Source organism: Marmota monax, unplaced genomic scaffold (assembly GCF_021218885.2).
Source record: "Marmota monax isolate L192 unplaced genomic scaffold, Marmota_monax_Labrador192_F-V1.1 WCK01_AAM20220418_F8-fsc00073, whole genome shotgun sequence".
NCBI lineage: Eukaryota > Metazoa > Chordata > Mammalia > Rodentia > Sciuridae > Marmota > Marmota monax.
In genome coordinates, this window is record NW_026692846.1 from 1,884,163 (window position 1) to 2,441,736 (window position 557,574).

At 59.9% G+C, this 557,574-nt stretch overlaps 3 protein-coding genes and 1 long non-coding RNA gene across 8 annotated transcripts; 3 read left to right on the forward strand and 1 right to left on the reverse strand.

The window, feature by feature from the left end:
- Positions 1–14,663: 14,663 nt before the first annotated feature.
- LOC124095717 (maestro heat-like repeat family member 5) lies at positions 14,664–39,685 on the forward strand. Its single transcript, XM_058580839.1, has 20 exons — positions 14,664–15,008; positions 15,108–15,184; positions 15,804–15,939; positions 21,269–21,364; positions 23,747–23,851; positions 24,815–24,950; positions 25,115–25,209; positions 26,230–26,379; positions 26,940–27,094; positions 27,952–28,096; positions 29,103–29,287; positions 29,523–29,660; positions 30,041–30,152; positions 30,370–30,513; positions 31,127–31,303; positions 32,212–32,367; positions 33,234–33,356; positions 39,127–39,229; positions 39,327–39,401; positions 39,509–39,685. Exons 1-20 carry the CDS (start codon positions 14,787–14,789, stop codon positions 39,604–39,606), a joined length of 2,628 nt encoding a protein of 875 aa, XP_058436822.1. The 5' UTR covers positions 14,664–14,786; the 3' UTR covers positions 39,607–39,685.
- A 17,064-nt stretch (positions 39,686–56,749) lies between these two features.
- On the reverse strand, positions 56,750–132,711 carry Adgrb1 (adhesion G protein-coupled receptor B1). 2 transcript variants are annotated; one of them, XM_046449078.2, is made up of 31 exons: positions 132,566–132,711; positions 120,832–121,833; positions 111,746–111,907; positions 110,830–110,940; positions 110,447–110,611; positions 110,197–110,361; positions 109,842–110,006; positions 109,351–109,515; positions 109,109–109,210; positions 107,714–107,820; positions 107,365–107,559; positions 107,059–107,127; positions 106,447–106,555; positions 102,511–102,654; positions 101,960–102,035; positions 101,688–101,790; positions 100,608–100,651; positions 82,681–82,822; positions 76,753–76,856; positions 74,444–74,546; positions 73,802–73,952; positions 73,286–73,355; positions 72,077–72,143; positions 70,217–70,302; positions 65,344–65,515; positions 63,257–63,352; positions 61,776–61,815; positions 59,175–59,881; positions 58,164–58,199; positions 57,874–57,981; positions 56,750–57,518 (listed from the first exon to the last, which is right to left on the reverse strand). In XM_046449078.2, the coding sequence occupies exons 2-31, from the start codon at positions 121,601–121,603 to the stop codon at positions 57,321–57,323; spliced, it is 4,734 nt and encodes a 1,577-aa protein (XP_046305034.1). In that variant the 5' UTR covers positions 121,604–121,833; positions 132,566–132,711; the 3' UTR covers positions 56,750–57,320. The 2 variants fall into 2 exon arrangements, with proteins under 2 accessions (XP_046305034.1, XP_046305032.1); XM_046449076.2 differs by having other exon boundaries at positions 61,761–61,815.
- A 23,833-nt stretch (positions 132,712–156,544) lies between these two features.
- LOC131424351 (uncharacterized) lies at positions 156,545–162,808 on the forward strand. The gene is made up of 3 exons (XR_009227208.1): positions 156,545–156,706; positions 157,527–157,603; positions 162,451–162,808. It is a non-coding gene; the product is annotated as an uncharacterized LOC131424351 (long non-coding RNA).
- Positions 162,809–168,029: 5,221 nt separating this feature from the next.
- On the forward strand, positions 168,030–284,813 carry Tsnare1 (t-SNARE domain containing 1). Of its 4 annotated transcripts, none has more exons than XM_046449016.2 (12): positions 168,030–168,091; positions 214,485–214,628; positions 222,663–223,169; positions 236,816–236,893; positions 237,502–237,571; positions 250,089–250,179; positions 253,981–254,055; positions 254,398–254,454; positions 263,223–263,384; positions 274,736–274,808; positions 276,872–277,321; positions 283,711–284,813. In XM_046449016.2, the coding sequence occupies exons 2-12, from the start codon at positions 214,541–214,543 to the stop codon at positions 284,325–284,327; spliced, it is 2,268 nt and encodes a 755-aa protein (XP_046304972.1). In that variant the 5' UTR covers positions 168,030–168,091; positions 214,485–214,540; the 3' UTR covers positions 284,328–284,813. The 4 variants fall into 4 exon arrangements, with proteins under 4 accessions (XP_046304972.1, XP_058436824.1, XP_058436823.1 ...); XM_058580841.1 differs by lacking the exon at positions 168,030–168,091 and adding an exon at positions 210,565–213,260 and having other exon boundaries at positions 253,984–254,055; XM_058580840.1 differs by lacking the exon at positions 168,030–168,091 and adding an exon at positions 212,859–213,260 and having other exon boundaries at positions 263,226–263,384.
- Positions 284,814–557,574: the final 272,761 nt, after the last annotated feature.

Below are 557,574 nucleotides of genomic sequence, written 5' to 3' on the forward strand. Positions count from 1 at the left end.
GAGGAGGAGGAGGTGGGAGGAATGACCTGTCCACCCTGCTTGAAGTCACTGAGCAGCCAAGAGGCTGGTCTTCATGGAGGGACTGACAAGTGACAGAAATGACAGAACTCACCATCCACACAGTGGCCCCTTCTGGTCCTCTCTGCTGAGTGATGGGGACCCCTGTGAACCTACTGGGCAGCCCAGTGCCCTGCCCTTGGCTGCATGCCCTGGGGACAGGGTGGATGGTGCAGCCCTGGGACCCCCCGGTGGACAGCTGTGGCTTTTCCCCGAGATTGCCTGGGACCCACCTTTGGCCCTCTGCTTGGTGAACCTGGGCAGCTGTCGCCGTCTCCGAGCCGCGGTCCTTTGGCAAGCCTCCTCTGTGCAGACAGTGCCCTCCTGCCACCCGTGCTCCAGCCCGGCCTCCCTAGGTGGGCAGCGGCAGTGAGCAAGCCCTTTCTGTGGTGGCCCGTTCATCCACCCAGCGCACCCAGCATCGCAAAGGCCCAAGGAGTGAGACAGACGCTTTTATTGCCAAGGTCTTCACATCCTGTGCCAGAGAGACTGAGGGACGACCTCCCTGGGTGCTGGGAAGGGAATAAAGCCGGGAAGCCTCGGAGAGGGAGGGCTTCCTGTTCTCTGCTCCAGGCCTGGTGGGCACCCTTGGGGCCCCGGAGCCACCTCTGCTGCAGAGGGCGGGGAGCCCAGGGAGGCCGGGGAGGCCAGGGAGGGAGGAGTCCCAGGCTCAGCTGTGTCCAGGCAGCTGTCCCTCTCTCTCCACCGCCTCCCTCCCTGGAGCGCCCGCACCAGCTTCTGCCGCTCAGGGTTGGAAGGCCCAGCAGTCGTGCATCCGGGAGCCGGGAGCCGCTGGCTCTGAGGCCTGTTGGCCCTGTGAGGCACGGCCTTCCCTCGGCTGTGCCCAAGTCCTGCTCGGAAACTCATGGTAGGCAGAGGCAGGCCCCCACGGCAGCTGGGCCGTGGCCTCCCTCCAGTGCTCTGCACGCCCATGGCAAATGCTTACTTGTCAAATGCACAGAGGCAGCAAGAGAGTAGAGACTGTCCTTTGTCCTGCAAAGTGGCCTGCAGGCCTCTAGCTGCCCCCCAGGCCCCCCAGGCCCCGCCTCCCCACTGCCCATGCTGGAAGCCCCTCCCCTTGGGGTACAGCTGTTCTGTCCCCCTTCTGTTACCTGCTCGGGCGTGGTCCCCCAACCCAAGGGCAGCAGCCCTGCGGCCAGCCCATCCCAGGTGAGGCTGGCGCCTGCCCTCTCGGCCCTGCATTTCCTCACAGGGAAAGGCTCAGCGACCTCCTCCTGGCCCCACGAGCAGGGTCTCTGCTGGAGGAGCTGAGAACCAGCACTCGGCACACGGCCCTGACGGCTCCAGGCTGAGCCCCGCCCCTGGTGGCCTGTGTCCCTGCCGGCTGTTTGCTTTCAGGGGCTGTCACCACAGAAGTTGAAACTGAGGGCTCTGATGGCCACCACCCAGCTGTCACCTGAGGGGGGACTCTGGACGCACTCTCCCTGGTCCCGGTGCCATGTTGGGGACCCTGGACTCACAGCCTCATCATAGTGACAACACCACGGCCTGTGAGAGAGCCAGCCCTGGTGCCCGAGTCGCCTACCTGCCCCAGCACAGCTGCAGAGGGTGTGGACATCACACGCCCCTCACCAGGTGAGAGGGCCAGACCCCCGACCTGGGGGAAGGCGCTGCAGACACTGGCGAACCAGCCCAATTCCCTCTTAACATTGGGAGCCATCTAATCACAAAGTCATGAGAAGTTCGTGTCTGTTTCACTATAAGTCACTGCGATTTCTAAACTTGCTTGGAATGCCTGCCCGTGCCTGGAACTCACCCACGCCTGGCTTTCCCCGACAGATAACCCTCTCTGAAACCTCAGGGGTGCGTCATAAATCCTGGGCTGGGATCTGAACCTACACCCTACCTTGAAACGTTGAACCATTTAGACCTTAACCTGCTCCCTGCCTGGGTACTGTGCTCGCCCAAATCCTGTCATCTGTAAGTTCTCAAGACAGCCCCCTTTGCAGCTTAGTGTGCTCTAAAAGCTTGTTGTTGGGGAGCTGGGGGTGCTCTCTGGCCTGGGTTTCGGGTGGACTTCGCTGGCCAGCTGTTGTGTACACAGACACAAGCTGGCTTTGATTTAAAGGTGGAGTCGGGGGTCTTGTATTTGTGTCGGGTTCAACAGCGCAGCCCTCCTTCTCCAGGCAGCGCCCACTGAGAGAAACCCGCGGCGCTCAGGTGTTTGGCTACTTGCCAAGGGTGCTGATTCGGTGAGAAGGTCACTCAGCACTTAGTGGGAGACTGGGGTTTAGGGCTGAGCTCTAAAGCGCTGTGGGTGTGGCCCCCTTGGGCTCAGGGAGAGGGTACTGCACAGACTGGCTGCCGGGAGCCTGGCCAGGGTGCCTCGGGACTCCTCACCCCACCCCAAGCCTCCCCAGAGGCTCTGCCTCCCAGCCTCCCTCCCAGCCCGGTCGGCCTGCTCAGCTCTGGGTCTTGGGGGCAGTGAGGGTACGGGCAGGAGATGGCAGTCGTGGTGGGCATCTGAAGAGGTAGAGGGCCGGCAGGGGGCCCCTGTGGGGCCTTCCTCCTGCTGCTTTCCTGCCACACGTGACTGCTGGCCCAGGGCCACCTGGACGCCTGCTGGGAAGCTGACCTCCGCCTCCCCTCAGCAGGCCTTTCCCCCTGGAAGGGCCCAGGGGACCTCCTCCCCCTCAGAGGCCTTCCTTTTGCCGTAAGATGCCCTGATTTTAAAGGGCGCTGCCCTCTGTGCCGTGTAGCCCACATGGGCCTCCCATGAGGGGCACACCCACCGTCACCCTCAGCCCCACGAGTGCTGGGTCCTCGCCTCAATGGGCCTCCGCGAGCTTGTCCCTCTGCTGTGGGACTTTTCTCTCCCCACCGCTTGGCAGTCTCCTCTCTGTGCTTCAAACCTCACTTCCAATGCCCCTTCCTCCATGAGGCCTGCCCAGGTCACCCAGAGGCTCATGCCACAGAAAACACAGTGTCAGAGAGGAGTGCAGGGGACCGGGGGGGCTGTGTTCAGAGACCCAGTGGCGGGCAGCAGGGACCTCTGCTGCCGATCGGCTTCTGCTCCTGCAGAGAGCCAGCCGGGCGCCGTCTGAGCGGCCCCACCACGGACGGAGCAGCAGTTTTCAGGCTGTGCCTGAACCTGGGCTGCCCTGGTTATAAAGCAGCAGTCGGCCCTGAGCCCTCCATTCTGAGTTTCAGGGCTGAGGGGCAATGCTCCACACCTTCTTTGTACCAGTCAACACCACCATCTGCCAGGCACAACCACCGTGAGGCACAGACGGATAAATCAGTCGGGCTGCTAGGAGCGACCCGGGAACTTGTCTGCTCACCAGAAGCACAGGCGCACGCGCCTCGCAAACTCAGGGGGAAAACCAGGCCCGAGGGCTCCCCATGCAGCACCCCCCTCACTCGAGGTCCATCAGAAGAAGGGCACCCTGTGACTGGACACCATGGCACCCTGGCCCCATCCCCTGGTCACTCGTCACCAGCCTTGCCCAGGAAAATCACAAAGAACCTCCAAATCCCTGCCCTTGGGCTTTAGCAGAGTGCGGTTTCTCCTGCCGGTGATGAGCATGTCCAGGCTGACACCCCAAGGTGACCATCCAGGGTGACGCTCTGACACTGCCGACCCCCAGGACCCTGGCTGGGAGGCACTGACCCACTCTTCTGTCTCATGGGGACTGCCACCTCAACTTTCCTCACCGTCCCTTCCGCCATCATCTGCCTGCGGCCTAGTGCCCTTGAACTTGCTCAATCTGTGGCTGGTCAGTTGGTCAGATCTATAGCTCATTAACTGTCTTTTACTTCATTTTTGCAAAACAAAAAGTAAAATAAGAACACTGTTCCAGGAACAAGAGGTCTCTGGTCTTGGGTGAGGGATCCTGGGAGGGCTGCTGGCCTTGGGCTGTCTTAGTCAGGGCCCTGACTGTCCCTCTGTTCTGACTTGCCACCTCGGCTGTGACATGCATCCTCTCAATCTTTGGGGCTGTGTCCAGATGTAATGGACACTCCCCATCTCTGTCCTGGAGCTGAGTTCCTGCCACAGTTCACCAGTAGCTCCCCCAGCCTGAAGACCTGTAAGACCTGAAGACCACGTAGACACACTCAGGCCCCGGCCACTGGGCCTGAGCCTGCCCCCAGGCAGGACCATCTCCCTTCTCCATGGCCCAAGGGAATCGCAGGCTGCTGGTGCCTGGGAAGAGGAGGCCCACACCCCAAGACCTTGCCAGGGGGGTTAACCCTACCACAGCCCCTGAGCACGCTTGGCATCACTTCTCAGAGGGGGAGGGGAGGGCAGCTGGACTCCAGGCTGCGGCAGCTCCTGCCCTCACAGGCCTCTGCCAGGCCTGGCGGGAGAATGAAACCAAACCAGCCTCTTGCTGCCACCACCACAACCCCGCAGACCAACAGGTGGTGTCCAGCTGCTCCTGGACTCCTTGGCAGCCATGATCGTAGATGACCAAATCGCCCCGTTTCCCTGGCAGACAGTCGGGCTCTTTTTACCTTAATGTGTCAGGTCAGAGGACTAGAGCCACCAACCCTTCATAGGAGGCCCCTTGGATTGTGCCTCAGGGAAAGACCAACTCTGTACACAAATTTGGGTGCAGATAAAAAGGTCTCTCAAACTGCACCTGGTTCCCCCTTTCTTAGGCCTTAGGTAGTCTTGACCTCTGAATTGTGCACCCTAGGTCCTCCCTGAGGAGGAGGAGGACAGTGAAGTACCATGTCCCTGGAGCCCCTCGGCATTCCCACAAACCTGGCCAAGTCCCGGGAACCGTGAGTGGGTCTTGAGTGACACTGTGAGAAGCAAGGCAGCTGGTGCCATCTGTAGAAGCTGCGGTCCTTCACATGGGCCAGAGCACCTGCCCTTGGAATGGTGGCCAGGCAATGGGACTGAGAATCTTGGCGAGGCTGCTGCTTGCATGGCCGGACCTCGAGCCCTCCCTGCAGCAACTGGCAGGGAACAGAGCAGGAGAGGGCAGGCGCTGCGCATCCGGCCTGCCACCGCCGGACTCTCCCCAGCAGCTAGTCAGTGGGTCTCAATTTGCTGTAAGCCTTGTACGTCCCCAGGTACTGTCTCTTAGCAAACTACCAGTGCCCTAGTGCAGCTGGGCTGCGGATGGGACATTCTTAACTGCCTGGTGTCCTGGGTTCGTTGTAGATTGGAGGCCACAAATCTCCAAGCAGTAGTTGTTCAGGGGCAAACAGATCGAGGTTTCCCCAGAGAGTCGGCAAACTCACGTAAGGCTAGCAACAAGGGGCGTCCACTCCCAATCAGGACTCTCGACCAGTGTCCCCACTCAGCAGAAAGCAGTTTCAGAGGAAGGACCTCCATCCCTAAAGCCTCGGGGATGAGGGGTAAAATGTCTCAGGAGGGGGTTTCCTAGCAGAGAGCGTCTGGGAAAGGAGGCTGCGACTCCCTCCCCACTCTACCCCGCGTCCCGGCATAAAGTCCCTGGCAAGTCTCCTCGGGTTGCTTTCCAGACGGAGTGTTCTCAGGAGCCGGCACCAGAGACCCCAAAGTGGACCTTACTTCACGGTGACACCCAGAGCTCCACCAGGGAAGAGCAGCAGCCTTGGTCCCACGACGTGGGAGGCACACAGGACTGTCCCCACCCAGGGGGTGACGACTCCGCCCTCCTGAGGATGCGTCCCTGCCCACATGAGCCGCAGCGTGTCCTGGTTTGGGGCGGTGGTGGTGGAAGCGATGGCCTGTGGTCTCCTTACGTGCTCCAGATCAGCTCCCTTCCCTGTGGTGTTCCCTTCGGGTTCTGTTCCCGCAGGGGGGAGACCCAGTTCCAGCTTCTGGGCAGGGGGGCACTCTTCTCCACAAAGCTCCTCGACATGGCCTAAGCCACTTGAGCCAGTTGCCCAGAGGTCCTCATTGTGAAGCTCTCTGTGGCTCAAGACTGGCCTTCAGGTCCTGGATCCTTGGTTCTCTTCAGAGCCTGGGTCCTCTCTCGGGGGACAGACTGGAGGTAGTGACCCTGCCTGTGGCCCTCTTGTAGGGGCTGCTCTGGGGGTTCCCTCAGGTTCCCCTCACAGCTTCCAGGGTGGCCACGGATTCTGTCCACCAGCCTGCCCTGATCTCCGTGGAGGACGGGTCCGGCCCTTGCTCTCCTGGGGCAGCTCTGGACCAGGGACACCTCCACACCCGAGCAGCTGAAGCCGCAGGGTCTTTTCTGCCTCGGATATGGACAGCCGTGCCGGCCATGGAATTCCTTCAAAAGACCTGAGGCCAGGTACAAGGCTGCCCTGCCTTCCCCGGAGGCTGCTTAAACTGGGTTCTAGGCACATGCCCTGCCCCGGAGGAGCCACGTCTCCAGCTGGGGGTCATTCCCGAGGCTGCCCAGCAGCAGTGGCCAGGGCCCTGAGGGAGGGTTCTCCCGGGGATGGTGACTGTCCTCACCCTGCCCAGCTGGGGCATCTCTCACCAAACGTCTGAGTGGCGGTTCGCGGGAGAGCTCTGGGATCCGAGGGTGGCAGTTGGCCTAGCCACACCCTCTCCAACTGTAGCTTGGACTGTGGGTTCAAGGGGGCCCTTAGATGAGCACAAGGGACAGTGCCTGTGGCCTAAGGGCGTCCGCAGGAATTTACTCTTGGCTCTCAGGACTTGGAGCAGTCTCAGAACTTGATCTGCAGGGTCCCTGGGAGCCGAGCCGTGGGAGGACAGCAGTCAACCCAAACCCGTGGAATGAGCTCAGGCTGCGGACCTGGACGAGATGCTCCAAGGACCGCTAGGGGCAAGCCCCCTCCCACTCCTCCTGCTGGCCCTCAGGAGACCCTCCTCGCACGATGCAGGGCTTGGGAGGCACCAGCGTCATCAGAGCCATCACCAGGGCAGTCACCAGGGCAGTCACCTCGCATGCTGGGAAGTTCCCTAACTGCCCTCCACGTCAGTTGAGGGCGGAATTCTCAGGGGTGAATGAGCCTCTGGACCTGGGGGCCTCCAGGAAGCGACAGTTGGGAACTAGTCCCTGAAGTCTCCCCTGGTCCTCTGCTGGGGCTCTCTCTGGACGTGATCCCCACTGAGCACTGGGGACAGTGACTCGCTGATTCAGACTTGAAGAAGGGCCTCTCTTTGGGGAGGTATCTGCCCCCACTCCCACCTAATGACAGTTGTGAAGCTGACCTGGAGCAGGCCTGGGCATGGTCCAGTTTTACGTCCTGCCAGGACACCTTCAAGCCTGTCCCCTGCCCCCAAGATCCAAACACCATAGTGGGGGCTCAGGAATCCTTTCAAAATGTTCTCCACGGGAAGCTGGTGGAGCAGAGGTCTCAGGGACACATTCCTGCCTCCAGCCCTCGATGGGGGCCCCTTCCCACCTCTGCCTTTCTGCCTCCAGCCCCTGACTCCTGTGGTGTGGACCCTGCCCACCCGCCCGCCCAGTGTCTCTCCCTGCCCTGGGGCCTTTCTGAACATTCAGATGACATTCAGAAAACCCCACCAAGTTGCTCCATGGGGGAGTGTCAGTCCTGTGGCCAGGGCTATTGGGCTCCCTGCAATGGTGGCCCTGGGAACAGGTGCAGAGAGAGCCCAGAGGGCAGCCGCCTCCCACCCTCTCCCCTGGCAGCCCTCTGCCATCTCCACTAAATCCTCCTGGATCTCAGCACGGCCACAGAACACACCCAGACACCCGAGTGCTCAGCAAGTCTGTCTACGGGCTGAGGGGCAGAGAGCCCGCGTCCGACTTGCCTGGCCCCTGCTGGCCAGGCAGCTTGGCCCTGGAAGGTCTGAGCCTCCCATCTTCCCCTCAGGCTGCCAAGGTCACCAGGCCTGGACCTCAGGACTGGGCAGAGCCCTGGGCCAGGTGCTGCTGCCCAGCTCCCCGTGGGGCCAAAGGTAGTGAACGATGGCGTCTCTTTTCTGTCTTTTGAAATCTCGCGTCCTTCTGGTTGTTAAGTAGCATTGTTACCTATTTATTTTTTCTGACGAGAGTAAGTCATGCTCACTGTGGACCCATTGGGAAATTTCAAAAAAGATTCAGGGGAAGAAAACAAACTGGTCTCCTGGAATCCAAGCCCTGGAGAGAAGGTGGATCTGGAAGTAGAATCCCATGACCTTTCCTTGCCTTCTTGAGAATCAGGACTCCCAACCCTGCCGTTCTTCCCATTTTAAGCGGGTGGCTAGTCAACCTGGGGAGAACCTGTGTCGGGGCTTTCTGGGAACTTCTAATTTTTTCTACAGTTTAATTCCTAGCAGTGGGACTCAGGGCCCAGCCAGCTCTGCCCCTGGCTGGGGGTCTCTGCCAGCGCAGGGACCCTGGGGTGCTGCTGGTGGTGCTCCAGGGCCTCATGTCTTTAATAACGTCCACGCCATCTGTGCTCAGGGGGACACAGCGTTCTCTCTCTTATTGGCCTGAAGGTCGTGGAACACCCCCTAAGCCACCTGGGCAGGGTGCCTGTCCCTTTCACAGGCCTTGGGGAGCCCCTAGCCGAAACCCACCAGCAGCCACGACTCCAGAGACAGGAAGGGAGCAGGGGAGAGGGCAGGGCCGAGGCTGACCAGGTTGGCCAGGACAGGGAGCAAGGGGTGGGGGCGGCCTGGAGAGCACTTTCCTGGTAGTGGCACATGGGAGCAGAGGTGCAGGACCGGGCCCCAGGTGCCGCCTACGGAGACCTGAAAAGAAGGCTGTGTCCTCAGCAGGTCGGGCAGAGCTGGCCAGGGGAAGGGCAGGGCTGTGGCTCTGCAGGGGAAGGGCAGCTGGCCGTGGGCCGGGCTGCTGGTGTGGGCTCCTCTTCCTGAGAGCAGGAGGGAGCTGGGAAGGGCCTCGGGTCGTCTCTGGGTCACTCTGGGCAGCTGGACCAGTTCAGGGCCTGGCTGAGGGAAAGGACAGAAGCTCAGTGGGCGAGCTCAGGTCAGGCAGGACCTGTGTAGGAAGGGCAGAGGCAGCAGGTAGCCTGGCCCAGGCGGAGAGGCTCGCTCAGATCCCTGCCCTGGGCCTCCTCTGGCCAGGATTTTTGGGGCTCAATTGCCTCAAGCCACCCTAACCCCAGCCCCTCAGCTAGTTGTCCTGACTTTGGGCTCCCTGGTCTCATCTCACCTCCTCCAGGAAGCCTTCCAGACCCACTCCTGCTGGCATTCCAGGTTTGGAATGCAATGAATCAGGGACGGTTTTGCGCCTCCATGAAAAGCATCCGAGGAACTGGTTTCCAGAGGGATTTTGACCTCCCAGGAAGACCAGCTCCTCCAAATATCCAACAACCCCTGAGGGGAGACCTAATGGAGGCCCTTGAGACAGGTGCCCAGGCCTCACCCGGCAGCTGAAGGGCAGGGGCCATTGGTGCTCAAGAGGGGAAAATGGAGGGATCCGTAGAGGCCAGGCATGAGGGAGCCGAGGCCAGGACTGAGCAGGGAACAAGCCTGTCCCTAGGCTATGGCTCCTGAGGGGTTCAGCCAGTGCACCTTGGAAAGCAGATGGACAGCTCAGACTGGGGTGGACAGGGGCTGAGAAACCTGGGGTGGGTGTGGCGTGGCCCACAGGCCTGGGATGGATAGAGAACGGAGGTTCTGGGGACATGGAATGAGCTTGGCTTATGGAAGAGGGCACCGAGGTCCTCAGCTGGCAGGACGGTTAGTGCCGCTTAGCCAGGCACCCCACGGAGGTGCCCGTGCTGCAGGGAGGTGGACCTGTCCTCTCACTGGTGGCCCTGCTGTCACCTGCTCACCCTCGTCTCCCACACATGGGTCTGCGCCCCGCACTGCTGTGCGTGCTGAGTCCCACCAGACCAGGCCCGGGCCTCTGAGGAGGGCAGCACGGGCGCCTCCCCTCCCCCCCAGGTCCTCCCCTGCCATGGAGGCTGAGGGAGCCTGTGGACGCGTTTGGGTAACTGAGGGAGCACTGGTCAGGAGCAAGGAGGCCGGGGTGGGCCTGACCAGGGGAGTGCCTGGGGAACTCACGTGGCCTGGCTCAGGGTAGGGTGCAATGCGTAGCCTTCCTGTCCCTGCCAGGTCCCGAGGCATTGTGCTCCATGTTGGCCCCCACCAACGATGTCTTCCACCGGCCCCTCTGGTTGTCCAAGCGCCTGTCACCCAGGGAGGAGCAAGAGCTGGCGCTTGGTGAGCAGGTGGGCAGCGGGCAGAGTCTGGGGTAGGGGCACGCTGATGGGCACCAAGGCTCCCAGGCTCGACAAGGGATGCATCTGTTCCCATTGCACTGTGCAAGGCCATCGCTGTCCCTTCAGACCCTGCCTCCTGGTAAGGGGACTGGGCAGACAAGCCTGGGACAGCTTCAGTGACCCCCAAGGGCCTGAGGTGGGGTGTGCTGGAAGGCCCCCTTCTGGCCCCTACCTGCCCAAACTCACTCCCCCTGGCAGCTGGGGGCCGGCCTTCCCGGCATCCAGGGACAAAGAGGGCTCCGAGGTCCTGGAGCAGGCAGGGCCGGCTGGGGGCCACCTCCTAGCCAGCTTCACAGAGAGCTTGCTGCTGATCCTTGGGGTCCTTGAGGCTTTGGGGACAAAGGAGAGGTGGCATGGGTCTTCCAAAGGCCATTACAGACTTAAACATCTATGCTGACTGCAGCCCCAGGGCTGACCAGGGGGTAGTCAGGGATTTTATGGGATGAATGACCACACGGATCTATGAGCAAGAGTTGCAGCCTACCACACAGCCTCCTGGCCACCTGCACAGGTCAGGGCGGGCACCACTCTCAAACGCCCAGAGCAGGCTCCTCCTCAAGATGGCACCAGGCCAGGGCCAGGGCCAGGGGTTGGAAGGTGTGGGGGCTCCATGAGGCTCAGGTGAGTGTCCTGCCTGGCAGTGCTGATGCTCAGTCCCCAGGGGGTGAATGGCAGGGACTGAGTCTGTTCATTTGCAGCACACCAGGTGGGGGCCATGGGCCACTGACCCAAAGACCGAGTTGCGTGGCTGGCTCACAGCCTTCTTCAAATGGAAGCAGGGCTGATTCTCCTGAGAGCCCCAGGGCCACATGGTGTCCACACCGTCACTGCCACGCTCCCAGGAGAGAAAAGAACCCTGCGCCTGCAGTTCTGAGCGCACTGTTATTTGTGCTTTGGGACCTGCGGTTTAATGACTTGTCACCCTTCTGGGTGTGAGAATGGTTTCTTCACACTGCCTTGTGTTTGTAGGGCTCTCTGTCGGGCTCTCGTAGGGTCTCTGTTCTGTAGGGCTCTCTGGCCTTAGTTTGGGGTGCAGAGGGGATCCTCTGCTGCACCTTGGATGAGGCTTCGGGGTACCCCTAGCCCCCTAGGTGTGTGGCAAGCACCTTCTTAGCTCGTCTTTGCCGCGGGGGATGGTTTATGTGGCTCATTGCAGAAGTGGTCTCCCTGTGGCTCTGTCGGTTCCACATTCAGGAAGCCTCCGCCACCCTGGGTCATAGACAACAAGCCCACGGCTTCAGTTCTGCCCTTGGGAAGCTGCTGCTCTTTGCTGTTGGTTTTGGTGTGAGGAACAGGCAGGGAGCCAGCTCAACTTGTTCCAAACGATGGGAAATTACATGGCACCCTGACCCACCGTGTTTCCCTTGCTGATCTGAAGTTTTGAGTTCAGGTTGTGGATCATGTCTCTGTGCCCTGGGCTGTGTCGGAGCCCTGTGCCCAGGTCATTTGGCTGCACACTGGCCCTACTCTGAGCTGGTCACTGTGCCTCTGTGACATGCCCCCAGCACATGCTGCACTTTCAGTTCTCTTTATTTTAAAGCAAGTTTACAGGTCCAGGAAGGGTCCTCGCGGGGACAGGCTTGCCTGGTAGGGGGTCTCCACTGCAGCCCAGTTTCCCTTGGCTTCCGCGAGGGTCGTGGTCCTGGGTCTCTGGGACTTGCGGGCAGACTGCACCGTTTCTCTGCAGATTACTCAGACTCGAGGTTCCCAGGAGACACAGGGAAGCACTGGACCTGCAACCCATCCTGGGAGGCCCACCTGGTCAGCAAAGCCAGGGCCATGCTGGTCACTGAGCAGAGCCTGGTGTTGGACACCATCAGCATCTACCTGTATGCTCAAGGCCAGGTAGGCCAGAGTCGCTCCACCTGACCAGAGTGGGCCTGCTGCACCCACCACCTCCTGCCCCCGAGCCACTGGTCCAGGGAGGAAGCCTGCTTCTGGGCGCATCTCATGGCCATCCCCAGCATTCGGCCGTCCCTTGGCTCCCGTAGGCTTTTGCCATCCCTGAAGGTGCCAGGTGTGAGGGAGTCAGGGCACAGGAGCGTGGAGGCCCAGAGACACCTGAGGCCCAGGGTCCTGCCTGCTCAGGGCTCCTCCCGACCTGCCCGCTAACGCTCACTAAGGCTCCCCGGCTCAGGCCTCCTGCAATTGAGGGATGGGGGGCAGCAGAACCCAGACTTACTCCTCCTCGGGGAGGCCCCTGTCCCAGAGGACCACCAGAGGGCCACCAGAGGTTCCTGAAATGGATGAAGTTGTTCTGGCCCCAGCCAGAACCTTGGTTTCCAGCCTCTGGAGGCTGCTGGCCACACCCTTGGGCCACTCAGGAAGAGACTCTTTGAGGTCTGGGGACAACAGAGGCAGGAACCACATCAGGGCCATGGCTCACAGAGGGAGGCTGGGTATGAGGGCTGCCAACCTAGGCTCAGGGAGCTGGGCGTGGGAAAGCGTCCAGTCCGAGGGAGCAGGTTGTGCAGGGGCCAGTATGGAAGCAGCACGGGGGTGGGGAGCGCTCCCGGAGCAGGCAGGGCTTCCGGCCATGTGACGGGTTCAGCCACTTTCCTGCCCTGGCAGGGTGGGTGGAAGCGGAGTGGGACTGAGCACTGAGCTCTGCCCACAGCTGGTGGAGAAGCATCGGATGTCAGACTCTGGCATGGACATTCAGAGGCTGCTGGAGTTCCTGAAGATGGACCCCCAGAAGGCTGAGGACAAGGTCAGTGCCTGGGCCAGCTTCTCAGGGCCTCCCTCTGCCATTCAGAGGCCCTCAGCAGGGTGACCCCCAGGCCCCACACTGCTGACAGGACGCAGGAAGCACTGACGGGAGTGAGGGCTGACCTGAGGTCTCCACCCAGTGTGTGTTGGGGACCCAGAGGACAGGCCTGGGCTAGGGCCTGAGCTAGGGCACTGCTGATAGAAAGTCTGGACATCACCTGCAGTAGCCATTACGTGTGAGGCTCCCACAGCTGCAGGAGCAAGCTGACCCCTCCCGTTGATGGCCATGTACTGAGCGTCCAGCTGGGTGCTGCCCATGGGCCAGCGCTCCCGTCCCTCTGCCCAGGTCTTCCTCTTCCAACTGTACGGGATCTTCCTTCGCGAGTGTGCCGACATGGAGCTGGTGAAGTGGCACCTGACCTGCCTCCTGGAGTCCTCCCACCTGTCCTGCAGCCAGCGAGAGGTGGGTGGGCACTTACGGGCTTCCCCTCTTCCAGACCCTGCCTCATAGGGCCCCTGTCACTTCCTGGCCCTCAGCCCTTGCTCCTGGAGATCTGTGTGGCTCTCGCAGTGGGGGACCATTGCATCAGGTGCTAACTGGTCCTCCTGGGAGGACTGGGCCTGCAAGGCTGGGAGGACCAGGGCCCTGACCTGGGGCCACTCACAGGATCCTCTGCCCACAGGGCATCGCCCTCTCGGTGGGCTTAGCATCCACCACGCACCTGGAGGAAGTGTGGGCCCTGCTGGAGCACATGGGCCGTACCAGGTTCCTGAGGTGGGCCCTCCCGTCCCCAGACAGCCAGGTAGAGAGTCCCCGGAGGCTGCCGGTGTGGGGGTGTGGGGCTGGGAGAGCCTTGGCCTCCAGCGCTCACGGGTGACATGAGGGTTCTGGAGGGGCTGCTGTGGGGGACGCAGGCCAGCGAAAGCCCTCTTCCCTGCTGGGCAGAGCACCTGGAGTGAAGGGCTCCCCCGACCCCAGGGGCTGTGTGAGGCCTGGCCACCAGAGCTAGGAGAGTGTGCTGAGAGGTCCTTTCTCCAGCACTCCCTGCCCAGAGTCCTCCCTGGGAATGCAGACCCTGAGAGCCCCCAAGGGGGACGTCTGCCTGGGAATGCAGGCCAGCTTGAGGGGCTTCCTGAAGGAGAGGGCTGGTGCCAGGCCTAGGACTGGCCCCGAGAACCTGGCCACTGCCAGGAGCCGGGCAGAGGACTCGACCCTCTCCTGGGGCAGGAGACAGATGCAGGCTGGGAGGGCAGCCAGTGGGCCTCTGCTAGAGCCTCCAGGACCAGCTGTGCCTGCTGCCTGCAGCCAGAGGACCCCGACCTACACTGGAAGTGGGTCAGCAGCACCTACCTGCTGTGCTACGGACAGATGGCCATTCATGCCAAGGAGCGGATCCTGCCCTGGGTGGACAACATCATCTCCAGGATGGTGTACTACTTCTCCTGCAGCTACTATGTGAGCCCTGCCCCAGCCCCTCCAGAGAAGGGCAGGGAGGGCAGTGCACCCCAGTCCACGTCGCCCCAGGCCACACTCACCACGGAGACAGGAGACTCAGGCACAGGGATGTGGCCGGGCAAAGCCCACCCCGGGACTGCTTCCCATGTTCCTGGGCCCAGGGCTGTGACTGCAGGGGATGGCGACCAGCCTGAGGCTGGTGGAGGAGGCGGCCACCTGCCTGCACTGTCCTGAGCCACAGGCGAGTGGGAGCACCTTCAGATCCCTGCAGCTCCTGCTGGGCGCTCACACTCCTGGCCCAGGGTGGATCTCACCCCTGCCCAGAGCCGCTGGCACCTGGGGCTGTGGTGTGAGTGTGTGGGTGGTGCACACGGTCCTGGGCTGTGTGCTGCCTGCAGGCTGGCGAGAGAGTGTGTGTGTGCTCTGTGTCGAGGTGTGTCACACGTGTGCACCTGTGTGGGTGTGTTTGTGCATGCACGCGAGCTGGGCCCCTGGTCAGGGTGGCTGCTGGGCTGCACAGCAAGCTTTGGGGGACTCTGTGCCACTGTCCCCTGACCTGGCCACCTTTCAGGATGCAATCCTAGAATCGAGCTTCCTCTCCGCATCCATCCTGCTCACAAGGGTGCTCAGGAAGGAGTACGGCGCCCAAAACTACAAGTTCACTCAGACGCCAGAGCTCATCCAGTGTCTCCTGGTGAGTGGTGTCACCAGGGCCGCCAGGGTGGGTGGGGCAGGCAGGCCCGGCCGCTGGTTGGGTGCCACTGCCACACTGGTCCCTCCTCTACCTTCCCAGTGCATCCTCCAGAAGGAGCCTGACTTCCTGGCCACCCTCTGCCGGCAGAAGATCATACTCATCATTGTGGGTCTGAGGTGACTCCCCCTGGGGTCCAGGAGCAAAGACAGGCCAGGTCCTCTGAGTGGAGAGGGTCATTGTGCAAAGGACTCGAGCTGGGGCAGACCCCAGGGATGGGCCAGGACACGGTCCATGTGCAGGGCCGGGGTGCTCTGTTCCCAGCCCAGAGGTGGTTGTGCGGGCACATGCTGAGCCCTGACCCTGGTCACACAGTGAGCCCTGACCTGTGGCACGCTAAGTTCTGGTCGTGGGTTCGGGCTGATCCTTTCCCCACACAGAGCCCTGATCCCAGTCACATGCTGAGCCCTGACCCTGGTCAAGCCCTGGCCTTGTCACCCCTTGAGTCCTGACATGGCCACAAATCAAGTTCTGATCTCGGTCCACTCACAACCCTGACTGACCCCAGAGCAATCCCTAAGTTTCTCACAAATACCAAAGAACCCAAGAGAATGAAGCCAATGAGGATGGCCTGCTGCAGTCCCTGTCACCGGGGGCCTTGCCAGTCCAAGTAAGCTCCGTTTCCCCCATGCCTCCCCACCCTGTGCCAGGTGTGTTGCTGTCCAGGTCCACTCCCAGCCAGGCTTTGGCCCCAGCCCACTAGTCCTGCAAAGCCTGTTCTTCTCTGGTTCCTTGCAGCAACCTGCGGCCCAGCCTCAAGCCCCTGGTCAAGTCCAGGATTCTGCAGACCTGCCTGCAAAGTGTGTACCTGCTGCCCCCAATAGAGGAGCTGAAGAGCAAGTCCCCTCTGCCGGAGCCAGCCCTGGATGTCATGGTGACCTTGTGCTTCTGGGCCATTCCCCTTCTTCCTTCATGGTGGGTGCCGGGTACTGGCCCAACTGTCCAGCCTTGCTTGGTGAGGGCAGGAGAAGGAGTTAGGGTCCAGTCTTGGTTCCATCCTGGCTGACTTTGACCTTGGGGAAATCCTGGGTCTTGGCGTCCCGCCCTCCCCGGGGCCAGGGTGCTGTGGTGTCCCACGAGGCGTGGCTGCCCGGTGCCCACTCAGCAGCCTCTGCAATGCTGGCAGCACCCACAGCCTCGCAGCACTCCTTATCCTGGCCCCTGAGGCCCAGGTCTTTCCTCTCCAGGACCCTAAGGCAGGGACAGACTGATGGTCCCGCACAGACCTCGATTGCTCCTGACTGGACCCAGGATGCAGCAGAGCCACGTCACATTCGATGACCCAAAGCATCCCAGGGTGTACCCAAGGCTGGGCCAGGCCCTTCTGTCCACAGGACAGCAGGGAGGTGCAGTTGAGCTTAGAGGTGGCCTCAGGGGCCAGGTTGCCAGGGTCAGTGGCGGACTAAATCCTGGCTGGCTAGGCTTTGTTCAGTGGAAACAGCAAAGCCAGTAACACACCTAGTGACCAGGAAAGCCTGGTTAGCAAGGATAGTTGAGAGCCGCGGCCGCAGGCCAGGTTGGGTAGCCCTGTGAGCTCCAGGAGGGGTTCCCCTAGCAGACCCTCAGGTCATCCGGGAAAGCTGCAGAGAGCAGAGGAAGGCGGCTAGGGCCTGGGGAAGCCCACCTCTGTGTGGACACAGACCATGGTGGGCAGCACCCAGGTCCCACGGCAGGAGACTGGTGTCGGGACCCTTTCCCACCACCCCTGTCTGGCTAGTTGGAGCCAGCTGCGTCTCAGCAGGCAGAGCTGCACGTTGAGGGTATCAGAGACAGGGCCTGGGATGTGGCACGGCAGGGCTGTAGAGGTTGCACGAGGCACCATGGTTGAGCACACACCTGTGCCCACTTCCATGTGCAACTATGAGCCTGTCGTCCAAGACACACCTGCTCAGAAAGCCCCTTCGTGCCTGAGGGGATGCCCCGCTGCCTGTGGGTCCCTCCCTACACCCTGGGCATGTCCCTGTAGGACCCTCTTCCGTCTCTCTCCTCATGCCCTGCCCACCCATGCTGTCCCACACAGGTCTGTATAAATGGGACCCTGGTGACGTTGTCTGGATATGTTACACGCACTGCGAAGGTCTCCAGAGCTCAAGTCCTGGCTCGTCAGGCGTTCACTCCTGGTACAGCTGGGTGGCACCAGGCTGTTCCAGTTTGGGGCTGTCAGCCAAGAGCATGTGGCTGGGTCTTTCTGTTGAGTGTCTGGTGAGGTCACTGGGGAGGTTCAGGGTCACCTGATGAATGAGCCATCAAATTGCTTCCAGAGAGGCAGCACTGATGACGTCCACCCAGGGTGAGGGCAGGCACTCCTGGTCCTGGCCAGAGGCATGGGCGGGCCTCGGTTCTCAGCCCCCTCCCCTCTCGCGCGATCCCAGCCATCTCCAGGTTCTCTTTGGAAGTCACCTGAATCACCTCTGTGGTTCTTATGTTTAGAGGCCCTTTTGTTTCTAGATGTGAGCCTCTGTCCTCTGATATCTGATCTGGACATATTTTCTCCCAATTTGTAGCTTCCTCTTCTCTTAGTTGAGTCTTCTGGGCAGCGGAAGTTGCTGATGTTGAGGAAATCCAGATGGGTCACGCTTTCTGGTGGGATGTGGAATAGTGCAGCTTCTTCAGAAAAGGGTCTGGCTCTCCTGCCCCAGGTACTTGCCCACAGAGGCGGAGCCTGCGTCTGAACCAGAGCTGGGCACAGGCTCCGGTACTTTGGGCCTGGTGCCAACCACGTCCGCTGTGGCCCCCGAGTCTGCCGACACCACGTTTCACAGCTTCTCTGCTTTCTGCTAGAAGTCTTGTTCTTTTGGCGTTGACACCTGGCCCCTGTCCAGGTCTGTCTGGGCAACTGTAACCAAGTACCGTAGCTGGTGTTTCACAAGCCACAGAAATCTGCTTCTTGCAGGTCTTGAGGCTGGGAGTCAAGATGCGGTGGCAGATGGCGGCTCTGGGGAGGCCCTCGTCTAGACCCCGGTAGCTGCTTTCTGGGTCCTCCCTTGATGGAGGGGCTGGAGTGCCTGGAGCCCCTTTCATGAGGGCACTGATCCCATCACAGGCACCTCCCCAGGTCCCCCCCAAGGCTCCCTCCCTCGGATGGTTCAGTCACCTTTGCTGAACACCAACCTGCAGGGACCCAGGATTCCATTGCTAATGGCTTCCTTCTGCCCCGTGATCTGTGCTGTGCCATCGTCACACTTCCTCGATGGCGGGGCCAGTGGACAGCATGCTCAGGACCCGCGAAGTTCACGCTAGTGTCCAGTCCTGCGTGACAGTGTGATGGGGGTTGGAGCCCTCGTGGACACACAGGTGTCTGAGAGCTCGTCTGCTGCTCCTCCTGGGGGGACGCGGTGACGGTGGAGCCTGGCTCCTGGGCTCCCGGAGACACACATTCCGGGGTGGGTAAGCACAGGCCGTCTGCTCCCACAGGGCGCTAAGGGCTTCCTGAGCCCGAGGCCGGGTTCTGCAGACCCGTCTGTCCTTCTTGGCGGTTGCTTCTGCTCTCGGGGGTGCCCGGCGTTTCCAGGGAGGTTTGGAATCGGCTGCCCTCCGCACACTGGGACGGGCCTGGGCCGGCACAGGCTCTGGGGCCTGTGGGGCCAGCGTCTTCCTGGGGCCAGGCCCTCTGCACTCTCCCACCACTCTCCTGCCCATCCCTCCGCCGGGGCTTTCTTTCCTGTCTCCCACTGTGGTGACGTTTTCCATGGTGTCTGGAGGCTTTAGGTCCCCCGGCTCCTTGCTGGTACACAGGAAGTGACCTGTGAGGCTCCACCTCTGTCCGCCGGGGCGCGCGGCTTCCTCGCGTGAAGGTGGCCCACTCCCTCCTTCCTGATTGTGTTCTCCCTCTTTATCCTCAGCCTGCTGTGCTCGCTAGGGTCAGGGTCAGGGTCAGGGTCGGGGCCCAGCGCAGATGGGCAGCGGGGTGCGGGACCGTGCGCGCTGCAGGCCTGTCCTGAGGCGTGGCTCCCAACGCTGGGGGGTGCCCGCCGCTGCCCACGCTCTCCCAGGTCCTCCACGGGGACCGATTTGGATCTGTTGTGTCTTCATCTTCACTCGGTTTGATGCCCAGACTCTCTGATTTCAGCTGTTACTCTTTGGTGCGCTGATGACTTAAAAGTGCGCCGATCGTCTTCACAGGAAGCTCCATTTCTGTCAGGAGAGCACTTTGCCCAGATCCACTGGCCCACAAGGCGGCAGGCGCCGTGCCCAGCTGTGTGCGCCTGTGAGCGACCGTCTTCTGCCGTCCCTCGCGGACTTGGTCCACACACCCTCAGTGAGGGGCAGGGCCACACGTCCTGGCCGCAGGGCACTGTCCCCCCGTCCCTGACCCGCTATGCCGGTTGCCACTGGATTTCAAAGCTGTTCTTAGGCCATAAAGACGGAGGCCTCTGTCTTGCTGGAGTCGTGGGAAAGGCTGTCTTCACCGCTGGCCTGGCGCCCAGTGCCTGCTGCCAGGTCCCTACACCTGTGTGCCTGTCCCGGCTGTCCCTGCCCAGGTCAGTGCTGGGCCTTGCCCCTGGCTGTGCGGTCAGCCTTGGCACCGCTGTGGCTGACGTGGCTTTTTGTAGGAAGCCTGTGAGTAGGTCTGGCTCGATGGCGTTGGCCCCCCAGGTGGCGATGGCCCATCAGGTGTCTGTCCGGCACGACCGTCTGGCTGGCCGTTCCCTGTCCCTCTGTCCTTGTTCCCCCTTGGTGTCTTTCCACCGTTGGAGTCAGATGAACCTGAGGTCCACATCGTCAGTGCGTCTCTCTGTCCTGCTGGTCCTCACACCTGTATCAGTGCCTGTGTCTGTGTCACGTCCTCTCCCCCCGGCCACCTGCCTATGCGCACACTTCTGTCTGGCCTTCCATCTCAGTCCTTCTCTTGATTTTGAAAACGTGTCGTTCCCAGGAGGCCCTGGTTTGCCCTCTGGATTGAGTGTGCATGTGTGTGCGTGCGTGTGTGTGTGTGCGGGGGGTGTGTACGCGTGTGTGTGTGCGTGTGTGTGCGTGCGTGTGTGTGTGGGGGTGTGTGTACGCATGTGTGTGTGCGTGTGTGTGCGTGTGTGTGTGCATGTGTGTGTGGGGGTGTGTGTACGCATGTGTGTGTGCATGTGTGTGTGCGTGTGTGTGTACGCATGTGTGTGTGCATGTGTGTGTGCGTGTGTGTGTGCGTGTGTGTACGCATGTGTGTGGGTGTGTGCAGGTGAGGTTGGCACAGGATGTGGACAGCAGTGAGACTGACAAAAGTTCCAGCAGGTGGCTTGCTCAGCCCAACCTGACCAGCAGCGTGCCAGCACTGGTCCCCTGGCCCCAGGGTGATCCCCACGTGCCCTCTGCAGCCCTGCCCGGCCGCTCTCTGGACACCGTGCCTGCAGCTAACATGGCGCCAATGGGAGGGAGGACGGGGGAGGGGAGGACCTCAGTGCTGTGAGGAGCCCCGGCCCCCCTAGACTCCAGGGAAGTGCTATCCACTGTCTGGCCACTCTCCTCCTCCTGACATGGATGCACCTGTCTCGCACGCACCCGTCAGACCTGTCCTCTGGACTGGAGATTCCCACGGGTGCTCGCGCTTCCGCGTCTGTGCTGGGTGATTCTGTGGGATGTGCCTCCCCCAGGCCAGGGCACACCAGCAAGCACCCGCCTGAGAGGGAATCGTGGCTAGGAGGTTGGCTAGGGAGGCCCGTCGGCAGGCGCCCTTCTCGCCTGCGTCCGCACCGTCTGTCTCCCTGGGTGAGGCCCTGGCAGAGCGGCAGTGGGTCTTCAGCCGGTCACATCCGCACTCACCATGATGGCGGACTCCCTCACTCAACCTTTCCACAGTCGCCGGGCAGCTCTCAGGGCCCAGTGGGCACCAGGGCGACGGGCGGCAGGTCTGGGGTGACTCTGGACCTGCTGAGTCCTGCGTATCTGGGGCCGTCAGCCAAATAGTATTCCCAGGAGAAGGGCGCAGGTCCAGGGGAGGAGGACTCCGCCTGTCCTCCCCTCGGGAGCCCGGCGCTCCAGGGCAAAGGAAGGAAGGCGCCTGAGAGCAGGGGCAGAGGGCAGCAGGGGACCGCAGCACCAGCCAGGCCACACACACGGTCGTCTCCTGGACACAGCGGCAGCCACAGCCTGGCCGTCCTGCCCCGTCCTGCCCTGTCCTGCCCTGTCCTGGGCGGGGGGCTCAGCCCGAGGGGAGGAGCAGGGGCTCAGGGCAGGGAGGCCTGCTGCCACACCCGCTGACCCGTCTCCGCCAGGCGCTGTACGGGAAGACGGTGAGAGCCCTGGACCTGCTCCTCCAGAACTTCTTCCTCGAGAACCCGAGCATGCACGAGCTCTCCTTCCTCCTGCAGGTGCGGCCCGCTCCAGCCAGCCTGCCCCGCTCTCCACACCTGGGGCCCGAGGTCTCTTCCTGGTCAGTGCCCCACGATGCCTGCTTGCCAAAGTCACTGTCTCGGGAACCAGAGGCCTTCTTCCCCACTGCGGTCATGGAGTGAGAAGCGGGGACTTGAGGGAGAGTCCCCAGGTTGCTAGCCTCCGTCTCCTCCTTGCTGGGCAGGTGGGCAGCGGTCAGCTGCACTGCTGAAGTCCCCCGCAGGGTTGGCAGCAGCGTGCTGGCCCTGGGCTCTGTGCTTTGCAATGATTCGTCCCTCCAGCCCAGAGGTATCCCCGGACCCCTTTGACAGATAAGGGGGGCGGGCCGGGGAGGGCCACCTTGCCCCTGACCTCCCAGGTGGCTCTGTGTGGGGCCAGCACTGTCCTAACCCAGAAGGCAGCCCCATGGGCTCAGGTGTGTCCCCAGGAATGCCCTGAGACTCAGAGAGGCTGTGGGGCCAGGTATCTTCCTGGTGGGGCCGGGAAGCAGCAGGGCTGGGGGGTGGGAGGTGATGGGGCGCTGGGCCCCCGTCGGGCCCTTTCCTCTCTGCCCTGAAGGACACTTGTCCAGAGCTGTGCCGTGCTGTTCTGTGATGTCTGGGCCCAGGGCGGGGTGGGGCTGGAGGCTGGAGGTGACCGAGGCCCACAGGGGGTCAGGCAGAAGACGGGAGCTTCAGGCAGGGTGGCCGGAGGGAGGCGAGCCACGTGGGTGCCAGCCCTCCATCTGGTGGAAAGTAAGTTCTGGCCTGAGCTGTGGGACGTTGACGGTGCCAGCCGTGCCCATCAGCCACTGCGGACCCTGGCGGGGCCAGGACTGCTCAGTTCAGGCCAGAAGCACCCCCCTGCCAGGCGCTGTTGCCGGAGCCCTGCGAGGGCCCCTGTGGGGGGGAGGTGTGTGTGTTAGGGGCCAGTGGCCGGCACCCGTCCTTGAGAGTCTGAGGTCAGGTGACAGGGACAACATGCACGCAGCTGGGGTCCCTCCTGGAACCTGGGCCTCCAGGGACAGGAGCGACAGGGAAAAGGGACGGGGCCCCCAGGACAGAGGCAGTCCCTCTCCAATCCCTGGAGTGGCTCAGGAATACAGAGGGAAGAGCGACCACAGGTCCTCCCTGGTGTCCCCCTGCTCCACACCCACATGCTGACCCAGCAGCAGGCCCTGCCAACCAGGCCCCCGGACACCTCCCGAGCTGGCCCCGGCCTTTCTGCACATCCTGGAAGCCTGGTGCGGCCTGTGGTGGTGAGAGGTCTGGTCGTCAGCTCCAGCTCCTAGACCCCCAGGCTGCTGTGCCCATGGCCACTAGAGGCTGTTGCCAGGGGAACCAGCTGTGACTGGAGGTCGCCTGTTGCCCCCTCCCTGGGGTCTCACCGGCCAGCGCTTGCCCCATGACCCCAGGCTGGGCTCGGGGGCTCGCCCTCGAGGAGCATGCGCCGGGCCTGCAGGGCTGTGCGGGGGCGGGGGCTGGTGCCGCTTGCCCTTGTCTCTCTCTGTCTGGTGTCGGCTGCTCCTTTGTCATGCCCTTGATGACAAGCGGTGAGCGGGCTGGTGCCTCCTGAGTGCTGAGAGTGGCTCAGAGGTAGCAGAACCCAAGGAGGCACCGTGGGTGGCTCGGCACTGAGTGGCCCCCACGCTCTACCTGTGGAGGTTTAACTGCCATCTGAGGTGGGCCCGGATCCACAGTGGTGTCGAGAGGCTGCTGGGCGGCTGCGACAAGGACTAGATAATGTCCTTAGGGCAGGGCCCAGGGCTGCATCCTACTAGCTTCAGGAGCAGAGGGACAGAGACCAGAAGAGACACAGATACACACGTGCTCTGTGTGTCTTGCCGTGTGACGCTCTGTGCTGCCGCAGGACTCTGCCAGCAAGCAAGCCATCATCAGGTGTGGCCTCTTGACCTTGGACCTCCAGAACTGTGAACAAAAGTGAACCTTTCTTCTTTATGGAAGTACCTACCTCAGGTATTTCACTGTAGTAATGAGAGATGGCCCAGTGCATTGGATTCATAGCTCATTTGGGTCGAAGCAACAGGCCACACCTGGGGCTGGCAACAGGCATCTGATGTAGGGCCATCTTGGGGCTGAGCCCTAGTATGTAGGGTCCAATGCCACCTCCAGGTAAGTGATGTTGGAATGAATTGAGCTGGAGAACGCCTGCTGGTGCCCACTGCAGGATGGCTTGGTTGGTGTTGGCTGTGAGAGGAGGAAAGGTCCCTTTGAAGTGAACATGCTGAGGGAGCAGGGTGGGGGCGCCACGGAGGCCGATGGCCTGGAGGCCCCTGTCAGCAAGCCGCGGCTGGGCCGGGCTGGGCTGGGTGGGTGGAGGAGGGCCGCGGCAGCGCTACTCACCCTGCCCTCCCGCCCCAGCACACGGAGCGCTGGCTGAAGTCCGACAGGAGCCACGAGCGCCAGCGGGTGGTGCTGTCCATCTTCCTGCTCCTTCAGTACGTGGTGGACTCCCTCAAGTTCACCGTGAGTCCCCGTCCTCCCTCGGGGACACCCAGGTGCGGGGAGGACCACCAGGTGGACGTCCCGCCTCATGCCTCATGGAGCTGCCCAGGATTCCTGTGGGCAGACCGTCCGCATGGGAGGGGAGGGCAGATCACGGTGGGTGGTCTGAGGACAAGGGGCGGGAGACTGGCAGCAGCCAGTAGAGCTGAGGGGGACTGAGCAAGAGCGAGCACCCGAGGCAGGGTGCAGCTCCGTGGTGGAACCAGCACGCCTGTGTTCAGCGTCCAGTACCGGGGCAAAGCTGAAGGCCAACATGCACATGGTAAAGAATGGATAAGGAACATCTAGGGATACATGGCCACAGGCAGACATCAGACCAAGTCCAGGCTCTGAAATAAAAAGGTGCTGGTCCGTGGTACCAGCGGGTCAGATGCTGGAGAAGAAGAGGGAAACACCAGTGGATCCGAAGACAGGACAAGAGACCCCAGAGACACAAGAGGGAAAGAAAGAGAGAGAAGGATGACCAGAACCCCAGGGGTGCGGAGTCCCAGGGCAGGGAGGGGGGCACAGGCAGGAGGACCGGCCGGGTGACATGAAAACTTCCCAACTTGGTGAAAAATATGAACCCATGGGTCCAAGAGCATCAGAACCAAAATTGTTAAAAATCAACGTTAAGTAGGAAAATCTTTAAGAGAACCCGAAAGAAAGCAGTACTGTGTGTGCAGGCACAGGCACAGGGTGTGGTGGCCCCCGTGTAACAGGCACCTGTGTGTGTGCGTGCTCAAGGGGAGGCAGCAGCAGGCCCGCCCTGAGTCCCCGTCACACATAGTGAACAGTCCCCTTTCCAGATGGGGACACTGGGGTCAGGGAGGCCAGGGGACTCCCAGGCTGGCGCAGGCTCCTGTGGGTCCGGGGCAGGCGTCCCCAGGAGCAGTGCAGGATAGACAACAGAGGGCCGGTGTGGCTCACCGGTCCCCTCCACAGGAGGAGGCCACGCCCTCCGTGCTGGGTCACCACATTGGCCTGCTGACTCTGCTCTGTCGGGACAAGGACAAAGTCACCAGGAGCCACTCTCAGCAGTGTGTCTCGCTCCTCCTCCGTCTGGTGGTGGAGCAGAAGGGTGAGCAGCCAGGAGAGGGAGGGGATGGCTCCCGGCCACCACGCTGGCGCCTGGGCCCCTGGGCTTCTCAGACTCAGGCCTGGTCTGTGAGTTGGGAGACAGGGCTGGGGAGGGGGGTGCTGTCCCCCAGGCCAGCGGTTCCCCTGAACCTGAGTCTCACGCAGGGAGGGCGCTGGAATTCATGCCCTGGAACAAGGCAAAGCACTTTGAGGTCAAGGTCTCCAAGGAGTGGGAGATGAAGCTTGGCCACATGGTGAAGGTGAGCCCAGGCTGCGCGGGGCCAGCCCTCGCCACGCCGCTCCCCACCGCGGCCCAGGCTTCCTGAGAGCTGGAGCTGGCCTGGCCACATCTTCCCCAGCCCCCTGTACCGACAGGCCCGGGGGATCCCGGGCGACCTGTGCAGCTCAGGGGAGCGCTGTGGGCAGGGCCAGGATGAGGGCCCCGGACACTGCCCTTTCCAAGGAAAGTCCCCGCCTCAGCCCTCACCTTCTGGTCTGACCGGAAGCAGGCCTCAGGTTGTCACTGGTGTCTGCCTCTCTCCAGAACTTTCCAGGGTGGCAGCCGCGCTTGCCTGGCGGGGACACATGGCCTGGCACTGCCCTTCCAGCCCGTGCAAGCCAGGTGCTCCTGCTCCCTCGCCCGGCCCACCCTCCGCAGGCCCTGCCCGTCAGTTGTCCCTGGCACCGGGCCAAGCTCTGCCCCGGCGGCTGGGCTGCCCTGGGCGTGCTATCCCACCTTTCTGGGCCTCAGTTTCCCCACCTCCCAAGTGAGGGTCCCTCTGCTCCCAGAACAGGATGCTGCAGTGGTGGTGGCAGGGTGGTTCCCTGAGAAGGGCACTGGCCGAGCCCCTCCAGGGGACAGGGGCATGGCAACCTGGGTGCAGGATTCACTGAGGACATTTTCTCAGCACGAACAGAGGAGGGAGTGGGACATGGCAAGGGAGGCCGCTGGCAGCAGGCGGTCCAGGGACTGCACGTGGGCAGGGCAGCCAGTCACCAGCTGCCGAGCGGGCCAGCAAGGCTGCTTGCTCCTGTTGTCCCCAGGGCAATTCTCCAGCCAAGAGGCAGCTGGGAGCTGTGGCCACCATGCTGGCCCACGGCAGGTCTGTGCCCGTGGCAGGTCTGTGCCCGCGGCAGGTCTGTGCCCGCGGCAGGTCTGTGCCCGCGGCAGGTCTGTGTGTGTGACGTTTGTGGGGATGTTCATAGGGTGCTCATTCCTCCCGGAAAGGGCCTGGCTCCTCCCTGTCAGGCTGGGGCTGAGCAGAGCCCCTCCCTCACAGGCCTTTCGCAAGGACCTGATGGTGGCCCAGCACACGCAGCTGGTCCTCACGCTGCTGCACGGCCTCCACAGTCACAGCCACCTGCGCTGCGACCTGGCCTCCAGGCTCCTCCTCATGATCTTCCAGGACGCTGGCATCAAACCTGAGCAGGTAGGAAGGGCAGCAAGGCCCCTCTGGGGGACAGGGCCCATATCCTCCGCTGGGAGGGAGCCTCCCTGCAGAGACCCAGAGGGGGGCAGAAGGCCACCATCCCAGGGCTGTGTGTGCACACGCCCAAGGCCACACCTCTTCTCCACGACAGACCCCCTCCCTGCAGCAGTGCACAGGGCCCTGAGGTGGCCTCTGGCAGCCCTGCTCCTGTCCTGTGCCCCAGAAGGTGGACCCTGCCACTGCCCTGGGGGTCATGGGTCCCCTGGTGTCCGTCTGTAGGTGGCTGCAGCTCTAGCTGCCCTTCAGTCTGGGGAGGCCAGCTTGACTCAGGGCTCACACACACTATTGTCCAAGGGGCTGCCAGGCCCCACCTGCTCGGGCACCCTCCTGCGTCAGCCACACTGGTCCCCCACAGCCTGTCCTCCCACCCCGCCGCCACCAAGGAGTGGAGCACAGGTGTGCAAAGGGGCAGGCGGTGCTATGAGCCGCGGAGCTGGGTCCCACCCAGGGACTCACAGGGGCCCCGCTGCGGACTGGCCGTGGACTGACCCCCCCTGCAGGTGGCCGAGATCCTGCACAGCCTGCTCCAGGAGCTGCCAGGCATCCGCTTCGAGAACGTCTACAAGACCATGATGAAGGCCATCGAAGCTCTGGGAAACCAGCACACCCAGGAGGTGGTGGAGGTGACCCTGTCCCTGAGCCACCCCTTCGAGAGGTGGGTCCGCCCTCTGCCCACAAACCCCAGGTGGACGCCAGCTGCCACCCGCTGCCTGCCCTCCAGCCGCAGTGGCCCCAGGCCCCAGGCCAGCCTCAGGCTGAAGCAGCATGGCCAGCACAGCTCCTGCCAGGTGCCTGCTCCCAGGGCCCAGCCTGGCCGGGGCCTGCAGATGCCCTGGGCTCGCAGTCCCAGGAAGGGCCTTCAGCTTGGAAGGTCCTTCAGGCTCAGAGAGCCCTGGAGGCCAACCCAGTGCTCTGAAGACACAGGGTCTGGTGGTCCCGAGCCCCTGGCTGGCTCCTCCTCGGTCATCACTGGACCACAGGGCACTTGTTAGGAAGTCCGCCTCCAACCTGCCAGCCCTGTGGGGTCAGAAGCTAGTGCAAACCTCATGGGATGTGCAGCACTTTGCAGTCAGTCTGAGGGCGCTGGGGACCTTGGCCTGTCCCAGGGGACCCAGCCTTTGACAGGCAGCCCAGGCAGCTCAGCCTGCTGCGCGTCCTGTGATCCTGTCCACCCCCCTCAGCTTCTCGCTTGCTAAGAGGTGAGGCAGGTTGAGGATGGCGGCTGCCAGCTTGGAGCTGGGGGCGGGGTGCCAGGGGGAGCGAGCCCAGGTGTCAGGCAAAGCTCACTTGTGCTCAGAGCCCAGCCAGCAGCGACCAGGGCCCAGATTCAGAACCCACCTGTCACCACTCCTGAGGGCTGGCTGTGTCCATTTCAGGACACCCGGCAAGCTGTCCCGTTGACAGGCAGATCAGGGCCTTCCGGGAAGGCCCCCCAGGGGCCTCTGGGCCCTTAGGCAGCACAGCCCAGGTGCCCAGTGTGGCCTGCAGTGGCTTGGGTCACTGTCTCCCCAGGAAGATCCTGTTCCTGTGGAGGACCCTGGCTACCAACCAGCAGCTGGCCCGCAAGGTCATGACGATCCTCTACATGAAGCTGAAGCTACGGCCCTCCAGAGAGTTCATCCAACCCACCCGCCAGGCCCAGCTCGTCTGCCTGAAGGTGAGCGCCCCTGCCCTGGCCCTGGTGGCCCTGGTGCCTGCAGCAGTGGGCAGATCACCGTTATCTGTGACGGGGCCGTGTGCCCCACCTTCTCACAGGGAGTCCCTGCCCCTGTGCCCTTGGTGACACCAGGTGCCTGGGGCACCAGCACACTGATCAGCTGCCCCTGCCAGGGCCTGGCTGCTGCCTGGCACTGGTTCTCCGTGGGGATGCCCCACCCTGTCCATTCTGCCAGGAATGTCCTGAGCACTCAGAGCAAGTGTCCCCAGGGAGCGCCTAGGGGACAGCAGGGGAGGGCCTGGCTGCCACAGTGATAGGGGGATCGGGGGAGACCTGGGAGGACAGTGTGGCGAGGGCGGGAGGTCCCAGTGCCCCCCAGCTGTGGGTAAGGGGTGACAGCCAGCCCCGAGCTCTCCTGCAAGAGCCACTGGAAGTCACAAGGGTTTGGCTCAGGAGTGACCAGTTGGTCTGCCCTTGAGAGGACCCGGGATGGGGCAGGAGCAGTGGGCTACACTGCCCTCAAGGATAGGGCAGGGCAGGGGTTCCATGGCCACAGGGCTGACTAGAGAACTTCAGGGGACAGAGGGGCCCATTCGCAGTCCCGCCCTGGGAACATGGGGCGGTGCGGGGATGGCTGCCCAAGCCAGGGCCAGGAAGCCAGCAGGACCAGGGGTGGCCTTCTCCAAGGGGGTGCTCTGGAGAGGACTGCCACGCTAAGGGCACCTGGACAAAGTCGGCAGGTCACTAGAGGGTGGAGGCAAGCTGGGGCAAGGGAGGAGGCCCAGGGTGCAGAGGCCAGGCAGGGCCGCAGGGCCTCACGGCCCAGCGAAGCCCGGCAGTCGAAGGGCGCCTGCTCCGGCCTCAGGCTGCTGCAGGTGTGGGGGTGCAGCCAGAAGCGGCCACGGGCAGCTGCTCCACGCCCTGGGCCGGGGCAGGTGGACGGCTGGGGCTGCAGACAGAGTGGCCTGCCCTCCCCCGCTCACCGGCCCCCTGTCGCCTGCTGCAGGCCCTCAACACCATCTACGAGCTGCTGTACACCCAGGAGTACAGGGGCACGGTCCGCTGGGCCTTCGCAGGGGTGCTCATGGGCCTGCTCACGCAGCTGCACTACCTGCTGGAGCTGGGCATGGTGGAGGGCCTGTCAGACTACCAGGAGGACATCCTGGACGACAAGCCCCTCGGGCCCTGCAGGTGAGCCGCCGGCAGGGCCCAGCCGCCTCTCAGGGCCCCCTGGCCCCTGCCTCACGCCCACAGGAGTCCCTGGTGGGCGCGAGTGGGGCTGGACGCTCGGGACCCAGGAAGGAATGAGCTCGGCTCTGCAGGGAGGGGGCACCCAAGAGCAGTGACGATCCTGAGCCACGGGGAGTCCAGGAGGTGGCAGCCTGCCCAGGCCCCAGGGGACCCTCCCGCCTGGGCCCCACTCCAGGACCTGCCTGGAAGCACTGAAGGGCCTCTTCTGGACCACGAACTACTGGGAGGTGTTTGCCCACGTCAAGCTGCTCCACGGCTGGGAGTGCCTGCAGTGCCTGGAGACCTACCCCCAGGGAGTGACCCTCTTGGCCAGGTAGGTCCCAAGCTGGGTGTCCTCTTCTGCCTGGAAGGAGCTGGAAGTCAGCAGCCCAGGCTCAGGCCACACCCCACACCGGACCCTGCACTCTGGACTTGTGCTGGAAGATGTCTGGGCTGAGTAGCGTGGGCACCATCAATCTACCCACCAACCACAGTTACCAGGTACAGTCAGTAGCACAGCAGGAGACTCTGGAGTTAGACAAAAGGAAGCACTTTCAGGCAGCAGGCAGATGTGAGGCGGCAGGTGAAAGTTAGCTGGCAGCCAGTGGAAAAGTCTGTGTGTGTGGGGGGTTGCCTAACCCTCCCCCCCACCCATCTGGGCCTGGCCCTAGAGTGAAGCACTCAGGGATCATGTCTGCCTCTTCCCTTGGACAGAGCTATGTCCCACTATGACTGCGAGGTCAAGGCCATCCTGGGGCAAGCCATCATCTTTCTGAAGAACAGTGAGGAGCGAGACAACCTTGTGGCTATCCTCATCATCTCAGAGGTCAGCTTCTCCCAGCCACCCTGACCTGCTCCTTACATCAAGGATAAAAAGACACTGTCCTCTGATAAAAGACATCCTAACTTCGGTCTGATACACCAGATCTGCTTCCTGCCTGAAAGTGCTTCCTTATGTTTAACTCCAGTGTCTCCTGCTGTGGCGCTGACTTTACCTGGCAGTTGCAGGTGACAGGTAGATTGATGGCGCCAACCCTGTTCAGTTTCTCAACAGCCCGGATGTCTTCCAGCATGTGAATCAGAGGTCCATGGTCAACTTCATGAACCTGAACCTGAAAAACCCCAACCCGCTGGTGCGGGCCATGAGCCTGCAGGCCCTCAGCAGCACCCTCATGCACCCCAAGAAGGTGAGAGGGGGACATGGGGGAGCTTGGGGACACACCCATTTCCATCCTAGGAAGACTTCAAGGAGAAGGAGGCACCAGAAGAGGGCTGCCGGGGTAGAGTCTGGAGGGAAAAGGTAGACGGGAAAGAGGCTCAGGTCTGGAGCAGGAGAAGGTGGCAGTATTTGCTTAGGACAGGGGACTCTGAGGCAGAAGGCCTCTGAGACCAGCACCTTTGACCTCCTTCCAGGTAGGAGGCCCCCACCTGCCAGCCACCTGCCAGCTCCTTGTGCTCCACCCACCTCCTCCTGCCCTTGGCCTCGGGTCACAGGTCCATTCCCCTAGGACCACTGCAGGGCTGGGTCGGAGGCCCAGATGCACCGCCTGACTCTATCCATTCTCCTGTCCATGTGTAGGCGAAGCAGCCCGTGGCCACTGCCTGTGGCCGGTCTCAGCCAGGCACTCTGTCCTCCTCGGTCCCCGAGAGCCCTGCTAGGTGGGGTGGGTTTGGAGATGCGCAGGTACCCTGGTCAGAGAGCCAGGAGTCCAGCTGCCTGTAAGAGCTGTGATCGCAGCCGGCAGCAGGCGACCCGCGTCATCTGGGGAACCTGGAGACACTGGGTGGGTCTCCTTGCAGATGGCCCTGCTCCAGAGCCGGCTACTGGAGCTGCTGGACAGCTTCCTGCAGCCCGAGCCCAACGATCCCCTGGGGCTGATGCAGATTCTGGGTGACATCCTGCACCGCCTGGGCGACCAGGGCGTCGGCGCCGTCATCCTCAAGATCGCCCAGCACCTGCGGCTCTTCTTCGAGGACGTGAGCAGACTGGAGAGGAAGGAGGAGGGGGCAAAGGGCGGGACGGGCATGCGTGGGACGGGCTTGACAAGGAGCAGGCAGGGCGCCTGCGCAGTCTCTTCCGGCCCACCAATCAGAGAAGCCCCTGCCGCTGTGCGCGGGGCTGGCGGACTGTGCGCCCCGCGGACTGCCCGCCCGGGGAGGGGGGTTTGCGTGAGGACCGCGTTCCGTTCGCCCCAGGTGACCCAGGTGCTGCGCTGCCCTCGGGCTTCCCGCCTCCCAGGGCCGACGAGAAGAACCGTTGGTTTGAAAGGCGGGCGCGGGCAGCGCCTGGAGTGAGCCGGGCGGGCGCGGGGCGCGGGGCGCGGGGACTCTGTCTTGGGGGGCGCGTGCGCCCCTGGCTAAGGGCTGGGGGTGTGGACGACGCGGAAGGACCACGGCCGACCTGGCCCGCTCGGTGCAGGTGCAGGGACAAGGACAGTAGTCACCTGCTGTCAGCAAAGGCGACGCCAGGTCGCACGGGGAAGGAGCCTTGCTAGGGTCACGGAGCTAGGAAGTGACGGACTGGCCCTAGCCTGGGCGGGGGTGTGTGCGGCTGCTGTCAGAAACCCAGACGAGGGACATCTAGGAGAGTAAATGAAAGGCTGCCGGAGGTCCGGGGGTGGCAAGGGGAGCACGGAACCCAGAGAAGACCTAGCAGGGGGCAGAGAAAGGGCAATAGGAGCGACCCTCGGGTGCCCAGGGTCCACCGGTCGGTGGGGTCCCGGATGGCGTGGGTCTGCCCTGAGCAGCGTAGAGCCAAAATGAGGCGTACACGGGCGACTTGAGATCATGGGCAGAGAGCGGGGGCGGGGTGATGGTCAGCGGCTGAGGGGCCGCACCGGGGGTGCAGGGGCTGCCTGAGTGGAAGACTTGCCCATGTCTCCCAGGTAAGTGCCGAGGTGCGAGGGTGCGCCATCTTCCTGTTCGGGGATGTCATCCACAGTGGGGGCAAGAAGTTCCGGCAGGCGCTCAAGACCTTTGCCTTCCAGGCCCTGGTGCCCCTGCTCTTCCACCTGGCAGACTCCTGCCCTGAAGTGGTCATGGTGAGCAGCCCTGGCCTGGCTGGGGTGGCCGCGAGAGCCAGGTGTGGGGAGAACCCATCTGCTGGTGGGGCTGGAGGACTCAGCCCTGTAGGCAGAGCACAACAGGGCACCATCCTGGACCCATTCAGACGGCAGAGGCCACACCTGGCCCTGCAGGTGAACAGGCAGATGGAGAAAAGGAAAGGACTCATCCCAGAGATGGTCCTGGCTTTTGGAGCTCCACTGACCGCAGCCCCCTCCCCCCCACACACCAAAAGTAAGCCCAGCATTTAGGTCCCCCTGCTCCCTTCCCTGGGCCAGGGGTGCAGACCATGTCCTGCACAGGGGTACCTGCTTTCCCAGAGCCCCCTCCCCAGGAGTTCCCCACATCCAGTTTCCACAAGGATCCACAGGGTAGCCCTGCAGTCCCTGGATTTGTCACATGCTGTCTCTGCAGACCACTCCTGTAGCGTTAAGCTGTCGACCGTCACCTCGGGACTCTGAACAGCCTGGCCCAGGCTCCTTCCCCAAACGGTGCAGGCCCTTTCTCTGAGGCAGAGTGCCCCAAGTTGACTTCCTTGGATGCCCCTCTCTGCCTGTTGCTCAGCCTGTGTCCTTCCTAGCTTCAAGAAGGAGGCCTGGCAGCCAGGGTGACCACTGGCCTCTCCTGAAGCTTCATGTGAATTAGAGCAGGGCACCAGAGGGCTCAGGGAGTGGAGGTCCCTGGTGTGGTTGCCCCCTCCTCTGGCAGCAGTCTCCCCACCCCAGCAAGGTGCATTTGTCCTTGGGTGTTATCCTTGCCGAATCCTCCCCTGAGGTCTGCTTGGGGGGAATGTGGTGAGGCAGAGGCAGAGTACCCCGGGGTGACCCACCTGCTCTGCCTACAGAAGACCAAGCTCACCTTCCTGCGCTGCGCCATCTTGCTAAAGTGGGAATTCCGGAAGGAGCTGTTCAGCAAGTTGGCATGGGGCCGAGGACTGGGTGCCGAGAACGATGTTTTTATCTACATGGTAAGGTGTGGGCACTCCCAGAGGTGGGAGGAGGAGATGGTTGTGCTCACCCCAGCCCTCTGAGTGGGGTCCATCAGCAGTGGAGAGTCTGTCCTGTGTCTTTCTGTTTAGTGTCCTTGGTCCCTGTCCACAGTGGAGCCCAGGTCCTCTCCAGTGGCTGGGGGAACACAGCTCTCACACCATGTACCCGAACTGTGTCCAGAGCCACTGTGGAGTGGCCCTAACGGTGTGATGGAGAAAGGGCCAAGGTTCTACCTGCAGGCGCAGCTGGGCCCAGGAGGGGTGCAGGAAACACTGCCCCTCTCATTCTCAGCTGCCAGTTCACTCTCTGACCCAGCCTCTCCTGTCCTCCCAGTGGCCTAGGCTGTCCAGATGACAGTTTCAGGGTTTGGGGCAAGGCCGAGGTCACCAGAAGATGCAGCAGGCCTCCTCAGGCCTCCCTGATCTGGGGACACTGCCTGTCTTGTCCACGAGCCTCCTGATCACTGCTGTCCTTGCCCTGCCATTCCTCAGCCTTGGAGGATCCCTCCACTGTTCAGAGTGACCGCGGTGTCCTCAGGGTTTGGGTCTGTGGGACAGGGAAGGCAGGAGGTATGCAGCTGTGTCGCCCCGCCCTCTCCTCCAGGGGACGCAGGGCAGAGCCCTTTCGTGCGTGCCTGAGGGCAGCTGTGGAAGGAGGGAAGCCAGGGGCAGTTTTCTGAGGCTGCCAGCCAGGCTGGTCTTGGCGCTACCAGCAGGCTGCGCGTGGTGGGCGTGGACAGGTGGCGGTTGGTCTCCAGGCCCAGGATCAGACGCAAGGCCTTCCTGCTGCGGCCGGCCCAGCCCAGGCTGGCTCGGAGCTCGGCTTCCCTGGGGGAGCGACAGCTCGCCCCCCAGCCCTGGGCCCAGGTGTTCAGTCAGAAGGGCCGCTTGTCCTGGGACCCAGTCTTTCACTTAGCGTGGATGGGGCTTCCTGCCCGCAGGTGTGGGCTCTTGGCCGTTTCTTCACACACAGCCAGTGACGTGTCCTTTTCTGCGCTCACCGTTTCTGGCTGTGTGGAAGTTCTGGTCGCCCGAGGTTGAACGTGCTCCCCTGGCTGGCCTGGGCTTTCCCCTGCTCCATGTGACAGGCCGGCACGGGGCAGGCCCTGGAGGGCTGAGCTGAGCCTGTGGAGGGTGGGGGGCATCCTGGGCTGTGCCCGTGGACGGGGGTGGCATGGTGCTGAACTCAGTGCCCACGGAGCAGGGTGCTGCTCACCCAGTGCCTGTAGCGGCACAGTGTCACCATGGCACCTGAGTGCGACAGTGGCATCTGAACACAGTCCTGACCATTTGGTCAGTGCGCCATCAGGCCCTCTGGAGACAGGCAGCAAGTGGCTGTGTGGGCAGGAGTGTTCAGTGTAGCTGGGGAACAGGGGCGGCCACCAAGAAGTGGAGAGGATCCAGGACACAGGAGTGGACACCATCCCCTGAGAGCAGGGAGGCCCGCCCCATGGCCACAGGCCTGGCGGGGGCCGATGGAGTGCACAGGCTGCTGGGTGAGCCTCTGGGTGCTGGGAAGAGCCACTCCGGGGAGACACTGAGCACACCCAGGAGCCCTGGGGAGAAGCTGCCACCGTGCTCCGTGACGCTGCAGACCTGGCTGGCAGCCCCTCCTGCAGGCTCCCTCCATGGCCATCTCCTGACCACACTGCAGGGCCAGCTGGCAGAGGGATGTGCTCAGGGCCCAGAAACTGTCTGTAGAGTCGGCTCAGTGGACACGACTGGAGGAGGAGGCAAGGAAGGAGGTCTGCAGTGGTCGCCGGACCTTGCGCGTGCGCTGTGTGCGACCTCCCCTCCGGGTGCTCCTTTTCTCGCCACGTGGCTGCCGCGCTCTGGGCTGTGTCCCAGGGTCATGGCCCAGTGCTCCAAGGCTGCCTCTGTCCACCTCTGATTCACTTGAAGACCTCCGTTGCCTGTCTGGGGTTGATGGCTGCAGCTCGTGGTGTGGATCTGGAGTGACCTCAAGGGGTCCCCTGTGAGCAGTGCCCAGAGGTGGGCTTTTAGGGAGTGACTGGATCATGAAGGCTCTGGCCCTGTCAGCTGGTTGAACCGTTGGAGGGGTTAGAACTTGACTGGACTGATGGGAGGTGGCCGGAACTGTGGGCCGCGGGACATGGTTGGAGGAAGCAGGTCCCTGGGGGCGTGGCCTCGGGGACTCTCTTGTCCCTGCCCCTTCCCCTTTCTCTCTGCTTCCCAGCTGCCATGAACCAAGCTGCTCTCCTCTGGTGCCCCTCCTGTCCCGTGCCCCTCCCGTCCCGTGTCCTCCTGTCCCGTGCCCCTCCTGTCCCGTGCCCCTCCCGTCCCGTGTCCTCCTGTCCCGTGCCCCTCCTGTCCCGTGCCCCTCCCATCCTGTGTCCTCCTGTCCCATGCCCCTTCTGTCCCGTGCCCCTCCCGTCCCGTGCCCTCCTGTCCCGTGCCCCTCCCATCCTGTGTCCTCCTGTCCCGTGTTGTCCTATCCCGTGTCCTCCCGTCCCGTGTCCTCCTGTCCCGTGCCCCTCCTGTCCCGTGCCCCTCCCGTCCCGTGCCCTCCTGTCCCATGCCCCTCCTGGGCTACCTCACGGCAGGCCCAGAGCAAGCGCGCCCCCCCGCCCCATGGACCGAGATCTTCCAAACGGAGACCTCCTCCTCTGAAGTGTCTTGTCAGGGTTCTGGTCACAGAGACAGAGGCCGGCACAGAGGGCCTTGACCGTGTCCTGTGTGCACCTTTTCTGCAGCTCTAGTCATTTTAGAAAGTGCTCAGCTGCCTCTGCTCGGCGGTCAGCTCGGCAGTGCCTGAGGAGTCCACCACCGTCCTCTTGCTGACGTGGTGCTGTGCATCAGGGGCCCTCTGGGCACCCTGCAGCGGGGGTGTCTTCTGCTTGCTGAGCCCTGGGGTGACTTTCCCTCTTCCTCACCTTGGACTGTCCTAGGCAGGCTGTGAGTCCACACGGTAGCTGCAGCCTGCCATGCCCTGGCTGGGCTGGAGGTGAGCGTCTCTGGCCTCTGCCTGTCCTTGGGGCTGGTCCTCCTTGTGGGCACTGAGCTCAACCTCCGCATGGGCAGACAGCCCGCTGCTTAGGGCAGCCAGCGCGTGGGCTCTGACCTCGGACGATTGCAGTCCTGCCCTCAGGAAGCATTGTTCTTTTCCGCTTGCTTGAAGGGTTTTAAGAGGGATTTGTTGACACTTTCTTTGATCTTGGAGCTGTGTCCTGCATGGAGGGGCATCTGCATGACCATTTCTATTTTACCTCACACCCAGTGTGCTGATCTCATTCATGAAATCCACCTTTTAAGCCTTAAAAGTCAACACTACTAACATGACGTTTGCCCATCAGGAGGTCCACCCATAAATTAAAACTTACCTAACTCAGTGAACTTCCTTGAATAGTCACGTACATGACGGACTCACGGACACGGCTCTAGGTACTTAATCAGAGTCCTACATTTTAGCATAAGGTTCTTGTGTTTGCAGCACTGAAGCGAGGCATGGCGGGTGCCACCAGCCCCGTGTGGCCCTTTGAGTGCTGTGGGTGGCCTCCCTGCTGGCCTTCCAGAGCTCCCCAGGTTCAGACCTTCCTAGGCCTCTGTAGTTCCTCAGTCGCCCCAGTGCTGGTGGCTCCACGAGCTGTTTTCCACCTGGGCCCTGGTCACAGCCACCGTCCCTGCTTGCTGGGCACAGGGTCTGGCTGCAGTGGCCTCTCGCCACCCTAGGGAGCAGACTTTTTTTTTTAGTACCAGGGATTGAACTCAGGGGCAGTTGACCACCGAGCCCCACCCCAGCCCTATTTTGTAGTTTATTTAGAGACAGGGTCTCGCTGAGTTGCTTAGGGCCTCACTGTTGCTAAGGCTGGCTTTGAACTTGTGTCCTCCTGCTTTGGCCTCCCGAGCCGCTGGGATGACCGGCGGTGGTGCGCCTGGTGAGCAGACCATTTCTGAGAGTCAGCCCCTTCCTGTCTGCCCGCTGTGAGCACAGGTGGCTCTTCGCCCAGTGCCTCGTGCGTGGGCCAGGGGTCATCGTGTCATCGTTAGTGTGGTTTGTTGCAAGGGCCCCATGAGGCCTCTCCTGCTGGTTGCTGGGTAGGGACCCAGAGCTGGCCCAGCCCCCTCCAGCCCCGCCCAGATGGCCAGGTGGTCCCCGATTCTGCGGTGGGAGCAGCTCCCATCAGTGCTTGGTGTGTGAGAGTGACGAGCCCCGGCCCTGCCCTTGGGTCGTCGCCTCCTCCCCTGCTTCACGGTCCTCTGCTCTGTGGCCTGCGTCCATCTGCTGGCACCATTGCCGGCTGACAGGCAGGACAGCCAAGAACAGGGTCACCTCTGCGGGAGCAGCGCACTGCCCTTGGGACGTGCCCAGGAGGCCTGCTCCAGGCTCCACAGCTCCTTGGTGCGCAGCAGCACACCTTGGCAGGGTGGTCTCCCCCCCTGCCCGTCTCCCCTCTGCCCGTCTCCCCCTCTGCCCGTCTCCCCCTCTGCCCGTCTCCCCTCTGCCCGTCTCCCCCTGCCCATCTCCCCTCTGCCCGTCTCCCCTCTGCCCGTCTCCCCCTCTGCCCGTCTCCCCCTCCACCTGTTTCTGCACATGCAGCAGGTGATAGAGGGAGTGTTCCAGGAACCCTCGGCATCACCACCCTCACCGCAGATTGTCACATCTTGGCCAGGAGCTGTCCTCTGCCTAGAGAGCCTTTGCTCTGACAGTGGCCCTGGATTGTAAAGCCTTCTTCTCTGGCAACATTAAAACAACCCAGGCCCTTCCTGATTTCTCCCACCCAACATATGGGATCGGTGCCTGCAGGGAGTCCTGGCTCTGGGGAATGGGAGACCAAAGGGCCAGAGCGGGGGTCCTGGCCTGGGCCAGAGTCCCCCGCTGGAGTGGATTCAGCTGGGCAGGCTGCAGGTGGGTGGCCACTCCCAGCGTGTGGGCCTGCTGACAGCAGAAGTGCGCTTCTGTCTGGAGGGTAACTGGGGCGAGCAGGTGGCTTTGGAGGAGGGTCCTCAGGCCCAGGGCCGTGTGTGGAAGCCAGGACCAGGCTTGGGCAGAAAGGGTGGCAGTGCAGGCTGCTCTGTCCACTTAGCCAGTGGAAGAAGCCGTCAGTGCACCCTGGGTTGGGCAGGAATGGCCAGGTGGGTGTTAGTGGCTTGACCACGGCCACTCCTGGGACAGTGGCTGGGTACAGAAATATCCCCAGTGTCCTGTGGGGAACGCAAGGGCTGAGGCCGGAGGCTGGGCACCCACCAGGGTTCTTGTAGCACCAGCAGCACAAAAGCAGGCTCACACAGGCTCCGACAGACAAAGGGGCTTACCAAACGGAAGGCGGTCGTCGCAGCAGCAGCAGGGCCTGGGCAGATGCTCAAGTAGGTCCTGCCCTGCCCCCGAGCTGGCTTTGTCTTGGCTCCATGCAGGCCTGTCCAGGAGAGGTGCACTGTGGCCATTTCCAACCCCCTAGTCCTGCGCTGGGCTGCCTGGGGTGTTGGCCTGGGCTGGGCTGGGCCCCTGGCGTGGGCAGTAGAGGCCTTCTGGAGGATGCCCGGGGTGAGCTTTGGAAGGGGCCCTAGATGAGGCTGGTCCCAATCCTCTGACACCTGAGGTGGGATTGGGCGGAGGAGCTGGGCCTGCGGGGGGTCTCAGCTCTGGTTCCCTCCTGCCACCTGAGGGTCGCAGGTGATCGCCCTTTACTCCCTGGCTGGAACTGCCATGGGGGCCTCAGACAGAACTGGGCCACAGAGGCCAGGTGCCACCTGGGCCCAGCTTGGCCACCAGCCACTCCTCTTCCCCCAGATAGAGAGCAACTTTGGCAACTACCACCAGTTTCTCATGCAGGCCCTGACCTACCTGCACAGCCCCCACAGGAACCTGAAACTGGCCGCCATGAGGTTCATCGGTAGGCGCCCGCCTGCACCCTGGCCGCCCCCTGCCGGAGCCTGCAGGTGGGTGCAGGCTGGTATCCGGTGACACTGCCCACCCCCTGCCTGTCCCAGGGGGAATGCTTCAGGACTACTTCGCTGACCTCTGCTTCTACCTGAAGAAGGGTGACATAAAAACCCTCAAGAAAAGTGAGCCACACCCCATGCCCCAGGGCTGGGCAGCACAGGGCCTCGGGTGGCCGACTGGGACCCCTGGAGACACAGCTTCAGAGTCAGACACAGGGTCTCTGCCACAGGCTTGAAGACCCTCAGGGAGGACCCGGACTCCATGTGCCGCAGGTTCTACCTGAACTTCATGGGAGACGTCATGGAACTGTCCCACTATGTGACCTGACCACAGGCCTCAGCCGCCACCAGGCTCGCCCCGTCCTGGTCCTTGTTGAGTTCTCTCTCTATTAAATGCTGACAGCAGGTTCGGGCCTCAGGCTTTGCAGGCCCCGGGCCCCAGGCATTGCAGGTCCTGGCCTGGGCCAGACTGTCCCTCCGCGGTCGCCACTGGGGACTGTGGAATGCAATGGCCTTGCCATGCCTGTCCTTCGGGGCGTGATGTGGGGGAGCATGAGCCCAGGACTGGGTCATCTGTGCCAGCCCTTTCCTCCCCTTGCCCGTCCTCAGCCCGCCTGCCCCCTCTCGCCACTCCCCAGCTCAAGCAGAGTTGTCTAGGTCCACTCCTGGTCCGTGTCCGTCCTGCCAGCGCCCACTGGAGCCTGCAGCCGTTGCCCTCTCTGGTGGCCCAGCTCTGCGCCCTCACTCTTGCTGAGCCAGCACAGCCTTCAGGGACACCCCGTCCCCGCAGCTTGGCTGCTGTCTTTGCTCTCTGGCTCCCAGCGTGGACGCCCACTCCTCCCTCTGTAAAGCTCTGACCTTCCCCAAGCCTAAACCACCTCTGCCCACACCAGGCACAGGGACCCTGAGCAGTCCTGGCGCTTTGGGCTCCTCGTCACCGCCAGCCAGTGCAGTGACAGTGGTGGGGATGGGGCCCCAGATGGGCTGCTGTCCTGGGGCGGCCTCTGCCCTCCAGAAGGATCTCAGACATTCAGGAATCACCCAGGAGGGGAGTTCTTGGGAAAGGTAGTGCCCAGGCTCAACCTCAGAGGCACCAGAAAGGGAGGCTCAGGCCGGGGGAGGCTGAAGACGTGCCCGGGCCCTGCACCTGTGGGCCTGGACTATGAGAAGCTCTTCTAGCAGCCCAGGGCAGAGGTCTGAGGCCCCTCCCACAGTCGTTGCCCTCTGGTGCCCAGCCAGTCCCTCCGCCCAGCTATGCGCTGGGTGACAGGGACACTGAGGGCAGGGGGGAGTGGGAATGGGAGGACCATGCATCTGGCCCAGGGCAGTCGAGCCGTGGTGACTGTTAGTTCACTGTCTGTGCAGAGGGAGCTGAGGCCGTGATGTGGTGTGGCCACTGGGGGCAGGGCAGGGGGGACAGGCTGAGGGTGGGGTTGGCTGGAGAGTGTCCCTGTGGAGGAGGTTCAGAGGATAAGAGGAAAGGCGGGACAGCATGGAGTTCAGGGGCCAAGAAGGACAGGACACTGCCTGGATGCCCGCGGGGCTGAGGTGAGGAAGGACCCGGTCTCTGCAGGGCACCTGGGTGTGCAGGGTGGGCAGAGCCAGGCGGGTTTCCAGCCTCAGCAGTGTGGGACCAGAGTTCAGCTCAGTCTTGAGGAAACTGCAATCAGTGTGTCCCCCCACCCTGTGACCTGGGGATTGAACCTGGCACTCTACCCCGGAGCCACTCCCCCAGTCCTGCTTATTTTATGCCCAGGCTGGCCCTGAACTGAATGACCCTCCCACTACAGCCTCCCGAGTGACCGGGAACACAGGCTTGTGCCACCGTGCTTGGCAGCAAAGGTACTTGTCAACGTATTGCCACTGGAGAGTCATAAAGGCTCGTGGACATGCCCCATGCAGTGAGCTGACACCAGTGTGTCAAGGAAAAGTGACAGGAAAGTCCAGGGTCACCTGGGACTGCTGCTGAAGTTGGGGCTGTGGTTGGGACACAGGCCTCGCCCCCTGAGGGCCCCATAGCAGCAGCATCCACTGCTGGGAGCAGAAGTGGCAGCACTTCCACATGGGCCCGCGTGAGGCAGCTTGGCTGAGGGAACTGTCCTGGCTCCCGGTGCCCAGGCATGAGGACAGAAGCCCTGTGAGTAGCAAGGGCACCACAAGGGTTTTAGGCCCCAGGAGCCTCAGCTATGAAACGCTCGTTGGGACCAAGCAATGAGTAAAGGTGAGGAGCCTCCCAGTGACCATGCAGACCCGGAGGGGAAGCAATGACGTTTTGAGATGAGGAGAGGACAGTTGCCGAGTCTCCGTGGCTGAATTGGGTAGCATGTCAGGCGCAGCTGGAGAGAAGCAGCGGAAGCCAGGTGTGAAACTGCTAGAAATTCTCAAAAATTGGTGCAAGACTGTGTCCACAGTTGTCGTTAGTACGACTCCTGTCAAGTTGAAGAGAAACCCACGTGTATGCATGTTGTGGAGAACATGAAAGGATCCTGGGAACAGAGGAAGAGGCCCCTGCCCGTCCAGGCATGACCAACAGAGACGAGGTGGCAGGAGAGGGTAGAGCGGTGTGTACCACCCAGGACCGAGCCCAGCAAGGTCACCTGCAAGCAGGAAGGCCAAATACGTTTTCAGATGCATCAAGGTGAGAATGTCCTGCCATGTGGGGTTCTGTGGATGTGCAGACCAATGGAAGAGCAAGAGCATTAGCACCAAGAATCATGGCCTCAAAACGCATCAAGCAACGACTGGTAGGATCATACCAGGTTTTAAGACATGCTGAAACGTCATGGTAGTAAACATAAAAGAAGGAACAAAAGCAAACTACTATTTGGGCTTAAAAACAGACCAACAGAGCATCCGGCAGCTCAGAGGGACCTGGGCTATGGTAAAGATGGCAGAACAAACCACAGGCTCTCCACGTGCAGAAAAACGGAGTGGTGGCCCGTCCAGGGCCACACCAAAGCTGGCACTAGGCCTAATGATACAAAGAACAGCTCCCAAGGCTGCTAGGACAGGGTGGTCCAGGACTTGGTAAGCATGAGTTAGATAAAGGGTGTCTTTGTTTACGTCAGAGTTAAGATGAAAACCACACCGAGCGGAAGAAGGCGTCCCACTCGAGCCCAGAGCCGACAGCACCTCAGCTGGACTCCACTAATGAAGGACGTCGTAGGTAAAGTGGAAGTTAGGTGAGGCGTGAAGGTTCTGCAGAGAGAAGATGATGATCCAGACCATAGGTGATTTCCACAGACAAGCAGCGCCACATGGGTCCAGAACAGAAGTGAGAACACAGAAGAGGGGCCCAAGGCCAACAAGTGAACGGGAAGAAGCATCAACCGTAATAATCAGCCCAATGCACGTGACAGAACGTGTCACCGCACGCCTCTTGGGCCAGCAGGAATTAGCTGGTGGATGCCTGGTGTTGGTGACAGCCAGAGGACGTTGGGTCTCTGGTGCATCCTGTGAGAGATGTGCCGTGGTGGACGTGTGGAGAGCTGTCCGACACCATGGGGCCACATGAGGTCGCACATCTCTGATCAGCCAGAAGTCTCACCCCTGAGTCTGCAAAGAAAGCAGTTCTCATGCTGGTCCCAAAGCGGCCCACGAGAGAACGTACCTATAGCCACATGCGTGAGGACAGCCTGAGTGGGTGGACAGGAGCTGCCCGCCACAGGAGCAGGCCACAGAGTGGAATGGGAGCAGCCCTTCTGACCCGGGAAGGAGGAAGTACAGACTCCACCTGCTCGGCCACTGCAGCTACCTGGCTTCCCAGCACGTGTGCGGGCAGGAGCTGGGGCCCTGGAGTCAGTCCCCAGAGCAGGGCACTGGGGGATGTAAAGCCTGGCCCCGGGCACATCTGGCTTCCCCTGGTGCTTCTGGGCCTAGACTCCAAGACAGTTCTAGATGGTCGTCAGCCACAGGCAGGAAGAGCTTCTGGCCGAGAGCTGGGAAGGGCTCCTGCTTGTCAGGGAGGGGAGGGACCCTGTTGGCTTCTCCATGTTTTCTCTGCTCTGCTCTTCGAGTCCCAGGCTGGGAGCTGAGCACAGGAGGGAGGGGTGCCCGTTGCCTTTGTGTTTCCTCGGCTGTCTTGGCCCCCGGCCTAGGAGACAGAATCAGCTACACGAGGTGCACAGCAGAACCAGGAAACTAAACCCCAGTTTCTAATTGGAATAGGGATTCCCCAAGAGCCAGAAAGCACTGGGGAGACACCCAGAGTGTGTGGGAAGCCACCAGAGGACGTGTATGGACTCCAGGGCCTGCCTACCCTAGATCCCATCAAACGGCCCAGCAGGAGCCCTCAGAGTTGGCACCCCACTCTCAGGCCTGGGGGTGCACGGCCCCATCACACTGGAAACCATAGTTAGGACCCCAGTTCAGAGAAAGGGGCTGGCAGTGCAAACCTGGTCAAGCTGACCATCTGCAAAACCCAAGCATCGATTAACATTCTTCTTAGGATTCAAAGGGAACCCAGAGCCTCACAACAAGATATTCACAGTATCCAAGATGCAATCCAAAAGCATGCAATATAATAAAAACCTGGGAAAATCTCAATAATCACAAGGGGAAAGACCTTCATCAGACACTAAGAGGGGACACAGTGACATTGTCAGAGACTTTACGATCAGAGACCTTAGCCATAATCCAAGAATAATGGGGCAAGCGGGAAACTGGAGCATCTCAACAGAGAACTAGAAGACATAGAGAATCCCAGAGCAAGACCAAGTGAGTACAAAGACTCACTAGAGTAGTCGTGAAAGAGACCCCTCCGATGCAGTCACCCGCTGCTTGGCAAAGGGCAAAGGCAGCACGAAGCAAGATGGCCTTAAGTCATCTGCAAAACCTACCCTAGTAAACCTTGACCCCGAATGGAAGGTGAAAACCCCCAGAACTTCAAGAAGATAAAAGGAAAGAAATGTGGGTGAGTCTGGATTTGTCAGTTTTTACATACCTCATCAAAACAAAGGAAAAAGAGTGAGAGTTGCACTTCTTCTTTAACAGTTGAAAACTGTTCTACAAAAGACATTGCCCAGAGGCGGAAGAGGCCAGCCATGGACTGGAGATGGTGCCTGCTGAGCACCTCTCTGATGACTGTGGTCCAAAACACAAAGGACTCTCAACAATAAGAAAACAACCTGATTAAAATACGGGCAAAAGAAGAGACACCAAAGACACACAGGTGGCAGGCAAGCATGGGAAAAGGTGCCGCACATCGTCATCAGGGAACTGGGATCGGATCAGCTCTGAGATCCCAGAACCCCACGCGCATGGTGAACACACCACCTGGCAGCACTGACGTGCCCGGGAAGGGGGCAGCAGGGAGGCTCGCCCTCTGCTGGCGGGAAAGAGAAGTGGCCAGCCCGGGGAAGAGCCCGCGGAGGCCCTCACAGACCTGCCTGCTCTCAGCCTCACCCAGCCCTCTCAGCCCAAGGCATTTATCCAAAAGAGGAGAAAACCTGTGTCCACCCAGAAACCTGGGTGCGGAGGGTTACAGCCCACACTGTCTTTCTTCCAGTGACGGATAAATACATGGTGGTTTATCCAGACAGTGGACCGGTACATGCCACCAAAGTGGAACGAGGGGAGCCACAGGAAGGCAAGCCCGTGGCTGGGTGGCGGAGTCGGTCTGGAACGCTGCCTTGTGGGGAGGGAGCAGCAGGGAGAGGGGGGACTGAGGGACTGTGGAGGGGGCTGAGTGGGAGACGCACTGGGGTACGCAGGGCTGGGGCGTCACCCTGCCTGGGCCAAAGCCCAGACAAGCAACACCCAGAGTGAGCCTGAAGGTGAGCTGTGGACGCGGGTCGAGAAGGTGTGTGAATTCTGGTTCACTAACGGTGTCCGCCACAGGGGGAAAGGTGGGCACGGGGGAGAAGTGTGTGTGTGAGAGGGAGGGAGAGAGGGGGAGAGAGGGGGAGGAGCACTAAAATTGAAATTAAAAAAAAAAATCCAAAGTAAACATTTTAAAAGAACTAAATAGAAATTTTAAAACTGAACAATGCAGTGGCTGAAATAAGAAGTCGCTGGGCAGTCCAGCAGCACAGGGCCATGGAGTGGGTGTGAGGCTCGACCAGCGGAGGTCACCCCACCTGCACAGAAGGGCAGACGAGATGGACAGGGGAGCAGAGCCGTCGGTGTCGGGGAGGCAGCTGCGCACACCTGGCGTTCCCACTGCAGGTCCCGGGAGAGAGGGAAGCCACACAGGAAAGGGACGTGAGGGGCATGGCTGCAGGACTTCCAGGATGAACTAAGGACAAACTGAAGCAACCGGGGCACAACCGGCACCACCAAGCTGCTGAAGGAACGGCAGGAGAATGCGCCACCAGAGAAGGAGCACGTGAAGAGAACTGTGCTTGGAAAGACGGCGGATTTCTCACCGGAAATCACAGGAGCCAGAAAGAAGGGCACAGAATTTCTTAAATGCTGAAGGAAAAGAACTGTCGAGATTTCTGCATCCAGTGACGATTCTTTCCAGAGTGGGGGTGAGGGGACTCCTCAGATGAAGGAGAACGTGGTCCCTACCCTGTACCAGCCAGCTCCGCACGGGTCTGAATGTAAAGGGGACCACACACTCGGAAAACAGCCCGGAGCTGTGTGAACTGGGATCAGGTCTTTGGAGGGCACCGAAAATTCTCTCCATAAAAGAGAAAATGTGAAAGGATTGTCCCTAAAAGACACTCCTGAGAGAATGAGGTGCCCAGGAGGGCTGGCGAAGGAGTGGGGCCCCGGGTGCTCGCACTTCTCCCCACACGGCTGCAGCACACAGCCCTGGGGACTGCCGGGGGGCTTCTTTCCCCTTCTTTTTGCCGTCCTGGGGACCAAACCCAGAACTCAGCCACTGGGCCACTCCCAGCCCTGGAGGCTTCCCAGGAAGCCGGACGCGCACCTGCCGCATCCTGGGCATCTCCGGAACTCGGAGCTTCGTGCCAGCTCACCCATGATTGCCAGAATCGGGGGCAGTTCAGACATCCTTTGGTGGCAAGTAGTAAATGATGGCCGCTGAGGTGGGTACTGCTGGGCAGCAGAAGGAGGCAGAGTGTGGACGTTGGCAACTCGAGGGAACCGGCCTCAAAGGCTACGCACCAGCTGACCCATTCCAGGGGACTTCCAGAAAAGGCCGAGTGTCGAGGTGAGGAGTCGCAGCTGCCAGATTCAAGTCCAGGTTCCCAAGCCCACCTGGCAGAGTGGGGGCGAGTGATGGCAGGGGTGGCTCACAGAGGTCACTGAGCACCTAAAACGAGTGAGTCTTCTCGTGGAAATGGTGCCTAGTCCAGCTGAATAAAGATGGGAACTTCACGCCCGTGTTAGCCACTGTGCATGAGATTGTGTTAGGCAGTTCCGTGTGACTTGTGGCCTACGTTGGGCCAGGTTTCCTATTAAAGTAGACCATGTCGAGGAAAGAAATGGGAAAGTAACAGATCGAAACACACACAGCAAACAGATGGCTCTTTTTAAAAATGTGCTTAGTGGAAAATTTAAAAGACAGATTGAGATATAGAATAATATAATTTAAATAAGAATATGCCGTGATCATTGTGCCTGGTTATGTAAGGCAGTCACCGTGGGGGGGCTCAAGATAAGATCTCCCCATCTCTCTGCAGCTCTGTTTGCCTGAAATTTATCAAAAACTGAAAAGAACTCAAAAACCCACTGCCACGAAATCAGGCATTTCTTATAGGTTAGGGGAGTGTTGTGGGAATGTGGGGGAACAAAGAACAAGAGCCTGGGGTTCACACCGGCCAGTGGTGACAGGAAGGGGGGCAGGGGAGAGAGCAAGCCACAGCAGCCAACGGCCGACCACTGGTGGGACTTGGGACTTGGAAGGTGCGCACTCCAGGGGGAGGTGTGTGACCTCACAGTGGCAGCTCAGGTGGGCACCTCGGGTGCTGCCGGGGGGCAAGTGGCACACTGAGCTAGATGTAGGCAGTGTCACCACATGAGCCCAAAGAGAAGGTGGGAGCCTGGGTCCCGAGTGCTGCTTGGAAGGGGCCAACGGTGGGCGGGCCTCAGACCCTGTTGGGGTGACTCGTGGTGCAGCGCCAGGAAGAGTGCGGGGCTTTCCCTATCAGAGGACGGCAAAAGTGGATCTTAAATAAATACGGATTTCAGGAAATCCTGAGATTAAGGTACCATGAGGAGAGACGTGAAGCTCCAAGGTGGAAGACAGGACCAGACACATGTGACACGGCAGAGTGACAGAGCTGAAGGCGGAGTGGCACATCTGAGCCCCTGCTGCAGGCTGCTGCAGGGTCACCGCCAGGCCTATGGAGATGCCCTTCAACAGGCATCAGTGCCACACCCAGGATGGCCTACAGACGGCCACTGCTAAAGGACCCCAAATCTCCACTCTCTAGGAAAACAGAACCCGTCAAAGCAGAGGGGCACGTCACCGGACCACAGGGGAAGGCCCCCGGGCGAGGGGCGGTGGGCGGTGGAGAGCAGCGGGAGGCTGTGCCTTCCGGACGCTCCTCACTTGTTCCCGTTTGCTGTCCACATGGTGGATGGACACCAAGGAAGCAGATGGGCACTGGACAAGATGCGGAGGACAAGGTGGGGTGCAGGGTTCCCATGCCCTCCCCGGGTGGACCCCCTCCAGGAACTGCTGTGTCCAGCCATGCAAAGCTTCTGTGGGGCAGTAGGGGCCCCTTATTATGTGGGCACAATATGTCCCAGCGCTGGCTGTTGGTGAACAACCCAACCTTCAGCCCCTCTCCTCCCTGTCCTCCCTGGAGCTGGGGTGGGGCTGCAGGACCCCGTGCCCAAATCCCACCTTGGTCTTCCCAGCAAACAGCTTGTCCTGAGACTGCCCAGCCCCTGCCAGCAGCCCGCAGCCCTCAGCAGCCCACAGGACGCACATGGCTCCCAGGACTCCAAGAGCTCCGGGCTGTGGATGTCTCTCTTCTTCCCCCCCCTTTTTTTTTTTGTGGGGTGGGGGTGTCTAGCCAGGACTCCTAGACAGAAGTGCTATCACTGACCTGGCTACCCACAGCCAGGACCAATGTCCCAATATCACAATAAAGAAGATCTGAGCAACGAAGTGGACTGTCCTGGCTTAGTGAGCACACAAATGACTGGGCCTTGCTGTCACGAGTGAGCTGTGCCACCAAGGAGCGCCACGTGCCCTGTGTCTTTCCACAGTGTCAGAGCTTCTGAAGATAATGAGTCCGCGAGTCGTCCATTCTGTTGCCTTGATTCCCCAGGCACGCCCGGCTCACCTGGGTGGCAGGAACCGAGGATCTTTATTCCCTTCTATCCTAATCGCTAATCTTTATAACACTCAAGTGGCACGTCATACTTGACAGGTTACAGGATGCTGAGGGAGGGTTAAGAATGGCCACGGGATTTGAAGGGGCAGAACTGAGCAAGGCAGGAAGCCTGCACAGGTGCCCACCCAGCCAAGGAGTGGGCTCAGGGCTCAGGGGTGGGGCTAGTTCAAGGCTCGGAGCTGTTGAGGCACTGAGCTGTCCAGGGAGGTGAGGGTCCCTACAGGCAGGTGGCTTCGAAGTGGGCTACACCAAGCAGGGGAATGAGCTGAGCTGAAGCCCTGGGGACAGAGTCAGGAGTGACAGCTCATGGCCCTGACCAGGCAGACAGTGTGGACCACCAGACCACTATCAAGTGCCCTTCCTTGTGTGGGTCTCAGGCGAGGGGTTGCACTACTGGGGGTCTGGCGTGCCTGGTCTCTCTGATGTGGGCTTGATACACCTGTGCATCCACATGCTCTGATTTAGTTGGTCAGTTCGCCTGTGGTCATTTTTTACTAGCACAATTATTTATCGGCTTGTGCCTTGTGATTGTGCTGAGCTTCTGGGATCACTCTTTTCGATGAATTGTGTATCTCCGACATCTGGTGGTGAGCTATGTGCCCAGAGACATTACCAAGTCACTCTGCCTTGGCACTTGCCCTCAAATGGAGAAGCTCAGGCTCCTCTGTACACCTTGGAGTAACTCAGAGCCACTCTCCACCCCTAGGAATCACATGTAAAATATTGATAAAAGCTGCCACACACGATGCAACACAGGGATTCTCATATAGACGACATCCTATGAAAGTACTATAACTAAATTAGAACTCACAAAAGATTTTTTAAACTCCATGGTCTACAACTTTTAAAATATATATAAAGGGAAATTTTAAAACAGTACAAGTGAAGGGAAATTCAAACATTCAGTACAACCGAGTGATAATAAAAATAGTACCTATGGGGACTTGCCGGTCGGGGTAAAATAACATTCTGAGGGAATTTTTATAGCCTCAATACCTGTATTAGACAATAAGAAAGGTTCAAAATCAATGCATTAAGAATCTGGCTTAAGAAGTTACATAGACCTCACAATAAACCCCAAAAAGGAAGAAGGTCATAAAGGGCAAGGGTTGGTGAAGGGGGCCGGTGGAGGGGCCCCAGAAGCGGACGTGAGTCTCTCAACAACTGCTGAGAACAGGCAGGTCATTCAGATGTGGGCTGCCCAAGAGGGCCAGCGACAGAAGTGCCAGAATTCAAAAGGAATGAGAACATCATGAGCCGCGTCACTCCAGGGCATTCGGAGACTTGGAGGAACTAGTCAGACTCTCAGGGATTCAGAGCTCACTGAAAGTGACCGGGGAGAGAAGCCCCACGGCCCTGCCGGGGCAACCAGACGGGCCGCCGGGGGGCAGGACAGGTGGGGCACGTGCTTCCCGGAAGCAGGCAGCAGGGCCTGTGCTGTCGTTCCCAGGAGCTTGGAAGGTGCCCCTGCCTGGCTCCCGTGGGGCCAGCGTGGGCCCAGGCACTGGGGCAGGAGCCTTGGCTGCATCTCTCCTAGTGACCTGACGGTGACCTGGGTGGGACAAAGCCCTCTCTGGTTCCTGGAATCTCCCTGTGGTGAGGCTCGAGAGCTGAGCTCTCCCTCTGCCCAGCAGGCCCTGGGCTCTGCTGAGGCCGGAACCCCAAGGACCAGCACCCTCCTGGGTCCTCCCTCCATCACCACGTCAGGAGCAGCCCCCTCTAGTGCCAACCCCCTCCATCTCCAGGGCTCCGTCTGGTCCCTCCTGCAGGCGGCCTCGGTCCTGCCGTCCTCCCCACCCCACCAGCTCTCCAGGTGGCAGAGCCCCTCCCACTCACCCAGGACCTGTTCACCCACCCTCTGTCCTGGCCCCCAGACCCACCCTTGTCCATTGTGGAGGTTAAGCATGGCCTGTAGGGTGACCGGGGTGCAGTCTTCCAGGGGCTGGGGGGTCCCTGAGTCTTGCAAGGGGCTGGGGGGCATCAGGAAGGACCCAGGGGAGAGGTGAGTTTCAGGCAGCCCCTAAGGGTATCCAGCCTGGTGCCCACAGCAAGCTCAGTGAGGACGGGCTGCTGAGGCCACCAGCTCCTGAGCCGTCCTGCAGCCCCGACTTTCAGCCCCCACCCTGGGGAGGGAACTCCGGGGAGGGAACTCCGGGGAGGAAGCCCAGAGACGGCTAATAGGGGCACTTCCTCCTACCTCCCGCCCCCTCTCTTCCCGGGTGGGGTCCATATGGTGTTCCCAGGGAACCATATTGAACCCAGCAGCACCTCCTCCGCCTTCCAGGGACAGCTGGGCGCTGTCCCACCCCTGTGGGGTCTCCGCGTTGCCTGTGAGGCTCAGCCTGGGGTGCTGGGGAGGGAAGCCCACCCTGCCCCCTGGGGAGGGCCTCCAGTTCTTCATGTGGAGCCGGTGTTCTCTGAACTTTGGGGAAAGGGGTATGATTAGCAGTTCAAATATTCATTCATTTAAATTCAAGTCTCTAGACTAGCAGGTTCTGAGATCCCGTGATTATGAATGCCAGGACCTGGCGATCACGAGCTGCCATTGCCTGGCAGGCTCTGGGCATCTGAACGAGCCAGACTTCTCAGGCCCCCACCTGCACTGGCCTCTGGGGGAGAGACTTGGGTGCCAGGAGGGAAGGTTCTGGAACCCCCAGCTGACGTGAGCAGTGACGGGCTGGGGTGCCAGCTTCCGGCTCTGCCAAGGCCTTATTTGGAGGAGTTTCTGCTGTAGGGAGGGTTGGGGGTGGAGGGGCAAGTGACTGGCACATTCACAAGCTATTCAGAGAGCTCCTCCCTCCCGGTTATTTTTAGGGTCTGACAAAGGGGAGCCGGCAACTTCCTGAGGCTTCCAGAAGTGCCAAGTCACAGACCATGGGCCAAGAAGGGCGTCTGTTTCCGCAGCACGGATAGGGAAACTGAGGCCCGGAGGGGTCTGTCTGAGGCAGGGGGGGAGTCGGCCTGGCCTCCAGCTTGTGGCCAGTTCTGGGTGGCCAGGGAGGGGAGCACAGGCCAGGCCTGGCTGGACCTTCCCACCCCAGGCACCCTGCACTGGGGTCTCACTTCCATTGGTCCTTCTGTGGGCCTGTCTGAGCTGACCGGCTGGGAGCACAGGGTACCCTGGTGGGCAGGGCACTCTGAGGCCTAGGTTTGGTGGCCCTGCAGGCTGGTCCCTGGCACTCTTCCTGGGAGGACAATACCTCTGGGCCGAGACGTTTGTAGGGTTCTTGGGGAAAGAAGCAGCCAGAAATGTGGGACTGCATCTGAGACGAGGGCTGCCTGGCCACCGAACTTTGCCCCCCTCCCCAACCCTGCCCTCCTCCCAACCCTGCCCCCCTCCCCAACCCTGCCCTCCTCCCCTGGGCTTGTTGTGTGAGCCGCCACCAGCCCTGTCAGTCTCATGGGCACCCAGGAAGCGTGGAGAACTCCCCGTCCACAGGGAGCTGGAGTGGGCTAGGCAGCTTAGAAAGTTCTGGAATAAGCCCCAGAAGCAAGCTCACAGTGCTGTGGCTTCTCTCTGGAGGCGAGCCCCGAGGACAGCAGGACCCCTTGGGGGAGGGTGGTAGGCCCAGTTGGGGTTCTGGCCTTCCCTGACATGGGATCAGGAGGGACTTGGAGGGTGGGGAGGCCAGCCTGAGCACACATGGCAGCCCAGACCACAGAAGTGGTCAGGGAGGATGAAAGGATAAGAGGAAGGACTTCCAACAGCAAGTCTGGCTAGAGCAGGGCCAGGAAGTGGGATGAGAGAGGTTGTGAAGGACTTTGCCAGAAAGGTCCCTGGCCTGCTTAGAGGCCAGGGCTCCGGGAATGGGAGCAGGACTCCTCGGGCCCCCACCTTCCAGCACTGTGTTGATGCCAGGAAAGGGGTAACAAGTGGAACCCGGTGAGAAGGAGTTTCTTCTGGATCTTGAGAGTGTGGGTGCTGGCAAGAAGCACAGGACCTGGCAGCTCTGCTCCCGGAGGCTCCGTGCCCCACTGACTCAGAGACTCTAGTCATTGTCCTTATGTGCCTTTCCTTCTACCCACCCTTCCTTTGGCCACCCCCAGTCAGAGGAGCAGGAGACAGAGTGAGCTGTGAGGTTCTTGTTTCTGATCCTATAAGTACCACCACCACCACCACCATCACCACCATTACCACCATCATTACCACCATCACCATCACCACCACCACCACCATCACCATCACCACCACCATCACCACCATTACCACCATCATTACCACCACCATCACCACCATCACCAACACCACCATTACCACCATCACCACCACCATCACCATTACCACCACCACCATCATCACCACCATCACCACCACCATCACCATTACCACCACTACCACCATTACCACCATCACCACCACCATCACCACCACCACCACCACCATCACCACCACCACCACCATCACCACCATCACCAACACCACCATCACCACCATCACCATCACCACCAACACCACCATTACCACCATCACCACCACCATCACCACCACCACCACCACCATCATCACCACCATCACCACCACCACCACCACCATCACCACCACCATTACCATTACTACCACTACCACCATTATCACCATCACCACCATCACCATCATCACCACCACCATCACCATTACCACCACCATTACCACCACTACCACCATTATCACCATCACCACCACCACCATCAACACCACCATCACCATCACCATCACCATTACCACCACCACCATCATCACCACCACTACCACCATTATCACCATCACCACCATTACCACCATCATCACCACCACCACCACCACCACCACCACCACCACCACCACCATCATTACCACCACCATCATCACCATCACCACCACCATCACCATTACCACCATTATCACCATCACCACCACCACCATCATCACCACCACCATCATCCCCACCACTACCACCATTATCACCATCACCACCATTACTATCACCACCATCACCACCATCACCATTACCACCACCACCATCACCATCACCATCACCACCACTACCACCATTATCGCCATCACCACAACCACCATCATCACCACCACTACCACCATTATCACCATCACCACCATTACCACCATCACCACCACCACCATCATTACCACCATCACCACCACCATCACCACCATCACCATTACCACCATCACCACCACCACCATTACCACTACTACCACCACCACCACCACTACCACCATCACCAACACCACCACCACCATCATCACCACCATCACCATCACCACTACCACCACCATCATCACCACCACCATCATTACCACCATCACCACCACCACCATCATCACCACCACCATCATTACCACCACTACCACCATTATCACCATCACCACCACCACCATCATCACCACCATCACCACCACCACCATTACCACCATCACCACCACCACCACCACCACCACCACCACCACCACCACCACCACCACCACCACCATCACCACCACCACCACCATCACCACCACCATCACCACCACCACCACCATCACCACCACCACCACCATCATCACCATCACCACCATTACCACCATCACCACCATCACCACCACCATCACCACCATTATCACCATTACCACCACCACCACCATCATCACCACCACTACCACCACCATCACCATCACCACCACCACCACCATCACCACCACATCACCACCATCATCACCACCACTACCACCACCATCACCATCACCACCACCACCACCATCACCACCACCATCACCACCACCATCACTGTTATAAGTAACGACAGCACCACCATTACCAGTAGCAGCATCACCATCATCACCATTATCACCATCATCATCACCATGACCACCATCATCAGCATGACCATTGCCATCATCATCAACACCACCATCAACACCACCACTCAAATCTTCAGCTCCAGCTCTATCCACACCACCTATGGTCCCTCATGTTCTTGTCCATCCTGGTCACCCTCACCATCCTCAGCCCACTCCTCTCCCTAGGGCAGGTGGTGCTGATGATGGCAGGTGGAGGGTAGCAGAAGAGATGGTCTCAGATTCACTGGTGACAGGTTGCTGAAGAGGATGGCACTTGTTCTGGGAAGCTAAGACAACAGAGGGAATGCATGGAAGGCCCAGGAATGAGGCATGACCACCTCTGGACTCCACAAGGAATGGAGCAGCTTCTGGTGGAGACGCTGCTGCTGCCTTGGGTAAGGAACCCAGCAGTGGGCTGGGTCCACAAACTGGAGCAGGAGACCTGGTTCCAGGAGCAGTGCCTCCCTAACGTGGGATTCTGGCAGCAGGACTTGGACCAGAGTCTGGTGTGCTTGCTGTCGAGAGGATCATGCCTGGCCCACTCTCAGGAGCCCACCGCTCTCAACAGCTGGGTGAAGTCCTGAGGGACCTGGCAGAGGCCCAGGGGGAGGCCCCATCCTGGCCCTGAGCATCTCTGGGCCCTGGTCCAAAGCAGTGCCCAGCACAGGGCTTACCACGAAGGTGACTGGGGCCCACCAGAGCAGGCCCGAGGGCGCATGTCTCCAACAGGGCCTTTCCTGGCTGGCTTTTGCATGGAGATTTGGGAGCAGCCAGCAATTTCTGTGAAGGGTCCTGAAGGAAAGCAAGGAGCGCTGAACAGCTGAGTGTGTGGCTGAGGCAGGACATGGGACATGGCTTCTCCCTGGGAGGGAGGCCCAGCAGGGAGCAACCAGGCTCTGGACGGCTGCATCTTGCCGTGCTGCCACTGAGCCGGACCCTGGTGGCGCCCACTGCTGGAGTCCCCTGCCTGCAGAGTGTGGGCTCGGCTTCCTGCTGTTTTGCATTTGGCAGTGTTGGGTGTGGGTGGAGATGGGGAGTCAGGGAGCTGCCCCACCATGTCTTGGCCACTCTGCCTGACCCTCCAGCCAGGCCCTGTGCTCTATGCTGCCTGCACCAGGAGGGGCTCGGGGGCTCAGGGCCTGGTCCACTTGCCCCTGGGGTGTCTCAGCTTCCCTCAACAGCAGGAGGGAGAAAGGGTGCAGCCAGTCACTCATCAGAACCCCGGCTGCTGGGTCTGGAGCGGCCTCTGGGAGGGGCTGCCAGGGCCCAGGAGCCTCCCTGAAGCAGACACAACCAGTGTGCATGCAGAGGGCCAGTGGACTGGGCATGCCCCTGGTAGGTATAGCATCTGGGCCTCTGGGGGCTCTGGGGGGCTCCTCAGGGCCACTGCAGACACTGCCCTCTCTCCCTGTGGTTGGCTCACCGTCCGCCACGCCCATGTGGCACCCGGGGGCTGTCCACGGTACTGTGCTCACTGTGGTCTCTACCCAGCCCGTCCCCATCTCACCCACAGTGAAGCTCGCAGGGACAAAGCCCCGGTGGGGAGGAGGGGCCCAGGCTGTCCAGGGGACCCGTGCCAGGTCGCCCCTCCTCTGCTTGGCTTGTTGGGATGACATGGTTGGGGCTGAGGACTCTAGAGAGCCTGTCACATGCCCTTTCGAGAGCTCCAAGTCCCCTCAGTCGGGTCTGTGGGGCTTGAGGAGGGGCAGTGGGCTCTGCCTGCTGAGGCCAGGCTCTCTGCAGTCCTGGGGCTTCCTGGCTGGGAGCAGTTGAGGAAGGGGCTGGCTGATGTCCCCCGACCTGCTGGCAGCTCCTCTCACAGCTCCCGGGCCAGGTTCCTGGAGGGACTCAGGCTGCCCCCTGCTGGAGACTGGGAGAGAGGCAGGAAGGAGCTCCTCAGCCTAGAAGGGTGGGCCGACTGCGGGGGGGCTCCCACTGGGTCTGGGGATGGCTCTGCATCTTCACATTTGCTTTCCCAACTCACCCCTGGCCAGACAGGGCCACGTGGTCTGGGGACAGCAAGCGTCCAGTGATGGACATAGGGAGCTGGCCCAGGGAACACGGAGGAGATGGCAGCACAGAACCCCACGTTTCCTCGAATCCCGTCTGTCTGTCTGTTCCTTTAAATTACTGCTGTTGATTGTCCTTCCTGAAGGTGACTCAGGAGACAAGGGGAGTCTGACAGGCCCTGGACCAGGCTGGGGTCAGAGCTGCCTGTCCCCTCCGCCGAGGACTGCCGCAGAGGGGCAGGCACCCACCATGGGAGTGCCCAGAGTTCCCACCACAGCCTGGACAGGGCGCCTGGGAGCCCGGGCCAGACCCCGGCTGCCGACGGGGCAGGAGTGGCAGGGCCACTGGGACACGAGGCCAGGGGCAGGCCTGTCCTAGCCAGGCAAGCTGCCGACACAAACCACACACGGCAGTTGGGTTTTTAATTCTTTTTATTGAAGAAAAGAAAAGGAGAGAAAAAATAGATTCCCCACCCTGTGTCTTCCCAAAGTGGGCTTAGTCCTGCCCCTGGGGGCCTCGGGTCAGGGCTGTGCTCTCTGCCTGGGTCTGAGAGGGGCCCAGGGCCCTGGAAGGGAGTGGGGGTCTGGCTGCTTCCCCAGGGGTGGGGGATGTCTAAAAAATGGAGCCAGGCCAGCGGGCCACACGGGCTGGTCCTCTGCAGCGGAGTCTCAGGTGGGCATCCTGGGGACACTGGCCCATCCAGGCCTGTCCGCTGTCCACAGCCCCCCGCCCGCTGGGGCTCGCCCTAGAAGGGCAGAGTCTGAGGCACCTTTGGGCCTCTGGAGCCCTGTGCCTGCCGGGCTGCGCCACCTCCTGTCCTGCGTCTGGCTCTGGTCCCAGCGCGGGCCCTCTGCCTGGCCGTCTGTGCCCTGAGGCCGGGGTGCAGGCCTGGCCTGCGCGTGAGCGTGCCTGTGCCCGTCCTGTGGCCGGAGCGGGCAGAGCAGATCCCTCCTCCTGGCCCAGTGCGGGCCGCCGCCCGCCCACTCAGACCTCCGTCTGGAGGTCGATGATGTCCTGGCCCACCAGCGGGATGGTGGCTCCGGCTTTCTCCCACTCCACGCTCCGCAGCTCCAGGGGCGACGGCGGCAGTGGCTCCAGCTCCTTCTTCACCCAGGCGGGCGTCCCGTGGGCCTTCCGGAGGCTCTCCCAGGGCCGCTTGTTGGGCGTCTGCTGCTTTTCTGGCTGCGGGGCGAGTGGCAGGGGCGCGGGCGAGAGGCAGGGTGCAGCGGGAGGGAGAAGAGGGGGCAGACCAGGTCAGGAGGGGCTTCAGGGAGGGGCCCCGGCACATCTCACCCTACGACTGGCAGGGCCCGGGGCTGGCAGGGAGGGCGGCTGGGAACCCGCCTGCCCCCACCCTGACCACACCCGAGCGCCGTGCCAGGCTCAGCTGCGTCCTGCCCCTCGGGGTCCAGCCTGGGCCCACCAGGCCGGTCCTCAGGAGAGGCAGAATGAGTGAAGGAGTGAGTGACCAGGTGGGCAGAGTGGGTGTGGACAGCAGGGGAGGCCCCGGGACCCCGTGCCGCCCCCGCCCTCCAACCTTGCTGTCGGGGCCCAGCGCCTCCTTGTCCTTCTCGGCCGCGTGCTGCAGCTTCCGGTTCAGGTCCTGGAACATGTCCTGGTGCCGCTTCCGCGTGTGCATGATCTTCTGCAGAGGGAGGCCACTGTCCTGAGCAGGGCCCGGCCAGCCATGCTGCCCATCACCAGCCCCTGGGGACAAGGCCCGCCACCGCCCCAACTCCACCTCCCTGCCCGCCCCAGTGGCCTGAGCTGCCTGGTCAGGGGCTGGGTGTGCCCTGCCTGTCCAGGGAGGGGGACATCAGCACCCACCTCAAAGTCCAGTTCTGCATACCGCGATTTTCGCCGCTGTGGGGACAAGTTTATGCTCATTTGTTACTGGTTCCCTAAGACTCCCGGACCATGAGTCCAGGTCCTCCCTGTGGTGAGGGAGGGCGACCAACCCCTGTCCTGCCTTCAGGGTCCACGCCAGGCCAGAGGGTGTGCCCCGAGGGCCTGTGTTCTGTGCAGGCTGCCTTTCCCTGGACTCACTAAGGCCAGCGGGGGGCTCGGGAGGTGCAGTGGGGTTGCTGAGGTTGAAGGGAAGCTGTCAGCAACAGGCTGGCAGACAGGACAGGAGCAGCTTCCTCCCGACGGCAGGACCCTGGGCCAGCACAGCCCTCCTCTCCCGGCCCCAAGGGGCCCGTCTGCCAGCTCGTCTGGAGGCTGCTCCTCCCACATGCATGTGCCAGGGGCCAGAGTCAGGGCTGGGCAGGGGTGTCCAGCTCAGCCAGACCAGCACATGCTGCCCAGGGTCAGAAGGACTGACGAGGGCCACAAGGCTGGGCTCACCCGAGGATGCACTCGGATCCCAGGTGCATCCCCAGAGGCCGAGAGCCAGGAGGGGCAGTACATCCCTCAGGCCCTACCCTGACCGGAGTCTCACATCCCACTGGTCAACTCAAGACGCCAGGTTGATATGGGGACACTTGCTGCCACACTGCCCGTTCATGAGGAGGCTAGACTCAGCACCCAGGCTGGGGCCTGAGAGGGGGCAGGGACAAGAGGCATGGCCAGCATGGGCTGCTAAAAGCTCCCTCTCACTTGGCCTGCTGCCCTGGGAGTGGGCCTGAGGGCAGCGGGTCCTGGCCAGCCCTGCCCGGCCAGTGGTGCAGGTAGAAGCCGGCCTGTCAGCACGGCCCATCTGCTGCTGCTGCTGGGGGCCGGGAGCCTCCCCTGCAGGCCGGGCCGGCCGCCCGCGCCCCCTGGGACGCCCTTAGACACCACGCTGAGTGCAGCCCAACCCGCTGGCCCCACCAGCTCAGCTGGCCCTGGTACCCTCACCTCCAAGGAGCTCACAGACAAGGTGGTGACGTTTTCGTTCTTGGTGACAGTCCCCGAGCTTGGTCCTGGGTGGGCGGAGGGCTCCCCCGTGTCCCCCAGGCTGGGAGGCGCTGGCTCCAGGGTGGGCGGTGGAGGCAGGGGCTGCTGGGGCGGTGGGGGTGGTGGGGGTGGGGGTGGCGGGGGCTGGGCAGGGGGTGCCTCTGGAGGCCCGCTGCCAGGGGGCTCGCGGGTGGGTGGGCTGCGGGTGGGGAAGCCGGCCTCGGGCGCCATGCTCAGGTGTATGAGGCGCGTCTGGGGCATCTGGTCGATGTTGATGCTGTACTTGGGCTCCTCCTTCGGCTTGGGCCGCAGCGTGGCCGTGGCCGTGGGCAGGATCACGTAGCTCGTGTCCAGAGCCTTCTCCTGGGCCCGGCTCAGCTCTGAGTCCAGCTTCTTAAAGATGTCCCCATCGCCAACGAAGGAGGACTTGGGTGCTTTGTCCTTCTTGAGGGTCAGTGAGTGGTTGGGGAAGTCGGGCAGGGGCCCACCAGGGTAGCGGGGCGAGCCATGCAGGTGCAGCTTAGACACGTTGGCCGGCAGGCTGTTGAAGGTGGACGGTGGCCCCTTGGCATGGGCCAGCTTCAGCTTCTCCTCCTCAGGCAGTGATGGCCGCTTGAGCGTGCCTGTGATGGTGGCCGTGCGGCAGGCCGCGATGTCCTTGTTCAGCACTGTGGGGTCATGAGCGGCAGATGGGGGTCAGGCAGGCCCCCAGCGGGAGGGCCCAGACAGGCCAGCACCACTGCCCCCGGTCCCACCTGCTGGCTGGCCTGGGGCACTTGCCCCTGACCCAGGCCTGGTGCGGAGCTGGCCAAGGCTCATATCTTTTTAAGCAAGGCTGGCACCTGGGTGCCCCTCTGCCTGCCCCAGCAAGAAGACAAACAACTGTCACCCACAAGTGGCCTGTCCTAGCAGCTCAGAAGGACAAGCAAGGTGGCCCTACCCAGGAGTGCAGGGACACACCAGTGCGGCAGGTGGAGCAGCCTATTCTGGGGAAGGGACCCCGGCTGGTCAAGCGTCCCCGCTGCCCAAAGCCGGCTCATGGCTGAGTCGGTGTAGGGAGGACGTGCCAGGATCTGCCCAGGAGGGCAGCAGGCCCAACCCAGGCTCCCAAGCACTCAAGCCTGCACCCTGAGGGACGCCTCCTGCCTCCCAGCACCTGGAGCCTGGACGCCTATGCCTGGCGGGCACCCTCCACTCTGAAGGTCATCTGGTCCCTGGACAGCTGGCCCAGGCTGCCTGCCCTGTGACCGGGGCTTGGCTGGCCCCACCTCCCATCCCACTCCTGATTATCCCGCCTCCACTAGCCATTGGAGGGCCAGAGCTTTCCACCACCCAGCGTCCACGGCAGCCTCTCCACACCCAGTGGTTCCATTCTCTAAAGAGCCAGACCCAACCCGGTGCCCCACCCATAATGGCCTGAGGATGGGCTCCTGTGCATATCCGGGCCAGCACTGGTGTCCACCAGCTGCTCCCTCCATCCCAGCTCACCAGGACCCACTGGTGTTAGCCACCACCTCCTGGGCGCTCCCCAGGCCCCTTGCAGGGTCTAGCCACCTGCGCCTTCTCTCCTGCAGCTGGCCCTGGCAGGTCGTGCTTCTCCACTGCCCTCTCCACCTGCACCTTCCCCCAGGGTCAAGGCCATCTCAGGAGACGCCCAGCTGGGGCTGGTCACTCAACAACGTCCCACGCCCCACGGGCCCAGACACCCCATCGCCCCCAGGTGCTCGGCTCCCTGTGTGGCAGGGCTAGCGTCCAGCACTGTGGACGGGTGGTGTGCCTCCCCTACCTGTGCCCAGCACTGGCTGTGTGGCCCCACCTGCTGGCTGCAAGCCATTCAGAAGGCACCAAGCACTCTGGGGGCCCAGTGCACACCCACGCGGCTGGGGTCCACCTGGCAGCAGCTGACATTCGTCACCTGGGACTGTCCCAGCCTCATGTCTATCTCTAGAGAAGATGCCCTAAGTACCTGACCAGCCAGAGGGAGCATGATTAGGTGGCCCCTCCACAGCCAAAGACTGCCTGCCACTGCCCCAGATACCTGGTTCCCAGGACACCACTGGAGGAAGCAGACCTCTGTTATCTGACTCTTGGGGGTGGGTTAGGAGCCTCATTAGGCAGATTCTCTTTTTGCTCTTGCTTCCAGGAAGCTCAGCACTAGCCTAGACCCCCAGTGGTGGGTCCTCCTCCCTGCAAGCTCAACCTGGACTAATGATGAAGTGAAGGCAACACAGAACAGGGTGCTTGAGGGAGGGTGGGTGGCAGGAGAGGGTGGCGATGGGTGGCAGGGTTTCATGCACAATTCCCAGCCTCGTTGCCTGGGAGGAGGGTGCAGGGGAGTCAGGCAGGTGCAGGAGAGCTGGACTGGCTGACCATCAGGGACTCAGGGACAGGTTTCTGGAGCGCCCTCAACAGCACCACAGCTCTCCTGCAGCCTCGGGGTGTGAGGGACAGGGGCCTGGTGCCAGCAGAGGGCGAGGACAGATGAGCACACAGACGCTGGGCAAAGAGAAGGAAGCAGTGGGCCGACCCGGCCACCTGCCGTCTCACCTGTCGGTCGCTCACCTGATCTACAGGCCAGATCCACATCCTTCTCAAAGTCAGTCTGCAAGACAGAGGGTGGGCAGGGGTGAGGGCCGGGGGGCAGAGGGGCTACTGCTGCAGGGAGGCCTGGAGGGCCACACACAAGGTGCCCAGGCGCTGACGCGCTGTCACCAGGCACCCAGGCCACGTCTACAGAGTCCCTGCAGGGTGGCCACGCCTCCAAACGGGCCCGCAGGCCTGGGGGTGGGAGCGTCTTCTGGGCAAGGGCGACCGTGCCTCTGAAGCAGGTGTGGACGTGTCTGGGAACAAGTGCTCCTGTCCGCGTGAGTGTCTGTGGGCGTGTTCGCGTGTGGCGTGACAGCGTGAGCGTACGTGTGCGTGTTTCCTTGTCTGTTGTTTGCGTCGGTGTCTGCAGGCACGCCTGTGTTCTTCTAAGCCCCCACGGGGCAGCTGGCCAGCCCTGCTGACCACAGCCTCCAACCCCAGGCCAGGAGCAGCCTCGAGGTCTGGAGCGCCTCCTCTCCTGGGCCCCTGCCATGGTGCTGGGGCTGAGGCAGAGAGGCCAGGGACAGGCAGAGCAAGGGAGGGACGCCAATGTGGTGACGGCCACCACTGGCCATCCTTTGAGCAGTGGCCTGGTCCCCACTGCAGCAAGGAAGGGCAGCAGCTGAGGAGAAGGGAATGACACCCAGACCCACCCTTGGCCTGGGCCCATCCCAGACCCATTCAGAGGCCACAGGGCTCCAGGGGACAATCCAGGGGACAATCCCTTGCTCTCAAACCTGGACGCTCCTTCCCTGCAAACACAGGTCGACGGGAAGACGAATCTTCCCACTAAGGTCAGGGGTTAGCCAGGAGAAGCATCAGGAAGGGCTGTGTCTCCAAGGGACCCAGTATCTGCCGGAAACCCTGACACTGCCCCTTTCTGGATGGAGAAGCTGAGGCCATCGTGGGGATTTGGAGGCCCTGCCTGGGCTGGGGTGGGTGATGCCCGAGGCCGGGAAGCCAGCCGGTGGGGGGCCAGGAGCCTGTGCAAGAGAAGGCCTAGGCATGAGCTGCCAGGTCCAGGCCAGGGGCCAGAGGGGCTGGGGGATCCTGGTTGAGCCTTGGGGCTCTGGGCTGCCCGGAGTCAGGGTCTGAGGGTGGCGGGCAGTTTCAGTATCCATGGGGGCCTGATGTGGGCAGCTGCACAGAGGCCTGGTGCTCAGGAGGCCCTGAGCTGTTGGCCTCGCAGGGGCCTGTGTGCAGTCCTAGAAGGGGCAGGCTAAGAGCTGGGCAGGCGGGCAGGGCCTCACTCAGCTGGACGTGGGATGGACGCCAGCTCCACCCTTCCCGGCCTGAAGCTCTGGATCGGGGTTCACCTTGGAGAGCCTCAGTTTCCTCAAATGCAAACTGAGCTCAGGGCTCCTCTAATGGGTGCCTCGGCCCAGGGCAGCTCTGGGCCCAGGGAGGACCCTGAGGTTCCCAGTGGGGGTGCCTGTGCCCCCAGCTCCCAGTCCTACCATGAGCTGGGCATGGCCGTTCTGGAAGGAGCCCCCCGAGTCCCCGTTGCCCTCCTCCTGGCGATCCACCACGCGGCACTTCACGGCATCCTGGACCTGGGGAGGGAGCGGGGAGCGTCAGTGTGCAGCAGGGCCCGGGGACATGGCAGCTCTGGGGTGCCCGGGAAGGGGCAAGCCTGCAGCGGGCGGGGGGGGGGAGGACTGAGAGGTGTGGTGGAGGAGGGGACAGGACATGTCCACAGCAGGCCATGGCCTCTCTCTTCATCTCTGAGACACTCTCGCGCTCTCTGTGGCATAAGAATGAAGAAACCTGGAGTCCCCTGGCTGAACGCTGCAGGCCCTGCTGGCCGGAGTCGGACAAGGACTTCCAGTGGCCTCAGACCTGTCCTTCATCACCAAAGCCTCTTCTCTCAGGCAGGCAGACGGATGGGGGTCCCTGCAGGTGGACCGGCCTGCTCCTCCTCCAGCAACACTCTCCATGAAGGGACCTCAGCCACGCGGGTGGGGCTGCAGCTTCTGCCTGTCCTGTCCATGTGGCCAGCAACTGCCAAAGGAGGTGGTGATCGGAGGTCCAGGGGTGCTTCGCGAGGTTCCATGCAGCTCTGAGCCAGGGCCAGGCTCCACGGCGGTGCTCTGCCCGCCCCTCGACGAGGTCTCAGAGATGTCTGTCCAGCCCCCGCCCCGGCCTCACCCCTGCCACCTCTGCGGCTGCCGCCCTCAGGTCTGAACTCCCAAGCTGCTCTGTCCTTGGGGTGTCCCTGCTCTTTCCTCCTCACAGGCCGCTCTTCTTTGTTCACAAAGCCAAGCAGCCAGGACAGGGGCCGGAGGCAAGATGGTGACCTCGGAGCAGACTGCAGCCCCAAGTCCATGCCGGGCCAGAATGGCTGTTGGCAGGCGGGCAGCCGAGCACCTGGCCATGGTGCCGCTGAGAATCAAGGGCACGAGCAGATCTCTGGGGCCAGGCAAGGCACTGGTAGTGCTCAGTGGTCAGGGTGAGTGGCCGTTCGGGATGGCAGGGCGGGGCTCTGGGGAGTTCCTTCCTCCGTGGGGGCTCTTCGGTCCCCCATGCCGTTTCTGCCTGGCTCCTCCCTCAGCAGTTCTCAACCTCAGTGGCCGCTTGGCGGGCTGTCAGGGGCAGGGGCTGCAGGCGGGGGCTTCCAGAGGGGCCGCCAGCTGCAGCATGGAACCCGGAACTTTAGGTCCCCTCCTCTTTCCTGCTGGCAAGTTCACGTTTTTCCAGAGGGGTGGGCTCGGGGTCAGTGTGGACTGACCAAGGGGCACTCCACACTGATGCCCATCGTCAGGGCCTTTTGGTGCACTCTTCCTGGGCAGTGCAGCCCAGCTGGGGAGGCCACGTGCCCTGATGTCCAAGAGGGACAGGATGCGCGGCTCCAGAGGGTCCTCCCTTTGGTCTCCTGAGATCCTGGGAGGGGCCCCCCCAGCAGCTCTCTGGGCTTCGGTGGCCTGGAGTTAGCTGCCCGCTGCAGTCTGCTCAGGTCATGACCTCTCCTCTTGCAGCCTGACCTTCCAGGGCTGGGAGTGCCACGGCCTTCCTGTTCAGTGTCCTCCCTCATCTATGAGCTTCTGAAGAGTCCGCTTGCCACTGTCCTAGGAGGTTCTGGGGAGAAGGGGAGGATTGGGCCTTCTTGCCCCAGCAGCCACATCCTGGTTCTGAGCCACATAGGAGTCCAGTCCCTAGGTCACGACGCACGTCCCCCCACACTCCGAGCTCTCAGGGGTCTGGATGTGACCCCTTCTGCTGCCCCCGGCCGACAGGCCACTCAGACTTGGTTGGTCCAGACAATGCCAAAAGCATCTGCTACCAGCAATCTTGTTCAGCAGGCTCCGCAAGGATGGAGCCCCAGCTGCCTCCGTCACCCTGCACCCCGAGGCCGAGGGTGTCCTGGAAGCTGTCCTGGTCCAAGGCGGCCATTCGTGGCAGCCCTGGCTCTGTGGAACTGCGTGTGGACGCTCCTGCCCAGCCAGGTCCCTGCAGCCGACAGGAGTTGGGGCCCCCAGAAGCGGTGTCTCCCGGCTCCCTCCGCAGGGCGGGCAGGGGAAGGACCTTGGTCCAGAGGGCCACCCACCTCTCGGCGCAGGATGCAGTGCACCATCACAATGACAAAGCCCTCCAGCGAGTCGAAGACCGCGAAGAGGATCTGGAAGAGGGCGGAGCGGCGGTCCGTGACGGCCAGCACAGCCGACATCCAGGTCAGCGCCAGCAGCGGCAGCACTACGCAGGAGCTCCACAGGGAGGCCCTGGGGACGGAGGGCGTCAGCTGCCCCTCCTGCCCGCCTCCCTGCCCCGCCCACCGCCCACACTCGGCCCTGCCCCCTCCCCAGTCGCTGGGTTCCTGGCCCCTGGGGCTGCAGCAGAGCCCAGTCAGAGCCTCCCCGAGGCCCAGAGCTCTAAGGGGACCTGGAGACTCAGGAAGAGGTCTCCGGGGCCCTGCGGGGGCCCAGCAAGGTGGAGAAGCTCTCTGGGAGAGTCCCAGGCTCCTCACAGGGCAGGGTGGCCGACTGGAACGGGTCAGGAGGGAGAGGGCGAGGTAGGGAGGCCCCGCGTCCAGCTTCCAGGGCCAGGGAGCGGGGACCCAGGCCTGACTGCAGGGCAGGAGGCCACTGGGGAGGGAGGGAGGGAGGGAGGCAGGAACTCAGAAAGGGAGGGACAGAAACTGAGGGACACACAGGTGAGCAGTCAGACAAGCCCAGAGGGCCAGAGGACAGACAGGGACAGACAGGGACAGAGAGACGGCGGCGTTTCCTCCTCTCCGGCTGCGGCTGCGCGCCCACCCTCCGGAGCCCAGTGCCCTACCTGTGGACCGGCCTGAGCTGCCCCTGCCCCTGCACTCAGCCAGGGATGGGGGCACCTTGGCTGTAGGCACACCACCCTGCAGCCCTCTTGCTCCCACAGCAGGGGTGCCACGCTGCCTCAGGGCTGCGGGACACACAGGAGCAGGCAAATAGCCCCGCCCCTGCACTGGGGTGACTCTCGGGGACCACTGCTGAGCCTGCTGCCTGCCTGGGCCAGGCTCCCGAGCTGCTGGCACTCTGGCACCAGGGCCACTTGCTCCCCTCTCCTTTAGGAGTCACCTTTCTGTCTCCCAGAAAGAGCAGCAGAAGGGCAGCGGGAGGACTGGACAGAGAGTGGGTCTGGGTGTGGGTCAGGGGCAGCAGGCTGCTGGGCAAGAGGCTGGGAGGGCCTGGAGTTCCGCCAGATAAAGGAGCCCCCTAACCAGTGGGGCTTGGCAGAGGCCCTGGACGGTAACACTGCTTGGTGTCTAGCACTGAGGACCCCTGTGGGCTAAGGGGACACTTCCCATCCTCATCCGCCAATCTCAGGGGCCCTGCAGAGCTGGCCACACCTGTCCCTCCCCCTCCTCCTCTGCCCCAGGCCCAACTCTCATGGCAGGCCAGCCTTGTTCCTTTCCCAGGCTGCTGTCCAGGGGGAGCTGCCCACTCTCAGCCAGCACCTAGTGGGGTGTCCAGGACAGGCTCCCTTGCTCCTGCCTCAGCCAGAAGTTCCAGGATCTCAAGGACAGCGCCCTGGTCACCCACCCTCTGGTTCAGGCCAGGAGAGGCCAGGCAGCCTCCACCTCTCCCTCCCCAGACACAGCACAGGCCCCCGGAATTAGGGCTGCGTGACCCTCGCTGACCCACACTACGCAGACTCCCCTCAAGCACTATTCACTGGGCCTTCTGTGCCAGGCACAAACCCCCAACGCCAGGGCCCTAGGCCTGGAGCCTGCCCTGCTGGGTGGGCAGGCAGCCCCTGCCCCTCCCCTCCAGGCTGCACTGCCTGCTCATTCCACATCCCGAGGCGGGCACAGCACGGCACCCACTGGCCTGCACAAGTGCCCACGCATCCCCAACGGCTCTGGGCCTTGGTTTCCTACTAAGGTGGAGTGTCTGGCAACCTGTCTTCTGCCTTCCAAAGCAGATGTTCTTGAGTCAGGGGAGCCTCTCTCAGCCCCCCACGTCACCTTCCCTGACTGTCCACAGGGAGCAGCCTCCAGGCCTGACACTTACAGCCCATCTTCCCCAGGCTGGCAGATGGCTTGGGCTTGGGGACCACATGTTACCCCCAGCCTCTGCAGCTTCACAAACACCTCTACCCATAGGCTGGGAGTCAGAGGCCTTGAGGTGTGGGGCGATCTGGGCAGAGCCTGGGGGTGCCACCCCATCTGCTGCCCCACCGAGGTTCTCTAAGGCTTCCTCAGGCTGCAGCAGAGTTTCCCACGGCCTCCCACCTGGGGTGGGTCCTTCACCCAGCAAGGCTGCTAACCCCAAATACCTGGCCCTCCCTGAGCAGGCTGCCCTGTCTCTCAGCCAGCGTGGGACCCAGGCGTGACGGCAGGTCACACAGCTTGGCTGGCCTTGTGCCTCACCCGCCTGTCAGTGTAGGGTAATCCTGCCACATCTCTGCATCCAGCTCGCCTCCTGCGGGCCCACGGCCCCGGCCCTCTCTCTTAAGGCTCCTAAAATCCTGGGATCCAGGGCCCAGCTCAGGAAACAGAGGGGCCTGGTGGGTAAGGGTCTAGGGGCTTGGCCATCACTGTGACTTGCGGAAGCCGGAGGCCTGGACGCTCAACCCTCAAGCCTGCCCACCTGAACCCACACTGCCCAGCACAGCTCAGAGCCTCTCTGAAAGCCAGTCTGCCATCGGCCGCTGACTCCAAGCCCGGCCACCAGTTCCCTTGGCTGTGGCTACATTACACACATATGCACACACTCACACACACGTGCACACCTCTAACACATCTTCACACGTTCAATCACACACACCCATACACTTAGATGCTTATACAACTACACACACCGCACACATGCACGTTCACATCCACCCACTCTCACCTCATGTGACACTAGCACACAGCACACATGCACCCACTCTTACACATGTGCACACTAGCACACACCGTGTACATGCCATCACCCTTAGACATGTTCTTGCTCACACTCATATCACAGTTTCACACTCATGCACCCCCACACAGCCCAGGCTCCCTGCCCTCCTGTGCCCAGGCTCTGGCCGGCAGCATTTTTGGGGTGTGACCAGGAAGCAGTAGCAGCCAGCCCCACACCTGGCCCTGGCCCTCGGGGGGGGGGGGGTGGCCGTGCTCCCATCCCCACCACCACTGGCCTGGGTCACTCTGCCTCCCGCCCGCCTTGCTCACGGCACAGAGCCCAGTGCCTGGAACATGGAAGAGAGAGCCTGGGGTGGGGGTGAGGCAGGGCAGAGGCCCCCGAGGAAACCTGGGGTCAGCGGCCTGGAGAGAGCAAGAACACAGAACACAGACGTGAGCGGGGGCAGGGCGGCGGGCGCCCCGTGGCGGGCAGCAAGGCACTAACACGGCACTGCTGGAGACGTCGCGGGAGGCATCGGCAGCACGGGGGACTCCGCACTCGGCACACTTGAGGGGGCGCCCGAGGGGGGCCTGGGGCAGCTGACTGCAAGTGAAACCAAAGGCTGAAACAGAAGCAAACACGTCTCATGGAAACCCACGGGGCAGAGGAAGACCAGCCAGCGGTCCCCAGGGCTCGTGCCGCCCAGGGCCCCGGCTGGGGACGAGGAGCTGGGTGTGGGCAGGGCTCCTGCTGCCTGGCTGGCGGCTGGGTCTGGTGCCCAGGATGAGCTGACGGTAGGCGCATCTCTCCTGGAGTTTGCACAAGCCAGCAAACGCCCGAGGGAGGCCCCTGCCACCCTCCTCTCCACCCTGGGTACGGAAGCTGGGCTGCCTGCTTGCTGAGCGGGGGTAGGCATCCGCCTGCTGTCCCACAGGGGCCAGGCGCTGAGGGTGGTGGACGGGGGAGCCCTCCTGTCTGGGAGCTGACCTGGGCAGTGGCCCCTAGTCGTGCAGGTGTGCCACCTCTGCATGAGCACCCAGGGATGTGTGTGCCTTCCACCTCTGTGGCGAGGCCAGGCTACGGCCCAGGAGGCCCAGGCTACAACAATGCCTGCTCCACCAGCTATCTGCCCTCCTAGGCCTCAGCAGGCCCAGCCCCAGGGGAGTCGGCTTCAGTGGCAGGCAGGCACGGGCAGCGCTCTGCACTGCACAGATGCAGCCAGAGTGGCCGTCCTCGGTCCTGGCTGTGCAGCCTAGGGCCGCTCTGGGGTGTGACCGCCCATCCTGGAGCGCGTAAGGTGGGGTGAGCCAGGCCTAGCAGAAGCCTGCTGCGACCTCTGTGCCCAGACTGGGAGCCAGGGCCCAGTCACAGGCACACAGCTCAGTGAGGAAGCTCCCAGCCTGCTTGGTGGCTCCAACCAGGACCAGGGACCAGGACCCAGTGGGCACCCAGGGGAGACTCTGCCGCTTCTGTCCAATGAGGCGAGGAGGAGGAGCCAGGAAGAAAGAGACAGAGACAGAGAGAAAGAGAGACACCAAGCAAGACTGGCACAGAGGGGAGGGGACACGGGTGGGGCCCCACGCAGCTGCCAGTGGCAGGACAGACAGGCAGCAGGCAGAGGGAGGGAGGGGGGCTCACGGGGGCAGGGCGGGCTCCCCCCGACTCTGGCTGTGGCCAGCCTGCCCACCCAGAGCACCACGCACTGTGTGCCCTCTGAAGGAGCATGACTCCTGATGTCCCTTCCTCCCCGTGATGAAGGCCCACAAGAACAGAGTCAGCTGCACAGACAGGTAAGGTCCTGCCTCAGGCCACCCGGCCAGCCTGGTGGGGAAGGGTGCCCCACCACCCAGAGCCCAGCACAGGAGGGTCTCTGTGAGCAGTCTCGCTGTTCCTGGGGATCCTAAGGGCCCCGCCCTGACACCATCAGGTGGGGAACCGAGGCACAGGGCGAGGCAGCAGCTGCTGTGTCTACGCTTCAGTCCCCCCTGCCTGGGCCCCCACCCCTGCAGTGCCAAGCTGAGTGATGGGCACCTCCATCTGTGGGCTCAGGGTGGGTGGGCTCTGGGACTGGCAGCCCAGAGTGTGCAGGGTGCCACGGCGGCCCAGGCCTACCCTGCCCGCTCCTTCAGCTTCTTGTCGGTGATGCCATCTTTGGACACGAGTTTGTTGAACACCAGGATCCCAATCACCATGTTCACCTGCCAGGCAGAGAGCAGAGGTGTGGGCAGCGCCACCCACGCGCTCCAGCCAACAGCGGCCACACCCCTGGGGCCCTCAGCTCAAGGGCCACCTCCAGTGCTTCCACCAGGTGGCCTCCAGTGCCAGCCAGGCGAGGGGCCTCAGTGGGCCCAGTCCAGCTGCTGTCCATGCAGAACCTCGCCTCCTCCAGCCCCACGTGCCAGTGCCTGCCCCTCCCAGTGCTCCACCTCAGACACTCTCCCCAGCCCATCCTGGGGACCCCTCTCTGACCTCTCTGCTCGCCACCTCCCCTGGGCACCCGCATCCTGGGAGGTTCTTGGGGGCTCAGATATGTCTCCCATGCTGCTCCCCAAGCTACTACCAAGACAAAAGTCATTCCCAGAGGGCCCACACGAGCCCGGGCCCAGGGGTCCCTAGGGTCTGCCTCTGCTGGAATGAGACATGTCCCAACTCACACATAACGCCACACCCCACTCACTGCAGGAGAGCTCGTGAGCTCCCCGGGGCCCCACTCTATAGAAGGAACCTGGGCTACCCCACCCAGAGGCCAGCGCTGTGACGCTGTCCCCATTGCTTTGCAGGCTCAGGATCCCACACAGGGACTGCCCACTGGCGCTCCGAGAACAGGAAGTCCCCAGGAGACACAGCGAGGGAGCACCTGGCCTAGGTAAGGCCATCCTTCCTGGGCACCTCACTGGCTGCCAGGACCACGTCAGAGACGTGCAGCAGGCCCTGGACCAGCCACCTGCCTGCAGAACTGCGCTGGGCCCTGTCATGAAGGGTCCTTAGGCCGGGGTCCATAGCACACAGGACCAGCAGGGATGCTCCCTGACTCTTCAGCCCCCTCCCTGGTCCCCAGGTGCCTGCCATTAAACAATGCCTGGTCTTGCTGGCCAAGGCCACTGTGGATGCCCTGCTCCAGCCCCTCCCACTCGGGCACCTTCAAGGAATAAAGAACAGGGATTCTGGTGGCCAGGCCTGTGAGAAGGGCCTGGGACTACCTGTGGAAGCTGCCCACACGTTGGCACTGACGCAGCCCAGGATCCCCCAACCCAAGCCCTGCAGGGTCTGCCATCCAGTGCCCAGCGTCCACCTGTCTGACACATTCAGCGTGTGCTGTGCCCCACCAGAAGGTGGGGAGGGGGATATGGGTCAGAGACAGAGAAGTGCCCACCCCAAGCTGGACCTAGCATCTTGATGCTCTGCTCTTCTAGCAGCACCAGGAGGCAGGCATAGGAGCCGGGCTCAGAGCTGGGTGGGCCCAGCAGAGGCCAGCAACCCCAGGCAGGTCCTCCAGTCCCAGTCCCCCAGTCCATCTGCTTGGGGACAGCAGCCTTGGGCACAAGGTGCTAGTTTTATGTCTCTCACAAAAAAAAAAAATGGACAGGAAACTCGAGGACCATGAAGGGAGGACCCCTGGCCCCTACTAAGGGGAAGCCCTGGCCTCTGTGCCCAGCTCTAAAAGCTGTGTGGTGGGCACACATGCGGAGTCCTGGCCTGCATGTTCCCAGCGGCTCCAGCTGTCTGTCTGTCCATCTGCCCCCACCCACCCCTCACTCACCAAGCCTGCTCGGACCTCCTGACAGGTGTACGGGGCCACGGTCAGGCAAGCTGTGCCACAGGGACCCAGTAACACTCTGGACCCAGTAAGCACCCTGGGGGCAAGGTCGAAGCAGGGCAGTAGGAGCTGCCCACTCCAAGGTCAGGGCTACCCCAGGTGGGCACTCCCAGGTCAGCCAAGGATGAGGAAGAAGCCCAGGCCAGGGTCAGTACCAGCACAACGGCAGCAGCTGGTCCCACGAAGGCGTACAGAAGTCCCCCCTCCAGGGAGAGCCAGCAGCTGCAGGGAGAGAGGCTGTGAGGACCCCCGCCCTCTAGGACGACAGGAGCAGCGCCTAGTGAGCACCTCCTGCATACAGGGCACTTCACACACTTGGCTTTGCGATCCCCAGGAGCCCCAGAGGGCCAATGTCATCCCTGCTTCAGATGGAAGAAGGCCCAGCACAGGGGACACGCCTGCTCAGAACCACACGGCAGGGTCCAGGCCAGCAAGACCAAGGTCCTTCTGCTCTGGACGACGCACCTGGCCTGGCCCTTCCCACTTATCAGCCCCACACCGCCCTCACTGGAAACCACCAGGTGCCCACAGAACCATCCCTGTGGGACACTGGGGTGCTACAGGGCATCCCCTGTGGCCGGGAGTGTCCACGGAGCACACTCATCCTCACCCTTGAAAACCCACTGCGGCTTCTCCCCCTTGCTCCTCCTCTCCTCTCTGGGGCAGGCCACATTTCCCGCCCGGCACTCACCCCGCCGGGCTCCAAGCCATCTGCACCGAAGCCTGACCCCCTGCGCAGCCCGCTCAGGGCTCCCCAGCATGCTGCCGCTGCGCCCCTGGGCCCCACAGAGCCACGCCCACCTGCCCAGGGGACCTCGCTCCCCACCTGCCCCACCCCGCAACCCTGCCGCACTCTGCCCACCCCAACTCCCCTCCTGAGCCCAGGCCCTCTTCCCCACCAGGGGACCCCATATTGCCTTTAAGATAAGCCCCAAGTGTCCCAGCTCAGCATTTAAGGCTCCCAGGACCTGGCCCAGATGACCCTTTAAAAGGTCCTCAGAGACTTCATCTGTGAAGTGGACCCTGCCCCCGCCTTGCCCCAAAGGCTCATGGGAGGGAACCTGCTGAGCTGTCCGTGGGCTCAACACCTGTGGAGGGTGCCGAGGCCAGGGGACTATGCCCCAACAAGAAGGTGCACCTGAGGGTCTGCTGGCCCCGCCCATTTCTCTCAACCCCCTGCCCACACCTGGGCAGGAGCCAGGGCCTGCCTGAAGGCTCAGCTTCCACCCAGGGCCCGCCCTCCCAGTCTCCCTGGGACAGCACCCGGCCAGACAGGGCAGAGGGCATGGCAGCCCTCACCCTCCCAGATGGTCAAAAGTCAGGGATCCGGGTGGTGTCACCATGCCCCCACCCCCCTGACTCACTAGTTCATCGTGCTGTACCCTCTGGCCTTGGTGAATCCCACAGAAATGGCCACCACCAGCGCAGGGAGCCCTGCAGAAGGACAGAAGAGCCGGTTGGCCATGCTGAGCCCTGCCGAGGGCGCAGCAGGGACATGTCTCAAACCCCAGAGGACAGTGTGTGAGGGGTGGACAGGAGGTCGCTGAAGGAGAGGGCTGGGGGACAGGACGGCCAGGCACACCTGGGTCTCACGGAGCCAGGAGGCGTGTTTCATGTAAGCCTGTTCTAAGTACTGCTCAGAACACTCCTGCTGAAGAGCTGCTTGCTCTCTGAAGGTCACCTTGAACTGGGCCATCTGAATGGACCCGGCAAAGAGGGAGGAGCCCCAGGGCTCAGGAAGACTCACAAGGGGAGGGCGGGTGGAGAGGGCCGCAGGACAGGAAGGAGAGCAGGGGCTAGGACGGAGGGTGGAGGAGGCTCAGAGAGGGCAGCCCACCCGCTGGCCAACACCCGCCGAGGCCCGCCCTGTGGACGCTCACCCCAGCCCAGGCAGAGGAAGCGCTTGCGGATGAGCCGGTTCCGCAGGCGGCCGGTGACCGCCATGTAGGACTGCCAGGCCTCGGTGAGCACCCAGCAGAAGGAGGAGAGGAAGAAGAAGTGCAGGAAGGCCGCCACCAGCGTGCACACCACCTGGGGGCGGGCAGGGCGGGCAGGGCTGGGCAGGCGCTCGCCGCCCCTGGTGCCAGCGCCCCCAGCACCCAGCGTCCCCAGCTGTGACCAGGCCAAGTCCCCAGGCAGGAAGCAGCTGAGGGGTGACCCAGTCCCTGCCGAGATGGGCGCTGAAACCTAAGGCTGAGGGTGGGTGACTGCCAGGGACAGACCCCTCCTCCCGGCTTCTACCAGACGCCAGCCCAGGAGCCCACTCATGCAATGCCTCTGTCCCCTACAGGTTGGGGTGGCCCCTTGAGGAAGAAGAGGCTCCCACCTGAGGTCTGAGCCTGCCATGTTTAGTGGGAGGGGGCAGCAGGACGGGGCACTGAGGAAGGGCAAATCAGCATCCCCACTGTGAGCTTCCAGACTCACTGCTGGCTGGAGGAGGCCCCTGCTGCGGGACCAACCCACCCCACCCGAAGACACTGGAAGACACTGGGACATGCACATGACGGCACAAGGCCACCTACCTTGTTGCGGGTCTGTGTCTGCCCAATGAGGATGAGGGCATTGGAAGAGATGATGGACAGACAGAAGTTGATGAGGATGACTGACCGCTCTGAGCGGATATACCTGTGGGAGAATATGGGGCCTGAGGTTAGCCTTCTCTTCACAAGAGCTAGGGTCCTTACCCCAAGACCAGGGCCCTACCTACCTCCTCCACGCAGTCACGGTCACCATCACCACCACTATTCCCCTCACTACTTCAATAACACCACAACTACCGCCATCACACCATTAGTACCACCACCATCACTGTCACCACCACCACAACCATCCCCACCATCATTATCACAATCTCACCACTCCCACCACCACCACCACCATCACTGTCACCACCACAAACCTCACCACCACCATCACCAGCACCAGTATCTCCACCACCATGACCACCACCATCAGGATCAGTACCACCATCATCACCACCACTACCACCACAACCATCACCACCACCATCAGCACCCGTATCACAACTACCACTATCACTATCACCATTAAAATCACCATCACAACAATCATCACTACCACCATGACCGTATCACCATTACACCACCATCACCACACTACCCCTATAACCACCAACACCACCATCACCATCACCATCACTATCACCACAACAACCATCACTGCCACCACAACTACCAACTCTACAACCACCAGCACCATAATCACCATCACCACCATCACATCAACACCATTATCACCACCACCATCAGTGCCATCATCACTACCAACACCATCACATCACCATTATCACTATCACCACCACCATCACCGTCACCACCACAACCACCATATCAACGCCATCATCACCACCACCACCACCATCAGTACCACCATCACTACCAACACCATCCACCATTACCACTATCACCACCACCATCACGTCACCACCAACACCGTAATTACATGGCCATCATCACTACCATCATCACCACTAGCCCTTGGTACCTAGATCCACCCAGGTGCAGAGCAGAAGGTACATGGCTGAGCTTTGGGGGCCCTGACATAGCTCTGAAGTGCTGTGTGACCTTGGGTATTTCCTATCCCTCTCTGGATCCCGATTCCTCATGGACCCATCAGAACTGTCCCTGCCTGCAGCTGACAGGGGCGCTGGGACAGTCAGTAGGGCTCTGAGGAAGGTGCTCTGACAACCTCAGGAGCAAAAGCTCTGTGAGCCAGACCTGGAGCTCGGGGCCCCCCAGCCCTAACCCCAAACTTCTGGGGGCCCCAGTTCCCAGGGGAAGAGCTATGGGGACACGGATGCCGTGGCTCCCTGCAGACCCCAGGAGAGGAGCAGAGGACGCTCTGCTCTGGGGCAGGATAGCGGAGGGTGCCTGCTGCTAATGGCGACCCAGTCACCAGGAGAGCGCCTGTCTCCCTCCCCACCCAGCCCGCACTGACCTCTTACTGCCTGACCCCAGGCGGTGGCCAGGCCATCAGTCCCAATTACTGGCTGACAACTTGCTGCCTGAAGAGCAGAAGGGGCCAGGCGCGGGGGCCGCACACCCTCTGGACATCCTGGGTGGCCGCCTCGCCAGCGACCTTGAGCTCACCCTTCTTGCTGTAAACTACTTGATGGGTGGGGACCAGGGAGGCCTAGATTTAGACGGTAGGGAGACTGGCCACTCAGCCACCTGGTCACAGACCTTCAGTTAAGGACACACCGCTGTGACTACCCAGCCCCATGCTCTGACCCAAGCCTGCATCCGCCATGGCCCCACCCCTGCGTGCACACCCCCTGGTGTGTATGGGGTGGACAGACGGGGCCCATCGCAGGCCTGGGGTTCTTGTGCTGAGCCCCTGTGGCCTCGAGGGAAGGAGCGTGGGGCAGGGCAGCAGGAGAGGTTCTGGGCCCTGAGCCTGGTCCCAGGCTGTGGTCCTAGGAGCTATGGCCTTGCAGGTCCCATGTGAGGACACACAGGGGTATTAGGTGACCAAGAGGACTCGGTGGGCAAGGGGCAGGTGCTTCACGTGCTCCTGCCGTGGGGCTTGGGGTGGGCATCCACCACAGAGTGTGTCAGAAGAAATAGGCACCTCTGTAGTGCGGACCCAGCTGAAGCAAGGTGTGGCCACACGTCCACCCTGCCCGGCTTCAGTGGGACAGGGACACTTGCGTATGTGGACACAGCAATAAGAAACAGAAAACAGGTGTGGGCGGGCTGTGCAGAGGGCCGGCTGGGGCCGCAGGCGGAGGAGAGGCGGGACACAGGTCCTGGGAGGCGATGGAGCTCGGGGCCCACCTCCCCCAGCCAGGCATCCCGGGGTGGGCACCCACCTCCACACGGACACGTAGATGATGACCAGCAGGAGCAGGGTGAGGGACGACACGCCACAGCCCACGATGAGCGTCACGGACGGCACCGGCGCCTTCTCCATGCTCTAGGTGTGGGAGTGCAGGGTGAGCAAGGGTCTCCGTGCTGCTGGGCCCGAGGCGGCTGACCACCCACGCTCGAGGTCCCAGGGTCTGTGCTGCTGCCTGTCCCTGAAGGGGCTCTGGGCCCTTGAGGGGAGCCCCACGGTGTCATGACAGTCTCATGGTAGGCCCCCAGAGACCCTCTGCTGCCATGGCGCCGAGGACCCAAGCCCAGGACCTCCTGTGCAGGTGGGTCTGGAGCAAAGGCCCCGCCCCACAGGAAGCTCTCGGGCCCTGAGCCTGGGGCCTCCACTGTGCGCAGGCGCGGCCGCCCCTCCTCCCACAGCCCCAGCAAAGCTCTGCTTCCTGCTCCCTCCTGCCCTGCTCTGGCTGGCACCTCAGTTTACCCCCACGTCACAGCTGTCCCTGCTTGTCCCCACCTCAGGGCTCTTGCTGCAGGGCGTCCCTCTACCTGGAGTACCATCCCCTGGTCCAGGGGACTGGCACCTTGGCCATCTGATCTCAGTGTGCCCCTTGGGGCCAGGGCCAAGCCGCCCCTCACTCCCCACCACGTGCCCAGCGTACTCATAGAAGGACACGGTGACCCTGTGCAGCCCACCATCCACGCCGTGAGCCTCCTGTACCCCAGCAAGTGAGGAACTGAGAGACCCCCGGCCCCTGCCAGCCTGCCGCCCCAGGCTCTCGGGGAGAGGAGGAAGTGAGGGGGAGCTGGGCGGGAAGGCGGCCCGGGGAGGGGCTTCTTACGGGCCCCTCCATCCCGAAGATGGCTGGCACTGGCCGCTCTCAGACCTTTTCACTTGACACTGGCCACCCCGAGGCTCCTTCTGGTGCCTCAGCGCCGGGGCCTGCTCCGTCCACTGCAACCTGGCTCCCCAGCCCCCAGCCGCCCAGGCTGCCCCTGCTCTCCACACCCCTGGCCTGCTCCTCCCCACGTGCAGCAGGACCACCTCCCGGGCAGCCTGCCTGCCCCGGGTCTTGTGGTTGTCACCCTGACCCGCACAGAGGCTGTCAGACTTCCTGGCCCAGGAATAGGAGGGGAGGGCACAATCTGGGAAAACCGAGGACACTGTCCAGGGCCACCCAGGCAGCCAGGGTTCTGGCAGCACAGCAGGCCAGCTCACAGACCCGGGACTCCCCATGGGGCTGGGGTCCTGGGGCAGACAGGGCATGGCCACGGCCAGAGCTCCTGGCTCTAGGATGAGCTCATCTTGGAACTCACGGGATGACCTCAGCGTCCAGTGTGTCCCCAGCCCCTGGCTCCCCAGGAGCTGTCCTCAATGCTATCACCCTAGACGGGACACCCAGACGACTCTCAGGGTCAGCCGTCCTCACGTCTTCTTGGGCACACCTGGCCCTCAGAGCCCTTCTGCCCTGGGCCCAGAGCACCCCTGGGCTCTGGCCCCCGAGACCCACCTTCCTGCAGACCTTGTCGCAAGGCCTTGGGCTTTGGCTGCCCCAATCTCTACCCAGGCACCAGGTGGAGGTCTGGCCTTCGGAGACCTGCTGTGAGGTCCTTACCACTTGGGCTTGTCCCCCCACCCCAGCAACTCCACGCTCCCTCCCATGTTTCTCCAGACCCCTCCCGCCAGGCCAGAGTGAGCCTGGTGGAGCCTATTTGGGGCTCCACCCTGGGGTGACACAGACCACAGGTCCCACATGCCTACGCACGTGCTGACCCGAGACAGACACAGTGCCTTGCACAGCACAAGGGCACTGGCCTCCCGGGCCTGGCGCCACACCTGGCTCCTCACAGTGCTGGGGACCTTTGCCACATGTCCTGGCTGTCCTCAGGCTCTGCAGGAGACCCAGACCACCAGCCAGGGGGTCTCACCTCCCCAACCCTGCGTTAGCTGTCCCACAGCACGTTGACGCTCTCCTTGGGAGCGCTGCTCGATCCCACCCCTCCTCGAAGCAGTGACCCCCGGGGTTAGTCCATGACCTGTCACGTCCCCAGCGGGGAACCTGCACCGGGCTGGGAGGCCAGGTGGACAGGGATGTGTGGGCAGGTGGCCTCAGCAAACAGTCCAAGGCCCTGAGCAGGCCACAGGCGGCTAAGCAACCGTCTCGCGCCTGTGCCATGCTGGCTCCAGCCCCGACCTCTGGCCATCTGCCCCGTCTGCCCTCCGTAGGCCTGGCCGTCGCCAGCCTGCCAGCTCCCCCACCTGCCCCTCCCCGCCCAGCATCGGTCACTCCTGACAGCCTTGCCCAGCGCTGGGTGCTATGGCACAGGGAGAGGCCACAGCCCCAGGACCAAGGGTGCTGGGGACCTCCAGCCTCATCAGGAGGGCCGGCTGAGACCTCACGGCTGAGGGACTGGCCCCAACTCCCACAGAGCAGGCACACTACCAGGCCCCCCACTGGAGGCCAGCTCCTCCGCCAGGCTCAGCACTGCCCTGGGGCCTTTGCACAGGCTGCTCTGCTGCCTCGTGCTCTTCCCCTGACCTTCACGTGGCTGGCCCTTCTCAGCGAAGTCACCTCCTCACAGAGGCCCTCCCTGAACACTGCGTCTGAACCCACCTCCTGGGTCCACCCCATCACCACCTTTGACCTCTCCAGGGTCCTGGTCACCCCAAATGCCCATGGCTCTTCTTGTGTGCTTGGTTACTGCCGTTTCCACCACATGAGCTCCCTGCCCCTCATCTTCTCCCAAGTCCTCTATACGCCTCGCGTCCCTGAGACTGACTTCCACCCTGCAGTGACATCTTCCCTGTTACTGCTCCCACACCATCTGTGGCTCCCTATTGCTCACAAGGCTGACCCAACTCCAGCTACATACTAAACCCTGAACTCTGTCATATCCTGAGCTTCCCCAGGTCACACCCTGATCCCTGAACTCAAGTCACGTGCTGAGCCTTCATCTCAGTCACATTCCGGGCCTGATCCTGGTTGCACACAGCTGGGACCTGGCCACAACTCGCTAGCACAGCTGGAGGCCCACTGCAGACGCAGGACAAAACCGTCCCTTATGACCATTTACTCCGTGCCAGGCTGTGTCAAGAGCCATAAATACATCACCTAGTTTGATCTCTGCTGCAGCTCCAGGACAGGTGGCGTCGGCCCACGCACAGGTGTGACTCAGAGCCATTACTCAACCTGCCGCGGGCAGCAGCAGCACCCAGCGGCAGCCCAGCCTCTGCACCCACCCTGGCCCTGGGCCTGCTTCGGGGCTCCTGGGTTTCGCCCACCCTAGCTCCCAGGGTCCAACCCCGGCTCGACCACCATCTCAGGCCATGGTTTGGGTGGCAGTCCCTGAGAGCCACCCTATGCCTGGGCACCACAGCCTCTGCCCACTCAGACCCAACTCCCCACATGCAGCATACCCATCTCTCCCTGTGGCCACCAGCTCAGCCCCAGCCACTGCCCCACCTGCCTGATGTTCCACCTGGCTCCCATGGGATCCTGCAGCATCTGGACCCCACTGCCATCTTGCCCCCAGGTCCTCTGCACCGGCTCCCCCTGCTCACCTCTGGAGGGAGCGGAGCCAGCCCCTGGGCCCAGCCTCGGTGGTGCGGTGCTCTCTGCCCCAAGCCTCTTGCCTCCCGCATGTACCAGGCAGCTTTGTGCCTTCCTCTCCCTCCGGGATGGCTGTCACTACCCCCCGACAAAACTCAGGTGAACCCTGTGCACCCGCCAGGACTCTGCTCTGAACCCTCCCTGGGCACTTCCCTAGACCCCACCCAGGAGGGACAGAGGCTGCTGCTGTGGCCCCAGAGCTCACCAGGCCTTCCCTCTGCCAGCCTGGGCTGCCCAGGACTGGCTAAGCATGTCTGCTGTCCACATCAGCCTGGGCCCTCCACACTCTGGAGCACAGCTCACCCTCAAGAAGGCCAGTGCAAGGTGGGACGGGGCAGTAGGGTGGGAGAGAAGGCAGCGAGGGGTCTGGTATTAGTGAGCACTGGGCAGAGGCCGTGCCTGCCCTGGTTCCTTCTGGTCAGTTTCCCTCTGAGCTGAGGCCTGGGCCCAGCACCGGGAGCCCAGATGGAGCAAGACAGCCAAGCAGAGCTGACGACCATCCCATCCTGCAGATGAGGACACTGAGGCTGTGAGAGGCAGACAGCCAGCTGAGTCCCAAGGTCAGTGTGTGGCCCTGTGCCCACAGCCTCAGCTGCCCTGTCTGGGGACAGGTTGCCCCACACTGTGACCGCCGACCTGATGCTAGAAGCCCCCACCCCAGAAGTGCCCCTGATCACTGCCACGGCAACCAGGAATGCAGCACCTTGTCTCCCACTCCCGCCCACCAAGAGCGGCCTCCATTCTCTCCCTTATAGGCACCTGGCTCAGGTCAGCTCTGCATGGAATGCCCGAAACCCCTCCGCTCAGTCCCACAGTGAGAGAGCACTGCCCCCAGTCACCACGAGCCCTGGGCACAGGACAGAGTTCCTCCACGTTATGGGGGAAACCAAGCTCAGAGGGATCAAACAGGCCACAGTGGGCAGAGGCAAGCCCGAGCCTGCAGACCCCGACACTGGCTCGACGGCCGGGGGCTAGAGGGGAAGCAGGACTGCAGCCCATTCCACTTCCCCCTGCCCTGTCCTGCTCACACTGCCCAGGGACAGCAGCCCCTGGGGCCCACGGCTGGCACCGTGCTGCGTGCCTCAGCCATGTGGGAGCCCCGGGAAAGCCATGCAGAGGCAGCTGCTGCCTTCGTGGTGACGGCCTCTATGCAGAAAGTCGCCTCTTCCAGGGAGGCTTCAGGTGGACCTGCTGCTGCCCCCAGGCCCTGCCCACCTGAGGATCCTGCCTACAGGAAGGCCAGGAACACAGACCCTGTCTGGCCCAGGCCCACCCCAAAGCCTTGAGTGAGTTCCTCCCCAGGTCTCAGTTTTCCTGCCTGTCAATGGAGGAGCTTAGTAGCAATGACCTAAGATGTCCCACTTGGGTCTAACCCTGGGGAGGGAGGGGACAGGACTCTAGCTGGCAGTACCAACTGCCAGACTTCTAGAGACAAAGGTGGCGGCCAGAGTGTCCTGAGAGGCCCACAGATCTCCTCCCAAGGAACCTGGGTTCCGTGAGGGTAAGCCATGCCTCTCAAATACCCAGGATCCGGGACCACTCCACACCTGCCACCTTGGACCCTTCCACACCAGGTCTGGGCAGAGCCAAGAATTGGGGGCTTACTCCCTCCTTGGTGGGCCTGCCTGGCCGGCTGGTCTGCAAGGGAGGGCCTGGCCTTCCTGGGGCAGGTGGGTGCAGCTCAGTCAGCCCTTGGGTGAGGAGAGAGCCCACCAGCCCCAGTGAGGCTGGGCCAGTGCCCAGGGCCCCAGCCAGCAGGCTGCCCCAGATGCGGTCTCCATGGGAACCGACAGCCCCCACAAGAATCACAGGAACAAAAAGGAGGCCCAGAGATGACGGGGCCTGCCTGAGGACTTGGGCCAGGCCCAGCAGCCTCTGCCACCCCCAGAGCCCTGCCTGGGGACACAGCCACCTCCGCAGACCAGGCTCCATCTGGGTGGGTGCAGAAGGGCTCCAAGAAGGTAGCAGCACACCCTCCTCCTTGTCCTGGGCAGCCAGCGGCCAAGTGAAGGGGCATGCCAAGCCCCCCAGCCCCAGGCGCCCCACAGCCAGCAGTCCTCACTCCCCTGGGGACTGGCTCTCTCCAAGGTCCCAGGCCTCCAAGGAGAGCCGAGTGGAGACCCACCCGGCAGTCACTTCCCGAGGGTCCTGGGCCGCCCACTCGCTCCCACTCACCCTCTCCAGTCCCGGGACCCGAGAGGGCTGCTGGGCGCAGCGACCCCGGGAAGCCGGCGGAGACGGGCGCCCTCCCTGCTCCCGCCCGCCGCCGACCCCGGCGCCCCGCCCCCGCCCCTCCCGCGCCCGCCGGGGTCTCACCGCGTCGGCGCTGAGCTGGGCTAAGATGGCGAAGGTGGAGAGCCGGTCACAGAGGCAGCGCGTCCGGAGGGCGTCGAGGGGCACCGTGCGGCAGCCGCGCCACGACCAAGGCCCGAGCTGCGGGGGGGCGGAGGAGGAGGGTCTGGGGGCGGCGGGACACGGGGAGACAGGCAGCGTCAGCGGCGGCGGCAGGCGGGCGGCCCGGCCCCGAGCGCCGCCGCCGCCGCCGCCGCGCCCGGCCCGTCCCGCCGCCCGCACCTGCGCCCGCAGCCGCGCGCGCCCCGCCGCCGCCGCCAGGCCCCGCCGCCCGGGCGCCCATGGCCGCCTCTGCGCCCGCCCGCCGCGCGCCCGAGAGCGGAGAGCAGCCCGCGGGAGCGCGGGGCGCGGGCTCGGCGGGGAGGGCGGGCGCTGGCCCCGCGCCCGGGCGGCCCCGCGCCCCCGCCGGCCCGCGGGAGGGGCGCCCCGAGCGAGGACGGGCCGCAGGGGCGCAGGGCACACGTGCTGCGGGGCGCGAACCCAGGGGCGCGGGGGCGCTCTCGGAGTCGGCGAGGGGCCGCTCCAGAGCGCCCCGGCCCCAAGGCCTAGGGCGCCCGCAGGATCTGGTGACCTTGGGACTGCCTCGTCCCCGCAGCCACCTCTCCCAGGCCTAGTCCCCCTGGTGTCCACCGCTCATCTCGGAACTCAGCCTTCCTGCCGAGAGGTGGCCCACAGCTGGAAGCTCCCCCTCTGGATCAGATCGGGCCCCCTGTTTCTCTAGGCCTGCCCTGCCCTGTTTTCATTTAAGCAAAGGGCTTGACAGGTTCTTGTGCACCACCAGGAACGGAACTGTTCACAAATCACACCCCTTATCCCTTCTCATGCTCCCGGAGCCACTTTCCCACAGCCTTCCTGGTAGCCCTCTGTCCATCCCCCCAGCACCCAACCCTCACACCTTTGGCCTGGGCTGAGCCCCTGTCCTGACCCCAAGGCTCTGCCCAGCAGGTGAAGGGGATGGGATGCACCCTGAGAATTTGAGGTTGCCAGAGCTGCAGCAGGGGGTCATCTGAACCCAGCGCAGAGAAAGGCCTCAGCCCTCCCCAAGTCACTCCAATCCAGGACTTGCACCGGGGCTTCAGAAGACAACCCAGGGTCTTCTCCCTGCCAGAAGGTCTTCCAGCCAGCTGCAACTTCAACCCATTGCCACCCAGCAGTGATGGGGCTACAGGTGCTTTCCAATCTCAGGGGGTCTCTAGCCCACCCCTACTATACCAATGAGGACTTCAAAGCCCAGACCCCAAAGGGACCTGACCAGTTACACTGTGGACCAATGCTCTGTCCAGCTACTCTTCCCCAGAGGATTCCAGAGAACTACGCAAGTGGGTGTGCGTACCCAGAGAGTGCTCCTCAGACACCTGGCTCTCAATCAACCCCGCACCTAGGCTGCACCCTTGCTGCATGGCCTTGAGAGGTTGCCTAATGCCCCTGGCCCCGGTTTCCTCATCTCTAAAGTAGGGGTTGGACATGCCTGAGTGTATGCTGGTGGATGGCAGTTCTGGGCATCTGAGAGTCCTGAGCTGTGCCCATCAGCTCTGGGTGGCTGCACCATGCTCCTTTCCTATTGCTAGCAGTGGAGGGAAGCAGCAGCAGGACCTCTGAGATTTAGGCACTGGAGAAGGGACATGCTCTGAGTGGGCAGAGGACCCCCAAGGATGAGGACATCCTTAGCATCCACTTTTCTCTGAGGCTCAGAAGGAAGGATTTGCTCCAGAGAAACAAAACAGTGTCTTCAAGTCAGAGGCAGCTCAAGGTGGGGAGGAGGGCCCGGGAGTTAGCCTTGGGCTCTACAGGGTTAAGTCTGGGCTGTGTGGCCCCTCCCCTCTCTGGCCTGCCTGCTCACCCTGAAAGGCCATGTGGAAGGCCAAGTTCCGGGGCAGGGTTTGGAGGCCAGAGGCTCCTTTGTCTGAGGACCTCTCTGTTCCTAGACGAATGCTGATGTATAAGCTGTGAAAGGCCTGGACCTGGAGGCTCTTTGGCTCCAGGGACAACTCTGTCTGAGCTTTTGGGCCTCTGGCCCCAAAAGGTAGCCTCAGCACTGACCCTAGGCCCCCAGGCTCCGGGATGGAGGCCAAGGAGCTGGCCTGCTCAAAGCAGCCTCACCCCTGGCCTGCTGCCCTGATGCGCAACACAGGATGCCCCTAAGAAGTCCTCTCTCCTTGAGAAAAGCGCACGTCCTGCTGACCACTGAATGGACAGGATCGGAGAGTACGAAGGAGAAAGGAGGGAGCACAGTCCCTGGAAATCCTGGAGCTCTGAGTGGCACCCCAGGTCCTGCACCCCTGCCAGAGGTTTCCCAAGGTCACACTCAGACATGTCAGCCATGGCCCCCTTGCCAGCTCCCTCCCACCCCCCACCACTTCCAAGCAGGAGCCACTGAGCCCCTAGTGTCTGCGATGGTGAGGCAACAGTCCCAGACCTGGGGTGGCGGATCAGACACAGCCAGCCAGCACCAGGAGACAGCCAGGTGCTGTGCTTCAGGTTTTGTGGTGGCCGCTAGGCCTGTCCAGAGCAGTCTGTGGCTGCTCTTAGGGTAGGACTCTGGCCAGCCAATGTCGAGTTCAAGTCCCTGTTCTGCTGTGCACAGCCCAGGTCTGGGCACTAGCCAGCCCTCCTGCTTGGACTCCAGGCCGCCTGGCCTGCCTGAGGACTTTGAGAGGACGGCACCCTGAGGCAGTGGGGAGCTGGACTGCCTGGGTCGCAGCCCACAAGCTCCCAGCTGCACTGGTGGGTCCACAGCCTGGGAACCGTGCTTGGCCCAGGGCCTCCACTGGCATCGAGGAAATGCTGCCCACCCTACAGTGCAGACCATGGAGGGCAGAGGAGGCATTTGTCCCCACCCCCGTCCAGGAGATGGTCAGGGGCTGACCACTCTGTAAGCTGCATGGACCCAGAGCAGGGGCGCTGAGGTCCAAGCAGACCCTGCAGGACAGCCCTGTGCCCCGCCCTCAGCCTCTCACACCCCCAGAGCAGGTCCAGCAACGTGCACCAGGGGAGCAGCCACAGTCTCCCACATGCAGCTCCAGGACAGGCCCATCTCTGGGCCCTCTCTGCCCCCGGAACGATGGCCTCGCTCTGCACAGAGGCTCTCCATGCACCCACTGTGGGCAGCGTTGTAGATAAAGAAACCGCCACTCGGAGAAGGGCCAGTTGTCCAAGGCCACACAGCGAGGCCACAGTGAGGCCTAGATTCCAGCTCCCATGCGTCGCCCACCCAGGGCGCATCCCTGAGCCCTGGTCAACAGATGGGAAAGCCACCCTTAAGAGTGACCTGGAATCTGGACAGAGGGGTGGCCTGACCCAGGCCCATCTAAGCTGGGAAAAGAACTTGGTCCATGAAGGCCTCTCAGGAGTTACCCACATCTTCCCTGCAGTGCTGGACCTCAGCTGAGGACAGAGGTGGGGGTGGACATGAGGGCCTTCACGTGCATCTTAAGACACAGATCCGCCTGAGGAAGGTCAGAAGCCATCAGCCTGCCTCTTTTCAACAGAATCTGTTTCTCAAAAGCTGGAAGCTCTTCCCTAAGTCTGACTGAAATCCTTCCTGCTCTAGGGGCACCAGTTCCCATCCCCGCAACACAGGCAGGTCATCCCTCTCGTGCACACAGCGGCTGCTTCCACATGTGGGAGACCATTGGCCACCTCTTCTCTGAGCTACAGAGACTTGTAGTATCTGGGTCATGGAGCCAAGTCCCCCCTCCTGGGCCCAGGCCTGAGGAATCTGGGTCACACCCGCTTCCCCTCAGCGGGTCTAGGACCAGAAAAGGAGCTGGGGCTGCTGTGGCCCTGGCCCTGGCCCTGGCCCCCACCTGCTCTCCCCCAGGCCTCCCCACACCGTATGTCCTGTGCTTCAAACCTCACGAGTCAAAGGCCACGCTGCTCCCAGGGACCCAAGCCCCCTCATCTGACCTTCTCTCCAGCCACCGTCCGGCTGAGAACCTGGCCCCCCTCAGCCCATCCGCCCAGCAGTCTTCTCCAAACCCAGTGGAGGCCACAGCTCCCAGCATGGCCCTAACCCGTGAGACCCCATCCTCATTTACCCCAGCCCCCAGGGCAGGTCCACAACCTCCCCCCAGTGTTTCAGGTGAGGGTGGCTCAGAGAGGGTGCTGCCCGCTGGCCAGGGGAGAGGGTCGACCCTTTGCCTCTGCTCAAGCATCTGCCCACAAGGCACCTCCCAGAGGGCCCAGGCAGGCAGGGGACAAGGCCGTGGGAGACTGAGAGGATCACCACGGCTGGCCAGTCAGCCCAGGGGCACCCCTGCTTGCCCAGTCCCTGGCGATCCCACTGCAGCCCCAGAAAGCAAGTGGGCAGCAACACCTGACCTCCATCCTTGGGCGAAACCCTCCCCCTCAGCCCTTGGGGCTTGGCTGCCACCTGTGCAGTGGCACGCACCCTGCCTGAACCTGGGGCGTGGGGCAGCACACGGGGCTCATGCGCAAGAGATCTTGGGGCCAGGAACACAGAGGGTGCACTGAGAGCCAGCACCCACCCACCCACCAAGCCAGGGCCTGGGCTACATCATGACGCTCTGGCCGGCCCACGGAGCAGGTGCTATTATGAGACGACACACTGTCAGGGTCCCCTTGGATTTGATGGGCTAATTCACACTCCAGTGTGAATGACTCATGGGGTGCCCTCCCACACGGCAGAGAGAAGCCAGGAGTGGGCACGGGCACCCAGCAGGGGACCGCAGTGTTTGGGCAGGCAGTGGGAAGGGTGCCTCTGCTGGCAGGGCCCTCGGGGAGCCCTGGCCTTCAAGATCCTTCCTGAGCACGCCTCCTCCCGTGCCCCTGGCGTCAGCCCCCTGCTCTGTCTCCACTCTATACCCCCATTCTGCCAACTCGCCCGTCGGAGCGCCCCTCCCAAGCCTGCCCACTGCTGACCCAGATAGAGGCTGCTGTCACCTCCCCCCAGAAGCCTGCCTGGATGACCAGGCCTGCACCCTTGCTCTGAGTCCCCCCTGCTGCGTTTGGCCCCCTCGGTCCTGAACCTTGCTTGGACAGGCCAGCCCACTGGAGGCCCGGTGTGCCCAGGCATGCCCAGAACGAGCTGGGGTGGCTGGCCTGCCTGGGCTCTCTCCCGCCTCCAGGCCTGGTCAGTCTGGGCCTCAGGGCCTCTGTGTGCAGCCGCCCCCTCCCCCCGCCTCCTGCAGGAGCCCTCCCACACCACGCCCAGCCCCCTCCCCTCTGGCTCAAGGCCTGGTCCTAAGGAGACCTTTGCCAGTGACCTCTAACCCTGAGGTCTGGACCCCTGTGGGACCTGGGTGGCTTCCAGTGTGGCTGCCAGGTGAGACTCACGCGTCCTCGGGCCTCATGCCCTTCCATGGACCTGGTGCTCAGGGCCTTTCCCAGTGCTGGCTGTATCTGGACTTCTCCCAGCACCACAGACTGTGACCAGGCCTCCAGGGCTTCTCACGTCCCCACCATGCCAGATGCCGATCTCCCAATTCCTGCCAGGCGCCAGCTGCTGTGAGTCAGACCTGTCCCGGGGCTGGAACCCCTCCACACTGGGTCCAGTGGCTCTGCTCCTGACCCACCCACCCGGGCAGGGCGCAGAGCCCAGGCCAGGGGGCCAGGCAGAGCAGGGCTGTGGAAAAGCCTGGGCACTGGGCTTCCCGGCCCAGAAAGAGCGCAGTCTGCACCAGGGAGCTGGGTCCTGCCACCCCACTCCCCTGCTGGGTCTCCAGCCCGTCTGGCCCCGCCTCACTCCGACTCGCACTTGCTGCCCTGGTCCCATCCGTTCTACCTGCTTGTCACCTGCCCCTGCTGGCAGGGCCAGTGACCAGACAGCCACACCCCATCATGCTTCGGCCCCTAGTCCCCAGCTGGAAGGTCAAGGGGTACGTTGACTCACTCAGCAAGTACGTCCTGGCCTGGCCTGTGCCAGAGCACGGGACGTGGGGCACCCCCACAGGACACCCCTGGCTGCAGCCCGTCTTCACCAGTAGCCCACCTTGCCTCCTCCAGGGTGCCCTCCCAGACCGCAGCGTGCCGGAGCGCTTCCTCTGCTTCCACTGACTCTCCCCCCGGCCCGGCCCACGTGGACATGTCTGCTGCAATTTGACTCATTAGCTGTGCCATGGGTGTGTCCTGCTTTGCACGGGGGTGTGCAGCCGCAAGCTCCCCTGGACTGAGCCTACCTCCGACATCTGTGTTCCAATTTCTACTCTCACAGCCACCACTGAAACCACTACCAGATACATCAACAATGACGTCAACAGTGCAATTACTACCACCACTCTCACCACCACCCCTATGACGTCAACACCTCTGTCATCGCCACCACCACATCACCACCACCATCACATTACCAATACCTCCACCGCCATCACCACCACCATCACATTATCAACACCTCCACCACCATCACACCACCACCACATCACCACCACCATCACATTATCAACACCTCCACCACCATCACCACCACCACCACCATCACCACCACCATCACATTATCAACACCTCCACCACCATCACCACCACCACCACCATCACCACCACCATCACATTATCAACACCTCCACCACCATCAACACCACCACCATCACCACCACCATCACATTATCAACACCTCCACCATCATCACCACCACCACCACTATGTTACCAATACCTCCACCACCATCATCACCACCACCACCATCACTACCACCATCACATTATCAACACCTCCACCACCACTGCCACCATCAACATCATCACCATCATAGTATTAACAATAGTGTCACCATTGTCACCACCATCACACCATTACATTATCAACAACACCACCATTATTACCACCATCACCACTACCAAAGGCATCTTCAAAATTAACACAAATAAATAACACTATCTCCTTCACTATCACCATCAATAACTACACCATCATCAATGGTAACCCATCATAAATAACATCATTACTCCACAGTCACCACCACTAGCAACTCACCAACATCACCAATACCAGTCGTTACCACTGTGTCACCACTACCAACACCACCACCACTGTTGGTGACAACAGCGTCATCACATTGACAGCACCATCATCATCACCACCACCACACATCAGCAGCAGGCCAACGGCAGCAGCGTGCCACCACCACCGTCACACCAACAACCCTCCCTGCCCCCCACCATCGCACCGCCCACACCACGGCAGCATCATCATGTCATCAGAAGCAATGCCGTCCCCACCATCACCACCAACTCATACAAGAGTCACCAGCACTGTGACCGTCACTACCTCCCATAGCATCTGCAGCACAATCATTACCACTGCCACCACCATGACTGTCCCTCCCAAGGACACAATTACCACCTGTTCCCCCGTGGTCAGCACATCACCTCCACCATGAGTAACATCACATGAGCTCATCATCACCACTACTGTCACCTCAGCAGGTCCAGCGTCGTGACTGTCACAAGGATGGATCCTAGTGTGGCAACCATCATCACCAGCATTCGGGTCTGTGGGTCCCCATCATGCCCCTGGCAGTGTGGGTAGGCCCAGCTCTGCAGGAAGTCCCACCATCGTCCTCACCGTGTCCTGCCTGCGGTCTGCCTGTCTGGGCTGGCCGAGAGGAGATGCCGTAGGAGCCTAGCCCTCTCCTTCCACATCCCACCCCAAGGCCAGACAGTTCCCTCACATGCATCTAAAAGAGGATGGGGACATGGGCAGGGGCTGTCCAGGAGTCCAGGCCCACAGGGGCCCTGCCTCCTGGCTCCCACCTCTGGGCCTTTGCATATGCTGAACTTTGTAGCGCTGCACCCTACTCCCAAGTGGGCTCTCCTTACCCCTCCCAGTCATCCCAGCTCCCACCCACCCCTTGTGTCCTCTGAGAAGTCCCCAGCATGCTGTCCAACATGGAGGCAGCCCTGTCTACAGAGGAGAGACCAAGACCCAAGGTGGAGGCCAGCTTGCCCATGGTCCCCTAATAAGGAGCAGGGCCAGCATTTGGGACTTGGCCGTCCTGCCCCCTGGCACCGTCTTGGGGGTGGACAGGAAGTGTCTAGGTGGAAGATCCAGCACGAGGGCAGGAGGAGTGGGCCTGGAGAGCAGGCCCTGGGAGATGGGGAGGGAGGCTCTTCTGCTGCCACCCCGTCCCTCCTCCAGTGTGAAGCACCTCCCAGCCACACCTCATGGGGACTGCCACAGGCCAGATGCGGAGGCTGGGCTTTTTCTAGAAAGAGAAAGGAGTTGGGGAGGGGGCGGTGAGGGAGAGGGCCGCAGGGGAAAAGTGGACAGGGGGAGGAGGGAGGAGGGGACAGAGGAGGAGTGTGCAGTGGGGAGGGCATGGGGGAGGGAAGTGGGCAGCTCCGGCCTGCTGGCAGCCAGCAGTCTGCACTTGTCTCAGAGGCGCCAGGCTGGGGCGAGTGGCACCTCCCTGGACTGGGCAGTGCAGACACTGTCCCTTTTGCTACACTGGCCCTGGAGTGGGTGCTCCGGCCCTAAGGAGACAGGCCTGGGCTTGCAGAGCTGACGTGGACAGTCACAGACCCTGAGCTGGGGGCCCAGCTATCAGACACCCTGTGTCCCTCTTGGCTCGGCACCACCTGGTCTTCCCTGCACAGGGCCCCTACCCACGGAGGTATGGCTCCCCAGGGGTGGGCATCCTGCTATCCTGTCCAGTGGGTGGCACGTAGGGGCACCAGGAGGCAAGCCCCATGTGCTTGGGGAGTGAGTGAAAGAATGAACAGTGAGTGGGCCCCCCATGCCCAGAGGGGCCCTTCAGATGAGCCCACTCCCACTCCTGCACACCAGGAGACCGTGTGGACGCGCCTGAGCCCCGTCCTCTGGGGGACAAACTGGGAGCAGTCCCATGGACTGACTGTGGATTGGGGTTGACACTTGGAGAGAGGGACGCGGTCGGGTGTAGGAAGATGAAGCCTGGGGGAGAAGAGGGCCCAGGACAGGCACAGGAAGGCCAGGCAGGGCAAGGCCAGGCAGCAAGAGTCCTGCCCCAGCTATGGACCTCCGGAGCCTCAGACACTGCCTCAGCCAGGGCTGCCAGCCTGCCAGGCAGCAGGCACTCGTGAGCAGCCTTTAGCCGGGGTGCCTGTCCCTGTCCAGTCCCTCCGGCTCTCCAGCCTGCCCCAGCCCTTCCACAGCAAGGAGAATGCAGAGAGAACCAGCTCCCAGCAGCCTCCACCAGCTCAGAGGCCCAGGACCACTAGAGGGAGACTGCAGAGATGGACAGGGAAGGAGCTTGGCTGGGGCAGAGGCCAGCCAAGGTGGTCTCACTGAGTGGCACTCCATCCCTCCTGGCCCCTAGCCCCACCTGGTGGGGGAAGCCAAGCACATCCTCTCCTCCCCTCTCCCCGGCTCGCCACCGTGTGGAGGCCCTGCCCAGGCTACCAAAGAGGCCTCTGTGCCGGGCCCGTCCCCACCCTTGCCCCCCTCTACTGCCTCCTCTGCCCCATCAGGAACCAGCCGGCGTGGGAGAAATCAGGCTTGGAAACGGCTGTCGACAGCTACCTGGGGACCCTGCCAAGTCTGCCTTCCGCTCGCCCCCGCCTGCCCCCTCACTGCCCTCTCCCAGGGAACCAGGACAGCAGGGGAGGGGCCAGGCTCTTAAAGGGACCAGGATGCTCACGGGCAGGGATCCTGGAAGGGTCCCTCTGGACAGTGGCCCTGGCCTGGACCCTCTGCCAGGCAGGTGAGGACTAGGCAGGAGTGGGAAGGGCACAGATCCACAGGGTGACGGCAGCTCTGGGCTTGCCCCTGGGCTCTGGGGTCTCAGTCTTTGCATCTGTAAAACTGGCTAATGCAGGACCAGCAGGCAGACAGACAAACAGGGAAGACCTAGTGTGTCTGGATCAGGGTCAGGCTCGGGAAGGAGCAGGTGTGGCACAGACCGTACCCTCTGCCAGCCCAGCCCGTCTGCTCTGCCCCCAGGTCCCGGGAGGCCTGTGACAGAACAGGAGGCTCCGAGTTAGGGAGCCTCCCAGCCCAGGGCACAGGAGCCTACTGCAGGGCTTCTCAGAGCCTTCAAGTCCATGTGTGCATGGCCAGGAGCAGACAGGGGGACCTGGCCCCTCCCACAGCCCTCCCAGGGGCTGCATCTGGCAGAACAGCCCAGACATGCTGGTGAATCACCCTGAGGCCCTCAGGCCGCTGCCCTGGCCAGAAAAAGCCCTCACGCGGGGCCTCAGTTGAACCACTTTTCAAGAGGAGAGCAGACGGTCCCGGGGGATCTTGCCTGCTCTGACTTCTATGTTCTGCAAAATTCTGGATTTTTAAAGGGTTTAAAAGACTGCAAGATCCTTGGAACATGTCTGTGTGAAGCTCGCAGGGAGCTGTCCTTTCAGCACCAGGAGCAGGACTCCCAAGGCTGCCGGCCTCCACCAGCTCCACCTGCCTGTCCTGGGGCCACCCACGGCTCCACTTGGTCTGCAATAGGCTGATTAGTGTCCCCTCGTTATACGGCCACACCCTGACCCCAGCCCCTGTGGGTGTGGCCTGGTTTCCATGCAGGGCCTTTGCAGGGGTAGCTGGGTTAAGGGTCTAGAGAGGAATCATACTGAGCTCGAGGAAGGCCACAGATCCAGGGGCTGATGTCCTCACAAGAAGAGGGAGGACACGGACACAGAGGGGAGACTGCCACAAGGCAGCCACAAACAGGGACATCAGGACCCCTAAGAGCCCAGAGCAGAGAGAGGGAGGAAGGAGCTCCCCCCGTAGCCTCGAAGGGAGGTGGCCCTGCCCAGGCTGCGGTCAGAACCCGGCCTCCCGAGCTGGGGGAGGGAGAACAGACTGTTGCTGTCTGAAGCCACCCGTCTGTGGGAATTTGGGTCATCTGTCAGGCAGCCCTAGGAGACTGACAGCTCCTTCCCCAGCTCCCCACTGTCTCCCAGCCGACTCCCACCTGCCCCGTCCGTGCACCCATGCGCCATCCACAGCCCACCTGCCCTCCTTCCTGGTCATCGCCCGTCATTCACTCAGACACCTGACTCTTCCTCCACCAGCTGTCCAGGGATCGCCCTGTGCTCCTGAGCCTCCACCTTCATGCCCACTGCCCAGGGCTGCCACCAGGGACGCGCCCACCCCTCGGTCCTGCTCCTGGTCTTCCAGCCACCACTTGCTAAGAAACCATTATTTGTCCTTAAGAGGCAGCCCCACCTCTGGGGTACTGATAGGCTTTACGTGGCTGCCACTGCCCCTGTCAAACTCACATGACTGGGGGACGGTAAGGGGGTGTACGACAGCGTGAGTGGCCTCCTCTGGCTTAGACCATTGGGCACTCTGCAAGGACCCCCTTGCTCCCTGTCTCCCACCCAGAACTGCCACTGCTAGGCTCTTGGGGCACTGGCCAGGCTGGAGCAGGGGTGTGGGCGAGTGGTAGCCCCTGGGCTGTGCTGCCAGGCCAGGGCTGCAGACCGGGTGATCCAGGATACTGCACCCAGGAAGGTGGGTTGTGAAGGGCAGCAGGGACTCCAGGGTCTCCTAGGCCCAGTTTTTGCAGCCTGCTGTGTTTTTGCAGGGAATTGCTGAGCCCTGTGTGCCGGGAATGTGTGAGGCTCAGTGTGTGTCCAGGGTCAGGCTCAGTGTGTGTCCAGGGTCAGGGCTCATGTGTGATCAGGGTCAGGCTCAGTGTGTGTCCAGGGTCAGGGCTCATGTGTGATCAGGGTCAAGGCTCAGTGTGTGTCTAGGGTCAGGGCTCATGTGTGATCAGGGTCAGGCTCAGTGTGTGTCTAGGGTCAGGGCTCATGTGTGTCCAGGGTCAGGGCTCAGTGTGTGTCTAGGGTCAGGCTCAGTGTGTGTCTAGGGTCAAGGCTCAGTGTGTGATCAGGGTCAAGGCTCAGTGTGTGTCTAGGGTCAGGGCTCATGTGTGATCAGGGTCAGGGCTCAGTGTGTGTCTAGGGTCAGGGCTCATGTGTGATCAGGGTCAAGGCTCAGTGTGTGATCAGGGTCAAGGCTCAGTGTGTGTCTAGGGTCAGGGCTCAGTGTGTGTCTAGGGTCAGGGCTCATGTGTGATCAGGGTCAGGGCTCATGTGTGATCAGGGTCAAGGCTCAGTGTGTGTCTAGGGTCAGGGCTCATGTGTAATCAGGGTCAAGGCTCAGTGTGTGTCTAGGGTCAGGACTCATGTGTGATCAGGGTCAATGCTCAGTGTGTGTCTAGGGTCAGGGCTCATGTGTGATCAGGGTCAAGGCTCAGTGTGTGTCTAGGGTCAGGACTCATGTGTGATCAGGGTCAAGGCTCAGTGTGTGTCTAGGGTCAGGGCTCATGTGTGTCCAGGGTCAGGGCTCAGTGTGTGTCTAGGGTCAGGGCTCATGTGTGATCAGGGTCAGGCTCAGTGTGTGTCCAGGGTCAGGCTCAGTGTGTGTCCAGGGTCAGGGCTCATGTGTGATCAGGGTCAAGGCTCAGTGTGTGTCTAGGGTCAGGACTCATGTGTGATCAGGGTCAGGCTCAGTGTGTGTCTAGGGTCAGGGCTCCACTGGGGGTGGGAGCCTCCGGCACATTCCTTCCAAGATTAGTGTGTCACACTGTCGACTGTTGCATGTGGCTAGAAGAGGAGGTGGTTCTGCAAGCACATGACACATACATGACGCATGTGAACATGTATAAGTAATTCCAGCTGAGACCTGGAGCAGGGCTCAGCCAGTCCTCAGGGTCAGCGCTCAGTAGAATCCAGGGTCAGGGCTCAGTGTATGATTAGAGTGAGGGCTCAAGAAGGGGGGATTATGTGTCCAGGGTCAGGGCTTAGTGTGTGATCAGAGTCAGGGCTCAGTGTGTGTCCAGGGTCAGGGATCAGTGTGTGACCAGAGTCAGGGCTCAGTATGTGTTCTGGGTCAGGGCTCACGTGCGATCAGAATCAGGGTTCAATGTGTACCCAGGATCAGGGCTCAGTGTATAATTAGAGTCAGGGCTCAAGAAGGGGGGATTGTGTGTCCAAGGTCAGGGCTTAGTTTGTGATCAGAGTCAGGGCTCAGTGTGTGTCTGGGATCAGGGCTCAGTGTGTGAGCAGAATCAGGCTCAATATGTGTCCAGGGTCAGAGCTTAGAGTGTGATCAGGGTCAGGGCTCAAGAAGGGGGGATTGTGTGTCCAGGGTCAGGGCTTAGTGTATGATCAGAGTTATGGCTCAGTGTGTGTCCAGGGTCAGGGCTCATGTGTGATCAGAGTCAGGGCTCAGTGTGTGTCCAGGGTCAGGGCTCAGTGTGTGTCCAGGGTCAGGGCTCATGTGTGATCAGGGTCAAGGCTCAGTGTGTGAACAGGTTCAAGGCTCATGTGTTATCAGGGTCAATGCTCAGTGTGTGTCCAGGGTCAGGCTCAGTGTGTGTCTAGGGTCAGGGCTCAGTGTGTGTCCAGGGTCAGGGCTCAGTGTGGGATCAGGGTCAAGGCTCAGTGTGTGAACAGGTTCAAGGCTCATGTGTTATCAGGGTCAATGCTCAGTGTGTGTCCAGGGTCAGGCTCATGTGTGATCAGAGTCAGGGCTCAGTGTGTGAACAGGTTCAAGGCTCATGTGTGATCAGGGTCAAGGCTCAGTGTGTGTCTAGGGTCAGGCTCAGTGTGTGTCTAGGGTCAGGGCTCAGTGTGTGTGCAGGGTCAGGGCTCATGTGTGATCAGGGTCAGGCTCAGTGTGTGTGCAGGGTCAGTCTCAGTGTGTGTCCAGGGTCAGGGCTCATGTGTGATCAGGGTTAATGCTCAGTGTGTGTCTAGGGTCAGGACTCATGTGTGATCAGGGTCAGGCTCAGTGTGTGTCTAGGGTCAGGCTCAGTGTGTGATCAGGGTCAGGTTCAGTGTGTGTCTAGGTTCAGGGCTCATGTGTGATCAGGGTCAATGCTCAGTGTATGTCTAGGGTCAGGCTCAGTGTGTGTCTAGGGTCAGGCTCAGTGTGTGATCAGGGTCAGGTTCAGTGTGTGTCCAGGGTCAGGGCTCATGTGTGATCAGGGTCAATGCTCAGTGTGTGTCTAGGGTCAGGACTCATGTGTGATCAGGGTCAAGGCTCAGTGTGTGTCTAGGGTCAGGGCTCATGTGTGATCAGGGTCAAGGCTCAGTGTGTGTCTAGGGTCAGGACTCATGTGTGATCAGGGTCAATGCTCAGTGTGTGTCTAGGGTCAGGACTCATGTGTGATCAGGGTCAATGCTCAGTGTGTGTCTAGGGTCAGGACTCATGTGTGATCAGGGTCAAGGCTCAGTGCGTGTCTAGGGTCAGGCTCAGTGTGTGATCAGGGTCAGGTTCAGTGTGTGTCTAGGGTCAGGGCTCATGTGTGATCAGGGCCAATGCTCAGTGTGTGTCTAGGGTCAGGGCTCATGTGTGATCAGGGTCAAGGCTCAGTGTGTGTCTAGGGTCAGGGCTCATGTGTGATCAGGGTCAAGGCTCAGTGTGTGTCTAGGGTCAGGCTCAGTGTGTGTCTAGGGTCAGGCTCAGTGTGTGATCAGGGTCAAGGCTCAGTGTGTGTCTAGGGTCAGGGCTCATGTGTGATCAGGGTCAATGCTCAGTGTGTGTCTAGGGTCAGGACTCATGTGTGATCAGGGTCAAGGCTCAGTGTGTGTCTAGGGTCAGGGCTCATGTGTGATCAGGGTCAAGGCTCAGTGTGTGTCTAGGGTCAGGCTCAGTGTGTGATCAGGGTCAGGTTCAGTGTGTGTCTAGGGTCAGGGCTCATGTGTGATCAGGGTCAAGGCTCAGTGTGTGTCTAGGGTCAGGGCTCATGTGTGATCAGGGTCAATGCTCAGTGTGTGTCTAGGGTCAGGACTCATGTGTGATCAGGGTCAATGCTCAGTGTGTGTCTAGGGTCAGGACTCATGTGTGATCAGGGTCAGGCTCAGTGTGTGATCAGGGTCAGGTTCAGTGTGTGTCTAGGGTCAGGGCTCATGTGTGATCAGGGTCAATGTTCAGTGTGTGTCTAGGGTCAGGACTCATGTGTGATCAGGGTCAAGGCTCAGTGTGTGTCTAGGGTCAGGGCTCATGTGTGATCATGGTCAATGCTCAGTGTGTGTCTAGGGTCAGGACTCATGTGTGATCAGGGTCAAGGCTCAGTGTGTGTCTAGGGTCAGGCTCAGTGTGTGATCAGGGTCAGGTTCAGTGTGTGTCTAGGGTCAGGGCTCATGTGTGATCAGGGTCAGGCTCAGTGTGTGTGCAGGGTCAGTCTCAGTGTGTGTCCAGGGTCAGGGCTCATGTGTGATCAGGGTTAATGCTCAGTGTGTGTCTAGGGTCAGGACTCATGTGTTATCAGGGTCAGGCTCAGTGTGTGTCTAGGGTCAGGCTCAGTGTGTGATCAGGGTCAGGTTCAGTGTGTGTCTAGGTTCAGGGCTCGTGTGTGATCAGGGTCAATGCTCAGTGTGTGTCTAGGGTCAGGCTCAGTGTGTGTCCAGGTCCAAGGCTCATGTGTGATCAGGGTCAATGCTCAGTGTGTGTCTAGGGTCAGGCTCAGTGTGTGATCAGGGTCAATGCTCAGTGTGTGTCTAGGGTCAGGCTCAGTGTGTGATCAGGGTCAGGCTCAGTGTGTGATCAGGGTCAGGCTCAGTGTGTGAATAGGGTCAGGGCTCAGTGTGTGGCCAGTTAAAGGTTCTGCCTGATTTGAGATCTGGGCTGTGAGTAAGGTCAGGGTTTGGATAGGATCCTCATCTTTATGGGTCTGAGAGGTCCCTTTGACGCTGGTGGTCACAGATGTGCACCCTGTGCACCCTGTGCAAGCCTTCCCTGGGCACAGCATTCCTCCCAGGCCCTTGGGCTCCTCCTGTGTGTACCACGACACAGGCACACACTGGCACAGACCCCATCTACTCTCTGGTGCCCAGGGACAGGAGTGGCCGACAGGTGAGGTGGGTCAGGGGAAAGTGCATTTGGATCCTGCCCCCTTCTGGCCAGCCTCCAGCCCTCCCTCTTAGACTCTGCTGTCCCATGCTGGGACAGAGGCCTGTCACCCTGAGTCTCTGCTGGACCACAAGCCTCACAGAGCCCCGATGCTCAGTGACGGTGCACAGAGGGCAGGCCCAGCTGGGAGAGGCTACACACAGCCACCTGGGCACCCTCCTCTTGTTGCTGACGCCCAGACCTGTGATGGCCTAGTTCTCTGGTGCCTGGGGGTACAGCCCACCTGGGGTGGTGGGCAAATCATAGCATCCCTCCACAGCTGCAAGAGAAGGAGCAGGCAGAGGCCACGCCAATGCCCAGCGCCCCAGAGGCTTGACCGTGGTTCTCTTGCTGCTCACACTCCTGCCCCGAAGCAAGCAGACTCCAGCCACAGGAAGCGGGGCTGAGGTTCCTGGGGAGGATCTGCCCAAAGCTGCCCAGCAGGTCCTCCTTGGCCACCTCGGGTCAGGGTGTCTTTTACTCAGACCTGAACTGTCAGAAATGTGGGCATGGCTGTCCTGCAGGCCACTGGTTTCCAGTGCACTAGTGGAAAGCAGGAAGGCTCCGTCCCAGGCGGGCCAGCCTGGAGGGCAGGCAGGTGTCCCGGAGCTGCAGCAGGTGGTGGGTGAGCAGCCCTGAGGGAGGGTTCTGGCTCGGGGCAGGGCTTGGGCCAGTGTCAGGGGCAGACAGGAGGGGCCTGCAGCAGCAGCACCATCTCCACCCCCAAAACTTCACCAAGTCCAAAGGTGGCCACCTGGGGACTGAAAGCATAGGGATACCTTTCTTTATCTTTTCCTGACACCTTCTTTTTCACAAAGAGCTTATGCCACTTGGAAAACCCAAAGAAAGCTATCCGACAGCAACCAGGGTTGGTGGCTTCCCAAGCCGTCAGGTGTCACAGCTCAGCTTCCAGATCCTCGCAGGAAAGACCAGAGGAGCCGGGTGCAGGCAGGTGAGGTAGCGTGCCTGGCCCTGCACACACACCCGGCACAGGGCCTTTGCACAGTTGTTCTTCTGTCACAATGCTGTTCCCAAACGCCCCTCTGCCACAGACCCTTCTGCTTCACTTTTTGGCAGATGGTGTGACTCAACATCTTACACTGGCCTGTTTACTCCCCTGGGCCTCCCCCCTGGGGACAGGAGGAAGCTGAGGGCTGGGACCTCGTACAGCAGTGACCCAGCAGTGGTCCTGGAGGTCAGAAGGTGGGCAGGTGGGTAGACAACTTCCCATCCCCCATCAGCTTCCATCAGTCCCCCAACAGCCCCACCACGGCCTCCCCTCTGCCGATGCCCATCCTGTCTGCCCTTCCCGGCTCTCCGTGCCCTGCAAACTGCAGGCTGAGGCTGTGGTTGTGCCTCCCTGATGCCCTTCCTCTCTCCACCAGCCACTCAGGACTTGCGTGTCCAGCCACAGCATGAAGGATGGCTGCATGTACGGCCAGCCCCTGGGGGTGGGCTGAGCGCACTACACGCTGCCCGGCCTGGGGAAGGGGTGCGGGCAGCGCCAGCCACAGCTCCGGATCGCACCGTCCCCGGCGCACACTGAGTCCTGTGGGCCCAGCGCCAAGCCCTCTCTGTCCTGCTCCTGAGACTGCATCTCCAGGCTCTGGGGAGCACTCTGCTGGCCCTGCACACACGTCCTCTGACCCGCCTCGGCCCCTGCCCCCGTGAGTGATGGCCATCTCCGCCCAGCAGCGCCAGGCCTGGCACAACCTCCAACCTCTGCTTCTGCAGGGGCCAAGCTCGGCTGCTGTCTACAGAGTGGTCGACGAGGGTCTGAGCACCAGGCCATGGCCGTACCCACACTGCTGGGGACCCCGGGGCCCGCGCCCCTCCCCGTCACTTGCATTCTCCCTGGGCTGCGTATCAGCAGTCCTGGGTTCCCAGCACCTGGCGCCACCCCACACTAGCACCAGGACTTGGCCCGCTCTGGGCACAGGGAGGCTCAGGTGCCCCTCCTCCCTGGGAAGGGGGCGGGGCCGGCCTGGGCGGGGAGCAGCAGAGGACCATGAAAGAACACAGGTGGACAGGGGGTGGCGACCCCCCAACCTAAAACCTCACTCCAGTGAGTCCCCCAGCCCTCCAGCCCCAAGGCCACCAAGCCCAGAACTTACACATCTGTCTCATCCCACAGGATACAGGTCTGGTTGGTGGTGCCCTGGGAGAGAAGAGGGGAGTCAGGGCCACTGCCCGCTCCAGAGGGCCACTGCCTGATCCACCCGAGGGTGTGCTGGGCACCCTGCCCGTGAGGTCACCCAACAGACTGCGCTTCACAGGGAAGAAGCTGAGACCCAGAGCAGAGATGGGACTGGCCCAAGGTCACCGTGTCTGGCTTGGCCCCACCTACCCACCCAGTGTGGCTTTGGACAGCTGGCTCCCTTGAGCCCAGGTCAGGTGCTCAGTCCTTACCTAGCCCTTTCTGTTGATCATTTGATAAGGGAACAAAGGCACAGAGAGGCTGAGCAGACCCCAGTGTCACACAGCTGGAAAGGACAGGGCTGAGCTCTCCCATGGCTTCCCACAGTCCCAGCCTGGGGCTTGTGGCTGACACTGCCCTACCCTGTGTGGGTGACCTGGGTGACCTGACCCCAGGGTCCTGGCCCTCAGCCCATCCAGAACAGGCCATGGGGCAGCGGGAACTCTGATCCTACCCCCCTGGGGCCTGGGCTCCCTGGAGTCACAGCTGCTCTTCTGGGGCCAGGCACCCCACGGCTCCACCAGGGAGGCAGGGCCTGCCTGTCACACAGCAGCAGCCGCTGGAACCCAGTGCCATCCCAGGTGCCCAGGGAGGAGGTTCTCGGCCCGGGAACTGCAGAGGCCCTCCTGCAGGGCAAGGCCTGCCGTCTGCCCAAGGCTCCCGCGCAGGCACCCCTCACTCTTCCCAGCTCAAGGGCACCCTCAACATGGAGGGCAGTGGGCTTTCCAGGGGAGTCAGGAACCAGGGAAGGGGAGGCTGGGCCCCACCACAGCCCCCAGCCGTGGCTGACACCTCAGAGCAGCTTCTGGGAGAGGCAAGAGTTCGATTTCAGCACCCCCGTCCAGCTGTGGTGCCACCCCGGGCAAGTCGCCACACCTCTGGGCCACAGTGTCCCCAGCTGCACTGGATAATCGCAGCTCACTCTCAGGTGAAGACCCAAGAATCCTGAGCACAGACGTGCAGGGTGTCAGTGGCACGCGGGGGCGGGGGCACTCACGTTGTACATGTGGGCAAACTCGATCTCCAGGGGTGTGAGCAGGGAGCGAGGCGGGGGCTTCACGGTCACCGAGATGACCTTGGAGTTCAGGACTGTGGTGTTCCTGGTGGGAAGCAGCAACGTCAGGGGCTGGTCTGTAGCCCGGCCTCCCCAGGAGCTGGCCCCTCCACCCCTGCTCCGGGCCTCTGCCCTCCTGGCCCCTCGAGGCCAGCCCACCCGCCCAAGGCTCCCTCACGCCTCCTGTGGAGGGCTCGTCCACCCCACCTGCCCACCTCTGCAGGGCCAGGAAGCTGCCCAGGTTCCGGTATAGCACAGTGCCCACCACGAACACGGAGGTGTCGTCGGCCTCTGGAAGGAAGCACACGGTCACCCCACCCATGCTGCCTGCTGCCCTGGGCCCACTGCCCTGCCCATCTGCAGGCCCTTCCACCCAGAACAGTTATGGCTGGGACCTGGGGCAACTGCCTGGGTCCCCTGTGGGAGAGGGAGAGCTGCGCCCTCCTGGAGTGACACCGAGGGCTGCAGGGCAGGCAGGACTCGCTTCTCCCCCGGGAATGGGGACCCTTGCCCCCACAAGTCCAGCCAGCCCCCCCCCCGCAGAGAGCTGGTCCACCGGTCACTTAGCTCAGCCCACCGGGGTTCCAGGTGACCACCAGGCACTGTCCCCCTGTAGGGGGATGAACTCCAGAGCACCAGGAAGTAACAAGGATGCAGCCCTGCCCCTCGGGGCAGGGAGCTGGGCCCCAGAGGGACTGCTCAGGTGACAGGTCCTCCAACTCTGGGGCCTGAGTTCCCTAGCAGCCCCTGCCCTGGAGGCCCTCACCTGCCAGCCCTGTGGAGAAGACGCTCTTGGACACGGTCACCCTGTCCTCCGGCACCTTGGCCCAGTCTCCCGTGGCCCGCCAGCCCTTCATGGGGAAGCTGATGTCCGAGGCACTGCTGGCCGGAAGCTTGTGGATACTGAGGACTGGGGCAGGGCAAGGGGACAGGACAGACAGAAGGTCACATGGCCAGAAGCCTCAGCCTGGGGAGCAGGACAATGGCACAGAGATGCCCAGGGCTCTGGGGGCATGGGTCATCATCCAGCTGCCACCTCCCAGTCCCTGCTGCAGCCCTGGGCACAGGAGCTGCAGATTCCAGCCCCACACACGCTGGCCGCACACGGCTCCGCACTCTCAGGCGGGAAAGCCCCCATGGGGTCACAGACGGGGAGCAGAAGGGGCAGCAGGTATGGCCCAAGCCCCAGAGAGTAAGAACCAAGAGGGGACCCTGCCCAGACTCTGTCCCATGGAGGATCCACAGGGAGCCAGGTGCCACTCGCCCCTGCCTCCCTCCTGGGACGTGGCCCACTAGCCCCAAGTCTGTGACCTACCCTCCTGCTGTGAGTCCACTGTGCAGGTGGACATCCCCTCTCAGGACACTAAGGAAGGCTGCCACAGTCAACCCAGGCCTCAAGAACACAGCCCCGGGGCGCAGCCTCCCACCCGTCACAACTGCGTCCCTTTCATTCCCATATCCCACCCCAGGCAGCCACTGACTGCGCCCTGGTGTCCCTGAGCCTGGGCGGTCACACAGATGTGGAGTTCGGGGAGCACTAGAACCTCTGGGGCCATCCTAGGGCTCTGGGGCCCCCAAGGCTGCCCCTGCCCTGCCCAGCCCAACCCAGGCCCACCGGGTGCCACTGCTTAGTGGCAGGGCAGTGGGCCCTGTCTGCACACCCTGGCTTCACCTCACTGGCTTGGCCTTGCCCTCCTTGGACTTCTGAGGTCACCCTGGGGACAGAGACAGCCCACCCCCTGTTTCAGAAGGATGCTGCAAGCAAATGACGTCACTCATGAGGCCCCTCCAAGAGCACCTGCCCTGTGCTGGGCACTGGTGTGCAGCCTGAGGGGCAGCAGTGGACAGACAGACCCCTCCTGGGTCAACAGCAGTGGATACGACAGGGCCTGCCGGGCAGTGGGGGAGTCCTCCCGTTGGGGCAGCTCTGGATAGACCTGGTGGCTGAGGAGGGGCACATCCTGGAACACGGAGGAGGAAGAAGAGGCCCTTCGGCTGGAGCCCATGGGTAAGGGCAGAGGGCAGGGCAGTGAGGCCAACAGGCAGGGTCCGGTCCTGCTGGGGCAGGGAGAAAAAGGGCAAGGGTGCTCCCGGGACCCTTTCAAAGATGGTGCTGTCCAGCAGTGAGCAGCAGGCGAGGCTGCAGGCCAGGGGAGGGGCAACTTCAAGGTTCTGGCCTGGCCAGGGAGTGGGAGCAGGAGCCCCAGCTTGGTGGACATCCAGGCAGCAGGGCCCTGAGCTGGAGCCAGGGAGGGCCAGGCTGCAGGGGGATGCTGGACCCTTGACCTGGACCTGCGGACCCTGTGTGGTTTTAAGGCCTTGAGAAGGTGAGTCACAGGCACGAGAGAGCGTGGGGCAGGAAGGCCCGGAGCCTGGACCCCACCTGTTCAGGTGGGACAGGGACCAGCCAGGGAGGAGTGGACGGTCCAGAGTGGGAGGTGGAAGGGCTGGTTTGATGTCCAGTGGAGAAGGGGGAGAGGAAATGGGGAGGGGAGGTGGCCAGGAGTCCGAAGCCAGGAGCTGCCCAGAACACAGTAGGCACCAAGCTGACCAAAGGGTCTTTTTGTTTGTTTATTTTGGTACCAGGGGTTGAACCCAGGGTGCTTAACCAGGGAGCCACACCCCAGCCCTTGTTGTTCTCATTTTGAGACGGGGCCTTGCTGAGATGCTCAGGAACTCACTGAGTTGCTGAGGCTGGCTTTGAACTTGCAATCCTCCTGCCTCAGCCCCCCGAGCCAATGGGATTGTATATATGTGCCACCATGCCTTGCTGACCACAGGGTTCTATGGTGGACATCACCAATGACCCTGATGGAGAGCAGAGGACACACACCTGGCCGGGTGGGCACCTGGTAGGTAGGGTGAGTGGAGAAGGTGAAGGAGGCTGGGGTGGGTGGGCCAAGGCAGAACGTCCTCTGTTAGGGCTCCAGTTCTCATGGGCATGCCTGGGTGGGGCCTGGGAGAAGGCGCACCATGGGGGGTACGGGGGCAGCACGTGGAGGACAAAGGTCAGGGTGACCGGCAGGTAGGACCTCATGAGAGAAAGCACTGTGGGCCAGAGGGGCCAGTGGTTCTGTGGGCACGGGACTGACCAAGCTGGGAGCCAGGGCCAGTGACGGGGACAGGCAGCTGCAGTGAGCAGAGAGAAGATGCAGGACTGCCCACAGGAACCGGGGCTGACCGGACCAGGGCATGCCCCGGGTTAGCGTATGGGGGGCACATGGGTGAAACTGGGTCCCCAAAGGTCCACAGGGTACAAGGAGTTCAGCTCCCCCGGGCTCCCCCCTGGGTCCTGGGGTCTGAGCACCTGGATTCCAAGCTGGGAGCAGGTGGAGAGAATGATCTGGAAGGAGCCTTGAGGAGGGAGGAGGGCCTGGCCCACCCCTCCCAGAGTCCCAGGGCTTTGGGAGGAAGCCAGCCCCTGCCCCTGGAGGGACCAGCTGGGTGGTGCTGGGCCATGGGGCGGTGGTTTCTGCTGATGAGTGGGGGGTCCCGAGTGCTCAGGAGATGGGAAGAGGGACAGAAAGGGGTGGGGTGTATGGGGTCTCGGGACGCGTGGGAGGTCCAGGTAATGGTGACTGAGAGGAGGCCAGGGCCTCCCGTGGTGACCAAGGCCTGGCTCTGAATGGCGTAGGCCCGGGGCAGACTGCCAGAGGCAGGTCAGTGCCCCTCCAAGGCATGGGCCATGGGGGGGCGCCCTGGAGCCAGCACCTCTGTGAAGTGCTGGGCCAGGAGGGGTGAGAGCTCCCTTCCACACCTGTCTCTGGGTGGCCACACAAAAGCCCTGGGCCACCTGTAACTCAGGAAAACACCTCGTGGGAAGCGAAACACCTTGGGATGGTGACGCAGGCTGGGGCCACAGACCGCATTTGACAGGTGGCCTCCCAAGCGCCTGGGCTCCCCGAGATGACTGAGCTCTGAGGTCCTGAGCTCCACACAGAGACCGGCATCTGCGCCTCCAGCTTAGGCACCCGCCTGGCCAGGGCAGCTCTGGGGCTGCAGCCAGGACAGCCGCAGGGGCTGGGGGACCCGTGGGCCCTAGCAAAGCTCAGCCTCGTCACGCCACTGAAGGTGGACCCCAGGGAGGGGACACCTCCTCCTGGGTGCTTCGAGATCACAGCTGGGCCCGGTGCTCCCTCCTGGGTCCCCGTGGGAGGCTCCCTAACCAGGGCTGGGCAGGCTTGGGACCATGACCCAAGACAGGAAGTTAGGGACGAACTAGAGTGATCTGTGAGTCTGCAGAGACAGCGGCTGCCCATCTCCAGGGCGCCCCGCTGATCTCCGTGGCTCTCCACCTCCTGTCCAGACAGACCCCAGGATCATGCCACGTTTAAAAAGGAAACCGAGGCTCAGCCTTCACCGTGGAGCCAGGGAAGTTCAGGCCCCTGACAAGGTGCTCTTGGGGCTGCAGGGCAGAGGGGGGCTGGGGCAGGGGGAGCCGGCCCGGGACCCAGGGCTTCAGGCAAGAGGCTGGCTGTGTGCTCCTGGTGGGACTTGGAACCTCCCAGGGTGCCCATCATCAATGCGATGGTCCCAGAGCTCGGAGACAAAAGCCAGCCCAGAACTGGTTCCCGTCCTGGCCAGGAGGGTCGCAGGGGCTGCCTGGCCACTGCTTCTCTATGTAGGTGGGAGACTGAGGCGGAGGGCCAGCAGGGAGCTGCAGGGCAGGACACAGAGGGCTGGCCGAGTAAGGGCGGCTTACCCAGGTTGTCTGTCACCTGGTACGCATCCCTCAAGTCCTTCATGCGGAAGCCAATGACATCCACAAAGTCCTCCACCAACCGGAAGAGCTCCTTGGCGTTGGGGCCCATCTGGGGAAGGCAGCCGGAGCTAGGGGAGCATGTGCTCCCGGGGGTGACGCCCCCTCCCTCGGCCTCCCCCTCCCCTGGCTGTTCCTTCTTCTTCTGGGTCCTGCCGGTCATTTGCCAGTGACCTCTGGCTTCCACCCCCACTTGCAGCCAGGATTGCTGGGACCCAGAGGGACTGCTGGATTTCAAGGGGTCCGAGGCTGGGGGCACGTCTCTGGGCCCATGCTAGGTACTGCCCTGGGGACAGGCGCAGAGGCAGACTCAAGGTCGGCCTGTGAGGACAGAAGGCTAGGTGCTCTTGCCCTGTGAGGAAGACCTGCCACCTCCAGGTCCTCTGGCCACACAGCATGAGGTCACCTGGTTCCCGCCTGCCACCAAGCCCACAGGACAAGCTGCTGTCCTTCCCATGAAGAAACTGGCTTCTTCCCAAAGCCATACACCCACAGGAGGCCCCACCCAGGGCTGGTCTGGGGCCCAGGCGCACAGACTGCCCACACCCTCCATACCAGCTGGGCCTCCTCCCACTTGTCCCGGTTCTCCTCTGCCAGCAGGTTACTGATGATCTGGACAAAATTCTGGAAATACAAAGGGCCAGTGAGAGAGAAGAAGGCACTGGTGTGTGACCAGGACCTGGCCCAGGCTGCTGTCAGGACCAGAGCTCGGCTGGGACCAGGCCTGAGGCTCAATCACAGGTTGGGGGTCACAGTCCCAACCGGGGCCAAGGCTGCGGCTCAGCCTCTAACTGGGGTCCAGGATGGCTCTCCAGGCCCTGTCTCAGGCACCCGCCCCCTGGGTGTCCTCTGACAGCCCACCTGCACATCCCCAGGGGTGGGGCTGTAGTAGGCCCTCCGGAAGATCTCGGTCATGTTCCTTAGGACATCGATGGTGGACAGCAGGTCCCCACTGTAGCTGGTCCCATCCTGGGAGATCTCCACCAGTGTCTGGATGACCTCTGAGACCCCCTCCCCGGGCAGCCCACGTTGAGCCTTAGCCAGGTGCTCCCGGGTCTGGGGAGGATGGAGAGGGCCACTGCTGTCATGTCTAGGCAGGTGCCAGGGGCCTCCCAGGCCTGGAGGGCCCCTGTAACCCCTGCCTCGTGTCCAGAGGGTGGGTGTGTCATGGGGACAGGCAGAGGAAGCCCTGGGCCAGGGCGGCACTCACCATCATCTGGATGTTGCGATAGTCGATGGAGACGCAGCGGATGTAGGTGGGGGGCTCCCAGTAGGCGATGCCCTCCTCGTCCAGCTCACAGCGCCGCAGGATGAGGCCTGGGGAGACCTTCCCCTTCTCAGGTGGACGTGCACTGCCCAGCACAGGGGTCCCACGCACAGCTCCCGCAGGAGTGGCTCTGCGCCTAACTCTCCACCCCGATACCCAAGGCCGGGCCAGCCCTGTTCCCTTCATGCCACAAACTCTGAGCTGCCATTGAGCACCGCCCGGGGTGCCAGGGACCCAGCAGGCACCAAGCCTTCCTGGGCCCACTGCAGGGAGCCAGGGCCTCTCCCAGGCTCCTCCCAGTCCAGAGCCCTGGGGAGCACCGGCACCTGGCCCCCGTCTTTCCTCCACAGGGCGCAGGGCTTCGCTGGCCCAGGACACAGGGCAGCTTCGGGGGCTATCTGGCATTACATCAATGGCCTGGGGCAGAGGTCACTGTCTGATGGCAGGTACCCCAGGAGGTCCTCAGAGGAAGAGGGAGAGCTGACGCACACAAGGAGGTGACAGCCATGTGGGGCCATCACAGCCTGTCATCCAACAGGACCACAGGGTGGCCTGAGGCAGCTCCCTGGCCACTGATGCAGATTGGGACCAAAGCAACAGGCCCTAGGGTGCAGTCACACGCGCGGACAGGCTGGGCAAGGCACCGAGGGGCACTGTGTCCTTCACCTCACTCCTGAGAATTTGCAGTACGCAGCAACAACCAGGGGGGAGGGGAGCAGCAGGCGTGGCCAGCTGCCCCTGGCACCCACTGCCCTCCTTGTCCCCAGGACCCCTGTGGAGGACCTCCTAAGGCCTCCGCCACAGGTGAGGAAGCAGGTTCCGAGAGCCCCAATGCCATTCAGGGAAGAGGGCAGAGGTGAGGCCCGACCTGAGCCCTGGTTTCCCTGCCTGCTGCCCTCAGCACAGAGACTGCAGGAGAGGCGGCCAATACCAGGGTGCAGCCGAGCCCCTTCCCCACGGAGCCCACCCTGCTTTCCGCACCCTCTCTCAGCCACAGCGGCTCCTCGGGGCCCGCGGGGTTACCAATGCTGCACTCCCAGGAGCCTTGCTCCTCCCTGCCCTGCAAGCCCAGGTGGGGACGCTGACTTCACGCGCCCCAGTCTCCCGCCTGTGACCGGGCTGTGGTGACCTCATGGGGGTGTGGAATCAGAAAGGGACTCTCACATTAAGTGCATGGCATGGGTGCTGCCCTGAAAGTGTCCCCACAACGTGGTCCCAAACTCCTGGCCTGTGCTACTGGACATCAGCGTGCACACGGGGCTGCCTAGGCTCTGGGCCTTAGAGTGGAGCCTGGGGGCAACTCTATGGGGGCGTCACAGGAGCCCCCATACCCCTTACCTGTGGCATTGCGCGGACACCGGACTGCAGCCACCTCCCCAGCTGGTGTTTCCTTCCAGACCACAGCTCCAAAGTTGTCCTCGTCACAGATCTCATGTGGCTCTGCCAAGGGGCCAGAGATAGTGAGGGGCTGGGGACCAGGAAGGGGCTGGGAGCTGGCACCCACTGTTCCAACTAGGTCAGCTGCCCAGACCCCCCAAGCCTCTCCCCAAAGCCCAAACACGGTGTGGGAGGGCTCTCACCGGGACATCGCTGGGTGCCACACTGCCGGTACTCATCCTGGGGGCCCTGGCAGGCTGCTCCCCCAAAGAAGGGCCCAGAGCAGACACGTTCCCGCCGCTGGCTGCCACCACCACACGTGACACTGCAGCTGCCCCAAGAGGCCCAGGCCTGCCACCTGCCGTCCACTGCAAGGGTGGCCAGACAGAAGCACAGACAGTGGGGATAGGAGGGTAAGGGTCAGGGAGCAACAGGGCACAGGGGCACACATGGGGCCACAAGGACAGAGATGAGAACCCAAGGAGCAGGAGCCACGAGGAGAAAGAAAACCAAGACCAGGGTCCAAGAGACCGGAGACCAGCACGACGCCGACCACAGAGCTCCCGCACCACGGGGCACGCGCCCGGCCCACTGACTGAGCACCAGCCCCACGGCCACATGCAGGACCACAGCCACCCAGGGGGCCTGGCCTCCCCCGAGGCCTGCCTGCAGGCCTACAGGCCGGGGCCCTGACCTGGACACTGCTGCAGGAAGCAGTCCCGCGTCTCCACCCAGTGGCCCTGGCACTCGGCGCCCCCGTAGGAGGGCCCGTTGCACTCGCGTGTGCGCTGCTGCCGGCCCTGGGAGCAGCTGGCCGAGCAGGTGCTCCAGCTGGACCACTCGTTCCAGTTTCCGTCCACTGCCCGGCCCAGGGGAGGAAGAAGACAGGAAGCCAGCGTGAACACCCAGCACCCCAGGGCTCCACCGGCACCCCGACCCCGCCTGAGCAGTGTGAGGGTCCAGCCTCTGGTCACACTGAGCCAGGTCTGGGCTCCTGGGGTTGGGACGTGCGCCCCTCCTGCCCGCCCCGGGCCCTCCCTCTCACCTACCAGGGCACAGGGCGATGTTGCAGAACTTGGTCTGCTTCTCGGGACCCTCGCAAGGGTTGCCTCCAAACTGGGGGGGCCTGCAGGTGCGCGTGCGGTCCCGGAAGCCGCGGCCGCAGGTGCTGGAGCAGAGGCTCCAGGGTGACCACTCGTCCCAGGCTCCGTGCACTGTCGAGGGACAGAAAGGCGCTGCTGCCCTCTGAGTCGGCGGCACCTGCCCTGCTGCCCACTCGCGCCCCACGGCCGCGCCCACCTGGACACACGGCCGAGTTGTTGCACAGCCGCTGCTCGCGCAGGGGCCCGCTGCACTGCGTGCTGTAGGAGGAGGACACGCAGAAGCGGGTGCGGGTCTGCCAGCCCTCGCCACAGGTGCTGGAGCACACGCTCCACGGGGACCACTCCTCCGCCGCCGGGTCACCTGCGGGCCACACCTGCCACATCACAGGACGGCCCAGCCAGCACTGCTCTGTGCCAGACCTGGAGGGCTGCCCAGGAGGAGCTGGGCCGGCTTTCCCACAAGGCCTGGAGCCTGAGGGCTGGCCTGGGCCACCGCCAGGTCCCCAGAGCAATCATTGGGACCTCCCCCACTAGATGGCGGCATTTTGAGGCACAGCAGCCCTGCCCTCTGCAGCTCACCAGTCTGTGGGTACGGGAACCCAAAATGCTGCAGCTCGTCCCCCAGCTCCTCCCGCCGCCGGGCATCCGTGGACCGCAGGGACTGGCTCCGGGAGCTGGTACGCCCAGCAGCTGCGGGGTAGACTCAGGTCAGCACCCCTGCTGGGGTGCCCTGTGTCCTTGGCCACAGTGGGCTTCTTGCCAGGACCACAGCTGCCTGGCCCCGCTGGGCGGCTGGGAAAGCAGGTTCAGAACACTGGCCTGGCGCCAGCCCTCCTCTGGTCACTACGGACCCCCAGGACGTGGTGCTGAGGGTCCTGTAGGGCCTGTCTCCCCTGCCTCGCAGCCCCTCTCTCTAAGCCTGTGGGGCTTGCAGGCCTGGGGTCACCTGCAGGATGGCTCCTCTGAGCCGCTGCCACTCCCTCCTGCTCAACATGCCATCTGCTGCCCCCACCCCTGCCCAATGCTCAGGGGGCCTCCCCAGGCTCCTGAGATGAGCTTGGGCCCCCAGGAGAGTTCATCAAGGGAAAAACAACCCAGAGAATGACGGTCTCATTAGAACTTGATTTAACTTTATGAGGGCAGCTAAAAAATGCACGAGGTCATTAGAGAGCCCTGTGGGAAATGCATCCGGGAGCTGCTCTGGCTGGGACGGGCTGGCCTGGCCGAGCTCGCTGGGGGAGGGAAGACGGGGCACTGCGGCCCAGCTGCAGCCCCACCCCGGCTCTGGCTCCCACCTGAACTCAGCCTGGCCTGGCCCTCACTCTGGGCTAGGATCCGCCCCATCACTCCACAAAGCCATGGGATCCTCGCAGCGCCGCCCCTCCTCTTCCCATCCTGGCGCCCTCTCTGTTGGGCCACTTGGCCTCTTCCAGGTCCAACCCACCTCGCACCGCCCCTCAGCAGCCGCCGCCCACCCCACCGCCCGCGCACTCACGGCCACAGGCCTTGCGGTTGCACAGACGACCCTCTTCCAGAACCCCCTCGCAGCCGCCGCCCTCGACGCCTGGTGCTGGCAGGCAGGTGCGCGTCCGCGTTTGCAGGCCTCCTCCGCAGTCCCTCGTGCACTCTCCCCACAGGGACCACAGCTTCCAACCGCCTGCGGAACCAGGAGGCGGGGTCAGAGCGCGGAGGACTGGGGACAGGCGGATGGAGTTGGGAGCGGTGGGCAGCACCCAGGGGAAAGCACCTGCTGCGGCTGGCTGGGAGGGGCAGAAGTGCCCCGTGGGGCCTTAGGGGACCTGGTGCCACCCAGCTCCTGGGCACCTGCTGGAGGGCTCAGGTCAGTCCTAGTACCTGGCACCTGGCACCGCCCAGGCGGGTTTGCCGGAGGGCAGTGGTCTCCCACCCAGCCCAAGGCTGTCTTAGACACAAGGACCCTGAGAGGCCCAGGGCAGAGAGCTGGCTAAGGCTTGCGTTCCTGCACACCTGGACACCCTCCCAGGCCCTTCATCAATTTCTGGCTCAGGTCCTGCTCCTCGGAGCTTTTGCCTCCTCTGCACAGAGGAGGGCTAGACTCGGCCATGGCCCAAGCCCCACCCAACCCCACGCCCACCAAGGTCCCACACCAGGGCCCAGCCTGGCAGACCCAAAGACCTATTTAAGACCCAGCAGAACTGACCACCAGCTGAGCTCTGGACACAGGCCTCCAGGCCCCTGGCCCTGCTGACTCCAGCCACCCACCTCAGCCTCTCCTAGGTCTTCCTCCACCCTGGCCCTGGTAGTCCACTGCCGTCACCGGAATGTTTCCCCCAACAACCAGGCCTGCTGCCCCTGGGGGCCTCAGCCCCTTGGTGGCCCAGGGCTTCTGAGAACACTGAGGGCTGCTTGAAGGGCCAGTGCCGGCAAGCACCAGGAGCAAGGCGCACTGGTGGGCCACCGGAGGCCTCCTGCTGGGGGACCTCGCACTACACAGCTGGGCCTCTGCCGTCCCCTGGTCTTCTGCACTCCAGAGCAGTGGGGTTAGATGGACTTCAGAAGAGTAGTTGACCCTTCACAGGCTGGGCTCAGGCCCAGAGGACAGGGTATCTCTGCTGAAGACACCCTGACCTATCCCTGTTGAGGAGGTTGGTGTTGGAGCCCAGAGACGGCCCCACACTGCCCCCTGGGGGCACTGAGCCAGACAGCTTGCTCAAGAGAGCACAAGAGGCCCCTCCAGGGACCGAGAACCAGCTGGCCAAGGGCAGGGGACTCTTGGCGGTAGGGAGGGCCTCTGGTGCCTCAGCCTTACCTGTGGCCTAGAGGAGGGAACCTCACCTTGTGGGGTGAGAATAGGGACACGCAGGATGTCCCAAAAGGTGAGCAGCCCCACCACCCAAATGGTCCCTGGGTCATCTCCTGGCCTCATACCTATCACGGCCCAAGGATGACAGCCGGCTTCCCAGGATTGACCAGCAGGAGGCTCAACATCAAGAAAGCACTTGGAAATGTCCGAGTGTAAGCACGGCCTTCTGGTCAGAGCTGACCCCTGGGCCTGGTCTGGTCTGTGCACCCTGCAGTGCCTATCTTCTCTGCACCCATGCTTGGGTTGGGCCAGCAGGGGGCACCAGCATGGGTGATGGGAACCAGGCAAGGAATCCCGGTCACAGATGGGAGGCTTGCTCTCCTGCTGGGACACAGGGTGGAGAGGGGCATCTTCTACCCCCGGCTTGATGTGGAAGCTGCTCTCCCCTCAGGGGGTCCACAGCCCCGTGGTCTCCAGAGAAGCAGAGCACTAGAGCTGGAGCCCAGGGGGACCAGTCCTCCTGTCCAGTGCACCAGGCCGTGTCTGCCTGGCAGGACACAGCCAGTGCGCAGGGAAGTGGGGCGGTGCTTCTGAGCCTCTTCTCAGTCTGGGTGGAGTGTCCCTTATGGAGGGGGGGTGCCCTGCTCCCATTTCTCAGACAACACAGGGGCCACAAGTGAAGGGGTGCCTGTACCTCTCCCCCCAGCTCTTCCCCAGGAAGAGGCCACTCAGGGACTGTGCCAAACTGCTGGACTCAGGCCCCACATCCCTGGGATGGGTTGCTTCCCCTCCCATGGGTGGCCCTCCTGGGTGCCCAGTCCCTGGCGGGCAAGGCCAGTGCCAGCACAGAGCCTGCACTCTAGCCCGTCCCCACCAGGCATGCTTCACCCTGTCTGTAGCAGAGGACACTGAGGCTGGGAGCGGCAGCCGCACACTGGGTGAGGCCAGTCTGCTCCAGCTGGCACTGACTGGGACAGAGGGGGTGGGCACAGGTCTCGGTCCTGAGCAAGAGCTCTCAGTGTCTGTGCACCGTGCACTGCCTATCTCACTTCATCTTCAGATAAGGTGGAAGGGCCTCAGAAAGCAGGCAGGAGGGCACAGGAGGAGGCAAGCAGAGATGTCCCCGGCCCAGGGCAGAGCCAAGGGCAAGGGGAGGCACAGTGGACAGGACAGGGCGGGATGCCCAGTCTCAGGAACCAGGTCGAATTCAGATCTTCAACCAGATCAGGTTCCAAATCCCACCCCTCCCCACCAAGGCCATCTGCCAGGACTGACCAGCCTCAGGAGTCTCACCTGCCATCCCATCCCATCCGTGATTCTAGACAGAGCAGAGGGCCGATTTCACGGAGGCAGGCCTGGCGACCGGGTCCAGCTGGCACATGCAGCTTGTGCCCCTTTGCGCCCAGCCCAGCCCCCATGAGGAATCCTGAGTGGTGTGGAAACTGGCAGTGGGTGGGAGAGAGGGTGTCCAAGCCAGGCTAATCGGAGGATGCCACTCGGTTCCCATGGCAACTGCTGCGCAGCCTTTCAGGATAGACCCAGGTTAGGCCTCAGCTGCCAGAACACCCACTATTTCAGGGCTGGTTACCTTGGTGACCCAGGTGGTGAGGATGTGGAGGGGGAGGGGAGAGGAGAGGTGGGGATCATAAAGAGAGGCTTGGGGACCCTGACACAGAGCATGGACCTCCCTCTGCCCACACTAAATCCAGTCCCAGCTGGTTATGTTGAGTCTGGATCCAAGTCATAGGCTGTGCCCTGGTCCTGGTCACACACTGAGCCCTGGCCTGAGCTCTGGTCCTGGTCACAGATTGATTCCTGACTCTGGTCACACACGGAGCCTTGATCCTCATCATAGACTGACCTCTGACCTGAGCATAGGATCCCTGGTCCAACACCACACACTGAGCCCCGATCCCAGCCACCACTGATCCTAACCTTGGCTATGTCTCTCCACTAAGGAGCACTCAGGAAGTGTAGCTGCCGTTTTTGCCGTCATCTCCTGTCTAACGTGTGTCCTCACAGAGCTGACGCTCCACAAATGTTTGCCCTGCCAGAGTGGGCGCCAGAAAGGGAGTTACAGGGAAGGGCTCCTGGGGTCCCCTGCCGAGCAGCACACACAGCACAAAGGCTGTCAGGTCCCGCGGGACGCAAGGGGGCAGCAGAGGAGCAGGCAGGGCTGGGGGTGGGCTGCCCCTCCGGTCCCGGAAAGAAGCCGCTATTCTTCCCCCACTCAATGCCCCTCTGTCTGGAAGCCTCATTTCCATCTCATTATGGCGATGAATAGAGCCAATTATCGGCCGCCAGGCAGGCCGGCCACCCAGGGACGAGGGTGCACAGTGAGGGGGCTCGAGTGTCCTTCCCACCGTGGGGACCAGGCCTGAAGGCAGGGGCTCCCCAGATCCTGCGCCCGGAGTGGGCTGGGTCGGGGCTCCGCGGGAGCCCTTCCCCCAGGGCGGCCTCTCCAGTCTCCGGGATCCCCTTTGGAGGGGAGGGACGCTGCACTCCCAGCCTCATCCAGCAGAGGGCGCTCGAGCCCCGCAGGTTGTGCAGCCCCCGGGCTACTGCCCATTCTTGCCCCTGCGGGGCCGGCTGGGGTCTCCTGGCACTCACTGCAAGGTGCAAGAACGGTCCTCTGTCCAGGCTTCCTAGAGGGGCGCCCAGGCGCTGACCCCGGCCATAGGACCCCTCTGAATAAGCACAGGACCACAAGGACAGGAGGCTCCCTGATGCCCCTCCCCCACTTAGCCCCACTCCTGGGCCCTGCATCCAGCCGGCCTGAAACAGCCCACCTTCTGCTGGGCTGGCAGCTCCTCCTCCTGTGGAGCACCTGCTCAGTGAAGGCTCACACAGGTCCCACAAGCAAGTCCTCCCCATTCCCAGCCCACAGAGGGGAACAGGCTCCCTGGCAGGTGCTCCCAGGTGCTCCTGGTCCTGAGAACAGTGCCCTGATCACTAGTCTGAAAACTCAGTCCATCCTGGACAGTCTTGCTGCTCGTCCTGCTCGTCCCCAGGCTCTGGCTGTCCCGCAGCCAACCTGACATCCCTTCTCCTGCCTTTCTGGGAAGTGGCACTAAATTAGGCCATGATCCTCAGCCTGCCTCCAGCCTCACGGTCAGGGCTGGCAGCTCCCTGTGGACTCTCTGCATGGGCCCACCCTGCTCTTTCCACCTGATGGGCACTGAAGGGGTGCCTGTACCTCTCCCTCCTTCTTTTCTAGACTTTTCTAAATCGACAGGCCAAGATGAGGAGCCCACTATCCCTGAGAGTGAAGACCCTGGTGCTTTCCCCAGCCCCACCATCTTCCAGCACCCACCAAACTCCACCTCAACCCCAACTGCACCCCAGTCCTCCTCCCACAGGTCAGGCCAGCTCCCGCCCGCCCTCATGCTGCCCCTCTGGCCTGCAGACCTCAGCGGAGCTTCTGGGAGTGCGACTGTATGGGGGTCACTAGCCAGGCGGGACACTGATGACTGGCCCTGGGCAGGGCCAGAGGGAGGGTCAGCTCCAGCCCTGCAGGCCATCGGGTCCCTCACATGCCTAGCAGAGCACGCATGCGCGTGTGTATCCACGTGTCCACACCCCCGGACACCCAGGTCAGCTGAGCCTCCCACCCCTGCCCTGGCCTCTGTATACACACACACAGGGACACACACACGGGGACGCCCATACGCACGGGGACACACACACTCGCTCCCACCCCCAGGAGGCTGCTTCTTCATTATCTTACATGTCGCTTCTGCAATAAAATTCTTTAATTAAAAACATGAATATTTAAAACAACCCTTGAGAGAAATGCCCATCTCACCAGAGGCAGAGAGCTGCTGAGAGGTGGTGGGGAAGATGGAGTGAACGGGGAGATCGAGCTGGGGGTGGCACCGGGACCCAGGGTGGGTGCAGGGCCTGGCAGCCATGGAGGGGGCCGGGCAGAGAAGGACAGTTGCTCTGGCCTGAGGCATGTTTGTGGAATCTGATGCGTGACGTGGCCATGTGGCATTGGGACGGGCCTGGTGGGGGCAGGGTTGAAAATGGGCCACGGCTCGCCCAGGCTGCCCCCGCCTCGCCTGGCCAGGCACCTCGCTGAGGTGGGGCTGCACGGTGGGCGCAGTGAGGCGAAGGTCCTGGGCACGGGGCTCGCAGAGGAGAGCTGGGTAGCTGCTGCGTGGGCTCAGCCATGTCTTCTGAAGCTACCCGACCTTTCGCCTTCTGCACACAGAGGGCACTCAGTGTAAGCCCAGGTGGCACCCAGGTGTCTCTGCAGCCTACCACTCACTAAGCTGTGTTACTCGGGTCACTGCGCTAACATCTCTGTTGCCCACACGCATTTGCTGAGCACTTGCTGCATGCACCTGGGGGAAGGGCCGTGAGGGGCTCAGGCCTCCTCTTAGCACATAGTCAGGGAGGTGCACGACCTGCCCAAGGTGACCTGTGTCATGGAGGAGGGGCAGAGGGGCAGAGGGCCATGGAGGGACTGCCGCCATGACACAGCAGGTCAGGGGCCTCACGAGAAGGAGCATCTGAGCAAGGCTGCGGGCTCAGAGGGGAAAGCACTCAGCCCTGCGAGGTCCTGAGGCAGGGGGCAGCCTCAAGGGGGAGCCTGTCTGGGGGGGGGGGCACCACGAAGAGAAAGCAGTGGACACATGGGTGCTTCGGCACAAGATGAGCACCAGGCAACGGCTGCGCGGTCACTGCGGCTCATTTTCATTCTCACGGCCCAGGAAGCCACAGGGCCTCTCAGGTGCAGGGCATGGGCAGGGACTATGTGCCACCTGCTTCACGCCACCAGAAAGACGGGCAGGCCCTGCACTCCACTCCACACTGCAGAAAGAGCCGCACAGAGCCCTGCCGTGTGCACACGGGCTCACTCGCATGCATGAACACCGGGCACAGCAAAATGCATCGCACCCACACATGCAATGTGTGCACACACGTGTCACATACACACAATGTGCAGTATGAACAGTCACTGCTCCGTGCACACACATGCTACCACACGTACACACATATGTGGGTGCACATGCCAGACGCATGTGCATGAATACACGCGCAATGCACTGTATGTATGTGAACTCCATGCACTGCACACACGTGCGCTGCATGTATGCACACGCGTAACATGCATGTAGCACACTCACAAGGACATTCATGTGTGAACATGCATGTGTATAACACCCTACACATGCATGGATGCGTGCTGACATTTGTGAATGCACAGAGCCCACAAGCCTGTCCACTACTGACCTGTGCACCCACCACGTGCTGCACGCACACGTGTGCCACCTCACCAAACCAAAGCATGTGCTCCCTGCTCCACCCTACCAGAGCCCATCCACACGCTTCCAAACCGGCTCGTGAACAGGATGTACCACACACATGTGCACACCGTGCACTCACACCTCCCCGCCTGCTCTGGGCACCACTGGCCAGCATCCTTTGTCCAAATCTGTGCACACACCCCAGCTGCCCACACTGCATCTCCAACACCCCTGCCTCCAGCCGGTCTCTGCCCCAGGCCCTCCAGGATCTCCGGCCTGGTAACACACAAGTATGCCCCTGCCTCCTCGTAACGCTGCTTCTGCTCAGAATCACCTCGCCCCACCTCTCATTTCCGTGGAAATCTAGGCAGAGAGGGCAGTGGGAATGGTTCAGACGTACATGGCAAGCCAGGGTCAGGCCAGGATTTGAACCCAGGCCCTGGGTTCAAAAGGTACAGTTCAAAAGCCCTGCCCCCACCTGGCCCTGTCCTGTGCCCCAGCTCTGAGTACAATGCCCCCTCCCAAGATGTCCCACAGGTAATTCGTCCTCTGTCCCACTCTGACCTCCAGATCTTCCTCCTCGCTGCGTCTCCCACCCCTGCTTCCCCACTCCAGTGGATGTCCTCGATCCTGACCAGAACTGTGGAAGCAGTCCAGTCTCTCCTGCCTCTGTGCCCACTTCATCCACAAGTCCCTCAGCTCCACTTGAAGGCCTTCCTCCTGCCCCTGCTACTGGGCCCTGACCAGGGCAGCATCAGCCACCTCCTGGATGCCTGCCCACGCCACCTTCTGCCTTAGGCTCCCACCAGGGAGCCTTTCTGCTTCTCGCAACCCAGGGGTGTCCCCCTTCTGCTACCAGCCCTCCCGGGCCCTTCCCTTCTCAAGATCACATACAAATGCAGGGGGAGGCCTGGCGTCACAGCCACAGCTCCTGCCACGGCGGCTGCCCATGGAAGGGCTCAGGAGTGGAGCCCCAGGCTCCCGGGCACCGAGGTTCCACGGCCACCAGCACCCTCCAGCACCCTCCAGCAGACGCCTGCATCCACCGGGCCAGCCCAGAGAGGTCACGGCTCCTGCCAGCCAGCTCCACTGCTGAGTACCTCTGGAGACTCCCTGTGTGGCCACCCCCCAACCATTCTACTAAAGACGGGCACTGCCCAGGACCCTGATGTCCGTCCACCCCGGTTGGCAGAACACCCTGCAGGGTACTCCACACAGCAGATGAAGGAAGAAGGCTCCTCCACGAGTGGCAGGGCAGGACTCACGGCCAGATCTGCTGATGACCGCCAACCCTGTCCTCCTGTGTCCCCACCCAAGCCAGCCGTCAGCCTCTGCGTCCCCGGAGAGCACTGCTCACTCTGCTCCCTTCTTCCCGGTTCTGCTTGGCCCACTACCACGCCGACTGTGCCAGGGAAGCTAAGCTGCCCTTGCCAAGGTCACAGTGACCTCCAGCCTGCCCAAATGGAAACTGGTCCACTTCGCTTCCTGGGCCCCAGCCCCCAAGGAGCTGCCGCTGTCCTCCATGGCCCTGGAAGGGCCAGTGCAGCGCACCTCTCCCCGGCCGTCCCTGGCCCCCAGCGGGCCCTGGAGAGGCCCTCGATGTCCTTGAGGGCCCTTGACCCACAATGGCCTCTAGACATTGAGCCCCCAGTGGAGCCTCACCCCTGAACAGAGGTCAGCTCCCACGCAGCCTGCCAAGCTCCAACCCCTGCCCCTGCCCAGCTCAGCCCAGCCTGGCCTCCAGCCCAGGTCCTGGGTGCACAGGGCCTCAGGACACAGGGCAGGCGTGTGCAGGACTGCCCTGTCACCTCACCTTGAGCAACCCTGGCTTCCAGCCCACGGTCACTCCAGGAGGGGTCCCACCTCCCCAGAGGAAACCCAGGGGCCAACACCCCTCAGACCGCCTGGGACCCTCTGCAGCAGGACACGCTAAGCCCCTGCTGTCCCCTCTGCCTGGAATGCTGTCCCCTCACATCCCCCAGTCTGTGAACATGGTCCACAGCCTAAGTGACCTCCCTGACCTCAAGAAAGCTAGCAGCCCGGAGAGCCAGGGCTGCGGGTGGCTGTGCGCCCGCCACTGCCGGGGGAGTGGCTGCTCGCTGCTGGCTCCTGGCGCCTCTCTGTCCTGAAGGGGCAGCTCCCAAGGCAGCACTCCTATGCTGTTCTTGCGGCTGGGTCCCCTACAGCAGGCCATGGGCGGGGGGCACGCCCCCCGGCAGCATCTCCACAGAGCCCCCTGCCCACTCCATCCGCTGTTCCCTGCACCTGGCCCGGCCACCGGCCTCAGCAGGCTCAGTCCCTTGAGGTGCCCTTGCTAAGAAAAGGAAAGGACCCTCTGGTGGGGAGTTTGAACTCCCCAGCTGGCAGGAAACTCAACCCTGACCGAGCCCTGGCCACTGGGAGCCCAGAGAGCCTGTGGTGAACAGCTCAAGGAGGCTTCCCACTGGGACCAAGGCGCTGCTGGCCACACTGCCCTGGGGGCCGGGCCCACTTTGCCCTCACCCTTCTGCCGGCAGAGCCGCCTCAGCCTCTCCCTCCGCCACTCACCTGGTGCGCCGTGCCCACCCCTGTCCTGGGTCAGGCTGGTGAGGCAGTTCTCGGGGCCACCCGCCACGCCGTCCCTCAAGCAGACGTCCCCATGGGGGACCAAGGGGCTGGAGGCAGGGTCGCTGGCCTCTCCGCCAAGGCAGGCACAGGGGGTCTGCATGATGCCACAGGGATGGGAGCTACGGCTGCCGGCCAGACAGGCGTCCAGCCAGCGGCACAGCATCTGGCAGGCGGCCCGGCTGGGGCTGCGGTTGCCCACCACCAGGTACTCCACCGAGAAGTCGTCCCTGGGGCCGGGGGGCCCGGGGCTGTGGTCCTGGGCCGGCTGCTGGAGCTGCATCTGCAGGAACTGCTTGCTGGCCTGCAGGAAGGCGAGCGGCGCCGAGGGGTCGCAGAGCCGCAGCACCTCGTCGAAGCTCTCCACACCCAGGTAGGTGCGCGTGGACTCCAGGAAGGAGTCGAACTGGTAGGTGCGGACGCGGCCAGGGCCTCCGCAGGGCGTGGGCGCCTTGGCCACCTTCATGTAGAGAGTGTAGCGCCGGGGGTCCGGGTTGCGCAGGGTCCAGGAGCAGCGAGAGGCGTTGGCTGGAAACACAGCAGCTGCCGAGAAGTAGCCGAAGAACTTGCCCTGCACCAACGTGGTGCACGGCTCGGCCCCGGGCCCTGCGTCCACCCCGGTGGCCCCCCGCGCCCGGCGCCCCAGCAACAGCAGCAGCAGCAGGAGCGGCAGGAGGATCCAGACAGGGCCCGGGGCGGCGGCCTGGCCCCTCATCCTAGCTCGCGGGGCCGCCGGGGTTCCGCGGGCTGGGCAGACAGGCACGGGCCAGGCCTTGACATGCCAGGGTCCGGCTGCAGGCGGGGCCGGGCCGGGGGCAGGGGGCAGGGGGCCGGGAGCCGGGGTGGGGTGAGGACAGGATGGGGCAGAGCCCGGCTTCAGGTGAGAGGGCGGCAATGGCTTCTAAAGTCCAGGGCCCTCGCGCCCGCCCGTGGCCACCATGGCAGCTGGAAGAGAAAGCAGAGGGGAGCGTGGTGAACCCCGAGGTTGCGGCTCCTGGCCTGCTGGGACCCGCAGGGGCAGCACAGCGGCTCCCGCCAGGCACCAAGGCTTTGGAGCACACGCTCTGGCTCTGACGCCTTCCAGAACACCTGCTCAGTCCCCTGCCTGTCCACCCCAACTAGGGTGTCCACCTGCAGAGCAGGGGTCCAGCCAGGGGAATGGCGTCCCTCTTCCTCTACCCGCACTGATTAGGGAGGGTGAGCAGGCAGCCTAGGCCTCTTGGCTGCCCAACTGGCCAGGTCCTGGTGTGGTTCCTATGGCTCTGCTCACGGCCCTCTGGATACCAGCAAGAGGAGAGGATGCTCTCTCAGCCCTCTCAGCCCTCTCCTCTGTCCTCTGCCCCTCCCTCAATGACCTTCCTCCTGCCTGGGAAGAATCTGCCAACCAACAGGCAGAGAACAGAGGACAGAGGTCATTTTGACCATCTCCACTCAGCAGACCTCGGCCTTGTCTGCAGGCCCGAGTGGGAGCACTGCAGACCCCACAGCGGGAGGTACAGGGCGTGGACGTGAGGGGTCTGACTGGTGCCGTCTGCAATTGCCAGCTGTCTGCTCTGCTGGTTCATCCCTGTGCCCATGAATGCTCCTGCAGGAAGACCCTCATGCCCTTCATCTCCAGACACAGGACCTAGGGAGGAACGGAGGGACGATGGCCGCCTTGCCACCCCACCCCCAACCCCGTGAGGCTGCACCATGACAAAGACCCCAGGTTCAGAGACAGGCCTAAGCAGCTTCCTGAAGCTGCAGTGAAGGGGGGAAGAGCCACAGCAGAGCCTGGACAGACTCCCAGCCAGGTGGTCTCCCAGCACAGGAGAGGGCCCGGCTGCACCACTGCCCACGTTACAGTGAACAGCAAGCTAGGCACTGCCCAACCCAGATCCACCCAGGCAAGGTCCTTCACTGGCCAACCTCAGTTTCCCACATCCATTCCACCCATCAGCTGAGCCAGTAGGGGAGGGAGGGGGTCATGGTCAGTCCCCTCCCCTCTGAGCCCACTTGGCTTCGCCTCTACTCTGCTGACCCCTGCAAAGGAGGGATGTGCTGCTTCCTGCTGCTTCCTGCTGCCTGAGCCCAGCTGGCCAGAGACACAAGGTCATCACGGCTCTTCATTCCCTTCTAGTCCTTCTGCAGTGGCCCCCCAAGCACAGTAGGGAGCCCCCAGGTCCGCCCACTGAGATTCTGAGCCCCCAGCGGGGATGCTTGAGGCTGGACAATCCTCTGGGCAAGCCCTCACATGGGGCCTCAGTTTGCTCCTCTGTGAGATAGAGAGGTCCTCACGGCTCTCAGCAAGAGGGTAAGAGCAGCCAAGCACAGGAAGTGACACCAACAGGGAGAGGAAGCCTGAGGCCTCTGGGTCACCTGGGGCAGCTCCGGCCAAGCAGGCCCTGTCAGTGGTCCTTGAGGAGGACAGACCTGCACCGCACTCTTCTCAGCCTGCTTGCCTCTGCACATCTGGCAACTCACCCGGTCCCCACTCCCAAAGCCCATCCGCCAGCCTGACCTACCCACCCTAAGGGGAGGCCCTGGTCAGCCTGCAGAGCCCTCCCACCCTCTCCCCTATCTCGTGAAGCTGGAGAGGCCACAGCCAGGGTCCCACAGCCAGCCTCATGCCCTGTCCCCCATTCCCAACCTTATATAGCTGCCAGCCTTCACCTGAGCCCCACCCAGGGACTGACGCTCCCCTAATGCCCAGTGAGAATCAGGGACCAGCCCCGGCCCCAGCCCCTGGGGGAATGTCAGCAAAGCCGGATGGGAAGACCCAGCCAGGCCCAGCACTGCCCCCTCGTGCCTCTGCGGCTCCACCACAGGTCCATCTCACTCTGCCCCCACTGGCGGGGCAAGGAGGCACAGGCAATCCTATTAGTCCTGACCCCCAGTTAGGGTTACCCCAAACCCACTGCATTCTGCCTGGCAGGGGGTCTGGCACAGCCGGGCATGTGAATGCCGGCCTGGGGCCTCTCCCCACAGCCTCCATGGAAGGCCCTGTCTGGGAGGCACGGTGGGTTGGGAGAGCAGAGCAGACGCAGAGCCAGGATGCACAAATCCCAGACTCCACAGGCCGGTGGCCAGGCACAGGGCCCTCCGGGCCTCCCATACCCTGGGTGAAGAATGGTTGCAGCCTAGAGCAGGTGCTCAGCCTCACAGCCTGGCCACGAGGTGCTGGGCAGGAGGGGCCGGTGACCTTGATCCTTGAGGGGGTAGCTTGGTGGGAAGACACGGAAGGACGCGCCTCAGGTGCTGGCCATCCGTGACAGCACCTCCAGGCAGCAATCCCAGGGTTCCGCTGCAGATCCCGCTTACAGATGGACACACTGGTTCTCTTTCAGCAGAGCCACACCATGTCCTCTCCCTGCCACTGTCCCAGGACCTGCAAGAGTTGGCTGCGCCATCCCTGCTGGCCAGTCCCATGTCATGGGCCACCCTGTCCTCTGAGCAGCATCTCAGTGTGGGAGAGGTGGCCGTGAAGGACAGCAGCAGAACAGCCTTTAAAAGGACCACCTGGCAGCCCCGGGGTTTACCTGTAGGGATGTAAGGGACTGGGGGACAGGAGTGGCCTAGGGAAGGAGGCTGCAGGGATAGGCCCCAGAGGCAGCTGGAGGTAGAGGGCATGGAGGGACATTCCTGGGCGCAGTGGAGTTGGATGATCTGATCTTCACTAGAGGACCCGCTGTCTGTAGGGGACAAAGGCGAGCAGGAGGAAGGGGCCACAGGAAAGGTCCTCCTTGAGGCCGGGAGCTGGAGGAGCAGAAGTGTGCCCATGTGTGCCTGTGGGCACAAGTGCGTGAGCACACGTCTGGGTGTGTCCCTGTGTGTGTGCGTGTGTGAGGGTGCATAAGCACACACGTGTGCCTCTGCGGGTCACAGGGCAGGAGGAAAACGTGGCCTCTGCTGATGCTCACTGGGGGATCCAGGTGCAGCTGGACCAGAGAGGCAGCCTGGGCAGCAGGAACCTGCCCTGGATAGCCTGGGCCCTCCGCAGCCTCAGCGTGCCGGGCTCTCCTCCCCAGGGCCCAGCAGCACCCCATCCTGAGCTAGTCCACACCGACAGACGGACCTGGGCCCGGGCACTGCATCCCCTCCCCACCCACCCTCGACGGCCAATGGCGTCCCCAGACACCAGCCACAAAAGGCACTCTGTAGTCCTGCGGCTTCCGAACAGTGCCCGCCTGTGTCCTGAGAAGGCTGCGCTGGGGGAGGGGCAGGCGCCCTCAGCTCCGAGGGCTGTCCAGGGGGGTAGGAGGCGGGTGGGCGGCCCTCCCTGCTCAGGGTGCCCATGCATTCCTGTGGGCTTCTGGGCCTCCAATGGCCCAGCAGCTGGTCTCTGGAGGCCCTGTGGGTCCTTGTAGGCCCTCTGACATGAGCCCAGGATAACCTGTGTGTGTACGTCAGGGCCCAGAGCCATGAGAAGAGGCCAGAGGTCTAGGACAGGCCTCCCTCAGGGGTAACAGACCAAGGACTGGGTGCTTGGACAGCCTGCCTCCCCAACCCCCAGGCTCCAGACCCATCCGCCCACCTCGGCCTGGGCAGACCTATAGGACAGCCAGCCTGCTTCAGTAGCACCCAGCTGTACTCTACCCCAGAGGGCAGGGTGGGGGCCAGACCAGTGAGGCATCTCCACTGGGAAACGGGGGTGCCAGGAGGCTTCCCAGATGGGCCTGGGAGCCCAGCATGCTCACCGTGCCTACCAGGCCTGGCCTCGTAGCAGGCCACCTTCCTCTGTCCACCGCCTGCCTGGGCACAGGGACCACCCGGGGGACCTGGCTGGAAGCCAGGGTGAGCTTGCCAGGAAGACAGAAAAGCACGGGCAGAACATGGGCCACTCTGGGGGTGCACAGCAGGGGCCTGGGCGAGGCTCTGCTCAAGGCACCACAGTCCTGGTGCAGGCCTTCAACCAACCCCACCCACAGAGGGCCACCAGCTGCCACCTCCACCAGTCACGGAAACAAGCCCAGAGAGGCTGAGCATCTCCCCCAGCTAGTCCTGGAGGGAGAGAGAGGCCCCATCACCCCACAGCCCACTCCACCACCCATGACACCTGGGCCCCAGGTTGGGCAAGGCCAGGCCTCCTGCACCTCATGAGCTTCCTGCAGGCCCGGGGCCTCCAGGGCCTTTGCCCACACCTCGCCCTCACCCTGCTGCTTCAGGTCCCTGCATATCCTCGGGCAGGTCTAAAATGAGAGGAAGGAAAGTCCTGTCACACAAGAGCTGTCCCCAGAAGGCTGTCTGATGGCAGAGCTTCTGGTGGCACCCTGAGACCTGGACCATTAGGCAGGTCTCCTGGCTCCTGATTCCTCCCACCAAGACCTGCCACAACAGGGCCAGGGCTGCAGCCAGACTAACCCTCTGTCCCAAGGAGGTAGGTCAGCCATCCCAAACCAGTGCTCAGATGGAGAACCGAGGCTCCCGGGGCTGCACCTGGGGAGCAGGCCCCACCAGGCCTCTCCCAACACCCAGAGCTCACAGGCTGCGGAAACACAGGAACAGCTGCAGTGGCTGCGGGGACAGAGCTGTGGGTCCTGCAGGTGGGCCCGGGGGTGTGTGACTGTGTATGTGCAGGTGTGAGGGTGTGAGTGCAAGAGGAGTGTGCAGACACATGCTGCAGTGTGTGTGTGGCCTTGTGCAAGTGTGCACACAGCTGTGTGTGCACATGCTCTTGTGCAGGTGTGTGTGTGTGTGTGAGCAAGTGGCTGGTGTGTAGGTGTGCCAGTGAAGCTGCGCATGAGGCTATGGTGTGCCAGGGGCAAGGGCATGGGCTGTGTGTACATGTGCACATGCTGCAGGGGACAGGAAGACCCTGGAGGAGCCACCATCTCGGAACCCTGGGCCAGACACCAGGAAGAGTCCCTGGGGTTGGGGGCTGGGAGCAACACAGAGGCAGGGGAGGGAGCGGGAGTCAGAATCTGCTCCTTGCCATGTTGGTTCTGGCGTCACGCCCACATGCCTTTCCCTGGGCAGGCATTGCCAAGCCTTGCCCTCTAGAGCCCACCAGGTGGGTCTCTGACGGGGGGGTGGTCTGCAATCTCAGATCAGTAGGCAGAAGCATCCTACCCTCCCATCATAGCAAAGAAAGCTGAGTCTCAGCAGCAAGGCGGCAGGTGCAAAGTCACCAGCCAATAAGCAGGGGGTGAGATCCAGGCCAGGAAGGCCGGCCAGTATTCGCAGAGGGGGATGGATGTCACAAGGTGGGGCCAGGAGGTTTTTGCTGCTCCCTCTGCACCCTACAATGTGCAAGTGTGTTGAAATCAGGCCCGAGGGCCCAGGCCACCTCTGCATGGTCCTGATGAGCCCCCAAAGACCCCTGCCCCCCGCCCTTCTGCCTCTGCCTTCTCTCACTTCATGGACACCTCAACTCCAAATCCTAGCTGAGTCAGCACCCCCAAAAGTGGCCCAGAGCAGGAGCAGTTCTTCAAGCATAGGGGGGCTTCTTGCCGCCTCTGGGCTCCCCAGAATCTGCCTGACTGGACTAGACGCCACAGCCACCCAACGTGGACCGGGGACTGTGGGAGACAGGCCTGCTGCACTTCCTCTCCGTGCACATGCTCACAGCTGCACGCTTGATGGAGGCTCAGATTCGTCCACACCCCACCAAACAGCACAGGCCTCGTGGTGTGGAAGAGGAGGCGGATGGGGGTAGGTCCCCAGGGAGGGGGCTGTGGGCATGATGGGTGGGGTGATGGCATCTGTGAAGGTCTGGAGGTGATGGTGGGGAAGTGAGTGTGTGGGTCAGTGGGGGAACAAGTGGGGTGGTGGGGTGTGCTACGGTGAGAGGATACAACAGGATGGGGGGTGAGGGGTGGGGCTGCTGCTGATGGATAAGAAGGTGGAGACAGGGAAGGGTGAGCATGAGGGGGAGGTGTGTGTGTGCACACTTGTGTTGTGCAAACAGCTGTGCAGAGGACGGAGGGAAAGGGCAGAGGTGGGCACAGGGGTCCACCTAGGCAAGCAGCAGGCCAGGGCCAGGACCAACACAGGTCCCCAGCGCCCCACCTAGAGGCAGGTCCCCAGGAGCTTGGATTTGTCTAAACCATTAGGCGCACGTGTGATCCTGCTAGTGGGGGGCTTAGGTATTCTGAAAGGGCAACAGGAATGGCCAGCAGAGGTGACCGAGCCTGGCTCCTGGTGCTGAACACTTCCCATTACTTTCTTACTTAGCACAAATGAAATAACAAGAGGGGGTGGAGCTTTGTGCTTGTCCGAGGGCAATTCCTCACCTTAACCCTGGGAGACAGCTGTCACTGCATGGATAAGAAAGCTGAGGAGCCAAGACCTGAAGACTGGCCTCTGCACCCGTCAGGTCCCAGGGCCGGTCCTGCTTGCAGCAGTGGGCTGGGTGAGGGCTGGCCTGTGCTAGGACATAAATATCCAGTGTGTCCCTTGGCCCTCACAGTCTGTGCCACACTCCCTCCTGCCTGGATGTGGACACGCACACACTAGCATGGGGCAACACGTGCAGGTGTGTGCAGCTCACTGAGAGCTCCTGTGGCAGATGTCCTTCCTGGGAGCTCACAAGGAGAAGAGCAGCAGTGTGCAGGATTTCGCGTTTCTCTTCCTTGTGGGACACTGAGCTTGTGCACTGTGCTTGTGTTTATGTTGCACGCTAGTGTGTGTGTGTGTGTGTGTGTGTGTGTGAGGGGGGGTCCAAGGTCAGGTCAGGGCTGTATGTAATGCTGTTGTGATGAGTGTGCTTGCTGCTCTTGTGCCGTGCAGAGTGGGTGTGCGAGCCATTCAGGAGGGTGTGCATCCTGGTTCCTTGCTGTTCCCCTGTGATCTGGCTGCCCAAAGGAGAGCCTGCCACGCCCTTGACATGTCCATCAGGCCCAGTCACCAACCCTAAGACCTTTCGAGTGCTTCCCTCAGCTCCCAGAGCACAGGACAAGGTCTTCAGGGACCCTAGTATGGCCCCACCGCATGGGGAGCCCCTGGTTCTCCCTGTCTTCCTTCCCAACTCCTGCATTCTCCTGGGCGCCGGGTCTTTGGTGGCTGTTCCCTCTGCTCAGAACCTCGGACCCCTTGACACACGCCTTCTGTGGACACCATTTAGCTGCTGCTTCCTCCTGGGAGCCTCCTGGGGGAGCAGCACCCTGTGATCCTGCAGCAGCTGTCCTCTACTCCACGGGCCCTTCAGGCTCTGGGACCCCTTTCCTCCCATGTCTCAGTACGGTGGGGGGGTCAGGCCTGTCTACCACAGTATTCCCAATGCAAGTGTGCACACATGGGCAACCAATCAGTGTGTGCCACTTCCTCTGGGCTGTGTCCAAGGGAACCCCAGGCTCTGTATGTTTACCAGAAATCACAGAACTGACCACTGGTGCAGCTGGAGCCAGGGAGGCCACGCTTTGGGAGGGCAATGAGACAGTGGCTGGCAGGTAGCCAGAAGGAAACAAAACCCTCCGGTTTCAGAGTTCCTGGTCGGGGTCCACGTGGTGCAAGCACTGCACTGGGACCTGACCAGGGCTGGGGTGAGATGTGGTTTCACTACCTCCTGCTGTGTAGGGCGCACACTCGCACAAGACTAACACCACATGCACACCGGTGTAGAAGTCTGCATGCCTGCACACATATGCTAACAGCCTGCAGACCCACGGACACGCACGTGCATGCGTAGCACACATGTACACGTGCACACAAACACGCACACTTACGCCGGTACAAAGCTGACTCTGGCCAGGTGAGTTTGGGGAGAAACAGTGGTGGGGACTCAGGCTGCGACGCGAGGTGCGTCACTGGCCCTAGCTGCAGGAGCGAGGCATGAGAGAGGTCGGCCGGGGGCTGCCCAAGATGGGGCGGGAGCCGCGGGCCGGCAGCCGAGGAGACGGAAGGGGCGGGCAAGGCTGGCGCGGGCGCGTCGCGCGCGCCCTCTCTCGGCCGTCCGCAGTAGCGCGCCCGGCCCTCCGCCCTCCACCACCGCAGACCCGCGCCGGACGCCTCGGCCTGGAGCCCCGCGGCGTACCTCGGGGACAGGATCTGGCCCCCTCAGGATCGCTCCGGGAGGCGGGGCTAGGCCAGGCGTGCGGGCCCGGACACTAGAGCGCCGCCGGAAGCTGCCCAGGCCCCTGCCGCTCTCCCAGCCTGCCAGGGCCCTCTCCTGCCGGGCCCCGCGGCTGTATCCGCAGGTGCGGATCTGCCCCAGGACCCGGCCGGCCAGGACGCTGCAGACCCTGCACGCTGCGGACGCAGAACGTAGGATCTCGGAGGAGCGTTAGGGATCGGGGATGGAAGGGAACCAACGGGGTAATCCGCGACCCATTTCACGGACGCGGCCACCGAGGCCCTAGAGGGGCCGGAGCCTGCAGGCAAGGGAAGGGACTGGAGGGCTCTGCAACTTGGCTGCGTCCCCTCCCCGGCCCAGGATCCTAAGGAGTGCGGCGTGATGCTGAAGGCGACGAATCGCCTCCTTTCCGCCCCCGCGCGGGATCGCGGCGGGGACTAACGCCCTTTCCGGGATCGAAGGCGACAAATTCCCCGCTTGCGCCGCCCTGGCGCATCCCTTGGCCTTGGGGTTCGCCTCCCCGCCACCCGGGCTCCGGGGCTCCCCGGCCGGCTTCCCGTCCCCAGATCCTGGCGCAACAAGTCAGAAAGCAGCGCCGAGCAGCAGCTGACGAGCCCAAAGGGAGGGCACAGAGCCCGACGCGGGGCGCCTGGCGCTCCGGGATCCCCGAACGCGCGCTGTGTCCGCCTCCGGGGACCGGGCGCGGGTGTCGGGCGCGCGGGACTGACTAGCCCGGCGGCCCACACCCGCTCCCGAGGCCCCGATTCTGCGCGGGCGGGGGCGGGGGCGCGCGCAGAAGCCCCCGCCCCCTCCTTCGCCTGCTTGACCTTGTGGGGGTACTCAAAGCCCGACCGGGCGGCACCCTGGCTTCCGGACGCAGAGTTTCGTGGCCTCCCGCGGTCCGGGAGGAAACGGCTCCCCCCTCGACCTGCCTTGCTGCCTCCTCCGCTACGAGGGTCGCAGAGGAATTTAAGGTCCGAGGGTTAGGAGAGACGTTATATCCGCTTTCCAGACCCCAAGCACCTGATACAGGCTCTTAGACGTGAGAAAGGACCCCAGCCCCCGGTTCTCCCTCCGCCTCCGCCCGCGCGGCTCTCGCTTGGAGGGGGGCGTGTGTTTGTATCTATGAGAGAGGGCACTGAGGGTCTTCTTGGGTCCCCAGGGTAGGGCAGAAACGCAGACCTCTCAGCCCCCTCCGCAACACTTATGCCTTGAGGATCCTCTGGGGCGGGAGTGCGCGCCCCCTGCCCACCCACACGCCTTCATGTTTTCAACTCCTTGGGAGTTGCCGCTAAGGAATCTTCGCCCCAGACCCGGCGGAACGGGACGTGATGGGACCTCGGGGAAGGAAGGCGTGCTAAAGGAGGAGTGGGTTAAGGCTGCTCCCCAGCCCGGGTCTGTGCGCGCCAAGAAACTTGGAAGCCTAAAATCAAAGTGGAAAGGGTAAGGTGCCTAGCAGACCCAAGTCTGAGGTGTCAGGCTGGACGCTCCCTCCGGGTCGCCCGGGAGTGACCAAGCAGGAGCCGCCGCGGCCAGGCGGAGAGACCAGTGCTCAGAGCCGCAGCCTCCGACAAGCCCTCCCGGCCGCCTAGCTTCCCGGCGACTCTCAGCTCCGCCGCCCCCTCCCGAGGCCGGAGGCGTTCTCTGCCTCGTCTAGCCGAACAGGGGAAAGGGTTCCAGGCCAGAGCTCGAGCCCCCAGCCTCCCGGGGAGGGGGCGGGGGCCGTGCTAGTTCCTCGAGGCAGCGGCGCACAGCTCCAAACCGGCGAGGCGACCGCGGAGGGCCGGGCGGCCTCTCCCTGCGGGGGACGCGGACCCGGGAGTGCTCGGCGCCCAGCCCAGCGGCTTCTCGCGGAGAGGGCGAAAGGCCGACCCAAAGTTCAGAGCGGCTTATCCGTGCCGCCCGTCCGACCGAGTGGACAGCAAGACAAGGAGGGAATGAGCGAGGGCGTTTGCGTGTGTGTTTGTGATGGTGGGGGGCACGAGGATAGCCCTCCATTTGAACTGGGGTGGGGGCAACCTCCCGGGACTGTCCACCGCCAATGCCGGGTCTGTGGGTGAGGGCTGTGAGGAGGAGATTGGGGGCTTCTCTGCCTTCCTCTGGCTCAGTGCGGGGCGGGGGGGGGGGAATGTGTCGGCCCATGTAATGTATGCAGGGGGCTCTGAGTGATTAGGAAAGGAGGGCCACCCTTGGGGTGTCTCTTCCGAGAATCCCCCATCCTTGTGTGGCTGCGGGGGCCAGATAGGGCTCCCTTAGACCCCTGCTAGCGTCAGTGTGTGAGGGGCACCACGGGAACGCCTTCCCCAGCCTTCCCAGGGTCTGTGCATGTGATGGGGAGGGGGTGCTTTCCCCAGCTCAGCCTGCCAGTCTGGCCGGGCTGTATGTGTGGATGGGGGGGGGGTGTTAAGCAGCACGGAGGAGCCTCTCCCACGTCCAGGGTCGCCCCCTCCTCAGCCTGCCCAATGCGGGCGCGCAGGGACCTGCCAGATTCTGTCGCCGCCGCTGGAGGAGGCAGGAGAGGGGGGGGGGGGGGGTCCAAACTCCCGAGATCCGAGCGCAAACCAGGGATCTACGAAGCCCCAAACCGCGAAGTTGGGAAGTCCGGGCGCCCCCCTCTCTCGATCCCCTCCCACTAGCGCTGCGCCCCCTCCCGCCGCACCCCCAGCCCCCCGCCAAAGCCTTCCTTACCTTCCCCAGCAGCAGCGGCCCCGCCGGTGAGGACTTGATCCGGCGAGTTGCAAATCCCTGGGAGCGCCCCGCGTCCTCCGCGGCCGAGCCCGGCGCCCGACCGAGCGGGGGCTCCTACCACCGCTGCCGCCCCCGGCCCGCTCCCGGCCTCGCCGAGACGCCCCCTGGAGCGCACCCGCGGGCGCACGCAGGCCCCTCCCCGTCCCCCCGCCTGCCAGAGCCCCCGGGGCGCCGAGAGGGTCCGGATGCCCGCTCTGCGGGCGATGCGGGGCGCGCGGGCCCGGGCCAGGACGCGGCGCGGCAGCCTGTGCCGCCGGCTCGCCCGCTCCGCTCGCTCGGCCGGGGCCGCCGCCAACGCCGCGCCCGCCGCCGCCGCCTGCGCCCGCCGCTCCCTCTCCGGCCGCGCCGCCGCTCGGCTCCTCTCGCCTGCCCCGCTCTTCTCGCCTTTTTTCCCCTTCCTGAGGGGGGGGAGCCGAGCCGAGCCGGGGGCGGGGCGGCGCGGGGAGGAGGAGGAGGAGGCCGAGGACCGGGAGAAGGAGGAGGAGAGAGGCGAGAGCTGCTCCCCCGCCCGGCTGCCGGCGCTCCCCAATCTCTCGCTCTCTGAAACTGGATCCCGAATCGGGAGCCAGAGACTGCATTACGGATTACATCAGGCTTTATAGAGCTTCCAGATCACACATTAGAGGGGGAGCGCGAGCGGGGGGCGGGGTGTGGGGGAGGGGAGCGGGGTAACGGGTGTGGGGGGTGAAACGCACACAGGCGCGCACACCTAGGAAGGCGGGCTCCTGCCCCATGCAGCAGGAATGCCAGGAGTTGGGTCTCAGCCCTCGGCCTCTTCCAGGAGCAGGAGTGGCTGCCGTCTGAACGGATGGATGATGGGTGATGGATGGACAGACGGAAGAATGGAGAGAAGGAAGTTAGGGGTTGTGCACAAACAATATAGGTGCGTGGGTGGAGGGATGGAGAAAGGGTGAATAAGAGGATGGATGGATGGACGGACGGACGGACGGACGTTGGGACCGGCGACTGGGGAATCCTGTGGAATTACGGATGGAAGGGTGGAGGGTGGATAGAAGGGAGGACAGAATGCATGGGGCAGGGAGGGGGTTGGAACAGGGTTGGAAATGGCTGGGCTGCATAGACGGGTAGTGTTGGTGGACCCATGATGTATGAATAGGTGGAGGAGTGATGGGCAGGGGAAAGTCACAGGCACAGGCTCAGGACCTGTGGAGAGGAGCAGGTGGGGGAGGCCCCTTGGACTGCTTAGGCTAGGGGGATCCCATCTCCCTTCAGGGGGACTCCTGCCCCTGAAGGAGTGCTCAGAGCTGTGAGGGGTCTGGGGACAGAGCCAGAAGGAGGTAGAGTTGGAAGTAAGTGGCCCCGTGTGGCTGTCCCCAGGCACTCCCTCCCTTTGTTTGACTTGGTAACAGTGGGGACAGCCCAGTCCCACGTTCAGATTTTGTTTCTCTCAGCTGATGGAGTTAAGTGCCTTTGGCTATTTTTTCTCCCATTTTAAGCCATCCCTGGTCCCTCTCCCGGCTTCTGAGACCTTTGACCCGCCACCCTCAGGGGGCCCCTCTAGAATGAAAACCTGAGTCTTGAAGCAAGAGCTTCAGGGAAGTTGCTTCAAGGTGTTTCTCACCAGAATGCTTCTGCCCCAAGGTCCTTGCTCCCGCCTCACAGATGCAAGGTCCACTCTGGATGCAGACCCAGTGTCCAGTATTTTCCACACTTACCCTCTTAGCAGGCCACCTATGCATTGCTGCCCAAATCCAACATCTGACACCAATACACACAACCACCATCACCACTTTCAACCTGAGTTTCGGCATCCACCCCACACTGTCATCCCATGGCCACCCCGTAACCTCCAACTAACCCTCTCCAGCAGCCTCACAGCCAGCATCGTCCTCCACTCATCTCCAGAGGAGGAGGGCAACACACATCAACTGGGCACCCTGGCAGATTGCACATCTCACCCCACAGCTCTGTCCACACCAGTTTCCCCTGCAAGGCCAACCAGAGTCCTGAGCTCCAAGGGTGTCCTGAGGGACTGGTCAGAGGGCCACAGAGATCCAAACCAGGTGGCAGTCAGGGGAGGGCAGGGAGGGCCCCCGTCCCAGTACAAGCCCTTGGGCAACACCACACTCGCCTCCTCTTCCAGGAAAGGGGCCTTCTTCCCCAGTATCTGACAATGACAGAAAGAGGCAGTGTCCTGGGAAGCTGCTCCTTCCCCAGGTCCTGGCTGAGCTGCCCTTGTCTCCTTCTCCTCGCTGCAGTAGCAGCCAGTGGCCACCAGAGGGCCTCTGACATCAGGCCAAGAGGCAGCAGGAGCGCGGCTCTGAGTCAGGATCTCAGAAAGGCCCTTCCCTGGCTGGTGGGGGAGGGCAGCAGCTGTCCCTGGGCAGGCTTTGGCATCTGGCTTGAGACTGGGACCCCCACACACTGGGTCATCCAGGGCAGCGCAGTCTCCCTCCCACACTGGGGCTTCTGGGGGGCACATCATTCCTTTCCATGTGGGGACTCCTTGCTTGCTCCCCCTGACTTGCCCCCTTAGAAAATTGCCCCCCACCCCAGTCTCTGATCCAGAGTCCAGATGTTCCACTCCCCAGAGGTGGAGCAGACTGCAGCTGGTCTACCCACACTCCTCCCCAAGGAGGGGGCGCCTCAGCTTGGCCCTGAGCACCAGCGGCAGGACCTCCCCGCTAAAGCAGTCAGGGTGACCTGCGGTGCCTCAGTTTCCAACTTGGTACGTGAATGTCTCGACTGCATGGTATTTACAGTTTTCCCCATCCTGGACACTCCAGGATCCCAGAACTCTAAACCCTGAGATTTGTCTGCAATTTACGTAAAGCAGTCCCCCTCCCGACACCTGTTCTAGCCCTGGCCCTATCAGGACCATCCCACATCCAAGTCAGTTTCCTTCCTGCGTCCCGGTTGCCACTGGAGAAGCCCTGGGTGCTTAGGATTGATGGTCTCATCAGCTGGACACCAAGTCCTGGAGCTTCCGCACACAACCCAGAGGGAGCACAACACTTAGCACCTTCTAAGCACTATCTGTGGCCAGAAATGGAGCTGGAGCCATAGCCATAGACTCAGCCGTGACTCCTGACTGGCCACAAGCTGAGCCCTGATCCTGGCTTAACACATTGAGTACTGCACCCTGATCCTGGTTCACGTCTGAACCTTAGTCCTGGTCACACACTGAACCCCAATCCTATGGCAGCTTTATACACAGGCCTCTGGTCCCAAGACTGTGTAGACTCTAAGGTAGCCTCAAAGGATGGGGATCAGAGAAACATGAGGGGAGCATTGGGAGGCAGGCCTCAGAGCCCCATGTATTTCCAGCCATCCTCACTTAGGACTCTCTCATTGTTAGGGAGCAGGGGTTTTTGTAAGGTCCTAGGGGAGCATGGTTAGAGCCAAGCTCGCTGACTCCCAGTCCTGTGGTCCACCCCTTGCATTTAGGAACCCTCGGGTGGGTAGGGGCCCTCTCAGGACTGGGGTCCCACAGTAAATGGGCAGGATGGGGGCAGGCGGGGATTCTGGTCCTGAACATAGCACGGTCCTCCCAGCTGTCCAGTGGGCTTTGCAAACCCAAGGCTGAAGTACCTTTAGGGACCTGAACACAGGGAGTACCTGGCTAAGTCACATGCACTGTGATTAATTGTGATGGCAACAAGCCATAGTCAGGACGTGGGACCTGCCATCATGCCACCATTCTACTCTGCCCTCAAGCCCCCAGCCCCTCCCTGGCCCAGCTGCACCCTGGCCTTCAGGCTGTCAGGGAGGAAGTGACACTGAGCAGAGGCTTCGTAGCTCTCTGTTGACCAGGTCCTCCGGGGTGAGACTCGGTGGGCCTACTCCTCCAGAAGCTTCCCTGGCAGCCTGGCGGGTCCCAGGCACACGGCAGGTACTGCTCTCTCAGCCCAGCCATTAGCAAAGTCAAACATCCTGGGACCCTCCCTGGTCCTTCTGCCCAGCAGCCCCTGCTCTTCCAGAGAAGGGTCCCCAACAAGACAAGTGCCAGGGAGTCCCAGGCTCTCACACCAGCAGCTCCATGTCTGAAGCTCCTCAGAGACCGTCCTTGACTGTCCATGTGGCATTCGGGCCAGTTGTGGTCACTGTTGTGTCCAGTGCAGAGCCAGTCAAGGCAAGAGCAGTTTTGAGAGGTGTGCGGGCCACCCTCCAGCCCAGCTTCGAGGCAGGCAGAGGACACCAGGGCTGGGGGAGCCCCCCTGCCCCCTCCCCTCCCACCCTGGCCTCTCCTTCCTGGCAGAGCAGGTCATGCCCCTGTGGCTCTGTCCATGGCCCTACCTACGGTGGTGGCTCATTGTGGGTCTACTCTGTCCAGTCTGGCGACCACTAGCCCCAGTGGCTGCCAAACACTGGAAACATGTCTGTGGCCTGAGGATCTGGAGTTTTACTTTCACTGACTCTTAGTTTATTTGAATTGAAATAGCCACATGTGGCTGCTGTATCGGAGAGCACCACTCTGTCGGGCCCCTGCTCCCCTTTTCTAGCTGGGTGATCCAGGCGGGTTTCCTGCCTGCTCTATGCCTTACCTGCTCCATCTGCAATGGGAACCTCAGGGGAGCAGACGGATGGGCTGGCCCCGTGATGAGTGCAGGGGACTGCAGGTCTCCTGTTCTCTGGTGCCACACGCCTGGTGCCTCTGTGGCCACTCCCAGCCCCACGGCTGCCTCTGTGCTTGCACTCACTCAGCCCAGCCCACGGGACAGGTCCTTTCTTCCAGACCCCCAGGGCCACAGACAGCTCCTTCCCATGGTGCCTCGGGAGCCTCTGCCCCACCTGCCTTCAGAGCCAGGGAACGTGGTTTCCCATAGATCCACTGTCTCTGCTTCCTGCCCACCCAGCCCTGAGGGCCCAGACCCTGCAGGGACACTGGGCCAGTGGCCAAGGGTGGACCAAGCTTCCAGGTCCCAGGCAGGGCCAGGAGAGGAAAGTGCTTCTAGGGACCCAGCTGGCCCTCAGTAGCCCAGCCCTGTGTCAGCCCCAGGTCCTCTGCCACAGCCTCACGCCAGCTTTGCCTCCCATCTGTCTGCCCCCTCAAGGTTCCCTAGAGAAGTGCACTGCCGGCCCCAAATCCTGGGTGGCCGCCTTTTCTCTCAGGTTGAGGATCACCTGGGGGCACTAGGCCTGGAAAGATCAAGGTCCCTGGGACTCAGGCAGGACATGTGCTTCCATGGGCACCAGGGGTGTGGGCACCCAGAAGCCCTCTGGCCAGAAGAGGGGCTGGCAGAGTGCTGGTTCCTGGGTAGGGAGCCGGTCCAGTCCTACTTGGACTCCGACGGGCCGCGCCTGTGGGTAGGACTATTTCCATGTGCTTTCTGGGAGAGGACCAGAGATGTGAAGCTGCTGGCCTGAGTGACAGGTGGGTACCCAGGGCAGGCTGCCGGGAGGGAAAGGAGGGAAGGAGCCTTCCTCCACACTGGCTGGGGGGACTGAGGACCAGGTGGCCTGAATCATTTCCCCCACCCTGTTCCCGTGGCCACCGGAAGGCCTGCTGGGCTAACTGCCTTTCTCAGACAAGGAGAGCCCAGGCTGCTCAGGTACAGGCCCCCAGGCACTGACCCTGCCCAGGACCCAAAGATGGCCACATTTTCTCCTGGCCATGGTTTCAACTTCTCAGTCCACAGCCGCCTCCCCAGGAGCTGGGGCCAACCCCAGCAGCTCTGCCTACCCTGGGCACCCTCCTCCACCCCACCCTGCTGCCCCTGGCCGCGGGGGCAGGGAGGGGTGATTTCAGGCTATTTCCAGCCTTCGACCTCACAACTCCCCAGTGTGAGAACCTGGCGTGATCTGCGGGTTTTCCTAACACCATTCGGGGGCTGGGCAGGGGAAATGCAGGTCAGGAGAGGCGAGGTTGCGGCCCCTCACACGTGCCACGGGCTCCTGGGTGGGGGTCTCCTTTTCCAGGGGTGGATCCTGAACGTGAATGTGCATTCTGACCTTCCCCAGCCGGGTGACTTTGTCCCCAACCTCCCTTTGCCTCCATGGCAGGGACTGACTAGGGCAGGGCAGGGCTCCATTGCAAAGCCAAAAGAACTGCAGCTCAGAGAGGTGGCATAACCTGCCTAGGGCTGCACAGCCAGGACACAAACTTGGCCCAGAGCCTGCGGAGTCATGGATGTGTCCCTCAAAGTGGGTCTTCAAAATTGACAGGACGGAAAGGGAGAGGAAGCATGGCAGGGAGGGCCTAGGCCAGAGGCTGCACAGAGGCTTCACAGGGCCTTCCAGCCCTCGGACCTTCCTGACAGTTCTCAGAAGGAGCCCTAATCCCAGGTCACCATCTGGGTCCTGCCCTGACTCTGGTCACATACTGACCCTGACCAAAGACTGAGAGCACTGATTCCTGATAACTAACTAGGCTCCAACTCTGAATACCGGCCGATCCCCAATCACAGGCTGAGCCCTGACCCTTGTCACACCCTGGGCACTACCCGAGGATGGATGTCCACTGCAGTAAGTCCACCCGGTATTCATTAAGCCAGTACCCTGGCCACCCCAGTCCATCCTCCCCCCTGCCCCTATCACCTGGTCCCTAAAGCAGAGACCTGGTGGGCTTCAGGGCATGTGCAGACAGCCTCCCCCAGACCCTGCACCTCGCCGGCTTAGTGAGCCCGGGAATGGAGGACGCCAAGCGGCAGAAGGTGGGGGGATTAGGCGGTTAATAAATGGCACAGTGAAAGTCAACAGAGGCAACCAGAGAGCTCTGGGAGCCAGCGGAAGTGGAGGCCGGAGGTGGGCCTGGCCCCTCGGCAAGCTCACCTGCCCACTCAGGGCTCAACAGGTTCCTGTCCCTCTTGGGCACAGGCCATGCTCTCCCCATCCTGGGCTTCCCTGCTTGGTCCCCCATGAACACCACCATATACCCCATGAACACAGCCAGGCCACACCAAGACCCTGGGCATCCCCTGGAGACCCTCAACACCACCCGGGCCTCCATGCATCCTCCCACGTCCCAGGTCTAAGGACGTCTGAGCCCCCCACAGGCCTCACTATCCTTAGCTGTCCCATCTGGGGAGACTGGCCTGGGCACCCCAGGACACAACTCACTCTGGGGGGGTATATGGACAGAGGGCAACAGATCTATAGCCTGTCCGCCAGGGCTCCTCAGAGGAAGCCTCAGAACCACAAGTTGTGGAGTGACATTCTGGGGGTGAGGAGAGGCCAGATGGTCCTTATGACCTTGAAGCCTCGGAGTACCTGGGTGAGGACAGGGAGCAGGTCAGACCCCTTACCCTGAGCCTCCACGGGAGTTCGCCACCCTGCCCGCCAGGTGGTCACCTCTTCTTTCCTACCCTTCCCAGCAGGGACCTCTCAGTGTGCTGAGGATGCTGATGCTGATGTCCCCACTGTGTGTAAATGACACCCCACAGGGCTTCATCTGTGCCTCTTGCAGGGACACTGAGGGTATGTTGGGAAAGTGGCTGGCCCAGGGTACCCAGCTTAGGTACTGGAGCTGGACTTTGAATTTCTGCACCCTATCGCCTGCCCCAGGGGGTTCACCTGCGCCCCGGGCACACGTTCAAAGGAAGGCCACCATCCAGAATTGGCCTATAGAGGTGCGTGTCTATGGGCTGCAGATCCCAGGAGACTGTGTGCAGAGAGGACCCCATCATAGAGGACACTGGAGATCAGAGTGGTAGTGACTTTCCCATAGATGTGAAGCCCTGGGCGAGAAACCTGGACCTGAGCCAGCCTCGGTGGCTCCCATCCCTTCCCACGGTGACATCTCTCTGTCTTGGCATGTCAAGGACAGGGGCTACACTTAGAGATTCTTTCTTAGCAAGAAACGCAGGTAGAGGAGGCCAGGGAAGAGGTGGCCCATCAATGGTGGTGACCCTGATCTTCCTGATCACCCCCTTCCTCCATTTTGCATCTGTCCCCAGCTGGTCACACGGTAGCAGCAAGGGGACTTTCTGTTTGCACACCTCTTGCTTCTCAGGCATGGGGTGTCTGGAGTGGAGGCTGGGAGGACCTGCCGGAGGCAGGTGCACAGAGGTCACGGGGCAAACTGTGGCCCTCCAGTCATTGTTGAGGTGCCAACCCTCTGACCCTAGGTGTGACCTAGTCTGGAAATGCGGAAGGGTTGAGATGCTGAAGGTACCACGGCTGGAGCCTTCACCACAGCAGGTGTGAGGGGCAGAGGCACCTCAGGGGAAGCCTGAGAAGTGTGTGGGCCAGGCTTCCCCGGACCCGTCAGTGTGGAGCAGACCCCTGTCCCTTTGGAAGGACCTTGCCCCACCTGCGCCTTCCCCTTGGATTCCCACCTCCAGAGCTGTGGGGAAACCCCCTGGGGACAGCCTGGAGGTGAACACAGGGCCATGGTGGCAGCTGGTACCAGTCTTCCTGTCACATCTCCCCATCATTGGTCGGAAGTAGGTCACCTTGTCTCTGACCAATGGAAGGACACAGCAACATTGCTTCTCTGGCTTAGACCAATCAGGGCTTGTCCCCAGGTGGACGTCCTGTGGAGCAGTCAGCCAGGTGCGAGGGGCTGTGGCACTAGGGGAGCCCCAGACCACCCACGTGCAGAAGGCCAGGGTGCCTGAAGCCCCTTCCCCAGGGGACACGAGGGTGCTTGACAGGAGCTGTCAGGAGCTTCGACATCTAGAAAAGTGGCAGGTTGGGTTTTCCAAAAGCGACTGTGGTGACCCATCCCATGATGCTGTCAGAACTCCAGGGAGGGCAGCTTTGGGGCCTGCTGGCCACCAGCAAGGGTGGAGGTGACCAGCACACTGACTTTCAGAGCCATTAACTGCCACAAAAATTTAATTTCATTAAGTTTAAAAACTGCTTTGCACAGAACCCTTCCTTAAGAGAATGAAGAGAGACAGCCACAGATTCAGGGGCGACAGCACCAGGACACATCTGATGAAGGACGGGTGTCCAGGACACCCAACAGACCCACGCTGCACCAAGAAAACAGCTCAATCTAAAAACGGACAAAAGACCCGCAGACACCGGGCCAAGGGTGTACCTGGGAAAATGAGCACAACAGAAAAGGTCGAGGTCGCGTCCCTGGGGAAGTGCGACCTGAGGCCAGCTAGCAGAGTGGCCACCCCAGAACCCTGCTGCCCGGAACAGCTGCCCAGGAGGCCAGGTGGGCGGCTTCTCACAAACCAGGCCCACGGCAGTGACCCTCCTGACAGGAGGGGAGGGCGGGGTACCCATGAGTACCAAACCCGAAGGCAGCATGGCCTCCTTCAGCAAGGAACCGTGGTCACCCAGACACCGGACTGTCCTGGAGAGCTCAAAAGGACCTAGCCATTGAGCCCCGGGACGCGGCTCTGAACTATGACCGCTGAGCTGTGGAGTGAGCCTGAGACAGGGCGCCCTGGGCAGAGACCAGGGGAGAGAAGAGCCAGGGCGGAGGGGACCCAGGGGACCGGGTGGCAGCAGCAGCAGCGGAGCAGGGCGGTGGCGGGAGGTGCGGGCTCTGCGTACTTTCAATTCAGTTGCTCTGAGTCTGAATCAGCTTTTTTTTACCAAGGGGTGTTTGAAAGGCTGATGCTCTGAGTGGTCATGTGCTGCGGAAGGGCCCAGCTGGTGGGGAGGCCAGGCCACCATCTCTGGACCCCAGCTGAGGCCCTCCTGTGGCCATGTGGCCGAGGACTGCTCCACCAGTGAAGCCACCCTGGCCCACGACCCCCACCCTGAGTCTGGACCCACAGACTCCGTGGACGCGGCCCCGTGGTTCTCTCAGGCCGTAGGAGCCGGTGGCTTGTTGTGTGGCCCTGGAGGGGGGGGGAGGCAAGGAGCAGGAGGCCCATGGGGCCCGTGGAGGCTTTGTCCTGGGCCTGGGAGACCCTGGGATTGGAACAGGCCACACTGGGCCGGGAGCCACGGGGCCAGCTAAGAGTCAGGTGCTGGTTGGGACAACAGTCCTGGTTGGGCTGCGGGCTGAGGCACCAGGATGGTCGCGGAAGGTGCCCTGAGGAAAGCAGAGAGGGGGTGGTGCCACCTCTGTTCTCTCATCTCTCCTGGACACTGGCCTCCCGAAGCCCCTGCGTGCACCTAGATGTGGCCATAGGGCAGGGCCCTCTGAAACCCCCAGGTCTCCCCCTGGTCCCCTGCTGCCTCGAGGCTGGCAGGGACTCAGATGGAGGAGCCTGGACCTGGGGTGGCTGTGTGATGGGCACAGGCCCTGGGAGCCTTGGGGCTGTGCCTTACCTCGTGCTGTTCGTCTCAGCAGTGGGCTGCCGGGAGCTCAGAGCCTGGGGTGGGGGCGAGGAGGCCTGGGTCACTGACAGAGCTGGCAGCAGGAGCAGCGTCCGAGTGTGTGCAGCCCCGTGTGCGTGTACACGCATGGGCACGAGTGAGAGCAAGCACGCAGGAGCATGCGTGTGGGCACACACGTGTGGGTCTGGCCCTTCTGAGGGTGTGCGTGAGTATCTGCTTCAGCAGGCCACAATCCTGGAGCAGCTGAGGGTAGGGACCTACTCCCAGTCTCCTGGCCCTCCTGCCTGGCACCCCAGCCCAGGGCAGAGACGGGGGCCAGCCTCGGGTTAGAACAGGGCCTCAGGTGAGCCTAGCGAGGGAGATGTGGGGTCCAAGGCAGACTCCATTGCAGGCAACTTTGGGAACTGGTCCCTCCCACTCGGACTGGAGGCTGGGGGTTCCCAAGGCGCTGGGGTCCTTCCCAGCCACCCAGAGAGGGGGCTGCTGCCTAGGGACAGATGCTGGGCTCCCCCAGGTGACCAGGGCTGTCACCATGGCTGCTGGGGGCTTGTGTGGGGCCACGGTGACATGGGCGCCAGCTTTAGTCCTGTGGCCCCTGTTCCAGCCCTAGCATGGAGTACCTGGACAGGGGCATGAGGCCTGAGCCTGGATCCCAACCTGTGTCCCCTCTAAGAAGGATGCACCCCCCAACCCAAGAGGCCACATCCTCCGACTGGAAAGCAGCTGTCCTCTCCTCCCAGCCTGTGCCCACCCGAGCTGAGGTCCTCCTGAGGACATGTGGCCTCATCCCTCCCAGGCTTCAGAGCTTCGGTGGCTCCTGGCCCTCCCCCGGGTCCTGCCGCCCCAGCCAGCTCTTCCTCCTCCTCTTCCTCCCCTCCTTGTTGTGCTCTGTGCTTGCTCTGGCACATCCTGTCCTGCCAGTTACCTGGGCCCAGTCGCCGGGGGGGGGAGGCCCCCATCTCCCTGGGTGAGGGTGACCCCGCCTCAGGGTCTCCACACAACTCTACCTAGTGCCACGCTGTGTGTGTGTGGGGGGGTCCTGGGGCAGGGTAAGGACTGTGAGGCAGGGTGCGATCCCCACTAGGACTGTGGCATGGCACGGCACCCTCTGTGCCCTGAAGCCAGAGTTCCCACTAGCAGAGCCAGCACAGGCCTTCGAGGGAGAGTTGGTGGAGAGAGGGAGGGAGGAGAGGGGAGGAGAGGGGAGACCAGGGAGGGAGGCTCTGGCCTCTGTCAGGACCATGGATTCTTTACAAAGCAGAGGTGCGGCCTGGGCACGGAGCAGTCGAGTTCTCAAGCAAGTGCCCCTGTTCCACAGCCCTTTTCTTCCCTCTCTGGCTTCCTCCACCCCGTCCCTCAGCCAAGCTGAGCCACAGGCAGGGCAGCCCACCCAGAGGACCCAGCGGGGCTCTCCCGGAGGGCCACAGGGAATTTGCATGCTCATCTGCATACTGTACACATTCCAGTCAAAGGCAGAATCAATCTTCCAGCTTCTGGGGTCGGTTCCTGGAACCACAGCCCTCCCAAGACCCGGCAAATATGTGGTTGCGGGAGGGGCCTGCGGAGGGGGCACTACTGGGAAGGGACCTCACGTGGTGATGATAATGCATAACATTTGCTCGGCACTGTAAAATTCACATACCTCTTTCAAATACTTCAAATCACTTCGTTCTCAAAACCACACTGGAAAGCAGAGAGGCCAGAGAGGATAATCGGCTCTTAAAGGTGGGGAAACCGAGACTCAGAGAGAGCAAGACAGGGCACAAGGTCACGTGGCCAGCAAGTAACTGACAAATCCTCTCCTGTCCTTCTAGACCAATGTGTCTGGTGAGCTGTGCCATCCAGCCACCTGCCCTCACCTGATGGGTAAGATGGCGTCACTGTTAGCGGTGATGACTGTGATGGTAGTGATAGTGATATTAGTGATGGTCGTGGTGGGGATGGTGGTTATGTTGATGGTGGTGGTCATGGTGATAGTGATGGTGGTCATGGTGATAGTGATGGTGGTGGTGATAGTGATGGTGGTTATGTTGATGGTGGTGGTCATGGTGATAGTGATGGTGTTCATGGTGATAGTGATGGTGGTGGTGATAGTGATGGTGGTTATGTTGATGGTGGTGGTCATGGTGATAGTGATGGTGGTGGTGATGGTGATGGTGGTTATGTTGATGGTGGTGGTCATGGTGATAGTGATGGTGGTCGTGGTGGTGATAATGAGAGTGGTAGTGGTAGTGATGGTAGTTATGGTTGATGGTGGTTATAGTTGTTGGTGGTGCTGGTAATGGTGATGGTGGTGGTGATAGTGGTGGTGCATTCGTGGATGGTGATGACAGTGGTGACTGTGACAGTGTTGAAGAGAATGGCCCTGCCTGGCTTGGATGACTCAGGAAGCCCAGATGGGAGTTGGTGTGGTGCTTTCCAGATGTTTCCAGAGCCTGGGTCACCCTTCCTGTTGTCAGCCCACCATCTTCTCCAGTCTGGCGCTCGATGAGGGTGGGGTGATTGCTATGCTCTCCGCAATCTTCCGTCTAGAGAGCCCCTTCTGGCTGTGCTGACATCTCTCCTAGAGGAGTGGGGCAGGGACCATGTGGTCCTTCCTTCTGCATCTATCCCGGTGCTAGCTCAGTGCTGGGCTCAGGGTCTGCTGACTTGGCCCCTGTTTGAGGAGCAGCACATGGAGGCGTGCAGGTTTGGAGGTGGGAGGCACCTGGGCAGCAGTCCTTACACCCAGGCTCCCTTGCTCTCTAGCCTCCCCTAGCCTTCTGCAGTGCCGTGCCCAGGGCCCACCACACCCTCCCTGTCCTCTCTGTGCTCACCTAGAGCTGGACTCAGGGCCTCTGTCTGTCCCTCATTTGCTCTGCTGCATTCCCACCAGCTCAGCCCAGGTGTGGGTGCACACGTATGTGCACACATGTGTACAAGCACACACACCTGCAGCCAGCAGACTCACACGTACACACTGGCCCAGCAGGGTGTGAGGGTGGCCCTGAATCACATGGCCAGGCACGGTGGAGGGTTCTGGAAGTCTTTTCTGTTGATCCCAGGTCCTGGTCACTGGGCTGAACCCCACATAGCCTCAAATGCCACTGCATCTCTGAGGGCATCTGTGGGCGTTGCCCAGTCACAACCCTATGCTCCCAGGAGGAAGCCATGGTTGTAGGAGGGTCCTTCTGAGAATCGGCTACCTGAGTTCTCTCTGGGAGCCGGGGGAGGGTCAGTGCCATGTCCGTTAAGGGGGCTTTGATGCTATGGCCTTGCCCCAGCTGCCCAAGCCACTTGCAGTGGTTCCAAGAAAATGTCCACTCAAACTGGACATTTTCTTGGAACCAGGATGCCCCTTCAGGGCACTGTTCCCACCAGGCGCTGTTGCCCGCCAGGCTCCCCACGGCAACATCACCCGCCCCTGTGGTGCAGTCCCTGGGTGCCAGTTTCTGTGTCATGTTAGAATGATGTGGAGGAGGAGGTGGGCCACCCAACAGGCTGCCAGGCCGTTCTGCAGCTTGCAGGGGGCTCAGAGGGGCCGTGCTGGCTCAGATCTCCCTGAGTTCACGGGAAGCCACTCCTGGCCTCAGGACAGCTCCCTCCTGCAGCCCCTTCCCTGCTCCTCCCTCACCCAGCCTCCCTTCAAGTAGCGCACAGAGGGCCCCAGCGTCCCGAGACCAGCCACGGCGCTCAGGCCGCTCCCTTGGCTTTCTGCACGTGATGCGGGTTGGTGGCTGCACCGCACTCCACTGCGGGATCCAACGCGGTGCTTTGGCCCTAAGTGCCATTCCTGTGCCTCTGAATCCCCAGTTGTTCCATAGAGTCCTGTGTCAAACTGAGGACAGGGCCTGCTGCGTGTCTCCCACAGCCGCTGCTCCGTGCCCGCTCCCGTGCCCTGGACGCATTTGGTTGAGACGGTGGACTGGGATGTTGGGCCCTTTAGAGCTGGGTCCAGCCAGGGACACAGCACTGGGGTCCTTGCTTTCCTGTCTCCTTGGGCATCCTGGTCCCCAAGCAGGTCAGGTAACAGGCAGATGGAGCTCCTCACTCTTCGACTCCCTAGCCCACGTGTGGCGCTCAGGCCACGGTCCCAGGCCAGGTCCCAGGATGGCAACACAGTGGGGGGGGTCTGTCTGCCAGCGGGGAAGACGTGGTCTCTGGGGACCCCACTGGTGTGAAGGACACTAGAGGAGCAGACTGGAGTCCACCCTGAGGCAAAGCCAAGGGGGATCAGGGGCATGTTGGAAATGTGCCCCGTGCAGACAGCAGGACAGGGCTGCCATGTCCTGCCGGCCGTGGTCCACTCACCTCTAGGCTATGAGCCCAGGCATCCGAGCCAGGCCCTGGAGACAGGAAGGTGCGCGAGAGAGAACACATGGGTCCCGGGTTGGGAGCCATGTGCAGGTTTCTGTGGCTTCCTGGCTCTGGCACATCATCCTGGCCCTCCCCCTGCTCAAGTCTGCTGGTGGACAGGTGGGAGGCCAGTGAGCCTGGTGGCCTGTGCTCTGGCTCAGACGAGGGGCTTACTGGTAAGTGGCGGAACATTGCCCGCCAGGTTAAATTAGGCGCCTTGAAATTAAAAATACATATTTATTTTAACTGGCCTGTGTGTTCAGAGAGAGATGAAAGGGAGGGGAGATGAAATATTACAAATTAGATCATTAAGGAAGCAGAGAGAGCGCACACAGCGAGCAGGAGGGGAATCGCGAAGTCCCCACACAGCGCCGTGCAGAGGGCGGAACAGGGGTTAGAAGCCAAGAGGAGAAACCCACCGAGGCAGGCAGCGGGAGCCCACCGGCCAGCCTGAGCCCAGGCCGCCCAGCCTGTGCCATGGCCGCAGGCGGACAGCTGGCGCCCTTTCAGAACTGTGGTGGCGTCTCATGACCATGCCATCGGCAGCAGGAGAGCGTCGTGGGAGGGATGGTCAGCACCCACAGTCACAGTTCTGGTGTTCGATGGTGACAAAGTTGTCCCTGCTGGTGATGGGCTGACGCAGGAGGTGCTGGAATTGAGGTCGGGGCTCAGGACAGTGCAGGCGCTGTGCCCAGCGTGGGGACAGTGTAGTGGTGCAGCTGTGCTGCAGGTGTAGCCGTGGGGCTGGGGGACACCATGCATCTGTGAGAAGAGTCCCCAGCTGGTCCTGTAGTCAGGATGCTCCCACTCTGGGGACAAGCCAAGGACCTGTGGGAGGAGGAAGTCATGGCCACGACCTGGGCAGGGCTGACCCCGGAGGACCACACAGTAACAACGCTGGGGGGACCCTGCACTGGGCCAGGGCCACCATGAGCCAGGTGTGGAGGACAGGGTCTGGGACTTGTCACCCAGGGTCTCTGCAAGGACAGTGTGCTAAGGGTCTTGCGTGTGAGGAGGTGGCAATCTCGGCACACACCCACGCACCCCCAGTATCACACCCACGCACCCCCAGTATCACACTCACCCTGTGTGCACCATGCACAGCCTGGAGTGGGGCAGGCAGGCGATGTGGGTCATCAGCAGGGCTGCGGCTTGTGTGACTCGTCCCCCTGGGCTGACCTCCTTAGGGCCCGTGGCTGCCTGTGACCTACAGGCCCCAGATTTAGATGGCGTGAAGAACAGCAGCTCCCCAAACCCTGAGAAGGTGGGGAAGGTTATTGTCCCCAAAGGAAGAGAACAAGACAGAAGGCATGCCCTGCCCCCACCCCATCCCTGGCCACAGAGGAATGGAAGCCCCCGGACAGAGGCCAGGAGCTTGTCTCAGCCCTGCTGATTGGGGGGGTGCCCCCCTCGTCCTCAGCCTGCAGCGTGCCGCTCACTCCTGCTCCGGTGCGTTGGCATGAGCGCCAGGATTGCCAGGACCTCATGTGGCCAAGAGGAACACCTGCTTTCCTCAGAGATGGGTGCACAGCTCGCTGAGACCCACACTCGCACTAAGGTTCTGCTGGGCCAGGAAGGGGCCATCTGCCCGCTCCCAGGCTGGATGGGACACCACATGGAGCACCTCTGCTGCCTTGGCCATGAGAACCGAGGCCACTGAAGGGACCCAGGGCTGTCTGAAGCCCAGCCTGCCCATGGCATGCGAACTCAGGCAAACCACCCTGGCATCTGAGGTCAGAGGTTGAGGGTGGGAGCAGTAACTCCCAGAAATAGGGGGACAAGCGGGGACACTGCTCTGAGCCGGGAGGGACCTGTCCCGATGGGAGGACCATCGGTGCTGTTGCTGGCTTGCCTGTTCACGGGTGACAGAGGCTGTGGCACTGTGGTTATCCCAGGTCCAGGAACGAGTCACGGCACAGGAGCCTGAAGCTGTCGCCCTGAGCTCTGCCCCAGCCGTAGCTCCCTCCCCTGCACTGTGGGCCGGTCTCCCTACGTCCAGTGGGGCCCAGCTCACCCCACGCCCACTCCCAGGGCTTCAGGGTCTGCTGAATCGCAGGGAAAGAAGGGCATTTTGGCATGTGCAGCCCACGGTGTACATGTGTGCACCATGTGACGTGTGGGCTGACTTGCATGTGTACCTGCACATGCACTGCCCATGCAACCTGTTGTGTATGTGCCTGCACCACACATGCGCGTGCTTATGTGTGTAAGTGCACACGAGCACACACGCATGTGCACCATGCACCCCATGGCTGTGTGTGGGTGTGAACGTGTAGGCGTGTGCACACAGGTGCACAGAGCTATGTCACGCACATGTGTGTGTTTGTGTACCCCTTCATGTGTGCCTGGCACATGCATGTAGCCAGGGAAGGAGCAGCGGGAGATCTCGCTGTCCTGGAGGCACGGGGAGGTGCGGTGAGTGACAGCGAGATCACACAAAGGCCAGGCGTGCTTCCCACAGCGGCAGGACAGACGTGAGGAGCTGCCTGTGGATGTTAAGTTGGCCCAAATGGAGACTGTGAACCGGGCCTGCCAGGTGTTCATTTCCATGACAGTCTCTGCAGGGGACACCAGCCCCCGGCCACCCTGGCCCCCTGGCATGGAGTGATCCTCTTCCCCTCGGCAGCCTTCCCAGGCCCCGCCCCTCCCACGCAGGAGCAGGGTGGCTGAGCCAGGCCCACAGCACACAGCTTCCCACCGCCTCCTTTGGCGTCTGGCAGAAAACCCTGCCCAGGCCAGCTTACCCACCAAGGGAGGGCCTGACTCAGGTAGAGGAAATGGGGCTGTTTGGGTTCCAGGCCAGGCATCGCCAGGGCCAGGCCTGCCTCTCTGCAGTCCCCCGTGCCTTGCCTCAGCTTGATGGGTCCGTGATGGCTCACTTCAAGGAGCAGATGACTTTAGTGTCCTTGGCTTCCCCTTGTCTTACACCTTGTGGCCCAAGATGACTGCTGGCGCTCCAGCTGGCACGTTCATCTTCTTCAGACGATCACCAGGAAGAAGAAAGGCCCAGGCTGCTTTTTAAGGGCACTTCTAGAAGTGCACATATAGCGTCCATGAATTCCACTGGTCAGAAATTAACCACCGGCTGCAAGGCAGGCTGGGAAGTGAAGTCCTTATTGGGCAGCTTCTCACCCAGCTCACGTCCCAGGCGCTGCTCCTGAGAAGGAAGGGGTCCTGGGGGTGGCAACTTGTGGTGCAGGCAGCACCTCCCAGATTATCACAGCACAGCCTGCCCCAGTGAGAAGGGCTCAGTGGGCTGGTCTCAGTGCCCTGTGCCAGGCCAGCTGCTGGGGTAGTGGACTCTGGCGTGACCCACTCACTGTCCTACCCTGGTCAACCCACAGTCTGGTGGGGAAGACAAGCTCGGACCCAGGGGAGGCGAGGGACTCAAATGTGAGGAAGCAGGGTTCACTTGGGGTGCTTTAGCAGGCAGGCAAGGTGGAGCAAGATTGGGGTGGCCCCAAGCTTGGCACAGACTCTTTCTGCAGACCCCCAAAGACTGCCCTTCAACAGCAACCCCAGGTGGGTTGTCCAGAGGAGGGAAGGGGCCTGGCAGGCAGGGAGCACAGAATGAAGTGTGCCGGCCACACAGGTCCAGGTGCTGGTGCCTGCCTAGCGCCCACCAGGCCAGCAGGAAAGTGCAGGACCCTGGCCCCCCAGCCTCGGCCCCCGCCTCCCTGGTGAGTCCCAGCCTAGTGGGCCACCTGTGCGACCTGTCTCCTGCTCTCGTGGCCCTGTCCCAGCCCCCACAGAGCTATGGGGCCACTTGCACTCACTGGCCACATGTCAATTAGTTAATTAACACGTTCTCTGCTGCAGCCCAGGGGACGTTCAGGGCAGACCAGCTTCACTGCTACACAGGAGCCATCAGCCCCCAGCTTCCAGATAGCCAGAAGAGCTGGGACCAGAGGAGCTCCTGCCCCTGTTACCCACTCCCATTTGGCATCCCTGGCCACCCCCGCCCTCTGCAGACTCTCTCTAGGGGACAGATGTTGGAGGCTGAACCAAGGGCAGAGGAGAGATGGCTGTGCACTGGTCGGGGTCACCATGGGCTTCAAATGGCCCTGGGGTGGATCCCAGCCCTGCTGCCCAGCCCTGTCCACTGTAGGCCCTAAGTGTTCATCCATGGTAAGACATGACAAACAGCTCCACTTCAGAGGATGTGCAGATAAATGAGGCCCCAGGCAGAGGCTGGTGGACAGTAGGTGCTCACTAAATCCCAGTGGCCACCTCTCACTTCCTTTGGAGAGCTCCCCAAGTTAATGGGGTATGGGGCGCCAGAACACCTTGAGGGAGACAGTGGAGGGGAGGAGACCAGGAGGAACCGGGGGGAGGGGGCTCCCCCAGGAAGGCTCCTGAAGGCCCACCACCCCCAGGTTCCAGGCCTTCCCTGGGTCTGAGGTCCCCAGATCAGTGAAGCACTGATTCCCTTATTGGGTCCCATAAGTCTGCCTGTGGTTTTATGTGTAACTGTCAGCACAGTCAGGGTACAGAAGACTGTCACCACAAAAAGCCACCCCTTGTTATCCAGCCCAGCAGCACCTTCCTGCCCCTCTCCCGAGAACACACCGTGTCCTGCTGTAGCTGGTCTGTCTAAAGTGTCAGCAAAGGGACCGGCAGAGGCCCCCTCCCGAGGCTGGCTGCTTCTATGTAGCAGAGCCCACTGACCACTCTGTGCAGGTGGTCAGCTCTGTGCCTGCCTCTGAGTCCTGCTCCCGTGTGGTTGTGGCACGAAGTGCTCGATCACTGGCCAGGGTGTGGATGGTGGGCAGTCTTCAGAACTACCAGGGCCTGTGTGCAGGGGTGTGTGAGCATGCTTCTGTTCCACGTGGGTCATGGCCTGGAGTGGGACGTCTTGGTCCTACAGTCTAAGAACCCGCCCACCGGTTGCGGTGGCCACGCCTATCATCCCAGCTACTCGGGTGGGGCATCTCTCCCCTTGCCACCCACATGTCCTCCCGGGAAGGGTGTTTGTCTGGTCTTTTTTTTGCAGTGCTGGGGAGAGAACCCAGGGCCTCGCAATGCTAGCAAGCCTCTGCCACGGAGCTGCACCCCAGCCCTTTCCCTGAACTTCTTACTGCTAAATGATGATAGGAAGGCCCAAAGCCACCGAGGGTCTTGATCTAGGTTCCCCTGAGAGTGCCTGGGAGTCCTTCTGCCTGGAGGCTGCTGCCACTGGGTGCATGAGTCTGGCCTGTGGTCCTCACCTGTCAGATTGGGCCATCACCCTGTGTCTGTCTGGCCCTGTGGCTTCTGATGACACACAGTCATTGGGCATTGGGATTTTTACCTTTTAAATAATTCAGAATTTTTCTGTGATTTCAAGGTCCCGTGTCCCCCACCCTGAACTGGGGGTGAAGGCAGGGGCCCTCTAGCACGGAGCTGTACCTCCAGTCTTTTTTTATTTTCGTCTTAAGACAAGTCCTCACTAAGTTGCTGAGGCTGGTCTCAAACTAGCAGTCCTCCTGTCTCAGTCTCCTAAGCAGCTGGGAGGACAGGTGTGTGTCACCTTGACCAACACTGCTGTCTCTAGTTTTTGGCAGCTTGATTTCAATGTGTCTGAGAATGAATTTCTTTGGATTAAATTCCTTGGAATTTGCTGGCATTCTTGAATTTCTGTGTGTATCTATTTTACTAAATTTGAGAAGTTTCAACCACAATTTCAATCACACAGAATATCTTTTTTCTCCATCACACTCTTTTCTTGTCCTTCTGGGACTCTGACTTCTGAAGGTGAGATCTCCGGATGTGGTCCCGCAGGGCCAGCAGCTGTTTTCTTCTCTGACCCTTCTTCCTGTTGCTCATGTTGGGTACTTTCTGTCCACCACTACTCATGTTCAATAGTTTGTTCCTTCTCCTGTCTCCATCCTGCAATTGGTCTTGTACCACAAGTATTTTTATTTTTGTTGTGTATTTCTCAGTTGCCACGTTTCCACCTGGTACTCTTCCCTGACCCTCCCCATCTCCCCTTTCTGAGCCTTCCTGTGCTTCCATTTATTTCAAGAGTGTTTGATGTTACTTGTTAGGGCATTTTTATGACAGCCTCTTCCAAGTCTTTGTTTGGATCCTAACATCTGTGTCGGGTCAGTTGGCTTCCCTTTACTGTTTTGTTCTGGGAAAACCGCAAATTGTCCTTTCCTGTTCTTCACATGCCAGGTCATTTTGGATTAGATCCTAAAAAGTTTGAGTATTAATTTATATGGTTCTGGATCTGGTCTAGACCTAGGGAGTTGGAGACCCTCTTGTTTTTAGCACTAATGGACCCAGTCAGGTCGTGGCTGACCATTCTGACCAGTCTTTGGGGTGGTTCTCTGTCAGGCCAAAGCTGTTAGGTGCCATGCAGATCTTTCCTGTGTGTGAGCACTCTGTGGCCATTCTGGCACTCAAGCAGTGTCTGCCCCCTGGATGATACCCCAAGTGGGTAGTATGTGGTTTAGGGTCCATGCATGCCAGCTTGGGGTTGATCTTGGGCAATCCAAAGCAGCTTTATGGACCACCTCCCAAGCTCCCTCTCTGGTTCTCCCTGACACTTTGTGTTCCCCAGGGCCTGAAGGGGGTCTTCATTAAGACATTCTGCTGAGCCCTTGCCAAGACTGTCCCCTTATCTGGGACCAATTGGAGCAAAGAAACTCCAAATGAAGAGGGGAAGGCTTCAGGGTCAGCCCACTCCCTGAGAGCGCAGGCCTGTCCTTGCAGGAGAAACATCCTCTTCCTCGGTCCTCTGAGGGGCAATGGGCCCTGTTGCCACCACCACAGCAGCAGACTGTCCAAGGGCTGGGGTGTGACACACCAGAGAAAAGAAAACAGGAAATTGTCCCTTCCTCTCAGTGTTGGGAGCCTCTCTCTGGCTCTTTGGGCCAGGGTTACGGCTGGGGTCCCTTCTGGTTCTCTCCCAGGACCAGTGCCCATGTCTAGGCTGCAGGTGGCCTGAGCCCAGGCCTGAGGACCCCAGAGGTGGAGGGCACACACCTCTGGGGCACGCATCACCTTCCAGCCCTTTTCCCAGTCCACACTCTCTGTCTGCTGTCCCAGCCCTCAGCACCTGCTCCCTCCCTTCTCCCCACACTTCAAAGCCTTGCTCAGTGGGCAGGGAGGGGGAGTGTGCTGGCCTCGGCGACCTGGACCTGCAGCCCCAGTATTCAACCAAGAGCGCCCCTCCTCTCTGCCTCAACAATCCAGGGGCACCCACCATCTCCAAATGGAAGAAAGCCAAGGGGCAGAGCCCACCCCCTGCCAGCCCGTCTCCAGCAGCAGGAGTGTCCTGCTGCCCGCCCATGGACACCGTCTGAGGGTGGCCCCCACCCTGGCCACCACTCAGGCGGGGCTGGAGATCAGCTCTGCTCTCTGCCTAGCCTGTTCTTGCCTCCAGCCCACTGCAAGCCCAGCGCTGTAGCCAGATCGGTCTCTGCCAGGCTCCACCCCCAGAAAACCCTTAGCCAGGGTGGCAGTGAGGGTGGAGTCCAGGAGGGTCCCCTCGGGATGCCATGGCTGGTGTGCTGTGAGGTACCCACCCCACAGATGGAGACTCAGAGGACCACCCAGACCTGGGACATCCTGGTGATGTGGTTAGGAAAGCACCCTGTGGGGACACCCACTGGCAGGGCCAGGGGCCTTGGGGACACCAAGCTCATCCCTGCTGCCTGCCTGAGCACCTCAGCTCAGGCCCAGGGCCAGCAAGGTGACTTTGGCCCCCACATGTGACATGTCCCCCATGTCTCAGAGGTCTCCGTCCTTGTGCCCCTGGAGTCCCATGGCCTCTCCTGCCCACACCCTCTGCCCTCTCACCCATTGACTTCCAGGTCTCCTTGACCCAGTTCAGCATGGCCTGTCCCCCTCTCCCGCCTGATGGCCCTGTTCCCACCTCCTAGGTGTGGCCACACCTCAGCATCGCTGTGCATCTGTGCTGTCCACACCAGCCCTTCCTCAGGTCCCCCACTGTATGCCTGCAGTGACACTCCGGCAGGCTGAAAGAGGACTGGCCTAGAGAACCCAGGCCCTGGGCTTCCAGCAGCCCAAGGGGTTTCAGCTGGAGAGGTCTGCAGGTCAGTGGCTGGCCACAGCCCCGTTCCTTGCTGAAGCCCCAGTCTCCCCATCGTAAGAGGAGGTGCCATGCTGTGTCATTAAGGCCTGTTCCGGAACACTCCACGCAGTGTCCCAGCGCCCACTGCAGCTCCACAGCACAGCTGCACAGGGCATGCGAGGCCCAAGGCAGAGAGAGGAGTTGGCCAGCAGCACGGTGTGGGCCAGGGAAGAGGAGGGGCCAGAGGCCTGGCCACAGGCAAGGGAAGAAGGTTGTCACACCCCGAGCTCTCTGTCCCTGGCAGCCAAGGTCCCACGATGAGGCCCCTCTGAGGTGTGGTGACTGCCCGCTGGCCCAACAGCCTTGGGGTGGAGCAGGTCCTGGGGCCAGGTGCACACAGACAGGGCTGCAGGGACAGTGCCGAGGGCAGGGTCAGGCTTGGGTGTCATTAGGGGAGCGCCGGCACCACCAGCACAGGAGCTGGTCCCCGGGAGCTGATGGCTTGGTGCTCCACGGCAGCCCTTCCCCAGGCTCTTTTTGCCCCACCCATGCCCTGGATGCCCCCTGTTCAGCCCCGACGCCCTGCCAGCTCAGGGACCCACTCTGCTGGCAGAAACCAGAGAGCCCAAGCATTGCTTCCTGAAGCTGGGGGGCGAGCTGTGAGCGCTGAGGCCATCCCAGGACACATGGCTCATGCCCCGATTCCTCAGGGTGAATGGGGCCCTGCACAGTGTTGGGCCCCACATGTACCTCGAAACCCTTAGCTTCCCAAGCTGCCCCTCTGCACAGAGCTCATCAGAGCCAAGTGTGGGGAGGTCCATTCAGAGGAGAATAAGACCCAACTCGAGCCTGTTCAAGCAGAAGGAGCAAGGGGCCCCGGTAAACCTCCGAAACAACCAGGGTCAAGTCTGGATCGATCCAGGAGCTCATGTGATGTTGCTTTGTCCCATCTCACCCACCCCTCAGCTCTCAGTGCCCACCTGGCAGCAAACAAGCTAGTGTCCCCTGTCTTCAAAACTTGAGTCCATGGAGGCAGTAGCCCCACCAGATTAGAAGGTATAAAACGTCTAGGACCCTCACCAGACTAGGGAGCGTCAGGAAAGCTCCCCCTAAGTTACACAGAATGGGGTCCCCATGGGAGGGAGCGGTTCTGCTGGGAGAACCTTAGATTCTGAGGTGGACATTTTCCTGATGAATGCTTATTGGGAAAACTGATCGGACAGCTCTCAGGCAAAGGGAGACACAAATGAGGTCCTGTGGCCCCAGAAACCTCCACTGACTGGGTGGAGTCTAGGGAGCTGGGACAACCCTGCAGACCAGAGCCACTGGGGGCTGCGGTTCCAGACACCACCCAGTCCTGGGCGGGGCTGCCCTGGGGTGGGGGAAGCTCCTTTACCAAAGGCCGTGTCCAGAGGGGCTGGCACCTCCCTACACCGAGGCAGCTGGGAGCAGGCCCAAGCTTCGCAGCTCTCTGAGCAGGCCCTGCTTGTCTCTCCACCTGAGGGCCGTGTCCTCTGTGGCATGGACCGGCAGCAGCAGAGCTCAGGGCAAAGTGGAGGACAGGATGTAACCAGGAGGTGAGCAGGCTCCCTGGGGGGCACTGGGCAGAGTCTCACAGGTGGGCCCAGCCCCTCGGCAGAGGCAGAGTCCTCCCAACAGCCCGAGGTATGCAGGAGAGCCACCCCAGGCACACCCGGCTGGGACACTTCACCCAGGCAGATCCCCAGGGCAGGACCTGAGGACGGACCCCATCTGGGGTCTCAGGATCATAGGAGCCCTTCCTACCCCTGGTCACTCTGAGCCCTGACCCTGGTCACACTGAGCCCTGATCCTGGTCACTCTGAGCCCTGACCCTGGTCACACTGAGCCCTGATCCTGGTCACACTGAGCCCTGACCCTGGTCACTCTGAGCCCTGACTCTGGTCACTCTGAGCCCTGACCTCACTGCATACGCCACTGGCACAGGCCTTGGCCTCAAGGGCCTGGCTCTGAGAAGCAGAGGTCCACAGTGTGGCCACTGGGCTCACTCGTGGCAGGGTACGGCCTGGGCCTCCACAGTGGTCCCCACACTGTCCTGGGCCCAGCTCCATCCTGGGTCTGCGCCCTGCCCTGCCCACCTACCCGTGCTCTGCGTCCCGCTGGAGGGCCGGGCAGAGTGACTCAGCAGGCTCCTCCTAGCTTTATTTTTGTCTCCATGGAGCCCTATAAATACAGCAATGGTCGCTGTCAATATCCCCATGTCTCCGCCCCTGCTGCTGGCCCGATGCCAGGGGGTGGTGTGGAGCCAGGTCAGGGTGGACCTGAGGCAGAGGCCAGGTGCTCCTGGGAGGCAGAGAGCCTCAGCCTGGACCCACTGGTGACCCGCGCCCTTGGTGCCCTTGGCACTCTTGGTTACAGAGCAAAGCACAAGTCACGCGTTTCCTCATGCTGGAGACGCAACATCTTCCTGCCTGAGAAGTGAGGGGACCGTCCAGGTGTGTGTGGTCCAGCCCCCACCATGTCCTCTTCGGCTTTGCTGGTGTCCTGGCTGCTCCCAGTGCAGAGCTGCATGGATGACATGGATGACGAGCCCAAGGGCTTGGGGTGAAGGGGCGGCGTGGGGTGGGGGCACTGCAGTTCATCAGAGTACTCCCTGCCCTCCGTGGCCTGGCACCAGGACAAGGCAGAGACAGTCCCCAGCCACCTGTGGACCAGAGGCCTCCCACACCTGTCAGGCACAGGAGGAAAGTGGAGGATGGCAACCCTGGAGAGGCTGGCAGAGGCCCTGCAGTGGGACCCAACCCTCGTGGCACTGATGCCTGTGCCAAGCCCACATGTGCAGTCTCGGGTGCCAGTTCCCTACCAGGAGCTGAGGCCCGAGAGATGGAGCCACTGGCTCAGGTTGCATGGTGAGGAGGCTGGGCCCTGTACCCAGGCCTCCTCCACCCCCTGAGGACAAGGCTCCAGCACCCCTGAAGCCACAGCTGGCTTGGGGCCAGTGCGGTCACTCAGCATAGGCCAGATGCTGCCATGCTGGGCGCTCCTGAGCCTCTGCCCACGAGGCTTGGCAGCCTCCCTCCTGGCCCCTTGTGCCCTCTACCCACCTGGGAATCAGCAGACACAGGTCTCTGTGCTAGAAGATGGCACCTCGCCAACACCTCCAGGTGGGTCACACCCTCGAGTCCTAGGTGAGGGATGGAGGGGAGGTTGGGGTACGCTGGTGCGCTTGTAAAGCCAAAAAGGCGGGAGGTCAGGAGCCAGGGAACAAGAAGGAGGCACCCAAAGGAGGTTTGCTAGGGGTGCTCCTGGGCGAGGTGCACCATCTGCAAGGGGGTGGGGGCGGAGAAGACGGGGTGGGAAAGGCAGGAATAGTGCTAATAAGGGAAACCGGGGGTGGGGGTCTGGGACAGCAGGTTGGCCCAGCCGGGTTTAGGGACATTGTCTGTCGCAGTTGGGTCAGGCCTGATGTAAGGTGACAGGGCGATTGCTTCAGCTGGCGGGAACCCTGATGATTGGGGTCGGTTGTCAGGTCAGCTTCTGATTGGCCAATGTGGGTCTTAGCCAGGTGGAAAGTCCCGCCCACAGCTGCCATGGAAGGAAAGAGGGAAGGGACGGCTTCGAGCCAACACCACTGGGTCTCAGCTCAGAGAAGGCTCTAGGCCCTGCTGTGCAGCCCCACAGGGTGCAGAGGAGCTAAGAGGCCCCGTGGCCCTCGGTGGGTGGACGTGGTGAGCCCCTGCTCTGCCCTGCTGGGCTTCCCTGGGGCTGCTCTGGCTCCAGCTTAGGGCATTGTGGCCAGTGGGCCCTGCACCTGTCCTGCCTGGTGACAGGGGCACCTTGAAAGAACAGGGCTCCTCAGGACCCTCTCGCAGCTGCCCACTTCACACCTGGGGAGCAGGCCAGGTGCATGCTGGCTGCAAGACCCAGCTGCTCCAGGTCAGGGTGCAGACAGATGGTTAAGGGGCGGGGGTGGGACACTGAGTCATACTCTGCTTCTCCAAGTGGCACTCTCACCAGGGGACCAGGGGCTGTCTGTCCTGACCACCAGCCAGTGGACCCAGATCTGCCACCCTGCAGGTGACACTGACCATTAAGAGACAGAACCACTGCCAAAGCCCCCCTTTGCAGATGGGGAAGGACTAGGAAATGCCAATGGTGCTGAGGACCCGGGGCTGCTCGGTGCAGCTGGGTTGGGACCCCCTGGCCTCCCTTCCCAACACTGAATACCATCTGGGGCTCGGTCCCCTAGTCTGGGGCAGGGACTTGTTTCTTCCATGGCCCTGCTGGGCCAGGCACAGAGCAGATGCTCTGCTGGGTGGAGCTGTGCTCGTCTGCCCCAGGGACCCGCTATACTGCCTGCCCCTACTAAACTGGGGCACCTTCTCCTTTGTAATATCTGTGGGCTCTTTTCCTCCCACCCTGGTGAAAATAGAGGGCCGTGCGTGGTCATCTGCATGGCCAATGCCAGGCCAGCTTCCCACAAAATGCCCCATGCCCCTCTCACTCTGACTACTCCCTGCAGACTGGCAAGGGAGCAGCCCCCTGCTGCCCAGTCTAGATGACCTAATCATGGCTCCCATCACATCCTAGGGGCCAGAAGTACTTGTCCATCCAGGCGCCAGGGATATCCTGTTCCCTTGCCGGGGGCCCATCAAGCTCAGAAGGCGAAGGCTTTTAGGATCAGGAAAACTGTCCCTCAGCCTCACCCATTTGTTCCTTGAACCATTTTCTAATCCAGGGGCAAATGTCAGGGGTAGTAAAGGGACAGTTGGGGTCTCTGGTCCAGAGAGAGATAGCACAGCTGGGGGAGCAGATGGGACACCAAGGGTAGGGGAGGTACTGTCTGAAGCAGTAGGGACCTCCGCCCCTGGGGTCTTTCCGCAACCTGGTGAGGAGGGAGCACCTTAGACTGGAGCCAGGAGCACCAGTTCTGCCCCTACTGCTCAGTGACCTTGTGAGCCACTTCCTGCTCCAGACCTTGGTCTCCTCCAGGTGTTCTGGGGATCTCCAAGCTCCTTTCTGGCTCAGCCTCTGGAATCCGTCGTTCATTCACTCCACAGTTACATAATAAAAAATAACAGGTGTCAGTTGCCACCAAGGATACCCAGTTTGGGGTGGGTGACAGTGTGGAGCAGGTGGCAGGCGAGAGAGCTAGCTGCTGTGAGCGAGGTTGGGACCCTGGGCAGGATGGGATCCCAGCATGACAGGTGGCCTGGGGCAGCTGCTGGTGGGCCTTGTGCGTCCGGCCAAGTCAGAGGAGGTGCTGAGGCGAGCTGCGCAGGGTCCCATGTGAGCAGGACGGTGCTCTGCACAGGAAAGGCAGGAGACCAGGGGCAGCCTCTGCTACCGCAATGATCCCTCCTACTTCATCAGCCAGGAGGTGGGAACCTCACGGTCGAGTTGTGCCCACTCAGCACTGTCCTGAGCTTTCGGCTGGGCTGTGTGCTTGCTGGGGAGGAAGCCCCTGGAAGTACAAACTGTTGTGATTTTGCAAAATGCTTCTCTCTCTGATTTTTATCTTCACTCATTAGCATCTCATTACCACTTCCCTGTGTGCAGTGGTAGGGGTGCTTCCAATTCCTGAGGTGGGTACGGGTTGACTTGTGACAGTGAAGTCAGCTCTTGGACCCTGAGTTTGCTGGGGCGGGGGCTGGGACTTAGGGTGGAGCTCAGTGGTAGAGCTCTTCAATCCCTAGCACTGAGGGGAAAAAAAGACTCTGCTTGTGCAGGACTGCATTGTGCTCACCTAGAGGGAGTGGAAAGGGAAAGAAACAGAGAGGGCTGGGGTAGATCCACACTGTTCCTCTTGGCAAACTCCTACTGATCCTTCAGCACCCAGTCCAAATGCCTCTTCTCTGGGAAACTTCTCCAGTTCTTGGAGAGAATATGGCATTTCCTCATACAACCTTCTAACGACAGACTTGTGGCCCAGTAAGTGATTCCTTTGGATCATCTGTCCTCTCTTGCTCCTTGATACCCTGAGGGCATTGTCCCATGTTTTTAGCTCTGGTGACTGGCATTGATGCTTGAAGTCTACTCAAGATATGACACATACGCCCTGGGGTACCCATTGTGGCTCACATGGTTCCAGGGCTCTCAGTGGGCCCGGCCGTGTGCAAAGGGATCTTTAGGTCTCTCTGGCACTCGAACCTCATGTCAGCTCCATAACGATGGCAGCTCCACCGTCTGCCCATACAGGTGAGGAAGTGGCTGTTCAGGGCAGACGTCTGATGTGCAGGTCACTAAGCAGGACACTGTGGGAGCAGGGGTCACGGCACTTCTTGCCCTGCAAGGGTTGGCTGGTGGCTCAGCTGGAGGAAGTGGAAGAGCAGGAAAGGGGGAGATGCAGCCATCTCTCCCAAAGAGAGAGGAATAATACACCCTGATTCCAGGGCACCTTGGAAGAACTGGGGTTGGAGACACTGGCTAAATTAATCCTGGTGAGAAGATGCTAGTCCTCGGCCCTTCATGAACCAGGCGCTCCTGCACCAGGACCGTGAGAAAGAGGGCTTGCCCTACTCAGCCCTCCCCCTGAGCACTCACCAGGTTCCCTGAAGGAGTCCAGAGCTCAAGAACAGCCTTCCCCTCCATTTCTGCTCCCCACCCAGGGATAAGGTGCATCATTGCCTGCAGACCTGGGTTGCCCACAAGAGATGTAGAAGGTAGCTGCTGTCTCTCCTGAGCCCTGTGGCACTGCCTGCCATTTGCATCTTCTCCTCCCCCCTCACCTTCCAGCTCCCACTCATTGGTCCTCTGTGATGGAGAGTCCCCTCCTTCCTGAGCCCGTAAGTGGATGCCTGGAGCTCAGGAAGATGGATTTTATGATTTGGATATAAGGTGTTCTCCAAAAGCTCCTGCATTAATGCAGGAATGTGAAATGATTGGAGTGTGAGAGCTGTAAGCTAATCAGTGCATAGTTTGAATGGGACTGACCTGGAGGTATGTGGGGAGCCACTCTGATTGACCCATGCCTGAGGCCCTGACCGATCACTACATTTCGTAGTGACTTGAGCGTTGTCCCAGATCAGGAAGTTGAGGGCATGTCTTCAGATGTAGGTGTGTCACTCATGGGCTTGAGCTACACTCACCTGTTATTTTGTAATCCTACCCCTTTGCCCTGTTTGGGATAGAATGTTCCATGGAAACTCCCTTTGTGTGTCCCCTTCTCTTGCTCTGCCTTTGGGTGTGGCCTTCCTAGATGTCAGTCAACCTGCTGACAGCAGACATCACAAGGCTAGACTCAACCCCCTGAAACCTGGCCCCTTGCCTCATTTGAATGGCTTCTCCTCAATAAAAGGGCTCAGCTCGCTCGCTCTCTCCCTCTCTCTCTCTCTCTCTGCAGACCCCTAAGGTCAGAGGAGCCGTCACAGGACCCAAAGGAAAAGGAATCTCTGTCTCTTGTGTGATTATTTCGTGCAGCCCAGTTCCCCTGGAGTGACCCTGGGTGTTAGTCTCGAGGAATGTGACGGAGGTGACTGTCGGCAGATGGGGTGTGGCTGGAGGAGTCAAAAACTGAGATGTGCCCTAGAAGAGGGCGTCTTCCTTGCAGCTCCTTACCTCTCCCCATCTCTCCTCCTGACCCTGACAGGAGCTGAGCATCTTTCCTCTGTTGGGCCTTCTCCCATGGTGTGCGTGGGGCCAGAGCAATGGAATCTGCCATCTATGAACTGAGACCTCTGAAACTGTTACCCCAAATAAACTTTCCCTTCTCTAAGTTGTTCTTGTGAAGTATTTTTGTCATAGCAACTCAAGGGTTGACTGAAACAGAAATTGATACTGAGAAGTGGGATCATTGTGTGACTAACATGACCATGTAGTTCAGAAGCCTTTGGAAATGGTTTGCTGGAAAAGCGTGGAAATGTTTGGAGATTCAAGTTGGAAAAGTTTTAGAATTTGTGAGCAGAGCTTAATGGGTGAATCTGGTGGGAACACGTTGCTGATAGGACTGCAGATAGTAAAGACTATGCTCATGAGGTTTCAGAGGGGAATGAGAGTCTAATGGGAATTGGACCAGAGGTCACTCATGTTACATTCTGATAAAGAACTTGGCTACATTTTGCCTATGTCCTGAGACTTGGTATAAGACTGAATTTAAAATTGATGGACCAATTAATTGGTAGAGGAAATTTCAAGGCAGCACAACATTCAGTCAGTGGCATGGATATTGCTAGTGGCTTTAGCCAGGTTTACTGTGAAAAATAGGAGCAGAAAACAGAGCTAAGGGATTTTAAAAACTTGCAGTTTGACTAGAAAAGTGCAAATCAAGTTGGGGTGAGGAAGGGGTGGTTGTTGAAGAGATTACAGTCCCTAAAGAGTCACTAAGTGCTTAGAGCCATAGCCGAGTGGGAATGACACATGGCATTTTTGCCAGAAGGGAGTGGTTGAGAGGTGAGGCCAGCAAGCCATTGAGATGATGATGGTTATGTTAAGCTGTGTATTCAATTGTATATTAGACCCCTGCTGTCTGCCTCAGGCGCCAGCTACTTTGGAGTTCTAGTGGGGATTCCTGGGGAGTTCTCCTTGGTTGGGGAAGTGCCGGAGGAGGGATTTCCAGTTGGTGTGTGGTGTGTCACGGGAGAAGGCTGCGTGCGTGCGTGCGTGCGTGGCGTTCGCGCGTGGCGTTCGCGGGAGTTCAGAAATAAAGTTTGTTCCTGCTTGAGTGGCTTGTGATTTGTGCCCAGCCAGACTGTGGCAACTAAGTGCTTTGCACAGAGACAACAGGAAAGATGACTTGAGGGCATCTCAGGAACTTGCAAGACCACATCCACTGCATGCTCAAAGATGTAGAATGGAAAATTTGCTTGAAGAAGAGGTCATGGGGACACCCTTCTCACATGGGGTGCAGGGCTAGCAAGTTGTTTCACCATGCTGACCCACACAGGCACCCGGAGGCTGCTGTATCTGCGACTCCAGGGAGCCCAAGTGCTGCAGAATCCGAGGCAGACCTTGGCATCATCCCTGTGGTGGTGGTTCTGCAGGAAGGCAGGATGCTGGAGTTAGGGGCAGCCCCTGAGAGGACAATGCATGAAACTGTGAAGGTGTTACCGCTGTTGACCGGTGACGAGTTCTTGCTTCCCCAATGTTGAAGAATAACACCAAAGAAGCACGCCGAGGCAAGGTCAGAGTAGAAATTAGAAGTTTATTAAAGGACAGCAGAAAAGACTTCTCCTGGAGGAAGAAGGGGACCCAAGAGGTGGAATCCATGGAAGGGATGTTGTCTCCCCTTTTTATAGTTCTTTCAGTAATGGAATGTAGGTGGGAAGGACCGAGGGGTGGGACACAGGTGGGCCAAAGAAGTAATCTGGTCAGGAAGGACTGAGTCAGCACCTTTTTGCTGGGGGCTGTTCATTAACATTTCTTTGAGGTGGACTTTGGCCTAGGGCCTTTTCGGACTTCATTAACATTCCTTGAGTTTCCCGGAATCATTGCCAGCATGGCCTCCATTTTAGATTTCACTCGGTATTAGACCCGATTTACCTAACTACACTGACTACCTAACTTTAAATCTGGCTTCAAAGGCAAAGCCAAAGAGGGAATGGAGACCCAGGAATTAAGAGATGCCAATAATGTGGACCATCTGCAGAAAAAAGCTGTTGGTTGCAAAAGCAGACTTTGAAAGGCCCTGGCTGCAACTGGCAAAGCCAAAGGGGCAGGGCTGCCCAGTCCCTTTGGAGAGCACATCCTGCGGCCATGCGTCCTAGACGCTGTATTCGAGGTAATGGGATCTGTTTGCCTGCTGAATTTTGGTCTTTGTTTGGCCCCATCCCTGCCCCTATTCCTCCGCTTTGGAATGGGATTGCTTATTCTGTGCCAGAGTATATTGAGTATATATAACTAGCTTTTTGTCTTTACAGGGGCACACAGCCAAGAGTTTGCCTTGGGTCTCAAAAGAGACTTTGGACTTTGACTTTTGAGCCATGCTGGAACTGACTATGGGACTCTTGGTGATGGACTAAATGGAGATAGACATGAGTTTTGTGGGTAGAATGTTATGGTCTGAATATGAGATGCTCCCCCAAAGCTCTAGTTAATGCAGGAGTATTTAGAGGTGAAATGACTGGGTTGTGAGAGCTGTAATCTAACCTCCATCCTGGTTTGAATGGACTGACTGTGTGGGAACTGTGGGCAGGTGGGAAGTGGCTGGAGGAGGTAGATCACTGGAGTGTGCTATGGGAGTGGACATCGTCCCTGCACACTTTTCACCACCCTGTTTCCTGACCCTGCCATGTCCTGAGTTGCTTTCGTCCTCCACACCCTTCTGTTATGATGTTCTGCCTCAATTTGAGCCCAGAGCAATGACAATGGCTGCCTATGAACTGAGACCTCTGAAATTGTGAGCTCCAAATAAAATTTTCCTCTTCTAAGTTGTTCTTATCAGGTCCATTGGTCATAGCAGTGAAACAGCTGACTAAAATAATGGAGGCCAAGGGCTGGCTCAGGGTAGTGCCTTTACCTCTGTCCCTTTTACCTCAACCTTTGTCTCTTGCAGCTCATTGCCCCGGGATAAGACAGTTGGGCCTGGTTCCTCTCTCCTGTGGTTCAGTGTCAGCAGGAGGTTCCAGGCCACAGGGGCAGGTGGCCAGCCAGGAGAGGAGTTACAGTGCACCTTCCTGCATCAGGGTGGCCCAGTGGTTGGAATGACAGAGGAGCTTTGAGGGGAGGGATGAGTGATAGGTGAGTAGCAGTGTGGTCACTGTGGGTTGTGGCCATCACCACCGTCACATTTGCTCCTACAGTCTGTAGTGCCTTTGCTCTCCATGAACTCACTGGACCCACCACACAATCCCTGAAGGTCCTGGCTGACCAGCAAGGAGCCTCGTGCCAGTATGCATGTCCAGAACACTTATTGCCCCTAAGGGGTCCAGCTCTCCCTTAGATGATGGGGCTAATGCGTGCATGTAAGGAACATGCAGGAGAGCCAAACTGTGTGCCCTCATCTGCTGCATAAATCCCTCCCCAATGTCCCAGACACAGTGGCTGCACGGGTCTGTGGCTTCAAGGCCATCACAATCTGAGCCCATGGAGGGAAGGCAGTGTGCTGTGGGCTGTCTTGGTTGGGTGTGGGATGATGTCACCAGGGGCTCAGTGCTGATCTTGCATGTCTCTTCCCTGGCCTCCAGCCCTCTGGTGTAACCCATCCCCTGGTTCTGTCCTGTGTGGCCTCAGCTAGGTTGCAGTCCATGTGTGACTGTCAACTCTGGCCTGATAGTAGTGAACAGAGCTGTCTGGATGCAGCTAGAGGTTCTAGGCCAACCCCATCCTCCTCTTCTTACTGGGTACCAGAGTCCGAATGTTAACTGGGCTCAGGGGCCCAGGATGCAGTTATCTCCCAGCTTCCCTGCAGCCACAAGTACCCAGGGACCTAGTTCTGGCCAAGGGGTGAAAGCAGATATGGCGTGTGCAAAACACAGGCAGCATCCTTAGAAGGCTGTGGAGAGTATGCCTGCATGCCTCTCCATGGTCTCCTTCTCCCTGTTGACTAGAAAGCAGACATCCTGTCTGGAGCCTCAATAGTCATATCCCACCATGAGAAAGGCCTGTCTGGAGATTGTTGAAGAAAAGTGAAGGCCCCCAGAGTCTTGAAGATTGAGGCTGCCTTCTCTGGATTTGAATTCTAAACAAACACTGATCTTGTTTAAGCCACAGTTACTTGGGGTTTTCTGTCATTAGCAACCAAATCCAATTGTATGGCATCCCCAGGGCCTAACATGTTGTCTGACATTGAATAAAGATTAGTGGAATGAATAAACGATGGAGGATAGGCTTCAAAGATGAGATTTGGCAAGAAATGTACGGGAAACTGTGCCAGGCAGCAAGCCTGAATGGTGCCCCTTGGGTTGTGGAGACCCCGCCTGCTGCCTTTGCCCCAGGGGTGAGGGGCTAGCAGGCTCAATGTTTCCAGGGAGGCCCACTCTTCCTTCCCCAGTAATGTAATCAGTAAAGACAACACTGACACCCTTCCACTGGCTCTTTCCTTTTACTTTACTGCCCCCCACTCAGGTGGCATTAAATTCCCTGGCAGGGAGACTGCTTGCTAGGTGTCATGCTGGAGCTTATTTTCTGAGCCTGGTGCTGTGATTACATTGCATCTTGAAATGTGGGGAGGCGGCTTGCCTGGGTCAGAGGCCTGCTGTTCCCATGTGTGCATGGACACACTTATGCTAGCACACACACTGGTGTGCACTCCTCAAGCTCAGTGTTACATCCTCACGCAGACCAGGGAAGTGGAGGGCACAGCCCGTTCATAGGAACTCAGCGGCCTCGGCAGGTTGGCACCTTACGCTGCCACCAGGTGTGACCTGTGCTTAAGGAGAATAGCCATCATGGAAAGACAGCAGTAGCGAGGACCATGAGTCAGAGAGGGACTGGCACATCGCTTCCCCCCCCCGCCCCCCGCCTCCGGCCGTGGGCGTGGGGAGACAGGATGCCGGGCACCAGGGCCACCGTCACATATCCCCTGGCCCAGCTCCTCCAGGGGCCGCGTGCGTCCCTTCCTCCCGTGGGCCACCCAGCGGGCGGAGGGCGCCTTCAGGGAGCCCGGGGCCAGGGCGGAGGAGGGAGGGCGCCCCCGTGGACGCCCCACTCCGCACGCTGCTTTGAGCGAAGGTCCTCGCAAGGGTCCTTCAATTGTCTTGGGCTTCGGTTTCCTCGTCCGAGTGCCCAAGAGGGGCCCGCGCAGCCTGCTCAGCGTGACAACCCGGCTCCCGGTTCCCGACACCCGCGGGACCCCTCACTTTGAGACACCTTCGAGGTCCACCTCCCTGGCAGGCACAGGGTCCGCGCGTCCGCCCGTCCGGGTCTTTTGGCCGCGCCGCCCGCCGTCCGCGCAGCTTCCGGCCGCGCGGGGCACGCTGGGGCTTGAAGTCTGCGGGCCTGGGCGGGCGCGCGCCATTGGCTGGCGGAGCCGTCACGTGATGTTTGGGTGCGCGGCCCGCCCAGCCGCCCTCCTGCCTTGAGCCGCCCAGCGCCCTGTGCCCGGGCAGGTGAGGCGGCACGGGGAGGTGGCTCCGGCGGGCCCGGTGGGAGCGGGCTGGGGCGAGGGTCCGGGGTCCCCGGGGAGGGAGTTCGGGGTTCCGGGAGAGGGTCCGGGGAGGGTATCTGGGGGTCTGGGGAGAGAGTCCGCGGACGGAGTCCTGCGAGGGGGACCGGGGCCGCCGGAGAGGCGGTCCCGGGGTCCGAGGATCTGGGGAGACTCGGGGAGGCGGATCGTGGTCGAAGGGGAGGAGGTCCGGGAGTCCTGGGAGGGAGTCTGGGGACAGAGTCGAGGGTCTTGGGAGAGAGCCTGGCAGGGAGGCCGGGGAGGGAGTCTGAGGGTCTGGGAAAAACTCAGGGGAGGGGGTCCGGGGGTCTGCGGAGTCTGGGGAGGGAGTTCGGGGAGGGGAATGGGGACGCCGGGGACAGTGGCCAGGGTCTCCAGTGCAGCATACGGGGCTTGTGGGCGGTTCCAGAGCGGCTTCGGGTGGGTCCTGACCTGTGCGTCTTGCTGGTACCCTTGTGGACCGCTCTGGGCCAGGGGCGTCCCCTTGTTCACTTGTTGGCTGCTGTCAGGTGTGGTTCCCGTGGCTCCACGGTGGACCCTGCCTTCCAGCCGCTGCTGGAGACTTTAAGCGCCTGTGCATATCCTCTGCCTTTTCTGGAACTTGTGCAAGGTGCCTTGTGGGTACTGGGGGCTAGGTACATCCCAGGGAGTTCCAGGGGGCTCTGATCTGTGCCGTCTTTGGGGACTTACCCCAGGGGCCACCTGTTATTCTCAGATTGGCATCTCCTTCTCCCTTGGCCCTGGGAACTCGTACCATTTTGTTCAGGATGGCAGCCAGTAGCCACATAAAGCTTTTAAAATTGACCTTAAAGTGAAGCCACATTGACTGGTGGCTGCTGGATTGCAGAGTGCTGATAGGGACACCATGGAAAGTTCTGTAGGTTAGGGTGCTGCTCCTCACCCTGTCAGGCTCCATTCCAGCCATACATGGTACCTTTTCCTTGATTGAACCCCTTACTGTCCTTCCCTTAGGTCCCAGCCTGCAGACAGATCCTATCCTCTGCAGGTATGGGCTCCTGGTCACTGGCTTAACTTCCTGCCCTGCCTCCTGGTATTTCCCATCTTGCTGCATCTTTCCCAGCCCTTCTTATTTGACCATTGCTACCTTTCTGGTTGTTTTCTGTCTTTAGTGTCTGTGAGGCGGAGATTGGGATTGTTCCTTACCATCCCTCAATGTGGGCACAGTAGTAGGTGGAAAGATACAAATGAAGTTTGTTAATAGCCTCAGGTGGTTAGACCACACTGTGATGTGGTTCAGCCTGGTACACTGTAGGTCCTTGGTAGAGATCCTGGGCAGCGCATGGCGGCACACACAGGGCAGTGCAGGGTCAGGAGCCAGGCTGTGATTACAGATGGCTGTGGGAGGCTGGTGGAACCTAGAAGGCTTTCTGCTGGCTGGGTCTGCTCCATCCCTCACCTCAGCTGACATGGTCTGTGCACATCCAGCACCCTTGGCTGCCCTGACTGCCCAGCCTGTCTTTTCTGGGCACACCTCAGGCCTGGTCCTCTGCAGGCACTGGAGTGACAACTTAGACCCGGGCAGGCATCTAGGTGTGGGGCTCATGGGCAGGCAGGCTTCCTCAAGTCCCTTCCAAAGCTTCCCGCTGCTGGTAGGGTAGGTCAGGATGTGGCTTCTGCCCAGGATTCCAGCCACATCACTCAGTTCTTGCTTCATGTGTCACAGCAACTGTAGAGGTCCTTGTTTTCTGCACACTGCATGGCTTTTCTTATGCGTGTGGGCGTGTGTGCTGAGCTGCCACTTGGAATGCCCTTGTACTTGCATGTTTGTCTCAAGCACTTCCACCCTGGTTGCCTTTGTGCCCTGAGCACCCAGCCTAACATCCAGAGCAGGGTGGGCACTGGGCAGGTTTTGATGAATGAGTGAGCTGTGAGAGGAGAAGGTAGGAGGAGAAGTGCAGGTATGGAAGTTCAAGATTTGGGAACCTCCAAGCAGGAGTTCCCAAGGGGAGAAAAGGTGCACAGACCGTGACCACAGGTGAACCTAGCCATTCACAGCAAGACTTCAGTATGTGGTGGTGGCCCTGGAGAGGGTCTTCCCAGGTTGTGGAGTTTAAATCAGGCTGTGTGGCCGAGGTCTGGTTGGCAGACAGGAGGGTCATTTTGCAGGCATTAACATTGATTATACTATTCATACCCACTTAGCAGTCCCCCTGGGGGAGGGCCTGCTGCCATCCCCATTGTATTGATGAAGAGTCTGGGCCATCGGAAGATGAACTGGCTGAATCCCTTAACTGAAGTTCTAAGACACCGTCCACTAGACCTGGATGTTATGTACTGCTTCCGAGGTTGTTGGGCATTTTATCATTCCAATTTTTTTTTTTTTTAAATGAACAAGGTGTTCCTGTGGTTGTGGGATTTGTTTTGGTTGTATGAATGGAATTCGGCCTGTGTGGCTCAGTCCAGCTGTAATGCATTATGTTCCTCAGACTCTGACTTTAGTGCAACATCTGTAACAATGGGCTGGTTAACAGCCGAGCGTGACCAACTTTCTGACTACTCTGTTGGCCATCATGCCCGATGCCGCCTGGCTCCTGAGTATTTGATCGATGTGTGGATGGGGTACCAAGTGACCAAAAGACTAAAGGGGAGAAAGAGTGGACAGATTGGAAGGGTGCAAGGCCAGACTCTTCTTCAGGGGTTATTTTCAGTTGTTGCCTATTAATTCTGATGTTTGGGTTTGCAGCATCTGTATCCTGTCCTACTGGGGTATACTGAGGCCAGCAGGGAAGGTTTATTATCCCCAGATTTTTGGTGAGAAGTTGGACTGCAGTTATTCTCTGACTCCCTGTCACTGTGGCTCAGGACCTGTGAGACCTGGCCCTGGTGGATATTTGAAATGTGTGTGGCTGGGTGGGGGGTGTCATGGCACAGTTGACCCTGAACTTACACCATTCTTACTCCAATATGCTTTGTGAATACTGCTCAGGAGCCATTGAGAACCTTCTATAGGAAGAGTTGTCTTGGCCTGAGTCCTTTGGTATAGAAGGTGTGACTTACCAATAAGTCCAAAGTTCTGTAAGAGTTTCCTGAAGATGGTTGAGGTGGTGCCCTTGCTGGAGGAGCTGACTTGGGCTGGGGCTTCTGAGGAGGCCTTGACTCAGGCTGCTGGGTCTGCCATCCAGGGCTGTCCTCAGAGCCTGTTGCAGCTGTTTCTTAGGCCTTATCCCTACTATAGGATTCTCCGAGTGCAGGGTGGGGTGAGGATGACTCTGCTTGTCTTACCAGATTGCATTGGGTAGACTCCTTCCTGGCATGGGTGGGCTCTATTAGGACTTGAACCTGTTTTGTGGTCACCACAGGCAAGCAAGGATGGTCTGCTAGGGTGGTCTCCCTACCCTACCTGGACAGGGTCATTGGCAGGGCCCCAGTCACAGCCCTTGTGGTCAGGACCTCTATCTGAAAAGATGAGAGTTTTGTGTGAGGATAGTCTCAGATCATTATCTTGCATGGGGTCAGTGGCCAGCAGGAAGGGGCTGCCTTGTAGTCTCTCCTGCTCTCACTGGGGACACTGCTGCTCACCCGACAGAGTAAGGACATAGAGAGTTGTCAGTGAGGGGGCACAGAGAGGGCACCCACCCCGTGTGTGGAGCTGTGGGAAGAAGTGGGGGAGGGCTCTGGGTCAGACTCCTCCCAGGGCCTGTGGCTGTCGCTAACAGTGTCCAGGTCTGTCTGGGCCCAGGGCTTGGCATTGTATGGCAGGGTTGTCGTGGTAGCAGCACCATACCCACTTTGGTGGATCGATGGACTAGCTGGGGGCAGTTGAGTCCTTCTTGGGCTGGCAGCCTGGGCTGCTGGTTATCCTGGTTGTAAGCACCAATGACAAGGCAGGAGGCCCTGCTGGAGTCAATCAGGGATGTGGCAGCAGAAAATGGGGCAGAAAATGGCAGCAGGCTGAAGCAAGAGTCTGGGTTGTATAGGCTTCATTTAGGGTGGGACTGCAAGGTAGCTCCTGGGTATGGGTGGGATAGTAGTGTGAATGGGGAATTTCAGGTTCAAGTTCCTTTTTGTTCCTTTACTCTGGCCGAGGCCTGGGCTTTTAAATGACAAAAGCATCGATTTTACCCCAGATAAGACTGGTGGGGGAACTGGCCAGAGGGGAAATGTCCTTGGACTAGTCTCCATGTCCTTCACTGGGTCCCTGGGTTCTCCGCTATGGGAGAGTGGCCTTCCCTGACTGGAAATGAGTGAGCAGGGGTAGGTGGTTCTGCGGGCCCTGTGAGACCCTGGCCAGGTGTTCTGGCCCAATAAACCTTTATTATTTTTTTCTGCTGGATTGGTAGAAGATTGTCTTGTTTTCTGCCTCTGATTTTGTTAGCACAGAAGGACTGGGCCAGACAGACTTCATGGATGAGCACAGCTTTGTTCAGGGCGGAGTGACGCCTCTGATGGACCCACTTTCTTGGTGGAAAATGAACCACTGGCCAAAGAGGGAATTTAGGCTTATATAGGTTATACTGAGAGGTGACTCAGTTAATGGGCTTGTCAGTTTGGGCCAGATGGAGGGTGTGGGGTCAGTGGTCAATATCTGGGAAAGTTTAGGGATATCTCTTCCTGAGGCCTGTCTTGTCACTGGAAAAAATTGGTGAAGGATCAGTGTATTGAAGGATATGGAGAATAAGTTCAAGGACATTTCCCTAAGCTTTTGTCATTTTAAAACCCAGGCCTTGGCCAGAGTGAATAACCCAAAAGGAACTCACTGGCACCTGACCCCCACCCAAATGGGTCAGCTGACCCCATACCATAAGCCCCAGGAAATTCCCTATTCACACTACTGTCCTATCCTAATTAACCAGCCAACCCCAATACATTGGACCCCCTAAAGTACCCTCCTGTCTCACCCTGAACAAAGCCTGAAACCCAGACCCTTGTTTCAGCCCTCTGCCATTTTCTGCCCAGTAGGCCAGGTGTTTGACCCGTCCTCTGCTGAATCTTGAATAAAGAAAAGCTTGCTGATCCACAGTCCTTCCTGAGCCCTGCTCTTGCTCCCAGTAGCTTCCATGGGGTGGGTGGCAGCATGGCCATCTCAGAGGCATGGATGCTCAGGGCCTTTTGAGATATCACTTGAGGGATTTGAAGCCAGATTTAAAGATAGATAGATAGTGTAGCTAGGTAAATTAGGTCTAATATTGAGTTTAATAAAGAAAATGGAGTCCAGTCTGAGCCTGGGAAGCCAGAACAACACCTGGGAGATTGGAATGTTAATGTTCCCAAGGCCCAGGTCCATCCCAAAGAACTGTTAGTGAAGTAGCTCCCAGCAAAATGGGGAGCCGCTAATCAAATCACTCCCCCAGCTCACTCCCCCCCATTGTTTTCTACCTTCTGTCCTTCCCACCTGCATCCCCCATCACCTGCCAGATAGAGGGAGACAGGCAAAATAAAATCAGGAATGCAGGAAGACAAAAGAAGACCTTAGATACGAAAGGAAGACCTTTCCTTCCCTGGATCCCCTTCTCCCTGGGAGCTGGGGGCCTTTCTGCTGTCCTTTAATAAAGCCTTACTTTCCACTCTACCCTGCCTCGCGTGCTTCTCTGGTGTTGTACTTCAGCCTTTGGGGAAGCAGGAGTCCTTACGGTAACAGGCCTGTCTGATTTGGGAAGAACTCCCAAGGCAAAAAGGGACTGGGGGAGTTTAGGGAGTGCAGCCCCAGGCCCAGAGGGTCTGCCTTTCTTCACCCCCAAGGGGTGCAAGTCACTCTGCACAGTCCTCCAGAGTGCGGTCTGCTTTTCATGGATTGGGGTAGAACTGACCATCGTTGGACTGTCAGTAGTTGGTACTACTGTTTACCATCGGGTATCTGCTGGCACCTGCTGCTGCTTTCTACAACCAGGTCGGCGGACTCCTGGGGTTGAGTAGCTTATCCCAGGTAGGGCCAGGTCATCACTTGAAGCCTCAGCCTACGTCCTGGGCACGTTAACCTGCTCTTGATGGTCTAGCTCCTCTGGCCCTGTCACTCATGGTGGGAGTCCTTGCGTGTACCGACTGCTGTGCCACCTGCCTGCCTTGTATTCCTGTTCCTCTGCTTCTGGGATGGCTAGGTTAGGAGAAGCTTTTCAAACTGGCAGGTGTGCTGGGAGCTGGAGACGTTGTTGGCCATGGTGGCTATTGTGTTGTTGAGGCCTTTGTACTGGCCTGCCTTCCCTGTCCAGGTGATGTTCTTGAGAATGTGGTACAGGTTTGAGGGCTTGGGGCGTCCTGGTGTGCAGGTTGGCATTCTTGATGGAGAGAATGGGGCAGAACTCGGGATTCCTTTTCCCAGGAGATCTTGCTGTGAGGTAGGTAGAAGAAACTCATGGTGGCTGTGGCTGGCCCCTGGCGGTGGAGGTGATAAGTCCTTGAGTTGGGAAGCTCCAGCTCCAGGGCTGTAGGGCAGGTGCCATACTCAGGGAATCTGTCTGTTCATGTCTGTTGCCTGGCCTTTCATTGCCTGAGCCTGACCCTGGGTGTGGTCTGAGGAGTGCAGATAGGCCTGTACCCAAGAAATGCTGGGCTCTTAGAGTGGGATGTGGTCTGGGGAACATGAGGGCCAGGCGTCCCTGGGGGTCCCCAGGCATCGAGTTCTAGTCAGGGAATCATGGCCACAGGGAGCACAAGGAACTTGCCCTGGGCAGAGCTGGTGAGGAGGAAAAGGGGTGCAGCTCCCACCCTGTTCCACCTGACCATCTTGGACTGCCCTCCGCCCAGATCCACAATCCTTTTAGGCCATGTCTTTGGAAAGGAACATAATTTTAAAGCTGAATCCCAGAACCTCTTCTCCCAACATTAAAAAGCACACAACACAACCGCCCCTTCCTGGGCCTGGCTGCCCTTTCGGCAAAGGCTCTCAGTGGCAGTGCTAATGAGTGGCTGGATTCATTTCTTGGAGTCTGGCCTCCTTCCCGTGCTTGTCACCCCCAGTGAGGGTGCTAATGAGCGTGGCACGGGGGCAAGGCTGGGAGGATGCTGGTTCTGTTTCTTCCTGGTACAGGATCCAGTGAGTCTCGGTGGCAGGGGCTCCCAGCTGGTCCTCAGCCTCCAGCCTGAGCTCTTTAATTTGCTCTTAATGTTCTGGCTCCTCTGGCCTGGTGGTTGTCTGGCCCTGTTACTCCTGGCTGAGAGTCCTTAAGGGTGCCCTGTCCTTGCCACATAAAGTCAGACTCTCACTTGGCATTGCACTTTTTCCTTCCAGCCTTAGAAATCTGTTGGACTGACTTCCCAAAGCTGCCTCCAGCCTGTCCTTGGGTGTCTGGTGGGGCTGTCCTCTACCTGGAATGGCCCCGGCTGGTGATCTCCCTGAGGAAGTCACCATACTTGTTAAAGCATGAGGAAGCCTGCCCCTGCCTGAGGGCCTGGCACCTTGACTGGCATCTGTCTCCTCTGGGAAAGGCAAGGCAGAGAGAAGGCGCAAGGTATCAATAAAATGTCTGGCCTGGCTCCTTCCGTGTGGACTCTGGGCGTTTGTTCCTGTGCTGGGTGCTGCCTGTAGGGCTGGGCAGGGTTTTTTTTTGCATCCCCAATATAAGGAAGTGCACGTAGTAGGCACTCGGTAAGCACTCACTCAGGCCTGGGCACACAGCTGGAGGAGCACTGTCTTTTCAGCTTCAGCTTTTGGCCTCAGCCTCTGAGTGCCTGGGCTCTTCACCCCTCAAAATGATAGGGAGTGTTGGGGACCTGATAACAGTAGGTGCTTGACGAGGGCAATACTGCTTGCAGAGTGGTCCCCGAGGCCACACCCTTACCCCCCTTTTGCCGAAGGGAGCCTGGCTTGCAAATCCTGCCCTGGTCTCGCCCTGTGGAGACTTGTCTCCAGGCCCGGCTTCTCTGTGCACCTTGCTGTGTGCACACAGCCCAGATGCTGTGAATGGAGGGGTGTCTGGCAGGGGATGTGGCCAGGCCATGCTGATGGGTAGGAAGCGGTCAGTGCTGCAGTGGCCCTGAGGAATGTCTCATGGCTCAGAGCTTAGTGGGCTGGTGGTCCTGTTGCCACTGCTCAGAAGGAAGTGGAGTCCTTTTCTCTCTGGCCTGAGAGGTGATGTGATTTCCCAAGACCTTATGTTAGGTGCAGAGGTGTGTGGTAGTGTCGGCCTGGAATTCCAGAGACTAATTGAGGTTAGCTTGGGCAACTTAGCAGGACCCTCTTCAAAAATAAAAAGGGCTAGGGATTGTTGCTCAGTGGTAGGGTGTCCCTGGGCTCAATCTCTAGTATTGCAAAAGAACTGAAACCCCCCAAAACATGCAGATAGCACTGGGAGTCAAATCCGGTTGGGCCTTCTGGTCTACCTTGCTTTGCTCTCTGCAGGGGTCCAGGTCCTGGATGGGAGCATGGGGTTAGCTGCTTCTCAGGACCGTCAGGGCTCTAGTCACTTCTCTTCGAGCAGCAGCCTCTCCTGTTTACCAGAGCAACTCTGATTTGGTCTGCTTGTCTGTGTGGTCAGGAGATGGCTCACATTCATGGTCCAGGAGGGCTGCAGAGACTCTTGTAATAGGCCTGGTGTCTTCTGAGTGCTGTTGGTAGGGTGGACTGAGAGCTGGGGACAGTGAGTGGCTGGGGCCAGAGCCGTCTGTCCCAGTGGCCTGCTGTGGGCTGCAGCCGTGTTCTGCTTCCATTATCCCAACAGGATTTCTGGGTCTCTGCCCACCTGAGCCTGCTGCCTTGACACCTCACCTGTGTGTGTGGGCTGTGGAGGCTGGGGAAGGTCAGGGCCAGCAGTGTGGTCCCACTGAAGCCCATCGGGCTGTCTTATTTGGTGCCAGAAGCCTGAGTGTGCAGGTGAGACCAGGCAGCTGGTGGATGTTGCTGTGAGGGGTGGCGTACATGTGGGTGGACGGGCACAGGCCAGGTCATGCTCACTGGCAGATAGCCCCAGCTTTCAGTAGCCTGGAGGCAAAGGTCCATGTCCGTTGGTAATTTGGAATTTGTGGCCAGAGGAGCCAAACGGCTGTACCCTCACTAGGATGGGAAGCCCAGTGCCACCATGCTCCCTTGACAGGAGGACTGGAAATCGTGGGTGACTGAATCAAGCAATGCCCACGTGATCCATCTGGCCATGTGGTGTTGTGGTTTGGACAGGCCACCCTCCTCCCTGGATAATCCCCCTGTGAGTCCTCTGGCACCCCCTCTGCCTCAGGAACATTTAGACTATGTGAGGGCTCATGGATCTTCTGCTGTGACCACCAGGATGCAGGGTGGTGGAGGGGACAGATCAGGCAAGTATGGGTCTGCTCTTGGTTAGCTGGAACCCTGGCAGGGAGTTTGACGTTCAGGGCCATTTTAAAAGAAAGGAAACCTTTTGTGGGCAGTTGTCGCTTCATGCCCAGTTGTAAGGAGGCACTGCCTTCCCGAGCACCCTTGCCCAGCGTCTCCTGTAGTAGCATCTTGGAGAACTAGCACAACAGTGTACCCAGGAGGGGTCCCTGGCTCTGTCACCAGAAGCCTCACTGGGGCGCGTGCCCTCTGGAGCCGTACCTGTTTTGTTTCCACCCACTGCTGCTTGGTGCCCAGGAGCCACTGTCCTTTCCCCACGTCTGCCACGTCGCTTCGAGTGTTGCCGGGTGGAGCCAAGCAATGAGCCACCTCCAGAACTCACTGCTTCATTTTCTGGAGCTGCTGCCTGGGCCGTGGTGGTTTGTATGTTGCTGGGTCCTGTTCTGCAGCGTGGGTGGTCCACAGTTGAAATATGTGGCAGCCTCTTATTTTAGTGTTTTGAATTGTTCAGGTAATTCAACAGTAAGAACATGGGAAGAAGCACGCAGCGGGAAGTTCAGGTCTCCACATCCCCACTGGTTAGGCTTGGTCTCCATTGTGACTGTGTGGTGGCTTTCCCACACTTCCTTCCAGAGCCTCACGATGCAGTCAGGAAAACGCTGCTGTGAATCTTCAAGTTTCCTTCCGCCTTCCACAGGCCGTCCCCCGGTGGACTGCTGCCCCCACCTCCCACACACTCGGTCCTGCTGGGGAGAGAGTTCTTTGCATCTGACCCAAAACTCCCTTTCCTTGTGCCGGCTCCTGTGGTCCATGGTGTGGATGTGCTCACACTATGCGTCTCGCCCTCCATGATGGGCATGTAGGACACGGTAGCCTTCTCTGCTCTGCTGCGCCTGTCTTGGCCCAGCACACATGGGAGGAGCAGGTGCTGGGTCACAGGTGCGTGTCACGTAGCTCTCCAGGTGTTGATGCTGTGCTGCACAGCCTGGCCAGTGGGTTTGCCAGGCTGGGTTCTGCGTCTTGGAGTGCACCTGCCTTTTGTTGTGAGTTGGGCATCATTTCAGGAGTGGAAACCATTCATGTTTCCCCTGTGGCCTTTCCTCCGGGGTGTGTTTGTGAATGCTGGTGGTTGGTCTGTGCTGCAGCTTGGCCCCGGGAGGTCTGAGCTCAGCTGATTTCCCTGCCTTGGGACACCTCCTGACCTGTTGTTTTGCCACTGCAGAAGCTTGTAAGGAGTCAGGTTGTGGGTTTTCAAGCTGAAGCTTTGGCTTTTGAGTTATAGTTATGGAAGGAGCTTCGAGTTTATAAAGGAGTCTTGCATTTTCTTCTAGTTTCTGTTGTTCCACTTTTACAGTGTCGACTGATTTGTCTGTGTCCTGGTGTGCAGAGTGAGCTGTAGCTCTGATTTTGACTCTTTCTGGATGACTTCCCGGTTGTCTCCTCCAGACCACGGGTAACTCACATCTCCTGCTGATTCTCTCCTCCGGCAGAGTCACATGCTGAATTTCCATTTCGGTTTAGGTGGGTTTCTTGCAGGCTGTTCCGTTGGCTGATGTGCATCCTAGCTGGTATTGTGATTATTAAAGCTTTGTGCTACTTTTTTTTAAAGAGAGAGAGAGAGAGAGAGAGAGGTTTTTTAAAAAATATTTTTCAGTTTTCAGTGGACACAACATCTTTATTTTATTTTTATGTGGTGCTGAGGATCGAACCCAGCGCCCCGTGCATGCCAGGCGAGCACATTACCACTTGAGCCACATCCCCAGCCCAGCTTTGTGCTGTTTTAATACATCAAAGAATTCATTGCTTTTTAAATTTTTTTTTTAGTTGTAAGTGGACACAATGCTTTATTTTTACTTATTTATTTTTATGTGATGCTGAGGATGGAACCCAGTGCCTCACCCGCGGTAGGCGTGTGCTCTACCACTGAGCCCCAGCCCCAGCCCCCGAATTCACTGCTTTTTTGTCAGATTTTTTGAGCCTATCTGGTTCATTTATTTTGACATAGGAACTTTAAATTTGCTTGTCTGTTCTTCATGCAGGCCTTCCACTGGAAACACAGATGCTGACACTCATGTACACAACACACAGCACTAACCCCAAACCTGGTGGGTTTTGTCTTGGAATTGGGTTAAACTGATAAACTAGCGCAGGGAGAGGGTGTCCTCATGCCATGGAGTCTCCCTTTTCAAGCATGCTGTATGTCTTCTCAGTATAGTCTCATTTGTTCTTCAGTAGTGCTTAAAATTCTTGTTAAAAATACTAATTATTTATTTAACTGACAAAAAATGGCCTGTGTTCGTGGTGTGCGACCTGGGGTGTGGCGCTGCTGGGGGGTGGTGGGACTGGTGGGATTCAGGCCTCGCCCCTCCTCTCCTCCACAGGAGCAGGCAGCACAGCACCATGCTGCGCGCTGGCTCTCTTGAACCTACTTGTCCCTCAGTCCTTTGTCCCTGTTGCCCTCCTCCCCAGCCGTCACCCACGCTAACAGCCCTGGGCCCTGCTTCGGAGGTGGCTTTGCGATGCCGAGTGGGTGAGCCCCGCAGTCCTGGTTATTCTGGTCCTGCTTGTTTCCCTTAATGAAGGGTCTTTGAGTCTTCCCTGCTGTCACAGACCACACGACTTCCTTTCTCTCAAACCCCCCGGGGGCTTTCCTGCTCCACTCCTCAGCCGATGGACACTCGGGCTGCCCGTTCCTGGCTGCTGTGCACCGGGCTGCATGACACATTCTGACTCCGACTCTGCCACCTGCGGGGCCCCGGCGGTGTCGGGCCCCCTTTCCTGCCCCTTGGTCGGCACTTGCTCTCTTTTCTCTGATCACGTCCTTGCTGCAGGGTGGGGTCCTAGCTCCGGGGGTCTCCCTGGCATTTTCGGATGGAGAGTGCGTCGTCTTTTGAGAGGCGTCTGTTGAGCTTGTTGCCATGTCGCAGTAACCTGACGTGCCTTCATGCCGGGGTTCCTCACGAGCTTGGGCTTTCCCTCCTGTCAGAGGTGCGCTCTGCACGTCTTGTCCGCTTCGCGGGTTCTCACTGCCGTCCCCCCGTGCAGCTTCTTAGCTGGATGTGGTCATCTGTCTGCTTTCTCGTTTCTTGTCTGCTTCTGAGGTCCCAGCCACAGGCGGCTGCCCAGGCTGTGTCCTGAAGCATGGCTCCCCTGTGTTTTCCTCTGGTGGCTTTGCAGCAGGTCTGCCGGTCTCAGGTCTGCCGTCCTTTTCAAGGGCACCTTCGACCTGTGCGCTCCCACCGGGAGTTCTTGGAAACTCTGTTGACATCCCTGTCTGTAACCCGAGGCTCTGTTTCTGGGCTCTCCCTCGGTTCTTTTGGTTTCTGTGTTTCTGCTGGTACCATGCTGTTTTGGTTATTGTGGTTTTTGTGTGCTTTGAATCAAATTTTATTTATTCTCAGGAATTTTGTCCTTTTGTTATTATTGCAAGGAGTTTCCTTTGATTGCGTTTTCGTCTGTGTGTGTGTGCGTGTTTCTAATTTCTGGGTGTCCCTTTGTCTATGGCCACCCTACTGAAGTCTGTTGATCTGGGTTGGTTATTTGGGGTTCTCTAGGCATCTGGTCATGTCAGCTTCATCCCGTGATGGGGAGCCTTCTCCTCCCCAGCTTTACCCCCAGTTTCTTTCTCTTACCTCATTTTGTGACCTGAGGCTTCAGCGGAGTGGTGATTCCCAGGTTGCTCCACTGGAGATGTCCCTGGTGTCACCTCCTAAGCAGAAGGTGACTTTGGATTGAGGTAGGTGGTGTTTCTTATTATGAGAGCCCTTTTTTAAAAAATAAAGAGTTGTTGAATTTTGTCAGTTGCCTTTTAAAGTCATGTTGGGATAATCACGCAGTCTCTCCTTGTATGCGTGAGTATGGTGAGTGAAAGTGATGACCTTGGTCTCCTTAAGGTGCTGCGGGATACTCTGTTGGTGGTCAGTGTTTGTTCTTGTATTGCTGTTGGTAAGTAAGGTTGCTCTGAAGTTTTTATTTTTGTGTGTGACTTTTTGGTTTTGATGTCCATGTTATGCTTATTTCATAAAAATAATGTAAAATTCTTATTTCTTTTGCCATACTCTGGAATGGCTCAATAGCATTACCTGTGAATCTAGTGGGACGTGGGGCCTTTTTATTTTGAGGGGGTAAGTTCTTTTATGATTAAAAAAAGAAATTTCCCTTTGGAAAAGATTCTGTTTAAATCTTTTTTTGGGGGGATTGGTTTTTAAGCTTACATTTTCCTAGAAAATTATCACTTTCTTCCAGTTCATCATGTTTATTCATGAAAGTTTAAGTAAAATGATCCCCTAGGACTCCTGATTTCTTCAGTTTCTGTGGTTATTTCCCTCTCATTTTCTCCCTTTTCTTGGTTGGGTTAGCTAGTAGTTCCATTTTGTTGTGTTAATTTTTCTTTGAAGATTCAGTTTTTGGGGTTTTTAAAGAATTAATGGTCCTATTTCTGCTGATCTTCTTCTTTCTTTCTGGTAATGGGGATTGAACACAGGGATGCTTTACTCTGAATCACGTCCCTTGTCCTTTCTGTTTTTTACTTTGAGTCAGAGTCTTGCAAAGTTGCTGAGGCTGGCCTCACCTTGGGAACCTCTTGCCTCAGCCTCCTGAGTTGCTGGGATCACAGATATATATCACTGTATCCAGCTACTTTTCTACTTTTTAACTGATTACTTTTTGTTAATGATTAGTCCCTCTGCTTCTCCTCATTTTATTCCATCACCCTTTTTCTAAATGCTTGGTTTGTGGTTGGTTCATTTGTTCACTTCCTTCTAGAAAGTCTTGACCTTCAGGGTTGCTGCTGCTGTCCTGGGGGACATCATTTCCCTGGTGTTGTTGCTGCTCTGGGGCTCGGCAGTGAGTCTCTTTTCTTGTGGTCCAGGAGCTGTAGGAGCAAGCGCGAACATTTGGAGTGGAGGCTTCTGACTCCTGTGTTCGTCGGCACTTTGTCGATTCGTTGCTTGCCCTTGGGCACCGGTTCCAGCTCTGCTCTCTGCGCACAATTGGTCCTGGGGTTTGCTCGTGGCCCGCCGTTCCAGTGCGGTGGGGGAGAAGGTGGAGTCTCTGTTCTGGCTTACAGAGTGGATGGACATCAAAGGCTGACCAGGCTCACATCTCACTGTGTGACTCCAGCCTGTGGGTCTGCACTTGGCCTCGGCCCTCCTGCTCTGGTGTGGCAAAGAGCAGGGCATCTTGCCACCTTCTTCAGGGGCTGCTGGCAGGTGGCTGCTTACCAGGCGCACAGCTGTTTGACCGTCTGTGCGCCCACTGCTCCTGCAGACGGCACTCCTGGATCTGCCCCGCGTGGGTTCCCCTCGCCTCTCTTCCCCTTTTCACTCCTGGTTTTACGTGTCATGTAAGCTCTGTATTTCTTTGTGATTCACCCTGAGAATCTTTTTTCTTTTGCTGGTTAAACTAATTTATTTTTATTGATAGTTCGGATGTGTTTGATCTTAGTTCTCTTCTGCTTTGCATGTGTGCCTGTATTTACTTTTATGTCTTTTAACTCGGTTTTCTATTCTTTTTGTATTTTTTTTTTAAAGTTTATCAGATTTTTCTGCTATTTGGGGGAGTCGGTGCCTTTGTCTACATGAGATATTGTAATAATATCTCTGTGTTGTCTTTCAGTGTCCCTCTCCCATGGACTCTAACTCAAGACACCTGAGAGTGTGCCGTGTTCCCCCCAAAGTGTGCCGTGTTAAATGGCAAAATGAAGTTGCAGATGTGCTTTTGTTTATGAACTGTGAGGTAGACAAGTGGGCTGTCCTGGATCACCTGGGAGGGCTCCCCAACCTGGTCCTGAACACAGAGAACTCTGTAGCATCAGTGGGGAGATGGGTGAGGGCCGGCAGAGTTGCAGAAGTGGGAATGATTTGGCCAGCCCCTGCTGGCCTCAAGATTCAGGAGTGCAGAGGGGTCTGGAATTGAGGCCCCGGCCCCCTGGCATGGGCAAGGACACAGACTTCAGTCATGCAGCCACCTGGACCTGCGTCTGCCTGAACCTCGAGGTGCTTTCCCTGCTGCAGGAGGCACAGCCCAGCCTGGAGACCCTGACCTGTAGCAACTGCCACAGAGCAGGCTCTGGATGCTAAGTTTGGGCCATCTGATGTGCCAGCAGTAGGAAGCTCATCCACTTCTCTGGGCAATTGTACAGTTACTGTGCTTGGTGTTCTAGCTCCCATCCCCAGCTTTAGTCACCCATAGTCCTTTGTCTGTGTTGGCCTTTGTGCTGTGGAATCTTCTTGTCTTCTGTTACTGGATTGTCAGCTTTACATGCTGTCCTCGGCTCTGGTGCTTGCTGGCTTCCTCTCTCCCCTCTCGTCCTTGTAGCTGTCACTGCTTGGGTCAGGCTCTACCTCGGCCCGGCCTGCTGTCTCCGGAATCCCGCCTGGCCCTGGTCATCCAGCACTAGGTGAATGTATCCAGCGCCCACTGACAGCCTGTTCAGAGTGTTTTCTTGGGGGGCTGGTGGGAACTGCTGTCCCCCAGCACTGTGGGTTCAGAGGGCAGTGTGGGACAGCATGGCTGTGGGTCAGCACTGCTGGGCTTTGACTCTTTAGCTGATGTCACTCCCCCTTTCCTGACTTGGAAGGTTGCTTTGGAAAAACCTGAGGCCGGCTTGGTTTTTCTTCCCTGTACAAGTGATTTGCTTTCCTTCTTTTTGCCTCACTTTTGCCCACCGTCCTAGTCTCTGTCATTTGTGATGCTTTTAACTGTGTTTTGATTACGTCTTAGGAATTCACCCAGGGGCAGGCTGCAGGAGTCTCTGTCTCCTCCTTGCTGTTGATGGTGGACTTAATGCACAGGAGTCCTGATTTTGGTGAAGTCTCATTTGTCTGCCTTTTTCTTTTGTCATTTGTTATTGAGTGTCATGACTAGAGACCACTGCCACTCTGTCTTGGAGTTCCCTGTTTCCCACGCGTTGCGTTCAGTTCTGGGGTGTCCTTCTTGTTCGCCTTGGTGTGGGGTTTAGGGTTGGGGTCCAGTGGTGTTCTTTTGCATGTGGCTAGTTTACTTGGCACTACTTGTGGAAAGGACGCTCCTTTCCCTGTGAAAAGGTCTCGGCAGCTCGTCACAATCCCTGGGCCGTATATGAGGGGTTGTGTCTGGCTGACTGTCCTAGTCTCTGGATCTGCGAGTGTGTCTTTGTGCCACAGTCAGGCACACCATTTTGATGATTGCAGCTTTGTACAATGTTGAGAGCCACAGCCGAAGGGGCCCCAGCAAACTTCCAGCTGCCAGCAAACTTCCAGCTGCCGGCTGATGATTGGCTCACAGCGGCCCCAGCAACATCTAGCTGATTGGCTCCTCTGCGGTGATGCTCATTGGGCTGTTTCCCTGCCCTTTCAGACCCCGGAGCTGCTCATTGGGGGACTTTTTTGGCTCCGCCCACGTGACCCAGCCAATCGGCCTCAAGAGCAGGAGGATTGTGAGAGGTGGGGAGAAGCTTGTGTGGGAGAGAAAGGCTTGTGGGAAGCCCGTGGTGGCAGTTGAGGCTCTGAGGGTTTTTCCTGAGAGGCTGTTTTGTTTGGCGTGTGTGGTTCTAAAAATAAAGTTCGTTTCTTTTGACAAGTGGCTCCTGATTGTGCCCAGCCAGACTGCGGCATTTGGTGGCTCGCACGGGGAGCGACTGAGGGTAAGTGAAACTGCTCGCCCCTGAGGGCAGGGCGAGAGGATGGGTAGCCATTTTAAGATTCTTCTTTTATTTTGCTTCACTTTTGTTTTAAGTTGCCTGTCCCTGGAGATGAGTGAGACGGAAGAAAAACCACTCACATCTGAGGAAAAACTATTTACGTCTGAGGAACAGATAGGGAGAAAGGACGGATGCACATGTCAGGAGGATAGAAAGGCTATAATGACTTTTTGTTGCTCCCTTTTATTTCATTCTTAGAAAAGAAAAGCCCAGGGACTCTGCCAGATGGCACATTGCCATTGTGGACGTTCCTATCTTGTTTGCTTAGTCCAAAGCCTTCAGTTCAGACAATGGTAGAGGAAGGAGAAGACATAATGATTCAAGTAAAAGAGAAGGTCTCTCAAGTTAGTCAGACAGAGGAAAAGATTCAAGTAAAAGAGAAGGCCTCTCAAGCTAGTCAGACAGAGAAAGAAAGTGTAAAACAGAAAAAGCCATCAGGGGGAAAGTTACAACAGGAGACTGCTACTAACACCTTTCTATCACCAGAGGGTGTAAGTGTCCAGCCAACAGCACCACCTCTACAGGAGACTGCTACTAACACCTTTCTATCACCAGAGGACGTAAGTGTCCAACTAACAAGGCCACCTCCATATGCTGGGAGGTCCCCAACCCCCGCAGTTGATAGTTGGGATCCTGAGACAAGATCTCAAATATTAACATGCCCTGTATTTGAGGCAGGAGGGCAGCGATTTTACCAAGTTTTAAATTTCAAAACAGTGAAGCAGCTAAAAGAGGCTGTAACAACCTATGGTCCTCAAGCACCCTTCACTGTAAGCATGGTCGAATCCATTAACAACTTGAACATGACGCCAGCAGATTGGGCTAATATGTGTAAAGCTGTGCTAAATGGAGGACAATACCTGTTATGGAAGGTTGCCAATGAGGAATTTTGCAAGGAGACGGCTAGGCGAAATGCAGCAGCTGGTTATCCTCAGAGAAATCTAGATATGTTGTTAGGAAAGGGACCTTATGAGGATCAGCAGCAACAAATTGCATATGATCCTGGCGTATACGCACAAACTGCTGCAGATGCAATTAAGGCATGGAAGACTTTACAAGGACATGGAGGTTTACAAGGTCAATTATCTAAGGTAATACAAGGAGCTAATGAACCTTATGCTGAATTTGTAGATAGGCTTATTCAAACAGCTACCAGAGTTTTTGGGAATACAGAACAAGCAATGCCATTACTAAAACACCTGGCTTATGAGCAAGCGAATCGTTGGTGCAGAGATATCATTAGACCATGGAAACATGAAGATTTAAACACATATATTAAATTATGTAGAGACATTAATGAACAAGAGCAAGTCGTGGCAGCTGCAGTAAAACAGGCTTTAGATGCCAGAGACATTAATGAACAAGGGCAAATTGTGGCAGCTGCAGTAAAACAGGCTTTAGATGCCAGGCCAAGAACATGCTACAATTGTGAACAAACAGGACATTTTAAAAGGAATTGCCCCATAGGAGGAGGGTTTAACAAAACTAGGTATCAAAGGAGTAGAATACCAGGTATTTGCCCACGATGCCGTAGAGGGAGACATTGGGCTAATGAATGCCGTTCTCAAACCACCATAGAGGGTACTCCATTATCAAAAAACGAACAAGGACCAGGTGTTTATCCACGATATCATGGAGAAAGGCATCGGGCTCCATTGCCAAAAAATGGACAGGGGGGCCCAATGCTCTGGGGCCCAAAACCACAAATATACGGAGCACTGGAGGAACCCAGCAACCCCATCAGGGTAGTGCCCAGGACACATTGTCCATCAGATCCCTCATCAGACAAACCAGAGGGAGCGCAGGGTTGGACATCTGCGCCTCCGCCAGAGCAGTACTAACTCCAGAGATGGGAGTTCAAATCATTCCCACAGGGGTGAAAGGACCTCTTCCCAAAGGAACAGTAGGCTTATTATTGGGACGCAGCTCTTCTACTCTAAAAGGACTTATGATAAGTCCTGGGGTAATTGATCCCGATTATGAAGGTGAAATAAAAATTATAGCCAGTTCTCCAAAGGGTATATCAGTAATTTCACCAGGAGATAGAATAGCACAGTTACTAATAATACCCAGCCTACATGATAAATTTTCCAGTTGTACTGTAGAAAGAGGTTCCAAGGGATTAGGCTCCACAGGTGTAGATTGGGCTATGCTTTCTTTAAGTTTAGATTCTCGCCCCATGCTAAAACTAAATATTCAAGGACATGAATTTAATGGGCTACTGGATACAGGTGCAGACCTTAGCATCATCTCTCGTCAAGAATGGCCAAAACATTGGCCATTACAACAAGCCACTCAAGTTTTGGAATCATGAAGAGTGTGACCTGTGACTCTATTCTTTCTCAAGATTGTTGTTGGCTGTTCAAGTTTATTGTTCATTTTGGAATGAATTGGTTTTTTCCTGGGTCGGCTCTTTGTGAGAGCCCCCCAGCCCCCGTCTAGGATGGGGTGATGGGGATTGAGCTGGACAGCTCTGCGAGTCCTGTGCTCTCCCTGGGGCTGCACAGAGGCAGGCTGCTTCCTGCAGACCCCTGCCGGGTCCTTCTGATTCTGGGTGTGGCCGGTCCCCTCTCCACTGCTTGGTCTTGGTGACTTCACGGGAGGCCCACTTCCTTGCTGGTTCAGGCTGCCCATCATGCAGGGGGAGTGCCTTTCTGTGGGTGCTCCCTAGACCTGCTTCCCAGGCCTTGCAGCCTCGCCATGCCCATGCCCTTTCCCTGCCTGGCAAGGCTCTGCCTACTTGCTCACTGCCTGGGTGCCAGCCCTCACCTGAGGTAGGGGTCTGTGGATTGTATTTCCTGTTTTGTCTAAATAGGAAGTTTGGCTTCTTAAACTCTTCATTAGTTTGGGGAGCATCCTCCTTGTTGTTTGAGTGTGATTTCTAGAAAGAAATAGGAAAGACATGCCAATATATATTGCCAGGTCTGCTTGCCATCAGGGCCCTCCCTTTGATGACCCCCCAGAGTGTGAGCATGCCTTCTCTGGCACTTGCAAATGGGAGGTCTCACCCACACCCTGTCCTCTCTGCCAGGACAGTAGAGCTGCCAACCTTGACTGACAGCACCACTCGCGGTTCCTAGGGGTTGTGGGCCAGGCCAGCAGGAGGCTCAGGGACTGCTGCTCTCAGCACCATGGACAGTACCTGCATGGACGCCTGCCCTGCATCTGCAGCCTGCATCTGTAACTGTCCTGTCCACCTGGCACCTCCTGCCTGCAGGCCTTTGGACAAGTGGCAGGAGGCACAGGGTTGCCCTGGTATCCCAGCCACTGGTCTGGCCTGCCGCTCAGTGCCACTCAGTACCAGCTGGTGCAAAGGCAGCTGGGGAGGGGCTGAGGGCAGGAAAAGTTTTGGAGGTGAGAGGAGTTATGGAGAGGAGAAGAGAGCCCCTAGGGCCGAGAGGAGCAGTCATCCTTTGCATTGATGAAGCAGACTCATCAGTGTCGCCCTGTGGTGGAGGAGGGGGACCCAACAGGCTTGGTTGTTGTCAGTGTGGAAGGGGACTCCAAGCCTCCAGGGGGCTGAGGCCCTGTGAGGACCTCCCAGGTACAAGGGAGGATGTCTTGATCCTTCCCTGGTGTGTTTAGTTTGGGGAGGTGTGTCTGTCACTGGCTCCGAGCCCCCCAGCCCAGGCAGAGTCTGCTCAAGTGTTTGCCAGTGGGTGAACTGTCATCTGTCATGTCTTTACACTGACCACTTCCCCAGCCTGAGGGAGACATGTGACTCCTCAAGTTATTTGAGAGCTTCTGAAACTCTGTGAACTCCTGGGTATTCCATCACTGCTCCCACCCCATGGAGCCCTTGGGGCTCCTGGCGGAGCACCCAGATTCTCTCCTGCTCTTGCCTCTGGCCATGCTGTGGGCCTCCTGGGGCTGCCAGGCTGGCTGCCTGTGCTGGTGGCTCCCGAGTGTGAAGCTCAGAGCTGAGTTGAAGAGCTGGCTGGCCCAGTCTGCTGAGGAGGTTCTGGCATTGAGCCGGTGCCACTGCAGATGGAGGGATATCTGCCCCACCTCTTCCATCCTGGTCCATCTGTCTGGTACCTGGGGGGGTGGGTCTTCCAAACCTTGTGGTGGTGATGGAGTGCCTCTCTTGGGAGTCCTCCCCTGGACCTCTAGAGCTGCCCTGGGTATGGTGGCTACATGACATCCCTTCCACTGGCTGCAAGCTCACCAGGTTGAGCTTGTGCCCATCCTTAGTGACCTCGTGGGGAGCCAGGCTATGAATGCCCAGACACACTCCCGGATTATGTCTATTTCAGCTTGGAGTGATGGCTGTTCAGAGCAGGTGCCAAAGCCCGGTGGACAGGGCTAGCACAGCTTTTAGGGGAAAGAGACCTGGGTCTGGATTCCATCCAGGCCTTTGACCCACTGGGTAGCCTGGGGCAAGCTCTGACACCTCTGAGCCTCATGTCTCTGGCTGGGAAGTGCTGACAGTAGAAGCTCCCTCACCGTGAGCCTGATAGTCACAAGTGTAGAGAATTATTCCATTCTCTCCTCCAGAGCTGTGCTGTGTGGTGAGGGGAGTGACTTCCCTCCAGAGCAGGATGTGCCCAAGTGAATCGGGGCACGCTCTGGTCTTCCCCTCGCCTTACTGTCCTCCATCCCTGCACCCACAGCCTGCTTGGAGCCTGTGTAGATGGGGGCTCTCCTGTCTCTGCTGCTCGACTTGGGCGTCATCCTCTTGCTCCTTTGCTTCTGCTGTCCTGGGGAGAGGGAACGTGGTGAGATGTAGTAGCTGGGTGGTGGGCACAGCTGGGCCTGGACGCTTCCCTTCCCAGGAAGGGAGGAGGTTGGCGTAGAGGCAATGCGTGCAGGAGGAGGGGAGACATGCACTGTGGACATCCTGACTGCCCTTTTGTGCTGTTAGTGATTGCGCTTCTCCATGGCTGATTCTGGGCGTCAATTTGCAAGGTGCCTGGGGGTGCCTGGCTGGCAGTCTGTCTGACGTGGAATCCAAGTTGCTATAACAACACTGATTCATGCAATCGCAGCTCCCCTGGCTGGGACCTGCCTCTCTCTGGCTCTGAGGCATGTACAGACACACGTGCTTGCGCGAGCACACCTACGTGGAGACCCCGAGGGCTGGCGCCGGGCAGGGCTGAGTGGGTCTGGGCACAGCCAGGCCTCCTCCACCTTGGCGCGATGCCTCCAAGCGTGTGCCTTGGCGTGTGGGGTGTCAGGTACAGTCAGGGGAGTGGGTCGCAGCCTACTCTACGGGGGGGCAGGACTGGGCAGCTTCTGAGGGGGGTGTGGGCACGAACCATGCTCTGTGACTCAGTGTCTCCCACGTGCAGCTTGAGCAAGGGACCCCAGAATGCCTGCTGCTTCTGAGTCTGGGCAGGCAGGTTTTGCCTGCTCACCCACGTGGCAGGGGCCTTTCCTGGGGCCCCAGTGAGAGGGGATGCCAGCCTCGGGCCCACCGTCCCACTGATTGTCCCACAGGAAACTGCAGTCTGCTGTGAGCAGCTCCTGGTGCAACGGTCGCCTCCTCATTCCAGGCTGGCCCTGGTCTCTGCTTCCTGTTTCCTCTGAGACAGGCCAGAGGTTCGTCAGTGGGGCTGGGGCTGCTCCAAGACCCCACCTGCCTCTGTCCCCAGCTCTGACTCCAGCCACCACCTGACCCTCTAAGGCATCAAGGGACTGGCAGGTTTTTAAAGGAGGAAGCCACACTGGGTGCTGGAAGGGGTTCGTCTGGCCATGAGCATCCTCAGGGCTGATGGGAGGCCCTTGAGTCATTCAGTCCTTGCTGGGGATTCAGTCATTCATCCTGGGGACCTGTGTTGAGTGGGCAGGAGCTGGTGAGAGAAGTGGGTTTGATTTGGCCTTGGGCTGCCCGTGGCCTTCGGGGGCTGGACTGGTTCTGTGGACATCCTCTTAGTGCCCTAGTAATTCTGAAGACGACCTGGAGCCCTGTGGGCTGGGCCAGACCGGTGTTCCCGGCCCTGGTTGGATTGGGTTCACAAGTCTGTAGTGCTGGGATATGAGGCGCAGCAGGGTCCTGTGGAAATGCAGCTGAAGGCGAAGGGGTGTGTGCGCGCGTGTGGGTAAGGGTGGGATGAAGAGCACTGGAAAAGCTTTATCTCAGTTTCCAAAAAGTAGACCCTGTTGTCACAGAAAGCTCACAGCAGAGGAAGGAAGCCAGCCTTGCTTGGTGGTGATCATTCAGACCCTCCAGAGCTCTTTCCCGTCTTTTTTCTGCTGTGGTATTTGATGGAATTGTGTCCTCACTAGGTGACTTACTTGCACCCTTGCCGTTTCACCTGAGAGTTAGGGTCATCTGCTGGGAGGGTGGCTGGCGAGGAGAGGATTGAGCCAGGGGTGACCATCTGGTGGGCTGCCAAGAGAAGTGGGATCAGCCTGGGATGGGGGAGGTGGGGAAGAGCTTGGGGCAGTGGGTGTTTGCAGGGGTGCCCTGGGAAAGGGACACAGCCTCCTGGGGTCCTCTCTCCTACTGTTCCCAGTGCAGTTTGGCCAGCAGGAGGCTCCATCCTGTCCAGCTCCCTAGTGCCCCTGAGAGAGTGCCAGCAGTGCCTCTCCCACTGTGTGACCTTGTGAACCTGTGTTCTGGGCTGTCATGTCTCCCCTGTCTGTCGCTGGCCCGAGAGCCAGGCCTGGCTTCACGGGGGATGTTCTGTGACTTTGGGCTCCTCAGTTCTCTCTGTGCCTTAGTTTCTCACCTGTGACCTTGTGGGGGGTGGAAGTGGGTTAATGCATTTGAAGTGCACTGGACAGCACTTGGCACCAGGTGAGTATGCAGCAAAGGTCTCAAAAAGTCCATTGCTCCTCCTGCTCCTCCTCGTCAACGTTGCTGTCCTGTGACCACAGCTTCTTAGGAATAGGTGCTGGAGGGCTCAGTTTCCGCTCTGCTGGGTGCTGTGTAGGCAGCCTGCTCAGTCTTGGGAGGGCAGGCTGGAACCTCGGGACCCTGCCTGGGGTCGAGGTACCTGGGGAGGCTCCCTTCCCAGCAGATGGAGCTGGGAGCCCAGGAGGCCGAGCATAGCCACTAGCCTGCCCCACGAGGGGGCACTTGGAGACTGCAGCGTCAGGAAGCCTTTTGCTTGCTTCACACTGCCCATGGCTGGCCAGGTGCCCTCTTTTGTCTCATAAGGTCCCTGGCCTTTGGTGCCTTCTGGCACCTCCCCATGGGGGTAGGACTTTCAAGGGTTTTAATCTTCAAGGGTCTCGCTCTCATCCCTAGGGCATAGGGACAAGTGGGCTTCCCTGTCACCTTCTGCAGAGTGCTCCTGTTGGGAGCCTTGGTGACTGTTTAGAAGCTGTGGCTCTGGTGAGCTCCCTGGGTGGTGAGCTGCGTGGGGTGAAGTCGGGTGGGGCGCTGGACACTGGGGCTGGGCCACAGGGCTGGGAGGAGGGGCTGGTTGGGGAGGGGACTGGCACCTTTTCGCCACGTTGATGCTTCCCCAGGCTTGCTGTGTGCCACGTTCCGTCCTTGCTGCAGTGGCCCTCAGAGGCATGGTGGCTGAGGAGTCGGAGGTTCTTGGGTGAAGCCCACTGAGCAAGGTGCCATGGTGAGGTGGAAGGCACCTTCCTTCTACAAGGCTCTTCTTTTGCAGAGGATGCTGCCAGCCCAGCCCGGGAGAAGCTGATGTTAGGACCATGGTCAGAGCGCTGCCGGGCTCTGCGATCATGGATCCTGGAGCTCGACAGGCAGCCCCGGCCTTGGCTTTGGGAAGAGAAACTTGACTTACCCAGGGTCAGGAGCAGCTCACATGTGGATGACCAGATGGGGCCTGTGTGGCATCAGCTCCGGTCCTAGCTCATGCGCTCCCCATGGCCACCCCCAGAAGGGGGTACTTTGTTACAGATGCAGGGAGTCAGGGGCCTTCATTTCACCCAAGGCAACGGAGCTTGGGAGTCCAGGATCCAGACTTCCCAGAGTGCAGGCTATCTCTGGTGGCTTGACTTGGCATGACCAGTCCTGGGTGCTCTAGGGCTGGTGGAGCTGACTCAGGACGGATGGGAGCTTTTCTCCAGGTGAGGCCCCCAGTGGTGGATCGGCCTTGTTAGCCCACTTCCTAAATTGTGGAAATGAACACAATGATCTTGAGCCAAACAGGATGAGCTTGTTTGTCTAGGCCCGTAGGAGGGTGGCCGGGAATGGGAACTAGATGTGTTGGTCACTCCTGGCCATTTGCCCTGCGGATGCATGCTGCCCTGGGTGGTCGCCACACTAGGGTTGGGCATCTGGTGGCCTGTGTGCAAGGTCTGATGATCTGGGTCCATCTGGGCCCTGGGACTCAGTAAGGGTCTGCCCTGGCAGAGCCTGCCCGCTCTGGCCCCCTTGTTCTAAGGAGCTGCATCCTGTGTTCAGTTCACCTGGGAGCTCCAGCAGCTTTCTTGGTTAGGTGATGACGCTCATTCGGTTTTTCATCTTTGCAGACAGTGACGGGTGTGCCTGGCAGAGACTCAGAGAGCCTCAGTGGTGGCATCTGAGGTGCCTCTTGGGTGCAGGGTCCTGAGTGTGGGACCACATGCAGAGCACCCACCAGCAGTCTGGTGGAGGCGAGACCAATCCTCCCAGCCTGCCTGCAGCCGCGGCCACTTGGGGCATGTGTCACAGCTTGAGACCTGGTTCACTTACCAAGTGTACACTTCAGTGGCTCTTGGGTGCTGAAACGGTGCTTGGCCACTACTACCTTCTGGTTCCAGAACTCTTCCAGCTCCTAAAGAGCCCATGCCCACCGGCAGGCACTCCTGTTCCCAACTCTGCTCTGCCCAGCAACTCAGCCTCCTTTCTGGCTTTAGGGATTTTGCTGGTTCTGAACTTCTCCCTTTGGAAGGAGTCTGACAATGTGGTCCTCCATGACTGGTGTCTCACACTGAGCTCCACGTGTCAGGGTCTGTGCCTGTCATCGCGCCTCTCCGAACCTCGTGGTGGGTGTGGCAGGCACCTCCTGCCAGGCTTCTTTCTACCCATGGCAGGTTCGCTGTGCACACAGTGAAACCCAGATGCCGAGGGCTCAGCGATTTGAGTTTCCACATCTGTCTCGTGGTGTAACGTCCCCAAGTAGCCACCTAGTGCCCCGAGCCCCAGAGTAGCCCTCATGTCCTACCCCTTCCCCGTTCTGTTTATCTTGCAGGGTTTGGCCTGTCCTAGAATTTCCCGCAGCTCGAGTCATGCAGGAGTGCGTTGATGCACGCCATTCACACCCGTGACTCTACCACGCGTCCCTGGGCTCTTGGCTCTGCTCTCTGTTCTGATGCTGTGCAGCGTCCGACCCTGAGTGTGGTTGTGCGGCGCACGTTGCCTTTGCGCTGGGCTGTTTGCTGCGCAGACGGGCCACCGTCCATACTCCTGCACACATTCTGGGTGGGTGACAGGCTGCTCTGACCATGGGTGCAGGGCTCTTGGGGACGTGTGTTTTCTGCTCTCCTGGGGCAGGGTGGCTGCGCCAGGGCACTTGTCTCTTTATCAGAACTGTCAGATGGCGCTGACTGGCGGCCCCATTGTGTACCCACAGTTAGGACATGAGCACCTTGCAGCCCTTGTAGCCCAGCTGAGTGCGCAGCTGTGGGCTTACTGTCACTCCAGTGATGTCCTGGGCCTGGACGTGAGCTGGGCGTGCTGCCTGGGCACCTGTGGCAGTGCGAAGTCGCCCTTGGTATGTGTGGTGTGCACTGATGCGCCGTTGTCGACTCCAGGTGGTTGTAGCCCATTCTTGTTTTGTGATGCTTCAGGCTTCTGGTGGCTTCTTCTGGATTCCTTGTGTGAAGTCCTAGGATGTGGGAACTGTGGTGGCCCCATGTGCCCAGAGGCTTTCGTGGTGCTGCCTCTTCCTCTCTGTGCCCTGACTGGGTGGGCCACTGTGTGTCCTGAGGGGCGGGTTGCTGCCCCCACGGTCCCTGTGCTGGGGGTTGTCCCCTGCCATCTGTCTTTCTTGCTTTAGTTTGTAACATGTTTGAATTTTTTTTTTTAGACTAAATCTCAGCAGTGCCTTATATATTCAGGATGTAACCTTCATCATTTTGTTGGAAACATGTTTTCACTCTTATCTTTTGCCTTTTAATTTTGCTTATATTGCATTTTGATTGACGAATCTTTGAAAATGTGCTGCCAAGTCTACTTTCCCCGGTGTGCGTGTTTGCGTGCGCACGTGCTTGCTTAGCAGTACTTTGGTATTGGTGGATGTTTTGTGTTTATTTTAAAACTATTTGACCCTTCCGTCCATCTGGAATTTGTCTTGGTGTTGAGTGTCAGATGAGGAGCTGGCTGGCCTTTTCCTAGTTCACTGGTTTGTCTGTGTGTCAGATGAGGGGATAATGGAGGAGGTCTCTGAGGGAGAGACTGCGGGTGCTGGCCCTTCCCCCGTGGTGGACAGGCTCTGAGGTGGTGGGGAAAATCGTCTCCCTGCAGCGCAGGGAGGGGAGGAGGGACGGCAGGGCGCCGGGCACCAGGCACCAGGTGTGTGTGGTTCTGTGCTCTGCCAGGAGCAGCCCTCTGCTTCCTAGATGGCTCTGAGCCCAGGTCCTCATTTTGGCCCTCCCACCATCCAGGACCTGGTGGATCTGCCTGCTGTGTGTCCAGCTGGGAATAGACCTTTCTGTGGGTGTCCAGAGGTGGGTGCAGTGGGCCCGCCTTCGCACCCAGGGCCTGTGCTCCCACCAGGCTTGTTGCCTCATGCCAGGCCCTGGAGTCCTGTGTTTGGGTGAGCCCCTTGGCTACCTGCTGCTGTTGCCCTAACCTTCTCCCGGGCGCAGGACCTGTTGTAGTCCATGTGAGCTTTTGTAACTGGGTGGCTTATACCTGCAGGCGTTTATTTCTTTGGGTTCCGGAGGCTGAGTGCCTGGGGTCGGGGCCTGCAGAATGGGGTCTGGTGAGTGGCTGCCCTGGGCTGCACATGGCGCCTTCTTGCTGTGTCCTTCCATGGCAGAAGCAGAGAAGCAGGCTCTCCTGGGACTCTCCCAGGGGTGCTCCTCCCACCAAAAGGGCACCTCCTGAGGCCCTGCCTCCACATCCTGTCACCCTAGGGGTTAGGTTTTCACACATGAGTTTGGGGACACATATTCAGACCACAGCAGAGCCCAGCAGGCTCCCAGGCTCCCCCTGGGGGGGAGCACAGGGGCCTGAGTCTGCCGTGTGAGGCCTGCTGGGCCTGCCTGCCTTTCTCCTCCAGTGACTGCATTAGCAACCGCCTGCTCCCGTTCTTGAGTGTGTGGACAGGCTGAAAGAGATGGGGCCTTTCTCGAGGTCCTGCACTGGCCAAGACAGAGTAGGGGTCAGACTCGCTGTCTCTGTAGCCCAGTTCTCCCTGGCTGCTGGGCTTGGCACTGCCCACGTGTGTAACAGCTTCTGTGAGCTGTCTGCCTGCGCAGCAGACTGTGCTCCCAGCCCGGAGGGTGGCTGCGCTGGCGGCCATGCCTCTTCTCCTCCCGGCCCTCTCCATCTTGGGCTGTCCCCCATCGTTAGCCTCCTGCCTCAGCAGATCCTCATCAGTCACAGCCTGGCCTGGGCTGGGCGTGAGGGACCCGTGGTGGTGGGAGGAGGCTGGCTGTTGCTCTGAGGAAGCCGTGTCTTCTGGGTCTCTGCTGTCACCACCAGGGGTCTTGGCGTGTAGGCTGGCCAGGTGGCCCAGTGTTGGTAGGGTCAGGTGTGCTTTGAGCTTTTCGTGGAATGGCTTGATCTGCTAATTTAAGGGTTGGGCTTCAAGAGACCATGCTGGTGCACTGTCATGGAGCCGGGCGGTGCCCAGAGGCTGCCCAGTGGCTGAGCCCTTGGGTCAGTTGCTGCAGGCCCACCAGGCAGATGTCTGCAGGGTCAATGCAGCTGATCCTGGCCCAGGGCCTGTCCTGCCAGGGCTCACTCTTCCTCTGCCAGCCTGGCCCTCCTCTTCTAAGGGCCACATTCTCTCTGCCCTTCCCATGTGATTGTGTGTTCTTCCTCTCCTTCCCTGGGCATTGGCCACAAGGATGCCCTGGTGGGAGGGCTACCTTGTATTGGTGGCCATGAGGCGTGGCCCTCTTAAATTTAGGCGTCTTCTTTTTAGCCAGCCTGTGGCCTCCCTGGGGAAAGGGGACAGGAGCTACTGGTGTTTGGGTACGGGCCTGGCCTTGTGTCCCATGGATATTGTCGCATGTGTATTATTCTAGCAGCAGCAGTCTGTGTGTGTGTGTGTGCCCACATGTACTGCGTGAGGGGTGGAGGCCTTTGGGGCACCTCCCCGAGGCACTGGTGCTTGGAGTCTTGCTCCCCTTCCTTCCTTCCCAGGGCCAGCCTGGAGGGGTGCAGCTGTTGTCTTGGATCCTAGAAGTCGTCGAGTTACTGCTCTGTTCCTGACTGTGGCCAGGTCAGCTCCCGCCACAGCCTAGGCCTTCACCTTTGATCTCTGGCCTCACAGGTGGCTGGAGTTCTGGGCAAGGTTTTGGTGCCAGGTCCCCTCCTTGACCTGACATGCTTTCTCCCACCCAGCCTGCAGCCTGATCCTGCACGGTCTGTGGGAGATGCCTGCTGGTGGTCATCCTAGAGAGTAGGGCCAGTGTTGCTCTGCTGATGGGTGGTGGTCACAGGGAGAGAGCTATACCTGGCTCCTGCTCTCAGGCCCCACCAGACCTGCCCTGGCTCTGGCCATGAGCTGGGCATGGGACCAGGCCTCTGTTGAGCCCATAGGCGGGGCCCTCCCTGGAGGACAGCAGCAAGCCCTTCCTAGTTCTACCCAGGGGTTTAGTGCCTGCGTCCTGGTTTCTGGGTCAGGTGGGGGTGGGCCCGGGGAGTACATCTTGTCATGACCATCGTATTGCCTCCCTCCTAGGTGGATGTTTTCCCAGCCACAAGGCTGGGTGAGGTCCTGCTGGGCCAGGCCGTGGCCTCACAGGGCCTGTAGGACCACCCCAGCTGGGCTTTGAAGCTGGCTGGGCCTGAGCCAGCTCCCATGGCCCTGGCCCAGGTCTATATCCTGCGGCCCCTTCAAAGACCAGATGGTCTGCTTCCCAAGGGAGCTGTGCCCAGCTCTAGGCTAGGGTCTCGTGCTTTCTTCCAGACCTGGACCTTCCTGCCCCTTCGCCTTCCTGAGGGAGAAGACCCTGTCCTGGGAGAGAGTGATGGGGGCAGGGTGGGAAGCAGCCTGTGGAGCAGCAGAGAGGAAGGTCTCAGCACCGGAGAGGCCCAGGGGACTTGTGGAGTCCTGCACAGCAGTCTTGGGCTCTGGCAGGAGCCACCTGAGCACCCGATGTCAGGGAGTGCAGCGTGGCTCACTGCTCCCTCCAGCTGCCCTGGGGGACTGCTGAGGAGGCTTGGCCTGGAGGAGGGGGCTGAGGTGCAGGAAGGCGGGAAGTGCCAGAGGCCACACGGCCAGGCCAGGATGTGGCTCTCAGGAGCAGCAGCCCCTGGATCCCCACCTCTCATGGGAAAGAGGGCTAGGAGGTCGGAGAGCACTCCCTTCCCTGGGACCTGCAGCCTTCTGATTGCTGGGTCCCACTCTTCCCCTCTCGCACCGCCCCTGCTGGCTGTTACATCACCTGTCTCCAGGCCTCCTGCAGGGCTGGCGCTGAACACTGTCATCCGCAGGTGTCCATGGTGCCCCAGCCCTCCCCGTCCCCCTCCCGTCACTGTTCTCTTCCTCCTTCAACAAGTCCTCTGGAGGAGCCCCGGGCTCTGGGACTGTTGACTGAACCCTGCAGCGGAGGCCACAGCGAGGGGCTGGCTGTCTCTTGCCGCCTCCTGCCCAGCTCTCCAGCAACTGTGTGGCGGAGGCCTTGGTGTGTCCTCTGTGCTTCAGTCTGGACCTCTCTTCTGAGCCCTAGCCCTGAACCCTGTTGCTCTCGTCGGGTGGCTGGACCATAGCTTGAACTCAGCTCTGCTCTTGAGTTTCCGAGCCCTCCTCCCACAGCCTTCCCCATCTGGGTGAGTCACCCGGACCACGGTCCCATTCTTCTGCTTGCTTAGGCCAGGGGTCGACATGCTTGTCCCTGCAAGGGCCAGACTCTAGCATCTGGGGTTCCCAGGCCTCCCCTGACTCTGGCTGTGGGGTGCTGAGGAGATGGCACTCGGCAGTGCTACGTGAGTGGGCCTGGCCCTGCTCCACTCAGACCTCAGCCCCATGCGCCTGCCCTTGGCTCGGGGCCTCTGGGGACCACATGGGCCTTGCCCGTGCAGCTCCAGACGGCAGCTGTGTCCACCCAGGTGCCCCACAGGGAAGCGGCTTTCCTAGCACCCACCTGGTGCCTTCGTGCCCCTCAGATGGTGCTGCCAGTGAGTGTCTGTCTTCACCAGTAAGTGCTGCCTGATCTTCCTGTGATGCCAGGTCTGTTGACACGGGACAGACACATAGTGCCACTCGCTGCAGTGTCCAGTGAGCTCCAGGAGAGTTCCAGTCACGATTGGAGCATTGTGCCTTTCTCCTGCCTGATGGTCTGTCCCTGATCCTACCCCTCAGGCGGCAGCCTGATGTGACTTGTGCTCTGTAGGCCCTGCGTTGACGCGCTGTGTGGGGTTCGTGTCCTCTCCCCTCGAGGTCTGTAGGAGCGCCCTGTCGCCCTGGGAGGCTTCTTGGGGGAGGTCAGCTGCCTGTTGAGTGTCTGCGAGATGATATTGGTTTGTGTCTTGTGTGGAGTCCTTGACTTCATCAGAGTTGCTGGACTTTTGGGCGGGACTGTGAGTTACAGAATAGTGACTCTTGGTGACATTCCCTCACTCTCCTTTCAATGCCGGGAGGGTCTTCATGGCAGTGATGTCCCTGTGTGGGGTGAGAGGCAGTGGTGCCCACTCAGGATGGAGTTTGTGTGCGGCTCCTCTGGCTTTCCCAGCGCTGCTGTCTGGAGGTGCAGGGTCAGTGCTGGTCTCCCGCCCGACTTCACCCTGCTGGGGTGGGGGTGGGGGCGTGAATTCTGGCCGGTGCCCTCTCACGCCCCCTTGAGGAGGCCATGGTGTGTCAGCTGTAATTCTTCTCTTCATTCTTGGTGTCTGTGTCTTTTCCCTGCCAGGTTCCAGGGTTTTAGTTTTTCCTTTCCAGCAGGTTAATGATATTCTCTTTTTCCTTTCTGTTTGGCTTGGCATTTGTCGATGCGGTGTCCTCCGGGCTCGGGCCTGTGGTGTGCTGCTCTCAGTCTGCCCAGGCTGTCGCCACAGTGCCGCAGACCGTGCTCCTGGCTGGGAGGCCCGGGCCAAGGGGACAGCTGGTTTGGTGTTTGCAGCATCCCGTTTCCTGGCTCATAGACAGTACCCTCCTGCTGTGTCCTCCACTGGGAGGCCGAGGAGACCCTGGGGGCCTCTCTCCCCTTCAGGAGAGCTTTGCCTTGTGACCTGGTCACCTCCCAGAGGCCCCTCCCTCTGCTCAGTACCATTGCCTTGGGGGTGAAGACTTGGCACACAACTTTTGGGGGACACACGTTAAGCCTGCAGCAGAGTCCCTCGAGGAGCAGCTATGGAGAGCTCTTTGCTGTCCTCTTGGATGCCTCCTTGCCCTGTCTCTTCTCCTCACCTTCCGGGGCTCCAGTACGCAACATTGGGCATCCATGGTGTCTAGGAGCTCCTAGGGGCTGGCTTTCCCTTTCCCGTTCACTCCCTTCTTGATGCATCGGTCTGGGGATTTCTGGCCGTGGCTCTTCTGCTCACTGCACCCTGGCTGCAGGGACCCTGCTGACAAGTGCCTTGAACATGCGCTTCACTTCTGTCGCCATGTGTATGACTGCCAGCGTTTCCATTTGGCACTCTGGTGGTTTCCACTTCCTGCATGTGGGCCATCCTTTCCACGGGCTTTGATGTCGCAGTCATGGTCACTGTGAATTCCCTGGGAGTTCTGACGTTGAGGTCTGCTTCTGCTGACTCTTGGGTACTTCTCCTTGTGCTCCTGTGTGTCTCCTGTTTTGGGTTGGTTCAACTGATTTTGACTTCATGTGTGGGGTGTCAGGTGAGGTACCTAACATTATGCTCAGCAATGGTGTGCCCTGTTTTCTGGGCCCCTTCACGGGGTGGTTCCGCTGGCCGGATGTGGCTGGCTTTGGGCTTTGCTGCAGCCTCACCTTCCTCTGGAGTTACCTTAGGTGGGGTGGGATGGGCCTGTGTTCGCTCCCCAACGGCACATGCAGGGGCAGCCTCTCTCCATCCCTGCCCCGTGTGGGGAACTGGGTGGCCTGGTGTGGGTGCTCAGTGGCCTGGCGCAGCCTTGGTCTTGGGCAGGTGTGGTCTTGTGCCTAGGGCTTTCTCAGTGGCCCTGTGCTCTTCCTTTGCCTTGACTCCCTTACTCATCCTGCATGGGAGCATCTCCTGCCCCTTCCTGGTGGGCCTGGAAGGGCCGCCTCCTGCATTTCCAGGGATGGAGGGTGATTTCTTTATTCTCTAGAATTTGTGGGTGCCTTGTTTGCCCTGGAGCTATGGGTCAGCAGCTGCCGTCCTCGACCCCCCAGTGTTTATCAGGGGAGAGGGCATTCCTACAGGGCTGCTGGGCTTCCACTCTTCTTGCCCCTGCACCCTGACATACTGCCTGGCCTGCTCCAGGCTTCCTGGTTAGCACCTGGGTCCAGAGAGGAGGTTTCCGCCCTTGGGAGAGTGCTTACCTGCTTGCGTGCCCCACGGCCCTGCCATTTCTGGGCTGCCTGCCCTTGGGCTCTGTCTTGTCTCCCCTGTCTGTAGGTATCAACTGACTGTTGCCCTGAGACTTCAGCTCTGATGAGTCCAAGAAAATGATGAGTTTGTAGTTTTGTAGTCTTTTCTTCTGTTGTTTCAGGGCAGCTCCCTTGGAGCTTCCTGCAGGGCAGGTGGCGGCAGGGCTGTAACTGTGGGAGCTGCGTTTTCTTGTTTGAAGCAAGTTTGAACTCTTCTCATTGTTTAAGCCCCGGTTTTACACTCTGTGAGTGAGAATTTTGTGTCTTTTGCCCATTTTCCTTGCAGTTTTTTGAGCTCTTTACGTGCAGCCATGTTTTCTTACTGCTTGGCTCACAGCGTTTCGCCAGGAATCTGGGTTCGCTTCTGTTGCTGGGCATGGCCTTCCTTGCCACATCCTGACTTGGAATCCTACCTGGGAGGCTTGCCCATGGGCGGCTGCTCTTTTGCCTTGCTTCCTGGTTTTCTTTTCTGTGTCGAGGGCTGTGGCCACTGGAGTATGTTATTTTGTCCTGTGAGGCCCAGGCTGCGTTCTGTCTTTCCGCATGGCTAACCAGATGTCACAGCACCATGGGTGAGAGCCCTTCACGGTGCCGCACCCACTGCATATGGGATTTCCATGTCCACGGGCTCTGTTCGTAGACCCCTCTTATTCTGCGCTGTTTGTGTTTTCTTGTGCAGCTTTTGAACTATGGAGACGTTCTAGCGTTTGTAATAATAGTTCTAACGTGGCATCGTCCTGTACCCGTAGGTCCCCCCTTCAAAGGTGCTGTTTGGTGGTTTTAGTCGTTAGTAGTGTTGAGTGTTCATCGCCACCGTCGTGGGGGCGCTCTCGAGTCCCCCTAAAAAGAGCACCTTGCTGTTGGCAGTCACTTCCTGCTCCCCAGCTCCCACTCCTCGCCCTGCCGGTCTCCTTCTGTCTCTTGAATGTGCACATTCTGGCCATCTCGTGTAGGGGACTCTTGTAGGTGGCCGTTTGTGCCTGGCCTCTTCCACTGTGCTGCTGTTCCCAGCCCCTGCACTGTGGCCTGTGCCAGCTTCTGCTTCTCTGGGACCTTTGAGCGTCTGCTCACTCAGTCCTCTCTTCCTGTTTGGTGCTTCCCTGTGTTTGTGTATATCTCTGTGTGCCGCAGTCTGGCTGGGCACAAAACAACCGAGCCGCCACACAGCCTTGTAAGTTCAAACAGCAACCTTTACAGCACTCTACACACACTTCCCGGGAACACTCCCGAACCGCCATGCACGCGCGCGGCCTTCTCCCCGGACACACCACACACCAACTGGCATTCCCTCCTCTGGAAATCCCTCCTCTGGCACTTCCCCAACCAACAGGAACTCCCCAGGAATCCCCAGGAGAACTCCAAAGTAGCTGGCGCCTGAGGTGGACAGCAGGGGTCTAATATACAATTGAATACACAGCTTAACATAACCATCATCATCTCAATGGCTTGCTGGCCTCACCTCTCAACCACTCCCTTCTGGCAAAAATGCCATGTGTCATTCCCACTCTCAGCTATGGCTCTCAGCATCTGTGAACTTCCGGTCACTTTCTGGCTCCATGCAGATGCTTGGTACTTGTTGGTATTTAGTGGGAGGGGAGAATCGACAGTTCATGAAATGGTGGTGTTTAGCCAAAACCAAGGGGTGTCTTCCTGCGGGATGCAGTGTTTCAGGGTCCCCTTTCAGGGTTTCCTGTGTCCCTATCCACTCTCCCTGGGCCCAATGTCCTCTCAGGTATTGCCCAACACCGTCCGGTCCTTTGGCTGGTTACTTGTGTGTGCAAAGGCTCCTGGTTTCTGTGTGTTAGTTTTGCACCCTGAGCTCCCAGAGCCTGCTGCTGTTTGGCCCCAGCACTGCTCTAGGGTGTGCATTGCCGTGGGGTCTGCAGGAGGCGCGGCACGTCTTATTCCTGGTTCTCATGCTTCTTGCTGCTGTCTCTTTGGTGGCACTGGCTAGCCCACCAGAAGGGTGCTGAGAGGTACTAGATGTGGTGGCTTCTCCATCTCCTGATCCTTGTGAATGGCTCCGGGTGTTTTCCTACTGAATGAGGCACCCACTCAGGACGAATGGTATTTCCTTCATCAGGCAGGAGTGTTGAGTTTCGTGGATGTGGTTGGTAGCACCCATGGAGACCCTCATGAGGTTTTCCTGCAGGTTCATTGCTAAGGTGTGTTACAGTGATGGGCATCCTCGTGCTGAACCAGCCTTGCGTTCCTGGGAAAACTGGCAGGTGGGACTTTGACTCTTATTTCTTAGTGTTTTATTTAGTATTTTTGAATTGCTCTTTATGACATTGGCTTACAGTCTGCCCGCCCCCCCACTTTCTTTCTTGAACTGTTCTGTACCAGCTTTTGGAATCAATGTGTCAATGTTAGGCACATGTCTTACTGGTATCATAAAAAAGGATAGGGAACTTTCCTTTTGTTGTCAGTGGACAGACTTGGCCAAATTCTTCTGCAAAACCTTCAGGTCCTGTGGCTCTTTAGTTGGGGCAGATTTGATAACTTGTGTTTTTTCTGTTGGAACAGTGGGCCACTTTTGGCCGACTTCTCTGACCTGTGACAGTGCCACTCACAGTCCCCTTGGAGAGAGGCCCTGTGCAGACCAGAGCCTCTGGTCCTCAGCGCTTTCTCTCGGTGGTCACTCCTCCCGTATAGCTTGGTGTGTTGTGTAGTTGTGTTGCTCCTTTTTTTCTTGGTTAAGTTGGCTCTGGGTTGTTTTTTTGTTAGTAGTTTTTTAGAAAATAGCATTTTGATTTATTAATTAGGTTGATTATTTTCCATTTTCTACTTCATTGGTTTTTGCTTTTATTTGTATTATTTCCTTCCTTGTGGCTGTTTTGAATTATTATCATTTTTTTCTAATCTTTTGAGCTCAGAATTTAGTGAATTTGTTTTTCTTTTTTCATAGAAATATTTAGAGTTACAAATTCACTCTGATTCCTGCTTTAAATTTATCTCATTGATTTCCCTATGTTGTATTTTCATTATTATTTTTTGAAAATTCCTTCATTTTAGTTTGTATTTTTCCTTTTCTTCCAGGAGTTATTTAGCGGGTTGTTTTTAAGTGGAAGGGATTTCTTGGTTTTAGAAAGCATTTTAGATGTCACCTGTGCTGATGCCATGCCACAGTCCTAATCAGACTGGCCTTGTGACCTTGAGATCTTGCTGCTGTTCGAAGGATAGACCTCGTGAGTGGTCCTGTGCTGCCAAGGGGTGCCCAGGCGTGTGGCCTCTGGGACCTTGCCTCTTGGCCACCCTTCATGCAGGACAACTCTTGGTCTGGCTAGTTTCTTGACGTGACTCCTCTGAGGGCTGCTTCCTCTTCTTCTCAGAGGTGTGTCCGCTCTTTCCCTGGGTGTGTACTTTAGGCAGGAGCATTGTGTGGGGCTGGCTTGTCCCCTTGGGGGGGCGGGGTGGTAACGTGGGGTCTGCTGGGCTTCTCCTATGTAGTTGCTTTTTCCATTTTTTAATTAATAAGACACTTTGAGGCCACGTGAATATCCTGTCCTGTGTCCTGATGTCCACTCTCCACTGGCTGGCTTCTGTCCGTCCGCAGGACCTTCTCATCGTGATGGTGGGAACCACCTTCCTTGTTGGTCGCAGCCGCCTGCACTACGAGGGAGAGCTCTCCTCTTTCCTCATTGCTGATGTGGGCTCGAGGGTCTTTATTCAGCGAGTTGTACTTCTCCTTGTCACTGCCTTTTTCATGCTCAGACTGTTCCACACATGGCCAGGGAGGCTTTTCCAGGCTGGTGCTGTGAGTTTCTGAGATGGCCCTGCCTTACCTGGGCACCTCCGTGTGCATTTGTGGACCTAGGTGCTCCTGGCCTGTCTATTACTTTTCCCCTGCGGCTCTAGAATCCAATACTTCTTCAAGGGGTCTTAATTCCTTGCCATTCTTTTTTGATGAAGAAGAGTGTTTAGTAGCCAAGATTTTTATGCTGGGTATGCTCTTTGTCATGGGGTGCGCTGGCATCTCTGCCCTGTCATTGGACTAAACTAGGAAGGGGCTAGCTGCCATTATAGAACTACGCAAATGTGTATAAGCAGGTGATACATAAACCCGCGCACATCTGTGTCTGTATTTTTCTGTATACTAAAAATAGCAGACTCAGGGCTGGGGCTGGGGCTCAGAGGTAGAATACTCCCCTACCATGCGAGAGGCACTGGGTTCAATCCTCCGCACCACATAAAAATAAAATAAAGATATTGTATCCACTTTAAATAAAAAATAAAAATTAAAAAAAAAATAGCAGATTCATACGGACACCTCAAGTGCTAATCAAGTGCCCCTGCTTGGGGAACTTGTGAAGGAATGCTTGGCCTCGGGGTATGGCCAGGGTGCTGTGGAGCCTTCCTCCATCCCCTCCCTCAGAGGGGAACCCACGTAAGGACACACCTGAGACCCTGGTGCCTGGTGCAGAGGGTGTGGCATGGAAGCTGAGTGGCAGGAGGCACTGCCGCTGGGGGTTGGCAACCCGCCCAGCTCCTGGCTGCCTCACTCTGCTCAGCACGTTCCCTCTCGTTCCCTTTTCTTGTCTTAAAAACTGCGCTTGCTTTACATCAGGAATTCCCAGTACGGGTGCTGTGTTCCCCAAACAGGTCTATACAACACTGTAGTTTTGGGACCAGGTGCAGCCAGACGCGGGGCTCGGGCTGTGGTGAGTCAGGGCTTGCTGCCGGATGACCCCTGCCTCCTGTGAGGTGGTGGTTTTCACTCCGAGGTCTCTGTGCGCCTTCTGGCTTCGTGTCCTGAGGACACATTTGTGTAGCTGACGCCATCCTGGGGAGGTAGTGTCCAGTGGAGGGAGGTGGGGGTCCAGATGGCATTAGTCAGCTTGAAGGCTCCTGTGTGGGCTGATTCAGGCTGTCTGCCTGGCCCTGGGCAGGGCAGCAGCCGGGCAGCTCACCCTCCTGGAGTCGCTGCCCCCAGTGCCGCCTAACCAGGGGTAGCTGCTGAGCTCTGAGCAGTGCGGCCAGGGCTGGCGCTGGCCACGGGGCTCAGGGTGGAGCAGGTGCAGGCAGCCTCCCTACTCCCTGGCAGACACCACGGCACGGGGAGCCTCACGCCCGCAGCTTGAAGCAGCAGGTGGGAGACAGCAGCATGGTTCCAGGTGGCGGCTGCTGCGTGGCCTCTGTCAGCCCGGTGTGCTGGCTGCTGGGACTCAGAGGCCTTCTCCCTTCCAGGTGTTAGGGGCCGTCAGTGCCTGTGGCTCCTTCTTGGGGCTGGTCTGCATGCTCACCTCCAGAGGTCATTCTTCTGACTCCACGTTACAGGCGAGGAAACTGAGGTTGGAGGCCACAGGGCTGGATGAGATGTGGCTGTCAAGGCTGAGCCGTGTGACCTGGCCCTAGGTTCTGCTCCTGTGCTGGGACTGTGTTCTCTGCCTTAGACTGAGCCCAAGACCCAGAGAGGCTGGCTGTGTGTTAGGCCGTAAGAGTGCCGGCTGCTGTAAACAGGGGCTCATTAGGCTGAGCCAGGCCGTGGGTGAGGCCCCAGTGCTGCCTGCTGCTGCCCTCCTGTGCGCTGCCTGTTCCTGCCTGCAGGAGCTGCCCTTGAGGGACCTTGGCCGGAGGGGCCCCTGCAGAGCACACCCCTCCAGCAGCCTCCTTCATCTTCTCTCTCTCTCTCTTTTTGTTTTAGTTTTTTTAGTAGTTGATGGACCTTTATTTATTTGTATGTGGTGCTGAGAATCGAACCCAGTGCCTCACACGTGCCAGGCAGGTGCTCTACCACTGAGCCCCAGCCTCAGCCCTCAACTTCTCCTCTTCAACTTTGCTCTGGAAAGTGGTTTTCCCCACAGGCAGGCTTCGAGAGCGAGTTTTCGTGGCTCTGGTGCCGCCTGTGCCTGCCGTGTGTGTGCCAGGGCCAGGGGTTCTCAGTGCTCTGCAGTGAGGGCTGCCCTTGACCTGGACCTCACCCGCTCTCAACACCACTGTTTGTTGCTGACTCTCTTTTTCTCCGTGAGCTCTGCGCAGCTGCAGTTGGGATGAACACGAAGGCAGCATCCCTCCCTCTATATACTGGGCAGGCTGGAGCTGAGATTCTTGAGGAGGAGTTAAATGCCATCCTGTGCCACCATTTGTTCTCTGGAGAGATGGGGAGAACACAGGTGTGAGCCCAGCCCACCTGGGGCCAGAATCAGCCTCAGGGATTTCGTGTCCTCATGATCTGCCCACCTCACCTGCACCCTGTCCAGTGCCTTGCTCATGTGAGTGTCTTTAATTCCTCACGGGTCTCTGACCCCACAGGAGGTCAGAGGTTGCATCTGTAAGGGTCTGGCTCCTAGTTGATGTAGGGCCCTGGGCTCGTCTCTTTGCCCTTTGCTCCTGGGAACACAGTAGTGCTCCCTCCTATTACCTCTGCCACTGCATACCCTGGCCATAGCTCAGCCCTGAGACCACCTGAGAGCAATGGCTTGAGTTATCCGGGTGTCTGTCCCTTTCAGCAGTTCATCTTTTCCTCCCCCATGTGACAAGCGTCATCAACTTCTGTGTCTGTCAACTGCAGCATGAGACCCGCTCAGGCAGGCCAGGCCTATCCAGTTCTGCTCTGTGTCTCACGGGGCTTGGGGTCTGGGCAGCAGGGATTGGGTTCTTGTGACATGAGCCGACTGACCCCTTGCCTAGCTCTGGAGGGAGCACTACTGCCCATCTGGCAGGGAAAACAGGATTGTAGCTGCCACGTCTCCTGTGTGACCCCGTAGAAGACCTGCTCCCTAGCTGGGAGACCCCTCAGCCATGGGGAGGCAGGGGGCATTCTGGGGACCCTGTTCCAGGGAACGTGGTTCCTTGTCTGCTGCTAGGAAGGGTAGCCCCAGCCTAGGGGATTCCTTGTCTGAGGGGGCCCAGTCATCCCTCTGCCAGAGGCTGGGGTCCTTCCTGGGACGCTGTCTTGGGAGCCTGGCCAAGGGGCCTGAGCCCTGTGTGCTGGTCCAGGGGTCTGAGTGCTGGGACCCTAGCCTGCGCTGGGCTGGGAGGGCTGACTGGCAGTCTGCTGACTGGCGTCACTCTGCTCCTGGACCTGGGAGCAGGGCTGAGGGGGGCGTTCCCTGGCACCCCCACTTCCTCTGGCACCTTGTAAACAGGATCTGCGCAGTATGAGGACAGACAGCTCCCTTCAGGCTGGCAGAGAGCTGGGGTCCCTGGGAGGAGTCTGGCGCCAGCCCGAGGGCTTGAGGCTGGAGGAACTGGTGGCAGGCTTTGGCCGGTGATCACGGAAGCAGCGTGGTAGGAGGCCTCCTCAGGAGCAAGTGGGCATTGTCTCTGGCCTCTGTTCAACCTTAGTCAGGCAGCCCCGGGTTTGGGGCCATTTTTGGGTACAACAGGCTGCCAGCTTCCGCCCACCCCTCCTGCCTGGCCCTGCTGCCAGCTTCCGCCTGCTTGGGCTGCACACGGCCTCTGTAGCCTTTGTCCAGCCCTCCCTCCCTCCCTCTCTCTTTGTCTAGCTCACCATTGCCCACTCTGGCCGCCACGCTCTGCGGAGGATCTCCCAGATCCCCCAGGCCTTGCCCCACCTCTCTCCTGGCCTCCTAGCCCTTCCTCTTGCTGCCCAGCCCCGCCTTTCTGAGTGCTGGCTCTTGCTGGATCCCTTGCTCTGTCCTGGCCCGCCGCCTCCTGGAAGCCTCTGGTGCATCACAGTGTCCGAAACTCTTAGCACCCTGAGCCACCCGAGGAGTCGGAGCATTGTGGAAAGAGCCATGCCAGCCAGCCTGGAGCCCCGACTGCCTGGCCCACCCAGGGCTCGTCCCCTCTTTCTGTGCCCTGCAGTGCCCCTGCCTCTTGTGCTTAGGCACAGACGCGCTTCCCTGTGCTGGTCCCGTCCTGGAGGCTCTCGAGTCCTGGGTAAAGCCTTGCTCAACCTTGCCAACGGGAGGGCACTGCCTGTCTTCCAGGTGGCTGGTGATGTGGGCAGCGTGGTCTAGCTGGAACTGAAGCTGTGTGTTGCGGTGAGAGAGTCTGATTGCCTTCCTGCTTGTTCAAGAGTCTGCATTGGCAGTTGGGAGTGACCTTGGGCGGGTTGAGCCTGGTTTTCCTCTTTTTAAAATGGGGTTATACTTAGCGCTGCAGGGAGCCATGAGGATTAAAGACACTCATGTGAGCAAGGCACCTGGGCAGGGTGCAGGGGAGGTGGGCAGCCTGGGGCCCGTCATGTCATCTCCTGGTGTCTCTTTGGTTGCTTTGTACATGAGACCCCTGTGAGTGCCAATCTCAGAGTCGTGGGGTTGCTCAGGGATGTGAGCTGTGCCCAGTTCCTAAGGTCACAGTTTGGTCCCTGGTGAGGGCCAGGAATCTTGTTCTTCTGCCTCTCAGTAAAGGGCCAGGGACAGAGCCTGGAGGCCACCTTGCTCTGGGCCCTGGTGTCTTGGCTTACTAGGATTTGGCTGATTGTCACAAGTGGATGGATGAGGACTGCACTGGGGCTGGGCACAGGCAGGTGTGGCTTCTGAGGGTGCCTGGCTCCTTCAGGAAGGGTGGTAGGCAGTATCCTGCCAAGTAGAAATGTGTGTTTTATGGAGAAGAGAGATGCCTGGCATGGTGTGGGGTAAGCATGGGACCCTGAGGTCAGGCATGGGCACGAAGTGGGGTGGGAGCCCCTGGCTGGCCTGTGGGGTTGATGGGTAGAAACTGCAGGGAGGAAGTCAAGGACACAGCCTGGGTGGAGGCACTGAGGTAGGGGGACAGCCTGGGCATGGGCGGGCAGGGTCCCCAGATGGCAGGTCCCCAGAGCTGAGGCATGGCCAGCTTCCTGAAGCCTGTGAGGGCACAGGTGCCTGCCTGGTGGTTTCAAAGTGCGGGGCATTAGGTGCTGGGATGTGCATTGGCTGTGCTTTCTGGGCCACTCAAAACTGCTCCTAGATCACCCTGTTGGCTCTAGGGCCTGGGGGAGGGGGACAGGTGGGATGCTGGAGACAGGGGTGCCAAACTCCAAGTTTGGGTTGGTGGGGCTGAGTACCCCATGTGTTCTTGTCTCTCAGAAATGGGACATGCACCTGCTGGATTGCAGGTGTCCCCTGGGGCCCAGGGTGCTGGCCAGGAGGCATTTGTGTACTCAGGCCAGCCTCCTCTGGCTGCTGTGACTCACTGTGCTTCTCCAGCAGGCTGGGCTGAGCAGACACAGAGGTGTCACACCTTCCATCACTCAGCAGAATGGACTTGCAAGCTGGATGAGGTGGGGCCTACCGTCGAGGCCTGATGGAGAGCAGGCCGCCCAGGGCTTCTCTTGCACCTGGCGGGTCCTGGTGCTGGGGCTGCTCAGCCCCTTTCCAGCTACCCCTCTGCAGTTGTGCCTGGAGACCCGAGTTCTGAATCCCTTCCCACTTCCATCTAAGGAATCTCCCACCTCTCTCAGACCCTCATCAAGTTTTCTTGTGCCCCTTCTCATGAAATCCAGCAGACCCTCTGCCCTTGGCAGCAAATCACGGTAACTGCACCCACCCTCAGAGGCTATCTGGGCCTCTCGTCCCCTGCCCGCCTTGCCTGGCCCTCCTGTGTTGACCCTGCGGCAGCTTCTCTTCCAGGATGTCTCCATAGGAATTCACACAGCAGACCCCGCCTCTGTCCAGCCGACCCAGGGCTTTAGTCATTTGCCGAGCTCCTTGGGGTCCTTCTAGCATAAACAGCTGCCCCTTCTTTTCTGGAGTGGGGAGGGCACAGCACAGCCCACCTGCTTTCTCAGCGGGCAGGAAGCCAGGGCTTGCCCTCCCTCCTCCCTCCCTGGGTTCTGCCAGCCCTTTGCTAGCTCCACTGCTCTGCCCCTCCAGAGCCCAGCCCCAGCAGCAGTCCCATTGGTGTCCCGCCAGCAGTCCATTCTTGGTACTGGAGCAGCAGGAGACCCACTCCCCACCAGATCTCCTCATGTCCGTCACTTCTGGCCACTGCTGTCTGTCATTCTTAGGAGTGTCCAGATGCCCTCACAGGCGAGAGTGCCCTTTGAGCTCAGAACCTCCTGAGCTGCTGGACTTCCCTGTCTGGGGCTCTAGCTCCCCAAGCTCGCGGGAGGCCCTTTTGGAGTTCTCAGGCTGTTTGGGATGATGCCAGGACGTGTGTTCCTGGGCCAGGCAGGCCTGCACTGCACATATCGTGACAGTGCCTGGAGCCCAGTGGGCATGCGGGGCATATCTGTGGGATGGTGTGCATGGCAAAGTCAGGTGGCTCTGGGGCATCTTCCAAGGGCTTGAGCACGGCATTGGGTTCTGCCTGACTCCTGTCTGCTAAGGGAGCCCCCAGCAGCCCTCCACCTCATCTCCAGGCAAATTTGTCTGCATGATGTTTCACTGGAATCTTGCAAATGATCTTTAGTACTCTAAAGTTATACATGCATATAGTTTAGAGAGTAAATGCATTCTACAAGATTAATTAAGAAAAACAGCAATCCCTGGTGCTCCTCTTTTGCCCTCCCCAGAGCCGAGTACGTCTGATTCTGAGAGTAGATTCTTTTGATGTTTATCTTTTCTCTAAATGCTGCATTGCTACTTGATTTTTTTAAAGCATTTAGGCATTATATTGACTTGCAAGAGATTGAAGTCTCTTTTCACACCTCTGTGTACAGTTACAGGCACGCACACCCCCTCAGGCACTCATGCACACATGTGTGTGTACACACGCACACACTTGCACATGTTACACTGGTGGCATCCAAGCACACTGTGCACATGCCACGCCACTTCTCATCTCCTGCCTGCCTTTCTGGTTTCCCTGGGTTCCTGATGGCCTTGTGTGCTTGGGTCCTAGACATAGACCCTTCCACTTCCACCCTTCCTTCTTCCACTCTGTCTCATGTTTCTTCGTATCAGTGGTTTGTTGTCTCATCTTCATGAGGAAGTCTGTCCAGAACCTTCTATGGGGCATGGTCAGTGGGTTGCCCACCTTGTTCAGCCGCAGTCCTGGTTCCCTTTCCTGCCTCCCAGCTGACCTCCTTCCTTAGATGACCCCTGGTTTTTATGGAGTGCATCGTGAAGTCCTCAAGTCTCCATGGGACTGTGGGGCCTTTGTTATCTGGGCTTCTTCCTCGGGGGGTGGGGAACAGTGCCGTTGTGTCTGGGCACTGCAGCCAGACTGCCTGGCTCTGAAGCCTGTCTCCTCCAGTCACCAGCTGTGTGACCCTGGGCAAGTTAGCCCATGTCTCTGGGCCTTCGTTTCCACACTCTGCAAGGCAAAGGTGACCTTGCCATCTCACAGGGCTTGAGCCTGTGAAGGTGGTGGGCTCAGATGAGGGCTGCTGCTGTGTGTGGGAGTGCTGTCCGTTAACAGTCAGCTTTCTAGGGTTTCTTTTCAGAAGAGTTTCTCTCTCCTTCAAGTTGGGTCCCCGTGGGTCCTCGCTGTACCCACCTAGGTCCCCCTATGAGGCCCTGCTGTGGAGGCCTCCTCGAGGGCTGAGGTCTGCCTCACATGACCTGATCTAACATGGAGCCCTGGGCTCCCTAAGCCCCTCTGGGCCAGCAGTCCTCCACAACCTCTCTCCCCTGAGCCAGTCTCTGAGCCCTATTCCCCGCCCACAGGGCACAAGGCCTCAGGCAGGTCCCCAGGGTTCCCTGGGGCTTGCAGGGTCCCTCTGCCAACTGTATCTCCTGCATAGCTGGATTTCTTTATACCCAGCGACCAGATCAGTATGAGGATGCAGCTTGCCCCAGACCCAGGTGTGTGGCCGAGCCTGCCTAGAGACTGACGTGAGCACAGGTAACTCTCACTGAGGTGCTGTGCTTTGAAAACTGTAGTCATTTTCCATAAAAATATTTAGGTTAGGATAATTGGTTAACCAATGTTATTTCAAAATGAATTAACAAACAACTGAAAAGTCTGTTTAATTTCAGACGAGTAAATATCTGTGGATAGACTCCACATAAACTAAAGCTCTTTGGGCCTCAGTGATTCTTAGCAGTGTCCTGGGGGCCTGAGACCAGGATGCTTGGAGTCCCTGCTGCCACTGCTTTGGTGGATGACAGTGCGACCATGCACAGGAGCTGATCCCAGGTGGACTCCTTGGGGATGCAGGGGCATGCTGGCCTTCCTCAGGTGCTGGGACTCAGGCTTGCTTCTTACCCTCTGTGCATCTAGCTCCCTCTGCTCCAGACCCCCTCTTCCTGCAGGCCTGCATGGTTTGTGGGTGGTCACTGTAGGGTCTCCAAACTGAGGCTGGCCAGACTGCAGGTGTGACAAGTGACAAGCTGGATCTGGAGGGCTAGGGTGTCCTTGGGGGATGCACGCACAGGGACCACCTTAGGGTCTGGGAGCCTGGAGGCGCTGCTCTGGCCGCGTCCAGCCAGAGACCATCTCATGGCCCCTGGTCATGGCTTGGTTTGGAGGCAGGGTGCCAAGCCGCTGGGTGGCTGGCGTCACTGTGGAGTTGAGAGCTGGGTGCCCTGAGCATGTCACGTGTGCCACGGCTCCTAACAAACCTGGGGAGTAGGTACTTTCACTGCCCTAATTTTAGAGAGGAAGAAACTGAGGCCCAGAGGGATCAGTGGCTTATGGAGAGTGACACAGGTTAACAAATGGCTGGTCAGATCCCCTCTGCAGCCTGACCCCTGCTTTGCCATCCACTAGGGGCCGCTCAGGCAGATGGTGCTGGAGGCAGAGATGCTGCCGGCAGCTTCAGCTCCTGGGCAGCACCAGTCCATGCGGGCAAGCCAGGGGAAAGCCAGCCACCCCGAAACTTGGTGGAGTGGGAACAGGGGAGCAGGGCTCCCATGGGACTTCTGCAGGGAGAGCTTGGGCGTGACTTCCTCAGGGCCGTGTTTCTGTGGAGTAAGTGGCTGCTATAAGGGGCTTGGTGGAGCCACTCCCTGGAGGCTGCCATGAATCCAAGGGTTCAGCTGGAAAAAGACACAGAGGACCCATGAAGCCCCTCTCCACCTTGGATCTGGATTTAACCCCTTCTCTTTTTCTTCTTTCCCTCCCCAGTTTTTGTGTTTCTTCCAGCTCTTGAGGACGCTGCCTGCCCTTTCTGCTATAAGAAGATGTCGTATGGGTCCATCACCAGCGGAGGTGGCCTGGGGACCCGTGGACCTTTCAGGGGATCCTCAAGGCAAGGCTGTCAGCCTCCAGGTAAAGACACACAGCTGGCACCTAGGATGGGTGGGCATGGTGACAATGGGCAGGTCTTCTCCATGTCATGTTCCCTGAGGAGTGTGGCCCATGACCAGAGACTGCTGTGGCTGCTGAGCTCCAGATGCAGGGAGTGTACAGACTGAGGGGCTGTCCTGTGTGGGGGCAGACTGTGGGGTCAGCATTCCTGTGGGGTGAGGAGCTGGCGCTCAGTGCTGAACTGTCGATGATGCCTGGGTGTCTGGTCGTGGCTGAGCGCATGAATGATGACATCCAGCCTTCTTGATGCTGCCGCGGAGCAGGTGACCATTTGTGTAGCATGTGGAGAAGAAAACTGAGCCCTCACTTGGGGGATGACAGCTCCCTGGGGCTGTGCAGCTGGCGTAGGGCAGGACTGAGATCTACCCTGACACTTCTGAGTGCCAGAGCCCTGCCTGTGTGCGTCACTGAGCTCTAGGCCCCGTCCCCTGCACCTGGCCCTGCCTTGGGCCTCATGGCCACCTCCCTGTTCAGCCCCCTGTAGAGCTGGTGTTGGACAGGGGCTGTTGCCAGTTTTACACATGTGGGTGTGACCTGTAAGGCACCCCTGGCTCCCTTGTTAGGCACGCCCTGGCTGCCAGGCTCATGCGGCTGCAGTCTCTGGTGCAGGGCAACCTCATGAGCTGCCATCTCGAGGTGGGGAAAGACATGGAATTTGGGGTGCCTGAGCTCTCTGCTCACCTCCCCCGGCTCTGGGCCAGGGTTAGGGTTCAGCCTAGCGGCTACTGCAAGCCTACATGTGTTGGGCCTGACTCCACTGAGCTTCGGGTGGGGGCTTCTCTGTGGGTTGGGGGACTCTCTTCCCTGTGGCCCTCCAGGCTCCTGGCCAGTGCTCAGTTCCTCAGGCTGCCTGTTCAGAGGAGGAGGCCAGGCATGGGCCACCACTGGGCTTGTCATTGACGTTTAGCTCTGCGTCTCTAGCAAAGAGTGGGGCTGGTGTCTTTCTCACTTGTGGTGGGAAGTGGATGGTACAGGAAGGGTGAGGGTCCCAGACCTCATCAGAAGTGGCCACCTCCCTCTTCCTCATGGGGCCACTGCCATACAGGACCTCCCCTTCCTCTTCCCAGAGAACAGCAGCTGCCCAGGCTCCTCCACCCTCAGCCTCCTCTTCTCCACTGCCGGGTGTTGTGTGCCAGGCTGTGTTCTAGGAGCTGGAGGCATGGGGTAGAGGAAGCAGGTGAGCCCCATGCCCTAGGGTCACATTCTGCCTGGGAGAGTTTCTGAGATCACCTCACGTGGGCACCGTGAACTGTGTGAAGAGCAAGACTGGGCTGGCTAGCCAGGGCTGCTTGAGCCGAGGAGGTGAGGGAGCCTTGGAGGTGAGGGAGCCTTGGAATGGGGACAGTCTGTGAGCCATCAACTGGAGCCTGGGAGGGGTGGCAGTGAGAGACGTGGGCGGAAGGGCAGCAGGACAGTGTCCAGTCACATGCCTCCTTCCACGGGACTGGGGCAGCCCTCAGGGTCCTCGGCAGGGTGCAGGGCGAGCGCCTTTCTGAGCCCTCGGTCTGCATGTGTTCTCAGGGCCCTGTGTGCGGTGCACGCTCGTGGTTCAGGTGCAGAATTCATCGATCCTGGGCTTCAGATCCGCACATGCCCTTTCAGCCCGCCTCCCTCCCTCCGGGCCCGAGGCCTGTGCGTGTTGCTCTGTTTCCTTAGTGCTGGTTTCGAAGTGGCTTTGGGCCTTATCGAGTGGGATTCGTGTAGTTCTGGGACTTACTTCTCCTCTGCATTTTGTTCCTGAGGCCAAAGGCACGGCCAGGTCTCCTTGGGCTCATTCTCCCGGTGCTCTGCATGCAGCTCTGCAGTGCACTGTGGCATCTCTGCCAGCTCCATGTCTGAGGGACGCCCAGGTTGCTTCCCTTTCCATGCCAGCACAGACAGTGGCCAGAGTCTTCAGGGTGGAACGAGGGTGGCAGTCCTGCGGGGTCCCTGTGCGCCTGCTCTTCTCGTGCCGCCCACCCTCTTCCTCCGGCCCCACTCCATGTCTTTGTCAGCACCAAATGGTGTTGGACAGGGCTGTTGCCAGGCTGTTGCCAGTTCACACATGTGGGTGTGAGGCGGTCTGTCTGGCCTCAGTCTGTTTTCCTAGCTCAGGTGGGTGACCTTTCATGTTTACTGGGCCCTGAGGTCTTTCCTGTAGCTCATTGCTCTTGTTTTTATCTTGGATTTGTCTTGTTTTTCTACATTTCCTCTGTGTTGGGGACGGAAACCCTCAATGACGTGCTGTGGACACCCCCGTGGGTCGTGCCTGCTGTGGGCAGGAATTCCCACTCCTCTCGCCCGCACCACTCTCCTGTCAGTTGGTTTAATGATGTGCCTTTGTGTTCTCCAGGAAAGTGACCTCGTTGATGGCGTGAGGTCGTGTGAGCAGGGAGAGGGACTCTAACGTTTTTTCCACGATTTGAGCAGCAAATGGTCCAGACCGTGTATTCTGCCTTTTTCTGCAGACCTGCAGCACTGGCCAAGGAGAGCCAGTGTCCCTTGGGGCCTCTCGGTCAGTTTTCTATTCTGGTGTTAAATGCGTCTTGATTTTTGCAGCTTTCTCGTAATTCTCTGTTTTCCAGGGCAGGTTGCCCTTCTCATTGCAGTATAGAAATGCCTTATGTATTTTGGGCTTTCTGTTATTGAACATGAAGTTGAGAATCAGTGTGTCACATTCCTGGGTTTGGCTGGCTGGCTCTGGGTCCGCCTGCCCAGGCACGAGCCTTCACGGGGACCTCCTACCCTGAGCCCACGGCATGTCGTCTTTGGATGTGTGGTCTTCTTTCACGTCTTTTGATAGAGCCTTGTCATTTTCTCCATGAAGATTTACATATCTTAAATTTGTTTCAACAGAAGAAGAACAACAAAAACATGCTACTATTTGGCTGCTATTTTCGGTGGTACTCTTCAGAGTATGACACTTCTCCAAATGTTTGTTGCTGGTGTACATATACCGTTGTTATTTTAAAAAGCAGCGTCCAGAGATTTTATTTAATTTAAATGTTTTGCTCTTTTAACTTTTTAAACATGGATACTTTCAAACATACAAAAGTAGACATGGTGATGTGTCTACCCCCAGGGCAGCCTTCTGTGTTCTCTGTTGCTACCCCCCACTCCTGCCCGGCTGAGCTTGTCTGAACCTTCCCAAACCCTGACGAGTCAGGCTTCTGGTCACCTGGCCTGAACATCTAGTTGTCTCCAGTGACAGGGTTCCAGCGCTGCAGCGTGTCTCAGCCTCGATGCTGGGTCACTGAGTTCTCCCGTGGCTGTTCTTGTGACACTTCTGTGTACCTTCTGAGCCCATGATCGCCTGGGTGCCTCCATCTCGATTTCTTTTGCCTCGAGGTCTGTTTGCTGGAGGGAGCAGGCTTCTGTGGAGTGTGGCCGACCTCTGCCCACTGTTTTGCACGCAGCTTCTGCTAAACTCCTCTCCCTAATGGCCGTGACTTGTCCGCGGCATCTCCTCAGTTTCCAGTAAGATGACGTCGTTGTCTCTTCCTGTCCCTGGCTTCATCCTGTTTGTTTTCTTCCCTTCCTGAGTTAGCTGGAGCCTCTCTCCGAGGATTGATGGAATTGGTGACTGTAGATGGTGCCCTGACTTACGAAGGGTCCTGCCCCCATGAGCCATCATGAGCGTGAATATGCTGGTGTTCCTCCCTGGCGTGCCCAGTCTCCCTGAGGTGCTCAGGACCCTGCAGTACCTACAGCTGGGAGCAGATGGCCTCACACCAAGGCTGTCTTAATGAAGTGTTGACTCCTGACGCACGGAGACTGGCATCTGCAGACACCAGGTGCAGGACCTCAAGGCATGGTGTCCAGAAGGCTGTGGCAGCACAGCAATCTGTAAAGTTGTAGTAGCTTCCTTGGTGATCGTGGGATTGCCTGGATCTGCCCAGAATTGCAGGGGAGGGTCCCCTGTGTGTCACCAGCCCAGGAAAAGGTCACAGTCCAGACCTTGATTTCTAGTAACTGCTTTCCCACTCACAGTGAAAAGTCCGGCCGAACCGTCCCGAGTCACGACCCTCATGTATTCCTGTGAATTTGTGGGCACATAGGACTGTGTATTTCTGGGATTTTGCTGGGAGACTGGTTTTGTTTGTAGGAGTTCTGACTTCCTGTTAAGTTCCCTTATAGTAAAAATCTGTTCAGGTTTTTGTTTCTCCTTGGGTCATTTTTTTAAGTGGCATTTTCTGGAAAAGCATCTGCTTCATCCAGATGTTCCCGTGTATTGAGGTGGAAGGAATGTGCACAGAGCTTGTCCTGGCCAGGTGCCACGTGGGCAGCACCCTGGGTGGGCTGGAGCGCAGACTCCAAATAGCCTGCTCTGGGCCCAGCACCATCTGAAGGTAGCAGGCGAGTTGGCCCCTGCGCTGGGCCACCTGGGGTCCAGGTTGAGTGAGTTGCTTCCTGTGTAGCCAGGGCCTCAGGAGGCATGCAGTGGCCAGTCGCCCTTGTTTGACTCAGGTTGTCAGTGTCCGAGTGATGTCCCCTTCACTCCTGACAGTGTGTTCGCCTTCCCGTTTTCCTCTTTGAAATAGGTGTACAGATCTCTGTGATGTGACTTCTTCAGAAAGACTTCATCTTTCTGCTACTTGTTAGCTTCAAATTTTAATTAATTTCTGCTTGTATTTTCTTTATTTTCCTCCCCTTTTCTCGAATTGATGCCATTTTATTTTTTCTGACTTGCAGATTGGATATTCTTCTTGTTCATAGGCAATACTCAGCTTTTATTCTTTCCTAATAAAAGTATTTAAAATAAATAAATTTCCAAAGAGGTACACTTAGTTGAATACCACACATTTAAAAACAGAGTATTTAAAAAATTTTTTAGTTCTAAATATTTTCTAATTTCAATTAGGATTTCTTTGACCCAGGGATTATTTACAAATATTACTAATTTCTAAGCATATGTATTTTTTTTCATGTCTTTTAAAAGTGATTTCTAGTGTAATTTCATTTCCATCAGAAAAAGGCTGGTGTTGTCTTGACATGTTGACTTTTCACACTGGGGCTTTGTCAGGGTGCTGGTGGGGTCTTAGCTCACTCTTTGGTGCAGTCCCCTCTACCGTGGTTGGTCTGTGAAGGCTTCGGTGGGGCTGGCTGGAGAGGCCCAGTCACTTCCAGGCAGGACAGCGGGGAGACAGACAGCTGTGGAGGGACATGCCTGCAGGGTGAGGACAGCTACATTTACCCAGTCTCTGCTGGGCACCGAGGTCCTGTTTCCCCATCCGTAATTATGCAGCTTTAGGGCTTGTTCTCCATTGAACTGTCTGGTCCCAGAGCAGCCAGCTTGGGGCGCCCGGAATGTTCCCTCTCTCAGCCTCTTTTTGGATTCCGTCTTAGGGAAAAGTCAGTGAGGCAGGCAGAGGTGCTCACCATAGCATGGTTTCACAGTGCCAACTCAGAAAGACTGTACGTACCAGTGCAGGGGTGCGGTCCACTAAGTGGCAGTCCATAATGCAGTCTGACACCTCACGAAAATCTTAGTGTAGTGGGGCACTGGCACAACCGATGTGACCCAGCCACTTGGGAGTGAAGGCAAGAGGGTTGTGAGTTCAAAATTAAAAGTAAAAAGAGGCTGGGGATGTAGCTTAGTTGCAGAGGGTTCAATTCTTAGTACCCCCCTCCCCCGCAAAAAATTAAAATAAACCACAGTGTTGAAGGACCTTGAGTGATTTGCTATGTGTTACAATTAGTGACAAATGTGGTAAATAAAAGAAGCAAAGCCATATACAGTATTTTAACAGGTTAACATTTATCTGGGGATATCTTTTTTTTTTTTTTTTTAATTTATAGTTGTAGATGGACAGCATGCCTTTAATTGTTTTAGCTTTTTATGCGGTTCTAAGGGTTGAACCCAGTGCCTCACACATGCTAGGCAAGTGCTCTGTTACTGAGCTACAGTCCTAGCCCCATCTGGGGATATCTTGGTTGCAAATAATTTATTTTTAAATTCATAATTGTCTGCATTTTTAAAAAAGTATTTATCTTTATTTATTTTTGTGTGGTGCTGAGGATTGAACCTAGTGTCTCACATGTGCAAGGTGGGCACTGTACCACTGAGCTACAGCCCCAGCCCTAATAGTCTGCATGTAATTTGTATTATTCTACTCTAAAACAATAAATGTCCCAGGCTTGTCCACCCCCAAGTTCAAGGTGTGTGTGATTCAGGTGATCACACTGGACCAGCCCTTGTAGGGGTGTTTGGGGGATCCCTGTGAGATAATGGGCCCTGCAGCCTGGCTGGGGTGGCCGGGTGCCGGCGTGGTGAGATGCGTGATGGTGGGGGCGCAGGCAGGGCAGTGTGGGTCCCCACTGCTGAGCAAATGGTGGTCCCAGTCACTGAGCGTCTGTACCTCCTCTGGGCAGTGACTGCTGGGTGGAGACTGTGTCTCCTGCAGGGAGAGCGTGGGAAGGGGGCCCTGCAGGTTCTCAGACACTAGGCGTAGGTCCGGGCATCACCCCCGTCTGTGATTGGCCAGGGCTGCATCTGTGGCCTTTCTCCCCAGGTGTCCAGAGCATTTGCTCTTACTCTGTCTCTGAAGATCACCTGGTGCGGTTCTTTGTCCTGTGGGAGCCTCCACCCCTAGAGCAGCTAGATTGCATCCTTCCCTCTCTCCTCCCTGACTTAGCTGTTTCTCTGCTGTGGCTAAAGGATCTGACCAGAACAACTGTAGAGGCTCACAGAGGTCTTAGTCCATAGAAGGCTGGCTCCATTCTTCAGGGCTTGAGGGGAGGCAGAACAGCATGGTGGAAGAGTTGGCAGAAGGAAGCAGCTCACATGTTGATCAGGAAGCAGAGAGAGTTTCTATCCCCCAGATACAAAATATATACCCCAAGGCCAAGTCCCACCTCCTCCACCCATTCCCTACCACTCCAGTTACCACTCAGATAATCCTCATTAAGGGATTAATTCACTGATTGGGTCAAGACTCACAATCCAATCATTTCTCCTCTGAACCTTCTTGCATTGTCTCACACATAAGCTTTTGGGGTACACTTCACATCCAAACCATAATACTGCCCTCCTGGCTGGTCTCCTCGTCCCAAGGCAGAACTGGAGTATGTGTGGCCATTTCTGGACAGTGAGCCAGGAGGCCTGGGTCCCCTCGCAGAGTCTGTAAGACCAGGGTAGCTTGGGGCAGTGCAGCCCTCAGGCAGGTGTACGGTGGAGGAGGCACAGGGAAGGTGGCCTCTGCAGAAGGGCCTGGGTGGACTTTCCTCCTGCCAGAGAGGCCTCTTCTTGGTGCTTCTAGGGAACTGGCCAGGGGGACAGGGCAGAGCTGTTGGTCTTGCATGCTTCTCTTGAGGGGGCTTAGGTACCTTAAAAAAGTCTGCCCCGAAAGTCTTCCAGCATTGGGGGCTGTGCCCCTGCCTGTGGGAAGCCCACCCTTGCTCCTACGGAGCTGAGTATTTTCTTGGCAGCAGACCGGGCCCTTGCCTCCAGGAAGCCACAGCTTGGAGACAAAGCTCACGGGTAGGGAAAGACAGGGAGGCTCTGGTGCTGCTTGCTGGCCTGGCCGGGGCCCCGGTGGGCTGGGGCGGGAGGGCTGTGGCACACTGGGTGGCAGGGGAGCGTACTGCAAATCAGGCTTTCTCTCCTGCTGCTGCCATGCTCCAGCGTGGGCATGGAGGCCAAGGCCAGTGCCCACTGGGCTCATGAGGCTGTGCTTTGGCAGGCGGCCAGGTGTAGATGGCTCTCTGGCCTTTTGCTGGCAAGGGCTGTTCTCAGGCAGGGGTTGTCCTAGGGGTAGCCCCAGCGGGATGGACAGGGCCCAGGGGTGGCTGTCCCTGCCTTTCTGCCATGGTGGTGAAGAAGAAGGGAAGACAGGCAGGCCAGTGGAAGCTAGGGGGTCTTGAACCCAGGACTCTGGGTGCCCAGCAGGGAGGTAGTCAGGAGCAGGCAGCTGTGTCCTGAAGCAGCAACCACAGAGGAGGCACCCTGGGAGCTCTGCCGAGCTGCCACCCCCGCCAGGTCCAGGGGCCTAAACACCCGCTTTGGTGCCTTTCCAGGACTAGGCGCTGCCTCCAAGGGCCGCCGGACCCTGGAGCCCGCCTCGCCCCCTGCCTCTGGCCCGAGGAAGGACCCTGCTCTGGGGCCCCCTGGCCGGAGGGCGGGACCGAGTGCCAGCCGGGCCAAGAAGAGGAAGCCCAACTTCTGCCTGCAGGAGACGGAGGTGCTGGTGTCCAAGGTCAGCAAGCACCACCAGCTGCTGTTTGGCACGGGGCTGATGAAGGCCGAGGCCACCCGTAGGTACCGTGTGTGGAGCCGCATCCTGCAGGCCGTGAATGCCCTGGGCTACTGCCGCCGTGACGTCGTTGACCTGAAGCACAAGTGGCGGGACCTGCGTGCTGTTGTGCGGCGCAAGCTGGGCGACCTCCAGAAGGCCACCCCTGATCCTGGCCTGGGCTCCGGCAAGCCACAGGCCTTGGCCCTCACACCTGTGGAGCAGGCAGTGGCCAAGACCTTCTCCTGCCCAGCCCTGCCTGCCGAGGGCATTGGCCTCGAGCTGCCCAAAGGTGAGTTCCTGGGCCAGCTCGCCCTCCAGACCTGTGCGGTGGCCAGAGGGAGGGTGGCTGCACCTTGGCCGCATTGCTACACCTTCCTCCACAGTGGTCTCCTCCCTGTCCATGTCTTCCTCTGTCCCACTGTTGTCATTCAGAATGTCCTCGTTCATTGTTCGTTGCCCCACTCCCTCGTTCACTTATGCCTGTTCATGATGTTCAGACATCTTTAATGTGCCAAGGTGCTCAGAAGTGGGTGGTGACTGCCCACCTAGCTCTTGCCAGGGCCCGCCTTGCCCTGTCCTGGAGCCACGCGGAGCACAGGGACAAGTGAGCCTACTTCTCTTCTCCCAGTCATTTAGGCAGTCTCTTCAATGTGATGGGAGTAAGAGATGTTGGGATTGTAACCACTGCTGAGTTACAGGAATTTCAAAGCTGGATATTTTGCTGCTTTTTCCTGTCCTATTCATTTAAAAAAAAAAAATGCTCACTGTGACTTGCTAAGTTGGTTCAATGACCTGGTTTCAGAGCTGTAATGTGAGATAATGCTGCTGTGTGATGGTATTTATTTTTTTATCTAGTTATTATCATGGATTATACCCAGGGGCACTTAACCACTGAACCACATCCCCACCCCATTTTGTTTTTTTATTTATAAGTTGCTTAGGGTCTTGCTAAGTTTCTGAGGCTGGCCTTGAACTTGAAATCCTTCTGCTTATTTATTTTTAAGAGGGGGCCTGTTGCTGTGTTTGACAGGTTGGCTCTGAATACCTGGGCTCAAGCCGATTTCCAGTCTCAGCCTCCAAGTGGCTGGGATGCAGGAGGGTGCCACCGTACCCTACGCTATGTCCCTGCCCGTCAGAGACCTCAGTCCTGGTGGATTCAGCCTCCTGCATTATGGTGGGCAGGTTGAGACCTGGGGGAAGGGTTTGCCTAGGGCCTTTCTTGGAGCACCCAGAGGGTGTAACTCTGGGGGCAAATGACAGGTTGGGGAGGTCAAGAGAGGTCAGTTAGGCCTGAAGTCCAGGAGCTCTGAGTGGGGCCCAGATATGTGCAGGTGTGGGTGACTCCTAGGCCATGGCAGCAGCTGCTGTACTAGGCCAGGAAGGAGTTGTGGGCCCTGCAGAGGATCCCAGTTGTGGAGGGTCGAGGCCCTGTTCTGCAGGGCCTGCAGTGTGATATCGGGTTACAATGTCTCCAGAGCTCAGGGCTGTGGCTGGATGACCATGACGGTCCCTAGTGTGTGTGCTCAGATCTGCTCTGCCGCCCAGGGGCGTGTGCAGTGAAGACTAGGTGCCCCGTGCCGATGCCTGTGGCAGAGCTGGCAGACTGCACAGTGTCTGAACAGGTGCTCCAGGCCCCTGGCCTGAGGGTGGGCCTTGGAGAGCTTTGAAACCAGGTCCTTAAAACAGGTAGAGAACTTAAGACTTGTGAAGATGGTGCCATCTGACTAGCAGCTGGCATGTGTACTGTCCCCTTCTCCGATACCACCCTGTGCTGGACAGTCTTCTGGCTGCTGTTCCTTGTTTTCTGCAGGACGTGGTGTCCTGGAAGCTGTAGGACCTGCCCGTGTGCTGTCAGGTGGTGGGGGCCCTGGGATCTCTGAGGGCAAGGTCTGGAAAGGTCCCTGGGTCCAGACTGTGGGGCCCTCACTTGCTTCCTGCAGAGGTGAGGTTGAGGGGCTGCCTGAGGCCACACAGCCAGGGTCTTGCTAAGTTGAGCTGGTGCTGGGCCTTTGGCAGGCACCACAGTCTCTTATTTTATTATTTTATTTCTTAAATGAAATAATAGTCACACATCAGAATTCACCATTTCACCCTTCTTACGGTGTGTAGTTCAGTGGTTTTCAGCATATTCTTGCCGTCATGCGTCTGTCACCTCCATGTAACTCTAGAGCAGATCTTGTCACTTGCAGGCAGCCCGTGCTCTCTAGCATCCGCTTCCTGCCCCTGGCCTTGCATGATCTGGCTCTTCTGTGGTGGCACCTCCCATGCACCTTCATGTTGCTGGTGACTCTTCCAGCCTCAACCTTCTCTTCTGGAGAGTGGGATTGAGTGCTCCGCAGTCGGTGCTGTTGGCGTTTTGGGACAGTCTTCACAGGGCGGTGCTTCTACTTAGGCGGGGATTGACACCTAGGAGTTGAATTGCGGCTTTGACCACCAGCACACTGTTTTTCCCAGTGCTTGTACCTGAGCAGTGGGAGCGAGCGCACTTGCTCTCCACCCTTGCCAGAGCTGGCGTCGTGGGACTTCGGGGGTCCAGGCACCGTGGGTGGTGAGGACTGGTGTCTGGTTGGTTGAGGTTGGGTTTGCCTTTCCCTGGTGTGGAGCGTCCTGCTGTGTGTACTGGCTATTTGTAGTGTCTATTTGAACCCATCGCAGTGTGATATCGGGTTACAGTGTCACTGAGCTCATTATTCTGAACATTATGTTATCTTGTCACGTGTCTGAATTTGAATATTTTCTTCAGACTGTGGCTTGTCTTTGTTTTTGCAGGTGAAAAGTCTCACTGTTTGAGCAGTTTCTCCCTCTGTGCCTTTGTTTGTGTCCTGCCTCATAAGTCTTTGCCCACTCCCAGGCTGTGAGAAGTCCCTGCTGCTCTAAGTGTAGAAGTTCTGGGCCTCAGGCTTCTGCACTTGAACCTGTGACGCACACTGAGTCAGCGTGTGCGTGATGGGTTTGGGTCAGTTGGGTTTTAGGTGCTGGGCTGCTTTGCTGTCTCTGTCTCAGGCAGATGGCCGTTCACTTGGCTGCCCACTTGCTTCCGTCTATCTGAATGTCTGTTGGAGTAAGTTGTAGGTTAATCCCGTGAGACTGCCAGAGACCCCAAGTCTCCTCTCTGCTGGTCTGCAGTGGCGCTCCCCTCCTCTCCTGGGGGCTGGCTGCTCTGCATTGGCTCTTTTGTCCTTGGTTAGTCTGGTTTAAGTTTGTGGTCTTAGAATTAGTCTGATGTAAATGTACTGATTTTATTCATCATTTGAGAGAACCTGATTATATTGATTTTCTCCATGTCTATTAAATTATGTTTGATCATCTTTGTTTTTTGTTCCTTTTGTTTATTTAGGTTCATTTTGCTTTTGTTAGATAATCGACTTAGGCCCATTCTTATTTTCTAATATGTTTGTTGCTATAAACTTTCTTTTTTGCATTGCTTTACTTATATAAATATGTCACACTTTCATTTCATTCATTTAAAATATTTTCTGGTTTCCCCTGTGATTTATTCTACGTGGCGTTCATTTAGATGTGTGCTGTTTAATGTGAAGTAATGATGTATGCTGGCAGATTTCTTTTTGCTGCTGATCTCTAGTTAATTCTGTTGTGTTCAGAGAATGTATTTTTCATGATGTCCACTCTCACAGATATGTCTGTGACCTTGCTGTCTGTGTGTCCACCTCGGCGCGTCCTCCAGGTGCGCTGACTTGTGCAACAGGGCACCCCCCATGTGCGCTCAGGTTGCACTCAGAGGCGTGTTCTCCTCACCTGAGTCCTTGCCCATTTTTTGTCCACAACTGTTGACTGGGGGTGCAGGGTTGGGGGTCGACTCGGGACTCCGCTGTGGGTTGAGGTTCCTTCTTGCAGTTGTCAGTTTGTGCACCTGTGTTTCTGGGGCTGGGGGATGCGGGTTCCCGTGTGTTTGGGTCTGTTTTGTCTCTTCTCCAGGTTGCAGGTGTCCTGCCTTTGGCTCTACCTGGGAGGAGTGCAGCTGCTCTGGCTCCATGCGAGAGCTTTCGAAGACGTGATCTTGCGTATCAACAGCAGGGCTTTGGAGTAGTTGTACAGTGGAGTCTTCCCTTCCTCTGATTGGACAGTCTCTGTTTTCTGATTGCAGTGGTTGAGATGTGCTGTCTGCCAGAGCCTCTGGAGATAGCGGGAGTGTTGTGCTGTGTGCACACGTGGCTGTGGCGGCCGAGGAACTGGATTTATAATGGTATTCAATCGCAGTATAGTTCATGCCAGCTCTCTGCCCCGGCTGGCGGCTCGGGCCTGGCCGGGCACGTTGGCTCCTTTATCTTTAGTGTGATGCTGTGTGTTTCTGTTTGAATCTGCCGCCTTGGTGTTTGCCCCCTGCATTGCCCTTCTGTCTCTCTCCCCTGCCCCTGTCCTGGAGTAGTGAGTGCTGCTCAGGGTTGGTGTCACTTCTCTGACCCACTGCAGCTTCCCCTGCCTCCCTGTGCTCTGCAGTCTGGAGTGGCTTCAGTCTGGGGGGTCTGGGCTGGCCCCCTTTTCTCCATCAGCCCTAAACTGTCCTCTGCCCCGAATGAGAGCGGCTTAGGTGGGAATTGTGTGGCTCCTTTGTCACATCAGAGAGTGGCCACCTATGGCTGTGTGACCTGGGAGGGCAAGGGGCAGAGAGGAGGACTGCCCTTCCACACTTTGTGTGCTGAGGAGGTCACTCCACAGCACATCCTCTCTTAGTGAATGCTGACATGCTTGTGTTGGGTGAAGGGCATCTGTGCTGTTGAGGCAGAGACCCACAGGAGATGGGGCACGTGTCGCTCCTGTACCGCAGTCCAGCCAGGCCAGGTGGGCAGTGTGCGCCCTCTCCCCAAGGGTGCTGTCCTTCATCTGCGTGGTCACAGCAGAGTTGCACCCCACGGCATCCCAGCCAGGACAGGAGGACTGAGTGAGAGGCAGCCGTCGGGTGGCTGTTTCTTTTAAGCGTGTGAGAGGGAGCTCGCACACTTCACTTCTCAAATTCTGGGGTGGTGGGTCATGGGGAGCGAGAGTCAACCTCTTTGATTGCAAGGGAGGCTGGGAAATGCCCACAGCTATGTGGCTACATGCCCAGGATTTCAGAGCGATGGCCCACAGTGCCCTAGCTTGCATGGCCAGGCGGTCTCTGCCAGTGTTCCCTGTGGTGTTGCTCTTGTCTGCTGAGATGGGGACTCTGCACAGGTGTCCTCCCCAGATTTTGGTGGAGGGCAAAGAGCCAATCCTGGGATGGACGCTGTAGCTGTCTTTGCTCTGTGTCTGGGCCTTCGGGCCTCCATCTTCATCATCAACACACATCTCTCCCCTCCTGTGATGACTGCACCCCGGGGTGCCAGCTGGCAACCCTGCCTTGGCTCTGCAGTCCGGCCCTCCTGTTTTCCCTGTGATCTCATTCTCCGGGTCCCCCAGCAGGGTCAGAAGTAACCCAGTGCTTCTGCTGTGTGCCCAGATGCCTGTGCTCCCCCTGGGGGCAGGGCCTCCTGGGCTGCCCACACCTGTGTTCTGCATCAGGCCTTGGCAGCTTGGACCCTGGACCAGAGCTGGGTTGCACACCTCTCCCATGCCAGCCAGGACACACTGGACGGGTCCACGACCTCCAGCTTGCTGGGCCACCAGGGCTCTGCAGTGACCGGGCGGCTGCACAGAACTTAGAGAGCCCCAAGAGCCGTGTGCTCCTGGGTGTAGCCAGGCTGGCCCCTGGGCTCTCAGCTCAGCTTTCTGGATGCAGGCCACCCCCCATCCCCCAGCCCTGGGCTCAGTGTCCTTCCACCACATGGACACCTCTGATAACGAGGCAGATGGTGTCTGCCCTCGGTGCCAAGCTCTGCCCTATGAAGGCCGGCCTCTGGCCCTTGTGGGGAGTGCTGATCCAGCCCTGTGGCTATGGAGCCTTGTTGCTGTCTCCCTGGTTGCCTAGAGGCAGCATCTGCAGCCCGCCCAGCCACTGCATGCAGGGCTGTGTGCCTGGAAGATGTGTTCCTGTGGGAGCGGCAGTGCCAGCACCAGGTACTGTGTCGGCCAGGGCCGAGCTAGTGAGCCACAACACTTGCTGGAAGAGGCTGTCCCAGCCATGGCCTTCAGAAAAAGAAAAGGGTGGGGATGGATGCTGCCCTGTAGCCTGGGGAGGGTCTGTCCCCTCCGGCATAAACTGCCATGTCACCTAAACTTGGGTCTTGTGGAGAGCAAGGGTGCTTGGAGCCAAAGAGCTCCTTGGTTTCTTTTTGCAGACAATAAAAAATGGGAGTGGCTGTTGTCTGCGCTTTCGCTCCATGTCTTTGTGTAGGAAAACTGTCATGATCCCCCGTCCACAGCTGAGAACTTGAGGCTGTGAGAGCCCCCGTGACAGGTCCCAGAACCCAAGCCTGTGGATGGCAGGCTGGGTTTGGGAGGAGATCTCAGGCTTGGAGGGGCCTCCCCAAGGGGGTGTGTGTGGCAGTGGCGTGTGGTGGAGTCCTGCCTCCTAGAGCACTGCCATGGGCTGTGGGGCTGCCCCTGCACGCCTCACCACACCACACTCACAGCCACTGAGGGCTTGTCTTGGAGGCCAGGAGGCAGCTTCTACTGCCCCAGTGATCTTGCTACAGTTCTGCCCCAAGTGCCCTGCCTTGGCAGATGGGGACCGTGAGTGTTTCCTCTCCATGTTTCCTTACTGGTCAGCGGTCACTCCTCCTACTGCACTCTTCAGCTGCCCTCTGTTCTGCCTCGGCTGCCACCTGCACATGTTGGTGCCATGTCGGCCACAGGGGTGGCCAGGACTGACCAAGCTGGGTGGGAGGGAGCTGGAGCCGCAGTGAGCCAATACAGAGGAGTGAGGCTTCCTTGAGGCAGCAGAGGCAGGCAGTCATGAGCGGAAGGGGGCAGGCGTCTCTGGATGAGGGGGCTCAGGAGGACTTGTGAGGGTAAGGGCACAAGGAACTGTCCTCAACCGGGAGGTGCTAGTGAGAACTGGCCCATCTGGAAGGCAGGTCTTGTCAGGCTTCTCAGGCTCCCTGTCCTCCATAGTAAGTCCTCATCTCCTGGAGGCTGACCACAGCACAGGGCCTGGAGCTGACTTTGACCACCAGGAGAAGGCACGGTCAGCCTTGACCAGAAGGGCTGTGTGGACTTTGGCCTGGGCCAAAGTGAAGGTGGGCTTTGAGGAGACCCAGGCAGAGTGGCACAGCCCAGGGATACATCGGAAGGAAATGTCAGGGCTACCAGGTAATCTCCCTGGCTTTGTGGTGTGGAAGGGTTGCTACCTCTCCCACCCTGCTGGGGAGGAAACTGGGCTGGGGCACTGGACCCCTGCTAGGACTGCCACCTGGGACTACTGGCTCAGCTGGGGAACAGCCCCCCTCGCCCTTCGGTCCTGCTGTGGCTCTTCCTGTGTCTGACTCTACTTCTGATGCAGGTTGGACCTGGTGGCCAGCATGGCCACTCTAGTCACATTTATCCATCGCCTGCAAAGACCTGTCCAGGCCTGCAGGTGTGCAGCATGAGTGCTGTGGGTGTACGGCACTGGGTCTGCTGGCAGACAGGGTGGGAGGCGGCCTGGAGGGCTCCCAGATCAGGGATAGTGGGGTGGCCATGGTGAATCGTGCGTCCCTGCTCTGATCCCTGGTGTTTTAGTCAGTTTTTTTTTTTCTGCTGTGACTAACAGATCTGATCTGAACAATTATAGAGGAGGAAATGATTCCATGATCTCAGAGGTCACAGTCCATGGACAGCTGGCTCCATTCCTTGGGGCTTGAGGTGAGGCAGAACATCACAGTGCAAGAATATGGCAGAGGGAAGCAGCTCACATGATTATCAGGAAGCAAAGAGAGATTCCACTCACCAGATAACAAAATATATACCAAAAGCCATGCCCCAATGCCCACCTCCTCCAGCCATACCCTGGCTGCCTTCAGTCACCCTCAATTCATCCCCTCCAGGGGATTAAGTCACTGATTGGTTTAAGGCTCTCATAACCCAATTATTTGTCCTCTAAACCTTCTTGCATTTTCTCAAGGGTACCCCACTGGTCACTTCTCAAGAGAATTTTTGGTTTTACCTCCTTGAATCTGAGAAGTGTATGGTCTTGTCAGCTCCTGAGATGCCCTGAGGCCATCTTTCTCCTTGTCTCTGGGCAAAGTCTTTCGCATTTCTTTAGTGGTAGTAATGTTTTTAAAAACTGCAACTTACTTAGTCCCAGTTTTACCCTCACCTTCAAGTTTTTTTCAAGTGTCCTAATTATCACAATAATTTGGCTAAAAGCCTCCAACAATATCTTATGCTGCCTCCTGAATGCTATGTGTTCTCTAGAAATTTCCTCTGCCGGATTAAAAAGTCCACTGTTTTTAAAATCAGTCTCACAGAATGTCTCAAGACACAGGCAATATGCAGACAACTTCCCAGCCAGAACGTGACATAAGTAGTGTCCTTCTTTTCCTCGAAACCTCTTTGAGTCCTATCTTCATTATCCATGGTACTCCTGCTGTTCTGGTCTTCTGAGCTCCCCCCACAATTGGCCATTAAGTTCCACTTACCACTTCTAAACCATTTCCAGCTTGTACTGCTAAGCATCTCAAAATTCCTCCCACCAATTCCAGAAAGCTCCAAAAGTTTCTGAACCATACAGTCAGGTTAGTCACAGCATCAATTTCTGTTCTACTCAGCTTTTTCACTGCTGTGATTAACAGATCTGACCAGAACTATTATAGAAGAGGGAAGGTTTATTTGGGGGGCTCATTCAGAGGTCTCAGTCCATGGATAGCGGGCTTTATTCCTTGGGCTTGAGGTGAGGCAGAACATCATGGTGGAGGAATATGACAGAGGGAAGCAGCTCACATGATGATCAGGAAGCAAAGAGAGAAGTCTTCACTTGCCAGGTACCAAATATATACCCCAACGCCACACCCCAATGTCCACCTCCTCTAGCCACGTCCCACCTGCTTTCAGTTACCAATCAATTAATCCCCACCAGGGGATTAATTTACTGATCCGTTAAGGCTCTCATAACCTAATTATGTATCCTCTAAACTTTCTTGCGTTTTCTCACACATGAACTTTTGAGGGACGTCTCACATCCGAACCATAACACCAGAGGTTCCTTAGCAGTGAACAGTGCCCGGCAGTGTTGCCTCATGAGTTGGCTGAGGGGTGGCAGTGAGGAGGATGCCTGATCGCTGGGGTCCTGCCTCCTCCCAGGACGGGTGCTCTTTGTACAGCAGCTCTGGCCACCCCTCCTCCTCCAGCCCTGAATTGAATCCTGCAGAATGGACAGCCACCTTGGGCCTTGGAGCCTGCCCACGTGACTATGGTAGTTCATGCACAATACTTTGGCTGAAAGCCTCCAACAGGTAATTTGGAAGGGGCAAGGGCAGCCCCCAGGACTGGATGGTTGACATTTTCCTTCCCGAGGTCAGACCCCCTTTCTGGTGGTGTGACCTTGGGTGGGTGGTGTGGCCTTGGGTGGGTCTCCTGCTTCTGCCCTGGGTCTCTTTATCTGTAAGTGGGGAGAGTGGCACTCTGGTCGTTGGGCTCCTTCTGTGTGCTTCTGCTGGAGAGTGGTGGTCCCTCCTCCACCATGGGCACAGCTCATCCTGTCCTGTCCCTTTCTTTGCTGCCCTGGCTGTGTCCATCGTGAGCCTGGGCTTGGTGAAGGCATCGCGGGGCTCCAGCGCCTTGCAGGTGCAGCAGTGGTGTGTGCAGGGTTGTCAGACGCTGTTTCTCAGGCCAGCGACATGAGTGGAGCAGCCTCGCTGTGCTTCCAGGCTGTGCTGAGTACAGCAGCTGGACCTGGGGGCTTGGCAGGGGAGGGACGTGGCAGGCCTGTGAGCCTAGGAGCTGGTGCCTCAGCAGGGTGTGCTCATTCTAGAGAGGCAGGGCCGACCCTGCCGTGGTCCAGCCAGCCCTGTGACTCTGTGGAGTGGGCTTGGGCCTGTGGCCTAGGGAGAAACCTCGTCAAGCCCAGGAGGGGGTACTTTGTTCTAGGCTCGTAGGCTGGCTCAGAGAGCGCAGACCTTTGGGTGTTCCCTGTGCTAACCAGCTGCTCATTGCTGTAACCAAGAACAGCTATCAAGGACAACTTAGAGGAGGAAAAGTTTACTTTGGCTCTGGGTTTCCGAAGTCAGCCAACTGCATTGCTCTGGCCTGAGGTGAGGCAGGACATTATGGCAGAAGGGAGTGTCAAAGGGAAGCTGCTCAGCTCTTGGTGGCTGGGAAGCAGAAACAGAAGAGGAGCCAGGAGGATAAGATATATCCCTCTAGGGCACATCCTCTTCCAGGCACACCCCACCTGCCTGTGGTCAACGCCCAGTAATCCATTCACATTATTAGTCCACTAAGTTACAGCGCTAATTTAATCTCACCATTTTACTTCCTGAATTAATACAGGAGCTTGGGGGGGGGGGACATCTCACATGCAAACCATAGCATTCCACCCTGGCCCCCCAAAGCTCATGTCCATCTCACAGTGCAAAGTACACTTAGTCCATCTCCAAGAGTCCCCATAGTTTATATTTCCAGCAAAAGTCCAAGGTCTCCTCTGAGACTCAAGGTAAACTCTTGCTTGTGAGCCAGTGTAAAAATCAAAAGCAAATTATATATATCCAATATACATTGGCCTAGGATAAATATTCCAGTTCCAAAAGGAAGGCTCAGAGGCCTACAAAGAAGGCTGGGACCAAAAGAAGATCGAAACCCAGTTAGGCAAAAAAGTGCTGTAGCTTCCTGTCTGACTTCTGGAGCACCCAGTGGTGAGATCTCCTCTCCGCAGGGTTAGGCAGCCGCCTCCGTGGCCTTTCTTACCCACGTGGCTTCTCTAGGCCTGTTCTGACCACAGCCAGAGCCTTCCTTGGCAGGTGTTGCATGTTATTGGATCTCCTGGGGGTATCCTGGGGGTCTCCTGGGGGTATCCTGGGGGTCTCCTGGGGGATCTCATGGGGGTCTCCTGGGTCATCTCCTGGGGGTCTCCTGGGTCATCTCCTGGGGGTCTCCTGGGGCGTCTCCTGGGGGTCTCCTGGGGCGTCTCCTGGGGGGGTCTCCTGGGGATCTCCTGGGGGTCTCCACTACAGTTTGTGCTTCATTGTCCTGGCTTTGCACATGGTCCTCTCAGGGCCAGCGGCAGGGATTCTGACCCTGCTGCCCTTGTCCTCTCAGGCTTTCCTTTGAAGTCCAGGGGAAGCCTCTGGGCCTCCACCTCCAGCATTGTGCATTGCTGCAGAACCAGCTCCACATGGATGATGCCAAAGTCTGCTGCCAGGTTAAGCAGTAGCTGGGTTCCCTTGGACCATGGCTACAGTGTCCTGGGAGTGCCTGGGCAGCCAAACCCCGTGAAATGAATCCTGGGGAAACAGCTTTCTAGGTCCCCTGTGAAAGCAGGGTGCCTTTGTGATCTCTTTCACTTCTGCACCCTTGAACCTGCCATGGGCGTGGTGTTCTAGTTCCTGAGATGGCCTCACAGCATTGTCCTATTGTCTCTAGGCAAAGTACTTAGTTTCTCTTTAGTGGCAGTCATCTCTTCAACACCCACATCTTCCTGAGCCCTAATATTACGTGTTCCTTTGGCCAAACTGCAAGTTTTTCAGATCTTTTCTTTCTGCCTTGTGTTCTTGATTCTTCTAGTAAACCTGGCTAAAAGCTGCTGGCAACATCCGAGCCACTGCCTCAAAGCTGTGGTTTTAATTTTAATGCTGCCTAAGTTTCCTTCCACCAGATTAGTGAGTCCACCAACTGTAAGTTCAGCCTTACACAAACTCTCAGGACAGAATGGAGACAACTTTTTTTGCCAGAATGTAACATGAACATCTCTAGTCCAGTTCCCAATGGAATCCTCATTCCCCTCTGCAACTCCATGAGCGTAGTTCTTACTGTCTGCGTTCCTATTGGGGTTCTGGTCCTCTGGGCTCCCACCAGAAGCACTTTAAGCTCTGCTCACAACATTCAGAGCTTTCTCCAGCCTGCATCTCTAATCTTTTCCAAACTCCTCCTATGAACAAGTTCCAAAGGCTTCTGAACCATATGGTCATGTTAGTCACTGCAGTGACCCTACTCCTGGTACCAGTTTCTGTGTTAGTCAGCTTTCCATTGCTGTGAACAGAATACAAGGACAGTTTAGAGGAGGAGAAGTTTATTTGGCTTACAGTTTCAGAGGTTCCCATGGCTAGCCAAGTCCATCGCTCGGATCCCCAGGTGAGGTGGGGAGCATCATGGTGAAGTGCACTGTGGAGGGAAATTGCTCACATCATGGTCGCTGAAGGAAGGAGTAGTCAGAGGACAAGATATGATCCCCAAGGATACACCCCCTGGTGGCCTACTTTTCCCAGCCATGCCCCATTATTAATCCATCAAGTGAATTAATCCGCTGATGGGGTTATCGCTCTTATGATTCATTATTTCCCCTGCTATGTCAACACAGGAGCTTGAGTGGATACCTCATAGTTGAACCACAGCAACCCATTGGCATCCTGGTGTCTCCTGCCCCACATGCCCTGGCAGACCTCGCTCCGTGTCCTTCAGTCTTAAGTGTTTTATCTTGGAGACTTGTGAGCGCAGAGAAGGTGGAAAGGGTTGCAGTGTGACCATGGGTGCACCACTGCCTAGATCCCACCTGCTGCCATCCCAGCTGGCCCTCCTCGTGCCTCTGAGCCCTTTGGAGCAGCTGAAGCCCTCGGGTCTCCTTTCACTTCCTGGTTACTGCCTCTCCTTTCCTTTTGAGGTGAACTTTAAGTGCGTGAACTGCAGGCAACCAAATGGTACTATTCTGGGCCTTTTGGCAGATGCCTGCACTGTGTTGCCCACAGCCCTGTCCAGGCACGGGGCCTCCCCTATTCAGCAAGTCCCTGCTGCCCTGCCCCAGCCCAGCCCAGCGTAGCCCCAGCCACCATAGACTGCTTTTCTCTGTTGGAGATCTGACCGTGCACTCTGACGCCTGGCACAGTGTCACGCCCAGGGCGCCCCCGCAGGCAGGGCACACGTGCCTGCCAGTCTCCTGCATCCCCTGCACTTGCACCTTCCAGGGTGGGCTCTTAGGAATAGCTGCCACGGACTCTCTTACCCAGGGTTCCTGCGGCCTCGGCTTTGTTTCTCTGTGTAGGTGTCCAGAGTGTGATGGCTGGCCGCAGGGCAGCAGGTGTCCTGGTGTCTGTGGCCGAGACCTTCGTTGCATGGCTGCACATTGCACAGTCACCCAGCAGTGCGCATCTGGACACTGTCTTCCCCAGCACTTGGAGTTTCCCCACGTCGATTTCTGTGGTTTTGTTACATTGAGATAAAAGTGCTTAGCACAAAGCCTATGATGGACTCTTAAAGTATGCTAGTCACGGACCCTTGGTGCGGTCACAGGGTTGTGTGGCCATCTCCACCTTCCCACTGCAGAGCGTGTCCATCCACCGGGGCAGCTGGGCCTGTGCTAGCGTCACCGCCCCCTCCCAGACTGCTGGCAGCCGCCGTCTCCATCTCTGTGGGCTGCCACCTCTGCATGTGTGGTGTGAATGGGATCACACATTTGGTGGCATCTGTCCCCAGCCTGGTGTTTGGAGGACTCGTTCCTCTTACTGCTGAGCAGTGGAGCAGTACTCTGCAGTGTAGCTAGGCCCCGTCTTTGTCCTTGCTGGTGGCCTGACGGCATGCGGGAAGTCTCCTCCTTCCCACCTAGCAGCGCTGCTCTGAGCCTTCTTGTGTGAGTCTTGTGTGAATGGGAGTCCTTATGTGCGTGCCCAGGAGGCTACTGCTGGGGTGCGGAGCCTCCACGTCCCCTCTCCTTGAGGAGCCGCCTCTCCCCCCAGCTTGGGTCCTGGGAGGGCAGGGGTGGTATTTGTCCTGACCCTTTGCCTGTGGAAGCAGAGCTGGAAGGCAGGAGGGGTGGCGTGCAGGGCAGCTGGGCCTCTGGCTCCCTCCTCTGGGAACCACCTGGAGAGGCTGGAGGGGCCGGTCATACAGGCAGCATGGTCATCTTGTGCCTCCTCTTCTCCTGTCTTCCTCTAGCCACACAGGTTGTTCCTCGTGACCTCCAGGAGCTGAGCCAGGAGACCTCAGCCAGTGTCTTCCAAATCCACTCCAATGGTATGCCATCTGCCTGCCCCCTCTCTCCTGGCTGCTCTGGGTCACTGAGGTGACATCGGAGGCTAGCTGGTACCTGACCTTGCCCTGCCCCTACTGTCCTGCCTTCCACAGTCCCAGGTTCTTGGGGGCAGCTGGGGGCTGCTTGCATGTCCAGTCAGCTCTTCTCCTCCTCGATCCTGTCCCACCCTGGCTCTCCTCACTGGCTCTGTGGCTGTAGGGATCCCTGGGAGGAAGGAGTGAACCCCGATGGCAGGGCTGGTGGAACAGAGATCACTGAGGCTAGGATGGGGAGCAAGAGCCACACCCCAGACATCCCTGGGAGAGGGACAGGCCTTCCCCAGGCCCAGGTGGGCTTGCTCTGGGTGGACTGTACCTGGGCCTGGGCCTGCTCCGGCACAATAGGGGAGAAGGTCCTGTGGGGGTTGGGTAGGCCTCTGCTAGGAGGGGTGGACCCAGCCTGTAGGAGGCTGCTGTGCCCTGGTGTCAGGTCACATAGTGGTCTGGCTGTCTCTGATGCAGGGCCCAGTTTCCACTATGGCCACGCAGAGGGCAATGGGTTGGGGAGGGTCCTTCTAATCCTTGTGCTTTTCCCATCTTTTGTTGGACAGTGACCTCCTTGGAGAGGAGCCTCCGGTCCTTGGGGACACCGAGTGACACACAGGAGCTTCGGGATAGCCTGTGAGTGGCAACTGCCATCCCTGCGCCTGTGCATGGTGCCGCACACATGCAGCTTCACCCTAAACTGCCTCTCCTGAGACGTGAGCACCCTCCCCCGGTGGGCGTCTAGGTGGAGTGGACGCTGCTGAGACACACACCTGTGCTCAGGTGGTGTGCGTGCCAGCTCGCACACGCTCCGTGTCACCAGCATGCTCCAGGGGGTCTTTGCAGTGCCCCAGGCTCACTGACAGGCCTGCACATATGTGCACACCTGTGGACACACAGGCTGGGCTGGAGTGGGGACCCCTGGTTTTGATTCTGCACCTGTGGGAGTCCCACTGGGCTTCCATAGAGAGTCACTGTCAGCCTCCCCTGGGCAGGACTGGGCTGGGATGAGGTCTGAGCCCCAGAAGAGAGGCACGGGTGGTGCTGTCTGCTAAGCCAGGACCTGGTGGGCTGGGAGGAGAAGGGCAGGCTCCTTCCACCTGGGCTGCTGGGCAGGTTTGTGGGCTTGCAGGGCTCTGGGGACCTGCAGGCTGGAGCCCTGCTCTCCAGGCAGCATGAGCAGTGCCATCCCAGCTAGTCTGGACCTGTCCTGGTTCTGGCCTGCAGGGATGCGGAGTGCTTCATCCCCGGTCAGCAGAGCTGCTCTCTGGACCTACCACAATGAGGGCCTGCTGTGTCTCCTGCACAGAGCTGTGGGTGAGGGCGTGGGACATCCCCGTCCTCACTCCAGGGAGTGGCCGTGCGTGCAGGTGCCCTGTGTTCCTGGCACCAGCGGACCTTGGCAGACATCGCCTGCTATCCGTTTTTGATCTTGGTAAAAATGAAGTCCTTGTTTCTGGTTGTGAGAGAGGCTTTGGATGCCCATTCCAGGAAGCGTGGACCTTCAGAGTATCTGAGGAGCCACTGTGACACGTGGTGCCTCTGGCGCCTTTCCTCATATCCTCAGGCCAACACCAGAGTTGGGTTTAAGTAGCGAGTGTTCTGGAAGCAGCGTTTTGCACTTGGGGTGAGTGGTGTGCCTGCATCTCATCAGGGACTTTGAAGATGTGCTCGTGGTGGGGGCTGTGGATGCTGTTGGATGCGTGTGACTCGTAATGTGGCCGGTTACTAGGAACAATTCCCAGTGACATCATTGTGTTTAACCCTGTGTCACTGCCTGTCTCCTGAGTATCCCTGGGACCAGAAGGTGGGAGTGTCCAGGTGGCCTTCACTTACGTATCTTGGGCTACCTGCCTGGTTAGTGAAGACATTATCCCCAAACGTGGGCCTTGGAGAGGAGAGGGCTGTCCGCGGAGTGGGCAGGTGGCCTGACGCAGGGCCTGGCCCGCAGTGACCTCAGCTCCAGCAGCAGCACCCACCTTGGCTCTGGGGCCAGAAGCGTACCTTGGTGTCTCTGCTCCTCTGCCACAGACCTGTCCACCTGCCTTCCAGAGCCCCCATGACCTGACTCGCTCAGAACAGGGTTGGCTGTCCAGACCTAAGCCCCCTCATGGCTCGTGGGGAAACGGAGACAGGGGAGGGCCTTGCCTGGGAGCAGAGTGAGCAAGGGTTGTGTCTGACTGTCCTCGGGCTTGCTTGCTGCCAGGGAGGCTTGGATGGGAGTTCATGGATGTGGAGTCTGCTCGGGGGTGGGTGGGGAAGCTGTCAAGCAGCCCTGGAGCTGGACCGCACGCAGGACCTCAATGACAGTGGGATGAAACGCCTCCGAGTTGGTGGGTCAGGGTCTGGCATGAGCAGTGGGGAGGCCTTTGTCTGGGCCGCACTGGGACTATTTATAGCCCTGGGGTGGGTGGGGTGTGTGCAGGGGTGGTTAGATCATTTGTAGGTTCCTTTATGCCCAGGACTGGCACCTGGGATGTCTCAGGTCTCAGCTCTGCTGGGACTGTCCCCTGGAGCAGCTGCCTGGTCTCCCTAGGCAGTGGGGCTCCCTGCCGGCATGGTGGCCGAATGGCCACCTCCTCTCCTGCTAGCCCAGGCCTCCTGCGAACACTCCAGCAAAAAAGGCAGATGTCTCGTCCTTCATAGTCCCTCTTAGAAGTTGCCAGGGGTCAGTCCTGTTCTTTGTTGGTCAAAGCCTGCCTGGGTTTTAAGAGAAGGATGAGAACTCTACTTCTTGGGGAGAGGCAAGCCAAAGATTTTGCAGCCATTTCTCACACCACCACAGGCCCTGAAGCAGTGTCAACCAGGGTGAGTTTGAGGAGCCAGAGGAGGCCACTGCCACTCTGTGAGGGCCCTGCTGGGAGACTGGCAGGGAGAAGGTGTTAGGCTTGGGCCAGACCATATTGATGGCATGGAAGACCAAGTCAGAGCTGTGCAGGGCTTTTGGAGAAATGGCCCTCTTGTTTGCCTCCCCCGATCTGGGAAATGACCCAGAACATGCAGCGGAGCTGGCTGGAGGGGGTCTGGGCCTCTCTTGCCCCATATCAGGCTCACAGCCCCCATAAAAATTCCTAGGTGAGGGAATGACCTCAGGTTTTACCAAGTCTCTATGGTGAATGGATGGCCAGCTGGGTGTGAGGAGCTGACCTCATGGCCTGGCCTGTCTGATAGGGACCCTCTCCCTGGGCGCTGGGGATGAGAATTTCAGGTGGCTGAGGAGCAGGGACCTGAGTAGAGGGAGCTGTGGGTGGACAGAGGCCAAGGTGGGGCTGGAGCATCCCTGCTCCCTCACTTCACAGGTGAGACCGAACCTGGCACCTCTGGGCACCCCACAGGAAGGTGGCCTGAGGTGCAGCTGTGAAGAGCCTCAAGGCAGTGCCTGCAGGGGCGGCGGCCAGCCAGGGGAGGGTGGTGAGGGAGCTGCCCCCTGCTTGCCCCTGGCAGGCTAGAGTTCTGGGCTCTCCACCTCCTGACGCCGCTTCTCACTGCCCTCCAGATTTGGTCCTCCTGGTAGGAATGAGGTGGCATCTCCTTGTCCCTGATGAGTGCTTTCCTGATGGCACACGACGTCCAGCTCCTCTTTTGTGCTGTTGGCCATATGTGTCTTTCTGGAGGAATGTCTGTCAGGTTCCTGGCCCACGCTTTCACGGGGTTGACGTTCTCCCTCGGAGGTCTCCTCTGCCGGGCGGCCCCGCCCTCCTGAGCTGCTGCTTTGCTGGTGGATGCTCTGCCCTGGGCCCCAGCCGGCTTGCCTTTCTCTGGCCCCTTTTCCCCCTCCCTTCCTCCTGTCTTGCCTGCCTCACAGCTTGGAATCCCTCTTGGGTACTCAGATTCTACTGGTGGCCCTCCAACGGCACCCTCTTGTCTCCTGGCTGGCCTGTCCACCGGGACCTCTCAGTCAGAGGCCTCCATTCTCACAGGCCATCAACTGGTCCATCCTCTCTCCTCTTGAGAAATCCTGCCTGACCACTTCTCACCCCCTACGATGTGACCATCTGGTCCAACCACTGTACCCCTTCCCCGCCCCCACCTGTCCTCCCACCTCTCATCTTGTGCTAATGGTTGATTCTATGCAGAGGTCAAGGTGGTCTTTAAAAACATGAGTCAGACCATAGCAATGTGTGCTCAGAGCCTGGGGTCTAGGGGCAGGGGGTGCTGGGGGCTGCTCCCAGCGTCCAGCCCCCAGCCTCAGGCTCAGACATCATGCCTACCCTGCCCTCTGCCCTCCATGGCTCCTGCAGGTCATGCTTCTTGACCATTCCATGGCTGGGTGTCACCCACAGCATGGGCTGTGTCTGCTCCTGTGGCTGAGCTTCAGGCCACTGTTCCCAGCAGCAGTGCCTGGGCAGGTCAGCCTCCATGGAGAGGGTGGGGCTGGGAGAGGAGCCCAGCCCTTCCCACAGCCCTGCAGCCTGTAGCCAGGGGAGCCTGCCGGAGCTCTGCAGACGCTAGGAGCCAGGGCACGGAAGGAAGGCCCTGCCTGACCTCTGGGCTCTGGGGAGGAGGAGCTGTGCCTTGGAGCCGCAGTGGGACGTGAGGAGCCCAGCCCAAGGCGTGGTGTAGCCACCTGCCCAGAGCTGGGGCTGGCTGCAAGGTCAGCAGCTGCCCCCCTAAAGCTCCTGCAGGGCTCCAGCAGGTCCCAGCTAGCAGACATGGCTTGTCCCTGGTGGCTGACTGGTGGAGTGTCCTTGGCCAGGTGTGGTGACCTGTCTGTATTTGAGGTCTCTCTTCTGTGACACGAGTACTCAGGTCTAGTGCCCAAAACACCATGCAGGGCTCAGCAGGAATGGTGTCCTGGCCTCCTTTCTCCCTCCCTATCCTACCCCTTAGTGCCACAGTCCCTGCCCGCCTGTGTCCTGATGTCCTGCCTGGACAGTTGGGAGTTCCCTGCTGCAGAGTGACTGTGTGGGGAAGCTCGTCTTGTGACGAGGAGGGCTGCCAGGACAAGTCCAAACGCAGTGAGCCTGAGAACGGCAGGTGGCCTTGGGGTCCTCCAGATGTCTTGGGGGCAGCAGGCTGCCGTGTCCCAGAAGCCTCCCACAGCCATGGTGCACTTTCAGATTCTCCTAAACGCGCCTCATTTATTGAGGGATTGTAATGAGTCTTCTGTATTTTTATAAAGAAAGTAAATTTGCATATAGTCCAGCATGCAATTAAAAACCAGTAAATAAACCAGTGAAATCAAGCCTCTCATCCTGGGTGATTGATGGTTGGTGTCATCTTTGGGCTCTCGTTTGTGGCCCCCTGTCACGTCCCTGTGTATCTTGCGCTTGCCCAAAGCTGCGTGCCCCAGGGCTCAGGTATTGGTGTGGCTGTCTGCCGCCACACCCTCCTTTCCACTGTGTGCCCTTACTCTGCCCGCAGTGCCTCGACGTGGCCTGGCAAGACAGGGCAGGGGCAGGAGTGGGTTAATGCTCACTCACTCTTGAGTGCCTATTGCACGTCCCCAAGGGCCTGGGCCTGTTATGGCCCCATGGCAGGTAGAGACGAGGGGCACAGTCCAGGACTGGCCTCTGGTCACACATTGAGTGGATTCAAATGGTGTTTGGTGTGGACCCATGTACATTCCTGGGAAGAGCCCGCTCGGGCATGAGGCCCTGCCTGTGTGTGTCCTGGATGCGCCTGGTTGCCGTGGCCGTGGTCACCAGGTGCACTGGTGTGTGTTTGCATTTCCTGGAAGGTCTGTGTCCACTGCAGGAGCGCAGGCCTACAGGGCCAGTCAGAGGGTTTTCATCCTGCTCCTCCCTCTAGGGGCTGTTGGGACTGTATGACTTCTTTCCTGGGTGTTAGTGGGGTTTTCCTGGGGTTTCTTTGTTGCAAGTTGAAAAACTAGTAACCCAGCTTGCTTTTCAGGGTGGGCCTGACGGAGCTGCATGGCCAGGCCATCCTGCTGTCTTTTAGGGGTCAGTCGGTTTTTTGGCTGTGTGTGTCATCGTGTGTTCGTGCTGCTGCTTCCTTGGGCCTCAGTGTCCACTCACCGCCGTCTCCTCGCACGTAGCGTGGTTGGGCCTCACTGCCCGAGAGCCCTGCAGTGCCTGGTCCTGCCCTGCTCCTGCTCTTAGTGCTGTGCGGCCACTGTGCTCACTGCTGCTCTTGCTTTCGGCTGTTGGCCACCTCCCGAGGGTTCAGGTCACAGAGTTTCTGTTAAGCCTTGGTGTTGGTCACCTCCAGAGATACCTTGTTTTGTGTGGGCCCATCTTCTGTGGCTCCCTGCTGGCCATTACTGAAGGCAGGTGTGAGGGCGCAGTGGTGGTGCACCCTCTCTGGTCTTGTCTGTTGGAGAAAGTGGCCTCTGCATTTTCATTTTGAAATACGTTTTGTTCTGGGTATTGAGTTCTGGGTTCCCGGTTTTTCTCTGACCCCTTTAGAAATGTCTCCTGTTCCCTCTGGGAGCTTGTGGTTTCTGATGGGAAGTCAGCTGGCTCTTTCTCAGTGCTTCTAGGTAAGTGACGTGTCCTTTTCTCTGGCGGCCTCAATACTTTCCGTCCTTGATTCTGAACCATTGGGACATGGTGCACATGAGTGTCGTACCATTCTTATTGGTGGGTAAGGATCTGCTTAGGGTCCTGTAAGATGCTTGAATCTGGGTTGGATCTCATCTGTGTCTTTTCAGGTTTTCCCTCCCTCTGCTTTCCCTGAGGGCCGTGCCAGCTGTGAGCGTGCTGGCCCATTTGCTGTTGTCCCACAGTGCTCGTGCTCTTGTCCCTTCTCCTGTTTCCTGCTGTGTCTGACTTTCAGTGGGCCCTCTGCCTGGCTGCCGCCCGGTCCTCTCTCGCTCTTTCTTCTGGGCTTTCTCTGTGCTCTCCTTAGTCTGCTGTGCTGCCTGTCTTGGTTCTGTGGGTTTGTGCTCTTGCTTGCATCTGGAGGGTCTAGTCACTCTCCTTCCAGCGCCTTCCGAGCGCTCCCTCCTCTCCGGATCACTGATCACACCCTGCTTCCCGTGGCTGCTGTCCCTGGGTCGCAGGCTTCAGTCTCCCCCTTTCTCCTTTGCTCTCCCCGGATACCAGCTGGGACAGTGTCTGTTGCTGCTTTCTAAGTGATGCTCTTTTCTCTTGCAGCATCTACTCTCATTAAGCCCTTCTAGAGAATTTTTATTTTAGGAATTTATCATATGTTTCATCCCTCAAAGTTGCCCTTGGCTCCTTTGTACATCTTCCGTTTTGCCCTTGCTGTGCCCACGTGTGTGGTGGGCGCTTTGCCCTGCCAGCCGTGTTGTGATCGCTGACAGCCTCGCTGCGGGGCCGCCTCTGTTGCTGCCTGTTTCGCTGCGTGCTGTCACCCTGCTTCCGGCCAGCTCTGTTCCCTGGTCTGCGCCTCGTGAAGCCGTGGCTCCCAGTGGCTGTGCTGTGCTGTCTCCCGGAGAGTGTTAGGTTGTCCCGTGGGGGCAGATGTGGTGAGCAGTGTCCTTTGTTGCCCTGGCCGCCTTCTGTGGCCCACTGTGCCCTGCAGCACCCTCTCCATGTGGGCGACGCCGCGCTTCCCATGGCCTGTGTGTGCACTGAGGGCGGCTCAGGCCTTCAGTGGTCTCCAAGCACCAGGCCGCTGCCCTCATGCCTCACAGGAGCTCTTGCTGGCGGTCACTGCTTCTGTCCTCAGCCTCCACGACTGAGGGCGGTCAGGTGTGGTGGTGGCTCTCATCAGGTGGGGGGAAGTGCGGGGCGCGTTCCCCTGGTGGGGCTGCGGCTGCTCTTGCATCCCGCAGGTCCGTCAGCCCCAGGAGAGGACTGTGGCTCTTAGAACCGCCCAGGACTTCTTATGGGGATTCTGAGGACCTCCTCTCACACAGGAGCCCCCTGGCCTTGCCTGGAGCTCTCCAGGGATGCTGTGCCTCTTCTGCAGGGCACTGGCCCTGTCCCACCTGTCCCACTCAGCCTCTCCTGGGTCTGGGGCCAGTGGCAGGCAGGGGTCCATGAGCCCCCCTTGCCCCTCGTCTTCTGTGGGCCTCCCAGTGCCACGGTGTGCCGGCCCTGGGTGTGCCGTCTGTGTGCATCTCCACCAGGCAGGTACAGGGTGCTTGCCTCACTTGGAGGAGGCTGTGGGCTCCTTCCCACCTGTGACCACTGGCCTGATTTCCATGCTGTGAGTAGCTTTGCGTCTTCTGAGCTCAATGCATGGAACCGTGAAGTCCGTGGCCTCCTGGGCCTGGGTCGTCTCCTGTGTGGGGTTTCTGAGGTTGCGTCACGTGGCCACGTGTGGTAAGAGCCAACTCTCATTGCTGAGTGGTGCTCTTGTGTGGCTGACTCATACTCTGCTTGTCTCGCCCGCAGGGCCCGCGGGGCCTCTCCAGCCAGCGCGTGTCTCCAGGTCTGTGTGCCTGGTCCTCCCGGGCGAGATGCTGGGAGTGGAGCATGCCCAAGCTGGAGAGGCGCCAAGGAGCTCCCCAAGGCCCTGCCACCTTCCCTCCTGCCCAGCAGACCAGTGCAGCCGGGGCGTCTGCCCTTCACAGCCTTGGCCTTTCTGCCTGGAGCCTAGGCCGTGGGGCTGTAAGTGCCACTTGACTGTGGCCTCAGTGTACATCTCTTTGGAGGAGGGCTGTGGGGCGTCTTCCCCGCACAGTCCCTTCTCTGTCTTCCCTCGGGGCGTCTCTTCACATGGTGCCTCTGATTCCCGGGGCTGTTTGTCCTGAGCATTGGACCCGAGCGTCCGTGCCGCCCTCTGCGCAGCCCGGGTCGGTGCCAGTGTGCAGAGTCTTTTCCTTGCATCGTGGCGGCCTCTTCATTTTAAGAGTCTCTTAAGAAGAGCAGGAACTTTCAGCGTTAGGCAGATCAGGAATGCTTCACCATAGCTATGTCCTGAATGTGGTGTGTCCCCTGAGGTGGCAGTTGGACCCAGGGTCTTGTTCACGGCCCTCAAAGGTGGGCACTCTGCTGACTGTGTGTCAGAGATGGGCTCTTGAGAGGCGATGGGGCCAGGTCCCTGGGGTGGAGCTGCGACTGGATCCTAGCAGCTTTGTGAGCAGAGATCGCGCACTGAGGGGCACCTGCCACCCCAACATGGTGCGACTTGGGGCCCAGCCGTGGCCCCATGAGAGCCTGTGCTGCACGGCCTGGGACTGCAGAGCTGCCAGTCAAGCACAGCGCCCACCGTGGGGAGCCATGCAGAGCCTGCGGACACCTGCAGGGTGTCCACGGTGCTCATGGCTCCCGCCCATAGCTAGGCTTGTGGTGCATTTGGAGTTCACTCCTGCATGTGCCCTCAGGAAGGGTTGAGGGTCACTTTTTAAAAATACTTTTAGCACCATTTGTCGAGACAGCCATCTTTGCCCATTGGCTGCGTGGGTGCCTTTCTGAACACCGTGTGCCCACGTTCCTGGATTTCTCTGTACTGCTGTGCTGCTGTGCTGGGTCCCCAGGCTGCAATCCTGCTCAGGCCAGGCAGGCTGGTGCCCTCCAGCTTGCTCCTCTGTGCAGTGCTGTGGACCCTCAGGTCCTTGGTGTGTCAGTGAACATCTCAGAATCACCTTGTCGATTTTTGTTTTAAAATCCTGCTGTAGTTTCAACTCAGTTGCGTGGCGTCTGCAGACCTCTGTAAGAATGGCCCTCTTAAGGGCGCCCTGTGTGCCCGGAGTGCGCCTTTCTGTTGACTTGTCTCGGCAGTGCCTCGGGGCTTTCCAGGGGTGGGTCTTGTGTTTATCATTGTTCTGTTGGAAGTGGCTCAGGGACCTTGAGGCTGAACACTGCTTTTGGTGGCTTTGTCCACATTCCACTGTCCACTCTTGGCCACGGCTGTTTTTTGTGCACTGCTGGTGTCCTGTGGGGCCTCAGGTTCATTATTGGTTCCAGGAGCTTTTCCCTAGACCCCTCGGGATTTCCTGTGTGCAGGGACATGGATGTCCTGGCCTCCCAAGAGAGCAATGTGGGGTCTCTTGCTCTAGTTTCCTTAGACTCTCAGTCGTGAGTGACGGATTGCATCAAGGCTGGCTCCTCCTAACTTAGTGAGCCGTCTCCTTTCTAACCGGTTGGTCCAAGTCACAGTTACGGGCCTGACCTTTCCTTTTGTACTGAGGATTGACCCCCAGGGCAGTTCACCACTGAGCTACATCCCCAGTCCTTTTTGTTTTGAGACAGGTCTCACTAAGTAGCTGAGGCTGGCCTCCAACCTGTGTGCCACCTGTGTCAGCCTCCTGAGCTGCTGGAATCACTTGTGTGGCCTTGTGCCCGGCTCATACCCTGACTTTGAAGTGTCAGGCCACCTCTGAACCCTCGGTCAGCGCCCCCTCGGCAGGGCCCCGTCTCCTTTCTGTGCTGTCTGTCCGAGGTCTGTCCTGGGCTCTGCGGTGGCGCCTGCTGTCTCTCTTCTCAGGGTCTGTGCTCGGCTTTGGCGTGGTGGGGGCTGCTCCTGCAGTCTGCCCCCGGGTCGCTTGTTCCCTGGTGGTAGAGCCGTCTCACCTGGGTCTGGTGGTGTTTCAGTTGCAGTTTCAGTCTCGCCACCGCCGGTGTCCTCAGGCCTGTCTGTTGAGTGGTGTTGGTCCTTCTTGTCTCCACGGCGTGTCCCTTCATGTTGGGTCTGCGGTCACGTCCCTTTTCATTCTCCATGTGGCTCGTTTGTGACTGTTCCTGACGTTTCCAGCTACAGTTGTGCAACCTTGACCTTCAGAGAGAGCTCTTTGGCCCCATTGGCCGTGTCCACCTGGGTCTGCCCGTGACCGTGTGGTCACACCCTCCTCTCTGTGTGTAGGTAGGTGGCGGGCTCCCCAGGGCTCCGGGGCTACAGCTTCTCCTCTCGCTCCTGACGCCGACTCTGAGCGCCTGGGAGGAGCCTGCTCTGCTGCAGCCATAGCTCTGCGCCTCCTCTGACTGCTCTCTGCGTCGCTGGGGGCAGGGTGGCCGGCGCTGTAACTGCAGTCGGTCTCTGACTCCAGAAGCTGGTCTCGGGGGCCTGCAGCTGGCGCCTTTCCTCTGCGGGGCGCCCCCTCTGGCCCCTTCACTGCTGCTGCGTAGGTTTGCTGGCTGAGCACCTGCTGTGCCTGCGGCCTTGGGTGGCCGGGTTGGGTAAGGGAGACTGGTGAGGGGACAGAGAGGAGATGCCCGTGGAGGAGGACCTACAGGACCCGGCCCAGAACCAGCTGCCCTTGCTCTAGTGCTGATGACTCCATGAAGATGTGGCGGCCACCATTTTTGGGATGGAGTCTGAGGAGAGGAGCGTCAGTGCCGGGCAGAGGCAGGTGTGGGTAGTCACAGCCTGGCCTCCCGGGGAGCCAGCCCTGGGCTGTGCCGAGTGTCTTGCCCACTGCCCTGCAGCCACAGTGCCAGTTCACAGCCCGGGTCGTTGCCTCAGCTGTCCAGGGGCTGCAGGGTCACGGCGAGCAAAGCACCAATGTGGGGATTGTCCGGATGGGCATCAGCAGCGGTGGGGCGGGAGGGCCCGTGAAGGGCGGGATAGGAGGGCCAGGGGAGGCTGGAGCACTGTGCAGGGACTTGGGCTTTGTGAGAGTGACACGTGGAATGGCTGGCCAGTGTGAGGGCTGGGACATGACCTGCTTTTAGCACCTCTGCTTCAGGGACTGTGCCACGGTGGAGTAGGACGCTGTGGCCGTGAGGGGCAAGAGACCTTCAGGAGCCCAGGGGCGCAGAGTGTCTGACCCTGCGCAGAGCAGCCCAAGGCGAGGCAGCGCTGCACTCCCAGGACCCGCAGTGGTCAGGGCAGTGCAGGTCTCAGGCTCTCAAAGGCCACCCACTGGTGCTGGCACCTGACCAGGTGACACCCAGCAGGCAGTGCACCGTCCGCACCACAGGTCACGGCCACCTGTTGAGGGGTTCACTGCCCCAGCTGTCTCTGACTGCCGAGCGGGTCTTGGCTGTGCAGTTGCCCCCGCATGCCAGACTGGGAAATGGAGGATGGGGACAGGGGAGCCGAGAGTTTTGCTGAAGAGACAGGAAGGCTGGGGGTACAGGGGTGGAGATGGGGAAGTCAGGAGATCCTGGGCAGGCCGAATGTGAGAGCAGTGGGATGCCCAGGCAGATGGACCGAGGGTCATTAGGGAGGACAGTCTGGAGATCAGGTCCAGGTGGGGGCAGGACCATGGGACGAGGACGCTCAGGTGGGTCTCAGGCTGTGGGACTGGCAAGCTCGCTGAAGAGGTCCTTGTGGGGAGTGGCAGTGAGGTGGTGGTCCAGGGTGGAGTGTCAGGCTCTGTCACGTGGCCGTCGGCACAGTGAGTGGGCAGCCTCTAGAAGGAGGTGGACCAGGAGGCAAGACCTAGCTGGGTAGCAGCCATGCCAGAGTCATTGGGGCCGGAAGGCCCCCGTCCCTGCTGCTGTCACCAGCCTTTCCCGGCTCCTCCTCAGCCCGCCCTAGCTCTCTCCTGCACAGACTGCCACGCCCTGCCACTGAAGGGCTGCGGAGGGGAGGCACAGCTGGGGCAGTGAACCCCTCAACAGGTGGCCGTGACCTGTGGTGCGGACAGTGCACTGCCTGCTGGGTGTCACCTGGTCAGGTGCCAGCACCAGTGGGTGGCCTTTGAGAGCCTGAGACCTGCACTGCCCTGACCACTGCGGGTCCTGGGAGTGCAGCGCTGCCTCGCCTTGGGCTGCTCTGCGCAGGGTCAGGAGGGCTCTCTGGGTTCTGCCAGGCCAGGGTCCCGCCTCTCTTGGGTGTGACTTGGATGTGTATACTCAGGTGTCACTCCACTGGGGAGGGTCAGCGCCTGCAAAGAGCACTGGTCTCATTTGCTGCTGGGGCCACATTCAAAGCTGCAGCTGGACTGTGGCCAGGGTTGCCTAGGCCCTCTCATGCCACTGCTCTGGGGGTGGCAACAGGCTCACCCTGGGACCCAGAGCCACGCTCTGCTCAGCATCGAGGGCCCGTTGCCGGGAGCTTGGCCGGGCCTCCTCACTGGTGCCCAGCTGCCCGTGGCGGGCTGGACGGCTCTGAGCCGCGAGTCTATGTTTGGGGTGGTCCTGGAGGTGGCCTCTGCCTCCCACGCAGCTCACCTTGCTGTTTCTCCCCTGTCTGCCTGTCTGCCTGCTGTCCCTGCCCCTCCCGCCCTCTGCCTGCCTCTGCCTGTCCTGCCCCCTCCGGCCCTGCCTGCTGCTTCTCTCCCTTCTCTCTGCTCCTCTCCATTTGCTCGCTGGGCTCTGCCTGTCCCTCTGCCATGCCTTGCTCTCCCTTCTGCCTGCTGTGTCCCCTTCTCCCCGCCCCTTCCCTGCCCCAGGCACGCGATGCAGCAGGAGACCAACAGAGCCGTGGCGGCCAGTGCTGGTGCCTTGAAGCAGACGTCAGAGCTCCTGCGGGGCTCCTGTCTGGTATGTTTCCCTGAGGGCTGGGCCAGACCAGGGAGGCCCTGAGGGAGGGGATGTGGCCCTGGAGGGGTTCGGGGATCCGTGTGCACAGATGGATACTCAGGCTGCCCTGGGTTCGGCCACATGTGGCTCAGGGGCCAGAACTGGGTGTGTGGGCCCTTTGAGCAGCAGGGGCCAGGGGTGGCTGCTGCGACTGCTCTCCTGGCACCTGCCTTGTGGTTGTGGTGAGGGTGTCCGAGTCTTGGCTGGGCCTTCCTGAATGGAGACTGACGACCCCATGGTCAGTGTCACTGTCTTTGTCCCCTCCACTGCCCCTGCCTTCCTGTCCCCGTCTCTGCCTCCCGGCTCCCTGGGAGCTCCCTGCCCCTTGCCAGTGTTCATCATTGGGTTTCTGTGTGCGCCTGTCCTGTCAGTCATTACCCTGCCCCTCACCAGCCACATGAGGTTTGTCACCACACCTATTGCCACACCAGGGTCCCAGGAATGTCTGCCACCACATAGCTCCACCCCCACCCTCCTCTCACCTGTGCCAGGAAGCACACTGTGTTACCCACACCCCACCCAAGTGTCCATAGATCAGAGGATGCTGCTCTCAGAGGGTCAGAGGCCATTGGGCCTCGGCGACTGCCGCCTGCCCGGCCTGTGCAGGGCGTCCTCATACCCAGCCTCTGAGGTGTGCCCATCTCAGTGCTTCCCGCTGCCAGGACACTGCCTAGGTGCGAGGGCTGCGTGGCCTGCAAAGCCTGGTCCTGAGGACAGCAGAACCCTGCTGAGCTCTGCGTGGACACATATGGCGTGGCACCTGCCTGCAGGAGGTGCTGCTCAACAGGGGGGTGGGACTTGGAGGCCCCCGCCCCCCGCCTGGGCATACCTCGAGGGAGCCCGAGGGCAGCAGGCCTGAGGTTGGCAACCATAAGGTGGATCAGTGGCTTCCAGGACTGGGGGTGCAGCGGAACCTACTGCATTCGGGCACCAGGGAACTTTGGGTGATAGAGTATTCTAAAAGCTGGGTGGTGATAGCTGTGCCACTGCAGAGTGCGGCTCTGCATGCTAGGGTGGGGCCATGGGATCAATCAAGCTTCCTAAAACTTAAGATGTGGCCAGCTTTCCAGTGACTGGGCACACAGACTCTCCCAGAGGTGCTCTGGTGGCCGGTAGCTGATCTCACAGGACTTGCTAATCAGTGCAGTTCTTCAGGGGAGACGCGACTCTCTTTGGTTCTGAATCTTGGGCAGGAGTCATAGCTGCTCACAGAGTCATAGCAGCCTGACCACTAGTGTATCCCAGGCCTTCTGCTCAGCCGCCTGGGCTGGGCCTGGCACCTGCAGCAGCACCCTTGGTTCTGCAACCTGTGTCCTCCTGTCCATGCATGCCTTCCTTCTTCAGACATGCTGGCCTCTCACATGGCACCTGTTCTCCAGGTCATAGGCACGCCGTGCAGCAGGAGCACCACAGTCCCCGCCCATCTTCTGGTGCGGCCAGCTGACCTGCTTGCTAGAGCCGACACTTGCCCAGTGCCTGCTTTGTCTCCGCCTGGTGGGGTGGGCACACTTAGGGAAGAGGTATCTCCTACATTGTGGGACATGATTGAGGTGGCGACCCCCCCATGCCCTGGTCCTTGGAGGTTTTCCACAAGCCAGGACTTGTAAGTCTGTCGCTCTTCCCGGGGCCCTGGCAGCACTGGCCAGTATCTTGCTCTCTTTCTACAGGAGGAGCGACCTGCCCAAGATGCCTTGGCTAGGGAGGAGCCCAGTAGATGTGAACTCTGGCCCAGGTGGGCCCAGCCGGCCCCTGTCCTCTACCAGGGCGACACAGAGCCTGAGCCCCGCGTGTCTGGCATAGTTAGCCAACACGGTCATCCAGCAGGGTCCTTGGGCATGGGTGTAGGACACCCCCTGGTTACCAAAGTCCGTGTTCAGCCAAGTCCCTTGCATAGAGTGGTGTATCATGTGTAGGTGACTTGTGCACGCCCTCCCGTGTACTTCAGGTCACCTGAGCTCCTGGGGTGCCAGCATGGTGCAGAGACTGTGGCCAGTGGTAGGCGCACTGATGGGGGTGATGGCGAGAGCAGGGGTGATCTGAGCCAGGCACGGTAGTCTGAGTCCTCTGTGCTGTTGGTGGACCCCGGTGTGGCAGTGTTCTAAATGACAGCCTACTGGGTGTCCGTCTGCCCTACTCCACCTGAAACCCCACAGACTTGCTTGTGAAATTGGGGCGAGGAGGCACAAATGGGCTGGGAGCCTTCCTTGGTGGCTCCCATAGTGCCGTGGGAGGACTCTGGACCACGCAGTGTCCACTGGCCCTGGGCAAGTGCAGGACGCGACAGGGCCTCACAGGAGGAGGTCTCACCACATGCCGTGGCCTGAAGGAGGGGGCACTGCTGTGGGCCCGTGGTGTTGGCAGGCATGGGGAGCAGCTGCCCAATGTGCTGGGGATGCTGGGTGGAGGGAGGTCTCGGTTACAGCAGATGGGCCTGAGGGTTCAGTTGCCCATGTGGGCAGGGGTTGAGGACTGGGCTTCTCCTTGCTCTAACAAGAGTCTGTGGGGAAGCACCCGCCGTGTGGCTCTCGGTGCCTCCCTCACCCGGCCCGAGCTTTAGGGAATGAGATGGTTTGGGTCACCGTAGCCACCTCCACTGCCGAGGGAGGGACCCTGGCAACCTGGCTGCCTTCTGTGTGGTGCTCACTGCTCCCTCGCAAGGTGGGTGTGGAGCCCCTTGTTTTGGGGGCTCCATGGCCTGGTAGCTCTAGGAAGCATGCCAGGTCCCCTTTCTCCTTCCTGAGCTGGTCTGGTGAGTAGGGCACAGGGGAACATCAGTGCAGCCTCCCAGAGGTGCATGCTGCGGTGGGTGCCAGGCGGGCTCTCTGGAGGAAGGCTCGCGCAGCAAACAGACACCATGGGCAGCAGCAGGGCCAGTGCTGTGCTCTCCCAGGCTACTTGCTCTGTCCTGGGGTTCAAGTGTGGTATCCATGACCTGAGGCCACCCACCCAGGACATCGAAACAGGCTCCACCAACTGCTGAGTGGGGCGTGTGGGCCCAGAGTTGGAAAGCCTGTCCCTCAAGCCTGGGCCACAGCTCATCTGCCCACACTAGCACCTCTCGCCATGGGTGTTAGTGGCAGTGGGTGGCGGTGTGTGGTGGCTGTGGACAGCCAGGTCTGCTGGGACCACACTGAAGTACCCAGGCTGGGCAGGGCACTAGAGCTGCTGTGGTTTCCTTGGTGCCAGTTCCACAGGGCTGGAGGCGGGAGGGGAGGCCCTATCAGGCAGTGGGGTCCGTGGCCAACCTGAGCAGGGACACTTGACTCCAGGCCTGGCCTGTCCAGCCCCTCACCTGATGAACGCTTCTGGAGCACGAGCTCAGTGGCGGTTCATGTCTTGGTGGCGGGGTGTGGTGCTGAACAGCAGGGGAGCAGGCTGAGGGGCGGTGTGGCGGGGGAGGGGGACAGCAGTAGGACAAGGCATGGGTCCCTGGGACCCGGCTCCAGTACCTGACGCCTGGACTGGGCCAGTCAGGACTCGGGTCCTGGTCTCCTGGGCTGTGGGGCGACCACAGTGCTTGGGTTATGAGGGGCCAAGCCACACACTGGGCCACCGTAGCTCCGGGCTGCTGACTGTGCTGGTCGCGCTCCGTGGGTCCTATGGTGCTGGTGTCACTGGGACTCTGGCTGATGACGACAGTGGCCATGAGCCACTTCCTCAGGGTGGGGATGTGACGATGCATGGAGAAGCTGGGCTGTGGCCCTGCTGGGCAGAGAGGGGCACAGAGAGCACCATGACAGTAAGCCTGCCCTCTGTCTGCAGCAGGAGCGCCTTCAGCTGGACCGGCTGAAGATCCAGCTAGCAGATGCCATTCAGCGGTACGGAGTGGTCCAAAAGGTGAGGTGCCGCGGGCGGGGTGCAGGCCAGTGGGGGCTGTGGGCCCTGGAGCATACCTCAGGTGGCTGTCTCTGGGTGGCGTGGGGTGGCCTTCCTCCTCCAGAAGTGCTGCCCCGAGGGGAACTTACAACAGCCTCCTGGGGACAGGCAGGGCAGGCCTCACCCCATTTTGACAGACAAGGAAACGAGGCCCTCTGAGGCTGTCCAGCCAGTCCTGCGAGCCTGCCCAGGGCCTGGCTCCCCCCGGTGTGCTTGGCTCTCAGGGCCTGTGGTTTATCTGACCCTTCTCTTTCCACCTTTAACATTCTTCGTTTCTTTCTCCTCTTGTACTTTTTCCAACAGAAAATTGCAGAAAAGTCCAGAGCACTGCTTCCCACAGCTCAGAGGGGCATCAAACAGGTGGGTGCCACGTGGGTACTGTGGTCAGGCAGTGGCTGTGGGGTCAGTACCGACTCCGTTGCCGTCTGTGCTCCAGGAGAGGGTGGGAAGCTGGGGACAGGCCCATTCAAGGGTCTGCCTCAGTGTCCAGCTTGTAGAGCTCCGGCATTCTGACCTTTGGGCTCTGGCATGGTGCCGACCCTAGGAAGCTCCCAAGTGACTGCTGATGGTTGCGTGTGGCATCACACTTTCTTATTTTCTATAACAAAATACTTGAGACCGAGTGCTTTATAAAGAAAAGGTTTATTGAGCTCCCAGTTTGGAGGCTGCAAGTGCAAGTGGCCCCATCAGCTTGGCCTCTACTGAGGGTCCCCTGGCAGTTGGCATCCCAGTGGCAGGAGTCTTGTGGTGCGCGGAAAGCCAGAGTGTGACGTGGTCAGGTGCACTTTCACAACCCTCACCCTGCAGGGCTAAGCGGGCTCCCCTGGCACCACTGCACCTGATCACCTCATAAGGTCCTTCCACCTTCCTGTCACCGCACAGGGGACCAGGATCTCACACCCTCCAACCTTAGCATAGGCACACTGCCTGTGAGAGCCATGTAAAGCCAGGATATACACACACCCCGACTCAGAGACGTGCCACACACAGACCAGCCGGGACATGAGAGACAGATTCCATTGACCATGCTGGGCAGGGTGGCCTGGAGCCTCAGCAGCCTCACTGGGCCAGGAGGACAGGTTCCAGAGCTCAGACTTCCTCAGCCAGGGCTTGAGGAGCGTCCTCCAGGAGAAAGACAGCCCCACCCCACCCCGCCTGTGCAGCCCCCTCAGGGCTCTGCTGATCTGCATGCTGTGTGGGCCTGCTGTGCCAGGCCAGGGAGCAGGACAGAGGCCGTCAGCAGAAGAGCCAGCGGGACCTCGGCACTCAGAGTACTGAGGCAGATGTGGTATAAGGCCCATGGAGGAAGGGCTATTGTGGGCACCACCGGCCAGTTGAGAGCCCTGAGCATCAGAGGCACCAGGAGGAGGCCAATCCCAGTAAGCCCTGAAACCGTGCCCGCTGGCTGCCCAAGGATGGTCGTGTTCCTTCTGGAAGACAAGTCCATGGTCTGATGTCTCTGGTTGCTCATTTATGGCATCTAGGATTTTAACCAAAATTGCTGGCATGCCCGGTACTGGGAAGAATAAATAGTGACCAGTCTTCAGGGAATGTGGATTGAAATGATTGGATGTGAACTTAATGAAGCTGTGCAAATGTGGAAGGAGTTAGATGAGGTGGTGGGACTTTCCTAGAGAACTTGAATCTGCACATGGAGAAGTCCAGCGTTGAATACACCAAGACTAAAATGAAGACCTCAGGAGATTGGCCAGCTCTCAGGTTAGAAGAAGGCAGGATTGATGAACTGGAAGGCGGTGACACAGGTAAGGGGTGAGAAGGTGTCCAGTGCCACCGCCATGCCCAGCAACTTGGGAGGCTGAGGAGGAGAATGCCAAGTTCAAGCCCAGTCTAAGCGACTTGGTGAGGCCCTGTCTCAAAATGAAAAATAAAGAACAAGGGCTGGGGTGTAGCTTGGTGGCACAACGTCCCCAAAAAGATCCACAGAAGAATATAGTAGTTGGAGGCCTAGATGAACAGAGGGAAAGAATGGATAGAACTAATGTTTGAAGAGTAATGGCTAAAAATTTCCCCAGACTGTCCAAATACTGCAGGCGCAGATCCAAGAAACTTTATGGTAAGTAGAGTAAGTTTGTCCCTGATTTAAATAAAATCCTTGGTTATATAGTAATAAAAATTTGAAAACCAAAGGCAGAAATCAATCTTAAAAGATTTTGAAACCACAGAAAATCTTAAAAGCACGTTACGCCAGAGGAGAAGGGCACGCTGTGTTTGAAGACACAGGAACCACAGCTCACAGAAGCGGTGAGGGCCAGGAGACGGCAGAAGCGCCCCTGTGCTGGGTCGTGCTGGGTTGCACTGGGCCGCACTGGGTTGTGACTCGTGACTGACCCAGTCAGGGTCACCCCAGGTGAACTGGGCTGCACCAAGTAAACACACAGAGGCAGAGAAATACCTTTTTCTCTGGTTCTGTGACGGCTCCTCCAACCCAGCTCCCACAGGAGACAAGGCAGGCAAGAGAGAGCGTGCTCCTTGAACCCGGGTGTTGTTGGGGGAGGCTGTTCCATGGACTGTTCTATCCCCCAAAGGGCAAAGGGGTAGGACTACAAAGGAACAGGTGAGTGGACTCAACCCAGCAGGTGACATCTACTCCTGGAGCCACACTGTGTTATCCGAGCTGGGGTAACGCCCAAGTTACTGTGACCTGGCTCTGCCGTGCCAGAGGAAGACAGTGACTGTTCAGAACCCCGAGCGTCAGGACTTACAGGCGTCTGCTTCCAGGGCAGCTCCGACAGTCCTGGCCTTTACCCTGCAGCTGCCGGGAGTCTTCAGATGGGGTCTTTAGGCAAAGTGGAAGCATTTTCAGAGAAGCAGAGCTGAGCGCTCCTGAGTGGCAGCTCCATTTCTAAGCGGAGACAGGAGTGTGGCCTCAGCTGGAAGCACAGTTGCAGAGGAAGGCAGGGCACATGGGTCGGGGACATGTCCTCATAGAGCAGGGTCGGCTCTGGGAGTGCAAGGCTGGTCAATTCAGAAACAGTTGGTGTGATTCACCTGCTAGAACACATGGGCTGACGCCAGGGCTGTCCCAGCACACCCAGAAAAGCCCCACTCAGGGATGCTGGGAAACGGGCAGAGTAGGAACTGGCAGGGTGACTTGGATCTGTAAGAGGTGCCTGCAGAACCCGAAGCTCGTTGCACTCTGCTGGGCAAACGTCGTCTCCTGAGCTCGAGGATAGGGCACCTACTTCTGTCCCCTCCATTGGCATTGTGTGGACCTGTGCAGTGTGGTGGGCATGAAGAGACAGGTGGGAGACCCAGGCAGAGCGGGGCAGGCTGCTTCTAAGGACCCGGCGGGACTTGGAACTGGTGAGAGTTGAGATGCTAGCTCGGCATCTGGGAAGACAGAAATTACATTGAAGACGTGATGTGACTCCAGTCATTCTTCACAGTTAGTGCCCATAGCCCCAGCTCGTGGAGGGGCTGAGGTGGGAAGGACCACTGAGCCCAGGAGCTCAGGATGAGCCGGGCACATGGCAGACACCATCTCGAAGGAGAAGAGAAAGCAGCACCAACTCATTAGCATCGAGAGTGGGGAGAAGCCTGTGAAGAGCTGCCTGAGGCCGCTGTGGAAACTGCGTCGTTGCTGAGAGAGATGGTGGAAGGGCCGAGACGGGACGGCAACACCAGGCGGACAGAGGTGCTGCTTTCAGTAGACGGTCTGCAGCTCCCCGTCCAGAGGGAGACTCCATGGGCTTGAGAGCACATGCTGTGTATGTGGTCTTACAGACCCTGACGTGCACCTGGGAGCCAGTCCTGCCTAAGAACACAGCGCAGGAGCCCATCAGCAGACATGAGGACCTGGTGTGAAGCCCCTGCGGCATGCGCAGGTGGACACAGACCCTCACACACATGCTGGTCAGAGTTCGTGGCCTGCCTAGGTGGACTGCCTATGGACACATGGGTGTTTGATCTAGAGAAAAGGACCCTTTGCAGACTTGAGCTCACCTGTGCACAGAGATGTTTCTGGCAGGGCACAGCCTCATGGAAGAGCCAAGGCAGGAGCATTCCTCCGACACCCGGAGCAGGCCCTTCACCCCACTTTGAGGGCAGGATGTTCTTCCACAACTATCTGAAGCACTATCTGAAGAATGAGAGTGGCAGACTTGACTTGGTTAAGATGAATATGACATTGAGAGAGAGGGTATTTGCACAATACATCTGAGAGGACTTATGTCCACGCTATGTAAAGACCTCTTCCAAATCAAGAAAAAGGCAGCCTTAGGTACATCCCTAAAGAGGATTTCCAAATGACAGATAAGCATGTGAATGTACACTCAACACACTACTCAGCAGAAAAATGGAAAGCAAACCATAACAGAGTATTGTTACACACAAACTCTCATCCACCAAAACAAGAGTGTAGTAAGCATACCTGAGAGGGCCTGCTGTTGGCAGGCCCGTGGGGCAGCTGGAGGTCTGTGCTCTGCTGGTGACTGTGGATTGTTTGTTCCTGCTCAGGAACATAGAATGTCTGTGAAGTCCAGCATTTTCCTACCTGTGATCTTGTAGTTCTACCCAAAGGAGGTGCATATATGTGTTCCCTGAAAGGCACATGTAAGAACACTCATAGCAACACCCCTGCAGGACCCCGAACCTGGTGCCCAGAGGATACAAGTGATCTGTGCTGGGCTCACACAGGAGGAGACTCACGTGCTGTGGAGTTAAGGTCTGGCCAGAGGAATGCCTGGCACCAAGCACCAGGGGCCTGGGTAGCCGTCACGAGGAGGATGCCTTGGTGCCGGCTGAGCCCTGGCTGGGCAGTGTCTCCCTCATGTGTTTCTGGACTGGACACTTGGCACGTGTGCCCTGGACTGCAGATTCACTGCTTGATGGCAATTTCTGTTAATGAGGAAGGAATGGGCAGCAGCATTTCTGAGAAATTGTGGAGGCTTAGATTATTTCCAGGAATTGTGCAAACCATAAATAGTGAGATGACATGTGACCCTGTTCAACCAGGGGCTTGTTGCCAGGTTGGTGCTGTAGACTCGGGGCACCTGAGCAGCGAGCTTCCTGTGAGGAGCCACTCAGCCTGACTGGAGTTGGCCACCTCAGCGTGGTCGGATGTGGGCTCTAACTGGTCAGTTTCAGTGAGCAGAGCTGAGACTGTTGAGGGTGGGGGCAAGCCACAATGGTGGGTCATCTTTCTTGAGACCCTGGGCCTGCTCGGCCTTGCTGTCTGCCAGAACATGGTCCCCAGGCCAGACGGTCAAAACGCTCCGTTTCCATGCTTGCGGGAGTCCCTTGGCTTCCGTCTGAGGTCTGGGGCACCAGGCAGAGTTGCTGTGTCTTGCTGCCCTGGCCCCCCTTTTGTTTAATATGGGTTTGGGGGCAGGATTGCTACAGTTTTGATAGCCTCCAGAGACTTCCATTTGGAGGAATTGCTGACCAGTTGTGGGGGCCCTTCCCACAGGAGTGGACCTGGTGTGAAGGCCCTGCCGCGTGTGCAGGGTCTCCTGCCCTCCATGACTGGAGGATTGGAGGATTGAGAAAGAGCCTCATTTCCCAGAAACTAAGCCCTGGGTGCTGCCCTGGGTCTGCACCATCATGCTCCTTTTTCCCCAGGGGAGGGTGGGCAGGGCCCCTACAAGCATCATCGTCCCCAAACAAATACCCCTTGAGCTTGGTCTCCTTCGTGAGAAAATGTGCAGTCCCTTTTCCAGTGGCACTTTGTAGCACCTCCTTCTGCCCAGTATGGGCTGGCCCTGGGCCTGAAGGCGAGTGGGGCCACCATTGTTGGTCTCTGAGCTGGAGTCACCGCAGTAGCCTGTGTGCTCTATACCCCCAGCACCTGCCCCCAAATCCCTAATCCATTTTCAGCTGGCTTTGAGCTACAGACCCAAATTGGGCCTCTGTGGGCAGCACAGAGGAGCTTTGCCAGACTTGCAGGGTGTGCTGAGGGGTCCAGCCAGCCCCCTCCCTGTCCTGTGTCGGGTCTTGCTGGGAGGCTTGGCGGCCTGTAGGGTCTGCTCTGCCCCACCACAGCCCTCCGCATCTCCTAGCGCCACCTCCTTCACGCAGTGGGGCAGCCAGCCAAGGCACCATTCCTGGTGGCCTGCAGGGGTGGCCCATACAGCCACTCTGCTCTCAGCTTGTGGGGGCTTCCCCTGAAACCCAGACTTGGAAAACCAAACATCCCGAGAGGCCCTGGGCACCCAGTGTGTCTGAGGCGGTCGTGTGGCCTGCTTCCTAGAGCTTTGCCAAGGAAGTGGGCGTTCTCCCTTCCAGCTCTTCCGGGCCAGGTCGCCGTGGAGTGCCGGAGGTGTGCTAGGTGCACCTCTGGAGTCCTCTGTGTGCTGGGAGCTTTTGGAAGTGTTGAGTGGGCCAGGCCTCCCTCAGCTGGGCTCTGCTTTAGGGCCTGTTGCTCCAGGGGTCTGAGTGGCTAACGTCCCTGACTCGGCACCAGGAATGGCACGGGTCTTCCTTGTCTCCCATGGAGAGTCAGAAGTGCCACCTCCTGGTCCTGGCCTTCCCCGTGCTCCGGCCCTTGCTCATGGGTCTTTCCTCTCAAGGTGCTTCTGGGTGCAGTGCTGTCAGCTTTGTGTCCTAGAAGTGGAGACCAGGGCTCAGAGAAGTGAGGCCCTTGCCCAGGCTGGCATAGCCAAGAGGCCTCCCGTGAGTCAGGAGACTCCGATGTCTGTGGGTCCCTATGGGCATAGTCTTGTGCTCAGCAGGCAGAATGGCCACGTGGCCAGTGCCTGGTGAGCGCAGATTGTGGGCTGGGGGTGCGGGAGCGTGGTTGTTCCCACTGGACAAATGGGAGCCCCAGGGCCCAGACAATGTCTGTGACTTGCTGGACCTCACAACAGGTGCCAGTGCCACACAGGACTTGGGCCAGGGTTTTCCGAGAGCACCCTGAAAGCTCTGGAGGGGGCTGTGGCCGCAGGAGGAGGCGCGGTGCAGGCTCTGGCGCAGGGCCAACACCCCTCCCGCACCCGCTGCCAGGCACTGCTCACTTCCTCCCACCCACACGGGAAGGGGAGGTGATAATTATTGCCCTGGACGAGTAGCGCTTGTCGACAGATTTTTTAGATCTTTTATTTTATATTCATCTATCTGCGTATTTATTTATTTAAAGGCCTCTGCTGACTCCCTCCTGTCGGTGTGGCGCATGGGAAGGAGGACCGGCCAGGTGCTCCACCCCGCCCCACTCTTCAGGAGAGTCACCACACTCAACCTGTGGGTTGTGAGGAGGTGGGAGAAAGAGTGCCTTGGCCTTCTGAAGGCCTGGGGTGGCCATTGTCCTTCCTGCAGCTCTGTCACTTCCAGAGGCCTTAGGCACTGGTGCAGGGGCCACCCTGATGCCCAGCCCTGGACCGGCTGCACGAGTGCACAGCGGTCAGAGACCTGCCAGGGGCTCCTCCCCAGGGCGCGCTGGACCCAGCATGGGCTACCCCGTCTCCCCAGAAGAGAGCCAGGAGAAGACACAAGGCAGGGTGGAACTCCCTTCACACTGGGTTCTGGGGCCTGTCTTCTAGCCCTGAGCCGTGGTCCTGTCCCCACCTGCTGACAGGGGCCCTCCTCCATGGCTCAGCACACTGGGCATCCCGCAGGTGGCCATAGCAGACTCTGGGTCCTTCCTACTGTGTCTTCTAGACCTCAGACTGGGCTGCCCTCAGAGAAGTGTTGCTGGGGAGGCCAGAGGGGTACAGTGACTGCCACACAGGAGGTGCAGGTCACGATGTAACTTCCATGGAGTCCAATAGCTACTCCCCCTGGCGTGAGTTGACCAGAACCTGCATGTGACCACCTTGACCTTCAGCATGGTGGTCTTTGTTTCAGACAGATATCAGAATCCTACAGGGTCATAGAACATGAGTGAGCGTGGCTTTGCAGGTGACAGAGGGGAGGGTACTAGAGCCTGTCGCAGTGGAAGTGGGGGGGGGGCAGGTTCCAGGCATGGATTCGCCAGCTGCCGACACTCCTGGAGAGCCCAGCAAGAGTTCTGGGCTGGGATTGCAGCCCTGCCCTATGTTGTCCCTGTGTCCTATGCTGATTGGTGTCTGAGGAGCTGCCTTGGCAGGACAGTGCGTGATCTGAGTGGGTCCATCCCAGGGGAAATGGGGAGGAGGCAGAGGCCCACCTGGGATGCCCACACCCAGTCATTTCCACACTGGCTACCCTATGTCCTGTCCCAGGACAACGGCCAGGGACAGGGACCAGCCATTGTTCAGGGCCAGGTCCCAGAGAAGCTGGCCACACTCTGCCCACACTGTTGCCCTTGGGCCCTGCAGCAAAGGCAGATGCACCAAGCTGGCTAGGCTTGTCAGAAGGGGTCCTTTCCCAGGGTGGGAGAGGACTTTGTGCCCTCCACAGAAGCTCAGAGAGACCAAGTCCAAGTCCTTGGGGACAGAGGGGCTGGACTCTGTAGCTGGGGAACTCTTTCTCATCCTGATCAGTGCAGAGGCTCAGATGGAGGCCTGGTGACTGCCCTTCCCACCCCGCTCCCACGGAAAGCCCGGAAGTGTTCCTAGATTGTTCCAGCAGAGAAAATGTGGTTAGTTGAAGGGAAAGGCACCATTTTCTTGATTTCAAAATTTGGTGGATTAAAAAAATCAATAGAGAATAAAGGCAAGTTGAGAAAACCCCTGAAGCCCTCCCCCTGGTCCCTCAGCTGGGGTCCCGGGGTGGGGTCTGTGCCCTGTTTGTGTGGTGTCCTGGCAGTTCCTCTCTGAGCATCAGTCTTCAGTGGTCCTGTCCTGCAGCTGGACACTGGGTCTGCATGGGCTCCACAGCCCCAGACAAGAGGGTGGACTTCGTGTTCATGTGCACAGGGCTTATTTTCTCTGGCCACAATGGTGGCCCCAGAAGCTGGGAAGTCACAATGTTTTGTGTCCAAGCTCTGCATCTGGGCCTGGGATGCAGCCCTCCTGGCTGTGGTGTGGCTGTGGAGTGGGGCCTCGCGGAGACTCCCTCAGTCCTGGCCCTGGCTCAGTCAGAGTCTGACTCCAGTGGCTCTGGAGTCATCGAGCCGAGGCCTGCTGCCTGCAGTCCCTTCTGGTCTTGAGCTGAGGCAGTCTACAGGGGCCAGGGACTGTGGGGAGAAGCCCAGGTCCTGGGCACGGGGTAAGCAAGAGTCCGTGAGTGACAACAGGGCCTGTGTCTGTCATCAGCAGAGTCCCCAGTCCCCCTTTGTGGAGCTGGCTGATGATGAGAAGATCTTTAACGGCGGCGACAACACGTGGCAGGGCCAGGAGCAGGCTCTGCTTCCAGACGTCACCGAGGAGGACTTGGAGGCCATCCGGCTGCGAGAGGAAGCCATCCTGCAGGTGGAGGTGGGTCTCTGCGAGGGTAGTGTGGGTGTCCAGGCTCACCCCAGGCTCCCTGCCCACAGAGGTGGCTGGGACTGCAGTCACTGGTAGCCTGGGTGGGAGGTGGGGCCAGAGTCCAGGCAGCCAAGCCCACTTCCTCCTCCTGGCCTTGGTGGGAGCCAGCCCTGCACTGGGGCTGTGAAGGCACCACCCACTGCTTGCTGTGCTGCCCATTCAGGCTTCCAGGAGGTCCCTAGCACTGTGGAAGGAACCTTGCTGCCTGGGGCCCCCGATGGCAGTTTTTGAGGGCTCTAGCCCTCTGTCCAGGATAGCCTGTGGCTGAGGATGCTGCCCCAGGTGGCAGGGGAGCCCAGGGCCCATGCAGGGTGGGTCAGCTGCTGCGTGCCCTTGGTTTTTGAAGACCAAGGACTCTTGGCTGGCCTACCCGATGCTGAAGTGTGTGCAGAATGCAGCTTGGCAGGGTGTGGCTCCACTGGGCCTAGGTCTGTGCCCAGTGTGCTCTCCTCCCTCTCCTGGGACCTCCTTGTCTGCAGGGGCTCTGGGGCCTGCAGCTCCCAGGGGCTGGGCTTCTGAAGTTCAAGGCCCCTGAGAGCAGGTGGTAGAACAGGAACCTGGGCGAGTTAGTAAGCCAAGTCACTGGCCCAGGCCTGTCTCTGCCTCTGCTTCCCTGACGGTTAGCAGGGCTTTCTCTCTCCTTCCAGAGACACCCCAAGTGGCCCTGGCTTGTTCCCCTTTCTTCCTGGGCCCTCACTTCTGGGCTACTCCTCCCTGCCTCTGCTGCACCCCACTCCCCAGGCTGGTGGAGGAGAGCTTATGTCCCAGGACCCCTGCTGAATGTGTCCTTCCTGCAGAAGCCGTCCCCCACTCCAGCTTCTCAGAGAGGGTCGCTGCCTGCCCCAGCCTGGCCCTGGTGGGAGATAGCTGGGCTTATCTCTGGCTAGATGGAGGTATCCGGAGAACACTGAACACCCGCAGGGGATTTTGTCTCTGCTGGAACCGCAAGGGCCTCTTACCCTGGAGGAGCTAAGATAGGGATGCGGGGTCCCAGAAAGTCTGGGAGGGTTGTGGGCCTGCCCCCGGCAGCTCTAAAACCCAACACCTATCCGAGGACAGCCCTTGGGAACCACTGGCTTAGCTTGTCCCTTGAGCACAGAGTGGCTCTCAGAAGGCGGAGGGAGCAGGGAGACACCGCCAGCTGCTGAGTCCAGGGAGCAGAGCCGGAAGGAGCAGCATGTGCTGCCACAGGTTCCACGGCCCCCACGGAGACCCCTGGGGTGTGGAGCCATACCAGGCAGCCGAAGCTGAGCTCAGGGAAGGGTGGCCCTGGGCCATGGGCCTCCTGGACCTGACAGCAGAGGCGAAGAGGCGGGTCGTGGGAGCTGCTGTTGCCCTTTCACTGGGAGGCCTCATCCCGAGCCTGCAGGTCCTGCTCCCAGAGCCCGAGCAGAGGCCTAAGGGCCACCTGGGACCTGTGTGACCTTTTTTGATTGCTCTGGGTGGACAGTGACAGTCAAGTGGCTCATGCCACTGCAGTAACCCCAGGGTCAGGTTCAAAATCAGAGGCCTTGGCGGCCCATGTGCCAGGCCCTTCTCTGTGGGACGGGATGTGTTTTCCGGTTTTGTAGGGTGTGTGCAGAATGGGGCTTTCCCAGGGGTGATGGGCCCAGCTGAGAGATGGAGGGACCCAGCCTGGGGCTCTGAGCTGGGGCTCTGGACTGTTCTAGAACAATGGTTTTAATGCAGGATTGATAGGAGGGTCTGGGCCTGTGTGCAGACCAGAGGCCCTCGCGGGTGGCTGGGGCTGGTATGATCCCAGTGCCTCTCTCAGCTCAACAGCATGCTGGGGCTCAGCTGGGGAGCCTCTTGCACAGACCTCGCCTTTCAGCCTCAGTTTCCTCCGCAATGCCTAGGAGCCTGGCCCAGCACACAGCTAGTCCCGAGTGCCAGGCAGAAGGGCAGTGGGTGGCATGTGTCATGCGGACCACGGTCACTCACAGAGAGCACAATACCTGTTGTCATTAGCCTTTGAAAACCTTCCCCCAGGTTGCAGTGGGTCCTGTGACCACAGCTTGCTGGGATCAGGGAGGGTGGGAGCCAGCCAGCCAGCCTCTAGGGAGTAATGTGACTGTAGCAGATGGCCCACACCTTGGGGGCCCCATGGGCCAGTTGCTCTGGAGTTATGGCAAAGCAAGGCCTGTGTGCGCAGGGGGGTGCCTGGGAGCAGCCTCAGGAGGGCAGAGTGGTGCCTTCCTCTCCCTGCACAGCGTACTTCCACTGGAGTTGGGACTCCCCCCTTTCACATCCCCTGGGGGTTTGGGAACATTTTGGAATCACTGACTGAGACTTGAGGTCCAGGAGCCCCTTTGTGGTCTTCCCTTCAGAACTGACCTTTTTGGGTAAACATGGGGGTGTGGATGGGGAGACTGAGGCTAGGGTGGATGACTGATGTCGCAACAGTGGGTTATTGTGTCAGATGCCCTCATGCCACCACCTTGCTTTAAGGTAAGTCCTTGAGGGCAGGCCACAAAGGGATGCCTGAACCCCAAGTCCCACCTCTAGAGATCTGAAGGTAGTCATGCAAATTCCAGAGCGCCTCGGGGATGTGGGAGGGTTCTGGGTGAGTGGTTGATGAGAAGTCCTGGATTGGGCCTGGCGCCGGGCACTGTGAGGGGGTGTGCAGAGCTGTCTGTGCTGGGAGCCCCCATTCAGTCAATTGGTGGCCCACCTTGTATCCTTTCCCTCGTCCCCCTCCCCAGAATCGTCCTGCAGGGCTTGGCGTGTATGCCTGGCCTCAGGCTAGATCCTCCCAGCAAGCCAGGGAGCCTCTTTGTTTTCATTTGTTTGTTAAATATTATTGTTAAATATTATTAAACTTAAAAAAAAATAAGTTTATATTTAAAGAAAAGCTGCAAAATAGCACAGAAAGGACCTGGACTTTCATTCAGCTTTTCTTAGTGTTGTACTGTAGTATAGCTATCAAAACCAGCCGGTTAATGTTGCCACCATGGTCCAACTACTCCCCAGACTGTCTCCAGGTCCCCTGGTTCTCCCACTTAAGAGTTGTCTCCTGTTCCAGGACCCAGTCCAGAGTTCCTGTTACATTGATTCGTCCCGTCTCTGGTCTCCTCCAGTCTATTACAGTTCCTGGGTCTGTCTTTCATGACTGACGCTCTTGATGGTGCTGATGAGTAGTTTTGTAGGCTGGCCCTCTTGGAGACGACACATTCTTTGCAAGAGCCTTTCTCTCCTTCTTGTACAACAGTGGACTTAAGAAAAACATTAAAACAGTGCTGGACTCAGGCAGAGTCCACCCAGTGCAGGAAGAGACTCAGACCCAGGCAAGAGCCCTGCCGTACCTGGGTGTTCACAACCTGCTCACCTGCTTGGCCTATGAGCTGTGCCCGGCCTTCTCCTTGTGACTGAGGCCTCTTCTAAACAGGCCCCTGTCCAGCTGGGTAAGCAGGAGTAGGCTAGGGCACCACTTATCCACCCTGCATGCAGCTCCTCGAGAGAGAATGTCATCCACTTCCCATGACGGGGGCTATGAGGTGGAACCCAGTTTGACCCCTGACCTGGAGGCCTGTCTCTGCAGGACGCAGTACCCAGCATTTGAACCTCTACCCCAGGCTGTCTGCCTTTTCCTAGGCAAGGCATAGGCACCTGGGTGTTGGGCCAGGCATGCCCCAGGGCCCTGTACTACACCCACTGCTTGCCTGTTCCTACCTTTAGACTCTTATGATCTGAGGCAGCCTATCTCTGGTCTCCTACCCTAGGGTGCCTCTCTGGATTTGGTCCCAGGAGGGAGCCCCACCCTCCCAGGACCTAGGGTGTTGGATGCTGGCAGCTCCCGGCCTCCTGGCTATCAGCCTGGCTGAACTGTGAAGATGGAGAAGCTGTCCATCTCATTATCAAGAGCATGAGCTTTAATTGTGTTTGAGCAGCGCGAGGCCAGGTGTGGAAGAAGAGGAAGCAAGATCGATGGACCATGGCGAGAGGTGTCTGAGTACCCAATTAGGTCACGTCCAGGATTTGCTGTCCCTCTCCAGGGTGGACAGCCTTGTCCCCAGGGTTGTCTTCTGCCCTGGCATTCTGGATTCTGTCTGTCTACTCAGGCCTGTCCAAGAGCTCCACAGCTGAGGGACTCTGTGCATGCTGCTGACCAGCCCACCTCTTTTTGCTCAGCCAGAAGTGAGTTTGTGCCCAGGGTGGCCATCTCCACCCTCTGAGGCCTGGCCTGAAGACCCCAAGAGGAGGTGGGGGGCCTGCAGCCACACAGTAGGGCCCCTGGCAAGTGGTGGCAAGTCAAGACCCCGACATCCTCATGCCACTCCTTCCTTATCCCTCTCTGAGTCCTGGCTTCCTAGTTGTGCTGGATGAGACCGTGGATTCAACGGGCTGTGAGGCGTTCTGCAAATGGACATCCCTGTGGCAAGGGTGAATGGCTTTGGGAACCTCTCTGTTGTCCCGGTTGCTAATGCTGAACCTGGTTGGTCCTGAAGCACTGCCCTTCTCAGCCCTGCGGGGGCCCCCAACACCCCTGGCTCTTGTGTCTCCTTCCTGTAGGGCCTTGCCTCTTCTCTGCTCTCCCTCTGGCCATCCCCTCAGTTCTCTGAGGACCCGTGTGGCTCTCGGTCCTGTCTGGTCCCTGGAGTCATTCAGTCCTCCCTCCTATCCCCTCCTGTGGCTCCTCTGGGTGGGCGGCCCACCCCTGTCCCCCAGGTGGGCCCTGAATGACCTTTCCCTGTTTGGCCAAGATGTGATAGGGTGGCTGCCACTGCAAAGGAAACCCAGTGCCAGGACTCAGCCAACATGCACGTTCCTTCTTGCCCTTTAGTCCAGCCTCCCACCTGCTGAGGAGCCCCATGGAACTGAATTGTGCTAAAACTCAGTGGCATGAAAAAGCCACCATGGAGTTCAACATCAGGATGTAGACACAGCTCATTGGGGTTGGGTAGTATCTACTCTGCTGTCTGGAGCCTCCAGTGGGAAGACTTGAGAGGCCAAGGGTGACTTGGACAGCTGGAGGCTGAAGACTCTTCCACTCTGCCTCTGATAACGTGGGCTGGGATGTCTCAGGCCAGGCTCAGCTGCACTGTTCATTGGATTGTCTCCATCTGGCCACTTTGCACAGCTTGGGCTTTCCCACAACGTGGCCGCCCCACGTGCTCAGACTTCTCGTGTGGCCCTTCAGTTCTTCTTGTGTGTGTTGCAGTCATGGAAGGTACACAGTGTCACTTCCCTTGGTGCTTTGTAGTTAAGTGATCGAAACCTGCCTGGTTCAAGGGGAGGGACCTGGGTCCCACCACCAGTGACAGAAGCATCCAGGGATCCAAGGCCATGGTTTAAGCCCCCCAAGGACCTTAGAATAATCTGGTCCCTGTGCTGGTTACAGTGGTCAAAATTGCTTGCCTCAAAATTTAGGGATGAAATCTGGTTACTGTGCTTGCAGGCTCAGTGAGTCAGGATTGCAGCAGGGCCAAGCCACAGCTTCTCTGCACCTTGAAGCCTTGAGGTAAGGCTTGAACCCATGGCGACTGGTTCTAGCCCCTCCAGCATCCTGGCCCTGCTGCCTGTTGGTGGAGGTTGACCTGGGGTCTCGGCAGGACTCCATACCAGTCTCTTCTAGTGTCGTGTTTCGGGATCACGTCTTGACAAGGAGCCAGCCCTGTTTTGTTTTCTGGCCTTGCAGATTGTGCAGCATCTCTGCCAGGTTCTGTCTGTCCAGGACCAGGAGATGGACCATCATCCCCAGTTGGCAAGCCATGCCAGTGTCACTTTGCAGGACGAGTGAGTGGGTGGTTCGTATCACTGTCTCTGGGAGATGCAGCCCTCTGTGCTTGTCCCCCAGCAGCCTGGCCTCCTCCTGGCCCTGGGACCTGCTGGACCTGCTTCCACCCTTTGCACTTGACCCTTGGCCTGAAGCCTTGCTCTGTACACTGGAGCAGCTCCCTTCACCAGTGGGCTCAGACTAGAGTGCTGCCCGCCTCCGGAGCCCACCCTCCTGAGCTCTGTGGGACGTTCTTTGATTGCCTGGGTACTATTACTGCCTTTTGTTGGAGCATAAGCCCCATGGAGTCTGCAGTTTGGCATTTCTGGTTATTGTTTTCCTGGCACGGCAGAGGATCCTGACACCAGGGGTGCCAGTGACCATTTGTGTGGAAACATGCAGGTGGGTGGAGGTCTGAGTGCCAGGTAGGTAGGTGAGGGTGTCTGTGGGAACTCTGGGAGTGGGTGCTGCTGCTGCTGTGGGCACAGCTTGGGCCCACACAAGACCCCTGGGGGTGGGTGTGCAGGGGCTGAGGTTAGCAAAGGAGGAGCAGAGGCTCAGGGGTCACAGCTCATGTGTGGACGAGCTCACGGGACTCTCGGCCAGTTGGCCTGGCTTCAGAACAGGGCTGTGCTGCTGCGATGCTCTCACAGCTGCCTCGTGGTTAGTCCCATTTCAGAGGAGGAAAGAGCCAGCCCACGAGGCCAGCCACCCCTATGGTGTGACTTGACCCCTGGCCACAGGTGCTGCACCAGTCTGCAGGATAGCAGACTCTGACTTGTCCCTGGGCCATGAGGTTGAAGAGATGGACACGTGGCCCTGGGCCACTGCGCATATGTGACAGCCCTGTGGCACTGTCCAGCTCCCTGGCCTCTGCCCAGCCTACTCTGCCCACTGGCCAGATGCTGCATGTGCTGCGTCCCCTCACCTTGCCCGTCTCACCTGCTGGAGTGTCCTAGCTGTCCTGTCACCCAGCTCAGGTGCAGGCGCTGAGCATAATACCAGCAGCATGTTGCCGTGGCTACCTGGCAGGCCCAGGAGGGCGGAGGACCAGATGAGGAGGCTGCCTAGAGCCCCAGCCGCCCTCCCTGCACTGGGCGCACACAGCTGGTGGCAGGGGTGTGATTGGTGTGGCTACTGTCAGCTATGGGTAGGTGAATAAAATAAGTAAACAGAATTTGACTATTCCGTTAAGTGCAATTGTGGGTCGATGGTGCCAGGATTCTAACTGAGGAGAGAGTATGTGATTGAGACAAGTGCAGTGGTGTTCTCTTGTCCGTAAAAGCAGAGGAAACATACCACACGTGTGTGCATGAGCACACACAACACACATATGCCGAGGTTTTATTATGTCCGTGTGAGGTGGCTCCGTGGTAGCAGTGAGGGGAGATTCTATGAGAGCACTCAGGAGTTCTGGGTTTAGAGGAATCATGATTCCAGCCTTTACCAAGTGCTGGTGTTGGCCAGTTTCCCACGGCCTCCTGCCTCCAGCTGCCTGTGTCAGCATGTGCAGCTACAGCACCTGGCCGCTAATCCTGCCCTGGGCCTGCTTGATGCCCCAGAGGGCTCCCTCCTGGGCAGCCCCTGATCCAGGTGGGAGGGTGTTAGGGCTTGTAGGTCCCTTGTCCTTAGGCCCAGTATCGACCTGTGTCACTCCAGACCTCAAGGCAGACTTCTGCCTGGGAATGGCTCCCACCCTGTCTCCAGGTGTATGTGGGGGCTGGGCCTCACTGGGATCTGCCCAATGCCCATGTGGTGATGGCAACCAGGGGGATCCCTTCTGGACCAGCTGCCCACCTCAGATCGCCCTGGCACCATGGGCCCACTAGAGACGCACGGTCTAGGTCCCACCTGCCTGGTTCTGCTATCACTGCAGGTCCATTTGGGGCCCCTCATCCCTCTGTTTCGCACATGGCATTGGGTGCTGGAGGGGGAGACGTAGCTGGGAAGCCATGCCTTATTCCTGGAGAAGGGGATGAAAGCAAATGTTCACCTTCCTGAGGGAGCTCCTGCAGAGGGCCTGGGGCCTCGGGGCACCCAGGGCCACAGGGGCTGTCTTCAGGGCACGGGTGCCCATTCCTGTTCATCCTGGAGGCCAGATGGGGCTCCTCCGAGAGCTCGTGTGGCTGGGTTCACCTGTGCTCTGAGCAGCACCAGGAGATCCCCACAGCCACGGTGGTGTCCTGGCCTCCTGGAGGTGGCCTGGGTTGCAGGCCTCACGTGGGGACAAGGGACAAGGAGGGGTCTGTGGCCTCAGGCTCACCATGCCGTGCCTGCAGGCCTCTCTGTGTCAGTGGAGGTGGGACCTGAGGCGCCCCGGCTGCTCTGCTGGCCCCAGGGCAGAACCGAGGTTTCCTTTTGTCCAAGATGGTTGGTGTGCATTGATCAGGGAGCCCCACGGAGGGTCTGAGCAGTGTGAGCAGGCCTTCTGTGTCCCATAGAGAAGGCGGGGGACGTGGGACTGGCCTTGCTCCTGCACCCGCCGCTGCCCTGCCTGCTGAGCAGCATGGTGAGGAGAAGGGAGCCCGGGAGGAAGGGGCTCTTCCTGTGAAAGCTCACGTGGGACTCCAGGCCGGCCAGTAGAACATCTGGTGTGGCCCTGACGGCAGGGGTCAGAGCCCTTGCTGGGGCAGTCTTGGTCACTCTTCTGGAAGCCACTGCCTTCTCGCAGTCTGTGTCCCCCGCACCAGCCCTGGGTGTCTGTGTGTGTCCCCGCACTACTGTGGTACAAATTAACTTCCCATGTGTCCGAGCTCATGCCAGTGGACAGTTGTCACTGTTCCCATGCCCCTTTCTGCTGAGTTCAGCAGGAATAGACTGAGTCCTTTGCTGTGCCTGTCCTCTGTCCTCTGTGACAGAGCTTGCTGGGGCCCTGACAGGTGCTGTGTGTGTGGTTAGTTGGGCCCGTGGGGACCTGGCTGGGGCACCCACAGCCCGTGATAGACAGCGATGGCCAGGCAGTGGCAGCCAACATGCAGCCAGACCTAGCCACAGCTGAGGGCACCCCGGGCTGTGCAGAAGGCCCACAGCAGCCGCAGCACACCCACTGTGAACTGGAGAGCAGCCTCAGCCACCCCACCTCCAGTGAGCTCACGACCCACAGCGAAAGCCCTTGTGCCCTGTTGGTGCGTCAGGGGTTGGACCCGAGGACGCCCAAGCTCGTCCCCCCTGCTGAAGGAGTCGGTGCTCCCAGGCAGAGAACAGCTAGTGCAGTGAGCATGTGGAGCTGTGGGGAGAAGCAGGCTGGGCTGCGGGAAGGACAGCTGCTCTGCTTCCACCTGCCAGTAGCCTGGGCCTCCTGGGCCGTGGGGTCCCTAGGCCTGTGGTCCTGCCCTTGATTCTCCTCCCTGCCCCTGATTTTCTCCATGTCCCCTCACTAAGGCTGGGGCCTATAGGCTGGGCAGGGGCTCTGAGCCCTACCTCCTGCAGGACAGCCCGGCACCCTGATACCAGTGACCCTCTGCAGCTCCTGCTCGTGGAAAGAAGCGCTCGTGCGTGCACGTGAAGCCTGTCCCTTCTGGCCCCTGCACCATGGGAAGTCCTGGGCACCGCCAGCTCCCTGTGGGTGACTGATGTGTAGGTAGGGACTGGGCTTGGGTTGGCCTTGGGTTTGGGTGCTGGCTCTAGCATTTCCTAGCTGTGTGTCCTATGTAAGCTGCCCTCTGTGCGACAGCTTGCTCCCCTGCCCTCTCTGTGGAGTGAACTGCCTGGTGGGGAGAGGCGTGACTTGCAGCCTGTGGAGCCCATAGGAAGGCCTCAGGAGTCTGCCACCCAGTGTAGCCAAGGCCGGGCTTGGGGCGCGGGCCTTGGCATGGGCAGTGACCAGAGCCAGGCTTGGTGCTTGGCAGGGTCAGCGCCTGCTCTTTGAAAGAGCTGTGTCAGTAACCTGGAAATCTGCGGAGGTGGGATCAGTCTGCGGCCTGGCTGAACAAGGAGCCCTCAGCTTGACATTGACGTCTCCATCCTAGGCTGCACTCACAGCCAGGAACCCCATTTCTAGAGCATGTGGTTGTAAGGAGAAGCCTAGAAACTGTCTGGGTCTGGGGCTAGCCAGCACCATCCTCCTGACTGGCACCCTCTGGGTGCCACAGACCCTAGCTGAGCCGAGAGCCCAGCCCCATGCTCCTCAGCACCCTCCCGGCCATGGCCATTCCCACAGAGCAGCCACACACCCCTGCTCCATATTTAAGCCCAGTAATTGAATTGCAATTGATAGTACATGTCGGTTTAAGATCATGCTAATTGCTTCATTTCCCAGAACACTCCTAAAAAGAAAATGAATTTCCCTGTAATATTTTCAGTGGGGTGAAATGACCCTTGTGGAAATCAATCCTGGCTCTAGAATGAGCTGCAGAGTGAGTGGGCGTGCTGGGGCGGGGCTGTGGCTCCCCTCCTGCAGCCTCAGCAGGCATGAGGAGCTTTCCCGGCCTGAGAGTAAACCCAGCCTCGTGCCAGGCACCGTGTGAGGCTTAGCAGGGCTGTGCCTGTGTAGGCTCTGTGAGCTGGCCTGACTCGGAGGGGACTGGTCTCCCAGGGTCTCAGCACTGGCTAGAGGAGAAACTGTCCCTGTGTGAACGTCATTCAGGAATGGTGGGGTGTCCAGGAGTGGGCACAGGGGACAGAATTCCTACCCGGAAAGGCCAGGGTGATCCTGGGGCCTCTTGAGTCCCCCCTTCCTCCCTGTCCATTGGGGCTAGGACTTCCCTTTTGGTTGGTGCCAGCTCAAAAGTGGCAGTGTGCACCCTTCTCTTGACACAGTCTGATGTAAAAGGTCATGGAGGTATGGCCATGTCCCTTACGATCCTCATGGCCACTTTGCTGGGCAGAAGTCAGGGTGAAGCCGGACAGTGTAAAGGAGGCAAAGGACCAGCGTAACATGCAACATGGAGGGACCAAGTCCTCTGGCCCTGGTGTCCACTCCCTTGCCCGGTTCTCCAGCTTCCCAGAGCCTCAGTGCTTGGATGTCAATGGGGCTGCCGCCCATGGCCTACTCGACCTTCATCCACCACCGGCCCACCTGCCCACCCATCCTATTCATCTATCCCACTCTGCCAATTTGCTGAGCAGCACCTGTGTGTTGGCCCCTCCTTGATACACAGAGGGGCAGGTGTGCTGTGTCCCAGGTGAGTGGGGATGGGGTATCCATAGGAGTGCAGCCCTGCAGGTGGTGTGGCCAAAGTGCTCTGTGCTGGACACTTTCTGGCCTGCTTCTATCAGGCTTCCACCAGTGTTGGGGATATGATGTCCTGCACTAGACCACACGTGCCCAGGCAGACCCTGGTGCTCGTGCATGCATTGAGAAGCTTGTGGCACTGGGGTGCTTGGAGAGCTTGGGGCTTGGCCTGAGAGCAAGATAGCGGAGCATTCAGACTCTGCCCCACCTCTGACCTGGGGCAGCCTTGGCCTGAACTTACCTTTTCTGGGCCTGACTCTGCCCATTCTGGGCCCAGATTGCTCCTCTGACAGGAAGAGTACAGACCAACTGATCACTAGTTCCCATCTGGCCCAGGGCTCTCCATATACGGTGTCCTTAGTCTCTGTGCCTGTAGCACGCTGCCCCTAATGCAGCTCCATCCTGTTTCCTCAGAGCAATTTGCTGGACGTGAACCAGATCATCAAGGACTTGGCCTCCATGGCGTCGGAGCAAGGAGATGCCGCTGGTGGGTACCCACTCTACCCTCAGGCCACGTAGCCCCAGCTGGCTCTTCCCCCAGGTGTGGGCACAGCTGCCTAAAGATGACGGAGGCCCAGAATGGCTTCTGCCTGGCTCTCCTCCTGCTCCACCTCTACCCTGGGCCTTGCACTGACTAGGGACTCTCTGGAGTGAAGGCCAGCTGCCTGGGACAGGTGACTGCAGCATGGCCCTGAGGATACGGAGGGTGGGGGCCTAGAGCCCCTTAGAGTCTGGTGCTGTCTCCAGTGACTGTCAGGAGCCATGTGTGCCTCTGGGAAATGGGTGTGCCTGAGCTGGGTGGAACAGGGGCAGTGGCTGGGCCTGCGGGCCTGGCCAGGGCATGGTATCCCCCAAACCCCTCACTCCAAAGGAACTGGGCCAGCTCTGCCAATGGGTCAAAGGTCAAAGGCCCTTGTCCCTGGAGCTGCCCTGCTTCTCAGGAGGAAATAAGAAGCAAGGCCAAGGCCGAGGCCCAGGCCTGTCCCTTGCTGGTGAGGGTTTCTGGGGTCGTGTGGAGCAGGGAGGCTTGAGGGTCATGTCACAGTGTCCTCACCCACTGCGAGAGAAGGGCCTTCTCTAACAGAAGGGACACAGACCAGAGAGGCCTGGTGGCATCCGCCCAGGCCTCTGCTACCCCAGCCCTTCTGCTCTGCCTTGCTGTGGGGTCACCTTTGACCTCCCCAGAGAGGACCTCCCTGTCTTCCTCTGTGCTCCACAAGTTCTGGCCCCAGCAACTGGCCATTTATATTTGGACAATTTTTTTCGGGGTGGGGGGGGTACCACAGATTGAATTTAGGGCCCTCAACTACTGAGCCACGTCCCCAGCCCTATTTTGTATTTTATTTAGAGACAGGGTCTCACTGAGTTGCTTAGCGCCTCGCCGTTGCTGAGGCTGACTTAGAACTTGCCATCCTCCTGCTTCAGCCTCATGAGCCGCTTGGATTACAGGTGTGCACCACTGCACCTGGCACACTGGACAATTTTAAGTGTTCAGACCTTCCTCTCCGCTGGGCTCTGTGCCTGCCTAGTTAGGTCTAGGGCATTTTGAACATGAAGTGGTTACTCTGATCACTTTCCTTCTGGACTGAGCGAGGTGCTGGCTCCATGGGTGGCCTCCTTGCTTGTGCAGAGCCCTGGGGGCACAGGGACACTGGTGTCATTACCCAGTGTGGTAGAGGCCCTGTGCCCACCTGATTTGGGGCTGGGGTGCACAGGTGGGGACTTTAAGGGCTTGCTCACATGTGGGCCATCCTGTTGCCCCAGGGGTGCCAGCCTTCTCCGTAGCTGCTGCCACCCAGAGTTCTGGCCCCAGCTGCAAGGTGGAGACGCCCTGGCCAGGGCAATGGTCCCCTCGGCTTGGTTGCCCTCCAGGACCCAGACTCCTGCACTTACTCATCTGCTTCTTCCATCCCTGACAGCCATCCCCTCACCCGGGCCTGTGCCTCTAACGAGGAGCAAGCGCCCCGAGCTGGGTGGGCCCTGGCACCCTTCTGGAGCTCTGCTGCTCCCAGGTCGGTGGAGGCCTGAGCCAGGAGCCTAAGCCTGGCAGCTGCCCTCCCTGTTGCTCCTGGACTCACCCTGTACCCCTTCAGAGCCTGGGCTCCCAGCAGGGCCTGCTCTGGGCATGGCACTTGCTGAGCTGCCTCGTCACTGCTCCCAGGACCCGCCCTATCCCTCTTCCCGTCTCCTTGCCTTCTGTCTGCCTCTAAAGTGGCCACCGCCCACTGCCCCCTGGGGCTGGCTGGCTGGGCTGGAATGTCAGAGTGTGTACAATGGCTTGTCCACCCTAAGGCCACCCAGTCCCCGTAATGGACCCATGGGAGAGCTGTGGGGAGCGGAACAAGCCAGGGCTGACCTGCACATGGGCAGGGGAGTCACCTAGATAGCTGGCAGGCAGGAGCTTCAAGAGTCGCCAGATCCCCAACTGGTGGGTGTGGGTCACCTGTATGTAGGACACTGATGTGGGGACCTGTGAGGACCAGGACCACAGGCCTGGTGGCACGCTGTCCACAGTCTCTGCCTAGTGCTCAGCCTCTGGTGCCTTTCCAGGGTCCAGCAGCAGGAAGGCCACCAGCCGGCAGACCTCCAGCCCCGAGCCAGCAGAGGCAGCCCTGCTACCAGGGGTGGGGCTGGGCACCACACCCCTGCGGCCCAGCAGCCACTCCCGCACCAAGACACGCAAACCCAACTTCAGTCCCCAGGAGACAGAGGTGCTGGTGCGGAGGGTGGCACGCCACTACCCACTGCTGTTCGGGGCACTGCGGAGCACACCTGCTCGGAAGCACCACGTGTGGAGCAGGATCCTACAGGCTGTGAATGCGCTGGGCTACTGCCGCCGTGACCTGGGTGACCTCAAGCACAAATGGAGGGACCTACGAGGGGCCGTGCGCAAGAAACTGGCAGAGAGTCCGGCTCCTGGATTCATCCTCACACCTGTGGAACGCATGGTGGCTGAGACCTTCTCGACCCCAGCCTCCCAGGGCAAGAGCCAGGCAACAAGTAAGTGGGCCCCTCCCCACAGCCCACCCCTGGCCTGGCCTGGCCTGGCCTGGGCAGTGAGCTGGCTGGCTTCCGGTGCACAGCCCCCAAAGAATGAGACTCCAGGGGAGTGCTGGGGGCCTGAGGAGACGGCTCATCCCCCTCCCGGCCCCTCGGCTCCTGGGTAGGAAACCCAAGGCCCAGGCCCAGGCAGAGGCCTGCTCATTTGGGGAGGAGGGGTCAGGTTCATGCTGGCCCTGAGCTCACGGTCCACTGGGACTTTCCCCAGCCTTGGCATAGTACAGCAAGGGGACCCTCAAATCCATCTCAAAAACTGAAGTCACTCGAAGCCCCTGGGTCTCATGTGGCCTGGGGGGTCAGTGCCTTTGCCACCACTGGCGGCAGCAGCTTGGGGAGCTTAGACCTGCTGCTGGGCTCAGGGCTCCACGGCAGCTGCCACCTTGAGCTATGGCCACAGCAGGGAGCTGAGTGCCTCCGTCCCTTCCCTGGTATCTAGAGAGGACACTGGGGCCCCATGGCCCCGTTTCCCCGTCACTCTAGAGAGACAAGTTCCAGGATGGTGAAGGCATCCCTTAGATATACAGGGCCCTACTCTGTGTATCTAAGGGAGGTGCAAAGACTGAGGTCCAGGGGCCTGGCTGAGCAGCCCAGGCACAGTCTCCGAGGCCCCGCTCCTCTCTGCCATGTCTGCTGCGTCTGGTGTGGTGCGGCTGGGAGGCCTCTTTGGCCCCAGGCCATTGTCCACTCTGTCTTCTCAGGAGTGCTCATGACAAAGGTCAGGGCAGTGACTGTCCTTAGGCCACCAAGTGTTAATAGCAGAGGAACCAAGCAAGGCAGCAAGCTTGGGTGGCCACAGGCTTGAAGATGTGGCTGTGGCTGGGAGGAAGGAGGCTGCCCTGCATAGCTCCCTCCTCCTCCAAGCTGGACCAGGCCTGGAGTGGAGAGTGCCCAGGGTTGATGCCATCAGATGGCAAGCCACCAGCAGGTGGAGGCTGCCTGGCCAGAGCCACGTCCAGCCACTAACCTTTGCTGTGCCTTTTGGTGTCAGAGGTGGCCTCTGTGTTGGTGAATGCTGCTGGAGAATTTGGCCAGAGCCAGGAGGAGCCCAGGCCAGTGCCTTCCCGCCTCAGCCTGCCTTGTCCGGGCCTGGGGAGCAGGACTGCGTGCCCTCCTCAGCAGGCCCTTCAGAATCGCTCTGGTGCTCTTGGCCTCTCAGAGCGCTTCTTCTGCGGGGCTGCTCCAGGAACCACCTTTTCCAGAAGTCTCTGTTCTTGGCTGGGCCTGTCCTGCAGCCCACACTGCCTCTGAGCCCTCCCATGATGCGGGCTCGGGTGCTGTCTCCACTCTGCCTCCTCTGCTGCCCCTCCTCCTCACCACCCTGCCTCACAGCCAGGCCTGCTGGACTCTCCTCCTGGGAAGCTCTGGAAGGACGTGGGGATGGAGCCAGGAGTAAGATGAGCCTTCTCAGGGTGGGGCAGCCAGCAGGACCCCACCTCAGACGGACCAGCAGGAGGTCCTGGGGGGACTCGGAGCCGTACCTGCTCTGATCCTTCTCTTCTGTGGTGCCTGCAGCTGGGACACGTGGGCAAGGCCAGGCCTGGCTGGGAGACGTGTAGGTCCAGGACAGGTCTCGTGCTGGGCCTCAGGATGCACAGGTCCTGATAGGCCTGGGGAGGCTAGGGGTATGGGACTATTACCATCCCCAGGGAGGCCTCGTGCCTTCTCCTTTAAGGCAGAGGCCTGCCGCTGTGTTCCTGAGGCAGGCTTGGGTGATTCAGGCAAGGGTGGGCCCTGTGGGGCCTGGGTGTTCAGGTACTTTCTGCAAGTCCCCGACCTGGAGGGCAGCAGGAACGCTGGAGTATACCCTGCATCCCCTGCCCTGGGTGAGGCCCAGCCCAGCTTCCTTCATCCCTGATCGATCAGCCGCAGCCCCTATGGCCTTGTAGCCCTGGTTCTCCTAACGGAGGAGAAGCTTCTCTGGTGCCCAGGAACCTCTTGTGAGATGGTCTGCATGCCTCTGATGTTTGTTGAATGAAATGACTGTGTGGGAGGAGCAGACTTGCCCTGATAGGCACTGAGGCCAGAAGCAGGGAAGTAGCTGCAGGGCCGGCAGTGGGGTGGGAGTGCCCCCCGATCAGTGCCAGCCTGGGGAAGCAGGACTCGTCCTCTCTTCAGCAGGCCCTGTCCAAGGGTAGCCTCTGGGGCTTAGACAGGGCCGGGCCTGGGGGCCTGGGGAAGTGAGCTGCCGAGCTCATGGATTTCCAGTTTCTGTGCTCCGAGGCTGCTGACAGGTGCACTTGCCCAGGGGCGCCTCCGGCTCTCTGCATTTGTCCTGAGGGGTGGTTGGTGACCAGTGCCATCTTCTTTAGCCCCTGGAGGCCTGCACAGCCCTTGGGCTTTTCAGAGGCTGTCTGAGGTAGAGCAAGTCCCACATGCAGCGCCCTGTGCCAGGAGACAGGAGGGTGCCCTGTGGACCTGGAGCCTTCAAGGCAAGGCTTCTGAGCTGTCAGAGAGCCACCTGGCCATGCCCCATACAGCCTGGGGCTTAGGCAGGGCCGGGCCTGGGGGCCTGGGGAAGTGAGCCGCGGAGCAAGCGCATGGGTTCCCACAGTTTCTGTGCTCCGGGGCTGTTGACAGGTGCACTTGCCCAGGGGCGCCTCCGGCTGTCCTTCCTGCTTCCTTCTCTGGCTGCCCTCTGATGTGACAGGACACTTTGAGTTTGGGGCAGCTGCAGCCTGCCCAGAAGAGGAAGAGGTGTGCTGCAGCCTTGTTGCCCCTTCCCTCCCCGTGCTGGGCTGTGTCCTGGAGACCTGTCGCCCTGTAGCCTGGCCTTGACTGGGTTGGAGGGTGGAGCAAAAGTAGAGACTGGGGGCTCAGGTCTGCCTGAGGCCTAGGGGTTTCTCAAAGGTAGGGCTCCAGGGATGAGGCCGCCTTCTCTCATAGAGCAGCCGCCCCCGCTGGAAGGCTGGGAGTCGCCGCTCCCTCTGCAGGCCCCATGGGGCTGGGGGCACACGCTGCAGCGGCTCAATGGCCCTCGGCCTCCTGGGCCATAGGTGGGCCCTTTGCAGTGGGTGTCCGCTGCCTGATTCCCGAGGCAGGCCTTCCGACCGCTGCCCCTCCCACAAGGACTTCACGTGTCTCAGGCGAGTGCCTGCCTCTGCTGGCCTCTGGGGCCTGCCGCACTGGGTGTTGACTGCCCTCTGCCCCTGTGTGGCCTGAGTTTGCCCAGTGGAGTCAGGACAACTGGACGTGCCTTCTGCCATGTGGTGCTACTTCTTGGCCACTGCCTGGTGTAAAATTTGTCCCCAGGACTGGGCCCAGGCCGTGCCTTCCCAAAGCCACTGGTCCCCAGCCAGCCCCATGCTCTTTGAATGGCCTTGTTGGAACCCAGCCACCGTAGAGTCCCACGTTCACAGCCCTGTCCTCTCAGCGGCACTGCAGGACCTGTCCCTGAGGGGGGCCATGGCCAGATGGGAGGCCGCCCGAGGCAGCCGCAGCGGCTCTGGCTTTCCTCTTCACTCTTTCCTGAGGGGCTTTCCCCTGCCCCCTCCAAAGTCTGCTTCCCCAAGGACACTTCCAGGCCCTGGTCCTTCTCTCAAGGCCGAACACCGTCCACACCAGGGTGATCCTTGAGTGGGCCCTGAGCCGCATCCCTGCAGCCTCTGACCCTTTAGAGGCTGGACCTCGTTTCTTGAGTGTGCAGCCCACATGGGAAGGAGCTCAGGGGCGGATGCACGTCCAGCCAACCTGGGCTCGGGCTCCCCTGGGGCTCCGGCTCCCTGGGGCTAGCTCAGGTGATGTAGGCTGGTCAAAACGTGGGCCTCCACCTGGTGACCACCTTCTGCTGTGGTGACTTGCAGATAGTACTGCAGCAGCACGTGTGGAGGCGGCCGGGGAGCCCCGGGCTGGGCTGGGCTGCCATACCAAGTAAGTGGGTCTGAGGGTAGGAGCGCTGGCTGGCCCAGCCTCGGTCCCTTTGTCCCTCACCCATCTGTCTGGGAAGCCAGGCCCTGCCTGTGCCTAGAAGGGACAAGCCCATGGTCTTCTTTGAGTCAGGCCACTGGCTTACGTGTGGGCACTGGGAGGGGGGAAGAAGGGACAGAGCCATGGTCTGAGTGGCTCCCGCAGTGGTCAGCACCATCTCCTCTCATTTGGACTCCCCACCACCTTACCCCTCAGCTTCCTCACCCGCCTGGCCTACAAGGTGGTGGTTAGGTCTGTAACTGGCACAGTGGGAGCTGGCCAGTGGGGTGTGGGCATAGCGTGGCTGTGCTTCCGGGGAGGCCGGTGCACTGTGGTCCTCACTGGCAGGCTGCCCTAGGTAGCCCTGACCCCCTTGTCCCAGGAAGGCTGGCCGGCTCTGCCTGTCTGCCCTTCCTGAGCGCTCTCCAGGCCTCACTGTGGGGTGCTAGCCCGGGGCTCTGCAGCTGCCTGGGGCTGCTGCTTGGAGGTGTGGGTGGGTTTTAGGGAGGGAGACAAACCTCCACTGTTGCACACGAGCAGGACCCAGAGCAGACTTGAGGGCCACCATCGCCTTGTGCCCACCACCATGAGGAGGGCCTGACCGCGCCAGGCAGGCTGGAGACCTTAGTCCAGCAGGAAGGAGGGCCAGCAGCCTTGTCCCCTGGCTCACTTGCTCACTGTGTTCCTTTGGTCCCTGCTGGCTCCTACAAGCAGATCCTGTCCCTTGAGTTTGTGTCCCAAGGACCAGACAGGTGGGCATTCAGTCTGGACATGGGGGTGGTGGGGTACCCTGGGAGTTCAGAGGCCCCCCAGGTTGGCTGGGGTGGGAGGGCTCCCCGGAGAGCACACACCTGCTGCGGCTGAGCCGAGGGAAGGTCTGCTGAGTCCCGAGGACAGGCCACTGCAGCCCGCTCCAGTGAGGATGGTCGTGTGAGGGCTGTGACGAGGGAGGGGCAGCCACAGTGCCTTGCTTTCCTGGGGGTCTGGGGAATGCACTGTGCTTGGCAAAAGCCCTCGGTGGCCTTGGAGAGCAGGAAACGAAGAGCCTTGGTGGGGAGAAGGTAGAGGCGAGGTGGGGCTTGCTGCCCCCAGGCTGAGGCTGACCTCCACGCTGGGGTGGGTGGCTGCAGGCCTCGGCTGGCATTCAGCAGGAATGTGTGACGGAATGATGGTCAGGGCCTGGTCACAGCTGCCTTCCCCCATTTTCCATCATGGCCATCAGATTCAAGGTCAGTGTGGCCAGCGGTGGCCCTTTGTGATGGCTGGTGAGTGGGACTGGGGCACCTTGGGATGGCCACTCAGGCTCCTGTCCAACCCTCAGTCCCAGCCATCTTGTGGCATGGACAGGTCTCCACTCAGGGCCCTTCCAGAAGCTTCCTGGGGTGGGACTTGCAGGCCAGTGCATCAGGAGGCACACACACAGAGGACCTTGTCCTGAATGACAAGAGGACTTGAGTGCCCAGGACCAGCTGGTCAGGAAGGATGCACAGATGCCTGGGGCAGCAGAGGGAGATGTGACCATGGGGAGGAGGAGGAGGAAGCAGGAGGGGAGGTAGCCACACCGACCAGCTCCTCCCGGTGGGTGTGGGGCCCAGAACTTCCCCCACTGTAGATGAGGTGAGTGGACACAGCAGGTGGTCTGCCAGAAGCCACCAGCACAATGCCCTGCCCCCATTGGCATGGCCCTCCCACAAGCACATCAGGAAGGGATGTCTGCTGGCCTGTCCATGCCCAGAGGCCCCAGGCCTTCCCCTTTCAGGTTAGGAATTGGCAGCCTAGAGAAGCAGGGGAGGTCCTAGTGCCGCCCAGCCGTGGAGACCAGGCCCAGCTGGTCTGGGAGCTCAAGTCCTTTGGACCCTGGGAAGCGCAGCCCCCCTTCCTTCTGAGATGGCACTGTGGGAACTCAAGGCAGGCGGGGGGCGGGGCTGGATAGAAAGCTCAGTGGGAAGACGGATGGATGGGTCAATGAAGTGACAAAAAGTGGATGACAGACAGAGGGTAAGTGAGGGCTGAGTGGCTGGTGAGCAGGTGGGTGGATGGATCCAGGCGAGGAGAAGGGTAGTGGGACTGCCTGGGTGACAGAGCAAGATGAACAGGTGGGTGGGCAGGAGGATGACTGTGGAGAGACAGACAGAGGAACGGCCAGGGTGCCAGTAGATAGAGGGACCCCTGGGTGGGCAGACGGGGGGGGGGGGGCGGGGGACAGGGGGGGCCCGCCCGGCTGCTGCAGCAGGTGCCTTTGCCTCGCACACCTGGCCTTCTGCATCTCTAAAGGGCGCCGTGCTAGCTGCCAAGGGGACTGGCCCTGAACGGCTGCAGGCAGGGGGCCTCGTGTGTCTGCTGCCTCCCACCTGCTCCCCTGTCGTGCCTGGTACTGCCCACTGGTGGCCAGCCCAGACTGACCCTCCCCTGTCTCCCTCTGTTAGCCGACGAGGAAGACGAGGATGAAACTGCCAACTGCCTGTGGAGACCCCTGAGGACCCCGGAAGGGCCCAGTCCACCTGAACCTGACCCCCTGGACTTCCGAGGAGCTCTCCGTGCATCCACCTCCTCACCCTCCCTGCCTGCCTCCCTGGCATCTGTGCCCCCAGGGGCCGCGGGCATGGGTTCCTTTGGGCCCTCCCCACCTTCCTCAGCACCAGCATCTACGCTGCCCCTGCCCTCCGGGAGGACCCTGTGCACAGCGTCTGAGGCCTCCGTGTTTGAGCAGCAGCTGCTGGACTCCCACCTGCGGCAGGGTGCCCTGCTGGCCTCCTGGTCGCAGCAGCAGGGTGCGCTGATGGCCCAGCAGAACCTGCTGCTGCAGCGGCTGGCGGAGCAGAGCCAGCGGCTGGCTGATGGTGTCGAGGCCCTCAGCCGGACCCTGGAGCGGCTGGTGGCAGTGCGCCCAGCCCAGGAGGGCTCACCCTCCATCCTAGAAGGTAGCCCTGCTGGTGGAGGGGCCTGTGGACCCACCAGAGGCCCCCAGGACAGTCCCCAGGGTGCCCACCCAGGCCCAGAGGTCTTCTCGGGGCTGATCCTGAAGGTGGAGGAAGAGCTGTAGGACTGGCCCAGGGTCCCCTTTGGCACCAGGCCAGGGAGAGGACAAGGACTGAGGAAGCCTGGAGAGGGTGTGGGGCGTCTCCCCACGGTGCCTTTCTGTCCCTGGCCTTGGGTGGGTGTGGCGACCTGCCAGTCTGGCCTCAGCACCAACCTGCTGGTCCAGGCCAGGGTCTACTCAGGACAGTGGCAGTGAGTCTGACCTCCCCCTGCCGGCTCCCACTTGAGCCCCCTGGGCCCGTGGCTGCCGTTGGCTGCGGGTCACCTCTGCAGGCCGGCACCAGTGGGGGGAGGTGGGGAAAAGACGCTCAGCCCGGGGCCTCGGAGCCCTGGGGAGTGGGGACTTGGCAGCTGCGCGGGCTCAGAGGGCCCGGGCTCGGCTCCTTGATTCTGGTTCAGGGGAGCCCCGTCCGTGAGCCTGGAGTTAATTCTCTTCAATTTTATATCAATGTCATAAATACATAAATGCAGACATGAATGTTAATTGGTACTGCATGGGGTGGCGTGCTGTTTTGTACCTGTCGATTTTTATTACAAAAAGTGTTTCTCATATATAAGCACAAATCCCAGCAGAGAGGGCAGTCCTCTGCTGCTGCTGGTAGTGGTGGGGGCCAGCGAGGGGACCTGTTCCTGCCCTGGTGGCTGTGCCTCCGTTCCCAGTCCAAGCACTCCCACTTGGCAGTGAGTCCAAGCACATCCCTTTTCAGGACCTCCTCGCCCTTCAGCTCCCTTGGCCAAGAACTCCCTCTGTGGGCCACACCCTCTCCTGCCCCTAGCAACCAGGGCACAGTCTGCCACCACAGATTGAGTGGCTTTGGGGAGAGAGCAGGAGAGGACAGGTGTGAGCCAGGCCTGGCCGTGGGGCCTTGGTGGCCTGGGCCTCCAGCCTGATGTTTGTGGAAGAAGGAGGTTGGGGAGAATGGCTCACCCCAGGTCTGCTTTGTGGCTGAGCTGCAGGGCTCCGGTAAAGCACAGTGGGGGGCCTCTGGGTTGTCCTTTGGCCCCCACCGGCCAGATACTGAGAAGCTGGGCGGGAGCAGGGCTGGGACAGTGGGTGAGGCAGAGAGGCAGGTGGCGGGACTGCTGGGGCCTGCCTGGCCTCGTGTGTGGAAGGAACACCACGTGGCTGCAGCCGTGCTCCCAGACTTGGGGCTGGTGCCCCGGGTGTGCAGCAGGGCTGACCAGGGACCCGTTGAAGAGAGCCTGGGTCTTGGCCTTCACTGGAACCAAGGAGGATCGGTTTCCCAGGAAGAGCCCATCTGGGTGATGACGTGAGGTGGGCATCTGTGTTCAGGCTGACATCATCCACCTTAGGCTGGGCTCCATGCTCTGTCCCCAGCAGCCCACACGTTGACCCTGAGTGATGGCGGGAGACATCTGTGAAGGGAAGTGAGCTCAGGGTTAATGTCCTAGAGCAAGGACCAGGGGTGTGGCCAGAGATGCCCAGGTGAGCGTCCATCCCGCAGGGGGAGGTATGCCCCCAGCATGGGGTGCTTAACGAAGCCCTGGTAGGGACCCGAGTCTTCTAGGGACTGTGTGACCTAGAAGGAAAGGGCACGAGCAGGATTCCCAGGGCCCCCACCTGGGATGTAGAGGGCGCAGAGGAGCAGCACGGGGTTGGAGTAGTCTCCCGAGGCTGTGGTACAGGAGCTGGGGAGGACCTGTGAGCCCCGGGATCCTGTCAGGGCAAAGATGGAAAGGGTCCTGGTCTGGGGCCTCGGAGGCACGGTGACCACGGCTGGAGACGTTCTGTGACAGCCTGATGGAGGACCTTGCACAGCGTGGCTTAGAAGAGGTGGGCTGGGCGGCCAGGGCAGCTTCCACCAGAGCAGGGAGCCCTGGGCCGCTCACCAAGCGCCGATTTGGCGGTTCAGCAGAGCCAGATGGCAATGCATGTCCAGGATTGGGGTGGGCTGGGGCTGCGGGTGCTCTCTGCACCAAGTTGCTGGGCTCCAAGTGTGTGTCCCTCCCCCCATCCATCCCCGTCAGGTGGGTGCGAGCATTCCCAGGGTGCCACGTCCATCTGACTTCAGAGGAGGGGACCCAGAAATTGGGCAGATCTGCCCCAGTGGGCAGTGTGTTGGATGAGCCAAAGAACTTTCCGTTACCCGCAGTTTAACATGGAAAAACTCGCTCTGAAAATGCCTGGCTGGCCCGCAGGAGAAGGCACCGTCACCAGGGTCTCCCCAACAGCCCTCCAACCCCGATCAGAGAGTGGAATGGGAGGCAGAGGAAAGGCAGGGCCTGAGGGCCTGGCACAGGCGGGTCTGCAGGGTCCTGTCTGGAGGACATCTCCTGGTCAGGACCCCACGTGGACCAGGCCCCTGAGCTGCAGTCCAGAGAAGCAGCAGCTAGACTGCGTTACAGGTTACATCCCAGAGGCTCAGACACATGGTGTGATCTTGTGAATCAAAACAAAATGACGAAATCACAAAATGGGGGGGGGGCGGGGGAATGAGATGGTCAGAAGCTGTCAGGCGTACGAAAGAACCACCCAGGGTACCCTTGAGACATGAGGAACTGGATGGATGTGTCATTTTTCCCCCTGTCACTATAATGAAACATCTGAGGCAATTTAACTTCCAAAACCAAATGGGAGGGCCCATTTGGTTTTGGAGCTTGCAGTTCATGGTGAGGCAGCACACCTTGGCCAGAGTGTGTGGCCGAGCAGAACCACGTACCGCAGCCCAGCAGCAGAGGTGAAGAGGAAGAGAGGGCCACAGTTCCCTCAAGTGCACACCCCTGTGTCTTAAGGACTCCCTACTAGTCCCCACCACCTCCAATAGCACTGCCCTGGGATCAAGCCTTTAACACCTGGGCCTTGGGAAGGCAGTGTCCACACTCAAACCGGGGCAGGTGGGTGCACGCGGTATTGGATCCAAGTGAGAGGCACACGGAAGGTGTTAAGGGTACCAAAGGTGCTTCAGCGATCAGAACCCAGCGCACCCCCCACGGGCATCCCAGAAGACTAGCGAGTGAGGAAGCACTTTGAAGAGGGTGTCTGCACAGGGCCCATGACACACAGACAAGCACCAGTCGGGCCGTAGCACAGTGAGGAGCACATCCTCTGTAGGAAGCTACCGAGCACCGTGGAGAAAGGAAAGATGGGAAAGGGGTGGCAGTTCTGCCCAGGAAACAGTACCTAAGGACGTGCAGAACCCTGCAACCAGCCGGGCTCCTCCAGAGCCATTCCACACAGGGGGAGACCAGGCTCTTGCCTCCAACAGATGCACTGCAGGGACGTCTAAGGCGTGGACGTCAGGATGGGGGAGCAGGGTCCCGGGAGGAAGGTGGGTAATGCAGGCTGAGAGCCGAGGGGTTTGTCAGCCCAGGTGACAAGAATGTCTAAAAGGACAGAACAATACCTGGACCATGGGAGAGTTGTAGCTCCTTGTGTTATTTGCAGGGAACTTTTCGCCTCCGTTAATAACTATACATGATTTAGAAACAAAACTCCTGAAGGGTTCCCTCTTCAAAAGTGAAGGCTTCTGCTCTGCCAAAGAGCCTGTTAAGAAGATGAAAAGAAAAGTAGCTAACTGGCAGAAAGTACTTGCAAATCACATGTCTGACAAAGGATTTGCATCCAGAATATATAAAGAGCTCTCTAAATTCAACAGCAAACAACAACAACAAAATCAGTTAGAAAATGGAAAAGAATTTGATTAGACACTCCATCAAAGAAGATAGGCAGAGAGCAAATAAGCACATAGAAAGATGTTCCACAGCCACCAGGGAGATGCGAATTAAAGCCACCAGGAGGTGGCCCTTCACGCCTGCTGGAATGGCTAAAATGAGACCAAGGATACGGACAAAGGGGTCACTCACACCCAGGGGTGGGGTGTAAGATGTGACAGCTACTTGGAAAAATGGTTCGTTTCATAAAAAGTTGCTTTTTATGAAGTTTTTCTTTTTTCTTTTTTTTTTTTTTTTAATAACAAGTTGATGCTTTGGGGCTGGGCTGTGGCTCATGGGTAGAGCCCTTGCCTTGCATGTGTGAGGAACTGGGTTTGATTCTCAGCACCACATATCAATAAATGAATAAAATAAGGTCCATCAGTAACTAAAAAAATTAATAGAAAAAGGAAACATGATGCTTACAATAGACACCACCAGGTGCCCTCCAGAACACTAATCCCAAAGAAATGAGAACCAACACTCGTGCACATGTGTGCATAGTGTCTGTGACGCTCTTCAGTGGATGGGTGAGGGAGCCAGGACATCCCTGTGGTGGCATCCTACATGGGACACGTGGATGGTCCTCCAGGGCTTTGTGGGAAGCCAGTCTGAAAAGGCCACACTGGGAGCCTTCAAGTACGATGAAGCTACAGAGGGCCACCAGGCCAGTGGCTGGCTGCCAGATGGGGAGGTGGAGTGGGCCTGGAAAGGGGCTGTGTGGGGGCGTTCATTGCGGTGAGGGGCCTCTTCTGAATCTCTGTGGCTGTGGTGGTCACAGGAGCCTACATGTGTAATACGATTTCATAGAACTGTACATATCCCCCAAAAAGTGAAAAAGAAATACAGTGAAATAAAACTTAAGGTCAAAGAAATCTCTAAAACAATAATATCTGAGCACATGATTTCCATGCTGAGAAATGAAAGAAGAACAGTTAAACCAACATCCTTGCTGAATTCAAAAAGGGCAAGGGAAGAATGGTAATACACAGGACAGTATGGCACCGCCACGCAAGGCCTCCCGATGGGCAGACATCTGGAAATGCCCAGCAGACCAGGTGAGCACAGTTGGGTCAGGGAGCCCTCAAAACTCAAAGGGTGTCACGGGAGGGAGATAACACCCTTGCTCTCAGGAGAGACACTAAAACTTAAGAACAGGGAAAGTTGAAAGTATAAAGACAGGCCCATCCAAAAAGATGCAGATCATGAATACGACATAGAGTTCAAATAGTGAACTCAGAAACTTTGCAAGTTGAACATCCCTAACCCATAATCTGAAATCCAAAATTTGAAATTCTTCAAAATCTGAATTTGTTACGCATCGTATCAGCACTCAAAAAGTTACAGATTTTATAGCATTTTGGATTTGGGACTCTTGAGTTAGGGATGGTTCACCTGATACAGGGACTATTGCAGGGACAAAGGGCAAGTGCACTTTGGCTCATAGCCTGTCATCAGCCCCAAGAGGCTTGGTGTGCATTACCCTCAACCAGTGTCAGCTCGGCTGTGTTGAGGTCAGGCTGCCCTGTGGGTGTCCTGAAGAGCTGCCATGACTCATCTAGCACAGGGCATAATGCTGAGCTGAGTGCCAGGTAACATCCCCAGCCCTGCAAGTCACCCAAGGAAGCTCCCTTTGGTCCAGTGGCCAGCTCAGCGACTTCCTGTCGGAGCTCTGTCTCCCTTTCTAAGAGAAAGCCCCAGTGAGAACTTGCTGGTGGGTCTGCTCACTTGACTCCAGTTTGGTTCCCTCATCATCAGATAAGAAAATCCCAGCGCCTGGCATTAAACAAAGCACAATTTGTGGGACACTTCAAAGTAAGGTGATAGCACCACATGCCCGAGTGCCAAAGGCAGCCGAAGGGCTGGAGTCGTGGTAGAGCGGGAGAGCGCTTGCCTGGCACGTGCGAGGCCCTGGGTTCAATCCTCAGCACCACATAAAAATAAATAAAAGATCCACTGACAACTAAAAACAACAACAGAAAAAGGAAATGGAAGATCATTAAGAAGACTTTGTTAAGAAAACTGTAAAAACTACAGAATAAACTCAAAGAACTTGGAAAAATCTTGAAAAGCTGAGCGGAATCTAATGCAACATGTATTCACACCAGGTACAATTGAGAGCCTGTACCCGGCAAGACTCACTGTTTGAAAGGCCATTACAAGAGACAGACAACTAGGAGGATAAGAAGGAAAAGAGCAGAAACACAAAATGCAATAAGGAAGCGCTTTCTATGAATCATGCCAAGAAATTTGGAAACTTGGGGGGCAATGCCAGCAGGGACTGAAGACTAAATATTCTCAATACTTGTGTACCCACTACAGTAATCAAATCAGGAAAGGTGTTTCCCCATGAGGAAACATTAAGCCCAGATGGTTTTAAAAGTGTGCTTTGCCTTGTTTTCAGCAAGAGGCCCAGTCTTATACAACCTTTATAAGGATTGAATAGGAAAAGGGGAAATTCCCAAATGCATAGCATGAGGTCAGAATTAAGAGACAAGCACATGCCAAAGGGAAGGCACAGGCCTGTCCCAGGAGCATGAATGTGCACATGCTCATCAAAGCATCCTGGGGGGGCTGGGGCTGGATCCCCACCAAGGCCACTTAACTCGAATGCCGTTCAGTGATTTCATCAGTAGAAACTTGTCGACCTGATGTACCACATTCACAGGGTGAACATGGAGATCACTGCAAAAATCTCCAAGAAAATATTTGTTTAATTGAATACCCATTAAGATTAAAAAGGAAACTTGGCCACATAAAAAGAATCTCATTAAGAAGGATTATCTGCCAAAACCCTAGTGTAAGTATCAATGGTGCAACATCAAAAGCACACTTTCAAAGAAGGAGCAAGCTGAGGGTCATGGCTAGCTCAGTAAAAAACAAAATGAAATATTGAATGAAGATTGGAAAAAGAAAAAAAAATGTATCTTTAATCATAGAAGTCCTGGGCAAATTAGTAGAAATCATAATGAGTTTGGTAAAGTGGCATATTCTAAAATCAAGAGGTGAGAATCAAATGCATTTCTGTATGTAGTCAACAAATAAGTTATATTTTAAATAATACAGATATAATAGCAACAAAAAGATGACACATAAGAATATGAGGAAAATATTCATGGAGAAAATTAAGAAGATTTATTTTAAAAAACCTGGCAGACATACCATGTTCACGGACAGGAAGAAGCTGTCAGTGCTCCCCAGATTCATTTAGAGATTCAGAATGCCAACAGTGTTTTCAAAGGATTTGGCAAGCTGATTATAAACCGAGAATGAAGTCCTAAAGACTGTAAGTAAGGTGGAGAACATGCCCTCTTCACACTGAGAGAATGTTCATCTGAATGATGCCAGAAGCAGGGCTGGGACCTGTCCTGGAAGAAAAGGAGGAGCCCCACAGTCCTGAGCAGGTTGGCGAGGTGACCAGCCTCGCGTTCTAGGAGAGGTGCTGACTGATGAGGGCTGCTGGGGTGTGGGAGCTGGCTGGCCCTGGCATGGCGGGGATGGAGAAGCAGCCATCGGGAGATGGTCCGTGGCTCCCTAGATGCACACCCGCCTCTGGAGCTCTGTGCAGGAGGAGCATAGCAATTAAAAGACTCTTGCATTCTGGTCCTGGAGACCCTGTGCTCTCCAGGGCAGCTCTGAAGGACAAGAGGGGCTCTGTGGTGTGCGAAGAGCTGGGTACCCTTGGGGGGCTCTGAAGGGAAATCGTGGTCCCCCCACTTCCCTCCAGGGGATCATGTCAGCACATCCGCTGGCCACTTAGTCTCCCAGGCCTGGTCCAGCCCAGGCTCCTGCATCAGTGCCTTTCATCATGGACTGCCACAGTCACCGGACCATCTTCCTCGCCCTGGAGAAAGCGGGCTGCACGGACCTCCTCCCTCCTCTCTCCCCCGAGCTCTTCCTCTCAGGCTCAGCTACTGTCCTAGTCACACCTGCCTTCTCTTCTTCTTTGTGAGATGAGGGGTTTGAACCAGGCCGAGTGTCCCCTGCCCCGTGGGGAGCCTGCCAGGTGTCAGGCTCTAGGTTCAGGGCTGCAGAAGCCCGAGGAGGAAGCTCTCCATGGCTCCAGGATATCAAAGAAAGCTTCCTGGAGAAGGGAGGATCTTGAGCTGCACCAGGCTGGGGACGGAGACCTGGGGCCCAGGGGAGACAGCACAGAGCTGGGCGTCGCGGAGCCCTGGCCTCTGCAGGGAGGGCACCTGGACCCCATGGCTCTGCGTTCCTGAAGGCCAGTCCTTTCCACAGTGCCCTGCCGCCGTGCTGTGCCTCACCCTGTGCCCCAGGGGAGGCTGGCGCCAGGTCTTCTTTCCGAGCCCTTGATGACCTTCTCAGCTCTTCCATTTGATAATCCTGAGGGTCAGGATCGCCAAGTGCCAGACAGGACACAGGCAGGACCCTTGGAGGAGGGGCTCGGGGTCCCATGGGAGCCTACCTGGAAGGAGATGATACCTCTAACTGGGAGGCTGAACAGGTTAAATAACAGCAGTTGAATTTTGCTGAGGCTTGAGCCGTGTGAGAGCCTGGTGCAGAGAACACAGGAGAATCTCATTTTCATGATCAGATTGTTATAGATTCTCTCCCCAGACTGCTGAGAAATGTAAATGTGAATTGTGTTTCCAGGCGCTGTGAAGGACGGACGGTTTGTGGGGACATGGGAGACAGGGATTTGGTCCTGTCTTAACTGTGTCCTCTTAGGCTAGGCCCCTGGAGCTGTGCCCTTTCTGTGTCTACAGAGATCCTCGCAGAACCCACTTGACCCGCCCTCCTCTGGGAGAATGCCGAGCAGAAAAATAACCCCAGGCCAAGATTTAAATCAATCTGCCTGTGTTTAATAAATACCAGGCTGGATGCCCCTGGAGGAGAGTGAGCTGGGGCGTGGGGATCACTGTGGCTGTCCCTCCACTGCCCCAGGGGCCCTAAATTCAGATGGTATAACGAGGCCCTGCACCTGAGCTCAGTCCTGCCCACTTCACCCCCGTGCATCTGGCTACTGGAGCCCTTCAGACTCAGGCAGACCTGGCTTCCAGCTGGCTGTGCTGTGGCTCCGCTTCCCTGGGCCTGAGCGTCAGACCACTCCCCGAGCAGGCTGTACCGCTATCCTGGGGTGCTGTGGGTGGCCTGGCCGTTCCCTGGGCCTCGGTCCGAATGTGCTGGGCCTGCAGCCACTGTGAGACGCCGGCCCTGTGCTGGGTCCGGGCCCTTCTAGGACCTGAGCAAGTGTAGTGCATGGGGTGGCCCACAGCTGAGGGAGAGAAAGGGGGAGAAAACTGTCCAGGCCCTCAGCCTGCCCAGGCAGAGGCCACCGCGGTTCCTGAGCCCTGAGGGAGTGCAGGCTCTGGCGGCGGCAGCTGGGCGGGCCTGCCTGTTGGCCCTGTGCTTGACCTGCTGTGCCTGCAAACAAATGGCCGCTCCCAGCCCAGGCCAGTGAGGGGCAGTACGGGGCCTGACCCACATCCCTGCTTTGTGGACTGGGCCTGGGATTCCTTGAGGCCCACTGGAAGCTGCCCCAGAGAATGGCCAACGAGTGCCAGCGCTGTGAGCCAGAGGAGGACAGTCAGGGTGGCCCAGGTGGCTTGGGAGGGCCTCCTGGGCCAGAGGCTGACTCGGGGGACCAGTAGGATCAGATCATCCCTCAGAGCGGGAAGAGCTGTGCCCTTCGCCAGAGTGGGCAGCCAAGGCCGGGGCAGGCAAGCCGCTCACCACCACCCTGCCTCAGTCCCCCCAGCAGCCTATTTGCAGAGGAGCCTGAGGCCGGAGGACAGTGAGCACACTGAGCTTCCTGTCACCCTCTGCAGGGGGCAGGCCTGGGCCTGCGCTCAAGGCACGGCGAAGTGTGCGCGTGTGTGTGTGAATTCACATGATGGCGTGTGTGCACATGTGTGTGAATCCTTGCTCTTGCCTGGGGGGCAGTGGCTGGGGCCACAATGAGAGGGCAGCTTCCCTAGGATGTGGCTGGGTCTTCAGGAAGTGGAGAGTGGATAAAAGGGTGGACAGGGGCTTGGTGGGCAGAGGAAGGGCAGCGTTCTCCTGGGCCAGGCCTCCAGCCCCGAACAACTTGGGAGCTCACCAGATAGGCCCCTCCAGGGTCAGGACCTCCGATGCCTTCCCAGCCCGGCTTTCTGGGCTGACAGTCTGACAGCTGAAGCTGCAGGGTCCCGTCCAGTGTGGTGAGAAGGGTGAAGGGGCAGGCAGATGGTGGGAGTGGGGCTGGGAGGGACCTGCTGCAGGATGGGGACCTGGAGAGGAGGGGGCTCGCCAGGGTCCTTGCCCGGGCAAGGCAGCTCCCTGGCAGCCCCAGGACGCAGCTCCTGGCCACCTGCCCAGCCCAGGTGCTGAGGCTCTCCAGGGCCAGCTGTTCCGGAAGCCCTGCCTGAAGATAGCCCCATCCACTGTGGTGGCTCCTGAGTGTCACTCCTGCAGGAAGACTCCTGCCCACGCTGCCACCCATCTTGGTGGGCTCCAGCCCAGGGCTGCTCCAGGCCGGGAGGCTGCAGCCAGGGGAGGAGGCTCCCTGTCCAAGGTCACCCCGGATGTGGCGCTGAGCTGGGAAGGAGGCTGCCTCCTGCAGAGAGGTGACATGGGGATACCGCCCCAGTCAGCCTGTCTGTGTCAGGGCAACTGGGGGAGGGGTGTGCTGCGTGGGAAGGTCCCTTTCAAGGCAGAAACAATGCAGTTTTGAAGTGATGGGGAATCATGCTCATTTTCAGCAGCTGTATGCAAATTGCATGCAAATGAGCCTGTTTTCCCTCCAGTACCTGTGGCCCAGAGCAACAGAGAGGACCATGGGGCAGCCTCAGCATCTTGTCCTCCTTACCGGGGACAGCACTTTTCAGAAACTGCTGAGGAGGGGCTACTGCTGCTGTTTATTTAGCAAATGAAGACTGTTCCTGGTCCGAATCCCAGCTCTGCCAAGGACTGGCTGTGAATGACTTTGAGCACATTGCTGAATCTCTCTGCATCTCATTTTCCTCTTCTGTAAAATATAATACCTTTCAACCTTTCATGAAATGTACTGAACACAGTGACTTGCTGCTTGTGGTAGCAATGGTGGTGAAACAGGTAGTGTTGACCTGTTGACAGTGAAGGTGGTCCTGGTAGTGGTAGTATTGGTTATAATGGTGGTAGTAGTTAGGGTTAGGTTGTGGTGATAGTAATGATGATGATAGTGCTGCTTATGGTGGTAGTGATGGTGATGGTGATGACTATGATGGTGGTGATGGTGGTGATGGTGATGGTGATGGTTATGATGGTGATGGTGATGATGATGGTGGTGATGATGGTGATGGTGATGATGATGGTGGTGATGGTGATGATGGTGGTGATGATGGAGGTGGTGGTGATGATGGTGATGGTGATGATGATGGTGGTGATGGTGATGATGATGGTGGTGATGATGGAGGTGGTGGTGATGATGGTGATGATGGTGGTGATGATGGTGATGATGGTGATGGTGGTGATGGTGATGGTGATGGTGATGATGGTGGTGATGATGGAGGTGGTGGTGATGATGGTGGTGGTGGTGATGATGGTGATGGTGATGATGGTGGTGATGGTGGTGGTGATGATGGAAGTGGTGGTGATGATGGTGATGGTGATGATGGTGGTGATGGTGGTGGTGATGATGGAGGTGATGGTGATGATGGAGGTGGTGGTGATGATGGTGATGATGGTGATGGTGGTGATGGTGATGGTGGTGGTGATGATGGAGGTGGTGGTGATGATGGTGGTGGTGGTGGTGGTAGGTGCTGGTAGATGGTGGTGGTGGTGGTCTGGTGATGTGGTGGTGATAGTGGTGGTAATGGCTGTTAGTGGTAGTGATTATGGGGATGGAAGCTAGCCCTCTATACTAGGCCCTGTGCAAGACCCCCAGTGAATGGGGAATAATATGTTATGTCTGGTTTTAGGTGCTCTTGTGTTATTCAAAGGACTCCCAAGACGGGACAGAGTCCCAGCCTGTCCATTACCCTCCAGTCCCCGGAGGCCTCTCCAGAGTCCCATTGCTGATCCTGTGTTCAGTTTAAGTCTCCCTCCCCAGTGTGGCTTCGAGCTGCTCAGGGCCGGGCACAGGTCTGCCTGTCCCTGCCATCCTGGCAGTCAGCACAGGGCTGAGCTCAGGGGGAGTGTCCAGGACCCCCTGGAGGGGCCATCTCTCTTGGCCTTCTCAGGGCCTCCCCTGGAGCAGGACTGGGTGCAGTTTGAGCACCAAGACAGCCCTGCCAGGGTCTCTCTTCCCTTGTGCCTTCCATGTTCCAGCCTGCAGTGTGTGCAGTGTGTGCATGGCACCCATTTTGCCTTCCATGTTCCAGCCTGCAGTGTGTGCAGTGTGTGCATGGCACCCATTTTGCCTTCCATGTTCCAGCCTGCAGTGTGTGCAGTGTGTGCATGGCACCCATTTTGTGGATGTGAGGGTGAAAGTCGAGAGCCTTGGGCTGCCCCCATCCCACCGCTGGCTAGCGGCATGGTCAGGATTTGAATCCAGGACTTGCTGATGGCTACACATTCCCCAGAGACCTCAGCACTTTTGACAAAGTCAGGAAACCAAAAAAGAGGGCAGGTGGGAGGGGAGAAGCCAGAGAAGGGGCAGCCCAGGTGAGGACATCCAGGACAAAACAAGATGTCCAACAGGCAGCTTCTGCCCTGGCCCGCTGCACAGAGGGGGCTAGAGGGCCAGGGCTCTGGGTGGGGCTCTGGTGTGTGAAGCCTGCTGGCCGGGTGGGGGCAACCAGGGCGGATGCATTGGTGGCTGCTTCAGGCTGCAAGGAGGTGGTGGTGGTGGGGTGGGGTGGGAGGGTGGGGGTAGGGGACGCCCTGCGGGAAGCATAGCCCCCCGGGTGCTGAGGAGCCTGCAGCAGCCTCTGGTGCCTGGAAAACACAGCGGAGCTTAGCTGGCCAAGGTCCCCCTGCCACAAACAGATAAGGATCGTCTCATTAAAAAGCCTTATTACCTGCTAGACTTCCGGCTGGTGGCTCCCTGGGCCAGAGCCCGTGCCTCTCTGTTGCTTTCTGCCAAGAGAGAAGGTGAACGGGAAGCGCAGAGTTTCACAGCTCTCTGAATGAAAAGAATCTCTCTGCACAGAATTAACTCCTGTCTCCTGGACAGGGTGGGGCATCTTCCCCCAGACCCCACCATCCCATCCCGCCTGGGCCTGGAGGGGTCTGGAGGTGTGTGCGAGCAGAGCAGCCGGGAGAAGCTTGAGCACCCGGCCTGGCCCTCTGCCCTGTGCTCTGCAATCCATGACAGAGGTGATGTGGCTGCCCCCGCCTGTGCAGGGCAGGGAAGGGCCCCAGGCCACAGGAGGGCACGCTACCCCTGACCTTCAGGAGAGTCCCGGGGCAGGCCACTGTCACTGCTGCTTAGAGCGGAAGAGGTGGGGATTCAGGGGACTGGGCCATGCCCAAGGCACTGCTGCCCAGAGGAATTCGCCCAGCAGTGAGGGCAGTGGGTGAACAGCTGGCCCTGCAGGGCTTCCAGGAGGAAGCCAAGCCTGGAGTGCCCTGGCCAGAGTCCTGCTGGGTGACATTTGGCCACCTGCCGGCCCTCTTTCTTCATCTGGAAAACATCCCCTCACTGTGTTTGGGAGCAAGAAGCGGATCAGCAGGAAGCGGCCAGGTTCCCAGCACTTCCCTCACTGGGTACTGTCCCCATAGCACCACCCCCACCCCCGGGTGAGAAGAAGAGGCCCAGAGAAGTTCAGCAGCTTGGCCTGGTCACACATCCAGGCAGTGGCACGGCCAGGACGGAGCCCTGGTGCCTTGGTGTCCAGGCTGGCCTTCCGCCTCCCACCACTGCCAGCGCGGTATTAATGGAGCCTGCTTAGGAAGGTGACTTCGCTGTGTCTGTTACCTCTTGACAGCAGAAGGGGAAGCAACAAACAGACCAAACACGCGCCAGACGTCAGACAAGCTCCCTCACCGCGTCCGGCCCAGCCTGGAGGGTGGGGGCTCCCGAAGAGCTCTCACCGCAGAGGGCTTGGCACTGCCTCTGTCCTGGGCCTCATGCAGGGCCCTGCACGGCCCACAGGGGGCAGGGAGTAGGGACCTGCCCTCTCGGCCTTCTTGTACCTCCCTGCCAGCAAGAGCCAACCCTCCTTTCCCCCGGCTCTGGCTCTGTGAAGGGCTGGCCTCTCCCTTTCCAGCCCCACAGTGCGTCACAGCTGGGGGAGAAGGCCCTCGTGGGGGGTGTGGGAGTGTGGGTCAGGTCGGAAGCCAGAGACCTGGCAGAGGAAGGTGAGGGCTGTGGGAGAGGCCAGGCCTGACCCTAGCTGCTGCTTGCTCTGTGGGCTCAGGGCCTGGGCATTCTCCTGAGGCAGCGAGGGGACCCGGGCAGGCACTCTGCTCTGTGCAAGGTGTCTGAGGCCTGGGTGTCAGCACCATGGACAGCTCCTGCCACAGTCGGCTGTCCTGGGGCTGGCATGTCCTCAGACCCTGGATGCCCCCCTGTGCCAGTTACGCCTCAGGCCTAGAGAGCAGTGCTTCACCCTCACTACCTCCAGAGGCCCTGGAGGGCAGGGCAGTCACTCCCTGACCGTCTGCAGTGTGTGAGATGCTCAGCATGGAGCCATGCCAGCCTCCGGAGCCTCCTGGACCAGGCACCCTGTAGGCACCTCCCCAGGCCATGTCTGGGGGCCCACTCAGTCAGCATGGCCTCCGTCTCAGCCTGTATGTTTCTGGGCCGCTCCTCCAGCCCCCGACACCTGCGCCTGCCTCGGGCAGTCCAGGGAGGGTCATTCACGCTCCTGACAACAGGACAAATCAAAGAGGTTCTGAAGGAAGCGAGGAGTGAGGGGGGTGTCTGCGGTGGGGGTTTGCCTGCTGCAGAAGTTTTGCCCAGGAACGCGGCATCTGCCACCCAACAAGGCCACAGCTCTGGTGGCTGTCCCCCTCTCACTGCCCAAGGCAGAGCATGTGTTTGGAAAGGGGCGTGGGGTCACACAGGGGCACACTGGGTGGCTGAGAGGCTGAGTGTGGCTCGGGCCCCCTGCACTGCTGACTTTGGGGGCACACCCCACAGAGCTGCGAGACTCAGAGCCACAGTCCCCTCAGGCCATGGCCACCCAGAGCCGTGCAGGCCACGGTGAGGGAGTGAGGAGCCTGGAGAAGGCCTGGGGGCTGCCTGCGGTCACACAGAGTTGATGGCAGGACTCAGTCCCTTGGGTCCCGGGAGCCTCCCACGTCCTGCTGAGTGTCGGCTGGCCGTTTTGGGGCAGGTGTGGGTTGCAGACAGCAGGGTGGAGGTGGTCTGCTCCTGCCCTCTTTCCTCTGTATCAGAGCAGCAGCCCAGAGGAGTGGGGAGGCCCTCACTGCCGCTCCCTGGGACTGACCGAGCCTCCGCGGCCCGTCCTGTGCCCGTGCCTGTGCTCACTTGCAGGGAGCCTTGCGTCTGGGGCAGGGTTGGCACTTGCGTCCTGGACAGAGATGGCCTTCCAGGAGCAGACTCTCGGAGACAGAGACAGACTGAGAAAGTGGACGAGAGCACCAGGAGCCGGCCGCAGCCGGGGTGGCCTGCCTGCGCCTCCGCCAGCTGCCTCCTCCTGGGCCTGCTCCTGGGCTGTGGGAGGTTCTTGGCCCTGGTCTTCCTGGCGTCCTGAGGACTAGCCCTCCCACCACCCAGCTCGCTCCCTCCGAAGTGGCTGGGCTCTGGCCTTAGAGCGGCCACCCCAAGGAGGAGACAGCAACACACGGGGAGCTGTCTGCACGGGTCCTGGAAGCACAGGCCTCGGACCAAGTGTCATGTGAGGAGGGCACCTAGACAGCACCTCAGGGCACTTCTGGTGCCACCTTCCCGGGGACCTTTGCTTGCCATCGCCCCACACTCCCAGGGCCACGTGGATGCAAGCAGGTGCTCTCAGGCCTGGAAATATGTGGAAAGAGGAACGGGTTTGGCTGCTGGAAAGTGAGGACTGTGGGGTTCAGCTCAGACTCGGCCGAGGCTAAGGGCTCCCAGTAGCGATGCTCACGAGAGGCAGAAGCAAGCTGGCACCCAGCGTGCCTGACCCCAAGTCCACGGCCCCATCTTCTAAAGAGCCAGGGCTCCCTGAGGGAGGGTGAATGAACGAGGAGAGCAGGCTGGGCCTGCAGCAGGTGCTGGTTGGGGGTGGCCTCCCGACTCCCCAGACAGTGCATGGGCTGGGGGTCAGGGGGCCCAGAGGCTGGGATTGTGTGGCCTGGCCCACGAGGTAGAACCTCATGTAACTTGGCAGAGGGGCCCTGGGCCATCAGCACAGCTGAAGCCCTGGCCAGGCCCTTATCCAGAGAAGCCCAGCATTGCTGCCCTCTGGGGGCCCAGCTGAGCAGGAAGCAAGGTGTGACCAACCATCCTGGGGCCAGCCAGGGGAGACCAGGTGGACACGCCCTTCTGGGACCCTCTGGGACAGAAGCTTTGGAACCTGAGAGTGGCAAAACCTCCTGTTGGAGCTCAGAATCCTCACTCCACAGCCTCATGTGGCCTCCCTGGGTATGTTAGAATCCGGGAGAAGCTGGCCACTGCGTCAGAGACAGTGTGAAGGCCACTGCAGGGGTTAAAGGTAAAGTCCTTGCAGGACCTCAGCAGGGACGGTTCAAGAGCTCTCGCTGTGCATGTCCGACACCTGTGCTTGTCACCCATATTTAGGACGGGGGCATCATGACCTGGAGTGCTGTAACCGCATCCTGATCCCAGGAGGCCCATGTCCACACTCACGGCGTGAGTGTCCCAGCCCACACCTTGCTTTCCCTCCGCATAACCTTGTCCCTAAGTCCGATGTCTGTTATCCTCTCACTGTCATGCAGCTTTAAACAGCCCTGTCTATTCCATGCCGACAGTGTGTTGGTGACTGTGTTTACTGCTAAACAATACACTGTTTAGTTTTGCTTATTTTTTAGCTCACAAAACTTGTGCCATAATATTTGTATTCTTCCGAGACTCACTTTTTAAAATCCAGCTTTGTTTCTGGGACCCTTCCGTGTGCCTGTGTGTAGCTGAGCTTCCTGTCTCCGCTCATTAAATGGGTCCTGATTTGACGTGCCGAGTTTTCCTGGGGTTTGGCGATATGAATGGTCCTGCTGCAGGAACCTTGCCGGGCTCGTGGGAGGGTCGGGGGTCAGGGCACCTCCAGGTGAGGAGGGGTCTCAGGTGGCCTTTCTCAGAAGAGGCCCGATGTTTTCCAAAGTGTTGGAAGGCACAGCAGTAGCTCATGGGCTGGCTTCGATTTGCTGCTGTCTCAATATTCCATATTGTCAGCCTCCTTAATCTCTGCCAATGTGCTGGGTGTAAAAGAGTATCTATTTGTGTCTTGATTTGCATTTCCCTGATTACGAAGGAGGCTGGAATTTTCCATATGTTTATGTTTGTGTTTCCTTTGCTGTGAAGTCTGTTCGTGCCTTTCGCCCATCTTCAGAATTGGGCCTTTGCACCCCCACAGTGTGGCATGTGGCCCACCGAGGCCTGAGCCCGGGCTCCTTCCTTTCTGTTTGTCCCGTGGGTCTGGGGGTCCCCGTGGGTTTGGGGCCTTCCCAGGTCGGAAGTCAGGAAGATGTTCTGTTATTTTTTTCTACAGATTGAACGCTCAGCCCTTGGAGAGCGTTTTATGCCTGGGGAGCCTCTCCCACTGGCCTGCGGCCTCCTTGGCCACGGCCACCCTGCTCGGCTGAGGCTGTTCTCTAGATGCTCCTACCTGCCGAGAGGGGAGACCTGGAGGGCCGACTCCACCGTCCCTTGGTCCTCGGGTCCCTCGCTGTCCCACATATACACGGGACCTTGCTGCGTCCTGGAAACAGCACTTCTATTGAAATTGCATCGGCTCATTGAATCCCTCTGGTAAAACCGGGACCTTCATAGTATGGAGTCTTCTATCTGTGAGCAGTGGGCTCCTCGTCAGTGATGTTTGTAAACACATTTAAACAGTGATTTTCTCCACAGAGAGCTTTCCCATTTTCTTAGACTTATTCCTAAACATGTACTTTTTGTTTGTTTCCATAATTGATGTCTCTTAAAAATCATGTTTGCTCACTGAGTGTTGCTGGTGAGTGGACACATGGACACTCTTAAACTGAGCGTATCGTCAGCCACACACTCATTCCTCATTATTTCTAATAATTTGCCCAAGAATCCTCTGGGTTTCCTTTGAAGATAATCCTGTCGTTATCAGCAGTAACACTCTTATTTCTTCCCTCCCGATGGGGACGCCTTTGCTGCCACGTGGCTTCGCGTTAGTGTCACTTAGGAGTGTTGATGCACATCCTTGTGCTTCTCCTAATTTTAAAAGGCAAGCTTCCATTAAGAATATTTATTCTAGATTACTGTAGATACTCCTTATCAGACCAAGGAAGTTTGCTAAAAGTTAAAAAAAAAAATCATGGATGGGCTTTTTCTGAATCTATTTTTATTACTGTATCAAAATCCCTTAGCCTGGGTAGCTTTATAAAGAAAAGAGGGTCATTCAGCTCACAGTTTGGAGCCTGAAAGTCTAAGATCAGGTGTCCCCGTGGACCTGGCCTCCGGTGCAGGCCTGCTGGCTGGCAGCACTCAGGCTAAAGTGAGTGTCTGATGCACGAGGGCCTCACGGCCTGGACACCAAGAGCAGACCAGGGCCAGGCCCTGAGGGGGTGCCCAGGAAAACTCAGGCAAGGAGACACTTGTGGACCTGAGACCCCCATAGGCTCCGCCTCCCTGTTGCTACAGTGGGAGAGGCCGAGCAGGCCTTTGGGGACACAGTCCCAGCATGGGGTCCCAACCACAGCAGGGGCTCCGTTTCGGGAATCCTCATCGCCGTGCGCGTCCTCTGGTGGGCTTTCTCCGGCTGGTGCTGTGAGTGACTCTCCAGGTGTGGACTGCCCTCTGGGGCCCGCGACGTGGGCTGTCCTGGTGGCTGTCAGTCGCCTTCCTGATGGGTCTCGAGGCCATGGCTCATCAGGACGTGCTTCTAGGGTGGCCCTGTGATTTCTTACCTTTCTGTGTCAGATTTCCACAACAAGGTCATACGCGGCGTCTCACAGACCAGGGGCAGGAAAGGTCACTCTTTTTCTTTTCTCAGTGTATTCATTCACACACGAGACAGGGTTCACTCTGACGTGATCACACACGTGTGGAGCTCGGGTTGATCCACTTTCAGTCCCCATCCCCTCCCTTGTCCTCCCCTCCTCCCTGTCCCCTCCCTTTCCTCCCCTCCTCCCTGTCCCCTCCTTGTCCTCCCCTCCTCCCTGTCCCCTCCCTGTCCTTCCTCCTCCCTGTCCCCTCCTTGTCCTCCCTCCTCCCTGTCCCCTCCTTGTCCTCCCCTCCTCCCTGTCCCCTCCTTCTCCTCCCCTCCTCCCTGTCCCCTCCCTGTCCTCCCCTCCTCCCTGTCCCCTCCCTGTCCTCCCCTCCTCCCTGTCCCCTCCCTGTCCTCCCCTCCTCCCTGTCCCCTCCTTCTCCTCCCCTCCTCCCTGTCCCCTCCCTGTCCTCCCCTCCTCCCTGTCCCCTCCCTTTCCTCCCCTCCTCCCTGTCCCCTCCTTGTCCTCCCCTCCTCCCTGTCCCCTCCCTGTCCTCCCCTCCTCCCTGTCCCCTCCTTGTCCTCCCCTCCTCCCTGTCCCCTCCCTGTCCTCCCCTCCTCCCTGTCCCCTCCCTTTCCTCCCCTCCTCCCTGTCCCCTCCTTGTCCTCCCCTCCTCCCTGTCCCCTCCCTGTCCTCCCCTCCTCCCTGTCCCCTCCCTGTCCTCCCCTCCTCCCTGTCCCCTCCCTGTCCTCCCCTCCTCCCTGTCCCCTCCTTCTCCTCCCCTCCTCCCTGTCCCCTCCCTGTCCTCCCCTCCTCCCTGTCCCCTCCCTTTCCTCCCCTCCTCCCTGTCCCCTCCTTGTCCTCCCCTCCTCCCTGTCCCCTCCCTTTCCTCCCCTCCTCCCTGTCCCCTCCCTGTCCTCCCCTCCTCCCTGCCCCCTCCTTGTCCTCCCCTCCTCCCTGTCCCCTCCCTTTCCTCCCCTCCTCCCTGTCCCCTCCTTGTCCTCCCCTCCTCCCTGTCCCCTCCCTGTCCTCCCCTCCTCCCTGTCCCCTCCCTGTCCTCCCCTCCTCCCTGTCCCCTCCTTCTCCTCCCCTCCTCCCTGTCCCCTCCCTGTCCTCCCCTCCTCCCTGTCCCCTCCCTTTCCTCCCCTCCTCCCTGTCCCCTCCTTGTCCTCTCCTCCTCCCTGTCCCCTCCCTTTCCTCCCCTCCTCCCTGTCCCCTCCTTGTCCTCCCCTCCTCCCTGTCCCCTCCTTCTCCTCCCCTCCTCCCCGTCCCCTCCCTGTCCTCCCCTCCTCCCTGTCCCCTCCTTGTCCTCCCCTCCTCCCTATCCCCTCCCTGTCCTCCCCTCCTCCCTGTCCCCTCCCTTTCCTCCCCTCCTCCCTGTCCCCTCCTTGTCCTCCCCTCCTCCCTGTCCCCTCCTTCTCCTCCCCTCCTCCCTGTCCCCTCCCTGTCCTCCCCTCCTCCCTGTCCCCTCCCTGTCCTCCCCTCCTCCCTGTCCCCTCCCTGTCCTCCCCTCCTCCCTGTCCCCTCCCTGTCCTCCCCTCCTCCCTGTCCCCTCCTTGTCCTCCCTCCTCCCTGTCCCCTCCTTGTCCTCCCCTCCTCCCTGTCCCCTCCTTGTCCTCCCCTCCTCCCTGTCCCCTCCCTGTCCTCCCCTCCTCCCTGTCCCCTCCTTGTCCTCCCCTCCTCCCTGTCCCCTCCTTGTCCTCCCCTCCTCCCTGTCCCCTCCTTCTCCTCCCCTCCTCCCTGTCCCCTCCCTGTCCTCCCCTCCTCCCTGTCCCCTCCCTGTCCTCCCCTCCTCCCTGTCCCCTCCCTGTCCTCCCCTCCTCCCTGTCCCCTCCCTGTCCTCCCCTCCTCCCTGTCCCCTCCCTCTCCTCCCCTCCTCCCTGTCCCCTCCTTGTCCTCCCCTCCTCCCTGTCCCCTCCTTGTCCTCCCCTCCTCCCTGTCCCCTCCTTGTCCTCCCCTCCTCCCTGTCCCCTCCCTGTCCTCCCCTCCTCCCTGTCCCCTCCTTGTCCTCCCCTCCTCCCTGTCCCCTCCTTGTCCTCCCCTCCTCCCTGTCCCCTCCTTCTCCTCCCCTCCTCCCTGTCCCCTCCCTGTCCTCCCCTCCTCCCTGTCCCCTCCCTGTCCTCCCCTCCTCCCTGTCCCCTCCCTGTCCTCCCCTCCTCCCTGTCCCCTCCCTGTCCTCCCCTCCTCCCTGTCCCCTCCCTGTCCTCCCCTCCTCCCTGTCCCTCCTTGTCCTCCCTCCTCCCTGTCCCCTCCTTGTCCTCCCCTCCTCCCTGTCCCCTCCCTGTCCTCCCCCCCTCCCTGTCCCCTCCCTGTCCTCCCCTCCTCCCTGTCCCCTCCCTGTCCTCCCCTCCTCCCTGTCCCCTCCTTGTCCTCTCCTCCTCTCTGTCCCCTCCTCCCTGTCCCCTCCTTGTCCTCCCCTCCTCCCTGTCCCCTCCTTGTCCTCCCCTCCTCCCTGTCCCCTCCTTGTCCTCCCTCCTCCCTGTCCCCTCCTTGTCCTCCCCTCCTCCCTGTCCCCTCCTTGTCCTCTCCTCCTCTCTGTCCCCTCCTCCCTGTCCCCTCCTTGTCCTCCCCTCCTCCCTGTCCCCTCCCTGTCCTCCCCTCCTCCCTGTCCCCTCCCTTTCCTCCCCTCCTCCCTCTCCCCTCCCTGTCCTCCCCTCCTCCCTGTCCCCTCCCTGTCCTCCCCTCCTCCCTGTCCCCTCCTTGTCCTCCCCTCCTCCCTGTCCCCTCCCTGTCCTCCCCTCCTCCCTGTCCTCCCCTCCTCCCTGTCCCCTCCTTGTCCTCCCCTCCTCCCTGTCCCCTCCCTGTCCTCCCCTCCTCCCTGTCCCCTCCTTGTCCTCCCCTCCTCCCTGTCCCCTCCCTGTCCTCCCCTCCTCCCTGTCCCCTCCCTGTCCTCCCCTCCTCCCTGTCCCCTCCTTGTCCTCCCCTCCTCCCTGTCCCCTCCCTGTCCTCCCCTCCTCCCTGTCCCCTCCCTGTCCTCCCCTCCTCCCTGTCCCCTCCTTGTCCTCCCCTCCTCCCTGTCCCCTCCCTGTCCTCCCCTCCTCCCTGTCCCCTCCCTGTCCTCCCCTCCTCCCTGTCCCCTCCTTGTCCTCCCCTCCTCCCTGTCCCCTCCCTGTCCTCCCCTCCTCCCTGTCCCCTCCTTGTCCTCCCCTCCTCCCTGTCCCCTCCTTGTCCTCCCCTCCTCCCTGTCCCCTCCCTGTCCTCCCCTCCTCCCTGTCCTCCCCTCCTCCCTGTCCCCTCCTTGTCCTCCCCTCCTCCCTGTCCCCTCCCTGTCCTCCCCTCCTCCCTGTCCTCCCCTCCTCCCTGTCCCCTCCTTGTCCTCCCCTCCTCCCTGTCCCCTCCCTTTCCTCCCCTCCTCCCTGTCCCCTCCTTGTCCTCCCCTCCTCCCTGTCCCCTCCCTGTCCTCCCCTCCTCCCTGCCCCCTCCTTGTCCTCCCCTCCTCCCTGTCCCCTCCCTGTCCTCCCCTCCTCCCTGTCCCCTCCTTGTCCTCCCCTCCTCCCTGTCCCCTCCCTGTCCTCCCCTCCTCCCTGCCCCCTCCTTGTCCTCCCCTCCTCCCTGTCCCCTCCCTTGTCCTCCCCTCCTCCCTGTCCCCTCCTTGTCCTCCCCTCCTCCCTGTCCCCTCCTTGTCCTCCCCTCCTCCCTGTCCCCTCCTTGTCCTCCCCTCCTCCCTGTCCCCTCCTTGTCCTCTCCTCCTCTCTGTCCCCTCCTCCCTGTCCCCTCCTTGTCCTCCCCTCCTCCCTGTCCCCTCCTTGTCCTTCCTCCTCCCTGTCCTCTCCCTGTCCTCCCCTCCTCCCTGTCCCCTCCTTGTCCTCCCCTCCTCCCTGTCCCCTCCCTGTCCTCCCCTCCTCCCTGTCCCCTCCTTGTCCTCCCCTCCTCCCTGTCCCCTCCCTGTCCTCCCCTCCTCCCTGTCCCCTCCCTGTCCTCCCCTCCTCCCTGTCCCCTCCTTGTCCTCCCCTCCTCCCTGTCCCCTCCCTGTCCTCCCCTCCTCCCTGTCCCCTCCTTGTCCTTCCTCCTCCCTGTCCCCTCCCTGTCCTCCCCTCCTCCCTGTCCCCTCCCTTTCCTCCCCTCCTCCCTGTCCCCTCCTTGTCCTCTCCTCCTCTCTGTCCCCTCCTCCCTGTCCCCTCCCTGTCCTCCCCTCCTCCCTGTCCCCTCCTTGTCCTCCCCTCCTCCCTGTCCCCTCCTTGTCCTCCCCTCCTCCCTGTCCCCTCCTTGTCCTCCCCTCCTCCCTGCCCCCTCCTTGTCCTCCCCTCCTCCCTGTCCCCTCCCTGTCCTCCCCTCCTCCCTGTCCCCTCCCTGTCCTCCCCTCCTCCTGTCCCCTCCCTTTCCTCCCCTCCTCCCTGTCCCCTCCTTGTCCTCTCCTCCTCTCTGTCCCCTCCTCCCTGTCCCCTCCTTGTCCTCCCCTCCTCCCTGTCCCCTCCCTGTCCTCCCCTCCTCCCTGTCCCCTCCTTGTCCTCCCCTCCTCCCTGTCCCCTCCCTGTCCTCCCTCCTCCCTGTCCCCTCCTTGTCCTCCCCTCCTCCCTGTCCCCTCCTTCTCCTCCCCTCCTCCCTGTCCCCTCCCTGTCCTCCCCTCCTCCCTGTCCCCTCCCTTTCCTCCCCTCCTCCCTGTCCCCTCCTTGTCCTCTCCTCCTCTCTGTCCCCTCCTCCCTGTCCCCTCCTTGTCCTCCCCTCCTCCCTGTCCCCTCCCTGTCCTCCCCTCCTCCCTGTCCCCTCCTTGTCCTCCCCTCCTCCCTGTCCCCTCCCTGTCCTCCCTCCTCCCTGTCCCCTCCTTGTCCTCCCCTCCTCCCTGTCCCCTCCTTGTCCTCCCCTCCTCCCTGTCCCCTCCCTGTCCTCCCCTCCTCCCTGTCCCCTCCCTGTCCTCCCCTCCTCCCTGTCCCCTCCCTTTCCTCCCCTCCTCCCTGTCCCCTCCTTGTCCTCTCCTCCTCTCTGTCCCCTCCTCCCTGTCCCCTCCTTGTCCTCCCCTCCTCCCTGTCCCCTCCCTGTCCTCCCCTCCTCCCTGTCCCCTCCTTGTCCTCCCCTCCTCCCTGTCCCCTCCCTGTCCTCCCTCCTCCCTGTCCCCTCCTTGTCCTCCCCTCCTCCCTGCCCCCTCCTTGTCCTCCCCTCCTCCCTGTCCCCTCCCTGTCCTCCCCTCCTCCCTGTCCCCTCCCTTTCCTCCCCTCCTCCCTGTCCCCTCCTTGTCCTCTCCTCCTCTCTGTCCCCTCCTCCCTGTCCCCTCCTTGTCCTCCCCTCCTCCCTGTCCCCTCCCTGTCCTCCCCTCCTCCCTGTCCCCTCCTTGTCCTCCCCTCCTCCCTGTCCCCTCCCTGTCCTCCCTCCTCCCTGTCCCCTCCTTGTCCTCCCCTCCTCCCTGTCCCCTCCTTGTCCTCCCCTCCTCCCTGTCCCCTCCCTTTCCTCCCCTCCTCCCTGTCCCCTCCCTTTCCTCCCCTCCTCCCTGTCCCCTCCTTGTCCTCCCCTCCTCCCTGTCCCCTCCCTTTCCTCCCCTCCTCCCTGTCCCCTCCTTGTCCTCCCTCCTCCCTGTCCCCTCCCTGTCCTCCCCTCCTCCCTGTCCCCTCCCTTTCCTCCCCTCCTCCCTGTCCCCTCCTTGTCCTCTCCTCCTCTCTGTCCCCTCCTCCCTGTCCCCTCCTTGTCCTCCCCTCCTCCCTGTCCCCTCCCTGTCCTCCCCTCCTCCCTGCCCCCCCCCTGTCCTCCCCTCCTCCCTGTCCCCTCCCTGTCCTCCCTCCTCCCTGTCCCCTCCTTGTCCTCCCCTCCTCCCTGTCCCCTCCCTTTCCTCCCCTCCTCCCTGTCCCCTCCTTGTCCTCCCCTCCTCCCTGTCCCCTCCCTTTCCTCCCCTCCTCCCTGTCCCCTCCTTGTCCTCCCTCCTCCCTGTCCCCTCCCTTTCCTCCCCTCCTCCCTGTCCCCTCCCTGTCCTCCCCTCCTCCCTGTCCCCTCCCTGTCCTCCCCTCCTCCCTGCCCCCTCCTTGTCCTCCCTTCCTCCCTGCCCCCTCCTTGTCCTCCCTCCTCCCTGTCCCCTCCTTGTCCTCCCCTCCTCCCTGTCCCCTCCCTGTCCTCCCCTCCTCCCTGTCCCCTCCCTTTCCTCCCCTCCTCCCTGTCCCCTCCTTGTCCTCTCCTCCTCTCTGTCCCCTCCTCCCTGTCCCCTCCTTGTCCTCCCCTCCTCCCTGTCCCCTCCCTTTCCTCCCCTCCTCCCTGTCCCCTCCTTGTCCTCCCCTCCTCCCTGTCCCCTCCTTGTCCTCCCCTCTTCCCTGTCCCCTCCTTGTCCTCCCCTCCTCCCTGTCCCCTCCCTGTCCTCCCCTCCTCCCTGTCCCCTCCCTTTCCTCCCTTCCTCCCTGTCCCCTCCCTGTCCTCCCCTCCTCCCTGTCCCCTCCCTGTCCTCCCCCCTTCCCTGTCCCCTCCTTGTCCTCCCCTCCTCCCTGTCCCCTCCTTGTCCTCCCCTCCTCCCTGTCCCCTCCTTGTCCTCCCCTCCTCCCTGTCCCCTCCTTGTCCTCCCCTTTCCCTGTGACATCCCCTCGTCCCCCTCCCCTTCCTCTGCCCCACTGCCCTCCCTCTATTTCCCTGGTCCCCCATCTTGCTGTAGCTTCTGTGAGAAGAAACACTTGACTCTTGGTTTTCTGTTTTTATTTTAATAGTTCTTAGTTGTCAATGGACCTGTATTTGTTTATTTTTCGGACATGTGAGTCGAACCCAGTGCCTCACACGTGCCAGGCATATTAAGTGACAGATGCCAGGTTGTGCATACTCATAGTGAGCAGAGTGCTGTGACGTTGTGGGGTGATCAAGCCACGCGGATGGACACCTGGCCTCGCCTGCTTTTGGTTTGTGAGGAGAACATTCAGAACGTGCTCTTTTAGCAGTTCTCAAGTGTCTTGTGCATTCCCTGTGGTTCGATGCCACAGGGTCCCCTCCACCTGCCCAGCTGAAACCTGGCACCCTCTGATCCCCCACCCTGTCCTCGCCCCCAGCCACTTAGTCACCACTGTTCCCCTCAGTGCTCCTGTGATGTGGGGTTCTTGAGATCCCACCTGGGGACCCAGGGCCCTTGTCCTTCTGTGCTGGCTCATCTCCCTGAGGGCATGTGCTTGTCCTGCAGGTGACAGGCCTCCTTCCCTCCGCAGGCAGGGTTGCTCCATGGATGCCCGCTAGCTATTTGTCCCATCTCTGATGGACACGTGGCTGTTTTGGGCTGCTGTGGACAGAGCTGCAGTGGGAATGGGTGCGGGAGCCTCGTGGGCATCCTGCTCTCTTTCCTGTGGGCTGCATCCTATTGTGGGGGGCCACACCCACCCCCGGCAGGGCTGCTCAGTGTTCTAGGAACCTCTGTGCTATTTTCTCAGGTGACCTTGACAACCTGCCTTCCCACCCAGCAGAAGCGTCCCTCTGCCCCCTCCCAGGGCTTTTGCTGCTTCTGCGTTTTGGGTAATAGCCATCTAACGGGGATGACGTCTCACGGTGCTTCTGACTTGCACTCCTGTCTCAGGGCTGGGCCGGAATCCAGGGCCTCGTGCATGCTGGGCCCACGCACTCTGCCGCGGACGGAGCTGCACCCAGGCTGGATTTGCGTTTTGCTGATGATTCTGAGCATGTTTTTGTGAACCTATTGGCCATTTGTACATCTTTTTTGGGGAAATGTCTAGATCATTTGCCCATTTTAAAATCAGACTCCTTGTTTTGCTGTTGAGATTTAGTTCCCTATATATCCTGGAGACGGACCCCTCGCTGGGTGGTAGTGTGCAAATATTTCCTCCCATTCTGCAGGGCGTCTTCCACTCTGTGGATTGTTTCCCTTGCTGTGGGAAGCTTTTTGGTCTGATAGAATCCCATCTGTCTATTTTTGCGTCTGTTGCCTTTTGAAGTCTCATCCAGACTCTTTGCCCAGACCAATTTCTTGAAGTGTCTCCCCTGTTTTCCTCTAGCAGTTTTATAATTTTGGGTCTTACACTTAAGCCTTTAATCCGTTTGAGTTGTTTTTGTGTTGGTGGGAGACAGGGTCTGGCTTCATACTTCTGCATGCAGATACCCAGTCTTCCTGGCACCATTATTGAAGAGACTGTGATATCCCCACTATGTCTTCTTAGCCACCGTGTCAGAAGTCACTTTACTGCAAACGTGTGGATTGGTTTCTGGGCTCTCTGCGCTGTCCCAATAGCCTACGTGGTCTTCTGATCATCACAGCTTTGAAGTGGATTTTAAGTCATGTTGTTTGATGATTCTAGCTTCAGGGCTTTCACACAAAATGGCTTTGTCTATTTGGGGTCCTTTACAGTTCCATATGAATTTTAGGACTGTTTTTCTATTTCTATGAAAAATGTCAGTGGAATTTTGACAGGAATTGCATTGAATCTGTAGATCATTTTTGTAAGGATATTCTTTGATAATTGTTCCAATCCATGAACATGGGCTATCTTTCCATTTACTTGTGTCTTCTTCAATCTTTTCATAGACATTTTATAGTTTTCAGAATGCAGGCTTTTTACTTACTTCCTAAGTATCTTGTTTTATTTTTTAATGCTATTATAATGGGACTATTTTCTTGACTGTTTGATAGTTAACTGTTAGCATGCAAAGACCCTGCTGATTTTTGTGTATGACTTCATTGGATTTGTTGGCTGGGGTCAACAGGTTTTGATGGTGTCTTCAGGGTTTTCTGTATCTAGACCACAGCATCGGCAGAGACCATCTGAGTTCTCCCTGTCCAGCTGGGGTTCCCTTTATTTCCTGTCTGGCCTGATTGCTCTGCTGGACTTCCGCACTGTGCTGGGTACAGGGGTGACCACGGTGGCCTCTTGCCTTGCTCCTGCTCTTGCAGGACAGCCTCCCCCCTTTCCTGAGGGGCGTGTCAGCTGTGGGCTTTCTCGTGGGCCTTTGTAGTGCTGGGTTATGCTCCTTTTATGCCTATTGGTTGAGAGTTGTTATCAGGATGTGGTGCTTTATCAGATGCTCTTCTGTAAGCACTAAGATAATCGTGTGATTTTGTTTTTCCTTTTGTTGATGAGATGTATCCTGTTTACTGTTTCCACCCAGGGATGAGTCCCACTTGGTCATGGGGAATGACTCTCTTGAGGTGCTGTTGTTTTTTGGCTGGCATTTTATCAAGGATCTATGTGTCTCTGTTTAGGGACACTGGCCTGTAGTTCTCTTCTCTTCTAGTGTCCTTCTCTGGTTTGGGCAGTGGGGTGATGCTGGACTAGTGTAATAAATCTGGAATTATTCTCCATTATTTCTGAGCCTGCTTTCTCTTTTTCTCCCTCTCTTTTTTCCTTGTTATATATTACATAATTCACTCTTATGACAGATGTAAACACTCATCTGAGTTTCCGTCCTGGGGTCAGGTTTGGTGAGTGATCTTTTTCTGAAGCCTGTCGGTTCTCTCTGGGTTCTGACAGGTGGTGGGTCGGTGCTCACGGACCCTCTGCTCTCTGCCACTTCTGCTCTGTCCACGCTCCTCTGACCTCTTCATAGCGATGATTACGTGGCCAGTATTTCTTCGTAGTCAGTCTTTCCAGTTTTTCTTTTTTGTCCATGTTTTGAGGAACTCATGTTTGACCTTGCTTCATTTCATGCTTGTTCTGAGTTTGGTTGGTCTCTACTCTTGGTCTTGTCCCTTTCTCTTTCCTGGGTGTGATCTATTGTCCTTACCTCTGATTTCTGAAATTAGGTGCTTAGCCCGGTATTCAGGATTCCAGTTTTCTAACACAAGCGTTAAAGTCTATGAACTCCAGAACCCTGCTTTGACTGCATATTGTGAGCTTTGATATGTAGTATTTCCATTGTTGTTTGGTTTTTAAATTTTACATCTCTTATGAGATTACAGGGTGTCTTTTATGTGGTTTTATTTGTTTACAGGGCGTCTTTCCTATGATCTGGCTCTTGGAAGCTGTGAGGATGGCTCTGTAGCCTAGCCCCTTCAGTCCCGTAAACGTCCCGCGTGCGCTTGATGGGAGCGCGGGCTCTTTAATCGGCAAGTCCTGTCAGTGGCCTTTGGATCTGGCTTGTTGACTCTGCAGTCTTCTGTGTCTGGGCCCTTTTTTGGTCTGCTTGGCCTGATCATGAATTCAGAGAAATATGTTGAGACTTGTACTATACGAGTGGGTTTGGAAATTCTCCCTGTAGCTCCACAAATGTTTGCTTTATATATTCTGTGGCTATTTTAAGGTTGCATACAAGTCTAGATAACTGGAGTATTGTCTTGCAAACTGAAGCTTCTGGCATTTGGAGGGGACCTTTCCGGTCCCACATGACGCCTTCACCTTGAAGCCCACCTTTCCTGTTATCAAGGCAACTGTACTAGCTATCTTTTGGTGAATATTTTCATGATACCTTTTCCTATTCTTTCATTTGCAGTATTTCTGTGGCTCTGCTTTTGATATGTCTCTTGTAAATAGCATATAGCTGCATTTTAAAATCCAGTTTGACAACCCTGCCTTTTCATTGGTGAATTTAGTCCATTATTGATATATTGGGGCTTTTTTCTCTCATCTTTCTTTTTGATCTATATTGATTTTGATTTCTGAAGCTTGTTTATTTTTTGTTCCTAAGGTTTTACCTTTAACTTTGAAACTATTTCCAATGTATATAAAAGTGGCGAAAATAGGGTACAGTGGGTAATGAGTTTGCCAGATCCCTAATGCTAAGGCCAGGCCGCTAGGACTCCCCCTGCCCTGCCCAGGACGCTGTCCACCCGGCTCAGCACCAGTACACTGTCTACCTGACTCAGGCACAGGATGCCATCCACCCAGCTCAGGTACCTGGACATTGTCCACCTGGCACGGGATGCTGGCCACCTAGCTCATGCAGAAACCTGACACTACTCAGTGTCCCTAGCTCAGCACAGATGGGCCGGCTCTCCGGTGCCGAGGGTAGTGGGCGGGGTCTGACCCGGTTCCACTGTGCATCTGACTTTGGGGTCTCTTGGGTTCACTGGGTTCTCAAGGGTTAGTTCGTCTCCCTGGCTCTATTTTTAAGAAACCTCTTTTGCTGTGTAATCTTCTGTTTTCCTTGACAGTTTGTCAGGTCTATCTAGAAACCGAGTCTGAGGTCAGGCCTCGCCTGGCCTGCGTGCCGGCCGGGGCTTGCCAACTCTGCAGCCTGACCCCCGCTGCCCACCTGGTTGTGTGCTGTGCCCTCTCCTGGGCTCCCATGAGGACTTGCCACCACCAGCCACACTGCACACTGACAGAGGCAGTGCCCTCAGCGTGGCTGGGGGCTGGTCCTAGGGCTGGGCTCCGGGGCCGTGAGCCCAGGGCTCTGGCTGCGCCACACTGCTCCTTTCCCTCGAGGACCTGGAATGGCCCTGTGGCTTTTTCCTAGGCTGGCCACCATCCTGGGTGCCTTCCTCCCCACTCCACGCCAGCTCCCCAGGAGCCTCTGCTGCCTCAGTGCCTGCTGGTGCCTGGCACGTGGGATCCCTGAGCTTCCCGGGGCTGTGGTGCCAGGAACCTGGTGTGGTCATGCAGAGGCCTGGTCCTGGGTCCTCTCCTGCCACCAGCAGGGCTCTGGCTGTCTTCTGGGAGGTGCCGCTGGACTCAGGTTGGGGTGGTGAGAAGACGTGGCTGTGAAGGAGGTGGGTGGGCACTGCATGAGGGGCAGTAACAGGCAGGGAGTGGGGTGCCCTCAGAGCCTGGGGCAGGGGAGGGTCCTGCTCAGGTTGGACGTTTTGGCTGGAGAAATGGGGAGCCGCTGGCAGTCGGTGGCCAGAGGTGCCCACTGTGCTGCTGAGGTCAAGGCCCCTTCCTGCCGCCCCAGCCCCTGCCTCTGTCTCAGCCTCTGTTTGTTGACTGCAACTCCCGGCTGGACAGTGAGCTACTGGCCAAGGTCCACGGCGGGGCTTTGTCCCTTTGATGTCCCAGCTCCAGACCCAGCCAGGAGCTGATCTAATGGAGCAGAAAGGGGCACCAGGAGGCCGGAACAGACTCATCAGCATGGGGTGGGTGGTGGCGAGGGGCTGGGAGAGGTGGGCTGCGGAGAGAAGGACCCAGGCTGCGTCTGTCCAAGCACCTGGGGCCGGACAGTGAAGCCCTGTGCCCTGGGCCCAAGTCAGAAAGGGCTTCTGCGGGAGAGGCTGGCGGTGCCAATGCATCCAGAGAGGCCACGAGAGTCCCACTGAGACACAAAGCAGGCGGGCTTCCTGGGATGGCAGGGAGACCTCAGCCGCCTCCTGAGAGGCGAACAGCAGGGCGAGGGAGGTCAGTAGAGGTGGCCGGCTCAGGTGGACTTGCCTCTCAGCCCTGGCACTTGCTCTGGGTCACACATTTGGAGGAGCTTCCAGTGCACTGTGGGTGGCTGGCACACAGGGCAGGCAAGTGTCTCACGTGGCTCACGAGGGACATGTCCCTGAGAAGGTCAGGCACGGGACTTGATGGGGCCACTGGCCTCAACCACTGGTATGTCCAGGCACTTTGCTAGCAGGCTATGGACAAGGAGAGAGTATGTGCCCATTCACAGCATGAAGCCACCCACAGACCACAGGTGTCACCTCCTGTGGCCTCATGGGACCCCATTGTCATTGTGTTTTGGAGATTGGAACATGGAGAGGGCGGGGGGCAGACGGGCGTGGGCGTCAGCTTTGCCGGGCAGCGTGGGAGCAGCTGCTGTCTGGGAGCTGGGGGTGGGCGCACCGTGCGGCAGTGGGCGGAGGGCCCTGTGCCCAGGGAGGGCTTTATTCATTCATTCCTACAACCTCACCGAGCCTCAGCATGAGGAGGTGTGGGGGCACTGAGGGCCAGCTGAGGACTCAGTCCCAGGTGTGGGGTTGTCTGGGTGGGATTTCTCTTGCCCAGTAAGCCCAAAAGATTGCCCAGCAAGCAGGGTGCTCAGGGTGGACGGCACGGGGGGCAGGGGCTGGGCTGGGCTGACCGGCAACCGGGGCGTTCGTCCCTGCCCTGGCTGGGCATCCTGCAGGCGCTGCCCGCCTTCCCTGCCCCATCTGCCCACCTCCCGCCTCTAGGCTCCTCTGGGCCAGCTCTGGGCCGACAAGAGCAGCGGCGAAGCCTTCGCAGGCCTCCGCCGGGCCCGTCCACTGCAGAAGTTCATGGTAACAAAACAGAAGCCAAGCGGGAGGAGGCCGGCTGTGCAGCGCTCTAGGCAGTGTGTGTGCGGACCTATTGGCAGGCGGAGCTTGGACCGCTCCCTGCAGTCCCGACCCTTGGCGGCCAGCACCGAGCCGGTCCAGCCTGCCTCTTGGTAATGGTGGCGGGAGTTCTGCCCCCCGTGGATGGGCCACGTCCTTTGCTGATTCCTGGCCAGTTCTCCGTGGTGTGGAATGTGTGCCCGTCTCCCTTGTCGCGACTGCACCCCATGGGACTGCTGGGGACCAGCTTGGACGCTCTAGTGCTCTCACGTGCTGGCCCAGCGTGCCCAGCGGAGCTTCCCAGGCAGGGCTGGGTGCCCTGGAGCCAGACCCAGGCCCCGCCCTGTGCAGTAGCCTGTGGCCTCTGCCTGCTCAGGGGCTGTGTGGTGGCCGGGGCAGGGACAGGTAGGCTGTGTCTCACTGGCAGTGGTGGTGCACCCCTCGGAGGGCCAGCCCGGCTGGACGCCACTCTGGGCCCGCACCATGCCCAGCACCTGGCCTGCAGCCGTCCCCTAAGCACCCCACCTTGGCATGGGTGCACGGGACAGGAGGGCCCTCAGGGACGGGGTTGCTGGCCACTAGGCATAGCCAGTGGGTGAGCCTGCCTTGGGTCCCTTCTCTGTCCCCACCAGTGACACCTCCTGGCAGAGCTGGATTCCAGTGCCCTCTGCCCACCAGGAGTCCTGGGCTAGATGGGAGGACAGACAAGCTCAGCCATTCTGATCAAAGAGGGTCCGGTGGTCCTGGGAGGGCTGAAAACATGGGATCCAGCCCCTGAGGTCCAGGACAAGGGTGGAAAATGGGCCTAGCATAGATTAGAGAAGGTGCAAAGGTCATGGGGCCCTGCTGGGGCCACGTTCAGGGGAGAGAAAGCAGGAGGCTGGCCTCGATGGCTGGCCAAGGCAGCTGCCCAGGGTGGGGCTGTGGGGGCCCTGCTGGGTGGGAAGGAGGCCTGGCTCCGGCTGACTCCCAGGTCTGACCAGGGTCACAGCCACTGGTCCTCACTCTTCCTCAGAAGCAGATCTGGCACGTCATCTGCAGTGTCTGCCTCGTCTGTCTCACCTCCCTGGTGATGGGGACCCTTAGGAGTGAGCTGAGCAGCAGGACCTAGGCTGCCCGAGCCCTGGCCCCTGGTCCCAGCCTTGCTGCGGTCCCCCTTCTCCTCACTGCCTGGGCCACCCCCGCCCCTCCAGGTGAGCCCCCTCTCACGTGCTCACCTCTACCTGCCTCCCCAGGGCCCACCACACCCCTGGACTTCCCAAACCCCTGAGTGAGGCCTCCCTGAGGGGACCCCTCCACCCCGTGTCCTTCAGAGGTGCTCCGGGGACTTGTCCTTCTGAGGGACGTGCACTTCAGTGCAGAGCAGCTACCCACGCCCCTGTCCTCACGTGGTGCCTGGAGCCCGGTTCCTCAGGACACTGTCCCGAGATGCACGTGCCGGGGTCCAAGCTGTCCCCTGCGCCACTCTGTGGAGCCGCCTGCGCGGTGATCGCAGCCTTGGTAATCCACTTAGGAAGCATGGTATTTTTGACATGAACGCTTAAGAAACAATCCGTTCCACACCCATCTATCCAAATGGCTCTGATTTTGAATAATTCTTTTGAAATGGAGTCTAAATATACACAAATCGATGTTTCTGAAGCGTCATGTGACCTGAATACATTTGCATGGGAAGCAGCTCCTGAGAAATGGGGGGAGCAGGGGGCCAGGAGGGGAGGGGACAGGGCAGGGAGCAGGGGGCTGTGGACGAAGAGGCCTCACGGCCCCCAGGAGGGCACTGGGCCATGTCCGGGGGCCAGTGCCTGGACACTGACCCAGCCCCCGTGGGGGTGTCCTGGGAGTCACTGCCCTCTGGATGACTTCTGCCCAGAAGCATGCAGATGAGCCCCGCGGCCCTGGGCAGGGCAGGTGCCCCTGAGGACACGGGAGGCCTAGGCCCGTCCAGGTCTGGGCCTGGACCAGCGCCTGCCCGTGGCTGGCTCTGGGCTGCGCTCTGCTCTAGCTGGCGCCTGCTGCTTGCCTGCAGGGTCTCTCTGTCTGGTGTTGGGGTGCGCCTCCACTCTGGGGTCCCTGGTTGTCAGCTCACATCTGTGCTGGGTTCTGAGTGCAGGCTGCAGGACGGGTGCTGGCCTTCACTAAGTGAGTGGCTGACCTGTCCACTTGTGTGCCGGCTCTTCATCCTCTCAGCTGCTCAGTGCTGCTCAGTGCATCCGGGACCACACCCTGGGGGGTGGGGGCAGGAGGGAGGCCCGGCTCCTGTGCAGAGACCTGGGAGACCCTCACACCTGGCCTCCTCTCTGCCTTGGCTGAGTCTTGGCCTCCGATCCCTGCTGCCTCCTCCCAGCCTGAGGGCAGGTCAGGCTGTCCCAGCTCCCCCACTTGGTGCTGGAAGCTGTGCATCTGGAACCTCAGTGTCTGTCTCTGAAATGGGCGTGGCCAAGACCCTGCATGGCTGTCATGGTAGTGGTCAGCTTGTGTGACCCTGTGCACCGAGTTCCTAGCACACAGTCAGGCCAAGGCCATGGCCATCTATGTCTCAGTGGACTCTGCATAGAGCACAGTCCCCAGGGGCCCTGTGATAGCCTTGTGGCACATGGGAGGGACCTGGGTAGGGGGCTGTGAAGGACTCTGCTTGCTACCAATGAGGGACCTGCAGGCCCCACTTCCCGGACAGGCCCAGACAGGGCTCAGTGCCCTGGTCTTGGAGGCCTCCGGAGTGTCTGGCGGTGAGGGCATCAGGAGGAGTCGGGTGGAGGCGGAGGCAGGTTCCGTGCTCTGGGCAGAGTGCCTGGGTCTGGGATTCATCACCCAACAGGACCCGAGAATCGCTCCCCAACCAGCAGCCCCTGGGCACCGGCGGCTCTGCACTTCCCCATGGTCACCTTGGAGATGTGTGGGGCTGGCGTATTAGTGAGCTGGGGCTGCTGTGACCCACCTCAGACAGGCGGCCCGGACGACCAAGATCGTCACTCCCCACCAGAGGCTTCAGGTCTGAGTAGAGGGACAGGGTGGGCTCCTCCTGGGGCCTCTCCTTGGCCTGTGGACAGGGCCTTCCTCATGTCCTCACATCCTCCTGTGTCTGTCTGTCCAATGTCCCTGTGTGTAAGACACCAGCGTGCTGGGCCAGGCCCACCTGATGACCTCATTTTACTAGATTGCCTCTGCAAAGACCTATCTCCAAACAAGGTCGTGGTGGAGGTGCGGGGTGGGACACAGCACATGGCCTGGGGACCTGGCACCCTCCACAGCGAGCTCGCTCCCTCACGCCCATGCTGCTGGCAGGCCCCTGGGCGGCTCACCAGCGTGGGCTTCCCTGTGTGGCAGGCAGGCCCATGGAGACTTCCTGACCCTGAGGGGTGGGCTGTGCCCAGGTTGCCACGCCCGGCGTGCTGAAGGGGTGCTTGGGGGAGCTGCTGATGGCACAGATCCCTGGTCAGCAGCAGGGACCCCAGCTGGGCAGCTCCCAGCACCCTGACGCAGAGCTCTGACCCAGGTGCTGAAGTGCTCCCTCGTTCAGAGCACCTGGTCCTGGCCCTGGTCTGGAGTCAGGAAGGCCCTCTCTACCCCGCCTGATTTGCTCTGGGCCTGCCCGCCCTTCCCTGCCTCCCGCCAGCCCAAAGATGGCGTCTGGACCGCAGCAGGTCCCCTGACCCCAGGGAGGGCTCAGGGCCTCAGATCTGTCTCCATCTGCTCAGACCCTGGAGGCTGGGCAGGGAGCTCCCTCCTGGGTCCCAGTGCCCTGTCCTAGAGCACAGGGTAGCAAGGCTGCACCCAAGGCAGGATGTGGGGTGCTTAACACTGGCTGGCTTGGGCGATAGTGAGTGGGGACCAGGACACTGAGACAGCTGGAGGGCCAGATGCCACCCAGAGCCAGACCTGCATCTTGACCCCAAAACCCACTGTGGACACCGAGTCCCCCACACCCAGCCCCGTCCTACCTTCTCCAGTTACCCACCCCTCTCCCCTCTGTGCATCCTCCTGTCCCCTCTTACCAGTCCCCTATGTACCTTGATTCCATTCTGTCTCCCTTGTCCCCCATCCTGTCTCCCCTCTGCCCAGCCCTGGGCCTGGCTGGTCTGGGGTGTCGCTGGCCTCCTGCCTCCCCACCTTGACCTGCCTCCAGGGCCAACCGAGCAGCACCCGGTGGGCAGGCCGGCTCTGGGTAGGGCCGTTTGCCAGGAACGGACTCTACCCAGGGTGGGCATGGCCTCTGTGTGCCACAGCGCCCGGGCCCAGGAGCCCTGGGGTGGCAGGCGGGAGAGCTGGGACTCGGCCATCGCGGCCCCAGCAGGGGCAGACCTGCAAGGTCAAGGGCCACTTCCTGCCACAGAGTCACCGTGCTGCCCTCCTCACTTTCATCGTCACCACCCTGCCCCAAGGAGATGCCACCTGTGTCGCGGGCCCACCAGCCCCTCATTGCTCCAGCTGTGTCATGTCATTGTCCCCACTCACTATCCCCCAAGCCAGCCAGTGTCAGAGCCCCCATCCATCACGTCTCCTCCCGTCCTCCACCCTCCTCCACCACCCGCGCCCACGCCTCCCTCACCTTCCACTGCCCTCCTTCCCTCCTCCCTCCTTCCCTCCTCCCTCCCCTTCTCCTTCCCTCCTCTTCCTCTCCCACTCTGTCTCCATTCTCCTGCTCCACCCCCCACGGTCCCTGAGCACTTCCGGTCAGTGGGGTTCGGGGCCTGGAGGCCCAGCAGAGGACTGCAGATGGAGGCCCCGTTCCTGGAACTCAGGGACTTGGGTGCAGGCCCGCTGACGCCTCCCTCTGTGCCGCCCACCTCCAGGGGCCGTCCTCCCGGGCAGCAGCAGGGCAAGTTGGCTTGTGGTCTTCACAGGCACGGGGGGGGGGGGGGGGGTGCTTCGGCAGCCATGTGCACCACGGGGGGCCTGGGGAAGGGCGAGGCACCAGCGAGGAGGGTCCGTCAGGGTGTCATGGCCCCTGTGTGGGGAGGAGGGGCTGTGGAGACCTGTGGCCAGGACAGAGGAGGCAGGCAGGCTGACTGGGTCAGAATGAGCGTGGCTCTGGGTGTCGGTGTGGAGCCACCACACGCAGGTGCGTGACCTGTCCTTGCTGCAGGACACTTGGGCTCAGAGCTTAGTTGCTAAAACAACAGTGACATTTGCTACCTCGGTTTCCGCAGGCTCAGCCGGGCTGGTAAGGGTCTGTCTGAGGTTGCAGTCAGACGTCGGCAAGGGCTGCCATCGGAAGGCTTGGCTGGGGCCCCGGGGGCACTTCCAAGGTGGCTCCTCAGATGCTGGCGGGCTGGAGCTAGCTGCGGGTGGGACGACCAGTTCTCCAGGTGACAAGGGACCCACAGGAGAGGGCAGACACCACACCCAGAGGGGCCGCTCACCGGGCTGCCCACTCAGACTCCCCGGGGCTTCGGCGGCCATGTGCAGGTGTGCAGTGTCCCTGTCTAAAGGATGCTGTGGCCTCCGAGGAGGGCAGCCTCAGCCTTGCAGCTAGGAGGCTCTGGATCTGGTCCTGGGCCTCTGTGGGGACAGCCCAGAGCCGTGAGCCTCCCTGCTCAGCTCGTGCCTCTGCTGCAGGACGTGGATGCTCCTGTTAGACAGGCCAGGACCCAGGAGCCCTCCTCCGTGCTCAGCTCAGGTTCTGCTGTTGTAACAAAGAGGCCTTCTGGTGCCCAGAGGGATTCGGGCAGGATCCGGGCCGTCCCAGGGTGTGGCCGTGGGGAGGGCTGCTGTCATGGCTGTGGGCGGCGTAGTGAGGCCAGCTCTTGTGCTTGAGGCTCAGCAGCTTGCCCGGTTGGCAGGGGGCTGAGTGGGGGCCCAGGTGGGAGGGCAGGAGAGGCCTTTGAGTCCTGGTAAGGGCCCTGTGCCAGACAGCCCCCTGGCCTCCCCATCCCGGGGCTGCCCCATGCTGGGCCTCAGGGATCCCTCCAGGCTGTGGGTAAGGAGGGTCCCCCTTGGGGAGCCAGGGTCCCTCCGGTACAGGGTGGGTCTTCTGCAGTGTCACCCAGGTCTCTCCCCCGTGGTCTTACAGGACCCAGTGGAACCTTGCAGAAGGGAGGGGTCCTCAGATGTCGCAGGGAGGGCTGCACCACACAGCCCCTGCGCTCCAGGACCCAGGCCACTGTGGGACGTGAGCCCCCAGGCGAGGGCAGAGCCCCGCCCCCAGGCCCAGGCCTGGCTCGGGACACACAGAGCCCAGGAGTGAATGGGTGGGTGGGCGAGGGGCCAGGGCAAGCGCTTCCTGCCCAGGGCCCTGGCTCCCGGTGGGAGTCACCCGGCAGCGATCACTGAAGCATTTTTCATGAGCGTGAAGAATTTGAGGGCTAAACTGAGGTGCAGAGCAAGTCCTGGCGCTGATGCTTTCTGAAGGTCGTGAGGATCGACCCGGAGCCACTGACGTCCCTCTGGGAAGCCCAGGTGGGCCTCCGCCTCTCCGCACCTCCCGGCCCGCGGTGTGTGCCTGTGCCTGTGCCTGAGGTCGGCGGGGACCCTAACTGCCCGCTCCTCATTCCATGGCTCAGGGTCTGCTTCCAATCGGGGACCTGAATGCAGTGCTGCAGGCTGGTCCCCTGACACCCCACAACTTCTCCACTCCCCTGGGCTGGGGGGAGCCCTGGGCCTGAGGCCCCCACAGGGCCCCACGGCTCCACTCTGCCTCCAGCCAGCCACCTGCCTGTGTCCTCCCAGGTGGGCCTCGCACGGACGCCACCTGCCCTGGCCCAGGGGCTCCGGGAGGCTGAGCCCAGTGCCAGGGGCTGGCAGGGAGGTGAGGGGGTGACTGGGGAAGTGGGCAGCACACAGGGAGGGCAGTGCTGGTCACTGCAGGTGGGGTCAGGTGCTCTGAGGGCGGGCAGGCTGGGCAGGAGGTGAGGCCGCAGGACAGCAGAGCGCTTGCTGGCCCCGCCGTGCTCTGTGGACACCGCTCCTGGCTCCTGGCTCCTGGCCCTGGGATCCTCATTCCAGCCCTGCCTTGGGTGGCAGGGAGCTGCTGCCTGAGGTGACTGTGGCCTGAGGGCCACGGCTGTGCCAGAGCGTGTTCTCTACCCGTCCTCGTCCTCGGGACTGGGGGGGCCAAGCCAGGCTCCGCTGGGTTCCTAAGGCCAGGGCGGCTGCATGCCCTCCGTCCTGGAGTACACTGCCAGGGGCCCTGGGACCCGGCTCAGCTGTGGAGTCCCCCCAGGAGCCCCTGGGCCAGGGCAGGTGGCGTCTGTGCGAGGCCCACCTGGGAGGACACAGGCGGGTGGCTGGCTGGAGGCAGAGTGGAGCCGGGGGCCCCCTCGGAGTCCCAGGCCCACGGCTCCCCCCAGGCCCAGGTTGCTCACTGCCAAGGGGGGGCGCAAGTGCCCCTGAGGTCAGCACCCGTCAGAGGCCTGCACTGACTGCCTCCTGGGGTGCCTGCCTCCACGGTGACAGCCTCCGGCGGTGACACGCTGGCCTCCTGCACACGCCAGCCTCACACTCACCCAGGCTGCCCTGCGCCTGCCCTCTTTGTGTTCCTCTCCTCGTTCCCACACGCCCCCAGCCAGCAAGGCCACACCTTGTCCTCCTCTCTGTCACCCGGAGCGGCCCAGGCCATTAGTGAGGTGCCTGCCAGTGGCCAAGGAGGAGGTCGGACCCAGCTCCTCGGGGCAGCTCGCAGCTGGGAGGCAGGAGGGCCTTCTGGGGGAGGAGGCTCTTGAGAGCTGAGGGCTTTGAAGGGCCTGGGCCCCTGATTCCGCTGACCATGGCCCAAGCCAGGCGTGAGGCTCATGGGGTGGGACGCAGCGGGTGGGAGCCTTGTGGGACACCTTTGGGAGAGGGGCCCATCAGAGGCCAAGAGGAAGAGCTTCCTGGGGGCACTATGTGGGGCAGCTGCCCAGAAAGTGGGGCCCACTCTTTGGCACGTCCCCTGTGGTCAGATGGCCCCACAAGGAGGCCAGAGGAAAGACACTTGAACAGGAAAGAAAAGGTGGCCAGCCAAGGAGGCAGCACTGCCCACGTGACGTGGAAGTGGCCTGGGGCAGCTGGGGTGGCCGGGGGGCCAAGGAGTCGGCTGGGGACCTCAGGGTGGCGGACCCAGAGGGGACTTGGCTGGCCTGCCCTGGGTGCTGGCCTGGCAGGTGTCTGTGAGGCCGGGGTGAGGCCCTGGTGCCTTGGTGTGGTCAGCCTGGGCCCGTGGGCACAGTTGGCCTGCCCCATCTCCTGGAGGCCATCCTAGCCTGCCCGCCGACCTCCACCCCCCGCCAGGAGCAAGGTCCAGTGGCTCTGCTGACCCCCAAGTGCAGGCAGGGGCCACCCGAGGCTCACCTCTGTCCTTCACCTGGGCAGAGTGGCCAGCCCTGTGCCTCCTCTGCCCCAGCACCCTCCCTTCTACCCTCCGCCTGCCTCCCAGGTCCCTAGCTGACATTGGGCCAGTGCTTTGGGTCAGCACGGTCCACCCAGCAGCCCTTGGACGATCCTGGTGCACTGGGCCCTCAGGGTGGCGGGAGGGTGGCAGCGGGGTTTGCAGGCCACCTGGCAGTCTGCAGAGCGTCCGACCCTGCCCACCTGGGCCCTGGGGGCGAGGCAGAGCCTGCCCCTGCCCCTGCCCCAGGGCCTTTGCTCGCCCAGGAGACCAAGAGGCAGGAGGGTGAGGAGAGGAGCCAGGACTCCACAGTGTCAGGCCGGGCGGGCGGGAGACTCATTTCTGAGCTGGGGGTGGCCCTGGGCCGGAGTCCCCTCCAGCCATTGCCATCAGGGTGATAGGCACATCACTGAGCTCCATGGAGCTTTAGGACCTGTTGACAGGACCCTCCCTCCCACAGAGCAAGGCTGTGAGGACGGTGGGCGGGTGCCTGGGCCCTTCCCTCTCTTGCCTTCCTCCTGTACCTTCCTCCTCCTCCTCTTTCCCCTTCCTCCTCCACCCGTCTCTGTGCAGTGATCCCCAGAACGATTCCAAAGGGAAAATGGGGTTCTAACCTCAGGGTATCCACTTTAGGAGAGGCAGGGACCCTGGCCCCGCCCAGGAAGCCCCACCTGACACTCAGGGAACAGGAGCATCTTCAGCCATTCCCGACGGAAAAGAGATTTTTAAAAATAAACTGCAGCAAGAGAGACTTCTGCGGGATACCAGGAGTACCCCCTTGGGGTGATAGCTGCAGAATGAGCATTCTGAAGAGTGGGATGCGTTTGGCCAGACTCTCCCCCCCCAACTGTCTCCCCTGCTCAGTGCAAGCAATTTTGCTTCTGGGGGCTTCTCAGTAATAGCAATCATAAATGGAATAATTAGGCTAAATCCACAGAAGACGATTAAATATTAATTTCTAATAAGCTCTTTGGAGGGTGTCGCCAGCTGAATGTGAATGTGGAGCGCTCCCTCACTTGGCCCGGAAAGCCCCGAGTCCCCGGGACCCTCCCGCGCTCGGGGCAGGACCCACGCACCCTCGGCCTGGCTGCAGGATGGTGGCCGTCCCTTCAGAGCCAGCACTGGGCAGCTGCAGGAGCAGACACCTCTTGGGCCTGGGCTCGGGGCTCCTTGGTGGCCGAGGTCCCTCATCAAGGGAGAATGCTGTGGTTTGGATGTGACACCGTGGCTGGGGCGCAGGGTCAGGCGGTGGGGAGTGTCGGTAGGCAGCGCCTCGCGGAGCTCCTCTCCTGGGTGGGCTGATCCCCTGGGCGGGTTAGTGACTAGAATGGGTGACGGGGGACAGCAGGCCGCCGGGGTGGGCGGGAGGGGGGTGCTGGGCGTGCCCCTGGGCCTGTGCCGCCCCTCTTCTCTGCGCCTGGCTGCCAGGAGCCGGGCAGCTGTGCCCACGGAGGGGCCGGCCCGGCTCAGGCGCACAGCAGGGGAGCGGCCGACTGCTGAGGAGCCTCAGAGACGGGAGCCGATGACCCTCCTCCTTGAAGCTGCCCCGTTGGGTGTTTTGGCTGCAGCAAGGGAAAGCTGACTAATAGACCAGGTGACATGTCTGAGGACAAGACCGTGACCCGTGTGATCACCTTGCCAGGCGGGGCTGGGCTGCCCGGCACCACAAGGTCAGGGCAGCCCTCCAGGGTGCAGGGACACTGAGGATTGGGAGGAGACCTGTGGGGTCAGTGTGCCCTTGGTCTCTGCTGTCGTTGGGTGGGCCATGTGCTGGGCATGTTGGTGGCTTCCTGCCCCCAGCTCCTGCTCTGGCCATGGCATTCCTGGTGCCCTGCCCATCTGCCCTCAGCTGCCAGCCCCAGGGCCCCTTGGGTCCCAGTGGGCTCTTGCTGGGACGGTGGCTGTGCTGGCCACAGGGCCTGAGCTTCCTGTGCTGTGCCCAGGCCCCTGTCCTGGCTGTTCACAGACCTCTTCTTCGCTGGCCTCTGGGCCTGCCCCTGCCCTGGCCCCACACTTCCTCTGCACCCCGCCAGCCCCTGCCCATCTGTGCCAGCCCCTGCCCGTCTGTGCCAGCCCAGTTCTCGTCAGCACCCTCCACACAGGGGCCATGTGGCCTCAGCTCAGCCTGCAGAGGAGGGAGCAGGGGACGGCCCCTGGGGCTGGGGTCCGTTATGATGGGGTGGGGACTGCTCCGCCCCCAGCCTTGAGAATCAGGAGGCTGACCAGGGGACAGCCAGGGTCTGGAGCTGGGCACAGGGGTGGCAGGGAGAGGGTCTTCAGGGTGCTGTGGGACCCTCCGCCCCTCTCCCCAGCCTCCAGCAAGCTGTCTGTTGAATCAGGCAGAGGCCAAGGTGGCTCTGCACAGGACCCAAGGAGCCGAGGAGCTCATGTCCCCAGCCAGAGCTTGGTGCAGCCCGGGAGGGGCTGCTGAGGTGCACAGAATTCCCTGGAAACATGGCTGGCTGGGGCCTGCCGAGAGCTGACCCACTCACCATGAGGAGGCCACTGCCCCAGAGGTGATGGCCCGGCTGGCATCCCCCAGCCCCAGGCCACACGGCCTCAGTGTGGACTGGCAGCCCCCTGAGGCCTGGCCCTGGGGAGGGAGCACAGGTGTCCTGTGGTGCTAGGAATGGCTGGTGGGGTTGGTCAGGAGAGCTGGACGTGGGGAGGCCCTGGCCTTGGCAGGCAGGACCTGGTGACACCACAGGGCACAGGTGGCTTGGCTGTCACCGTGTCATGTGGAGGCTCGGCTCCTCCCCTGGAGCCTGCCCTCCTTCCCCGGCTCAGCCTCTTCCAGGCATGAGGGCGGACATCACTCCCTGGAGGGTCCCAGGCTCGTGGCTGCACCCTGCGGACTTGGCTCGGGACAGAGTGTGAGTGGACAGGCCCTGGAGCAAGGGGAACAGACCCACACAGTTCCCAGGGTTGGGGACGTCTGTGTGGTCGGGAGTGGCCAGGAGCAGCCCCAGGTGGCAGTTCTGAGGAGCAGACGGGCTCCAGGTACCGCTGGGCTGCCCCACGACTGCTTGGTCACCAACCCCATGGGATCCCTTCTGAGGTCCCCCCAGGGGCCACGGTGTCACCTCACCCCAGGCTGGGAGCAGGAGGGCGGGTGACACGGAGTACAGCGCAAACCCTGGCCACTTGCAAACCCTGGCCACTTGCTCCAGGCCTCCCTGGAAGCTGGACGTCAGCCACTCCCATGTCCACAGGTCACAACGGCTTGTTCAGGGTGCTCTCCCGGGCCTGGCCCCAGCCATCTGTGCCCTGCAGGGGCCTGTGGTCTAGCTGGCAGAGTGGACCCGTGGTGGGCGCACGGGTGGAGCTGGCCCTGGTCAGGAGGGCAGCAGAGCCCAGGGCTGAGAGCTTGGGCTGCTGCCACAAGGTCCTGCAGGCCAGGGGCTGGGAAACCCCTCACACCTCTTTCTCTCTGTCTGGAGCTGGAAACCCAAGGTCAGGGTGCCCGAGGGTGGGTTCTGCCGAGGCCTGTGTGTCCCCGCAGGACCAGGGAGGAGGGGTCTCTGCCAGCTCCATCCAAGGCCCACCTCGTGGTCCCCCAGGGCTCTCCTGCCAGCACCACCTGGGACCTGGGTTTCACGTTCGGGTGAGGGTGCACGTGCGGACCACAGCAGGGAGTGGGCGGTCCTAGCAGGGTGTCCTAGTGGCTTTGTCACTAAGAGGTGGCATTAGAGGCCATGCAGGAGCCCAGCCAATATCCAAAGAAACAGCATTCCAGGCCGAGGGGCCAGCGCAGAGGCTGCGGGGTGGGCGTGGTGCAGAGCCAGCAGGGCGCTGTGCTGGGGTCAGGATGGCGGAGCCCCTGGAGAACGGTTTTTGGAGGATGAATGGAGAGTGGCCCACGGAGGGGCTCGGGGGGAGGCAGCACAGAATGGGGGGTCTTCGGGGTTGGGTAGCCTGGAGGTATTCTGATGCCCAGAAGGCAGAGTCGGCCTCCCTGGGCTGGAGTCAGGGAAGTGCCCGGCATGTCCTGCTGCTCAGGGTGCAGCCGGGCGGGGCTGTGGGTGGCCGGTGAGGACTCATTTCTCTGGAGCGCTGGAGGCACTGCCCACCCACCCTCTCACCAGCTCCTGGCTGGGCAGCCTGCAGAGGGGCAGCCCTGAAGGGCTAAGTGGGCCCTGGCATCTCCTGTCAGACTGGGGCTGACCCTAGTCCCCATGCCTCGGGGCCCCCAGCTGGCCTCCTGCCAGCCCTAGGAGCCCTCTCTCCATGGCCCCTGCAGGGGTGTGGCAGTTGGTGACCCAGAGGCCCACTGAGTACAGTAGGCAGCCAGTCGGGTGGGGCCTGTGTGGGCACAGCACTGGAGAGCCCCCAGGGCCTGCCATAGCCCCCGGCTTTGCCTTCTGTAGCCCATGGGGATTGGACTCCCCGGGGCCAGCTGCCGGCTGGGGCCGAGTCCCGGGAGTCCCAACTCTCTGTGCTCCTCGCGAAGGCCGTTGTTGTCATGACCCAGGGACTCTGCTGCCCACAGCCCTGTCTTCCACCACCTCTGCCCACAGTCTGCTAACAGTGCTCTGTCCCCACTGGACAGTGTAGGGGACTTTTGACAGCAGATTTCTTGTTTGTGTGAAAGCGATACAAGCTCATTGCAAAAAACAGAGAGGGGGAGAGAGGGGGAGAGGGAGGAGGGGGAGAGGAGGAGGGGAGAGGGGGGAGGGAGAAGTGAGGGGGAGGGGGGAGAGAGGGAGAGGGGGAGGGAGGAGAGAGGGGGAGGGGGAGAGGAGGAGGGGGAGAGGGGGAGAGGCGGAGGGAGAAGAGAGGGGGAGGGATGAGAGAGGGGGAGGGGGAGAGGGGAAGGGGGGAGAGGGAAGGGGGAGAGAGGGAGAGGGGGAGAGGGGGAGGGGTGAGAGGGGTGAGAGGGGGAGAGGGGTGAGAGGGGGAGAGGGAGAGAGGGGGAGAGGGAGAGAGGAGCAGGCACCTCTGTGGCAGGGTGGCACTGGGTGCAGAACCTTGAGCGCCCACCCCGGGGGTCCTTGGGTGGCGCCTGTTGGGTCTGGGGAGCATGTAAGCAGCTCTTGCCCAGGAGAAGGGCTGAGGGAAGGCCATTCACTGGCCGCGGTGTCTGCATAGGAGTTCACTGGCGTGGACGGAGGGGGGAGGGGAGGGGAGGGGCTGGGGGGACAGGCCCCAGGGTGTGGCGTGGGGACGGTGAAGGGGGGCCTAGGAGGACGGGGGGGGGGCACCAGACCTGCTCAGGTGGCTGGGTGCTCCCTGTGGCCTTGGGGTCTCCATCCTGGGCTCGTGGATGCTGCCAGGAGGACATGCTGGAGGGCTGGTGTGCAGGGGAGGGGCTGGCGTCAGCTGGTGGGCCGGGTGGGCCTGCGGAGACTGGCCAGCCAGGAGGGCCGCTGGCCTCTGTCTGTGAAGGGCTCTGTCCTCGCCAGGGCAGACCCAGCAGTGGAGGGGAACGGCGGCCTGCTCCCCCTGCAGAGCCGGCCTCCAGGCCAGAAGCCAGAGAGCGGCCCCTCCCCTCCGGCCCCTTCTCTCTGAGGAACAGGCAGCCCCGTGTGTGCCCGCGGCTGGTGGCACAGCTGGCCAGCCTGGGGCGGGCTGAAGCTGAGGTCCTGCTGCTTTGCATGGGGCCCAGTCACCTGATCTCACCCCCATCCTGCGCCGCCCCCAGCAAACCACTGCTGCTCACATCTGCATGCTTGTCACCCATGTCTTGAGGACCCCAGTGTTACGGTTTGGATCTGGACGTCCCCAAGGCCCAGGATGGATGTTGGGAGGTGGTGGGGACTGTAAGAGGTGTCCCCTGCTTAAAAGAGGGTCCCTGGGGGTGTGCCCTCGGGCCTGCACTGCCCCCTGCCCCTCCCCCTCTGCTTCCTGGCTGCTGTGAGCTGACTGCTGTCCTTCGCCACACCCTGCTGCCATGATGCTCTGCCTCCCCTCAGCACCAAAGCCCTGGGGTCAGCTGACCATGAACTGTGAGCCAAAATGAACCTTTCCTTCTTAAGTTATTTTTGTCAGGCATTTTGTCACAGTAATGGAAGACTGACTAACACAGCCAGGAAATGCAGTCTGGGGGACCTGGGGGGAGGGGGGCTATGATGCCCAGTGTGGTACCAGGCAGCAAGCTGACGGCGGGGAGCAGACCTAGGGGTGGAGGGAGGAGCTCCAGCTGTGGGGTGAGAGGGTGTGGGGGGTAGTGACTCATGGGACACTCATAGCCAGCAGGAAGCTGCTGTGGTGTGGGCATGGCCTTGGCCCAGGGAAGCTGCACCCCACCTGCCTACACCATACCGGCTTCCTCAGGGAGGGGCTGCCTGGGTGGGCCAGGGAACGAGGCAGGGCCTGCTGGCCTCCACGGGTGAGGGTCCTGTCCCCTCCTCCCTGAGCACCTGGGCGGAGCCAGCCTCTCCTGGGCCTCAGTGTCCCTGTGGGTAAACCATGGGGCTGGGTCCAGTTCTCTGGGCCCCTCGCTGCACCCCTAGAAGAGCCGCGGGACTTCTTCCAGCTCAGAGCCCCTCGGGAGCCGTCCAGGCCCTCTGCTGAGAGGGGCCTCAACCACCCACCCAGGCTGCCCCACCGAGGGCTGAGCTGCCGGCTCTTGAGGCTCTGCCAAGCCGAGTTTCTGACTCTTCTCCCCGTGGGCCATGGTGGGGGCAGGGGGGCTGGGGACTCCGCAGGTGGACTCAGCCGCCTTCTCAGCTTTGCCGCCGCGGGCGCCGCACAGGCCCACGGTGTCCGCAGAGGTGTCAGGAGCAAATTGGATTTCACACCTCCTGGCTGCAGGTGTGAGAGCGTGGAGGGGCCGGGCGGCTGGGGGGACACAGTGGCCTCTCTGTGCTGACCAGGGAGTAGGGCAGCTGGCAGAGTGCCCGGGAAGGAGCCACGCCGGGCGGCCTGGGGCTGGAGCTGGAGGGGAGTGCCCACCTTCCAGTTTTCTCCTGCACGGCTGTCACCAGGCAGATGGCTCCGGTCCCCCAGGGCAAAGGTCACTGGGTTGCTGGGGCTGCTGACCACAGTCTGCAGGTGAGGAAGTGCAGGGGGGTGGCTGGCCAGTGGGCAGGGACCTGGGCTTTGCTGCTGGAGGACGGTGGGGGCTTGATCTGTGCCCCCTGGGAGCCACATGACCTTGGGGGCTCTGGAGGCAGGCTCCCCCGTGGTGGGCTGCAGGTGGTCCCCAGGCTGCGGCTCTGCACTCCTGAGCCCTGCCCATCGGCACCCCATGGGCCCAGGTGGACAAGTGCACAGGGAGGGGAGTTGAGGGGGGCAGAGGGCACACCAGGACAGTGCTGACGCTGGCTGCAGCTCCCTGGCTGGGCTCAGCGTCCCCTGCTCTGGACTCAAGTGTCGGGGTGACCTGCAGGTCCCACTGTGCAGAGCAGCAGGAGGCCCAGGGCCTGTCTGGCTGAGACAGAGAGGCCCGCCTGGGGGTGCCCAATGGTGTGGGGACAGGATAGGTCAGGGGTTGATGTGGCAAGCAGTGACCACGGTGGGTCCTTGGGAGCCAGTGGTCAGGCTGAAGGAGCTTGGCCAAGCCCCCTCCTTCCTCCTTCTCAGGAGGACCAGGACAGAGAGGAGCAGGCTCTCCTTTGTCACAGCAGGTTGGTGGCAGAGCTGACGTTAGGACCCACCTTCTTACTCCCAGGCTGGACGCTGTGGAATCTGAGCGTCGGAACTGCCTCTCGTCCCTCTTGGGGAGGGTGGGGTGTCGGGTGCGTGGGGTGGTGCACAGCGGTGGGCAGGGTGTCTGCTCCGTGGGAGTCAAGGGCATCTCCAGGGCCAGGCGGGCCTCCTCCCTGCCCATCTCCCCTGCCCCTGGCTGGCTGTGGGTGGTGGGGAGCGGGGATCGCACGCGCTGCCTCACCCTGCCCATCACCACTCCAGCTCCGTTGTCTTATCTCTACGGTGGGAGGTGCCCCTCAGGGTGACATGAGGACACCTGCAGGGGTGGTGGCTTGTCCCTGCCCCACCCGGCTGGGCTTGGTCCTCTGTCTGGTGCAGGAGACCTTGAGGCCACTGCCCAGGAGCTCCGTGGCCACTGGCTCAGGACACTTCTCAGCCCCCTGAGCTCCGAGCCTGGGTCTGCAGGGAGCCACAGCTGCAGTCCCTCAAGGGTCATCCCCGCAGGGCAGGGTGGCACTATGGGCCAGCGGAACCTGAGAACACCAGGCCCAGGAAGGCCGGGAAGTCCGTGCCTACTCTGAGGCCCTTGCCCTGCAAGTGGGCACTGAGCGTCCCCAAGGAACCAGGCAGTTCGGTTGGTTCTCTGGCCCATCTCTGTGTCCACTGACTCACCTGGCCCGCACACCGCAGCTCCGGCCTTGGTCAGCGTCTGGACAGTGGACAGGACCTGGGGGAAAGCTGGGTGGGATGTTCTTAAAGTGACCTCAGTCACTGTGACAAGGGGCAGGGGGCGTGGGGAGGTGACCGAAGATGCTAACAGGGTGGTGGGGCCGTGTGGACCCTGGCTAGGACCCAGAGCCTGCCTCCCTCCCAGGAAGCCGCTCTCCGGGCACTGCCAGCCCTATGACCCAGGGTGCTGGGTGCTGACTGGTGGAGGTCCTGACCTGCTGGGGTGACTGAGTGCTGGGGTCTGAGGCCCAGGGCATCGGCCACGCTGGACTTGGCTGCTGTGGGCCGGGTGGAGGCATGCTGGGTCTTGACCAAACCGGGTCCTTGTTGGCGTCCAGGGCTGTTCTCCCCCAGCCTTCCCCTGAGGCCATGTCCTCCCGGCTCCATCAAGTGCCCAATGCCCTCTCCTGGACAGCCTGCGTCTCAGCCCCTGGACCCCTGCCCTGGAGTCTTGGAAGCTGAGCCACCCGTCACTACAGGCTGCACCCTGTCCTGCCCCCGACACGCTGCACTTGCTCTGTGTGACTTCAGCATGGCATACGCATCAAGGGCCTGGAGGTTGCTCAGGACAGTGCCCGGCCCTGCCCTCATCTCACTGCTGATGGAGACCCCCAGAGAGCCCTTCTCTGTCCCTTCCCTCCATGACCACTGTCTTACCCTGCCCTGCTGTCCTCACCTCCCTGGAGGCTGCCTGGCCAGCTCCACCTGCCCACTGCACCAGCCCCACGGGCAGCGGGCTACCTCTGCACAGGTGGGGAGGGTCCTTGTCCACCAGCAGCGTTGGCCATGAGGCCCGTGAGTGCAAACCACTGGGGGAAGAAAGGCCGGGGCTGTGGAAGAGCCGCGTCTGGAGTCCCTCAGGGGCGGAGGGCTCAGGATTGGCACGCACCCTGCGAGTCCCGCTGTAGCCCTCTTTGGCTGCGCAGGCTGGTCTTCCCAGGTCCAATGTAGGGTGGACACAACTGCCCCAGGGCCTGCACTTGACGTGGCAGGACTCGGCAGACAGCCACTCGCACAGAGCCCTCCCTCCCCCTGAAGGAGTGCAGCCCAGCTCAGGACCCGGCTCGGGACCCGGCTCGGGTAGGCTCTCCCCAGCTGTGACCGCTGCAACCTCTGGGCAGTGAACTTGGTGCCCGTGTTGGCCAGAGAGTGGGGAGAGCCTCTCTGGGAAATCACTTAGCCTCACCCCCGCCCAACTCCCTTGGCTGGGGCAAGAGGACGGGGTTCTAGAAGGCGAGGTGCTTGGGGAACGTCCACCTCTGCTCCCTCTGCCAGCCGCAGTGCGCTGGAGCTCCTCGCTGGCCGTGTGCGCCCGGCTTCGCTCCACGCAGCCCAGCACTGGAGGCCCAGCCCGGGAGGCTCAGGGGCCAGCGAGGAGGCCCTCTGGGCTCCCCGTGCCCCCTGGCCAGGACTCTTGCCCCGGGCAATCCGGGTCGGCTGTCTGGTGCCACCCTCATGCCCTGCTGCCCTCTCAGCCCTCAGAGCAGACTGTTAGCATGACCACCGGTGCAGCGTCCTGCGCTGGGTGTCTCCTGGCCATTCTCCGTGATGGAGATGTTATAAACTGGTGGGGGACGAAGCTGTGGGAGGCGCTGGCCACGTTCTCACCGTGGGAGCGGCGACCTCTCCCCACCTAGCCACACATCATCCACACACCCTCCCTCCGTCACCCATCTGCCCTCGGCCCTGAGCCAGCCCTCCTCCCTCCCTCGTCCCAGCCCTCCTCCCTCCCTCCTCCCAGCCCTCCTCCCAGCCCTCCTCCCTCCCTCCTCCCAGCCCTCCTCCCAGCCCTCCTCCCTCCCTCCTCCCAGCCCTCCTCCCTCCCTCCTTCCAGCCCTCCTCCCTCCCTCGTCCCAGCCCTCCTCCCTCCCTCCTCCCAGCCCTCCTCCCTCCCTCCTCCCAGCCCTCCTCCCAGCCCTCCTCCCAGCCCTCCTCCCTCCCTCCTCCATCCCTCCTCCCAGCCCTCCTCCCTCCCTCGTCCCAGCCCTCCTCCCTCCCTCCTCCCAGCCCTCCTCCCTCCCTCCTCCCAGCCCTCCTCCCAGCCCTCCTCCCAGCCCTCCTCCCTCCCTCCTCCATCCCTCCTCCCAGCCTTCCTCCCTCCCTCCTCCCAGTCCTCCCCCCAGCCCTCCTCCCTCCCTCCTTCCATACCTCCTCCCTCCCTCCTCCCAGTCCTCCTCCCAGCCCTCCTCCATCCCTCCTCCCAGCCCTCCTCCATCCCTCCTCCCACCCTCCTCCCGCCTTCCTCCCTCCCTCCTCCCTCCTCCCCCCCCCCTCCTCCCTCCCTCCTTCCCCCTCCTCCCTCCCTCCTCCCCCCTCCTCCCCCCTCCTCCCTCCCTCCTCCTCCCCCTCCCCCCTCCTCCCTCCCTCCTCCCCCCTCCTCCCTCCCTCCTCCCCCCCTCCTCCCTCCCTCCTCCCCCCTCCTCCTCCCTCCTCCCCCCCTCCTCCCCCCTCCTCCCTCCCCCTCTCCCCCCTCCTCCCCCCTCCTCCCTCCCTCCTCCCCCCTCCTCCCTCCCTCCTCCCCCCCCTCCTCCCACCCTCCTCCCTCCCTCCTCCTCCCTCCTCCCCCTCCTCCCTCCCTCCTCCCTCCTCCCCCCCCCTCCTCCCTCCCTCCCCTCCCTCCTCCCTCCCTCCTCCCTCCCTCCTCCCCCCCCTCCCCCTCCTCCCCCCCTCCTCCCTCCCCTCCCCCCTCCTCCTCCCTCCTCCCCCCTCCTCCCCCCTCCTCCCTCCCTCCTCCCCCCCTCCTCCCCCCTCCTCCATCCCTCCTCCCACCCTCCTCCCTCCCTCCTCCCCCCTCCTCCCTCCCTCCTCCCCCCTCCTCCCCCTTCCTCCCTCCTCCCTCCCCCCTCCTCCATCCCTCCTCCCCCCTCTCCCTCCCTCCCCTCCCTCCCTCCTCCCTCCCTCCTCCCCCCTCCTCCCTCCCTCCTCCCCTCCTCCTCCCTCCCTCCTCCTCCCTCCTCCCACCCTCCTCCCCCTTCCTCCCTCCCTCCTCCCCTCCTCCCCCCCCCTCCTCCCTCCCTCCTCCCCCCCTCCTCCCCCCCTCCTCCCCCCCTCCTCCCCCCCTCCTCCCCTCCCTCCTCCCCCCTCCTCCTCCCCCCTCCCCCCTCCTCCCCCCCCCTCCTCCCCCCTCCCCCCCTCCTCCCCCCTCCTCCCTCCCTCCTCCCCTCCCCTCCCTCCTCCCCCCTCCCCTCCCTCCTTCCAGCCCTCCTCCCTCCCTCCTCCCAGCCCTCCTCCCAGCCCTCCTCCCAGCCCTCCTCCCAGCCCTCCTCCCTGGCTCTCCACTGCGCCCTCCAGGGCTCCAGAGCCAGGACTCTGTCTGTGCCTCCTTCTCAGAGGCTCTGTCCTGGATCCAGTTGAGAGTGGGAGACAAGCCCAGCTCCAGGAAGAGGCCTCAACTCAAGGTCAGAGAGGTACCTGGGCACTGAGGGACCCTTCCTCACCTGGGGGTGGATCTCCTGAGAGGGAAGACTGTGGAGGGCCTCTGAGGGAGTCACCTGGAATAGCTGCCGTGATTGGCCTCTTGACCAGTCATGTCTTGGGTCTGACCTCGAACTCCTCACTGCCAGCCCAGGGCTTGGGCTGCATCTGAGGGTTCCAGCAGCCTGAGGTCTCCCTGCAGTGACCTTGTGAGGAAGAGCCCTTCAGGACAGGGTGGCAGTGGCTGAAGGAGCTGGAGCCAGGGCAGGAGCCAACCGGGCCCGTCCCTGGGGTGCAGGGAGAGGCTGCCCCTGGCCCTGAGCTCCAGATGCTGTGGGTGGGGAAGAGAGCCTCCAGCCACAGCCTGGAACCCAGCCTCCTGGGCCCAGTGACCCGCTGAGAGGTCTGTCCCCAACAGTGCAGGGAGGGGGGGCGGGAGCCCCCAGAGTGGTTCCCCGTCTCTGCTCTGCCACTGCCCTGGGGTCAGCTGGGGAGAGGGTGGGCTGAGTCGGGTCAGATGCACTCCCAGGCCACCTGCCGGACCTGCCTCTGAGCGGTGTCCTGTGCCTTGTCCGAGCCCTGGAGGCCCTGGTTGCTTGCCAGGCTGACCAGCCCGAGCCTGCCCCCTGCACAGGGAGGACCCTGTGAGGACCCGCAGAAGGGGAGCTGCAGGCGCCTGGGCCAGAGCGCTCCTCCCCGCCCCGCCCCGCCCCGCCCCCAGGCCTCTTTCTCTAAATAGACCCAACTCGGTGGTGTCTGAGCAGATCTAGCCATGCACCATGCATTTTAAACTCTTAAGCTAACAAGTGATCTTGGATCTGCAACAGGCACCAGAAATAAGCATCGCAGTTATTTTTGCCTCTGAATGGTTCTCCCGGCCGCCCTCCTCCCAGTGGCCGGGCTGAGTCAGGTGCCATCCTAACAGGACAGTATCCAGCTCAGCACCCAGCAGTAACCAGCTGACCCTCAGGGTGGCCACTCTGACCCTGCCACTGTTGGCTTCCCGAGAAGCCTGAGGCCCTTCTGAGCTTACCTGCTGGCCCGGGTCCTTGGCCTGGCATCAGTGGCCGCTGAGCTGGGTGGCTCCATGTTTCCCAGGCCTGACTCTCCACCTGGCTCCTGATTCCTCTCCTGTCCCCCAACAGTCTTCCCCATGGTCCCACATAGTACTCCTCACCTGCCCTTTGAGCGTCTGGTGAACTCCTACACATCCCTCAGAACCCTGTTAACCCTATGCCTCCTGCCCATGACTGACGACGTGCTACCATTAGTCAGACTGTATGTTCGTCTCTCTCAAACCCAAAGAGGGCTTGTCACATGGCCAGCTCCACAGATGCTTGGAGCTGGGGAGGTGCAGAGGGACTGAGGGGCGAGGAATGGAGGGTTCACAGGTCAGCGAGAGCGTGGGGAGCCCACAGGCAGGGAGTGAGGCAGGGCTGGAGCCGACCCAGGGCACAGGCCCTGCGAAGGCACTCCGCCACTTTAGCAGGTCATCCTTGGCCCTGGGCACAGTGCTGCCCAGATGCCCTCTTCTGGCCTGCCCTGGAGGGGACCTGCAGCCCAGTTCAGTTCTCTCTGGCCTTTGTGACAGTGGTCACAGGCAGGAGGCTGGCCTCGTGTGGAGGCCCCCTGACGGGCGCCAGGTGGTGTGTCCCCACGACATGCTTCGAGGGTTCCTGTCTGCAGTGCAGACAGCTGATGTGAGGTGTGCCACCGCGAGTCTGGGCATAAGGGGTCCCTTGGATGTCTGGGTGTGGAGCGCCCGCCAGTGGTGGGCACTGTCATGGGCGGCGCCAGGAGGAAGAGCCCCCAGGGAGCTGGGCCCACCAGGGATGTGTGGGGTTGACGGGGGTCTCTGACCCAGCTGCCATCTGTCAGCCCCGTGCCCCCACCAGATCCATGGGCCAGGTGCAAGGCAGCATGAGGGTGGTGTGGACAGCTGCCCAGCTCTCGCTAGGACCTGGCCCCTGGGCGCAGCCCACAGGACCTGCCTGGGGCCGGGTGGATGCCTGGTGGGGCCCAGCTCCCTGCCCTCCTCCCCTCCCTCACTCTCGGGGACGAGGCTAAGTCACGGGTGTGTGCCTGGGCCCGGGTCCCCACTGCGCGCCCTGGATGTCAGTGCTGCCCCTGATGCCAAGGAGGCCTTGTGGCGCTGCGCCTGGGGAGGGCCTGTGTGGGGCAGGAGGCCGAGGGCTGGCTGGCTGCCAGGATCTGGGCTCCACTGTCGGGTGCGAGGGGCAGCAGAACCCGGGGCCCAGGCAGTCCTGGGAGCTGAGGGCACCTGGGGCTGCGGGTGGGGATCGCTGGGCCAGAGCCGTCACCTGGGGGTGCCTGCCAGCCCACAACGCCCTTGCAGTCTGGGTGTCACCCGCGGTGCCCTGGCCCTTCCTGCCTCACCCTTCCCTGTGTTTTGGCTTGGGCACAGGGAGGGGTCTCTAGGGCCAGGCTCAGGCCTAGCAGAGCAAACCTGGCCTTCGCCTCTGGGTGTGTGCCTAAGGGCCTTCGTGGGGGCTGGGGCCTGGGGCTCCTGGTCAGTGCCCTGCCCACACTGAGCGGCCGCCGAGTGGATGATGTAAGAAGCAGGGCTCATGGAATTAGTCTCCCAAGGGGCGCCTTGAGTTGGGGAGCAGGTCAGTGTCTGGGCCGTGCAGGCTGCTGCCTGGCCGGGCGCTGCCTCCAGGTTCCTGCTGCTCAGTCTGCGTCCGGCCTCCGGCGCCTCCTTGGCAGAGCTGGGGACAGCTCCCTGGTGTCTGGAGCCCTTCTGGGAACCCGCCCGGCCGTCTGGGTCTCCGTCCTGGGTCTCCGTCCACAGCCCCTCTTCCTGCATAAATCATATTATGTACTTGATGGAAGCGCTCTTCCTCCCTGGCGCCCCCACACAGCTGTGCTGAAGCAGGTGCCCCGCTCCCCTAGGAGAGGCTGCAGGAGGCTCTGGGCAGGAAGGAGCAGGCGGAGGCCGGGGACTGCAGCAGGAGGAGCCCGAACAGGCACAGGCCCGGACCCGCCTGGGGGGAGCTGAGGCCGGCCTGGCGGAGCCCGGGTGTGGGAGGGGCAGCAGCGCCCGGCTGGGCTGTCCTTGGTGCTGGTGGTCTCCCGAGTCATGGCCAGGACAACGCTAACTGCTCTGGTGGAGGCCAAGTCCAGCTGCCTGCTGCTGCCAGTCGGCCCGTCATGCTGACCGTCCCTGGAGAGGATGCTGCACTCTCCTGGACCAAAGGGCTTCGGGAGCCCTGCCGGCAGTCCTCTGGTGTCCTGAGCCCCTGGAGACCCCACATGGCCAGGCCATCTGTCCCTGTCCGTGCACCTGGGCCCCGGGGAGCCAGCCCTGCCCCTAATCTCCCTAACCCCATGCGGCTTGCTCTTCTCGAGTGTCCCTCCTTCTGGCGGAGGGCTTGGAGGGTGGGCAGAGGCCAGGGCGCGCTCTGCTATTGGGGGACAGGGCAGGGCTGGCTCTGAGCGACTTGAGCCCTGGTCCACCAGGAAGCTCAGTACCCTCGTGTGCAGAATGTGGGTTCCCGCTCCTCGGGCCGCTGTGGGGTCTTGGCAGGGACGGGCTGTGGCCAAGGAGGCACCAGGGGCACAGGCTCCCTGCTCCTTCTTTCAGGGGGTCAGTCCCTCTGCGGGTGGGAGAGCTCTGACGGTCAGCTGGAGGCGGCCCTGGCAGCTGCAGCCTGTCCGTGGGTCACTCGTCCTTCCACACAGAGGTCTGGGTTGACCGCCTGTCTGGCCCAGCGTTCCAGACCCTGGGACCGTCCCATCCTGGGCGAGAGAGGAAAGCAGGGCGCGTGGGAGCCACAGAGAGGGGCGGGAGTGGGAGAGGGCTCAGGGCGGAGGCACTGGCGGAGGCCTCCCTGAGGAGGCCGAGTCCTGACTGGGGCCGGGGAGGATCTCCTGGGCCAGTGTCACAGTCGGGTGGAATCTTCCCCAGAGGCTCCTTGCAGAAGGCTTGGTCCCCAGTGCAGCAGAGCTGGGGACGGCTTGGCCTCGGGCTCTGGCCTCCTCCATGGCGTCAGAACTTGAAAGCACCGTGGGAGCTGGCGGAGGTGTGACCCAAAGGACTGGGTCCTTGGGGGTGAGCCCTGGGGGACTGGGTCTGTCCCCTCCTCTCTCCCTCCCGCCTTCTGGCTGCCAGGAGGTGAGCAGCTTCCTTCTGACCCGCCCTTCCATTGGGCTCTCCCGCCTCCCCTGGGACCAGCCACCGCTGAAACTCCTGACACCTTGAGACAAAGTCGACCTTTCCTCCTCCACGGTGCTCTCAGGCCAGGTCGCAAGGTCGCAGTGCGGGGAAGCTGACTAGCATGGCCAGGAAGCTGCAGGAGGGAGGGCTCGGTGAGCACCTCTGGGGGCCACCATGATGGTGATAATAGGATAGAGATGGCAGTGGTGGTGCTGCGATAGGGGCGATGGTGCCAATGGCAGTGGTGGTGGTGATGATGGTGGTGGAGGTGCTGGTGGTGGAGGTGATGGTGGTGTTAGTGATGGTGATGGTGGTAGTGATGGTGATGGTGGAGATGATGGTGATGGTGATGGTGGTGATGGTGGTGGTGGTGGTGATGGTGGAGATGATGGTGATGGTGATGGTGGTGATGGTGGTGGAGGTGATAGTGGTGGAGGTGATGGTGATGTTAGTGATGGTGATGGTGGTGGAGATGATGGTGATGTTAGTGATGGTGTTGGTGGTGGTGATGGTGGTGGAGGTGATGTTGGCGTTAGTGATGGTGTTAGTGATGGTGGTGGTGGTGGTGGAGATGGGTGAGGATGCTGGTTGATGGTAGCCATGGGCATGATGGCCCTGGTGAGGATGCAGTACTGTGGAGGGGTGGGGTGGTGGAAGCCGCTGGTCTTCTGGAAGTGGTGGCCTGCTCCACTTTGCCACGCATCCCTCACTCAGTCCTCACGATGAGGCAGATGCTGGTCCAAGTCCTGCCACAGAGGGCCAGATGGAAGAAGGGGCCATCACTGGGGTGGGGGTCAGAGTTTAAGCCAGGGAGCCTGCCTCTGCCCCCTGCAGGGTGCCCTCGCCACGCCCGCAGGTGCTGGGCTCCTGCAGGCCTGTGCTCCCCCCAGGTCTGACCTGGGCGTGAACCTGCTGTGGAGCGGCCGGCGTGGGGCACTGGTGTGATGTGCTCAGTGGGAGACGTAAAGGTCCCTGTTCCCTTGCTACCCATGAGCTGCGTTATGAGAAAGTCACAGCGGCAATAGCGGCAGTGTCAGGGAAAGCCGAGGAAGACAGATGAACCAGCCAGCGCTCCCTCGGCCACCATCCTCCCTTAACTTTGCATTTTGGCACAGCGCCAGGGTCTGAGTGTGGCGCTGGGGGGGGGTGTGGGGGAGGGGGTCACCGGTCCCAGACGTCCCAGCGGGGCCTCAGCAGGCGTGCCCAGCCCCTGAGGTCACAGGCCCAGAGCCAGTCCTGGCGGCATCGGCCGCTCAGCCGTCCTCCTGGACTAGATGCCGCTGGGGGTGGCGCATTGCTCTGTGGTGGTGGACGGGCCTTTCAACCCTGGGCTCTGGAGCCCTCAGAACCCAGGTCTCATGGGGAGAGGCAGAGCAATGTCCCCTGCTGCACGGCAGAGTCAGAACTGGGCCTGGCCTTGGGATGCCCGGGCCTGGCCCTGTCTGGACTGAGTTCGGGGACAGGAGCAGGGGGGATTGAGGTGGCGGTGGGGCTCGGCGGTGGTAGGCGGGAGAGGCTGGGTCAATCCTGAGTCTGGGGAGGGCGGGGCGTGTGCCGGACCTTGCTGGAGGGAGTGCTGCAGTTTGTGGGGACGAGGAGCACCTCGGGCATGTTAGGGGCCAGGGTTGGGTCTGAAGCTGGCAGAGCACACCTGGCCAGGCCGTGCCTCCGAGGGAAGGCAGTGCTGTGGCACGATTGGCGATGATGTGGCAGCCCTGGGAGTGCCAGGTCTCTTGGTGCCAGGGCCTGGCCTCCCACACTGGTGGACGTCTGGGTGGGTGGGATGGCAGGGGCCAGCCATTGCCCTGGGCATTGGTCTCCTCTGACTCCAGACGTCAAAGCCCCTGGGGACCTGCAGCAGGCAGAGCCTGGGTCTCCAGCATCTGTTGTCCCCTGTTGGCCCCAGACCACTCCTGAGTGGGGAGGCAGAGGGGAGCCCTCGAGGTCACTCGTGTCCCCTGGTCCTGGATGGCAGGACAGTCTTTAAAGCTGCTGACGCTCAGACACTAAGTCACAGCTTGCAGGGTCCAGGGGTCAGGGAACGGCAGAGGGAGGTGAGGGCAATAATCCTGTAACTGGGCCCCCCGTGCTGACCCCCCAAGCTTTCTTTTCTAAAGAGTGATTGACCTGCAGCCCGCCTGGCTTAAGGCCACAGGACATGTCACATTCCTCTTATCTGAGGAGAAATGCAGGCCCTGAAATGTGACAAGGACACTAGCTGCCCTGGAAGGGGACTTCTGTGAGCTTGCCCAGACCAGACCCCAGGACTCAGGGCGATAAGAATCATGCCCGACCATAAAATCTGTAAGAACAGGTTCCAGTTAGAACCGGTCAGCCTGGGCCGAAGTGAACTAGTGACCTCATGCCCGACAGGGGCTTGAAAGTCCAATGTCATCCTGCTGTAGGTCAAAAGTCGGGAGGTAGGCCTGGGCAGGACTCTGGAAACTTCTTTGGGACCCTAGTAAAACTGGGGAGCAGGCAGAGCACACACCCCCCTCCTCTCTGAGAGTGTCCTACTTCCCATTTCCTACCCTTTCTAACAAACTCAGGCTTGCTATTCTGAGCGCCATGTCTGAAACCCTCCTGTTGTCATTGTAAGAATCTGGGTCTGCAGGGGCCTCAGTCCTCCAACAGTCTGGACAGGTGAGTCTAGAGGGCGCATGGTAGCACTTGGGGGTCTGGGCTCAGATTTCGACTGTCACCCTCTTGCTGTGCATCCTGGGGCAAGTCGATGAACCTCCCTGTTCTGGCCTTTCCTTTGCATGGTGCTCCTGACACCCAGACATAGGAGGTGTCACCCACACTTGTCACAGTAGTGCCCAAGTGTGGTCACAGTTGTACTTGAGCCATGGGGGGTGAAGTGAGTTAGAAAAACTCCTGGGGTCCCCATGGTGGGAAGGTGGGAGTTCATTCCCGGGATGTGGCAGCCTCTTCCCACTGAGGGCCACAGGGTCTGGTGGGTGCAGCGGCTCTGAGCTCACCGGCCCCGCGGTGGACCCTGGTGAGGCAGCGGTGACAGAGTCCTGGTCAGGCAGCCCTGAGGCCCATGGGAGGTGGTCTGCCTGGACCCCCTGCTGCTGGCTGGCCACACCCACGTCCTCCTGCAGTGTGCTGTGCTCTCTCCTGTGTCAGGGACTCGCCCCAAAATGAGCCGTGACCCTGACTTCCTGCAATTAAAATGGGGCACGGGCTGTGCTTGGGTGGGGCACAGGGCCCACTGTGTGGGGGCACCCCGATGCTGCTGCGCCCTGAGGCCGTCCTGGCAGGGCCCCTCCAGTGTGGCGGACACAGTCGGCCGATTAACCCGGTGCTGGAGCTGCCGCGAGAACGCGCGGGCGGGCGCTCTGCCTTAAAGATCCTTATGTAACGGGCTCCGGGAACAGCGGCTCCGCACAGCCCTTCTGTTAAAATAGATCGCCGTCTTTATATAGCCCAGTGAGCTTCTGCCGGTCTCGCTGTCTTACAGAGGCGCTGATGTAGGTCAGATATTGCTTGGTGAGAATTAATTAATCTATAATTGTATCGAAGGAAGGGGAGAAAACAAGCGGCCCTCGACTGACGTGCTGCACGGGGCTGGACGAGCGCTCAGGAGGGAGGGCCAGAGCCCGGCTCTGCACCGGTGTCCGCCTCGAGGCCCCTGTCCACCCTGGGCCTGGGCGGATGCCGGCTCTGGAGCCTGGCGCAGCCCCCACCCTGCACCCTGGACTCCCGAGCCCAGCTCCAGCAGGTGGTAGTCGCCTGGCCTGCTCTCGGTCCACTGGACTCCTGCCACTGCCAGGCCCCTGCTCTGCACAGAGCTGTGCGCCTCTGTCCACTCTGTCCCCTCCCTCCCACCCCTGAGCCACCTGGCCAGGTCGGTGCTCCTGGGGGACACCCTCCTCACGGTCAGTGCTGACTTTCATGCTGCCACGCCCCCGGCGTTCCTGCTCTTGTCCCCTGCTCCCAGGCTCCTCCCAACACTGGGCATGGCTGGCCATTCCTGGGCCTCCAGCGTGCCCACGAAGGCTGCAGAGCCACCCCCCAGAGGGCACCTCCTGCCCTGGCAGCCGGGCCCCTGGGTGGTTGGCTAGAGCCAGCCACTCGTTCTGTGGGAGGCTGGGCACCGGGCAGTGCCAGGCCAGGCTCTAGGGAAGCTGGCGCTCAGCACAGTTCCACCCAGACTGTCCACATGCAGCGCTGGACACCCCTCCCACCTCACACCCTGCAGCTGTCCTTCAGTAGTCACTGGCCGAGCCGCAAGGACCTGCTGCTCTGTCCACTCTGCCCCCTGGCTTCAGAGAGGACCAGGCGTGGGGAGCCTGGGAGGGGCCGCAGGCCTGGGGTGCTGACAAGGGCCCAGGTGCATGGGGCTACCAGCCCTGGGGTCACACAGTCCTGTCCACCCCAGGCCTTCCCTCCCCCGGAGGAAGCACCACACTGAGGAGAGTTGGGGTCCTGAGAGTCCCGGGGGGCTTCTCAATTCTGGCTGGACATGTCATTTCCTGCCACTTTGACCAAACCCAGCACCAGCCTCGCCCAGCCCAGCCCAGTCAGTGTCCCTGAGGGGCCTGGAAATGGGGCTCAAGGGGACTTCCTGGTGCAACTGGGCTGAGGGTTGGTGTTGGTGGCACTGCCCACCACGGGCACCTCCAGGCCATGGTCGAGTGACGTGAGGCCCCTCAAAGACCAGGCCTGGACAGGGCAGGAAGGAAGGGCAGAGACCCCCACCTCCTGGGGGTGCCTGGTGGGTGCCACTTCTTCCCCAGGTGGCTGACCTGGGGGCGCCAGCTGCCTTGTCCCACACAGAATTCAAAGGAACAGGAAAAGTCACGGTCCCACACAGCATGCCTTGGCGTCCTGGGTGTGTGGCCGGAGCCTCCTCCCACCCCCAGCACCGCTCCCTGGAAATGCTCCGTCCCGTGTGCCTGTGCGCGTCCCCTGTGGCCTCTGGCCCGTCCGTCTGCAGGTCATCTCTAGTGCCTCGTAAACAGATGCCACTGAAGAGTGGTGTCCTGCCTTGGGGACAATGGGAAGGATCAAGTCCGATGGTCCGTCCAGTCCCAGCTTGGTGGACTCTGTGGGCCCAGGGGACTCCCGAGAGACAGGGAGAGACTGTGCTGCTGGCCCACGCCCCTCGTGGGGTCTGCTCAGTGCCTGGGACGTCACCTCCAGACCGTTGGCCACGGGCGGGGCCCTGTGAGCTCCAGCAGACCCACCTGACATGCCGTGACTGCGTCCCTGAGCCTGGGGGGGCCCTCACCTGCTGGATCAGCTCCTCCCGACTCAGCCTAGGGTGCCTCAGGGGGGTGAACGGAGGCCCCCTCCTGAGGCCCAGTGCCCTGGGGGTGGCTGGCCGGTGGCCCTGCTGGCCTCACCCCCTGGAGTCACACCAGTCCTGTTGGGCACACGCCCTGGGGGCAGCTCTCTTTCTCTCCAGTGGAAACCCCAGCAGTGGCCCTTGGCCAGTCGCTTCCTGTCCACCAAGGGGAGCGCGTGGGGCCGCGCGAGGTCAGGCTCCCTCTGGGCGGCGGGCCTCCTCCTTGCTGCTGGTTCTGTTCGCTGTCATGCAAACGTCAAGGAAGAATGTAAAAGAGGGGACCCGCCTCAGAGGGTGTGCTTCTGGCACAATTTCAGAGTCTAGTGACGAGGTACCTTGTGGCGGTCCTGTGCCGTGCAGACGGGCAGGAGCAGCGCGGGGCCTGGTGCCGTGGGCCCCGCTGACCCTCCTGGGTTGCCTCCTGCTCCCGGTCATCGCAGGGAGCCCAGCCTGGGGCGCCTGTCTGCACTTGGCACAGAAATGGGGTCTCAATGACCCAGGTGGCAGCTCTCGGCCCTCTGAGGCCCTCCGGGTCCCCTCAGGTCCTCCCCCATCCTGTGTCCCTCCCTGAGCCCTGCAGGGCTCTTGGAGGCCCCTCTGGCACAGTCTAGGCCAGCTGTGCTCTCCGTCTGGCCGCTGGCCCACCACTGGTTCTCACTCATGCTGGCCTGGCCTCCGGGTGCCCAGCCCTGCCCCTGACCACAGAGACTCGTCCGGAGTATCTGGGCTCCGTGCTGAAGCTCAGGCTTGGCAGGGTGGGGCCCCGGGTGCTGTCTCCCTCCAGAAGATGCAGGTGCTGTGGTGCTCTGTGGGGACAGGGCCTCCGGACGTCTGCCGCAGGGACCAGCGGGGGGCTGAGGGAGAAGAGAGGGCCCTGCAGGCTGCCCGGAGGAGCCGGCCTGCGCAGAGCCCTGGAGCTGGGCAGCAGTGTGGGGCCAGGCCAGCAGGCAGGACCTGGTGTGGGCCCCAGGCCTCCACGGCCGTCAGGGGAGTCTGACCTGAACCTGGGGGGCCCGAGCCAAAGTCCCCAGGGCCACCAGCCCCAGCTTTTAGAGGAGGAACGGAGGCTAGGCGAGGGTCGGACCTGACCAGACCTGACCAGAGCGCAGCCTCTGGGCTCAGGCCTCCAGGCTCCCCGCCATGAAAATCAGAGGGGAACTGGAAGCAGCCCAGCCCTGACACACACGCACACGTGTGTGCACGCACACCCACACACGCACCCAGTCCCGCTGACCTCAGCCCGCCAGGGAGAGTGGGAGAGCAGGGGTGGCCGCGGGGAGCCCAGCCGGGATGTGATTAATCACTCTCAGTTAGTATTCAGGAGCCTCGTGGAGGACGCGGCAGGTTAGCTCCCGATTGCGCGCAGGGCTTCGGATGCATTTTTATAAATGTTGTGAGCCAAAATAGCAGGCGCGGAGCTGAGCAGGCGGCGCTAACCCAGCAAACAAAGCGAAGCTCCACAATGAGCCGAGTGATTGGAGACGGGGGTGGCGCCTTGGCACGCTGTGGCGCAGGACGGGCTGGGCCGGGGAAGGGCTCTGCATACAGCTGGTGCTCCATAAATGCTCCCGGTGGTGAGAGTTCTCAGGGGTGGCTCAAGAATTTCTGAAAGGGCTGGTCTAGGGAGGGCGCTCTCCTTCCTGACCCGCCACCCGTGGCCAGGCACAGCGGGCTGCGCCCATGCCAACTCTCACGTGGACACCTGCCCAGGGGAGTGGGCCTCCTGGCACAGAAGGCTCAGAGCCAGAACCCTCCAGGGAGAAAGGCAGCTGGTACGAGCAGAGTGGCCAGGCTGCGCCAGGTGGCCTCACACCAGCTCTGCGTGCTTGGGCACCTCTCTGGGCCTCTCTGGGCCAGGGCTGGAGACAGGGCTGAGGCCTCCCTGGGGGGATGTAGATCAAATTGGAGCTGACTCCCCGGATGCCCTCACCCCTCTCCCTAGTGGGCTGACCCCGTCTCCAGGGGTGTCCCTGCAGGCACTGTTGGGGAGGACAGGGTCACTGCTTGGGTGACGTGTTGCAGGACACCACAGACCTCGTGTGCTCCAGGGGTCGGCCTCTCTAGACAGGGCAGTGAGTGACGCTGTGCCCCCCCTGCCCCGGCCCCCATGCCCTGGCCCCTCCCCCTGCCCTGGCCCCCCCCCCCCCCGCTGCCCTGGCCCCTCCCTGCCCTGGCCCCTCCCTGCCCTGGCCCCTCCCCTGCCCTGGCCCCCCCTGCCCTGGCCCCTCCCCCTGCCCTGGCCCCCCTGCCCTGGCCCCTCCCTGCCCTGGCCCCCCCTGCCCTGGCCCCCCCCTGCCCTGGCCCTTCCTTGCCCTGGCCCACCCCTGCCCTGGCCCTTCCTTGCCCTGGCCCCTCCCTGCCCTGGCCCCCCCTGCCCTGGCCCCCCCTGCCCTGGCCCCTCCCCCTGCCCTGGCCCCCCCTGCCCTGGCCCCCCCCCCCCCCGCCCTGGCCCTTCCTTTCCCTGGCCCCACCCTGCCCTGGCCCCCCCTGCCCTGGCCCCCCCCTGCCCTGGCCCCCTCCCTGCCCTGGCCCCTCCCCCTGCCCTGGCCCCCCCTGCCCTGGCCCCTCCCCCTGCCCTGGCCCCCCCCCTGCCCTGGCCCTTCCTTGCCCTGGCCCCCCCTGCCCTGGCCCCCCCCCCTGCCCTGGCCCTTCCTTGCCCTGGCCCCCCCTGCCCTGGCCCCCCCTGCCCTGGCCCCCCCCTGCCCTGGCCTTGAGCCTCCTGCATCAAGAATGTGTCACTGGAGCCACAGGACACACAGGTGTGCTGCTTTGTTGAGGAGCAGGACATAGGGCAGTGGGGGGCCAGGCCGCGAGCGGCAGGGAGGGGCTGCTGTGGTTGACATTCTGTCCCCACGTGAGGTACCGAGAGGCTGGGGACCTAGGGAGTGGGCGCTCTCCCTCCTGGCCCTGCACCGATGGCCGGTGGTGCTTGAGGGGTGGCCGTGGGGGATGAGGGAGAGCTCTGGCCACAGGGGTGGAGCCCCGTGGCTGATCCTGGTGGCTTCCTAACAAGAGGGACAGAAAAGGAGACACAGCCACGTTGCCCTGTCCTGCCCTGTGATGCCCCCTGCCTCTGCCAGCAGGAAGGCCGTCACCAGGCGCTGCCCCCACCTAGAGCCAGAACCTCAGGCACAAAGAAGCCTCTTCTTGGTGACCCGCCGGCCGCGGTGCTGTGGCGCTGTGTGGGAAGCGGACTGGCCCGGGGTCCAGGAATCAGGCACCCAGTCCACTGATCTCTGGCCTGCTCCTGGCCTTGTCCCTTGGGCAGCAAGCGTTGGGAGGTGCCAGCGTCTCTCCGCAGCGTGTGCCTCCCTGAGCCCGGCTCTGTCCCAGGAGCGCTGAGGCCTGAGTCCCCGTCCCCGGTTGGCTCCTCACGGCAGCGCTTGCCTGTGGCTCTCAGTTGTTTCACTGGCCGCTGTGCTGGGAGGGTGGGCGGTTCTGTGGCCCTCACCAGCCTGGGACTCCACGCCAGTCACCCCTCCACCCTCCCTGCCGGCAGCCCCCGTCTGAGTCGCCTCGGTGTCCTCCTTGTGTAAACAGCTGAGAGTCGTGGAGACCCACAGGTCCCCAGAGACCTTCAGATCAGGACCGCAGCCCCCCGCTGCCAGGAGCACCCGATGCGCACGGGCGATCATTGATTCCTTTATAAATAACTGGATCTTCCTGTGGCCGCGTATTATTTATGATAACTGCTGTATTATTTAGGTGCCAGCAGCTCCGTTGTCAGAAGCAGGCTGATGAGGACGCTGCTCTCTGGGTTCAAGGTGACACGGCTCCTGCAGAACTTCCTCCCCTGCCTCCGGCAGCTCTGCCTGGTCCTGGGCGGGCAGCAGACAGCCCTTGTGTGGTGCAGCAGACCAGGTCTCCTTGGTGGGTGTCATGGCTCTGCTGTCCAAGGCCACCAGGGACCAGACAGCTCTAAAGTCCCAGGAGGCTGGACCTCATGACCCAGGCGAGTGGAGGCCGGGACAGGGCTGTTGCCATGGGGACAGAGGTCCATGCCCAGGCATGCCCAGGCTCCAGGCTGGAGTACGTCGACCACATCTCAGCTTGGTAGGACCTCGCCTTCATTGTCGCGAGCAGCCCCAAGACTGCCCCTTGTCTCTGAGCCAGCCTCCAAACAGCGATGGGGGATCCGGCTGCTGCTGCAATGCCCGGGCGCCAGCTGCCAGTCACAGACTCCCCTGAACCTACTTCGCTTCACAGCCAACCTAGAGGGAGCAGGGTGGGGCCAGGTCTGTGTCCGCTCCGTCCTCATCGGATGGCTGCTCCGCTCTGGGGCCTGCCTCGCGGGTTCCTCTAACGTGAGCCTTGGGGCTGGCTGGCGGTCTCGGCTCTCGCTGCCCTCGCTGCCCTGATGGCACACAGGGGGGCGGCACACCCAATGCACGCCCACTTCTCAGTGGGGGGGGGGGGGCTAAAGCCCGGGACGGAGGTGCAGGGAGGGATGGTTCCTCCTGAGGCCTCCCCACCCTCTGACCCCCTCTTCCTACAAGGCCCAGTGACGCTGGACTGGGGTCCACCTGGGGACTGCACTGCACCCTAGTCACTTCTCCAAGTCCCCATGTCCAAGCACATCTCTCCCCGGGGGCCTGGGTGTGGCGCTTGTCCTTCTCTAACAGTCAGATGGCCCTGCTATTGGTGGGACAGGCGTGACCAGGGTAAGCTGAAGGGGGAGATTCCACACAGGCTCCTCTGTCTCCACTCACCACCTGGGAGGTCCCCGTGGGTGCCGAGCCTCGGCTTCCTCTGGGTGCCCGGGAGGTGACTGGCCCCTCACAGCCTGGCGGAAGATGGGGTTCCTGCCTACACGGGCATCTGCCCTCTGTGTGCAGACGCCTCCCTGGACATCCAGACCACGGGGTGGGAGAGTCGGGCTCCTGTCCCCAGGGGTGACGTCCAGCAACAGTGGGTACATGGGTCAGAAGAGCAGATGGGACTGGGACAGCCCTGTTCTCACAGAAACAGGGACATGAGCCTGCGTGGGCTTCCTGGAGGTAGATCCTCTTTGGGAATGATAGGAGTGTGTCCAGAACCCTCTGGAAAAAGCCAGGCTCCCACCATGCTGGCCTCTCCGGGGCCTCTCCAGGGCCTCTCTGGGGCCTCTCCCAGGGAACCAGGTGGCTGTCCCCTTAGCTGGGCATGGAGCTTGCCCAGTGGCGGTGGCTCTGCTGGGCCCCTGGAGGGGCTTCTGCTGGGTGGTGGGTGTGTGTCTGGCCTCCTGCTTCCTCCAGAGCCTGGTTTCTGGGGCACAGCCTCCCTCCTCCTCCGCCTCCCGAGTCATTTCCGTGGATTTGCATACATTGTTTGCAAGACTCTTGATTGTTCCTGAGCCGACTTGAATCTCAAGTGCCGGCACCTCCCCAGCCCCTCTCCGCTCCTGGCCCTAACCCAGCCCCCCAGCCCAGCCCCAGGTTTCACTCTGCCCTTGGAGGAGGGGCTTCTATTTTGGTTTCTCCCTTCTGGCCGCAGCTTCCCTCCTGTGGGAATCGGGGGCTTGCCAGGCTTCGATGGTCCTGGAAGAGCTGAGGATTTGGCTGGGGATGGTGACCCCTGGGTGTCCCCGCCAGTGGCCTGCGCTGGGCCCTCATGGACTCTTGGTGGGGAGGAAGCTCGGTGGGGAGGAGAGAGCCGTGGAGGCACAGGGGAGGTCAGCCAGCACCCAGGGCCGATTCAGCCACAGGGACCAATCAGAACACCCGAGAGACTGGGTTCCGGTCACTTCCAGTCCAGTGTGACCCTGGAGCCAACTGCCAGGGTGAGGCAGGCCAGGGCACGGGACTCCGCAAGCCCAGGGCTGAGGCCTTGCCCTGTGGGTGCCAGTCCAGCTGGGTGGCCAGGGCCACCTGAGCCAGTCGGGTGGGGGAGGCTGCCCTGCTGTGCTGTGGGCGTGGAGGGAGGAGCGGCCCCTGCAGGGAGGCGAAGGGCAGGGTTGTGTGGGGAGAAGGGGCCTCCGTGGGCAGCAGGGGAAGGGGCTGAGTGGGGACTGGGCAGCCTGCTCCTGGAGGCTGGGACTCTGGAGGTGCCTGCGGGACAGGCAATGGGCCGCCCGGGCCTCACCTGGCGCCACCCTTCACGCTCTCGCCTCCTGACCCCGAGCCCCGGGCGGCCTGGGGTGTCAGCGGTGGGAGAGGCCCCCACCAGCCCCTGGCTGGGGCCTGCTGCTGTCCCTTAAAAGCGTTTTCCTCGCGTGACGTGTTGAGAAGGCCTAGGCCGTGCTGCTGGCCAGGGCCGCCCCAGGGCCTCTCCTGTTCCTGAGTGTGCTCCTGGGAGGCCCTGCTCCCTCCTCTGTGACCCGCCCCCCGGACCCTCGCGCAGGTGGACCACAGCACTTGTCCTTCAGCGAGGGCTCATTTCACTGGGCGCGCGTCAGGCTCTCCGTCTGCCCTGCGTGTGCCAGGGTGTGTGTCCCTGCACCCTGGGGACACTCGTGCTGCTCCCCAGGCCCAGTATAGCTGCGCGAAGGACGAAGGTGAGCGCAGGTGTGGCGTGTGCTCTGGTCCTGGCTCTGCGTCCAGGGGTACAGACCCCGGCGGCACCTTTGTCTCAGGCTGGTGCGTGCTCGGCTTTTCCAAGAGCGGCCACTCTGCCCCCACAGCAGCCTGCCCACGCCCTGGCCAGCACGGGGCCTTCTGTTTGGGTGGTGCCCCCCTGTGGTGTGGGGGTGTGCCGGGGGTGGCTGCCTTCCCTGTTGTCACCGTGCCCAGCCTCTCTGTGGGCGCAGGCCGGCTGGCTGTGAGTGCTCTGGGTGGTGTCTTCGAGTCTCTGGGCGGCTGCTTGACCCTGCGGCCTCGTGATCTTCCTCTCTGAACCAGAGACTCATGGCCCGGGGCCCTGCCCTCTTGGTGACAGTGGTCACTGCGGGTGAGGGAGCAGCAGATGGTGACCTGGATGTGCAGATGATGGTGCTGTGAGCCTGATAACTGGGGGTGCAGGAGGTGACGTGGGTGGCACTGTTGATGATGCTGCTCGTGGGGACTGTGGGTGGCGAGGATGACGGCAATGGTCCCCGATTCATTGGCCAGAGTTCTCCCCACTCTAGCTCCACAGAAGCTTCGTGTTGAGTGGGGAGTCAGCAGGCCCTGCAGCTGTCACCAGCCCCGGGGGACAGGGGGACAGGCAGGGGAGGGGGAGAGAACAGGCACCAGGAGCTGATCCCTCCTGCTCGGGAGGGAATCTCAAACTCTCCTGTCAAACACGGCTATCGACTGGGGCTGAGGCCAAATCTGACATTCATCCTGTATCTGACATTAAGGAACAATCCACGCCCGGGATTTGCATAAATCTCAGGGGCGAAGGCGGGATCAAATACCAGAGGAACTCTGGGGGAGCGGACAGCTGCTCTGCCGGTTGCTGGTGACGGCCGGGTGGAGAATGTCCTGCTGGCCTGAGCCACGGTCATCTGACAGCACGGTGGACTCAGAGCAGGGCTCTCAGCTGGGGAGAGGGCCTGAGGGCTGAGGCCAGAGCTGGACTCCTGTCCATTCTTTCTGGGACAGGAGACCGGGAGCCGTCTGCTGGCCCCAGGCACAGAGTGAGGAGGGCCCTGCCCCTTCAGATCCCATGGTCTGGCAGAGGAGAATGTGTCCCTGCAGGTGGCCCTGGGGGTGTTCTCACATGAGCCCAGCCTGGCCCAGAGTGGGACTCCAGCTCAGCAGCGAGCAGAAGAGCCCGGGTGGTCTTAGCTGGACCCCGCCGCCCTGTGGCCTTTGTCCATGTGCTGCCCCAGGGGCTTCTCCAGGGCCTTCAACCCCCTGTTGCTGTCCCTGCCCTGCCCTGGTCAGTCCTGCTGTCCCATCTAACCTGTGGGGTCTGTCCATCTGTCCCCTCCTTCCTTGCTGGGAGTGTTCCGTGGCCTCCCTCGAGGGCCAGATTCTCCGCCCAGGCCCCAGGCCTGAGCCCTTGGACCCAGCGCTGCTGGAGGGCAGGAGTCCAGACCCAGCTCCTGGTGTGTGCCCAGCACTCCTGGGGGACAGGAAGGTCCCTCAGAGGACCAAGGCCCCCAGGACAAAGACTGGCTCGTCTCCTTGGCTCTCTAGTCCAGGGCCATGGCCAGCAGGAGGTGGGGCTGCCCCTGATGTGGGGAGAAGAGAGACAAGGATTCTGAGGGAGGCGTGGTGGGCAGGGTCAATGTGCTGGCCTGTGCACTGAGGGGTAGGTGTCCGGTGCAGGCCTCCTGGGGCCTCCTGTTGGGCACAGTCCATAGGCAGTTGTCAGCACAGGTTTGTAATTTTGGGGACTCTTGTCTGTCACCAGACTGGGGCTCCTGGTGGCAGGGTCAGGAGAACAACCTGTCCACACCCACCCCCAGCTCTAGGGCAGAGCCCAGGCAGGGTGGAGTGAGTGGCCCCTGCTGGCCTGTCCCTCGTGTGGCAAAGCCCGTCTGCAGGCACCCGGCCAGTCAGCTCCCCAGAGCTCTGGGGACCCGGAGGCAGAACAGCCAGGGTTGAAGGCACCTCTTTATTCACCTCTTGCAATTGAAGCACGAAGACGTGGCCACTTAATAAAGCCCAAGACACGGTGGCCACATCCATCGGAGGAGTCTGGGCTGCACACAGCAGAGGAAGCCACTTTCCCTTCCGCTCAGAGCAGTGGACATCTACTGACTGCCTGCTAGGAGCCTGGGCTCGAGGGCTGTCCAGCAGGGACTGGCCTCTGGGCTCTGAGGGCACCCAGGGTCCTGTTTCCCGTTCTCCATTCAGTGGGCACTCAGCAACGACGCGTGGAGCCGGAGTCCTGTGTCCTGGGCCACAGTCAACCCCCATGGCCCTCCGGTGGGGCTCCGGGCTTGAGGAATCCACCCGAATTCAACCAAGAGCCTGGTCTGAAGCCCAGTCGTGCTGGCCACAGGCGCCTGCAGCACAGCGTCATGACTCATTAGGAAAGTCTGGTTGGGGATGGCCAGCAGGGGCTGAGAGCCAGGGCTCCTGGGGCCCAGGGCACCTGCTTTTCTTTGTGGTAATGAGGCGGGAGAAAGGGTCAAAGGGCACAGGCCGGAAACTGGGGCTCCCTCAAGCTCAGGTCTCTGTGTGGCAGGCCGAGACCCTTCAGGACAGAAGCCAGGCTCAGCCCCACTCCGTGTAAGCAGAGAAAAACAGCACAACCCCAAACAACCACTGACTGATGGTGAGACACCGACTCCTGGTACCCAGCCCCCAGCAGGAGGCCCCGTCATCGGCTGACCAGGAGCAGGTGACGAGCTCGCGGACGCTGAGGGTCTTGGCAGGATCGCAGGGGCCAGCCCCCTTACCCCCGCAGAGCCATGTGAGCCCTAGAGCACAGCCACTGGGGATCCCTCCCTTGGGCCCCTCCCTGCTTTCCTGCTGCCCCTCTAGCAAATCCCGCTGCTTTGCTGCCTCCCTGGGGCATGTGGGTTCCCTTCTCTGAATTCCCAGCACAAAGAACCCGACCCCACACGCTGGGCCACAGCAACAGCAGCGGATGCCAGGCGCCCGGTGGGCACGTGGTGGAGCTGGGTGCGTGGTGGAGCTGGGCTCGCGCTGGCTTCTGCCTGGGTGCTGCCCCAGGGCACCCCACCTCTCACAGCTGGGAAGGCGGAGCTGAGAGCGCTGGGTCGAGGCTCACCAGGCCCCGAAGGCACGCTGCGTCTGTACCGCAGAGCCAGGGCCCTGGACTCCAGCTGACAGGTGCGAGGGGCAGGTGTGGCAGGCCCTGTTGCCCTCCTTTGCCACCCCGGCCTCCCAGTGTCCGTCTCCTCTACGGCCATGTCTTCCTCTGTTGCCCAAAGTGGCCCTGCTAGGGCGGTTCCTGACAAAGACAGGGTCAGGGTTCCCAGGTGGCTTTCCCATCTGTCCTCTGGACACCTGCCGTGTGTGTGGAGGGTGCAGGCATCAACAGGCAGCTTTTCTGTGACTCCTCCTTGTGCAAATCCTGTGGGGATTGGGCAGCGGGTGGCAGGTGGAGAGGGTGGAAACGACACAGCTGGTGCCGGGATTCAAACTGGTCCTTGTACACACCTCTGCATTTTGGGGTACAGTCTTTTTCCATGAACTCAGAGACCCTGGGCACAGTAGTAGCTTTCAGGTGAGGGACTGGTGGCCACACAGGGCCAGCCAGGGGAGTCCTGGGGGGAAAATGCCTTCCCCACTGCCCCGTTGTCCTCTAACAGCCACTCTCCACATGACTTCCCTCTGCCCTCTCTCTCCTCCTTCCAGCCAGCCTTCCTTCCATGCATACGTCAGCCATCTGAAACAGCACAGTGGACTCAGAGCAGTCCATCCATCCATCTGTCCATCTGTCCATCCTTCCATCCATCCATTCACACATCTGTCCACCCATCCATCCATCCACACATCCATTCACCCATTCATCCATCCACACATTCATCTATCCATCTACCTACACATATATCTATCTGTCCATTCATTCATCCATCCATCCATCCATCCATCCATCCACCCATCCACCCACCCATCCATCCACCCATCCATCCATCCATCTGTCCATCCACACATCTATCTGTCCACGTATCCATCCATCCATCCATCCACCCATCCACCCATCCACCCACCCATCCACCCACCCATCCATCCACCCATCCACCCATCCATCCACCCATCCATCCACCCATCCACCCGTCCACCCGTCCACCCATCCATCCACCCATCCACCCATCCATCCATCCACCCATCCACCCACCCATCCATCCACCCATCCATCCACCCATCCATCCACCCATCCATCCACCCATCCATCCATCCATCCACCCATCCATCCATCCATCCACCCATCCATCCATCCATCCACCCATCCATCCATCCATCCACCCATCCATCCATCCACCCATCCACCCACCCATCCATCCACCCATCCATCCACCCATCCATCCACCCATCCATCCACCCATCCATCCATCCATCCATCCACCCATCCACCCATCCATCCACCCATCCATCCATCCATCCATCCACCCATCCATCCATCCATCCACCCATCCATCCATCCATCCATCCACCCATCCATCCATCCACCCATCCACCCACCCATCCATCCACCCATCCATCCACCCATCCATCCACCCATCCACCCGTCCACCCGTCCACCCATCCATCCACCCATCCACCCATCCATCCATCCACCCATCCACCCACCCATCCATCCATCCACCCACCCATCCATCCACCCATCCATCCATCCATCCATCCACCCATCCACCCACCCATCCATCCACCCATCCATCCACCCATCCATCCATCCATCCATCCACCCATCCATCCATCCATCCACCCATCCATCCATCCATCCACCCATCCATCCATCCATCCACCCATCCATCCATCCATCCACCCACCCATCCACCCATCCACCCGTCCATCCACCCGTCCACCCATCCATCCATCCACCCACCCATCCACCCGTCCATCCACCCGTCCATCCACCCACCCATCCACCTATCTATCCACCCATCCACTCACCCACCCACCCATCCACCCACCCATCCACCTATATATCCACCCATCCACCCACCCATCCACCCATCCACCCGTCCATCCTTCATCTGTTCATGACTCCACCATCCATCCATTTTTGCTGCCCTTCACTTGTGACCACGAGCTGCTGAGTGTGGGCAGCAGAGCAGTCCTGCAGAGCAGCCATGTGTCACATTCCTTGTGACAGAAACACTCAGCGCCCCTCCAGGGGAACTGGGTTCCCAAAATAACCACACAAGAGACAGGGATACCTTTTCCTTTGGGGGTCCTGTGACTGCTCCTCTGACCTTAAGGGTCCACAGAAAGAGTGAGAGCCAGCACGTGCTGACCCTTTTATTGAGGAGAAGCCATTCAAATGAGGCAAGGGGTCAGGTGTCAGGGGGCTGAGTCCAGCTTCCTGATGTCTGCTGTCAGCAGGGTGACTGACATCGAGGAAGGCCACACCCAAAGGCAGAGCAAGAGAAGGGGCACACAGAGGGCATTTCCATGGAACATTCTATCCCAAACAGGGCAAAGGGGTAGTATCACAAAGGAACAGGTGAGAGTGATTCGACCCCTGGGGCTGCAGGAAGGCTCGCCTACACCTGAAGACACGTTCTGCTACTTCGAGGATCGGGGCAGCCGTCTAGGGCTACTGTGAATGTGGCCAGATCACTACGAAAGTGACCGACAGAGCCGCTACCGATCCCGGGAAGGAGAATGCTGGTCACTCAGCGTGACGGCCCCCCACAGCCATGAGGACGCCCCCCACAGTCGTCAGGCTGGGAGGAGGAGAATGTCTTGCACTGGCCAAAGGTCTTCCTCTTCCCTGCCCTTCACTGGGGCTGGGAGGAGAGGGAGTGGGCTTGGGCCAGGAGCAAGGCTGCCAGGCGTGCCTACAGCTGTGACCAGTCTGTGACTGTGGCAGTGACCGGCAATCTGATACTGGGCCAGTACCTGGGACTGCTCTGGTCCAAAGGCGTGGGTGAGGTCAGCTGGCACATGATTGGGTCTGGAACCGAGGTCAGCCAGCAAGCAGCAAATGCCCTTCATCCTGAGGCCTCCCATATCCAGCCTGGGCCAGCCCCCTCCCTCTCGCTCACTCTCCCACAGACCCACTGGCCAGGGTCACTCAGTGATAGAAGGATCTGGGGCCGAGCCTCCCTGCTGAGACGCCATGACATCCTGCTCTTGGTCCCTGCAAGGTGTGCTCATGTCCAAATTGTCTGTGGGCTTCTGGGCGGCCCTGGGCCAGCTGGCTGCCCTCTCTGGTTCCCATTGCTTCCCTGGCTAATTGAGCATGAGTATGCCTCCACCACCAGGCCCCGGGAGGGTCACTGCTGCCCGGGTGTCAAGGTGCACCCCTGGTTAGGAGAGAGGGACAGAGTGACTTGGCATCTCTTTGACATTCGCTATTTCATCTTAAAAATCCATTCTGCGCTCATGGCCCAGCTGTGTTTTCCCAGTCTAAACAGAGTTCAGAATCAATCACCAATTAAATGACTTCCTTTCCCAGCCTCACGTCTTCAGCTCGTCCAGTGCCCAGGGAGACCTGCCAAGCCCCCGGGCAGTGCTGTGCACAGGCTGCCCGGGGCAGTCCTGGGGACCCTGGGGCAGTGCTGGGTGGGTGAAGAATCAGGACCAGGTGCTCTGTGCTCAGGGCGGGTGTGGCAGGGTAGGACTGAGGATGGACACTGAAGGAAGACCCCAGGCTCAGGTCCTGGCTCTGTCCACATCCGCACACTGACCTTGGGTCCCTTGACCTCCCTGGGCCCTGTGTGCCCACCTGTGTGGTGGGCATGCAGACGGGATGGGGATGGCGGGCTGTGGGGAGGATCCCGGAGTGGAGTGGGCACACAGCAAGGGCCAAACAGCCTGGCCGCTGGGTGCTCTCTGCTGTGAGCTCTCCTGGACCACAGGGCGATCACATGGTGACTTGGGCCTCAGTTTCCTCACTTGCCAGAGTCTTGTTAGCCTGTCCATTCACTGTTAACTCTGCCCCATGCTGGGTGCAGAGCTGGCCCTGGTGCAGGCCTCCCTCGCCAGAGCCCAGCTCTGCTGCCCAGAGGTCAGCTCCGAGGGAGTCACCGTGGAGAAGAGCAGGCAGAGGGCTGCAGGTTGGGAGGAGCTGGGACCGGCTGGCTTTTCAGGGCAGAGCCTGAGCAGGGGCCTGAGGTAGTGACCGGGCCAAGTCTGGATCTGGAGTGTTTTCCTGGGATGCTGGAGCTGGACCCTGGACTGCTGCCTGCAGGCCAAGCCCTCCCACGAGCACAGCGCAGCCCAGCTTAGAACCTGGAGGCTGCAGGAGTGGGCCTGAGGCTTTCTGGAAACATCTGTGGGTGGCGCCAGGCCTTGGGCAGGAGCTGGGGTTGGGGTCCCACCCGGTGGGACCTGTGGGCTCCTGGCCTCCAGATGTGGTGCCCAGGGCTGGCATAGCTTGGGCCAGGTAAGCCGCGGTTGCACTGTTCCGCAGGGGTGCAGGACCTGTGCCCAGGTCGCAGGGACCTCATCTGCACTCAGCTGAGGGAAGGCGCTCCGCTGCAGCCCCGGCCAAGCGAGCCTCAAGAGGAGAGGGATGCTTCCTGAGCCCAGCGCCCAGCAGGCCAGCCCTGCTGCCCCTTCCCCTGGCAGCCGCCCTTCCTAAACCACTGCCTGGCGACCGTGGCCAGGCCCCACACCAGCACTGATCGCATGCCCATTTCCCTGCAAATGGGCCTGGTCAAGGATGGGCCTGAGTCCTCTCCACTGGCCCTCGGTGCCAGGGAAGGGCAGCAGGGGAGGTGGGAGCCATTGGGGCCTCTGCCTCTCGTCACCTCAGCCAACACTGCCACCTCTACAACTTTGCCATCTCTTTGAATCCACCAGCCCAGACCCGCCCCATTGCTCAGGGAGATGAACCTGGCTATAATTGTCACCATCACCACCTTAGAACACCTGGCCACCGGCAGGCCGCCCTCACTGTCCCTGGGAATTCACACGTTGCCAGTTAGAGCTGAAGGTGGTGGGTGAGTCACCAGGGGTGTCCACCCCAGAGGCTGGTTGTGGCACAGTGTGAGGTCCTGGGCCTGCAGAGAGAGGCTAGCTCCTGTCCTTGGGAAGCCGGATGCTGGGCAGGAAGTGGACCCAGCACTGTGGATTCTCCAGACGGAAGGAGGCAGAAGCCCCCCTGGAGGGTCCTGCCTCTCTCAGGCTCGGACCATCCCTATCCTGGGGGTCTGCAGGGTGGAAAAGGGGTCAGTGTTCACAGGGAGGGGTGAGCACCAAGAGCAAGGGGGGTGCCTGCAGGGGCCAGCCAGGGAGGGAGACCAGCCAGAGTCTGGGACCCGGGGCGTCCTGGGAGGGGCTTCCAGGTGGGGATGTGTGAGGGGAGTGGCCTGGAGCCGGGCTGCCAGATGAAACCCAGGTGACCCAGTTAAATTTGACCATACAGTAAACATCGCACTGGACAGACCTGTGCTAACAGGGCCAGTTCCGGCTCTCTGAGGTTCAGGGCATTCTGTGTGCATGTGGCGGCCCCGGCTGAGACGGGCTACAGCCCTGACTAGAGACAGGGTGCCCTGAACCCAAGAGTGGAGCTCATGATCCAGACCCCTGGTAGCTCCCAAGGAGGCCCCAGGAGGCCCTTCATGCCTGCCCAGTCCACGTAGGCCTGCCTCGGTGAGGGCCCAGTCCTGCAGTCTGCCACACTGGGGGGCTGCGACCTGGGTGGGCTGTGTGGCCAAGTGTCCAGGTTGGGGACACGCTCAGACCTCCTTCCTGTGGGGTCCACAGGCAGTTCTAGTGCTGTCCAGGCAGAGCAGCCCCTGGAGGGTGAGTGGCCATGTGCTCCAGTCCCTGACTGCCCCTCCTGGCCCACCAGGGCTCATGGCCCCAGTCACACCCACCTGGATGCTCCTGGCAACGGCCCTGGGTCCTCTCTGGCTGGCGCTGAGAGCTCTGGGCGCCCCGCTGGACATTGCAGACCTTTGTGGTGTCTGGGACCAGAGGGAGGCCAGGGGGCAGGGCTGAGGTGAGCTGGCCTGCTCTCCATCAGAGGGTCGGTCTGTCGGCCAGAGCAGAGCCGCGGCTGGGCTCTGGGTACTGTGAATCCCAGAGCTGGACACTCAGAGGCAGCTTTGGAGAACCTCAGCTTTCCAACCCCCATTTTCCATTAAGGAATTAGTGTAAGTTAGTTAAGCCCCCGTCACATCGACAGACAGGTAGAACAGGCAGGAAGAAAGCACCCAGGCCCTTCGTAATGTTATGCTTCTCCAAGAAAATAAGACCGGAGGCAGGCCTGGCAGAGCATAGATCCCGACAGCCAGGGGGCTTGTGGGGCATGTGCAGTGCCACCGCGGGGGTGCCTCGCGGATCTGCAGGCTTCTCCTAGTCCTGGTTAGAAGATCTTCCAGGGAACTTGAAGCTGCTCTGCCCCCTCTCCTGCCTGTTCGGCCACCTTGGCTCAGGTGGCTGGGAACATTCTCTTACAGAAGCAGGACCACGCTGTACCCATTTGTTTCAAAAGTCCTTTCTGTCTGCTGGAGGACCTGTCCCCGGCCAGGAGCTGTAGATCTGCAGAGATGAGGTTCTTCTCTTAGGCTTGCACTTCGTGGCACTCTGTGTTGTAAATGCTTGTGGGTGGGGTGGCCACGTTCAGCAAATAAAAACTTGGAGGATACCCGGGCAAATAAAATTTTGCAGAAACAATAATTTGCAGTAAAAGTATTCCTCGTGCAGTATTTGGGACTCAGTGATATGAGAATAATGTTTGTCATTTGTGCAGAAAAGACAGACCCCAATACCCTGGACCCCGAGGCGAGGGGGGCCTGGTTGGCCAGAGTCGGTGCATGTTGTCACACACCATTCCTGGAAGAGCGAGTCCTCCCGGGGAGGACGGCTGGACACCAGGCCAGCTCCTCCTCAGCTGTGCCCCAGGTGCCTTTGCCTTGGTCTGTGTGCATCTGTAGTGAATGGTGTCCTGGGGCCCTCCCAGTCACCGTGCCCATGCTGACTGCTGCCCTTCCTGTGGGGCCTCCGTAAACCACAGCCGACAGGAGGCCCTGTGGCTGACGCGACCCACAGTCCGCATCTCTGCTGCAGGGGTCTGGGGGCCTCTGCACTAGCAGCTTGTCAGGAACAGGGTGGCCCTGGGGACTCCTGAGCCCTGAACCCTTCACCTGAGCTAGATCCAGCAGCATGTCCCATGTGTGATCTGGTCCCTTCACAAATCCTCCTGCTCCTTCCAGCCCTGGGGACGAGCCTCAGACCCTCATCCCTCCCTCCCCTGCCCTGGGCTGTCACCTGTGGTGTAATGGGCTGGGTACAGACCCCATCCAGCCTCCAGGGTGGCCCTGCAGGGTTCCTGTCCTCCCCTCCCCAGTGGCCAGGCCTCCGGATTCCCGTAGATTCCCTAGAGACCATGCCCCTGCTTCAGGGACGCAGGGAGGGTTAAAGCCGCTGTGTGAAACACGGGGCTGACGGGTCACTGCTGCAGGTCTGGGAGGAGCCATGGGGCCTGCTGTTGCCTGGCACCCCCACGGGAAGGCGCCCTGGAGCCCAGCCCCTTCCTCTGCCCCTGGGGAACGCGTGGTCTGCTTTGAGGGCAGGGTTTACAGGATGCACCCACCCCACAGACAGGGCAGCAGGAGACAGGACCCCCACTCTGGGGTGTCCCTGAGGGAGGAAGGGAGAGCCAGCAGCCCTGCATGGTGGAGCGGGCTGGAGTCCAGCTCAACAGGAGAGCCGGTGAGACCAGCGGGGGCGGAAGTGCCCGCCTGAGCCCACCTGCCCTGGATGGGACTCCTGGGCCTGGAAGGAAGGGTGTGGGGGGTACCTCTGCCTCCCACCATGTCCACAGGGGTTTGATGTGCTCCGGGGGAGGGAGGTGGCAAAGGGAAGCAGCCCTGAGGGCCCTCCCCCGCATGAGAGGCCAGTGCAGGAAGTGTCCTGCACTAGGGCCAGGGAGAAGAGCAGACCTCTGTGGGGTCAGAAACAAACAGAAACTCCAATCCTGCAGCCCTCAGGGCAGCACTGGGGCAGGGCCTGCCGGGAAGCAGGGCAGAGCCAGGGGGCAGCTTCGGGCGCAGGGCAGGGGGCGGCTGAGCGGCAAGGGAAGCCACAGGGCTGGACGTGGTCACTGGGAGGTGGCGGTGGATGGACCCTCCCGCTTCCAATTAGGGAGTAGAGACCAAAGTCAAAGGTCACAGAGTGATCTGAGGTTGAGACGGGCCGGGGGGAGGCGAGTGCGCGATGCTCTGCCTGGGGACGAGGGAAGCTCCGCACGGTGTGCAGGTGTGCCGGCTGGAGAGGAACCCCGCTCCCAGGTGTGCCCTGGAGGCGCCCTCAAAAGAGCTCACAGACACCTGAGCAGAGAATCACAAACCAGCTAATGTCTTGATGAGCAGACGCAGCGGCCTGCCTCTGAAGGCTGTCAGCACGGGGGGAGCCTGGGCAGCATTAGCAGACCTGTCTGGCCCCGACATGGAGTCACACACGCTTCTAGACTGGGGACAGCCCCATCCAACGCAAGTGCCTCGGACACTCTTCCACCCCAGGCCGAGTTGGAATCTGCAGGAACCCACGTCTCGATGGCCGTGCGGGTTCTGAGCCTCAGCAGGTGAACCTCAGCAGGTCTGTGTCCAGGTCCATCCCTGGGCAGACCCCTTCAGACTCACCTGGGCACCCACGTTGGGGATGGAGCCCTGGTGGAAGCTCTCTTGGTGCGCCCCTGTTTCAAGGTGACCCTGCAAATGGACTGCTTCTGAAAAAGAGGCTTTCTCAGGAGGCGTTCTCGGAGGGGTTCTAGCAGCTGTGAATGCAACCAAGCCGTTTTTAGAAAAGGAAAAGCTAAGCCTAGAGAGCGATCAAGACCTGTTGGTGCGAGGTCCTGGGCGGTGGGGCTGCTGGCCTCCAGCTCCTGCTACCTGTCGCTGCTGGACTTGTGTTGCTGCTAATGCGAAAGTGAATTTCTACTTTCTGCAGAAAAGTGATGAAGACAAGAACATTGCTCATTTACTTGTCCTTAATTTATTAATTCATTAGACATTTAATGACCTCTTTTCTCCTTCCTGTACACTGTAGAATACAAAACAGGGCAGACTCTTCCTGGTGCTTGAGGCGGGTACAGCAGGCTGGTGGTGGTGAGCTACAGGGTGGGCCTTCATGAGGACATGATGGTCACACTGCATCGGGAGCCTGAGTGGAGCAGGGGGCAGCAGTGCCCACCTGGCCCCTCACATGGGGAGCAGGGGTTTGCAGCATCTGCAGGCTTGGGCTTGGCTTCAGGGAGCCCTACGGCCCCTCTGAGCAGAGGGAGATGGGGAGAAGGCTCTGGAGGCACCAAGGGCAGGAACGGTGCCGGGGAGGAGCCGAGGGAGCCCAGGAGGCAAGGAGGGGCCTGCAGGTCTGGGAGACCTTGAGCCTTTGGTTCACCCTCACGGTTACTTGTGGTGGCCAGTTGCATGCTGGACATGGGCCGCCAGGTGGATGAGGCAGGCCTGGCCCACTCCAGAGGTCCCGGGACCCCTGAGACCAGCATGAACGCTCTGGGCTTGCCCCTCCCCAGAAGCCTGAGCAGCAACCCTGCCCACAAGGAACCATGAGGGTCAGCAGCTGGCTGTGGACGCCTTTTGGGCTGGGGCTCTGGTGGCTGCTGGGGAGCCACGGACAGGACAACCTGGTACTGCCCGGCTCCTCCCTTGCTGTCCTGTTCCCTGCAGCCACTGCTGGGCGCCCCTCTGAGTCCTTGGAGCAGTGACAGGAATCACAGCCAAATAAACAAACAGGGTGGGAGGAAACGGGCACTGGGCACGAGGCAAGTCTCTCCGTCCCTGCGAGGTCAGGAGTGGCGGCAGTGCTGCTGGGGACAAGGGAAGCCAGCAGGTGTGGCCATCTTGCCGCTGCCCACAGGGCGTCAGAAAGCAGGGAGCTGCGCTCAGGAAAGGCGCGGGAAGCGGAGTGGACAGCAGCCCAGTCCTTGCTCCGGGGCCACTAGGCCTCCACCCGCCAGGCTGACTGGTGCTGGCCACCATCGCCTCACGTGGGGCCGGGCAGAGTTCGCCCATGCGTTCAGGGGGACACTGTCCAAGTGGGTGAGGTCAGCGTCCTTATTCCGTTCCGCAGGTGGGGAGCAGGCCGGGCAGTGGCTCCCTGTTCCTGTGACTGCAAGGACAGAAAGCAGCCGCTCCCTGGCTCTCCTGCCGGGGTCCGTGAGGCTCTCGCAAACTGGATTATGGAGACTTGCTTGCCCAGAGGGGCCCGAGGTGCTGAAGTGGCAGACGGGATCTGACATTTGTACTCCAGGGGCTCTGGCTGCTGTGATTCCTGAGAGAAGAGACGAGCAGGGGTGGCCAAGGCTGGCCAGTGCAGAGGCTTCCAGTGAGGCCCTTGGGAGGGCTGATGGGTCTGGTCCTCCTTTCCCACTCTGTGGAAAGGCGCTCGCTCGTGTGCAGGGGCGTGAGGAGGGTGTGTGGCCCGGGAGCTCCATCTGCACTCTGAGGTCCCCGCGCTGTGCCGCTCCTGCTCCTGTGGGGTCCGCCTCCCTCCTGGGGTCTCCACACTTCACCCGCCCGTGGCTGCTGTCCTCTATCCATGGCCTTGTTCTCCCCCTCCGTCTCCCCCGGGGCTGGGGTGTCAGCTTACCTGGCTCTTTGCCCCCTCCCCCAGGCCCCGTCCCTGAACCGCTCTCAGCCTCAGACGTTTCTAGCCCCATTTATAAGCCTCTCGAAGCAACCAAGGCTTAGAGCGGCCCAAGGCTCCGGGTAGAAAAAGATGGGGCTGGGATTCAAGCCCTGGGCTGCTGAGTTCTTGCTTGTAACTCGGCACCCGACCGAGAAATGAGGCTCAGAGAGGCCACACGGACCAGGCCAGCACGGGTGCAGACCAGGTCTAGCTTCCTCCTCTATCAGACCTCGGCTCTGTGGACCTCCAGGACTTCAGGGGCTCCAGGGAGTCCTTGCTGCGGATAGACTCGTGGTGAGGCCCCGGGGGCTGGTCCTGGTCATATTGAGATGTGGGATTGCACCCTGGGGTAAGCTCTGGGGGTGAGGTCCAGCCTCTCCACTCATGCTGGGCAGCCTGCACAAGTTCTTTCTCTCCCTGGGCCTTGATGGCCTTGATGGGAATCAGGTAGCTCCTGTGGCAGCCTCCTGCTGGGGACAGTAGCCTGCAGGTCCCAGTGGCCAGAGAGGGATTGGCCACAGTCTCAACCAGGCTGAGCAAGGGGTGCCTTGGCTGAAGCCTGGGCTAGGGTCTCCTTGGCAGCTCCCCCCCCCCGCGTGCTCCCCAGTGCTGTGGAAGCTGATCCCCCTGGGGGCCTGGCCAGGAGTGTGCACACTGCGGGGGGTCCTTGTGTCCCTGCTGGCCTAATAGGTGTGGACAGCACAACTGCCAAGGGTGAAGCCCAGCTGCTGGGCTGTGACCTGTGGGGGTGGCCACAGTGCTTTTGCTGGTCCCCTGTGGGGAGATGGCTGCTAGTGGCCACCACATGGCCGGCCAACAGGCTGCCTGTGGCTCTGGGCTCCTCTGGGGCTTGGGAAGAGGCTGCAGTGCTGAGGCCGGGACCTGGCCTCTGACCCCGTGTGCTCCATTTCTCTCCAGCCTGTTTGAGCTGGAGGTGGCAGGCTCCGAGGAGGGGGACGGGCCCTCTCCTGTGCCAGCGCTGTCTCAGTGCCCCCAGGATCAATTAGACTGAAGGGTCCCCTCACCTCGGGGACCCGCAGGGCTTTTAAGAGGTGATTATTCTGAATTCTGCAATTTCTGCTCCCTAAGTGCTCTCCTCTCTCTCACCCTGACCTCAAGCAACTCATTTCCATTTGCCTGATTGGAACTCGGGGCCCTGCCTCCATGGTGTTCAGGGACCTGCAGCCCTGGCCTTTTGCCCCAAGGCCAAGTGGGCTCACAGGCTGGACCGTGGTGCCCACCCATCCTGACTGCCAGGGCTGGCAGCCGCCTCCCGCCTGCATTAACGCCGTCCCTCCTGGACGGATCCGCTCACCCCTGTCATCCCTCGTTGCCAGCACCCTGCCAGCGCCCGAGGCTCCCAGGGGCAAGACAGGCGGGTGCAACTGGGAGGTCGGGTCCTAGGCATGGCGTGGTGTGTGCTGACCAGGAGGCGGACCCACGTCTCTGCCAGTGAAGACCCGGGAGGGGTGCTGGGTTCCCTGCTGTCACTGGGGTGAACCCCTGGGTGGTGGCAGGGGCTGCAGGGAGGGCTGCCTGGTGGCAGGAGCAGCATGAGGCCACCGTCCTCTGGGTGCCGTCTTCAGCACACACAGCCCTCGTCCCTGCTTCCTCAGGATGGGGCCATGGCCCTGGGGGCCAGGAGTGGGGGTCCAGAGTCCAGGACCAGAAGCAGCCCAGCAGCAGTGCTGGCAGGAGGAGCCCCTGGAGCCCCACAGTGGTGAGTGGCGGTCACCCCTGTACCTCCTGCCATTCATTCTGTCACTCCCCCCACCCCACCGTCTCACCTGGGATCAGTGTCTGCATAAGGGGACTCACCCCGGCCTGGCACAGAGGCACAGGGCATGGGCAGCGCAGGGTGGGGTTGGCCAGGCTCTCGGCACGAGGCAGAGCTGCTGGCCGTGCACGCAGGGCCTCGGACCCCCTGAGCAGGGTGACCGCCTGTGGGTCTCCAAGACATCATGGCCTCTGGGCTGAATTAGTGGGATAGCTCTGATGGCTGCAGTTTGGAGGGTGGACCGGCCACAGTCAGGCCACACGGGGTCAGAGGCCAGGACGGGGGTTCCTGCTGGGACCTCCCAAAGCCATAGCCTGCACCTCAGCAAGAGCAGCCGTGCTGCCCTGGGCTGGGATCAGTGGGCGTGGTCCTTACTGCATCTGGGTCTGCACAGAGCTACGCTGCCTAGGGTGACACCCGATTGCTGTCACTTGCAGCCCCAGAGGGCTGAGGAAGGCACGGTGCCATCCTGCTCTCGTCTGCTCAGAGGGGCGCGGATCCTCCACTGCCACCCTTTCATGCCAGCACGCTGGTTGCCGCCCAGGGTGGCAGCTCAGAGGAGCCCCAAGGTGGCACCACTTCAGGGGCTGAGAACTCCGTGGACAGCCCCATCCCCCTGGGACCCCCTTGGAGGCAAGTGACCCAGAGTTAAGGCTTGGATGGGAGGTGTCCCCAAAGGCTCCTGTGTGAGACGGTGCAGGGATATTCAGGGGTGAAGTGACTGGGCTGTGAGACCTTAGCCCAGTCAGTGCATTAACCCCTGATGGGGACAGCCTGGTGGTGACTGAGGCGGGGTGGGGTTGGAGGAGGTGGGCGCTGGGGGCCTGCCTTGGGCACATATTTTGGTAAGTGGAGTCTCTACGTCCTGGGTGACGTCTTGAGCTGCTTCCCTCTGCCACAACTTCCCAGCCTCACCTGGAGCCTCGAAGAATGGAGATGGCGTCTGTGGACCTAGACCTCAGAGACCAGGGCCCAGGCTGTCTGTGGACCTAGACCTCAGAGACCAGGGCCCAGGCTGTCTGTGGACCTAGACCTCAGAGACCAGGGCCCAGGCTGTCTGTGGACCTAGACCTCAGAGACCAGGGCCCAGGCTGTCTGTGGACCTAGACCTCAGAGACCAGGGCCCAGGCTGTCTGTGGACCTAGACCTCAGAGACCAGGGCCCAGGCTGTCTGTGGACCTAGACCTCAGAGACCAGGGCCCAGGCTGTCTGTGGACCTAGACCTCAGAGACCAGGGCCCAGGCTGTCTGTGGACCTAGACCTCAGAGACCAGGGCCCAGGCTGTCTGTGGACTGAGACCTCAGAGACCAGGGCCAGGCTGTCTGTGGACCTAGACCTCAGAGACCAGGGCCCAGGCTGTCTGTGGACCTAGACCTCAGAGACCAGGGCCCAGGCTGTCTGTGGACCTAGACCTCAGAGACCAGGGCCCAGGCTGTCTGTGGACTGAGACCTCAGAGACCAGGGCCCAGGCTGTCTGTGGACCTAGACCTCAGAGACCAGGGCCCAGGCTGTCTGTGGACTGAGACCTTAGAGACCAGGGCCCAGGCTGTCTGTGGACCTAGACCTCAGAGACCAGGGCCCAGGCTGTCTGTGGACCTAGACCTCAGAGACCAGGGCCCAGGCTGTCTGTGGACCTAGACCTCAGAGACCAGGGCCCAGGCTGTCTGTGGACCTAGACCTCAGAGACCAGGGCCCAGGCTGTCTGTGGACCTAGACCTCAGAGACCAGGGCCCAGGCTGTCTGTGGACTGAGACCTCAGAGACCAGGGCCAGGCTGTCTGTGGACTGAGACCTTAGAGACCAGGGCCCAGGCTGTCTGTGGACCTAGACCTCAGAGACCAGGCCCAGGCTGTCTGTGGACTGAGACCTCAGAGACCAGGGCCCAGGCTGTCTGTGGACCTAGACCTCAGAGACCAGGGCCCAGGCTGTCTGTGGACCTAGACCTCAGAGACCAGGGCCCAGGCTGTCTGTGGACCTAGACCTCAGAGACCAGGGCCCAGGCTGTCTGTGGACCTAGACCTCAGAGACCAGGGCCCAGGCTGTCTGTGGACCTAGACCTCAGAGACCAGGGCCCAGGCTGTCTGTGGACCTAGACCTCAGAGACCAGGGCCCAGGCTGTCTGTGGACTGAGACCTCAGAGACCAGGGCCCAGGCTGTCTGTGGACCTAGACCTCAGAGACCAGGGCCCAGGCTGTCTGTGGACTGAGACCTCAGAGACCAGGGCCCAGGCTGTCTGTGGACCTAGACCTCAGAGACCAGGGCCCAGGCTGTCTGTGGACCTAGACCTCAGAGACCAGGGCCCAGGCTGTCTGTGGACTGAGACCTCAGAGACCAGGGCCAGGCTGTCTGTGGACCTAGACCTCAGAGACCAGGGCCCAGGCTGTCTGTGGACCTAGACCTCAGAGACCAGGGCCCAGGCTGTCTGTGGACTGAGACCTCAGAGACCAGGGCCCAGGCTGTCTGTGGACTGAGACCTCAGAGACCAGGGCCCAGGCTGTCTGTGGACCTAGACCTCAGAGACCAGGGCCCAGGCTGTCTGTGGACCTAGACCTCAGAGACCAGGGCCCAGGCTGTCTGTGGACTGAGACCTCAGAGACCAGGGCCCAGGCTGTCTGTGGACCTAGACCTCAGAGACCAGGGCCCAGGCTGTCTGTGGACTGAGACCTCAGAGACCAGGGCCAGGCTGTCTGTGGACCTAGACCTCAGAGACCAGGGCCCAGGCTGTCTGTGGACCTAGACCTCAGAGACCAGGGCCCAGGCTGTCTGTGGACCTAGACCTCAGAGACCAGGGCCCAGGCTGTCTGTGGACCTAGACCTCAGAGACCAGGGCCCAGGCTGTCTGTGGACTGAGACCTCAGAGACCAGGGCCCAGGCTGTCTGTGGACTGAGACTCAGAGACCAGGGCCCAGGCTGTCTGTGGACTGAGACCTCAGAGACCAGGGCCAGGCTGTCTGTGGACCTAGACCTCAGAGACCAGGGCCCAGGCTGTCTGTGGACTGAGACCTCAGAGACCAGGGCCCAGGCTGTCTGTGGACCTAGACCTCAGAGACCAGGGCCCAGGCTGTCTGTGGACTGAGACCTCAGAGACCAGGGCCAGGCTGTCTGTGGACCTAGACCTCAGAGACCAGGGCCCAGGCTGTCTGTGGACCTAGACCTCAGAGACCAGGGCCCAGGCTGTCTGTGGACCTAGACCTCAGAGACCAGGGCCCAGGCTGTCTGTGGACCTAGACCTCAGAGACCAGGGCCCAGGCTGTCTGTGGACTGAGACTCAGAGACCAGGGCCCAGGCTGTCTGTGGACCTAGACCTCAGAGACCAGGGCCCAGGCTGTCTGTGGACCTAGACCTCAGAGACCAGGGCCCAGGCTGTCTGTGGACCTAGACCTCAGAGACCAGGGCCAGGCTGTCTGTGGACCTAGACCTCAGAGACCAGGGCCCAGGCTGTCTGTGGACCTAGACCTCAGAGACCAGGGCCCAGGCTGTCTGTGGACTGAGACCTCAGAGACCAGGGCCAGGCTGTCTGTGGACCTAGACCTCAGAGACCAGGGCCAGGCTGTCTGTGGACCTAGACCTCAGAGACCAGGGCCCAGGCTGTCTGTGGACTGAGACCTCAGAGACCAGGGCCAGGCTGTCTGTGGACCTAGACCTCAGAGACCAGGGCCCAGGCTGTCTGTGGACCTAGACCTCAGAGACCAGGGCCCAGGCTGTCTGTGGACCTAGACCTCAGAGACCAGGGCCCAGGCTGTCTGTGGACTGAGACCTCAGAGACCAGGGCCCAGGCTGTCTGTGGACTGAGACCTCAGAGACCAGGGCCAGGCTGTCTGTGGACCTAGACCTCAGAGACCAGGGCCCAGGCTGTCTGTGGACCTAGACCTCAGAGACCAGGGCCCAGGCTGTCTGTGGACCTAGACCTCAGAGACCAGGGCCCAGGCTGTCTGTGGACCTAGACCTCAGAGACCAGGGCCCAGGCTGTCTGTGGACTGAGACCTCAGAGACCAGGGCCCAGGCTGTCTGTGGACTGAGACCTCAGAGACCAGGGCCCAGGCTGTCTGTGGACCTAGACCTCAGAGACCAGGGGCCCCAGATACACGGCCTCTGAAATGGTTCTTGTCAGGTCTTTGGGTCGTGACTAAAAGGTGGGTTCCACCTTGACCCTCTCCTAGCCACATGGCCTGTCCCCTGGGCCTGAAGCCAGGACCCTGCAAAAATCTCTGTGCCTCCTCAACCGTTGCACACAGCAGGCCCAGGGAACTCTGTCACCCGGGGAGGGGACAATGGAAGTCAGGGAGCAGGTGCTGTGGACAGAGGCCTCAGGGAGGTGGACGTGGCCCTCTCACGGTTGCATGTTCTTGTGCAATGCTCACAGCATGGGAGGGGTGCCCTGACCACGCCCTCCAGAGCACAGGGAAATGGAGCCTGGGGGCACGTGACTTGCCTGTGGCCCTTTCTCATCATGGGGCCCAAGGCCTTGTCCCTACTTGCCCCATCCCTGGGGTTCATTCCCCTCTAGCACGGCACTGAGCATCTGGACAGGTCAGCAGCAGTAGTACCCGGGAACACGAGGGCACTTCTGCAGCTATGGCCTCTCCCTTCTCTTCTGGGAGTTTGTGGGGTATTTGCCTCTGTCCCCTAACTGCCTGCATGTGACAGTAAACACTGTTTGGATCCAAAGCAAATTGGCTCTAATTACCCAGCTTCCAGACCGTAGCTCGGAGCACCCAGTGGAAAGGCCGGTCCTCCCGGGGGCGGGCCTGGGCGTGTGGCTGCCAAGCTGCTCTTCACCAGGCGCCAGGCCCCTTCCACGTCACCGCCTCTGGCTGCTGGCTCCGTCCGGGTGCGGTCCACGGTGAACAGAGCTGGTGTGTGTGTTTGAGCCCGGGCCCAGGATCAGTCCCCAGGTGGAAGCCCCATCCTGGGGGTCACTTCCCTTGGCCGGGAGCAGGACTGGGCAGCAGGTGCCCTCAGTGCAGACCGGGAATCATCATTATCGTCGCGACGGAGGCCATCAGGCCCCGGAGCTCCACCATGATCATGCCTGTCACTGGCATAACCACCATCACCATGTCACCACCACCATCTCCGTGGCTCCCCCTGGGTCACCATGGTCACCAATGCCCTCCCATCACCATGGATCCCCCGTCCACATGGCAGTGGTCACCATTAACATCATTGCCATCACTGTGACACCCTACCACCGTCACCATGGTTACCACACCAGTTCCCTCGTCACCACCCTGGCCTGGACTGTCTCCAGATGACCTTTTGGGTTCACTCTGGGCCCCCGTGTCTGGGCGGCTGCCCTTTGTGGAAGGCATGAGGGAACTGATTCTTGTTTCTGGTGGGTTCCGCCACGTGGAAGCACCCCAGGAGGGCCGGGAGGAAGGCGGGGGCAGGTGCCACCCCGGCTCCTCCTCTGCCCACCGGGAAGCCTTCCTGGTGACCCTTCCTCACCTGACCTGGGCTGGCTGACCCCTGCACCCCTGTAAACGTCCCTCGTACGGATCTCCACAGTGACCCTCTTTGGGACCCAGCTCTGTGTCCTCCAGGATCCAGACAGAGCACCTCCTGCTACTGTCATCAGCAGGTGACCCTGTGGCCCCACAGGGCCGGGGCCTTCCTGCCGAGCTTTCTGCTGGAGACCTGTGGGAGACTGTCTCCCTTGGGCTTCCTCTGTGGTGACACTCCCCCACCCCTGGGCCCAGCCAGGCCCCTGTCCCTTCAGCTGGCCGAGCTGGGCCCTGCCGCGGTGGCTGTGCTGAGATGGTAAAGGCGGGTCGACCTCTCTGTCTGCTGCTTTTCCTGACGAGGCAGTGATTGCTCAGACAAGAAGCAGCCCTGAAGGGTGGACGTGAGAGGGGACAGGCTTAGCCCCTTGGTCTGGCTTTGCAGGGGCCTCACTGTCCCGGCCGAGGACCTGGAAGGTGGACATCTAGCTGCTGTTTGCCCAGGATGCCGGCCCAGGAGGCAGGGCCTGAGCTTGTGCTGTCTTCTCTCCTGGCTCCTGCCCGGGCCTGCCTGGAGTCTGGCTGCTGACTTCACAGAGTCGGGCAGGGGCTCCGCCTTCAGGAGGCTACCTGTCGGAGCCCACTGGAAAGGCCCTGTGTCCTCACCTGGCCAGAGGGAGTGCAGCCCCAGCGGAGTGGGGCCAGGGCAAGCAGGGGCAGGCGCTGGAGGGGCAGAGTCCCTGCAGAGGGCACAGGACTCCCTCCCGCAGGGCTCGGGCCCAGGAGGGAGACAGCTGCCAGGATGGGCAGAAGTTCGAGGCCAGTGTAGGTGGGTGGGTGGGGCTGGTTCAGAAAATGCACAAGACGGAAGATGGGGGCAAACCCTGAGAAATTAGAGGGTCAGTTATGGAAGTTCAACTTCCAAGTCCTGAAAGAAAGTGCAGAAAGCAGAATGAAGGAAACCACTCAAGAGACGAGGCGAGACTTTCCCAGGGCAGGACACAGCTTCTGGAGAGGGTCTTCAGGGCCCAGAGACTGGGCAGTGGGCGTGAGAGGGAACACGTCTTCTCCTCCTGCTCTCTGCTGAGTTAAGTCCCCTGCTTTTTGGAACAAATGTGTTTCTCTCCTGCCGTCTGTCTACACCTTTGTTTGGCTGAAGCGCATCCTGTAGGAGCTTTCTGATAAGGCTGCTTGGGCACAGCCGTGAGCGCTCTCAGTCAGTCAAGCGTTTTCCTCTGTCCACACGGTGACAGCTCAGACTGACCAGCGTCTGTGGGAAAGAGCATTTCCCTCAGAATTCTGCAGGTCTCATTTTCTAGCTTCTGGGATTTCCACTTACTCCAGGAATTCTCCACCGCGTGCCGTGCTTTCCTCTCTGGAAGCTCTTGGTATTGCCCACCAGTCTCCACTCCTGCAGATGGGCGTGGCAGCCAGGGTGGGTGCAGGGGAGGGGACTCTTGCTGTGGCCGGCTGTCCTGAGTGATGATGACCCCTGTGCCTGGGCTCATTTTCCCTCTGTTTCTCCCTGCAGGAGGCCCTGGGATTGGGCCCATTTTATACCTGTGGAAGCTGAGGCAGGGAGAGGCCAGTGACCCAGGAGGGCCACCCCGCGAGCAGCAGGCTGACGGCAGTCTGGGCGCTCCATGTCCCTGGACGTGCTCCGTGACAGGGACCTCTTGCCTCCCCGGCCTGCCCTGGCCGTCACCTCTCTGTCCTGGTCTCCCCCATGCTATCATTGATGGCCTTGGAGATCCAAACTGCCCCTTTTCCAGGTGACAAGGGCCAGGGCTTCTCCTAGGGAGGATCCAAGCAGGTCCTGTGTGTCCTGGTCATCTATCCAGGTGTCCCTCGGAGGGGGTGGTCTCGGAGGTGATGATGGTGTGACATGCCCAGCTCAGGGGAATCTGCTAAGTGACAGTTCCTGGCTGGACAGTGCCCTCTTTGCCATCCCAGGAGGAGGGGACACCAGACAGTGGAGGTGGGCAGAGGGAAGCCACCTGGCAGCCCCTCTGGCCTCAGACGGTTCAGGATGAGGCGTTGGTGGGGGGCCCACCGTCGGCCTGGGTGAGCGGTCGGGGCTGCCTCTCCACTTCCATGTCTGTCCCCGGTCCCTCTAGGCCCTTGAAAGGTGCCCGTACAGAGTCCCGGCTCCCACAGCTGCAGCGCCAGTCTGGCTCTCCTTGGGCCTTGTGCACAGACATTCGAGGACTTCCTGCCAGGCACCAGCGTGTGCTAGAGGAGCAAGGAAGACACTCGTCCCGGCTCAGCAGCCGCCTCACACCGTCCCCGAGGGTCGCGCGTCCCTCCCGTGTGCTCCCTGCCCCGGGTCTGCCCTGTGCCCCACGTGGCCCTGCAGCACCCGAGGGAGGTCCCAGGCCCAGCTGTCCTCCTGCCGCCAGCCTGGGCCTGCCCCTCCTCCCAGGCCTCTGCTCTCTCCCCACGGGTCGATTTTGCTGTGAAGGACGGACAGCCCAGCCGGGAGTTCCTGAGCTTTCCAGCGTCTGAGGTGTATGCGGAGGAGTGGGGCGGCCATAGTGCTCACCTGCACACGGGCCGGCTACCTCGGCACAACAGGACGTGTGTCCCTCACGCTGGCTCCTGGCCACATCCTCCATCTCAATCCCAGGAGCCTTGGCACTGCCCCCCAGACCTGTCCCAGGCCCTCCAAGTCGGAGTCTTCTAGGGGAGGTGGTCTTCCAAAGTCCCCCAGGTGCGTCCTGGGGAGCAGGGGTGGGCCTGCACAGGTGGGCTTGGAGGGAGGGAAAGGGGGACCCACGGTCAGTGAGTGAGGGGATCCACGGTGCATTAACCCAAGCCTGGGCCAGGATTTGCTCCAGAGCCCTCAGTCAGAGGCTGCTGAGCTGCGGGCTCTGAGGCCACCCTGTCCCTCCCAGAGCGGGGGCCAGTGGGCCCCAAACTGGGCCATTCAGTCCTGGACCTCATCTTTCACTTCTGCAAGTACCCGAGGAAGGACGGAGGCTGAGGAGAGGCCTGCTCCTCTTGCTCCCAGGGTCCCAGGGCAGGAGAACAAGGCCCTCCTGGACCCCATGTCCTTCCTGTGCCCTGTATGTCCTGCAGTGGCACAGACACCAGGGCTGGGGGCCAAAGGAGCCGAGTGGTGGTGGGGGGGATGGCCAGGCAGCTGTCTGTCCACATGGGCAGGGAAGGCCAGGCTGACTTGGTGCTATGGAGCTGCTGAGAGGCACAGAGAGCCTGCTTGGGCCTTGCCTGTCCCCATGTCCCCCTGAGAACTTACACGAGGGCCTCTGTGGATGTGGTAAGGGTGAGGACCTTGAGGTGAGCCCGTCCTGGGTCAGGGCACCCAACCTCCATGTCCCATAAGGGGCAGAGAAAGAGACACAGGGGCTCAGAGTGAAGAGGCTCGTGAAGAGGGCGGGGTGAGTTGCAGCCCCGACCTTGAGGGCGTCCAGGGTGGCAAGCCACGGGGCGCTGGGGGAGGCCCTGGACCTGGCGCTCAGGCCCCTCCCTGATGGTGCACCTGGTGCCTCCCAGCCCCTACGCCCCGGGTCCTGGGGTGGAGCTGGGGCCCACCATGTGCTTCTACAAATGCAGCAGCACGGCATAGAGAGAGCCTGGCCCTCTCCAGGGAAAGGGCCTTCGGTGGCGGCCCTCTGTGTTCTGAGAGGGCTGCGACAGGCGCGGGGCGAGCAAGGCGCAGAAGTCCCGGTCACGCCCTCGCTTCCAGGTCAGCAGGCCCCTGGTCTCCCATGGAGAGTCCTCCCAGGGCTCCGAGGCTGAGGAGCTGCAGCTGCAGGAGCAGCCAGAGGAGAGGCCAGGCCTGGTGCCCGACGGACGGGAGTCCTGGGGTGAGGAGAGCCCCACAGGGACCTGGAGCAAGACGGGCAGCAGGGGCCACGCCCCGGGGCAGGGCCCCTCGTGCTTGTCTAGGGGACGGAACCAAGGCCAGCGGCTCAAGGAACCAAGGTCTGCAAGTCTTCACCACAGCGCTCCAGGCTTGACCGGGTCCTGAGTCGGTGGACGTCTGCAACTGGCCTTCACCTGGACATGTGGTAGGATGGCCAGGTGCATCCGCCCAGATCCACCCTGGGGAGAGCTGGACGGGGCCAGGGCCTGGTGTGGGAGCCCGTTTGCCCGTGTGTGTCTGCTGGGTGTGTATCTGGGTGTGTGTGTCTGCGGGTGTGGGTCTGCCCGTGTGGGTCTGCAGGTGTGTGTCTGCAGCCCTCTTTGGGAGCCCCGTGGTCCAGGCGTCCTGTGCAGCTCAATCTCTACTCAGCAGACACTGTTGCTCATACAGAACCAGCAGCTGGAGCCTCAGCCACCCCTGCCTGCGGTGTCACCTGCTGGAAAACTTGGGTATTCGTGGTTCCTGCCCCCTTGGGCCAGCACTGGATGATGGAGACCCACAGTCCTGGCCAAGCCAGGCACAGCTCCTGGTGCTGGCAGGAGGCGTGTGGACAGCCATCCTCAGTCGAGCGGGGCTGTCCCTCTGGGCTACACACATGCGCCAGCCTCATTGCCACTCCCTCAGGGACTGGCCTGGGACACCTGCTGCCTGTGTCCCTGCTTGGATGCCACCCCCTGCGGCAGCTGACCTTGTGGGAGCAAGTGTTTTGCCCGTACGTCCAGATCGACCAACGCGGGTGGGTGGATGACTGTCCAGGGCGTGTCCAGCTGCCGGGTTGTGGTGCTGCGGCTTCAGCACGAAGGAGACACCTGGCCCAAACCACCCCATCCCTGCCTCAGCCCTCAGCCCTCAGGCAGTGCCTCGGGAACTGACCCTGATGCCACGTGTGGCCTGCAGGATGTCGGAGGTACCGATGACCCAGTGAAGTTAAGTAGCCCTTCCTGCAGAGGCACGTCACCAGGCCACAGGCTGCATGGCCAGGCAGACATCGGGCAGGGGCCCTGCGGAGGTGCGGCCCTGTGAGGATGAGCCCTCTGCCCAAGCTCCCTCCACCTGGCCCTAAGTGCAGGAGGCTGGGCCCCGGGGCCTCTCGGGTTCCCGATGCTGTCCATTGAGGCCGGGGCATCACGGAGAAGCCACGTGGCCAATGCCCAGGCCTGAAGCATGTCCCATCTGCTGGGTTCCTTCAGCCCCCAGGGCCCGAGGCCCTCCCCAACCACAACCGAGGCCACCGCTCCAGCTCCCCACCCCACCCCGGGTGCTCCGCCAACCGCCTCGGGCGGGCTGTGCCTCAAAGCTGCAGCCACACTCGCCTCTGTAGGCACGGTCCTCGTCCCTCGGCCTCTTCTGTGCCCTCCTGTCAAGGCTTGCCGGAGCCTGGTCTTCCAGAGGACACTTCCTGGGACGAGGGCCATTCTCAGGAGCTCCTGCGCCCCGCTGTCCCCTTCTCCCCGTGTGCGCAGCCTGACTGTGGGGGCCACGGAGGCAGGATCGGGGGACTCGGGCCATCCCAGCCCAGGAGGCCCAGGCCCGTGCACTCCATTCAGCCAGCACCTCCCACTGCCTGCGAGAACCCGGCACCGCTCACACATGGCCTCTGTGACTCTCCAGTGAGCCTCAGGCCACCCACGGGTGCACCCTGCAGGTCCCTTACAGACAAGAGGACAAAGGCTGGGCGGGTGAAGCGGGGCTTCCAGGGGCCCTGCAGGCGAGCGGGTGAGCCGTGACCTCCCACCACTGGCCATGCCGCCCACCCTGAACCTGCCTGTTCACCAGCCCCTGGTTGGTGCTGGGGCTGCTCCTGGCGGGTGGGTGCGTCCCGAGGGAGACAGGCCAGTCTCTGCTCTGTGGGGAAGGCCTAAGCATGCATTCCACCTGCAGAGTGACCATACAATTCATGGGCTAAATGGGGTTCTGGAAAGTGAAATCGTTGCTATTCATACTTATGAGGTGACAGATGTCCACTGGGACCACTGTCCTGTGGGCATGGCCAAGGGCAGGCTGCTGTTGGCTCAGCTGGCCTCTTGCACTTTGCAGCCACGGCCTGGCCACCCTTACGTGTCCAGGTCTGCTCGGGGCACCTGCCCCTGCAGATGTGGGCTTGGCCGGGGCCGATGCCGCCTGCAAACCGCCCGCTGCTGTGCAGAGGGAGTTGCCTCTCCACCACCCGGACGTATGTGGCGTGCCAGCGCACCAACAGAACACAGACGCTGTAACACCACCTCATTACTCTTCTCCGACGAGGTAATGATCGCTAATGTGCACTGGATCCCACTAATTAACTCTCTGCCTTTAATTAACTTCCTGCCTATTTCACCTGACATAATATATTATCACAAATGTCAACTTCTCCCAACGTTCGCCTCTCGCAACAAAACAAGACGCGTCACATAAACATGGCATTTTTGACACTGTATTGGAAATAAGAGCTCCGTGGGAAGTGGACAGGCCAGGGGCAGGGTGTCTAGCTGGAACCGGAGCCTCCTGAGCGTCCCCTAGGGCCCACGAGCAGGATTAGATGTGCTCCTGATGGCACTGCCGTGGCTCCTCACAGCGCCAGACACGCTAACGAGGAACGCAAGGCCGCTCACCTGGGAAGCCCCTGGCGTCCTCCCGGCCCAGAGCAGGCCAGCATGGCCTGGGGCGTCCTCCCAGATGGGCTGCCCAGGACAGCAGCAGCCTGCAGAGCCTGGACAGCTCCCACAGCCCCCCCCCCCGCCCGTGCCCTCAGCAGCACCGGGGCCAACGTCAGCTCAGGCTGGGAAGCTGCCTGGGCACGGCAGCTGGGGCCACCACTGCCTCCTGCCAGGGCCAGCGTGTCCCCAGGACCCCCTGGCTGCCCTGACACCCCCACCCTGCCAGCCTCCTTGTCACGGTGGGAAGGCAGCTGTGAGTCGGCTTGTCTCTCCTCTCCTGCTGGACAACTCACCTTGGTGGCCCAGGGGCGGTGAGGGTTGTGCTCCCCCAGAGTGGACTGTGTCTCCTGCCTGGTGTCCCTCAAATCCCTGGCCTGGGCCAGGCATGAATGGAATGCAAGCCTGGGCTGGGGGTGGGCTGTCCATCAGGCCCTTGGAGTGACAGCGGAGGGTCCCCAGCACTGAATTACACCGGAGGCAGGTGGAGGGGTGGGCGTGGCAAGACAAACTCCCTGCAGCTGGAGCGCACTCATCACCTGGGGCGAGAAGAAAGGTTTGACTTAATTTCACACCTCAGCGGGCATCCCACGAGACGCAGCACCGGGCGCTATTCTCGGGGCTGCTGCTCGGCCCCTGGGATCATCTCTGCAGGGAGCTTCTGATGGTCTCCACTCAGCGTGGCCACAGCCACTTCGCTCTGCACACCCTGCACATTTGACATGCACACACAAAGCTCACCCCACACAGCCATGAACACAGGCGCACACACATGTGCTCTGTGCATGCACACACCCACGCACACATGTGCACGCTACCTGTGCACACACCACATACATGAATACATGCACACACACACACCCATGCATACACACTCCACATACGTGAACACATGCATGCACACACACACTTATGCACACACAGGCAAACCCACATGCATAAGCAAAAGCACAGAGGTGCACATGCACGATGCCCCCTAGGTTTGGAGAAGGGCCCTGGTGTGGGTCTTGCAGGAGGTCAAGGGCCCTGGGAGTCTGCTGTGTGTATGTGGGCAGAACGCCCCTTGCTGGACCTCAGTTTCTTGTTTGTCCTGTGTGCATTCTTCTAAAATTGTCCTGAAGTGCCTCTTGGGGTGAGAGTGGCTGGGGACTGTCTGCATAAGGCTGTGGAGGTGAGGCAGCCGCGGGGCAGGCCCAGCAGGCTGTGAGCAGGGACTGCTATCAGACCTGAGATGGGGCTACTGGGTGGGCCAGAGGGCAGCCTGGGTCAGAGCCAGGGAGACCAGAAAGAGGGGACCCCACATTCCCTGAGTGGAGCATGGAGAGACAGAGGGCGAGCACAGATCTCAGCAGGCTGGCCCTGGTCCCGGCCTCTGGGGAGCACCTCTTAGCCCTCTTCAGAGGAAACAGGCTCCTCTTGCAGCTTGCAGCGTGAACCTGAGCTGTGGCCCTGGGACCCCAGGGGAAGCTGGACCCCTAGCCCGCGTCTCACTAGCTCCCTGTGCAGACTTTGCCTTGGACTCTTGGTCCCGGGACACATTTCCCAGAATCCCTGATGCTGGGCTTGACCGTGGGAACGGCTCCACCAGGGAGACTGTCGATGGCTTGACGGCTGCACCAGGCCTCTGTGCTTGTCACCTGCCTTGGGAAGAGCGAGCCTGGGCAGCCACAGGTCATGGGATGGTGACACTTGGAGCAGACTCGAAGCCTCGAGGAGCTGGAGCCAGAGCTCGACCGGGCTCCCTGCAGGCTGGGTGCGGGGGGCACACTCCCGCAAGGCACTGACTTTGGAGCCTGCTCGATACAAAGCATTGTCACCCAGCACCTGGGGACTCGTGGGGACTTTTCCACCCAGGAATCCACTCTGTCCTCACAATGCCACTGGAGGTACGACTTCTGGGTGAGAAACCGAGGCACAGAGGTGGGGGTGGCCCAGGCCACGTGGCCACCTGGGGACAGCAATGTCCTTATGTTGGTGGCTCCAGGCCAGAGCCTCTGCTGTGACCCTGCCTGGTGTCCTGCAGCCTTGCTGGTCTGTGGGCCTTGCTGCCTGTGGCTCTGGCTTAAGTTAATGAAGACGTGAGTGTAGCCACACGGGTGTAGCCAGGGAGCGACACCCCAGGCGGAACTCCCCAAGGGCAGGGGGCGGGCTCGAGTCCTCTCCCGAGGCCTCCTGCCTGTGGGTGGCTCCAATACTGTCCTTGGGGTTTCGAGAGGCTGAGTTCCCTGGGACGGAGCAGAGATGGCTGAGCCGGGAGCTGTGAGGCTGGTCCCTGCTTCGCCGAGGTCCTCCCACACCACCGCGCTCCCCACCCCGCAGGTCAATTCAATCCAGCCGCAGTCGGCTAAATCAGAGTCCTGTCAAGCTGATGGATGAGCTGAATGGACTGGTGTTTTGGATAGCATCCAACGTGGCGCTCGATAAGCGTCTGTCACCACCTTCCTGCAACAGAGGGTTCCGTGGACCTGTTCCCATTCACTCACTGACCCTTAATGCCTGCTGTGGTGTGCCTGGCATCTGCTGGGGACAGGGGCATCCACTGCCCTCTGGGGACTCCTCATCTAGTGGGGAAGCACCACCAGCAGAAGCCCGTGTGTGTCCACTGGAGGCGAGCTGTGCGAGTCTGGCCACAGCCCACCTCTTTCAGGCTCTGGGATTTGGCAGGGGTCCGTGTCCCCACTCAGGAGAACCTGTTCTAGGTGAGGACTAGGCTCCAGGCCTGTGTGGGGTCCCCAGATCCTGAGACCCTAAGCAGGACCAAGGCCCCAAGGCTGACTCTCCCGGCTGATTGGTTGGCAGAGATGGTGGATGCTCAGTCACAGCCCTGGATGCACAGAGCTCGAGGCCAAAGGGCAGAGCCCCGCATGGGCAAGGAGGGGCACCTGTTGGCCAGTCGCCAGGTGGGCCAGTTGCCAGGTGGGCCTGTGTGGCCCATGGGTGCCTTTGTCCTGTGCCAGACGGAAGCTGCCCCAACCCTGGGGCCTCTGGTTGTTGAGGCTGGTGTGCTGGTGGTGGGGACGCAGCCATGGCATTCTTCCACAGAGCCTGGAGGGATTTGGCCTGTGCTGTGGCCCCAGGGCCCCCACGTGCACCTGCTGAAATGGAGGGGCCTCCATGGTGCCCTAGAGGGGCCCTGGGGTGGGCTGATGGCTGTCCAAGAGGTCCGGGCCCTCAGGGCTCTGCCCTGGGGTGGGCTGACCACTCTCAGGGGGTCCCTAGCAGCTGCTGCGCACCCCCCAGGTGCCAGGTGCTTCGAGGAGCCAGAGGACTGGAGGCGGGTGTCGTCAAGAGCAGAGGGCTGAGGGCGGAGGGACGGCCATGTGAGGCAGGATGGGTGTGGAGAGACGGAGGCACAGTTCAAAGGGCAGCAAAGGGGCGGGCAGCAGCCGGGCTCCAGGCAGAAGGAGCTGGATGCAGCTGGGGAGGGATGGGCTCTACCCTGCTCCTGGATGCTGCATGTGGTGGGATACTGATGGGGAAGGAGGACGGACACAGCGCCACCGACAGACGAGCGGCATGCATGGTGGCTGGGACAGAGGGCAGCAGGCGCTGGTCAGGGCGGGGCCCCGCTTGCCTGTGGGAAGTGCAGAAAAGTCCCTGTCGGAGGCCAGGTGAGACCCGAGACCCGGAGGTGGACATGGGCCTTGCAGAGAGCTTCGAGTGTCCGATTTGGAAGCTTGGGTGCTGAGAGAGGACTGCTCCTTCCCAAGCCTGCGGTCCTCGGCCCCTCTGCAGGTCTGGGACACCTGGCAGCTCAAGTGGTGTTCGTTGGACAGACAGGAGGCGGAGGACGGAGTCAGATGGACGATGGTGATGGTGGTTGAGGGTGTGAGCGGTGAGGGCTGGGGGAGGGGCTGAGTGGCTGGGGTACAGAGCATGCACAGGCGTGGACACAGGCATGCTGGCAGCAGAGGGCGTGTAGGCCATGGTGACGCCATCGACCAGTCACCAGCTGTCAGCAGAGTGAGGCCACCAACTGCCGGGCCCTGAGTCAAAAATCCCTGTGGCTGGATGGTTGCCTGCATGTCTTTGGCTGTGTCTCAGAGCAAGGGGGACAGCAGCTGGGGACCCAACCCTCTCTTCCCCAGGCACACCGCTGGGTGACCTCAGGGTCAGTCCTCAATCCCTTCAAGGGCTCCTGGTGAATGGGGTGGTGCATGAGCAGCCTGTTGTCTGGCCAGGGGCAGGTCAGTGTCCCTGAGGTCCAGCTGGCCTCTACCCAGAGTTTCCTGGGGTAGGTGACTCAGTGGCCCCAAATGTTCTCCATCCGGCCCCAGTGATGTCCCTAGGTAGGGTGCGGGCAGATGTAGCCCACAGTGGCCCAGCGAGCTGGGCCCCTGGAATTCCAGGCAGAGAAAGGGAGGCCGCTGGCAGGAGCAGGAGGCAGGAAGGCCTTGCAGGCCCTGAGCCCCCAGCGGGTGGGTCAGTGACCTGGAGCCTCCTCTTTGCAGGTGGGATGGCCGTGTGCTCCTGCGCTCAGAGGGCCCTGGCCCCAGAGCAAGGCCTGTGTCCCCGGCAGGTCAGCAGCTTCCCACTCTGCGCCTCCTGCCTGCTGTGTAGCTTGGAGAGGATGAGCTGGCTCTGCGCTGGCCAGGGCCACATTGATGTTTGGTCTGCATGGGGCCAGTGTGACTGTAATTAAAGTTTGATGGTGTTAGAAGCACCCGCCGTGGCAGGGAGCTGGTCCCGGTTTTGGGCAGTGGTGTGTTGAGGCTTCCTGGGCCACTGGCCAGGATCCTGAGGACCTGGGAGCCTGAGAAGACGAGCCTGCATTCCCTGGAGCTCGCGGTGGGACAGCTGGGGACAGGTGGCCAGGCCCCCAGAGTGTGGTCCTGAGAGGGGGACAGAGTGTGGCCTGTGAGTGACTGCGGAGCCGTGTGGGCCTCAGCGGGGAATCCGTCTTCTCCGTCTGTGGGGCACAGACCCTCTCCTGCAGTCCTCCACTGGACCACATGGGTCCCTTGGAGGTCTCATCTTAGTCCCTCGGGGACTCTGTCTGCAGCCTCCCCCAGAAGGAGCAGCCGCCCAGGGCGCCACGCAGGCCCTGAGTTACTTCGTCAGGCCCCTTCTCTCTGGGCCTCAGCCCAGCCCCCACACGTCTGGCCACACCTGGAGCCCAACAAAGGGAGAAACGGGGCTCAGTCCCTTCCCCTCCTTCTCCAAGAGCGGTCTCCTGCTCGCCTGTGGGCGTGTGGGGGGTTTTGTGCAGCCTGTGTGCCTTTAGGATGAAGGCCTTCCATGCTCTAGGCTTAGACGTGGACCCTCAGCCCGACAGCCCTGCCTCCAGGCAGGCTGCCCTCACATGCTGCTGGGTCCTTGGTGTCTGAGTTTCCATCCCTGCCGCGTGACCCTCAAGGGCCCACAGAGCACAGCAAGGAGGGGAAGGAGGGATCCCGAGAGGGAGTCCAGGGCAGCCGTGCCGCTGGGGTGGGCAGAGAGGGCCGGAAGGGGGCCACCACGCTGGTCTTGCACAAAGGTGGAGGCTGTCCAGTCCAGGAGGCAGGGAGGAGCCTTCTCAGCTGGGCGGGTGGAACTGCCTGGGTCTGTGGAGGCCCAACTTCTGACCTGTGCCTGTGGCCTTATTTGTGGCCTTGCAGACACGAACTACCGTGGGAGGAGTAGGGCAGGCCTGGTCCAGTGGCTGTGCCCTCACTGGGGAGGGGACTTGGACCACTCTCAGGAGGCACACCCCGGGAACGCAGAGGCCCCCCCGAGTCCAGCTGGAGGGAGGCCAGAGGGCTGCAGAAGGCCCTCCGTGTTGCCTTGCCCTGGTTCTGTCCTCCAGAGCCAGGAGACGAGACTTTTCTGCTGCCAGCCACCAGCACGTGTCCTCTGTCACCGGAGCCCTAGGAGACAACGCACCGCCAAGGCCACGCGACCTGTCCTGCCAGAGCAGCAGCCACGAGCACCGCTTCCTCCACCCCCACCCCGTCCAGCCGGACCGTGGCCACCACCACACTTCTCTCATCATCACCTCTGTCACGGCTGCCCTCCGGGTGACACGCCTCCTGCTCTGTCTCCCAAGGTCCCCTCGGCAGCTCCTGAGAAGGCTGTTGCTCTCCACCTGGCCATGGACCTGCCACCCCCAGGAGAGCTGGGCTGCTCTGAAGGGCTGCCCGCCCCATCCTCTGGGTCCTGCCTGCCCTCTGGGGCAGGCCTGCTCTGGGTGGCTGGCTCTGGAGGGCGCCCTCTGCCTGGCGGGGAGGGCCTCCCGCTGGCCTGCTGTCTCTCCCTTTGTTCCAGGGCAGACACCAGCCCAGATGTGACAGCACAATATCGTCTTGCAAGAGGGCCCCCTCGGATCCTCAGATAAGCTGTCGATCGCACGGCTCCCGCCGTCTCGCTATCTGGCTTTATTTCGCCGTAATAGCGGGACGATGCAGTTGGTAACGACCTGTGACAGCTGCTGTATTGATATTCCCAGGCTTGGGGAGAGGGAGGGAGGAAAAAAATAAACACTTGATAAAGTAGGATTGGAGATTAATAGTTGTCTGGTGACGAGTCACAGTGAGCCAGGCTGCCAGCAGATTGCATGTCTGTGGAACTGGGCTGCCAGCTCCCACCGGCCGCAGAGCGGGGCCCCGGGGAAGGACCCACGTCCAGCCCGCACAGCCGCGGGAGAGCCTGGGGCTGCGGGCCAGGATTCAGGCGCCCTTGGCCAGAAAGCTTGGAAGAGACCCAGCGTGGGGAGGGCAGATGGAAATGGCTTTGGAACTGTTTATTTATTTATACTCCACCATGTTCCAAGAAGGGGTTTAAAAGGCTTAGAAATTGCTTTGTATAGAAGCCCCGGTAATCCACGCGGCTCCTCCTTGGTGGGCGCAGAGGATCCTGAACACCATGGGTCCGGTCAGGGCGGGAGGCTAAGGGGCGAGCAGGTCTGCAGGGGAAGGAGCCTGGGCCCTGCTGGGTTTGCAGACCTGCCCCCCAGGTGGCCTTGGGTGGAAACCCAGGGCTGGAGATGGACCGTCCTGGGCCAGCTGTTCAGGTAGAATCCCCATTGTGTGTGAACTTGGGCTCATCACAAGAAAGTGAGGACGGTCACACACTGCAGTTCTTCACTGCGAACAGAGCCGCGCACACACCACCTGGCGCCATGATCCGTGAGCCCAGGGCAGCAGGCAGGCCGCAGGCCCCTGAGTGTGGTCACACTTACAACCAACAGCTCATTCAGTCGAGCAGTGCCTGCCCATGGCCACCCTAACGGATCACCCCAGAGCAGGGGACCAAACCAGAGACGTGCTCTCCCACACCCTGGAGTCCAGGTGTCGCAGGCCAGGCGCCCCCTGAAGGCTCCCAGAGAGCACAGGCCTGGGTCAAGGACGCTGGGTGGTCCCAGCTTCCTCGGCTGTGCCACGACGCTCAGCTCACCTGTCTTCAGGGGCCTTCTTCCCTTGGGTGTCTGTGTCCTCCTCTCTTCTGGGCCTCGTGACAACGCCTGGTCTTCAGTTCAGGGCCCACCCAGAGGCAGGACACTCTCCTCCTGAGATCTTCAGTTGCCTGTGTGAAAAGCCTTTCCCAGGTACGTCCACGTGCAGAAGTTCTAGGGGCCACACTGCTGGACACCCTGCAGGGAACAGTGAGGCCGTGTGTGCACCGAGGTTGACCGCGGACCGGGGCTTCTTTCAGATCAGAACGGCCAATGAGACGCAGGCTGGGTATGTGCCCAAACCTCTCCCATGGGGCCCGGTGTCCTCTTTTAAGGGCCTCACAGCCAAGTCCCAGGGCTCGAGGCCAGCAGGAGGCTGGGGCAGTGTGTTTCCAGGGCAGCAGGTGCCCACCTGGGAGGCCCTTCTGTGGGGGTGCAGGCAGCCTGGCCCTCAGGGACCGCAGAGCTCTCAGTGGAAGGCGTGAAGCAAGGGTCCCTGGGCAGCAAGGACGCTGGGGCTCGAGAGGCGCCAGCATTCTGGGGGCCTGGGGCCTGCCACCTCCCTCAGGGGCCTGCTGCCCTCCACCTCCCGGCCCTTCTCATGCCGGTCCTTGCCGGTCCTCAGCTGCCTTATCCTTCCTGAACAAGGCAGTGCATAAATGGGTAAAGACGGCCGCACGCTGCAGACTCTAAACTCCTTCCCCAGGGCCCTGCTCCTGCCAGGAGGGACCATTCATAACCCTGCGACAGCCCCTTTCCAGGCCCCCGTGCTCCTGGGGCCCTGGTCCCGGCTCGGGGCTCCCTTGCTCCACTAACATTCACGATGTGCCTGCTGGAGGGACAGCCATGCTCAACTTGCCCCTATCCTGAGTGGGACCCGCGGCCCGAGGCGAGGGCCTGCGAGGTGGCGGCAGTGACAGTGTTGCCCGCTGCGTGCTCTGCCTGAGTGGAGCGTGCCGGGCTGGGAAGGCAGGGCCCTGCTCAAACCCAGGCTCGCAGCTCAAACCCAGGTGGCCATGCTGCCCAAGGACCCCCCAGGCTCGCAGCTCAAACCCAGGTGGCCATGCTGCCCAAGGACCCCCTGGGTGCACATGAGAGCCTCGGCGTGGAGGCTCCCCGGCTTCCCCTGTGTGCGGCTCTCCCATGCTCGGTTGACCTTACCTGGGAGCAGGACTCTGGGGTGCCCAGGGCTGCAGGCTGGCCCCAGGGCTCCCAGCACAGAGTGGCCCAGTGAGTGCCCCTGACCTGGAGGCCAAGAGAGCCACACTGCCCCACACGCTGGACTCAAAGACAGGAAGTTAAATTCACCCAGTAGATCAGCACATGTCTGTGTCCCGGTGTGCCAACGTGTGTGTGCGTACGTGCATTTGTGCGCGGGTAGGTGGTATGCATGCGTGTGCATGCATGTGTGTGCACGTGTGTGGTGTGTGGGCATGGTGTGTGCGGGCTTGCTGTACGTGTTGTGTGTGCTGTGTGCAGTGTGGGTCTGCACAGGCAGCGAGGGCTCTTGGCTGGCGTAGGGTTGGGTCCCTTCTGCCTGGTACTGGTGCTCTTATATGCCCAGAGGAGCCAACAGCAGCTCCAAGTGTGTGCATGGGTGTGCGAAGGAGGCGGGGGACCCCGCACCGTGGCATTTGCTTTGAGAATGGATAACTCCATCTGTCCTTCTTTCTCTGCCCGGCCTGGCCTGGAGGGCCTTGCTCCCGAGGCCTGTGCCAAGACCCCCTCTGTGACGTATGGCACCTCCCGTGTGTGAGATGCTCCACACGGAGCTTCCACGATCTGATGGCAGAATGAGGACACCCTGCCGTGGCTGAGCCCCAGAGATGGGAGGCCGGGGCCGGCCGCTGTGTGCAACCTGACAGCGTATCTCAAGAACACTTAGCCAAGCCCTGGGGCGACCAGGTTGGGCTTCTGTAGACCCGAGGCCCACGCAGATGTGCTCGAAGATGGTGCTGGTGCGGTGCATGGGACGTGGGTGTGCACTGTGTGGTTTGCTGTCAGGTGGCCACGGGATGGACCTTGCCAGAAGCCCCTGCTGCTATTGCCCCATGTGGGATCAAGGCCGACCTCTGTGGCTGACCCACACCCAGCCTGGCTCTCTGCCTCAGGTGGTGCGGTCACTTCCCTGTCCCTAAGGTTCCTCAGTGACAATGGGATCATGGCCTGGCTCTGGCTTGGCCACCTAAGGATGCTGTGGCGAGGCCTAAGAGCGGAAGTGATTAACGTGGAGTCCTTTTCTCCAATGACACGGCCAATCATTTTCTTGCAGGAGGAATATTGACGACTCCCTATACACCATGTAGGTAGCACAGGAAATAAGTCAACGACATGAGCAGGGGGCTGTGGCTGTGCCTGATGCCTGCCCTGCCAGCTCCCAGGTGAGCAGACCTTAAGACACCTGAGGGCCAGCTTCCCACCTAGAGACCAGGAGTCAGAACCATTGGCCCTGCCTGGATCAGGGATTCACAGTCCGTCCCATGGGGATAGATGTAGTTTTCTCAATTAAATGGAGGGTGTTGGGAACCTGGCCTCTACACCTCCCCAGCCTCACCTCAACTACCCCCAGACCTGCCTCCCCAGGGGACATGGGAGGCTGGTCTCCACACTGGCTTCCAGACCTGGCCCAGTCCTCTCCTGGAGGCCTGGGGGTGTTTCTTGGCATGGTGAGTGTGCAGGGAGGGTCCCTGGCATGGCACCTGCAGGTAGAGATCTGCTGCCCAAGTGGAGCTTCTCCTAGCATCAGCAAGGGTGTGACTGGCAAGCAGAGGCAGGGCTGCACAGATGGCCATTGGCTCTGAGAAGCTGGAGGGAGCAGAGGGCATGGGTATTAGTCCAGCCTGGGCCTAGGACCCATTGCACACCCCTGGACCCACAGCACCTCTTTCTTCATCTCTGGAATGGAGTACTGGGCTGGATGGTGTGCCCCGACGTATGTCCGAGTCCTAGCCCTGGGTCTGTGACCTTTTATGTAAATACGGTCGGTCTTTGCAGATTCAACTAAGTCAAGACGAGGTGGCACTGCAAGGGGGTGTCTTCTGCCCAGTGACTGGTGTCCTGTTAAGAAGGAGGTAATGTGTCCCAGAGACAGAGGGGGCAAAGGCAAGTGCCGAGGGGCAGAAACAGGGCTGTGCTCCTGCAAATCCTGGGGTGCCACAGGTTGCTGACAGCCCTGGATGTGAGGAGAGGGGCAGGGGATGGAGCCCCGCTCCCCGGGGCCTGCAGAAGGAGCCGGCTTTGCTGCCATCTGGCAGCTGGGCCTCAGAGTTGGGAGGCGACCCCTGCTGCTGTTTGGTTGCCCTGCGGGGTGCCCTGGACCACAGCCTGGGGGCTGGCACAGGGCACAGGGTCGCCCCCTATGTGCCTGGTGAGGCCACCCAGGTGAGGAGCTCCCGGCTTGCAGGCTGGTGGGAGGGTGAGGCCCTTAACGATAGATAGGCTCAGCCTCGGCAGCAGCTCGTCCTCCCGGGTCTGCAGGAGGAGGGGCTGCCCTGGCCTTGGCAGAAGGGTAGCCTTGGAGGTTGACCGAGAGGGGACCCGCCCTGCACAGCTGCCTCTGTACTGTCTTCCTGGTGTTGTCCATGATTATTCAGTCACTCAAAAATTTACCCTGGGTCAGATTCAGTACCAGGCACAGGAAGGGAAGAGTGCTTCTGGGTGTGGAAATGGAAGCAAATGACCATTCTGAAATGTGCCAAGTGCAGAACGTGAAATGTGCACGAGGCAGGGTGCCGGGGGGAGGGAGGGGGACACCTGCTGCCGTGGCACCTCCCGGCAGGAGACGCGCTGGGCGACGGGCCAGCCAGGGTGGGCTGGGAGCAGCCCCTGTGTCCAGGTGGCAGAGGTGGGGTGCAGCAGCTCGGGGTTCAGGACGTGTGCCATCGGGACGGTGAAGGCAGACCGAGGGCCTCGCCCTCTGTGTCGGGCCCATCACTGGGGCCAGCCTGGGCGGTGCCAGGGGAGACGCTCAGACGCTGGTAGGTTCTAGGAGCCGCCCACCCAGCTTCCCGCTCTGTCCTTTCGGAGCCCGACCACTGCCTGGGTGGGACGCTGGTGTGGGGCATTTCAAGCCGTGGCCCTGGGGGCGTGGGACACGGCCCTGTTTGCATTTTAGAGAGAACCATCAAGGGCATTGTACAGGGTTGGGGGGACAACACGGAAGTGGGGGTCAGAAGGTGTCTCAGGAAGGGGGAGGGCGCAGGATCTGAACTCAGGACCTGGAGCCAGAACAGAGGACCAAGGCCAGAACTAAACCCAGAACAAGGGTCGGCCCTGAATGCCACGCGTCAGGGACGTCACTTGTGTCTTTCACAGATGCTCGTCAGGTGCCTGGGGTGTGACAGGCACCCTGCCCTCGGTCACTGTGTGAGTAAAGGCTGGCAGTGGGAGTGGGAGTGGTCAGTGGGGACAACAGTGCACCAGGAAGGACTGCAAGGCCAGGCCGTGCCACCTTCTGCAGCACACACCGTGCCCTGGCCCCCGCAGGGCTGCCCAGGAGCCGTCAGCGGGCAGGCCGCAGAGCCCCCCCAGGAGGCTCCTTTCTCCTCACGTGCAGGGCTGTGGTGGGAGGCTGGGGGAAAGCACAAGCCAGCGTTGGGGACAGTGTCAAGGCCTGGTAGTGCCACGGCGAGTGAGAGCCGAGTCCTGGGGGCGGCTCCCTGCAGAGCCCTCCACACCCCAGCACCAAGCCTGTGGGGCCTGCTGGTGCCGCCTGAGCCCCTGCCTCTGTCAGGCTGGGAGAGCAGCCAGGAGCTGGCCGGGGGCGCGGCCCGTGGAGGTCTCATTCAACAGACGCGGCTTGGGTGGTGGCGCGGGCAGTGCTGGGCACCGTGGTGGGAGTCAACTCAGAGGAGTGGCAGGACTCACCTCCCCAGCTGGGTGCGGGGGCCTGGGCATCCCTGAATCAAAGGTCCATGCCAGGCTAGGTCCCTCTCCATGTGTCCGTGTGGCCAAGAAGGCAGTGACCAGAGGGACACAGGAGCCTGTGGGCAGAGCACAAGGGTGGGGGCTGCAGGGTCAGTCACAGTGGCCTCGGGAGGCTGTGTCTCCTGGCCTTTGTGGCTCCAGGGGGCAGTGCGCCGTGGCTGGCCCTGGGGTGGCTCCCCTCTTGCCTCAGTTGTCCTGCAGCTGCCGACTGTCGGACCCTCCTCTGTCAGGGCCTCCGCGGGCGCAGCGCGCCTGTCTGGGGTCCTTCTTTCTGTGAGCTGTCCTGATCCTGGCAGGATGTCCAGCCGCAGACCCTTCCTCTCCTCTGGGTCCTAGTGGGCCCCCTCCAGGTGTGACAGTCGAAACCACCCCTAGGTGTGGCTGGAAGTACCCTGGGGGCCCACATGGACGCAGACTGACAGAGACTGGCTAGACCAAGAGCGTGGGGCTGTGATGCAGCTCCGGATCCTGGCAGGGGCGGGGAGTGGACCCTTGGCGGAGCTGTCCCCCCAGCCCTGGGAACGTGGCCGACGTGGGCTCTCCGGGTCGTTGCTGGGCGGCTTCTCTGGGCTCTTCTCTCGCTGTTTCCGCTCTGTCCTGCCTCCTGTCTCCATGGCATGACTTTCCGACTTTCTGACCTTGGGGAAGAAACAGGCCCAGGGAGGGGGCACACCAGACCCACTTTGCCATCAGACTCCTCCCTGGCCCCCAGGCGCCCTGGATAGGAGAAGCAGATGGTGGGGAGGGGGTTTGGGGAGCAGTTGTAGACAGGGTGTCCCGGTCACCCCCCGTGTAAGCCCAGACACTGGACCATAGACCCCTAGGTAACAAAGCACTGAGGCTCCGGGAGCTTTGAAATCTGGGTGGCTCAAGGACAAGCTGCCTCCTTCCAGAAGAGGCCCTGGGGACAGGTGGGAGCTCCCCGGCAAGAGGCAGACGCCACCTCTCCGTGGTGGGGTGACATTAGCGGGTCTGGGAGAACTGCCTTGGGGGAATTCTTTTTTCCATTCCCTAAGCAGAAGGTAGCCTTTACTCATCCTGCTCAGGTTGAATTACCATATTAATTATTCAAAAGACTTTATGCTCTCAAACCAGGATCCGTGTCCCGGATCCAAGGGGAACCAGAGACAGAATCAATGGGTGCAAAGGCGTCGGCAGCTGATGAATAATTAACTCCTCCCCTTGAAGTTGACCAGTGAAGGAAGGAGCGGGCTGCAGGACGAGGAGGCGGACACGGGGTCGAGAGCCGCGCGGACACAAGGACAGAGACGCGTAAAGACAAAGGGCGGCAGAGAGAGCTGGAGGGATGGACAGACAGAGGGGGAGAGGAGGGACGGACAGGAAGATGGACAGGAGGTAGCGTAGACGGGGAGGATAAGGAGAGAGGACCTTGATTGGGTCCAGCTGTGTCTCTTTCTGGAGACCGCAGCTGTGGCCACTGCACTCAGAAGTCAGACCACTAATGGGATTTAGAAGTGACCACAATTTCATGCGTCTTTCAGTGTGCCCGGTGGGTGGGGGAGGGACGGGCCTGCTGTGTGCCCAGGATGGGTCTTGCCAGCTATTTATACCCAAATCAATTCTACGTGGCTTGCAGGACTCTGCCTAATCGAATCTGTTGTCCTTCACACACAAAGATGAGACAACTGACCCTTGTCCTGGGAGGAGGCTGGGCCTCCCCAGGGGTCCAGTTTCTCCTCCCTGCAGTCCCAGGGCTGAGGGCGCGTGACAGAGGCTCTAGTTGGACCAGTGTGGGGGGTGGGGGTTTGTCACAGTCCTTTACATTTCCCTGGCTGCTCACCAGGTGCCCAAGTGTCCCCAGTCCCTGACCTGCTGTGTGATGTTTAACCCATCGCTTTGCCTCTGGAGCTGGGGTGCCTTTGTGGAAAGTGGGGGTCCTCATGCCCGTGGGAGGGAGGTGAAATGGTGCCACCCTGGAGGCTGGAAGGGGAGGGCTGTCCAGTTGGAGACACAGCCTGTGTGGCAGAGGCTGGACAGGACCCGGCTCAGGCCCACAATTCCCTGGAGGCTCCCCCTTTAGCCCACCTGAACCCCACAACTTCTTTCTGTGTGGGTCTCACTGGTCTGGGAGGAGGGATTCTGCTCAGGAGGTAAGCTGTGGCCGGGCCGTGGCTCCTGCCTCAGAGCAACGCAGGCAGGACCTGGGCTGGGCAGTCCTGCCTCCTATCCTCCTTCTTCCTGCCCCTCCCGGGCCCTTGGTGATGTGCACTCAGTAATGTGGGGCTCCCTGGTGACCCGCAGTCCTTGTGACCTGGGGCTCATTGCAGGTCCCACTGTGCACTTGTCAAGGTCTTCCTGCCCGAATTTGGCTCCCGAGCCCCGTCCCCTCCCTGGGTGCCCTCCTTCTCCCTGGCTCCTCTCTTCTCCCCGCCCCCCAGCAAAGCGTTCTGACTTTGGGACAGGCACCAGGCTGGTCCGGGGAGGGGACGACACTGCAGCCCTCTTGCTGGACCACTTGCACCACAGAGAGACCCACGGCCAGCAGCAGGCAGGGCAGGGCCAGCGGGGTCCTTCAGCTCAGGCTCAGCCCTGTGTCTGGGCCCCTGACGGGCCTTCCGGCCCAGAGTCCCCTCTGCAGAGTAGAGTGACTAGCGTGTTTGCTGAGAGCTGCTGGGGGTCACAGGGTGCTGGTGGTGGTGGCCGCAAGGGAACCCACGCGGCCCTCAGCCCAGGCCTGCCAGGGGCCGTGCCACGGAAGGGCTGGGGACTTGGTCCCTGTTCTTATCAGAGACGTAGCAATGGCAGCTCTCCCACCTGACCCACCGTGTGTCCCTGTGACGGCCACCGGGGCTCAGCACAGGAACTGAGAGGCAGGACCCGATGGAGCCGGGGTGCCCAGGCCTGGGTGGTGACTCCAGGGGTCACCTGCGGGTTTCAGAGCAGCCGTGGCCTCCCCACCTGTGGGGCAGTCCCACGGACTCCAAGCATGGCCACGGCTGCCCCTTGGGGCCTGGGGACGTTTGTGGGGGTGAGAAGAGGCTCAGGTGATGGGGAGCGGCTGGGGCCCGTGTTCCATTGGGACGTGTCCTCGAGGGCTGTGCAGCGGGACGGGCTCCATGGGTGGCACCTGGCATGGCCTGGCAGACACTCTGCGTGTCCCTGGGGCACTGTGGTTGAGGTTCTGGGCCAGGTAGAGGCCAGGTGCTGGACCTGGAGGGTGCACAGAGAAGGGGAGGCAGCAGTGGCGGTTGGGGCATGGTGTGGGGGCGCCAGGTCTGGAGGACAGGAGAACCCGGCCCTGCCCTGGGGGCTGTGAGGGCCACTGTGTCTGCAGTGCTAAGTGACGTGAAACAGCTTGCCTTGCACCAGGCCTGCAGACCTCGCCCCCGGCCGACGCCAGGCTCTGCGTTACTTTCACTTAATTAGGAGCCATGATTATGCTCCTCCACAGCCCTTCCCATGCTGCTGTGCCTTAGGTATGCAGTCTCCTAGGGGCTCCCCCAGGGCTTGCTGAACAGCCCAGTCCCATCCCTCCTTACAAAGTCCCCTGGGCCGTGGCTCATCTGTCCCACCACACAGATGAGGCCATGCCCATTTTTCAGGTGAGGAAACTGAGGCATGGAGGGGACAAAGTGACCAACCCAAGGAGACAGCCACGCTGTGGCCACACCCTGGGGTGCAGCTTGGGCTGCGGGGCCTCGGAGGGTCCAGGGCTGCTCCTTGCGTGAAGATGCCCTCTGCCTGCTGCGTGGGGGGTGGTCCTGCCCTCTGGACACGTCTGCTGTGTGTTTGTGGGCCCACTGCATGCTGCGGAGGCTGGCCGGGTGCTTGTGACAGTGCCATGGGGGTCAGAAAGGCCGTCGGGGTGGCCGGATGTCGGCCTCCCCCTGATGTCAGTGCCCTCTGGGCCCCGAGTGCCATGCTCAGCCCCTGCAGTGACACAGGAGGGTGGGGTTGGTAGGAGGAGCTGGCTGGGGGCCGGGAGGGGGCGGGCCTGGGGCTGCTTTGGGCACAGCAGGTCTGGGAGTGGTCCTGGTCTGAGGTCTGCAGTGGGCTGGACTGGACAGGCTCCAGACTGCCCTGAGGACCCTGGCTCCCGATGGCGGGTCCTCCGCCTGCCCACAGGGCCACAGGGTGCTGTGTCACGGGCACTGTGCAGCGTGAGGCAGCTCTCTTCAACAGCCGCCCTCCTCCCTCCTGGCCTCCCTGCCTGGGCGGGTCCTGGGCACTCGGCTGCACTCTGGCCTGAGGCAGTGGCCTGAGGACAATCAATGACACCAATAATTGCGTGCTCTCCAGCCTCAGGCAGTGATGAATGGAGCTGGCACTTGGAGTTCAGGGATCGATCCTGTAATATCTTCATATTCGTGGAGGAAGACGCGAGAGGAAGAGGACACTCCCTTGGACCCTCCCTCATGGGCGGGGCCATGAGGTTCTGGCCCCAGGACTGTTGGGGACTTCTGTCGGCCAGCCTCCAGGGGGATGGCTTCAGGAGCACAGACCTGTCCTGGGGCTCAGCTTCGTCCTGCTGTGTGGCCTCCGCTGGCCTCCTGGGTCTCCAAGTCCCGGCTCCTGCCAGGGGAGGGGAGGACTCTGTCTCCTGCCAGGAGTCGCACTGTGATGGGCACCACAGAGTGGGGGTCTGCAGCATTGGGGTCTGCAGACGGAGCCGTGGGGCCTCGGGCATCTCGCCCCTGCCCTCTGTGACGGTGACCTGAGGACTCCCGAGAAGTTGTCCAAATATTTTGAGCCTTGCTTGGCCGGGGAGAGGGCTGAGGCGCAGCCTGAGGTCTCGGGCTCTGGGGGTGACTGGTGGCTCGGGGGTCCCTGGGCCTCTGGGAAGGGCTCTGCTCCGGGCGGCACACTTCAGGGCCCCCGCTGGAGCAGCCTGCTGTGGCCAGACCCACCCAGCTGCCCTCCATCTCGCGGAGTGCTCTGGGGAGGAGCTGACTTATCTGCCATTGTTCAGAGACCAAAACAAATGACACCCTTTCCCGGCTCATCTTGTGAGCAATGTGTCCTTTAAAAAGAAGTTCCGTGTCTCCTCCTGTGTGCTTGGCCGTGTGGGCCACGCATTTGTTCAGATCAATCATCAACGTCAGACACTGGCCAGCCCCCCTGGCCCCGGCTGCCAGAGGCGCCCGTCCCTCCATCTGTCAGAGGCACTCTTCCCGTCGCCTCTTCAGCCGGAGCCTGGGCTGCTAGGCAGAGAAGGAAGTGCCTGGTGTCCTCTGTGGAGGCCACCCCGGCCTGGCCGAAAAGAGCCAGCCCTTGACCCACCATGATTCACCTGTTAATGCCTGACCTGCTGGTCAGATGGAGGAGACACAGCCCCTGTCCTGCTGGTCAGATGGAGGTGACACAGCCCCTGACCCTCTGGTCAGATGGAGGAGACACAGCCCCTGACCCTCTGATCAGATGGGGGAGACACAGCCCCTGACCCTCTGGTCAGATGGGGGAGACACAGCCCCTGACCCTCTGGTCAGATGGAGGAGACACAGCCCCTGTCCTGCTGGTCAGATGGAGGTGACACAGCCCCTGACCCTCTGGTCAGATGGGGGAGACACAGCCCCTGACCCTCTGGTCAGATGGAGGAGACACAGCCCCTGACCCTCTGGTCAGATGGGGGAGACACAGCCCCTGTCCTGCTGGTCAGATGGGGGAGACACAGCCCCTGTCCTGCTGGTCAGATGGGGCCGACACTCAGTTCTGCTCTGTCCCTAGGGAGTGAGGAAGGCGAGGAAGCAAGAGTCCTTCTTGGGGGAAACGGCAGCTTCCCTGGGGTGGACACGCGGGCGTCACAGAGCCTGCAGAGCGTGGCGCCCGCCTTCCAGGCACCCTGCAGTCCGGTGGGAAGGCCGGCGTGGAGAGGAGCAGAGTGGCAGCCCAGGGCCTCCCCACAGCAGGTGCCGAGGCAGCTGGTCTGTCGATGGACTCGGGAAACTAATGAGCGAAAGAGGGGAAACAATCCACCCTCCGTCGCGCGGTCACCCGGCTGAGGAGCTGTGGCCAAGCACGGGGGTGACACAGGGCTGTTCAGGGCTGGCCCTGACCTTGCTGGCAGCCCGGCGCAGCTGGGTGCAGTCTGTGAGGACAGAAGGGTCCCAGGGTCTGGGGGAGCAGCTTGGGGGGGTGCTGCGGGAGCACCAGGGCCAACCGCATGGGCTGCCACACCCTGCAGCCCCCGGCCTGGTAGACCCCTTCCCCAGCCCAGCCCGGGCGCTGGGGTCCCTCCAGGACTGCGGTGACCGACAGGCCTCTGTGGCCTCATGGGAAGGGGGCAGCTCTCGGGAGAGGCTGGGAGCCCGTAGGCAACCCAGGAGTGGGAGCAAGGTCACCTGCAGAAGGCTGTCCACTGTGCCCAGGCTGACGCCATCAGTGTGGCACCGAATCTGGGGCAACCTGTCTGCAGCCCGGGGCTGGCTCAGAGGGGGCGGCTGTCCCTGTGGGAGGGCAGTGGCAGGTGGGGCCTGACACGGCACGTTCCTGGGTGGCAACTCTGGCCTGTTTTCTTGTGTCCTGCACACACCTGGGCAGTGTCCTGCAGGGGCCAGCAGCCAGCTCTGGATGAGCAGGGAGATGTGGTGGCTCAGGCTAGCCACTGCCCCGAGGGGGAAAGGAAGGAGTCACGGAAGTGGGCGGGAGGGACTGCAGTGTCCCACGCCCACCTCTAATCATCTTACAATGAAACCCGTGTCTTCACCCTGTGACCTGCCGCGTCCCCACCCCTTCCTGGTATGGCCTGAGTTCTCTGAGGACCCTGGTGACCTTCCCCTGGGGTCAAGTGTGGCCTCCACACGGGGCAGAGCTGCAGAGCTGGCCTTGGGTGCAAAGGCACGCCGTCCTCCTCTGCCCCACTGCGTGTCCAGTTCCCTCCTAGGCACCACCGAGGCCTGAGCCGCCCCTGGGCGCGGCCTCCCGCTCCCTCCGCCTGTGCGGGGGCTGCCGATGCGCATGGCGCTCTTCTCTGGTTCCCGGGACTCGTCTTTCTGCAGGTCGATGTCGGGTCGGTCTTCACGTCCTTGCAGCACCTGGCCAGGGCTGGCCCCCCAGAAGGCCATCGAGTGAGCCAGTGCCCAGTGCTCCCTCCAGGGCTGCTGGGAAGCACTCAGGACTTCTGCGTCTTCTTGACACTCCTAAGTGGTCCATCAGATGGGCCGGTACTCACATCAGTCCATCTGTGAAGCACAGAGAGGCTGAGGGCCCTGCCCAAGGTCACACAGTGTGGAGGGTTTGGCCCAAGTGCTGGGGGTACTGAAGAGAAACAGAACCAAAGGCGAGGGGTTTGTTAGCAGGGTGCCCGGGCTTAGCCCAGCTCGCAGAGGAGGAAGCAGACTCCGAGGCTGGGTGGCCCAGGGCAGGAGGCTGGGCCTGGGGGAGCCCAGGGTGCCGCCCGGGCTCGCAGGCTGTGTGCCCCTCTGTGGGCTGTGTGCTCCTGGGTCAGGGAGGGTCCTTTCCTGGCATCTCCTGGCCACCTGGAGAGCCCTGGGCCAGGCTGTAATGGCAGCTCAGAGCGTGGGGCTTGCTCCTCCAGCCTGGCCCTTGCTGATGGGCCGCCCACCGCCGCCCCCGCCGCCCTCCACGGGGCCTTGGCCTTTCCTTGAGACATTATTGTTTTATTATCCACCCTCTCGCCTCTGCCTCTGCCAGGCTCCGAACCAGGGATCCTGCCTTCCCTCGGCAGCTGCGGCCTCGGGCTGCGGCCAGCCAGGGGACGGTGAGCCCGGGAAGGAACACGAGAAGCCTGCTGCCCGCTCTGCCCTTGGCCAGGCCCCTGCTGCTCACAGCCCTCTGGGGCTGGGGAGGAGTGGAGGGCTCTGCCTCGTGTCCTTGGGCAGGAAGACCACCCTGTCCTTTCAGTCCCTGGGACACCTCTGCCCCCCACTGTGGCTTCACTGCTCACCAACCTCCCGGAGATCGGCACAGCTGCCCTGAGCACAGGGCACAAGGCACAGGGCACAGGGCACAAGGCACAGGGCACAGGGCACAGAGCACGGGGCACAGGGCACAAGGCACAGGGCACAGGGCACAGGCACAAGGCACAGGGCACAGGGCACAGGGCACAGGGCACAGGGCACAGAGCACAGAGCACAGGGCACAGGGCACAGAGCACAGGGCACAGAGCACAGAGCACAGGGCACAGGGCACAGGGCACAGGGCACAGGGCACAGGGCACAGAGCACGGGGCACAGAGCACGGGGCACAGGGCACAGGGCACAGGGCACAGAGCACAGAGCACAGGGCACAGAGCACAGAGCACAGGGCACAGAGCACGGGGCACAGAGCACGGGGCACAGAGCACGGGGCACAGGGCACAGGGCACAGGGCACAGGGCACAGGGCACAGGACACAGAGCACAGGGCACAGAGCACAGGGCACAGGGCACAGGGCACAGGGCACAGGGCACAGGGCACAGGGCACAGGGCACAGAGCACAGGGCACAGGGCACAGAGCACAGGGCACAGAGCACAGAGCACAGAGCACAGGGCACAGGGCACAGAGCACAGAGCACAGAGCACAGGACACAGAGCACAGGACACAGGGCACAGAGCACAGGGCACAGAGCACAGGACACAGAGCACAGAGCACAGGGCACAGGGCACAGAGCACAGAGCACAGGACACAGAGCACAGGACACAGAGCACAGGACACAGAGCACAGGACACAGAGCACAGAGCACAGAGCACAGGGCACAGGGCACAGAGCACAGGGCACAGAGCACAGGACACAGAGCACAGAGCACAGAGCACAGGACACAGAGCACAGAGCACAGGGCACAGGGCACAGAGCACAGAGCACAGAGCACAGAGCACAGGACACAGGGCACAGAGCACAGGGCACAGGGCACAGGGCACAGAGCACAGAGCACAGAGCACAGGGCACAGAGCACAGGGCACAGGGCACAGGGCACAGAGCACAGGACACAGAGCACAGAGCACAGAGCACAGGGCACAGGGCACAGGGCACAGAGCACAGGGCACAGAGCACAGGACACAGGGCACAGGGCACAGGGTACAGAGCACAGGGCACAGAGCACAGGGCACGGGGCACAGGGCCAGGCCAAGGGGAAGGGAGAGTGTCCAGTTGTTTGTTGGGTGAGTGACGTCGGATGGAGCAGTGAGTGACATCGGATGGAGCAGTGAGTGACAGAGGGGTAGTAGGTGACTGAAGACAGCCCTCGCTGGGAGGGAGTGTGGATCCAGCTTGAGCTCGGGGTGCAGACAGCTGTCCACACCCTGCAGGACCGAGCAGCCTGGCCACTGGCTGGCGTGTGAACCAGTCCTTTTGTGAGTCCTTTCTCAGAGTCACAATGTCTCCGTCAGAGAAAAGGGGACTGCCTGCATCGTGCCCCGGGGCCTTTCCAGATGCCAAGGACCCTCCCCACCTCATTTGCCATCTGGGCACCTGAAGGGTGGGTTGGAGCCTTTTGAAGGGCCAGGGGTGGCCCCTGTCCTGCCCTGCCCCTGCCCTGCTGGAGGAAATTTGGTGGGTGAGATTGGACAGGGCCACGGTCACCCTGGCAACGCTGTGGACATGTGTGTGTGTGGAGCTGCTGGCCTGGGCCAGTGGGCAGGTCTCCATGGGAGCCGAGCAGCTGGGTGGGGCAGGTGGGCTCCCTCCGGGTGCCCTGGTCCTGTGGAGGCCTGGGTGGGGCAGGGAGGCTGGGCCATGCCCGGGCAGTGGGGGGCGAGGGCCTGCGTCCACAGTCCCAGCATCCCCGTGTGCTGGTCTCAGGGACACTGTGGCTCTGCTGTGGTGTTTCTGCTTCTGAATGTCTGTCACCTGTGGGTGACCCTGAGCATCGTGGCTTCTCAGCCCGAGGCCCTGGGGAGCAAGGCACACCGCTGACAGACCCCACAGCCGGGGTGACCCTAGATGCAGTCCCTCTTCCAGGGCAGATTCCACGGGGAGATGCCTGACACCCACCTGGCCCATGGGACCAGGTTCTGCTTGTAGCATTGACAGTCCCCATCTGGGCTTCCCAGGACCGCCTGGCCAGTGCTCAGAGGTCACACCGGCTGGCCTTGTGGCCAGCGTCTCCAGTCCTGTCATTTGGCTCTAGGGCCGTGGGGCGGCTGGTCTGGGGGTGCGTCCTGGTCAGTGCCGGGCTGGACAGGCTAAGAGCTCCCTGTCCACCCCACCATTCGCTGTGCACCTGTGACCACTGACTTCGAGCCAGAGCCTCGGGTGGTGACCGGCCCCAGGCAGGCTGGCCGGCAGCTCTGGGAAGAGTGGCCCTGCTCCGGCTTGTTTGCAGTCCAGATGGGGACTTCGCAGGAGCACGGAGACCTGGGCTGTCAAAGGACACCCACGAGTGGGAGCCGTGGCTGTGCCCTGCTGTGGGCCCTGCCAGCTGTGGAGCAGCCCGTGTGCCCCAGCGGAGCTCCCGGGCCCTGCCCCAGCAGGGGCTGAGCTTGGATGAGCCGGAGCGGGCTCTGAACTGGCCGCTCCCCCTGGAGCTTGGGGCCTGGCCACTGTGCTGCTGCGCCTCCCTCCAGAGCCCAGCTCGGCTCAGCACGACTGGGAAGCTGCAGGTGCAGGTTCTGGGGGCCTCCCCAGCTGTCTGCACCCCCTGCAGGGGTTGCTCACCACCTGCCAGGCACCAGAACCTCCTTCAGCCTCCATGGAGGCTTTAACTTTCTGATCCAGAGTCCCCCCCTCCGTCCCTGTCTCAGGGGCCAGCAAGTCTGCCCTGTGCCAGTCTGTGCCTGACTGCGAAAGTAGACTGGCTCCCAACTGCCTGTGCCCAGGGCAGGGCAGAACCAGGGGTGGAGGCCAGGTGGGGAGAGGCAGGGGCCTCCCAGGGGTGAGGAGGCCTGGGGTGGAGGCCAGGTGGGGAGAGGCAGGGGCCTCCCAGGGGTGGTTTGGAAATGCCTGGTCTGTACAGGGTCTTCTCAACAGGCTCCCTCGTGTCCTCCTGCGACAGGAGCCGGGCCTGCTGCTACCCAGCTGTGGGCCACCTTCACTGTGGGCCGAGACCTGGGGCAGGTCAGCAACTAACCCAGGGGACCTCAGCTTCTCCGTCTGTGCATGGCCAAGGGAAGGACCCATGTGCACACAGTAGGTGGCTCTACGTCTGGCGGTCCTGAGTCCAGGCCTGTTGCTTGGAAACTCAGTTTGTCACACGGCATTTTCTTAAATGAGGCTCGTCCTCAGCAGAGGTGGGCCCCAGCTTCTGGGCAGCCTGACCAGGGTGGGGCAGCTGTCTGCTGACCCACAGCAGCAGCCAGGACCAGGGAAGGTGCAGTCGTGGTCCAAGGTGAGCATGGGACACGGACACATGGACCCTCAGGTTCAGAGAGCAGGGCATCATCGGCCACCCAGCCCCAGGCCACCCGGCCTGTCCACCTGACCACAGTAGAACTCTGAGGTAGAAGCCAGAGGTGAGCTTTGGTGGCCATCAATGGCCCAGGGGACAGAGGCTGAGCATACACTGACCCTGCCTTGCCTGGTGTTGGGGAGGTGGGCAAGCGGCGCCCTGGGCTGGAGGCTCTGCCTGTGCCTTTGCCCTGGTGGCATGCCATCTCCCCGGGTCGCCTCCCTGCTCAGATCCACTCCCCACACTCGTCCTCAGGACCATCCACAAAGCCGCCTCCTCCAAGAAGCCCTCCAGGCTCCAGGCTCCAGGCAGAGCACTGCCTCCTGCTCTCTGCATGGCCTCCCTCTGGGCAGGAACCCTGTGGGTGTTCCTGGTCCAGCTCAGGGACAGGGTGCTGGAGTGGTTGGAGTGCTAGCCCCTAGTGAGGAGCCCCCACTCAGAGGAGGGACGTGTGATGGGCTGAGGTTTCCAAGGTCTCTCTGCAGCAGGCTGGACGGTGGGCAGCACCTCACTGTTTACAAATGCCCCTGTCACCCACACAGTGTGCAGTGGGGTTGGAGGCTCGGCCTCCAGGCCTCCCGTGGGGAAGCTGAGGCTGAGATCAGACAGCTCAGAGATTCAGGGCTCCCGACTCCCAAACCAAGGTGCGGACCCTGGCTGCCGTCTGTCCTTCCAGTATTGGGGATGCCCAGGGCCTGCACAACCCTCCTGGTTAGGCCGCTGACAGCTGTGTCCAGCTCTGGCCACTGGGGCACATCTGACCCCAGGAAGGCCGCGGCACTTCTGCATCTCTGGGGGTTTTTCTCTGGGGGGAAAGGCTCTCGTCCCCCGACGCACCTGCTCCTGCCCGGCTGGGGACGAGGGCCACCGAGCAGCACAGTCCGTGAGAAGGGGCCACTCTTGTGGGTGGCGGCAGTGGACTGGCCTTGCTGGCCTCCTCACTGGCTCACCAGCTGTGGGCAGCGCAGTCTCGTGCCAGCCCTGCACGCGCCAGAGAACGTGAGCAAGGCCTGTCCAAGTGGGAGGGAGGCGGGCGGGAGGCCTGACCCTCGGGAGCTCTGGAGGTGACCTGCCTGCTGTGCCGTGGGCCTTGGCGTGGCGCCAGGAGCTCTGCCAGGCTGCAGACCCACCGGCACCCGATTACAGACCCGGGCTGCTGCCAGAGCCGGAGGTGCACCGGACAGCGCCCTGGTGGGGTTCCAGCCCCAGCTCTGTCACTGGCCACAGGTGGCCCAGAGTCGGTGCTGGCCCTGTCCCCAGCCTTGGCTGCTGCACTTGGGAGATGAGGTCTCTGTGGCTTCGCCCTGAGGCTGGGGCCCGCCTGGCCTGCACCCGGGGTGTTTGGTGCCCCCGGCGTGGGAGGCGCCCCACCTGTCAGGCAGGAGCCCTTGTCCCCTGAGGACACCCTGGTGGTGTCGCTGCCTTGGCCCCTGGATGGGGGGTGACTCCTTGATTTCTTGATGTGTGCTCGGGGTGGGATGAGTGCTGGCCCCTAGTTCCAGCATGCTCCCATCTCCTGCACGGTCAGTTGCGGCCCCACTGTGCACTGGGCATGCTTGAGTGGGGTCCTGGCAGCCATGGCAGTGAGGCTGGGCTCTTCCACAGGAGGGCACAGCGGCTTGCTCAGCGGTGCTCTCTGGTCACCCTTGAGGAGGGGTCTGCACTCTTCCATCCAATCTGCTGCCCCCAGGCTGGACACTGGCCCTCCAGATGCAGCCAGAATTCAGCAGACTGCACCCCTGCTGAAGGGGCGTTGGCTCCCGTGGCTTCAGGGAAGAGCTGGAGGCTAGGGTGCTCGGTGGCCCAGGTCAGCCAGCCCCGGAGCCTGCTCTGGCCACTCCCGGGCACTGAGGCCTGCAGGGTACGTGGCCAGCAGCCGCTCGCCCTCTTTAGCGCTCAGCACTTTTAGCTTTTCAGGAGGGAGGGAGCGGGGAGGGAGGGAGGTTGCCGCTGCTCCCTGGCTGCTCCTCTGGAACCCAGCGCATCATGACGTTCCAGTGGCAAAACGTGACGGCCACTCCAGCCATGTCCACCAGCGGCCTGGGCTCTTCAGTGCAGATTCTGGCCCCAGGATAAATCCCCTGAGAGGTGCTGGTTTTTTGGGGATGGGGGTAGCTCGTCCCCTTGTAGGGAGTGAGGGACAGCACAGTCACGGGGCACATCCTGTGGTGCAGAAGGGGGGCCTTGTCCTGCCTGCAGGCTTCATGTTTCGGGAATCTTGTGCCAAGTGTTTTAATTGCTAAATAAAAATTAATCAAAGTTTGATTCATTGGCTGAGGCCAACTGGACCTGGTGGAGCTGGGATCTGAGGACGGTGGCTGGGACTGTCTCCCGATCCTGCTGCTCCATGCACGGGCTCCACCCTCTGTCAGCAGTCAGGAGACGGCGCTGGGTGCAGGTGCAGGTGCAGGTGTGCAGGTGTGTATGTGTGGGGTGTGCAGGCTGGGTGTGAGGTGTGTGGGTGTGCAGGTGTACAGATGTGCAGGTGTGGGGTGTGCAGGTGCAGGTGCACAGGTGTGGGTGTGGGTGTGCGTGTCCTGCCTGGCACTCCCCTCCTAGCCTGTCACTGTGGGCAAAGCCACCTCATCCATCTGTGTCCCAATCTCCCCATCTGAGACACGGGAAGGACCCACAGCCGTCCTGAGCGACAGGTGGCACCAACACTCGGGAGCAGGGCCGTCCGTCTCCCATCTGCTGTGGACTGGGCTCTGGAAGCCCAGGTCATTCAGGAGCTGGCTGTCCCCCGCCCCACTCACCTGGACCCCTGGTGCAAGGCTGGCAGGGACCTGGGCTCGCCCACCACACAGCCTGCCCACCCTGCCTGGGCCCCAGAGTGGGTGAGAGAGGCTGGTGGCTGCAGAGGCCCATCAAGTCACGTGTCCCCAAGGAAAGTTTCATGTGGACAAGTTTGGACAATTATTCCTATTTCGTCAAGTACCACTTAATTATTAAAAAAATTAACGAGCCTTTGCAACTGTGTGCGACACTCTGATTACAGACACTTGAAGTCAGTAAGTATCTTTAGAGAGCCAATTACTGCTTAATTAAGGGCTGCTGTGGTGACGGAGCAGAGGCCACAGGCCGTCCGGGTGTGGACAGGAGCGTGGGCAGCTGTGCCGCATGGTGGGGCCGCCCCACCGGGGCCCTGCCCTGTCTTCCGGGGACGCTGGGCCCTCCTGGGAGCTGCCCACCCTGATTCTGCTCCCACCTGGGCCTTAGGTGCCTCTTCTTTGAACACCTGAGTTGGAATCGGCGGGTCCCAGCAGGTGGGCTCTCTTCTGTCTTACCCTCTCCTCCTCTTCCCTCTTCTCTGCTCTCCACCCTCTGAGGGCGCAGCTGGGCTGCACGTGTCCCGTGGGCGCTGTGGTTGGACCTGCACTGCCTCAGCTGTGTCCAGGCCCCTAGGAGAGCACCATCCTCTGGAGCCGGGATGCCTGGGACTGGCCGTGTCCCCTGGAGCCCTGACGGGCCCTCCTGTCTTCCCTGCAGGAGAGTGGTCACTGGAAGTGCCCCAGCAGGGGAGGCCAGGTCCGCTGGGTCTGGCAATGGCCTGTCGCTTCACAACCGTGACAGTGGTCAAGGCCAGAGCCTGGGTCTGAGGGCAGCAGGACTCTCATTGGAGTGGCTGTCAGGGGAGAGTGGGCCCATCTCGACACCCTGGTGTCCTTAAGGACCGCGATGCGTGGCTCCCATGGCCACCCCACATGTGTGTGCGTGCGTGCACCTGTGCACTGCCGGCCTGGGGCCCGAGGAGCTGTCCAGCTGGGCCACACCTCGGGAGAGGCTTTGGAGTGAAACTCTTGCGAGCATCCGTGAATTGCCACTTTCTGCCACCAGGCCATGCCTGCCTGCTGGACGCTGCCCAGGCCCGCTGGATGCTGCTGGCCGGGTTTCATCTGGTCTTGGCATTATCAGGACTTGGATGTGGGTGTTGGCTGTGGGGAGAGAGGGACTAGCTGAGGCTGGAAGGGTTGGTGCTGGCCATGTGGGCTGGGGTGCCCGAGGCTGCTGGCTGAGGGGCACACCCAGGACTGTGCTCAGTGGCATGGGGAATTCTCACTTGTGGAGGGTCTTGGAGGCCACTGGAAGCCTATCTTGGGGAGGGGGAGGAACTGGGGGCTGGCCCCTGTGGAGCAGGTAGCAGAAGGCCTCTGGTGGCCCCGAAGGGCACAGGGCAGATGTAGACGGAGCAGCTGAATGAGCGTAGAAACAGGCTCCGTCCCAACGCCAAGTGGGTCAGACCCCAGCGGACACAGGTGGTGACCGAGGGGCGGGAGGGGCCAGGGCCCAGGCGGGTGCCAGAGGGGCCACCTGGGCACCGTGCCCTGTGCCAGTCACCCCACCTCTGCCTGGCAGGGAGGGCTTGGGAGGGAGCCGGCAGGAGTCCTGTCTGTGCCGTGCAGAGTGGACTGGCTGGCTTGCTTGCTGTAGATGGCCTCGCGGGAGGCCAGGAGCGGGGTGACGTGCTCTCCCTCTTCTCCTAATTCTACTACACAAAGCACCCTGCACCCTCTCTGCAGCAGACTGCTGCCCTGGCACAGGAGCCCCAACTGCCAGTGGATGGGCATCCTGCCTGCCCTGGCCAGCCCTGGGGCATCCATGGGGTACCCAGAGGAGGGGCTTGTGGTGGCTTCTGCTCAGCCAGCTCCTATCTGGGGCCCTGGTCTTGGGGGCAGAACTGCCCCTGGAACTGCAGTGGACACCTGGGCCCTTCTCCTCCCTTGGTCCTGACCTCACGTTCAGCAGGCTGGAAAGCCAGATGGCCTTGCTGGGCAGGGGATGGTCAAGCAGCCTCCTCCCTGGAGTCCTCAGGGGCTCCCGAGCCATGCTGCACAGAGCTGGGCCTCTCCACAGGACATTTGTCATCTAAGTTACCCCAGCTGTGGGCCCCGTGATCCTCCAGCTCAGCCTGGCCCTCCACTCCTGCACCCGACCCTCAGGCAGCACCAGCTGCTCCCAGTTCTGGCACAAACTGCAGAAGGTGGGTAGCACTCCCATGAGCCTTGCACTGCTGCCCTGTTGACCTGGGCTGGCAAACTCCTATTCATCCTTTAAAACCCTGCTAATCGTCACCGACTATGGTGAAGCGCTGCCTGGCGTCCTCAGACGGAGCAAGCTCTCCCGGGCCCCTTCAGCTCCCACCATTGACTTGCACCTAGTCATGTTGCTCGCACCCTCCCTCAGAGCAGAGCTTCTAGAAGGCTCCCATGACAAGGCCACCGAGACCCGCTGATGGACGAGCGGGCTGTGTGGGGCTGGGCTCTGCACTCACCCCAGGTGAGGACAGAGAAAGGTCGGCCGCAGCCCTGCCTGCTGGACCACGGTGACAGCGCCACACAGAACGTGGAGCCTGTCTGGGAAGCCCCACGGCGGGCTGGTGACCACCAGGTCCAGGCAGGACGGAGGCTCCCGCGCTGGGACACAGCCTGTCACAGAAAGGAGTTGAGCTCACATGCGATTATTTATCCACTTGGCTGATCAGATTTTAATAAGCCACTTCACACTGCAGCTGCAGCACGCGGGACGGGTGGAGATGAGCTTGCGAGGACCTCCTGGACATTGGAAGCTGACCAGGGCTGGACGGGACTGGCGAGTTGGGTGCAGGCGAGGTCTCCACAGCCTGTCTGCAGCCTCTCCTCCGCGGCCTCCCCTCTGCAGCCTCTCATCCACAGCCTCCCCTCTGCAGCCTCTCCTCCACAGCCTCTCCTCTGCGGCCTCCCCTCTGTAGCCACTCCCCTCTGCAGCCTCTCCTCTGCGGCCTCCCCTCTGTAGCCACTCTCCACAGCCTCTCCTCCACAGCCTCCCCTCTGCAGCCTCTCCTCCGCGGCCTCCCCTCTGCAGCCCATCACCCTCGCAGCCTTACTGCTCATTCCCATCCCTCTCTTCTAGCCCTGAGACAGCTGCAAGGGCACCGCCCAGACCCTGCCCTCTCGACAGGCTCATGGCCCTCTGTGGGCTGGGCTCCCCTACACCAGCGGCCAGAGCGCTCTGCAGGTGGAAATTCAGTGAGACTCTCACCAGGCCCATCCCCATGTGAGCAAAGGCACAGAGAGGCCAAGCCACTGGCCAAGGCCACACACCCGAGTGGAGGCGCTGAGATCTGAACCCAGCCACCCATGCTGTCCTCCGCATCACGTCTCCCAGTGCACGGGGCCGTGGCCCCACCTGGAGTGCTGAGCAAACCCAGCAGGTGCTTTTGATTGCACTGAGGGGTCGGGGAGTGGGGGCTTTTTGGGCCAAGGGTCTATGTGCTCCAGGAGGGGACAGATGGTGCCAAGCCGGGAGCAGGCAGGCCCTTGGTGAGCTGGAGAAGGTGAGTGACAGGGACCCAGACTGCAGCTCTGAGGGGTCAGACAGAGGGCCTGGGGGAGGGGGGGCCCGTGGGATGGCGTGTGCCAGGTGTAACAGCCCCAGAGTGGTCTCCGTGTCTGTGTAGGACGGGATGAGGTCTGGCCAGCTCCCCGCCTCCAGGAAGCCCTCCAGTCTCTCCCCTCTCTTCAGGACAAGAAGGTAGAGGTTTGCCAGTGGCATTTGGATCCCTGTCCCTCTCTGCCCTGCCCCAGATGTCAGCGTGGTGCTTTGGACGGAGGGCAGGTCAGATTCCTAGGTGGGCATCCAGGCTGTGCCTCTTCTTGCTGGGTGTGACAGTGAGAGGGGACCCGACCTCTCTGAGCCCCAGGCTCCAGCAGGTCATGAGGGCGGGTGCGGGTGCAGAGCCCGGTACAGCGGACACTGCCCCGCTCTCCCAGGCTCCTGCCTTAACTCCCCAGAACTGGACAGAAACCCAAGAACAGCGTGTGTGAGGAGGGACCGGGTTGCAGCCGTCCCAGGCTTGTCAGAGGGCACGGGAGGAGGGTCTCCAGGCAGCTGCGCCCTCCCCTGCAGAGACGCGCTCAGTCCGGGAGGTGGGACCCTCTAGGGCCCCGCTGCTCTCACCTCCCAGACGTCTGGGTCTCCCTGTCCACGGGAGGACAAAGGCCAGCAGCACCCATGGCCTCACTGGGCCGACGTTCCCTGGCGTTGTCAAGAAGCCATAACTAGAAGGTGGGGAACGAGAAAACGTGGATTCAAGAGCAGACCCCAGTCGTGTCGTCCAAGTGCAGACTTTGCACCCAGGGAACCGGGAGGACCTGAGCGGGGGAGCCCCACTCCCCCGAGGGGCTGGGGTGGCAGAGGGGTCTCCTCAGAGTCTCCAGCCGCCCTTTCATATGCGGTTTCCAGGGGTGGAACAGGCTGGAGGGCTAGGAGGCTCGCTCAGCTTCCCTGGGGTCAGGGGTGTCCCTGAGAGGCTCTGCCCAGCCTCTCTGGACCGCAGTCCTGGGGGGAGGCCCAGCTGGATGCCTGTTGGGATGGGATGGAGCCAGTCACAGCGATCAGGGTGACACAGCCCCCCCGTGGCACCTGCTGGGCTGCGACTTTGCCCACCGTGGCTGACTTTGAGCCATGGAGATGAGGTCGCTGGTGCTGGCCCTGGGAGGAGATGACCATGGCGGGCTCCTGGCCAGTCAGGCAGCTCCTGCTCACCCCTGGGAGAAGCTGTGCCGGCCACACCTCAGACAGGGAGCCGCAGGCGCAGGGGAGTGATCCAGTCTTTCAGCAGAGAGGAGGGACATCCCCAGGGACAGTGTGGCATGGGGTTCTCCCCAGAGTCCACCCAATGCTCCTGAGCCCTCCTGACCCTGGCTACTGACCACAGGCCGCTGTGTCCACACACCTCTGTCTTGGAGCAGGTTTGTCCTGGCCCTTGGCCCCTGGCATAACAGCCCCCAGTTGCCTCACAGGATGGCACAGGAAGAGGACTCGGCCTGACTCAGTGATGGACACTCTGCAGGGACCCACACCGACCCAGCAGGTGCCAGCACTGAGGAGCTGGAGGCCTCGGGATGCCACCTCTGCCCCGCTGTCTGCAGTCCTGGACACAGCGGCCCTGAAGGGCTCCCGGTTCCCGCCTGCCGTGCCTGCCCCGGGCAGCTCGGGCAGCTCTGGCCTCTCAGTTTCCGCAGGGACCCACCCCGGCCGACGGAGGGTTCCCACTTCAGTCGAGCCTCACTGCGATTGGTCAGGGAGCCCCAAGGCCTGACAGGAACACTCTTAGGGGAGGGGCTCTGTTTAGGGCTCGTGGTTCTCGGAGTCCTGGAACACTCGGGCTGAGTCCACGGCTCTGGGCCGAGGGGACACAGGACACATGGCACAAAGGGGCGGAGGAGGGGAGCGGCTCAGGACGCGGCCACCAGGGAGCAGAGAGCTCCGCTCACCAGGGACACAATCAAAGCCCCAAAGGACAGCCCACAGACCTCCTCCTCCAGCCCCACCCCACCTGCCCACCGCCACCGCACAGTCCATGTCCGTGGATGGTCACCGGCTGGGACACGGCCCTCGCCACCTCTCTTCACCTCTGACTGCTCCTGCATCGTCCCACACGAGCTCTTGAGGACCTCAGATCTGACCGTGACGCGCCCTGAGAACAGCCTGGAATGACTCTGTTTAACTGTGCTGAGGTGGCCCGTGTCCCGGCCTGGAGAGTGCCCCGCGCACCGGGGAATGCCCCGAGTCCTGCTGTGTGGAGGGCTGTCCCCCAGTGCCCGGCTGTGCTGTGAGTGCCGCCCAGGCTCACGTCCTCGCTGACTTCCCGCCTCCTCGTCCTATCAGGCACACCCCAAAGAACGTGGCCGCCTCCCCTGCACGGTGGAGCCTCCCCTGCCTTCACGTGTCAGCCTCCGCCCGCCGCCCGGCCATCAGGTGCGCGCTTGTCAACAGCCGAGTCCTTTGGTCTCTGACCACTGCTCTGAGCTCCGCGGCGGCTTCTTGCGCTCCGGCAGCCTCCTTTCCCTGGTGGGTGCGGACCTGGTCTTGCCGGTGCCTTTTCTGTAACTGAGCTCTATCTTCCTATTTCTGGCGGCTCCTCGTGGGCAGGACGCAGTGGTCTTGGTCTTTGTGAGATCCGATCTGACTGTCTCAGTGGCCCCGAGGAGGCTGCAGGAAGTCCACCATCTTGCTCTTGGCGGACTTCCTGCTGGCTCCACTGGGACTTCGTTTCTTTCCTCAGTTTAATTGAGATATTCTATGATTCCATCTCACCCTCTTGAGTGGCTTGTTATTTATCTCTGAAAAAGGCCTGCAGAGCAGCTGGCAGCCCTGAGGGGTGGGACGAGTGGCCCGTGTCCCCGTGCCCTCCCTTTCGTGCCGTGGAGTGTGGTGTTCCACTTGTACAGCTGCTGTAGACGGGACACGCTCCTGCTTCCTCTCAGGCAGTGGCAGGGGCAGGGGACCATGGTGTTTTGCAAAGCAAGCTCCAGGGGCGCGTGGCTCCGCCCACTCCCCCCCCCCCCCCACCTGGCGCTGTGGCCGCCTTTGTGCTCCGGGAGGGCTGAGCGTGGAGTGGGCCGGGGCACCCACACCGGGGGCCTGCGAAACCCAAGGAAGAGCTTGCTGCCCCTGTTCTGGGTCAATTAAAATGAAGGAAAGACGGACGTGGCTCACTGTCATGAATGTGATCTCCAAGGGCCTTGGTCTCCTCCGACAGCAACAGATTCTGACAGTCTGCACTCTTTCTGCCCAGAGAACACTGAGGACGTTTCCTGGGGACCCGGACTGTTAGCCGTGACTTCCCTGGGTTTCCTTTATCCAAGAAAGTCTCCCTCTCTCCGATTTCTCACAAACCGTATTCATTGTGATCAAAGATTTCAAAGCTATTCAACATCTGGCCACCGCATGAGGAAGCTCCACGCAGTCCCTGTGTCACGGGGCCGACTCTGGCCCCTCACTCCCGTCCAGAGCCCACCTCCCCACCCAAACACGCACGGCGTCTTCCACGAGATGTTAGTATGTGCATCTGTAACCGATGAGTACTTAGAAACCCCGGGAAATTAGCGATACCTGGCGTGGGGACGAATGCTAGTTTAATCACCTGCAGCAGGTTTCGGTGGTGACTGGCAGTGTCCTCTCCATCAGGCGAGGGGAAGCGCTCCAGGAAAACCCTCCAGCACCCGAGAGAGCCTGGGAAGGAGATCTTCAAGCAGGTCCAACACGGGGCCGGGGCCCAGTGGCAGAGCACTTGCCTGGCGTGTGTGAGGCCCTGGGTTCGATCCTCAGCACCACTTATAAATAAATAAATAAATAAAGTAAAAAAAAATATTGGCAACTAAAAAATATTAAAAAAAACAAAAAAAAAAAGAAGGAGAAGTTTCAACTACTCGCCCTCGCGGCCTCAGAGGTCCTCCCCGTCTCAGCCACACTGGGTCCTCGGCAGGTTTTGGGAAATGGCCAGCTCTCCTGGCAGCTGTGGGGCTGTTGCCCAGGGAGGCGCTGCGCGGCCTTGCTCAGGCCTGTGATATCCGAGGTTTCCCAGAACCAACAACCCTGAGGCCAGTGGGGAACGCCTGTTGGCTGTGGGCTGGTCCGAGCCTTGGCCCCCTTCCAGAGGGACGCCCAGCGAGCACAGGGCGTGCAGTGCGCACAGTTTACCCTCCTGTCTGGCCTGAGCCTCGGCTCTGGGGAGTCCTGGTCCCACCTGAAGCTCTGTGTCTTCCCCTCCCGTCCTGGTGGGTTTGAAGGCCCCTTGAGGGGATGGACGCAGTGAAAGGCTGCAGCATCCCCGTGGCTGTCCCTCCTCTCTGGACATAGGGTGTCCTTGACGAGATCCCCGGACACCAGCATTCTGCTCGACTTAGGGCTGCAGGTGCGTCCCACAGGGTGAGCTGCATCCTGCGCTTCCTGGTTCACAGGAATGCGGGGTTTCTGACCCACGGGGGTCCGCAGCCCCAGGTGGGGTGCAGATGTCGGTGCTGAGGTCAGCCAGGGCACGAGCGCTCCCCCCTAGCTCCTCCACCCGGCCCTGGGCTTGAAGCAGGCAGGCCTGTCCCATGTCCCCCTGGTTCTGCTGAGCTGCTGTCCACTCTTGAAGTGTGGGTGCAGGGTCCCATACCCACCTGGGACACAGGGTTCCATGGTTCATGCCTGCCAGTCAGGCCCCACCCTGCCCTCTGTGCCCACAGGATGGAAGCCTCTGGCTCAGGAGCTGGCCGTGGTTGGGAGGGACCAGCTGGTGCCCAGCTAGGTGCTGACGGGGTGTGGCCACCTCCCTGCCTCCACACAGGAGGAAGGGAGCCTGGGGAAGCTGAAAGTTGACTGGAAAGCACCCTTCGGGCAGGCCCGGACACTGGTGCAGAGGGAGCCCGGAGGCCGCGTGGCAGAGAGCTCCTCCCGCCCACATTTTTGATTTAAGGGCAGACTTTCTTCAGCTTACTTTGGGGTAACTTTAGGGTTACAGAGAAGCTAACATGTATCTCAGGCAGTGTCCATGGGCCATCACCAGGGACCCTCGGTCAGGTGCTGTGAGTGCTGTGGGTGAAGGGCTCTGTGCGCATCGTCTCTGCACCAGAACGGAGGGGGACACCTGCACTGCCTGCTGGCTCCCATGAAGTTGGCCCACAAGCTCAGGCGGGCAGCTGTGCATCTCTATTCCGATGACCCAGGCACTCCCGAGACTCAGACCTGACCTCAGGTTCCCACGCTGTCCTCTGGGTGCTCCGGATTCCGTCCAGGAACCTGTGGCACTTCGCCTGTTTCTCCTGGACTTGGCACCTCTGTGACCCTGCGGCTTGCAGAATTGAGCCTACACCCTGGAGGGCGCTGTCTCCGAGCACTTGGGGGATCTGCTGAGAGAAGCACAGCAAGTGGGAGAGGCTGGCCACTGGGCCACTGGGCCACTTCCCCAGCCCTATTTTGTATTTTATTTAAGGACAGCGACTCACTGAGTTGCTTAGTGCCTCACTGTTGCTGAGGCTGGCCTAGAACTTGTGATCCTCCTGTCTCAGCCTCCCAGACTGCTGGGATTACAGGCTTGCGCCACTGTGCCTGGCTTAATCATGTATTTTTTTGCTCAAATTGTTCTAGATTTGGCCACTGGAGCTCTTCCAGGCTGACTCCACTCAGTATCTGCTTGACATGGCGCACCTGCTTCCTATCCCCTCCATCCACCCTCCATCCATCTGCCCATCTGCCCATCTGCCCAGCAATCCACCCTCCCTCCCTCCATCCACCCTCCATCCACCTCCATCCATCTGCCCATCTGCCCATAATCCACCCTCCCTCCCTCTATCCATCCTCCATCCACCCTCCCTCCATCTGCCCATCTGCCCATCTGCCCATCTGCCCAGCAATCCACCCTCCCTCCCTCCATCCACCCTCCATCCACCCTCCCTCCATCTGCCCATCTGCCCATCTGCCCAGCAATCCACCTTCCCTCCCTCCATCCACCCTCCATCCACCCTCCATCCATCTGTCCACCAATCCACCCTCCCTCCATCCACCCTCCATCCATCTGTCCACCAATCCACCCTCCCTCCATCCACCCTCCATCCATCTGTCCACCAATCCACCCTCCCTCCCTCCATCCACCCTCCATCCACCCTCCCTCCATCTGCCCATCTGCCCATCTGCCCAGCAATCCACCTTCCCTCCCTCCATCCACCCTCCATCCATCTGCCCATCTGCCCATAATCCACCCTCCCTCCATCCATCCACCCTCCATCCATCTGCCCACCAATCCACCCTCCCTCCCTCTATCCATCCTCCATCCATCTGCCCATCTGCCCATCTGCCCAGCAATCCACCCTCCCTCCATCCATCCACCCTCCATCCATCTGTCCACCAATCCACCCTCCCTCCATCCATCCATCCTCCATCCATCTGCCCACCAATCCACCCTCCCTCCATCCATCCACCCTCCATCCATCCTCCATCCATCTGCCCACCAATCCACCCTCCCTCCATCCATCCACCCTCCATCCATCCTCCATCCATCTGCCCACCAATCCACCCTCCCTCCATCCATCCACCCTCCATCCATCCTCCATCCATCTGCCCACCAATCCACCCTCCCTCCATCCATCCACCCTCCATTCATCTGCCCATCTGCCCATCTGTCCAGCAATCCACCTTCCCTCCCTTCATCCACCCTCCATCCATCTGTCCACCAATCCACCCTCCCTCCATCCATCCACCCTCCATCCATCTGCCCATCTGCCCATAATCCACCCTCCCTCCCTCTATCCATCCTCCATCCATCTGCCCATCTGCCCACCAATCCATCCATCCATCCTCCCTCCATCCACCCTCCATCCATCTGCCCACCAATCCACCCTCCCTCCATTCATCCACTCTCCATCCATCTACCCATCTGCCCACCAACCCTCCCTCCATCCATCCACCCTCCATTCATCTGCCCATCTGCCTACCAACCCACCCTCCATCTACCATCCACCCTCCCTCCATCCATCCATCCTCCATCCATCTGCCCATCTGCCCACCAACCCACCCTCCATCCGTCCGTCAGTGATTCCTTACTCTCTGGCTCTATGGCGTGCTCCAGGTGCAGCTTACCTCCTCTCTGCTCCAGCCCTAGAATTGTCCATTTCTGCAGAGAGGTGGACAGGGATATCTAGACACCAGGATCTGGGCCCTAGGTGTGCTTGTGGCCCTGGGCTCCCCCAGCTTCTGGGACCTCTGGGTGAGTCGTGGTAGGTATCACAGGTGTATGTATGAAGCTGGTCACGGGCACATTTCCAGATCTACCTGTGCATGAGTGGCAGTGACTGGGGCCGCCCTGCTCTCTTGGCCTGAAGCCAGCCCTGGGGCTCTGGGCTGTTCCTCCTCTGGCCACTCCGGCGACTGCTGCTGAGAAGCCAGGCTCCCATTACCTGCTGGTATCTATGTAGGTCCCATCCAGCCACGTCCAGTTTCAGAATTGCCAGCCACTCCGGGTGAGAAGCAGTGGATCCCCCAGAGAGCAGTGTGTCCGAGCGGGCCTTCGTCCTGAGCCCCACGGGGGCTGGCTGGCCCCTGCTCTTCTCAGAGAGGGCTGATCAAGCTGCTGTAATCTCACGAGACTTGCCCGTGCGTGGCGTTCCATCCTGGGGCTTCTGATGCCCTCGCTGACTGTTCAAAAGAGCCGATACAGTAAAGTTCACTCTGATGGACATTTCTGTGGGTTTGCCACAGGCATGACCTTGGCCACCCTGCTGTGCCCTGAGTGGCTGCTCGTAAGCCCTCTTCCCTCTACAAGGCTCTGGCAGCCACTGCTCTGCTCTGAACGCCCAGTTTGTCTCCAGAAGGCCACATGGAGTCACGTGATGGACAGCCCTTTGGGTCTGACCTCTTGGCCAAGTGCCCTTTGGATTGGCCCCTGTGGCTGGTGCAGCAGCGCCCCCTCTGTTCTCCTAGAAGCACTGCACCGTTCTGGGCTTGCGTGTCACTCCATTGTTGGGGGCACCTGTCTTGTTTCCAGTTTGGGGTGATCATGGAGGAAGATCTTATAGACATCACATGTACATTTTTTGGAGGTTAGAACACAAATTTCGATTCATCAGGTAAACAGGGAGGGCGTGACGAGGGACTTGGTCTCAGCACAGGTCTGTGTTTAATCATGTAGACCCGTTGCCGCCTGCCAAGCAGGGGCGCCGCCACGCCACGTCGGTAATCAGGGGCCGCTCCTGTGTCCCCACCTGCTCCCCAGAATCTGGTGCTCTGAGGTTTAGTTTCTAATCTTGGCCATTCTTATAGATGTGTAGCACCCTCTCAGTGTGGTTTTAATTTGCATTTCCGCAGTGACTGCGGTTGTGAGCATCTTTCCACGCGCGTCTCTGCCATCTGGAGGTCTTTGGAGACGGCCTCTTCACATTGTTTGCCCGTGGTTAGTGCGGGGTTTGTCTTCCCACTGTGGAGTGCCTCCAGTTCCTTGCTCATTCTGAGTCCAGTCCTTTATTGGACACATGATTCGCAATGACTCTCTCCCAGTTGGTGGCCATCTCTCATCTTAGAGGTGTCTGGGAGGGCAGAGGTGCCCAGCTCCTCAGCTGCAAGCCACTGCCATCGACCTCTTCCTCTGGTGGCTTGCTGTGTGTCTCTGGCCCGCTGGGCAGCACACTGCTGCCCTGGGTGGCATCTCCCCTCGGATACTCTGGGGCACTTCTTACCCCACTTGGCAGGGTTTTCCTTGCATAATGGTGTTGGTAACACCACTCCCCAGCAAGCTGGTGCTCGCTCTGACTGGCTTCTCCAGGGCGGTCAGATCCTGGTCTCCCCAGGGTCTCCCCAGCCCAGGGCTCCCGGCTCTGCCTGGTTCATTGTAGGGCTGCGGCCTGGGCAGTCTCTCTAGCCAGCTCTGGGCTGAGCTAGCTATAGGTGCCCCTGGCCACTCCTGACTCTCCTGGTCCTGCCCTGCTCCCTGCTGTCCAGTATCCTGAATCCACACTTTTTGCCTATTTTTGTATTGTTTAGGTGGGGGTAGATCCACACCCACGGCTCCACCCTGGCCAGTCCCAGGGGCCATCTTATGTGGTGTTCCCCACACATGGTTCCTGGTTGAATCACCATGACAACCCTGTCTTACCGTGTGGTGAGGAGAGGGTCCTTACCTGGGAGTTCAGAGGGCAGAGTCTTGGGCCAGGTCCCAAGTGTCAGAGCCAGACAGGGATCAGGTTTCTGGCCATCAGGGTCAGTGGTGTCCTGGAGAACCTTGCTGACCATGCACAGGTGAGGTGGCCCCAGGAGAAGTGTGGTAGGAGGCATGGGGCAGGAGCAGTCAGGAGGCTCATGGGAGGTGGGACATGACCCCTGGCATGGATGACCTTGGAATAAAGGGAGAGCAGGGGCTCTCCGTGGGGAGGAGACCCCAGGGACCAAGCAGAGGTGTGTCCTCAAGAGGAAGAGGATGGCCTGGAACTCATGGCTCTTGGGATTCAAGAACAATGACTTAAAAGATGGGGAATCAGAAAGAACCATGGACACCCCTAGTCCTACTTCCCTCCTGTGCATTCAGACAGGGACCTGAGCCCCAGGCAACGGCTGGCCCCAGGAGCAGCTGTCTGTGGACAGCACCCCCCCAGCCTTCCTGGGAGTCTCTGTTGCGCTCACTGTTTTTTCTTGACACGCCCCCAGCCAGCGCGTTTTTGTGCTATTAATATATAATTAGACACAGCTTTGAATTTCTTCCTTTATCTTCAGGGCACATGTTTATTTTAGACCCACAAAAGGCGAGCAGAAAGGGGGTGTTTCCACTGCGGCAACTCTGAGAGCATGGCCAGGGCTGGGCAAGGCATCGGGCATAGCTTGTGGAGACGTGGACCACGGCAAGTGGGTGCCCGTGGCTCACAGGCTGCCCGGAACTGCACAGGCCACGGCGCCCAGACCTTTGGGTCCTATGGTCCTCGTCCTGAAGCATCCCCGGTTTCCCCGTGGCAGGAACGGTAGACCTCAGCACAACCAGCCCTCGAGTGCCACCAGCCCCCGCATGCTCTTTCCCGTTCCTTGCCCCAGTTTAGCAGAACTGTGGGCGTCGCTTCGACCGGTAAAATGCTGGTGTTGGAGAGACAATTCTTGAGATTCTCGCAGCAGTGACACTCTGGGGATTGGACTGCCTCCTCTTTCTCTGGGCCAGGCTCCTGCGTCCCTCCTCCCCTGGGTGAACCCGTGTCGCCTGCTTTGATGCTGCCTGATACCTGGGTCCCCTGTCAGCAGCCTGGGAGTGGATGCCTCGTGGTCTGTGCCCTGCGGGGTGTGGCTGGGTTAGTCCTGCTGGGCTGCAGGCTGGGTGTAGGGTCAGGCTGCCCACGTGATCCCCTGCTAGAGAGGCAGCTGCCCAGGGCTCATTCTCCCACCACCACTGGCCAAAGCCCAGGAGGTTGCAGTGATAGGTGCCTCAGTGTAAGCACCTCTCGCGTGAGCCACATGCCGTGGGGGAGTGCAAACAGGGGAGCTGTGAGCTTCTGCTCCTGCAGCAAGGGAGAGAGTGACTAGAGGGCACAAACCCAGCACACCACTGCTCTGCCCAGCTCCCTGACCCTGGCACCTGACCCCTGCCTCCTCTCTCCACCTCTCCCATCTGCTGCTGGTTCTCTTCCTCTAGAAAACCCAGCCTACTAAGTTGTCCGCCCAGCAGGGCTCACTGAAGTTAGACGTACGAGGACAGGACAGTCCCTGGGCACCCTCGTCTCCAAGGGTGGCTGGGGACAGAGCAATTTTCAACTCTCAGAGCATCACTACTCCAACCAAATTAGTTTACTTCTCAAGGGAGATTTGGGTGTGGAGCTGCTTGGTGGACGTCCACTTCAAGCAGGATTCTGGGGAGCTGGGGTGTCGCAGCTGTGCTGAAGCCCATGCTGGCCCATGCTCCTGTGCCTGTACCAGGAGCCTCTGCCCTGTGCCGCCTGCCCCTCACAGGGCTGCCAGGCACTCAGAACTGCAGGTGCCGAACCTCAGCAGGGTCTTGCCCTCTCGGGGCCTCCCAGATTCAGACCGCAGTTGTGCAGGGCACCCTGCCTGCTCCAGCCTGTGCTCCTGGATGTCCCACTGCTGCCCGCTCTGTCCTGCCAAGCCTTGCTCCAGCCCTCCATGCAGTGGCCAGTCAGGACGTGCAGCCTGGCTCCTGGGACGGGACACACCCTCCTCTTGGCAGCTCGTTCCTATTCTCATCTTTTGGGGAGCGCAGAGGCCCCTCACTGGTTCCTGATGACACCCCGTGTTCTGTCTTGAGACAGGGTAAGGCAGGCACGCTCCGCCCCGCAGCTCTGCCTTCCCTGGTGGTGCAGGGAGACCCGGAGCTGTGGGGCCGCCCAGGTGCTGCCAGCCCAGGAGGTGACCTGCGGTCCCAGGCGCCTGCCCCTGAGCCAGTGCAGCCTCCTGGCCGTGGAGGGGCCTCAGGCTCTGCTGGACGGGCCACTTGTGCTTGGGCAGGTGTCTGCGTCTCTGTGATCTCTGGACAGCCCCGGGGAGCAGCTGGTGGTTTGTCCTCAAGTACACAGTGGCCTCCGTGTCCCAGTGGGCCCTGCAGCCTTACAGGTCTCACCCCTTCCCTGCAGAGTCAGGGTCCTGGGGGGCATGGGCCTGGCCTCTGGTTGGCGTGAGGCTGAGTGGGGGAGGGTGTGAGTTCACACTCCTGTCTCCTCCTCGGTCACCGTCACCCTGGTCCCTCGGCCTCTGCTCCACACCGTGGGACTCTCCCGCTGGCAGGTACTCACTCTGCAGGGTCCTCGCGTCCTGTCTGCTCCGGGCCCCACCGTCACCATCCCTGGCCAGTGCTGCCATTTTCCCTTTTATAAGCTGTTTTAATTTTAAAATAGCTTCAATGACTCTTCCTTGAAGGCCAGGGGCCTTCAGATCTTATTTAATTAAATAATCCTTTCCTATCTCAAATTTAACAAGATACCATCGAACGCTTTCTTCCTGGAGTTTTGTTCTGCAGCGCAGGGATCCGCCACATCTGAGATCAGTTTCTGTGCAGTGAAGGAGGACGTGATTCTACTTAATTCTGGGGACCAGTCGTTGGCCCCAGTGCAAGCACGGCCACAGTGCTCCCCACGGCCTCCGGTCCCTCTCCCATGGTCAGGTTCTCCCCATGCACACAGGGCTGGGCGCCTCCGGGCCCGGGTCAGCTTCCCGGTGAGCACCAGGGGCACACCAAGGCCACGGTCCCCTCCCGAGCAAGCTGCTGAGAGGCCAAGTCCAGCCTTGCTGAGCCCCTGGCTGTTCCGGACCCTCTGTCCCCCTTGCTCCTGTTCATGGACCTGACTGAAAATGAGGACCATCTGAGGGGGGCTCACCCCAGTGGCCTGGAGCCTTCCTGGGCATGGACGTGAACCTGGGTCCTCTCTCTCCACCTCCTGTCCTGGGGCCCGCCCACCTGCCCCCTGGGGCGGCTCTGCAGTGGGTAGGAGTTACAGAGAGAAACTCACCGGCTGAGTGGGGGTGCACCCGCCACGGACCAGGGCTCAACTTCCTGGGCCTTGGGAGGTGTCAATCACACTGTCCACTAGACGTCTGCCACAGCGGGAGGGCCACACCACAGACTCCGCCACAGCAAAAGCCCGTGAAAGGCTTTTAATTTTATTTATTCTTAAATGAAATGCACCTTTGCTTATGAAGCGAACACATGCTTCTTGAATGAAATTGAAGCAACACGGGCCACACCGTGCTCTGGAAGTGACAGATGGGCACCGTGCAGGGCTCCGAGCTCTGCCCCTCTTCTGAAAAGCTCTGCAGAGGCGTGGTCGGGATGCAGAGCGCTGCGCGGTGAGCTCGCAGGTGAATATGCACGTGTGATCCCGGCACCTTGGGCTAGAAACACATCCCCGTCCACAACTTCCCCCTTCCCCTCCTCTTCCCTTCATAAGAACACATGATGAGGTCTGCCCTCTTAGTGGATGTTCCAGTCTACGTGACAGGATTGCTGACTATCTGTTCCGTGCCGTGCAGTGACCTCTGGGACTTCTTAAATTTGCACAAGGCAAGCTTCATACCTTTGGCCAACATCTCCCCTCCCCTCCCCCGAGCCCTGGAAACCCCCCAGCATGCTCTTTTTCAGAGCCCAACTATTTAGATTGATCACCTAGGTGAGATCTTGGGGTGTTTGTCTTTTGGTACAGGCTTATTTTACAACAAGCCCATTCGTGTTGAAGCAAATGATAGGATGGATGCCACCTTCTGTGGCTGTATACTATTCCACTGGTATATCTACCACATTTCTCTTCAGCCATTCATTGCTGAGGGACACAAGGTTGATTCCGTACCTTTCTATCATGGAGACTGCTGTGGTGGACGTGGAGTGTGGATCTCCTAGATACTGACTTCCTTTCCTTTGGGTATGTCCCCAGGAGTGGGATAGCTGGGCCATGTGCGAGTTCTGTCTTTGACTTCTCAGGGACCTCATGCTTGGGGATTCTCCATGTGCTGTACCAAGGACACTGCCAGCATCGGCGTCTCCACACCCTCCCCCGCAGGTCGGCTTCTGCCGGGCAGTGCCATCCTCATGGTGTGGGGTTTTAGTTGCAGATGGACACACCTTTATTTCACTTATTTATGTGGTGCTGAGGGTTGCACCCAGGGCCTCATGGGAGACAAGTGCTCTACCACTGAGCCACGACCCCAGCCCCACAGATGTGGCTTTGGTGGCCTTCCGTGCCCTCAGGGATGCTGGCACCTTCACACACACGAGGTGGCCGCTGGGCGGTCCTCTCTGGAGAGACGCCCATTTCTCTGCTGGGTGACCTGCTGCTGATTTGCAGGAGCTCCTTGGGCAGTGTGGCCGTCAGCCCTGTTGGACCCGTGGCCTGCGGGCACCTCAACGCCCCCCTGGGGCTGCCATTCATTTCCACGACTGTTTCCCGGCTGTGCTTCTCAGCTGACGTGGCCTGTGTGCTATTTCCACGGTCACCACCTGTTCCTTCAGGGTCACATCGTGGATTCCGGGTCTTCACCTAGCTTGGCGTTTCGCATTCTCCCTGTAACATGCAGCGCGGCGGGAAGGGCTGAGCGCGGAGACCTGGAGCAGGAGGGCCTGGAAGAGGAAGCCGCGCGTGCTGGGGGTGCTGGCGTGGGCAGCGCGAGGTCCACCCCCTTAGAATGGGGGGCCGATTCTGGCCACGGGGCCTTTGCACACCTGGCATGGGAAAGACTCATGCCCACCAGCAGTTGGCGGCACATTATTGTGGGCATCCATGTGCCTGGCTATTGTACCCCACCTCTTCTTCTGGACCACACTGGCTGACTTCGTCACCCTGTGGCTTCCCTGTCTGTGACCAGAAATAATGGTGCCAGCACCTCAGGTTCAAGGGCAGGTGCTCAGAGGCCTGGCACGGCCCCCACCCGGTCCACTGTCCCTCGTTTCACCTGGACATTGTCCTCAGTGCCTGTTCCAGGTGGCTCCTGGGCTCGTCCCACAGCAGACCTGCTGTTCCTGTGTGCCAGACCCCCGAGGCCTCCACCTGCAGAGACCCCCTGGGAAGCCAAGCCACCATTCTGGAAGCAGAGACCCGGGGATTTCCACAAATCAAGGACATGGACACACCCCGGGCCCGGGCTGGGGTGGGTGGGTGTGGAGACAGACTGGGGGCAGCAGGGAGGGAGAACACAGGGGTCCCCGAGGCCTGCTGGGCAGTGAGGGAAGGGCACCTGTGCCTCGGCTGAGTTGAGCCACGACAGGCTGCCCAGACGGCACACTACTGTCCCACAGCATGGGAGGGCGGGTCCCAGCACCGTGTGGGAGGCCTGGCTCCTGGGCCATCTCCCTGAGTCTGCAAGTCTGTGTCTTGATGATCTCTTCTTCAAGTGGGGACACCGAGTGGATTGGCCCAGGGCCACCCTAGTGACCTTGTGGAACCTGAATCTCCTCCTTCAGGGCCCCGTCTCTGGGTAAGTCCACACTCTGAGGTCCAGTGGGTAGGACCTCAGGATGTGAATGGGGTACACAGTGGAGCCCGTGGCACAGGGTTTGCACTGTGGCTGGGTGACCTCCTGGGGCAGCAGGGTCCTCGGGCCCTCCGGGAGCTCTGTCCTGCAGAGGGACCTCTGCTCCCTGACTTTGCTTTCCCCTGAGCTGGGAGCCGAGACGCGGGGGTCTGGGGTGCTCCTTTGGCACGTCTGTGCCCGGAGCTCTCCTCTCCCCTAGTCCCCCCTCTGGGCCCCTGGGGTCCCCCACATGCAGGTCACTGAGGATTTCTGGGGAAAGCTGTCACTGAGGCCACCCAACATCAGCGAGGGCCTTGGGAGCTTGCCCCTGCACAGAGCCCTCACTCGAGGGACACAGTGACTGAAGGACAGTGTCTCCTCCTAGGGTGGAGCAGGCCACAGCCCAGCTGCAGTAATCCTGAGGAGCCTTCCAGTGCCGTGGTGCCCAGCACGAGGAGAGGGCCCACTGTGGGTAGCCACCGCAGCAGGTGCAGCCTGTCGGTGAGCCCAGTGTGCCCAGGGGCTGGAGAGGCTGCTGCAGGAGTTCGCCAAGGTGGCTCTGGCCACGTCCCCTGTCCCTTTTTCTCGTCCTGGGGATTGAACCCAGGGGAGCTTTACCACTGAGCCACACCCCAGCCCTTTCTATTTTTTTATTTTGAGAAGGGCCTCGCTAAGTGCTGAGCTCCTCCTGCCTCAGCCTCTGGAGCTGCGGGGTCACAGGCCTGTGTCACTGCACCTGGCTCCACCCAGACCAGCTTTGCTAACCTCAGGTGAACCAGCCTCCTGGGGCCCACAGCCCTGCAGGTCCTCTCAGAGTGGGCCCCTGCTGGGTCTCTGACCCTGCTCACCTGCAGGATGGGGAGCAGCCCCAGGGCCTCCTGAGTCGTGAGACACAGCGGCTGAGGGTGTCGGGCTCGCCCAGGCCTGCGCAGCTGGCTGGGGTCCTGGTCTGTCAGGGAGCACTGGTCCTTCCCCCTGCTCTGGGGTCAGGGATTCCGTCCACCTCTCATGTCACACCCTGGACTCAGCCAGACTGGGCACAGAGCAGCAGTGGCCTGGTCCTGCCGTGGCTGCTCCTGGAGGCCAGTCCCCACATCATGCCCCTTCCCACAGCTCAGTATGGCTCCTGCTCTTAGGGGTGCAGGGGTCTGATGATGGGCAGTGCCCCCCACTTCTCCCCTCCTCCCCCTGCCTCTTTCTTCTTACAACATTTAAATAAGTCTATAAACTGGCTTTAAAATAGTGAAGATTATTAACTTTGGTTAGAATTATTAACTCCAGTTGACGATTCAGTTAGTATTAACTTTCATTTTCACAGAATTATAAACTCATAACTGAAGAACAGCAAAAATAAACCAAAGCTTCCAAGTACAAACTATTAAACTCAGATGGTTCACTATCACTTTATGTCTAAGCTTAAAGACATGTTCAAAAAGTCGTTGTATTTAAAATCTGGCTCCTATTTGTCTCCCTAATTATTATATCATAGAAAATACTGACTTTATACTCTCTTCATAAACGTCATCCTACAGGGCTACGAATACGCCCAGTATCTGAGCTGCAGTTTGTTTACTGCTGCTCCTTGGAAGGTGTCTCCGGCTTTCCTGGGAGCACCCTGCACGTGCCAGACCTGAAGGATCCTTTTTTCCGGGTAGATTTCTATAAATAGAGTTGAGGAGTATGAAGCCGAGCTACACATTTTAAAGTCTTCTTGTTTTCCCTGTGTCTTTTATTTCACCATGATTTTTAACTTATTTTGGTAAAATACACATGATGTAAATTCACCACCTTAAACATTTTAAGTACAATTTGGTGGCGTTAAGACCAGTTCCACGGTTGAGCAAACAGCCCCAGCCTCCGTCTCCGGAACTCTCCGTCTCCCCATCAGACTGCTCCCCACACCCCGGCCTTCATCCTGTCACGTGGAGTCTCTAAGGGAGCAAGTCCTTTGTTCCCCTCTGTCCACCCTCCAGTGCTTCCTTCGCAGGGGGAGACGGGCCAGTGAGCAGCAGGCGTCGGCAGGGCCAGCTGTGCCCTGCCCAGGAGGCCCTCTGGCTGGGGCAGGGCAGGGCAGCAGGAAAGCCCCAGGTGGAGGCTGGGGAGGGCTGGCCAGTCAGGCAGGTGGCCAGGGAGGTCCTCAGGCCAGTGGAGGGTCAGGAAGTGCTCTGAGCTCAAGGATAGCGGGGTCCTGATGCAGGACCATGGGGGAGGGAGGGTGGCCTTGGGGGTGGAGAAGTCGTGGATGAGCCTCTTAGGACCTGCATAACCACCAAGAGCATGGACTTCCTGAAGGACTAGGGAGTCACAGAGGGTCCTAGGCAGGAGGCAGGGCCATCATGGTTAGTCGGCCTCTGGAGGAACCTCCTGGTGCTGAGGCCCTGGGAGGCTGTGCAGGGGTGAGGGGAACCGAGGACTCAGTTCGGGTGGCAGAAGGAGGCCAGCGGGAGTTGGTGGGCTGCAGTGTGGGGGCCGTGGCTCGCCGTGGGGAGGGAGCAGGAGCCAGATGCTCAGAGGCAGGACAACGGACGGTCCTTGCCAGTGCTTGTGCCAGAGGAACTGGGCTCAGTCTCCAGATCTGGGGGTGGCTGCTGGCTGCCACAGAGGAGAGCAGTGCCCAGCAGAGCTGAGCAGGGACACGTGGACGAGGCTGTCTGCCAGCCTCTGCCTTTGTCATGACCTGTCCTCTTCCTGCCAAGCCTTGGGGTCCATGTCCACTGGTCAGCCCTGGCCCCTCGGCACAGAGGGGGTGGGAGTGGGGACTGTCCCCCAGGTCAGCCAGGCTCCTCTGCTCGCAGCACCGGCTCCTGGATGTGCACATGGACAGACTGAGCCACTCAGCCCCTTGGCAGGGCCAAAGCCCACTACCCCATGCCGAGAGCCCACGGCCTGGGTGCTGGGTCCCGCAGAGAATGCTCGCCATGAGCCCCATGTCCCCAGAGAGGCTGCGTTGGCCAGGTGTGGGCAGCACCAGGGAGGCTATCTCCAGCCGTGACGGAGCCAGGAAGGGAGTCCCGGACGGCCCAGGGGAGTGCGGCTGGGCTCCGTGCGGGCACCCCTGCAACCACCAGCCTGGGCTTCCACCCCCATGTGGCAGAGCCCAAGGAGGCCTGAGGAGGTGCACCATGGCCTGATGGCAACGAGGCCATCTCCGGGTGGTGGAGGGGAGACCTGTGGCTCCCGCAGCTGCCCCTCCCTTGCAGCAGCGTCCCCACTTCCAACACTGTGCATGTGCCCAGCCTCCGAGTACAGAGAACGGAAGACGGGCCAAGGGAGGAGGGACTCTATGGCCACCAGGGTAAAAAAAAGATCCAGAGAAAAGAAATTGGCCAAGGACAGAGAGGACATTATCGTCTGAGGGTTCAACCCCGAAGGGACTCGGCCACAGAGCGGCTAAGTGTGTGAAGCAGACACTGAACAAGCTGACAGGAGAAGTCGGCACGTCCACGAGAGGGGCTGATGCCCGGAGCCCCTCCCAACAGCCGGCAGAACGCCGGACGTCAAGCAGCGAGGGCACAGGACACCCACTCGGTGGCAATGTGTCTAGGAGGACCATGTCCAGGGCCACACAAGGGCTCAGCAGATCCAACACCCCAGAATTGTGCAGGATGTGTTCTCTGCCCACAATGGAATTGAGAGGAAATCTCCAAAACTCTGGGCAACTCAACATCACTCTTCTAAACCTTGCATTAGGTCAGCTGAAGAGATCATGGGGACTGTTTAAAAAGTGGGATGGAATGATACTGAAATACGACATATCAAAATTGGGGACACAGACAAAGCAGTACAGAGAGGGATATTTGTAGCACTGAATTCATAGATCTGAAAAGATCAGAAGTTTCTAATGAATAATCCAGGATTTCAGTTCAGAAAGCTAAAAAAGAAAGGGCAAAGTACCCAACACGATTGGAAGCAAGAGATGATAAAGAACCCAAATCAATGGAATTGAAAGCAGAAAAACAATCGATACGATCAATGAGACAAAGAGGTCGTTCTTTGAAAAGACAATAAAATTAATAAACCTCTAAAAAGAATTACAAAGGAAAAAGAAGACCCAAATCACCAATATCAGAGAGGAAGGACACACGCAGACATCTAAAGGGTGATGGGGAGGGGAGCAGCAGGAACACCTGAGACGAGTGGCTCAGGTCCTCGAAAAGCCTTCTATGACCCGTCTTCCACAAACAGGTGACCTCAACACTCGCGGCATCAGGGGGATCATCGAAGAACTCCCCAGAAGGAAATATGCAGTACCAGAGGGCTTCACTGCAGAATTCTAACAAGTGTTTAAAATGGAATTATTGCCAATACTACATAATCTCTTCAAGAATATAGCACAGGAGGGAATACTTACTAATTCATTTTATGAAGCTAGAATTACCAAAACCAGAAATACAACAACAAAACAAAACAAAAAACCCTACAGACCGATAATCCTGATGAAGGCAAACGCAAAATTCCTTAACAAAATATAAGTAAACATAGTTCAGTAATATATTAAAAAATTATAAACCAAGACATAGAAAGAGTTCAAGACAGTTTCAAGATTTAAAGATCAATCAACATACTCCACTATCTGAACATGCTAAGGAGGAAAAAAATAAGATTAAAATAATAGATGCCAAAAAAATCATCTGAAAAAATTTAATATTCATTCATGATAAATATTCTCAAAAAATAGAAATCAGAAGAGAACTTTCTCAACTTGAAAAAAAGCAATCAATTAAAATCTATAGTGAACAATTTTGCCACTAAGTTAATGGTGGAAAAAAATGGATCAATCTAACCCTAAGTTTGGAAACAAAGTGAGAATGTTGGTTCTTATAACTTAGAATCAATATAATGCTGGAAATTTTAGCCAGTGCAATAAGGCAAGAAAAGGAATGTTCTACAAAGTAGAAAAGAAGCTAAAACTGAAATCCTATTTGCAAATGACATAATTGCCTATTTAGAAAATATCAAATTACCTACAAAAATAGATAGAACTAATGAACTCAGAAACTTTCAGGACACAAGGTCATACAAAAATCAATATTTCTTGAACACAATATCCTTGAACGCATGGAAATTTTTATTTAAACTATAATATAATTTACAGTCACTTAAAAATAGAATGCTTAGATTTAAATAAAACAAAACAATGGATTTTTAGGCTGAAAACCTCACACAGCTAATGAAAGAAATGAAGGGAATGGAGAGACATCCCACGTCCATGGATTGAAAGATCTAACTTAGTAAAGATGTTACCTATTTCCTGATTTATGTACAGTTTTAATACAGTTCATGTTAGAGTCTCATCACATTTTTTTTAAAAAGATGAGTTTATTTTAAAGTTTATGTGGAAAGGCAAGAGAACTGGCATAGCTAAAGGAGTTTGGAAAAACGGAAAGAACAAAGTGAGGTCCACTCGATTTCACGACCCACTGTACATCTGCGGTTTCCAGACTATGGGCCACAGAAGGACAAACGCAGAGGTGGACAGAACAGAAGGGAGAAGCCAGACATGGACTTGCAAAAATAGGCTCAACAGAATTCTGGCAGAGGTTCAAACCCCTCAGTGGAGGACAGATTGTCAGCCAATGGTGCTAGACCAGGTGGACATCCACGGCAAAATGTGGAATTCAGCTGGAGCCCCTCACCCTAAACCAGATCAAGTCAAAAGGGACTGTGGACTTAAAGGTAGAACATAAAATGAAAATTCTACAGAAAAAAGAAAAAGCCCAGGAGAAAACCTTTAGATGTTGGATAGACAAAGAGTTCCTAGACTTGACACTGAAAATAACCCACAGGGGAAACCATTGGTGGATTGAACTTCAGGGAAGCTTTAAAGCGTTGTGAAAGATCCTGTCAAGAGGACGGAGTCACCTACTCAGTGGAAGATTTTTGAAAACCACATTGTCCATCAAAGTACATGTATCTGGAATATGGAAAGAATGGCCAAACTGGGTGGCCAGTCGGAGGTGACTAGTTTGGTGGAAGACAGCTCAGCTGGCAGGGGACGTGGCCAGGAAGGGCTGGGACTGGCAGCTGAGAGCTGTGCCCACAGTGGGGGGGGGGGTGTGCCGCGTGCCCAGCCTGATGTGCTTCCTATGGACACAGGCCCTACCCAGACTCCCCCCAAAGACGTGGGATGGCCCCCCGACAGGCGGGAGCCGAGAGGTCTGCAGGCTGGAGCGAGGACAGGGCCGAGGCGGGGCTCGCTCTCATCTGGGCCCCCATGTCTCCACTGTGGTTTCTTTCCTGGTTCCTGTGTGTCCCCTAGGGCTGCTGTGACACAGAAGCACAAACCGAGTGGCACCAGACTTATTGTCTCACAGTTCTGGAGGCCGAGGCCCAGGTCGAGGAGGCCATGGGCCACACTCCCTCTCTTTTTAGGGGGTCTGTCACTGACCTTCCAGTTTCTGGTGGCCACATCACTCCACCTCTGCCCCTCACCACTGGTCACTGCCCTCTGTGTCACCTCCCCTCTCCTCTTCTTATTGGATCCAGGGCTCACCCGCCCAGGGATTTTGTCTGGGGTTTCTCACTGAATTACATCACAAGGACCCAACTTCCACAAGGACCCATTTGAGGTTCCAGGAAAGTAAATTTGGGGGCATGATGGAACCCCCTTCCCCCAGCCCTGAGGGTCCCTCTCCTCGTCCTGCTCCTCCCTCAGGTGGGCACCTTCCACCCTCTGGCCAGGTGCCATGTTCCATTGCCCTGTGGTCCCCAGGAACAGGGCACCGTGTGCCTTCTGGGACCTGCTCATAGCCAGTGGCTTCCTTGGGGACATCAGCCGGGCGCAAGTGGGAGAACTAGATCACGGAGCAGGGCCGTTCCCGTCTCCATAACGTGGAAGGGCAGCAGAAAATTGCACTTTCAACTCCACACAAGCAACATATATATATATATTTAATGAAGGAAAAGCCCTCATAAAACCCGTGATTATCCTCCTTTGTTCTGTCCTGAGTGCACTTCCCTGGTAGGGGGTGCCGTGGGGAGGAGGAATGATCCTCTTCTCCCCTGGGTGAGCTCGGTGGGTGGGCGTGGGGGTCTGCAGGCTCCATGACTTCCTTGCGCCCTGGTCCTCACTCCAGGGAGGACAGGACGTGGACACCAAGACAGGCCTCCTTGCCTGTGGGGAGCTTGGTGTCCACTGGGCTCTCGTTTTACCGTGGCACGGCTCTGACAGCAGGTGTAGGGTGGACCCAGCTGGACAGTGTGTGCCTGGGCCCTGATGTGAGTGGGGGCAGGCCTTGAGCACCGCAGCCCCTGCTCCGTCCAGTGGAGCTGGTGGGGGCGGGAGCTTCCCTCCTGCCGGGCCACGCCTTCCCCGTCCACTCCTCCAGTCCTGGCACCGGATTCTGGAGTCAAGGTGAGTGCGGTTGGGTTCAGAGTCAGGGCTTCCGAGATCCACTCTGGACCCGTTCAGCCCACAGGTGCAGAAGCGGAGGCAGAGGGGGCTGTGACAAGCACTGCCCTCCTGCAAGCTCCAGCTGCTGCCCCGGCCTCTGCTCTGCTCGTCTGGCCTCCCGGCAGAGTCTGGATTCAGGAAGAGCTGGAGGGACGGGGCTGGCAGCCAGGCTCAGAGACGGCCACCTGCCTTCTTCTCCTCCGAGCAGCTGTACGGCCTGGGGCGGGGAGCTGCTCTCTGGGGGCTGGTCTCTTTGCAGAGGTCAGATGCCTGGGAACTGGATCGGCCGAGCCTTGAGTCCTGCAGTGACCTCCTTGGACACCTTGCAAGGGCAGGCTGCTGGATGCGGGACTGGCCAGGGCAGGAGGCGGGCCGTGTCAAGGCTTTCCCTCTGCTCCTGCCAGCCCCAGGGCTGAGGGGGGCTCATGCAAGGCCTCCGGAGACCCCCAGGCTGAGAGCCCCCTGGGGCGGGGGTCCTCCTGGCCCTGAGCCAGCCCCACTGGGTTTCTAGAAGGAGAATCTTATTTCCCCAGACATGGAGGGACATTTCTTCTGTTTGGCAAAGTGACTGGGGACATTTGACGGCGCATATGTCAGACGAATGCAGCAGAATTAAATGGGGTTGTTGCCTCCGAGTTCAGGGGCAGCTCTCCGTGCTCTGAGGTGCTCCTTGCAATTGCATGAGCTCTGGCCGGTCCCGCCGCAGGGCCGCCCACTCCAGGCTGCTGACAAAGTGTGTGTCAGCACTTGCCAGGTTGATCTCTGGCCCCAGTGGCCGTTTAATGGCCAGGTGGGCCCTTGTGGGTCAAATGCCACGTTCAACACTCCAGGCCCCACACTTAGTGCCTCGGAGGGGACTTGAAAAGCACAGGCCGCTGGTGCAGCACAGCCCGATCAATGGCTGTCCATGCAGGCTGGCCCTTGGCACCCTTGGTTTTCAGGGGAGGAGGACGTCCTGACCATGTGTGCACCACGTGGAGTCGGTCAGCAGCTGACCCCTCAGTAGCACATTGGCCCTACCCACCTGGAGCCACACTCCCTGCAGCCCACGCCCAGGGTGTGTTTGCCTCTGGACTGGCCACCCTGTTGGCTCTCCAGGTGCCTTCCATCTGCAGCCTGGACTTGGGTTGCCCTTGGGTTGGCACGACCCGTGGGCTGACGAGCTGATGTCCCAAGCTCTGCGTGGATGTGTCCTCTCCCCTGCCAGCCCACCTCGACTCACAGGCCTCGTCCTCCTGCCTGAAGGCTGAACACAGGCCCAGGCCAAGGCAGTTAAGGCCCCATGTGACCCCAGGCCTTTCCTGAGATCTTGCCAGGGTAGAAGGAAACCCCTGCTCGGTATGGACACTCCCAGGCAAGGGCTATTCCAGGGCTGCCTCATCTCTGGTTTGTGGACAGGGCCCTCGGAGAGCAGGCTGCCCACAACAGAAGCAAGGGACCCGAGGGAGGAGGCAGAGGGGGACCTGAGAGGTGCAGCAAGGTGTCCAGGCTCTTGGAGCTCCCTGTGCAGACGCCTGTGTGGGGGTCCCAGCTTGCCCACTATCTGGGGCACTGGGGTGCTATGCCTGCCACCTCTGGGCCTCAGTTTCTTCAGATGCAAAATGGACAGGGCCCATCTCAGGACTGGCTGGTGGGCATCGCAGGACATGTGGGTATCACAGGTGGCTGGCACACTGCCACACTCAGGACATGCTGCTGCGACGTTCTTACACTGGCTTCATCCTCTACTCTGCAACCTTGACACGTGGCCAGCGCTGGGGAGGGTCCTGGGCTCCGACATGGAGTAGCTAACGGGGAGGAAGTCTTGACCGAGGTGGCCATGGGGCTTTTCAGAACTGAAAGCTGCAGAGACCCCTGCAGCTGCCCAGGGGCTGGGAGGGACTCAGGGCACGGGAAGGGCCTGATGGAGGTCATGGCAATTTGGGGTCCGGAGGCCAGGGCCCACGCCTTCTGTTGACCAGCCTGCACTGGGCTCTGCTGGAGGCTGTTGGCAGGTGGGGACGCGTCGATGCTCTGTGTGACGGTGGCAGGGCTGGCCGGAGTTGGCTCTCTGACCCAGCAGTCCTCACTTCCTGCATCTGCACAGCCTCCGATTTCCATCTCATTCCTCCTGGAAGCTGGTGTGGCTCTGCTGTGCCGAGGGCCAGGTTGATGCCCACTCTGGTCTCCACAGTTGGTGGCCCAGCCACACCCTGCCCCCTTTCCCCTGTGGTGGCCCAGCGGACCTGCTGTTCTGATTTCCCTATTTCCCATTTTCTTACTTTGAGGATAAGTCAGGAGATCCCTGCATCACCAGGCTGCCAGCTCCTGGGGCAGCAGAGGATGTAAACCACACACCCTCCACCACCAGCCCCAGGTCAGGCCTGAGGGCACGGACAGGTGCTGGACACCCCCCCAAGCCAGGAAGAGGCACGGAGCGCTGCAGGCAGGGGCTGGGCGCTCTCTGCCACCCCACAGCTCTTCCCAGAGAGGCAGGTGGTCCTGAGCTGTGGCAGCACCGTCCTGGGGTCCAGTCCAGGCACTGCCGCAGCTGCGGGATCTGGTGACTGCCCTGAGCCCCACTGGGGCCTCAGCTGCTCCTCCAGGAGTGGGGTTGATGCTGCTGCCTCACTCGGGGCTGCTGGGGTGCATTCTCTACTCTGGGGGCCCTTGTGGTGCTGCGTGGAGGGTCAGAAGGGAGAAATGGTGCCAAGTGAGCAGAGGGAGGAGGTGGTCAGTGGGACGGAGCCCCTGGGCTTGCGCCTGGTTCTGCTGTGACTTGGACTGCTGAGATGACATCTTATGGACGGGGACTGACTCGGCTCCACAGCGAGCAGGGAGGGCGCCAGCCCGGAGCCATGGGGCCCTTCACCCACGGTCCCCGCTCTCCCCACGTGGGTGGCAGGGAGGACAAACACTAGCTCCATCCCCTGGCTTGGTGGGGACCCCAGGAGCTGAGTCCAGGACGGCACCGAGGGTCATCTCCTACTGCCCACCTGTGTCAGCCGGTGGAGCTCTGCTAACCCTCCAAACATCAGCTTCTGGCAGCAGAGGGCGAGCAGGCCATTGTTCGGGCAGGGTCCAGGGAGGGCCGCTGTGGGCCCGAGGGGAGTCCGTGCAGCTGCTGGGGACGAGGCCTGTGCGGGGCGGTCTGCAGGGTCACAGGCTTGGGGTCAGCCATGAGCCAGGCCACGGGCCTCAAGGTGTCTGGAGTCATTAGAAAGCAGGTTGCTGGTCCCCACCGGGGGCCTGTGGGTTCGAGGTGGCCTCAAATTCCCCCGGGGGAACCGAGCACAAGTTGGGGTGTGAGGGAGTCCCCACGAGTTGAACAGAGGGAGGAGGAGAGGAGCAGGAACTCGGAGGGCGCGGGCGTTCACCAGCACCTCCCGGTCTCGGGCTCGCTCATTCCCAGTGAGTGCGTGACCATGTGTGTTCACGAGTGGACACCGTCCAGCACTGTGGCCATCCCGCTGCCCCAGAGTCGGGGCTCTATGTGACGACGTTTACCGTCTTAACCAGGTTGAGGGCCCAGGTCAGTGGCACCAGGGAACCCCTTTGTGCAGCTCCCCCCCACCCAGCTCCAGAACTTTCTCCACGTCCCCAACTGTTCTGTTTAACCCTGGCCCCCTCCCCGCCCCAGCCTCTGGTGACCTCATGCTAGGGGACTGGCCCCTCCAGGGGCGGGCACAGCGGAAGTGCTGGGTGTCGGTCCCTTTGCGGCTGGCTTGGGTCCCTGAGTCCCCCGCTTCCCGGGGAGGGGCGGATGGGAGTTTCCGTCCCTGGACGCCGAGTGGTTCTCCTGCACGTGCCTGCCTGGGCACGGAGGACGGCTGTCCTCTCAGCTTCTCGGTCGGTGCCACTGTGGCGGCCGCGGGCAGGTGCGTCCAGCGTCCTCCGGCCTCTCCCACCCCTGCTCCTCTGGGCGCGAGGCTCAGGCTGAGTCCCTGGACATGGTAGCAGGCTCCTCTCGGCCTGGCCATGCTGGAGGCTGGGCTGGTCCCCTGCTCACTGTCGAGGGTCACGGGCCTTTGCTGAGAACCCCTTGGTCTTGCAGGGGGTCCCTTGCCAGCAGTGTCCTCAGGGTGGGGTGGGGGCCCGCCTGTCCAATCAGGACCCTGTGGTGAACGTCCTGCTGCTGCCCGGGACGCCCGGCTTCTGACGCCGGGGGTGATCAGCCTGAGCCCACTGGAAGGCGGAGGGCCCTGGGGCTGTTGCCGGGCTGGACTCCCTTCGTCACCCGGGTGCCGCTGACTTGTCTCCGGGCGTGCTTGGCATTTGAGGTTCCTATTCTGGGACTGTCCTTTCATGTCCTTTGCTCGTTTTCTGCGTGTGGCTTAGTGTTTTTCTTATCGGTTTGAGCTACTTACATATAATAAGCAGTTCGTGTGGTGACTGTCACAAACGTTTCTGCCTCTCCTAGTCGGGCAGCCTCTGGGCACTCCGTCTGGATATATGGACATGCACTTCCCGTGCTATCAGATACTTGCTCTGCGCGGCCTCCTCGGTGCCCAGGAAGCCTCCCATGACCCCCACCTCTTCCTTCTGGGTACCTCAGAGCATCGCGGAAGATTCCGGGTGAACCTGGGCTCGGAGTGAGCACCAGCCTGGACCCCGCCTGGCTCCCTCCTGGCTGCAGGCCCGGTTCCTGCTGTGACGTTCCAGGCCTGACATCTGCCGCTGGCCCACCCCGGCACCCTGGCACCCTGGACTCTTCCTGCTGCCAGGCTGCCTCCTGCCCAGAGACATTGCCCTCACCTCCCGCCAACTCCCTCCAGACGGTGGCCCCAGCAGTGACCCTCCCTAGGCCCCTCTGGCTGGTCCTGCACTCGGTTTGCAGCCCTCCCTCATATTCACAGGCCCCTCCTGGACTCCCACTGCCCCCCGAGGCAGGGTCCCCAAGCCCATGACTGCATAGCTCGTGGGAGGTACTCACTCGGACTGCGCGAATGCAGGAAGCGGGGGTAACAGCGCTCTACTAACTGACCCTCGGTGCTGTCCTGGAGTCAGCTCCTGGAGTCCCTGCCCAGCCAGGGGGATGGTAGAAGCCACTGGTCATCTCCTCCCTCTGGGCCCTGTGGTGCAGCAGGAGGGATGCTGCCAGCCTTACCTCACACCCCTGGCTCCCCTCTGGCCCAGCTCTCCCTCTGGGCCTGGTCTGCGGAGTGGGGAGCGGCCTCCCAGGTCGATTCCCACTCACCTCCAGCCCCGGGAAGCACAGCTCACGTGCTCACCTGGCCTTCCTCTGCTGGGGCAGTGGACCTGGCTCTGTCTCACCTTCTCTGTCCAGCCTGAGTGAATCTGGACCTCTGTGCTGGCCACTGCACATCAGTCCTTCACCTGGAGTGGGGCCAGCTTTGGCACCTCAGGGCAGCCAAGGCCACAGGCACTGCACGTTTCCACCCTTCTCGAGCCCCGGTGCAGACTGTGTGTGTCCATCCCTGCTCACCCCGGGCCAGCGTCTGCCCCGTGTGTGGGGGGCGGTGAGGGAGGGCCCACACAGAGTGGAGGCTGTGCCTGCCTGTCCCTGAGCCTGTCCCTTTCTGAGGCAGGAAGGAAAGGCATTTGGAGATGACAACAGGCCAACAGCCAAGAGGCACAGAGTCGGGGACAAAAGCCACATGGGCTGGGGGTGCTCAGGAAGGCGTGAGGTGCTGGACGCCCACTGCTCTAGGTGTGGTCACAGGGCCTTGGCGCCCTCTGTGTGGGAAGCTGGGTGCTGCAGGGGGCGGGCACCGTGAGGAGAAGGAAGCTCGTGTCTCAGGGGATGTCCCCTTCCCTGTGCCTGCACTTAGGCACAGAGCTCACAGCAGGCGCTCTCCTCTGGCTGCCTGTCCCCTGGCCCACCCGGCTATGGAGATGACATCAGACCGCTCGGGCAGTGGGGGACTGCAGACACGGGAGGTGGGGAAAGAAGGCTGGGGCTCACCACGCTGGCCACGCCCACCTGCCCTCAGCTGCCGGCTCTGAGCCACCATGGCTCACTGTGACACGGCTCCTGGGGCCTTTCACTGCCAGCCACGGGGGACCACGGCCGTGCTGCATCACTGCTTCCTCATGAGAGCCCAGGTTGGCCTAGAGCTGGCAGGCAGAGCACCTCAGTGGCTCGTTTAATGTGATTGTGTTCATTATCACTAAGGCCCGACTCAGAATTCAGGGTCAGGAACGTCTTAGCTTTACGGGTTTCCCCTGTCTCCGTGTTCTGTGTAGGGGATGGAGGCCAGTGGCGGATCACAGCGGTGCAGGGGAGCTGGGTCTGAGCAGGCGCTAGTCTGGACCTGGGGCATGTGACCTCCGGTGACAGGGCACCCTCGGGCCTGAGGGCATGCCTGAGGTTTCTGACCAGCATCTCCTGGGCTGACCCCAGTCTCTCCTCCTCAGAGGGCAGAATCACACCTTCTAGGTATCCTGTGGGCACCAGGCAGGGCCAGCACCCCCAAGTGCACCCAGAGCACCCACGGGGTGCTAGCCGCGCAGTCGGATGGTGCCCTGGAGGGAGTGATGTGCACACGTGGGCTGCCCGCCAGCCCTGGCCCCTGGACACAAGGCGTGCTCTGCCTTTGGTGGTGGTTTCCCTGGGGTGATGGTTTTGCACCCCATTTCCTTCTGACCCACATAGCGTGATGGCTTTTACAGCTGTGTGCCCTCGGCCAGCCTGGGTCCTCTGGCTCCATGGGAGAGCTGCAAACAGCAGGCCACAGTGGTGGTCTTCCTTAGCCCAGGTGGGAGACCCCGTGCACTCCCAGGCCCGACTGAGCAGTCTCCGGACTCCCTCCTGCGCCCAGTTTCATCCTCTCCAGGCTCCACCTTTCCTCCTCCCTTTCCTTCCCCTGGATGGCCACGCTGCTCCCCGGGAGTCTGCCCTGGACTTAAACCCAGGCTGTGCCTCTCAGGCTTCTCAGCGCGCCTGTCCCCCCAGCAGGACGCGGATCCCGTACCCACAGGCCGTCTCTCCAGCCCGACCAGTCAGCTGCAATTTCCTTCCACTTATTGTAGGTCTCTTTCCTTGTCTTTTCTCCAGACATGGACTCCTTTGTTTTGTTTTATTTCAAAAGGTGACAAGGAAAGTGATGCGATCATCTGGCTGCCCTCCTGTGGCTCCTCTGCCCAGTTCCCTCTCGCCCAGTCGGTGGGCGTTTCTGCCTCTTACAGAGGTTCACCGCCTCGGGTGCCGGTGAACTTTCCTGAATCATCATGTTTAAGCGATGATTCTGCCAAACACTCATTCTAGGTTCAGAGTCCTTTTCCTCTAGCTCCGAGGCGGCCACGCTCTCTCCTGCAGACCTCTGTGCGCCTGGGGACGGCCGTGTCTGGCTGTCTGGGTCACCTGCTTCCCCTCCTTGGCAGCTTCGGGAAGATCTCAGTCTTGCATTTTTCTTGTTTCTCAGCGAGGGAGGACTTCTCATGGCTTCCCGTGGCGTTTGACAGGCCCGTCCACTCTGAGGCCCCCATTGGAGTTTGGGGGTTCATCTCTGCCCTGCTGTGACCTCCGCCCTCCCCGGGCTCTGTCGGCTTATCTCCTCTGGGCTCTTCTCCTGAGCACCCTGACGCTGCTCCTCCACTGAGCACCCGCTCTCCAGCCCCGTGGCCTCTGCTGCCCGATGGTTTCCTGCCCTCCGCACAGAAGCCTCCGTCTTCTCCCGCCAGCCTGGGCTCTGCTCTCAGAACACCCCGCCGTTTGCCGGCTAACCTTGGGATGCCTTTCCCTGGGTGCTGACCGCTGGTGTTGAGCCCTCTGTGTGGACCTGCTCTGACCCCTGCAGGGTCTCCCCCTTGCTGTCACTGTTGCTGTGCTTGTTTGGGTCATGGCCTGGAGATTCCTTTGCTTACAAATCCGTGTTTCTTTAAGGCAGAGCACCTCTGGCACTGCGCAAGGCTGTGGGTTCAGTCTCAGCAAAGAATTTGTAGCAATTTTCATCATATAATTATATAAACCCAACTGTGTGGAAGTGCAGCTATCAAAATCTCAGAAAAGAAATTTTGGGATAATAACGTAGACGGCCTTCCTCACACAGGCCTGGCCAGCTGCTGCCAGGCCCTGGTTTGTGGTGTTTCTGGAAATCTGTGCTACCTGCCGGGGGCAAAGTCACAGACTGAGGGCCATCTGCTGCAGACGTTGGCTCCCATTAGCCGAAACACCTCGTTCCCTGGATTTGAGGGAAACACAGTTGTGGTCTCTGCCACGGAATACCTGGCCTCCAGGGCTGGGCCCTGCCCTGAGGTGGGCGTTCTCAGGGCCACGCTCCACAGGGCTCCCCTGGGACAGGCACAGCTCAAGAGCCCAGTTTTGGCAAGAATCTCGCTGAGTCTGTTTAGCAAGAGCCCTTCCCCAGTGCAGTCTGGAGACCCTGCAGACCCTGGCAGTCTCAGCAAGATCCCGTTAGGACCAGCTGGCCAGGACCCCCTCCTGTGTTTCCTCTTAGCTGTTCCCGTCTGCTGAGACTACCCCCTCGGCTGTCACCTGCCCTCCTGGGACTGGGCTTCTCCCTCTGCCTTCTACAGTGTTCCCTGGAGGGGTCAGTCTCTGTGGCTCTCACAGCTGTCCAGCGCTGGCTCTGTGACAGAAACGGCCATGCTGGGAAGGGCCAAGCCTGATCCCACCACTGGAGAGTCCCCAGGCAGGCCCCAGGGAAGGCCTCTGCTGCCACGCTCCCACCCCTCTGGCCTGTCCCCTCTCACCCTAGGACAAAGCTCCCAGCAGCAGGTGTGGCCCAGCCCTGGGCCACAGCCGGGGACAGAGAACCCTGCGGGCGCCTGCCTTTTGTCATTGCTGGTGGAAGCCCACCTCCTTTGTGCAGGCTCCTTGGAAGACCACCAGGAACAGGGATGGCCAGGGAGGCTGGCAGAGGGGGGCCGCCCAGCCTCTCCTACACCATCCTCTGTCCCAGGCCACAGAGGCCTCCACCTCACACCTCCCAGAGCCTCCTGCCACCTGGGTCCTCACAGCAAGTTTGGCATGGTCACAGGCCCCGTCACAGGCCCTTCCACAGCAGCCTGGCTGCCCACCTGGTGGTGGGACAAATTGGGGGGTCTCCTGGCTGTAGGATCTTCAATGTTACCCATCCTGCAGGCTCCCCTGCTCCCGAAGGGTCAGACTCAAGGTGGGACCCCAGTGCACAAACCAGATCTGTCCCTGGGTGGAGACCACCCTGCTTGGTGGCCACTAGCACACCTGCATGTCCTGCTGGCCTCCTGTGCCTGGAGCTGCGGAATGGCGCCCGCTGGCTGCAGGAGGGCTGTGGTCCCTCCGGAGAATGAGCAGTCTGTGGGGCGTCAGGCATCTCTGCGTGCAATGACCGCTCATAGTGAGCAGTTTGTACCATTTCTCAAAACAGTTCCTGTGGGAAGGACCCCTGGTCCCCTGGCCTCCTATATTCCAGAAGAATAGGCTTTGGATTCTACCGTTTGGACGGGGTGTTGGCTAAGCTCCGCTTCAGAGAACAAACACGTCTCAGATGGCTGGTTTGCAAAGGCTTCCACAGAAGAGAGCAGGCAGTGAGGCGGGACCCCCTTGGCCCACCTCACGCACCTGTTCACACAAGGCTAAGGAGCCCCAGGCCACTGGACCCTGACCGGGTGTTGGAAAATCATGCAAGAGAGAGGCAGCCCACCCCGAGCCGTCCCCAGAGCCAGGGCAGAGCAGCTGTGGGTAAGGATGAGTATGGTCACCAGGGGGTCCCCATCTCCAGAGGGAGCAGAGGCTTGGGGGCCCAGCGGACAGGGCTTGGCAGCTGTGCCTCCAGAGAAGCCACCATGATGTTTTAGAAATAAAAGGCCAAGTAAATCCTGTTCCTTGGGTCTAGGGAAGGCACCTTAGGTACCTGCTCTTCAGGGTCACTGCCCTGAAGTGCTGGGGATCAGTGACAGGATTGCAAGGTGCCTTGGACTGAGCCGTGTCCCTGCAGAGTCACACGGTGATGGCCTCCCCCAGTGGACGTACTAGGAAATGGGTTGAAGTAACCGAGGTTGGACGAGGTCATAGGTGTGGGGCCCTCCCCCAGCGGAAGCCAGACAGAGAGCCTCCCCCACCCCCGCACCTCCCAGGTCACAGTGAGATGGCAGCGTCCCGGCCAGGAAGTGTCCTTGAGCTGGGCCTGCCTGCACCTTGGAAGTGGACTCGCCGTCTCTCTGAGGGAGGCAGGTCTGTAGTTGGAGCTGTCCCGCCTGCGGCGAAGGCCAAGGGGAGCCCAAACGCCTTCATAACTGTCCTCGCATAACCTCCTCCAGCGTCGGGGGCAGACGGCATAACATGAGGACACCGAGGTGCAGGGAGGGTAAGTGGCTTTGCCAAGGTCAGGGTCTGTAAGGACCCAGCCTGGACGCATCCCTGGAGGCCACAAATGTCTGTCCTCAGGAAAAGAACATGGCCTTGAAGAAACTGCTAAGGGTCCCAGCTCTGGGTTCTGCCCGGGCGGCCTTGGGGAGTCCCCAGCTCAGTTCCCAGGAGCCACACGGGCACCCTGCAGGCCAGTCCCGCCACTGACTGCGGCACATGTTGCCCAGTTCCAAGGTGCAGGCTCAGGGCTGCTTCCTGACTGTGGACGCCGCCTTCTCACTGTGACCTGGAGAGGTGCAGGGGTCGGGGAGGCTCTCTGTCTGACTTCCACTGGGTGAGGGCCCCACGCCTATGACCTCATTTAACCTCAGTTAAATAGCCCATTTCCAAATATGGCCGCTGGGGTCAGGGCGCCACCGTGTGACTCTACAGGGACACCACTCAGTTGAAGGCACCTTTCAAGTACTTGTTCAGGAATGTTGTGTCCAGGCCCCCTGGGGTGGAGCAGTGTGGGACCCCCACAACTGAGCAAAAGCGAGGCCTGCCCGTCCCGGGCCGTCAGCAGGTGCTGGCTCTCTGCCTTGGGCGGGGAAGGAGCCTGGAGAAACACATGGCCCAAGCTTTGCCTGGGAGACTGGCTGGGGCAGCCAGGAGATGTCCATCACTGGACACTGCGATTGTGGAGCCCTCTGGTGGGTTGAGCAGAGGGACCTGCCCGTCACTGGGCTGTGGAGCCTCCTCCACCTGGGAAGCCCAGGCGGGTCCACCAAGCAGCTGTTGCTCAGCGTGTAGTTGCTGAGGCCCAGGATACCCTGGGCCTGTTCTCATTCTTCAGGCTTCGCCGATAAATATCACCCTGGAGAAAGCCCAGGCAGGGAAGCCAGGATAGAAATGCCACTTACCAGTGGTCTTTCATGGGCTTATTTCAAATCTCCAGGCCTGGGAACGGGACCCGATGGATTTTTAAGGACTCCTATTGTGTTCATTTCCCACAAAAACCAGGGTCACGCTCAGGGCCAAGTGATGCAAATAACTCTCCCTCTCCAGATTAGAGCGGAGAGCGCGAGGCTGGAGTCTGCGCTCACACCAACGGGCCAGGTGCCACGTGCCCACTGTGGCGTGTTCCCCAGAGTGCACACACACGTAAGCACACCTGACACCCATGCACTCGGGGCTCACTGGCATGTGTGCACACGCATGTTCCTGAGTCAGCAGTGACCGTGAGCACACACCACCTCTGCACACGGCGGACTCGCACGCAGAGCATGATAAATGCACGTGCAGACATGCAGCTCTCACGGGCTCCCTGCCACGCGTGCTCCTGCAGAGACACATATGGCCCGTGCGTGCACAGCATACGGTAGCACCGGCAGACGAGAGCTGGCCCTCCACATGAAGTCCCCAGTGGCTCCAAGTCAGACATTAAAAGCATTAATAAAAGACGCTGCCAGAAGTTCAGTGGCAGCATTGATTTCCTGGTTGTCGGAGCAGAGTATATAAACCCCAAGTGGCATTTAATACTGGGTCTGCTCTCGGAGGATGGGGCTGGCGGGCGGCAGAGCCAGTGGACATCAGCAGCCTTCCTCAGAGTGCGGTGGACCGCAGAGCTGGAGTGGCCAGGGCTCCCGCAGCCCCAGGTCTTTTGGCCCTGCCTGCTGACCCGCTTACCTGAGCGGGAGGAGCCCTCGGCTGCTCAGAAGCTGGGCCAGGATCCTGGGAGCCACCCAATCCCCTTCTCCAGAGCCATGGAGAACACTTGAGATCCCCTGGACCGGCGTCCCTGTCCTTCCCTATGGCCAAGGAGGTCCCCAGTGCCTTCGACGCTTGCCTGGAGAGTGTCCTTCCTCCTCTGGCCCTGAACCCGGGACTGGCTGAGCTTGCGGCAAGCTTGCCTTGGCATGAACCACCCCTGAGGAGGGCTGCCTTCATCCCTCTAAAATCCATGTCTCGGTCCGAATCCAGGACTCAGACTGTGACTGTATTTGGAGATAGTGTCATTAGAAAGGTAATCGAGTTAAAATGAGCTCAGTAGTGTGAGCCTAAACTGACCGGTGTCCTTGTAGGAAGAGGAGATGAGGACACAGACACACACAGAGGGAGGGTGACATGGGGACACAGGGAGAAGACAATGTACACACACCGAGGAGAGGCCTCCGGGGGAACCAGCCTGCCTGAACTTGATCTTGGACTCCAGCCTCCAGTGTTGGGAGAAATACATGTTTGCTGAGTGAGCTTCCCGGCCTGCGGTGCTTGGTTACAGCTGTCCTGGAAGGTGAGCTCAAACCGTCCTCAACAGCGTCACCGATGGACTCCCAGCTCAACCTTGCAGGGACCACCAAGCCCTTGCCCTGGGCTAGCCCTGATGCTGACCTCAGGCTGAGCCATCACAGCCACACAGGGTCTCACCCAGACGTAACCCACGAGAAAGAAACACTTGGCTCTTGCAGTTACCCTCTGCAGTAATTTGGATCTAGAATGTCCCCAAGGCCCTGGGAGGTAACAGAGGCTTTCTGAGCTGGGACGTGGTGGGGTCTTCAGGTCCCTGGAGGTGAGCCTTGGGGGGGCAGTGGGGCCTGGCTCTTCCTCTCATCCCCAGCCGGGAGGGGATGGGGTGTGCTCCTCCACGTGTTCCCCAACAGGAGCGCTGGGGAACACGCCTTGGGCTGAAACCTTGGGATCCAGAGCCGTGCGAGCCTTCCTCCGTAGGAGCTGGTCCTCTGTGAATCGTCACAGTGCTCTCCGCCTCTGTCACCCTTGCCGGCTGCCCGGGAGGCCCTCTCTCCCGTGTCTTCGGTTATGAGTGAACAGGGAGCAACTCTGGCAGCAAAGGGCTGGAGAAGGGTTTCATCTCTGTTTTTTGAGACTTCAGGTTCTCCGGGGTCTTGTCTTCGCTGGCCTAAGGACATGGCCGCACGACACTCTGGGGCGGTGCTCCTCTGGGAGAAGCCTGCTGTCCTCCTTATCTGATCCTCTCTATGAAACATGGCTTCTTCCTTTAAAGAGGTTTTCTTATATGTGCCTTGGTGCAGTTTCATCCATGTTTTTTTGTGCTTGAGTGTTTATGAATGGCATCTGTGGGCTTTAGTTTCCATCAAATTTGGAAAATTTTAACCTTTATTTATACATGAATTTCTCCCCACCCTCCTCCTCCTCCTCCTCCTCCTCCTCCCTCCCCCTCCTCCTCCCCCCCCTCTTCTCTCTCTCTGCCTTTAGGTCATTCAGATACATGCACTAGGCTGTTTGTCACTGTCCCACAGCTCACTAGTGCTATGCTAATGTTTTGAATTATTTTTTTCTCTGCATTTCCTTTTGGAAAGTTGCTCTTGCCACAACATTGAATTCGTTAATCTTTCCTTCTGCAATGTCTGATGTGTCGTTAACCCCGTTCAGCGTACTTTCCATTTCAGACATATAGTCTTTAGCTCTGGAAGTTTGACCTGGATCTCCCTTTTATTTTCCATGTTTCTACCCAGCATGTCCGAGTTTTCCTGTGAGTCGTTGACACACAGAATGCAGTGCACACACTGGTGTAGTGTCCTTGTCTGCCGATTTACCTCTCTGTCAGCTCTGGATCTTCCTTTTCTTTTTGTTTTTTCCCCTCCTTGTTGTGGGTCATGTCTACCTGATTCCTTTTTTGCCTGGTGAGTTTGGATTGAAGCAGGCATCGTGAATTTTTACCTTGTTGACAGGCAGATATTTTTCTATTGCTCTACATCTTGAGATTTGTTTTGGAAAACAGCTTGCATGTTTGGGGCCGTGTTTTTAAGACGTGACAGGTGGGACCGGAGCGGAGCCCCGTGTAGGGTGACTCTTTCTCCACAGCTGAACAAGGCCAGCTTGTGGACTGCACCGTGGACGGGCAGGTCCTCCTGCCAGGGTGGTGGAGCGCTGAGGTGTTGGTGTTCCTCCCTGGGCGGTGTCACACTGCTCTGCACTGCTCTGTGCTCTGTTGAAACCCTGAGGCCTCTCAGGTCTCAGAGCTCGGCCTGTGCCGCTGCCTCCTGACTGTCCTCTACCCTCCTGGGCCTTAGCCATCTGCTCTCCTGGACGCCCAGAGCCGTGTCCTCCACTCAGAACCCTCAGGTCTCTGCTTGGGCTTCCCCTCCCCCACCGTGACCTGGAAACTGTCAGGGAAGCCAATTGTGGCAATTGTGGCCTCGACTCGTTCATTTCCCACCTGCAGGGAGCATTGTTCTTCGTTGCCTGATGTCCAGGGTCTTGAAGACCTCTGTTCTATGCACTTTGTTTATTTTTTAGTTTTTTCAAGTAAGAAAATGAATCCTGTCCGTCTTGTTGCCCTTTGTTGAGACCCTGGGCTGCACGGGGGCTTGGGGGAATCCAGCCCAGGGCCCACGTTCTTGGAATGAGCCACTGTCCTCCACAGACCCCGAGGCCCAACCCCAGTCCACCTGTTGCCCAATCCTACGTTGGCCATGGTTTCCCCTACAGGGCTGGCCCCAGAGCCTGCCCAGCAGACAGGGGGACGGGGGCAGGACGTAGGACAGGGGCAGACTGTCCTCTGTCCTTCATCTAAATTCTCCTCTGGGGAACTTCTGGGGCCTCACCTTCATTACCTTTCAAGGTAGACAACGAACCCTGCACTGCCCTTGTCCTCTGGGTGTGTGTGTGTGTGTGTGTGTGTGCGCACGTGCGTGTGTGTGCACATCAATCACACAGCGAGCTCTAGGAAGGAGATGAGTGTTGACAGGCAGCCTGAGCTGAGACAGGGCTGGTGGGTTCTAGAACCTTCTTAGATTCAGGTACCCTCCATGTTGTGCCCTTCCCTGGTCATGTCCCCCACTGAAGATCTATGAAACTGAAATCCTTGCTCTCCCTGGTTCTGCCCTGGACCTAAAGGAGAGATGGCACAAGTGCCCCTGGGAGCCTGGCAGGAAGGACTAGGGTGGCATTTCGTGCTCTGTGAGGACGTGCCACATCAGCGTGGCTGGCCCCTTCTCCGAGCTCCACCTTCTGCACCTGTTTGTGATGGCATGTCAGTGACGTCTGCTCACCCTGAGCTCTGGAGACAGGTGAGGTCCTGTCCCCCTGGCACAGGGTGGCCACTCCATCCCCCTGTGGAGTTGGTGCCCACACAGGCACCTGGGTGTGCATCTGGCCCTGAGCTGGGGTGCCAGCCTCCCGGGCAGAGAATGAGGCGCTCCGAGGAGGGAGAGCAGGCTTGCAGCCAGCCAGGGCAACAGTGGGATGGCCCTTTGCCCTGGCTTGGCCTCTGTCCAGGCACCCAGCCACAAGACCCAGTGCTCTTGCTGTTGGCTTCTTGCATTGGAACAAGAGCAGCACCCAGCACCCAGCGGGCCAGGTCCCCAAAGGCTCTGTCTTAAAGCAGGTGGCTCTAGGGTGCCCATGCTCTGGGGATGGTCCCCACTCCCATGCAGGCCTCCCGGGGCCTTGACTGGACTTGGGGGTGTTACTGAGGTTCTAGTGCAGTCTCTGGCTGCTGGCCCTCCAACATCCCCAGCGCTGTGTGACCTTCCCGAATCTGTTCCATTCCCAGCCCCCAGACACCCCTCTGTGGTGGGCCTGCACACCCACTCTGGCTCAGCCGGGGACCCCAGGGACTGTGACCCCAGCACACTGTTCTAGGTACTGCCCTTAACTTGCTCCCTGGCTAAGGGACCCACAGCCCAGTTGTTGGAAAGTTGCTCTAGCTCAAGAGCCAGGGTGACAGAGGGTCCCCTCTTCTCTCTCTTGCTGTCCTGCCCCTGAGAGAGCTGCCTGTGCTCCGCCCAGGGCCTCACGGCTTGGGGCGGGGGGTTGAGCCCCAGAGCCTGGAGGTGGCCAGGTGCCTGGGGGTTGGTGCGAGTCAGGGGCTGAGGGCAGGAGGCCGGGTGCATCCAGGGGAGAGATGCAGCAGAGCAGTGGGAGTCGCTGCTGCTTCCTGCGGTTTCTTCTTCTTCTGTGAAGTTTTTATCTTGTTTTTGATTGACACATGATAACTGTGCAAATGTGAGAAGTACAACGTGACTTTCGGTCTGAGTGTTCGTTGTGCAGTGAGCAGATCCAGGTGCCCCGCACATCCCCCATTTGTCCCTCCTCTGAAATACACGACAGTCGCCCCGCAGGGCGACGCAGCTCCTGGTGCTCCCCTCTCGGCCGGCGATGTCCCCTGGGCCTCTCTCCCCTCCCGCCCTCCCTGCCTGGATTCTGCTACCCACCGTCCTCCTCTCGCCATCTCTGCGTCCAACGGGAGTGGGACCACGTGCTCTTTGCCCGGTTCCCTTCACTTAGAGCAGTGTCCAGCTCCACCCAGTCCCGTCCATGTTGTTGCAGAGGGCAGGACCCCACCGTCTGGCAGCTGGCGTTCCTGTCTGTACCCACCCCAGCTTTGCTGTACCCATTTGTCCGTCGACGGACACTTAGGCAGCCACCCTGCTGCTGGGCATTTATCCCCAGGAACCGGGATCAGTGTCTCGGGCGATCCCTGCCCCGTGCGGCTGTAGCGCTTTCCCAGCACCGAGCAGGACTTTCCATTTCAAAGTGGAGGCCGGTTTCTAGAGAACTGGAGTGTGGGGTGGTGGTGGGGGGGAGGACGGCGGGGCGGGGAGGACGGCGGGGCCGGGCATTGGAGAAGGCCAAGGCCAGGCTGAGTGTCAGGAGGGGCATTGCCACCCACGGATCAGATCAGTAATGGCACCGGGATGGGTTTGTCCAGAAAGCCCCGGGCCCCGTCTCACGGCCAGCCCTCACCCGAGACCCTCCCACAGTCTAACAGGGCACTTGGGCCAGATCCTGGGCACCCTGCGAGCACACGTGTTGCTGGGCATGGTTTCGAGGACCGGAAGTTAGATGGTGAGGCATGAAGGGTCCTTCTCAGTGGCTAGCTTCCTGAGTCTGGCCTCCTGCCTCATGCAGAGGGGACATCACCATCTTGTCCCTGGGGTGACTCAGCAATCATCCTGTGCATAGGAATCCCAGGTGCCCTTACAGTTTGTGGATCTGGTTGTCAACGATCAGGTCACGATGCCACATATGAGGGGTGCCACGGGGACATACACAGTGACGGCCTCTGGTGACGTGGGTCGGTGTTCTGGACCTTCTGGCTGACCCTGGCCTGGGCTCCCTAGCAGGTGAGGCCACAGGTAGGACGCTCCTGGCTGGCCCCTCAGCCCTGCCCGGCCCTCAGCCCAGCCGGTCTCCTGCCTCACTATCTGCTTTCCTCCTGCCTTCCTCAGTGGGATGCCAGACGGTCCCCCTGTGGCCTCTTGACCACGGTGGGCGGGCCTGCCCTGACACTTGCCCCAGCCTGATTCTGGGAAGGCTGCTTTGCCTGTGGGCAAGTCCCCTGGAAGGGGGAGCAGCAGTCCATCTTCTGGGCTCCACTTCTTATCTGTGATAATAACAAGTGGCAAGTGTCACCCTCTCTCAAATACCCGCCATGGGCCAGGCGCAGCCTCCGCTCCTGCACAGTGCTGACCCCCGGGTTGGGGACATCATCGCCCTTCCACTGCAGAGGAGGAACCCGGCCGGGCTGGGGTGAGAAGAAGACAAGGAATGGAAGAAGGGAGTGGGGTCAGCCTCCCTCTCCGACCCTTGGGCCGCCCACCTGGCCGCCCCACCCGTCTGTGTGCACACCACGTGTGACCAGCTTGCTGCATAGGTGGGCCACCCAGCTCTGCATTGAACCGAGGGCTGCTTCGGGCAGAGGATGGGTGGGCTCAGCTCTGGGTGCCAGTCCCACAGACTCTCAGTGCAGACAGATTCCTGGTTGGAGACTTGGTCACGGAGTTGTGAATGGTTATGGACACACTGGGCCCAAGGGACAGAGTGCATCATGGTGGTTGGTGATTCTCTCTCTCAAGTTTAAATGAGATGATGGCTCAGTGCTTTGCTGGAGAAGGCGGATGGATGAGGCTCTCAAACCTGTCTGGCTGCTCCCAGCCTCTCCCCACACAGAGAAGAAGTGGCCTCCTCTTAGCAGCAGCCTCCATTTCCCTGGACTCCCCCCACACCCAGCTAGGTGGAAGGCAGAAGTCCCCATGGCTAGCCCCATTGCTGGTCAGTTGCAACGCCCACTGGGGCAGGTCCCATATGAAGGTCTGATTTCTAGCCTCTCCCCTGGGCCTGAGTCCTGGCCACACATTCCACAAATGTTAATTGAGCCTCTGCTTTGTCCCAGAACTCAGATGGGCAGCAAGCTGGCCCTCAGGGTCCTGGCGTCTCAGAGCTGCCAGCTAGCTTTTCAGGCCACACACGTGGTTTCAGGGACCCCTCGGTGCCCTGAGACAGACAGAGATGGTGGCGTGAGGAACCTGTGGTGGCCAGGACAAGAGGCCTCAGCTAGATCTTGGGGATGCTGGAATGGAGGCTTGGATGGTAAGAGCAGATGCTGGGGACCCCCTGTGGAATGCCACTGTCCTTGGCTGTCAGGCTTTGGAAAACTCAGCCACTGTCCTTTCATTGTTTGCCCCTTGGTCCACGGCGAATCCTGCCTGGGTCTGACAACTTGCCCGGGACCCCATTGGCAGGTAAGTGGGCAGATTCCCCCAATAGCTACAATGTGGGAACTTGTGTCCCCGCCTGTGGGTGAGGACCCTGAGGGTCCCTAGGCACTCGCAGGGGCCACAAGGGCCAGGGTGCATTGCCGGGAAGTCCATGTCACCTGGACACCTGGACAAGCTGATGTGTCGAGTTCCTCGGAGACAGTGGCAACGTCCCCTGCACCTGGCTCCCCACTGCCTGGCTCACAGCAATTCCTGACAAGGGCCCCGCCCGCCCCGCGGGCACCGCTCCCTGCCAGCCCGCAGCAGATGGTGCCTGCCTGAGACAGACGGGGAGCTGCTGAGCTTGGCACGGGGTGGCCGAGGACTTGGCCTCACTCCTGTCGTCCGCCGTGGCCTCAGGTGTCTGCGCAGGTAGCAGTGCGGCGTGGTGCCCCGTCCCTGTCACTCCTGTCACGCCAGCTCTGGCCCCTGGCAGGCCGTGGCCCGGGCCTTCTCTGGGTGGAGTGGTGAGGGATGACTGCCAAGTCCAGCCGCAGGGCTCCCTGCAGACGGGCCTTTCTCCAGCGTCTCCTTTCCTCGCAGGGACCTGGCGCTGGAGGGCAGTGAGTCCTCAACCAGGACCCACCGCCCATCCACAGTGGGGGACAGCAGGCTGTGGCGGGCTCCCTGGAGCTGGGTGCCTGAGCCATCTCAGAGCCACCAGCGTCCCACCTCCATCCTGGTGCCTGCAGCCCTGGGCAGCCAGCCTTGTCCCCCAGCCAGAGGGTCCCCAGGCGGCCTTCATTTCCGGGTCTCAGGGGAGGCTGCAGACTCCTCTTCCTGCAGGGGAGACGGGGAGGGCAGGCAGAGCACCCACGGGGGGCCCAGATGACTGGCCATCAGGAAGCCGTGCTCTCACCCCCGCCACGGCCCACCCCGTGCCTCACTGTGAACGCTGGTCTTGCTGGCTGGCCTCTCCTTGCCTGGACCTCTGAGGGGGTCCCCCCTGTCCCCCCACCTTGGCTCAGATGTCCCCTTCACAAGAGTCTTCCTCAGACAAAGCCTCTGCTCCGAGTGGCTCCAGCGCGTGGACCCCTCCTGGGGGCCCGAGTTGTTCCCAGGTTGTGTCCCCACCCCGTCTGAGCAGTAGGAAAGCAGGGTGCGCCGTGGGGGGACTGAAGACTCTCTGGCTGCCAGCTCCGTCTGCCTCCCTCTGGGCTCCACCACAGCTGGCCCTCTGCTCTGGGTCCTGCTGCAGCGTCCATGTGAACCCCACAGCTCCAGCCTGAAGGCCAGCCCAGCCTCCCTGCCTCTTCTAGGCTCTGGGACACCAGCCCCTGGGCCTGGCCGCTGGCCCACGTCTCAGCTGAATGCCCACCGTGGGCGGAATGTGGATGGGCGTCTGGGGGGACCCGATCTAAGCAGCAGGGAGGGTTGTTTGGTGGGCACAGGGTCCCATGAGCCCACCTGGACATGTTACGTTTGGGCTTAGAGCCACAAGATGAGGCCAAAGCTGTCCCTATGGGCCTGACTAGGGATGGGGGGGGGGCGTGGGGTGCAGCAGTGTCGGGGACAGCAGGCATCCAGGGTGCCTTGGCATGAGGCGGCTTCGCTGAGTGAATGAGCAGAGGGAATGCAGGGTGTGTGTGTGAGTGTGTGTGAGTGTGTGTGTGTGAGTGTGAGAGTGAGTGTGTGGGAGAGTGTGAGTTAGTGTGTGTGTGAGAGTGTTGTATATATGTGAGTGTGTGAATATGTGTGAATGTGAAAGTGTTGACTTTGTGTGTGTGAATGTGTGTGTGAATGTGTGAGAGTGAGGTTGTGAGTGTGTGTGTGAATGTGTGTGGGAGTGTGAGAGTGAGTGTGTGGGAGAGTGTGTGTTAGTGTGTGTGTAAGAGTGTTATATATATGTGAGTGTGTGAATATGTGTGAATGTAAAAGAGTGTTGACTTTGTGTGTGTGTGAGTGTGTGTGAATGTGTGAGAGTGAGGTTGTGAGTGTGTGAGTGTGTGTGAGTGTGTGTGTGAATGTATGTGTGTGTGAGCATGAGAGTGTTGTGTGACTATGTGTGAGTGTGTGCATGAGTGTATGTGTGAATATGTGTGAGTGTGAGAGTGTTGACTTTGAGTGTGTGAGAGTGTGTAAGTGTGTGAGAGTGTGTGTGAGAGAGTATAAGTGTGTGAGAGTGTGAGAATGTGTGTGAGTGTAAGTGAGAGTATATGTGTGAGACTATGTGAGTGTGTGTGAGTATGTGTTTGTGAGTGTGTCAGTGTGAGTGAGTGTGAGAGTGTGAGTGTGTGTGTGCACATTCCTGGTTGATCCTCCAGCAGCAGCCACACTGTGGGCAACCCTTAGCGGTATCCACAGGGAAGGCCGTGAGGCCGGGCTGTGGGGCGCAGGATGGCTGCAGAGCACAGGGTGGCTGCAGGGCGCTGGGTGGCTGTGGAAGGCAGCAGAGGCTCCCACTTGACAGGTCTGCACAGTGCTGGTGCACAGACGTGCACACACGCAAGCATGCTGTGCACACACACCCCCACGTGCTCACCACCCCCACACGTGAGCTGCACACAACGGTCCACGCCACTCTGGACACCTGGAACGGCACAGCTACCTCACCCCCACCCTGGAAGCCACCTACGAGGACATGACAAGCCAGCTCAGCAGGTGCCCAGTGACCAAGGCCTCAGTCCTGGTCCCACCAGCAAAGCCCCAGCTGAGGTCACAGTGGCCCTGCCCACCTCCACTTTCCCTTTGGCTTCAAGTCCAGTAGCCACTTGCTCCTGGTGTGCTGCATCTCGGGGACCGTGTGGCATGCGTGGGCTGCCAGAGAGTGAAGGGTCGGCTCGGCGGGCATCATGTGCCCAACCCAGGAAGAACATGGGTGGGGTGGGGTGGACACATCGTGGGTCCCTCAAACAGAAGAGTGTGGCCTCTGCCATGGTCCCCAGCTGCTTCTGAGGGCAGACACAAGGCCCCACTGTGACCCTGAGACCTGGTGCCTTAGAGACCCACCAAGTACTCAGAGCCTTCAGATCCTCACCTCACCTCCCCCAGGAGGGACAGGTGACCGGCGTGGTCAGCCCATGTGGCCTAAGGGGATGGGAGAGTCACGAACCCAGGTGGCACTGACTCTCCTGGCCACCAGGCTCCAACTGGAAGGGCAGCTGAGGGCTTGCTGGGTGTGCCATGTCCCCAAGGACTGGCCAGCTTCAGGGGTGGGTCCGAGTGGCCTCTCTGAGCACCGTGAGGAAGGGACAGCAGGAGAGGCCCAGCCACACAGCAGCTGCGCCACCTGCCAAGGCTCTGCATCCTGTCCCTGGAGGGTCTGCAGCTGGGCAGGGCCCTCAGGGGCGCGGTGCCCAGGCAGGTAATCAGCAGCGGCCTCCCAGGCTGCAGAGTGGGGGTGGGAGGCGGGGAGGCTGGGGCTGCGAGGAGGCACCCCTGCCCCTCAGTCAGGAAATTTGCATCTCAAAGAGATGAACGGAAGTCTGGCTGTCAGCAGATCCCTCCCAGGAGAACTGACCAGAGGAAGGGCAGAACCGAGGAAGGAGAGTTGCCAAGTTGCCAGGGAGTGTCAGGGCGATTTCTGCAGCAAGTGGACCTTCCGGTGTGCTGTCCTCCTCCCCCAGGCAAGCCCCTGGTGCAGCCCCCTGCCCTACCTCCCCGGCTGTGGAGCTGAGCCTCACTCTGTGCCCCTGTCCCAGGCCCTTCCTGACCCCAGCTTGGCAGTGGATCTGGGGGTCTCTACGCTCAGGTGGCCGTTATGGCTCCCCAGGGCTGCCCAACACTCCTCCTGGCCCCTGTGTCCCTCCTCCTGGGAGCTCCTGAGCTGCCCCCTCTGGTGCCAGGAACTTACTAGGTCTCAAGTTCACCCTTGCAATGCCGCCCCCAGCTGCTGGGGTCTTGGTGCTCCCCGGGGACAGCCCCTGAACTCCTGCAGAGGGACTGCCCAGTGGCCAGCGCCACTCAGGGAGGCCTGGCTTAGCTAACACCCCGGAGCACCTGCCAGTGCTGGAAGGTGTGCAGGGCCCTCGGCACACACCTGAGGAAGACCCCTGCTCCGTGGAGCCTGCACCTCTGCCGGAGGGGACAAGATGGGACAGGTGACAAGTAAAAAGGACACTAGGTGTCACATTAGGGGGTGCTGAGGGCCACGGAGGTGAGTGGAGCGGGTGGGGGTGTAGGCCTTCAGGGGGCGGCAGGATGAAGGGGACGATTCAGGCCAGGCCTCAGCCAGGATCCCCTTGGTCGCTGGGCAGGGGTCTGGAGGCTGTGTTGGCCTGGCTGGGGTTTCGCAGGGTCCAGGGCTGGCCGGGGCTGGCTGGGCAGGAGCTGCTTCCAGGCTCCCCCGGTTCTTGGGGATCCTTGCTCACACGCTGTCCAACCAGGGCCTCACTTTCTTGACCCCTGATGGGAGGCCTCCCTCTGCTTCCTGCCACCTGGGCCTCCCCAGTGTGGCCTCTTGCTTCACCAAGGCCAGCAAGAGAGGGAGATTGCCACAGGATGGACGCCACCAATCACAGAGTGACATTGCATCACCTCTGCCTCCTTTTGAGTGAGGAGCGAGTGGCTAGACAGGCCCTACTCAAGGGTTGGGGTCCTATAGGGTGTGATTTGCAGGAGGCAGGGCTTACTGAGGCCATCTTTGAGGCCGCTGACCCTAGATGTCCCCTGGAGCAGAGGTTGAAGCACAGACCTAGAGCAAGGAGTATGATCTGGCAAGTGACCCTGGCCAGGCAACGCCTGGACGAGGGACGTAGGGGAGTCCCGCTCCTTCCACAGAGACGTGCCACCTAGCCAGCCATGACAGGGCGGTGGGCTCGAGCTCTGGCTCTCTGAGGAGCTGTGTGGTGTGGCCTTAGACTTGTCCCCCTGGGAGATGGAAGTGACCAGTTCATCCCCAGGGGCTGAGGGCTGCCCTTCTCGTGCACGTCCAGGCTGCATGTGCCCTAGGCCAGGTGGCAGCCTTGAGCATCCTGGCCTGAGGTCTCAGCCTCTGGGCAGAGGGTGAGAGGAGAGCCAGGGAGGGGTGAGCCGGCCAGGGCCACCTCACAAGGCCGGAGCATTGTGGGCAGGTCGAGGGCTTTCTGGGGTGCCCTGGACCCAGCCCTGCCCAGCCCACCTTGGACAACGCCCCTCACCCCTCGCCTGGTCCCGGGATCTGTGCTGCCATCTTTTGGCCTGTGGTCCCCAGCTCAGAGGAAGGGCCCACCAGCTCTGGCTGTGGCCTGCACGTTTCTAGCCGCGGTGGCTGGATGGACAGCTCGGCTCGAGCACTGCTGTTGCCACGGCCCTTCCTGCCTGAGTGACTCCAAGTGTGTCCTGGTGACAGTCTGAGTGTTGTGGGTGAACACGCACTTAAGGAGTGGCTGCGTGTGATCAGTGCCACTGCCCCTCGGACCCGCGTGGTCAGCGCTTTGCAATGCCGGCTCCTCCAGCAGAAGCCCTAGTGTTGAGCCTGCTCTTGCCCTGGGGTTGGGCTGGGGGATTTGGGCCTGCCCCAAACTCACCCTGCAGCCTCGGGCAGCTTGCCTTAGCTCTCCCCACGGCTCCTGACCGGAGGGCTGGTCACCCGAGTTCACACGTGGCAGTTCTGACCTCAGTGTGGCTTATTTGGAGACAGAGCCTGTGAGGAGGACATGGGTCGAATGAGGTCATCGGTGGGGCCCTGATCTGATAGGGTCGAGGTCCTTTGGGAAGAGAAAACAGGGAGCCTCTCTCTGCAAGACTGTGTCAAGGAGAGACCACCTGAGTGCGGCTGCCCACCGCCCGCGGTCAGCTTCCGTCAGACACCAGCCCCGCCGACACTGAGATTGGACCCCTGGCCTCTGGGGCCATGGCAAACATGCCCCTTACGCTGCCCATGGGGGCGCCTGCCGTGGAGGCCCAAGCCGACCCCTACAGGGGAGCATCTACGGGGAAGGCCAGTGGGAGAGCTCTCTGGGGGCCAGGAGGGGCGGCCCCTCCAGCCTGAGAGTATGTACCTTTGAAGAAGGGCAGAGGCCGAGGCCGAGGCCCTGCCTAAGAAGGAGACCCGAGGTAGACCAAGCTGGTATATCTGGGGAAGTTCTGCTCCACAGAGTAAGGGGCAGCAGTGAGGTGAGAAGGACCAGGGACAGCAGTGGGCTGGGGCCACGGAGCCTGGGGAGGTTAAGTGAGTCACTGTGGATGTGATGCCTTCCCTCTCTCGCCCTCAGGGGATCTCAGGCTGTCCTGAGGGACAGGTCCCAAGGTGATGGACAGACCGCACTGGGCAAGGCAGGCAGGGCCCTGGGCAGGAGGTCCTGGGTGGTCCTGCACAGACATGACCATGGAGGGAGGCTGGGGCAGGAGGCTGTGGCCTGGGCAGCTCTTGTGTGTCGCTGGGGCTGGGTGCCAGCAAGCGTGGGTGTGGGAGCTGAGAGAGGCTGTGGGCTGCAGGCCCCTGGCCAGTGAGGAGGGCACGAGGCGTCGAGAGAAGGACTGTGGTCTTGGGGGAAAGTGGTGGCCCAGCAACACCAGGGCCAGCTGGCTGCCTGCTGCAGTGACCAGGAGGGCTGGGTGAAGACGGAGCTGGCACCCCGAGGCTGGACGCGGTGTGGTGGCCTGGCACAGACAGGGTGGGGACGGCTCTTGGGTTGTTCTCAGCTCCTGAGGACCCCACCTGGCAGTCCCCAAGCTGGGGCCTGTGCCTGGACAGTGCACAGCAGCCGTCAGCCATCCAGAGTGGGCAGAGCCAGGCCTAGGGCCAGGGGCCTCAGCCAGGGGCCATCTATGCCTTGGTGATTGGAGGTGCCCTTGGTGCTAAAGGCCTCCAGGGTGGTGGGGGGCCGGATAGCATGGACCACCTCGGGGCAGCCAGTCCTGGGGACCGGCCAGTGGGTGCTCCTGGTGGTGAGTGAGAAAGGGGAGGCAGAGGACAGGGAGGGCCCTGGAAGAGGGCTGTTCTCAGGGGGCTGCTGCGGGGACACCAGGAAGCAGAGACGTGGAGGCCACCTGAGTGGGAGCAGGGAGGGCAGTGAGACTCAGGTGCCTGGGGGCCCGGTGTGAGCTCTCTCCGCTTCCTCTCCTCTTCTTCTGTCCCCCCACCCCCTTCTCCCTGGACCTCTCCCTGCCAAGGTCTCCACAGCAGGTGGAGTGGTGGCCCCAGAGATCCGCCCGTGGCCTCTCCTTGGAACCTGTGACTTTGCCTTATTTGGCCAGAGATGTGATACAGTCAAGGATGCTCTGAGGAGGAGAGTCCTGAATCATCTTTGTGGGCCCTAACTGCCATCACATGGGCTCATAAAAAAGGGCCCAGGGAGGGTTTTCAGAGAGACATAGAGGAGAGACGTGGAGAGACAGAGAGACCAGTTGTGGAGCTGAGGTGTGGGAAGGGGAGCCCAGGGGGGTGAGGCCACGCCCCAAGGGGGCCAGCAGCTCCAGGCGAGGAGGCTGGCTCGTGTCCCCCTCAGGGTCTGCAAAGGTAGCGAGCCCTGCAGATATGGGCTTTGGCCTGTGACCTCCGGAAATGTGGGAGTGTGGTGCTCGTTTTTGCCAGCCTCAATAGGAAGCAAGTCCGGCCTAGGAGAGACCGTGGTGTAGGCAGAATCCAGACCCTGCTGAGCTGTCATAGGATCTTCTGCACCTTTCTGGAGGCCAAAGAGGGATGGAAGCAACAGGCCAGGAGGAGAGGCTGTGGCCCAGGTGCTAGTAGCCAGAAGCTGACCTTGGTAGATGGGGGAGGGGCTGGGTTTCTATCAGGAATCAGCCCCATCCTTGGATGGAGGCCCCAAACACAAAGGAACTCAGTTGGATGGAGGCCCCAAACACAAAGGAACTCAGCATTGCAGGGGTCTTCTAATCCAACCCTGCAGCGCTGCCACCCTGGACTCTGAGCAGGACGGGTAACAGCTTATTAAGACCACCGGGAACAGGGAGCAAGCCAGGGGAACAGTATGCTCTGCAGCCTGCAGGCCAGAACTGTGGACTTAGCCAACTACCAGGACCTGTGACCTGTCCAGATGCCAGTTTGGCTTACTTGTTTCTATTTTGTAGGAACCCAAGACATTTGGGGTAGGCCCTGATGATGGTGACCAAGGTGGTGGTTCCAATGATGATGGTGTGAGAGGATGATAATGTTGATAGGGGTGGTGGTAATTGTGGTGGTGGTGATGCTGAGGGTGGGAGCAATGGTGATTGTGGAGTGAGGGTGGTGGTGGTGATGGTGATGATGGTGATGGTGATGATGGTGGTGATGGTGATGATGGTGGTGATGGTGATGGTGGTGATGGTGGTGATGGTGATGGTGGTGGTGATGGTGATGGTGGTGATGGTGGTGATGGTGATGGTGGTGATGGTGATGATGGTGATGGTGATGATGGTGGTGATGGTGCTAATGGTGATGGTGGTGGTGGTGATGGTGGTGGTGATGGTCGTGATGGTGGTGGTGGTAATGATGGTGGTGGTGGTGGTGATGGTGGTGATGACCATGACAGTGGTGGTGATGGTGGTGATGGTGGTGATGGTGATGGTGATGATGATGATGACCATGACAATGGTGGTGTTATTGGTGGTGGTGGTGGTGGTGGTGATGGTGATGGTGGTGATGGTGATGATGGTGGTGATGGTGGTGATGACCATGACAATGGTCATCAGGAGAGCAGACCCACGGCCAGGCACTGATGGTGATGGTGATGGTGGTTGTGGTGAAGATTGTGGTGATGGTGGTGATGGTGGTGGTGGTGAGGATCATGACAAGTGGTGTTATTGGTGGTGGTGATGGTTGTGAGGCTCTTTCCTCTGCTTGGAGATAAACTGGATCCCCACAAGTGCCCCATGAGCAGGATAGGCAGGTTTTCTCATCTCCATTTTGCAAAGGAGGAAGCTGAGGTTCTCAGCAGAGAGGGACAGATTGAGCCCATCTCCCCTGCTGGGAGTTGGGGGAGGAGAGTGCTTCTGGTTGTCATGTATCCCACCTGCTCCTTTTTAAGCACCATCTTACTGGATATCTTAGTAGACACTCAGAGCCCAGCCTGTCACCTCCATTGCTCCATGATCTCCCCAAACCCTCAACAATGGAAGAGCTTCTCTTCTAGGGTAGGAACACACCACCTTGTGCTCCCAGCAGTCAGCCCCTCCTCTCCAGCCCAGACCTGACCACTCAGCCGGTCTTCCAGGGCCTTCCTCAGCTCCACGGACCCCTCAAGGCATCCACCTCACCATGTGCGTAGTGATTTGGTTTGTGCCATCGTCCTGCTAGACCAGGCACAGGAGAGGCAGCAAGTTTGCCCTATTGTTGCCATGGTGGGGTCTGCTGGTCCTCAGGTGGGTTGGAGTCCCCTTGCTGTCCTCTGCCTCAGGTGGCCTTGAGCCCAGGAGCCTTCAGCTCTTGCCCTCTCCTCCCTGACGCGGAGGGCTGACAAGCACAGAGACGCCACGCCTAGGTGCAGGGCGCTGCAGGCATGTGTACCCCGCCCTCACTGTGGGCAGGAAGCATGCCACGTGCTTCATACCACAGCCCCAAAGCAGGTGCCAGCGAGGTCACCACTACCATTCTCTCTCTCTTAAAGACAGAGACGGAGGCAGCTGGAGGCCTCGCACCTGGTCCCAGCTAGTGAGTGCCAGAGTGGGTCTCTGCCTCCAAAGTCCCTAAGTCCAGCAGATTTGGGGCCTGCACAGGGAGTCCACTGCCCAGGTTTGTGCTCACAGCATGTGCTATGACCGAGGCCAGCCTGGGGGACACAGCAAGTCCACTGGAGTGCATGTGGCATCTCAAACACACGGCTTCACCTGAAGCTCTCGACTCACTCCACAGATCCAGAGGGCGGCAAAACCGGTCGCTTTCTTCTCAGTGAGCAACGCGCTTGGTCAGGGTCAGAGAGCGAATCAGGGCCACGATGAGGTCCCTGTCTACTTGTCCCACCCACTACCATTCTGCAACCCCTGGGATGGCCAAGGGACCCTCTCCTTCCCTGCGTGGCTCTCAGAAGGAAGGGAGCAGGGAGAGAGGGTGCCCATCCTGACCATGTGGGGGCGCCGACACCTGCTGGACTCTGGGCTGCCAACATTCTACCCACCCATGAGCCTCACCCCCACCCCCATCCACACACTTTCCAGGCCTCGAATTCTCCTGGCACCCCCAGGAAAACAGCAGGTGTGCCCAGGACAGAGCTGGCTTGTTGGGTGGAAGGGCAGAACTGCTCTCTGCCCACTGGGAGGCTGTGGGAAGGCTGCAGGGCTGCAGCTGGAAGGGCGAGTCCCCGGGTCCCGTCTTGCAGGATGCAGACCCACGGCCAGGCACTGACCTTGCACCCCAGGCCAGCACTGCTCCTGCCAGCCTCTGTTCTCCATCGATGCAGTACCAGGAGGTGCTCCTCAGGGAAGACGCAGGGCCCAGAGAGAACAAGGCCGGCCTCTGCTGAGCCAGAGACCACGTGTGTGCCGGCTCCAAGGCCCCAGCCAGCTGCAGGGGTGCAAGGGATGGAAGGGAGAGGCTGGCCTTGGGACACTCCTGAGGATGTCATGGGGCGCAAACAGGTGGGCTGTGGGGGTGGACAGAGGGGGGTGGAGACGGCCAGCACTCGGCGGCTGGTGTGGATGAGTGCCCAGGGTGGTTTGGGTTTGAGTCTGGTGTCCTGGAGGGGGCAGGAGATGGTGCCCGTTGGTGGGGGAGAGATAATGAACTGGGCTTTGGGACCAGCTGGGATGGGAACAATTAATCTACCCAAGAGGGAGGGAGCAGCTTTGCTGGCTCCATACCTGCGCTGCTTACTGGGAATGCTCCTCTAATCGGCTTAGAGATTTATGCAAATCCGGTGTGTGGGGCCCTGATTGGGCTGCAGAGGGCTGGCCCAGCCGCTAGCCCTCATTTTCTGCTCAGCGCCCTGGCTCGGAGCTGCGCTCCCTGATGAAACCCTCAGTCGGATGGGGGTTTAAACTTAATTAGGACCTGAGCCAAAGGGGATTTCCACAAGAAAAAGTTCACGGGGGCCAGGGGCCGGCCACCCTGCACCTGCAGCAAGATATGACGGAGGCTGGGGTTGGGGGAAGAGCCCGGGCCTAGGCTGGAGATGCAGCCTGATCCTGAGCATATACTGAGCTCTGACCCTGGCTACACACTGGGCCCTAGTCCCAGAATGCCCATCACGACTGGGAGCTGACCCTGATCACAGACGGAGCCCTGACACTGGGCAATCACTGAGCCTGCCCATGGGCATACCTGGATTGAACTGATCTGCATTACAGACTGAGCCCTGGTCCCGCTCACAGACTAAGCCACCTGCAGTTAGACGGAGCCTTCATTCTGGCCATATTGAGCCTCGATACTGGCTGCAGACTGAGCCTGGATCCTGGTCACACCCCGAGCCCAGGCCTTGTCACATGCTAAGTCCTGATTCCCCTGATGAGAACGCTGTCATGGATGCCCCGGGCTCTCCTGGTGGGCATTCTGTGGTGTCATGACAAGGGCCTCTGGTGGTCACATTGTCCACCGCTGTTTGGGCAGGCGGGTCCAGTGTGCCCAGTCACCGCAGTCACCACTGTATTGTGTACTGTGCCTCTTTGAGTTGTGTCTTCCCAGCAGGGCAGTGAGCCAGAGGACAGGCTCCGCGTCCATCTTCCCACCAGGTGTCTTGGTCCATTGGACAATCAAAACAAAGACGCCTCGGCTGCCTGGTTACGGCAACACAAACCTGTTTCTCGGTTCTGCAGGCTGGATGCCAGGACCATGGGGCCAGCAGGGGCAGTGTCTGTGGGGCCAGGCCCCTGTTCTCTGTGGCCTCATGTGGTGGAGGGCGAGGGGTCTCCAGGCCTCTTCTAGAAGGTCTGCAGTCCCCTAGCAGGCTCCACCCTCATGGCCCAAGCTCGTCCCAACAATGTCCCTTTGGGGTTAAGATTTCAGCACAAGCAGGTGGGGGGACACACCCCGGCCCCAGAACAGGGCGTCCCTGGGGCTGTAGGACAGCATGTGTGTAGAGGGTGTGGAATGGGGGAAGGGACAAGCTGATTGACAAAATTCGAACCACTGCTCTGTGGGCAAGCCATAGGTGGGAAAGGTCAAGCTCACTCCCAGGGCCCCGCGGCTTCTGGGCGTGGACACAAAGGGCCTGGGCAGGCAGGTGCCCAGGAAGAGTGGCCTTTGTTGCTCTTCTGTCTCCCTTTCTCCTCCTCCTCCTCTTCTTTCTCTTCCTTCTCTCCTCCTCTTCTCCCTTGATACTTTGGGAAGAAATCAGTCAACAAGTGGGTGAACGTCGGCACAGAACGCAAATGAAAAGGAGCCCTCTGGGAGGCACGGCCCTTGGTCCTTGTCCAAGTTGCATTTCCAGCTCTGCCTGGGTTTTCGTGGGAGTTGAGGAGGAGGACACTGCTGGCCCAGGCTCTCTGCTGCCCCGACCCCCATGGGCCTGGTCCCCACTGCCCAAACGCAGCTGCTCGCGGCCACCCCTCCTCTGAGCTCCCCATGGCTCCCCAGTGCAGTGCTAGGAACGCGGTCTCCTAAGTGAGAGGCTCACAGCCGGGGTGACCAACTGAGGGCGGGAAGAAGGTACTAGAGCCATTTGTCTTTTTCTTTCCTTTGAAAACTCCCCCAGGATGTGTGTTCCACCGGGCAGCGGGCAGTGGGGTAGCTGTGTGGACAGCTGCCAGGCGGACGTGAGGCTCTGGGCCGTGTTCCTGGAAGCAGGCCCAAGAGGAGACTTCGTGTGGATGTGATTTACTGGGAGTGGCCAGGGGCGGGCAGCCAGCTGGAAGGGAAGTAGTGGCCAGGGTGGCTACGAAGCCCACCTGGCCGAGCTTGATCTCCTGGGATCTCTAAGAACACTGCAGGCTTCACCCAGGCTGACCCTTGAGGGCCAAGGAGCTGACGTCACCATCTCTACATCCAAGACCCCAATGAAGGGCTGGCCCTGGGGATGGAGAGGTGACTGAAGGTCCCTCTCACCCCTGCAGGCACTGATGCCCACGGTGTCCCTCCAACAGAGACACAGGTGGGGTATGGGGAGAGTGGCCCAGAGTGAGACAGTGCTAAGGACACCCAGGGAATTGGTGGCAGACCACCTGGGCTCTGCGGGCCAGCCTTGGCCTCCTGGCAGCCTGAGGCCACGGGGGTTCTACCTGTCTGGAGGCCACCTGCCCTGGGGCCCATGCTCAGAGCACTGGAGGTCAAGGTGCAGCCCTGTGCCCTGGGCTGTCCTGTGGGCTGAGGCCTGTGTTTTTAAAAGTCTGCCACCTGTGGTGTGTGTCCAGCAGGCAGTTGCTGAAGTGACGTGGGGCCTCAGCCCCAAAGGTGTGCACCCAGCAGCTCTGTCCACCCTTCCCCCATCCAAAGAGTCTCGGGGGCCTGGAGAAGCCCCTGCACAGCAGCGAGTCCCAGGTCTCTTCCAAGCTAGCATGGGAGTTCCTGTGTGGCCACCTGTGAGTCCACGGGGGAGGACATGCACCTGTGTGGCCACCTGTGAGTCCACAGGGAAGACGTGTCCTGTGTGGCCACCTATGAGTCCACGGGGGAAGACGTGCACTGTGGAAGCGGGAGCGTGGGGTGCTGCGTGCTCGCGTTTCCCTCCCGCCATCACCCCATGCAGGGCTCCGTGGGCGACTTTCTCCTTGAGCCTCAGGGAGCTCCACCCTGTCAGGCTACAAACCCTTCCCTTCTGTGGGAACCACGGCTTGATGCCATGGTGGCTGGCCATGCTGAATTAGCTGTCCTCCAGGGTGGGCACCTGGTGGATTCCTGCTTTTTGTTGTTACAAGCTGTGCTTGGTGGCCGTCCGTGTCCTCACCTCTTGGGCACCTGTGTGTGGGTTCTTCAGGATAGGAGCAGAGACTTGGTCAGCCACAGGGTCATTACCAGAGGCGAGAGCTGACCTCACACTGCCTCTGATGTCCTGCCTTTGCTTCTGCCGTCCACGAGGACGGCAGCGAGTCTATCCACCTCTCTGCTGAACACCCGACACCCACTTGGTGCTCAGAAAGTATTCACCAGTGGATGGACGCACGGAGGAACGGCAGCCTGCTCTGCACCCCCGCCGGGGGCCGAGGGCAAATGTGCGAGTGCATGTGAGTCCTCGCCGCAGGGCGGGTGGGATGGAGCTGAAACAGAGATTTTTCTTAATTTTCCATAGAAAATAAATAAGGCACTTATATAACACTGTCATGAACCCCTCACCTCACAGTGAATGTTCTCAAACATACCACAGGCTGATTTTATATCCCAGATGCAGGACGTTAAGCACCATGTTAACGATGTGGTCCCAGGGTTAGGCTAAACCAGCAGAACGAGACGTGCTGGCAGTCCATCATCCGGCTCCGAGAGGCTCCTGCCCAGGGCTGTGATTTAATGTTATGTCCCCGGCTTTATAGAGGGATGTAATAAGAAAGCTCCGGTTGAAGAATGTCACCCTATCTTTTGCAGAACTGTAATCTCAAGGATCATGCATGCTGTTGCAGAGTTCCTTATGAGAAGTTCCAAGGCATCAATTTCTTCTGATGACTTTGTGCTCCTAGACGCACAGACGGGCCTGATGAGGTAGGAGAATGCTAGCCACGCACCTGGCTTCAAACCCAGGTCTGTCTGTCCTGGACACGCGCATGACTGGTCCTGTAGCCCCTGGCCACCCCAGGTCGCCTCACAGTGGGGACAGCACCGAGCTCAGAACTGTCTTGAGATGCAGCAAGGTGAAGTCTGGGGAGCCCATGGGCAGTGCCAACAAAGAGAGTCAGCTCCACGGCCCGTGAGGGCTGCGTGTGGTTCCGGGCTTGGGAGCTCCTCCTCCCACATTTCTCCTTGGCCACATCCCTTTCCAGGTGGTCCTCTCTGTCTTGTACTAGAGGCTGAGCCGGGCCCCATGTTACCCATGCCCCTGCCACACCGCAGGGACCAGGACCCTTTGCAGGCTTGTCCCCCTTGGTACCAAGCCACAGACGGAGTTTTCTCCCTCCAGGGTCAATCTCATGATGTCCTGCCAGCTCAGCCCAGACTGCAGCACGGTCTCTCAAGGGGGAGCGGAGGAGAGACGGGGGCCCAGCTGCCTGGCTGGGAGGCAGAGACCCTGAGAAAGGCTCAGCACAGTGACGGGGAAGCCTAGAGGGGTCAGGGTCCTCTGCCTCTTTAATATCCCACACGGCGGCCTGGGGAGCCTCCGAGTGGCCATTTGCCCTGCCCGTCTAGGACGATCCAATAACTTTGGGATCAGTGAGGAGCAAGCACCATCTGAGCAATCTGGACAGCTGGGCTCCCCTCTTGGGCCAGAGGCCTTGCTGGGCCTCAGCATCACACTCCCTAGACATGCCCTGGGCGCTCTGCTCACCCAAAGGCTGGGAACACTGGGCTCCTCCCAGGCTTGCACCAATCCCATTGGGTGAAGGGTCCTGAGGAAAGCCCCACCCAATGGAGTAGCCTGCCATGTCCCCTAGGCCCCGCCCTCCTGCCAGGTCCCACTCCTTCTGGCCCAGGCCCCGCCCACAGCCTCAGCCCCGCCTCGGGCCCCCGGCCCCAGCTCTGCAATGGCTCCTCTGGAGACTGCCTGCATTTCCCTTGGAAGTCTCTGAACTAGGTCAAAAGAGCAGAACATTCTCACATATTCCCATCGCAGGGCCCTCTGAGTGTCTGCCAGGCACGGGCGACTCAGGGCTGGGGCACTTCTTGTAAGGTTGCTTGGGTCTGGGAAGTCTGCCCTGGAGGAGGGTCTGTGCCCAGCAAGACGCAGGTGCTGTGGGAAGGACCACCCGGGCTCTGCGGGCCAGCCTCTGCCTCCTGGCAGCCTGAGGCCACCTGCCCTGGGGCCCTTGCTCAGAGCACTGGAGGTCAAGGTGCAGGCCTGCGCCTGGCTGTCCTGTGGGCTGGCGGAAGTCAGAGCTCACTCACCTTCATGGGAAGGCGGTTCTAGGAGGCAGCAGGGGAGAGAGGAAGGTGGCATTGCACACCATGCCGTGGCTCCAGGTCTTCCTCAGGCAATAAGGCGCCTCTCTGAGCGCTCCCTGCTCTGCAAGGTTGTTCGCCCCACAGGACGTCACTTCCCACTTGGCCCCTCTGCATCCCCATGGTCATAGGATGTCCTCGCCAGTGACGGTAATGCCATCAGCTGGAGCCATAGCACACACCAGGGAGCCAAGCAGTGAGTGGCATGCCCAGGGCCTCCATGCCCACCTGCAGTCAGTGGGTCCAGCTGGGAAGCCAATGCCAGTCAGTGGGTCCAGTGGGAAGGCCAGATGGGAGGGGGACAGGCTTGGGGAGCCTGTGGCCACCCCCACCCCACGGAGCACTGAGGGCAGCACTTTGTCTGCAGCCTGTTGGAACAGTCGGTGCCAGAAACACCCAGAACACCAAAACCAGCAGCCCAGGAGTGCACGGACTGGGTCCTTGCTGTGCGTGTATTCCTGGCTCCCAGCCCATTCTTCTCTCATCATTGCCCAACATCCCTGCAGACAGCTGTGATCCAGGTAGTGTGACTGTGCCAGGTGGTGTGTGGGCACCTGGGCAGCCCCAAGCACAGTACAATCCAGGATACGTAAGCACAGCCGAGGGGCCCGGTGGGCTCCCTCGAAGCAGCCTGTGGCAAGGGACCAAGTGCAGGTGGCTGCTAGAGGAAGCAATATCAGGAAACATGGGTAGGGAGATAGTGGGGCAAGAAGGGGTAGGTGGACAGCAAAGAGCAAGCTCCATATGGGCAAGTGGGACTTCGTCCCATAGGGAACCTTCTGGAGACTGGTACTGAACCCGGCTTGGGAGTTCTCCCGTTGAGGAGCTCAGGAACTGGGGTGTTACCCAGCAGCCCCACTCAGGCACAGGGAGGCAGCTCTCCAGGGTGCTTCTAACCTGGCACTTCAGCAGTTTACCCGGAAGAAACCTTGCAAAAACCTTGCAAAAAAAAAAAAAACTTGCAGAATATGCAGATCTGGGGGCTGGGGTTGGGGGAGGCCTCGGGATAAGGCACAGAGGAGCACAGTGCACAGGAAAACATGCCCACCTCCCACCCAGAACCGCCACGGTGGCCCTACATGGAAAGGGGTCTTTGCAGATGAAGCTGAGTTAAGGATGTCAAGATGAAGTGGCCATCTGGAGAGGTGAGGTGAGCCCTAAGTCCAGGGACAGTCATCACTGTAGGAAGTGGAAGGGGTCAGGTGAAGACAGAGCTGAGGCTGGAGGGAGCACCTGACGAGGAGCCCGGGAGCTGCCAGGGGCTGGAAGGGGCAGGAAGGAGCCCCAGAACTTTCAGAGGGAGCCCGGCCTGGCTGACACCTTGGTCTCACACTCTGGCTCCAGATAATGTGTCTGGTCATTGGCTTTGGGGGCCACAGTGGACGCTGGCAGCTCCTGCCACGTTGAGCCTCAAGGAAGAGTCAGGAGGCGGCTGGTCACTCCACCTGGCAGAACTGTGACCAACCTGAAGGTCAAGTGACTTAGGCACTGGATGTGGAAATGAGGCGAGCTTGCGTGGCCAGGCCGCCATGCACCCCAGGCTGTGGGGCTTGGGTGAGGTGCTGTGGCTCTGGGGAGCCATGCTGGGTTCAGAAGAAGAGGAGGTGCTGTGGGGCTCACCTTTCAGGGATCTGCAGAGTAACTCTGATTTCCATTGTTGAGCCAGGCCCTGGGCCAAATGGATTATCTCAGTAATCCTCATTCTGGGACTGGTTCCTGTTATTATCCCCAATTTGCAGCTTTGGAGATGGGCTCAGAGAGGTTAATTTGTTTGCTTGGCTCGTACAGCCAATGAGACCAGGACCAAGGTTGGAGCTGAGGCTGAGATCATGCTCCTGGTGGCCCACTGCTCCCGTGTTGGCCTTGTACTGATGCTTTGAGGATGTGCATAACAGGGCCCCAAAGGCCAGAGAGCCACTGAGCAGTGAGCAGGAGACAGTGGGCACCCAGAGAGCCACTGAGGAGTGAGCAGGAGACAGTGGACACCCAGAGAGACACTGAGGAGTGAGCAGGAGACAGTGGGCACCCAGAGAGCCACTGAGGAGTGAGCAGGAGACAGTGGGCACCCAGAGAGCCACTGAGGAGTGAGCAGGAGACAGTGGGCACCCAGAGAGCCACTGAGGAGTGAGCAGGAGATAGTGGGCACCCAGAGAGACACTGAGGAGTGAGCAGGAGATAGTGGGCACCCGGACTCTGCCCACACAGCTCCCGACATCACCTTCCAGGGCTGCTCAGCCGCATCCCAGGATGCCCCTCCCCTTGGTGTCCATGGCGGGGGGCTCCTGCCCCTGCAGCACATCACTCCCTGTCCCCAGGAGGCACTAGGCAAGGAGGGGGAACAGGAGCATTGGGCAGAAGGTGGTCAAGAACAGGAGTCCTGGTCACCAGGGACACCAGCTGGAGAGTTTGTTTTGCCTGATTGACGGCGGCTGGTGGCATTGGCTACATGAACTGAGAAAAGACCTGAGGGACCATCTCCATCCTCAGGGGCTCATAGGAAGCGTCCACGAAGCCCCAGTCCCGCAGGACGCAGTGCGGGGTGGCTTGGATGCTAAGCACCTCGGGCTCTTCTGGAGCACTTCCCTGACAGTGCAGTCCCCTGTGTCCCCCAAGGATGTGACACCTGATCTCTGGAAGGTCTGCCCTCGGGTCCCAGTCCTTCCCTCTGGCGCCCTCAGGGGCTCCTTCTCCCCCAGGAGCACCAGTGCTTTGAGGTCCTGAGGTTTGCTGGCTGCTGTGGGCTGTGGCCGTGGGCCATTGAGCATCAGGGGGAGCAGCCGCTGTTGAGGATCTGACTGCGTGTGGCCCCAGCCCCGCCTGCTCCCTCCCCCAGCCAGCAGTGTCCTGGAGAGGCAGCTTCCCAGTGTCTCTAGCAGGTGTGTCTCACAGACCCCTGGTCACCCTGGTCAACGGCAACTTGTCACCTCCCCTTTTAACTGTGGGTCCCAGGATGCGCCTGCTCAGCAGAACCAGGACTCACACAGGAAGGGACGGAGCCCTCCCTTGGGAGGCCAGGGAGGTGACAGTGGAGTGACGAGGACAAAGTGATACCCAGGAGGAGCCAAGGGGGACGGTGTGCTCTACCTGGGGGTCAGGGCAGCTGGCCTGGCCTGGGCTGTCCAGAGCCCTGGCGGGCTGAGGCTGCCATCAGAGCCAGGCTGGGGGCCGGAGGACGCGGTGCCTTCTGAGGACCTTCCTGCTAAGCCAGACTGACACACACACAGGGAATCTGGCACGACGGACGGGCCCGGAGGGTGCTGTTGGGAGCCGTGGGGCGCGCGGGAGCCAGGGGCCTGGGCCAGCATCGCAGAGCAGACTGCCAGCCTTGCCAGTTGGGCAGTTGCCACGCGACCTGGCCCGTCATCCCTCACAGATGGTCTCTGCGAATAGCGAGCATGGCAAGAGGCAGCGGCGGCGTGTGAGAGGAGTGGCACGTCCCAGAAGTGCTGACGAGCCCCTCCCGGTGCCAGCCCTGGCATCTGAGCTGATGCCAGGGGCAGAGATGGGTGAGGCTGGGGCTCCAGAGGCTCGGGCACCCCTCATTGGTGCCGGTTCTGGCTGCACGTGCCCTTGCACTGTGCCTCCGCCCTCAGGTGGCTCAGAGTGCGCGTCTCCAAAGGGCCACCGCCGGGATTCCTCCTCCCTGGCCTTGGAGAGGGCCAGCACAGGTGTCTGAACGTCACAGACTGAGCTGGGCCCAGGGACACTGGGTTGAATAGAATCTGTCCCCATCCGTGTCCACTTAGAACCTCAAAGTGTGGCCTTACCTAGAAAGGTCTTTGCAGAAGTAGTGAGTTAAGAAGAGGTGGCCCTGGGTTAGGGTGGCTCCCAAATGGAGGGGCTGGTGTCCCCATAGAGGGGGCTGGAGATGGAGTGGGGAGAGACTGTAAATGAGCCGAGGTGGAATGTGCAGCCAGGCCCCCCGTGCCAAGCGCTGCCAGCCGCCAGCAGCCAGGGGAGGCCCGGAACAGGCCCTCCCTCCCCCTCCGGCAGCCTGTTCAGAGCTGGTTGCTGACCCTGCGGGGTTGGTGCTGTGGCTTCAGGGCCCAGGCTGGTGGGGGCTGTTGCATCATCCCCTGGACAGCACTCCAGAGGCCAGGCGGGTCTGAAGACACCACAGGGACTGGAGTCTGTGTCTCTGGGCACGGGCTGGACCTCATGGTCCACTTCCTCTGCTGTGCTGGCCATCAAGATGCTCTGTTTGCCACGGCATTGGGGACCAAGGCCGGTGATGGCCACTCCTTTGGCCTCCCACCTGCCCCAGCCAAGGGAGAGCAAGGTGCGCCGTGCCAGTCTGCCCAGCACTCATCCCTCTGTCCACGCTCAGGGCTGCCACCAGCTACGTGGCTCCACCTGGCCATGAGAGGCAGAGGGCAGGTCTTAGGAGCTGAGGGGCCCAGGCCAGCCGTGAGCACTAAGGTGCCTGCAGCACCCAGCACATTCCCAGGCCTCTGGGCCTGTGGTCACTGGCCCACTCCTGGGTGCCTCGGTTCAGGTGCAGGGGATGGCGATTGGGTGGGTTGGAACCGGGGACTTGGTTCTGAACCCTGGCTCTGCCGCTCAGTTTGTCACAGCACTTGGCACAAATGGGCTCTAGCAGATTGGCACGGGCAGGGCAGGGGCTGCTGAGTGGTGGGGTGAGGAGGGATGGATTCGTGGACTGCAAACTGTGACCAGAGGTCCCTGTGGATGGACCAGCCCAGCCCTGAGCCTGCGCACACGTCTCTGGTCTGTAATGCACCCTCAAGGCACCTGAGTTCAGCTCGTGTTCCCAGGGTCACGGGAGGTGCACAGTGACAGAGCTGGTTGGAAGCCAGCCTGTGCTGGTTGGGACGGGGTGCCTGGCTCCCGGGTCTGAATCTCTGCTCTGTCACTCGGCAGCTGTGAAGTCGGGCAGGGGACCTGGCCTCCAGCACTCCACCTGCAGACTCCCCATCTGCACATACCGGGTTCCTCATAGAAAGTTTGTGAGGATTAAATGAAATTTTTTTATCATTTCATTTGTCCGTGGGGACATTTGGTGAAGGAAGGTGGGTGGGCTGTATCCAGGTGGCTTGTGGGAGACCCTGCAGCCCAACGTGGATCACAGGCATGATGGACACACCACAGCCTCACGCCGCAGCATGGCCAGCGCCGTGGCCCTGGGCAGAGACAGGGAGAGGCCTTCCTGAGCCGAGGTTCTCAGTGGCAGGCCAGGGCCTGAGCAGCGCTGCTGGCCTTTAGACCCTGCAGGTGGACGGTCAGCAGGGTCCCACGCTGCCTGGCGGGTCGGAAAGGAGCTGGAGGCCGAGCTCAGCTTCTGCTGGGCTGAGCTGGGAAGGCCCGCTTGATGCTGAACCCTAAACTAGCAGGGCTGAGCCCACGCCGTTCTGCCGTTGGGAGGCCAGGGGCCAGGGGCCAGCGGCTGAGGGAGGCAGGCCTGGCTCAGTCGTGAAGACGCCGTCTGAAAAGGCTTAGGCAGCAGGACTTCTGCTCTACGACGCCGTAAAAGGGAGACCACGCAAGGAGATGGTGGGGCCGGGTGGTCAGAGGCTGGAGAGGGACGGTGCACAGGGCCCAGGGCAGTGAAGCTGCAGGTGGCGCCTGACGTGGACCCCGTCGCACACGGCACAAACCCCAGGGTGCACCCCGACGCAGACTCCGGAGACCGCAGGGTGTCACGTGGGTTCACGGTGAGCAGTGCCACTCAGGAGAGTGCTGTCGATGTCGCGGAGGCTGTGGGGCGCGGGGCTGGGGGCTGTGGGACGCCGCTTCCGCCCCAGTGTGCTGTGAACCTAGAACTACTGTTAATAATGAAGTAGCTGGAAAATGAAGAAGGCTGAGGCTGAATCCTCAGGTCCTCTGCCCCAGCCTCTGGTCTAGGGCTGGGGACACCTCTTGGCATGATCAGGAGGACTTCCCAGTGGCCTGAGGTTGTCACTTCCCACCTTTCAGCTGGTGACACTGAGGGCCAGGGAAGAGGTGGGAGAAGAGTGGCTCCCGATTCCAAGCTCAGGGCTTCTCCTTACTCGGGCACCTCAGAGCGGAGCCTGTAGCCTGGGCCGGTGTCCCAGCCAGGGCGGAGCTGCCTGGCACACTGCTGGCCCTCCATGCTGGCCCCCCACTGCTGGCCCGGCCCAGGAGGAAGCTCTGCCCTGGACCCACATCCTTAAAGAACGGCAGCCCCGCTACACCAGACACGACTCAGGAGCTGGCATGCCCGGGGCTCACACCCGGGGAGTCTTCTCCCCAGAGACCGGCTCACATGTGTGGCCCAAAGGCCAGCTGCATGCTGGAGTTGGGCTCTGAGAGCTGTGTGGACAGATAGGTGGTGAGGAGGGAATGTTAGGAGGCATTTTGGGGAGGCCACTCAGGGAGACCGTTTAAGAGGAGGTCTGAGGGCTATCAGTCAGTTAGCTTGGGGGAATATCAGTCCAGGTCCAGGCTTGGCTTAGCAGAGGAGCTAAGCCAAGCAAAGGGCAGAGCGAGTGGCTGTAAGGAAGGTGGATGTAAACCGAGGGCAGAGGAAGTCATGGTGGTCTGTTTTCAGAAGATGACTCTTGCCACAGGAGCAGAATGCGTGGGGGAGTGAGGACCAGATGGAGAGGCTGGGGCTGGCGCTGTGTGGGGAGGGACACGTGTGCTGAGCAGTGTGGACCTGGTGGAGATGGGAGAGTGAGCAGAAAGGAGAGGGACCGGGGACTGGGGACTGGCGGCGGGGGGCTGGCTGTGGCGGGATAAGATGCCCCGTCTTGGGGCTTGGGGGCAGGCACTGTGCCTGGGTGGCAGCTGCAGAAGGCACGGGAGGGAGGATCAAGGTCCTCGGGGAAGGAAACCTGGAGCCAGAGGACGAGGCTGCCCTCTGGGCCATTGGGGCTCAGTCCTGCTTGAGGCTCGCTGTGGACTTGGGTACAACCTGCCCAGCGCCTGCTCTGGAGATCTCAGTCTGAAGCCACGGCCCTCCCCGGCCGAACTCTGCCGCCTCTGGCCTCCCCCACCATCAGAACAGAGTGATCTCGCGTGAGAGTGGGGGAGCTGAGGCCCTGGCAGGAGAGAGGAGGGGCCTCCTGGGCCTCTCTGGAGATCCAGCCTCCGGGCATGGCTGCACCTGTGGGGGGTGGCCAGGAAAGATGGGGGCAGGAGTTCTCCCTGGGCCGTGTCTGTCAGATGGGCATCAGAGGCCCACACTGAGCCCCTGGGAGGACAGCGGTAGAGTGTGCACAGGGCCGGGGTCAAGATGGAGCCGGGATGAAGGGCGGCAGGTCAGGAAAATGAGGCCCAGGCCAGGTCTGAAGCCTGGAGTTTGACATCTGAGGAGTGTCCCCATTTGGGACAGACTCATGCTTCAACTTTTTTTTGGTGATTATCAAAAACTTTAACTGTGGCCTGTGGTTCATCTGGTGACACTGCCAGGAGCCTGAGGGGACGTCAGTTGGAGAGTTGGGACAGGATGGGGGTCCTGTGTCCTCATAGTAAAAGGGACGAGGGGCAGGGCGTCTGGGGAGTGGGAGGTGGTCGGGCAGGTGGATGGGGCCTTGGGGAGGACGCGAGTCTGCATTCTGGGGTGAAGATCTGTCCCCTGCGGCACAGGAGCCCCTGGGTGACCTGTTTATTCACTATCCATAAAGACTGCGCTGCCCTTGGGGGAGCGAGAAGGAGCAGTGTGTGGGTGTCGGGGGGCCGAGGAGGCTGGGGGGAGGCTGGGGGAGGCTGCTACGTCCAGCCAGACAGGAAGGGGGTGAGGAGGTCAGGGTGGCGGGGCCTGGGTGCTCTGTGTCCTGAGGCCCCTGTAGGGAGAGGCTGAGGTCACCTGCCTCTGACCTACTCCTGCAGGTTAAGTCCAGACCTCCCACCAGGACGGTGGCTCCCCGTGAGAACGGTGGCTCCCCGTGAGGAGGTGACTCCCCGTGAGGACGGTGGCTCCCTGTGAGGATGGTGGCTCCCCGTGAGGAGGTGACTCCCCGTGAGGAAGGTGGCTCCCTGTGAGGAAGGTGGCTCCCTGTGAGGACGGTGACTCCCTGTGAGGACGGTGACTCCCTGTGAGGGGGGTGGCTCCCTGTGAGGGGGGTGGCTCCCCGTGAGGACGGTGACTCCCCGTGAGGAAGGTGGCTCCCTGTGAGGAAGGTGACTCCCTGTGAGGGGGGTGGCTCCCTGTGAGGACGGTGACTCCCCGTGAGGAGGTGACTCCCCGTGAGGACGGTGGCTCCCTGTGAGGATGGTGGCTCCCCGTGAGGAGGTGACTCCCCGTGAGGAAGGTGGCTCCCTGTGAGGAAGGTGGCTCCCTGTGAGGACGGTGACTCCCTGTGAGGACGGTGACTCCCTGTGAGGGGGATGGCTCCCTGTGAGGAAGGTGGCTCCCCGTGAGGACAGTGACTCCCTGTGAGGACGGTGACTCCCTGTGAGGACGGTGACTCCCTGTGAGGGGGGTGGCTCCCTGTGAGGACGGTGACTCCCTGTGAGGGGGGTGGCTCCCTGTGAGGACGGTGACTCCCTGTGAGGACAGTGACTCCCTGTGAGGACGGTGACTCCCTGTGAGGACGGTGACTCCCTGTGAGGGGGGTGGCTCCCTGTGAGGATGGTGGCTCCCCGTGAGGAGGTGACTCCCCGTGAGGAAGGTGGCTCCCTGTGAGGACGGTGGCTCCCTGTGAGGACGGTGGCTCCCTGTGAGGGGGGTGGCTCCCTGTGAGGAAGGTGGCTCCCCGTGAGGACAGTGACTCCCTGTGAGGACGGTGACTCCCTGTGAGGGGGGTGGCTCCCTGTGAGGGGGGTGGCTCCCCGTGAGGAGGGTGACTCCCTGTGAGGACGGTGACTCCCCGTGAGGACGGTGACTCCCTGTGAGGACAGTGACTCCCCGTGAGGACGGTGACTCCCTGTGAGGAAGGTGACTCCCCGTGAGGAAGGTGGCTCCCTGTGAGGACGGTGACTCCCTGTGAGGGGGGTGGCTCCCCGTGAGGAGGGTGGCTCCCTGTGAGGGGGGTGGCTCCCCGTGAGGAGGGTGGCTCCCTGTGAGGGGGGTGGCTCCTCGTGAGGAGGGTGGCTCCCTGTGAGGGGGGTGGCTCCTCGTGAGGAGGGTGGCTCCCCGTGAGGACGGTGGCTCCCCGTGAGGAAGGTGGCTCCCTGTGAGGACGGTGACTCCCTGTGAGGGCGGTGGCTCCCCGTGAGGACGGTGGCTCCCTGTGAGGACGGTGACTCCCTGTGAGGGGGGTGGCTCCCCGTGAGGAGGGTGGCTCCCTATGAGGGGGGTGGCTCCCCGTGAGGAGGGTGGCTCCCTGTGAGGGGGGTGGCTCCTCGTGAGGAGGGTGGCTCCCCGTGAGGAGGGTGGCTCCCAGCAGGAGAGCCACAGGCAGGGGAGACCTCTCCCTCGGCCAGCAGTACTGGTCCCAGCGAGCCCCTCCAGCCCTCCTGTCCCTCCCTGGCCCCCAGGGCAGAGGAAGGGTCCTCTCTGGACACCGCCTCTGCCACCCACGCAGACCCCTCACAGCAGGCCTGCGCGCTGGCCCTGGGCAGAGAGGCGTCCTGTGGCTCTGAGGTCACGTCGGGCGCTCTGCAGTGCGCGGGGGAGGGCACCTGGCTTGAGCAGAGACCCAAGTGGGCGGTGGGCAGTGCGGGCTCCTCCTGCCAGGCAGGGTCTGTGTGATGGCGCGTGTCTTCAGATCCCACTCTTCCTGCACAAAGAGGTGCCACAGAGGGCCCAAAGCCACAGCGGCTGTCTCCCACCCATTTTGGAGTCCAATTATCTAAATTACTGCTTTGCCCTGGCACAAAAGGAAGAAGCCCCATTTTCCCGTGGCGGGAGCCCAGGGCTGGGTGGCCGCCCTGTCAACAGTGCGTGATGATCCTGATCAGGCGCTCCCCGTTTCAACGGCAGCCACAATGGCAGCGACGGGGTCCCCGGAGACTTTATTTTTAGCTTGAAAATCACAAAGGAGGAGCCAGGAGGAGTTTCCGGGCAGCGGCCCAGGCTTCTGAAGGCCGCCTCCACAGGCCACCAGGAGTCCTGCTGGGCTCCCTGGAGCGGGCGGTGCAGGGGAGGCCGCTGGCCGAGCAGGGGCAGCCTGCAGGGGCTCCCGCGCCCTCCTCGGGTGCCCTCCTCCGGGCGGCCTCCCGTGGTCAGGGAGCTCGAGGTGCCGTCTCCCTCCCTGGCCTCAGTGCCAGGAGCTGGAGCAGGGGACCTCTAGGCCTGATGGCCTCTGGACGGGCCTCACCAGCCTGCGCCTGGGGAGGGGGAGAGGGCCCTCCTGGGCAGGAGACCAAGCACAATGGCTGCAGCGGCAGGGAGTGGGGCGGGCAGGGAGGAGAGGGGCTGGCACAGTGTGGGGTGTCTGGGGGACCAGTGAGCGTCCGTAGGTGGCCCAGACCTGTGCCAAGCTCGGGAGTGGAGGCCTGGTCAGCGGGGCTGGCTGGACCTTGGCCTCCTTGGGGCTGGGCCAAGGGAGGCCACTCCTGGCCGTGGGTAGCTCATGAGGCAGCGGGCAGGCAGGGAGCGGGGGGCAGTGACGCTTCCTGGCACCTTTCTCTGGAGGCAGGGGCCTGGGAGGTGAGACTTGCCCCATGGATTCCGTCAAGTGAGGCCCCCAAGAAAGCTCACAGACGGCCTGGAGGCCAGAGGCCCAGGCTCAGGGCAGGCTGGCCAGAAGCTGTGTGGCCATTTGGGCCTGGGGAGGCCCCCAAAGCCCTGGGAGGAAGGCTTCTAATTGTCCCTGATGTCACCCCCCGTGAATGCCACCATGAATGTTGGTGCTGCTACCAGGGCCAAGTCCACCTGCTCTCCCGAGCCACGGCTTCTCTGGACCCTGGGTCCTGGGATGCTGGCCTGGTTGGCTGAGTCAGGGCCACGAGCCATGTCCCAGCCACAGCCGGAAGGTGACCATATTTCTAACTTCCGGATTGGAAAGGGGCACAGAAGGGACAGGTGCTCACAGCTCGAGGCCCCAGTGGAGTCAGCTGCCCACTGCTGTGGTCCTGTCCCGACGTGCCCCTCTGCCTGGGCAGGAAGGGCACTAGGCAGACTGGCCAGTTGGTGAGCCTTTGTCTTAAAATGTAGCACAGATCCGTTTAGTAAGTGTGGGGGACAGGCAGTGGTGTCCCGAAGGACGGTGAGCTGGCAGGCCTGGGGAGAGGAGGCACGCAAGGCCATGCAGGGCCACCAGGGAAGGGCTGGATGGGCAGCAGCACAGGGAGTCCAGGCAGAGCATGGCACCAACCTGCACTGATTCCTCAGGAAAGGGACAGGCCTGTGGTCGGCCAGCTAGAGTAATCTTGGCAGGTTCTGGAGGGGTGGTCCCCAGCTGACCAGGACTTGGCAAGGGCTGATGTGGCAGAGGGCTGCTGACCTGGGTGCAGGGACATGATGCGAGGAAGAGGAGCAGGTGGGTACTGGCATCTGCATGGGCCAGGCCTGCTTCCTGCCCCTGCTGGACACCTCGCTGTGTGACTTCTGCACTGTGGCCCATTGGTCCAGTTTCCAAGCCTGAGCTCTGTCCCTCCCTCCCGACTTCCTCATGTGTTTGGGCCCATATGCACCTAGGGGCACACACTGTGAACCCAACACTGGGGACAACCCGCGACTGACAACCTGGAGACCTCTTGGTCCCTGGGCCTGGAGTGAGTCCTGGGGCATAGGGGATGGGCCAGTCCACTTGCAGGGCTCTGGGCCAGCGGGACGCACAGTCCTTCCCACACCCTGGCTAGCCCTGTAAGAGCTATTGGGATGACATGTGGCTCCTCATGGCAGACACAGCCTGACCCTGCTTCAGAAGTGCTGGGGGCAAGTGGAGAGAGGCTGGGTGCCGAGGGCTGGTGGGTCCAGACGTGGGGCAGGCCCAGGCCCAGGGAGGGCTGTTGAGGAAGTCTGGTTCTGGTGGATGCCGTGGTGCAGGCCCCTTTGGTGCCCAAACCTGTGATTCCAGCCTCCTCCTGGTATCCCCGACCTGCACACTCATGGCCTCACTGATGGGCACTGGCCAGGGACCACTGTGCTCTCGCTTGGCAGTCCTGCCCACGGACTTCCTTCCAAGAGATTCTGGCCTGCCAGGGCCCAGGTCTGCCCGGCTTCTCAGGGTGAAGCCTTTCCCCTTCTCCAGCCCTGCCCCTCGAGGACCAGGCCACAGGGCGGGTGGAAGATGCTGGGAAAACAGCAGGTGTGCAGGTGCTCCTTCCCCGGTGGACTCTGCCCACAGACCGTTAGAGTCCCCCTGACAGGCACGGTGGACCCGCCGCCCGCCACCTCACGCCTCATCCCTGCAGAGATTCCCGGGTCTTATGACCTCAATGGCACTCAGAGGTTTTCTGGGCCTCAGGGCCCGGTCTGCATCTCATGGGCCGAGCAACATGACCTGCATGGTGACCAGGTGCATGCTGAGTCCTGCGACAGCCCTGCCCAGTCCCCTAGGAAGCCTGTTGCGTGTGCTGCTGAGCCTGAGCCCTGGCCCTCCCTTGTTTCTTTCGTGTGAAGATGAATGTCATGAGCTGGGTGACTTGGGGAGCCTCCCTCCTGTCCATCCCTTTCAGCCTTGGTGCCCTGCTCAGCGGCCCGCCTCACAAGGACTGACCAGCCCACTGGGTAGATCAGTGCGTCCCCGACTGGATCCAGCGTTTCCACTAAGCTGCTCCCTGCTGTGCCTCCCACGTGAGGATGGGAGGAAGGCCAGGCCGGCCGGGCAGCCAGCTCCCGCTCGCCTCAGTCACCGTGGCACTGGACCTTCCCGTCTCCGCTCAAACCTGCCACCTGCCACAGGCTCTAGGCCACCAGGGAGGAGGGACTTTACCTCTAGTCCTGCCACCACTGCGAGCAAGCAGGTCTGCGCACCGCGCCCACTTCCCTCAGTGAGGCTGAGCCACCAGAAGCGTGGCCTCCTCCATCTCTGCCCGGCACAGGTAACCAGGTCCCAGGGCGGCCCCTGGCCTCAGGCCGTGTGTTATGAGGGGGGTCCCATTTCGCCTGTCTACGGCCTGTTCTATCAGGGGACAAAGGACAACTGCAGGAAAAACTCATCACATCAAGTTGCCAGATGGCAGGATGCGTCCTTGTGCAAACTGAGGAGGGACAGAGCACAGGCCACACCAAGAAGAGACGGGGTCAGAACAGCCTCGGGAGGCACCGCCCAGGCAGGAACCAGGAGGCAGTGTAAGGGTAAAAGAAATTGAAGTTAAAGTGTAAAAGTTAAAGGGTAAAAGACCGGGCATTGTAAAGTTTCTAGGCTGCAAGGCCTGAGTTAAAATGTAAAGGATTAGCTATTGTTAAGTTTCCATGCTACCTGCAAAACCTGAAATACCTGTAGCTGTTAAGACAATGCTTGGAACCGCCCAGTAAATATTCCCCCTGACTGCCTGGTTGTCTAATAACTCAGGGCTCTGTATGATCTTGCACGTAGGCATTGCTGGGCCTGGACCAATCAGTTTGAATGTGTACCCCGTTTAGAACTGACCTATCACCCCCGCCCGACCTGTTCCCGCCAATGAATGAACTAATCACGATTAGGAATTGTTTGATTTTCCCGCGATGTATGATGATTTGTTAAAGGAGACTGTGATGCATGTAAAGTTCCCGCCCTCCCCCAAAAAAGTGTACTTAAGCAGTGCTCAGCCCCTGCTCTGGGCTCTGGGCTGTTCTCCCCTCCTGGGTGAGCCTGGAGCCTCAGCGCGCTGAATCGGATCCTCAATAAATCCCCTTCTGCCAATTGCATGAGTGGTCACTTGGTGGTCTCTTTCTCTGACGCTTCGCCGGACCCTTACAGCAGGAGGTGGGGGCTTGGGGTGAGGGGCAGACCTGGGGCCACAGCAGGCTCTGAGGTCACCACCCTTGGGAGGAATTCAGGGCTGTGGGGGCCGTGGGACTCGCGTCCCGAATGGAGGCCGTCAGGAGGGTTCCTGTGACTGCTGTCCTTCCACAGGGGCAGAGGCACAGTTACTGCTGTGTCCCCTGACTCATGAGCCAGGCACAGGGGGGACCAGGACAGGCAGCGCCTTTCTGGGTCCTTACCCCAGCCTGCAGAACTGCATGGGGCTCTGGCCCAGGGTGTTGGTGAGGTGAGGGCTCGGGGTGAGGGGTCACAGCAGTGAGAGAAGGTTGGTGGGACTCTGGGGCCACTCTGCCTGGTCTGCGTGAGGTGCCTGTAGGGTGGGGTGCTCACCATGGGCATCGGAGCTCACAGAGGCGCACCATGCCCAGTTTCAACCCTAGCTGCACCATCTCTGTACCCATGCCTTCATGGGGAGCCGGATGCCAGGCAGAGTGTGCCAGGCTCCTGGAGGGAGACCAGCTTCCACATATCCAGAGACTCTCTGCTTCATTCAGGGTCTGCAGACAAAGGAGGTGTGACCTTGAGCTGTGACCTTGGGGGAGTCCCAGGCCCTGCATCCCCGTTGGCCACCCTTCTGATGGCTGTAGAGGCCTCAGAACCGCTCGCTCTGGGAGGCAGGTGGGCGGGGCTCTGACACCCACCTGCACTGGGCAGAGGTGCAGACAGACGCTGAGGAAGGCCACAGGTCACGGTCGGCCACAGGTCACGGTCGGCCACAGCGAGGCGGCAGCACCGTGAAGCAGCAGGTGAGTGCTCTGGAGGAGCTTGGGTCCTCCCCACCCAGTGCTGCCCCAGGGTCCTACTCCAAGGGCACTACGAGATGCTGGGGGTAGGGCATGGTCCTGAAAGGGCTTTGAGGCAGTCACGGTACTCGGCCAGTTCAGGGAACCAAGCAGGGATGGGCAAGGCAGCTGCGGCCATGATGCCAAACACAGGAAATGGACACCCTGCAAGTAACAGGGCAGGGCCAGAGCCTCAGTGCACCTGTGGGCAGGCAGGGCCAACTGCCCGCTCAGCCCGCACTGCCCCTTCCCGTGTGCCCTAGGCTGACAGTGAGGGAGCAGGAGGGGACCTGGGTGGGGTTGGAGTAACCCAGCCTGGCTGGACACACAGTGGACTGGGGAAGGACACAGGCTGGACTCAAGTCCTGTGTCTGACTCCTTAGCCATATGACCTGGGCATCCTCAGCCCTCCTGACCCTCCTTAGCCATGTGACCTGGGTGACCTCAGCCTTCCTGACCCTCCTTAGCTATGTGACCTGGGCATCCTCAGCCTTCCTGACCCTCCTTAGCCATGTGACCTGGGTGACCTCAGCCCTCCTGACCCTCCTTAGCCATGTGACCTGGGCATCCTCAGCCCTCCTGACCCTCCTTAGCCATGTGACCTGGGTGACCTCAGCCCTCCTGACCCTCCTTAGCCATGTGACCTGGGTGACCTCAGCCCTCCTGACCCTCCTTAGCCATGTGACCTGGGTGACCTCAGCCCTCCTGACCCTCCTTAGCCATGTGACCTGGGTGACCTCAGCCCTCCTGACCCTCCTTAGCCATGTGACCTGGGTGACCTCAGCCTTCCTGACCCTCCTTAGCCATGTGACCTGGGTGACCTCAGCCCTCCTGACCCTCCTTAGCCATGTGACCTGGGTGACCTCAGCCTTCCTGACCCTCCTTAGCCATGTGACCTGGGTGACCTCAGCCCTCCTGACCCTCCTTAGCCATGTGACCTGGGTGACCTCAGCCCTCCTGACCCTCCTTAGCCATGTGACCTGGGTGACCTCAGCCCTCCTGACCCTCCTTAGCCATGTGACCTGGGTGACCTCAGCCCTCCTGACCCTCCTTAGCCATGTGACCTGGGTGACCTCAGCCCTCCTGACCCTCCTTAGCCATGTGACCTGGGTGACCTCAGCCCTCCTGACCCTCCTTAGCCATGTGACCTGGGTGACCTCAGCCTTCCTGACCCTCCTTAGCCATGTGACCTGGGCGACCTCAGCCTTCCTGACCCTCCTTAGCCATGTGACCTGGGCGACCTCAGCCTTCCTGACCCTCCTTAGCCATGTGACCTGGGTGACCTCAGTCTTCCTGACCCTCCTTAGCCATGTGACCTGGGTGACCTCTGCCTTCCTGCCCTGGGCTGCGTGCTTTCCACCTGGTTTTGTGCGGCTGTGAGTAATGACGACAGGCTGTCTCTACACACGTTGGACCTTATAGAAACAAACACAGCATTTGAAGAGGCAGTTATTTCAGGTATTGTAAGGGACCGGCAAACGACGGAGGAAGAGACCACCAAGAGACCGGCACATGCAACAGCAAAAGGGGGTTTATTGAAGATCCAGCACGCTGGGGCTCCGTGCTCACTCAAGAAGGGAGAGCGGCCAAGAGCCCCGAGCAGGGGTTAAGCAGTGCTTAAGTACACTTTTTGGGGAGGGCGGGGGCTTTGCATACATCAGAGCAAATCATCATGAGGCTCGGGAAAATCAAACAACTCTCAGACATGATTAGCACATTCATTGGCGGGAACAGGTTGGGCGAGAGTGATAGGTCAGTCCTAAGGAGGGGGATACATTCAAACTGATTGGTTTGGGCCCTGAGGTGCCTACGTGCCGAGCTGCACAGGGTCCAGGTTGTTAAGCAACTAAGTGGTCAGAGGGGGATTTCGACACATATCTAATGGGCAGTTCCGGGAATTGTCTTAACTGCCACAGGAATTTCAGGTTCTGAGTGCAGTTCAGAAACTTTACAATACCTGGTTCTTTACATTTTAACTTCGGTTTCTTTTATCCTTTCATTCCCCACTCCTTTTTCTGACTACTTTTAATCTTAAAAGTAATGAATCATAATTATTGGGGAGTCTCATTCTCCATCTCTGTCAGTGAAGCATGCTGCTGTCTGATTACCATGAGTTGTCCTGCATTTCCTGGAATCATTGCCAGCATGGCCTCCATTTTAGATTTCACTCGGTATTAGACCCCGATTTACCTAACTACACTGACTACCTAACTTTAAATCTGGCTTCATTCCCCCCTCTAATTTGGGAACTCCTTACTGCTGTAAGGAAGGGGGGCGAATAAGATCTTTCTGGCTTCTTCAGGCTGAAAAGGGACGGTGTGGGGCAAGCAGTTTGGAGTCCCCCTTTAAAAATCGGGTCTATCGAGTGGTCCATGATAAAAGTCCGATTGAGAAGTAATAGGCTGGAGGGCCATTTGAGTGATGGGTGGTCTATAAGAGAAACAAGAATTCATTAGTACTGGAACCATATTGATGCAGCAATAAATGCCACCACACAGGAATATGCCAATGAGTATGATGACAAAGACAAAGACTAACAATGTTTTCCACCAGGAAGTACCAAGAACCAGGAGCTAAGATGTTGTTTCCATGACAAAGTTGCTGAGGACATGGCTTCTATCTGAGCATGTAAATCTTTAAGGATATTTGTCACATTGCCAGAAATGTCAGGGATGTAAACACAACATTTAACATTTAGGTTTATAGATGTCCTTTCCCTTAAGATATAGTCTAATAATTTAATGTCATCTGATCTAGCAAAATCCTTTTACTAGTATGACCTGTGTCTAATAGAGAAATCTTTAATTCTGTTACTTAGGGCTGGATAACCATACTAGCAAACATTAAGCCTACCTGTGTAGGTTAGGAATAAAGGCCTTAAACTAAAAACTACTCTGGCAGTTTCTTTTGATAGTTATCAGGCATTCCTGTCTGAGAATCTCTTTTGTAGCCTCCAGTTTACTTATTTATGGAAGTTACATTTAACTATTATTATTATTATTATTTAAAATGTCCAGGAATAGCTGTGTTTTGGCTTTAGCCGTCTTTGCTAAGTGTTTAAGATGAAGCAAGTCAAACTGACTTTTGTTTCTATCTATTGTTAACAGTCAGCTGAGTTTCCCTGAGAGTCATGGGGGAACTTCACAGCAGCTTCTCAGTTCTGCTAGTGCCATTTGCGCTAGGATGGGTCCAGGCCTTGCTTGACCATGTGGCTTCCCTCGGAAGCACCCTCATCTTCACAGCAAATGCACTGATTGGCTTTCTGTCCTCCACTGGTCTCATTAATCTCCCTGATCGGGAGGTTATGTGGCCTAGAGTTGCAAAGCTCTTTTGGAGAAGTCCCCTATTCCCTGATTCAGACTGACTCAGAGGGCAAGAGCCAAATATTGGTTTTCTTGGCCCTTTTAATTTAACTTTAATTTTAAAACTTAATCTTAAACATCCAGCAAATAAGTTAACAGCCTTATATTAAGAGCACTGGGCTTTAATATCTATCTCTCTATCCTGTAGGTGATAACTCCTTATCTTAAATTAACCCAGGTTGTGTGTTCTTAAATCAGTACCTCTGCAAAACATTAACAGGCAATCTTTAGACCATTTATAAGAAAACTACAGAATAAAATTAACTAGGGTAAAAACATATTTAGTTTATGTAATAGCAACCTTGAATTTTGGCAGAGTTATACATTATAATCCCCTGTTTGAGATCCTGGTAATTGTGACAAAAACCAACTTTTGGACACAACTTTAAATGTACTGAAATCTGGCCTACTTCTTTCATAGTCATTCTCACATGTAGTGAGAGGGGACATAGAGCCTTATCTCAAGTAAGGCAGGGCTCTTCATAAATCTTAAATACTATAGTTCTGAAGCTGATCTTTGCTTTTTAGACATCATTTTACAAAGCCTACATAAATTGTTGCTCAAGTTTACATGAACATTAGCTAACACAATATAATATCACATCTAAAACATGAATTAAAGAAAGGCTGAAAGCTTTTAACCTTTTGTAGAAAAGTAGCAAAGTATTTTTGTGTTTTACAATAAAACCTTCACATAGATTAGGCTCTCATTAACTTAAAAATACATTTAAATTGTATCTCAGTGTAAAAAGTAACATAGAACTTTACATAACGTATTGATAACAAGTCCAGTTATAGAACACAAACGATATAAACAAATCTCCAACATGTTTTTTTTAAGCCTAAAATTACCATATAACTTTAGAACACCAGCTTGATATAATGCTCTTTTGAAGCTTCTACCTTACAGACTTATATACCTGGAAGATATGAACACATTAATAGCACCATAATTACATTGATGATTTTATATTAACCAAATTTAACTTTTAAACAAATAACATTACAATATTGAAAAATAACAGTTGTTGTTTAACCATAGTTGTATAATTTTTAATTTTTTTAAGATTACTTGCTCAAAAACTTACACATATAACCAACTTACACAAACCTTTTTTATCACTTACTTAAACCCTCTTAATTACTTAATCACATAGACTCTCTTATCCAGAAACACATTTTCCCTCTATTAAATCCATATCTAGAACCTTCTAGTTTCTCTTTTCCATCTGTTAACCTCCTTCTGTTCACAATTTGAAACAATACTTGTAAATTTTTGAATTTAGGCAGATTATTTCATAGACATCAACATTTTATTAGGTTTTTTTGAACACCTAGAAAAACTTATAAGCTTAATTTTAAAGACATCTTTATTTTTATCTGTTTACCCAATTTAAATTGAACCATTTGAATCACGTGAATCAAAGATATTTGGATCCATTTTTTAAATTTTTTTTATGAGCGCTCCTCATATATCTGCCAATTGTCATATAATTGCATGATATATGGACATACACATACAGACATACAGACATACAACACATAACACAAGTGTGCACACATACACAAGGCCTTGTAGCTGGTTTTTTTTTTTTCAGGTGAAATCTCCATTGCAATGTTTAAAAACTCCACAGTTGATCAAAAATAGAACTGATCAGAAAACACCAACCCGTCTGCAGGATCAAAATCATGAGCTCCTACAGACAAGTTAATGTTCTCTGATCGGCTCTAGTAAATACCATACAATTTACTTTTTGGTTTGGTCTAGTTTGAGTTCAGGTAAAAAGACACTTTTACTCCTTTTTTTTCCTTGGATCTCAGATCTGTCCTCTACTGAGCCCCAGGCTTCTTCTACTTGCATATCAACTTAAGTCCTGGTTGAGGTCTGGAAGGAACTGGGAAAACTGGAATTCTGAGCAGAAACCTCATGTCTAAGGCATTTTAACCATAAGTTATAATTTCCAGGTTTGGATGTTGAAAATTATGATACAAGTTTAAGATACAAGTTACAAAATTTTATATTTTTACATTTTCCTACACTAGAAAAAGTTGCTCACACAAAACTGAAAATAGGATCTCTACCGTCAGAAGAAATTTTTTCAGAATCATTAAGCTACTTTCTTTGTTCTGAAGTTCCTAAAGTAGTATTAAGTTACATTAAATCACCTAAAAAAATTTTAAAAGAGAACCACACACTACCATGTATATCCAAAATTAAGCTTTGAAAATTTTTAGACTGTTGCTATTTAATGTCATTTTAATAAGCCAGGCCAACGTTCCAATTCAACACTTTCTTTTCCTGACTCTTACACACTGAGGGGAACAGATATCATATCATAATTTACTATCCTTGCCCAAGTTAATGTACTGGTACACCTAGTGAAATCTTTTCAGGCTACCCAGTTCAGAAATTGATGAAAAAATAAAACTAAATGATTGGGAGTTACTTGCCAACTTGGAAGTAGAGTTCTTTAATTTTCCATCCAAATATTTAAGTTTTCTAGCATGAACTATCTGAAGTCTCAAACTAAACAATTACTTAAACCCAACTTTTAGCTGCAAGATTGTGCAATGCTTTAGAAACCCATTCAGATACCAGATTGTTACAATAAAAAAATCATCTTCTAGATACACATTCAGCCAAGATCATCCCCAAGAAACAATCCATAATATCAACACATTACTGCATTCATTGTCCCCCTTTTTTTAAGTAGACAGAGGTGGAGTAATCCTTAAAGTGCAGGTAAGGAAGAGGGAGTTCCCCAAAGCAAAATGGCTTTGGCAGCTGCTGTGAGTCCCTTAGTCCCACCTTTTACTTACAGGATTAGTTCCTCTGGTTTGGTCTGACCCCAGGCACCAGGCATTTTCCACATCTCCTAACTTTTCAGCAGTCAGCTCCCAAAAAGTTCATCCTCTGCTTGCAGTTGTTTCGAGTGCTAGGCTTCCCCAAGAAGGCAGAGTGGGGACTCCTCTAAAGTCCCATCTGGGGTGCCAAAATTTATGACTGAAAGTTTGGTTCCCATCCCCAAAGCCAATTAATGCCAATTTAATAATGAGGATAGGGTTTTGAGAAAAGTTAAAGCGAGATATCAAAGTTCTTTAAGACACAGCTAAAAGGGGTATAAAAGGTGAGAACAGAAAAGCTGGCGGTTCTATTGACGTTTGGTCCCTTACAGGAGAAGCATACTAGGGACAATTTAGGCTAAAATTTAGCTAAAGTTGACTCAGGGAGAATGGAGGGAAGAGGGGGAGGAGCAGAGGGTTTGAGTGATAGGATTGAGGGGGAAGGGGTCAGAGTGGGGGAAGGGGTCTGAGTGGGGGCAGGGAACAAGAAAGGCTTCACCCATGTGGGAGGAGATTCACAGAGGTCCTGCCAGGTCCGGCGTTTTACTGAAAAAGAAAAATTCTGGGCCCTTGAGCGGACGTCAGTCCAATGATCAAGGGTCAGGGACAGAGGCATGTAATGGCTTTGTCCCATAATAGGAGTTACTCGAACAGGGACAGTGACAACACAAAAGTGACACAGACAAAGACAAACAGCAAACGTTTAACGCAAGTCCAAGACAAAGAACTAGAACTGAGTAACTGGCAAAAGACCTGATGAGCTAGACCATAAAGTCCATAAAGACAGACAGTAAACTCAACCTGAGAAAATGAGTAGCCGGCAAGACCTGATGGGTTGGCAGCAGAGTCACTGAATCCGAATCAGTGGCAAAAACACACCTGAATTGAGGGCTCCTCCATCCCCCAATTCCCCGACTTGAGGGCCCTTCCATCCCCCAATATCCCGAGTCCTCCAAGGCATCCCTTGGGGACGTGGCCTGTGGCTTCAGGACACGTCTGTCCACCACCGCCAGGGGGAACTTACGCTCTTCGCTGGCAGCCACTCTGCCAACCCTTAAACCAAAACTGAACGAAAAGCCCTGAGTGATCGCAAGAAAAAGGAAAAAGGCGCCTCACTTACCCCTAGAGGAGTCCGTTGGGGTCTCCTTGTCCGGCGCTGCGGGGTTCCCGGCCAATGCACCAAATGTAAGGGACCGGCGAACGATGGAGGAAGAGACCACCAAGGGACTGGCTCATGCAACAGCAAAAGGGGGTTTATTGAAGATCCAGCGCGCTGGGGCTCCGTGCTCACTCAAGAAGGGAGAGCGGCCAAGAGCCCCGAGCAGGGGTTAGGCAGTGCTTAAGTACACTTTTTGGGGAGGGCGGGGGCTTTGCATACATCAGAGCAAATCATCATGAGGCGCCGGAAAATCAAACAACAACTCTCAAACATGGTTAGCACATTCATTGGCGGGAACAGGTTGGGTGAGAGTGATAGGTCAGTCCTAAGGAGGGGGATACATTCAAACTGATTGGTTTGGGCCCTGAGGTGCCTACGTGCCGAGCTGCACAGGGTCCAGGTTGTTAAGCAACTAAGTGGTGGGGGGGGGGGCGGATTTCGACACATATCTAATGGGCAGTTCCGGGAATTGTCTTAACTGCCACAGGGATTTCAGGTTCTCAGTGCAGTTCAGAAACTTTACAATACCTGGTCCTTTACATTTTAACTTCAGTTTCTTTTATCCTTTCAGTATCACTAAAAGGAAAGACCCCTACTAACACTGTAAGGTGCTACGGGAGGCAAGCCTGCCCGTCTCAGAGCTGCCCCTGTGGGGATGGACGTCTGTCGACAGGAAGCACAAGCTCACATGCATGTTTCCAAAGCACACCAGGAGGGGCTGGCAGGAAGATGAGTGGATCTGCCCTGGGTGGTCCCCTGAATCAAGAGGAGGCTTGTGGGGTGACACCCAGTGGGCGGAGCAGCTCGGGGAAAGATGTCTAGCAAGAGTCAGCTCCCAGTGCAATGGCTGCTTCCAAGTGAGCATGCTCCCCTGCCCCTGAGAGTGCCCAGTCCCCCTCAGTGCCTCCGTGGAGCAGAGCTGGCAGGGTCTGCCCTGGGTGCCTCCAGCACCCTCCTCCAGCCAGACCCTGTTCTGGGAAAGAGGCCTGTGCGCAGGGAGGTGGGTAGACCAGATGGCCTCTCAGAGCGCCGCTCAGCTGCCAGTCCCCCAGCCGGGAGCTGCCCTTTGGTGTCCTTGTCTGTCTCGCTGCTGGCTGGTATTTTGACTTGGTGAATGGGTAGCTAATGAAGGAGAGGCGTGGGAACTTCCTGGGAGGCGTCCGGACGGCTGCTGCCCAAGGAAGGCAACACTAATCACCATAGCCAGCTGGCAGCCCCGGGGACCATGCTGAAGGCGGAGGGGTGGAGGGGGAGGCCCAGGGAGATGTTTCTGGAAGGAGCTTGCCTGGGGCTTGCTGCACCCCAGGCCTGGTTCTCTGGGACCTTGAGGGAAGAATGGGGGTGTCCCCCCTGTGCCTCTGACCATGGACAGGGCTGGGGCCCATCTGAATACCAGCTGAATCCTGCCCTTCTGCTGACCTTGGCCAGCTCTGTGGTGTCTGGCTGGGTGATGCACCGCTGCCTTCCCAGGGGACCCAGGACCTCCAGGCAGCCACCTGGTGTCCTGCCTTGCTCCAAGCCTGCTCCCTGTTCCCAGTCCAGAGTGCTGAGAGCCAGTGCCTCTCCCGGGTCTGAGGCTGGCCCTCCTGAGTCCCCTGCCCTGCCTTCCCCAGGGCTGCTGCCCCTTCAGGGCTCTATCTGCCCCGTTGCCGGGGGGACTCTTGGTGCTGGGCTTTGGGGACTGTGTGCCCTGCTGGGCAGGTCTTCCTCTAGCAGACACGTCCCCATCCACACTCCACTGCTCCGAGGGGCCCAGCCTCCCTGAGCTGGGCCCTCTGCACAGTGCCCCCGAACTCCACTGCCCTGTGCTGCCTCGGTGCAGACCAGCTCTTAGGGGAACCCTGGGCCCAGCCCACTCCTTCGCCTCAAAGATGCTGAAATTTCACCTGACATTGGAGACAAAGAGGAAGGCAGCCCCACACCCTGGTGCCTCAGAGTTTCCTCCAAGGCTGCTCAGCAAGTGGGCAGACAGGGCTCTGGGTGGGTTTAGCCTCACAGTCTGGAATCCAGAAGTCCACACCAAGGTGTGGCAGGGTGGTTCCCCCAGGAGGCCGAGGGAGATCTCTTCCTGCCCCTCCCTGGAGAGGGTGGCCACCTTCGGCCACTCCAGTCTTGGCCCCTGTCTCTTTCCCCTTTCCTTAGGACACCAGTCAGGGCCACCCTGATCCAGTCTGACCTCACCACCATCAATCACACCTGCAAAGACCCTATTCCCAACAAGGCTGCGTCTGAGACTCCAGGACTCTCTGGGGGATGTCCCAGAGGCCCTTCTGGGAAACTCTCCTGCAGCCGTCCAGAGTCCTCTCACCGTGCTCAGGAACCCCACTCCTTAGACCCCTCCGCCAGCGATCGTGGCCAGCCTGCCTGCCTCTCTCAGTGTGGTCACTGGGGGTGTCAGGGCTCAGGGCCGCAGGATGACATTCAAGGAGTTCCCAGAAAAGAGAACTCGGGCCAGTGGGTATCCCTTCTGGGGGCCAGCCTCAGGCTGTGTGGACCACGGGGGGCGGGGGGGGGGTTCCCTGCACCAGGCTGACAGTTCCACAACCCCTGAGCCCCCCAATCACTGTAGGAGCTCAGGCTGACTGCTGTCAGCTTGCTGGTGTCTCCAGGCTGCCAGGGGCCTTGAGTGTCCCACCAGAAGCACCCAATAACCTCTAGGAGATTTCATGGTGTCAAAACCAGGACAGCCCTGGCACCTAGCCCCGACCCCTGAGGCTTGGCTGTGCCATGTGACCAGGCAGGACTCACTACCTGGAGTTCTGTGGCCTTCAAGTTCTTGAGAGGTGCCCTCTTATGGGCCGTCCCCTGTGGCCCTCCTAGGGGGCCATGCAGGAGTGTGCCCTCGCTGTTGGAAGACACTCCTTCCGCACTCTTCCCTCTCCCCAGCTCCCCAGTGTCCGCCTGAGCTGCCATCCCCAGCCCGCTCTGCTCCTGGGATGGGACTGCCCAGGGATGCTGTGGGGAACCGGAGCCTGAGTCTCGATGCTGGCCCTGGGAGCTGGTGCAGCCCCGGCTCTTACCACTTAGTCTAGAGTTGTCCAAGCCCCGTCTCTGTCCCTCCTGGTTCCTGTTTTGTACAGGGACGTGTAACCCGAAGTCACTTTCGGATCTTGCGCAGAAACAGAGCTTTGCACCTCGGGGCAGAAGGAGGACCTTCAGAGAGGGGCTGCCTCATCCCCAACGGACACGCATACCTTCCTCCGCAGGCAGCGGGCAGCCACAGAGGGCAAGGAGTCCTGTGGGCACTTGAGCAGACATTGTGGGCGAGAGAAACCAAGTCCCCTCTCGCTCCACAGAGAAACTGTCCTCATGCATAGGGCTGCCACCTGCCTCGGTGACTCTGTCCCTCTGCACAGTAGGCTACCTATGGAGGCCCCTTTCTCAGGGTGCCCTGCGAGTCCTCGTGCGTGGTGTGTGTGTCCTTGTGCATGTGTCCCCACCTCCTGCATGGCTTCTTGGCCTAGCTCAAGTGCCAAGAGCCCACTCAAGACCTCCCAGCTCTCCTCACCTTGTGAGCCCCAGAGATGTCCACAGCTGTGTGCTCTTTGGGCACTGATGTCCCGCCCAGCCCACTCCTGGCAGCTGGCGCAGTCAGCAGGGCTCTCAGGTGGCATTCCCCGGGGATCCTTGAAGGCCGGCCCCGCACCCATCAGCAAGGCAGCCGTGCCCCAGGAAGGCCGACCGGCTTCTTCGTCATCACCACGTGCTCCTAAGGCTTAGGAAAGGAACCTCACTCCTCCTGAGGAGATCGCGAGAGGACCCGACGTCCCTGCGCAGCAGGTAGGAGGAGGGGGGCCATGCTGTGGGGTCCTGGGGTCTGGCCAGCGTGGGCCAACTCTCACCTTGAACACCTTGGGCCATGGCAAGTGCCCTGGGCACCCTGAGCCTCCCTCTCTCCCGGTCTTCCCCCTCCTGTCTTCCTTTATTCAAGGGTAGTATTGAAAACCACTGTGTGTTGAGCCCGAGCGCTGGCCCCGGGGACTTAGGACAGGTGTCAGGATGTGAGTGAGTGTGGAGCAGCTCCCTCCAGCCCTGGGGTGAGTGGGTAAGTTGTGGCCGTCATCCTCAGCAGCAGAGCTGGAGACCAGCCTGCATGGAGGAGCCTGGCGGGATGTCCCAGCAGTAGGAACACTGTGGGCCCGCAGGCTCGCACAGGCTGCAACCCCAACCACCAGACATGGCCACTGCTCTGGGGAGCTGGCTTGATTCACCTCCTGACAACTCTAGGCAGGGGGCACCCTCCGGAACATTCTTGTAGAAGAGAAAACAGTCCCAGGGAAGAGCGGGACTCCTTCCCCTCCTACTTCGAGGAGGCACCAGCTGGCTCAGGGCCACCTGCCCTCCTCCTGCAGCTCTGGGCCTTGCTCTGGGGGAGGAGCACCACGCATCCCCCACCCCTCACCTGGCTGAGGAGCGGAACATGAAGGGAAGGGGGCGGCCCTGCAGCCCAGCCCTGCTTCTGGGGCCAGGCCTGTCCTTTGGCTGTGTTCCCTGTTAGCATGAGCAAGGGCCCCAAATGCCAGTGTGAGGCCACCCCCCACAGGTGCACCCATGTGTGTGCACACACACACGCACAGAGGCTCACGTGCTCAGGGGACCATGTGTCTTTTTCTTTCGCCTTAAAGGAAGCTGAAGACTCAGGAGAGGAAATTGGATGGCTGGGAGGAGCGGGACTTTTCTGGGTAATTACCCGCACCTCACATCGTCTAATGAGCCGTGGAGAGGCCCGGATGGAGCATTAGGGGAGTTATTGAATGTTTCCTCACAGTTTACCCAGTTGTAGGAATTAATTGATTTATGGGGTGGAAGCGAGTGTGTGTGTGTCTTTTTAAACGTGGCTTTCCTTTGTGTGCAAGCTGGCTGCTGACTGGGCTCAGTGCCTTGCCATCCTGAAACCAGGCGCCCAGAGCAGTGCCAGGGCCCCCAGGAAGGTCCCAGTGCCCTGAGTCAGAGGCTGGAAGCCATCCTGAGGGCGCAGGCACAGAGCACGTGCCCACAAAATGCCCACATCTCCACGTCGGCATTTTCCCCACGGAACTCTGCATTTCTCAAATTTTGAGACTCATCACCTCAATTTTGCTTTATCGCCCTATTTTAATTTAAATTTATTCATAAAATTTCTTTAAGTGAATATGTACATAGGATATTATTATTAACTAGTATCTGGGAAGCTGTCGGTCTGATGCACATTGACGTGGTCATGTGATCAGGCGTTGACAAGCTGTGCTTGCAACCGGTCAACCTGCCTCTGCCCAGGAGGTCACACCACAGAACCTGGGGCAGGAGCGGTCGGACCTGCGCAGCCCTGGAGCCCTTCCTGTCCGCCGGCCGTGGCTCTGTCCTGTCGTCTCCACTGTCCTTAAGACCTCTCAACTGCCACCCACTCCGGGCAGCTTCCAAGACAACCACAGGAGCCAGTGGCCTCCTTGGGCCAGCCCCAGTACTCCTGCCACCCTGAGGTGTCTGGGGGCCTGGTGTGGCCAGCCTCACTGTGCTCCTGCATGAAGTGATGCGGGCGAAGTGTCACCCCTCCCTGCAGCACTGAGTGGGGAGAAGCCCTCTGGGAATGCTCCAGGTGACATGGGCAGATGGGACCTGCCTCCTAGGGTGGAGACACTGCACACAGCACTAACCTGACGGTCCACTGCATACCAGGTGCTAGCCCGCCCATCAGGCCTGGACACCACCTGAGCTGCACAGACTGGGTCCCTGCCTGATGGGGTTGCTGTGGCCCCCCAGCACTCAGGCATGCTGGGCTGGTGAGGGATGGGGGATGGGGCGGCGGCCCTTCCTCCTCCTTCCCATTCTGCATCCTGAGCAAAGCTGGACAGAAGCCCCAGCAGCTCTCTGACCAACAGGACACCAGATCCTTTCTTCCTCCTGGAGTCCCCCCTCATGGGCAAGAATGCCCATGCTAGAGGGACAAGGCAGCAGGGGTCTGGACAGTTCTCCATGGCTCTGGCTGCACACCTGGGCCCACAGCCCCAGTGGCCGTGGCTGGCTGTGCCGGTTGTGTCCCTCTGCGCTCTCTCAGCCTGTTTCATCTCCTGGATGCCCACACACCTGAACGCAGAAGCCTGTGGCCTGTGCAGCAGCCCGCATCCTTTCTGGCCATCTCCACTCTCTGGGTACTTTGTCCTTCCTTTTGGCTCGAATATTAAAGGAAGAGAGATTTGCATAGCAATGAAAAGGTAATTAAAATCACCAACACATGAAAAGCCAGCCCATTATGAGATTCCCTAGGAAAGACGCCTCCACTGGTCAGGAAAGCTACAGTAAGAGGGTGGGGGTGGCGACCAATTAACCAAGACTGTTAGCGGTCCATTATCAGCACCGCGCTGCAAATATAAATATTAATTGCTGCAGGGCCAGGTTGTTAACAGCCAACTGAACTCATAAATATCCGAGCCCAGGCAATGGTGAGGAGCGTCTCCTGGCAGGGCTTCCCAGGCAGGGCTGAGCAGGAAGCTGGGAGCTGCCCCAGGATCCAGCCCCCATGTGTCCATTTCAGATGCAACTGCACTTCCTGATAAGCATCTGATTGCATTTTGAGGTTTGAATTATGATGTGTCAGTTTATTCATTATTTACAACCACTTACTCTCTCTCTCTCTCTCTGACAGAACTAATACATCCATCAAGTTATTGTTCAATTGGTAATTAAATTAGAGCTCCCGGGCACTAATGACCAGAGGGAATCCCAGTGTCCTTTCTGGGTAAGGCAGACGCTTGTACAATCTCTTCCATCAAAGGCACCCACAGGCCCTGCACGAGCACACGGGGCTCAAACAGGGGCCCAGCATGCCAGCTCACAGCGTGGAACCTCCAGGAATCGCCAGAGAACGCTGTCACCCATCCTCCACTGTGACTTGCTGGGGACAAGTGGAGAGCTCCCGCGTGGGTCTCACCTGGCCCACTGAGTTCCCCAGAGTCCACTGGAGCTCCATGTGACAGGCGGGAGCGGGCTCCTGGTGTAAGGGTAAAAGAAATTGAAGTTAAAGTGTAAAAGACCGGGCATTGTAAAGTTCCTAAGCTGCAAGGCCTGGGTTAAAAAGTGAAGGACCAGGTATTGTTAAGTTCCTAGGCTACATGTAAAACCTGAAATTCCTGTAGCTGTTAGGACAATACCGGAACTGCCCAGTAAATATTCCCCCTGACCACCTGGTTGTTTAATAACCCAGGGCCCTGTGCGATCTTGCACGTAGGCATCGCAGGGCCTGGACCAATCAGTTTGAATGTAACCCCCTCCTTAGGAATGACCTATCACCCCCGCCTGACCTGTTCCCGCCAATGAATGTACTAATCATGTTTAGGAATTGTTGTTTGATTTTCCCGTGGTGTATGATGATTTGTTAAGGGAGACTGTGATGTATGTAAAGTCCCCGCCCTCCCCAAAAAGTGTACTTAAGCAGTGCTCAGCCCCTGCTCTGGGCTCTGGGCTGCTCTCCTTTCTTGAGTGAGCACGGAGCCCCAGCATGCTGGAATCTCAATAAACCCCACTTGCTGTTGCATGAGCCGGTGTCTTGGTGGTCTCTTCCTCCGACGCTTCGCCGGACCCTTACACTGGGCCCGGTCATCAGTGGTGGACCTCGACTCAGGCCACCCAGAATCGAAGCCCGTGGCTCAGGGTCTATGGAGCACAAGACGCTCTTTCTCTGGAAGCTGAGTCCACAGTGTGTGGGGTCATCTGGGCTGAGGTCCCTGCACGCCCAGGATGCTCAGTCTTGGTGGGGCCTCAGCCAGACCCCCACCTAGCTCCTTTCTCCCTCTGCTCAGAGTTGGGGGAGCCGACAGCTGGTCTGTGCGCAAGTACCTAAGGGCGCCAGATGAACCCGGGCCGGTGCCTGACTTCGGGGCCCATTATCAAACGTCAGGGTGGCCGTGCCGTCCTCCTCTGCCCCTGCTGCCCTCTTTCTCTCTGTCTCTCAGGAGCCATGGAGCAGGGACCGAGGTGGGCTCCTCGTCTCACAGAGCTGTGTCCAGGTGAACAGCCGACAGTAGCTGATCTGTCAAGGCCGACAGGGCTGGAAGACTGGGGAGCTGTGGAAGGTCCTGTTTTCTGGATGGCAGCCAGGTGAGGGTCCGGCAAAGGGGCCCCCTGAGCTGGGTGCCAGATGGCCAGGGGCACCAGGGTGTCAGGGCAGAAGTGTCTCTTCTCCAGGGAGCCAGGGAAGGCCCAGGGGCTGCCGCTGGGGGAGGCCCGTGTGAGCGGCTGGAGCTGGGGGGGGTGGGACTTGCCAGGTGCTGCAGGCGTGGGCACGGTGTCAGGGAGAGGAGCCGCTGCTGGGTTTGAGCAGGGGGAGGGCCAGCAGCATGTGAGCTTTGCCTGGATGGTCCTGATGCTGACCGTCGGCTGGGAGGGGGACACAGAGTCAGATGGAGAAACTGAAGTGGTGGAGGCAAGAACCTGCGGTGAAGAGGGTCGTGTGGCCCCACAGCTGCTGCAGGTTAAGGGAGGTGCGGGACAGGCACGGCCTGGGCACGGGGAGCACCCACAGGCCCTGCTCTGGTCCCGCGGAGGGAACACACTGACCGGGGGGAGCCTTGGGAAGCAGGAGGGATGACCTGTTGAAGGAGACGCCAGGCTGGGAGGGTGGCAAAGGGCGGCAAAGGGCGGCAGAGCAGTATGAGCTCGATGCACATATGTGTACACGCAGGCACACGCAGCTGCGGGCACACACAGCTACACGCACACACACGCAGGCACACACCTACACGCACACACATGCGGGCACACACCTACATGCACACACACACGGGCACACACCTACACGCACACACACGCAGGCACACAGAGGAACAGATGGACAAGGTGCAGGGAGCTGTCCTCCAGCCCAGGAGCCTGGACCGCGCAGGGCCCTGTGTGCTGTCTGTGGTGCTGAACGAGGCTTTCTCCAGCCACAGCACCCTCGGTGACGGGGTTCAACACAGTTTAAGGCCTGCGCTTGGCCAGCTGGCCTGTGGGTCTGCTGTTTTATCATCCGCCGAAGCAGGAGCACCAGGTAGATGTCGCATTCCGTCTGCACAGGAAGGGAGGACTCTGGAGGCAGGAGGTCCTGCCCTCCCTGAGGAAGCCCTGAGGGCCAGGGTGTGTCCCATGCCTCTGAGCTTCCCGGGGGTCCAGGGGCTGCACACCGTGGGTCGCTCAGCAGGCCTCACCGTGGCTGCCGTGGCTTCTGCTCTAGGTGCCCTGACCTGCCCGTGGTGCAGCTGCACCAGGGCTGCTGGATGGGCCCTGAGCTCTGAGGGGGCAGGGCCGTGGCAGCCCGGCTCTGTCCAAGCCTAGAGCTTCTCAGGCAAGAGCGGGCGCCGTGAGCGCTCACCGATCCTCACCCGAGGCTTGATTCACCTCGCTGCACCGCGTTTCTCAGAGGCAGGTCCCCATCACCCCAGCCGGGGATCTGCTGACGGCCTTCTAATTAGCTCCGCATGTCAGACTGCAAATTGGTAAAACTGTCAGACAGGCAACAACGGGAAAAAAAGCGTTTTAATTAGTTCTTCATAAAAATCAGGAAACGTGGTAAAAAAAAATTTCTCGAATCTGCGCATGGTTCTTTGAACTACATGTGGCATTGGAAAGCTGTGGAGGCCCGGTAGCACCCGAGCCGGCTGCCGCAGCGAGGAGCAGGCGAGGCTAGGAGGGGAGGCTGGGCAGCGGCTGTGATCAAGTTCTCAGCCCGGGGCACCCTCTCTGGCTTCAAGGCCTTGGGATAGCTCCTCTCATCTCTGTGTTAAACGTGACGTACCCGAGGGGCATCCTGCTGCTACGGACCTGGTACCAAGGACACAGCAACCGCCTGCCACACTCACTGCTCGTCAGGTGGTGGGAGGCTTGGGGCAACTTCCCGCGGGCCGGAGTGTGAGTGCAACCCAACCCACGTCCACCTCGGGACCACGTGGGACCCGGAGGCTGTAGGGCCTGGTGGCGGTTTCCTCCTGGGGAAATGGGGACAGGGCTGATTAGGGCTGGACTCCTCGGGCCTTTGCATTTCTCTCTTCTACTCAGGCACCAGGGAGAGGGAGAGGGAGGAGCCCCAAGAGAAAGCCCTAACTCAACTGAATCAGGGTGCCCCAAACCTCCCTCATCCTCACGAGGCCTCCTGAGGTCCCACCCACTTCTCAGTGCTCCCCCAGCTTCCCACCTACAGGATTCCTTCTGTGATATCAGTATCAAATGATAATTATAACAATTACAAACACAAAGATGGCATGTTCTATGTGCCTTCTAAGTCTTAATGAATTCTCATAGGCGTGTTTTACAGGTGAAGACACAGAGTACACTGCTCAGTGACTTCTCAAGGTCAGGCCGCTCCGACCTTGATCCTGACCCAGGCAGGCCGAACCCGGGGCCCACGCTCTTCACTGACACCAGACACCACGGCTTTCTTTTTAGCCTTTTTGCTCTGTACCAGATATTGAATCAGGTGCATTACTTCGGTTATCTGCTAAACCTCAAGCCACCTGTCATGGGGCTGGAAGACGGGGCTATTGCAATGAGGAGGTGTAGGTGACTTTCCGGGTTTGGGGCTGGGAAACTGAGGTCTGGGATTTGAGCTCAGACTCCCTTTCAGGATGTGGCCCACCGTGTAGCCTCAGGGCTATGGATTTGAATCCCATGGTTGGCCTTTTTGTATTGCAATTTAACATTTTATTCGAGTAGGATACAAAAACCAAAGAAATGCATGAGTCCTAAGTGAAGGGGTTGGTAAGCTGCTTCAGGAATCTCACACCGCTAAGCACAGCCAGATGAGAAAAGGGGCCTGCGGGCACCTCCCTGGACCACCCTGGGGATGGTGGATCCGGTTTCCAACTTCCACCCTGGGGCTCAGCTTCACCTGCCCTGGGCCTCCTGACCGTAGACCGGGTGCGGGTGTGGGTGTGGGAGCGGGCGCTCCTGTGTCTGGCTTCCCTCCCCACATCACGGTGTGCATCACAAGCGGCGAAGGGCAGATTTCTTTCACTTCACGGCTGGACGGGCCCCACCGTGACCGCACTGGGCTCCGTCTCTCGCTCCACAGTCGATGGCACAGAATCGGGTCTCTCTTCTTGGCTCTTATGAACGCTCACGCATGTGTCCTTTGGAGAACACAGGTGACGTTTCTGTTGGGTTTGGGGGTGTCAGTGAGGGGCAGCAACAGGTCCTAAGATCCTGTGTGCTTGGCTCCAGAAGGACCGGCAGCAGTTCTTGAGAGGTCACCAGCCCGAGCTCCAGGCCGGAGGCTTGGCCACACGACACCTTTGACGACATTTAGGGAGTGTGTCAGGTGTGGGCTGAGCCCCTCGGCAGCACACTCTTTGGGACCTGAGCAGTGCTTTCCTGGTAACTGATGTGGCTGGACACACTTGTCCTGTCCAGATTGGTACTTCTCCTATGAAATGCACCGTCGAGCCACTGTTTAAAACACGGCGGCTTGTGTGTCCCCTGTTGACCTACAGAAGTCTTGTTTGAAATACACGCTGGATGTGAGTCTCCTGATCTAACAGGGTCCACCTGTGGCCTCCTCTTCCTGGCAGGGGCCACCTGGAGGCCATGAAGAAAGGCAAGGCAAAGCCTGCTGCTTTCTAGAAGCTTCCTGCTCTGCTCTTGGGCTAGGTCTGGAGCCCCTCTGGACCTTCGGCGTGATGTGGCTCTGGACTGCGTTCTGAACCTTCCCATAAAGTTACCCCAGCAAGCCAACCCCATTTACTGACAGGTCCATCTCTCTCCTTCTCAAAGGAAATTCAGAGGCTTTCCTTCCTGGGAAGGTTCTTAACACAAGTTCATTTTCTTCACGTAGGTTGGGGGCCACCTACTTCCCTTGAGAAAATTGTGGTTATCCGTGTTTTAAGTAATCTATGGATTTTGCCTTAAGTTGTCAAATTTATTGGAATGAAGTTCATAGTTCTGCCTCGCGCCCCTTCAAATGTGTGCATGGCCAGGGCGGGGTGGGGGACAGGGCCCTGCTCACTTCTGGTGTCGACAGTGTGTGTATGGCCCGGGGACAGGGCCCTGCTCACTTCTGGTATCACAGTGTATGTAAGGCCTGGGGACAGGGCCCTGATCACTTCTGGTATCACAGTGTGTGTATGGCCCTGGGACAGGGCCCTGCTCACTTCTGGTATCACAGTGTGTGTATGGCCCTGGGACAGGGCCCTGCTCACTTCTGGTATCACAGTGTGTGTATGGCCTAGGGACAGGGCCCTACTCACTTCTGGTGTCACAGTGTGTGTATGGCCCTGGGGACAGGGCCCTGCTCACTTCTGGTATCACAGTGTGGGTATGGCCGGGGGACAGGGCCCTGCTCACTTCTGGTATCACAGTGTGGGTATGGCCGGGGGACAGGGCCCTGCTCACTTCTGGTGTCACAGTGTGTGTATGGCCCGGGGACAGGGCCCTGCTCACTTCTGGTGTCACAGTGTGTGTATGGCCCGGGGACAGGGCCCTGCTCACTTCTGGTGTCACAGTGTGTGTATGGCCCTGGGACAGGGCCCTGCTCACTTCTGGTGTCACAGTGTGTGTATGGCCCTGGGACAGGGCCCTGCTCACTTCTGGTGTCACAGTGTGTGTATGGCCCTGGGGGCAAGGCCCTGCTCACTTCTGGTATCACAATGTGGGTATGGCCTGGGGACAGGGCCCTGCTCACTTCTGGTATCACAGTGTGTGTATGGCCTGGGGACAGGGCCCTGCTCACTTCTGGTGTCACAGTGTGTGTATGGCTGGGGGGACAGGGCCCTGCTCACTTCTGGTGTCACAGTGTGTGTATGGCCCTGGGGACAGGGCCCTGCTCACTTCTGGTGTCACAGTGTGTGTATGGCCCTGGGGACAAGGCCCTGCTCACTTCTGGTATCACAATGTGGGTATGGCCTGGGGACAGGGCCCTGCTCACTTCTGGTATCACAGTGTGTGTATGGCCTGGGGACAGGGCCCTGCTCACTTCTGGTATCACTGTGTGTGTATGGCTGGGGGGAAAGGGCCCTGCTCACTTCTGGTATCACAGTGTGTGTATGGCCCTGGGGACAGGGCCCTGCTCACTTCTGGTGTCACAGTGTGTGTATGGCCCTGGGACAGGGCCCTGCTCACTTCTGGTGTCACAGTGTGTGTATGGCCCTGGGGACAAGGCCCTGCTCACTTCTGGTATCACAGTGTGGGTATGGCCTGGGGACAGGGCCCTGCTCACTTCTGGTATCACAGTGTGTGTATGGCCTGGGGACAGGGCCCTGCTCACTTCTGGTATCACAGTGTGTGTATGGCCTGGGGACAGGGCCCTGCTCACTTCTGGTGTCACAGTGTGTGTATGGCCCTGGGGACAGGGCCCTGCTCACTTCTGGTGTCGACAGTGTGTGTATGGCCGGGGGACAGGGCCCTGCTCACTTCTGGTGTCACAGTGTGTGTATGGCCTGGGGACAGGGCCCTGCTCACTTCTGGTGTCACAGTGTGGGTATGGCCCGGGGACAGGGCCCTGCTCACTTCTGGTGTCACAGTGTGTGTATGGCCTGGGGACAGGGCCCTGCTCACTTCTGGTGTCACAGTGTGTGTATGGCCCTGGGGACAGGGCCCTGCTCACTTCTGGTGTCACTGTGTGGGTATGGCCCGGGGACAGGGCCCTGCTCACTTCTGGTGTCATAGTGTGTGTATGGCCGGGGGACAGGGCCCTGCTCACTTCTGGTGTCACTGTGTGTGTATGGCCTGGGGACAGGGCCCTGCTCACTTCTGGTGTCACAGTGTGTGTATGGCCCTGGGACAGGGCCCTGCTCACTTCTGGTGTCACAGTGTGTGTATGGCCGGGGAACAGGGCCCTGCTCACTTCTGGTGTCACTGTGTGTGTATGGCCTGGGGACAGGGCCCTGCTCACTCCTGGTCTCACAGATGAGTGCTCCTGATGGGTCTGGTTGCAGGCCTAAGGGCCTCCCAGCGCCTGGACTTCAGGCCCATTGATCTTCCCTAATGTTTTCTGCTCTGGGTCCCATTGAGCTGTCTCTTATCTTCCTTCCTCACTTCTGCTTAATTCCTGCCTAATTTCCCCGTTTACTGGCTCGTTAAGGTGAAAGCAGGAAGGCCTGACTCAGACCTTCGTCTTTCTAATCACCATCTTGGGCACTCCAGCTCCCCATCTTCCATTTGGTGACATCGTACAGGTCCTGATGTGTTCTGCTCATTCTCATGCAGTGCAAGATGCTTTCTGATTTCTCCTTGGCTTTCTTCGACTCACGGGCTACTTACCGGGATATTATTTTGTTTTCAGATATTTAGGACTTGCCAGGAGTCTTGCTGATACTGGTTTCTAACTTGAGTCCATTGTGGTCGCTGGATGTCCTCTGTGTGACGTCCTAGTGGATCTGTGATGCTGTAACAAAATTCCGAAGACTGGATGCTTCATAGTGAATTTGACTTACTTCCTCACAGTGCTGGAGGCCCACATGGCAGAAATGGCCTTTTTTGTTCAAAAAGCCTGATTCCTCATGAACTTCATCCCATCTCCAGGCAAGGTGTCCTCAGACCTCATTGTCCCCCACTCCTGCCTCTTCACGCCATCCTTTGTCACCACCTGACTTTCGGAGGGGACACATTCAAATCCCAGTGTGTGGCTGGACCCCTTTGAACTGCCACCATCTTGTTTGAGGGCCAGGAGACACCCATCTTGGAAAATGCTCCCTCCATATGCTCTTGCAGAGACCTGTGGTGGGAAGGACGGCTCTCGGCCGGTCAGATTCACCACCACTGCCATCCTGTCTTCTGAGCCCTGAGGGACGACGCATCCTGCTCGCCTGTCCCCGACGGACGCGCCCTGCTTCCTGTCAGCTATTGAAAGACTGAAGTCTAGCCTCAGTACTTTGTGGATTTTCATTTTGCTCCTGCTGTTTGCTTCACACTTAGTGAGTCTGTGTGAGGTGCATAGACCCTGGATTGCCACGTCCTCCTCCGCGGCGACCCCAGATCAATTTTGAAATCACCTTTCAAAGTTCCTGGTGACACTCTTGGCTCTGCAGCGTGCCATGTCTAACAGGAATGGTGCGGTGGCAGCTTCCTGAGAGGAGAGCCCGCGTGCAGCGGAATGTGGTGGCGGGAACTCTGGTGACCTTGCTGCTGCCACCTGTGTCCACTGTGTCCCTCTCTCTCAAGGCTGATTCCTGTGAACTCAGGACACTTCCTCCCGCTTCTTGGACACACGAGGAGTTCTGGCTGGACAACAGAACCTTCATCCTGGTGGGTGCAGACATTTTTCTATCAACATTTTGAACTTTGGGATCCACTCAAGTGCTGGGAGCAGCAGGCCCTTCCTGGATGTGAGTAGGCTGGCCAGGGCCACAGTGAGTCCAGAGTGAGTCCTGTTGCTGAACCCCCAGACGGGAGATGTTCCCAGCACCTGCCCTGTGGAAGCCATGGGCTGTTCTCTGATCCTTGGGGTTCATTCTTCCCCCTGCCGTGGGAGCTTGGTAATTTCCTCCATGTGAATGTTATAAACCCACACTGGGTTGCTATTATTTCTGCTTTAAAGTATCAATTTACTTTTAAAAATATTTTTATTATAAAATAAAACACACAAAGAGTCACAGAACAAACGTGTGATTTACAGATTATTTTTCAGCAACCCCTGATCACTACCATCGACTCAAGGAACAGTTTGGTCTCCCCACCCCCAGGGAACTCTGTCCCAGGGCCACACCCCAGTCGACTTCCATGCTCCGTCGAGTCTGTACAAGCCTCACTTTTGTGGTAATGACACATCTGAAGAATCATTTTGCCGTTCACAAGTGAGTTTGTGCACACTGGATCTTAGTTGTGCCCAATTTTTTAACAATTTGACACGTCCTTTCATCCTGCAAAGCCCCCCCCTTCCTCTCTTCCCTGCCGCTCTCTGGGGAAGCCTGGCTCCTCTGACTCGCAGCCTTCCCTGCAGTCTGATGTGCTGATGGCATTCTCTGTATGGCCCTCTGTCCTCTGTGCTTTTCAGCCAGTTGGCAGCTGGCACAGGCTGGGTCAGCTGAGGCTCGATCCCTCTGTGAGGCTGACTTGCCACTTGGCCAGACAGGGCAGGCCCACGATTGATGGCATCTATTTTGCTATGTGAACAGCCACAGGCTTCCAGTGCTCTACCCACTGGCTCATTCAGAGTTGCAAGCAGGGACATGCTGATGACATCGTCTCTTGCTTTCTATGTGTCAACTGGCTTTCCAAGAATTTAAGGCAAATGTCATTTACGTGCCCACATCTCTCCCGTATGGAGAGTGAGTTGTCTGTTTTCATGTTGGTGAAAGTCTGTTTTCTGACCTTTGTTGAGGCACCTGGGGTGCAGGATTCTAGGTTGAATTTAAAGGCAGTGGCCTTCCACCGTCCTCCAGCCCCATTGCTCCTGGGCAGAAGTCAGCGATATTTCTCATCTTTGCCTTCTGCCTGTGACGTCCCTTCTTTTCCCTCTGCCTTTAAGATTTTCTCTTTGACTATGATGTTTAGCAGTTTGATTATGATGTGCTTAATTGTGAGGTATTTTTGGCATTTATTTTCCTGGATTTTATTTAATTTCTTGGACTGAGAGATTGATGTTTTGATTACACTTGGACAATTTCAGCAAATATGTATTTAAATACATCTCTCTTTCCCGTCTCTCTTCTCATCCTGGATTCCAGCTACATACATGTTTGGATTGCTTGGTATTTCCCCGGGGTCCACAGCTCTATTCATCTCCTGTTTCCAAACCTCCCCCCTCTCTTTCACTTCACCCAGACTCAGATGCTCTGCTTTCAGGTGGAATGATCTTTCCACTACGTGAATTTTTCCATTCACTTTCAGAGCTTCCACTGTTCTCCTGAAATTTCCTACACATTTGACCTCTAGATGCTTTAACATAGCTGCCCTGATATTTTGAAGTTCTTTTCTTGCATTCCAATATCTATACCATGTCTGGCTCTTTTCTATTAACCATTTTCTCCTTTGATCTTGGATGAAGAATCCCTGCTTTGTTCGTGTCTAGTAATTTTTGTTTTGATGATGGACAATATGGGTACTGAGTTGTAGACTCTCTGGATTCTGTTGTCTTCCCCCTGGGTGCTAAGTTTTTTCTGGAAGACACTTACATGACTGGCACATTGTCTTGGTCCTGCAGTTCTGTAGGCTATTTTGGGAAATCTGTATGATTTTTTCCTTAGTTTGAGTCTTAGGGTGTGGTTGTTAGCCCTAAGTCCCTCTGGGATTTCACTGAGTGTCCAAGGTGTTATCAGAGCCCTCCAACATGGTGACATCTGGGCTCTGGTTCTCCTGCCCTACGTAGCTGCTGAGCCCTCTGCTTAGCCCTTCAGCCTTTTGGTAAAGCCCTTGGAGGACCTGCGTGACTTCCTTCTTCCAGGGTTTCTCTTCTTTTGCTGCCTCCCTGAGTATTGACCTCTGACTCCCAGCCTCGTAAGCAGGCTGCTGTCTTGGGTTTGCCCCTGCAGTGGCCTGTGGTCTGGGGATTCCCTCAGGAGAGAGGCAGATGAAGGCAGAACTGGCCCAGATTAAACCTGCATCTCCAGGCGGGGCCCCTGCAGCTTCTTCCCACTTGAGTCACTCTCCAGTGCCTTCCAACTGTGCTAACATGTTCCCCCGAGTTTTCTGCTTTGGCAGGAAGGCTAGTCTAATATAAGCCACTTCCCATTCTGGGAGGCTGCGGAGTTCTCGTGTATTTTTATTTTACGTACTTGTGAAGCTGCCAGCTCTCAGTATTATGACCCACGTGCTCACCCTCCCCGTGCCTCTCAGTTTCCCTCTCTGCTTCCTCGGATCGTTACCTTCTGAATTCAGAACTTTCAGCGGGAAGTTCCCAGAGTGTCCGACTGCAGACACTCTCTGCCTCCCTGGCACGATGCTGCAGGAAGCTCCTCCCCAGTGGAGGCTGCGTGTCTCCTCCAAGGAGCCCCCACCCCCTGCTCCCACTGTCTCCCCGATGGGCACTAGGCCTCTCCCCCCGGCCAGGGACCAGGGACGGCTTCCCCCTGTGGCTCTGTCCTGTGTTCTTCCTGTTCTCTTTGTACCTTGGCTTCGGACCCCCGCTGCCCGTGGCACTCTCTTCCTGCTGAAGTCCCTCTGTTCACGCCTGCGGTCCAGACTCTGCCTGGCCCCATTGTGCTCACACAGTGTTCTTCAGTCCTTCTAATTTTCAGTTGTCATTCTTTCCATTTCTCGCGTAAAATTCTCAATTTGGCTATGCATTTTTTTGAAAGTACTAATTAAAGTTATTTTAAAGTCTGTGTCTAAAACCCCCTGCTGGCAGCTGGAAGTCCCCGAATCTAGATTCCTTGCAGACCTGCTCTATTGACTTATTTTTTTTTTCCAAATAATTTCGTACCTGGCATGCTTTGATCCACAGCTTGACGCTGTGAATGACTGGCCCGGGCCTCCTCGTGTCCTCCTGCCCAGCGATGGGAGAACATGGCCCTGCGGAGGGCTGCCCTGAGGCTCACTGGTCTCTTCCTCTTGGTGGTGTCCCCACCCTTGGTCCTCAGCACGCGGAGCCTGCACGGAGAGCAGGAGGCCACCCGGGCCCTTTCCTTCCTGAGGCTTTGGTCTCCCAGGTTCTGGGCCACCAAGCTCTTGGTGGACTGTGAACCCCAAGCGGCTGCTCTGGGCTGGTTTCTAGGCCTCCCGTGACCCCAGGAGATGCCTGCGCAGCACAGTGGTGCTGCTCCCCCGAAGTACCCTCTTCTCATGGATTGTGGCCCCCAAGCCCCCCAATTTCTCTAAGATGCAGTTCTCTCTTGGGCTCTCCACCCAAGCAGTGAGCCACAGATGCCCCAAGGGGGAAGGTTGAAAGGCCCAGGGGACCTCTGGCCCCTGCATGTTCTCTGCCTTCCGAGGGGTCGTGGGTGCCAGGCCGACAGCCAGGCCTCCAGCCCCAGCTTCCCCTGCATGCCCAGCGGTGGTGGCTGTCCGCTGTGGGAGGGCTGCCTGGTCCAGGCCGTCCATCAGCAGAGGACATCTGTTTCGTGTAATTGGCTCCCCCTTAGCCAAGCTGCGTGCGTCTGTACTCTGGTTTTCTCTGAATTTTCAATTTTCACAACCTAATTTGGTCCTGAGCACACTCTGGGGGTCTGACAAACACAATATTATGTAAAAAACAACAACTGAAGCAATTACATGGATTATTTCAGTAAAAATCGTCTTTGGTCCTATTTGTGCAGGCAGCTTAAACAAAGTCCAGACAAAATGCGGAATGATTTGGTAGTGCTTGGAGTGTAGACAACACAAATGTTTGCATCTCTTAAATAAATGTTATTCGAGTTCTGTCATTGCTGATGCCATCAGCGGCATGACTTTCCGTTCACCTGTTTTATTTCCCCTGGAAGGATAAGGAAGCCCTAGTGGACTCACCAGGGTTCCTCTAAACCTTGCGTTTCCTATGCAGAGTCCCAGGAGACTGTTTGGGGACCAGTAAGGCCTCCCATCATGACACCCTTCAAAGGTGAGTGGGTATGCTTGTGGGCTTCAAGTGCCCCAGTGCCACACGATGGCTCTGTCCTTCTAGAGCCATCTGTCATCAGGTGCCGTCTGAGCCCCCAGGTGTGGAAGAGAGACGGGCCTGGGTTTGAACCCCGGCTCTGTGCTAAGCAACCTTCTCCAAGTCCCAGCCTTTTCCACCCTCGAAGGACAACAGAGTCCCCAGCTCCAGAATTTGTCATGAGGATTAAGATGGAGACGAGGTCGTGAGGAAAGCCCAGGGCCATGCCAGCGCAGAGAGGGCTCGGGCTCTGCCATTTCCTTCCCTTCCCTCTCCTAAGCCAGGCTCTCACCCGCCCTGTGGAAAGCCCAGCTCTCCCTGCCTTCAAACTCCCCCGCTGTGCCACGTGGCTGGGGGCTGAGGCCAGGAGCTGAGTCTCTGCGTCCTTGCAGAGGGCCCCACGTGGAGTGCTGCGCAGGGCAGCTCTGGTGACACCGCAGGGCTCCCTCCTGCTCCTCAGGCAGCATCACCCCTTGGCAGCCGCTCTGTGCTGGTCTGTGGGCAGCCGGCAAGAGGACCCCGGTTCTGCAGGCTGAGTGTGGCTGCTACGGACACGTGAGATGCAGGTGCTCTGAGAGTGGGCTCTGCTGGACTGGGCACCCCAGGCAGTGACCGTGCATCCAGGTGGTGAGGGGCCGTGGGAGCTGCCCAGGCAGAGAAGGTCAGTAAGGGCTTTCTGGGAAGAAGAGGGGAAGCCAGAGGTGGGGAGCACGAGGTCTTGTGGGGCCACACACTCCCGGGGGGCTTGGCGTCTCCCCGTCTGTCCAGATGGGTTGGGTTCTGAGGATCAGGAGGAGACCTCAGGGAGCCAGGGAGCCCATGGAGACACCAGCTCCATCTGCAGCCCTGTGTGCACCCAAGCCACCCGAGGGGACAGCCCGCATCCTGGCCGTCTCTGTACAGTGTGGGCCTGGTGACACGTACTGGTGAGTCATCTTCAGCTTCGGGGCTCACCCTTGCCCTGCAGTCCCTCCATGGGGGGGAGGGGATGGCAGCCACCTGCGCTTTGTGGAGCGCTGGGAGAGGACACAGGGAGGCAGCACTCCTGGGGCAGCCGCGGCCGGCGCGCTCTGAAGGATAATGCTATCACGACTATTTTTTGCCATTAGCAGCTCAGTGACAGCCCTGGCCCTGTGCTCTCCTCTTGCTCCCCGGATTTGTGCTTTCCTCAGTCACAGGGGTCCCATCACCCACCCTGGGCCGCGGGGCTCTTGCCAGCCCTGTGGAGACGGAGCTCTGAAGACCTGGCGGGAGGGGGGCGAGGGCTCTGCAGGGCGCGAGTGACGTGGACTCCCCTCTGTCCTGCTCTTCTGTCCTCCCAGGACCCAAACCACCAGGCTCGGGGCACTGGGCCCAGGACCGCACGCTGCAGAGGCCCTCCTGCAGGGGGCGCCTGGAGCCTCGGCCAGGCCGTCTGCCTCCAGGCCCTGTGGTCCTCTGCCCAAGGGAACCCCTGGGCCGTGGGCTCCCAGGGCTCTTCTGCCTGAGCCAGGCTGGCGGGCTCTTTGTCCCAGCGTCTGCTGCTTCTGCTCTTCTGCTACGGGGTGACAAGAGGCAGGAGCAGACTCACCACTGTCCGCCGGGCAGAGGGGCCACTCGGTGCTTGGGAAGCAGGAGGACACGGGAGCCTGGGCCTGACTTGGGTCTCTCCAGTCGCAGACCCTGTGGGGACCACAGAGGTGCAGGTGGCTGATTGGGAACGCTTCTCTGGAAGGGACGTGAGGGGAGGATGTAGCCCACCATAATTCACCCCACACCAGTTACCATGGTGGGCAGGAGACCCCCCGGGGGCTCAGGCCGCAGTGCAGCGCAGACACATGGCCATGTCCCACTTGAGGGGCGAGAGGGTTGCACTGGTGGCTGCTCCCAGGGATGCCGGTCCCTCCCACCCCTGGCCCTGGGGCCTGTGGGCAGAGGCAGAGGGTGCAGGTGGGGCCAGGCCGACTGGGGAAGGGGTGCCAGGTGGGGCTGTGGAGGGACCATCTCCTCCCTGGACCCCGCCTGCCCGACGTCTCCAGGAGCCCCTCTCCCTCCCTTGCCCTCCAGCAGCCCTGGGCAGGGGAGGGAGGGAGAAGGCGTCCTGAGGAGGTGGCCCTGGGAGTCTTCCCCTCCCAGTCCTCACTGTGGCTCCAGCCAAGGTCCTGGCCCAGATGGGCCGCTCCCAGCCACCTGCTCCCCGGGGTCAAAGGTAAGATCAGATCCATGCAGCTGACCCAGGGCTCCTGGTGGGGGCCACCAGGCATGCCACCTGCTGGGCCTGGTCAGGTGGGGACTCAGGGGCACTGCCTGTGGGCCTTGGGTAGCGGGTCCCTTCCCTACCTCTCTCATCTCCCTCCCTGCAGTGGCGCCCACCCGCTGGGGCCTGAAAACCGCACCTGGTTCCTCCTGGTGCAGCGGCATCGAGCTCTCTGCCCCCCCTCCCACCAGGAAGGGAAGGTCCAGCGCACAGCAGCGCCTGACCCTTAGAAGGTTCCGCCTCCCTCCCACCGCCCCGCTGCCCTCCCCAGCTGCCCCCCCCCCACTTCCCCTGGGTGCAGGAGCCCCTGCAGCAAACTGGGCCGAGCTTGGTGCTCAGTGTCTGGAGCCCAGGCCTCGGCAGGAGGCCTCTGTGCAGAGCCGGGCTGAGGGGACGTGCTGAGGGGACGTGCTGAGGGGACGGAGGGTGAGCTGAGGGGGCCTCCTGGCACCACTGGACATGGAGAGGAAGCCAGGAGCACTGGCGCAGGCCTGGCTCGCCAGGAAGGAGCTGGTCTGATGCCCTGCCTTCCCGGCCTGGGCTCTGGACAGGTCCAGCCCCACGGAAGCTCCCGCCCCATGGCTCTGGCAGATTCGGGGACACAGTGAGCTTCCGTCTTCTGCGCCTCCCCAAACACTCACACACACTCACACACACTCTCTCACACACACACACAAAGCACACGAAGCACATAGGAAGCACACTCTCAAACACATGTTCACACACTCACACACACATTCACACACCCGAAGCACATTTGAAGCACACTCTCATACACACGTTCCCACACTCACACACATGCACTCATACACACAGTCACACACACAGTGCACACACACACTCACACACACACGTGTGCACACACACTCTCTGTGAACTTACAGCAAACACGCAGACCTCCCCAGCCTCCCCGTGCCCACAGCAGGCTTCTTGCCCCTTGTCCCCAGAACTCCTCTGAGTGACAGATCCTAGGCTCAGCACAGGCAGGGAAGGTCTTCAGAGGTCATCAAGCCAGGCCTCTTGCACATGGGAGGGCCTGAGGCCCAGAGGTCCTGTGGCCATGCCAGGGACAAGCAGAAGTTCCTGGCAGAGCCTGTCCCGGCACCAAAGCTGCCTGAGGCCAGAACAGGTGCTTCCCAGGGCCCAGACTCCCTCTGATCCCTCCGAGTCGTGTTCCTAGAAACAGCCCGAGTGAAGAGCTCTGCCAGGCCTGGGAGCCCTCAGAGCAGGCCCTTTCCTGCAGGGGCCTGCCGCGGGCGGGTCACCCATGAATCACCTGTCCAGGGCACCTGTGCCTCCCAGGGAAGCATCCGGAGCTGGTGAGCCACAGGGAGAAGAGCAGAATGAATATGACCTGCCCGTCCTCCAGCCTCTGCCCCCACGGGGACTGGGGGTCCAGCCTCTGCCCCCACGGGGACTGGGGGTCCAGCCTCTGCCCCCACGGGGACTGGGGGTCCAGCCTGTGCCCTCACGGGGGCTGGGGGTCCAGCCTCTGCCCTCATGGGGACTGGGGGTCCAGCCTGTGCCCTCATGCGGACTGGGGGTCCAGCTCTGCCAAGGGCCTTGGGGACCCGGGTTGCAGTCCAGTTACTCCTTCTCCAACTGGCACCGGGTGTCACATCACACGGCTAAGCACTCAGGGTCACTCCAGGGGAACTGGGCTGCGTGAAATAATCACACAGACAGAGATACCTTTTCCTTTGGGTCCTGTGATGGCTCCTCTGACCTTAGGGGTCCATGGAGAGAGAGAGAGAGAGAGAGAGAGAGAGATAGAGGAGCACGTGCTGAATGCTTTTATTGGGGAGAAGCCATTCAAATGAGGCCAGGGGTAGGATTACAAGGGAACTGGTGAGGGTGGCTCGGGTCTCTGGGTCCCACCTGCTCCTAGGGCCACGCCTCGTCACAGTCCCAGTCCTGGCACTACGGCACCACACTACAGTGATCTTTCAGATCCCCTGGTGATCGGGACGTAAAGGTGCCTGCATTTGGAGGGGCTCCCCACAACTGAAGCAATGGGACCCCAGGCAACACACTTCTCTCGCTTTCTCCCTCCTGTCCCACTGGCTGCTGCTGCGACCTGCCCCACCCTAGTTCACGGGCCCAAAAGAACAAGAGGTCACTCAAAACAGCCCAGAACCACCTACCACCACAGCCGGGCCAAGCCCAGGGACCCAACAGGGCCACAGGCAACCATATTAGAAAGACCTTAAATGCTCACTGGGGTAAACTACTGGGCTTTGGGGCTGCTTGTTATGCACAATTATTGTAGCAATTACTGACAGGTACGATCACATTCAAGAAGAGAAAAACCAACATTGCAAAGGGGTCAATCTCTCCTAAATTAACTTATGAAGTCAATGCCTTATCTGATCAAACTCTCAATAGGCATTTTTAGAACTTGAAAAACAGATTCTAATTTATGTATAGAAAAATAATCTCTATGAATAGCTCAGAACATTTTGAAAAAGATGAGCAGAATTTGGGTGTTTGGGAAAACTCATTTACTAGATTTTAAAGCAGAATACAAAGACACAGCATTGGGAGCGTGGGACTGGAAATAAGCAGACGGCGTGACGGGCAAGGAGGGGGTCGGGGACCCTGGGGCCTGTGAGCGCTGGGCACGCAGCAGCGCTGTGGGGGGCTTGGGCAGCATGTGGAGAAGAAGGAAGTGTCTCCCCTTCACACTGCTGATGGATTCAGCAGGGGCATGAGGAAGGCCAAGCAGGAAGGGGTCATTGTGACCTTGGGGCGGGGGAAGGGCTCCGGGTCCCGAGGCCAGAAGCAGTGGGTCACACCAGCCAGGGTGAGTGCCTCTGCTCCAGTGGAGGACACCAGAGAGCTCAGGGCACTCTGGGGGACCTGCCCTGCGTGGAGCTCAGGAAGGCTCTGTAGCCAGGACAGCAGAGAGGGGTCACCCAGCAGGCAATGGGCACCATAAAGAAAGGCCACTCCAAGCAAATGCCCCTGGTGGTCAATCAGGGCACAAACATGTTTACTGTCACCAATGTCTGGAAACATCTGCGTTGTGGCCCTGGAGTGACAAAGATCAGGCAGTGGGTACCAGCCGTGCTGCCTCAGAGCTGCTGTGGGGCCTGGGAGGCCTCCGAGTTAGGGCCTTGGGGGTGGCGTGGACATCCTCAGTTCCAGGGCACATCTGCCCTGCCAAGGGCCAGCAGGCCCAGTCCTGAGTCACGGGAGGGCCCGCAGGCGGTGGGGTCACGAGCTCTCCGCAGTGTTTCACGGGGCAGGTGAGAACAGGGACAGGCCAGCTACATCCCAGGAGGGACCGCTTAGGACACAGGGGCTGGGAAGTGCCAGAGGGTCAGCTAGCTTCACACGTGGGGACCCAAGCCAGGTCGCAGTGATGAATGCCAACGAGGTCCGGAGGGATTTTCAAAGGAGCTGTGTCCTCAGGAAGGGGCTTTCTCAGTGGGTTTTGGGGTGGCTCCTTGGCTGCCCAAAGCCCCACCGAGGTCTCTCAGTGCAGGCTGGGGCCTGCGTCTCCCTCGCTTCAGGCCTTGTGCTGCATGGTCAGGGCCAGCAGGGCTGTCCAGGGCCTCCTCCCTGGACCAGCCTGACTCCTAGAGGTGAGTGGAGAAGGGCTGGGGCGTCAGGCTGTGGAGAGCCTTCTCTGGGCACCTTGTCTGGGTGTTCCTGAGCCCCGGATCCCGCCACGCTGGTCTCTCAAGGGACCCTCTGCCTGTTCTCTCACGGTGCCCTCCAAGCCCCGACTGCTCCTCTGGGGACTATTTATTGCCAGCCCACCATGCCCTGGACCGCTGTGAAGGGGCCAGTCTGGGTTTCCAGGGTCACCACTGGCTGCCTCCTCACTGTGTCTGGTCCAGCGGTGGGGTCTGCGTAGGCCCTGGGGACACACAGCCCTGCACACAGCAAAGACCCCTGTGGTTGGTGACTCCTCAGAGTCCGGTCACTCACCCACCCGTCCTGGCCTGACTTTGCCTGGTACCACCCACACGAGTCCTGGGTGTCAGAGCGGTGGCATTGCCTGGCGTGGGCAGCGGAGGCCTCCTGTGCGCGGCCGGCAGCTCAGCACATTCCTGAGTGCTCCCAGTTTGAGCAGCGCGACGCCCAGCCGGGTCAGAGACTTTGGGCGCAGTGTGGGACAGAGCCCCGTGCGTGGATCATGCCTGCTCCCCCACCAGCCACGTGGCTGCAGAGCCCCCAGGGCTGGGATCTGCCCTTTCGCTCTGCTCACACCAACCCTGGAGCATCGTGGGTGGCCACTGGCCTGGGCTGGCCACTGCCTGATTTCAGTCCTATCTCTGCTGCCTCAGGATGAAAGAGATCTTCACTCCCAGAGGTGTGTGCCTAGTGCTGCTTCCTGTGGATCCTAGCGCCACACACAGAGCCTATAAGTGGAGCTACATGGAGGAGAACAAGTCAGAGAGGAAACAGCCCATCTGAGCTCCTGGATCCAACTATGCCTGAAGCAGAGATGCCCTTGATTTCCCAGCCAAAGCATTCCTTCTCTTTTCCTTCTCTCCTCCATTTCTTCTCTCTCTCCCTCTCTCTCTCTCTCTCTCTGATGCCTGTTTTAATTTGGATGCTGTCACCGCCGACAAGCCCTGAGCAGTGCAGCAGGGACACACACACTCGTGTCCATGACTTTGGCAGGTCCCCGTGGGACTCCCCTGGGAAGCTCTGGCCGGGCTCCCTTGTTGGCTCAAGCATTCCTCGCCAGGCCCATGTCTCAGGGCTCCCTTGGGCACCTGGTGGTGTGGCAGAGGGGAAGCAGGGTGCCGTCAGCAGGGACGCTGGCTCCAGGGGAGAAGGACTGTTGGAAGCTGAGGTGCCCGAGGGTGGCCTGCTGCTTAGAGCGGTGGTCCAGCTGAGACTGGACGTGGAGAGGTGGAGGCTGGGCTGGGAGGGAGGGTGGAGATGCCGGGACGCGTCCCAGCGCGTGTGGCCCAGAGCTGCAGCCTGCTGTGCTGCGTGTCCTGCCTATGACGAAGCTCCAGTGTGCTCTACTGACGAGAATTCGTCAAAGCCACCGCGGCCCACAGGGTCCCCACGCAGAGCTGGTGTGCTGTGGAGTGCTGATGGGGCTGGACGCAGGCCTGTGGCTGGAGGCAGCGTGCTGGCACCAGGACAGATGGCCTCGGGCCAGGGTGGCTCCCAGGCTGCTGGGGCTCCCTCCTGCCATCGGTGCGACCATCTCCCAGGGTGGCTGAAGGCAGGGTAGGGGCCAGGCGGAGCAGGGCTGTGACGTGGTGGGCCGGGCAGCCTCGCCTGGGCAGTGGGCGGGCACCAGGCAGCTCACGCAGGCCCTGCTTCTCCTGTGAAGACGTCCAGGTGCTGACCCAGGGTCCTGACCCTGGGCCACCCGCCCCACTCCTTGAGGATCCCCAAGCGCCTGCCTCCTGTGACGGAGCAGCACCGCCCCCAGGTTCGCTTCTGCCCTCGAGGGGCCCCAGTGGGGCTCAGCAGGGGTGCTGCTGACATGCTCATGCCCATGTCCACAGAACCCTGGGCAGCGGAAGACCCTGGGCCCCAGGAGGGGCCAACGGCAGAAGGGTATGCACACATGTGTATGCAGAAATGTGCAGGGGTGGGCAGGCTCGTGGGCACACTCATGGGCACACTCATGGGCACACCCGTGTGCACTCTGTGGGGTGCGTGTGGATGTGCAGGGGTGCAGGGCACCTGCCTCAGCCTCCAGGATCCTCTTCCGAACGGCCCGAGATGCCTCCTGAGGCCATGGCCCAGAGCGAGGGAGGGACACACCCTCTGTGTGCCCAAGTCCCCTCCCGGCCAGCACCCCAGTGGAGCCTCCAAGGAGAAGAAGCTGCCTGCCGGAAGGGGGGACAGCTGGCTGCTGGTCACCTGGGCCCAACCTCAGTGGGCTCCTGGACCGTCCTTGGCCCTCGGAGGAGGGGACATGATGGCTGCAGTACGTGGTGGATGAAGACCTCAGACCACTTCCTCTCACCTCCTGTGCCTGCCAGCACCTCACAGAGGGGCAGCTGAGACTCCAGTGGACGACTGTGCAGACCACGTCCCCAGGAGGGGTTGGGGTGGAGAGGACTTTTCTCTCTTGCCTGGAACTGTGGGCTGCCCTGATGGTGACACACAGACCTAGCCTGGCCACACCTCCAGGTGTGGCTGGGCCACTTAGGGCTCTCTATCCCCTCAAGACTGGCTCAGAGAGGGACCAGGCACCAGCTCAGCCAATCAGAGGTCTCCTTGAGGTGGGAACAGAGAAGTGGGTGCTGAGGGGACCAGCCAGCAGCCAGGCGCGGAACCTGCCCCGTCCAGGCTGCTCAGTGCTGGGCTCTGGTCCTGCCCAGGAGCCCAGCCAGCCTGCCGGCTCAGCAGATTGAGGGAGGAGCCTGTGGCTCATCACTTGAAGAACCACACTTCCTAGGGCCTCCAGATCAGACCGCAGTGAGGACCACCCTGCCGAGGGGCAGCCCAGAGGGAGAGGAGGCTGGAACTCGCTGCACCTACTCAGGGCCACTGCCTCCTCCGGATGCCCAGAGCCCATGTCATGGGCCAGCGGCTCCTTAGGTCAGCAGGGTCCACTGGCTGCTCCTTCCAGTTTTGTCCTGGACGCTGTCCACGGGGCTCCTGGCTCTCTGCAGCATACAGCTCTGAGCCCCCACCCTGAGCCTCTCAGGCTCCCCACACGAGGCCAGCGGTGGCTCCTCCTTTCTGGCACATGCCACCTGGCAAGGGCACCATCCTCCAGGAGAACCGTTTGCCTGGGAGGCCCGGGAAGCAGGTGAAGGACCCTGCCATGGCCAGTTTCCTGCTGTGTGACCCTAGGCTCGTTGCCTGACTCTCAGGTGAATGTCTCTTGGTTGCCAGGGCTGGTGAAGGTAGGAGGGCATGAGGCCCTGGCCTTGGGGACCTGGCAGGTGCTTGGACAGCCTGTGGCCTCTGTCCAGAGTGCAGTGTCTGGGAGGTCCCATGGAGGGGTGGCGGCCTCCACTGCAGGTTGGAGGGTTGCAGGTGGGCAGCCACAGCAGGTAGGGGTCCTGGGCTTCCTGAGGGAGGGGAGCAGCCCTGCCCTCCTGGTGTCTCAGTCTCCCCACTGGGCAACAAGTGAGCTGGGGGTAGTGGCCTCTGCTTCCTCCCAGCTCCGGTGGGCCCCACTGCGCTCCCCGGCACTGCCCTGAAGCTGCCTGAGGACCTGAGCCGGCTGCGAAGGCCAGAGCCTGTGGCGTCATTTGGAAAATGAACGCAGCATGATTGTGGGCCATGCCCGAAGCAGTGCAGCCCCTGGACTGGAGTGCAGGTGGCCCCCGTTGCTGCAGGACCTCTGGGGTTCGCTCCCCGTGACAGCCCAGTGGTGAGCGGCAGGATCTGAGGAGGGCGCCCGTCAGCTCTCAGGGAGGAGGAAACAGGAGAGGGCTGCCTGGCGGTGTGTGGGTGAAGCCTGGGGGGCTGTGGGAGGTGGTGCTGTGGGCCTGGGGCCTGGGTCTCACCCGGGGAGCTGCCTGGCCTGGGGATGCAGGAAGGCACTTCTGGGACCATTCTGGGAACTCTGGGTCACCTTGCCCCCTCCTGGGCTCGTTGATGGCTTTGCCTGAGGAGAGCCACATCAGCACTGACTGGCTCAGGGCTCCCTCCAGTTGCCCTCAGCAGGGAGTTTTGGAAAGAGGAGGGGGAGGAGGAAGCCACCTCCCAAAGTCTATTGCTGAGCAAAGCACTTCCAGGGCTCCTGGCTCCGGGGCCCTTTGCAGGGAAGGATGCCTGGGAAGTCCTGCTCCTGTTCCTGGTGGGCCTTGTCCACCATGGAGAAGCTCTGGGGCTCCTGGCCCAGCCTTCGCGCTAAAGGGCCAGTCTATCCATCCATGCAGGGACACTGTCCTGAGCTGACTGTGCCCGCTTCGTACAGCAAAACCCCAGTCCCAGGACCTGAGAATGTGGCTGTGGGGACAGGGCTTGACCAACACAATTAACATTAAATGAGGTCACCAGGGTGGTCCTAACCCAGGAGAGATGGGGCGGAGGGATGGCCGGCCATCTGTTGCTGAGGAGAGAGGCCTCGGGCGGAGCCAGCCTGCCTGCCTGCTGTGCAAACCTCAGCCCCACCGCGGAGCACAAACCTCTGCTGTCTGACCACCAGCTCCACGTGGTTGGCCACAGTGGTTCTGCGGGGGCCGAGGCTCACAGGGGACAATTGCCCCGTGCCATGTTCCAGTGTCGGGTACAGCTGGACAGCCTGGCCGGGGAGCCCTGGGATTGGGTCCCATCCTCCACGCTGGGTCCAGGTTCCTGGGGGTGTGCCGAGGGGTCCCACAAGCAGGAGGGCTCAGCACCCCAGAGGCCACTGTCCTCTCACCTGACCCCGAACGTGCAGCCTGTGTGTGTGTGTGTGTGTGTGTACACTGCGTGTGAGGGTGTGTGCACACTCCTGTGCTCTGGGTGTGCTTGCTGTGCCTGTGAGCACACACACATATGTGGTTAGCAGGCTGTGCCAAGGGAGGCTGACCTCCCTGCACGAGCTCACCCCGGACGTGATAAAGATGTGCTGGGGCGGCTGCTCGGCCATTATGCAGCCATTAAGATGGATGAGGCGCAGCGGGGCGCACTGACCCTAGCCAGGCTCGGCGGGTTATTATGTGAGCAGAGCGTCTCAGGGGACAGAGGCTGTGGAATTCCATTTTCGTTAAAAAAGGAAAACTGCAAAATTATACGCCTAACTATATATATATATTTCCCTGTATTTGCAAGAGAGTAAAGAAACAAAGGTGTCAGGTTAGGGCCACTTTACCCCTGTGGGTGGCCTTGGTGGCCGAAGCAGGAAGAGAGTCACCTGTTCTGCACAGTCCTGTGTTCTTGGAATCCTGAAGCACGCAGTCCCTTTTGTCATAACAACAACAGTCACAGCTGAGAACCAAGGGGCTTTGGCAGGGAGGTGGCCTGCAGGGGGACTGGGGGGCTCCTAGGGGCTCCGTGGGCTGGGCTCTGGGGTGAGGAGAGGCCCCAGCAAACACCCTAGGCTGAGAGGATGGAGGGTGGGGGAGCTGGGGAGGAGGCTGCCTGGAACAGAAGTCCAGGAACCCTCATGGGGGGGCACTGGGAGGACTTCCGCAGGGAACAGTGGGCTGTGGGCCTGCAGCTCCCAGGGTGCTGACCCTGGGCCCATGCTATCGGCTGCTGAAGGCCCTCCAGGGACAGACAGGGTGGCTCCAAGCACGGGGCCTTCCAGCCTAGCCCATGCCTTGCCCTCCCCGAGCCTGTCCCTGCCCACCCTGACCTCTCTGGCCTCTGAGGAAACTGGAGGGAGCCCTGAGCCTGTCAGTGCTCCCCAAAACATCTTCTCTGCCCCCAGTTGCAGGCCTCCTGCTGACGGCCCAGTCCCCACCTCCTCTTCTGTCTGTCCCTTCTCTGCTGCCCACAGCCCTCCAGGATGCCCCTTCCCCGGTGGAGCCTTCTGGCTGCCTGAGGTGACCAGCCCTCCCTGTTTCAGGTGGCCCTGGTGTGCCCCAGTCGAGCCCTGTGCTCCAGTGGGAAGGGAACCCTGGGCTCCTGCTCCCACCACCCAGGAAGCAGGGCCCCACTGAAGGAGGCGGGCATTGGGTGACCAGCCAGCAACCTAGGCTCGTGGCCACAGCATGGGTCACATGGGCTTCATGTCATCTGCCCAGAAGGGTCCAGGTAGGCCCAGCTAGGCATGGGGCGGGGCCGGCCTCTGTGTCACCCAGCTCCCGTCAGTCCTGACTGCCACCTAGGGCATAGGGAAGACCCTCCCCTGACTTGGACCTCAGTTGTCCCATCTAAGGGCAGGTTGGTTAGAAGGCTACTCTGAGGGGTCCGCTCTGGGCAGCTCACCCTGCAGCAGGGGACTCCGTCTCAGCTGTCACTTGGGTTGTGTCCCTGCTCATGGGCAGGTCTTCGTGTGCATGTCGGGAAGCTAGGCAGTACCACAGACCTCTGTCACGAGATCTTGATAAGCACACAACCTCCAGACCCTGCCACGTGTCCCTGGGAGCAGAGGCACCCTGGAAGAGCACACTGCCCCTTGAGCCTCTCCTGATCTTGACTTGGGGCCCAAGCCTGGACTTCAGGGGTCCCCGAGCCCCAGACTCATATTCACACAGTATGCTGATGTCACCTTGGTGGGGAGAAGGTCTCAGGGGCACGAATTCCTCAAAGGTGTGTACACTCCTAGTTAAGCCTGGTCGTGGCGGTGTGTCCGCTCCAGTGTCTTCACAGGGTGGTGGCAATGGACAGCGCTGGCCTCCTCGTGGGGAGCTGAGCCTCCGCCCCGGGCTCCATCAAGTTTCTTGACCCTGGAAGTTCTCCTGACTCTCCCTCCCTCCCTCCACCATCCCTCATTCTATTTAGAAAAATCTCTTCCCCAAATTGCCCCTTTATCTGAAGTATTCCTACAGGGTTTCTAAACCCCGTTGATGGAAGAGCGCTATTACATATGCAATCGCCTGCATTTATTTACATATCAGCGGCAAAAGGGGGGCCCGATTTTTCATCTGGGCAACACAGCTGCGCTTGTAAAAAGGGTGTCTATTAAGAAGGCCGTCGCCTGGTACAAGCTGCAGCGTCTAATTGGCTTCTCAGGGACATTTTTTTATTATTATTATTTGCTCGGGGAACTGTTCATTTGAGCAAACGATATTAAATGACTATTGTCTCAGTCTTTAAGGAATTACCAGCTGAAAAACAATGCAGAGACGTCAGTGTCCCATGACAAAGGCTCAGGCGCAGCGGCTGGCTGTGGACGCGCCCGTCACGTTGCCGATCGATAATAAGCTGGTTTCAATAGTGATGCGCTGTGACTCCGGCTCTGCAGAACCTACAATTAGCGGGAATGGATTTTCCTTCCCCTTTACAACTGCCACAGGAAACGGTTGAATCCCGTGCAAAGACAGCGCTCTTGGGGACGTCTCCTGAAATGCGCGATCCAGCCTCTGCTGGGTGACGGGGGCCGGCAGGTGGCCAGGGCTCCTCGTGGAGGCATTGTAGGTAGCTCTGGGGCCAGCTCTGGACACTGCCCTCCATGCAAGGTCTGGGGCCCCTCCCAGGTCCAACGAAGCAGGACGTCTGAGGGTGAGGCCCACAGAGACGAAGGGTTAAATCCTGCCCACGCCAGCAGTGCCCTCTGCATCACCCTGTGAAGCAGCAGTGGCACTTTCCACCCTGAGCTCCAGGAGCTGATGGATGTGGTGGCTTGAGACAGGATCAGGGACGCATCGAGGGCCCTGTGTTTGCTATGGTTGCTGTCAGGGCACCCGCCTAGGGGCTTGGAGAATATTTGCTAACACAGTGACTACTGGGGTAAGCCAGGGTTCTCAGTGGGACAGTGTGCTCTTAGGGGACCCCGCGCAGTTCTGGAGACACTCGGCTGTCACAGCTAGGTGTGGGAGGTATAGGCTTCCGCTGGGTGGAGGTCAGGGATGCTACCCAGCACCTGCAGGGCGCCGGATGGCCGCAGCGGAGAGGACAGCAGTGCCCAGGCGGAGCAACCCGGGGTGGGGGTGGGGGGAAGGAGGGGTGGAAAGGAGGGGTGTTTCAGAATTGGGAAGCAGAGGGAACGTGAGGTCCCAGAGCCAGATGAGGCCCTGTCCCTGGGGACCCAGGACCGCAGCTGGGAGCTGGGCATGTCGGGACTTGGAGACGCAGAAGGCTTAGGGGCCACCTGAGTGTCTTCCACGCCGTCTCCCTGCGGAGCCCCAGCTGAGAGCCCCCTGTGGACATGTGGGCATGTGGGCTTGTCCCTGGGTGGGGAGGATAGGAGGGAGCACTGGCAGAGCAGATGGCCGAGGCAGGGGCGTAGACAGAGATGGCCATGCCTGACCTTTGCGACTGTCCTGTCTCCATGAGGAGATGCACGCCTGGCCACTGTGTGCAGAGCTCCGTCCACCCTTGTGCCTCTGACACATGGTGCAGCTGATCCTCAGAGTGCCCCTACCTCATCTTGCTCACGGGGACCCCGCTCCCAGGAGCCCTGAGCCCAGGCACCTCTCCCGGTGATGAATAGGCAGAGCAGGCACAGGTGGGCCAACCAGGCTTGGGGGCTTCTACCTGTCACCACCACAGTGGCGGGAACCGACCACAGAGCCCAGAGAGACCCGCTGCTCAATCCTGGGTGAGGGGACCTTGTGGGATTGGGCCAGGCAGGTTCCGGAGGAGGTTGGAGGTGGGCACAAGTCAGAGCACCCTGTGGACAGGTCTGGGGGCCAGGCGTCCACAGAGCCCACCTGCACAGTTCAGACCTAAACTGAGAGGAGCCCACCTGGGTTCCTGCCTGCCCACCCCAGCCTCCTCACCTCTCGGCTCTGGGGCTGTCGACCAGCCTCTAATTAGAGGCTCCACAGTGACACCCAGAGCTTCTGAAACTTTCCCACCATCGACTCCTTCTGCACAGCTCACGAAAAGCCCCAGGGTGGTTTCCGTCACAATCCTGAGCCGCCTCTGGGGAAGAAGTCTGACGAGTGAGAAGAGTGGGATGAGCTGACGAACAGCAGTTTTGGGGCCCAGGAGTCACAAACACCCTGGAGGAAGGGGCGGGGGTGGAGGGGCTCCACTGCGGATCGAGCGAGGCCTGCGTCATACGCTGGGGGCCCAGCTGTAGACAGAGGAGTGCTCCTGCTGTCACCCAGGCCTGCCCCCACCCGGCCCCCAGCTGGGGTCAGAGGCCCTAGAGAAGCCTTCAGAACTGTGGGCGGGTAGAGGCGCTCTGCAGAGGGCGTTATAAAGTTCAAGGAGAAGGGAGCTGGAGTGCGTTTCCCAGAATGAAAACGCAGCATTTCAGAGGTAATTTCATAAAAGGAACCATCAGACCCATGTATCATCGTGTCGAGTTAAACTGCAGAGTTTAAAATAACCTTTGCTCTGATGTTTATTGGATCTGGAAACTTGAGGCTTCCAAAGAAAGAATCTAAATGCTACATATATGTCTGCCTCAGACAGCCTGCAGCACGCCAGGATGGATGGCTCCGGAGCCACGCGCGGCATCAGGACGGGTGGAGCTCGACTCGGGCTCCTGGGCCCCTGGACACAGGCTCTGCGAGAGCCACATCCAGGCACCTCGGTGGACCAAGGCCCCACCCAGATGACAGGCCCCAGCTTTCTCAACCCCCGAGTCGTGGCCCCCTGAATCCTGCTGAGAGGGACCGTCTGCTGGGCCGTGCCCCTGGGACTGGGCAGGAGGGTGGCCCAGCTGCTGCAGACCCACACTCTGGTGGCCTTCTCTCTCTTTCTGCCTGGGGATAGCTAATAAAGGGGCACAGTTCCCATGTGATAATGAGTCAGCAAAGGAGTAGACAGGACCAAGAGAGAGGCCACTGCAGGACCTCCCACCTACCTGACCAACAAGTCAGTCTCCCATAACCACCTGACCAGGCTTCCCCACTCCCAGCTGTTAACAAAACATTGTTTAAGTCCACTTTCAAGAGCAGGACATTGTGTTGAGGACACACCAAGCCCGTGGGCTCCCTCCTGCCCTCCCAATGCCAACAGGCAAGGAGAGTAAGCAACCAAGATTGATGGCGCTTTGGGCACAGGGTGGTCCTTGGGCTGCACAGGTGCCCCCTGCCCTGACTGCAGGGCCAGACCAAGAGCTGTGTTCAGATGGGGGCAGCCGATATTAGACATTTTGCCCACAGCCACTGGGAGGCTGGTGCACAGCCCCACGTACCACTGTGTTCCAGACAATGGCTGAGAGACGCCTGCGCCCTGCATGTGGTCCAGGCTTCCAGGAACAACGTTCCCCCGCCAGCAGCCCTTGCCTTCTGCAGCACGGGCACAAGACCTGTTCCTTCCAGGAGAGTCCTCAGCCACGGAGCGAGGTGAGCAGGTGGAGGCAGCAGAGCCCTCTCTGCACACCGGCGCAGCATAAATCATCATTTAGAGCAGCAAGACGCATCCCGTCCGGGGTTAAGAGGGGAGCGGGTGTTGAGGGAGCCACACAAAGAGAGGCGAATAGAAAACAGACCCAACGCAGCACGTGCTCACATTTATGCAAAAACATGCAGAGGTGTGTGTTTGTACAAAGAAATTAAATAAGAATTTTAAATAAATAAATTAATCATCTTGAAGGTTTTAGAGGAGGACGAAATTTGAGCGAGTCTTGAGCCCCAGGTCTGTATGCTGAAATAAGCAAAAATGTAAAAATGCTCTTTAACATTATTCAGCCCTCACCTTCAGGTAATAGGTCCTGGTATAAATAAGGTCTGTGAGCAATGCCGCAGCTTTGTGTTCCAGGGCGTTATGATGCTGGGCCTGTTATTTCATAGTGTTTTATCACATTATGTCAAACCAAGAGCCAGACTTTATGACTCTGAACACCCGGTTTTCTGAACCACCCCACAACTTGCCCCAGGCCTGAGGACATCTGGAGACATTGCACTTACTAGAGAGCCCAGGCAGCAGGGGCAGTGGGGGAGAGAGTGGAGGTGGGGTACAGGGGCATCTCCTTATGAGCCCCTGCTCCTTCCAGGACAGGACAGAGCTTGCTTATTGCCTGGAGAACTGACCCAGCGGTCCTCTGCCTCTCAATGACAGAATGCCTCCTGAGTGGCCAGAGGCCACCTCTGTCACCTCCAGGGCCTGCTGCCTGGATCAGCAGAGAACTGGGGCTCTGCCCATGCTCAGCCTGCATCTGACCTTTAAGATATGCAAATGCTCCTAGGTGTCCCCAGAGCAGAAGTAAACAGTGCCTCACAGATGGAGGGAGATGGGCTCCTGCCCTCAGCTGGCCAGAGCTGCTGTCCGCAGTCTGAATCTGGAGTCCTTTGGGGCACCAACCGGCATGGCCTCCCTGTGGCTGGTGTGTGGCTGGGGCCTTCTCCACCCTCTGCTGATCCAACTCGCAAGAATTTGGCTGCCTCAGACCATTACCCTCCCTGAATCTGGCTGGGAACCAAAGAGCCTTAATTATTCCTCCAGGGGAAATGGCGCTCCCCTCCCCACCTGAACCCCCGCAGAGAGGGCAGGCAGAAAAACTAAAATGAAATGCAATAAAACATCACCGATCCATCAGCTCCTGGGCAGACAGAGGCTGACACGGAGAGGCGCTCTGGGCCCGGAAGTTATTACGCGTGGAATGGACTGGTTCAGACTAATTGGTTCAGCTGTGACCCCTGTCCCCTGGGAGAGGTTGGGAGTGTCCTGACATGGGGTGGAAAATCCCAGCCAGGAGACACAGTAATTGGTGGTGAGCTGAGCCCCTGGGTGGTCCGTGAGCAGAGTGCTTCCTGCCTGGCCCTGACCCCTGAGATCTGTCTCTTCGGCCAAATGGAAGAGGGAGGTTGGGAAGTCAGCCCAGGGGGGTTGGGGTCACAGGAGGCTGCAGGGAGCTGTGGGAAGCAGTGGGGTTTCCTGCCCCCTCGGGGGAGCCCTGTCCAGGAGAAGGGCGGGGTCCTGGGTCTCCCCAGTGACAGAGGGCGAGGGGCTCTGTGGGCATCGTAGCTGCGTTCCCATCAGCTGCACAGTGTCTCCCCCAGCTCCCCACTCCCCACCCACCTGGAGACTTCAGCTACAGCCCGAGTCCCCTCTGCGCCCCCAGTCCTGACCTCTGGCCAGTGTTCTCGGGTGCCTCCCTGCTGTCCTCTCACCTGTCAGCGGACCCTGTGGACTCTGATGCCCTGGAAAGGAGCCCACCCTCAGCTCCACCGCCAGGCTGGGCCTGCTCCTGACCTGCTGGAGCGAGCCTTTTCATCATGTCACCACATCACTTGACTATGTCCTCTTGCCCTCCAGAGCGTCCCAGCTCCTACAAACCCAACCGCAAACACTTGCTGGGGTCTGTGAGGTCATGTGTGGCCTGTGTGGCTTCCCACCCTCACCTCCTCCACTCCTCACGGCCAGGGTTCCTGGCTGGGGGCTGCATTGAGAGGCTCAGGGTCTCAGCGCACAGTCCCCAGCCTTGCTCTTCCCCACGTACTGGCAAGGCTTGCTCCCTCTCTCCACCTGAAGTGCACCCGGTGCCCTGTCTGTGGCCGCTGGGCCCCTCTATTCCCATGCCTGCTTTCTTGCTCTGCAGGGCACCTGCCACCACCAGGGAGCTCCAAGTTCGGCACTTGCCTTGCTCAGCCTCTTCCTTAGAGGGGAGGTTCTGCGAGCACAGAGACCCTCCCCTTCCCCTACTGACCACTAAGCCTTGCCACAGGCAGGAGGACTGGGCTTATGTGGCCCTGATCCTCTGCCGCTCCCTGCTGACCCAGCCTCTCTCTGGCCCTGCTCTCCTGGCTAGGGACCCCCTGAGGCTCAACTGCCTACTCACCAGCTGTTGGGCTGCTTTGAGCTGACCCGGGGAGTCCACCGCAGGCCTGGGGCCTCTGTGCGAGTTGTCAGAACGAAAATGGCGCCACCTACATCAAACCTTAATTAACCAAGTAGGGAGGCCTGAAGGAACGCACCAGTCTGCAGGCCACACCTGCACAAAGGCCACCTCTCCTGGGACAGCTGCCTCTCCCTTTGGCCACAGGCCATGTCATTAACCTGAGGTCCAGGTGGCAGAATGACGTGTTCCTCCTCTCTGCCGGGTGTGCTGTGGGCTCCGTGGCTTGCGTGGCCTGCAGACCTAGAACCCAGGAGCCTCCTCACTCCCAGGAACCCCTTCTCCTTTAGAGAGCCCCTGTCTCTGCTGCCAAGGTCGACAGCCGTGCGGCCCTCCTGTGGGGCAGCTCAGTGTCTGGCCCAGCTGGCGAAGGCCAGGGCTTTCACTAGGGGCTGCAGCCAGCCTCTTCAGGTAGCAGGAGTGTGAGTTCTCCAGCAGGGGCCCCTTTGCACACCATTCGCACAGCTGCACAAGGGTGACACTGCTGGGTCCCAGTGCCTGGGACCTGCGGAGGAAGCCACGCAGTTGGCCCAAGGGGTCATTCCATCTTGCCATCTGGTGTCTCCAGTTCCATGTGTGGCCGCCGTGCTGCCTCTTCCTGGCTGTGGACACCACGCACGCCTCGCGTGTCCAGCTGGACTCCTCCGCACATTCCTCGACCACCTCCCCCGGGGCGCAGATGCTTCTCCCTCCTGCTTTGCTCCGATGGCCTCTCTATCCCCCGACATGCTGTGGCTCCCCTGAATGTCCTCCCGTCTCAGTACTGTCCCACCCTCCTGCGTTCCCGGGTGCTCATGAACTCACCCTTGCCTTCAGTCCCCACCCACACGCTTCCCACCTCTGGGCTGGCTCACGCTTTGGTCCAGTGCGTCCTCTCTGCCCCGAACTTCTCCTCTAGCTCATCTGTGGGCTATTTCCTTTCCTCTATCTCCCTTGGAAACCTTTCTTGAACCAAGAAATAGATTTCCCTCTGATAAGCTGCACCTTAGCTCTATGTCTTCTTGCATATATTTCTGTGAATGAGAATTGGAGGCCAGTGTTACTTTTGTTCCCGCGTAGTAACTGTTTACCCTCACGTGAAGCTACATGACGACATCCTCGTTCTGGAGCCCACATGAGGAGGTGGCATCTGCAGGGCCGCGGCAGCTCCTCCGCTGAGCTTGGGGAGGGACGGGTCCTTGGGCCACCGCACTCTTCTTCTTCTGTCAACTGAGGCTTCCCTGGCCACGCTCTCGCCCAGCGCCGTCTTCCAAGTTGCTGGAGTCTTCCTTGGAGATGTTTCCGTACTTCAAACCTTGGATTCCTGTTCTCCGCCCACCCCGGCAAACTCTTTTCTCCCTAAGATTCAGGTGGTTATACTTCTGCCCTGAGTTGGGAGGGGTGCCTCCGGGTTGTGCTGATGGATTTCTGCCACACCCAGCCTCCCCTGCCCCCCAGCCAGAGTGGGGATTGCGATCCCGGCTTCCCAGCCGCCTCCGCCTCCCCTGTAAACGTCGGTGTCTTTTCATCTCACCTCATTTTCTTCTCCTGGTTTTCTGACCCTGATTTTCAGAATATGGTGGCCTCTTGTGTGGGCTGAGGATGCCAACTTTCTAGAATGTTCTTTGGGTTTAAATGGAGATCCTTTTCCAAAAGACTTCTCTGGATGTTCGCGACGATGCTCTCTGTTCATCAAGGTAACAATTACAAATACGCACATGCCCAGAATGTGGGTGAACCAGCCTGGCGCCTCGACATGACCTGAAGGTCTGCAGGCTGGGGCAGACACTGCCTGCACTGGGGCCCGCGTCCTCCCCTCCCGGGGCAGTCTCTGCCTGGGCCTGTGACCTCCGGGTCGCGGCTGGCGTGGTTCAGCTCCTCCGTGCAGATGGCATTCAGCAGGCTGCAGAGATGCTCCTGTTCCTGCTCCTCGGCTGCCTGTGGCCTTGCAGGACCTGCCTTTGCCACCTGCGTCTGTGAGGAGGGGCTCAGGGTGCGCCAGGCTGCACCCCCACGCTGTGCCGACACGGGTTTGGTTTCCGAGTTGGGGGCTTTCGTGAACAACGCTGCAGGGGACGCCCCGGAGCCAGTGCCCAGGATCATCTGCGTGTCCACTTTTTCTTTCAGTCGCTCTGTCAAGGGGACAGCTCCTGCTGCTCCGTGGCGCTGCCTCGGGTCTGCACCAGCCTGGGCCCCTGCAGCTGTGGCATCTCCAGGGCCTCCTTGGCTCCATGTCCATATCGCGTCCCACGAGCGATCACACCCAAGATTTGCCGTTTTCATGAATGTTTTTCAAAAGACCCACTTTGGACCTTGCCGAAATTTTCTACTGTTTCTTTCCTAGTTCATTAATTTATTTTATCTCCATTATTAATTACTGTTTCTTTCCTAGTTCATTAATTTATTTTGTCTCCATTATTAATTTCATCATTACATTATTCTACAGTCTGATTTTTTTTGCTAGCTTTTTCATATTTATCTTTCTGTTTGGGGTCCCAGGGCCCCTCAGAGTTCAGCCTGGCCTGGGACTCAGTCAGTGCAGGAGGTGGCTGTTTTCTGGGTCAGGTGGACAGTGGGGCTGGCCTGGGCAGGGTGACTCCGGCCGCACCCTGTCTGGGAGGAGAGGCAGCCCGACTGGGAGCCCCGGGGGAGCCACAGAGGCAGAGCTCCTTGCTCTGAGGTGAAGACAAGAAGCTACCCGAGACTGGCCAAGGAAATGGCCTCCGTGTCATTGTAAGGACACAGGCTGCTGAAAGCAGGTGTGGTCCAGGCCCCATGGTCGTCCTTACCCATCCAGGTGGTCCAGCTGCTCAGAGACTGGAGTCCTTCTTGGTGCCTGCCCACCCAGGCCCCGTTCCCCAAGAAGCCACACACCCGGTGGCTCCCTGCTCTCAGACCCTCGCAGTGGACAGCCAGGGAACACACTCATGTACATACCATAGTTACACACACAGATGCACCCTGAACACCCCTATCGATCAAAAACATCAATCCATCCACTGCCTCTCAAATTCTAATCCAACCCTTGTAGTGGTTTCCTTCCTTCCTTCCTTCCTTCCTTCCTTCCTTTGCTAGAAATTGAATCCAGGAGCCACATCCCCAGCCCTTTTTATTTTCATTTGGAGACAAGATCTAGCTGAGTTGCTTAGGCCTTGCTGAGGCTGGCCTGGACCTTGTGATCCTCCTTCTTCAGCCTCCCAAGGCACTGGGATCCAGGCGCATACCACGGCCCCCAGCGCCCCACTAACTGTAATAATGAAAGCTTAAATCATCAGTTTTCCGCCTCCCTTTTATCCTCCTGTGGACATTAAGGCTTTGTTTCCCCTCGGGTATTCTGGTTGGATCCGTAAGCTTTCCCTAGCAGTATTTTTCATTCTCATTGAGTTTTAAATATCTTCCTATTCTCATTATTATTTTTTATTACTTGTCTCTTTGTGGAGTTGAGTTCCCCAGAGACGGTTGAATTTGCCGTCAGGATCTTGGGGCCCTGCTAGTCCCTTCATTGAATAATTGCCTGGTTTCTTCGAGACCACCCAGTGGTGGGCGTTCAGGCTTTAGGCTCCTGAAGGGCTGGCTCACGATCAAATGGTTCCCTGCTTGTACCCAGGTGCAAGTCACTTACTTCTCTGGTGACATGCCAACTTACCCTGACACTGTGCAGTGCCCCGTGGAGCCCTGTCCACTGGGTAGACCTGGCACGGTCCTGTTTCCAGAGACTAAGAACTGAGCACAAGGTGACCCACCTAGGAAACGTCCTCAGGGAAAGCCGCCTGCTGTCCTGCTCCCTGCGTCTGAGCTTTGTGCTGAGACTCCTCAAGCTGCCCTGCCCTGAGCTGCCCTGAGCATCGGCGCTCGCTCCTGCTCGGGCACACAGTCTCCACTGCCTACAGGTTTGGCATTTTCCTGGAACAAGGTTCCTTGTTTCTATCCCTTGAGCATCTTGTTGCCATTTTGTGTCTCCCTGACTCAGCTCTGCCCAGAGGATCCCTGTGGCCGCGCTCTCTCAACGCCTCACTTTCCTCCGTGTCTCCATATCTGCATGTAACTCACCCAGACGTCTCTGTCTCAGTGACAAAGCACAGCAGCTTCCCAGCTCAGCCCCCGCTGCACCACGTCTCTCCCCACCCCTGGGCCGCACGCACGCACGTCCTCACATGTCCTGTCCTCCCCGCTTCCCGTGCCCTCAGCGCTTCCTCGACTCTTGTCCCTAGGATTCTGTCACTGTCACATGTTGATTTGGCACCTGAACATCCACCCCTGTGTGCTCAGCCTGCATCCAACACCCTCCCCAGGCACCTGCCCACCTCACCGGGTGCTGGGGGAGGCTGGACTCCCTGGAGGGCAGCGGCCCCTGCAGGCCCCTGTGCTGCCCTCAGTGAACAGCTGCTGGCCCACGGCTCCCTCTGCCTTGTCTCCCTTTGTTCTTCACCTCACGGCCTTGGGCGTCTCCAGACTGTCCTCCCCAGGGATGGCTCCTGACTCCGTCGCCCATTATCCGCGTTTCTGCCTCGTCCCGAGTGGGGCAGGGTCCTTCCCTCCACCAGGCAGCAGAATCTTGGTATATAATAGGAGCTTAATAAACAGCCACCCGGGTCCTCTTCCTCCCACCAGCTGTCTGCCGAGCCCTCCTGAGCACACCTGGCAGCAGCTGGAGACAAGCGCCCCCCAGCCCCAGGCTCCCCCCATCACAGAGCAGCGGCACAGGGCAGGGCAGGCGCTGAGGGCAGAGGAAGCCCCAGGCTGACTGTCCTCTCCCATGGCCAGCCGAACACCAGCTCCCAGACTTTCTGCTGTCCACATAGACATCAGGGGCCCACAGGGTCCAACTCACTGCCACCGTGACAGTGCTGGCTGCTTCAGCACTGGTGGACCTTTTTTAGGTGGGTAGGGCCTTCCTCAGGTTCTTTGGTCTAAATGGGGTCATGTGTCCACGTCTGGACCAAGCTGGGGGCCCAGGAACAGCCTTGCTCTGATGGCCTGACACCTGACTCTGATGGCCTGAGTCCTGGGACCAGGTAACACCTGCTCCTGGCCTAGTCAGGCCCGGCCAAAGGTGCAGGTAGGCTGGGGGCCAGGCAGGCAGCCTCAGTGTCCATGTGGACTCCGCTGAGGACACTGTGTGCTTTGCTGTCCAGTCTGGGGCTTTTGAGAGGAAAAGGGAACAACTGATAAAGACGCCAGGAAGACAGGCGGACAGAGAGCCCCGAACAGGAGGTCAGATGCCACCCTGACGGACGGAAGCAGCCAGCGGCCTGCTGGAGCAGGTCTCCATGTGGACCTGCCCCCTGCAGGGGTGGACGGCCAGCCGCGCCATGGTCAGTGCACAGACAGACATCACGCGCTCATGGGTGGAGTGGGTCACAGTGGAACAGGCAGCTCATGATTCGAGTAGCTGCTCTCTCCTCTCCTGGCCCCTTCCTCGCCTTGAGTGGACCCCTGACGGCTGAGCCTTCTCGAGTTTTCGTTATCTTTCACATAAACTCCCTGTGTCACTATTTGTAATTTCCATTCGCAGAGTCCTGTGCGGCCAGCGGCTCCGACAGTGACGGGTGAGATTCGCCTCACCCCATCTCTGCCCTGGCCACCGGGTTGGCGTCACCTCCCGCAGGCTTCTCTAGCCTGCTGACTCTTCCCGTGTCCCCAAGGACGGGATGGAGGGGTGCCCTGCAGATATCAACACACCGCCGGCCCTCCAGCTAACTTTCCTGTTAGGGTGGAGGTGGCGGAGCCTGTGGTCCTTCCCAGCTATAACTAGGCCACACTTGTCCCCACTCACTCCCAGATGGCAAGTGGGGGCTAACGTCTCATGGCGGCCACTCCTGTCCACGGCACCAGGGGGACCCGCCTGCGGCAGGTGCTTCAGGAAGAGTGCCATCATGCTCCTTGGAGTTCTGTGGTCCCCTTCGTCACCATGGCCCTTCTCACATCTTCCAGATTTTTGTTGGTGGGAGGCTCTTCAGGTGCCCTCCCACGTCGCTCCCCAGAGACTGGCCTTCTGTAGCAGTGGCCCTCAGCCCTGCTGGCCCCGCTTGGCCTGTCCTGAGACCCACCTCCCAGCACTGGGGGTTCTTCCAACTCCACACCTCTGTCTGCCTGCACCTTCGCCGCGCTGGGGGATGAGCCCGAAGCCCCAGAGAGAGGGAGAATGGTCCACGGAGGTGAGGTTTCCGTTGTCCCATGGACGCAGGGAAGTGTGACTTAGAGGCTGTCTGCTCACCACCTCTGTTTTCCACTGAGTAACGTGTGAGGGCCATTTTCGTCCAGAGCAGGGAGCACCTGGGTCAGCGGGGCCTATGCAGGCCAGCCTGGTGCGGTGCCCCAGGTTTCCCTGAGGCTCAGCTGCACCCAGCTGTCTCTCTCCTGAGACCCCTGCCCATGCCCTCCACTGGAGGAACTGGTCTCCGTGGTGGTCTGTGTGGCCAGCAAAGCCTGGGACATTCTCCACTTGCTGCCGGCGGGCATGCGCCCGGTTGCTGTGGATGGTGGTGAAGTCGGAATCTGTGTGTCCAGTCACGTAGCCCTGACTCTTCCTCTTTGGTCAGTTCCCTGGTGGCTGAGTTGGGCACCATGGGCCATGGTGGGGCGGAGGAAACAGCAGGGCTGTACTCAGACACCACCTAGGAAGCCTCCCCCAGGGGCTTCTTGCCACTCTGGGGTGGCAAAACCATGTCACCTGTCCTTGGACTCTGTCTCCTCCTCTGTAGTGTGTTGAGAGCTTGGTCTTCTCCTCTATGACTTCTGGAGACAGAGGGAACCCAGGGCCTCCTCCCAGGCTTCTCTGCTTCCACAGATGGGGGAAGCCATTTTCTGTCCTGCTGTCCCAGAGCTCAGGAAGAGCTGCCTGCCACCTCTTAGCAGAGAGGCCTTGTCCCAGTCCCTTCCTGGACCTGCAGTGCCCATCGCAGCAAGATGGAAACGTCCCCCAGGGATCCGAGGGCTGGGAGGGATGCAGGAGCTGCAGAGCCTGGCACGCAGTAGGTCCACAGTGCACCTGAGCTCCTGGGCTGGGCTCCCAGCCTGGTGGTCTAACAAGATGACGATGGAGGGCTGCGCTGGAGAGATGGGGGTGAGGGGAGGAAAGCAGGCTTCTCGCCCGCAGGCGACTGACGGCCAGGCCACCTGAGGGGCGCTGGGCATCTTGTGGAGGCAGGGGCCTTCCCAGCTGCCCGCTGGCCAGAGCTGTGCTGGCCCCTCGCACTCATGCCCACCTTCCCTCTCACACTCACCTCCCTCACAGTGACTGAACCTGTCCCTCCTGAGGCTCTCCTGACCCTCTCTACAGTACCCTCAGTGTGGACGAGAGTCCTGTCCCCTCAAAGCTCACAGGTTGATGTCCCCATCCTGAGGTGACGGTCCAAGGGGCAAGGCTTTGGGGAAGGGACCAGGTCCCGAGGGCAGAACCCCATGGCAATCTTGTGCCCTGATAAGAAGAGTCCTGGGCAGGCCCCTCTCTCTCCGCCTGAGGACCCAGCTAGAGGTGCTGCCCAAGGATGGGGCAGTGGCCCTCACCAGGTGGGGAGCCTGCCTGCCCTGGCCTCCCAGCCCCCGCACTGACCGAGAGGCACCTGCTGCTTCTGAGACCCCCTCCTCCCACGTTTGGGATGGCAGTCACGCTCTGCCCCGCGATGGCACCGGGACATTTCCAAGGTCCCCGGGTCACCAGGCTGCCCGGCTGGGCCGTGTTCCTTTGTCCTTCTCCGTCTCGGGATGAGCGCAGAGTGACAGCGCTTTGCTTCTCATCTTCCAGAAGTGTGAGAAGTGAGCCGACCAGCTGGGCCCTGACAGGGCACCTGTCCCCGGTAGGTTCCTCTGTAATTAAAAACCACCCAATTTGAATTTTGCCCAGTGCAGCCGCCTCCTCCCTGAAACTTTTTACAAAGCGCCTGCCTGCTAATGAGGATGCTGGCTAATTACTTGAGGAGTGATTAAGAAGTCATGCTGGGCAATTGATGGGCCTCTGCAGGGGCCGTCAGCTCAGGCCTCTCATCCTGCCTTTCCTGGAAGAGCAGGAAGGTCAGTGGACGGCCCTCAACAGGGAGGGCAGCGGAGGCCTCCATGGCTTAGCCTGGAAGTCACCTCTGCTCACCTTGCTTCCTGCCAGTTCCCGAGCTGGAACGTGGTGCTGGAGGTCCGCTTTGCCTCTCTGGCCTGGTCACTGCTGGCCAGGTGGTGCTCTGCTGTGGCTGGAGCCAGCAAGGACCAGGTTCAGGTCAAGGGGTGGTGTGCAGTGGGCCCTGGCACGGGACAGGGGCCCAGGCCTAGGCCAGTCCAGAGGGTCAGAGTGAGCACGGCACCATGCAGCCTGCCTGTTCAAGTCTGGCAGGGCCTGCAGCAAGGGACCATGTCCTGGCCTCCAAGGCAGGAGGCAAGGGCAAGGGTGGCCGCCAGGGAGAAGCAGGGTGCAGGCCAAGGACCTGACTCCGTGACTCACTCTCAACCCCGAGCTGCATCTGCCTGGGTCACAGCGGAGGAGACCAAGGCTCTTCCTGCCACCTGCTGGGGCTCTGGGACTCCGCCCAGTCTGATTCCTGTGGCTGGCCCAGGCCCAGCAATGAGCTTGTGGCCAGGCTGGAGAGGGGGATCCTGATACTCCCCGCCTTCTGGAAGGAGCTCCTGCCTTCTCTGAGCAACGGGAACCCTGGACCCAGCTCTGGGTGGGGACATGGAGGTCAGTGAACTATCTGTTGGTGCAGCGACTTGTGGTAGTGTTGGGGTATTTTTGCTGCTGATGTCATCGGTGGTACAATTTTTCCAAAAGGAGCCGTCAATTGGCTTGATGTATCTTCCTCCCTTCTGCTTGTCATGGTCGTTCAGCTAAAATTTGAGGGCCAACAGAGGTGAGGCAAAGAACCTCACCACCACCACCCCCCCCCCCGCTGGTATAAAGACCTCTCCACAGGTGTGGCTGTATACTGGACCGGTAGTCAGTGACGGGTAAGATCCAATTGCAATGGTACCAACCTAAGACGGGAGGCTGACGCCTTGAGGTCAGCTCATCCGATAACGGATAAGGACCATATGTACTATTGGACAACCTAAGGGAGGCACGGTCCCTAAGCCACATACTTGTTGTTTAAACAGAGAGGGGGAGATATTGAGAGCCACAGCCGAAGGGGCCCCAGCAGGGGCAGGTGGCTCTCCTTCTCAGTCCCGGGCTGCTGTGTCTCCAGGAGGGGACCAACAGAGCTGCAAATCCACTGCGCTCAGGAGGTCGCTCTGTAGCCTGTGGGAGAAAGCCAGGGGTGTCTGGAAGAAAATTAAGAGCCACAGATGTGCACACACGCACGCACACACATGCCCCCCCCCCCCGTGCCCCATGTCATCATGAGCCCATCTGACAAGTCCCGGCATCAGATGATTTAAAAATAGGCCTGTTGGAAGCCATCACTGGACTGGGCTTTCTTTGATTTTGTTTCTAATTATGACACCTCTCGGGGGGAGGCCTCCAGCTGTCCCTCCTGCTCACCCTTCCAGCTCTCCAGAAGGCTTTGGCTGTCACCATGCTCCCACTCATGTCTCTGCCATTCCCAGGGCCCTGGAACAGAGGCAGGGAGCGCCACCTCCCCGCTGTAGGGCTCCTGCAGCCCCCAGAGGAGAAGCGACGCCCCCTTGCCCCTCCTGACTCAGATCCCAGGCTCCTGCTCTCAAATTTCCTGCAGTGCCAGGGCCGCTCGAGAATGGGGGACGGCTGGGCTTTCCAATGCGCAAAGCTGCGGACATCTGCTGCCCCTCTCGATCCTCATGGTCTCCCCTACTCCCCAGACAGGAACCAGGAGGCAGGTTGGAAAGTGGCGTGTGGTGAGTGCACCCTGAGCTCTGGGTTCTGGGCACAGTGTCCTTCCCCAGCTCTTCCCAGGCTACAAAAAAATACCTCACAAGACCCCAAATTCAGGCTGCAGAGGCTTCCTCGCTGGGGAGGAGAAAGGACGGTCACACCAGTGGGTGGGATATAAGGTCGTTCTTACAGAGTATTTAAATTTTTCTACAGTTAACATTTTAAAACTCTTCATTTTGGAATAAGAGAATTTTGTTGGTTCACAGGAAGTTGCAAAGACAGTGCGGAGGCCCCTGTGTCCTGCACGCAGCTCTTGTGCTCCCCTCTTACACAATTCCCTCACACTGCAACCGCCGTGCGTAGCTCACTGTCAGGCAGGGGCTTGTCACTGGAAGGAAACATGTTGGGGACACGTGCAGGTGCAGGAGCCAGCGCTGCAGTAGAGACACAGGATGGTCACCCCCTTGCCCTGCCACCACCAGCCTGTCTCCCATTGCGACGATCCTGTCCTGTCAAGAAGGTTCCACACTGTGCGCTCCCCATTGAGATCGCTTGCTCCTGCCCAACATGCCGCTGGGATCCTCGAGTCTCCGTGCACACCCATCTTCCTGCGTGGGGTTCTGAGGATGGACGGATGGGCGATCCAGCCTGTCAAGGCCCTCGCTGCTTTTTCTAGTTTTTTTGGCTGTTAGAAACTAAGCTGCTATAAACATGTACGTCTGGGGGCAAAAGTTTTCATTTTGGGGGATAGAAGCCCCAGAGTGCAATGGCTGGGTCGTGTGGTGAATATTTGACTAGTTTTCTAAAGGCACCACCCAGCCATATTTTAAAGTATCTGAAGTTTCCTTTGTTGCCAGAAATCTATGAAGGTTCTGGTTCCACTGCACCTTTGCTGTGTGTGTCAGGTAGTGTGTGTGTGTGTGTGTAATACGGTTCCTGCTCTTCTGTTGGATGGGTAGTGGTTTCTCACTGTGGCTTGTTCCCCTGGTGATGCTGAGAATTCCCCATGGGCTTGTCTGCCATCTGTGTACTTTTGTTTGTGAATGTCTCCTTAGTCTTTTGCCTATTTTCTAATTGATCTATATATATTTAATATTGAGTGATGAGAGCTTTTTAGATGTTACGAGATCCGTGGTTTGAGGACAGTATCCATTCTGTAGCTTGCCTTGTTAATCTCTTGGCAGATCTTTTACATAACAAAGACTTATAATATTGCACGGGCTTGTCTATTTGGTCCCCTGCGTCAGGCCTGCACCTCTCACATGCTGTCCCCCCTTCCCTGGCCCATCCTTCTCTCCTACTCCTGTGCAGGGGCCTGGCCTCAGCTCCAGAGACGCAGGAACCCTCCTTTGAGTTGTTCCTGGGTCTTCCTGTTGGAGGAGGCAGAAAGGCCCTCTGCCCTCAAGTGGCCAAGGAGCGCTTTTCTGTGCACTCCGGTGGGTTCTTCCATGTGCTGCAGGCTGTCTTCACAATGGGTCTTGTGTTCCCAGAGGGAAAGAGCTGTCATTTGCTCTTTGTGCCCCAATGGCTCTGTTACATGGCTTTGCTCAAATAGGTGCATTTTTGCTGAACTGCATTTTGTAGACATTGAAGTGCGTGGCTCTGTGGGGCAGCAGCCAGGAGATGAGCTGGAGGGGTAGGTGGGGAGGGTGCTGAGCCTGCCAGAGCCAGGAAGGCAGATCAGGCCAAGCTGTGGGAAGCACCGGTCAGAGCCACCAGAAGATGCCAGGACAGGCCTGGAGGTCAGAGGGAAGGTGACGCGGGCTGGGTTGCAGGGGCGTGGGGAGGCCGAGGCGCAGGGAGGTGATCAGACCACAGTTGTCACGGACACACCTTTCTGCCCGAGAGCAGCTGATGTCTGTGGCACCTGGGAACTCAGAGGAGCACACTGCGGGGCTGGCATTGGGTGCCAGGGAGACTGCATGCATGAGAGGGCGTGGGGACTCAGACTCTACCTCTGCTGGCCCCTCTCCCAGGCAATGGGACTGGAGGCTGACCAACCACCAGGAAGTGCTGGAGTGGCCTTGACGGGACCTGGCCCGGGGCACTGAGGTCCCCTCCCCTGCCCCCCTATCTGCCCTGGCAGAGGTGAAGAGCAGTGGGAGATAGGGAGGCTGGGAAGGTGGTCTGCTGAGTCCCAGCCCCAGAGCCAGAGGTGGGAGGCAGATCAGACCCCAGAGACGGGAAGGAAAGCGTCCTCCCCAAGAAGGAAATTGAGGGCAATAGTATCATATCTTAATTTTTTTGCAGTGAATTAACAGCAAACACCCACATCTACCCATCTGAATTGACGTTTTGTTCTTTTTGTTCCAGATTTTTTGAACATAAAAGAAATAAACAATTCTGATAAAGCTGAAGTCCTCAGTTTTTCTGGGGCCCAGAGAAAAATTACCCTCTTACCTGTGGAGGGTGAACATCCAGAGTGAGTCTTTCTGCTTACACCGTGACGTGTGTCGGTAAGGTGCCCCAAGTGCTGGTCTTGGAGAGTCTTCAAACGCCACCTACAAGTCCCTGTGAACCAAGGCTCACCTTGAAGCCTTCCTGCTGTGTGTCCCACAGTCCACTCTCGCTCACAGATGCTGTCACCATGACCCTGCATGCACACACACAGAGCTCGCCAGCATGGACAGCGGTATCAGATTGATTGAAGGGGACCCTGATCCTGGGATCTGCTCTCAGCTTTGGCCGTTGTGGACAGCACGGCAGGGAGCAGCCTCATGCGATTGATTCTTCTGTTTCCTCTCTTTCAGATTTCCTTAAGACTCTATCTTCCTCTAAGAAGAGTTGACAAGCCAAGTGTTTGACCATCTAACTGTGTTATTTTTTATTTTACATACAATAATATTCACACTTTATGGCATAGAGTTGAACTGGGTTTTGACAAATACCCAGAACCGTGTATCCACACCACGGGTAGAATATGGAGGCTTCCTTACCCCCCGGTTCCCTGCCTCTTCCTCTTTGTGACCCACTCCTGCCCCATCTTCACCTGCAGGCCGCTGTTGGCTTCTGCTCTACCCCTCATTTTCCTTTCCCAGAATGTCGTATATTCTTGAGGACGCAGCGTCTTGGTTCTGCTTTTTTATTCTGCACGTGCCTTGGGGGGCCCATCCTTGCCTTGGGGCATGGTGAGAGTTTTTCCCTTTGCATTCCTGAATGTCCCATGTCATGGTTGGTTCACAAAATGTTGATTTCTTCCCCTCATGAAGAATAGTGATTTCCAGAGTGTGGTAGCTGCAGTAAACATTAACATACAAGTTTACCATGAATATATGTTTTTATTTCTCTTGGCAAAATTCCTAATGGTGTTTTTGCTGAGCCATTCAGTGAATGCAGGTTTGACATCTTAAGAAAATACCAAACTATTTTTCCAAAGTCTCTGCTGTACCATCTGCATTCCCACAACACTGTCTGAGGCTTCCAGTTGCCCTCCTTGCCCACACTAGGTATTGTCACATTTATACATTGATCTATCCATCTAGTCTTTATTTTAATCTGCTTGTCACCTTATATTTTCTTAGGTGTTATGGTTTAGATAGGAAGTGTCCCCCCGTAAAAGCTCATGTGTGAGAGAAGGTGAGAATTTTCAGAAAAGATTAAACGATGAAGGGTATAACCTCGACAGTGGATTAATGCACTTATATGGATTAACTTGGCAGTACCTCTAGGCAGGCAGATGTGACTGGAGAATTAGTCATTGAGGCATGATTCATGGGTTCACACTTGTCCCTGGTGAGTGGACGCTGATTCTGCTCCCTGGGTGCCATGTTGTGAGCCGCTTTCCTTCACAACATCCTTCTACCATGATGTTCTGCCTCACTTTAGAGTTGGCTACCCATGGACTGAGACTTCTGAAACCATCAGTCAAAAAACTTTTTTGCTTCTTTACATCATCCTTGCCAGGCCCCAACATAGCAAATTACCTAAAACAGAAATTGGGACCAGAAGTGGGGTTATTAAGGTGAGTAACCTGACCACGTGGTTCAGAAGCCTTTGAAGCTGGTTTGTGTGTAGGTCAGGGGAATTTTGAAGTTTCGAGATGCAAGCAGAAACACTTTAGAATGTATAAATGAAGGTTAGTGGGTGATTCTGGTGGGAGCTCAAAAGATCAGAATGCCCATAAGAGTGTGGACAGTCAAGACTGAGCTCGTGAGTTTTTAGAGGAGCGAGACTCTATTAGAAATGTTACAAATGTTACATTTGTTACATTCTGGCAGAGAAGCTTACATTTTGGTCATGTCCTGAGATTTCCTTGGAGGCTGAATTTAAAGGTGATAGACTAATTAATCTGGCAGAGGAAATTTCAATGCAGCACAGAATTCAGGCAGTGGCATGGATATTGTTAGTGTCTTTAAGCCAGGTTTACTGTGATAAGTAGGAACAGAAAGCAAACCAGAATGATTTGAAAAACTTAAAGTTTGGACAGAAAAATGTGAATAAAACAGGAACTTATGAAGTTGTTAAAGAGATTATAGCCACTAAAGGGGTGCCAAGTACTTTATTCGGTGATAATAGGAAAGATGGCTCAAAAGCATCTCAGAAACTGGCAGAATCACACTCATCTCAGGCTCAAGGATGTAGAAGTACAATTTCTTTTGAGAAGAGCCCATGGGAGCACCCTGCTTACACAGAGTTTCCTGAGAAGTTGTTCTCCATGCTCGCCAGCTGGGCACTCAGAAGCCGTGTAGCTGTGTTCCAGGAGGCTTGGCTACTCCTTGAGGTGGTGTCCCAGGTCCATGGAGTCAGCCAATAATGGACTGAACCTCTGAAACTGTAACCAAAATAAACTCCCTTCTCTAAGCTTTTTTTTTTTTACCAGGTATTTTGATCATAAAGATGAAAAGCTGAATAAAACAGTTAGGTAAAGTGTCTGTTCAACTTCTTGCCCAATTTTTATTGGTTTATTGTTTTTTTATCATTAAGTGATAGTAATTCCTTGTTTCCCAGTTACATGTTCTTTGCTAGGCATGGGATGATTTGCAAATATTTTCCCCCAGATGCAACGAGAAGGTTATTGAATTCCCTCAGTGGTGTTCCCCCACTCCTCAAGAGCATTGATTGTGATACATTCAGCTTACAAAGGTTTTCTTTTTGTGTAGTGTACTTGTAGTGTCAGATGAAACGAAACTGCCAGAAAAGGTGAGTAGCAAGCTATTTCTGGAAGGGACTACATGTGACCTCTGTCTTAGTCACAGACTTTTGGGTTTTGGTCTGTTTTGTTTCATGAGTGATGTGTGTATGTGTGTGTGTGTCCATTAAAAATGTGAAGCCATCCGTAGTGCAGAGGCCATATGAGAACAAGCCTTGGGTGGACTGGTTCTGGGCCCTGGTTTGTTCACTTGGGACCTAATTCAAGGTTATGAAAGTTTTCTCTTGTGTCTTCTTCCCAAGGTTTCAGACATTTGCATTTCACTTTCAGGTCTGTGATCCTCTCTGAGTCCATTTCTGCACAAAGTAAGGGATGAGGTGAGATTCAAGTCTGACTTCTGGATGTTCAGTTGTCTCAGCACCTGCTGGAAAGACTTTCCTTCCCTATTGCAAAAGCAGCTGCTAATGCCTCTCAATAAGAGCCACTTGCTGGACTTGTGTGGGCCAGTTTTTGACTCTCTTCTGCTCCATTGTTCAATGCTTTTAAGAGGTCATTTTGCTATTTCATGCAGGTTTAGCAGAAAAATTGATCATAGTCACTGAGCCCACCATTACCAGAGGCAAAAGTGCCACGAGTTTGCTTCTTCTAAACTGTTTGATGATCCAACACACGTGGTTATTTTATAAGCGTTCACTATCACAAAAGTCACAGCTGCCCCTCCACATGCCCGAGGGATCCCTCTGGGGCACTGATGCATGGTGGGTGCCTACTTGTGGGAACTGTTTATGCTGTTGGTATTTGGGATCACAGGTTAGGTGCGAGGCACCCTGTGAGGTGTGGGTCAGTGTGCACAGGAAGAATCAGTCTGAAATTCATCACTTTCTGAAGTCCCAACTGAGTACTCACACGGATGTCTTTTTACCCAAGTCAGTGATTGCTGTGGTTGGACGTGGTTTGTCCCCCAGAGGCCCCTGTGCTACAGGCCTGGTCCCCAGTGGGGTGGTGTTTGGGTGCTGCGGCCTTCAAGAGGCTGGGCTACCAGAAGGTGGTTGGGTGCTGGGCTCACCCATGCGTGGATGCATGCTGTCCTGGGAGTGGTCAGGTCTGCTGGGTCTGGGTCAGCAGACCCGGTGGAGGTGACAAAGTGAAGGCAGCCACACACCTGTCCTTTCTGCACACAGCCAGTTCCCTTTCCATTTCTCCACCAGGTTGTGATGCTGCCAGGGCCCTCTCCAAATGCAGCACTGTGCCATTTGGACCCTCCAGCCACCAGAATCCTGAACCAAATGAGCCTCTTCTTTATGACGTATTCAGCATCAAATGTTCTGTTACAGCCACACAAAAAGGGTACTACGGGGAAGTAGGATGCCTTCTTTCATGGCTTTGTGAAAAACCAAGCATGCGCACTGACTTCCCAGAGATGTGCCACCTTGTAAGAGGTGGGCTTGAGCTGCATTTGTTCAGAGCTTTACCCAGAGCACCTGCTGTTCCAGGCACCATGTCACCAGCGGGGCTGCCCCTGGACCTGAGCCACGTGGCACGGCAGCCCAGGGCTCTGCTGGCCTGTGAACACCACCCCTACCACTTGACTCCTTCCCCGATGCCATCTTCTAGACACCACTGCAGGGTCTCCTGCCACCCACAACGTGATCACACACACATGCACACACTCACACGCATGTGTACACACACATACTCACACACTCACACACACGTGCACACACTCACATGCACACTCACTCACTCACACACACCCTAACACACATGTGCACACACTCACATGCACATTCACACACTCATGCACACTCACATGAATTCACACACTCACTCATGCACACCCTCACACACATGTGCACACACTCACATACACACACTCACACGCACTCACACGCACACACATTCACTCACACAGATGCACACACTCACACACATACACACACACTTGCACACACACACACACTCACACTGGTAGTCTTATTTCAAAGCATCATATACAAAGCGAAGTGCAGGCAATACGTAGCTGAATGCATCACACAATCTTGCTCATAAAGGAGAAGCAGTTGAGGCCTGTGCCCTCCGTGCGGCTGAGCTGGTCACTGTTGAGTGGCAAACTGTTTCACTGCAGGCTCTCCTTTTATTCCTACTTTATGTTCTAGAAGGCACCATGTGGCTTTTGAGAGGGTGAGTTTGGGTCAGCGTACGCTGCCCATGGTTTCTGGTTCAAGGAGTGGGTTCCATGGCCCGGGTGATGGGGCTTGGCTGGGTGGGAACTTCTGGGCCCCGGGTGCCCTGGGTCTCCCTGCTGGGCCCGCCAGGCCACTGTCCATAGTGCTGAAGCAGCAGCACCCTTCCCACAGTGCCCGGGCTGCCTCTTGCCCCGCGTCCTCACCCTGTCCACCGTGGTGAGTTGGACACGCTGGCCGGGCATGCAGGGGCATGTCTTGTTTGACTCTCACTGGTGACTGGTGAATTGTGCATCTCCCCCTGTGATGGCCACTTGGAAATCCTCCCGGGGGATCGAAGTCCCGTCCTTTCTCCACTTTCCTGTTGTGTCACCTAGGTTTTCTAGTACTGGTTGGTGAAGTCATTCATACATTCTGGACACTAGGACTTTGGGGGCTGAAGTTGTTCCTCGCCGGTGGCCGGATTTTGTGTTTGTGGAAGTGTTTTTGCAGAGGATGCTGGAGTTTCTCATTTGTTGTGGCTAAATGCTTTTGCTTTAGTTGTTATTCTCTTTGTGCCTTGTCTAAGAAGTTATTTCTTATTCTTTGGTTATTGCAAAAATATCCTATAACTCTTCTGAGAAGTTTTAAAGCTTCTTTAAAATCCTCATTTTTTTTTCTTTAATCATGTGGAATTCATTATATTGAACAGGGTGAGGGAGAAAAATCTAATTAAAATTTTTCTGATGGAAAGTCCTCATATTAAGCCATCCATCCAGTCTCTACCGATCTGAAATGCCACCCCTGCAGTCCGTCAGCTCTCACATGGCGTCCCTCCGGTTACGGGCCATTCTGTTTTGCTGTAGTTCCACTGACCCGTTCGTGACTCGGTGCCAAGGAGGCGTGGTGTGTTTACTGTGTCTTCATGATACTTCTTGACCTCTGGTACCCAAGTTGCCTCCTTAGACTTATTTTCTTCAAAACTATTCTGTTTGTACTCCCCCACGTCAACTTTGGCATTGGTTTGTCGATTTCACTAGCAGTACTTCAGGGATTTTGACTGAGATGCCAATGGGTCTATTAATTAGTTGGGGGAGAACCTCATCTCTATGATACCACCTCTACTCCTCTGTGAAAGCCTCCCTCTGCGTTTATTCAGATCTTTTATTATACCCAGCAACAAAGTTTGTAATTTTGTAATTTTCTTTATAAAAGTTCTCGTGCATCTTTTGTTACATTTATTTCTAGGTAACATAATGTGCAGTGAGGATTTTTCTCTCCTACATTTCTTAGTTACTATTGAATCAATGAATATCATTTTTTTTTAGAGGATGCATTCTTTTTTTTAAGACCTTTATTTTTTATTTATTTATATGCAGTGCTGAGACTCAAACCCAGTGTCTCACACATGCTAGGCAAGACCACACATGCTAGGCTAGCCACTACCCTAGCCCAATACCATCGATTTTTACACTTCCACTTTGACCACTCTGTTTTCATATGTTGGACACTGTACCCAGGAATTCTGCCACATTCTCTTCTCAGCTCCAATAATTTGTCCATTTTTTTCCTGGATTTTCTAGGTAGGTAATCCTGTTATATGCAGATAACCACACTTTACCTCTTCCCATCGTCTGTATTTTCACCTTTGTGGCACAGGTTACAGTCCCCAGCAAAGTGCCACAGTGAGCATGGTTGCAGCTCTAAGTCTCCCAATTCCAGTGGAGGATCCTCTCCGGGTCAGCCACCAAGTATTCCTAAGTTCAATTCTACAGACATCAATCCTGCTAGAATAGTAGTATTGTGATTGACAAGCTGTGCTATCATTTTAACCTTCCCATATACATACGTATAAATCTCACTTACAGTCCCTCTCTAAAATCTGTTTAACACATGCACTTACGATAATTCATGGCTGTTACGCTGAACTTGTTTCTATTGCCTCGTTTTGATCTTACCATCCTTTGTCTTCTTTATTTCTTTCATCCTGTCTAAATCGGCTCAGGCTGCCATCACAAATGCCACAGACTGGGTGGCTTACAGGAGGACCTCTACCTCACATTCTGGGCCTGGGGAGCCCAGGTTCGGGCAGGTGTGGTTCTTGGCGAGGGCTCTCTGCCTGAGGTGCAGACCCTTCCTGAGCCCCTACCTGCAGGCAGCGGAGGGGAAAGGGACCTTGACCGTCTTGTGTCGTGCTAGTCGCATCCTGAGGCTCCACCTGTGATCCAGGCTCCTTTGGCGCTCCTCCTAACACCACCACGTTGGGATCTGGTTTCCACCCTGTGGGTTCAGGGGACCATTCAGTCTCTTTCTTGGCTTCTGCTGGCTTGATGCCACCCTTCAGCAGGTTTCAAGATGGATTGCTTCAAATATCTCAGTGGTTCTTTAAAACTATGACGTACGTAGCCAACTAGAAACATGTCAGAAAAAATGGGATTATTCAGAATCTTCGTGCTCTGCCCACCCTGTCCAGCACTACCCTTGCCTTGCTGGAAGCGCGTTGCCCCTTTGAGGCCTGGGCAGTCGAGGGCTGTAGTCGGTAGTGAACCGTGTTTACTACAGATTCTCTCGATCCACACAGTTCTGCCCCTGGGTCTGTGCTCCTGCTCCAGTTTCCCCACCTGCCGAATCACATCATTCATGGGTCCCTCCAGACGGGGATGGGGCCGGCCACCTCGCCCCGTACTCATGCAGCAGGAAAACCTTCATTTTGTCCCCTGAGTGATGGCCTGGCTGGGTGGAGAATTCTGAGTTACTCTTCATTTCCTTGGCTGCTGAGTGTTTCGGCTTTATCGTCGGCAGTGTCCCTGTGGCCGATCAGAAATAGGCCTTGGCCGCCCCCTCGCTCTGGGCCAGCTCTGGGACACCCCGCCTTCCCATCCAGACGTGTGTGCTGGAGGCGCGTTGATGTTCACCCTGCGTGGCTGCAGACTTGCCTCTGCGGTGGCTCCAGGCTGTTCCCAGCCACCTCTCCACGCCCGTCTCCTCTGCAACCCACCCTGTCTCCTCCTGAAGGCACGTCAGACGCAGGGGCCTGCCCGACCCGCATCAGGCCGCCACCTCTCCTGTGTTCTCCTGCGTTTCAGGCTTCCTGTGGGTTTCAATCACCGGTCCCTGTGTCTGAAGTGGGAGGCGGGTTTTCCGCAGGAGCTCAGCCCTGTTGCACGGAGCTCGCTCTGTGTTCCAGAGTTGACCCCGACCCCAGCTGTCCTCTACCGCCCCCCTCTTTCCTTCCACCATGACTTAGAACCAGAGCTCACAGTGTCCATCCACACCACCCTGCTCCTGCAGAACCAGCGTGGTTACCCGTGGCACCACCGTGAGCACCACCACGACTCAGTACCCGCACTGCCGGGGTGACCGCGCCCCAGGAGCAGTGCTGCCCCCACACGCTCCTCCTCCAGGAGCAGTACCCACAGGAGTAGTGTCAGCACTGACAGCAGCCGTGGTCAGGACAGCGTGGGGGCAGCCGTGGTCAGGGCAGCCGTGGTGGGCAGCCGTGGTCGGGGCAGTAGTGGTGGGCAGCCGTGGTGGGGCAGCAGTGGTGGGGCAGTAGTGGTGGGCAGCCGTGGTGGGGCAGCTGCGGGGGCAGCCGCAGTGACGTGGTCACGGCAGCACTGGAGGCACCGGCAGCAGTGGGACCAATAGCAATGGGCAGTCATGGTGGTGGCAGCAGTGGTGACATTGGCCACAGCACCCCAGCAGAGAAGAGGCTGCAGGTCCTCATGCACGTGGGATCAGCCAGCCCTCCCTGTCACTGTAGAAAACACTCCCTCTGTGTGGCCTTGCTCAGGTCTCACAATGGCCCTGGGGACCGCCTGGTAATCCGTCCCCTTCTAAGGCTGAGCACAGAGTGAGCGAGTGACCAACGGCCCGCAGACAGCAAGCAGGGTTTCAGGTGGGACCCCAGCCGTAGGACGGGGGGTGGGGCGTATGACCGTCACCTCCAGAGAGGACCAGAAAGCTGGAGGTCCTGTGGGCTCCTGGGGGCCTCACGGAGGCCAGGGGAGGCCATACAAACAGACGGCGCTGTTTGAGGGAGTCAGGGGCCACGTCCAGGACCTGAACAAGGTGGGAGGCAGGCAGGGCCCCTTCCCACCCACAGCAGGGAGGACCACCTGGCTTGACGCAGCCGGTGGGCAGGCAGATCCACGTGCGCAAGACCTTCCTGTCAGCTACCAGCTCGGGGAGTCTATGTCGGATCGTTGACAGCTCCAAAAACAAGGGTCCAGCTTTGGGAGGGCCCTTCACACCCCACACGCACCTCATGCAGCCTGAGTCTCTCTTCTCTGTTCTGCAACTCATGCCCTGGGGACCCTGGGCCCTTCTGAGGGACACGCTCTGTGTGCTCCCACCGCTCCCTGAGGACCCCTCTTGTCTTTCAGCACACCCCAATCATGCACAGGGAATGAAGGCCCGGTGACGGCAGCGGCCCTGCAGTGTGACAGGAGCAGTATGAATGAGGGACTTAATTTGAAAAGCGATGTGGCTGGGATTTAATTTCAGCGGCTGGGTTAATGTGTTTCCTCCTAATTTCAGACTTGGGTGCACCGCATTCACCTGCACCAGTGCCTGGTCCACCACGCTCTGCCTCCTTCTCCCACCTAGAGCCGTGTGTCCCTCGGCTGCAGAGGTGGGGCTGTCCTGTTCTCTTCAGGACAGCAGCTGCCAAGGGGCCCCTCCCTCCATTCACGAGGTGGCCCTGGAGCTCCCTTCCCCGAGCACCTGCCTGTGCTTGGCACAGACTGAGCTGTGGGTTGGCCCTGAAGCTAACGTGGTCCTCACCTTGAGGGGTCTTTGCCAAGCCAGGGGACTGTAAAGAGGTCACGATTCCAGAGAGATGTGGGGAGTGGGGAGCTCTGGGTGCTGAGGGAGGCGCTTGCTGTGCATTAGAGAGGGCTCCAGGCCAGGCGTGAGGCCCGAGGTGCTCCCAGGGCAGGACGGAGTCAGAAGGCGAGGGGCTGTGGGGCTGGCTGGGCTGCTGTCCCCTTGAAGGGGCCTGAGGCCTTCATCCTGGGGCATTGGTGGACTCACAGGCAGATTTGGGGTCTGGGGATGGTCCTCTCACAATGTAGCCTGCATGCCGATGCCCTCAGACTTCCTCCCTGCAGTGGCAGGTGCACCCCCAGAATACTCTCCCAGCTGATGCTGACCACTGGCCTGTGGGCCACTCAGGCACCAGAGCAAGCCGTCCAGAGGCCTCAGGGAGGAGCCAGGACCAGAAGCCCTCCGCAGGTCCCGGGACAGGGCGGTTCCCCCACTCCTGTTCTCCTGGTGCCCCCCGAGCAGGGAGGTGTGTGGCGGGGCTCTGATTCCTTCCCCCCAGCCACCCATCCCTTTGCTCATCCATTACTTATTCCTTCCTTTGTTTAAAGGAAACGCCAGGAAGAAAATGATGCCTCCTCTGATTCGATGACTGAGACGGCAGGTCTTCCTCCTCCAGGGAGCCCTCTCGACTGTTCCGGCCCCTTGAGCACAGCCTCTCCCAGCCCGGCCACACCAGTGTGCGAGGTCAACTCTGCTTTGCACCAGGTTTTCCCCTCCAAGACCCTAATGTCTCTGGGAACAGAAAGCCCATTTCCTTGTGTCTCCCCGAGGCTTGGCTCAGCGTTGGGTTCCACTGGAATCTTGACTCTCCAACTTGGGGTGCAGGGTCTGGGAGCTGGCAGGCCTATCCAGGTCACTGGCACCCCTGTTAGATAAGAGGGGAGACCCTGACCAGAGCAGGCAAGTGATGTGATATCAGACAAGGGGTTTGTTTCCCTGCTTGGGGGCAAAGCCCTTGGCCCCCACCTCCCAGCCCAGGTTCCTGGAGGAGGCGATGGGGTGCCCGAGGAGGAAGCACAATGTCAAGTGACCCTGGTTGGTCCAGCAGGTGCTGTGTGGTCTGGAGGAGGCAGTTTCACATCTCTGGGCCTTTAAACCACAGCCTGAGCCTCAATCCCCAGGGAGGGGTCCCTGCAAGGGTTAATGAGGACGGCACACTCTGCAGGAGACCGTTCTAACTGCTCAACGATGCACAACTCAATAATGAAGGGAGAGTCTACCAGACCCAATACAATCTGAAATTAAAGAAAAATGGAATGTATTAAAAATGTATTGCAGCGTTAATGGAAGATGTCAGCTTGACAGACCTGCGCTCCTCACATCGCCCCAGATGGGGAAGAACGCGCTCCGGGGCTGTGCGCTTGCTCTCTGCCCGGCCGGGAGGCTCTGAGTGGCAGGAGGACAAGGGCCAGGTGGAAGCCACCTAGAAATCGCTGGCTAGGCTGACAGCACCCCCTCACAGCTTGGGCTTGGACGGCTCCCTTCCCGCCCCTCCCCCGGAGCTGTCGGTAATTACGCTGGGACGCACGTCCACCTGTGAGCACCTCCAGGCTCTCCCGGTGCTTGGCCACCTGCTCTGCTCTTCTGCACCCATCAGTGCCTATGCTGTCCTTGTCTCCAGAGCCAGGCTCTCTCCCTGCCACTTCCAGACTCGTCCTGCTACAGTCCAGCCAACTCTGACTGCTTTCTTAAAGGGCCTCTGCTGACCTCCACTTGAGTTTCCTGGGGGGAAGTCAGGGTTTGCAGGGTAAGCCTTACCCTGGATAAGTCTCTGAGGCTGAGTCCAGGCCCTGGAGCTGCACATGGGCAGCACCCCTCCAGGTGCAGGGCCCACCCCATGTGGTCCTGCGCCTGCCTGTATGGGCCACAGGCCAACAGGAAAGGGGGCATCTTCAAGTGGACTCCAGAGGGTTGCTGAAGAGGTTCTCTCTGCCATTCCCTTGTCCTCCTGACCCTGCCTCAGCCAGACTTGTTGGAACCCCATGCTGCCCACACAGACGGGTGGCCCAAGACTCAGAGGGAGGCATGTGGCCCAGGCTGAGCCCACCCAGCTGCCTCTGCCAGGGTTGGTTCAGGGATGAGCGTGTGACCCCAGCTCGTCTCACAGGTTGGACGTTAGCTCTGGAGCACTTTGGAGGAGACTGCTCTTTCTCCTCGGGCTGCACCTGGACGGTGGGGAGGAGGGTGCTGCAGCCATGCTGGCTCCCTGGAGGACATCAGGGGTCCCTAGAGGGTTTGAGCCATGTGAGGAAGCTGGGGACAAAGCCAGCAGAGCAGAGGCCACGCTGGGAGACAGGGAGGAGCTGGCCTTGCACCCACTCCCGCTGCGGGTCCAGCAGGTCTGAAGTGATGCCCTCTGGGACTTTCCGTTACACACTCAGTGGGTCACGCACACGCACAGACCTGGCCTTGCTTTTCTCTTATGCCAATTTGAATGATGTGCCGAGACCACCCACTCTCCAGCAGTGAGCCTCCTGCTGAAGCACGCCAAGGGTGCTCGGGCACAGGGACTGAACCCGCCTCAGAGCAGAACAAAGAGGAGTGGCCAGGGAAGGCCCAGCTGGGACATCCTGGTGCCCAGGTGCAGTGGGAAGGACTGAGGGATGCAGCGGAGGGCAGCAGGGCCCAGCGAGGCACTTGGAGGCCACCGTGGAGGGTGGTGCAGGATGGCACCTGAGGCAGGGGGCTCTGTGGAGAGGACAGCGTCTGCACAGGAGCCGGGCCACACCCTGCCCTGACGCGGCGCTGGGCCGGCGGGGTTGGACTCCCCTTGAGTTGGGCGGCACCGAAGCCCTGATTCCTAGAACCTAGAGTGAAGCAGAAGTGGGGTTTGCAACGCCAGCTCCGGACACCAGAGTCCTCGCCTGCTCCCACCCTCCCCCTCCTCCTGCTCCCTCCGTCTCTCTCCCCAGCCACCTGTGAACACACCTGAGCACTATGGAGAGCCTCTCGTGGTGCAGAAGGGGCTCCGTGTGAGCCTTGGAAGAGTGTCCTCCAGGTCCCAGCCTCAGGTGTGGCTGCCAGGTGGTACCCTAACTGCACCCTCAGGAGGGCCCTGGTCACACCCACCCAGAGGAGCCATTGCTGAGTTCCTGATCTCAGAAGCCAGGTGAGGGCACAGGCGCTGGCTGTCGAAGCCCTGAAGGTTGGGAGAAAATGGCTCACGACCCTGAGCGGCTGTGCCGCCATCAGCCAGCTGCCTGACTTCTCTGGGTATACAGAGTCTGCCTGGAAAATGGGAAGAAGCTGATTTTGCAGCACTGTCGAAGGACCCAGGGAAGAGAAAGCCCGGGGAGCCCCCGGCACGGCTTAGCTGGCCGCGGGGTGAGTGCTCAGTGCTGCTCGGCCCACAGCGTGGGCAGTCGCTTGGCTGAGCCTGCACTCTGACCCCTGAGATCCCAGAAGCAGAGCTGACTTGGCCAGCAGCTTGGGCTGGACACCAGCCTCGGGCTCCCTCATCTGCAGCCCTGGACCAGAGGCTCCACCCTGCTGGGCCCATCCCCTCACCTGTGCAAAGAACTGGGTCCTTGACTGCAGGTCCTTGAGAGCGTCCACCAGGATGGCTCGTCGTCAGCAGGCACCTGGGAAGAAGTGGGGAACGGCTAGCTCGGGGGACACCGGGGCATCGTGGAAACCAGCGGAGGAGGGCAGACTCTGATGGACGGGGCGTGGGGCGCGGCAGGTGGGGTTTCCTGTGGACATGCGGGAGGGGCGGGGAGGGCTGGGGCTCGGGCTCCAGGATGCAGCCCTCCGGGAGCTGAGCTGCTCTGCTGCCCCAAACGCGACCATTCTCCATGCGGGGCTGGCAGGGGCCCACGGGCAGGTGTTCCTTTCCTTTGCCAAACAGAGATGTCCTTTCCCTGATTTCACCTCTGGTCAGTGAGTGTCTCAGGCTGGTAAAAGCAAGAAGCAATCCCCAGACAGCTGAGAGGCCAGCGGGCTGCGGGCTTCGGCCCGAGGCTCACAAGCTGCTTCCTGCTCTCTGCCTTGCAGCTGTGCTCCAGGGACCTGGAGGAAGCCCCAGCGGTGCCCGAGGGAGGTGCAGGGCTGCCTGATGTCACGTCCTCACAGTTCAGTACCACTGTGTACAGGTGCCTCATTCTGAGCCCCAGGAGGGCCCAGCCACTGTGCCAGGCTCAGAGACCCAGGTGGGATCCAGACCAGAGCCGGGAGGGAAGGAGCCTCATCCAAGCCACGTGGTGGGGACAGGAGGAACCTCTGGCCTGGCTCTCCTCCCTCCTGTGACAGGAGCAGCCTAGATCTAAGACCATCCCCTGAGATGAGGGGCTGAGGAGGGAGAAGGCAGGGCACTGATGGCCGAGGCTTGTGAGCCCTGTGCCGGTGACACTTTCCTCCCTGGCCTCAGTCCCCACAACTATCAACAGAGTCATCAAGAGACTAAGAAACGGTGTCCCCAACACTCAGGAAATGCACTGGTTGAAGGGCGCATTTGATGCTCCTCGGCATCCATGTCCTTTCCTCCTGGGGGCCCTGGTGTGGAGAGGGAGGCCTGTGTAGAGAGAGTACGGTCCTGTTGGGGAGTGACAGGGGGCTGGCCTTGAGCAGCCGCTGGCATTTAAGGGAGCAGAGGGTTCTATCCGGGCCCAGGAGGGCTCCGAGGCCAAAGCTGAGCTTGTGTGGAGCACTGAGCAGCCCACCCCGCCACCGGTGCACAGGCACACTGCAGGCCACCGGTCCGGCCCTCCTTCATGTGCCACCAGGTCTAGCTCTGGGCAGCCCTTCCTGTGCCCATGCCTTCTCCACCCCCCAGCTGCCCACCCAAGGGTACTGGACCAAGCTGATGGTCAACAGGGTGTGCCCAAGCAAGGGTGCAGCCTGCTCCATCTGCACTCGGCTCCTCCAGTGGCCAGTGCACCTCGCAGCCTCTCCAGGGTGGCACTCCCCACGTGCGGACAGCTCCAGGGTAGTGATCTCTGAGTGTCAGCCTCACACCATGAGCCTGCAGAGACCACTGCCCTATAGATGGGCACCGTGGCCATCATCTGGCAAAGTCCGGCAGCCCAAGGGCTTGGGCCCTGGGGACAGCCCCTTGCCTGCCCTGGCCTCACCGCCTCCAGAGCTCCTCTGTTCTCCAGGCCCCCAGCAGACAGCGCACCTGCCCCTGCCCAGCTGTGGAGGGGGCTCCACCTCCACCCCGCAGGGGCCATGTCAGTGCCGCAGCACGTCCTCACGCTCTGCTGGCCTCCTCGTGACAGTCTCATCTCCCAGGCCCTGGTTGCGGCTGCCACGCGTCCTGCTCAGCCGTAGCCCTGAGTATTTCCTTCCCTGGGCCAGAGTCAAAGGAGTGGCGCCCGAGGCTCCTTCCTGTGAGGTGCGTTTGAAGATGGGCTCTGTCCAGAAGGAACTGCCTCTCCTGCCAGAGCCCCAGGCGCAGGCGTGGCCCTCCAAGGCCCCTGGGTCTCTCTTTCTGAAACCAGAACATGCATCACTCTTATCACCCGGGGCTGGACGGCTGGACGGCTGGACGAGACGGCCCCTGGGGTGGGATTTCCCTGCTCAGCCCCCTGCTGCTAGCTAAAGAAGGCAGGGGTCGCTGTGTGTGGAGAGCCGGCCTCTTCTCCACCCCTGGACCTTAACCCTGGACTGCAGGATGTAGTCTGGCTGCTGAAGGTTGAGGCGGACATCACCCTGGCAGATATCTGGCTGCACCCTCCAAGGGACTTCCAGGGTGGTCTGGGAAGTGACTGCCTGGACCTGGGTGTGACCTATTCTCTTCTTCAGGGCTGTGCTCCCTGGGCAGATGTCCAGGCTCCTGTAGGTTAGCACTGGCTGCTCTTCCCAGGGTGACCGAGGGGATACGATGCCATTGTGTCTCTCTGGTCAATCTGAACAACCATCGGTCCCTCTGAGAGTCAGGCACCTGAGCAGGAAGTAGAAGGATAGAACCCATGTAATCCCCGCCATCAGTTTGGAGGGAAAGAGGTTGTGGGGGACCAAAAGTGGCCCCCCAATACATCTTTACACCCTGGAGCCTGGGGCTGCAACCTTGTTTGGGAAAGGGAATTTGCAGATGTGAGAAGATAAGGCTCCTGAGATGAAGAGGTCATCCTTGATCATCCAGTGGGTACTAACCAATGACAAGTGACCTTCTGAAAGGACACAGGGCACTTACTAATGGGAAAGGACGGGCATGGGACCTCAGGGACAGAGATGGGCACTGCAGCCAGAAGCTGGAGTCCCTGGAGGTGGAGGAGGGGGGATGGTCCCTAGGGGGTCCTGCAAAGGCAATGCCCCTGCTGCCCCTTGGCTCTGACAGCTGGACTCTGGCACTGTGAAAGGGTAGCATTTCTCTTACCGTTAAGGCCCCGGGTCTGCAGTGACCTGTTATGGTGACCCTAGGACAATCACACCGAGATGAGTGCCCAAGTACCTCAGGCCCTGGAATTCTGCTCTGAGCTCAGGCCCCGCGCAGACCGCTCAGGCTGGGGTGGCATGACAAGCACCCCCTGGGTCCAGTCTGGCTCTCACACAGATGCTCCCTGGCTGTGGCCAAGGCTGCCCCTGGCTGGGTTCCCTCACCTGCCTCCCTGGGGAGACCAGCCCGAGCCAGGCCGGAGGGGAAGGAAAGGGAGCAGCTACAGCCCGGGAGTCCCTGCGACTGCACCCCCAGGCCTGGACCTGCCCTCCCTTTCCCGTGGGATTTGCGTTCCCTGGGCTTTTTGCTCTCCAAGGAATTCACGTCCATGTTCTCATTGAAAACGGTTGGAACTGAGGGGGGGGGCAGAGGGCAACGGGCTCTCCCAGGCCCCCTCTGCGGCACCTCAGCTCCTGGAGAGGGCCCTTGTCTCCTGGCCACTCCTGCAGCCCTGGGCCTGCTGTATGCACACCTGTCCTCACAAATCCGCGCCCCTGCGTGGTGGAGGGTTTGTAAGGTGCAGCGGCCAGTCCTGGGCTGCGGCTGTCAGTGGAGGCTGCCCCCTCCTCCTTCCCCTGGCTCCCCTGTTCCACTTCGCCCTGCGGCCGCGCCCCTCCCTGAGGTTATGGCAGCCGCCCTGCTGCACCGCTGGGCTCAGGCACAGGCACCTCTTCAGGATGGGCACAGCTGGAGATGTTGTTTGGATGGACTTTGTTAAATTGTCTCTCAAAGGCTCCACAAACCTGCCCCTCACTGCGGGGACATGGAGCCCTCCTGGGCACTTGCCCTCGCGGCATCGACTGAACCGTCCTTCATGTTTCCAACACGATTGGGCGGGGGCCGGGGGCAACCAGCTGATCCCCGTGGCTTTAATCTGCCCCTCTCTCTGCCAGTGACACGGAGCGTCTCTGATTCCATATGGAGAATCTGAGTCCCTCTGCCCTGCACCAGCCACATCTGTGAGTGTGGGTGTCCTTTACCTATCATGAGTGTTGATCCTTTCTATTTAAATTCCCCAAAGCATAGTTTATAGATTGTTCCTTTCTTTTTAATCTTGCTTTTAGTGTCCTATGATCAAACATAGAAAATTATCTTCTTTTAAGATCTCAAATATATCAATATTTTCTTTTATATTTGTTTTCTTTCTTTTCTTAGAGGATTTCCTGGATTCCAAAATTTTAAGACTATCATCCTATAATTTATTTTAATATTTTAGTTTTTAATTTTCCTAGAATTTGTGAGTGTGATATAAGGCGGACATTTAGCTCAATGTTTTTCTCCAGTTGCTGGTCATAGGCACACAGCGTTTTTGACTAGCTCCTGCTGACCTTGATGATGTAAGAGAACATCTCTGATTCTAAAGCAAGCACCCGGTGTGGGGCTTGCGCCTGGTGTGGGGCTGTGCACCTGGTGTGGGGCTGTGCACCTGGTGTGGGGCTGAGCACCCGGTGTGGGGCTGTGCATCTGGTGTGGGGCTTGCATCTGCTCCCCTTGACCCCCATATGCTCCTGCCCTGGACCCCCTGCCCTGGGCCCCCTGCCCTGGGCCCTACTCTTCCTGGTGGGCACCCTTCCGCTCTCTTCCTCTTACCCAGGTTCTCCTGGACCTTTGGCTCTTCACAGCTCTGTCCAGATCAGCACCAGCCATGTGTCCCCAAGGAGGGCACATGCTGCAGAAGGTAGACTCAGCCCCTCCCCTTCGTGGCATCTGCAGAACCCAGATAGGGATGCTTAAAGGATGGGCACTCAACTCCCAGAAAAATTCAAGCTTGAGAGAATGGCTGTGTGAGCCACTTTTACTCTCCCAATTTTATAATCAAGACCCAGAGTGTGGCCTGCTGCCCTGGGTCACAGGCGTGTGAGTCATGGTGTGGGGTCAGGACAAGTGGCCCCCCAGGGAGGAAGCCAGTGGGGTCCACTGCCGAGGCTCAACCCTGTGGCGTGTGGGCAGATACTCCAACCCAAAAACTTGTTTGTGGCCAGGTCTCTTTGATGGTCCCCATCTTAGAGAGGTGGAGACCAAGGCCTACGCAGTGAGTGGCCTGCTGATGGCACCAGCTAGAAACAACAGGTTCAGATTCAAACTTGCACTTTAAAGCTGGCTGTGAATTTGACACATGCCACCAGCATGGCCTGGCACAGAGAGGCTGGCACTTCTGCATCAAGGGCCCCAGGAGGAGACCCAGGGCCTCAGGTCACCAGCTCAGCTGCTCCCTTTGGTGCCTATGTGGCCCAGAGCAGGGTGCCATGGGGGCTCTTGCCAAGGGCAGAGCTTGGCCCCAAGCCAGGCACTGTCCACTCCACTCAGACCCCACTAGCCTTGGACCACGGACCAGTGGCACGGCAGTTCTTTGAATCTAGAGGGGGTCTGTCCAGTGCTGATCTGAAGGACATCCACAGGGCACTGGGCAGGGGTGGGGCATACCTGTGAGTGGTGACCTGGTGGCCAATTGACACAGTAGCCCTCCTCCAGTCTGACTCTACCTGGTGCGTCCACGTAGGGCTGCGGCGCAGTCCTGCCCAGGAGGGCTCCCTCGCACTCCTCCCGGCCAGCTGCGGGCGCCTCGATCTAGAGACCACAGCGTGGGGTGTCTTCAGGCCAAATTCAATACAAACCCCATTTGCTTCCTGCCAGAGAAGACACCTCGCTCCTGCCCTGAGCAAGGTGTCTGCTCCTGAGATCAATTTCTCCCTCCTCACAGCCCCAAGCAGAAGTGACAGGAGCGTTATTGACGCCTGCCGTCAGGCTGTGCGGATTGGTAACGGCCTCCTTCCCCGCTCCCTGCTCCCTGCCCGCCTGCTCACTCGTGGGCGCTCAGGTTCAGACGCCAGGCAGGCTTGTCCCCAGAGGGCAGGAGCACGATCCCAGGTCCCTGAGCATCTCAGCATAGCAGGTCCCTTCTGCTGACTATTGAAGTCACAACCAGCACCCTCGATTCCCAAAGTAGCCCCCAGTGCCCTGACCCTGGGACCTGCATTAGGTGGAGAAGCAGTGACACCCTGGGCCGACTCCTCCAAGCTCAGGTCCGTGCCAAACTCAGGCCCCTTGTCTCTCGTGGCTTTGAGATCTGACACAGATTTCTCCTATGTCCACTACAAGAACAGGTCAGCAGGTGTGTGTGACAGTCATGCCTGTTCAACGTGAAGAGAAACAAACTCCATATTTTCAGTGATAGTGAATCCTCCAAATACATTCACAGAAGAGAGCGACACAAAACAGAGACACACCAAGCTCTGAGCCACGGTGACTATATCTGATGACAGCTCGCTTCTGAGCCCCAGGGAGAGGAAGACACCAGTGGTCGAGGGAGAAATGTCAAGATGCCTGAAATACTCTGAACACACTCGTCAGATCTCATCCAGATGGACACTTACGATCTGGCACTTCACTTTAGTTGGCTCAGACCACAG

Excerpts from the sequence above, each read along its gene's own strand:
- LOC124095717 (XM_058580839.1), top strand. The coding sequence starts at position 14,787 with ATGCACGCGAGCTGGGCCCCTGGTCAGGGTGGCTGCTGGGCTGCACAG. Across the intron at positions 24,951-25,114 it reads TCTGGTGGTGGAGCAGAAGG|GGAGGGCGCTGGAATTCATG; the intron begins GTGAGCAGCCAG and ends AGTCTCACGCAG. Across the intron at positions 28,097-29,102 it reads CCCAGCTCGTCTGCCTGAAG|GCCCTCAACACCATCTACGA; the intron begins GTGAGCGCCCCT and ends CGCCTGCTGCAG.
- Adgrb1 (XM_046449076.2), bottom strand. The coding sequence starts at position 121,603 with ATGAGGGGCCAGGCCGCCGCCCCGGGCCCTGTCTGGATCCTCCTGCCG. Across the intron at positions 110,941-111,745 it reads CAACCGCAAGGCCTGTGGCC|CTGCTGGGCGTACCAGCTCC; the intron begins GTGAGTGCGCGG and ends TCTACCCCGCAG. Across the intron at positions 107,560-107,713 it reads ATCGCAACATCCAGATGATG|ACCCGGGAGCACCTGGCTAA; the intron begins GTGAGTGCCGCC and ends CATCCTCCCCAG.
- Tsnare1 (XM_046449016.2), top strand. The coding sequence starts at position 214,541 with ATGTCGTATGGGTCCATCACCAGCGGAGGTGGCCTGGGGACCCGTGGA. Across the intron at positions 223,170-236,815 it reads TGGCCTCGAGCTGCCCAAAG|CCACACAGGTTGTTCCTCGT; the intron begins GTGAGTTCCTGG and ends GTCTTCCTCTAG. Across the intron at positions 237,572-250,088 it reads CAGGAGCTTCGGGATAGCCT|GCACGCGATGCAGCAGGAGA; the intron begins GTGAGTGGCAAC and ends TCCCTGCCCCAG.